The sequence below is a fragment of the Etheostoma spectabile genome, chromosome 4 (genome assembly GCF_008692095.1).
Source record: "Etheostoma spectabile isolate EspeVRDwgs_2016 chromosome 4, UIUC_Espe_1.0, whole genome shotgun sequence".
In the NCBI taxonomy this organism is placed as follows: domain Eukaryota; kingdom Metazoa; phylum Chordata; class Actinopteri; order Perciformes; family Percidae; genus Etheostoma; species Etheostoma spectabile.
In genome coordinates, this window is record NC_045736.1 from 17,848,114 (window position 1) to 18,402,223 (window position 554,110).

Below are 554,110 nucleotides of genomic sequence, written 5' to 3' on the forward strand. Positions count from 1 at the left end.
ATTATTATTATACTAGTCATTTTTTGAGGTGTTTTCTAAATTCTATTTTTACTTTTGAAGTTGTGTACATTGTACTTTCTTTTTTTTGCCTCTAATGAAATGTTGAGTTCATAAGAAATAAAACGCACCCATACTCATTTCAGTACACTCAGTTTTTACTGCTACAGTCTTACTTACACCTGCAGCCACAGTTAGCAAAAGTTACATAAAGTCACCAGACCTATGTACTGAACTGAACCATGGTGTGTTAAATTGCTTTTTAAATATAGGTTTTTATTATCAATACATAAAAAAATGTTATTTTGTTTTTAAAATGTTACCCACAGTAGTTTGCTTAAAATCAACTATAATGTAACTTTTGCTGTTGGCCTGGTACTGTGATAATAGAAAAATGCTAGTGTAACAGTAGCACATGTGTAGAAGAGGCCTTAATGTCAGTAAAGTGACTCAGTAATGTCAGTTACACAACAAGATATATCTTAAGTTTGCTAGCATTAGCCACCATATGCTACTCATCCAAGATCAAGTGAGGCTGTAGCACAAACCTCTAACTGTACTGAACTGCTAGCTTCCCCCCCATGTTTCCGGTCTTTATGCTAAGCTAAGCTAACTGGCTGCTGGCTGTAGCTTCATTTTTATTGTACAAAAATGAAAGTAGTATCAATCTTCTCATCTAACTCACGGCAAGAGAGTGAATAAAAGTAGTATCCAAAAACAAACAAAATTTGATGTTTGCACATTTAGTAATGAATATTTAAATTTGAGATTTGAAACCAAGTTTTCATCAGCTGCAGTAGACTGTTGGTGCAGTTACCTGGCATGCAGATGAGTAGGAAGACTCTCATGGTCACTCTGGGAGGTAGACTATCTTTAACACTGGATAGGGAGATGAGGAGAATATTTATAATCAAAACAGAGACAAGAGAGGAATGAAATGCTTAGTGCTATATATTCCTTTGGTCTCCTGAACACTCCTCTCTTTCCCCATGCCCTCCAACATCCTCTCTCCTGCCCTCCTCCCACTGTTCTCCCTCTCTCCTGCCCTTCTTTAAAAACCCCTGGCCCCAAACAGCAAAGGCAAGAAAAAGAGGGGGAAGAAAACTCTGACAGCAAGAATGTGGCACGTCTGTCTTCCTAGGAACAATCTCTCTGTTTTCCTACTTTTCCTCGCTGCACCAGAGTCTCGGGGCTGCATTCCAGGAAAAAAAAAAGAGGACCCTTCAAACCCACCCCTCTCCCTAAATGTTCTTCATCCCTCCCTCCCTCTCTCTGTCTGTCTTCTCCACATCCTTCATTTCCCTTCTGTCGCCTTCACTGGTCATTTTCTTGAACCCCACTCCCCACACTCCTCTTTTCCCCCTTTTCTTTCTTCTTCACTCCACCAAGTAAGAGCCTCTCAAGTTGAGTGTAATCTACATGTGGACAAAAAGACATGAACACTGACAGCATCAATACATCACTGACTATTACTATTGTGTAAAGTTGTCAATGAAATTTTCGTCACACTGATTATTGCATACAGTAAAATCCATTACCTTAGCTCCCTGTAACACTCACTGAACTACTTTTCCACTTTGTGGAAAGTATGAATGCTCCTCCTCTACTGCAGTACTGTAGACTGTTTCATACATACAACATGAAGCAGTTAATTGGTGTGTTTTTTACATCCTACACTGTAGACTTTTCTCTACTGGAATTTTTGAGGCCATACTAAACACAAAATGTGATTGAAACATGGTTTGCACAAGTTTTGCATGTGTAGCATTACATCTGTGAAGTGAAGTTTGTGTACCAGCATTACACACACACACAGACACACACACAGACACACAGACACACAGACACACACTCACTCACTCACACACACACACACACACACACACACACACACACATTCTTCTGTGCATCACAGTGGCTTTCGGAAACCATATGTTTGCATAGCACACATCTGGGAGCGATTAACCCCACCTCTCCCATTGAGTCCTTCCCTTCTAGAGACCCCCCCCCCCCCACACACACACACACACACACACACGTAAGAATTTCTGAGGACAGCAACAGCACTGCTGCATCTATTTTACACTTTTTGTTTTTATGCAACTATGGCAGATAAATAAATAGAAAATGCAATACAATTCATCTTCCCATGTGCCCTCATCGATCCCCAGCCTCATGAAGCAATTGTGCTTTTTTTCTCCCTCTCTCCATTGTAGTGCCATCGCTGCAGGCTGAGCTGTGAAGTCCCTCCTCTTTCTTCTCGCCAGTGAAAACACAGGACCACATGTCAGCTCTCAACAACCATTAGCATGCACGCAAATTCTCCCACTAATATTCGGTCTTCATTACGCAAACTGATCAACGCTTTGGATACTTTGATGTCTTTGAAACATAGACTGGGCTGCATGCAATCTGTGCACAATCAGCTCACATCTCCTGTTCTTTCCCCTCTATACATCTCAGCATAAACGCAACTGAAGTTAATACTATTGAACTATCTGTGAGTGTCAGTGAGACCACGCATGCATAAAATAAAAACAAAAGAGTAGGTCCAACTAAACTGAAAATGCAAAGACTTTTTTCTTACCCAACTTTGCTTCAGTTTGCTCCGGCTTTCCTCGGCTCTCATGCGTCCACTGAGTGCAGGACGACCTCGCAGCGCCACATTGTACCACCCCGCATCTGTAGTCTCCTCCCCGTCCAGTCCCAGCCTCCATCCCCCGGTCCCAACACCGACCCGCAACGACATCATGGTCATCCTGAGACTGGCTACCCGTAAGGTCCTTCCACGCTAGGACCAGAAGCAGGATATCGATGAACTGACCATTAGTAGCTAGTTGCTGCTGGTGGCCGAATCACTATTACCGTTGCTAGGTGACCGGGTGACCTATGTGAATACCAACATTTCAGCAGGAGCTGGCAGCAAATCACGTAGTCTATGTAATATAATGTTACCCACAGTGTCTTGTTTATTAGATTGTCATGTTATTCTCCATTCCATCGTCGTTATTTTTGTCTTCATTGATTAAATGTAGGAGCCTAATTATTTCTATAAATCAATGTTAAGTCACTATCTGAAGGAGGTAACACAATAATGATTGAGCCTATGGTCCACTTACATATTTGCAATATTACGAACGGTGTCTGGCGTGTGTATATTTTCCAGAAAAAAAAAGTTTTTCCATTGTATACACACACAACAAATGGAACTATGCACACAATAAAACTTAGAGCGTATGCATCAACAAGACTCCAGACCTTAGAATTAAAATGAGATTTATTCTATATTTCTATGCTAAACTAAAATCTCCTCTTCCACATAGGCTTTGAATGTTTGTTTCGGGTCTAAGCAGATGTGTCACCAGTGAGACACCAACATCTAAATTAAAACACTTTAAAAGAATGCAAACAACTTGAACTAAAAACGACTTAAAAAAAAGAAGAAAAAAGCATACTAAAACGTGCCTTTGTGAGGCTTCAACTAAACTTTGGAGTACTGCAGGGGCTACGTGAAATTTTTGTAATAATAAATGGATTAAGTGATTTGAAATGTAGCATTTAAAATGTTTTTGTTATGTCATTCTATCTCTGCCAGAGCTGTATTATACCGCTTTACATAGACTTTTTTTCTACCAAAAATGTTTTGCGCTGGTAAAACTTTAAAAAATAAAATTAAAATAAAAAAAAAAGCTATTCAAAGGGGGTACAATATTGAAAAAAGTTTGAGAAATACTGATATAGAGGACACCAACTGCTACCCATCGTGGAACTGTGTAGCAACACTAGTGACTTTAAATAATAACCACTGAAAACAGCTGGAGGCATTTCAACTATTTATTTCCAATCAAAAGAAAGACTGCTGCTGGTATGTTGGATGATCTGAGGGAACGTATACACTGTATGTCTTTAAATGAAGCAACCGCTGAAAGGCAGCAAGTTAAAAAAAAAAAAATGTTTACACACAAGGAAAACTTCTTTTTACTATAATATGCAGCAACATGTCACCCAATTGCACAACCATACACATAGTTGCATTAAAGATAAATACCTGTTATGGTACATGTAAGACACACACAAACACACAGACTCATGTGCATTCATCCTGTACATGTGTTTATTTAAGTCCTCCAACCACACACACATTTCCATTACAGTTGACTGCAGTCTGTAGTGTGGTGGTGGTGAAGCTGACTGCTGTACAGGCCATTCAGACCTCAAAAAGCATCAATATACTAATATAATAACATTTCTTTTATCAATATTTAATTTTATCATGGAGGGAAAAGTTGTAGAAGAGGACAACTGTGGTTTCAGACAGAAGCCACCTTCTTCTCTTTGTATGTGGCCATCATTTTCTTGATCTCAGCTATTGCTTTTCCTGGGTTCAGGCCCTAAAATGAAGACCAGAGAGATGAGGAAAGAGCCGTCAGAAACTGCACAAACGGGACGTCTGTATTTCAAAGTCACAAGACATACATAAGCTGTGGTGTGCAAGTGGCTGCAACTGTTTGCCGACAGGTTACCTTGGGGCAGGTCTTGGTGCAGTTCATGATAGTGTGGCAGCGATATAGGGAGAAAGGATCCTGCAGCTTGGACAGACGCTCCTCTGTGAACTCGTCTCGCGAGTCAATCATCCAACGATACGCCTGAGACAACAGGATGAGACCCATAAACTCGTCATCTGTCTGGTTATTTTTCATACCGATTAAGATTTCAATCAAGTGAGTCCTATATTTATGTGCTCAGACACACACCTGCATCAGCACAGCCGGCCCAAGGTATTTGTCTCCATTCCACCAGTAGCTGGGGCAGCTTGTACTGCAGCAGGCGCACAGGATACATTCATACAGCCCGTCCTACACAGGACAAAAAGCTTTTTATTTTATGATGCATTTCAATGTTTGATTTAAAAAAACAACAACAACTGGTGTACCAGTTTCTGTCTGTCCTCCACAGACTGCAGGTACTGCTTTTTCCCTTCCATTGACTCATCCTTCTTCTTCAGGTAGGGTTCAATAGACTTGTATTGGGCGTAGAAGTTACTCATGTCCTGCAAACCAATAGCATATTCAAGAATTTAGTCGGCATACAAATTTCAGAATAAAACCTCTCTTAAATGCATCTGAAAATACATACATTTTTCCTTTATGGAACTGGATGCATAAAATGTATTTATCCACTCTAGCTCTGTGAAACGGGTGTCTCACAAAGACCCTGCCATTTGTTTTTGTTTTTACACTTGACGTCAAAAGCATTTCTTGTTGAGTTTAGTGAAGGGTGATCTGCATAGACAGCCGTTTAAAACACAAATACCCCGCTGTATACGTGTTTCTAACCTAACCTTATCTACTTATAATGATAAAGGCTCCCAGTCTCTCTGTTTTACTACAGGCAGATTCCCCTCACTCGCTATGGTGGGTGGCGAAATAAGATCAAAGAATCAACCGATAAACACTGTCGATTTCTTACCATGAGCTCGACAAAAACTATTTTTGTTCAGTAATTTTCTGCGGTCTGTCAGCTGGTGAAGGCAGCGGCTGTTATGTAGCCACATTGTTGACTGTATTAATAGGTAACATCTTATGATTTTGTTTTATTATGATTTACTGTGTTTTTTATGATTATCAATTTGTTTTAATTTATGTATTTGTTTGGCCTGTGAAGCACTTTGTGACTTTGTCTGTTATAAGCGCTATACAAGTAAACTTGACTTAGTGTCCACTCACGAAAGGCCAGGAATATATCAACCAAGAAGAAGTGGAACAACCTGATATCACTGTAATATTCAGTTTTATTACACGGCTAGTTTGAATACTCAATTCTGATTCCTGGAAGCAACAATAACATTTTATTTGTTTGTTGAATTTACACCAAAATTTCCATTTGCATATTTTCCATGAAAATACAGAGGCGACTAATGATTAAATTAAAAGGAGTCAAAAACATTTTCACATAAATAGAAATTGATGGATATTTACTCACAGGTACCAGGTCCTTGACCACATACATATGTGGTAGAGGGTAAATCTTTGTTGGCTTGCTAACGTTGGTGTCAATCTTGTTAAGACAGGCAAGTGTGTTTCCTCCATTAATGTTCATTGCACAGGATCCACAAATACCTTAATTTAAAACAAAATAATAATAATAATAAGTTTATAGAATTTCTAAGACAGGATAATGTGAAGACAAAAACAATTTCCTATCACAATACTGGACATGAGTATTTTGTTATTCTAGCGTAATAACATGTTTTATAGGTAAAAGAAGAGTAATGTAGACTCTAAAAAGAGTCAAACAATGGAGAGAGTGCAGCACTATCTTTTATGGTTGAAGGACCTGTAGTTGGCATGAACTTTAAAATGGGTGGGTTCTAATGTATTAATTGACTACTAAATTAACAATAATAACAACAACAACAACAACTACAACAACTACTACTAATACTATTTACTATTTGTTTATTCTGGCCTCCATGTTACTGACCTTCTCTGCAGGAGCGGCGGAAGGTCAGAGTGGAGTCCATCTCATTTTTGATCTTGATCAGGGCATCAAGAACCATTGGGCCACAACTACATGGAGAAGAACAAAACAAGTCTGTGAGGACAGAATGTCAAGACATGAAAGTATCTGATGTGTTTGACTTGTCCAACAAGAACATCCTGACAGATGTTATGGCCTAAGAGCATTTTTGAGTATTGGACTCTTTTGGCTGGAGTGAGTGGAGTGTTTCTCCGAGCTGATTAGAGAACAGATGAAGGAAGAGGACTGGAAATATGCCAGGTTGTCAGAGCCACTTGAGTTAAATCTACATGAAGGCTGTTCACAGTTCATTAATAATGCTCTCGGTTTCCATGTGCTTGAGTACTGCTTTGAACTTCACTAAAAGATAAGCCTCCACTAGTGCAAATGATTAGCTAATAGTAGTGCTATTAAAAATAGCCGCGCGCTCGCTCGCTCGCACACTCGCGCGCACACGCGCGCGCGCGCACACACACACACACACACACACACACACACACACACACACACACACACACACAAAGTATCAATTTTAAACTCAATTTCCCTGTTTTCGTTTTTTCAACAAGTGGCAATGGAATAAATTCAATAATACACTTGAAGTGTCTTGGTAAAAAAATGGATTTAGTTTAAACTCATGTATGGATCTCAGAACATCGTGTTGCGTATATACGTAGCAAATCATTATAAATTACATTATAAATATAATTGATTGTGTTTTTGCCTGCCTCTTGGCCAGGACTCCCTTGAAAAAGAGGTTTTTAACCTCAACGGGACTTTCCTGGTTAAATAAAATAAAAAAATAAATCAACAATAACACAGAAGGATGCACTGCTGCCCATGCAGCACTGGGCTTCCTCATGGCAGCACCTACGTGTTGAGGTCGATGTCGTAGGTCTGCATGCGTGGTTTGTCTCCTGGAGTGTCTGGGTCCCATCTGTACACCTGGAACTTCTTTATTCTGGGTTGAGCTGCTGGGACCGCTGCTGTTTGGGCGTACCGCACCGCCTGACAGCAACGACAAGGGGAGAGAATACATTTCGTATACATCGTTCATTTTGGCACGCTACTGTCACTCTACATGGCTTAACACTAACCCTAAACCACTGCAACATCAGTGATCAAAAAGCTTCTCTTTTACCCGTTAAAGCACAAACAATTCAAAAATCACCAAAACATATCATGGCTTATGTATCGTTCATCATCACTCCTGGTGTTATGAAACATTGCAGTGACGTGATTGCTAAACGTGGCTATATTATAAAACGGCATTATACATTTTCTTTCGTCTGGTTGATTATTGTGACTGAATTCTGTACATAGTGTGTCACTCTGTTATTTTATAAGAACACACATTAGGTAGCGTTAATGTTAACGTTACTATAAGACGAACAATGTTTACACCTTATTTAACTCGTTTCCTGCCATATCGGGTGTTTACATGGATTTGAATTGTCTACAGGTTAAGCTAAACACACAACAGTCAGTAAAAAAAAAATAAACACGTTTAAAACGCTATTGTTGTGTCAATACAATTACAATTAACATTAAGGGCTAGCTAGCTAGCTTAGTAGCTAACTGAAGTTCAGAGCATAGACGGAGCCCTCTGCGACGTTGTCACGTTACTCTGAGAAAAGCGATGACTGAAACTGACAATATCAGCTGATTTAAACGGTTTAATAATACTAAAGACTTTTCAACATACCACCAGTCCTGCGGGGGAGCGGAACGCCAAAACACCACAGCGGCTCAAGGACGTGAGACCAGCAACCGACATTTTGGAGTTCCTCTGACCTCCAGCGCCTGTTATCCAAGCATACAACACCGGGGCTGCGTCACTGCTCTGGTGGGAGCGCGTGTTTTGTTGACTAGCGTCAACAAATGAGGCGTGGAATATTTGTGGTTAATTTGAATTTTTTGAGTTTTATTTCATAGTTCTTTTACCCCATGGACTGTAAAAAAAGGAAAAAAGGTTTAGCTATCATGATATATTTCTTGGCTTTTTATGTCAGCAAAACCCGGGCGGAATAGAAGTCACAAGATGTCCGGGCTTATAAATCAAGCGAACCCGGTACTCCTCCGCTCTTCTCTGCCAGTTGTACTCATAGCACGGCGTGTGTGGAATTGAGCTCACATAACAAAGTCTCTTTACTGGTGGAGCTGGTCTAAGGTCATTTAAATAGTATTTATATCCTGTTTGGAGATTGTGGTGAAGTCGTTCACTAGAAGAACAGACATGGTATTTCTGACGTTGTCTTGTTTGATCAGAAGTCGTGGACCTGACAGATACTGGAAAGTTCAAGAAGTTCTCAAAAATGCACGGGTAAGGCCACGACTATTTACTGGAATGAAGAGGCTGAGCTGTTCCATACTGTCAAAATGTTGTGATTGACATCTGTCTGGTAGTTATATCTAAAGCAAAGCAGTGAGTCATTTGCTATATTGTTCTGCTGTGTAGAGTTGGTCCATGTTGTTGGATTATTTTAGAAAGATGCCTCATCATTTCACTCTAATATTAATAACATAATGACACAACGAAAATCACTTTGTGTCAGTCATCCTCCCTCTCGGTTCTTCCAACAGCACTTCAGAGGCAGAAAGAACCGCTGCTACAGTCTGGCTGTGAAGGCGGTCAGGAGAGCTTTTGTCTATGCCACTTCAGCTCGGAGGCTCAAGAAACGTTACATGAGAACCGTAAGACACGTCCTCCATAACAACAAGTCCATGCCTGGCATACAGGCTGCAGTCTCTCAATGAGATTTCATTTGTAATATCCTAAAAAGAGCTTCTAGCTACTATGTAACCCATGCTACCGGTATCAGTATAGTAACCAGTATGCCTCACCTGTAGGGAGTCTTTGGGAAATGATGGAGGCATTGTATTTGACCAAACCACAACATGAATTGTGGATTTAATTGAGCAAGGTACACAATATAACTTTATTGTATTTGTTCTGCTTTTATTTCTTCAGCTCTGGATCACACGCATTGCAGCAGCATCACGAGAGCACGGCATGAAGTATCCCGCTCTTATGCACAACCTCACCAAGGTTCGTTGTGTTGAATGTTGCAGGATTAGCACCAGTCCTCTCTACATTCTTTATGTTTGTTCACTTTATCTGTATGTGACACATTTCTTCTCTTCTCCCATACAGACCAGCGTTCAGCTTAACCGACGTGTGATCAGCGATCTGGCGATCACTGAACCTCGGACATTCCTCTCACTCACAAAGCTGGCACGTGCTCGGCAACAGGAAGGCTTTCGTGCAGCATTGGGTGACGGCAAGGAGCCTTCTGGTGTCTTCTCCCGCATTCCTTCGCTACAGTGAAGGACTTTCTGCAGTAACAGATTTCCAGTTCTGTGGTTTTGGATTGTGGAGCTGTCCATGAGTCATTCAGGCGACACTCCTTGCTTTACAGTTGTCACTTCATCTTAGTATCTGTCACATAATATAAGGTTAATTTAGTTAAATTATTTCATTTATTTTTCATGATACTTTATTGCTCACAATACCAGGGCTGCTCCACGACCCACATAAATGACCTTTCTTGACACCAGAGTCTAATGACCATATGTGGCTGAAAAAGTGTTGACTGATTGCTGATTGGAGAGACCGTGGCATGATGCACAGCGAGACCTGTGTCTTTTTGCCTGCACCATGTATAAACAAGTCGACATGGAGGCTCACGTGGGTTAGCCCCACACTGATTTTAAACAGAGTTACCAGCAGCGCAATGTCACTGAAGTAGAAAGGGATGCAATATCTTGCTCAAGGACACTCCAGCAGGATGGATGATTATTGTTGCAGTTCCTTGATCCCTGACCTTGATGACCTTGTAGGAAGGTTTCTCCACTCACTATGTTACCCTGCACCCATGCTGCGATTGTGTTGTCCAAAGCACTGGATCCACAAAAACAAATTTGACAAGTTTGGGCAACCCCTAAATCCAGTTGTAAATTATTTTTTAGTGAACTATTTCAAGTCAAGTTTATAGTGGATTAAAGAATTATTATTTTTTGGAAGTGTTGCACTCTTATGTCAAGGATACAATCAAAATCCAAGATGGCAGCTGAGGTTAAACATAGTGGCAAGGGTTTGTCCACAGACAGCCCTGCTTCTGCTCTGTCACTGATTTCAATCCAACACCTCTATCATGTGTGCCAGACCTTTCCGTACAAAAGACTTCGCTAGAGTCAGACTTATCAGTTTTGAGATAGAAGATGTGACTTATCAATTTCCACAAGCTTCCCTGTGTTTGCATATGCAACCTTTTGTTAACTTATGATTTGATGCTGATTGTGAGTTTTTTTGGAGGGGGAGAAGAAGAGTGACCTCAAGTTTTCATCTTTGTGTAAATATATATTTTACCATTTCTTGTGGCAAGGTTGTTCTTTTAAAATATTCATTAAACATTTTTGGTATTTCATTTGTCCTCCTTTCTTGTTTCTATTTAAACATGTTAAGGTCCAGGATGTGATTTTGAGAAATATTTTATTCTAGACATGTTGCTATCAAACATGGCTGCTATCAAACAAATACACAAATGTTCTTATGGCCATGAGCCACTATGCACAGTCTCACAATCTTAGAGAACAAAAGGACAAAATGATCAGCCAGCAGGGATGTTTAAGAAGAACGAACATCCAGGTTTCAAGTCTAAACATTCCTCCAGTCAACATTTATTCTTGATAGATGCTCATTGCTAGACACTGAGATACAAAGCGCACACCGCACTAACAACCTGATGTAACCAAACGAAAACTAGTCCTGTGAATTGCATCTCTTTTGACCCTCTGCGGCTACCATACAACTTTGGGTGGGACCTACGGGAATGACCTCTGCTGAAGACGGTCGTTGGAACAGCCAATGAGAAGAAGAAGTACTCGTTACCAGCCAATCGTCGTTGCAGTTATTCAAACAAACCTGTAAAATCTGCTGCGCCTGCGCAGAAGATTGCGGCATGACACGCGTGTAAGGGAAGTACAGTGACAGGTCTGGAGCAGAAGCTGCCTCTCCACATAGAACCGGCGTAACTGTGCTTCACTTATTGTCCTTAAAATGTCGTGGCTGTTCGGTTTGAACAAGGGGCAGCCCGAAGTGCCTGCTGGTCTCCCGGTTCAGCCCCCACCACCGCCGCCGCCGCCGGCCGGAGGCTCCAGCGGCGGAGGAGATAAAGCCAAGGACAAATGGAGCAACTTTGATCCCACCGGGCTGGAGCGAGCTGCTCAGGCGGCCAAGGAGCTCGACAAGTCCCGTAAGTTTGTTGTGCACGGCCTGTTAGCTCAGCAGAGGAATCACCTGATTATAACAACATTACTACACACACTAAGTCTCGACTCTCCAGCATCCACCTCCTCTCTGGTTCATGGTGGTGGTCGCTTCAGTGATGCTACAGCTTAGGTAATGAGGCCCACACTCCCTGGCCAACACACCGGTACACATACCGGTACATTTAATTTACTCTTTCTGAAATTGTTTGCTTATGCGAACAACGTTGTTTCAATCACCTTTATTCAATCTACTAGACTGTGTTCAAAGGTTCATCACCTTGCAATCAGGCTCCCAAATTCTACTTGTTCCACATACATGCTCACAGAATGTATCTTGTTATGAATCTTATGATTTAAGCATTTCCCATTACCGTTTTAGCGAAATGATGTAGAAAGAGGGACTAGTGACACATCTGTTAGGATTCACCGATAGACAAATAGAAAATCTCCATGTTTAAAGCCCTCACATCTTTTCACTGCCTCTCTCCTCCCACCCCCCTCCAGGACATGCCAAAGAAGCTCTGGATTTGGCTAGAATGCAGGAGCAGACAACTCAGATGGAACATCAGAGCAAAATGAAGGTACAGCTAACACACACATACTAAACGACTGCTTCTCTCTTCATCTGCTGCCGGACAACAGTGCTTTTTCAGAGAATTAAGTTCATTTTGACAGTGCTACATCAACCAAAGAATATGTTACTAATCAAGTCCTGTTACTGGATGGATAATGGTGCTGAGAGATGCAGTAGAGTTGCATTAAGCATCCGTCGCAATGGATTAAAATGTTCAGCAGTGTGTTAATTGGGTTTAATAGATTTTGTCATCCTTTTGCGCGCCTCTGTAACAGGAGTATGAAGCAGCAGTTGAGCAGCTCAAAGGCGACCAGATACGAATCCAGGGAGAGGAGAGGAGGAAAACTGTTAATGAGGAGACCAAGCAGCATCAGGCGGTAAGAACAGAAATACTTTTCCTTTTCTTTTAGTATATTAAAAACAATTGGAAGTATGCTGCTGCGATTTGAGTTGAATAGTGACAATTGGTTGTTTTCTGCTACAGAGAGCTCAGTATCAAGATAAACTGGCCAGACAGCGATATGAGGACCAACTAAGACAACAGGTGAAGTTATCTCCTACATACAGTATTTTAAAATAAAGTGTTTTAAAATGAGACCCGGCGGGGCACCCTGGTAGCTCAATTGGTTGAGCGTGTGCCCCATGTACCAAGGCTCAATCCTTACTGAAGTGCCCCCTCCCTTCCTGTCTACAGCTATCCACAGTCATATCAATTAAAGGCAATAAAAGCCCAAAACATAATCTTTAAAATGAGACACAGCATCATAATGTTTTTTTCTCCAACAGCAAGCCCTGAACGAGGAGAACCTTCGCAAACAGGAGGAGTCTGTACAGAAACAGGAGGCCATGAGGAAAGGTACAGCACTATATAATGCTAATGACAGGCTCTTTTGGAAGATGTTGAGCGGTGATTAATGTACTTGTGCGTGTCATGGTTTTAATAGCGACGATAGAGCACGAGATGGAGCTGAGGCACAAGAACGAGCTCCTGCGGATAGAGGCCGAGTCTAAAGCACGGGGCCGTGTGGAGCGAGAGAACGCCGATATAATCCGCGAGCAAATCCGTCTAAAGGCTGCAGAACACAGACAGACTGTTCTGGAGTCCATAAAGTAAGTCACACTGACTCAATAAGATTTCACACTGTAGTATGTATAATGTTGAGGATTATATAAAGTGTACTGATATGTCTTGGTGTCCTGAATCATGCAACCAGTCGAAACTGGAATAAATACCAGTAAATATCAGCAGTTCCCCCTCAGGATAAATAAAGTTCTATCCATAGTCTGTCTTATCGTAGATGTTTTCAGTTTTGTATGTTAAGTAACAGTTGAATCTTATAAAGGCATGCTGACAATTGATGTGTATTTACTTTTAAGGACTGCAGGTGCTGTGTTTGGAGAAGGATTTAGAACCTTTGTTTCAGACTGGGACAAAGTCACAGCCACGGTGAGATTTCTGTTTCAGTTTACTGAATGATTTTACTTTATTATGAGATCATAATAAGAGCTGAATTTGCCACTGATGGAAGGACAGACGTTAGACAATTAGTTTTAAGATATACAGATACCTCTAGTTCACTCCGCCATAAGCTTGTTTATAAAGATCTGGGTCTAGTCTCTAAGACTGGTACCGTTTGTCTATTTAGGTAAACACATTACACATCTTTGAGTGCCCACAAATTCAGTCCATTTTTGCTTTAACCAAATAATGGTTAAAGCAAGTCACACTGCGGCTAAATACAAGTACCAACATTACAATCCTTTATCACACATATTTGCATTTGCTAGTATTATAGAGTAACCATATGTTTACATGTAAATGGTTTGGGATGATTTTAGGTGACGTTACTTCTTGTTGACGTTCGAAGTATTTTCGAACAAAACTTTTAATCTTCTTATAATATTGTGTTACTGTTCATCCCATCACCAGGTGGCAGGACTGACCCTTTTGGCTGTGGGAGTTTATTCTGCCCGAAATGCAACAGCGGTGGCGGGACGTTACATCGAGGCCAGGCTCGGGAAGCCGATCCCTGGTGCGGGAAACATCCCGATTCACTGTGGCAGAGGCAATCAAGCATCCAGTCAAGGTAGCCAATTAGAAATTAATCCTTTGCTTATTTTGTTCCCTGCAGATTTTGAATGTGCTAATCATACTTTTTCCTCTCCCGCCTTCTGAACTATTTAGATGGCGAAACGGCTGAAGAGCAAACCTCAGGATGCCCTCGAGGGAGTTGTGCTCAGTGTAAGTAGACTACAAAATCCTTTACAATGCATGTAACCAGCATGCATTTTAAAGTTGCATTCTTCTATCTCTTAGCCTACCCTGGAAGAGCGTGTACGTGACATCGCCATAGCAACAAGAAACACAAGGCAGAACAATGGCCTGTACAGGAATATCCTCATGTACGGCCCTCCAGGCACAGGCAAAACTCTCTTTGCTAAGGTATACCCAAGGACTGAACAATGACTGATGCAAACATTCACATACAGTATATGGAAAAAGATGCTTTGTCTAACTGTAAGGCATTTCTTTTTCATTCGAGTAGAAGCTGGCAGTGCATTCTGGGATGGACTACGCAATCATGACTGGTGGTGATGTGGCACCCATGGGCCGTGATGGTGTGACAGCCATGCACAAAGTGTTTGACTGGGCTGGCACAAGTCGACGCGGGTAGGCTACTTGATATTATATCAGATGGACAAATCTACAAACAACAATACTGTCTACTCCAGATATAATATAAACAGATAAAAGGCTTCATGAATTTTTATCCTGTTACAGACTTCTGCTTTTTGTTGATGAAGCTGATGCATTCCTTCGCAAGCGATCCACTGTAAGTCTACCTTTACTCAATTTCCCAGAAACCGTGGATAATTTTGTTTCAAAACATATTTCCCTACCCTTTATTTCTCCTTGACTTATTTTTAACTACGTAATGTGCAATCTGTACTTTGTTTTTTTGTAGGAGAAGATCAGTGAAGACCTCAGAGCCACGTTAAATGCATTCTTGTATCGCACCGGAGAGCAGAGCAGCAAGTAAAAATGATTTACATTCTGTATAAATAAAATGTACAATGATCTTCACTTTATTTTTACCTTGCCTATACAACCTTGGCTACTGCGCACCTTTAAGCTGCTTGATTTCTTTGTTTTTCCTGCAGGTTTATGCTGGTGTTGGCCAGTAACCAACCAGAGCAGTTTGACTGGGCAATAAACGACCGTATAGATGAAATAGTGAATTTTGCACTGCCAGGTCCCGACGAGAGAGAGAGGCTGGTGCGGTTGTACTTTGACAGATATGTGCTGGAGCCCGCCACAGGAGGGAGGCAGTGAGTACAACCTCCACACAGCAGCACAGCAGTTAAAACCGGGCACCAAGCCACTGCACACTATGGATGCATACTAAAACCAGTAATTGGGCTCAGTCCGCCATGTCTTACACTCACATGTAAACGTATTCATTCTTAGAGATTTTGATAGAGTGAGGGCTGAGTCATGGCTGTGACAGGATGAGTATTAGATTCAGACTCTTTTGAGATGTAGGCCATTAAACATCCTGCTGGGCATCTGGAGCCTTTATCGTCTCTTATGTGAGAAATTTGTTTTTGGACAGTTGAGGACAAAAAATGGCAACGCATTGCACATAAACGGTAACTTACCTTTGTCCCCATCGTGTGTGTGTGCAGGAGAATGAAGCTTGCACAGTTTGACTATGGTCAAAAGTGCTCTGAAATAGCAAAATGGACAGAGGGCATGTCAGGAAGAGAGATCTCTAAGCTGGGTGTGGCTTGGCAGGTATGTTTCCTGTAGTCATTTTGAATAAAAAAAACTGTATTTCACAATCCTTTTACTTTAAGAAAATGCTACAAGATTTAGGTTTTTGGTAGGTAAATTATTTTATCTAACACTTGTTGATGACTCATTTTCTCTTGTAGGCGGCAGCATATTCCTCTGAAGATGGTGTCCTGACAGAGGCTATGATTGATGCTCGAGTAAAGGACGCTGTCAAGCAACACCTTCAGAAGATGGACTGGCTGCATGGAGAGGACGAGGCAAAGGCCAAGAGCCTTACACCTCCCACAGCTGGAGGGAAAGGCAGCGGGGGGAAAATGGGCTTTACTTTGCCCCTCAGTGAGGCACCTGAGGCTCAGGAGGTAATCGCTCCAGTTCTTAAGATAAATTTGGAGCAAGCAGGTGAAAATATAACGCCTCCTTCAGACAACGACCAATCAGCAGAAGGTAAAAGTGCCACCCCAACTGGACAGGACTGTAGAGATGCTGCAAAAGAGGCAGAGAGTTTAGCCCAGCCTGCTGCCACCATTGACAGTGAGAGCAAGAAAGAAAATGAAGACAAAACTGGATCTTCTCCTCCAAAGGACGGAACTCCAGTTTGAGTCATAGATTTGCTCAGTGGGGCAGTGTTCTGTCCTGCCTCTGAAACTAGTCTGTCAGATTATGTCTAAAAGTCTGTTGACTATCTGTGACAGAAGATGAGTTCAGCAGGTAATCAATTAACTATACAAAACACAAAAGACTCTTTGATTCTAATATATAATGTATACATTGTAAGTGTACTTTCATGGAAACCAGACTGTGTGTCTGTAAGTATGTAAGTGTGAAATGTCACAGTGGAAATCATTAAATGGATTTGTGTTTTGTACAGTAGAAGTTCTGATGTTTTTGGGGCAAAATGTTGTATAACCCTACAAAACCTTTTTATAACATTGTTTTATATACACTTATATATTTTTTCTTTTAATAAGAGACAGGGTATAGCAACAATATACAAAGTGGCAGAGGTGTACGCAGAGATGAGGTGGTGATCCCGTCCTATAGAGATCCACATGGGATGGCAATAATTCACAGTAATGGCCAAGGGCTTTAGGAAGCTTCTTCTACAAAGCAAAGTCAAGGGCATGAAGCTGTCCTTGGTATAGAATAGGCCCCATGATAAACCTCCCTGTCACACATTATAGGATGCATTCATGTCCTATGATGTATGGCTTCACATTTAAAAAAAAAGCAATGTGGTAATTCCATTTCTGCTTGATTTGTAAAACATCAAACAGCTGTATTGAAAAGCTATTAACTGCAAGAAATACTCCTTTAATGAAAACCTGAAGGTGGTATGCACTGGAGGTCCCCAGGCAAACCTTTTAAATTTTTTATTTCCGATGATGCAACAAGGGTTTACTGGTTAAAGGGGAACTCCACCGATGTTAAACATCATATTCTGGTGTCAGGTCTTGGGTAGTACGGCTGCCTTTGTGAAAAATGTTGTATAAAGACCTTTGTGTCTCCAAAGGGAGCTGCTCAAAATCTGATGCGTTGCTTCAAGTGATGACACTTGAGTCAGTGTTGGTTGGGACTGAAGACTACAAGATTGGAAAGAAAGCACACAGAAACTACTGAATTTAATCCACATTTTTATCTTGATGGTCATTAATGTCAGGGTGCACATCTTGTATTAGATGCAACTTGTTTCCTGTGGAGTCCTCTGTGGGTTGTGGATGAAACTGCCTGAACAACGACCTGAATGACCACAAATCCACATCTGGAAAGAGAAACAAGGAAAGTGGGCTGGTGAAAAACTCTTAAATTTGTGTGTGAGTGGAAGGGGGAGGATAAATTACATGGATAGTAAGGAGAGGGGGGGGGGGGGACATCTAATTTTGATTGCATTAGAAAGAAATATATGGATGTAGTTAGGCTTCACATGTAAAGCCTGGTCATGTGTGTATGTAACAGTGTGTTCCATTTGTACTCAGAAGTCAGATTTTTCAAGGCCAAAGTTGGAAAAGCCCCCTGAACTCGGATAGCCAACATGGCCAACATGGATGTGCCGTGCATCAACAGTAGTGAAAGCCGTAGTAAGATAGAGTTCATTAAAGCTTCTGTCTTATTTGTGTCTCACTAAATCAGTTGTACACACGGTCCTGTCCAACTTCTATAAAAAAAAATAAATAAAAAACAGCGTAATCAATTGTTATTAACTTCTATTGCTAACAATGGCCAACCTGGCTAGAGCTTGCCCCACAGTGAAAATCGGACTTATTAAATGGATCGCAACCAACTCAACGTCATTCCCAGCTCTGGCTTCCGAGTTCCGAGGTAAACGGAATGCACTATAACGCCCTTGTGTGTCATGTAGAAGATAAGTCCGTTTGGTTAGTTTCTTTATTGCTTAGTTGACTTCCCTTCTGTGTGGGCCTAACTTCTCTCGCCATTTTCTCTAGCTTTTTATGTTGTATTAAGATTTTTTCGTTTATGTCATTTGTTACCAAAATGTGGAACTTTGTTAAAGAAATGTTTGTCCTTTGCTACTATGTTCTTGCTTTGTTCCTGACAGTTACTCAGAGCTATTATCACAGGAAGAGTGAGAATAAGTTAGGAGGTGGAGGAGGGTGCGTAAAAAAAGTTAGGGGTAAGGTTTTTGTGTGCTCTTTTCTACACATCAAAGACCAGAAACGCAACCGTTTTTGTCCAGCAAAGAATGAGTTGGCTGTGACATCAGGCTGGAAACGTTCACTTAAAAGAATGCTGTAGCTTAAATATACAGTGTAAATGTGTCATATACTGTATAATCACTGCAATATGCCTTTCTATAGGAGCCCATACACTTTCCCACGTGCAAGTTCAGTTTCAGTAGACTTCTTTCTCACCATTTACTTGGTTTGAAATCCTGTATTTAAGCCATGAGTGGGAAACTCCGTGCAGCCACTGCATCAACGACCTGATGCAGAGGCCCAAGAGCAGTCCGAGTATCACATTCATCTCCTGCCGGGCCATGACGTCACTTACAACGTAGTTTTCTCTGGAATCCATCATGGACTCGGCCCCATTATATGAAACAACATGATAGACTTGATGCCTGCAACACACAAAGCAGAAGCTAGTGGTGTTAAATTTGCACACAGAAAACAAAAGACAAAAAAAATTAACCCATAATTCTGAAAGTTTCCCACCCCTGTTGTACAATACCAGTATAGGAATATGCATTTGAAATATTATGTATGAAATCTTTCATCTGAACTAGGGTGTCCCACAGGAAATTGATTAGCAGAGGTGTTAGACCAGCCTGATCCGGACACATCTTGTCTTGTAATCAAATAAATTTGTTAATGACAGCCTAAACAAAAGCCACAATAATTGAAAATACATATATATTTGCCTTTCCCGTTATTTATGTTTTCTGACCAACCTCTGCTAGAAAGCACTGATGAAAACAATGTTACCTGAAAATGCAAACAATCATCAAACTTTCAAAATACTTTGTTAACACACTTTTAATGCTGATGATAATTTAATTTAACAGTTAATAATTTTGGAATTCTTATTACCCGACTATACAAAATTAGACAAAAGCTTCTACGCTAGATGCCTATCTGACAGTGCTATTGCTAAATTTAAGTAAGATATTCCAACAGCATTTAACTCAATGTCATGCTTTAATATAACAGAGGACCTTTATGTTAACTTTAGTCCCTCCCAAATTGATAATTTTATGCTATGGGTCAAATTCCCAAACTCCCAAACTCGCAAAATAAAACAAATCTCGCAAAACTTGAAAGTAAATGGTGTTCCACCAAACTGGAAGAATCTCGTTTAGATTGGCAAGACAGTCTGAAAATCTATAGGAAGGCCCTCAGAAATGCCAGATCAGACTATTACTCATCACTGATAGAAGACAATGAGAACAACCCAACCCAAGGTTTCTTTACAGCACTGTAGCCAGGCTGACAGAGAGTCAGAAAGAACAACAAGACCTGACATATACTTAGACTGCTTCTATCCTACAGACCTTCAATAATTAATGTTAAAGGTCTCTTCAGCTAAGCCATCTACCTGTCTCTTAGACCCCATCCCAACGAGGCTACTTAAAGAAGCGTTACTCATGGTTAACACTCCATTACTATATGATCAATGTGTCTCTATTAACAGGTTATGTACCGCAGTCATTTAAAGTAGCTGTGATAAAACCTCTCCTGAAAAAAAACACCCTCAATCCTGAGTTCTTAGCCAACAATAAACCATATCTAACCTTCCCTTTCTCTCCAAGATCCTGAAGAAGGTAGTTGCTATGTTCGTCTACATAGCAATAGTTTATTTGAGGACTTTCAGTCAGGATTTAGAATACATCATAGCATAGAGACGGCACTGGTGAAAATTACTAATGACTTTCTAACTGCTGCAGACAAAGGACTTGTGTCCGTACTTGTCTTATTAGATGTAAGTGCTGGATTCGACACCATTGACCATACCATCCTGTTACAGAGATTGGAACATTTTGTTGGCATTAAAGGAATCGCACTAAGCTGGTTTAAGTCCTATTTATCTGATTGGTCTATATTTGGTATTGTTAATGAGAAATCCTTGAGAGAAATCCTTGAGGTACGCTAAAGTTAGCCATGGCGTTCCATTTTTCATCATGCCAAAATTAGGTACACACTGTCTCAAAACGATGATAAAAACTAGTCCACGCATTAGTTACTTCCAGTCTGGACTACTGTAATTCCTCATAATCAGGTTGCCCAAATAAGTCCCTTAAGACTCTCCAGCTGATCCAGAAAGCTGGCGCGTGTGTTTTGACAAGGACTAAGAAAAAGAGATCATATTTCTCTGTATGTTTGCATTGGTTCCTGTAAAATCCAGGGGTTGAATTTAAAAACTTTCCGACCACAAAGCTCAATGGTCAAAACCTAATTGAAGCTTTAAAACCCGGGCATAAACACGGTCCCAGAACAGAGTTACTTGTGGTTTTCCCAGGTCCTAAAAATAGAATGATAGATAGATGACAGATAAAGATAGAAGATAGTAGAAGATAGTAGATAGATAGATAGATAGATAGAATATTGTTTATGATCCAAAAAAAAGGGAAATTTCAGTTACAGCAGCACAAAATAACATAAATACAATAAAAAAGAAAAAAAATAATAATAAAAAAAAAAAAAATAAAGAATAAGAATAAGAATATAAGAACAATTATTTAAATATATACAAGATGGGAAAAAAAAAAAAGTGCAAGGGAGCCAGAGCCCTTTAGTACAGGATCCTTCCTGGGAACAGCTCCCCCTTGGGTTGGGGGGGCAGACCCCAGTCACCACATTTTACAGTAAAACTTAAAAATTTCCTTTGAGGGAAAACTTAATTTAGGAAATGAGGGAGCGCAGCCCTTCAGCCAGACTGGCGGGGTCCGCTCCCCGCCCCGCTAGGCCCTGTTTAAAAAACCCGTTTCGCTCGGGGTGTCCCGCGTTCCCGGGTACGCCTTGGGTATGCCTGCTGTGGGCCCGCTACGTTTCCCCCCGGGGAAATGCCCCCAGGGCCCGGGTATGTCCCCGGAAAGCCCCGCAGTGCCCTGCATGTCCGGAAAAACACCAAAGGGGCCGCTATGTCCTGTAACCCCCCAGTGCCCTCTTTTCCTGTAACCACCCCCCAGTGCCCGCTATGTCCGGGAACCCCCACAGTGCCCCTTTTCTTAAAAAGCCTGAAAACCCCCCCACAGTGGCCCTGCTATGCCTGGGGGACTTACAAAAAAACTGTTTTTGGGCATGTTCCTTTCTTTATTGGAATATATTTCATTGTTCCCTTTACCCCCCCAAACCGGCACCCCCTCAGACACCGCCTGCCAAGAGCCCGGGTCTGCCCCGGGGTTTCTCCCAAAAGGGAAATTTTTTCATCAGCAAAAAAATTTTCCCAAAAGGGGGGTTTTTTTTTTACACTTCACACTAAATGCTTGCTCTTGGGGGAATTACTGGAATTGTTGGGCCTTGTAAATTATACAATGTGGTCTAGGCCTACTCTATCTGTAAAATATCCTGAAATAACTATGTTATGATTTGATACTATAAATAAAATTGAATTGGACTTCATTACATTGTCTATAACAGCTGGACAAAGACGTCATCAACAGCTGGCCTGTATGACCCCTGAGGTTTGACAGGTCATGGGTTAAACACAACCACACCACGTCACAGAAACCAGAGGGAACAGGTGTGGGTGTTCTCCATCCCTCTGCATCAGCAGCACACAGTCTGAACATCTCCCACCAACACAGAGAGTGAGTAACTCACTCACATATTCTGAGCTGAAAGCCATGAGATAAAAAAAATCAGGCTTCATGGTGAGAAGTCATAATAAACTCTAAATGTGACATAAGGCTTCTTGAATTGCAGTAGCCTGTTTGAGTTCACTGTCCATTTAGCTTAACAGCAATTTACAGCAGCCATTAAAGCAAGTTTAGGAATATAAGCGGAGAGTGTGTGTCACTAACCACAATATAAGGACTCATTCAGTAACGTTACAGCTGGATTGTATCTTAGTACTCACACAGGTGCATGCGCAGAGACCGTCAGCCCCTCGCACTAACGGGAGGATGAAGTTGTGAAAGTGGCCAAAAAGCGCGTTCATTTCGGTCAGAAAAGTCAGTCTGGAACAAAACAATAACAAAAGTAATCTGAGACATCGCTACACCACAACACTGCATCCAATATTCCCAAAAACACAAGGGAAAATACACGTTAAACTGCTGATTAACTAGCTTAATTGCTATCGATTTTAACTGTCGACGGAAAGCGTTAAAACCATAGCATAATATCAGGAAAATTAGCAACATTGTGGTGCCTTCATGACCATACTGTCGTTGGCGTTACTAAATAGTGTTACCGTTAGTGCTCATCCAAGATAAGAAAAGGGGGCTCCCCGAGACTGCTGCGTTCTCTGTCCGACGTGCTCATGCTATCCAACACCACTGGGGAAAAGTCGCTGATGGATTTTCCCAGTCACAAGTATTAACAAATCATTGTTGTTTTGATTATAATGAACAAAGTTACCATGGTTACTATCAGCTACCGCAACGCGTTAGCAGAACAGCACAACTATTTCAATTAAAAATATAACGTTAGTCTTCTTTTTTTAAACTGACGGTTGCTTGGGTAACGTTAACGTTAATCAATTTGTTCAGAATAATTTGTTGAGGTAAGAAAGCCTACAAATCTTACTTCATAGTTGCTATAGCTCATTATTTAATTACTGTTAATGTATGCAGATTAAAGCTGAGGTCACTGTGTACCGACAGTCACCTAACATTGATGTATTATTTTAAAGCCTAGCAACCATGGAAGAGAACGCAACGGAGGGTACATCCGGGCAGCAAATGAGCGTTTCCTAGGATGGCGAAGTTATGGCTCCCTGCCTCTGATTAGAACTCGTTGCCGTCAATCAGAGTCAGAATAGGGCGGGCCATGCCTTCGCCGTCCTAGGAAAGGCTATAAGGAAAAGAAATATCGCAAGCCTAGGTAATTTTTTTTGTATATAATAATTACAACGATCCTTGTGCAGAACTACATATTACTTATTTTACTTTATTTTACTGAACCTTTGTTGCCGGCTGTAGATGTTTGTTTGCTGAAGTTTTTTTTTCTGTACAATAACAAAAGATATTTAGACAAACATTTACTGTTGACTTTTTTGCGTTTTCATTCAGTGAACTAGCTACAAGTTGGTAAACATGGACAAGTAATGACAACTTCGATTACCGTATTTAAAAAAATAGTTTAGGTTCTATTTCAACAGGCAAAACATTTAAACCAAGTCCTCATGTTTGGCTTTGGAGACCTTATTGTAAAATAGTTTTTAAAGAATCTTAGTTGCCCCTGCTTGTCCACAAATACGTCTATAACACTAAATCAGACGTGAAAATAACATGACAGCTTTATCAGCTAACGTGAAAAGGGTTAGCTTGATAGTCAGTCAATTTTTCTATGTACCAATTAAGGTTAGATGGGACCAAATGAACCGCTGCGGCGACCACTAACAGGAGCCGCCGAAAGAAGAAGTTCTAAGTTAATAGTGGTTAATTGATGTATCATAATGCTAATTAACAATACCCATTTGCATTTAACCATCATGAACTAAATATGACAAAGCAAATAAAGAAACATTACATGTCTTTTTAGAGAGGTTTCTTTCTTTAGAGGATTCATATGTACATACAGAAAAATCAGGCACTCTGAGCTGCGCTCGCAGTTTGCAAATAATTACAATGCTTCAATTCTTTAACATTTACAAAAGAAAAAAAATACTACGCCCTGAAAAATGGCATATCCAAGTTTAAATATGAATCAACACATTATATTGGAAATACAGTGGAGGAGAGCCTTAGAGAGGTCTAGGTTTGGTTATTCATTATTAGCCCATTCACTTAAACTTAATCCAAACCAATCTACAACACATGGTCACCCATACACATGCATTCAGTTCAATTCATTGTCCCATTCCTGTCTGACCCCAAAATACACATTTACACTGTCCCAGGTCAGGAATAAAAATCTGAATTAAATATATAATTTGCCAAAAGCAAAAGACAGCATTAATATGCTGTACTGAACAAAATCCTGGTAAAAAGGAACTGGTAAGGGAGTTGTTGAACCAGGGGTGGGGGTGTTAATGGCTCTCCCTGAGGAGACATGGTCGAGCTATTTCACTGGACTTGGACTGAGGGAGGACCTCCTTGGCCTGACCTTAATCCGGAGAAATAAAGGCAGAGCGAGAGCAGCAAGTCCATCCTCTGCATAGAGGAAAGACCCATTATCACCAGCAGCCATTTTTTAGGTCCTGACCCAAAAGTGTGTGTGTGTGTGTGTGTGTGGTGTGGTACATACAAATGTATTGTGTTGTGGCATAGACTGTGTATAAAGAGTGTTGTAGATGACTGAGTAGTAAGTGTTTGTGTGTCCATATTGTTTGATTGCTTGTGATCCGGGTCTGTGTTTATTGCAAATTTCTATTGTGTATCAGTAGAAACAGACAGTGTGAAGAAAAGGCCTGTTGCTCTTCTCCTCAAACTCTTGTATGAGCTCATCCATTTCATCCTCCATGTCCTCAGTGTGCTGGATCTGCGGGGCGAAGGAGGAGGAAGCAAATTAAACAGCCTGAATCCACATCACACCTATTTAACACCGGCAGCATTTTCATTAGGTGACTGTCATTTTGGAAATATACTGTATGGAAGATTAGGTCCACTTAAGAACACTATTTGTATTACTGAAGTAGATAGCTATACTGAATGCTTTTTTATTATTAAACCATAATGTCATAAATAACTAATTTTTGTTGTAAAATGCCCTCAGTGTGCATGTACAACAGCATTTAAGAATCTCAGTAGGAGACACTCACACATTGACACAGCTCACAGATGAGGAAGGCGCCCAGCGTGGCTTCCTCGTGGTTATCCTGAATGTCTACATTGATAACATGCACAGGCTGCAGAGTCTCCTGTTCTCTTGAATTCAGATCTGGGGAGCAACAACAGATGAAAGAGAAAGAGTGAGGTAAAAAGTAAAAATTTGGGTCTGCATACAAACCATTGTGGGGCATAAATGTAATTATAAAGTGTTCTTGCAAAGGTCTCAGAATTACCAACTATATCCCTTCAATGATTATACATTCATTATGAGAAGCCTTACCCTCTAGTACTTGGTCATAGACTCTCTCTTCACATGTGATGACCAGGTCAAACTTCTCCTTGCAGCTTTGAAAGCGCTCTGGCTTTGATTTGATGCGCTTGTTGCGGTCCAGCATGTGCAGGATGCCATTCTGTGTGTATCTAAAGAGTTGGGAAGTCAAGGAGCACAGCAACAGCGAGAGACACACACTTCAAGGTAATACCCATCACACTATTAGAGACAGGATTGCAATGTCTCCCAAGACTATGATATGGTAAGATATCCATTTGTCTGAATTAGACTGCATATTTTGTTTGCATTGTGGGTCCACCCTTGATGGGTATCAAGTGTTTGTATAACAAGCTACAGCACCCTCTAGTGGTGTCTGAAAAAACTACCACCCAGATGGTCTGGTGAAACAGAAAAAAATAGAAGAATGTAATTTCAGTTAACAGTAAATGTGAAACGTATGTTATTATCAACAAGCAATTCTGATACAAATACTCCATGTTTCTAAAATGTAACCAAAGTAGTCCATCTTGCTGCCACTACATGGCCACCCTAAAAGAGATTGCCAAATATAGGCTATAAATAAAAAAGACCAACCACCATGGTGTATTGTCGATAATAGTGGACTATATTTTTAAGAAATCCATGCAAAGTTGCAAGAATACAACAAATATTTTTGTAAAAGGCAGTATGTACATATTCCATTTACAATACATTGGGATTTACAGGGCAGCTAGTTTACAGTTTGTATCAGCACCTTTGACATGCAGGAATACAGACAACCTACCGTGGGGTGGCAAAGGTTACACCTGCAATACAGTATTACCATCAGCAGGTAAAAAATTGGTGAAGCACACGTATACTACTTTTAAGCCTAGATGTTCAAATAAGGCCTTTTTAAAGAGAATAACTCAAGATGCCCTTGACATGATTAACTTCTAAAAATATGCCTATATTTAGCCTAGTCTTTAATTAATCAAAGTAATTAGCTGAAGAAAAATTGGAGATATTCCAGGAATAAATTAAGCCTTAAAATATACCAACCAAGGGGGCAGGTTTACCTTTAATCTGCTAACTGACATTGGCAACATGGATCCCTAGAAGTTTATCAATGAAGACCAAAAAATACTCGGTACTTAAATAAAGGAACAATAAAAAACAAAAGTTTGACCGTTTTCAAATGTGTAAAGAAAATGCAATGGAAGCTATTACAGGTTTCAAGGCTCCAGCTCCAAGACATTACAGGCTTTTTGTATCGGGGTCCAAGGATTTCTGAGTATACGGTTTGGCAGCATGTGTATTTATAGTCTCACTAATGAGGACCCACACAAGTAATTAATCTTCATTTGTTGAACTTACTTTATTAAAACTTTGGAGTACTATAGTCAATATCTTACTCAAAATTTAAGATGCAATACCGAAAGCCAGTTCTTTGAACAGGGAAACAGCAGAGATGAACTTTTGTTATATGCTCCACTGGGTTTGTTCAGTCAGTGTCAACTTTTCTCCACTGTTTTACTTTGCTAATGGGAGCTCACCAGTGGTTTAATACTTCGCCTTTTAGTTTTAGTATTGAGTTACAGCAATTTACCAGGTCAGAAAAAGATAATATTTTTGTCTAAAGTGCTAGTGTTACTCAAACTGCAAAAATATCAAATTGAAAAAAATGAAGAACATTCATTTGTTAAAAACATAGGGAAACTGCACTAGCGCGGAACAGTGGTAACATAACCTTTGCAAATACTCAATATAAGCTAGGATTTTAGAGTTGAATATAGAGTAAAATCTGATGGTCTCAGCAAAAACTTATGATCTTCACCAAATTACACTTACTGTTGTATTGCAAATGTTTTTTCCACCCATTGTATATTACAGGTTTAACAACAAAATATATCTAACACAATCCCTGCATGTGATTTACCCATCGGTGCAGTCCCATCTGCTGTGCCGTTCAAAACGTATTCACACTTGGATAAAGTCCCCTAAATGGATAGTCAAACAAGATACATGTACATACGTCATGTCTACTTATCTGTTTCCCAGTATACAGTATAAACGTGTGTGAGTGTGTTTGGAAAAGTGAGTGAGAAGGGGATACAGTTCCTTGTCCTTGCGGACCAAGTCGTTGTACATCTGTACATATGTCGTTTTGAAGTCATACACATTTGGCTTATCCGGGGCAGGACCGGGTAGCTTCACATGAGACCCTGTCCCAAATGAACGCACATCAAATCCACGTTTGCTGCAAAAACGAAAAAGGACAAGACAGTAAATTACATAACATTTCGAACATCACCACTAGACAAGAAAACATTACACAAGAGCCAAATGCAGTACCAGCGTCTTTCCACGATTAAGTAAAAGGTATCCAATGAAGTCAGCTATTGAAATTGCCTTCTCACATAAGTTTTACGTGTAATGTAGAACATGGTCCTGTTTTATGTCACAGGCTGAATTAGGACACCACTGGACACTAAAGTGCATAGGCCCATTCCACCTTGTCCCCCGTTACATAAGAGATTACCTTTTAATATTGAAACATTTAGAGATTTTTTTTTATTTTTTTATTTCAGCTAACCACAAGGCTATTTTGGCTTGTAAATAATGTACAAGACAGAAGTTAACTGCTTCCCACTGACAAAAGAACAGCCATTAGGGAATGAGATCAAGTGTGACATATTTGACAGTCTCAGTCCAGCACACATATTTGGTTTAAAATTAATCCATAAAGACAACCATTGTAAATGGTGTGTGGGAAAAGGGGACTTGTCAAAGCGGCTAAACCACCCGATGTTGCAGAGGCTGCAGTTGCTCCCTTCCGGAATATTCCCTCCAGGGGGGCGCTCTAGTCAGCATGTGGGGAGAATTAAAAAAAAAAAACCCCATTTGAGTCGGTATATTGAAACCCCTGAATCTGTTTAAAAACAAAATCTGTGTGGATATTTACTTTAGGCAAACGCAAACCTGAAACCTAGCTAGCTAGTCTAGTCAGTAGGCGTTGAAAGTACGCCCTAGCCCGTGTGACACTCGAAAGGAGCGAGTCCATTGTTAACTGCGTTGAGGCCTGACGGACTGTCTGCCACCGTGTCGGCTTGACTCGTGACCGGCTCAGGAAACGGCTCGATAACGCGCAGATTTGGTTCACTTCATTGTTGTTTTCCTTTTGTTCTCCTCCCGGCGGTTCATCTTTACCTGAGGATACTGTGCGCTTCCATACTGCGGTTCTGGTTGCTCGAGCACACAACCGCTACTCGCAGCGGGTGGCTCGGCATTGCGTCTCTCCGGCTGAAACTAACCGACACAAGCTGTCAGAAACTATACAGAGGTAGTTCGTTTGCTCCCTGAAAAAAAACAAAAACAAGACAGACCCCTTTTGTTACGCTAACTAAGAAAACGTTTCGATTACAAATGCTGTGCGACTGGCTCGCTTTCTTATGATGCAGGAAGTTAAAATGGCGGCGCCCCGTTAGCGACTACGGCTTTATGAGTGATGTCATTTGAGGGCGGGGTTTCCTACTAGTCACGCTGCAAAATGTGGCAACGTAGACGTGACGTTAATAAACAGAAATGTGACTTTCCTTGAAAGACACTTTACTATTTACTACATTAAAATTGGCCATGAGGGCACCCGGGGCATTTTCCAAAAATAGGTACACACTTTGTGATACAAATGAGTAAGTAAATAGGCTTATGCTGCTGCGGAAACAAACCATTGTGAAAAACGCAAAATACAAAAATACCCTCGATATAGGCCCAGGCTACAAGTTGACAACGAGTTTGTGTTAGCACTGCAGACACAGTGCGTAGACGTATCTTGATAATATAGTTTCTTGTTTATATCCATAAATCAGTTCTGAACAGACAACTGCATATTTTTACTCTTCCTATAGGCTACACAACAATCTACCTCTATGATTTTGATAAGGTTCCCCACCATTCATATGTTACTGCATCTGTACAGTGTATAAAACAGCAGCAAAATTGTATTGTTTTACTATATCATATTGTATTTTGCTGTGTACATTCTTCCAACTGGACTTTTTTGTTTCATCTGATCAAGATGATGTTGTATACCCTGAGATATCATTTTCAAATAAAAACAAAAAAGCTTAATAATGGGATCAAGCCCCAGTGATTCAGACACCTAGTGTCTGTTTATAACAATATCTTTTTAATTTTTGTCTTTTCTTTATTCCTGTAAATTGTCCAGGGATGTGAGGACAAACACATGCAAACACTTTATCACACACAAGGAGAAAAAACAGGACAGCTGTAAAGTATTAAAAATGACCTGTTGATACTTTATTCACTGACAGCAGGACTTTATGGCGTTCTAACTAAAAATGTTTGGCACAGTATTTGGAGATTGTACACCAGATTGTATTACCTTTCACAAAATGGTATAAATACTGTATGCAGAAACAAAAGCAAAACTAGACAGTTTAATGGTTTAGTCAAGTGGAAAAATTGAATACAGTAAAGTTTTATTTTCCAATGTTGCAGCAAACAAGAAGACAGAACAAGTCTGGACACTTTCACAGGCTGCATATTTAGCAAAAACTGTTGTTTCTGATGCGCTCAAGCCATGTCATTAATTGTATAGCTGTATAAGCTGCCAGCATACAGACTGACATACTCAATCACAGACAACCTTAAACAAACAACACAGTAAACTACTGTATGATAGTAAATGTAGATTATCAGTACTTTTGGTTCAGTGCATCCTCGCAGAGGTTGAGAAAGGCATGTTATTTGCTGACCCACAGTAGTTTGTGCTTCAATTCAGTTGTAACAGGGTGTTTATATCATTATGTGGATGACTGAAAAGTAAGTTGGCTATTATTGACAGTGAGTGGCTATGATTGTGAGATTAGATATGGTCATTATTTAAGTTGAATGTAAGCCATTTTATTTATTAACAGTGCATCTTGGATTCAGTGTCACATCAGTGATGTGAGTGAGTGCGGTAGGAGTATGTGTGCTGTGTTGTGGGGCTCATGATATTTTCAGTGATGTATGCCACCAGCAAGCAGATGATGACTAGCATCACGCAAATAGCTCCACCAACCGTTGTCATGGCGATCACAATGTCCTGCATCCCAGATGGTGGCAAGGTAAACTCTACACAGTCCCGCTGGTCTGCTTTCTGAGCTGGATCGAAGTGGGCCAGGGAGCGCAGGCAGATGCGGTAGGGGATGTTCTCATGCAGCTCAATCAGGAGAAAGTCCCTGCAGCCAGATCCAAGATGGACACCAGCACACTCAAATTGAGTATAGCTTCCATTCCACCAGCAGCTTAACTCGTAGCCTGCACGCTTGTGTCGTCGGGCAACGAAAGCAGTGTGTGATCTTTCCTCTCTTGTTAAATTTGTCCCTGGATCCCCATCGCCCTTCTGACCAGCTACAGTCTCTTTTGTCTTTACGTCTCGGCCAGTTATTGTGGATTCTCCCTCATGGGTCCACTGTAACAGTACACTGCCATTGATTAGAATATTTGCCACCAGATTCCTGAAAGACACCACTGTCCTGCAGTCTCCCTTGTGACACTTGTACCCAAACAGTGTGTGTCGAAAACATAGCTGGCCCCCAATACCTCCCTCAATCACTTGGTAGGCACACAGTGGTGACACCCCTGCCTCCAGGCTCCAGTTTGGTGCCCTGCCAGACCTTTCAGTTATCACAGTAGTCATATTGCCTCTGCTGGTGTTGAAAGAGGAGCTATTCACTCGGCCAGTTGCCTCTTTTAACTTACTTGGCCTACTTTCGTGGCTGTGACTGCCATTAGAACTGATGTTTGTCGTTTTTAGCCAGTTTTGGGTCCCCAAATGATTCCTGCCTCTAGCCTCTGATGAGGATGTTGTTGTTGATGATGCTGTGCTGCTGCGATGAGATCTGCTGGACCCTGCTGTCTGGTGTAATGTGCAAAGCAGGAGTGCCGATAAGGCGAGCAGTGGTGGTCGTTTTTGGCTTTTCATCTCACGTCCTCGCGTCGAATTATTTTCTCTCACAGTGGATCAGATGGGCGATGGTAGGCTACAAGGCGGGCTGATGTCTGCCATAAGATCAGCTCTGCCTCAGTGCACACGACGAAATCCGTGTGAACAGGGAAAGCTCGTCCATGGGCGAGAGGAGCGGTTATGCATCTGCGAGAGAAAGACATAAAGAACATTTAGGTCTACCGACATTTAGTCATGCGGCTCCATGCCAGTAAAATATTCGAGTGCGAACTAGCAGCTTGCAGGATAAAGTTATTAAAGCCTAAACGATAATAAATGCCACCCCGTGCAGTTTTCCACTCACAGACATAAACAAAAAAAAAAAAAAAAAAAAAACTCACTTACTTGTTTCGGTTGGACGAGTGGACCCGGCTATCGTGCCACCAGATTCGCTTTCGCCTTCCTGTCTGGCTTGACGTAAAGGGTTTGATTCCTGCTGTGCGAGCGTGCACGTGGAGGAGCGCGCTTCGCGATGTGCTTGGGAGCGTGGGTGCGTGCACAGAATAGATATTTGTAGTCATCAACAGTCGGTTTGTGAGTCATCATCCCACACAGTGCAGGTCTCTGTCAATAACGGAGAAAACAACCAGGGTGCTGACAGCGCTGACGGATGGAGGGCTTTAACCAAAACTTGCATCCTACATGCTGCTTAGCTGCAGGTCGAGGAAGAGTAGGCCTGGCAGATCAGAGCTACAGAGCTGTACAAAAAGACTCCCACAGACAAACTACAAGTGTCACGTTGATCCTAATCTTGTCTTAGTTTAACTTTTAGTGTCCCAGAGAGACAAATGTTTTAGAAAAAATGTCGCTTAGAGAAAGGGCATCATTTAGCTTTAACCAATTTAAAGCAATATTACATTTCTAGGCTATAGCCTAATCATCATTTATACTCATTATTTTGCTAATATGATAAAATGAACAGAATCAGTCTTTATTCAGATTAAAACTGACTCAAAATTTCCTTTTAATATAGAAGCACAGTCAACATTTTCTGATTGGATTTTTTAAATACACTTAAATGTTTAATCTTAGTGCCATGTCCATCTTTTTCTGACCTCAGATTTAGTTATGCTCGCGGTTAACTACAGTTGCCGTGGTGCTTTTAAATACAGTTTAAATTCCAAATACACAATTCATACTCATGTTTTCACTGCAAGTGCAAGAACCAACGAGTTTTCATAGTTGCATCTAATGCCCCCCTACTCTCACTTTTGGTTACATGGCATTTATTAATGACAATTTGTATGTACAAATTGTCAGAGTTTACACATCAAATAAATGAACAATATGCTATGTTTTTTGGTGCAAATGGTAGAAATGGACAAGTCAAAGAAATTCACTTTATTTTTTTATTTTCACAATAGGGGCATTAAGTTCAATTCAATCAGGAGAGACATGTTTGCAGATATGTAAACAAGATTTATTGTACAGCTCAAATAAAATGTACAAAGTGGCGAGGAAAAGAGGCAATTAGACTCATCACTATACAAATCTTTTGTATATCTAGGGGTAGAGAACCATCAGACTTTAGGTTTAGCAGGAAGGTGAACGCCTCCAACAGCTGATTTGAGTTAGGTAGAGCATTGATTAAGAGTGAGGTCTTCCTGAAAGAATTTACGCTCAGAAACATTTCACTCAGGAGAGACTTGTAGCAGATATGCGACAGTTATACACAGCATTATGAAAAATACATTTATTTGGATAACAGCTAAATTGATTTAGAAGTGCATCAATTAATAGTTAGGTCATCCTAAAAGAATTTACGCTGAGCTTCATTTGTGAGACAGAAGGATGTTGCTGCTGGTTTTTCCTGGGTTCAACTTATTTTAGTAACTGTGTTGTATATATAGAAAGGGCTGAGGATAGTAGCTTGTGTTTTTGTTTTAATTTTATTTTTTTAATTTCTGCTGTTTATTGATCCCCAGTGGGGAAATTACAATTTGTTGTATGGAATTGTAACGGGAGATCATCAGGTCATTTTATTCGGCCCTCTGATAGTGATGACTTAAACTCTACAGCCTCAAAAGTTAAATTATACTGGACCTCTCTGGGCACAACTGTAATTTCTGTTGAATGAGGTTATAGCCATATGTTCTCTATATAAAATCATCATGAACAAAGAACATCTATAATGATTATTAAAAACAAGTTTAATCTCAGTCACAATGGACAACATGTATGAGCAATAATTGCCTTGTTCCAAGACAGAAACTTGGCAACTCAGTAAACAATTAGTACCAAGGGAGAGAATGAACAGCTGACTAGCAGGAGAAACATATGCTGCTTCACAGGGACTGACTAAGCTCCGTTGGGCCCTTAAAGGTTGAACAGGGTAATTAGTCAAACCCGTTGCGTAAATCTGCAGTTTATATTATATATGATGGTACGAAAGCTATATTTTCATTTAGCTAAACTATTAACACAATTAAAACTATTAACATTAGAATTACTGAACAAAATAGAGCAGATTGCTGGTCTTTCATAACATGCATTTCCATATAGTTAAGTGACGATTTAGAATTAATATTTTAATAGGATCAGGCTGTTATAAACACAACAAATAACAGCAACCCACACCTGTTGATGTGATTTTTCAGTTCAAGGGACAGCGTTGCATTTGCAGTTGGTTAGTGATGTGGAAAGAAAACAAGAAAATGCTTGCCTCCACATGTGCACTCAATGCGTCAACATATTAGATTAAATTGACCTTGAGCCTGGTCAGCAAAGATGAAACCTTCTATGTGACAAATTGACAATTTGTTTGTCTTTGTACATATATAAAATGCCATGACGAGCATCAACAGTGTTAGAGGGGCTCATGAAGCCCTGATGTTCACTCACATGCTTGTCAACAAGAAAAAGCTAACCATGTCGCCGTGCCAAGGATGATGCCATGTCAGAGGTCCTCACTTTAGATGCTATTTTGTTTGGGTTCTTGGTCTTTTCAGGCATCCTTGGAAACATCCTGGTCATCCATGTGGTGAGTTAAAATGGAGAATAGTAATTGTTGATTGAGCTGAATGTTCAGGGTAGGATTATTCTCAGTCTGTCTTGCTTATACTCTCAGGTGTTTCAGTCAGCGGTTGAGACTCCGTCTCGGAGACTCCCTCCCTCTGACACAATTTTGGTGCACCTGTCACTGGCCAACCTGCTGACCTCTCTTTTCCGCACAGTACCTATCTTTGTGTCAGACCTGGGCTTGGATGTGTCTCTGTCTCCAGGCTGGTGCCGAATCTTCATGCTTCTGTGGGTGTGGTGGCGAGCTGTGGGTTGTTGGGTGACTCTAGCACTCAGCGCCTTCCACTACACCACCCTGAGGCGACACCACGCGGCCTTTGGACCTCTCACACAGCAGAGGGACAGGCGGCGGGTTTGGATCATTCTGGGGCTTGTGTGGGGGGCAAACCTGGCCTTCTCAATTCCAGCTCTGGTATATAGCACTCATGTTCATGGCAACAGTACTGTGGAGCTAATGGTGATCAGCTGCACCACCAGGCCTCTCCTGGGCTGCGTCTGGGAGTTCCCCTCCAACCAACAGGGTGCAGCCTTCGCCTCTTCTTCGCTTGCAATTAATGAGGTATTGCCACTGGTGCTGATGGTTTGCACCAGTTCAGCCACACTTCATGCTCTGGCAAAACACATTCGAGCTGTTGCCTCAGTGGCAGAGTCAGGAGGAATCCATGGGCATCCGGACAAACACGTGTCCACTGAACGCAAAGCAGCTCATGTAATCATGTTGCTGGTGTTGCTCTTCGTGGTCTGTTGGGCGTTGCAGGTTGCTGCAGTGACATACTACAACTATGATAGGGGACAACACGCTCAAGGGTTACTGACTGTGGCTCAATTCTCTGCTTCGCTGTTTGTAGGATTCAGTCCCGTAGTGGTGGCCCTGGGACATGGCAAGCTAAGGAGGAGAATCATGAGTATGGTCCTGATGCGGTTTAAAGTTCTTAGATGTCACAAGGAAGACACTGAAGAAGTGGGTAAATCCCCAAAGACTAAAAGAAAGAAAGGGAAACTAACTGTTTTTATTATTCAAAAGGAGAGGAAGGTCATAAAAGTGAAGGACAAAGTTAAAGCAAACAAATGATGGAAAGTGTGACTACACTGATACTAAAGTACTGTTTATTTATGCTTATTTTGAGATATGTCAAGCCTTTTAATGCAAGTCAAACTGAAACACAAGATGTCATAATTCTGAAGTCATTACAGTGCAATCAAGCAGGGGATTTCTTTTAGTTTTATTGTTGAAACAATTTCATCCAATCCAATGTATCATTGATTCTTTGTTATTTCTTTTGAGCTAAGAAGATCCTACTCTAATCCTTTGAGTTTAAGCCAGTATCACATCCAATGTATCAATAGGCTTTACAAGCCAACAATAAAAACTTTCCAAGTGAACGCTTTCAAATAAAATGAAGTGCTTTTTTATTTATTTTATTTTGACCATTTGTTTAGACTGTTAAATAAAGCCATCACATTATCTGTCAGCCCTGTCTACATATTTAATAAATGGGGCAATGTTGCACAAAGTCTTGTAACCTTAATTACTTTTTAGCACTTTGCCTCTCTATTGAGTCCATCAGTCCAACTCCAGTCACACAAATGCACATGTGGAGGTTTTGAAACATCACATGTTGATACCTTTAACCATGAACCTCCACAAGTTTTTTTAGGGAAGTTGAGACAAGTAGCAGTTTATAATTAGCCGTATTGTGGAGCTGCCCAGGGCTTTTGTCAGTGAGAGAGAAAAGAATGAATGAAAGCACGCATACGCCGGTGGCTAAATGCCAGAATAACAGGTGACATGGCGATGAAGGCAATGTGTGAAAAGCGAGAAATGACCAGAAGAAACTCCACAGATGATCCACGGTTGTAGTTGAAATAGTTGACTGAAATAACGCTGGTTCCCCAGGATGCAATGAAGAGCAATATGAGAGCGAGAATCACCTGGAGAAACACACACAAAGAATTTAGTTGATTTCAACCTTGAAGATAGTGTGAGTACATTATCTTTAAATAAGCCAAACTACAAAGAGCCATGTAAAAGTTCAATTTTCGAAAAAATAATTTACCTATCCACAGCTCATCTACATCATAAACATGGCTTCAGCTAGCTCTTCACAACCACAACTACAAAGCCTCCACCTTCCACCCTCCTCTTCCTCACCTTGGCTGCTCGTCTCTCAGCAGGAACACGTTTTATTAAAGGTGCATCCTTTCCCAAACTCTGAGTCCTGCCATAGGTGTAGAGTGTGTAAAAGGAGCCCAGGCTGGTAAAGACCATAAGCATTATGGGAAGTACTTCATTAACGACAATAGATGCAGTGGCATAGGCCAGGCCATGGAATCTGGAGGGAAATTTCCACACACAACCCAGCAGGGGGCGAGTTGTGCTGCTCACCAGCATCAGGGTCTGAGAGAGGAAGAAAGATGAGTGGGACTGGAGGAAAGAGGGTGAATCATACATTTAGCTATTAAGGGAGAGGAATTCTATCCAAAGGAAACGATTTCTGATCGGTTTGAAGTCAAGCATAAATGCAGACCTCTTACTTCAGATGAATACACTGTGGTATTGCAATTCTGCCGATTTCAGTACTTTCTGTACCACCTAGAAATTCTTTGGTACCACTTATAGGGAAGAGATTGCTGCAGCTTAAATTCTGTTGGAATGATTAATAAACTAAAATAAACTATCCACAAATTAAACTTTTTTTAAGTGTAACCCCATTTAATCTACATCAAATTTTTGTTGTTCAACCCTCCTGTTGTCCTCGGGTCAAATTTAACCCCTTTAGAAAATGTCTATATCTGAAATATCGTTTTTTTTTTAATCAAATTAAAAATGGTTAAAAATGGTTTGGATACCTTACAACACTCTTAGTAAATACAATTGATCACTTTCATTCCTGACTAAACTCATCTGAATACGTTCCTCTGATTTTAACTATCAGTCAAAATAATTCAGAATTTCTGCTTTTTTAACTCAAATATTAGGTATAATTCTATGTAAATGAGGGTTATTGACCATGAATTCCAAAAAGTAGTATAAAACTAGTGATAGCAAGGTGGTGTTAGTGAAAACTTCTGAAAAAAGTCTGAAAAAGGGATGAAAACGTCAAATTTTTCGGGAGGACAACCAAGCAATTTTACTTTGCTTACTATAGTATTTTCCTCATCACAAAACATTTCTAAACTTTTAAGGAAAATTCCAATGTTTCAACACCAAACTCCTTTACAATGTTACATTTTTATGCATGCTATACAGACATGTAGATATAATAGTTGTCTAATTTAACATCAAGTCTGCACTATTTTTTGTCAATGTTACTGTTGTGTGGTAATGCAGCCTACATTACCTTTCTAAGGTAAGGTCATGATAATGTAACTAAATTGTAACAAAAATAAATGCAAAGTTGTGAATAACTGGGATGGATCACACAATGAAAGAGAAGGATATTTCCATCCCGTACAGAAGTTAACGGAACCAGCCTCGAACATGCACATTCCTTAGCATGGTGTGCAAAATGAGCTGTGATGTAAAGTGTAGGCTACATGAATTGTAGGAAATATGCTGAAACATTAAAAACCAAAGGTGTGGTCCTTTAACTTAAAATAATGTAGCCCCCTGTTGAAGCAAACTCTTACCTCTGTGCTGTTAATGTCCCCATTAGTGGAAAATATATAAGCAGGAATGGAGTAAATAAGATTGAGAAACCAGATGAGCACCAGACTCAGCAGTAGTGTCCTAGGAATTCCCCGGCATGCGACAGTAGGAACCACACGCCTCAGTGTCCGGAAGTGGAACGCACTGAGAAAGAGCGTTGACCAAACATTGACCGATCGCAGCCACACCCAGACAACCATGAGGTACCGACACCACCCTTTGGATGAGTACATCTGTAAAAGAAAAGAAAGATGCATGTTCACAAATTTTGAACTTTTCCAGACTAATATCTTGTAGCCTGCTCACACTTATCTCCTGCACGCACAAAGAGGTGTTTTTCACCAACTTTACTGATATGTAACTCACCTTGTGTCTACTACAGTTTTCAGCTATGGTTTATTGTGGCAAACACAAACTTCAAATTCAAAGCAATAAATTCACTGACAGAGCGGAGGGACATGACGTGACCTTTGGAATGTTTAGGATGCAGATCATTGATGTTAGGTCTTAGGACAATACAAGTAGTTTAATGCTGCTAAACCTAGTCCACACATTTGAAGTGAAATTATATTAGTGGGATGTCTATGTTTGAATCTGATCCAAATCTTACCCTTTCATTATCAGAGTCATTATTTTGTAAATAAACCTTGTAACCCCCCTAAAATAGAAAAGAAAAATAAGAACGATGAGCCGGAAAGGAACTGAACTCCCTTCAATGGGCCGTAATTCTCATCATTAGTGCAAAAGAAGTCAAACAAACAACATACCCTTTGAAACAACTAAATTGCGACTCACTGTCAATCTTTTTTTGTGATCAAATTATTTTAGTTTTCATGTTCAACTCATTGTCAATCTTAAAGACTATTCGTCTTAAAGACCACATACCTTGACTCCCATGTCTGATATGACAATCAGCAAGTTCCTCATCAGAGACACAAGCAGGTTAGACAGTACCATGTTCATGATTATGATGTCCGAGGTACGTCCCCCAACACGGTCCATTATCACACTCTTACCAACCACCACAAAAACAGTGGTATTACCCAGGATGCCCAGTATTACCAGGATTGTATAAAAGGTAATTTGCACAGTGGACGCAGAGACAAGAAGTCCCATCCCCATAAGCTTGGTGTCTCCATCCGTCTTTATAGAGTTGTTCTTTGAAGCCATTATCACAACAACCTTGTCTATGACGTTTTAACAGCTGGAGTAAAGTCTTAAAGCTTGTTCCATCTTCATTTTAATGTATGTCAGATGAATATATATCAGCCTTCTTCACCTTGCATGTTGCCAACATATAATGCACCTCACCCCATTGGCAGCTTCTGGATCTTCGCAGGTACAGTCACTTACCTATGACACTACCTCATGGGGCTAATGAAAGAAGATTATCCTACTGTGTGGGTCTGCACAACAAAAAACTGACAGCACAGGGGTCTTTGTGCTCCAATCTGATGAGACAATCTCTGTTAGGCCATCAGAAAACCAAGAAGCAACACAATGTATTATGCCTTGGGGAGCTTGAGGTGCATGATAATGAAACACAGGAGATTAATCAGCTTCCCTGAATGAAATGTGCTGTCTTTGTGACTTGATTCGCTTCGCCATCACCCTCTGGGAAGTGGAAGCGTTTTTTGTTTATGTGCATGTACGATCTTGCTTGTAGGTGGGTTATCAGCAATCAAATTTGGCCTAATTTCCACTAAGGCTAGATATGCCCCTATCAAAAATGAGTAAAGGCAAAAGTCAAAAATAAGATTTGCGCATAGGGTGCGAGAGGTTCTGTGTTCATATCCCATAAGCCCCCATTCGTCACTGGTTCAGGAATTGTGACAGGGAGGTTACTTTGCACAAGAGATATTTTAACAACCATAAAGTAAGATTATTTAAAATAAGCTAAACAATTGGGTGTGGAGATCAGCAGATATTAAAGCAATGCCTGGATGTGTGGAGTATGAAGATGTTGCAAGGTGCAAAAGGAAAAACAATGCAGTTAAATATACAATATGTCTAACAAGTAATATTTAAATCTTACAGTTACCAATTTAGGTCTGCAAGAAATACATATACATACCTTAAACAGCAGCTGTGGTACATTTTTCCTGATATTCCTATAGGTATGATTCAATTAAACATATAATATATATATATATATATATATATATATATATATATATATATATATACCTATAGAACAAATAAAATCAGTGGGTGCATTATTGTAATTGTAAGATGTTTTTCAGTCCTATCCATTTCATTCTATATGTGCAATTTAAGTTTTAGTAACGGATTTGTGTGTAGTGTTTGTAATGTGAAGTCATAATCTATAATGAAATAACCTCTAATCATGATAAAACCAAGATCACCATTTACTCTGTTGGCAGTTTTTGCATGCAGCCAACAGCCACAAGGTGGTCCCACAAACAATAAAATTCCACAGAAGACTAATGCTTTCAAGCAGAATTCCCCGCACCCTCAACACACTCTTCCAATTAAAATTCAATGGACATTGTGCAAATATCTTTAATAGAATCGTTGTTCTCTTTTACCAAAGAAACATTTTACCAGATACTGTATACATGGCCCCAAATTCAGTAGCATATCTATACATTTCAATACAATACAAATAATTAAAAATGTCTTCACAGTACATTTTCCCTATGAGCGCTTCCAGTGTGACACATGATGTAATGGCTAAATGTCCATCACTAAGTGCAACCAAGAGAAAAATGGATGTACATAGCTTTGCACTGATGAGTTAAATTTTTGTGTTATTATACCGCTGTGTGTAACACAACCTTTTTTATGGTAATACATTTGCATTGTTTTCACAAGAGAACACTGCTTTTATAAACGCTGCAAGTTTAAGCAAAACATTAACAGACAAGGCTGTAATCCTCTAACTTGGCATTTAACGCTTCTTCAGCTTCAGGCTGTTATTAGTTTATTCAACGTTTATGTGAAAACTAGTTGAAGAAAAATAAGTACATTTGTTGGAGGGTCAACATGACCTGTTTGGTTCCAGACCTCTGAATTGATGGTCACATAACATCATCTTCTTTTCTCCAATTTAAAATGAACAATGAAGTGGAAAAGAAATGCTTTTCTGCCTGATTATCAGGCTTCTGATTCAGCTTCTGAGCTTATCAAGACACTTGTATTTTTAATTACATAGCTATAGCTCCACACAGTGTTTTGTGGTTTAATGTGCCTCAATTCATTTTCTCATGCTTAGCTTATATCAGGCGTTGCAACCAAAACTTTACATTTACCACATTATAAGAACTTTGAATACTTGCACAGAGATGAGAACTTTTTACATATAATTTCAGATGTGTTGGAACAAATTTCTGATACTGTGGTGGAAAACCTTCCCGCTAAGTTGGTAATAAAAGTGAATGCTCAATTTTGCTTAGCCATTGTGAGGACAGAGGGCTGGGGTCATGTGATAAAGCCTTTTCTGTCACTTAAATTCATTTTAAGATGAACATTTTAACTTGATTATATTATTATTTATAATCTAGTCCTGCTCAAGATATGCATCCAGCTCTTAAAATGCTCAATTTCACAAACTGTTTTGCTCCAGCAGCCTGATTGCTGCAGACTCTGATTGTTGAACCCACTGACTGGATTCTATTTATAAGAGAAAGACAAATGAGAAATTACAGTTCCCTTTAATGAACCAAACCTGTGATGTATGAGCATAATTGCAGGACTTAAGGAAAAAAAACAGTTAATAATGTTCAGCTCAGCCAACGTGTGTGCCTCTCTGCAGTGCAGCATAACCCGTCTCCTCGGCCCCAGTCATAGACCGGGGACACACACACTCGACTGCTCGGTGCGAGGCGCGTGAGACGCGTTGAACGAGAAGTAGGAGGCAGGTACATGGAGGCAATGAAGAGCTTTGAGAAGGAGTTGTGGGATAATTCTCTTTCCCAGCTCAGCCAGTAGCCTTTCAAACCTTCATGATGGGCCTTCCATGTTACCTGCACCTCCTGACGCTCCAGGGTGGTTAACTGAAGGTCGGCCAGAGCTGGCAGAGCTGCTGTAGGATAAAAAAAAAATAGAGGAAAGAAAGGTCAAGTAAAGCTAATGCAGCCTTCAAAAGCAGGAATGATTCACAAATTAACTCTAAAGGTCAACATTAAATAAAGAGATATAAACAAAAACTAGCTTTTAACCAAAGACAACCAAATTCAGTAAAAGGAACAACATCTGTAAGACACAAACAGACATAAAAACATAGTATACAAACCTCACAATGAATACGTACCCTCTTGAGTGCATGCCCTTACAGACATGGCTCTTTCTTTTCCATTCACATGCAGAGCACCAACTGTGACCAGGTACGGAGTGCCCGGCTCCAGGCCGCTCAGCAACGTAGAGTTCTGCTGGTTTGGTAATGTAACGGTGTGGACGTGTCCGCTTGGAATAGCTCCATACTCAACAGTATATTTCTGGACTCGAGCCGGCTGCAGGGGACCCCAGCTCACACGGATCTGACGAGGCCCAGAGTCTGACACAGAGACAACTGTTGGGCTTAAAACATCTGAGGGAAGAGGAGGCAGAGGGGTGACACATACACAGGGTAGACGATGACTAGCTGCAACAAATTCAATAGTAATACATTTATACAAACTTTAACAGAAAGAAATGAGGTGAGTTGCTCTCTCGTGGCATGAATATCGGTTGTCTATAAACAAACCATCATTCTTTGACACAAACTCAGCCTGTTGAATGACTGGGTCTACAGTTTTGTGTTATTTTTTTATAAAAGAAAAAGGATCTGCAATATGCAAAATTAACAATAACAGCAAGTGTATTTTTTCTCCTCCTTTTCTTCTGTCGTGAATCCAGTGTTTCCATGATTAAATCCATGTTTTTTAAGCACATTACAGGATAATAAAACCTTTTAAATACTCTCACCAGGAAGTGTAGTGAAGTCAACAGAGAGTGTGTCAAACAGACTCTGGTTGGACTCTGGGCGGAGGGCAGCTGTGTAGGTGGTTTCAGGCTGCAGTTTGGTCAGCTCTGCCCAGCTGGAGTCGCCTGGGAGAAAGCGTCTAGTTTCAGTGTCCGTTTTCCACCTAGATTTGTACGAGAGCTCATAGTAACCGTTGTTAGGGCTCAGAACAGGACGCCACTGCAGCACAGCACTGTGGGAAGTCAAGTGAACCACGCGCAGCCGTTCTGCACGAATAATTTCTTTAGATAACAAAAGATGAAAAGAAAGAGCGAGAGGGGAGGGTGAGAAAAAAATGTAAAAAAACACTTTTTCTGTCTAAAAATAACTGACTGAAATCTGACATGGAACTATTGCTCTCTTCTGTGCTAAACCTCATATTTCAGCCAATCACACACACGGACACGCACACACAGACACATAGACACACACACACCACACACACACACACAAACACAACACACACAAACCACACACACACACACACACACACACACACACACACACACACACACACACACACACACACACACACACACACACACACACATACTGATAATGGCCTCCCTCAGTTCTTCTGTGATGATGCGATGTTATCTATGTCCACAGAGTAAAGGTGAGACTCCAGTGGAGGTGTTACTGCACGTCGTAACACCTGGTAGTTGCCATGTACTGTAGACACAACTAGAACAGAAACTCCCTTCTCCTTCAGCTCCGACATTGGTTCGTCCACGTCTCCAGGCTGCACACCATCCGTCAGCCACAGCAGAATCTTTGGCACTCTCTCATCTGTCTCTGTCAGAAGCTGCTGGGCCACCCTGAGCGCTGCCTCGGTGTTGGTGTCTCCCTGCAGCTGGCTGACACTCCGCAGAGCTTTCTGCAGACCTTCCTGATTGTTGTGGACGTCCAGGCCGAACTCCAGGTTGGGGTTTGTGCCCACTTGCAGCAGCCCGACTCTTACGTGCCCACGGCCCAATGAGAAGGGGTGAAGCAGCGTGGTTATGAAGTGCAACAGGCGAGAGAACTCGTAGTTTGCTATACTTCCTGAAGAGTCCAGCAGAATGAGAATATGCCCTTCACAGCAGTTTAACACTGTGCACAACAGAAGGAAAAAAGAAAGGTAATTCCAATATATGTTGTTGCAATATTCTTGGCCACTTGGGGGCAGCAGAACAAAGCTATCAACACCAAATTAACATATTATCACCTTTATGTTGATATCGTGTACTTGTTGGTTACACATTATTTACCTATCTAGTAACATTAGGATTCATTTGGATTCATCTTGTTTTTGTTTCTGTTTCTGTAACTAATGACATCAAGCTGTTTTTAAGCATCTTTTCAACATCGCCCCACATCCTAGTTTGCTTTTACTTTGCTAAATCAAGATTTTGGCACGGCTACTCACCAGTGTCGACTTAAAATGAGATTAGATTCAGGCAGATAAGTTGTTCTCTATTGGTTAAGAAAATCATATTCCCCTCCCCCTACAGAAATTGGTTAAAGTGGACACAATTTCAGACTGAAGATTGAAACAGAGTATAACGAGTTCAGGATTCTGTCTAATATCAGACAATAAAATAACAGGCCAAAAAACCAAAACAATGAGCTCAAAAATGCTAAAACTACAGTCAGGTGATAATTCTGTTTTTGCATACACTTTTGTGTATGTGAAAAATGTATTTGATCCATTACTATACTGGTAATTGCAGCTTTAAAGTAGAGTTTCAATTCCCCCCTTTTAAGACATTGGATCAAGGCACAGACAAGTTTTTAATTAATGGATAACATGGAATTTTCATAAAATGTGGTGACTTATTAGGGGCCTTCGCTTAACTAGAAACAATTTCCACTGATGAATTAACCCATCATGACTATATTAATACCTCAGTGATATGACAAAAGGGACAATGATTTATGGTATCTTAGGCAAGACTCATCTTATTGTCACATATGCTATTGCTTTCCAAGGAGTAAGAATGAAGAGCAATAAAAGATATAGGAGCTGTCTTGTTTCATGCATAACGCTGAAATCCTGAGAACAATCTGCTCAAACATTTTCAAAACATGTCAGAAAAATATTGCCTTTAGAAATGCTTTAAATGGCGCTACAGCAGAGGATTTATGATAACTAGGAATAAAGAGAATTGGATCACCAAAGTCGATTTATCATACGAAACCAGAGATTTACATTGTGGATAAATCAGTGACAAAAAACAGCAGTGCAGAGAGAAGAAGAGAAAGCACATCCCACATATTGGGATATCTCCACTTGAATGAACACATACTGGTTACCCCATCTTAAACTTCCATTTCTCAGAAGCCATTATACTCAATTTTTTCATCAAAAAGTCCCCTTCACGGATTCCTTTTCAATGACAAGAATCATCTCTGCCACAGCACCATCCTGCACACACATACCTGGAGACCACTAAGTGTTTCCTAATAATCCTGCTCTCTGCACTTGACTTTTGGTACATTTGGTGCCTGTCGTTCTTGAAATATTGGTCTTATATTACTGTAAGGCAGTAATATACGGTATATAACTACACTACAATTGAATATGATTCTTGACTAAGGATAGGATTGAACATGTGTGCTATATGAGAATAAATTCAACACAAATAGAGTCCTTAATTGTCCCCTACGCCTACAAAATATACACATCTGCTTTATTGCTTCACTTCTTCCATATCCGTCACACTCCATTTGCAGCTCCTCCACAGAAGACACATATTATTTTATTGCAGCAGTGGTCCATAATCATTAAACTTTTATAGGGAAGAAGAAAATAAAGCTACAGAAAAACAAACAAGCAATGAGGAAATGAGGGAAAACAGCAAAATCAGACAAAGAGGTGTCAGCCAATGTCTTAATAATACTTAGATAACAGAAATAAGAACAAGAGACGATGTGCTGGGGAAACAGGGAATATATGGTAATAGTACATGGTGACAAAGGGGAGAAGCTGAAAGGGGAAAATGAGACAGACAAAACAAAAATGAGACAGAAAGATGAGGGGAGATGGTTAGATTAGAGTTGTTGATGGAGATGTAGAGGAACCACTCCATCTTTGCATTCCGCAGAAGAAGAATACATGTGAAGATGTATTTGTGTGTCTGTGTGTGTGTGTGTTCGTGAGAGAGAGAGAGAGAGAAAGCAAGAGAGAGGGAGCGAGATTTGAGCATGTCATCTGTCATTTAATTGGTTTTAAGCTGTGCCAAGGCCATACACCACACTGTAGAGCTGCACAGATGAACGAAAATATGTTAATGATTTCTGTGAAGTTTACTGAGTGCAATATTAACATGTGCCGACATCAAACGGACAGATGGTAGACTACCCAGCCTGTGTTGGATCAAAATCAATGCAGGCTTCTGCTAAACTCTTGCTGATCTAAAACATTTTACACATAAACTGCATGGTGCTCTGCTGCCTTTTAAACCTTTTACAGATTTCCCTGCAGAAAAGGGAAACTGCTAATTAATTAAAAGGTTTAAATGGGGGGTGCCTAACTTAGCTTATAAGTAAAATATTTACTTTTAATTAGCTGTGGCCACCTGAAGTATCTCGACCTTCTCTATGTCAAAGTCAACATCAAGGACAAAGCTCCTATTGTCCTTAAAGATACAGTAATGGACTCTGGAAAATAATAAAACATAAATAATAAACCTTGCTTAAATTACTGAGATAATGCAATTTAACTTTAGTTCAACACTGCACAGATTGGCAACAGTTTTTTATCTAACCTCTTCAGCTCCTATTCTACCAAGCTAAGCATTGATTCTACCTTCAGACCTCTTACATCTGATGATAATTATTTGCTTTCTTGCTGAGAGTTAGATGAGAAGATTGATATCACTCTCATGTTTGAACGCTAAATATAGAACTTGGGACAGCAGCCGGTTAGATTAGCTCAAAGACTGGAAACAGGGGGGAAACAGCTATCCTGGCTCTGTCCAGTGGTAACAAAACCCACCTCTTAAACTCACTGATTAATACATTATATTTTGTTTGTCTAAACCCAACTAACTGTTATGTGTTTAATGGGGCACTACATGTTTGTAAAACCAGTCTTCAGTGGCTCTGCAGGAGCTTAGTCACTCTGAGAAAATAACCCTGATGGCATCACTGTGACATCATCAGGGTTATCTCGTCTTAGACTTTCATAATTATAACAGAAACCCTGTGTTACCAGGCAGGGAGGGTCTAACAAAAAGAGGCTGTTGTAGTGTGATCATACATTATGGGAAATGTATGATTTAGGGGTTTGGAGCTTAACCAATTCTAGGAACTAAATGTAAGGATATCCTAACCTCCACAACAATTTGAGTTTAAAAAAAAAGAAAATCTGTTGTGAGTCCCTCAGCTTATAAAAGTGCAATATTACTTTGCTAGTGTACCCCTGATTCACTCAGGCAGTCACACACAGCTGAAAATGATTTAGGGCTGACTAGTGCTGGTGGACGCACTGTTTACTTGCATATGTTTCTATACACTGGTTGAGGTCCAATTTGGCTGTAATATCTCCAGTGGTGTCATAATTTGGACGAGATGACATATTCCGTAGCTTGTTTCAGTTAATACACCCTGATCATTTATTCCATAGTAAGTCATAAAAACAACTTCAGCTTTTTTCTTTTTTTTTTAAATAGACCATTTAAGTAAAGGTCCAGCGTTTAAAATGGTAAATAGGCACATAGCAGCACAGATATAGCACAGAACTATTAACAGCAGGAACATGCCCCCTGGATTGTTATACAATATAATATATATTATTGAATTATTGTTACTGCTGCATTAATGTGTTAGCTAGTTGAAGCAAGATTTAATTAGGCGACTTTATGTACTGTTAGGTAGTTACATCTATAACTGCATTGAAAAAACGGTTGCACAATGGCATAATAGTCTTTTTCCCAGCATCATATTTTACAGGCCTACAGTGATTATGTGTTTTGTATGTAAAATCATAATGTAACTAGTAAATGCAGCTGTCAGATAAATGTAGTTGAGTAACACAGGCATAAGTAGCTACACAATAAGTAGCCTACAACAAGCATAAAGTAGCATTATTTATACTCAAGTAGCCTACTCAAAAAAAAACTACTGCAGTGCAGTAGCTATAAATATGTGATCCAATAAAGAGAAAAAAACATGTGTTTATTGTGACTTTTTATATTGTAGCCTATAATGGTGATTGCACTCACTATGATTATTATTACAGATCATTATATTCATTAGATCATAAACTGTGGCCATATAGAAAGACACAGGCCTAATGAAACACTGTTTTGCAATGCACCACCACACAATAGCTCTCCGTGTCAACACTGTCCATGTGTCAACGTGTTTAAACCGGCAATGAGTCTGGCCTGTTGCCAAATTCCACTGATCGTTATCACCAACTTTTCTTCATCCTTTATCAAACATTTATTAACATCAATTTCTAAATATTTTACAAAACGTGTACGTTTTAGAGTGTATTTGCATAAATTGTGACTTTTACCATTAAGGGGAAAACACTATATTTCTGAAGGTTTAATTTTCAGACCAGACTCCATTTACAAAACATCAATTTGGACTAACATAACCCTGAAGAAGCAAGAGATCGCAACCTGTCTATTTATCAGGTCTGTTTTTTTGTTCATGATTTATTCGGCCAGGTACCAGCTCTATTTCATGCTTGTTCTGTAGCTTATGTTATCCACTCACCTGTGGCAGGTACAGCAATTTGCATGTTGCTCCGCTGCAACATCGCGCAGAGAAGAAGCACAGCGAAGTCAAATACATTCATCCTTTCTAAACAGCATTGGTAGAATATGAATTTGATCAGAAACAGCGCAGGCAGGTGAAATAACCAACACCGATTCTCCCTTTACCACTTTCTATCGCACAGATCCCAATCACAGATGGTCCAGTCTGTGTTATTTTGCACCTCTGTCGCCGCTTCCGCAGAGTTTTGTTACTGCACGGATCATCCAAACTTTTCTTCAGAAAAACACCTGCGTCATGCGTAGCCCACTGCGAAGTTTGCGCGGTGCAGTTATTTACTTTAATGTGACATACAGTAGCAAACTTCTTATGGAACATTACCTCTCTCCTAGTCCATTTAACTGTTCCACTTTCTAGTCAAGATCACTCCTCCTCCCCCTGCTTCTGAGCCAGGACATACAATCATTGTCACTTTTTGCTGCAGTGTGGTCTTTGATGTGACCATTAGGACAGATGTTTTCTTGATGATGGCTGTTTTCTCCTGCACTGTAATTTCCTCTGTCCGGGCGTTATCGCACTTATTTATACAAACAGACAGGCACCTGACTGTAGGTCTATGTCCCAGTCAGAGACACCAAGTAAATCTCATCACAAGCGTGCCTGAATTAAGTGTCTGCTGTAAAATGATCTCATCTGTTTTCCCTCTACATGATCTTGTGCTGGAGGAATAACCGTGCAACTGAACCGGTCTTCATTTTCTCTGGGGACACCCTGAAAACATATGGCCTGACCACAAAACTGGAACCCACTTTGGGAAACAGAAACAGGGCACCCAAATAGATGACGGAGTGGCAAAGAACCACATTCAGCCAGTCCATTAGACAGGATTAGAGTCAATACCACAGCTGCCACTTATCAGAAAGGTAACTTGCATCTAGTGCAGGCTTTTGACATGCATTTATTGCAGTCAATGTCTATTGCATGTCAATGAACTTAGATGAGACTGCATTTTTTAGTTGTTCAAATTTGCCAGTGTTTTAGAGAGGGCAGGGTGCAGGATAGAACAGAGGTGAAAGGGTAAGTTGGAGACAGAGAGATAACGTTTTAAAGAAAACAAATTTGAATTCTGCTTCTGATTCAAAACACTTTTGCTTAGGCCGACATACCAGGCTGGCATTTCTGAACAGTGGAAGTTCATCTCCTGCTGGTATAAAATGGTAAAGTGTTTGGATATTTTGTAGGATACAAAATAGTCACTCTAGGCCTCCCCCTCTCACTTGTGCCTGGATAAAGGACTTTCCACCAATCGGCCGCAGACAGTGAGACTGGGCCCCCACTCTCCTCCACTCGTATGTTGAGTACTGGCTCCCCACAGGGCTGCGTGCTGAGCCCCCTCCTGTACTGCCTCTACACCCACGACTGCAGTCCGACCCACAACAACAACCTCATCGTCAAGTTTGCTGACGACACCACAGTGGTCGGACTCATCTCAAAGGGAGACGAGGCAGCCTACAGAGAGGAAGTCCTGAACTTGGCAGCTTGGTGTTCGGAAAACCCAACCTGTCTCTGAACACCAAGAAAAACCAAGGAGATCATCATCAACTTCAGGAAGAAGAGCACTGACTCTACCCCCCCTGTACATCAACGGCGAGTGTGTGGAGAGGGTCCACACCTTCCGGTTTCTTGGTGTCCTCATCTCAGCTGACATCTCCTGGTCAGCCAACATCACAGCGGTCATAAAGAAGGCCCAGCAGCGACTACACTTCCTGAGGGTCCTCAGGAAGCACGACCGGACTCCAACTTGCTGCTGACCTTCTACCGCTCATCCATCGAGAGCCTGCTGACCTACTGCATCACAGTATGGTACGGCAGCTGCACCGTGGCAGACAGGGAGAGGCTGCAGAGGGTTGTAAGGTCAGCACAGAAGATCACCGGCTGCCCTCTCCCTCCCTGACGGACATCTACACCTCCCGCTGCCTCAGCAGAGCAGAGAACATCATAAAGGACAGCTCCCACCCCGGCTCTGATCTGTTTGCTGTTGCCCTCAGGAAGGCGCTACAGGTGCATCAGAGCACGGACCAACAGACTCAAGAACAGTTTCTTCCCGAAGGCCATAACGGGCCCTGAACTCACCCCTGAACTCACATATGCACTGACTCCAATCCACAGCCCCCCCGGCCCCGGACTGTCTTCTTCATTCCGTCCGACTGTGCAATATTATTGTTGTACTGTTACTGTTATATAATACCTCATAGGACACTGGAATCTGTGCAATTTCATTTCATACAGTGCAATATTTAATACAGTAACCTTTCCATTACTGTGCAATATGTATTACTTAATATAGTACTTAATCATTTCATTCCATCACTGTGCAATATTATTTATTGAGGGGTTAACACTTACCTATGCTTATTCAAGCTGATTATAATGTATACTTGACAGTCACTACACTTTATATCTTTGACTTTATATTTTTGATATTTTATACTGTTATATTTATATTTTTTTTGTGTCAAAACTGCAAAGGGATTGCTTTAATCTCGTTGCACAAGTACCGTGTACTTGGTGTATAATGACAATGAAGGCATTCTATTCTATTCTATTCTATCTAAACTCTAAAATGGTGGTGGACAATTAGTTTGTAGTATAGAAAAGCATGTTTTATGGATTTGGGACACAGTTTGGTATTATGAATTTTTCACAATTTTTCCAGCTTTCAGGTATATTAGAAGGTCTATCACTTCAGATGCAGCTGATGTAGCACATTCAAACTGATGTGTGTCCTCTTTTTCCATAGCAGATTGCTATTAGTAACTCTCAATGTCATACATGCATTTTTTTTTACTTTCACTTGAAACTAATTGATTTTGATTTTCATGCTTATGTGTATAATAAGCAAGGCATTAACTCCCACTGTAGCACCCCAGCTTATTACGTGTGTGTGTTCATTTGATCATGCTCTCAACTCAGTTAATGTATAAGAAGACTGCATAATCAGTAATATAATTTCTGCTGGTCATGCAGTATGAAGACGTACAGTACATGAGTAACAAACTAAAAAAAAAGAGTGGTCTGGTTATGTACAGAGAAGGGAGATGTGCTTTTAAAAAGCCATTTTATTAACTCCGTGCTGAAGAGCTCTGCCTCCGCTGAGGAGTCCGGCTGATTAACTTCCAGATTAATGTGTTGTCAGGTCTATGCCTCCGCTGCGCAAATTAACAGGGTTTGTTATCACAACAGTACAGTGAGACAATAATATTGACCACACAGGACAATAATTAGGTAGTAACCTATTTCCCAATGCTTTCATCATTAACATGCTCTTTGAAAAGTGGAGGGAGCACTTTAGCTCAGTTTGCTTAGTTTGAATGTTGGTGGCAGAGAAAGCCCTCAAGGCCGGCTTTGAACCAAAAAGTCTCCTTGTAAAAGCAGGGAAACACAATACACAGAGCACTTACCTGTATTGATTACAGGGATTCACTCAAAGGACAGATTCATGAGGATGGAGCCTTCCTTCCGTCTCCGTACTCATCCGCTGTCTGTGTCTGTGCCTGCGGCATCGCCAGCCATCCTGGTAAGATGAAAAACTGGAATTTCCCAGTAAGAGGAATTTGTCTAGGCAGCTTTCTCTTCATGTTTGTATGGGAAAATATGTATGTGAGCATAACTTGTCTGTGTTTGTGAGTCTGGGCATGTGTGAATGTGTACGGGTGAGTTTGTGTTGTGTGTGTTTTTTAACAAAGAGCCAAATAAAGCAACATATGTGCTATGGTCTGTAAGGCCTTTATTGATTTTCCACAACAAAAACGTTATAGAAACATCCATTTTTCATTACATTGCTACTGATTGTTGGCAAATTTGAAATACACTTTCTATTTGGGAATATAAAACATAGCCTACTTTGGGAAACAGATTAATCTGAAAGCTCAGATATGTTCAATGTGGCATTTACTCATACAGCAGTGCCTGAAAAACAAAAACAAATGTATACGCCTACCAGCAGCTGAGGACTGTTGTTCAATGTAATTACAGAAAACCAAATGTAATCAACATGGTGTTATATTATCAATCCACTGTATTTTAACCCTAATGGGAATCTTTCCTCATCTACTATTCATCCCATATGACGTGGACGTGGCATACAATTCTACATCCATTTTTCTTTTTACTCACCAAAATACATTGTGTGTATCCTTGAGGTCGAGGTCTAGTACAGTAAAACAAAGTATGTTAAATCTAGCATTATTTACATCCATGTTGCAGTCTGGCTCACTGTCTTCTCTCCTCCCTTTGCACGGCATTGCTGCATTTTTTGGCGCAGTACAGCCACCTGTTGATGAGTAGAACAATCTAAAATAATTGGTAGGACTGTTTATCACGTCCACCGTGTGCATGTGCATTTTCATACGTGTCTATGTGTGAGTGCATGGTACAAACAAAGTGGGACTTAGTCATAACAAAACTGCTCAGGCCTGACAGTGGTGGATTGACCAACCGACCAACTGACATCGCCATGCCCCCATAATGGCAAAAACTGTAACAATAAAAGAATCAACCTTGGATGGTGAGGAGCTGAGGTGAAAAAGAAAAAGAGAGAATGTTATTTTATAACTTCAGTTGTGTTTATCAAATTATAATTGATGCATGTAATGATGTTCATAGCACGCTACACAAACAAAACACGATTTAAATGTCCAAAGTGTGAAAGTGTGAAATGACTTGACTCCTCTGTTTGTGTGTGTGTGTGTGTGTGGTGTGTGTGTGTGTGTGTGTGTGTGTGTGTGTGTTTGTGTGTGTGTGTGTGTGTGTACGTGCACGCTTGTGTTTTCTTTTTGTGGGTTAGAAGCTGGCACAGATTAAAATCTAATCACCAGTTTCAGTGCTCTGTTGGGAGATGAATCTGCTGGAATAAATAAAACTCTTCGGTGTCAGCCTAGAGAGCACTAACCTTCAGCTGCCTCGTAAAACACTGCAAAGCACTTCATGCAGTTTTGGCTGCAGAGGAAAGCTGTGGGCATTTTGCCAGTTAGTAACTGGCAGTAGACTCTAGAAACACACTCAAATTTAATGTATCCATTCACATATAGGCTGATTTGTTTGACTGGTGTGAAACAGATTATTAAGGTAAAGGTGCACACATACACATACATGTAGCCAAAGTCATTCTCTGCATTTAACCCATCCCTCAAGGGAGCAGTGGACAGCCATTTACAGCACCCAGGGACCAACTCCAGATCTGAGCCAGTGCCTTGATCAAGGGCAGTGACTGGAGAACCTAATACATGATTATGGCAGGTTTTCCATTTAGCTAATGGAGCAGCTGAAGTTGTGTAATTAACTTTAATGTCTGCCAGTCATATTTCTAATCCAATGAAATTATTACAACGGTCATTCATGAGGAAAGATGCAAGACTTTTGGGAAAAGGTACAGGAAACAGAGAGAGGAAAGCTGTGACTGAGTCAACTTAGAGAGAAAACTGAGAAACGGGTCAAAACTGAAGCTAGGTCAGCATTGTGTAGCTCTCCTCTGGTGCAGGACCTGGAAAATGAGCCTGGAAAAAGCAGCAGAGCAAATGCTGCACAGATAAATGTATCTGAAGACAGTAAAATGTTGTGGGCACCTCGGGGTGCTACACAACCTCTACCAAACCCCAGTGGGATTATGCTGGTGATGCAGTCGTGTTAAATATCATTTACAGATTCACTTATTTTCTGGTTTAGTCTTGAGGCGCGGATGAGGTTTTGAAAACATGTCTAGGGCCACATTACTACAGCTGTGAACATCCTACTTCTACTTACTTGTTTCTACTTTTTGTCACAGTTGTTACTTTTCTGCATTTACAGCTACAAAAACACAAAAAGCTGATGTTTATATTTACTGTAATGGATGAATTTCAGAAAGACATGCATGCTAGGTAACTAGGACTACAGTTGACAATTAGCTGACTGGCTATCACTGGCGCATTTACTGAAATGTTGATTAATAATTGTCCTAATAAATAAATCTAAAAATCTTAGAGTTTTTAAAGTCATTTAAAATGAGTTTGTGACGACATGAATGTAAACTAGTGTCAGCACCGAATGCTTTTGACAGTGATGAGCTGTAAAATTGACTTTTGGGAAACACGAAAAACGCTATTGATCATGTCTTTCAAAAACACATGAACTGGAGACAATAACCCTAACCCTTAAATGTTGCAACATGTTTTCTTCCAGGCATCATAAGGCTTTTAGTCAAAACTCAGAGGCTCCGAACACAAGAGAGATGAATGAGCCCTCCGTTTCACAAAGTGCTCCAAATGATGGACTGACTCTTTGCTGGATTTTAGTCTCAATGCCACTCCATTATAATCTCCAGCAGACTAACCACAGAGGGGAAGGAAATCAACTCCCTGAAGGTGTTAGCAGTACATCACAGGCATTTTGATTGCAGTAAGCTCACATCAAACTGTTTCACTGTAACCATGTTTGTGCTCTCATGCAACAAATTTCCTCATCGATTTTTGGAATCTGCAGAGAATAATTGTGATATGACCATAACTACAGCAATAAGGTCAAATGCATGGTCACACAGCATATTTCACCTTCTGTGCTGAAGCTCCAGGCACACAACTAATTTACTTTTTTGCAGCATTGAGCTGTGTGTGCTGCGACCTGGGATCAATCAATCAATCAATCAATCAATCAATCAATCAATCAATCAATCAATCAATAAGAGTATTTAAGACCAGTAAAAGATCATTCAACCTCAGTGTTTGTTTATTTATTATTTCATGTTTTCTTGTCTGTTATTCGGCAAGATATCTCAAACACCTGTTCACGGACTGCAGCGCCATTTGGTAGAAAGGTAGGTAACTGTCCAAACGCATTTCTTTGTTTTGTGCAAATCCAGGAATACTTTTAAAAGATTTGCATTTTTAGTCATGTAGCAGAATGCTTGAAGGGATGGAAATGTTGGCATGTTGGTCTGTCAGTCCACCACTTTGGTCTTCTTTGAATATTGCATCAATAATTTCAAGGTTCAAGGTTAATTTATTGTCATACAGTTCATGGTTGCAGAACCAAATGCAAGTCCCTTTATGTTAAACAAGCAAAAAAACAGGAAAAAAACACTCTGTAGTCTGGTGGTACAGCAGCGCATGCAGAACTTCTGTATCGCTTGTCAGACGTCTTTTTGTCTTTTAGTATATTTTGGGCTCTGCAGGTACCTCACCTCACTGATATCACTAATGTTTGGTAGATCACCAATGATGTTCTGGGCAGTTTTAATCACCAGAATCAGAACACATCAGAATAATACATTTTTCAACAATACAAAAACAATACTTTTCCAAACAGTTTCCAATGACGGCTTCTGAGATGGTTCTGTGTAACAAACCATCTGGTGCCTCAGGTTAAGGTTACCGATCCCTGTGCTAGTATAAGCTACTCGATTCTGCTGGGCTCCAAGAGTTCACTACTTTACACTAGAGAGGTTTTGGTTTTTGCTTTCCGAGTGAGCAAATGAGCAAATCGCCCATAAGACTGGAGATTCCCCGTTAGCCAGTGTCCGCAGGATTGGCTGTTTGCTTCTTCTTCTCCACTAATCCACATGGCATCATCACCGGTTTCCTTGGAGACTTGCAGGCATCATTTACGCCATGATGTCACAAAAGAGTCACATGTTGTTGACGTCATATATCAAACACGTGAGAGTTCACTTCAGGCACAATAATCAAGGTGTGAATTGGTATTGGACCACCTGGACAGCATTGTTAGGAGCTTGTGTCTCAGCTTTTCTTCCTCTGATTTCTGGTCCAGTTTAACATGGAAGCCTCCCTCACTGCATCAAGCCATCTGTCTTTAGTGAATGAAATGTGAAACTGAGGAACTGCTGAGCATTAAACTGAGAAGATGGTCCTCCAACAATGTTAAAAACAACAGACAAAGCCAGAAATCTGGGTGTAGTCATGGTGCAGACCTGAACTTTAACAGCCACATTAAGACAATTACAAAGTCAGCCTACTATCACCTAAAGAACATATCAAGGGTTAAAGGACTTATGTGTCAACAGGACTTGGAAAAACTGGTCCATGCTTTCATCTTCAGTAGACTTGACTACTGTAACGGGGTCTTTACAGGTCTCCCTAAAAAATCAATCAGACAGCTGCAGCTGATTCAGAACGCTGCTGCTCGAGTCCTCACTAAGACCAAGAGACTGGATCACATCACTCCAGTTCTGAAGTCTTTACACTGGCTTCCTGTGTCTCAAAGAATTGATTTCAAAGTACTCTTGCTAGTTTATAAATCCCTTAACGGTTTAGGTCCAAAATACATTTCTGATCTGCTACTACACTATGACCCCCCCAGACCTCTCAGGTCATCTGGGACAGGTCTACTTTCTGTCCCCAGAGTCAGAACTAAACAGGGTGAAGCAGCTTTCAGTTTCTATGCTCCTCATATCTGGAATAAACTCCCAGAAACCTGTAGATCCGCTGCTACTCTGTTCTTTTAAATCAAGGCTGAAGACCTTTCTTTTTGATGCTGCCTTTCTTTAAATGAATGCTCATTTCTTTCTTATGCTGCACTGTAACTTTTATTCTTGTGTTTTATGTGTCCTAATGTTTCTATTTTGTTTTTAACTGTCTATTCATGTGTCTTATTGATTTTTAATGCTTATGACTTTTAACTGTTTGTACTTGTGTTTTATCTGTTTTAATGATTTTGTGTAAAGCACTTTGAATTGCCCTGTTGCTGAAATGTGCTCTACAAATAAAGCTGCCTTGCCTTGCCTTCTTTGTTGGATCATGTTGGTTACATAATTCGCTTGTGTCTTGTTGGCGGTCTTGTGGGTTTTTATTGTGTTGTAAAGCTGTACATTTATCAGTCAACTAGTTTGTGTCTAGTCTAGTCTGCTTTACAATAAATTAATTGTTTCTGCCCTGAATCAGCCATTGTTTTAATTACATAATCCTCTAAAACATCTAGAATCCCAACCTAATTTAAACATTTTTGTTTTTTTCAAAAAATATCTGCAGTGTATTTCACTGCTTGTTTAAAACTGTGTATTTATGTAATGTAATTTTTTTACATCATCATTTATTGTATTTTGAATCTCCCTATTTAAATTTTCTTGTGTGCGCAGGTGTGTTATACATTTTTAGCTCATCTACTGTCTGTCTCTGTTCTTCAGTGTGACAGCAATCCTCATATGTCTACCGGTCCGGTGTAAACACACACACACACACACACACACACACACACACACACACACACACACACACACACGCACACGCACGCACACGCACGCACACACACACACACACACACACACACACACACACACACACACACACACACACTGCCGACTGAAGCAATAAACAGACAGGTGGAGGGGGAGAAGGGGTCCTCAGCCCCATTTCTGCCTGAGGCAGAAACACAGAGAAGATTGAAGAACTTTACTGTTGATTTAAATGTCAGTTAGAATCTCTGCCTCCAGACCTAAAATCTGTTATCGTAGCTAGTATAGGATGTTAGTATAGGAGTGTATCACTTACAGTTTCACAAATATCCCTTTCATTTTACCTTTCCCTGCTCCCAACTTGATTCCAAATTTCCAGCTTCCCCTCTCTGTCTCTGGCGTCCACCAGCTGCTTCCTCTTCATTAGTATTTGTCTTTCATCCGCCCACTGAGGAGTCTGGCTCTGCTTCAGTGCAGCACATCGAGAGGGAAATGGCAGCAAGGGAGCCGGTTTATTTGTGGAGATTACATATAATACAGGAGATGTCTCTAAGGCCTGTACATATCTGTGTGCGGCAAAGATGGGAGCTATGCTGGAATAAATGTCAAAACACCATTTCTGCTGAGAATGTGCACAGCAGCAGAATCAAGCCTCCACACCTGTGTCAAGTGAAAACGAGGCAAACAAGAATAGACTCGTGTCTATTCTATTTCAGTTTCTCGAGTTGGAAAAAACAGGTTAGAAGTGTTATCCTCAGAAGGGTTGAAAACATCACTGTACTGAATGGAATGGCGATGTTAAACTTGAACAGCTTCAAGCGTTATACTGTGGCCTTATTCATTAGTGAATATCTATGATATCACACGCTGTGTATATTAAGAAATTTAATATTATTCTACTTTTTTAAAAGCTTGTCAGGAACAACAGATTAAAAATAACTACTGCCTAGTTTAACTCAGGCTCAGTTTTAAATTTATCCCAAACTGGGACTGCGAAATCCTGAGAGTCCTAAAAAATTGTTTCTTTTTTTTGGTCTTGCTATGGTTGTCTATAAAATGCATTTCACATTAACAACACGTAAACTGGGGCAGAGACAGGTTGCATTTGAAGCCTGCATGGTTGTATTGTTTGGGGATGGTAACGCTACAGACAAGCTTTTTCTCAAGAATAATTTTTTGTCATGTTCATTGTTATTCTGCTCCACTGTCATTGTGTCCAGAAGGAGTTGACTACAAACAGCCCTCATGATGTTGCAGCTCTCTTCATAGTTAACCCTGGGCATGTTATGTCAGTCCTCTCCCGGACTCTAAGCTGTGATCAGTATCCAGTCAGGACTGATGTTACACCTGAGACACAGATCAGCTGTGATTAACCAGGAACAGACAGTACAACTGAACACATGATGCACCCTTTATAAAGGGTTTTCAAGTAGTAACTTAAACCTTTATGGATTGTATACCCATTCTTGTATATCATTTATAAGCCATTAGTAAGAATAACCTTTGGGTTGCCAGGTTGTGAAAAATCACCTATTTGACACTTTCTTATAAATGTTGAGAAAAGGTATTAGTAAAGTTCACTGAAAATAATCAAAGCATGCAATTGTAACACTGAAAAAGTAATTACTGGATCAATTGTGGTCCAGTTTTTTTCTGCAGCTCTTTACCAGAAGGTGTTGAATGGTCCATTGGAGGGTTGTCCTCAGCCCGATAGTAAGACTTGGAAATTGGAGACGTGGCCGGCAATGCATAAGTCCATGAGCTGCAGGCTAGGGTCCTTCCTGATTAATTCAAGAACTAAAAAGATAAGTGTCATGCTGAAGTTAAAAACCAGCCAAAGGGATCTTTCAGAACCTGGCAACCAAAGTTTTTTCATCAACAATTTATCTATAAGTAAATGGCTTGTTAACAACAGTTATACTTCTTTGAGTCTCAATTTTAGTCAAAGACACAAATTTCTGCACTGAACTCTCTAATTTCTCGTCTTATCTTCTTTTTTTTATCTCCCTCTCACAATGTTTATGCTTGTTTTTACGTTGATTTATGGGTGGCATAAAGGCAATATTTTCCAAGCTCATCCCTCCATGGACATGCCTGCAAGCAAGCACACACACACACACACACACACACACACACACACACACACGATGCGCACACATGCGCAAGCACACACGGCCACACACACACACACACACACACACACACACACACACACACACACACACACACACACACACACACACTAGCCTGCTGACAGAGGCACTGCAGAGGCTGGCAGACTGACGAGGGTGATAAAAGATGTCCAGTCACTAGTCTGGGACATTTGTGAAGACACACAGAGGAGAGTGAAGATGGCTTGTCATGCTATGGTTTAAACAGAGCTGGTTTTGGTGTGCGTGTCTGTGGGAGTTAACATCAGATATGTTTTTGGATCAGGGCAAGTTTCTGCACGTTGATGTGTTTGTGGTTTTTAAATGAATCGTACAGAGTCAGTAACCTGATTACTTGTAGTCAATCATGGACTCCGCCAAAGACATAATTATCCTTGACTTTTAAAAAATCCTACCCCACCCTCCATCCCCACACATACTTTTAGTTTTAAGGTTTCAGGTTTATTTAAATACTTAGCAATACTTAACAGTGCTCTCTTAACATTCAGCTGTCATAATCAAGATAAGAGGGAAATGGTAGTCATCTACGTTGCTAAATAAAGGTCAGAAAATCACAAAAGTCAGTAGGATTCACCCTCTGCAGACCATGAATGGCCGCACCAAATGTCATGCTAATCCATCCAATATTTGTTGAGATATTTGAGTCTGGACCAAAGTTGTGAACGAGCCGACTGACAGACAGACCGACATTACCATCCCCAGAACCACAGTTGGCTAAAAAGTCAACTCAGTAATTAAGGTAAAATTATAATATTTTCCCTATAAGCCACTTTGAACATCAAGTGTATGCACTAATGGAAATTGCTCCTTTTGTGAAATAAGCGAATACAACAATAACCTAAAGTGTTTATCAATGGATTCAAATGGGATTTTAATTAGTGCAGTGTAAGTGCAGTCGTATTTATAGAGCTCTTTTTTGTTGTCATTTGATTTTATTAAGAAAAGCCAGATGACAGTTATGTATTGTTTGCTATAAATGCAAAAGTGAATATTTACACAGCTTCCTTTGGTTTGTTTGCTTGTTTGTTTGTTTTGTGTTTTTTGTAGAAAAAACACTTGACTTCAGTTGTGATTCTGGTGAAGAAGTGGCAGGTATAGTGTAGCTCCTAGCAAATATATTCATATTTTAACAGCCATATCTGGTGACTTCATCATCCTGAGGTAAACACTTATAGATAGATAGATAGATAGATAGATAGATAGATAGATAGATAGATAGATAGATAGATAGACAGACAGATAGATAGATAGATAGATAGATAGATATATAGATAGATAGATAGATAGATAGATAGATAGATAGATAAATAGATAGATAGATAGATGGATACTTTGGGAAAAATTCAAGGGTCCAGTAGCTTCAAGACATCACACACAACATGCACATAGATCATAAACAGGCTGATAGAATAACAAATCCACATGAATAATATGGACAATAAAAGAAACAATACTAAAAAAACAGTGACAGGGTAGGGTCTGACTGTGGAGTGGATGACAGTCATTGTCCAAAATGTTGAGCAGTTTGTTCAGGGTCTTTTTATCTGATATTGAAGTGATGCACTCCAGTTGAGCACCCAGAACAGAGCCAGCTTTCCTTGCCAGCCTGTCCAGTCGCCCAGCATCCCTCTTCTTAGTGCTTCCTCCCCAGCATACCACAGCATAAAAGAGGACACTGGCAACAACAGACGGGTAAATCATCCAGAGGAGCTTGCTGCAGACATTAAAGGACCGCAGCCTCCTCAGGAAGTACAGCCGGCTCTACCCATTCTTGTAGAGTGCCTAATTGTTGGCTGACCAGTCCAGTTTATTGTCCCAAATACTTGTAGGTGTTTACCACACTTTATCCTGACAATGGGTTTGTCCAAGACCTCAGAGAACCGCTGACCACACAGCATCACCAGCCAAACGATGTTTCATTCTTAACAGCAATCTGAAGTTGTTCTTCACTTTAAAAAAGCCTCCCTCTTCCTGGTGGATGAGAGGAATTTACATTGCCCGTCTTTTGTTGTAAGTTAAGTCCAATAAACCACTATTGTAGGATTTGTAAAGTGTGCAAAGTGTATTTTATATGTATATTTATCATACTTGTATTTGTAATAATACAAGTAACAATTAATAACAATTTAAGTGTATTTAACTCCCTTACAATTTAACTCCATGTCATCAAGCAAATTCTTGTTACTGTAATCCTTTGTCCATTATTAGTCTTCCTCTGCAGTGGTTTTAGAGGCTCTGACTAGAATAGAGAGGAAATTGACGAGATCCCACAGGTACCTAATGCCACGGCACTAGCTCTGATCAGTGCAGGAATGTAAGCAGGCATGTCTTGATGTGAAAGTAAACTACACAAAGAAACCAGGGCCTTTGTCTGAGCCTCCAGACTATTATCCGCTCATCAACGATGCCAAATCCTGCAAATCTGAGTGGAAAGCCTTCACTTACCCAACAACTGTAGTTGATATGAAACACTGATGCAGTGGCACCTGGGGTTCTCTCATCTCTGAATAAAAATAAAAAATGATCTGAATTCTTAAGTAAAACATTAATATACACTTCAGTTGTATTACTGAATAACAAAGCTTAATTTATTTTTTACTGATTCATAATTAGACTCCCTCCAATACGCTCAGATTTTAATGCCTACAATGTTATGGATATACAATACTGCACTGCAATAATCTGAAGGTTAGTGTTCATAGTGGTGTTTGAATTTGAACAAAGTTTTTTCCTCCTACCTCTGAATCTAGGGCACTCAACGTTATTGATGAGATCACCAGACAGGGGTCCCAGGCTTCCCATCTCATCACAGACGTTGTACTTAACTACACCTAGGGGGCTCCAGAGGGTTCTTCTTTTTTATTGGGCCAAAATTACAAAGCCGAAATTTGACACAAATGATTTTACAATCTGTATAACTGTATAAACTCAGGAAGAGCAATAGAGGAGTTTTTTAAGACTAATGGACATGCAGCATCATATGAGTTGATTGAGAAACAGAACATCAACAATGTCAAGTAAGTAAAGTGCAGACATAGCCTATATGAATACCTGATAAAGATGTGTAGCAGCCTGCAGGTGTCCCCAAACACTGGTGGGACACGGACCACACATCTCCTCTCTGGAAACTAGAAAGAGGACACAAGGGGCAAAACACAACAACATAATTGATTTAGACTGGTGTCCCATTTAGAAACAATCAAGGTAACGTGTGCACAACAAATAAACATGCTAAAAATTGGCCTGTATTGGTGATTTCGGACACAATGACCAGTGTCTCCTTCAGCTCCTTTATGTCCAATTTTTGAGGCTTAACATTTAATCTTCATTAGATTAAACAATCACTAAATAAACCTTAATCTAACATCTGTGGCAAATTGATATCTTGTACAGTGACAATACAGTGATATTATTATTGTTACGTTAAAATTTTGATTCTGAATTTATGAACATAGAAAAGTTAAGGTGAGAATTAGTTGTTGATAATTTGAAGACTAAAATTCAGAGGCAAAAATTCAGATAAACAATTTCAATGCATGAATATTTAGTTAAAGAATTGTTTTTTAAATTTCAAAATCCAATGAACAGATTTACTTCCACATGGGTCTAACTAGGTCATTTATCCAAAACATCTTTACCTCAAGAGAGGAACAATCCAGAGGATTCTACTGAATGAAAGAATGAATGAATGAACTTTATCCTGAGTAATTAAAATAAACATAGACTATATATATAAAAGAATTTAAAAAAAAACAAGAAAACAAATCAATATAATACTAGATGGAAAACTAGATCCGTTTGAAAAGGGACAGAAGCCTAGGCTTATCAAGTCCTACCGCCAGTCTAACACACACAAAGGACTTGTCAAAGAAAATTGAATTTGTTTCTAAGGCATCTTGCAATGTTCTTGGTGTGTATGCGTATGTTCTGTGTACATCGATCTGTGTATCTCACTGATTGTTAACCATAGTTTGTTTGTACATATCTACGATTACGTGGTGAGTGTGTGTGTGTGTGTGTGTGTATGAAGGCTGTGTGCTGTCTCTTGAATGCCCAAGAAAAAAACTATCCTAGGGGGAACAATAAAGGCTAAGCCTACCTCTAATTAAAGAGATTATTGATGACTAATTGCTAAGAGAAATGAATTAATTATGATTGATAGTTTTACCAGAGAATAAAACAGACAGAGTGCAAATGAGAAGATCATCTACAGTACACTGCTGTCACACCACACCACAAGTCTGTCCATTTTTTACCACACAGGTCATTTTTGTGTCATGGCCTGAGTGACCCCATGAGGCGCAGAGAAATCTCCCCCTGACAGTTGCAGTTCTCCTGCAGAGAATGGGATTAGTGTTCGTGAAAAGCCTGCATTGATTCCTCTTTTCATCCTGTAGCCACAGGAGATGAGAAATAAGATGTAATGAGATGATGGAAAATGGACTTTAATTTTCTGAAAAGAGGAGGAGGATGAGGGAGGACAGTATAGCGCTTAAAGACCTAAAAGTGTAAGCCGTGAACTGAAAGGAGAGTAATGAGAGAGAAGCTTATGGAGAGGGGGAAGATAATGTGTAATAGTGGGAGCGCTTCTTCTCCCAAGTGGTACTGATACATGGAGCGTGGCTGAACGGGGGCAGAGACCATTGTCTCTGGGGAAGGTTGATGAGAAAGAGAAGTACAGTAGCTGCCTGGCAGGCATGGTGGAAAAATGATAAAGCCAGCAAACTAAAAACCTTTAGAGGTATACAAAAGACTTACAGCTGAGGTAGGCAAGTTTTTTCCTTTCTTTTTTTTTACATTGGGCAAAAATTTCATTATAATCTTTTAGCATTATTTAATTTAGTGGCCTGAGAGATAAGTAGACTTCTGCACCTCCTCTCAGTTTTCAGGCTTTTGAAAATCTAGTCCATGACTGGAGAATTTGGACAATTACAAGTCATTTCAGAGAGAGGGTTTTTGCTGTTTTACAAATGCAGATGCACGTGCACAGATGGTGAAAGCCTGATTCGCCGGGAAAAGTTGCCAACTTAAATAAAACACATGATATCAACAGTGTTTCAGAGATTGAGAAAATGTTGCTCATAGTTTAGGCTTCTACTACAAAGGCTCACGGCTGCGGCAAATTCAAGTTCATGTATACGTAACTAACATTTCAAAGGGGTTTACAAGCCCACAAGTTTGCAAAGAAAACAGAACAACAATTCTCATAGAATTGCCGCTATATAATGGCATGGGGATCACAATCACAATTGGGATGATTCAAATGAACATGCTTGAACATATTGAACAGACACAGTAGCCCAACTAACAGCCAAAATTGCCATCAGAACCCACAGATTTGAGGTTAGTGAGGGAAAGAAACAAGTCTGTGCAACAAGAAACAGTCAGAGTGCAAAGACTCTTTAAGGTACAAAGAAAGAAAATGACAGCATGTGAACGAAAGAAAGGTATGGAAAGAGAGATTATAAAAAGCAGATGAGGTGGTAAATACTATGAGAGATGTAATATTCTGTTGCAGAAAATAGAGAGCAAAGAGGCTGAGAGTTTGTGAGAGAGAGATGGGAAAGAGTACAAGAGTGGAAAATGGACTGAGAGAGCTTGATGTAAATGGCTCATAGGATAGGTTCATTTTTAAAAGAGGCCCTCGGAAAGCAGCAGAAAAAGAGACAAAGAGAGAGGGCAGATGAGGCAAGAATTATCATGATGACAGTAAAATTATATTTGTGTTTTTTACTATCTCTGATCTTGTTATCTTTTGATGCTCGGGATTTGAGTTTCTTTCTTTTTAAAAAAACCTGCATGCACACACACACACACACACACACACACACACAACACACACAACACACACACACACACACACACACACACACACCACACACACACACACATACATAAGTAGAGGAGTCATGACATTTCACACATTTAAATTGGAGATTAATTGTGTTTTGTTTATGTAGTGTGCTATGTAGGTCATTACATGCATCAATTTTGATTTGATGAACATGACTGTAGTTTTAAAATTACTGTAACTCTCATTGCATGCCACAGTAGTGTAGTCTGTCACCAAGCAGTATTACACCCACCAACACTGCGTATGCTCTCTCATGATTGTCTGTGATTGGGACACAGAATACACTGATTCTAAGCACATGATTGGCAGTGATTACATTTCTAATCTAAAAATGGATCATACAGCTCTGTCATTACAACCAGCAGGAAGAAAACTGCTTGGATTCTACAAACTCGGTGCTAAAAATCACACAGGCTCAGTTTCAGACAACCAGCCATGAACAGGCATTCTAGAGGTGTCATTGACGTTGACACTGTGCCGTCAGGTGTTAAAATACTGCTGTCCTCTGTAAATAATATAAACCTACCCAACCTATAAAAGAGTTGAACATCCGGAATACAGATCATCTCTGCAAAAGACAATCGACTTCACACCTGGCGAGGGTTTTGCTAAGGACCCAAGAAAGTGTAGTATGGTGTTTTCACACTGTTTCTTTTTGTTTTCTTTAATTATTATTATTCTTTGTGTACCACCTCGAGCATGTCAGAAATTATTCCTATTTGACCTGCTTGAGATGTTGCTTCAGAGCAGACCCTGCACTGTGATGGCAGGTGGCTGGTCAGTTCGGCTTTGATGCTGCCGTTTCAAGCTCTTGACACTCCCTCCTACTTCCCCTCTAAAGTCCAAGAGGATTTCTCTTACATTTCAGCGGCTAATTTGATGAATGTGTATAAATGGAGCCTATATGACAAAAGGTTAATGATGCCAATTAAAAGCCCTTGACCTCTCTACAGCCCAGCCCCGCCCAGGAAGTGTTGTCACCTCTTGACAGCCCACTGTAGGCGCAGCACCTTCCTGTCTGTTGGTAATCATTGCTCTGTTTCCCTGTGCTTTATCACCAGCAGTTGGCCGCCACAGGATGTGGAATGAAAATGAGGAATCTGAATTTGTTTGCTCGTTGTGCCGGCGAACATCTGTGCGCTAACATGGTGGTTATTTGCTTAGCCACTCGTGTCCACAACAGAGGTACACAGTGGGAACAGTTCCAACACACATAATCCTATCATGCTGCCCACACAGTGTAGGCATAAAAACAAACACATAGATCACACTGACACACTCTCAGCACGCAATGAACAAGGACACCATTTATTAACATTAAACACACATACGACAAACACCTGCTGCCATAGAGACAGAATGCAGTGTCCATTCGGCAGCCACTCAGAATATATTTTATCCTTCAGGGGTCCAGAGAAACATCATGTTTTTTTGTTTTTTTTAAAATCCATTTAAATTGAGGCGATGATAGTTTAGTTTGAAGTAGTATTTACTTTCAGTAGATGGAAAGATAATTGAGAGGAAAATTGCAGGACCAGGCGATGCAGAAGGCATAAAACAAGTTCACTACTGAAGCCCGCACAGGCAGTTTACATCATCTTCATCTAACCCTGCTGCATGTTTGAGATAAAACTAAGGTTTAGTCTTTATGCATTAGTTTATGAGACAAGATCAGTATTTTGATTTTATAATCCTGCAGATTCATTTTTGACAGTGTGTAATTGTCAATGTTCCTTTGTTTGCTTTGGATTGAATTCAGAAACCCACTTTTCTCGTTGACATCTTCAGTTATGAAGTAGTTTTGAATGTTCCAAAAGGGTTTTTTATCTGATTACATACATCTATGGAATGATACAAAGAGGACACTTACAGTGCAGTCAGGATGACACAGATGTGTTTGTCATTGTTTTGGTTCCATACTCATCACATTGGAACTAAAATTAAACAATGAGTATGAGGTCATTGCTTAAAAGTAATAGAAAAACATTTTCGTTTATTTACCAATGGTTGGAAGAGAAGATCAATACCACTCTCCACATGTCTGTGCATAAACTATGGAGCTAGAGTGAATTAGCGTAGCTCAACACAAAGACCATAGACATATATATACATATATACAGTATGAAAAAAGCTTTGAATCCCACCCAATATGAATGTTAACAACCTAAAACACCCTAAAAGCTGAGAGTCACTTGTTTCTTTTAAAATCCATTGTGCTTAACACAGAACAAAAAACAATGAAATCCAATGTCTAAATACTTCATGGCCGCACTGTGTGAACAAAACCTGATGAATTCTAACTACAATACTGTTGCCACACAGTGTTCAGTTATTGTTATGTTATGTTTATTTTGGATTCTTTAATTTGTTTTCATAGACTTTTGGCAGACAGGACTGAGGTAAAGTTACACAAAGCTGCTCCTTACTTTTTTTTTTTTTTCATTGTGCAGTTTACAGTGACATATTTATTACTCAAAGGCCTTGGTCCTCTTTGCTCCAGACAGTTGTTTGCATGAATATTTGACAGAACCAGACAGACATACACACATACACACACCACGTGCATGCATGCATGCACGTACACACACACACCACCACACACACACCACACACCACACACACACACACACACACACACAACACACACACAAACACACACACACACACACACACTACCACTTATTAAGTAAATATTAATGCTGGTAGCTTGACAGTTTTTCATTCCCAGAGTTAAATCAGTGCACCCTCTGATAGGATTTGGATGCCATGGAAAATACCTGAAAAAATGCAAGTTGACACAGAGACAAATCAGTAGGGTGAGAGTTGCATGAAAATATAATGTAATAATCATGATGAACAATCCTCCTTCTCTAACCCAAAAAAACTCTTCTCCATCTTCTTCAACCTCCTTGACCCCCCGGTCCCCGTCCTCCTTCCTCCCTTTTATCAAACCACTTTGTCAACTACTTCACAAAAAAGATAGATGACATACGCTCTTCATTCTCCATCTCATTTTCTGAAAATAACTTTCCATCAGACACATCTTCATCCATAACTCTATCCTCTTTCATCCCCCCATCTCCCAATCAAGTTCCTACCTTGATTAACTTCGCCCGTCCAACCACCTGCCCCCTTGACACCATCCCTTCTCACCTTCTCCAGTCTATTCTCCAACCTTCTTCCTTTTCTCACCCATCTTATTAACTCCTCCTTTTTCAACCAGCTGATTTGCTAACTCTCTCAAAGAAAAAAGAGTGACATCTCTCCTCAAAAAACAAATTGTAATTCTGTCTAAAGTAAACACCTACAGACCTGTCTCACTTCTTCCATTCCTCTCCAATTCACTTTAAAACACTCTCTTTTCCTCCGTGGTCATCCTTTTTGGACCATTGCAGTGCTTTTGACACAATGAATCACCAGATCCTTATTTCCACCTTTTAGGACATGGCTGTCTCCGGCTATGCACTCTCTTTGCTAACATCCTACCTCAAAGGCGAGGATCTTTATCAAAACCTTGTCCACTCATAACTGGGGTCCCTCAAGGTCCCGTCCTGGGTCCCCTCCTCATTTCTCTGTACACCAACTCCCTTGGTTCTGTTATTCACTCACATGGCTTTTTCCTAACACAGCTACACAGACGACACCCAATAAATTCTCTCTTTTCCCCAGTCTGAAACACAGGTAGCTGCCCATACTGTATCTCTGCCTGTCTGACTGACATCTCTCATTGGATTCCACACACCACTTGAAACTCAAACTTGACAAGACCAAGCTGCTTTTCCTTTCAGGGAAGAGAACCCCCACCTATGACCATACTATCACCATTGCAAACTCTGGAATTCCTTACCCTGACACCTAGGAACCTGTGTGTGACACTTGACAACAAACTCTCCCACACTGCCAACTTTGCTTCAACCACCCCAATTGTGTAGCTATATGCTGCACAACATCAAAGGAATACATTCCTTTCTAACCCAGAAGGTGGCTCAAGTTCTGTTTCAGGCTATTGTCATCTCACGTCTAGACTACTACAACTCCCTCCAGGCCGGTCTGCCTGTAAGTGCATCCGACCTTTGCAGCTCATCAAGAAGGCAGTAGCTCGACTGGTCTTCAATCTACCCAAGTTCTCTTACGCTACACTGCTCCTCTGCTCCCTTCACTGGTTACCAGTTAGATAGATAGATAGATAGATAGATAGATAGATAGATAGATAGATAGATAGATAGATAGATAGATAGATAGATAGATAGATAGATAGATAGATAGATGTTTATTGATCCCAAGAAAACCGGGAAATTCCTGTGTTACAGCAGCAAAATGAGTCACAAAGCACAAAATATAAATATAAATGAAATACTAGGAAAAATATACATACATACAATGTACATGAAATAATAATACGAATAAAGTAAAAAGAACAAATATTTGAATATGTACAGGATGGGGGAACAAAAATGTGCAACTGCTTAAATAATATGCTAAAATGTGCTAAAATGTAAATGTAAATAAACCAAATGTGCAGGTTGCATTAGTGCAGTAGTGTGGTGTCCAAAAGTCTCATCTAGCACCCAGAGATGACGTGTTAAAAAGTGTTATTGCTTGTGGTATGAATGATTTTCTGTAGCGGTCAGTGCGGCATCGAAGCTGTCGGAGCCTCTTTGAGAAACTGCTCCTCTGTTGGACCAATGGGGGTTGGAGAGGGTGGTCAGGGTTATCCATGATAGATAACAGTTTGTTCAGTGACCTCCTCTCCACCACAGCTTCAAAAGTTTCCTGTTTGCAGCCAATCATGGAGCCAGCCTTCCTGATCAGTTTGTTCAGTCTGTTTTTATCGCTGGCTCCGATGCTGCTGCCCCAGCAGATGGCGGAGGAGAACAGGGCGCTGGCCACAACAGACTGGTAGAAGATCTCCAACATCCTGCTGCACACGTTGAAGGATCTCAGCTTCCTCAGGAAATAGAGTCTGCTCATCCCATTCTTGTAAACAGCAGTGCTGTTGATCCTCCAGTTCAGCCTGCTGTCGATGTTGACACCTAGGTATCTGTAATCCTCCACCATGTCCACGTCACTTCCCAGGATGCAAAGGGGCTGCGGAGCCGTTCCCTTCCTCCTGAAGTCGATCACCATCTCTCTGGTCTTATCTACGTTCAGCAGCAGGCAGTTCTTACCAGACCAATCCACAAAGTCACCCACCAGTGCCCTGTACTCTCCCTCCTGTCCATCCCTTGTACACCCAACAACTGCAGAGTCATCAGAAAACTTCTGTAGGTCACATGACTCTGAGTTGTACTGGAAGTCTTTGGTGTATAAGGTGAACAGGAAAGGAGACAGCACAGTCCCCTGCGGGGCCCCCGTACCACTCACCACCACATCGACAGAACACTGTCCAGGCGGACAAACTGTGGTCTATCTGTCAGGTAGTCAGTGATCCAGGAGACTATGGACGCACCGGCACCCATCACCCGCAGCAAGTTGCTGCCTGCACCCGCTTCAAGAAACTTGTACTTTTGCATTGTGCTGCGAACGAATCAGATCCAGCTCACATCCAAGACATGTTAAACCTTGGACCTTAGCCCGTCCACTCCGCTCTGCATCGGCCAATCTGCTTGCTGCTCCCTCATTGCGAGGGACACCAACAAAATCTAGACTGTTTGCTGTCCTGGCTCCTAAATATTAGAACAAGCTCCCCATTGACATCAGGACAGCTGAAAATCTACATCTTCTGACACAGGCTAAAAACACATCTCCTCCAACTGCACCTTGGGTAAAAAGATGATGGTTATAAAAAATAAATGCACTTACATGTTGCAATTACAAGTGGCTTACAGTATAGTAGTACAGTACAATATTGTACAGTGTAGTAGAGATCATTATCGAACAGCACCTGGCCTAAAAACTGTAAACCTTTTTTACACTGTGCTTTATGGGAATGATGTTTTTTAGTGACTGAAACCTTAGAGCTAAGTGTTCCACTTATAGTACTTTATATGCCTTTTCCTCATTGTTACATCTATTTTGAAATACAGTCTGATAGACTCTCTTTTTAAAAATGGCACTTAGGCAGACAGAAGCATCCATTAAGAGTCCACTTTGAAACCAAACAGTGAATATCCACATTTGAGCGTGAAGGTCCTTTACACTAATGGATTAAGTTTAAAGAGTCAGTGAGGAAGTAGAATACCTTGCTATTTGGGATTGGACTAAGTCATGCATTTGTCTCTTAATCAACTTTTTTGTCACAAAAAGGTATCACCACTTTAACTTCACTACAATAGGGATGTTAGTTTTTTTAGCCATGCTGGCGGGAAATTGTTGTGTCTTTGTAAATTATAGTGTGGTCTAGACATACTCTATCTGTAATGTGTCTTGAGATAACCCCTGTTGCGATTTGACACTATAAATAAATTTGAATTCAATTGAAATAGTGGCTTGATGACAGTGTTGATCAGTCAACCGATCACTTTGGTCCAGACGGAAAAACAAGTGGGTGAATTGCAGTAAAACATGGTGCAGCTACGCGAGGTCCCAAGAAGATTAATTCTATTGACATTGGTGAACGCCATCATGAAGTTTGTATTTGTGGTTTTAGATTTTAAATAAAAACAACTGTTGGGTAGATTACCATGAAATGTGATACACATTCATGTTCACCTAGGTATGAATTATAATAACTTCACTCTTCATCTTGCACTATCAGGTCAAAATTCTTATCAGTCTAATGCAGGGGTCTTCAACGTTTTCCAGGCCAAGGACCCCCAAACTGATGGCGAGATGGAGCGGGGACCCCCTAATTATATATATTGTATAAAATTGTGTTATATCAAACTGGTCCTATAGTGCCATGTGTGCATTGATGACTGAAAGACATCTTCTGCCTCCATTTATCTGTTTACTACAGTGTGTTGAATTCATGTTAATGTGTATTTAAAGACATTTCAATTAGTGGAAAAAATTGCAGGGGGGGGGATATAAAAAAAGGTCTAATCAACCAAAACTTTCGCGACCCCCATGCAGTACCTCCGCGGACCCCCTAGGGGTCGCGGACCCCCTGTTGAAGACCCCTGGTCTAATGCTTTGGTTTGTGACCAAATACCAAGCAAAACTAACAAAATTCCCATCAGCCCCAGCTGTACTTTCTTAGCATGCTAAACTAAGATGGTTGTGGTTAAGTTTTACCATATTTATCACAGTACAGTGGCGGACCCCAATGCACGACTCAGACAATTGATATAAAGTAAGTACTTTTATTGTCCAAAGAACAATGCAGGCGACAATACAGCAGGAGCAGGCAGTAATCGTTGTCAAAAGGCAGGCAGAAGTGAAGTGGGAATGGTGAGTATTTGAGAGATGGGATGAAGGGACGCTGAAAGCAAACAGGTAAATCAAATTAGGAGCAGAGACAATAATCATACGGGCATAATCTTACAAATATGTGACCAAACAGTGGATATCAAAACAAAACAGGAAGTAGATAAACAAACAGAAAATATGAAACACACTACAACAGAAACTTGACAAAACCATGACAATGTTATCATTGTCAATATGAGCATGTTACAGTATCATACCAACATAAGCATCTAGCTCCAAGCATCGGTGTGCATATGTACAGCCTCATAAGGCTGCCAGCATGGCTGTAGACCATTTACTCTGCGATCATCTCCAATTTAACAGTTCATTTAGTGTTACTACCAGTTCTGAAACTGCTATTTTTACAAATAACAAATGTACCAACGGGTTGACTTAATGTCACATGTTTCAGTAGAATTTAACATGTTTTATGAATTTTATAGAATCTGGTATTGTTTTTTGGTTTTTGTTTTCATTGAGTATTGCCATAGGTGTTATACAAATAATTACAAAACCCTGCAAATCTTACCTAACCCAAATGAGTGTAAGAGACATGTAACATACAGTCTACAAAGACTGTATGACATACATAAACAGAGCTTGTGAACGCAACAAACATAAAATAGTGGAGTTTTTTTCTTTTGTTTCTGTTGTTACACTCACACAAAGGGAACAAGTGGAAATAGTCCAAGGTACAAATGCTGAATTTTAGACTACAGTAAATGAGTCTGTGTGATGGGAACTAATGAATAATGATGAACTGTCATCGTTAATGAAAATTAAATTTGAAACATTTTCAAGGGATTTTAAAACCTGCAATTATAGTTTAAAGTGGCATTATAATGCAGTTTTAAAGGTCATCAATGCCAGCAACCCTGCGCTCATTCTGACACTTGGTGACATTTTTGGCTCATTTTGTGGTTCATCCTGCTGCAATGTCCTCCCCCATACTGCATGTATCTATTTTAAAGAAGAGAGCAGTGCTACAAATGATTGACCCGCATAATAAGAAAATGTTCCTTTTTAACTAAAGACAATCGAGTTTGATTCTACTCTTTCTCTGCCTAAGGGGAGCACACTAAATGGATTTTCACCAGGCAGTGACAGTTAGTGATACTCTGTGCTACGAACACATTTTTTTCTGTACTAAAAAGATTTGAGGTTTGACCTTTTGTGTATTTGTCATGCAGACATTGTAGAGAGCTTACACAAATTGCTATGTAAACACTATCAACCTACTGTGGGCTGGTACGGAGAGCAGTGAGTGACGTGTAAACACTGCATGCTCTCTGAACAAGAGAAGGGTGATGTATCAATATGGGGGTTTAATGGAGTGCATACAACATACATACATCACGACAGACTGGACAAACACATCATCATTTAATTAGATTAGTTACTCACTCGTGGGGCACAAATGTGACCAGTGCAACCAAAGGTAAACGGAGGGTGAAAAAATGCCCGATTTTTATTGTTGAACATAACAATGAGTTGCTGTTTGGTTGGTAACACTGAAATGAAAAGCTAAACCATAAATAAATGCTGTAATCTTTCAAAAACTTTTAATAATAGGCTTCCATACTACTAGAACTGACATGATCAATTCCTGACACAAACATGCAAATAACTATGTTTAAATAGAAAATAAATACATTTCAGTATGACAATGCTGGTACAGTACAATAAATGAAGAGGCAGCAGAATGAGCTCCTGGTCTGGGGATTTATATCCCATTTCAACTTCACCACTTCACCTGGCTTCTGAACAGCAATTACTTTATCAGACTGCCAACTTACTACTTCTACTTTTTTATAATAAAGTGTGTGTTTTATTATGGCACAATATGATCTAAAAGTTCCACTTAGATAAAATATGCGCCATATATAAGACCAAAACGTGACTGCTAATGATGCTACATCAGTTAAACATTTAGTTCACCTCACAGACGATTTTAAAGTTATTGTATGCTGATTTTTAATCGTAAATGTTACATTATTGACCCTGTTTTACCCCTTTCTTTATGAAGCCCAACATACTGGACCGAGTTGAACTCAAAACAATGAATCTAATGTTCTGACTTTTCGCTAGACTTCTAATGTACAACCACAAATGTCTTCATAGCAATATATTTCTGAAAAAGTCCCACATGTCACCATGTCAACATAGTTAGCAAACAGGCAATGCACAATGACAAAAATATTAGTTATATACACAAATTCTAATTTAATACTGCCATGATAAACCAGCTTGTGATATGTTACTCTCTTGAAACTGCTACTGAGTCAAAAGAAAACAATTCCTTTGAGTATTGCTTGTATTAAAGCCATTGTAATATTGCAATATGAAACTTCAACAATTATCCTTTATTTTACAAACCACGATTTGAGAATTTGTTTTTCTGAACTGTGCCAAGATGCATTGCCTTCCTTCCATTGTGGATCAAATGAGTGCAGAGTATGTTTTGTGATCTCTGTGTGTGAGGTTAGAGTCCAAAGACATTACGCCACGAATTATTGAAAAGTATTCAGTTTCTAAAACAAAGATAAAAAAGACAGAGGTGGAAATTGCTTCAATGAACTTAAGCCCAATCATATTTTCTTGTTCTCAACAAGTCACAAAATCACTGTAAATGTAGAAGGGGTAGACAAAATAATGGAGACACCTAGACATTTTAGAAAATACACTCATTTGCTTTCTTTCTGAGAGTTTGAGGGCTGGGTGCGATAGTGTACTATACTTTCTACCCCCCTGTTGGCGCCCTTGTTTGGACCACACCTATCTTTGAACTCAGCCTTCATTTTGATCTCAACTACGCAAAGTTTCGAGACTGCATCTTACATGGTTGTGACGCCATTAAAGTGACAAAGTGACATGGCAAAGTACTCAAATCCGTCGTATTTCTTGCTATGGTAGGTGTCTCAAGGACCATATTTTGCCAATTTCACCCCCAGTTCGGTAGACTCTGTGCAATTTGGGGCTGAGGTTGCAACATTGTTGCATTTTTCATTTGGTTGGGTTTGTCACTGCCCAATGTGAGTTGAGTGCAAATGCGTCACTTTGCAACAAGTAGCACACAAGATGCTAACAAGAGATTTCTGTAATGTCAATACAGTTAAAATGGACCTACAGTACTTAACCGAGTTCTTTTACTGGTGGCTATAAGTTAGCAATTAAACACAACAAAGGCTGTCACTTGAATGGCATTTGGAGCTAACGTTAGCAATCTTATATAAGTCTGTAAATTGTGAGCAAAGTTGAAGTTTCTACCAGTAAATGCTGTTTTTGGTTCACTTCCTGTATTGTTCTCATCTAGAGTGAACCGATCTCTAGAGCACTTGGAAGCGAACCGAGACCCTCGTTTCCAGAGTTCAGTTGTTTGGTCCGCTGCTAAGTTCGAATGAGCTTTCACACCACACCAAACAAACCAAACCAGTTCAGTTAAAACGGGACAAGGTGCTCACATATGAAAGCAACCTTACCTACAGCGCTGCCACTTAGCCTTGCAACCGTTTTGTCCTGGTGGTCAATTATTGGTAGTGCAACTAAGAAATCTCCTGCTGACCAAAAGCCTTTTTTCCAAATACCACCAATTTAAAAGAGATCTGACTAACTGTTATTGTTATTTTGTCTAACCCCTTTATCTCTCTGATTGATTTTACACTAATTAACTTTCTGATCCCCCTGACTGTTATAGAGAGTATATCTGACCATCAGCGCCTCCTGCTTCATCTCAATCAGACCCAGTTGTGTACACTGCCCACCCAGTCCAACAGCCGCCCTCGGTACCAGGCACGTGTGATTGGCTGAATTAGAAGCAGGAGTCGAAACCGTCGGAGCAGCCCGCAGAAGACGGCGGCTGCCACTACCACGAGCGGTGACATCATCACGAAACCCAGGATGATAAGGGCGGAGCAGCTGTTGTCGTCAAGGTATCGGCAGATGGCAGAGGGGGCATCGATGACCTACGAGGACAAACACAGAGGGGTGCTCATGAAAGTAGATAGGAGCGCTAGGAGACTATGGTGAACATTCTGGCATCAGCAGGAGCTGCTTCTCTTCCGTCACAAAGCAAATAGGTGGGATTTGTTAGTCCTGTGTGTGCATGTGTGTTTGCATATGTTCAGGGTGCAGAAGTGAGATGGTGTGGGTAGTGGGCTGTGACAGAATTTCTCCCAGGCTCCCTCTACAGTACGATAAGAAGTGGTTCAGTAGCTGTCAGTAACCCTCCGAGCTGTCAATCACTTGTGAGGGCGAGCGAGAGAGAGGAGGTGGGCCAGAAAGAAAGAGATGTTAAACAGCCAGCTGCAGAAGTACACACTGACATCCTTACAAAAACATACACCAGAGTTATGACACACAAACACACACACGCACGCACGCACGTACACACACACACACACACACACACACACACACACACACACACACACACACACACAACCACACACACACACACACACACGATGTTGTTACGTCCAACACCCTTTTCTAAACAATCTCCTATTGTACGTTTTTTCAAAAGGAGCTTTGCCTCCAACAAATAGCAGCAGCAGTGTTCAGCACACTCATGAACACATGCACACACAAAACACACAAAGCCACAGAAACACACCTATGTCAAGTGAACACTGTGATTTCACTGAGTATATTTTCCTCCTGTGCCCAGTTTCTCTCTTTGCATTTTAATTTGTCTGCCCCCTCCTACGGCTGTGTCTTCAGAAACCAAATCAGTCAACACAGACAACCGGGCAAAAAGACCAACCATACCAAAGTTGGGATGTGATGCTACGGCCTGTTTGGTGAGCCAGGGCAGCTGTAGACCTTCACAGCTTGATTGGGAATGATGCCAAGACTCGCCATATTTTACAGAGGATCTGTCTGCTGCTGTTTGTGGAGATGGTGTCAGGTATAGAAGTACAACGTATGCTGCTAAAAAAGGCTGTTTTTACGATGACCATGCGTCACGCGTGGGTCAACAAGAATAGTATTTCAGCGTCTTTATCTTCAATCAGAAACAGTCTTTCTCTTCCAACTACTTCCTAAAAGACCTATCCAATTATCGTAACACTATGATGTCTTTTTCCCTTTAAAATGTGGGTCAAGTAAATAAAAAAATGTGGTGGCTATTAACAATAGCTTGGCTTTTTAAAAACGGCGTGTTTGACAATTCCCTCTGACCATTAAGTGGTCTGCAGTGTTTTAACTCCACCTTTTAGCATCGTCTCAGCTTGCTTGGAACCTCAACTAAGGTAGTATAACTAAAGTATGTCTTAGTCTAAATCTAAGTCATCAAAGAAGTTACCAGGTACCAGATACTATCCACAACGTGCTTGTGGAAAACCAAAAAAAGTGAGTTGAGTGGAGTTGAATTAAGCCGTACCATGCAGTGGAAAAGCGGCATTACTTTCATTTGATGCTAGTTACACAGTTATTTTCCCCAGTAAAAACAGCTGCTTGTTGTGGCTGGAAACACTAAAATGATGACAATTATCTCTAGGTTTTTACTATGAGCAACATTTTTGCATTACATAGTGATCAAATCCATTAGTATTAAAGAAATATTGACTATAGCAGCTATAATGATCTTCAACTGGTGCACAATGGTTCCCACTTTTCAAGAACTGTGAAGGAATTATGTCCATGAGGAAAACCTATAGTCAACCATCATCAATTAAAGTATGTTGACAGTAGAGAGTGACAGGAAACATGGGGATAAAGGTTTCCTCCAGGACTCTCAGAAACTGAGGCGCAATCAACTTCAAGATATGAACTTAACAACTTATCACCTGGATGCCCCAATTACAAGGTTGTTTTTTTATAATTCTTTTTTTTGCATTTTTTTCCGATATGTTAATGGGTGAAAGTTGAGATTGAAAGGAAACACATGACAAGAATGAGGAAAGGGGTAAAATGCAACAGAGGTCACAACCTGAAATCATCAAACCAGGGACTTTGTAGTTAAATGGTATATGTTTTAGACCAATACCTTGACAAATATAAGGGTTTTAAGGACAAAGTGTTAACATTTTTAAAAATAATTTGCATAAATGCATTAAAAAACTTCCAAAAAACTGTTGTCATTCACACACTATTCTGTTAGCACTATACAAAATGTATAGTGGTTTTAAACTGCATGATGATGACTTAGTCTACTTGACAATCACATTTGCTGAAAATGGAGTGGAAACTATCTTATTATAAAATGACAGAAAAAATGACTGATCTTTGGGAACATAATTCCTGCCAAAAAGAATATTGCAAAATATAACATTGCACACATAAATATCCCAAACCTTCATTGTAAAATACTGAACTCTAGGCACAACAGGGATTCTTGCCAGTGAAAAGAATCCTGGGTCTCGTATTATAGTCTGGACCTTGTGCCAATGAATGAGTGTCCACCTCAGCACAGTATCCTTTGACTAGTCATCCAGAAGCAGAATTTTGGATTTTGAATAACACTAGTGGATCAGCGGTCCACTAGAATAGCAGTAAACTTTTACTCTCAGCTTGTACTTGCTACAAATAGAATAAACAGAGTAATTTCTCACCCTGGAGTGGCAGAGAAAACCGACGTACAGCAGTAGCATTGCAGGGAGCAGCACCACAGAGAAGACCAGAGCCAGGAGCAGGGCGCTGGCTAGAATAACACACAGGTCCCAGAGGATGAGAGCTGCCCCGCAGGCCACACAGCCACATCTGCCCCTGCGGCTGCCCCATGCACTGCCTCCGCTGTGGGCCACGGGAGGGGGCAGCATCTTCACCCCTTCCCCGATCCAGAACTCCTCCTCTTTCTCCTCCTGGCCTGAACCGCCTTCGTCCAAGTCCACGTCCATACCACACATCCTGAGGCAGAGAAAGAGACAGACAAAGATAGCGGACTCTGTTTAAAGCAGACTACAGGTGAATTGTTGTGATTCAGACTGAAAAATGGTTACAGGCAATTCCCTTAAGACATTATTTTGTGCCAATGTGAATGGTATATATTATGAAAATCTGTATCAAATTAATGGAAAATATAGTTATATTGTAGCCTATGTAAAATCAGTCCAGTTCTTTGCTTGACATCACTTTTATGTAGAATCACACACAGAAAACACCTTTATGTGTATATAATTTTTGAATGCATGCTGAATTTTAAAACCTTAAATAAGAACAGACTGAGGCTACATCTATACTACAAGGCAACAAATTTAATTTTTCAGCCCTGTCCCCTCACTGCCCTCTTCGTTTTTTTTCCATCCAGACAGCCGATAACTCATTACAGACTATTTAAATGACACACACCACACACACACACGCAGGCACACACACACTTTATCAGTCGATCTCATCGATCAGGGCGTCACTTGAAGCACGACTGTCAGTAGCCTGCCCTATACGATCCATTTAAAACCGAATCAGTTCGAAACCTTTTAACCCTGAACGACCTGCTGCTGAGATGCAGACAAAACAAGAGCGTCACACTGGACGGGACACATGTTGTGCTCCTCTCCGAGTATTAACATACTTTTATCACATATTTCGCTTTGCTTTTTGCTGTTTCTTTGCCTTAATGGATGGAATAACGTAGACTGTAGCCTACTTTCTGAGTAGGTTATGGTTTAGACTTGCTCTGCGTTTTCTGTCTGGAAACGGTTCCCTGGTGTCACAAGCGTGCATGTGATAAAGTAGCCCTATGTATCCTCTACTAAACACACGTTGTGAATGAGAAGTGTTGCCTACCTCGCTCCAAGTAGACTACAAATCCCGTTAATCCCACCGGTGTGTTTGAATTCTTTTCCCGGTGATCCACTTGGAGCTCTTGATTTTACTCCAAAAAAACCCAAATACTTCTGTTTTTTAAACAACAGCGGAGTGGAGAACCTGTGAGTTGAACCCTGTGCTGCTGTAGTGATGCTGTGTGAGGAGCCGCTGTGCGTCGGTCGGAGTTTGCGATGATGGGCCGCGCGCAATATCATTCAGGCGCGCCCACGCGGTCTCACAACAATAAAGCTATATTTCCAACCTAAAAAAACGAAAACTGTTTCATTTGGAATGGCAACATTTTTGTTTTAAATATTTTAACAGACGTGCTCCACAGCTGCTCCCTACACTAACATAGGAACCAACATGAAACTAAATGTAGGGGTGGGCTGGATATCACGTTTACGTCATTGCTGTATATTTTCTGGCAACACATATAACAGGTTTATACGTGTCAGCCAATTCCTTCATTTACTTATTGTTTATACATCAATATAGACACTAACAAGAAAAACTGCTTTGCATTTTATGCAAACTTGATGACTTATTAAAAAAATAGGAAATGTGTGGGCTAATTATTAATGGATTAATTAAGAAAGTGATTTTTTTAACAAGCAACCAAAACAAATCACTTATTAATGTATTATAAGTGATGTATAAAAGCCATTAGTTACAACTTACATACTCTTTATAAAGTATGCATTGTCATAAAATGGCACTGCTATTTCTTCATGCTTCATTTGATAAGTTCTTCAAAATACACTAAATGATTGTACAGTTTCCTATAAGACTGATTTGGAAAGCTTGTTAGTGCTTACTAAAGTGATGTAGTCCAGGGTGTGGTCACTACACCATGACATCGCAATATCACAATTAACAATTAGCTAATTCTATAAAGCCAATGTTGGTGTGGTTTGTTTGACTGTTTAAATAATAACTAAAATTGGCCACACTAAATTATAAAGCTGATCATAGCCTAGACCTGTTTGTTTTCCAGTCCTGGAAGCTTTGCTTTACATAAGTAAAGTCTATTTGTAAAGTGTGCTCATGCACATATAAAAATTATAAGGACAGAAAAAATACAATTAAACAAATAAAATCCCAACCAAACTTGTATATCATAAAAAAATGAATAAGAATTTTTGAGTTTTGTAACAGGTGAAAGATGATAAGGTCAAGGCCTGCATGCATGAGAACTGAACACAGTACATTTTTTAAAAGGGGAGAAAAGTAAACCAATGCTTGATAAACAAGGTAATATAATTATGAAAAAAAACATGTGTGATATATTCAGAAACATCTCCCCCTGCAGTCTGCCTTTCACCAGTCTCAGAGCATCATCGGCTGTGTGGCTGGAGATAAGCAGATGATCAATTTGTTTTGCAGCACATAGACAGTCAACCTCTCACTATTCAAATTTCATTACACAGAACACAGGAGAAAAGATGACAGGATATGGGATAGAGCTGACAAGAAATGGAAGACGAGATACTGTCGGTGCCCAGATAGCTCCGTTGGTAGAGTGGGCGTCCAGATATAGACGTTTACTCCTCATCGCCAACCTGCAGCCCTTGGCTGCATGTCATTCCCCCTCTCTCTCTCCCCTTTCATGTCTTCAGTTGTCCTGTCAAAAATAAAGGCCAAAAATGCCCCCCCAAAAAATCTTTAAAAAAAAAAAAGATACTGTCTGGACATAGAGATAGAGATGAGGGTATGATTGATGAAAGAGAGGAAAGACGCTGTAGAGCGTCTGGTTACTTTATGTGATTTTGTCTGGTTCTGGGGAGCTGAAAATGACTGGCATTTACTGGACCCTCTGTGAACTTTTTCAACGTAGCACACATTTATTTTTTGGCAGCTACTTCAAACAATGTACCTCAGTAATGTTCTCCAGCCTTTCTTTATTGACTGGACTGGAGTTCAGTTTACTTAACCCAGCAGACCATGAACTGAACATCCTCTATTTGTTTCCTCTAAGACCAATGAGCTATGTGTGGTTCTGTCGGCCTCGAGCCATGCACAAGGTCACTATCCATTTACAGACCAGCATCCTGCAGGTTGCCATGGTTTTTCGTGGCAAGTTCAGCTGACCTTCTGTTCACTGATGAAGACTCTAGGTTACAGTATATTCCTGATTGAACAGAAATTAACTACACGTTCGACAAAGGGTATCAGTTGAACGCTGTCTCTGTTGTCCTTTGTACCAAATTACATACATCTTTCCAAAATACTTAATGAAAGTTTTTAGGAGGACTAAATTACAAATTACAGAGCTGTAAAGAGTGTTACCAAGATACTTGTTTCATTGTGGATGTTATGAATCTGTAGTGCACCAAAATTGGCAACTAGCAGATGTATTAGAATGGCTAGTGTACTTATTTTTCATACTCAGTAAGCCTGTAACTGGCAGTGGCTGACAGCTACGATGTTTCCCTCTCCTTACTGACAAGTCTGCCCTGCACTGGAGGTGCACAGATATCTCCTCATGTGGGAGAGAAATGTGAAAACACCTCCACAGGGATAAACAAACATACAAGTCAGTCTCGTCCAGGAGAGACATTTTAGGGGACATAAACATAAGAAAAACATATTTTTGAGTGGAGGGATCTTTAAAGTCTGCATTATTCTTTAGGTACACAAATCTTGAATAACATGAATAATCAATCACATCACATTCAAGCCATCATGTGCCGTGGCCCACACTTACAGCAGCCACGTGATGAATAAGTAAAATAACTTCCTTTTTAGAAACAGTAAAAAGGAAGCTGTCGGTCTTTCTTCAGTTCAAAACAAAACTACTTTCTCCAACTCCATTTCTTGTGATGCTCACTGTGACAGAAAAGGAGAGTTCTAACGGGCACAAATAAAACAATAGACAAAATAGCAGTTATCACAACAACAGAATTTATTGCATTAAAGCAGATAAAAAACAATGAGACTACAGCCTAATAACAGACTATAGTCATGTCTGGATGCACACATATGAACGTTTAATCAGCAAACAAAAAGAGTGCAAAGGCTGGTGTGTTTGTACGAGTTTATATACAATAGAGTTTAATCTGATAGCATGACTTTGAGAGTGTGTAAGTGTGTGAGTGTGTGTGTGTGTGTGTGTGTGTGTGTGTGTGTGTGTGTGTGTGTGTGTATCTTTAGAGAAACGTTTCAACACAAAGTTAAGCCATATTTTCAAAGTGCCTTTACAATACTACAGATTGTTACAAAGGATGTGGTGTGGAAGAGAGAGGGCAGGAGAGCTGCAAAGTGACAAAAAGAGTTGTACCTACCCTCCATCTGATGTATGTGGTAGTGTGTGATGGTCAGTGTGTGGGTGAGCATGCTTATTAGAGTGTGTGTCAGAAGGTGGCAGAGGGTGAGACTGAGCACCGCTGAGGGTGTCAGATAAAGATGGAGCGTCCAGGACTTTGTCTGCTGGATACAACTGCATCACCGCCCCCTCCTGGCCACCCTCCTTACTGCAGGACTGGCAGCTACAGTGGAAGATCCTCTCCACCAGCTTGTCCACACGAGGAGAGTCTTCACTGCCAGGGCACTCGAGGGTCACCTGTTCTCACACACACACACACACAGCACACAGCACACTTAACGACATATGTACCGTACACATACACGTTTTTGACATTTTTGCTTGCATTCATTTAGACTTTTTTTCTACCTTTCCTTCTAAGGAAATTTGATTTTTTTTAAATTATGTACATACTGCTATATGTACAAATAGCAGTTCTTACTCTTACTTACTTGAGTGTTAAGAAAATAATTGCGCCCTGATTGTATTGTCAATGGAATAACTGTAAAATAAACACAAAATATACCATCCCCCTGTAAACCTCAGTGTGCACAAACTCTTCTAGCACTCCAGACCTCACACAACTTCTCCTCACTGTTTCCATTATCAGCATTCAGCACTTTTATCAAGATCTACCACCAAGTGCCAAACCAGCATTAACCAGTATCCTCTTTCATGGGAGCTGACTTTGTTTTGTTTCAAACTAAATTTTGGTTTAAAGTCTTGTAACAACAATCATAACCACAGACATAAACATTTATTCCTCGATAATCAGAAGTAAGGTGAGACTGTAGATGCACTTTCTCTGGCCTTTCTCAAGCAACAAAAACAGTACGGAAATTAATTAATCTATCAGGTAACAGCAGTGGAATCCAAGAGGTACAATATTTTCCACTGAAACATGAGGCGACCTCACCTGTGGTCCCACCCGCCTAGCCTATCTGGCAGCATGCCAAACTACATACACCTCACTACAAAGCCTTTGTTGTCGAAAGTCTGGATTCCTTCTGGCAAACAGGGACAATGAACTTTAGAGGAATATAAAATACAGGATTAAAGTTCATAAGGAATGCGGGAAATTGTGACAAAAATCTATTAAAAATCCACCATTTCTGTTTTGTTTTTTTTCCTTCTGCTTTGTGTCTGCCAGTGAACAGTTATTCTTTCATGTTGGAAACCTGTGGTTTTTGTGTGTGAGCACATGAGCAAATGTGCAATAAATCTTACCACTTCCCACTGTGTCTGGGCAGGCATGCAGGAGTCACAGTGCACCAGGGACTCAGTTGACTGTGGGAATGTGTTGGGGACGCTGTAACTGAAACACTGGCCCAGACAAGCTCTGCAAGGAGGACAGAGTGCATTATTGCATGATTCGACTGCACAACCAGAGCTGTGGATGTCTGGTAGCTTCAGGCCAGACACAAAATCACAAAATGGAGTATTCATATCATAAATGTTAGGTGAATCACAATGATTATAAAGGAAAATGAATAACACAAACCATTGTGTAAATCATAGGAAGTAGTGTGCAAAATGTGTACATGTGTCACTGTGGGGACTGCATCTTTGAGAAGAATATCAATATTTTCAAAGTGAGCGTTACTAGAATAATGAACTGTTAAATTATAAGTGGGGTGCTATTCTATTTTTTTTGTTGCCAAAGCTTGAAATAGCTTATTGCTCCATTGTTGTCCAAAAACTATTAAAAACATTACTGAACCTCATTGTTGCAGCGGATGTTTTGTCATTTGAGCAACAAAACAGTCGCCAATAAATGCACTTACTTACTCCTGTTTGAGTATTGTTGTGTTACTTTTGTTTTTATTTAATCTTTTTTTAAAATTAACATTTACATTCATGACCCATATCGAAGGATGTATGTCTTTAGAAGGAACCTATGGGCTTTTGTCTGAATACCACAGACAGGTTAGGAAAGTCAGAGAGTATTGCGACATTGCTGATTTTACTCTTTTCGTGGGATTTATGGACAATAAGAAGCATATTAATATTGCCAGTGTCACCCTTTAATATTAATGCCTGCAATGTTATTTAGAATCTTTGATTTTGAAATGCAGTTTTCCACAATGCAGGCAGCCACTGATTTATATTAATTTCAAGTATGCATTTCAAGTATGCAGTGCTGAAACTTACTAGGCGTAATGAAGTGTAAGTAAGTTGTTATTCCTTCACACTTCAAGTGTAATGAACGGATTAGCTATCTCACACAAACATAATGATCATAACTCTGAGGATGCAACTTCTTGACATTTCTGCATTATTCCTTTTTTCAGCTGCAGAGAGATTGACAGACAGAGAAAAAGAGAGACAGAGAGGGCCTTCATCCTGACCTGTTTTGAATAGAGCGAGGCTGACATCCCGTGTGCCCGACTATCTGTGTGATGTTCTTGGCTTCGCACCAGGCGCTCTTGTCAGGGAACAGCGCCAGGCGGTTGATGTGTGCAGGCGGTGCAGCTGAATACAGTGCAAACAGTGCCCAACAAATCTGAATCCTCTGCCACATGACTGCACCTAAAGGGGCAGAAAACCACAGCATGTTCCCGCTCTGTTAGCCTTGTTCTATACAAAAACGCACGCTTAAAAGAGTAGCCATACAATCTTTTGATGTTCACTGATGTCTACTGGTCAGATGTTGCCTGGCTTTACAGTTAATGCAAAATGTGGACGTAGCATGTCCCTGCAGATGTGGATTGGCGATTATGCTTGAAACCCTGGGGTTCCTGTGTTTCAAATTGTCTCCAGTTATGTTGCTGTAGCTCATTTCAATGATTAAAAGCGACAACTTCTTGATTATCTGAATCAACAGCTGCAGAAAGAACAACATTATACTGGGTTCATATTGTCCAGAAAGAGACAATTGGGGAAGGAGGCAAATGTCTGCTGCACACCACCTGACTCTAAGACCAAGTCAGTCCAGTACTCTGTTTCGCTCTCTTCTTTAAAAATGCCTCAACCAGTCACGTCATTACCAGCCTATCGTTTTCTCCTGCTGCTTATTAAAAAAGTGTCTAGTGGTCACCCACGTCGACTTCTTTACACATGTTCAGCCCTTCCATATGTCTCTGACACAGAAACCTTGTCTACAGGAATCAATCGAGCTCTCCTTATCTATGGATAAATATAAAAGGGGCGTCTGAGGTGTGCTGTGATGAAGGGGGCGGATTTTGTTTATTAAGTATAGGCTATATGTTTTTTTTTACAGGCTTCAAGAGTTCAGGCTACCTAAAACGCAGCACTCTAGAGACTGAGCACCTTATGTTGGCGTTAAAGTGGTAACGCGTTACATTAACGAGTAACTATGCCCACTGTTTGAAATACAGTAGTGGCGAATGTTACGACTAAAAGTCGTTATTTTCCTGGACATATTATATAGTCAACCGGTCGTTCAATCCTAATTTGTATAGCAAGTTAGTGTGTTACCCACAAGGGATCAGTTAACTTGTCAGTAACGTAACGTAACGTTCGTTAACATCAGACTCTCTTTTACCTATCATTTAAATCTAGCTAACGTTATAGATTAGGCAAAAGTAGAGTCCTAGATTTTTCACCGGCAAGATGACGAGGTTTTCTTCGCGTAACGTTACTTCGGAAGGTGGAGAAGTTGCAACCGTCATTTTAATTAAGTGTCGCAGCTAACGTAAACTAACTGATGAAAAGTACCATAACGTTCTTGATAGCAGCTCTCGGAGGGTGAGTATAACTAACGTTGCAGTAACACGTGTAATAATAACTGTACTTTTTTAACTAGCTAGCTAGTTATGAGTAACAACGTACGTTCTGAGTAACGATCCCCGACAGTGGTCGTAGTTGAGACACTTAACTTACCGCTCCTCGACCCCGGGGAACAGCCAGTTGAGCACCTCGCAACGTCCTGCTGAGCTGAGCCCGCTCACCGAAACCTGGCTCCTAAAACCAGAGGATGCGGGTTGCCGTCGGATATCACCGTGCGCTAATAATTAGAGGAAAATGTGAGCACTTCGTCAGCGGCGAGGATTCATCCGAGCCCAGTCTGTCATAAAACTGTTACATCATCCGGAAAGGAAAAAGAACCGTCGGTCCGACAGCGAAGGATGAGGAGATGGGGTTAGTTATGAGCACTATCTCATCCCCGAGTCCATCAACTCAGACCGTCCCTCCCCTTTGTTCTCTCCCCGTCCAGTGTTAAATTCCCCCGTAACTTCACTAAAACACTTTCCAAGTTGTTGTCTTTTGTTGTAAAACTCTGTAGCAGGGGTTTGGCGCGGTTGAGCCCCAAGACAGGGGTCCTGCTGTGCAGTTTCTGGACGAAGGAAAACGGGGGGGGGGGGGGGGTCAAATGTTTCCCAAAGTAGGAGCGAGGCGAGACCGCAGTTAAGATTTACAGGATCAAAATTCAAATAGAAAACGATTACACACATAGGGCATATTTACAGTCATGCGTTAACTTTGCAGATACATTTTGAATTGTTTTGTTATCCTAGATGTTAGGAATCAATCAATGATCTGATCCATTTTTCTGAAACCTTTAGGAAGTTGAAATTATTTCAACATCATGTCATTTAACCATAAGCTCATGACAACTTGATCTAATTAATGCCCCCTCAATATTTCGAATGTTTCGAGTGAAATCACTGACAGACTCATGAGCACATGACTTGCTGAAAGGCAGTATGTTCCTTGGTTTTGCTGACCTGTGAGTAGACTCCTTTAAATCCTAAAAGGGAATATGGGGCCTAACATTTAAGCTTTGGAATATGATGCCCAAGTCAGCCACTGGTAAATGTCAGTGTTTTCTGGCTCAAAACTCCTGACAGTGCATGCAGTGGAGAAAAAAAGGATTCACATTCTCAAGGAAAAATAGCCAATACACACACCACAACGTTGAATTATATTCCCTTATAAGTTCTGTAAAAGGGCATTTGAAGTGTGCAAAAGTATTTCAAGTTACAGTAAGCATAATACAGAATTGTGTTCTTTTACTCAAATAGCCATGTTTATACTTCTACCACCACTACATTTCAGAGAGAAGTATTCTAATTTTTACTCTAATATTTGACAGTTATAGTAACTTCCCAAAAAACATTAAACATAAAGAAATCATATGATCAGATTGTAAAATGCATTGTTATACATTAAACTATCTAACAGTTTATAAAGTAGTAAAGTCAGCTCCACCAACATGGACTGGCCCCTCATGTATTGAGCCAGTAAACACTGTACCAATTACTTACAGAGCTACAAGGAGTGCAGCAAGAGGTGACTGCATTGTCCCGTTGAAGAAAACTGCATTCAGCTTTTACAGTCAGGGCTACTCGTGAATGGAACCTCATTCCAATTCACATTAGGAATTTAAAAACGTACGCTTTAAACCTCCTATCTTGTCTTTCCTGCCCTTCTTGTTTGTGCCACTTGTGCTATGCCTATGTGGTCGCCAGGTTTATTATTTGTTTAGAAAGGTTGAACTTGTTGTTTGTTATTGTCCTAGATATGTGGTATTTCTTTCTTTTTTTCTTTTTTACATTTATAGGCAATATTAATTGTGTTGGGTTAAACCGATATGTAGCCTACTATTATAATTTGTTTTATCTTTTTAGGTGTAACATTGTTTTTTGGCTAATTCTGGCACATCTTACATTTTATATGTATTATTAGTGTGCATTGTCCCTGTTAAATAACCCTAAAATGAATAATACAACAGTTAGTCTACTTCCACATGAATACATCAGTAAGAATGATGTCATTTAATATATCACAAAATTACAGTGGACATTTTCTTGCAACGCATACTTTAACTTTTGATACCCATAAGTGTTTTTAGCTAATAATACTTTTAAATAACGTTTTTGCTGCTAGACTTTACCTTGTAATTGAGTATTTTTAATGTGTGGTATTGCTGCTTTTACACTAAAAGTAAAAGACTTAAATACAGCAGTTTCAAGCTGGACTCATGCAGCTGCACACATAACATGTCTGGTTTTTTATTTCTCTAACACTCACCAACAATTCACCAACTGAACAGTTTTGACCCATTAGATGAACAAATGTGATCAGGTAGTATTATTAGACTGGTAATTCTGATTCATCATGGAGAATTTTTTAGACAGGCACAGACAGGCATCGCCTATGGGCTTTTGGCTGCCTTGTTATCTCAGCTGCAACACTGGTCCCTTTAACCCACCCACACACACACACTTCTTCCTACCTGCTTACAGGTGTTCAGCCTGGCTTGTGTCCATAAGCACCCCTATCTGTCTCATGCTTCACTTGCAAACAAATATTTAAATGGACAGGGGATGAGTGACATGGCTTCATTTCTGACATTGCTTATTATGTGCTTACATTGCTGAGAAAACGGTTACTGTGATAGAGAAGGAAAATGTGAGTGTGTGTATTACAGAAAGCGTGCAAGCGTCAGTGTATTCTTTGATGTGAAAGTGTAAACCATGTGTTGTTCAGAGTGCAAAGTGCAGAACTCACCTGTTAGTAATAAGACCGAGCTCCAGTCCAGAAACGGCATTCCACGGATTCTGCTTCACCAGGGGGCTGGATAACTGCACACGCTCACACAAATAATCTTTCTTCTCTCCTAGCAGGCCCATGCAACCACACATGATTGATCAATCACACTCAAAACAATCTCAGCAAACAGACTCATGGCCAATGAATACACAAGACGTATGAGATTCTTTCCGATATAGAGATGTGTGCTTTTTCAACTCCCTGTGAAAAAAACAGTCACAGCAAACACACAAGTTAAAACAGGACTACAAATAATGGCATTCTGTGCAAATGCTTGATCTAGTATGAGTGAAGAGCATACTGGGTTACTTCCCTGTCTTCAGAAAAGAATCTACCCATTATGGAATTAAAAGAAGCCTACATCTATAAATAAGAAAACTATATGACAAACTTCACGTCACGTATGCAAACATAACTTCCTCGTTTAGAGTCTCTTTAAACACTAGCATTAGTCTTCCATCATTCTGTGCAACTTTTCATCCTCCCACTCTCTTACATGGCAGCAGATGCTGAACCTGGCCCTCATTCCGAAACAGCAGGAGTTCGAGTCTCCCAGCTCATTAACACAAAATTACCTCCCACCCCCAAACCACATTTCATTCTTCGCAAACATACACACAGAAAAACAGAGCGAAGCAGAAAGTTTTCCAAAATTGCTTTATTAAATATACAGTAACTGCCATTTGATAAACACAATGTGGGAATCATTGGACGTTAGTGTCAGGACAGAAATGAGGAACAAAACAACAACACGAAAATGGATGAGCAACTTCAGGGCAAATCCTGCTCATCTTAACTACTGGTCCTGTAAATGAGAACATAAAAAAATCATGAAGCATAATGTATTTGTGTGTCACAAACCTCTAACAAAATACATTTTAACCTCTGTGCTCACCTTAACCATTCTTCCATGAACCAGGTATGGTGACCTAAAGTCATGCTGGCAGTTGGCGTATCCCATGCCCAGTCCCAAACCAGAACCAAGTGAGACAGGCCACGTGCGACCTGGGAGAGAAATACATTCAGCCATGAATGATTTTTTAAAGTAGTGCTTAACATTTTTTTTTTTTTTTTAAACCTGAATTTACCAGTCTACCTTAAGAAAGAGCACTTACGTTTAAAGAGAAGGACGGAGAACACAACGCCCACGGCAAGGCCAGTTACTGCAAAACAGGAAGAAAAAAAAGAAAGAAGTGTAACTACACTTTCAAAAAATATTTGACTTTAGTACTTAAGTAATGTGACCATGTCAATCCAGTATAAAAACTGCCTGGCATAGTTGTAAATCTTTAGTAATGAGGTCAGCGGGGTGCTGCTATTATGTTTGATGCAAGAGTTGGTAAATAGCACAAGTTAGCAAGACATTGCTCATTAGGAAATGAGAGGAAGAGAAAAAGCAGCAAGAGAAAAAAAGAAAGAAAACCGTAAAGGGGGTGTAAGAGAGGTTGAAATGAGTCCAAGCGGCACAGGGCAGAAGAGGTAATAGGTCAAAGAGTGCACCCATGTGCAGGTAAGCAATGTCATGACCCAATATGGTCAAGCAGAAGGTTAGTCAGTGGCAAAGAAGTTGGCTGAGTTGTTTGAAGTGCTCAGACCAGAGCAGGATCTTGAAGAGGAATTTGTTTGTGTGCTCAACTTCACCTCGCAGCAGGCCACACCACACCCAACAGCAGGCCAGCCAGCACAGAAAACACATAAAAACAGAATGCCATTTGGGCCTTTCCGACTCTTAATTGGATTCAGGGAGCTATGCAGCATGACCGATTTGCCTGAACCAGAACCTTCAGACTATCTTTTACACAACTTACACATCAAACAACAACAACACAAAAAAAACCTGCACACCCTCACTGTCAGTGAGGATCAACAATAAATCATTGACCTCTGCGTCCATTTCAAGCAAAGAGGTTAACCGGCTGTTGCAGCCTCAGTCTTTCTTTGGTCTTCGGCCAGAACAGTTTTGAAGCCACTGATTTTCCACCAACAGTAAAAGCATTGGCAAAATATGAGAGGTGATCAACATCTCATTTTGGCATCCTTTCTGTTTGTCTGGAAATCTCAAAGGGGGGCTGATTATTACAAAAACCATTTGTGCTTCAGTACAATGAACTGTATAACCCACAGGCCAATAATCAGGTTTTCCCAGAAAATAAAGTCCAGAGCTGGTTAAAAGGTACTGTTCTTCATTATTTCAAGTATTTTTCTGGAAATCACTAAAGACATTTGTTTCAATCATACTGATTCTGTGAATTTATCTTAGAAAAAATTATTGTTTACTAGTTCCTCAAATGAAATACAATGTTTCCAAAGACCCAGTTGTTTCCTGTTATAAAGAGGATGTTTCTGCTTGTCTACTATAGATTATCTACTGCAGGTAGCGATTTGTTTCTACTTTCCAGTTGGTGCCTGAACTGCTGGTGCATCAGTTGCAAAGACTTATGGTTAGAACTAAAAAGGCTCAAAAATCATAACGTCTTCTAACTATAAATCGAGCCACCTCTGTGTGTATGTTTATGAGTATGTGTGTCTTTCAAACGATCCCGCAGGCGCAATTGCGCATAAGACCTCACATTATGCGCAGCATGCTGTAAAGGAAAAAACACCTGTGTGCATCTGCAGGGGCGGGGTTTCACAGCTCTCAGTCACGCATGTCTTTGCAGTGGGCTACCGGTGTCAAGCCAAAAAGTGATTATCTGGCAAAAATCGGATTGCTGTCTACCCAATAGGGTTGAAAAATTAATTGCATTTGTAATAATATCGTGATATGTTGAAACATGATTTCCTAAATCACAAAGGCTGCGATTTGGTCAAGTGACTCGCAAGAACATATCAGTCTGCACTCCACAGAGAAAGCATCAACTTGGCACGCTAATGCTACGCCGTACCCTGAGCAGAGTACTGTCATTCAAACAACTCTGAGTTGTAGTTTAAAAGGTCCCATGACATGGTGTTCTTTGGATGCTTTTATACAGACCTTAGTGGTCCCCTAATACCATATCTGAAGTCTCTTTCCCAAAATTCAGCCATGGAATCACAGCCACTAGAGCCAGTCCCACAATGAGCTTTCCTTAGTATGTGCCATTTCTGTGTCTATTGAGGAGGAGAGACGGAGGAGAGATGGGAGGGGGGGGGGGGGTTCTTAATCAACTGCCACTTTGCCCGTTTGAAAGCCATGATGTCTCTCTCTCATGGGCAGGCCAAATTCTCTGGGTGGGCAAAGCCGAGAAAGGGGAGGTAACCTTTAAGATTCCAGATCAGCCCATCTGAGTTTTCATTTTCTCAGAGGCAGAGCAGGATTACCAGGGCCCGGCTTACACCTATCACCATTTCTAGCGACTGGGGGACCATAGGCAGGCGGGGGGAACTCATATTAATGTTTAAAAAACTCAAAGTGAAGTTTTCTGTGGATTTTATTCGGGCTTGAGTCCATACATGCAGTTAATAGATACAGACATGGAGAACTGAAGGCTCCGTTAGCAACAATTAGCATTGATTAGCGGTTAGTTCCGTTTAGCTAGCTAGCGCCGTTATAAAGATATGGAGCGGAGGAGACTGCCGCGGAGAGGGGTAACAACCAGACTCTGATAAATGACTATGATCAGGTAGGGCTGGGCAAAATAGAGAAAATAAAATATCACAATATTCTTGACCAAATACCCTGATGTCGATATTGCAACAATATTGTATGGTTGACTATTGGTGCTTTAACAAAATGTTATTTACACAATGAGATTTTTGATAGATATTGTCCAGAAATGATTTATTGACTTAGTGGGGAAAGGTAAATAACAGAACAGCTAGAACAGTCTGGTAAGAAATCTGGTAAAATTAAATTACTTTACTGTAATGCAGCCTGTAAAACCAGGTAAAGACACCACTTACCATATTACAATATATCCAAAATCTAAGACGATATCTAGTCTCATATTGCAATATTGATACAACACTGATATATTGCCCGGCCCTACGTTCAGGGAACTTTCCCAGCAGCGTGGCCGCGTTGTTTCAACAGTTACCACTAAGTGTAAAGCCACATATTTGTTTTTATATTTCTGCAATCTGAACTTTAGTTTGTGTGATTTGTTTCTGACTTTCATATGAATATTTGTTTACACCAAAAATTCCTATGAAAGTCAGAAAGTCAGACCTTGGTCAGTGTTCAATATACTACAGTGATTGAAGCAGTTAAATAAAAGATGCCATTCATATAAATGAATGCATTACCTAATTTCATCATCACTGCAGGCCTTGCCTTGTTTAATCTATCTAATCTTGTGTTGTTCATACTATACAATAATTTATTGCTTGTCTTTTGTTGAATAACACAGACATGACTTTTAGATGAAAGAATTTGCGCACCTCTGCACTAGGAGGATCTCGGCCCTACTGGCTCTCTCCACAGTGGATCCATCTGAAAGACTGGCTTTGCATTTTAGTATCAACAGGGAAAAACTTAAAAAAATAGGCCTGCACGATTAATCGTTAAAAAAAATCGTGATCTTGATTCACCCTGTTCACCATTTAATTTTAAATAACTTCGATTTTTTTTTTGTTATGACTTTGATGCTCATTGAATTTTACAAGCCGACTGCATCACAATCATCATCCCTTCTGTGAGTTTTAAACATAGACCCCCTTCTCTTCATTGAAGCCTCTACGTTTACAGGCTTATGGTGATGCGCAATGTGCTATAGGTGTTTGGTACTGCCAATTTGTTTTATTTTGTCATGGTTCATGTGTGCAATAAACATTACACTTTGTGAGAAAAGAAAAATCGTGGCAGAGAATCATGATATCAATTCTAAGCTAAAACTAAAATCGTGATATCATATTTTTCCCCCGAATAGTGCAGGCCTAGAAAACAATAATATAAGCCCTTCCAGACGGGCCTGGAGGCTGTGTGGCAGTAAAGTTATGAAGACAACTATCACACAGCACGCTAAGTCGAACCACTCAAATCGCCATTTTTGTCATTCTGTCTGACAATAGCTAGAACAATATCTAAATGAGAACAACTAGTTTGTGACTTCAGCTGTGTAGTATTCATTAAAAACACTATACAGAGACTAGGAGTGGACAGAAAAGTGGTTCACCTGAGCAGAGTAATCACACAGCCCTTCCCACTCATAGATTTAGCAGTTTTCCAATAGTTTAGGCATTTTCGTGTGGACAGATTTATTTTTAATCTATTCATCAGAAAACGCAATATAGCCTACATCCATGGTTTAACGTTACAGATGACCTCAGTGGACAGTCAGATGTCCCGTAGAAAAGAACCTCGACTAACCTGTACCACAGCTTATTTACCAAGGGTAATATGCTGCAGAATGCCAAACGAGAGCGTTAAACAATCATATTACATGTATGAAAAGACATATTAACCTGTTTTCACGGCTGTATCAGCAAGACAGCGGTCCCATTTTCGCCCGTGATCGTCTGCCATGTTTTCAGCTGTCAGGAAGCTCTGCAAAATATCGCGAGGGAAATCGAGATTCACATGAATTTACCCCGCCACCACTACGCTCTTCTTCATACAGCATTTCTTTAACTGTCTATGGATTCCGAGCAGTGTGGTGTGTAGACCACGGACTGTAGGGTGTAGACGCTGCTAGGCGACCACTATTCTTTATTAAAGATTACATTTATGCTATGCTCCTACGATTATTTATGCATTATATACATAGACTGTATATATGTTCATGGTTATTCATCTATTTTTGCCCTTCAGTTTCTTTTTTGTTTTCATTTAGCTCTTAAAACAATATATTATTTTGAGTGAAATTTTTTTGATCTTTGATTTAATCAGTCAACAGGGTATGTGAGTTGAGGGCACTGATCTAAACTTCCCTGCTAGAAAGGTGCACAGCATACACACTTTATATAAATTATATCTAATGGCCCCCTCATGTTACTTTGCTTTATTTCTGACTGTGAAATAATTTTAAAGTGTTAATCCTTTAGATAAATAGTTTTCCCTGCTAGTGGAAGTGTGACACATGCCGCCCATATGCACAGGAAGTGATGCATACATACACAAAGTGTTGCACAAGACAATCTACATGTGGCATAATTTGAGAAAGAACTTGAGCCACACCATCTTCTAATCAAAAAGTTTTTCAAAAACACTTGGTTTTCTTGATAGTAATACTAAACATTGTTTGAGATTGTAGCTGCGTGGATGCTCCTCCTCTTATGAAATTCCAGCAGACTCAATGGTAGAAGTCAAAGTGCGGTTTTTCACTGAGTCACTAATCCTACAGATGTTGGAGGGGTTTACAGGCAGGTTTCCTATTCACAAACAATTAGGGATGCACATTAGCATTAGCATGAATTAATTAAGCATATTTTTACAATGTCATGATAGCTTTGAAATGGATATTTTCAGAAATAAACAAGAAATAGGCTATGTATAACAGAGAGTACACTTGCATGGGTCACTTGGTCATGTTTTTTATGACACCTCACAATAGTTAACTAATGAGAAATGGTAGCTAGAGTCACAGTAAAAACACAAATCCAGAAAACTGGAAGTGTGGAGAAATTACCTTACCTTTATGATCAAGTGTAGTTTTTTTCACTCATGTGTGATGTATAACTACAACTGTTGGACATTAAAAATCTTACTTCTGGTAGTCATTTTGTTAACTGAGAAATCATAAAAGTCGTGTATTTTAACATCCAAAGTCAGTTTTAATATCAAAATTAGCATTAACGAACCACCAGCCACCACAGGTGTCACCAAATCCTCCATAAATCGATAAATGATCAACAACACATTATGTATTGTATATACAATCATTATACCTGCTTGTACACTTGCATCATTCATGCACATTGTAAATAAGGAAACATTGGAATCAATTCAACTGGAGAAACATAAGATATCATTTAATATAAAAACATTATTTTGATTTGATTTGCATAATTTCAGGCATTTGAACATTTTTTTAATGAAGAGAACAGAAGAGACTCTGTACACATTACATTTATAGCAGTTGCAGTCACCATTTTCAAAGGAAGTATTTTTTATTTTTTTTATTTAAACTGTGTATTTGTCTATCTACCGGCCTCTCTGGGTGCATATTTACTGCGTCTGCACCACTCCTCTCTTTCCATACTTGGCAATGCCTTTCTTGCTCCTTCGCTATTGGCTGCTGCAGAGAAAAGCCCCGTGTGACCCGGACATGCAACCGGGGACTGTTTTCTGACTGCAGCAGCCTCTTTCCTGTAGCCCGGTTGAGGAAGTGAATATCGCTGACAGGGCTGGGTTCAGTGAGGGAGAGGCGAACAAAACATCTTCCGCGGGGGACTAAAAAACAACAAAATAACAAGAGACGAGCGGAGCGATTTGTTAAACCATAGTAAAGCTAAGTTGTGCTGGTGAAATCGTGCTCCCCTGCCCCGCTGAGGCCGCCGCAGACATGGTAAGGGCCGCGGTAGTGCTTGGAGAGATAGGGACGGGGTGAGAGGGTTTTGGTGGGGCAGCTGGCTACTGCTAAGCAAGCGCTAACGGCTAGGGGGGCTAAGCTAGGCTAAAGCTGGCTGTATGTGCAGGGTGGTAACCTGAGAGCGTCAGCAGCAGTAAGAGGAGGAGGGGATTCTAGTTTATAAATCACCGATGCATATCTAACTTGCACTGTTTGGAAAACGTATGCCTACCGGATACGAAAAAATGACTTGCATCTGTTTCTTCCAGCTTGTTAGCTAGCTAGCTAGTAGCTAGCTGCTAGCCAACCTAGATGTCGGAATGCATAAAGTTAGTACAGGATGTTTTGGGTTTGACAGAAGTTCGTAAATAGTATGAGTGAGGAGTCCTAATATAACGTACACACGCACGCACACACGCACACACAGGCTAATATAGTCAAGCGCCGGGTTGCCTGTAGCTAAAATAAGACTGCTTGCTCCTCCTATTCCTAACCATGACAAGCTGTCCACCACCTCTGTTAAGTTTTCCCTGCCTTGCAAGTCTTGATTTTGCCAATATTTAATCTGGGAACTTTTAATGCCTGACAACCCCTACGAATCATACATGCAGTTATTGTTCCTTTATTGGTTATTTTTGAAAAAAAAAAATTCATCTCTTTAACTTATATCGCAGTAACACCACTGTCATGTAATGATACTTGTCCAAAACTAATATATTTAAAGGACAACTATTGTATAGCATTTTCAGCATACTTGTATTTTGTGTTTGTACTAGAACATGTTTACATACTTTTAAGTAAAGTTTTCTTATACTGCCCAGGGCTGCTGCAGCTGTATTCACCCTCTGTAGGAGATGCTCTGTAGGAGCGCCTGTCTTAATGCCCCCTACTGAAAAAGCCCAGTCTTCTTTGATTGGCCAGCGTGTTTCCTGCAATCTTCGCTCCGCTGCAGCCTCCTCTGTTGTTTCACTAGTTAACTATGGAGCTACTGCAACATAGTATAAAGCAGCACTTTCTACACAGATAAAGGCTTTTAAATTAAATACTACATAACCGGTAATGTGACCCGGAATTGGGGAGACTGTGGCAGCCAAGATTACATATTGTACTACTGTTAGCATGTAGCTACCTACCTGGAGCAGCTGACCAATCATAGAAGGTTGGCGTAGAGTTGCGTAGCGTTTTCGCTCAAAGGTATTTCTCTAAAATATGTTTACCTCATTATGTTGGCCACATTTACCATGAAAATCCGACCTAACATTGTAAATAAGACAGAAAATACGGAAAAGCACAATATGTCCACTTTAAACTATTGTAGCATAATAGAGCACCATTTTGTGCTTCCATACTGTTGTTGTATTAATTCCACATGACCAAACTCGTCTTATGCCTGAGTTGGGAAGAGCAGCTGGTGTTTCTCCGTAGTCGCCCACTCTCCTCAGCTTCACCTCATCCATCCTGCTGGCTGAGCCTCAACACTCTCCCCTAACCCCGGGGGTTGTTGGTCTGAGCTAGTGTTTACATGGAGATAGGAGCACTGGTAAACATAGTGTCAAGGAGTACAGGTGTCTGATGGTGCACACTGATTCATCAGCTGAGAAAGATTATAAGAAGCAACTCTGAGAGGAAAAGGCACGGGAGACACTGCCTAGAAACTTCTGTTATGTTCAAGGTCACCCTTAATGAAAAAATGTTTATAGAAAGAGGGTTCTCTACTTTATAACATGTCATTGTCCTTTGACCAGCTAGCAACTGTATGAGTATAGCCTTTTAGGTTTATGCACTTAAGAAGAGTACCTTCATATTTAAGCTAATGCGAAGGGTTTTGTTGACATCTACAAGGGAAGTGAATGAAATAGATATTACAAACACATGAAAAACCATTTGCCATTGTGCTGTTTGGGATTTTAATTGGCACATTGTTTGTCCTATTTCTTGATTCTTCATAGCGCATTTTTGTTGTTTGTTATGGACATTAGTGCACTTATCATGTTATGATTTATCTCTGGGCTTTTATACTAATAGTAACATAATATGTTGAAAGTATCACTCAGAATTTTGTTTGTCTAGGTTGGTAAAATCAGTTTTACAACACTGATATTAACTTAAATTCAGGTACCATATAAGTGACTTTAATGGCATTATTTGCTCATATGAAAAGGATTGTGGTATAGCCAGTTGCCTGCTTACCCTTGTGGCATAGCCAGTTACCAGCGTACCCTTCACGACAGCTGGATTCTCAAAGGATTACGCGGAAATTCATCTTGTCAAGCTTCAAGTAATGCATTGGCACATTTAGGATTTGTGTCTGAGGCTCAGACCGATCAACGTGCAGTTAGGAACTGTTGGCATATACGGGCATGGTTTAGGTGTGTGTGAGACCTAATTCTACAGTACAGTGGAAAAATGCTCTGGCTTGTTTGCTTTGCTTTAAACCAATCACAACTTCCCTGGGTGGTGCTAAGCCCCGGATGCAGCAAAGGTGCCCTCGCAAAATAGATGGCGTAGATAGTGGAAAAGGAGAGATATTAGGTGCCGGATGTCAGGCTTTCCCAGCAATGTACATCCTTTGAGCCAGATTAAGATATGTGTGACAAGCACAACTCTTTGTTCAAAACAACAATGGTGGCATGATAGACAGAGGGTTCTTAGTGCATAACCAGACAAGCCTCTGTAAACAACTCAAACATCTAACCAAAAATTAAATCGGTTACAGACAGTCTCCGGCTGTATTGAAGACTCAAATTTATGTGGGGGTCATTGGTTTTGTAGTCTGGGATGATAGTGCGCTTTTAAATGTTTGTTTGTTTGTTAGTTACACTAAAGACACACTTTACAGTATTTCCGACTGTTCTACAAAACCTAACTTTAGTTCTATGAACATGTGCTATGAATCATATTTTTTTTAAATCTTTTTTTGTTTTTTGCAATTCAAACACAAGTGACCACTGGGTGGGAAGTCGGTGAGGGATCTTGTCAGTGCGATACTGACCAGTGTTGGGCAAGTTACTTTTAAAAAGTAATTAGTTACAGTTAGGGCTGGGCACCAAATGTCAATACTTTTATGGCACCGAACAAAATACTCCGATCATATGAGTATTGAAAAAAATTGTTGGTACCTCAGAGCGCGTAATTGCTAGCTTATCTGTCCTCTCTGCCCTCTCTCTGCATATTAATAAAGAACAGAGCTCCGACCCACGCACACACGCGGTGGTGCGGAAGTAGTAAACTTGAACAAAGTATGCCGGCTCTGCAGTTTTGTTGAAGTCACGGCAATGCGCTAGGGATATTCAAAACTTCACGCAGACCGTGATATGATATAAATAGTGAGGCGAAAGCGATCACGACGCTGTTGATGTTACACTTCCTTTGAGACAAGCAGGCCACAGTGGTTTCTATGCCCTGATGATTGACTGACAGGCTGAGGTTGTTAGGCAAGGCAACTTGCAAGGCAAGGTCATTTCCACAGCACCTTTCTGCAACAAGGAAATTAAATTACATTCATTTGCACTTAAGTTAGTTCTCCATTACGGTAGTTAAATGTTGAAAACAGGGCAGTCACCAAGTTTATTGTTAAAGGTTTGTGTCATTATGCAGTTTGCACTAAAAATGTCTTTGTTGTTTACATTTCTTTGCATTTTAGTTGTGTTGATGTTGAAATGTTTTTTTTAAAACATATGATACCAAAAAAAATATCGTTAAGGAACCGGCATCGAAACTGAGGTATCGAAATTGGCACTGGATTGAAAGATTTTGAACATTGCCCAGCTCTAGTTAGTTACTAGTTACTTCTTCCAAAAAGTAACTCAGTTACAAATTATAAAAGTAACTTTTTTACTTCAGAAAGTAACTATTGCGTTGTATATGCTCAAATGTGACCCCACCTCCACCCCTCTTTAATGGAACTTAAAATACATGTGCATGTTCAATTATTAATGATAAATCTGAATAGTCAAATGAAATGGGAACTTAATAGAATACATTATTAACAGAAACAATGTACACCAATCTAAACTGTTTTAATGCTGCTGTGGGACAAAGTGAGACTAGCCTCCAATCAAGTGGCATGTAGATATTATGTGTAGCATACCCTCCGAAAGATGGTCTGACACTTGAACTGATGATTTTAGATTTACTGGAAATCCCAAAACCAAACTATCATGATAAATACTAACCTTGTGCCTCTTCAAAGGGGTGCTAAAACGTTATATTTTTCACTGTGTGCAAGTTACTGTTTCTCTTTTTCCCGTCACATGCAACAGAAAAACTAGTTAAGGGGCCAGCGGGTGACTTTCAAAATAAAAGCCCCTCCATTAAGAACAGGAAGTAAGATACTTACAACCAGGCTATTTTTTCTGTAGAGCTAAGCATATACTGGGTTATTTATACATTATGTTTATATAATGGATCGATACAAATAACACAAAGATGTTTGGAACTTTTGATATTTATTGTCCCTCATTTGGGCTCGCCATACCTGTCTCTCGTTGACTGACTGACTTCACTTGTGTTTTGTGTTCGACTGCATGCTTTCGAACACCCGCCCAACTCTGTCTCTGATTGATTGACTTACCATGAAATTTTATTCAACCAATCGTCAGCATTTATGTGCTGGTCTCGTGCACGGCCCACTAACCAAGGAAAAACAGTAAAACAGGCTTTGCCTCTCGGCTCAGAGATCTAGTTGGTCTGATGAAAAAAACAGCTTATAGTATATAGATAGTAACACGCCCCATTTTTTGGCGGTAACGCTGTTATTTATAACACCATTATTTATTCCCATTTCTGATACTGACACCTTCTGGTTAAAAAAAAAAACGCCACTTGTTCCAAGAGCATGATCAAGTGTCTTGTAAACATATTTTCCTTATCACCTTGTAATTGCTGATTCCAAATGAAAAAGTTACTTCACTGTCTGTACTGCCAACACAGTAGTTGATAGTTGTGTTGCAACTGACATTTACCTGTTTGTAGTTCACCTCAGTGAAAATGCTTCTCTGCCACACGACCTGCTGCTGTTTGACGATAAGCTAATAGCAATTCCACGTCATATTTGCTGCCTAATGTGCCCCATGACACAAGTCTCACAGCCAAATGAAGCACATCCTTTGACAGCTGATGGACAATGGCAATTATGAATTAATGTTTTGCTCTGCAAATTCTCACATGACAAATTATGAGTGCTGTCCGTAGTCTCACAGTGCAAGCAGAGTTTGCTTTTGGAGGTGAGAATATTTTCTGCACAGCAACTCCTTTTTATAGCCTCACACAGAATGTAGCAGGCCTTTATCAGTGTGAAGGAGCTTTGAGAAGTCATTTTTTATATAGAGAACATATCAATAATGAGTACTAATCCAATACTTGCGTATATTTACCTACATAAATTAACCGCAAAGTGTGCACTAAAAGAGCCTGCTTTAAATCCAGTGAGTTTTGAAAGTTATGTTTTTTACATAACCACTTTATTAGCATAGCAGGGCTTTTCTTTAAAGATAGGTTCACAAATTTTCAAGATAATGATCAGGCACCCATATAAACATTGAAGCAGCTTTTTCTTTCTATAATCATTCCTCCTGTTTATACTGGCCATTAAGAGATCCCATCTTGATGCGCTTTCAAAGTAAGTGATGGGATGCAAAATCCACAGTCCTCATTCTGGGTAAAAATATATTTCAAAGTTTTTATGCAAAGATATTGTGAAGTTTCAACAGTCTGAGTTAGTCAAAGTTTTACTATGTTGAATACAAAAGTTTGTTTTCCTAGACTGTGTCGATACTTGTTGCGCTAAAATGCTAGTGCCACTGCATTTCAATGCTTGCAACACAGTATCAAGCACCAGTGTTCAATGGAGTCCATAGACATTTTTGACAGCGCACTGTTTAAGTAGTTTTGGTACTGAACAAGACTAGGTGCTTCAGAATGTAAACACCCGTTTACAGATGTTTTCAGGCTATTAGATTCCACTTCAGTATTAATCCAATTTGTAATTAGGATGAAAAGGTTATTATTGTTGTCTTACTTAATTACAGCTGTTGGCGTTCTACTTCAGCTGTAGTGAGAAACATCACAAATTAAGTGTTACTATAACTTTGCTTTCAGTTAGGGTATTTTTGGGCCAGTACATAAAGTATTATCAAATATACCTCAGCTGGTATGACATGCACGTTTTTACACTACAGAAAGTTTTATGAGTCTGACTCTGTATACTTCAGTCAAAATCGGATTATTAGAACTCCCTGGGCGCCCAGATAGCTCAGTTGGCAGAGCAGGCGTCCATATATAGAGGTTTACTCCAACGCAACGGGCCGTGTTCGACTCCGACTTGCAGCCCTTCGCTGCATTTAATTCCCCCTCTCGCACCCTTTTCATGTCTTAATTTGTCCTGCCAAAAATGCCCAAAAAATAATCTTTAAAAAAGTTAAATTCAATTTAAAAAAATAACATCCCCTGTACACATCTGCATTTAGAGATAACCAGTTTCTCTTTTGTTTTCAGAATGACCAGCAGCTGGACTGTGCCCTGGACCTGATGAGGCGTCTGCCTCCTCAGCAGATCGAGAAGAACCTCAGTGACCTCATTGACCTGGTGAGTTACTGTCTTTGCTTTATCCTGTCAGATTTCTTTACAGGTAAAAACATAACACAGGGTGTAGGCTGTGTCCCCTCCAGACATGCTTTGAGAAATTTAAAAAGATTCTGTTTTGAATAATAGTTGGTGTCTGACATGGTTTTTCCACAAAAATCTTCAGTTACCTTAATAACGTAAAAAAAGCGTTTTTGAAAAATCCAGAATGAATATGCAATGTTCAAATCAAAGGATTAACTGGTGGAGACAAGTACTCCTTTTTCCTTGTGGTAGTAAATTTGGACAGCTCTAAAGCCTTCAGGACGCATTGAGATCTCATCACTGAAACACAATTCAGAGGTGGTCTAGGCCACAGCAGTGAGAACGGGAATGTGTCCTGGGCCACATTTAGGACCACCTACTCATTTATGAGCTGAACTACATACTTGGTCAAAGTATCTTTCATGTCACAGAAACCACTGGGAGTGAATTGTGTTTTTGATGTGATTATTATTATTAGTGTTGGTGATGTGTCGCTGTTTTTGTTTGTGTGCTGCCTGCTCTTATATCTCTGGCTGTTAGGGGCTCTCTGCTGCGCTGTTGATTGGAAATTAACAAATTAACAATTACGTTATTTTAGGTTCATAAAACATCCCTGAATCCACCAATATGTAGGATTACTACAGACATTCCTTCTCTAAAGTCTTCTCCATTTGTTATTTATAAGTCTTGCATTGCCAGACCATCTATAGCGCTGTATTCGCTCCGGAGAAAGTCTGAGCTAAGCAAAAGCAGCAACTATGAAATGTTTCATTTTCTATAAATTCTTCACAATAAAAGTCCCGTTATTTTGTTGTTTAAATGCTTTTATTAGGAAGCGGAAAAATCAGGAAATGTTGGGGCTTTATCAGCAGTAACACGACTATAAGCGAACATAAAAGTAAAATAAAGCAGATATAATATAGAAACTAAATTTGGAAACCACAGAGATTCAGTTAGAAGCTACAAACATGCTAAGAGCTGAACACAGACTTTTAAAAACATCTTTCTCTCCTGCACAGGCCCTGCCACCCGTTATCCTTATATCGGCACACAGACAGGCTGTAGGCAGCGTTTTTACAAGTAATCACATGTTCCTAATGTATGATTTATGTGAAAGTAACAACTGACATTTATAAACACACACAGTCACACACAACCAGCCTGTATGCAAATGTAAATTATGTAGTGTTTAGTTTTTTTAGTTTAGTGTTTATCAGGACGCATTTGGAGACGCATTTGAGACACATTCTACCGCCGGGGGGAATACACGTACCTATAGCTGTCCACTTGGGATCCGATCCCTCAGATCCGATTAAAAACCAGGTCGGATAAGGGGCAAGATGTCTCCTTCTTTACTGAAAAGTTCAACCACTGTGCACTGGAGGTTTTAGGTTTCCACATCCTACTTGTGTAGGTTGGATATTGGACCACAACTGGATTCCAAGGTATTTGTGATATCACAAAATCTTGCTCGTACATACGATTTATTTTGTCATACAAAGTGCTCATTGGTTTACAAGACAGGAAAATTTCTTTTGCAGTGTTCATTACAGTCACTTCATTTCAAGATTATAGGTTATTTTACAGCTCGGTCTTAAACAAAGTATTCAGTTTTTTCTCCCAAAGTCTGTTATACTGAGCTCAGGGAAATCCCGATTTTCATGCAGTGTAAGCAAACTAAAGTGTGATACACTGTTTAAAACGGATAGCACCTATGGAATCAGTAACACAATTTTGAATGGAGGAGGACTTTATACGCAATTTGAATATAATTCTGTTTAGTTTATTCCAAAATTGATTTTCAGTCTCTTTGTCATACAGTCTTATAGATAACTCAGCAGTCTAGAAACAATCATTTGAGAGACAACTCAGAGGGTTGTTTCATGCCACGCAATTACGACAGTTGCAGCAGTTGACGATGTGTCATCTGGATAACTGGGCAACATTTGGATAACTTTACCTTTCTGCCTGTAAATTATTAATTTGTTTCCTTCCTACAGTTTTCTGTTTAAAAAGGAGCCGTCTTATTTTGACCTGTACTGTGGATCGTAACATAGCAGTGCCAGCTGATTCCAACAAACTAAGCTAAATTGGACACAAATCAAATCACACTTTTACCAGTGTTTGCATGGCACCTTGTTTTGTGGGCATTTGCATTCCTTTCCACCCAGACCCCCACCTGCTCACCTTCCTCTTGCCTCACCTTTAACCTCCCTCCCTCTGGGCATCGACACTCCTCACCCATTTCACTGTGTCCGGTTGTTAGCGATTATTATTGCAGCTGTCAATCACCTTCACTGCCAGGCACCTTTTGGCTTCACCATCTCTGCTCAAACTCTTCCTGGTGACTCGGAATCACCTGCAATCTCCTCTTTCTTTCCTGTTTCCAACATTTCTTTTGTCTCTATGTTCTCCATTTTCTACTCTACCACACTCTTCCCACTGGGGGGGGGGGGTTTAGGGAAACAGGGCCTCCTTTGTGTCTTTACTATGATGTAGGAGGACATAAAGAGGGAAGACCATGTCAGTCTGTGAGAAGTAATTTGTACAACCTTATCCTCTAGATATTATGTTTCCCATTGATATTTTATTACAGTTCCGATCAGTAACCTCTGAAGTGAAGCTGGAATGTGACAAGAACATTCAGTTCATTTTTGACCAAAATGAGAGTCAACTACAAGGCTACTCCGGTTTTTGCTGTCTAGTCTGTTTCGCCAGTCTTTTTATAAGTTGGCATCTCTTACAGGAAGTGTGAATAGACAACAATAGCTTGTTTTTAAATCTCCTGCTTACACAGACAAACAGAACACTTTTAATAAGATGAGGGGTTGAGATTTTTTACTAAATTTTGCACAACTTTCCCCAGCTGAGCACATCGAGTATCTGTGCTGAAGAAAACATTGTGTTAATGTTTTGAGCTCTGTGTTTGCATTCAGGTGCCTAGTCTGTGTGAGGACCTCCTCTCCTCTGTGGACCAACCCCTGAAGATTGCCCGGGACAAGGTGGTGGGGAAAGACTATCTGCTCTGTGATTACAACCGAGACGGCGACTCCTACAGGTTGAGTTTAAAACTGCACTTCAGTCATGGACAATTACAATTATGATTAGTTTTCTGTCATTGAAAACGAGACCAAAGACAGTGGCTGAAACTAATGTTGTAACTGGCTTTTTATGTTTTTTTAATGTCCTTTTTAATACATCAGATCCCCGTGGAGTAATAAGTATGAACCTCCCATTGAAGATGGTGCAATGCCTTCAGCTCGCCTGAGGAAACTTGAGGTTGAAGCCAATAACGCCTTTGACCAGTACAGAGACCTGTGAGTACCAGTGAAGTAATCTCAAGGGGTTTTTAATAAAACGGTCAGCGTTGCCCTCTTGTGACCTCTCATATCTGTGTTTTTCAGGTACTTTGAGGGTGGCGTGTCCTCTGTGTACCTCTGGGACTTGGATCATGGCTTCGCTGGAGTTATTCTCATCAAGAAGGCCGGGGATGGGTCCAAGAAAATCAAAGGGTGCTGGGACTCCATCCATGTGGTGGAGGTGCAGGTGAGAATCAGCTCATATGAAATAGGTTGACATTTGCTTCTGCCCAGTCCGTTGTTTTCTTAGAGTAAGTCAGGACAGGTAAAGACAAAAACCTGTGCATGAAGTCTGCAGGTGGTTTGTTAACATCAGTGACATGCAGGAGAGGCACCATCATAACACTTTAGACAGAGATGCAGTGTAAATCTTCCCAAGTTTAGTCTGCAGTATTGTCATTGCTTGTTGCGTCTGTTGTGCGAGCAGGAGAAGTCCAGCGGTCGTACTGCTCACTACAAACTCACCTCCACCGTCATGCTGTGGCTCCAGACAACCAAGACCGGCTCCGGCACCATGAACCTGGGCGGCAGCCTTACAAGACAGGTATGGTATTGAGCTAAATGGAAAAAAACTGCTGACACATCCAGCTTTTCTCTAGTCATTCATGAACTTGAATTGTTTTCTCTTTTCATAGATGGAAAAAGATGAGACAGTTGGAGAGTCCTCACCCCACATCGCCAACATCGGCCGCCTTGTCGAAGTCAGTTTTACGGCTCATATCCTGCTTGTTTAACTCTTTTCATTGCCTACCTAAAATTCATTTGCTTCAGTCACATAGCCTAGCCAGTGTTACGGAGCATTATGTTCAGCACACTTAGCCCCTACACATCTAGTCAATAGAGTTATTGTCTAAAAATGGTGTTGTTGATAACCGGAAAAAAGGGGCTGACTAAAAGTTAAGAATGTCTTGATTTTGTTCCAGGATATGGAGAACAAGATTCGCTCCACGCTGAATGAAATCTACTTTGGGAAGACCAAGGACATCGTCAACGGCCTAAGGTAATGCTACCTGAGTTGTTTGGATGACTTGAATCACCCTCTCTACTTTACAGCACTTCCAGTCAGCAGGGTCTGTTTTCAAGTATACCAGTCTTACGGAGAGCCGAGTTGGTTTATTTCTGTGTTGAACTGTTTGATAGATATTTTCAAGACAATTAAATCTTTTGACAATTTCCGTCATTTCCTATCCAAAACTGTATTAAAAGCTACCTTTGCTGACATCATTTGTGTATTCTTATCACCCCCTGCTTTTCCTATCCCTCTCATATGATATTTTTTGTTTATTGCCTTTCGTCCTACATTTCTGCTGCCATTCTTTTCACTCTTTCTTTATTCTGTCACCTCTCCTCTGTGCTCCAGATCTATTGAGTCTTTGCCTGATAACCAAAAATACCGACAGCTCCAAAAGGAGCTGTCGCAGGTTCTCACCCAGCGTCAGATCTTCATTGACTAGGGTCAGAGGTACAACCTGGCATGAAGAAGTGCATTTGTGTTTGCGTGTGTGTATATTAGTGCATATTGGTGAGTAGAAAAATGTAAAGGTAAATATTGCTCCCTGCTCTGTCCAGGGTGCTCCTTTCTGGAGCTCCCTCTCAGATGTCTCATGGTACTTTAAAGGAAGGAAGTTAGCAAGGTTCAAATAAGAAATTACTCCAGACATATATTTGATATTGTAAGAGGAAACCATTTTAACCTGCGGATTTGTGGTGAGAATTTGTAATTTCCCCTTTCTTTTTCGGAAATCAATAACTAGCTCCTTGGTCTCACTAATATTAAGATTCAGGAAATTAATGTCACACCAGCTATCTCCATCGGATGATGTTTATATAGTTAAGAAATGGCCAATCTTCAAACTTAAGCAAGTATTTATTTAAGTTATAAAAAATCTGATTATGTATTCATCCCTCTCGGTTTAACTGTAATATATTCAGTAACTCAAATATATTAAAACAAGTAGTGACGAATTTCATTTCACATAATTATGCATCCTAAAAAACGTCATACTTCAATAAAGTGCAAAATGTAAAGGACGGTGAATCCTGCTACAATACACTGCAGGCAGGTAAAGTGAATAATTTATCAGCATGGCAACAAAAAACTAACTGTTGGTTTTTATTTGCCTGAAATTAATGGGTGCAGTGTGTGTATATATGTATAGTGTGTGATAATACATAGTTTTGACCATCTTCTTTAATCAGAGAAGGAGTTGGAATGTGATGTCTGTCTAACAAATAGATTCATTTCCTCAGCTTTTCTCTTGAACTTATACCGTTTCTGGCATGTTTGAGAAACTTTTCCAGTCTCTCTTTCACGGTTTGCTCACACTAATTGTCTCATTTTTTTTGTGTCCCCCCACCAACACAGGAGTGTTCAGACTCTGGCTGACAAGTCAAAGCAGGAGGCTCTGAAGGTCGACCTGATGGAGGCACTCAAACGCAAACAAAACAGCTAGAGTTGTTACTGTTTTTTTCTTTTCTGTCTCTCACTCTTTCCGCCTCATCTCCTCCATCTTTTCTCTGTTTCTTTATGTTTCTCCCTCTACACCCGTTTCAGTGCTGCACTCTTGTTTATTTGTGGAATAACAAAAAAGGAGAAAATGCTTAGCTTTTAATTTTTTTTTCTTTTTCTGTCTATCTTTTTTCATGCACCTCATTTGCCATGAAGCCATTCACTCACGCCCCCTATGTCTCACTTCTCCCCTATCTTCTCTCCAATGTAATTAATATAATGATAGTATTACCACGGTTAATGATAATCTTACAGTGTGTGGGTCATCGTAGTAATAATCCCTGATGTTCTCACAGCTGATGTGTCTTCGGACAGTTGAAAACAAGCGATTTTGGCCCAGCGTTATTGCTCGGTGTGGAGGAAACGGGCACAGACTGTGCTCTAGGTGATGTAGGCTTGATGGGGCTGTCATTATTGTGTTCATCAAATTTATTTCAATCACCTACTTTTGTCTATGACACCACTCCCCCACCCCCGATATATTTGTATAAAATTATTACTGTTGGTATATAACTGTCATTCTTCTGGGTAAATGGTGTGAACAGCAGGGTGGCCTTCGGTTTGTGTTAGGTTTTACACTTTATTCCACTCTGTCCTCATGCATGTAAGCCTGTGTGGGGCTGAGTGGAATGTAGACTTATCAAACACATGGGGATGGACTGTTATAATAATCACCGGGTGATTACACCCATGTAGTCAAACCCCACCCACCCATCCCCCACGCACACACATACACACATACACACAGACACACACTGTATAACATGACAGTTTGCCTCCCCTCTGTTCAGCTTATTAAACTTGTCTCTCTCCTCACCTACTATGTCTTTGTTGGGGGTCACAGTTTGTCTTTGTGTCTCAGTGGGAACCTTTGACTGTTTCCATTTTGGAGGGGAATCTTTTGGTTGTATTTTTGTTTTATTTTGTAAAGCTTATGATTCATATTGTATTAGAGCCTCCAGCAACAATAAAAACAGTAAAAAGCTGCTCTTATTGTATTCTTCATTTCTTATTGAGGTGAGGCACTGTGCAAGGATAGTTGACAAAATAACGAACTACATTACCATTGCAAACACTGATATTCAGGGGGGTGATACTTTACTGAGAGTCCCCTTATTAACCATTTTCAAGCAGAATATAATCATTTAATATATTGCTTATAACACACTGTAATGTAGCAAAAGGGCACTCGGACCGCCAAGACATGCCCTATCTGACAATGTTAATGAAGGGAATTTTCCCAGTCGAGACCTCCTTTTTCAAGTTATTCTGACACCACATGAATGCCGCACAAATTCCCTATCTCGCAATGTTAATATCACTACACATGTGCATAGTAGACTATGTGCTAACGTTAGCACCATCAAGCCGCGAATGAATGCAAAATGCCGAATCTGTCGAGTCGTCTTAGTGGTACGTCAAGTGCAATGTACAGTAGGCCTATCATCCCATCCAATTAGATTAAATATGGTATTGACGACACGAACAATAATAACGGTAACTCCTGTTAAATTATTAGAAACTGGACTGAATTTAAAGCTGCTTCTGGTTTCCAACTTTGCCCCAGGTGTGTCTGTTAACACACGGACGGAGACAACGAATTCTCTTTTGATGCAACGTGCAACCTGGCTAACAGGTGAAGAACACAAACATCTAAATCGCTAGCTAACTTCCTTTAAATGTGCCAGAACTATAGACCAATACAACAGGCTTAAATTAACTGACAATATAAATTCTGCAATTTACAGTTCTCAAAGATGCACACACAATCTCAACTGATTATCCTCCGGATAGCTTGTCTCTTTTTCTCTTTCTCACTTTCTTCTCCGTGTGGCGCTCCGACATGGACAAAACTAAAGTAACCTTTTTAAATGTAAGGAGTAGAAAGTACCGATAATCGTGTTAAAGCGTAAGGAGTCAAATTAAAAAGTCGCCACAAAAAATGGTAAAGTAAAATAAAAATATCCGAAAAATCTACTTAATTACAGTAACGAAGTATTTGTAGGTTAGGCCTACTTCGTAACTTCCCATCTCTGACAACGACAATGCTAACTATGTTCAGCAGGTAATAAACAGTAGGCTCATGAGATATAATCCAAATTTTCCTCACCTTTACCAGCTGCAAAGTTAAAGTACTCACTTATGCATTAATATTCATAATAATATAGGAAACTACTAGAACTGTCCTTGTAAATTTTGGAGTGTGGTCTAGACATACTCTATCTGTAAAGTGTCTTGAGATAACTCTTGTTATGAAATTGATACTATAAATAAAATTGAATTGAATTGAATTAATATTATAATCCAATAATGTACATTCATTTGAAATGGACTATTCTGCAAGGTAGTCTACTTATAATGATATCGTGATAGGCTACCTTTGTACTTTTACTTTGTGTGGAGGACTGAGCTGGACTGTATCTGGGCATATGTTCTACCAAGTGAAATGTATTATTATTTAATATATATTTCATTATTAACAATTATATAACTATATATATATATATATATATATATTATATATATATATATATATACAGTATATCTAGCTATCTATACATACGTGTGTATTTATACATATCAATTCAGTCAGTTCAGTTAATCCAAGATGACCATGAAGTCCTTAAAGTGGTCATAAAATGAAAAACGTTGCCACCATTAAATCCCCTTATTTATTTTGTTTTGTTGGTTCTGTTTGTGTGTTACCGGTTTTGTCTTCATATAAAGTGTCCTTGGGTCCCTTGAAAGGCACCATAGAAATCCAAGCTATTATTCTAGTTATTATTAGGCAAAATCCATCTGCTAATGAATATTGTCTGACAGCCCCCAGAACAGTTACTAATATGACTTTGTGTTTAAATAGTTTTGTCAGTTTGTTTCATAATAAAAACCAGTAGTGTGAAAGGACCCTCTAATATAGTCAGGATTTATTTTTAATATAGTTGAAAAAGAGCCTCTTTCATTCATGTACGGAAGAGGATTAGGGCCACTGGTGAAAAACGTATGTGAGCTCTGACTTTATTCTCAGTAATCCTCTTTCGTATTCATGCAACACAACACGCATTTGCATTTCTTTAAACGCAAATCGTCATGGAAATATTGTAGTGAGGCAATAAGCAGTATTAATTAACCTTAGAAACCTTCTTCTCAGACTGTGCTACTGCAGTTGTCCACTAGGTGTCAGTGACGTAATTTGATTTTTGTGAAGTGATTTCACTGGTCTGTCCTCAGTCCAAATGCAGTTATACTTTCTTATTCCATGTATATAGCCAAATAATGGTAATTTGTTACTTTCTTATAAATGAAGAGATCCTGAGAGAGATGAGAGAGAGTATACCACCAGTGTAGGCTACATTTCTATTTAGATTATAGGCTACTTTTATTTTTACTATCCATTTTTGAATCAGGATCTGGATGAAATGGACAAAGCCAAGAATAAGGAAAACCAAACACATCAACAACAAATTAATCTGATTCATGATTGAATGATTGGTTTGATTTTAGCCTTAATTTGAATTATCCTTTTTGATGGATCGCTGATCAATGGGCCTCCAGTGAGAGAACAACTTCTAACAACACCTGACATTTGAGGAATGTCTGCCAGTTAATAAGTAGCCTAAACCTATGGTAGTGATTGGTGGATGAAGTTGAACATGTAGCCTGTATGTTTTTCACTAATAAAATAATAGTGGTTTGGGGTGGTTATGTGCCACAAGAACTCCATATGAAGTGAGGTAGGCCTACTCTTAGACTATCAAAACGTAAATAAAAACCAAACTAATGCAAATATAACACTGCCTGTAAACTGAAGCATTCAAACATGCAAGAAACAATCCCTAATATAGTTAGATACAACTATAGGTTTTTTAGTGGAAGTCTTTTCTGTTAATGAATTAATCTTTTAGGAAGTTATTTATCTCCTGTGGAAGTTTTTTTTTTCAAGTCCTTAGACCCCTAACAGAGCTATTTCTCTCTCTCTCTCTCTCTCTCTCTCTCTCTCTCTCTCTCTCTCTCACACACACACACACACACACACACACACGTTTATGATAATGAGGAGCCTCGAGGCGCAAGGGAAGCTGGAGCCATTTTCACCATTCAAGCAGAGTTGCGCGGACGGAGCGACGGTTCTGCTGCTGTTATCGGAGAGTGTGAGTGAGTCGCCCCGGCCAAGGTTACTGCAGGTTTACCTCTTAAAATCAGTCTGAGTGACCGAAGAGAAGTGCGCCCGATAAGAGCATGGCTCTTCTGCAACAAAGGGAAACTCACAGGCGGAAAGTTTAAAGGAATAAGGAGTTACAGATATTCCCACTCGGAGCCCCGGCTGAACACAAACTAAGGAGCGATGCACTTCGTTAAATGGGATTTGTTGTTGATTTTCTGGTGGTGTAAACTGGTTTCGGTGGTGCATTGTTACACCGTTCACATCAGTGAGGATGCGGGGCCAAGGACGGTGGTGGCCGGCGTGGAGCGGGGCGCACGGTGTACTTTGGATGAGGTACTCGCTCCCAAATTCACAGAGCGGTTTCTGGAGACTGACGCGGCGGCTGGCATTGTGTTTGTTTCGGACTCGATAAAGTGCCCCCTGCTGCGCTCCAATCCCTTCACCGTGTTCACTGTGGCTGACTGTACGGACTCCGTCTACAACCACCTCCTCACCAGCCAGTATGACGTGCATGTTCACGGTAGGAACTGTTCAAACAAGCGTATAAGAAAACCTCAGTGGGACGTGGAGATCCTCAGTTTGTTTAGTACACACAGCCACCACCGCTCAGAGTGCCACCAAGCAGGCTCGGCTTTATTTGCAGTGGGGGGGTTGCTACCTGGAACCCCGATCCGCTGCAAAGTCACCAACAGTCGGCACTTTTACTTCTCTGAGGGGGACTTGTTTGTGTCTGAGACGCTGTGCTGGAGGAAGGACACACTCCTGGAGCTAGATATGCTATGTGATGTACTCACAGGAAATAGACTGAATGCTGAAGTCCACCCTATCTCCATCCACTGGCGTGTGGGGCAGGGCCCCTTTAGGCAGGGCCACTTAGGGAAGCTGTTAGAAAAGGCAGCTCAGTCTGATTCAGGGATTGTGAGCAGAAGGAGGAGAAGCATCAACAGCAGTCCCCAGTTTCAACCTCCAATGTACCAAGTGGCTGTGGCAGAGAATAAGCCAGCTGGGACGTCTGTTGTTGTTTTGAAAGCAGTGGATGTGGATGAGGGGGAGGCAGGCAGGCTGGAGTATTTTATAGAAGCTCTTTTTGACAGCCGCTCCAACAATCTCTTTGCTGTGGATCCGGCTAACGGTGCCGTGTCCACAGTAGAGGTGCTGGACCGGGAGACAAAAGACACCCATGTGTTCCGTGTGACCGCAGTCGACCATGGCACGCCCCGACGTACAGCCATGGCCACCCTCACCATCACAGTCAGTGACAGCAATGATCATGACCCTGTGTTTGAGCAGCAGGACTATAAGGAAAGCATCAGGGAGAATCTAGAAATAGGCTATGAGGTGTTAACTGTAAGGGCCACAGATGGTGACGCACCTGTAAATGGTAACATCCTGTACCGCATCATCAACAGTAATGGGTCCAACGATGTGTTTGAGATTGATTCGAGATCTGGTGTAATCCGCACCAAAGGTCTGGTAGACAGAGAGCAGGTGGAAGCCTATATGCTGTTAGTCGTGGCAAATGACCAAGGTCGGGACCCCGGGCCCCGCAGCGCTACAGCTACTGTTCACATTGTGGTTGAGGATGACAATGATAATGCTCCCCAGTTCAGTGAGAAACGCTATGTGGTCCAGGTGCCAGAGGACATGGCCCCTAACAAAGAGATCCTGCAGGTCACCGCCACAGATCAGGACAGAGGGAGCAACGCTGTCGTTCACTTCAGCATTATGAGTGGGAACACCAGGGGACAGTTTTATATTGATGCTCAGACAGGTAAAATGGACCTGGTGAGCCACCTGGATTACGAGGCCAACAAAGAGTACACTATAAGAATCAGAGCACAGGATGGAGGACGCCCTCCGCTCTCCAACATCAGTGGCCTGGTTACGGTGCAGGTGCTGGATGTTAACGACAACGCTCCCATTTTTGTCAGCACCCCATTCCAGGCCACCGTGCTGGAGAACGTGCCGTTGGGCTACTCCATCATTCACATCCAAGCCGTGGACGCAGACTCTGGTGACAACTCCAGGCTGGAGTATCTCCTCACTGAAACCACGCCAAACTTCCCCTTCAGCATCAACAACAGCACGGGATGGATTGTAGTGGCGGCCGAGCTGGACAGGGAAAGTGTTGATTTTTACAACTTTGGAGTGGAGGCTAGAGATCACGGCTACCCTGTCATGTCCTCCTCAGCTAGCATCAGCATGACAATTCTAGATGTCAACGACAACAACCCAGAGTTTACTCAGAAGGCGTATTACATGCGACTGAATGAGGATGCAGCCGTGGGGACCAGCGTTGTGACAGTGTCAGCTGTGGACCAGGACATCAACAGTGTGGTGACCTATCAGATATCCAGCGGAAACACCCGTAACAGATTCTCCATCACGAGTCAGAGCGGAGGGGGGCTCATTACTCTGGCGCTGCCTTTAGACTACAAACTTGAACGCCAGTACGCCCTCACAGTCACTGCAAGTGATGGTACACGCCTTGACACCGCTAAAGTGTTTGTTAACGTCACTGACGCCAACACACACCGGCCTGTGTTTCAGAGCTCACATTACACCGTCAACATCAACGAGGACAGGCCTGTCAGCACCACTGTTGTGGTAATAAGTGCCACAGACGAAGATACAGGTGAAAATGCACGTATCACCTACTTTATGGACGACAGCGTCCCTCAGTTTGACATCGACCCTGACACAGGAGCTGTCACCACTCAGATGGAGCTGGACTATGAAGACCAGGTTTCCTATACACTAGCCATCACTGCTCGGGATAACGGCATCCCACAGAAGTCTGATACCACATACCTGGAGATACTGGTGAATGACGTCAACGACAACTCCCCCCGCTTCCTCAGAGACCACTATGTTGGCTCGGTCATGGAGGATGTGCCGGTGTTCACCAGCGTGGTCCAGGTTTCTGCCACTGATAGAGACTCTGGACTAAACGGCCGCGTCTTCTACACCTTCCAGGGCGGGGAGGACGGCGATGGAGATTTCATAATTGAATCCACCTCTGGCATTGTTCGCACACTCCGCAGATTAGACAGAGAAAATGTTCCCGTTTACAGCCTGCAGGCTTTTGCTGTGGATAAAGGTGTTCCTGCTCTGAAAACACCAGTAAACATCCAAGTAACGATCCTAGATGTTAATGACAACCCCCCTGTGTTCGAGAAAGATGAGTTTGACATCATGGTGGAGGAGAACAGCCCCATAGGCCTTGTGGTTGCACACATATTAGCCACAGATCCAGATGAAGGCAGTAATGCACAGATTATGTACCAGATAGTGGAGGGAAACATCCCAGAGGTGTTCCAGCTAGACATCTTCTCTGGAGAACTGACTGCATTAATAGACCTGGACTACGAGACAAGATCTGAGTATGTTATTGTGGTCCAGGCCACCTCCGCCCCTCTGGTCAGCCGCGCCACAATCCACATCAAACTTGTTGACAAGAACGACAATGTGCCTATGCTCAAAAACTTCCAGATCATCTTCAACAACTATGTGACGGACAAATCAAGCAGCTTCCCCACTGGAGTGATCGGACGCATCCCTGCACACGACCCCGACATCTCGGATCAGCTCCACTACAGCTTCGAGGTGGGAAATGAGCTGAACTTAGTTCTCCTGAACCAAAGCACAGGAGAGATCCAGCTGAGCCAGGCCCTGGATAACAACCGGCCCCTGGAGGCCTCCATGAGGATCTCAGTGTCAGGTGAGACGGTTAGATACCTCTTTGTAATTGCAGACCTCACCCGGTAAGTGACACATTTCCATTAACATTTCCTGTCTTTTCATTCATATTTTCGCTTCACTTCACCAGATAATGGAAGTGATGATGACTTTAAGTTTGTCTTTCTTGGCTTCAGTTTTCCCAAGTGATTTTTCTATAAAATATAAATATTCATAAAGGAGGATTGATATTCACTGCAGGATATTTGTAAGCCATTCCACTTCTTCCCCCTCCGACAAAAATCACTTTTAGTGCCAAGTCACTAAGATTATTTAAGCATTTAAAGTATGTGAGTTAAATTGCTTCCTTTGGTTAATGTGGGAGCTTCAGCCATTTTTTGGACACCTCATTGTGGAGCTTTCTCGTTTACACAAGCCTGATTTAGCTCCGTCTATTGTGGAGATTTAAATAGCTGTTTGTCTGAGCACATCTGTAGGATCCACACTCTAGACTGATCCTGCCCCAGAATTGCCCATCATCCCCATCCTCTCACGTACAACAAAATACCATAATTTAATTATGGTCTATTTCTATAGCTTGTTTGAAGTCTGAGTTAAGATGTGATGTTCTTCTAAGTGTCATATTGTTTTTTTCCTTTTAAACTGACAAAAAGACAGTCAGCATTACCATCATAAGAGTGTTTAAAGCTGAGGATGCTGGTTTGATTTTGTATTTAAAGACATCAAGAGTTGGTTGAGATGCAAATCACCATTTAGTCGGCTTTTTTGGACTATTTTTACTGATATTGCGATTCCGATGTGATTCACGATATTGGTGGGCATAATCATTTTTGTATCATTATTCTCATTTTCATTGACAAATGAAAAAATTTATTGTAGGGAGATTTTTGGCAAAGGATCTGTACCAAACAAAGATGTTTTCTGTAGTCTGTAGAATACTATTTGTAGGCTGGGACATCTCTGCAGCACTACAATACTTTATTTTAGAGGTATTTTATGGTTTGACACATATTTTTCCCTTAACAAATATTGCGCCCCCCTGCGATTTGGATGGTTCATATTTGAATTTGGATAAAATTGCGATCAATTGTGCTGTTGAAGCTCAACCCTCTGTTGAGGCATATTTGACGCAGTGTGATCAGCTGTAATTCTGCCTTCTCTTTGACCTTGGTACAACCTGAGAGAGAGGGAAACAGAACCAGGGAACATTATTAAGAGACTGGTTTAAGAGGAAATCAGATACTTAACAAGAACAGTGAGGATTAATGGTGGAAGGAAGCTTGGGATTTCTTTAATTTGACTGAATTAGACAGTGGAAGTGATTTTGAATTTGTTGATGAGTTGAATGGCACATACTGTATGGTTTGAGTGGGTTGTGGTTACAATGGATTGGAGTTGAGCTTTTCCTCTCTGGAGAACAATAGTGAGCTGTCGATTCAGGGGAAGGCGCTACAGCTCATACCAAGCCGTGGTTGGGGGCAACAGCTGTGACTCCACCAAGGACCAATTAGAGGCTGGGTCTCCCCAGCTCACCCTGCACCTGCTGGGGTTTATGTGTCAGCACCCCTGCAGGAGACAGAGGGCGATGGAGGGAGGCAGGAGGACAGAGGGGGAAGGGGTGGAGGGTTAAGTTGCAGTTGTGTAAACTGGGAACATGTTGGAAAGTACAGTTTTACTGTACGAGAGCAGGAAAGCAGGCTGTTGGAGGAGGAGATGGGGTAGGCAGATGAGCTCATCCAATAGATGCAGCTGACCCCAATTTTCAAAGCCTTCTCCCTCCAGGGACCTCCCAAGTCTTCCCATTATCTTTCTCTTTATGCTGCTGTTTAAGAGGCCCCTTATGATGGACGATTTTTGATGGGCTCTTTTGTATGTTGTTGGACTTTGATTAACATTGTTCTGAGCACTGCTTTTTAAACTGAAATGGATTAAACGATTCCAATGTAGCACCACTTTGCTTCAAGTTTAAAGTGTGACCTATGCAGTAGTTTTGGGAAGGTAACCTTTAAATGATCCACAGATTATGAATTTAAAGTTGAATTCAGGAATATAGGCTAATCCACTAATCCACTGTTTTGCCCCTTGTAATTACTGTACTGCTTGACATACAGCAATTACTTTTCGGATACAATTGGACCTCACTTTGGTTTTAGTATGATGTACAGTTATTCACTTTCAATAAAATTATGATTATCATCCCAAAATCCCACAAGTAACTATATTTAAAAATATTTTAATGACAAATGTTTTTACTTTGCATCAATAAAAGTATGTAATCTGTTAACTCCTAATACTAATTGAAATAGCATAGCAACATCTTCGACGTGTAACTGATACTGTTATTGCAGCGACCCACACACATTTCAATCTGACAATCACATAACCTGGAGATCCTGCTGTTTTATTGTGTATTGGCTGTGGGCACTGGCATAATTAAGTGATAATAACCATTTAATTATGTCAAATATGTAATTAAGTCAGATTTGGTGTGCGGGCGTTAGCCTGCCTCTGTACTCAATGCGAGGAAGGAGAATGATAAAATCAAATGAGGGCGGTGTGTTCATTCATTTGGGTTGCACTGAAACCAGTTACAGATTTTAGGGATCTGTTGAATTCTAGCTTGCATTTCTAACATGTTGAGAACAAAACAAACATATGTGATGATAATATTCGTTGTGTGTCACTTCTGTGTTATGAAGAGAATTGTGGTCACACTGCAGAATTGAGAGGCTGGATGTCGTCTGAGGGATTAGATTGGCTGCATCTGTATCCTGGGATCTGCAGTGTTGACATATTCAGGGGCTGATCTACTGTTCCCAGGCAAGCGTGAGCCTGCATAAATAGGTGTTTGCATTTGATGGCAAATATTTTTTTCCCTGCTTTTCTTTCATCCTCAAAACCCTGTTAACTTCAGTATAGAAACTATAGCTAATCCTTCATTATCTCTTATTTTGTAACACGGTATTATGCTTTTTAGTTTGAACATGATGCAGATTTGTTGTGTCTTTTGTAGTTTTGTCACCATTAATGTGTCAATTCCTGTACATTTCAGGAGTTACACATTTAAATTTGAACCTCCTGTGTGGCAAATATTCAATAAATACATTATAACAGCTGTGCCATGAGGACACTTTGTCCTTGTTTTAATCATATTCTGAGTCCAAGCCAATACCATACCCTGCATACTTACTTTGCAAATGCCAATGTAGAGCTTTAACAGACAAACACGCCTCCGCAACTAATGATGGCAGTTTGATTCAGCTCACATCACACTGCAGGTTGTTTGAGACGCTCAAATTACATGGTGGACAGGCAGATATTTTCTGGCTCTGGTCACTGTGGGGAGGATAGAGAGAGACACTTTCAAGTTTCAAGTCTGGGTCTGAAGTGTCTGGATGCTCCAGGGTTAAACTACTTCGCTGTCAAACTTGTCTGAGCCAAACATGTTGGCATTCAGCATAACTAACAATTAATACATTTATATGTATATCGCGTTTTTGGTTTCTTAAAGTTTATTTGGTGCTTCGATATCTTGTTTTGTTTTTTTAATCGGATACAGTATAGATGCTGTGTACTTGGTAGTTGAATGTGTTTTTTTACATTGTCTTAGACCCCCTTTGCCCCCTGCCCTTTGCCATCCTTGCATAAGATTATGCTACAAGACTGGAATTTTAATGGAGCCTTTCTGTTCCGTCACATATCGAATGAGTAAGAGCCAAGACATTTGCAGCCAGCGTAATTTAATTATAATCTATTAAGGCTTTAAACTGTCTGTGGAGGGACTTTCTCAGGGGTTTGTCTGCTGTAACACTAGCCCATCAAGCTGCACAAATCGTGTGTGTGTGTGTGTGTGTGTGTGGTGTGGGCTCCAACAGCTGGACCACTTTGATTGCTTTTCTGCTCTGCATCATATAATTATTTCACTCAAGCGGAGCGCACCTTGGATTTCTGTATTTTTAATGGTTGATGAATTTCTGTTTGCCTTATGGATGATTAATAGGATTCACAGTCACAGCTTGCCCATGTTTAGTGTGACTGGAGTCATCTGAAATTCGCTCCTTTCATTCTTTGTGCCTCCCTGGATGCCGTTAGTCACACTTGCAGGCTTGCTTGGAATGTTTGTAGCACTGTTTCTCTACACTTTAACATCACCTACCACCTTGATCCTGTTTCTCTTTCCCTCTTTTTGTTTGCTTGTCATCATTCCCCATTTTCCTCCTATCTACCCAGGTCTATAGCTCTCACCCCTGCAACCTCCACTGTTCCCTCCCATCATTTCAAGCTCCCCCCCACTCCCACCCCCCACCCGTCTCTGTCTCTCACTCCTTTGACTGTTGTCCCCCCCTCTCTGCCCTGTGAAAGGAAGAATGCCTAAGAGAAATGCTTTGTTAAGCACCCAGTTGTCATGGTGAACCTAGCAATGCCTGAGAAATTCCTTGTGGGTGGGGACGAGGGGTAAGGTCTCTTTTGTGGAGTGAAGATGGGGGGGGAGGGGAGGCACATAAAGTTCTAAAGAGGAACTGTCCCCCTCTCCGTCTTTCCTGTGAAGCATGTAAAGATTTCTTTGGTCCTGTAATGCTCCGGGACACACTGACCTGTCCTGCCCGCTGCTTTCACTTTCCAAGCATTTTTACAGGACATGCAGCAAGTCAGCCGACACCTGACTGCAGATAGAAACTTTCCATATGAAGGATATAGTCTATTCTTGCATGTGACAGATGTCAGAGGCCCTCTGGTTTGAAGGTGCCCGAGAGTTAAAGCTCATGGTGATATGGTGGTGTCGTCTTTAAGCTCTTTGATTTGTGACAGATGCGCTCAGAGAGGGTATCCCATTTCTATCTACCGCCCTGTTTCTCATAAGCAGAACTTCCTCCTGCGGGCCTCGCTCCTCTACGCTTGGTTGCATTGAAGTTCCGGAGGAGCTGAGTTGGATTGAGGGTGCGGGTGAGGAGGGGAGAATGACATCATCTATGGGTAAGGAGGGGAAATCGTGTCTGGGATTAGGGCTGGTGCATTGCTGGGGTGAGGTCTTGTGGTGCTTGCATATATCTCAGCGTTGTCCTGCATTGTCCTCGCCATCCCAGCAGACAATGGGACTGGGCTCCGTCTGGAGCTACCGCCCCTCTTTGTGTCCACTTGTTTTCCCTGGTGCTGCCGTGTTCACGACAGTTTGACCAAGCTTGCTATTCTTCTGTGAATTATCCTATTTACTGTACAGTCTGATGCAGACCCTTTTCCAACACATATGATGAAGCTCAACCAGGGGTACGTAGACCTCAACCAGGGGTACGTAGACCTCAGGGGGCACTTGCAGTTTTACTTGCAGGTACTGCAGTTGCAAGAATCACACATTGAATCAGCTCTAACTGCTAAAAGACTTTCTATTGAGAGTGTGAAGAGAAAACTAAGGCTAAAGCAAAATGTCTAAATGGTGACAATAAATAAATAAATACTGGACAAATGTAAAAAGAATTACAAAATAGTGATATGGTTGAAGCATCCATCTTGGTCCCACCAAATGCAGTTCGATGTACAAATGCAAAGTTGAACAAACAAACCTAAACATTGACAGTTGAGTTGGATGAAAAAACACTTTTCAACAATATCAACTTTAATATACTTAATCGTGTTAAATGACATCCTGCTTTAAATCTGTTGAGTTAAACACGTTTGAAACATGACATCCGGTGTTGATTAGGGATACTAGAGTTCATCACAGGGCTGTGGGGGGTATATTTGATAACCACTGGTCTGGTAGTAAAAGTAATTAGTACAGAATGTGACAACAAGTACATATTTCTCATTGAAGGGGACAGATTATGTGTCTTTAACAGCCTGTTATCTTTATGCTACATTGCGCTTTTTTAGTATCAAAGCATCCAAGATTTCACAAGGATGTGTGGTCATATGCTTTAACTCTGCTGTGCAAGCTGTCAGAACCATAACGTGCAGTAGTTTGATAGGTCCATATTGAGAGGTATATTAGGCTAATACTGACAGGAATGTGTGAGGCTAACGAAACAGATGGTTTCCTCATGAGCTGCTACAGTGTCAGTTTGGTGGCAGTCAAATGTGAGTGACTATACTATTCACTTAAATGCAGGTGGATCCTTTTAGTTGTTTTTTTCACTTTCAACACAGTTGTTAATCTGTACCTGATTGTCTTTCCAAAAATAATTTGCTTGTGACAGGGTACAAACATTCAACTGTCAGGATAAGTCAATATAATAGCCCTTATGTTTTTTTTTTTTCTCAGTAGAGGTATCAAACCTAGACTATGACTGGAGTTGTTGCCTGCTCTGTTTTAAAGCTTGTTAATAAATGAGAAAGTCAGTATTGTGCTGCTGGATGCTAGGTATCCAATAACTTTTGAATGACTATTGGTGTGTTTGAATAACAGCCCTGTGCTTGGTCACATCTCTGCATGCTAATGTCTCTTTACTATAGCGTTGACAGCAGTTTTCCTTTGATATGCAAATGTTCTGATCGGAGGAGTTCAGGTCCTTAAAGCTGCTTCACTATAGAGGAAGAATCTGAGGAATGTCCTCTTCTTGTGGTTTTCACATTCAGCAGAAAAGTGTCATCAGGGGATGTTGTGGCAGGGTCCGCAAATGAGTATGAATGGCCTCTCTCCAACGTAGTCAGTTTTTGTCCTGAATGGAGGAATCAGGAGAGGGATTGTGGTCTTGCTCTGACTCCTCTGGACTGAAATCCTTGAGGTGACATTGAGCTACAGCAGCAGTTTTCCTTATTGACTTCACAGGCACTGTAAGAAATTAGATGTTGTGTTGTGGATATCATTACAGCTGATCTTTGTTCTCACTACGTCATTGCTTTGCAGAAGTAGATTAAACAACCAGTTATAGCAATGTTACATTTTTTTATTATTATTTCAAAAACAAGGTCAGAGACACATTTTTATTTATTGTATTTCTCTGTTCTGAAAACAAATGAACACACACAAATTTGCACATTGTGGAATTGCAATGGCCTTAACAGTGCTCAATAACACCAAATCTGCTGCGTAGGAGTTTGAGCATGCTGTCCATTCCCTCCTTTTGAGAGTAAGACTTGCAAGTAGGTTTTCTGTTGCACACAAGCTGTTGGCTTACAGATGTGTTTGATTCTGTTACCACTTTTCCCTCAACAATTAACCCAATGGCTTTTATCCCAAATCAACCTCAAATCCTCTTCAGTCTACTGTCATTGTGCTCTGAGATGTTCCCCAAGCGGAGGTTGTTGAAGAATGTTTTTGGTGATTAGAGAAGCTTTAACGTTTTCTCAGCCCTCATGACATGTTTTACCCTCCAGGCTACTAATTACTGCTGATTGCTTCTAAAGCTACGTAATATAGTTTTTGAATTAGACTGGATAATAGTAGTGGCAAAATTTTCAAGTTTAAATCATGTTAATTGTTTTTAAATGCTAGTTAATGTCCAGAAAGTCAATTTTTAAACAAAAACCCTGCTCTTTCCTCCTTTTTAAAAATTACAATATTTCTGATGACTTGTTTTAAACTAAACCTATCCAATCTAATGTAATGACTAGTTAGGCCTGTCCATCATATACAACTGACCATTAACTTAGAACGATTGTTAGTCAAAACTGTTTAAAGTGGCTAGGTCTTTGCTTGGAGAATTGGACGCGTCAGCTCAGTAAAGGCATATTGTGGTGATTGAGCCCTGGTCTTGATTTCTGATGTGTGCAGCTGTAGGTGGAGGAGGCCTGCTGGGAGAGCGTTTTATGCAGAGTGCAGTGGTGGTGGGGTGTCAGCTTTGGCCATTGCTTGTCTAGTGGGGGGTCACGGAGAGGGGTGGGGGTATAGGGGTAGTGAGATGAAAAACCTGTCCCTCCCTTTGCAGTGCATTGCCTCCACCCCCACACCAGTCATAAGTCTCCATTCAGGAAGCAGTTGAGCGTGTTTCACCTTTCAGTCCTGGTTAATTCAAGCAGGCCAGCCACATATTACTGCTTCCCTTTTGATCACCAGGACTTGAGATTCCAGCTTTTAAATTAAACCAAACAGAATGCACTTGGCTTTAATGAAAAAGGAATCTGATGAGCTTGATCTAACAGATAAGAGACTATTTTAAACACTGTCCAAGTGCTGAGCCACAGAGCCCCAACATCATGATAAATGTCTGCTCTCTCAGTCTTTAACCCACATCAGCCCTCATTAGCGTCTTGATTTTTCTTTTCTTTCTTCTTTACTGGAGTGTTAATTGAACCTCAGCTGGGTAACTGGTATGAGGGTGAGGATTAAGCCTGTTGTCCTGCTGGGTGCTTTCTGTTTCTGTATGTCCACAATCAGGTGGAACAAAATCATGAAGTCCATTCACATGAAACCTCAAAGATCCAAAAGCAGCAGAGAAAATACTCAATAAAATGACTTTGGTTGTATAAGTCAGTATGCAATCGGATTTTGGGCATTTTCCTCAATGACCCTCCATGGAAAGTCTGTATTTCACAAACATTACACCAGTGCAATACCATATTTTCTTATAAGTTACAGTGTGTTTGAACAGTTGCGGCTCTGGTTGTCTTCTGGGGGTTTTTGGCCTTGTCTGATTTCACTCTAGATCATATTTACAGTTCAGTGGGCCCCATGTTGATGGGTCCCAGCAACTGTGTCTCAAACTGGCTGTAAACATGTCAAGGTGACGGCACAGCTGAGTTTCAGAAGTTCAGAAAGAGGTAACATGTAATACATTAGTCAGGGTCTCACACATATACACACATACAGCAGTAGAGTAATTAATGTGTGTGATTCTCAGGCTGTTCCAAGGGCAGAGTATTTAATATTAATTAAACTGTTGTTTGCCCCAGAGGGACTGTACTCTTAGGTCACAGCTCTGTGTTTTGTTTGGTTGGTGTGTAACGTGGATGTGTTGTCTCTCAGTGACCTTCTGTAGACTCAGTGGTGTAGTGTTTGTCAGCAATATGCAAACGTGACACTGTTGTCAGAAGATTTGCACTGTAGTAGCTTGTTAACAGTGTTGTCTATTGTTAATATCTACTGCAGGGGCCTGGCATAGACAGCTGTTCTTCCTGTTTAAAAGTGTACTGTATACTGTTTTTCAGAATAAAGAAGTTTTAGCTAACTATCGGAATTTGATTTTAACATTTAATAGGACGTTTGCATTCTTCCGATGTGCTAACAACAGTAATAAAGCTGCATTTTATTTGCATTCATGATCTGCACCCCCCTACAACACTCACAGTATCTCCTTCTGTATTACATTATTATTATTAATTTCACATGTTTCACAATTTTACTTCTATTGAAGGTGAATGATTATGCAAAAGGGAAATTAACGAAAACAAAATTGCATTGGAAAATTGCAAGGATTAAAAAAAAAAAAAGGTACTTCATGGCAGATGTAGGGTAAACGGTCTGATTGGCTCTGGGCATTCATGTGACTACTCCAGAGTTTCCTTTTGAAAGTTACTAGTACACTTTTCTGTTGCTGTAAGTAGGAGTCTTATTCTTCATGCGCTTTAGAGCTTTTTAAGTCTAATTCTTAGCAGTTTAATAAATATGAGCCCAGTTATACCGATCTGTCCCAAAACAACCAACCAAATAGAAAGTACCACTTGCATGCTCAATTCCGAGTCACGAGCTCATTAAAAGCTTGTAAGTTTAGAGCGGCTGCAATCTCATCTGCAGGCCTTTTCCCTCCAAAGAGATTTTTAATTTATGATCTCCCTATTGATCTTGGAAATGGGACCCTGGCTTTGCGCTCTTTGATGTAGTGAGTACTCTGTGCGTGCTGCACATACTGTAGTGTACTGATGGTGAACAACTAAGACAGGCTCTGCTCAACCTCATTACCTTCTTACCCGGAGGTTCCCCCTTGTCATGACACACTTCTGCAGAGAAGCTGCCTCTGAGGGAGTATCGGCCACTCCGGATCACAGAATTAACACAGTGGTTTTGTTTGATTGTGGCATTCTTTAAGTGGAACCGTTAGACGTGTGATAAATGGATGCTTGAAAGAACTGCTTGAGTGCGATTATTTATCTTCTCTCCAGTGTCATGATGATAAATTATCTTTTTATAGTGTCTGTAATGTGTTTCCCCTCCCCACACTAACTAGAAGGTGTTTTCATTGGCTCAGTGTTTAACCTGCTCATTAGAGGCGGAGCAGCCAGCTTTAGCTCTGAGGAAGACACACGCTGTGATAGAGAATTGTAAGTCATATGACTGTAGATTCATCATAAGCCTGGTGCATTGTTTGTTTACGTCAAAACTCGTAAACTGGATGTCACAGTTTTCTAACTATTTCACTTTCTAGCTGTTTTCCAACCACTTTTAGTCATTTGAATGTAGCTTTCTAGTTTTAGTTGATGAAGACCTATAATGCTCCGTTAGTTTTCTGTGATGCTGGCAGCACTGAGCCGTAGTGGATCCTCTGCAGACTTATCAGTAGAGGAGGTGCAGGTTCAGCCCAATGACCTTCAGTCCTCTGAAGGTTACACCTTCATTCGCTGTGTCCTTTGGTTACTTTCTCCTGGATTGGAGCACAGCTTGTGTTTACACACTCATGGCTTTTAGCTCAGGCTTATAACATGTGTAGCTTCTTCCCTCTGTCTTTAATTTTCTCCTCTGTACACAGACAAAAAGGGCAAAAATATCCCAATATAATCTTAAAACAGAGTGAAGAGCATAAACTGTTACAGGCAAAGCTCTGAGAGAGAGGATCAGGGTTTCTGCCATGCTGTTGTGGGTGATGTCTCTGTCTTCAGTAATTTGGTCACACAGTCCTTCTGATCTTTATCCACCATGACTTTGTTGACATTTTCTGGGAATTCAACTGGGAGATTTGATGGCAACTTTGTGCTCTAATTAGGCCAGTCTCCCCGATTTGTTCTCTCAGTCTCTCTGTCTCTCTCAGCAGTTTATTATCCCGGCCACTAAGATCCCTAGTAGGCTTTAAACAAAAATACCTATATCCTAGTTTGACAATATGTGTATTTATAGCAAGCACTCCTAAATGCTCTCTGTTGTCATATACCATTGTGTCAGTGGAGTATTTGTCGTTCATAATTTTCTTGAAGGTTTAAATTATTATTCATTAACATTTCAGAAATAAAAAAGCTGGACACCTCCTCTCCCCAACCTCCTCGCTGATAATTTATGTTCTCTGTGTCGAGGCCTCAACCTACAGTCAAACATGGCCTCTGTGCGTCTCTGAGAGACTGTAAATCATAACGACTCCGCTGGTGTACATGCCTGTTAGTTGTCGGAGATGTCTTGTAGGATATCGTGGCTCTGCATCTGTCTGATTTAATATTAGACTAAAGAGCTTCAGAGTATTTTGTTTATATGCTGGAAGATGTGGGCTTAAAAGGGGAAAACGGTCAACCTACAGAAAAAAATGTTTTTTGGTGTATTTATTATTTGTTGCATTTTTGATAAAGTTTAAAGCTATAGGCCGGTCCGGCTGCACATGCATGTTAGTGCCTTGTGCACCAGTATCTGACGCTGAGGGCCGATGACAAGGCATTGGTATTTGACGAGTTGGGGAACGGTCTGTGAGAGCTGCGCGGAGGCAATCCCACACCACTTTTAACATTACAACCCCTTTTAATACAGACTTAGCTTTTTAAATGTAATGAAGCCTGTTTTTATCATCTTCAGTGCTTCAATGTACAATGATGTATAAATCACCACACACACACACACCACACACACACACACACACACACACACACACACACACACCACACACACACACACACACACACACACACATACCTACAATTCTGTACACAGTCTTGGCAGTCCTACAGTGTGTGGTTAATCTTTTCCCTGGCGCCACTTCCTAGCTGAGAGCGTTCCTGGCACCTAGAGGCCCAGAGGGGCTCGGGCTCTGGGCTGAGAGTAGTGTCACACTTCAGAGTTGGCACCTTGTCCCATCACCAACTAAGCATCCCCCTCTTCCTTCTTTTTGGCCCAAACCGCTCCGCTTACCCTCGGTTCCTGAGCGGAGGATCCTTCCATGGAGAATGACCTCTTTGAAGGATGGTCTGGTTCCTTTCAGAGGAGATTCTCCTCGCGCTCAGTTTCCCAGCGCTGCGTCTACGTCTGGATCTCTGCCCGAGCTCCCGACCAAGAATGCGAATTGGCAGAGGACATAATTAAGGCGATGTCTGTCCTTATACATGGCCTAACCTTTAAGAGCCTCTGTTCACTGAGAACTGTGTGTTTTATGGCTACTGTTGCTGCAGAGTGTCAGTTAAGAATATCAGCTAAATGGATGAAGAGAAAAATGGCAGCAGGAAAGATTAGATTGTTGTTGGTTTAGAAAGGATTTTAGTGTCTACAGTCAGTAAAATGTTGTGAAAGTGTAATAACACCACTTGCTACAGCAGTCAGTATTATTAGTATTAGTATTTGTTTCCCATGAGGTTTGGCAGGTTAAACACTGGCCAACACATAACACTCTTCTCTCTTAAACCTGGAAACATAATATATAAAACTGATATATTGTAACTGCATGTCGAACTCACCTTGATTTCAATGAGCCTGTGTGTGTGGTGTGTGTGTGTGTGTGTGTGTGTGTGTGTGTGTGTGTGTGTGAGTACATTTTCTAATAAAATGAGACTCAAAGCAATTAGTCAATGGACAGAAGATGTTCAGTTGGATGAAACTAGCAATTTAAATATGTCAACTTGGGCACTGGGGAATTGAAATGGGCATTTTTCCTGAAAAAAAGAAAAAAAATTAAGCAGATTTATGAAATTGTTTGTTGTTTGCTTCCATAAATGCAATTAAACAAAAATATATACATATATAAAAAAAGTAAAGGTGCAGTATGTAATACTGACAGCTAGTGTTTAAAATAGTTTCTGCAGTACAAATTCAAAATACTGGAGAAAGTCGTCTCCCTCGCCCCTTCTTCCCCAGACTCAAAGTTCACGTTGGTTGCCAGGCTGAGACCACAGCATTTACAACAATGTTGCTAGACACTTGTCTCACATAGCCAGACATTACTCCACAGCACAGCGGAGTTGCTAACATCCTAAAAGCCCGTGCTCACGCAGAGCTATGTTCCTACTAACAGACACACATTTTTGGCTTAGAATTACAGTAAGAACCGCTAAAAGTTCCACAACCTCGCCGTCCTTTTCCACCTGACTGAAATACACACTTTATTGGCTTAGAATTACGGCAACAATCGCTAAACACTCGCTTTTTCCAATTTTCAGCCCCCTTTCTTGGCTTAAATAACTCGCCGCTGTCGGCTACGGACCGCTGAACACGTTGCATGTTGTTTTTTTAGGTCGGATAGAATCTATCTCCGTGGATCCCAGTTATTTGTTTGCTGCTTTCATGGCTGTACTAACGATACAGCTGTAGCGTGCTGGGTTTACGTTTTTACAAGTATATATCTGGCAACCCGGCCTGGCTTTCAAACTGGGTAGTTGATAACAACACACAGGGCAGAACAGAATTTTCATCACGGAACAGAAATTACAAAAGGAGAAAATACTGGCAAAGATAGTATTTTAGCTTTGCATGTTTCCTTAATATCTGATGTAATATCTGAATATCTGATATTATTGGGGTAATTTTTGGATTTATTACAGTAAATACATTAGATATTGTACCTTTTAAGTAATGTATAGAAAGTAGAGTTGTAAGTAGTGCTTAGATAATTAGTCAAGGAATCAGTTAGTCAATAAACAGTCATTTTGTTACTTGATACATCTTTTTTTATGGAAAACACTAAACATGTATTGCTTTCAATTGTTATTTAAAAAGATGAATATGTTTGGAGTTTTAGACAAGCTATATGAAGACATCACCTCATGCTTTGGGAAATTGTGATGGGCTAAAACCGTTTTAGGCCGGAACAGGTTAAACAATCCAACATGAAATTAATAAAACCAAAGAATATGTTTGCTTATCCTGTTAAGCACCCCGGGATCCTTAGGATCCCTTGGTTTGGAACCACTGGTTATAAGGATTAATTAAAAGATCATAAGAATAATCAGCAGATACGCAGATAATGAATACAATCAACATCAGTTGCATCTGAAGTTGTAAATTTCTCCTCTATTTGAAATAGAGACCTAACTATGAACTGCTCTGCCTTTGTCATGGCTTCCTGTTATGTTCTCCCCTCTTATATGCAAATGTTTCTTGTGTGCACAGGTGTGTGTGGTGTGTGTGTGTGTGTGTGTGTGGTGTGTGTGTGTGTGTGTGTGTGTGTGTGTGTGTGTGTGTGTGTGTGTGTGTGTGTGTGTGTGTGTGTGTGTGTGTGTTTACAGTAAAGTGTAAATAAAAGGGGCAACCCTGCTCGTCTCTGTACTTTGATTTTCCCCCACTTCCTCTGCTAAGGCCCTGTATTATTACTTTGCTGGAAGCGCTTGACTGAAAGCACAAGGATTAAAGCCGTGTCAAACATGCTTCTGTCTCTTTTCCTTCATGACCCCCTCTCTTCCTCTTCCTCCCCCCTCCCTTGGCACTCTGTGTTTAAACTCGCCCAGTGCCAAAACAGAGATCTGGTAACTTTGGGCAGTGCTGTTTGTTTGTGTGAGTCCTGCTCGCAGGTTCTGCTCTCTGGCCGGCGTCCAGAAGCTCCAAACAAAGTTTCCCATTGATTATTTTGGAGGGAGGCTTGTTTTCATGACACTTTTTGATTTGATTAAGTCCATTTTGTGTTTGCTCTTGAGGCTACAGCAAACTGCAGGCCAGCAGTGAGATAGACAAAATGATTGAGGTCCCTCTATGACCTTGAAGTAGACTATAAAACTTTTGAGAGACTAAATGACATAATCCTCCAATTACAAATGAAAAGTTAAATTCACAAGCAATCAAACTCCCCATTTAACAGTTAATTATACTCAGGGGTTTTACTACTACAGCCTTATTGTATGGTATGACCAGTGGCCTATTGAAGCTAATGTTAGTAAACTTTACCTAGATATTTGTGTGTAACTGATAATACTGAGTCATAAACGATAAGGTGTTAATGGCACTTTTCTCCCCAGATATTAAGCTAGACAGACGCAATGCAAACGGTTAGTCATGCCACTACGGGACGACTGTGACTTCTTGTCACCGGGCAGAGAGCTGAATGATCCAGCTTTAGTTGTGCATTTATTGCACACTTTTTAGATTTAGAGCATCCTCAAAGCTTTAACGGATTAAGATCCGTAGGTTTTATGCTTGTTAGGAACATACTGAACTTCCCTTAGTGTTCATAGTGGTTGGATGATTTAGGATCAAGCCTGTTTTCATTATAATTTTACTCCTCAGTGAGCAGGGCTGCTCCTGTCAGTAACTTTCAGCTGATAAGTAGTTTTTTTTATTTTTATTGTAAATGTAGTTACAGTAGTAGAAAACAAGCAAGAAATAAGCTTAACAAAGTCATTGGAAATGGGGTACATAGGCTTAAGTAGGTTTACCTTGCAACAACAGCAACATCTACGTTTTTAGGTCTGACTTGGCTGATAAAGGCCTAACATGGCAATTAATGTATTGTACAGGCAATAGCTACTGTATAATAGCAGACAAACACTACATGTCTTCAGTCATAGCCAAAGGATTTAATGTATAGAAGATTGTTAAAACATTAACAGGATGAAAACAACAAGATAAAAGACGATATTTGCTGAGCTGAGAAATGCTGTAACCGTTAAATCTAAGAGTATGAAGCATGTATAATTAAGCAGCCTCTCTGCTTCCGGACAAAGCAAAGAAGCAGGGAGTTGTGAATACAGGCGTGAAATTGCTGATTAGAAACTTGGACTGTATCAAAAGAAAACATACACTTAGTCTTGGCATACGTTATCTGTTTTGGCACATGAGCAAAAAAACCAAACAAAAAACACATCTGAGGCAAGAATATGAGTAAATAAAAGGGTTGATATTCATTATTGTGTCAATTTGTGTACACTTTATGGCATTTTTGCTGTTAAGTCCTTCATTATCAACACCAAGAATGTATTGAACCCATTAAGTATTGTCTGTGCATCCAAAGCTTGATGTATCTTATTTCTCTGTGCCATAGAGCTCAGTTGTTTACAACATAACATTAATGAGCCACATCCTTATACTGGATGACATATTCATGAACATGGGCACTGTAGTTTGTTTTGAGTCAATCCTACATACACCGTCCTGCTCCTGTCACTACAGCACCAGATCCGTATTAATCCGCTTCTGAAAATAGTCCCCGACAAATACAGTATTTACTCCCGTCTCAGTAATGTTTGCTAAAAGCTACTGTGCCCAGCTGTTTTTAAGAAATTATTTTGCACTTAAAAAAAAAATCAAAGTATATGTTGTCATGTTGACCATTATTTTAAAGATTTAGGTTAGAAAGTGTTTAGAGTCACACTAACATGTTGTTTAAATCTAATCAATGGATTTGTTTTATAGATATAGAATATCACCATCCTTTAATGTTAACAATCTCAGCTCACAATCCAGAGTTTAATTTTTTTAAGTGCTGTGGATGAAAATATGACTTCTACTAAGCTCTGATGTTAACAGTCTCATATTACAAAAACATAATAAAATACATAAAGCATATGATTAAAATGTAAAACAAATGCAAGGTCACAAAACATGTACATCAAGTGATAATGTACATCCGGCCATCTTCATCCAACTTCATCAATGGTTCACCATTGTCCTTACTACCTTTATACAAAAGAGACTTATGTTGGGCAATTAGTTAAGAACACCTCCAAAACACAAAGTAAAGTTTCCCTTATTCTGACGTTAATCACTCTTTCTCTGTGGTCTTTTTCAGATGGTGTCCACTCAGTGTCAGCTCAGTGTCTTCTCCAAGTCACTATCATCACCGATGAAATGCTGTCCAACAGCATCACGTTGAGACTGGCCAACACCTCCCAGGAGCACTTTCTCTCCCTGCTGCTCGCCCAGTTCCTGGACGGTGTGGCCCGCGTCCTTTCCGCCGCCCCTGAAGACGTCGTCATCTTTAATATCCAAGATGACACAGACGTCAGCGCTCGCATCCTCAACGTCAGCCTGTCTGTGGCTGTGCCTGTGTTGGGTGAGGGACTCCAGCGGCCTGGAGGGCTCGGCCAAGGGGGGGACAGGACTGGGAGAGGGGTTGAAAGTGGAGGTGGAGGAGAGTTTTTTGGCTCAGAGGAACTCCAGGAGAGGTTGTACTTGAACCGCAGCCTCCTCGCTAAGATCTCTTCGCAGGAAGTTCTTCCCTTTGACGACAACATCTGCCTTCGGGAGCCGTGTGAGAACTACATGAAGTGTGTGTCTGTGCTCAAATTCGACAGCTTGGCGCCGTTTGTAGCATCAGACACCATCCTGTTCAGGCCCATCCACCCCATCGCCGGGCTGCGCTGCCGCTGTCCCACTGGCTTCACAGGAGACTACTGCGAGACAGAGATTGACCTTTGTTACTCGAAACCATGTGGAGCTCACGGTGTGTGTCGCAGCCGAGAGGGAGGTTACACCTGCGAGTGCTTTGAGGAATACACAGGTGAGAGCCCTCACTTAACATTAATTAATTTCTGATGAAGAAGTGTTGTTTATTTTGTCAGTCAGGTAGTCTTCTCTGTTGGCTTCATTAACCACTTGACCTTCCTTAGTTACTTTTGTTACGCCTCTCAAGTTTTTCATTCTCACATGGCACATAAAGTTGTTTACAATAATAATAGTGGTAGTTTTACCACTCCAAATTCTTTGAAAAGATTGACAGACACAAAAGCAGGCTACTCATTTCTAGAGGGAATATGTTGAATTTGCTTGCTGAAATGAAAACTGTAATTAGCAGATGTTACCAGCTGACACTTGCTCGCTACTTAACGCTGACATGAGTCGGCTGAAACGTTTGTCTCCAGCTGACTTGTTTTAAAACAAGAAACAAGTAAACAGGTCTTAAATATGCACAACAATCACAGGAGCAGTCACTGGCAATGGAAGTCTTGTTGTCAAGCTCCCTCCAACAATGCTACAACGAAATGTGTAACGGGAAAAACATGCAGTAAAAAGAGCAATCCAAGACATAAAACACAAACTAGTGCAGACGTTAAAATAGGAATAAAGAATAACATATAAAAGTAGAATAAAAGAAATATATTATAAAATCTAATGCTGTGGTAGATGAAAAATATAAATGTAAACTGCCTTGTGTTCAGGTTAAACAGGTAGTTTGAAAGAAAAGTGTGCAGTGTGATGTGAGTGAAATGTCACAGTGGTGAGCTATAAAGAGGTCAGCTAAGGCCTGCGGGATGAAGTTATCCCTTCGCCTGGGGTTGCTTGACCGCATGCTTTGGTACCTCAACAGTTTGAGGCTGGGGTGATTGGGGTCTCTAAAAATCCTGTTGGCTTTCTTCCTGCACTGCTGGGTGTAGCAGTCCTCCATGGACAGCAGCTGTGTCCTGGTGATGCGCTGAGCAGTTTTCACCACCGTCTGTAAAACCTTATGGTTGAGGGTGGTGATGCAGCTGGTTAGGATATTCTACACTGACACTGCCCTGTGGAGAGGTCTTGCAATGCAAGAATACTGCCTTGCTGTCCTAGTGATGGTGTTTGTTTGGAGTCCAGATCAGATCCTCGCTGATGTGAACCCTTTAGGAAGCTAAAGCTGCTGACTCTCTCCACCTTAGTCAAGTATGAAAAGGAAAAATGTAAGATCAGACTGTAGCTTACTATAGAGAAACATACTTGGACAAGTAAACAAGGTTAGATTCATACTTTATTGTTCATATTTTTACTTATACAAGAGAAAAGGCTTTTAGAATGAGGGCATACCAATTATTTTGACAAATGTTACCGTTCATCCAAACTCTTTATACACATGTATCACCTTTACTACAGCGCACTATTTTGGTATGTGGAGAAATCCTGAGCCTGCCGTACTTGGTTAGCCTACGGTTTCTAAGATATGAATTGACAATCACTGTTTAAGGCATGGGGATTATCTATCTGTCCCATGTGAATTCCCACTGAATAATTCTCCTGTCTTCAAACGTAGTGGCACTAAAAGGTGAAAGGGCACAATATCTGCCAAGCTGTGTCCACATGTAGCCTTCAAAATGTTAATTTCTTCTCCTTCACCAAGATCCCATGGGAGCTGTAATGTCCACATCTGTACCATTCACTCCCCTCTTCGGCTCTTTATTGAACCTGGCCCTTTATATAACCCAGACTGTCCTGTATACTGAAGGCTGAGTTGATGAGTTATTGATCTGATTATCCTTATTGCAGTCAGCCACAGCAGAAGTAAACAGTTGCAGTTGTATTCTTTTCTGTACATTTTAGAAGTAGATTGTCATAACTGTGGGTGAATGCCAAGTCAGATTAGTCTGTTTGTTTGTTCTTTATCTGGTTTATTTACCAGATCAAGTGACCATGTTTGTACGCTTAATTTTTTGCATTTGTGGTCAAAATCCACATCTATTTAAATACTGCCCTTGTTACTGTATACCTACGATTTATCTACATCTAAACTCACAACTTCACCCTGAGCTGTAGAAGTAGACTGTTTCAGCAAACAGGAAGACTGATGATATAACATCCTCATTGATACAACCTGTTTCCTCTCTGATGTCTGTTTGGAGGCTGGGGACTTTAAAGAAATCTTTACTTTGTGAAGAAAACAACAACGTTTCTATGTCCAAAGGAGTATCACTGAGAGGAATAATAGAAGGGAATTATTAATTATAGATGGCTACAGATGGAGAGTGTCCCCTGGCTGTAAAATGGCCCATTGTAAAAATACCTGAGATGAAAAAATACATCACAAAGAACACAGTATGTTGAAACGGAGAGCACAGAAGCTTCCTTATGCAGTGATAATGAAGAATTAATGTATTACTGTTGGCAGCAGAATTGCCAACTGGTTGCAGGACTTGTTATTCAATCTCTGCTCCAGAAATTATTCACATCCTCAAAGGGTTAAAGTCTGTCTGCTCATACGTTTTATGGTTAAGGGGAAAAGGGAGGAGTTGAAAAAGAGTTTAAAGAGGAAGCTAATTAAAATATGCTAATTTATACAGTTTGAATATTTGGGTAGTTGCCCCACCTTTTTTTGAGAGGTTAAATGGGTCAACCCTGACTTCTAAGTGTGATTTAGAGTTTCATCTTGTCTTTGAAGCTCTATGCTAGTTGGTTTATTAAATACAGTGATGTAACGTAACATAACGTGAAGTACATTTACTCAAGCAATTTTGAAGAACTTTATTATTACTCCACTACATTTCGTTGACAGTTTTAGTCACTGTTATATAAATACTATTATGCTATACCAACCAATTATTAATACAAGATAGAATCAACAAATAGAGTCTGGTGTGTTATTATAGTTAAGGCTACCCAGCAGTATAAAATAGTTAAAAGTAAGGGATTTTAATCCAATTCTAGGGGATTATAATTGGGTACTTTACTTCCACCACAGTTTTATCAAAATTAAAATTAAATGATACAAATTAGGGTTTATTTGTGTACATTACATGTTAATTCCCTAATTATAGTTGTTTGAGATGATAATTTAGTCTTTTTTTTATTTAGAATTGTTAAATTTATGTGCAGGTGTTCACCAGCTGTGACTGATCTTGTCTAATTGCAGAAGTCGGAGCTGGTCTTTTTGTAAAAACTTGTGGTAAATTCAAAAATTCAAAATTTAAATCACTTTAACTAGTGTCTCCTGTTATAATAAATATCTAAACTGGAAAGCAAAAAGCAGTTGTCTTTGTGCTCTCTGTAATGCCATTGCTTTCCATTATTCCTCGTCAAACATTAAAAGGCTTTTTCACCTATTTATGTCGCTGTTTATGAATCCTGAAATATTGTTGGCCATTCAAATGTGTGGGCTCAGTCACTCAAAGTCCAGGTTGAGTGGCACTTACATATTCTTTTGCACAGCTGTGGGTGTTGGAGCTGAACTGTAGGTGCTTTTAACGTGAATGGGCAAAGACGGAGAGTGAATGTGTGAGTGGGTGAAGTGGGCGTATTTTCATACTGTAGCAGGGACCACAATCCATTGCATTAATCTCTGTCAGTAGGGATTTTAGACCCTGGTGCTATTAGATCCAGGATGCAGGACAACTCAAGTTATGTGCAAGTGAATGTGGTTTAGTAGGTGGTGTTTTAAGATGTTTAAATCACGCTATCAGACTGTCTTATCAAACAAGGTCATTCAGACTTCATGTTTTTTCCTCTGTGATCTGACCCCACTGTTCTGCTTCAGTAAACCTTGATTTGACCAGTCTCTAGTCTGTAGTTAAGGGGGAGGAGGATTGTCACACAGAATTGTCTGTGTGTGTGCTAAATGGCTCATCCTGTGTGATTCGGGTGGGAAGCTAAGTTCTGAAAAGCTGTGATTTTCTGTGTAAGAAAGTTGGATGGACAATCTGTGGAATGTATATGTGTTAATGGTGTGTGTGTGTGTGTGTGTGGGGGGGGGGGGGGGGGATGGACCGTAGGCGTTGCCAGATGGTAGCAAGAGAAAAAATGAAAAAAATATACCATCGTCTTTGCTGTTGGCTCGGCTGAGTCATTCCGTGGATACAGAACAACCTGTTTTTCTCCTTTTACTTTTCATGTTTATCTTAAAACACAATGTGAGCAATTCCCTTTTTTCATCTGTATGAAAATGTGTGTTTGTGATGAGCATTCACCAGCTAACTGCTGACCTGTGATGAGAAAGTCTATTTTTTCTCCATTTGTGATGTTTTAATACACAGACATGCTTTTAGAGCAAACACGGGTGGATGGTCACATTTCACATCAGTGTTTGAAATTAACACATGCCAAACACTGAAAGACACTATAATTTGCCTCTGAGAGATGGTGTGAATAAAAGAACGTTGCCAGACACATATTGTATCCGCCAGCACAGTTTCCTGAACCACACCACTGCTCTTTTTTTCCTCATATTAAAAATCAAGAATCATAAAAAGAATTACAAAAAATACAATAAAAAATATGTAAATGTGTTGAGTTTTTTAGTGCAGCGGAATTATTCTGGGTCTTTGTTGATGTCTCTCTGTGTGAGAAGTGGTTGGGTCGTCACGCTCTAGACCACCTAGAAGTGACGAGAAGATTTGATCACAGATATAGCTTGAGGTCATATATCTATTCTGTTATAGATGTCTTCATGTCTTCATTCACCTTAAGTGTTCCTGAGTGGTTGCTCTCTGAATTTGGACAGTCTGAGTCTTCTGCAGTGAAAGTGGCTCCTGCTCTCTTCCCTGAGCTTGTTGTCTTTGGTGTGTCTGGAGGGATAAACCCACTCGAAGATGTTCCCTGTTACCTAGCAGCCGCTCAGACACACCTGTTCTGGTTCAAGATCTCTGGGGAAACACAGTTTGCACACAGGGGTGGTGCACAGTAACACTACATCTTTAGATTAGGCTCTAGTTGGGTTTAATAATTTAAACAACTTAACACTACTTTTGATTGTTTAGTGGTCTTAGATAAATAAGAGCTGGTGTGGATTTAGTGTGAATATCTACAGCAAAAGTTTGAATTTCAGGAAGTTGTTCAGGCTTGTTTGTGTGATGATGTCCATTTCATTTATCCTCTCTCTCTCTCTCTCTCTCTCTCTCTCTCTCTCTCTCTCTCTCTCTCCTCTCTCTCTCTGGGATCAATTTATGATGTACTGGAGGAGCAAAAGAAATGCTACAAACACATTTTAGCAGATAAATTGTCACCTGCTTTTTTCATTTAATCAACAATAATATTGTTAATGTATAGGCAGAGGTGTTAATACAAAGTGTTGAAAAGTCTCCTCCTGTCTAAATAAAAAACGGATCTCTATGTGATTTCCTGCCTTAATGATTTATGCTGGTAGCAAACACAGAGTGTGGGCACTGGGATGGACTTATAGAGGGATTTAAATAGAGCACAGGAGACGTGTTTGAATTATTGATCAGGATATAGAATTGTGACTGTGAGCGCATCCCTGCCCACTGTGCTGCTCACCTGGCAACGTAAAAGCTGTTTGGGTGGAGACGTCCCACAGGGATGAACAGTGAAGAGCATTTTGTCAAGTATCAGTGAAGCAGATCTGTATACATTTGTACCAAAAAGTATTGTTAAGTTTGTGTTTTTCTCAGTTAAGCACAACTCAGTGTTGCTGAGCAGCTCTGTTTAATACAGCTCTGTTTGCTGATGCAAACTTTGACCACTGGGACTGCTTAAAGAAATACAAGTTGTTTATTGCCTACAGCAAGTTGCTGAATTAATAACGAGGCAGACAGCACTGTAACTGAAAGGCTTTGTTTTCCAGCCGACTGGCCAGCAGCAGCAGTTTGTCATCAGGGAAAACCGGACAGGAAATTGTCCTAAGCTCACAGCGTAGAGCGGCTACTGCGCTCCATTTAGTTGCTTCTTGAAGAGAGTGGCACCAAGACCCTGACATGTTTTCATACCACTTTAGAGTGGGGCATACTTATAAAGTTGTCAATGACAGCTTCAAGTTAAAAGACAGTTTATTGATGTCTTACAGATTAGTAATCATAATAAAGCATGAATAGAAAGACCTTTTGGGATGTGAGGTAGTAAAGATACAAGTCAAAGAAACCCTTCCCATTAACAAAACCTTCATCATCAACCACCATTTCTTATTTCTAAACATTAACGGATGATTTAAAATCCTTTTATAACTTGTTATCTTGTTGTAAACAGCAGCTTAAAGTTTAATCGCTGTCTTCTGAATTAACTTTTCATTTGTCTCGATGTTCAGTGTCATTTTCACCAACTCTAACGTCTCATCTCTTGACTTCATTTGACTGACTAGATTCACCCCAGCGATAGTCACAGTGACAAGACAAAGAAACTTAATTCCAGCGGACTGTGAATAGAGTGATTAATAGTCAAAGAGTAAATAAAAGGCCTGTGTATCAGTTGTGTTGGACGGAGGTGTTGTGTGTGTGTGTGTGTGTGTGTGTGTGTGTGTGTGTGTGTACATGCACGCCAGTGTGACAGTGGTGCTGTAGTAGCCTACACAGCGGAAATCTTCCACACTGCTGACTGAGTGGCTCGACACAAATTCCAGCTCACGGATGGGAGCGTGCGGTCTCGCCTGAGCAACTGCTGCAGGCTCCCAATCCATAGGTTCCGGACAAACGGCACATGTGAGCCGGGCTGAGGAAGGCAAAGGCCTGGGACACAGTCTCTTTGTCTTTGGATGTCTGGCTGCTGTACTGATTTTCCCCTTCAGATTAATAACTGGTTGCTTTGTTGGCTTGGTGTCACTGTCTCCTTCTGTAGTTTAGCACAATGTTAGGAGTGCAACAGATGATGTTTTTTTTATCATTGATTAATCTTTTAAAAACATTTTTGGTTAGTCAATCAATTGATTGATTTGTCTATAAAGTGTCGAAAGATGGTCTTAATTTGTTTTTTACCGACCAACAGTCTAAAACCCAAATATATACCAAATTATCATAGAAGATAGAAAACACCTCTCTACCGTGGATCAACGCAATATAAATAAAGGTGCTGACACGCTAGGCAGGCAGCAAGGAAGTCTGTGGCGTCTACTCACGTGGATTGTGTCTTGGCCAAAAAGTTCTCTTGATGTACTTGAGAATGTACGTCCTGTGTCTGCGTGGCGCCGGGAGAGCTAGCAAGCCTGTCCATCTCACAGGTTGTCAACAGTCTGCAATTATTTTGATAATCAATTAATTTTCTAAGTCATTTTTCAAGCAGTAGTTCTGCTGATCTCTTTCAGATTCTCAATTGTGCATTTGTTTGTCTTATGTGATAGTTAACTGAATATTGTTGGGTTTTGGTCACTGTTTTTTTGTCATTTTTTTAGGGAGGCAAAAATAGGCAAGAAAATAATTTTCAGAATTGTGTAAATATTCGTTAGTTGCAGCCCTATTTTACTTACCTGACTGGTATTTAAGAACGGTTTGATAAGTGTTTATCATGAAAAGCATCAACATAGATTCACTTTGGAAGAGGCCTTCTGAGTATGGAAAATCAGTGTCTGATAGGAAGGACACAACTATTTATTTCTGCTTGTCATCTGAAAATGAACTCATCAAATGTCTGTGAAGTGTGAAATAGCTTAAAGTAATCACCATGAGCCACCACAGTCTGCAGAAACTGCAGTCATTGCTTTTGACGGCTTCAGAGTCTAAATGCATACACACTTCCAACTCACTGCTTTGAGACATCAAGTTGTCTCCCTGAATATGAATGCAGCACAAAATGCAACTATATTCCCAGAGGGAGGAGGGGGAGTCATGCTGGGTGTGACACAGAGGAGAGAGAAGCACTGAAACTGCAGAAACACTCAAAGAGAACACTCTTATAACGCTGAGTCAGCTTTCCTATAATACACTTAGTTAACAATGTAATCATTTATTTTTCATTGACTGTATGTTTGAAACAGTAGAGCTGTTTATTTCAGGCGGATAATGTAAGACCTCTATAGCAGCACATATGGGACAGCTGCAGTGACAGACAGGAAGCATATAGCAGTGTGAAGTCCCTGAGGTGGAAGCCACAGGGATGACTGAGGTGATGCTGCTTGTTACAAACAATATTAATCCTCATTTCTCTCCATCTTTCTCCTTCTCCATCCATCTCTCTGTGTCCAGGAGAGCGCTGTGAGCTGTCATCCCGCTCGGGCCGCTGTGCTCCGGGAGTCTGCAAGAATGGGGGCTCTTGTGTCAACCTGCTGGTCGGTGGGTTTAAATGCGATTGTCCGCCGGGCGGCTACGAGAAGCCCTACTGTGAGATGACCACACGCAACTTCCCCCCGCACTCCTTCCTTACCTTCAAGGGCCTCCGCCAGCGCTTTCACTTCACCCTTTCTCTCACGTAAGCACCTCCGCCTCCCTGCAACAAGCTGTAGCTCACCTGGATCACCTGCACTGCTAATCTGGGACTCACTCTTTATCCACCCTCACATCCTACTTCTGCATACTCTCCAGCTCTCCTTTTCACTAAAGTGTGCTCCCTCCACCTCACATTTATGTAACCATAATGGTGTTTGATAACAATGATGGGCTCACTGAACAACGGCCATCTCCTGTAGTGCCACTTTGGTATTAGATTATTGTTCCTGTGTTTTAAATACAAAACTACCGCATAGACATACTGCACATTAGAGGTGTGCATACTGTACTGTGAAGTAAAAGCTGGACAGTAGCTGAGCTGAAGGAGCTGTGTTTTTGGAGAGGAGACTTGCATAACGTAAGGATGTTAATGCCACAGCCAAGAGTGAGTCTGATCTTATCTCACTCAGTGTCACTTTGAGCTGTGAGCTGTGAGTCAGCAGCAGGCCTACTTTCAGTCTCCCTCAGCAAGGTGAAGCCCGGTATTTTTTAGGTACAATCTTATTTGCAATTTTATTAAACAGCCCAAAAATCACAAATTAGTCTCAGAGACCTTTCCAAGTTATACAACAACACACCTCACTTTCTATCCTTGATTCGTATATGGGAAACCCCCACTTACAACTAAATCAAGCAGTGCATTTTGCATTAATACATTTTTATGAATGATTAAACGAGATGTAAAATGTTAATTTGTGAACTTTGCTGATACTGGTAGGTGAATGTTGTTGCCTTTAGATAAAGTTGGGCTAGTTGTTTTGCTCTTTTTGCAGTTTTTATGCTAAACTAAACCAACCAGCGGCTGAGTCTAGCTTCATATTTAGCATACAGACTGTATATTCACAGAATTATATACATACATTCTCAGATAACTTTGGCAGGAAAGTGATTAAACTTATTTCCCAAAATATCAAATTATTCCTTAAACTACCATACTGGGAGGCTACATAGGGGCCACTTAATTTTATATTACACATATTTAAAAGAAAAGACTAGCAGACTAAAAAGAAATTCCAGTTCAGACTATTTATCACTTGAGATGTGCAAACAGCGATGTCATTGCTAACGCTGGCACTTTCTCTGATAGCTGGAGGCTCTATCTCATTCCACAATTAGCATTTGGTAAAATAGCAAAGATTTGAGCCCAAGGTTCCTTCTTTTTCCAACACTGCACAAAAAGAAAACACCTCATGTAAATTTTATTACTTTTATTAATTTTGAAATTAGACAGTTTACATGCAAGGTCTCATTTCTGCTTATTGCAGTGCATAATCATAGACAACATTGTAAAGATACTTTCTCATAGAATAGTATTTTTCTTCAACCATCCAAGGTGTGTCAGAATCAGTTATTGTGATGCAAGTGAAGCATGTTGGGAAACTGAAGCCAAAGCTTTTAGTCTGTGTTGTTGATTATTTGAGGGTGGTTGGTGGAGAGGGAGGTGCTTTGGAAATGAGCAGATGAGCGATGAACACTGAACACATGCAAAGGCAGCAGGATCTCCAATCTGCATGAAATCTCCATGCAATGAAATGTAATAAACGATAGAAGCCGTCCGTTCTGTTTGATATATGTCACAACAAGTGACAACAAGTATCGTCTCTCGGATTGTATCACAGGGAATGTGTCCTGCCATTTTGTCATAGTCATTGTGATAGTTGTCACCTTAGACGTGCTTGGCAGGGGTTGACACAATGGCTACTGGTGGAAATAATATCTCCCTAGTGAGACTTATGGACTCGGCCCTCCTTTAATCGAGGTTCACATAACATTCTTTTTTGATGGCAAACTGCTCAAACAAGTTTTGAAAGTGGTCTAGATTTCACTGGCAGGTCACATAAGTGAAGTAGCTGCTGAACTAGCTGCTGTGTAAAAGGTGGCAATAATGAGAGCCTGAGGAAGAAGAGGTCAACAACTAGCTCTGATACCTGACCCTGCACTGATCAGGTTCTCCGAGAAAGAGCTTCTGTTATGAGGAACGACTCTGGATGTGGATCTGGTTCACTCACAGTGACGGCTAAGTTTAGGTCTCGTGCTATCACAGCTCTGTGCTGTTGAGCTCCACAATTAAGGCTGAGATTTCTGTGTGTTTTGGGATCAGTATAAACAAGATGAAAAAAAAATCTCATTGTGATATCACCAATATTCTCTGTGACTGAACTGATGTTTAGGTCAGCAAAACTTAGTCTGCAGTCATTTTTATGCTCAAATTGAAAATGTACAGGAACCACACTTATTGTGGCGCAAGAGGAAAAGTCAGAGGATCAGTAGAAGTGATCCTCCAGGGAACATCAGTGTCTGTTTAAACATTCATCTGAATCCATTGAATAGTTGTAAAGATTTTTCACCAGTTTTTGGACCAGTAAAAAAAAGTAGTTAAATAAGAATGCTTCTTCATTCCAGCGGTTCATATAAATCTTATTATCTAACACAGATTTTGTATCTGTATTTCACACTTCTATGTAGTAAGCCTTTTTTTCTTCCTCCCCACTGCACACGTCTTGTGTATTGCAGCATGTTAGCATAGCGTGACACGGTTCCCTACATAAGGGCAGACTGGTTGTTATTTTTACTGATGGGTGCCTAATGTGACATGCAGTGATGCAAGTTGAGTCAGTTTTTAGCTCCGGCTGATTACTCTCATAGTTCAGAAGGCTCTTGGGGGCAATCTGGAAAAGCCTTTTAAATCGATCCGTCAAAGACTGAAAGCCTAGTGAAGAGTAATAGACTCTCTAGATCATAATTCTAGTAGGCATTCGGTATTCTTTGCTGAATATATAGACGATATCTGACTAATCTGTCTCTGCTGTTATTATCAGCTGAAGCATGAGCATCCTCTTTCCTTTGAGGTCGTGATTATTGCTTTTCTCAGTAAGCAGGTCAGCGGTGCTGGGCCCCCTGGCTCTTCTCCAGTTAAAGAATACTGCACAAACAGCATCATGTACAGTATGCCCTCAAACCCTGAAGTCTGAAAGAGGGTGGTGGGCGGCTGTTCATGTTGTCGAAAGAGCATGTATAGATATTTGGATGTGTAAATGACATACTTAAAAGGCACATGACATGCTCAGGCAGAGACTGCAGGTCCCTTTGGGTTCAGAAAAAGAAAAAAAATCACACCAGCATTGTGGTTTTCAGTGTTCCATAGCCAGTCTGTGATTGATCTTTTTTAAATAAGTCATTAGTCTTTTTAAAGAAAAGAAAGCTGCATGTTAATGGAGTAAATGACCAGACAACCAGACACTAGTAAGCCTCTCCGTTGGCAGATGTGCACAGGAGACTCTTTGTTGGGTCCCCTGTGGGATGGAGAATGAATACATCTGCTAGTTAGTTCTGTTTTTTTTCTGTAATAACATACTTTCACACATCCCAGTAACCCATTTTCACAGGATAAGATTTACGGCCGCGAACCACATCTGACAGGTAAAGCGTGATCTTTTGAAACCATGTGCTCTACCACATACTTAGATCCCAGATCGAGAGTGAGGCGCAGATATAGGCGCAGATATATTGAAATGTGCATTAATATGCAAGGATCATACAACATGGCGGCCCCGGGCAATCTAGTTTCATCAAGATGCAAAGAGAAATCTGAAACTGAGGCTGTGGTTACAGCACTGGCAGCTGTCTGTGTTCTCCTCCGTGAGAAAATATATTTTGAAATTGTCGCTGCTGTCTTCTTGTGTGCTTCTTCTTTACTTGCTGTAATGTGTTCCCCAGCCATTCTGCTTTGACATTGCCCTAGTTTTCTGTTTCTTTGCTGTAGTGTATCATGTAATGTGGCTCTGTGATATCTATTCATGGCACGCAGATTCTGCATTCCATCCCTGTGTCTGTGCTGCAAATATGACTGTTTGTTTGTTCCTCTGACTCGGCCTTGTGTTCATGATTAACCTCATTATATGTGCATTGATAACTGTTTAGCTCGTGTTCGTGATAGGAAGGTATACGTCACACTGTATTACTGAAGCAATCCAGCGTGAATGGAAAGTAAGGTGGATATTTATAAATGGGCCAAAAGGAGACCCCTGCCCTTTTTCTTTTCTCTCAGTTGTATGTTAATATGGAGTACAGGCATAGCTGACAGCAAATAATTTCTTATAGAACACACCAGTACTTATTTACGTCAGTAATAAGACATACTTATTAACTGACGTCATTTGGTACGTTATGTTTAAAGGCTGGTGTGAAAGGACATTTTTCTTAATTTTAATAAATCTCATGAAAAGACCAAAACCAACAATGTGTTCCTCCTCTCAATTCTTCTTGACCATGTTTTTGGCACTCAGCCCTAATCCCATTCATTCCTATTTAAGATGCCATTTTTTAAAAACAGGTGTTTTCTTTTTTCAAAGGCTCAGTAATTTCCTTACATTGCTGGGCAATGTCATTTTTTAGTAAATGTCACTTAAACAGGATTATTTTCACATTTATATTACACATTTGGTACTCTGTATTTACAGTAGCAGTGCACATGGGACTGAGTTAAAATAAAGTACGGTGGTTCATCGGAATGAATGAATGTGCAAAGGTGTGGCTTACTTGTGTGTTTTTTTTATAGTTTTTGGACAATAATTGAGGTCCAAGGCACAGAGGAATATGATATGCCAGTTTGTAACTACATTGACTATCCTTATGATTATGGTTATGATTAATTTATTGCTGGATTTGTTTTTTTTATGGAATTTGTGGGCAAAAAAAAGAAGCACAATATCACCGCCTTGAATTTTTAATTAATAGAGTAAATATAAATAAAAAAAAAATTAAACATGAACAAACAGCAATGAGATTGAGTAGTGACAAATATAATTTAAATGTTTTTTTCAGATTTGCTACCAAAGAGTGCAACGGTTTGTTACTCTATAACGGGCGCTTCAATGAAAAACATGACTTCATTGCCATGGAAATCATCAATGAGCAGATACAGCTCACCTTCTCTGCAGGTAGAACAGCTTTGGTTTATTTCTCTTTTGGCATTATGATTGACTGCAATTTTTTCCCTTCATTTTAATGCCATTTTTGTCAGTCATTCACTTCTTTCATTGTTTCTCAGGCGAGACCAAGACTACAGTTTCACCGTACATCCTCGGAGGAGTCAGCGACGGCCAGTGGCACGTGGTGGAGGTCCACTACTACAACAAGGTAATTAACAGGAACTACTCCTCAAACACCATGTACTAGGTTTATGGAAACCACTCTCAAAGCTGCAGAATTTTATAAAAAAAAAGAAAACTTTTAAGTTCCCAATATGTCAAAGTATTAATTTAAACAAAGGTGAGCTTGGTAAAACGTCACTATATTCCAATTGTGTTTTTCATTTCCTTCTTTTTATCATTACACAAAAGCTGCTGTAACTTGGTGGTTAAATCTGTCTGCTGCTGTGCCCCGCATCAGGTGTAGACTTAGAATACCAGACATAGTTACCGAAAATATTAAAATGAAATCAGGTTGCAGGTTCGATCCGCTACAGACGACAGACAGTTTAGTTTTATTGTGTTAAAGGCTGCAGTGATAACTGACATGCTTTCTCAATAAAAGGCTTCGTCTTTAGGACATCATAGAGGATAAACGGTACTGGGTGCAAGTTAGTTGTCTAAGTTTGTTGTACAGCCTTTTTTAGTGCTGCTGCTGTTTCAGACTAAAGAATCACTGACAGGCTGATGATCTGGAAACCAGCCAACATGCCAACTAGACACTGATGGAAGGAGAGACAAGGGGGGGGGGGGGGCTTTCATCCATTCATGAATGAAAGCCAGAGTGGGAAGGCAATGCTTTTCCAGACATGCTCAGATTGGATCTAATATGTTTCGACTAATACATTTCTCTGTAAGAACATCACAACAACTTAATCTGTGGAGGAATGTATGGAGCTGTTGTCTCTGCTGTCTCAGTACTTTCCCACCCAGGACCAACACACAGGATGTCACATTTTAGTCTATTGAGGAAGTCACTTTGCATCATAAAGATGTTGCCAGGCAACACCCCCGCTGCTCACATTTTCTATTCAGTGTCTATGATAACAGGGCCGTGTCAGATTTTAGCCAGAAGAAGTGATGAAGGGGGAAAATCTTGTCAACTTTTGTATGAAAACTAGTTGTTTCTCTGCCAAGAAGATATTAAAGACTCATTAATCACTTTGGTACAAAACCCTCAAATCAAATAAATCTCTGATTCTTTTGTTTTATATATATATATATATATATAATATATATATATATATATATATATTATATATATATATAATATATTGATGTTTAATTTAATGCATAATTCATGATTTAATGCAGGATATTTCAAGAATTCCTGTTGCATTTGTGTTAAAAGTGGATCATCAATTATTGAAAGTTAACTTCCTACAGTTTATATGCCACAAAATCAGATGGACAGTTACATGAAAAAGAGTGTTTCAGACTCATACATCTGATCAGCCTCAGAGCAAAACCAGAACCTCTTCTAATGTAAATATGAAGCTGTTTTTTATCATATATATTATATATATATATATATATATATATATATATATAGTATATATGTGTGTGTATATGTATAATTAGATCATGTACATTTGCACCAATATCATAAAGTGTAACCACTGTACTCATTACATATGTATTAATTACATGTATATTGAATATATATATATATAATATAATATATATCCCAGAAGTGTTCTGGGGGGGGGGGGGTGTCCGGCCCCCAGCTCTGGCTGAACTAATTCTCCCGGTCCGCCTCTCATGTTCCACATCCTGTGAGTTGCTGAGGTAGAAACATGGCTCCTCCCACTGAAGGTAACACATAGTGGCCCACTCTGACCCGTCCCTGTCTGCAGGGGGTGGGGCAGGGTGAGGCTGTGAGGGGGCATTTTAGATTGAAATGTGGCTTTCAGGATGAGGGAAGACTGTGGAGAATGGCAATGACCGCTGTCTTTGTGTTGGGCTCTGCTTCCTTTGGGACCACGGGCAGTGAATGATGTGGCCCCGGGGAAGGTGCCCCTCTCACTCTGTTCTCCAGTGAGGACAGAAAAGCCGAGCAGGAGAGAAGCAAAAGGAGGGTAAAGAAAAGCCGAGAGAAGTATTGACTTGGGCTTTGAACAGGGACGCTGCGCTTCAGGGCCGACCCCTCTTGTTGCTATGGTTTTTCTAGTCAATCTTAGATCCTATATTTGTGTTGCTTGCTGCCATGCTCCTCCAGCGCAACCCCTGTCACGCTCTTTGACAGGGAACTCATATTCCCATAATCCCCTGTAGTGGCGAATGAGACCAGTGTTTAATGTGGTCTTGAGCAAATATGTGCGCTTCAATCAGCGCTGACAGGATGGGGTTTTGTGCTGCAGAAAGACGTCCTGACAGACAGTCATTATTAGAGAGTCAACAGCCGTGACTGATGACAGCAGAGGTCAGGGAAAGGAGCGTCCAATCTGGAGCGCTGCCTGTTTCAGAGCTTTCACAGTGAAGGGAAACCGTGGAAAAAGCATGTCGGATGATTTCACCTTTGGCAATTCACACCGTATGCTTGCTTTTTTCATCATCAACAAACTTGTAACAAATTGGCCTCAATGAGCATCAACTGAAAAGTAAAAAGCCACCATCAGTGTCTGTTCCCGTCTACTTAACATTTCAGTGTTGAACAGTGAGTTTCACAGTCAAGAAAATAATTGTTGGGACATCCTGTGGGAACGTTGCTTTGACAACAGGGTATGTTGTACTGAAAGTACTAATCTTCTTAAGTTACTCAGCAGCTTGTTAGTTGGTCAATCTTAAAAAGAGTTTACAAAACTTTGATTTAGTGTTTTAATACTTGACTTCATGGTTAAGTTACCTGAACTGCAGACTGAGGAGTGAGGTGGCAAGCACAATTTCCATGGCCACCAAAATATTCACAGTACGTCAGGCTAAAGGACATCATGTCTGACACTGTGGTCAGCAGCACTGGAGCCCCCCAGGGCACAGTGCTGGCCCCTCTTCTCTTCACCCTGTACACCTCGGATTTCTGCTACACTCGGAGCTGTGTCACATACAGAAGTACGCAGATGACACAGCCATCGTTGGGGGTATCAGCGGTGACAGGGAAGAGGAGTAAACGGAGTCTGGTGGGGGACTTTGCTCTCTGGTGTCGCACTAACTGCCTACAGCTCAACACCTCTAAGACGAAGGACTGGTCATTGACTTTGGGAGGTCCAGACCAAGACCACGACCGGTCCTGCTAGAGGAGTTGAGGTGGGGGCAGTTTCAGTCGTACAAATACCTCGGGCTGTGGTGGACAGCAAACTGGACTGGACAACACACAGCAGCCACCTGTACAGGAAGACACAGAGCCGGCTGTACTTCCTGAGGAGGCTGCGCTCCTTTACCATCTGCAGCAAACTGCTGTGGAGTTCTACCAGTCTGTGGTCACCATGTCCTCTTCTACACTGTGGGTGCTGGGGGGCCAGCATATCAAAGAAGACACCCACAGGCTGGATAACTGATCAGGCGGCCGGCTCTGTGGTCGGCATGAAGCTAGACTCACTGGTGACGGTGGCAGAGAGGAGGACATTGGACAACTGCTGGACATACTGAAAATGCCGCCCCCCCTGAAGTAACCGGCCCAAGGAGCCGGTTCATGGGGTGAGGCTGTCCTTTTTAAGTGCCGGATAAAGATTTCAAGGATACCCTTTGTCCTCTTCGCCACCGGATATCAACTCCCCTTCACTGTTGGAGAGAAAAGCCGAAGAGGAGAAAGCAAATAAAAAAAGACATAAATATACTCTAACACCATCTACCATCTCTTTTTTACAATCTTAGACCATACTTCTACATCTCCTCCCCTTCATCTACAAACCAATCCCATAATCACCATAAGCCCATTTTACATTTCTACAAATATCCTTCAATAGCCCAATTTTCTCAAAACTCTACAACAACATTATTAAATCAACATACTGTCCACAACCAAAACTCAATTACCTCCAACCTCACATTGAAAAACCGGAAAATTCAACACCTGGTCACTTTCTTCTTTTTTACATACAAACTGAAAACTTTAATAATAAATGGTCTTTCTGTTTGTTGACAAATTTCTTTAAGTTTTAATAATTTTTTGGAATTATGTTTGGGTTGTTTTGTTTCTTTAATTTACTGGCTTTTTATCTTTTTTATTTTTTGTTTTTAAAAAACTGCTCTGGTTTAATTTCGCTGCGGGAGTATCAAGGACAATTCAGGACAATTTAGTTCTAGTAATAAAACCAAAAACCTCTTGACAGTTTCCATCCTGTGTTTTTTTTTCTCAGTCTGAACTCTAGGAGGTGTTGTGAGATGCCTTCTGTTGCAAGTGCAATTTGCATTTTTGCAAATTATGGCCCACTGTATTTGTTTTAATTGTTTAAATATGTAAGTGTTTTATTTGTAAATTTTGACGAGTTGCTATAACATTTTGTCCAGACATTCGTGGTCCCCAGAGGATGAATCCTGCTGACTTTGATAATCCCTTCACCTTTTATCTCTCCTCATCAGCAGGTCAAAGTCTTCACTCATCCTGTGAAATATCTCAATATCTATTTGATATATTGGCATAGACATGGATGATTCTTAAGTGTTGAATCCTTCTGAATTTGCGAATCTCTGATTTTATTTTAGCGATCCCATAAGGTCTTAATTTTGTATAAATGTCTCAACAACTCCCCCCAGGACAAATTGACATAACTTTATTTATCCTCTTAAGTTTCCTGCTGTGGTTTATGAGGCAAAACTAATTACAGCTGCACTTTGTGTTTAGTGATAATTGTCAAATGTTAGCATGAAAACCCACTAAACTAAGTTAGTGATCATGGTAAACATACCCGCTGAACATCAGCACAAAGCACCGCTGCGCCTACATACATCCTCAGAGCCTCTAGCATGGCTGTAGACTCTTATTTACTATTATGCACATATAGTATATTATATAGTATACACAGCCCAATAACCTGACATTTCTGTTTCACCGAGGATGATAAAGTGAGTCCGGTGAGATGTCATGATACAGCCAGATGGTTTAGGGTTATTATTGGTCTCATCTCGTTCACATCCCTAACACTTGTTACACTGTGAACACAAGACACAAAGTGAGTGCAGGAGCCTCTTAGTCATAATATAAGAGGCTCACAGATATTTCATCTATTATATTCAGTGAGAAAATGATGTGAGACAAATTTAATTGCAGAAGCGCCTCAGGCTTAAATTATATTTGTCATTTCTGGATTGCTTGATATGTTTTGTCTCAGTAAATCTCCTGTTATGGAGCCGCTAAAGATGTGGTTGCACCAGCCAATGACAGTTACAGTATATCTCAGTACAGTATATGAGCTTTTAAATCAAGGGATCAGACAACAAAGACGAGCTATCAGGGAAATCATAATTGTTTAGGCTCCTGCAGACAGTGGTGTCTATTTCTATTTTAGTTTAACTTCATGTAGAACTAAAACAGCCAGACAATAACATGTGTTTTCAGGCTGTCAGCAATGAGCCAACTATTCATATCATCTCTACATATGAGATGAGCTAATTCTGCTCATGACCGCTCAGCGGCCCGTCCCCGCCTGCAGGGGAGCAGTCACTGCTCAGCTCTCAGCTCGCAACACCAGCTTGAACCTACACTTATGGTTTAGATGAGCTTTACGTGACCTCAGAGAAGCCGGTCGTTTTGAGAGGAGGTTGTGACCTTTTATTGACAGGATCATCATTCTCTCCCTCGCAGACCCCTCCTCCTTTTGTTGCTCCCCCCCATTGATTTCTCAGACAATGAAGGAGATCCTTTGTCAAGCGGGATGATGTCCTGCAGAGAACAAGCTCATCTCCCGTGTGTGCGTGTGTGTGTGTGGTGCTTGCTTGCTTTTAGCTCTAGCTGTTGTATTATTAAATACTCAACAACAGCAAGCTAAAGCTAAACAGGGATTGAACCAAGTGTGATGCAAAAAGACCATTTATTGGATTGTTGTTTCTCAGTTTTAAAGCTCCAGTTTTTAATCTGGCTCATAAAGCTATGTACAGTTTAGCACTGGCTGATATTCCCTAGAAGTTTCTGCACTGCTTTATGGATTATTCCTGTATTACAGTAAATAAAACAGAATAATGAGAGATTTTATTAACAACCTACTTCTTGGTCCTAAATGCTGGGTAACAAAAAATACTTAGTAGCAAAGCAATTTTTCTTTTATTAGTGTTTCAGGAACTTTAAGCTGACAAACGTATGAATTCTCTAATAAACATGATACTATAGGTAATAACTTCTGTCCATAAATCAAATCATATTAAGAGCTTCTGCTGTGCATACTGATGAGCACTAAAATAAACCTTTGATAGTATTCTGAGTTGAATTCTCTTTAAAACCTAGTTTTCTTAGTTAGTTAGTTGAACAAAAAACAACAATGACCAACATTAGAAAGTTCTCCAGATCCTCAAGTGTACACCAAGACTTCAGTGTGCACAGCAAAGGCAAGGCAACAAGGCGTTCGTAATCCTCACTGTTTTGACCAAAGGCTCTACACAGACATTAGGCAGGCACCTTATCTTGATATTCATGAGTTTGTCTCTCGCTCCACAGCCGATACTAAACCAGGCCGGCCTCCCACAGGGACCCTCGGACCAGAAGGTTGTCGTAGTGACCGTGGACAACTGTGACGCCTCTGTGGCCCTCCGGTTCGGTCACATGGTCAAAAACTACACTTGCTCTGCTCAGGGCAGCCAATCAGGATCCAAAAAGTGAGTCCACAGGAATTACATCAGTAGAATTATTAGTTAGGAGATAAGTCTAATTTTTGCAACAGGAATTTCAATAATAACCTTTTGCTCTTTGCCTCACATCTTCCCTTATTTACCTCCGTATTGACTTCACCATTTTACGTGATTACTTTCTTTGCAGTCAGTTCATTAAGAGAGAGTAAAGTTGTTTTGAAATTAAGTTCCACATCTCCAAGGTGTTAGCTAAGCATTTTCTTTTTTCTGTCATCTTTTTCATCTCTAGGGGGAAAATAACTGCAAAACCATCTCTGTGATGAATTTTTCATATGTTCCCCCCCAATTAGTGTTGATGATGTAAAGGCAGAGCAAAACACTCTGGGTGCATAAATGTTCACGGTTCTATGTTTTCAGATCATTGGACCTGACCGGCCCGCTGCTCCTCGGAGGAGTCCCGAAACTCCCAGAAGACTTTCCTGTTCGCAACCGGCAGTTCTCAGGCTGCATGAAGAACTTGCGTATTGACAACCAGCACATAGACATGGCCAGCTTCATCGCTAACAACGGCACTCTGCCAGGTACGTGCTGTTTGACCTGCTGTTTGGCATCCAGAGATTTTCCTTTACTTCATCTCTAAAACCTAAAAGGTTTTATTGTTGGACCAGCCAAGTGAGGGAGAAGTGGAAAGAAAATAGCAATGACTAATGAGCACAGCGGGAAAGCAGAGTCAGTGGGAATTGATCATTGTACCTGCTATGAATAGTTTATTTCCGTCTGACTCTTTGCTACGTTGATGAAATAATGATGTGGGACGGATCAAAAGGGACAGATCAAACGGGTAAATCAACCTCTTATTTTTTTGCCCTCCTAGGATGCTCCGCCAAAAGACATTTCTGCAACAACACCCCGTGTCTGAACGGAGGAACCTGTGTGAACCTGTGGGGCTCCTTCAGTTGTGAATGCCCGCTTGGATTTGGAGGACAAAACTGCGAAAGAGGTGAGTCAAGTTGAGAAAGCCATGAGACTTGACACATGTTTGTTTGCCGTTTTGACCCAAGACTGTCCACTGTCTCTGTGACCCGACACCCAACTTGTCATTGAGTATGAAGTGGCCATCCATCAGGTCGGACAAAAAGTAACAGACTCAGTTATACAGAAAAGGCTGCGTTAGTTTTTTTAAATAACAGGTACAACTGTGTACAGTGCATTGGTGTTTGTCAAATCAGTAATCACAGCTTTTGGGAATCACCTGATGTGATACAGATATGCACAGTCATAAAAAGCCTGTTGATTACACTACGGTAGTTTTAATGTCTGATTTATGACAGAATCAGTATCAGTTGTGAGAATGAAGCTGCTTCAAGCTGAATTTTATTCTGGTTTACATGATCTTGAACCGTGTAGGACTAATTGCTTTTTTTTTGGCTTCTAAAGACATACAGTATGTTGCTTATGTTACTGTCCCAGTGTTCTCCAGTGTCTGTTTTTGTTCCACCTGATTCACTGCAGCTGTTATCTGTGCTGATTCATGGTTTACAGCAATTTGAGAAGAGACAGAGGATAAGGAATGAGCCCTGTAAACGTCAAAACACACACTTCTTGTTTTTAGCTTAACGTAGAATGCAAAAAGAGAGATTTATTTCAGTGAGCAGTTTTTTGTATGTAGAATAGATGTAAAAGCAGAGCTGGATATTCAAGAAAATGGCAAATGTGTTGCATAGAGTGCATAAGTTATAGAAAAGGTGAGGATGGATATGTAAAAGTGGGACATAAAGAAGTGTGATCACATGTTAATGATCTTGGATGGCGATTTAATGAGCTTTGATAACTTTTAATATCATGATCAACAAAACAACAATAGCATCATTAGAAGTGACTTTTTTTAAATGCAGTTTTTTATGTATGTACTGCGTGGGAATGGGGCAGAGCATGTAGATTGATGGATGAACAGAAAATTAACTACAAACTATTTTAATAATCAAAAGCGGAAATGCCAAAAAATCAGTGGATCCAGTTTCTCAAATGTGAAGATTTTCTGTTTTTCTTTTGTCTTACTTGAAACTCAATATCTTGGGGCTTTCAACCATTAGATAACAAGCTATTTGAATCTGTCACTTTCAGCTTTGGGAAATTGTGATTGGAATTTTTCATTATTTTCTGAAAAAATCAGAAATGAACACAATCGTTAGTTGCAGCCCAAACATAGATCTATTGGCATCGTCTGGCCACGCGTATACCGGAGTTAACTAGGTGTGGTTAAACTCCAGCATTAACTCACACAGTGCGATTATTAAGACAGGTTTAATGTATTCATTTTCAACTTGTTGTTTTTATTTTTTTGTGTAAATGTGAAACCTTTTGATTGAAATCGCATTGCAATTTCTGTCGTTGCATCTCAGTCATCTCACCAGCCAACAATGACTGCCACAGGTCATCAGGTTTATTTGCCAACACTAATCGATTGTTTTGATCAGGTGCTTTTCTTCCCTTTGTACAGAGACAGCATAATCGGAGGGTAACCGTTTCACATCAGACAGAGTGTCCTTTCCTGTCACTTTGTTTTTTACGTGTGAAAGAGCCAAAAAGCTTCTCACAGTCAATGCATGCGTGCACAAACACCATAACTTCCTTCTGATTCATGAACTACACAAATAAAACTGCATATGAAATGATTTTAAATTAAAATTTCACTGATACACTAAAAGATTTAGTGTAGTCATTGGGGTTATTAAAGATCCCCTCCAGACACATTTTTAGACTCACACAAATACTCTGCTTTGATAAATAATTTATGTCTGATGTGTTTTTGCCACAAAAAAGTCCCCTCTTATGAAGTCTTAAAATATCCTGTACTCCTTCTGCCTCATTGAAAATCAAGAAACTATGAAAGCATAAATAGTTGTAAATGTTTCTCTGCTGTAAGTTCATTCTCAGTGTATGTGTGTATGAAAACATTCTTCTAGTATCAAAATCTGCTCGTACAGTACATCAATCTGGACAGTGAAGCTGAAACATCACATTCAACAAACGAGAAAAACACATTTATGACTAGAGGGGGACTTTAATCATTTGTTACATTTCATTTTATTACTGAAAAATTGGTACAGGTGTTGACTTGTAAAGCCAATGATAGAGCTTTCTGGGAACAACTGATTTGATTTTAGACAGCCACAAAAAGCTGGCAGATTGATGCAAAATCTCTTTATGTCTGATAAGCTGAGTTTTTTTTAGCTCGGATAACATGGATGTGATCAAAGAGCATGGTGGACTTGCTGGTTGACACTAGTGACTCACTGTCTCATGTCACGTACTGTACAACTCTCTCTCCTCTTTTCTCTTTTACATCATCTTTTTGCTGTAGTTATGACCAGCCCACAGCGTTTCCTGGGTAACAGTCTGTTGCAATGGAACAACATGGCGGCGATGGCGGCCTCCGTCCCATGGCATGTAGAGCTCATGTTCCGCACACGTCAGGCCAGCGCAACACTGCTGCACATCACCTCCGGTCAGCAGCACAACCTCACACTGCAGGTGAGAGCAACATGTGTATGTTACACCTTTTCTCGCTGAACGTGGATACATAAGAAACGCACACTCCTTGCTACATTCTGGTCTCCTTTAAATTATTTCTCTCCACAGACAGTTTTATAGACGTGGCAATGCACAGCAATGTAGGTTTATCCTCAAAGAGAAACTTTAATTAGAAGAAAAGTAACGATTTCTAGGTTATTTCTTTTTATGGTTACTTAAAGTGAGATCCCAACCACAGTGAGAGCATGACAGCAGTTTCAAAAAGATAAAACATTCTGGGATCGAGGCTCCACCTGTTGGCCATCCAAGTCGCAGCACGTCACTGAATATAGCATCTGTGTTCGGCTACGTTTTTACTTCAATGTTACATAACTGTCCCATAATCTATTTCCAGCCCTGCACACCTGTGATGTGCAGCAATTCAAGGTTTGAACTTTGACTGCAGTGTGTAAAAAAAAATGTAAACAAAAATATAACATTTTCAGAGCTCTCTGTTTCTCTTGTGATGCAGTGCTGATACTTGGAGGTCTTATTTTCTCCTTTGTTATGGAACATCGGTTTAATTTCCCTCCTGCTGTATCCTCCCTTTTCTCCCTGCCTTTGTAGCTGCGCGGGGGCAGTGTGTTGATGGGGCTTCACAGAGGGGAAGACTCAACTCTCTCCCGCGTGGAAGAGGTACTGGTGAACGATGGAGACTGGCATCATTTGCAGCTGGATATTAGCAGTTTGGGGGGAGCAGCAAGCCACCGCAAAGCAGTGTTGTCTTTAGATCAGGGACTCTACCAGGTGAGTTGTTGCATAATTGTTGCTGTAAATCACTATGAAATCAATTATTGTAGTTTTGCAGCAATAAAGTCTGTGTCATGTACCTTTTCAGGCCAGTATGGAGGTGGACGGAAAGCTGCAAGACTCTAAGCTGAAGACTCTGAGCGTTGGTGGTTTGGCAAGGCCTGATGGGAAAATTCTGCATGGCTTCCGGGGCTGTATACAGGTCAGGCTCTTGTGTAGGCCCCATTCTAGAAGCATTTGTGATCACGTCTAAAAGCACACCATATGTTAGTAAGCCACTCATCTAGAAATCATTGTTTTCATGTTTAGCAGATCAAAAGGCATCTAGATTTGTTTAAAGGGAGTTGTTTTAATCATGTTGTGGAAGTTTCTTGAACAGCGAGGGAGGAATTTGGTTTGAAGTGAGACTCTGTTGAAACAGAACACAGACAGGCTGCAAACTGAATCAAAGTTTAGTCTCCGGTGAAAGTTTAGTTGTTTTCTGCAGAGAACATTCAAAAATGACAAGAACAGCTCTCACAATGCACAAAGTTACAGAGTGACAACAGTTCTGTGTCAATGCAATCAATAATACACTTCCTTATATCCCGTGCCCCCAGAGGAAAACCAACCCTTGTTTGGAAACCTGTTTAATCTCAAACATAACAATTAGTGGACCTCAGGCAGACAGTTGGAGCTCTTATGTATTTCTGAATCTGCCCTCCTTGTGTCAAGTTTCTTGACCGGTCATTCTATCTTAGTTGAAAAAGGACATCTTGTCTCTTGGATAGGCTATGGTCTCGACCTGGGACCTGCTATGATAAACACCGTTTTACGCAACTGTTTCTGTCGGGCTCCACATCATCTATTCTTCAAGGAAATGGTGTGGAGTCACAACAAATCCAGTTGTCTCCCATCAAGGAGAAACACACAGATGACAGATACAGAAGTCATATACTCTGAGAGGCATTAGAGATCTTATTATGAATAATTCATATGAAAATCATTGGTTAAATGTAATTTTCCCATTACAATCACTATATTTCAAGGTAAAGTAATCGTCATGTTAAATATGGCCACTGATATGAAACCACTTATTTAAATCATTTTTAAACCAGATCTGAGCTACTTTTAACCCTTTTATTACTTGCCCTTTGAAACGTAAGCCATGCTCACTTAGCAGTGGTTTAAAACAAGTTTTAACTTCTTGAGCTAATGATGGAGGGCAGTTAAACATCTGCTTGTACTTTAGCACCTTGACACACCCAAACCAGCAACCTTTGTGTTTCTAGCACATTCCAGGGGTCTGTTTCACCAAATAGCAATTTGCAATATGAGATAATTTCCCCTTTCACTTCTTTTAAAACATGTATTGCACGCATAACCAGGTTGTGTTGCCATGGATTTGTAAATGTGTTTGTTTGTTTGTTTGCCTGCAGGGTCTGCGTGTGGGCGGGGCTCTGAGTCTGTCTCAGGCAAGGAAGGTGAACGTGGAGCCGGGCTGCAACGTGCCCGACCCCTGCAGCTCCAGCCCCTGTCCTGTCAGCAGCTACTGCAGCGATGACTGGGACAGCTACTCCTGCACCTGCCTCGCTGGTCAGTCTGCTCACAAGTTTAGAAACCCAAAACCTTGATCATAACGTTTTAGAGGGCTGGAAGGTTACTTAAAATTATCAAAAATTTTAAAACATCTTCATGTTAATATTGATGCCTCTAATACTTCTTTTACACCACCTACCAGGGTTGGGCTAGGGTTGTCTGATCAACCCTTCTTTTGGAAATTCCAACCAAGCCCGTCAACAAGAGTACATCCCTGGTTATGACAATTCCAATGCATAAAAATTACCTTAAGTGCTAGAAATGGTGGGGGGGGGGGGGGGGGGAGTTTTCATGTCATATTCAGTGAACAGCCATCATTACTTACTCCAGTCCATCTGTATAGCGGCAGAACTAGTGTTACTCCAGTATTGATTTTTGACCATTTTAAGAAGAGAAGAGAACATTTCTCTCTGTTTGATTTCATTAAAAGTAAAGTTGGGCTTAACTGTTTGCTGTGCATTTTAATAAAAGACTCCACAGCAGCCAACCCAGGTCATGCGCAATTCACATTGAAATCGACCCTAGTCTGTCCTGATCAAACACATCTGGTGACCTGGGTCGCAAAGCCGAGTAGATCAAGGAGGGTTACCCCATTCAAACACACAGTCGACCTGGGTATAACTCTAATTCAGCCATCGGTGTGAAGGAGGTGTAATTGCTCAGTTAAAATTATTAGTATTCCATTAAACATGTGATAAGGCAACACTAACATAAGTTAGTCCTTTTTTATACATAATCATTTCTTCTTATCTGTGCTTACCACAGTTGGGAGAGCACAGCAACTTATTTTCCTTTGTTTTGTTTTACAGGTTTCTACGGCACCAACTGCACCGATGTATGCTCATTAAACCCCTGTGAGCACGAGTCAACGTGCACCAGGAAGCCAAGCTCCTCTCGTGGTTACACCTGTGACTGTCCCAGCCACTACTTTGGCCATTACTGCGAGAAAAAGTACAGTTTTCCATATTTGTGTGTGTGTGGGTATGTGTATGTGTATGTGTATGTGTATGTGTATGTGTATGTGTGTGTTAATCGTGGTTCCTGTTGTGTTGCATGTTTTATTACTCTGCAGGTAAATTGATCATGTGTTCTGGTGTTCTGTCTACAGGACGGACTTGCCGTGTCCCAGAGGCTGGTGGGGTCACAAGACCTGTGGGCCCTGTAACTGTCAGACAGACAAAGGCTTCGACTCTGAATGCAACAAGACGAGCGGAGAGTGTCGGTGCAAGGTGAGTGTGTGCCCACTTGCAACTTTGATCCATCACTCTGTCAGACGCTAAAGCTGTGTCCCAATGTGTTTGTTGTATACACAAAATCAATACTTGAATTTTAAAAAGAGCTCAAGGATAAAATGTAAATCATCAATTATCCTGGGTTTCCAAGTTATAAGTGAATGCATTATGTAAAGATTGTGCATCACGTCAATCCTTTCTTTAGCCTTTTCTGTCTTTTTTATTATTATTCAGAGTTTTTTTTAGTTCCATTTAAACAAAGTTATCCCACCGATATAAGATAAAAACTTTGGTATCACAACAGACTTAGCTAGGAAAGTGTCTTTAAGGGCCATTAACATAACTAAGCCAATCTGTAAGCGATGGCACATACACTGACATCAGCTGTTGTACATGCAATCTTTCCTATCACAATGGTCGTATGAAGTCTTTTATAGAGCATTGTAGGATATAAATATACTTTAAAAAGGAATACAAACTTTTTAGAGTAAACTTGTTGTTGTCACTATACACTACACCTGTTCAGAGTCTGTATGTAGTTTGACATTGGGAGTCAGCTCAAGTCTGAAACGTAGGTGGATGACATAAATATAAAAAAACTCAGGTGGGAATTTGGGGATGTATGAAAAGAGGCTGCGGTTGAATTATTGATTCAAAAAGAAAATTGCTAATCAGCAACTTCCTCGGTCCAATCCCGTTTCTAGGACAACCACTACCGTCCTGAAGGCAGTGACACCTGCCTGCTGTGTGACTGCTACCCAGTCGGCTCTTTCTCCAGAGCGTGTGACCGAGAGAGCGGCCAGTGTCAGTGTAAACCCGGCGTCATCGGACGCCAGTGTGACCGCTGTGACAACCCCTTTGCCGAGGTTTCTCCTAACGGCTGTGAAGGTCAGAATGCAGCAGATCAAAATGCTGTTATGCTTTATTTATAATCCCGGCTTCATTATAGCTACAAATATATTAAATCATTTTCCATTTTTACCCTCATCATTTCTCTCCTCTCGTTCCTGCTCCATCTCTCTCAGTAATCTATGACAGCTGCCCTCAGGCCATCGAGGCTGGGATCTGGTGGCCCAGGACTAAGTTTGGTCTCCCTGCAGCCGTTCACTGTCCCAAAGGAACGCTCGGTATGATAGTTTTATAAGCAGCTCGTCAAATTACCATATAATAATGGCATTGTATGAAACTTGCCTCAAGCCCTCTCTGAGCAGCAGCCTATTCCCCACTTCTCATGTGATAACTCTCTCTCTTTCTCTCCTCCTTCTCAGGCACAGCAATCCGCCACTGTGATGAGCACAAGGGCTGGCTGCTTCCCAATCTCTTCAACTGCACCTCTGTTACCTTCAACAAGCTGAAAGCTCTGGTACGTAACTTCTCTCTCTGGCAGTTTTAAAATTAACCCTGCAATTCCCACGATAACATCCTCATTCGTGAGGGTGCAGAGGCAGACGAGGATTTAAGCAAGACTAAGGCCTCAATCACACAGCCTGCGTCGGCCGTCAGACGGTCCGGCAAATCATGCAGGTCTTTCCATTCATTTTGAATGGGGGTAGTGCGTTTATGCTGCGGTGGGGTTTGCTGCACGAGAACACTCAAAAAGATGCAGCGGGCCTGGGGCGAAAAGATGAGACTAACTCAACTTTTGGAGAAAAATGCAACCCCACGTCATGTTGTGGTGACCAATCATGTATCCAGCGATCAGTTTTGTCAGTGTGTTTTAAGCTGTAGTGGAGGTGGTGTGAGAATCCCATACAGTAAACGAGAAACATCACTAATCTATGGCTGCCATGAGAAGGTTGTAAAACGAAACACAAGCACTGAACTACATGGGAGTTTGTGTAACAGCTGAATGTTTCCTGCAACAACAAAGCACTCTCTATGTCTCACTTGTCTCTTTTCTTTCTCTCTCTCCTGTTAAATAAAGCTGCTTTCAAGTGCAGTCAGAAACATCGAGATCTATAAACAATCTGATGGAAAACAGTAATTGTGAAATATAAACAAGATGTCACACACATGGACTCAGTGACACCCCCACCGTCGCACAACCCTGTGGAAAATTGCTTTTTTTGGTCTGAGCATAGCTTAAGGGCTCTAACATTTATGTTTAAGATCCAGTTGTTTATGGGATTGTTGTGGAGGTATTTCAGTCTGGTTAAAATATGTTTTACTAATGAAGCATTAATAAGATACTAAATGGTTGTGTTTTCCTTCCCTTCCCCCCAGGCCGAAAAGTTCTCCCGTAACGCATCATTCCTGGACTCTGGACGTGTTCAGCAGACTGCAGCCATGTTGGCCAATGCCACCATGCACACAGAGAAGTACTATGGCAGCGATGTGAAAGTAGCTTATCGTCTCACACAGAGTCTGCTGCAGCACGAGAGCAACCAGCAGGGCTTCAACCTCACAGCTACACAGGACGTCCACTTCACTGAGGTGAACAACAACATGCTGTACATCTCTCCTGGGAACGTTGCAACACAGCATGAAACTTAATAAAAACAATAGATTGTTGCATTTTCTGCAGTAAATAAATTGGTGAATAAACAGGAAGCCAGACTTCACAGCCGTTCATGCTGTATCTGCAGGGAATACATCACACTTCATTTCACTCTCTGCTGTGGCATCCTGTCACACTGAACTCTCGCTGTTTTCTGACAGAATCTGGTCCGTGTGGGCAGCGCCATCCTGTCTCCTGACACACGGACACACTGGGAGCTGATCCAGCACTCGGAGGGCGGCACGGCGGTACTGCTGCGCCACTACGAGGAATACGCAAACACACTGGCACAGAACATGAGGAAGACCTACCTCAGCCCCTTCACCATCGTCACACCACACATAGGTGAGCGTTTTACCAGTGAGCTGTGACATGCTGACAACCACTACAACTATGGAGCTTCTTTACTGGGAATCCATATCTCACAACAGTATTACAGTGCAGTTTGAGATTTATAGTTCATTATGGGAATATGCTGTTTTGTAATTTTGTAAAATGATTTTTATTTTATTTTTCTGGGCTCATAAGACAAATAAACAAACAAATTAAAGTACAAATCCAATCCAATATGAATACAATATAAATAGGGCAGCACATTATTACAGTAAAAATAGTATGAATATTAATATCCTATAATAATATTGTTTCTTTTTTTACATAAATTAAAAAAATAGATCAAACTTAGAAGATAGAAATCCTCTTGATAATTATTAGTCAAAGGAAATGTCTGTTATTAAATCTAACCATTCAGCAACAGCGGGAAGCAATCCTTAAAGTTATTTACAGTGAAACATAGTGTTCAGAGCTTAAACAAATGATTATTTTCACTATTTATGAGTCTGATGATTATTTTCAATTAATCGATTAAACATGTCTTGTTTTGTGTGACCCACGGTCCAAAACCCAAAGATATTCCGTTTATTGTCACAAAAGACAAAGACAAGCCATAAATCTTTACATGTGAGAAGCACGAATTCCGGACTGTTTGACACTTTTACTTGTAAAATGCCTTAAATGATTAATAATATCCTCTGCCCATTGACTAATCGATTGACTAATCGTTTTGGCTCTAATAGTGTTAATCAAGAAAAAGTAATACCTTCCCTCCTATCAGTACTGTAATGACGTGGTCATTTTTATGGTTCAATCTGATATTTTTTTGGACTTAATATATACAGTTTTAGGGCTCCGATTCTCTGACAAAAGGAGACATGCTTTTTCATCAGCAGAGCTCTGTGCCTGTTTTTCTCTGCAGTCATCTCTGTGGATCGTCTGAAAAAGATGAATTTTGCCGGAGCCAAACTCCCGCGCTATCAGTCCCTGAGGGGCCCTCGTCCTGTGGACCTGGAGACGGCTGTCACGCTGCCCGACTCAGTTTTCCAACCACCTGTGGACACTAAGGGCCACAGACACTTGGATGTCTTCCCAGAAGCCTCACTGAGAAACCGATCAGCCAATAGGAAGAGACGGCACCCTGAGGACAGCCAGCAGGACGCCATCGCCAGTGTGATTATCTTCCACAGCCTGGCCTCGCTGTTACCAGAGAGCTATGATCCTGACAAGAGAAGTCTGCGGTAAGAGCAATTAATAAAGCTATAACAGGAAGCACTGTGACTGGAAATAACGTTTTTTACATTATGATCAGGATTTCCCTTAGAATCATCCACAAGGTCCAAATGAAGAGCTTTGTTAAAAAAAATAGTGTACTTTGATTACGTTGAATCAAAAATATTTAGCCAACTGGTTTGACTTGTTGAATTGTTTTTTAACTAGTATCTTAGATTGAAAGGGAAACCTTTATCTAAAATTAACAAGTATTGTTTGTGTATGAAGAAAATGTTACAGGTGATTCCTTTATGCCATAGACTTCTATTGTCATCCAAAAAATTAAAAACCCATCAGTGAGCCACACTGTTACCACAGTAGGTCACATGTTCCTTTGTTAATATGAACATGGGCACTGTAGTTAATTTTCAGTCCCACATGCATCATCTTGTTGCTGTAAATACTCACTAGATCACTAAATATGTATTTATCTACTGCTGAAAATTGTCCCCAACACTATTCACTGTTGTTTGAGTAAAACTCACTTAAATGACAGTACCTAGGCGGCTAAAAAGGAAACTTCACAGGTATGTTTTGTGACTGTTTTTTGAAGATTCAAATCTTCTGTAGGAACCAATTTATGTCTTTAATTGTGCAATTTTTTTTCATTTTTACTAGGGTGCCAAAACGTCCGGTCATCAACACACCGGTGGTCAGTATCACTGTACATGACAACGACGAGCTGCTGCAGCACACGCTGGACAAACCCATCACTGTGCAGTTCCGCCTGGTTACCACTGAGGAGCGCTCCAAACCTATCTGTGTCTTCTGGAACCACACCATACTGTGAGTTTAACAACACACAGTAGTGTTGATGATCAAACTGAAAACTGTATGAAGTTGTGTTATTCCCACATCGTCCTCTGCTCTTTGTGTTTTATGTCAGTGCCGGGAGCGGCGGCTGGTCGGCGAAGGGCTGCGAGGTGGTTTTCAGAAACAGCACCCACATCAGCTGTCAGTGTTATCACATGACCAGCTTTGCTGTGCTCATGGACATCTCCAGGAGAGAGGTGAGTGACATGAAACCTTTTTACTTCAATAAAACCACAGATATCATCACTCTGTTCTCTAACTCAAACTTTCCTCTTCCAATTGTGGTGTTTGCGTCAGAACGGAGAGATTCTGCCAATCAAAATCCTGACGTGGAGTACAGTGGGAGTCACGTTGGGCTTTCTCTTCCTCACCACGATTTTCCTCCTCTGTCTGAGAGCCATGCAGTGCAACAAGACGAGTATTATCAACAATGGAGGCGTAGCTCTCTTCCTCTCCGAGCTCATCTTCATCCTGGGCATCAACCAGGCAGACAACCCGGTAATCCATTGTGTTTTTTTTTTTATTGATTTCATTAATTCATTAATACGATTTTCACCTCAGCTCTTCATGTTTTAGTCACCTCTCTCTGTTTCTCCTTCTTCATCTCTCTGCAGTTTGTGTGCACAGTCATCGCCATCCTGCTGCACTTCTTCTACCTCTGCACTTTCTCCTGGCTCTTCCTGGAGGGGCTGCACGTCTACCGCATGATAAGCGAAGTGCGAGACATTAACTATGGACCCATGAGATTCTACTACCTGATTGGCTGGGGAGTGCCGGCCTTCATCACAGGTCCGTACCTTCATAATATCACAAAAAATGTACCTGCTGTACAGAGGAGAATCCCGATGAGTTTCTTGATCCAATTTATATTTTGTAGTATCTTTAAGCAGCATTCCAGGCCACAACTTGATTCTTAGCACTATTGTGCCAGTTATAAAACTCTATTTGAAAACTTAAAAAGCTATGGAAATATAGATGAAAATGGTTCATCTTTTTTCCCACAATTGTTTTATTCATTTTATTTACTCAAAGCAGTGTGCGAAACTTAATTTTACAAATGAAGTTTCAGAAAATAGACAGTAAACAAACAATAAACAGTTCTCACCGGTTGTCTGTCCTATATGTATGGTGGCACTCAGTTTCCCTCCCGGGTGATTTATAAAGTATTTTGTATTGTATCGTAGAAGAAAAAAAGAGAGAAAAATTATTAAAAAAACAATAAATGGTGATTAAATAATAAGAATACATGGTTTCATACTTATGAAGTTGCATTATGACACATTACTTCCCTGTTTGATTTTGTTCATGATATTAATACATTTCTAATGAGTTGGTGCTAATTGTAAGTAATATCTATATTCACACAGTACTTTTTTTGATGTCTACGTGTGCATATGGTTTTTCTTGTGGGCTTAATTTTCTGACCACATAGTTTGTTAATGTTTTTTTTATCAGCGAGCTGACTTCACTGGTTGCATCTTGGATGTACTGATCAATTGTTATCAAACATGCTCGCAGTCTTATAGAGCAATATACGTGATCATGGCAAGATGAAAATTACAGTTAAAATGTGAGACGTCTTCCAGTGAAATGTTATCTATCTCCTAACTGTAGTGAAAAATGCCAAATTGGGGCTCAGTGTTATTTTATTTTGAAAATTGCTGCTTTAATCATCCGACCACTTCAGCTGAACCATCTCCTCCTGACAGAAAAAGGCTTTCTTGGTTTGTGTGCAGGTCTGGCAGTAGGACTGGACCCTGAAGGCTACGGTAACCCCGACTTCTGTTGGCTGTCTATGTACGACACTCTCATCTGGAGCTTTGCTGGACCCATCGCCATGGTGGTGTCGGTGAGTCCCTGCAGAAGCCTGCCACTGAAACAGTTTTATCATTTATTAATGCACGTGACAACAGCAGTGTGCATCTGTGTTGTTTGGCAGTTAAATTCATATTGGCTGACAGGTACTAATACAATACAAAACAAGATGGAAACAAAAACATTGATTTAACCTTTAAATGCAGAAAAGGAAGCAATAGAAGTGTGTTGATTGGCACTACAGATGTTGTTTTAGTGAACACACCTGTCACTGTTCAGTTGAGTGTGTAAAGAAAATATAGAAAATATTCTGACAGAAAGATTACGTTGATGTTTGCTCTCACACACTCCTGCTATGTTTGATATTGTGTCCACAGATGAACGTCTTCCTATACATCCTGTCGTCAAGAGCCTCCTGCTCACTCAGACACCACAGCAGTGAGAAGAAAGAGTCTCGTGTGTGAGTGTCCCAACGTTTTAATCAAATATAAACACTGTTTACATGCTCAAAAGTTATTCTGCTTAAATATTTGTATTTAGGCACTAGTGGAAGGAAATTCCCAGCCTGAAATTGGCAACTTTCAAATCAAACTAGTAATACTCGCCTAACTCTTCAATTTCTGGATGTCAGTGAATGTCAATGAATTTCTATCAGCATTTAAAACTGATGATCTGATCAAACCTTTCCTTCGATCCGCTCTAAAAGTAGCTCAATAATCTGTCCCTGTTGGACTGACTGGAAGACATTACAGAGAAGCTAACATTAAGAAGGAGTAAATTAATCAAAAGTCAGTTGACTAAAAAATAATTAGCAGCTAGTTTTGATAATCCTAAAATGGTCTGTTATTTTTCAAGCAAAAATAAGGACTAAATGCTGCACATTCTCAAGTTCTAGCTTCTAAAGGCAGGATAGCTGCTTCTCTATGTCACATATGATAGTAAACTGAATACAATGCAAGACGTCCCTTTGGCCTATTCAAGGTATTTTTTTTATTTTCATTTGACATTTCATAAATTAAACAATCAATCAATTATGAGAATAATCGTTCCACAAAAGAGCACAACAGGCTGTTCAGTTACACAGTCACACAGTGTGGCCTGTCTTATGCTTTTACATTTTAAAGGGTCATGTATAGGCTGCGTTCACATACACTCAGTCACCAGGCGGTCATACTTGACCTACGGTGTTCATACTTGACCTTGGTCTACTTTGAGGTGGTGTGAGAGTCCTCTACACTACAGTAAATGGTAAACATCCTTTTGACATCAGGTTTATGTCATATCTCCCGAGTGATAAAAACAAGTATATTATTTAACACGCGCAGATATTAGTCTTCGTTACCAAATCAACAACCCAGAGATGGTAGCTGCAAGTGTAAAAAAAAACTATTCAGCAAGCGCACAAAGCAGCCACCACATGCAAGAGATTGTCTGCTGTGCGAGCGTTGGAGGGAAATACACGCTCTACAGGTCACTCTGCCCTCGAAGTGGATTTCTGCTTGCGTGTGAAACTGACTTTTGACACTTTGGTGAGCAGAAACCAAGGAGGCACTGGCCATATATTGGTTAAATGTGATCTCACCCACTGACGCCCCTACCGTGATTGACAGCTATCGTTACAGGAAGCATGGAGGTGTAACGGGCAAAGAAGCGTTTGTCTTTATTATTATCTATTTTTTGTTTTGTTGACTAATCCATAACAGAAATTTAAATTAAATTATTTAGTTCATGGTCTTGTAGTTGCACATTTGAGGACAGTAATCCTTCCTCTGTTATCAGATTTGAATTTGAATACTGTCAGGATTTATTTGTTTAGTAGCCTTTACTTTCTCATTTAAGATGCTACTCTGGTTTCTAAACTCTCTTTTTCTAAATAATTGTCTGTTTGGGCTGAACATATTGTTTATGGATGACAAAATAATAATAAAAATCTAATTCAATCATTTAGTAACCTGCTTCTGTAGATTCACGTCAATAATGGAATTTACAGTTAAACTATAGGCTAGTAGGTGTAATCAATACATAGGCCTTACATTGTTCAGACTATTGGAAGATAGATCATAGTGAGAAAATATCCCGACGTCTATGCAAATCATATCTATGCGAGTAGTAAACTGCTTTGGCCACGATAAAACAGTATCAACCGGTTACTTATTCAAAGTATTTATGGTGAATAATACATAATATGCCATTCATATGCACAGTATGCCTGGTTAATGTTATAGACATGGAGTATGATGTAATGTGTGATTGTGTTCTACAAATAAGTTAAACATGCCAAATATAATAAAACATTTAGTTGGCTCAAAATTTCTGTTATGGATTAGTCAGACTGAATGGCTAGGCTAACCATATGCAAAGTAAGCTAAGGCTAGCTCTAATGTTATATGTAATGATATGGGTAGATACCATAGACTATATAAAACAGGTACATACTAAATGGCATTTTGGAAGTTTACTTTGTTGCTCAAAGTTCATGTTTCTGATCACAGCTCTTCACAACACAATGTGCTGCTCTGTCTCATTTTACTGCACTCCCAATGTTGGCTTCTGGTCGCTTATCATCACGCTCTATCTTCAGATCATTGAATTCGTAGAAATGTTTCAGTCACCTGATCACTGATTTCTCATGTGACTCTCCAGCTCAGGCCTGAAGACTGCAGGTGGTGTTCTCCTCCTGGTTTCAGTCACTTGCTTTCTGGCGCTCCTCTCAGTCAACAGCGACATGATCATCTTCCACTACCTGTTCGCTGGCTTCAATTGTGTGCAGGTGAGCCCTCTATTTCCTTCTGAAACTATTTGAATGGTTGATTTGTCTTTTTTCCTGACCTTCCTTCTTCTGTCATCCAACCACAGGGTCCATTTGTTTTCTTCTTCCGCATTGTCTTCAATAAGGAAGCAAGGAATGCCATGAAATACTGCTGCAGCCGCAAGCGTCCGGATCATATGATCAAATCCAAATCCTCTGTGAGTCCATTGCGCAGACTTTGAGAAAACACTCCATTCAGTCAGATACTCTCTGGGAATTCAAAACTCAGCTCAGTTACATGTTGGGAGCTTTCCTACAAACACAAAAATGGTTACATCGGTCAGTTAAGATTACAGATATTATTGATACGGCAGCTGTCATAAATTAAGGTGAAACGACCGAGTGTCAAGTGTAAATAAATGTGTCAAGATATCATTTCCACCTTAAAGTATAACGCTGCCAATATTCTCCTTGCAGTTGTTAAATCCCAAGACCAACAGCAACAATGAACAGGTCCCACTAACAAGTTCTGCCTATGTAGCCAAAGGCTGAAATATCGTATTCCTCTGTACCACAGAGCTTCATTGTTGTCTCTGTCACTATAGGGACAGTCGTAAATACTCACTAGTGCATTAATCTGCAGCTTTTTTAAAAATTAAAGCATATTTTATTGACCGGTTTTAAAATTTCAAATTGTTTGTTTAAAACATTTCAAGTTATTATGACCTTTTTTTGATTCCATATGCTGAGATACACAGACATGCTTGAGAAGTCAGTTTTTGAGAGGGGTTTATAAACTTTGTTGGATTTAGTGTTTTCATGGGAGTTGTTGACAAAAAGAAAAATACAGAATAAAAACAATCCTCTTCTTTTGAGCAATCCTTAGTGTTTTTATCAGCAGCTCAACCGCACAAGATCACAGGAAAAAAAACATACTGCCTTTAATTCTTTTTATTCTTAAAACGCTGATCTTTCCTTTCATCTCTGTATCTTCAGGGCTACAAATGCAACACAAACTACATGGACGGCAGGTTGTACCACCTTCCCTTCGGAGACTCCAGCGTGTCTCTAAATGGCACCATGCAGAGCGGCAAGAGCCAGCAGAGCTACGTGCCGTTTGTCCTCAGGTTCAAAAACAACATTTTAAAATAAAGATTAATATGCTGCATTACACGAGTGCCAGGAGCAGCTGTACACTGACTTCTTCTGTCTTTTCAGGGACGATGGGTTGAGTAACAGCCAGGCGCACATCGCTCTGAACGACCATGCGTCGCTCTTGCATGAAACTAAAGAGCACCTGGAAGGTATAACTATCATTAAGTGAGTCTTATTTATCTCAACTGCAATGCAAAGTATGACTACATCAACCTCTCCTCTCCGTCTGTGTGCAGATCGTGACAGCGACTCAGACAGCGACTTGTCTCTAGAGGACGACCAGAGCGGATCCTACGCCTCCACACACTCCTCTGACAGCGAGGACGAGGAGGGTCCACTCCCACCAGAGGAATGCTGGGAAAACCTGGCATCTAATGTTGCCAAGAGACCACAACCACATGGTACAGAAGTTCATCTGAACCCAGCCCCACTTTGTTCCTCTCATAGATTATCAACACTTTCTGCAAATCCTCAAAGACTCTTCAAATCATTTGGATTCATTCATTCATTCACATTCCGAAACAATGATACATTTTATTGACACATATGTTCATTGACACACAAGTGGAGAGTTAACCCATGTCAACCACATCTTTAGGTTAATCCCATATAAAACTATAAGGATTTAGTACATAACGGTGACTGAGTTACATGTATTTTTCTTACATTTAATTTATTCTTTGTTTCTGTTTTTCAGACAACAGTTTGAGTAAAATGTACTGGCATGGGGATTACACAGGAGTAGTGAGTGACGGCGAGCTCGCAGGTACAGACAGACTGAAGCCGGACACTCTGGCCAATCCGGAGCTAAGTCTCGGCTGCGGCACCCGCACGTTATCGGACGACCGGACGCAGCAGGACGCCATGACGGTGCTGCTGCCCAGTCTGCCAAACATCTACACCCACCCTCACAAAGGTAAAGTCCAGCCTGATGCAAACACCTGAAGGAGATTATGTACAAGTTATTGTTAAACATATTGTTGAGATTGTAATTCAATTTTTGATAAATTTACATAAATCAAGTCTCTTTGTAATTTTTCAAGACGACACAAGTGAAACAGCGGGGGGGGGGTGATTATACTATTTTATTTTATTTTAAAACAAATGTTCTAAGAGTGAATATGAACGAATCACTGTTTTTCCCCACACGTCTATCGCTGAGTCATCACATCTTGTGTTTCCTCTGCAGGGATCCTAAAGAAGAAGCAGCTTTCTCCAATTGTAGAGAGAAATGGTCTCAATCGCATCCATAATGAACTTTGTGAAAATGCCCCTAGCACGGCGTCTCCGCAGGGATCATTTTCTAGTGAAGGTCGAGCCGGACTGGCTAAAACCAGCCTGCCAGAGCAGCTGAACGGCGTCGCCATGAGCATTAAGGCAGGGACAGTGGATGGTGACTCGTCAGGATCAGAGTGAGTATTAAGACAAGCTAAGACCTATAAAGTCAGAGAAAGATATTAGTAGTAAGAATGAGAAACAAGTGTCTTCTACGTGTTATTGTGTCCAGTGTAGTGTCACCCAAGTCATGCAGTGTTTTGTTCAACTGTCTACGTCAAACTAAGATTTGTGTTGTTGTCCTCAGTGATTGTTGTTTTCATTTCCACCTAATAATGTTAAATATTAAGCCAAATGAAGACAGCGCCCATCCTGCCATTACTCCTTAGTGTGAATGTCAGTGTGGACGGACCCTAACAGTTTTAATGACGCTATTATTTAACTGGACAAAACAGTGAATCTAAGTGTTGTTCTGAGTGATAACGCAACATGAATGGCTATTTTAAGAACAAAGTGCGTAGGGTTGACTACTACAACAGCTGGTACGTCCATCCATCTGAATTTGATCTATTTTAAACTCACTGCTCATTTAGCACATACACGTTTAATCCTTTGCTTCGTCGTGGCCATGCAGCTCTAGTTTTTCATTTTTGTTTCACAGCTGATGAATGCTTGGCACAACTCTAATGTCCTTGTTCAGAGTAAAATAAAGGAGGAGGATGGTGGAGTTTACCCCACTTTAAGCTGCAGATGCTTGTCCAATATGAAGAAAATGATGGCTCACAATGAAATTAAAGCTTAGCTGCTGTATGACCTACTGCAAATGAGTGGTAGTATAAAGTATAGCGAGAGACTTTCTGAAGACACAGTCATAGAGGCCCACGTCAGGTTAGGACAAGAAAATGCATATTTTTACATTAATGCTAAATTATTTTAAGACTTGAGTATTAACGTGTGTGTGTATGTATGTATGTATGTATATATATATATATATATATATATATATATATACACACACACACATACATATTCACACATATATATATACACATACACACACAGCAGGACTTATTTACAAATACAATTTACTAATCCACCTTCTTTGCCCCTTCTCTTTCCAAAAATCATAGATTTTTATTCTTTAATTTTATCCCATGAAGCTCTGATCCTCATTCAAAACAATCAGGATCACTGTCTTCAGATTGGTGCATCCTTTTAGCATCTGTCACCCCTCACTCTGTCTGTCTGTCTGTCTCTTTTTTTTTTACTTTTCTTTTGATTCTTGCTTGTGTTGTGCTGCATTTGTGTCACATTCCTCTTCATCCATGCTGAATCCACCCACCCACCTCCTCCTCCTCCTCCATGCTCCACCCTGTTTTCCCAGCAGCAACTGCAACACTTCCATGTGACCACGCTGATGGAGGGGTGTGTCTTTGCAGGTCATAGAGCCTCCTTCTTCAACACTGACTGCAAACAGGAAGCACCGGACCTCTCCTTAAAAAAACAAATGTGGAAAAAGAAGGAATTCCCCCTCGTCATCATGATCCTCTGAAGGTGTGTGTGTGTGTGTGTGTGTGTGGTGTGTGTGTGTGTGTGTGTGTGTGTGTGTGTGTGTTGTGTGTGTGTGTGTTGTGTGTGTGTGTGTGTGTGTGTGTGTGTGTGTGTGTGGTGTGCGTGCGTGCGTGCGTGCGTGGGGTGCTGCGTGCGTGCGTGCGTGCGGCGTGCGTGCGTGCGTGTGCGTGCGTCGTCGTGCGTGCGTGCGTGCGTGCGTGCGTGCGTGTCGTGCGTGCGTGCGTGCGTGGTGCGTGCGTGCGTGTGCGTGCCGTGCGTGTGTTCTACATGTGTGCCAAACCTCAGAGTCACTGCACTGGCCCAGGCTCACGCACACGACAGATCGAGTCTCACTCTCCTTTAAAGAAATCATTTGTTTACATACTTGAAACAATGCACTTTTTTAATTTACTGCCCAGATTTGTTGGCGGTTGATTCTTTTATTGTTTTGTTCCAGGATATATATATATTTTGTTTTGAAGACTGTGGAACAATAAAGAGGTCATGTTTTTTTTTGGGTGGGTCATTTAGTCGTAGACTTGCAAACATTCAGGGAAATTGCTTTTTAATGCATTAACTACTTTGTGATGACTTCCTGGTTTGCCTACTTATGTTACTGAAGTTTGAGCCTGTCTGAGCCTTCATGGATTTCTAAACTTGAAAACGAGGAAAGATTCGCTGCCTGTTAATGGATGCTCCGTATAGGCTATTTCTCATTAACGTAAGATGTTTTCCAGAGGCAACAGACTGAAGACTTTCTCAGCCTCCGAGGGGGCATACCTGCATGTGCTGACCCAAAAAAGGACTCAAATGGACTTTTGATAAATTTTTTTTTGTAAATCACAGAGCACATTTTGTATGGACATTAAAAGCGCTCTCGGGTTTTGTTTGTTTTTTATCTGGAGGGATGAACGCATTCATTTGAGTTCTTAACAGCTGTATTTTATAGATTAACTTCAGAGATTTTGTCATTTGTAAAATAATGCGAAATTGTGCTGTAATACTTTTTGAGGTGTAATCCGTTTTTACTGTACAGAGGGGCCTGTAAATGAATCTAGGACATATCTTTAAATGTAATTAAATATGTAAAACTTCTTTCAAACACACTCAGAACCTGTTTAAAGGAATTGCTCTTGATCTTCAGAGAGAAATATCTTACTTACTACTTTTAGTCAAATTAATGTGATATTTGTGGATGCCATTTTACAAACCATATGAATTTAATGTATAGTATTCCATGCCATGACAAACAACACTACCAGGTCAATCATATCAACTCTGGTATCCCATCAGAGAATTTTCTCGTTGACTCTGCCGCTTCCTGTTTTTACTGATTAAACTGTTTTCTACCATTTCCATCTTACCTCAAATTTGTATCAGTGCCAAGTCAAATAACTGGATCTCTCCTTGTGTTATGTATTTTACATTACAGCTATTTTCTGATATTAAGGTACATCCTACTGTACAAGTGGAATAATCTGATATTACAATGGGTGGCCTTTTTATGTCCACTTGAAATAACTTCACCTTGTTGTTTTGCAGCCAATGGTAATTTAAAGCAACAGTTTTACATTTTTGGAAATACACTTAATCGCTTTCTGGCGGAAAGTTACATGAGAAGATTAATACCACTCGCATCTCTTATTGTAACCCTAAATATGAAGCCAGCTGTCGGTCTGCCTAGCTTAGCATGAAGACTGGAAATGGGTTGATCATTATCCTGGGTCTGTCTAAAGATAACACATTACCCCTAAGCTTGTCTTTATGCTTCAAGATCTCATCAGTTTACCTGGAACCAAGGACCGAAGACTTGGCACTGAGAAATCTGAGTCCCAACTCAGAGGCTTTAGTCAAAGCAAATAAAAAGCAACTACAGCAAGCCGAGACATGCAACATGAAGAGTCATTAAGTCAATTTCTAAACTGCATACCAGCAACATGACGCTTTGATACGAGCAGAATGGACTATCCTCACATATTCTGCATGAGTACACATCCTGTTGATATCTGAGACTTTACAGTGTAAGTATTCATCTTTGAGTGACACAGATCAAATTTTTTAATCATAAATTTGTCATAAGAAACTGATTTGTTACTACTTGTATCCTAACAACAATCTGCTCACATTTCTTCAAGACATTTAGAACCAAGGAGAGAAACGAGGGGTTATTACAGAACCCATGCAAAGTCTAGGCAAAACTTGCCCTTCAGTAGCATATCTGATGCTACTATTGGCCATGCTTACACTAGGTACCCTAACCCAATTTGTTCAGGTCCTATCCCCTGACCAATCTGCTATTCTAACCTTAACTACTCGAGGTCAATGCCTAAACCCAACCAATCAGCCTGCTTTGTAGGACGGGACTTGGCTAGAAGTTACGTGGGATCCATAACACAGAGATGGGGCATAAAACACTCAGTAGGTGGCGCTAAAGCTGCTCACCTGGGTTCCTTTTTCATGCTGAGGAGCCTTTTCACAAGCAGTCATTTCTCCTGAGCTCCAGCTGGTTCTGAAATGGAAATGGTTAACTGTTAAGTTATATTGAAGTTGATAAATAATAAACCATTAAGAATGAATATTTAATTAATTGTTAGATTACAACACTGAATGTTACAGTAGAAAAGCTGTACTTACATTGTAGAAGAAGATTCAAATTTTCCAGCTTTGAGATACACCACTGTACATATGCTCATGTTTTGTTATACAAAGTACACAGTATTTCTTTCAAAACAAATCTACTTGTGTTACTACTAAAAATAACTACCTAAAATGTGACATTTCCAGAACTGTATAATTTAGAGCAATGACTTGGACACATGCAACCAGTGGAGATGTATTGCAAGTAGACAGTTCATAGTTTTGAGGAGTCACAAGCCAAAAAGAATTAAAAAAATAAAAATGAAACAGCTTATGACACAAATCATGTTTTAACAGCTCATTTTTATTAAAAAAAAGATGTATTTGTATAGATGCAGACATGTTCACTTTAAATACAATCTAAAATTAGTCTTTTATATATTTATATTTTTCATAATACTGAGAATGAACAACTTCTAAAACAATTTGCATCTAGTAACAACTCAATGACAAAGTAATAATTAGCACGGCAGCTACGACAAAAGCATGTATACAAATGCACACGAACAAACAATAAAACACACATATTTGCAAACTTCTGGTCTGTATCAACTCCTCATAAATAATGTAAATCCAACAAAGGAGGACAGCTCGAATATTATCCATTGGTCTACTGTTTATCTCTGTTATTCATAAATACAAAAAAAATACTTTCCTGATCAAAATCCCTGTCACACATTTGTTAGTTTGTCTGGAGTGTTTTCAATTTGAGTCCTCGAGGCTACTGCTTTTCTGTTCCGAGCCACAGTTGCAGAGCCGGACCATGATGCTTTGCAGGCTGGGCTCCACGATACCAAGCAAGGGCCTCTGGGAAGGGTCTCCATTCCAGCAGGCCTCCATCAGCTGCCAGCATTCCTCATCAAAAGTGGGCAACCGCTCAGGTCTGGCTCCTGGAGACGACATGGGCGTAAGTCAGCCAAAACATATAGACATATAGATAGATAGATAGATAGATAGACATATAGATAGATAGACAGATAGATAGATAGATAGATAGACATATAGATAGATAGATAGAGATAGACAGATAGATAGATAGACATATAGATAGATAGATAGAGAGATAGACAGATAGATAGATAGACAGATAGATAAATAGAGAGAGACCGATTGATCGACCGCAGCACGCACGCATGCTTGCGTCTCAACTAATGCTCATAATAATAACACCTGAGGATTTAAATAAACGCATTAGAAGCGTCGCCAAAATATTTTTTCCCAGCATGGATCCATATAGTGCTGACAGAAGACATCCCCAAAACTGTCCAATCAATGAGTTCCTGTCAGTTAACAAATGCCGTCATGTTAACTGTTCTTGGTTTGTTTGTAAAAAGTCAGTGTGAACACAAACAGGACTATAACTAAAAGGCAACTAAATATTTATTATGATGTCATTGATCCAGACAAACTGCAGGTGTGAAAGCAGTGTTTACCTTTTTTTACATTATTCCAGAGCTGGTCCTTACTGGAGCATTTCTCAAAGGCTTCTGGAAGTTTTACTGAACCAGTGCAGAGGTACCAGAAGAGGATACCGAAGGCGTAAACATCCACAGAGTTATCATACTTTCCTGTTAGGAGAAGAGAAAACCTTATAAAAGACTGATATTTATGTAACATTCCTGCACAATTCTAAGTTTTGACATAAGATGAAATGACAAATTCATGTTTGGATTACATTGTTATGTAATAGTTATCCTCTCAAGTTTAAAAAAAAGAAAAACAAACAAGTAACTTTTGTGAGCCACTAGTAGCTGCGTGTTCAGACAGTTCTGACCTATCAAACTGTAACCAGGAAGTTACTTCAAGATGAAATTCATCAACGATGTGACAGTTGAGTTATGGTACCTGTAAACAGCTCTGGTGCCATGTGGATGGGGGTTCCAACGATGCTGCCAGACATCATGGCCTCTGGTTTACAGAAGCCTAGGTCGGTAATTTTTGCACGATTTTGCTTGTCCAACTGGAAAAGGATTGAAAACAAATAAAATCTTGTTAGGTCAAATTAGGTTGTGGGTTGTATCTCAATTGGACCGGCTTCTGTGTTGAAGTGATTTATGGCGGTGGGTTTTCAGACTAAGATTTTGCAGTGAAAATAGACTTTTCTAATGTCAGATTACTTTGTTAACGATATACTTCCATTAAGTGTCCCAGTACGCCATGCCAGTGAGTCATCATGCACAATACCAGGACCCCGAAACTAGCTCACCTAGATGGAACGATGGCAAATAATGACTATTGCCAACTTACATCTCATTATTTTACTTCTGAATAAAATGCCAAAACTGGTTTAAAAAAAAGTAAAAGTAGTGTTGGCCCAATAACAATGTAATGCATGCTAATGTGTCAGTAAATAGTATATAGTGTATCCCTGAAGTGCTGCGATACAGCTACTACTGACACAGAAAACCCCTCAGAAGTCACAGACTCTATATGTTTGCTGAACTATTATTTTTCTTTTTAACTTACCAGAACGTTCTTTAGCTTTATGTCTCTGTGCAGGAGGCCCTGACCGTGCAAGAAGCGTATCCCCTCCACCACATCCAGAGCGATCTGAAGTCTCTCCCTCAGTGATAAACCACCCTGGTAGAGATGGAGAGAGAAAGGAAAAGTAGACTTAACTGGAAGTAGTGAGCAAGATTTTACCTATGAAACAATACCATGTCTCTTTTTCTAATCTCCCCATTATCAAGTCACCTTTAAGCCTGTATAGAGGTCTCTGTGCAGCCGCTCCATGATGAGCAGCACAGCGATGCTGGAGCCGCCTCCGTAAGTGTGATCGATCACAGAGCCGTGCAGGTCGACGAGCCGCTCATGCTTGGGCAGAGACCTTAAGCAAAGGAGAAAAGAGGAAGAAAAAAATGTTTCGTACAATCACAAAATAATCACTTTTTGTTATCTTGAAGTCAGAGTTTATGTAAGTATTGTTTGTCTACATTAAGGCAGTTTCACAACATCCCCAACATTCCTCAGGTTCATAGCAGTTGGAGCAGACAAGCATTAATTAGACACATTCATACTGACAATTGCACAGAATAGCCTCAAGGCTTCAACAGTCAAAACCATTTTTTTTCATGTACTGGGTAGAGTTTGGCCTGTCCAATGATAATCGCAGGTAATTCAGAAACTGCTTAAGGCCATTTGAAATTTCCCATGCACACGTCTTGAGTTTCTGTAAAATGTGCTGCAAGCTGTGACAAGTATTGGCTTTGGTACCTGCGGCGGTTTGGTGTTTATAATTCAAATAAGCAAAGTTTTTGTTTTGCACTAACTCTCACTAACTCACCTTGTGTAGTGAAACTCCAAAGCCAGATCGTTCCAGTGTTTATCATCAGGCGGTACCACAGACTTTAAGGCACATGGGTAGTGTCCGCCCCAACTGTCACACAAGTAAACAACCCCGTACTGACCCCGACCCAACTCTTTCCCAAGCTTAGGCTTGCCTGTCAAAAAAAACATTTTTTTTTTTTTTAAATTGTATTTATTACATGTCAGGTGGAGATGGTCACAAATGGCCATGTGTGCAAAAGATACTAATTCACAGAATTTAAAAAGAGTATTTGGTGGTGACTCACCATGCAGCAGCACGTCTCTGAGGGAGCGGCTTTCCAGAGACAGCCGGGCCAGCCGAGGGGCGTGATCCTTCCTCACACGCAGCCACAGGTCCTCAGTGCGCTCCAGACGCCCCGTATGCCCTTCCTCCAGCTACAGCAACACATGACATAACATCTCATGTTTAGCATTAAGAACTGCTGCTCTGGTTTCATTTAACAAACTTATTAAACAAACTATTAAAGCAACCTCTAATATGTCTAACTACCTTTAAAAGCTGAGTTTGTATTGAATCTTTTTGGTCCATCGTGACATCTAAATTTGTCCTTTTCTTTTTAACCACATCATTAGAACGTCAGAAAGGGACATCACCATGGAAACTGTTGCTAAGATCTACCGCCCTGCAGGTTCTCAGTGACTACAGGCCAGTGGCCTTGACCTCTGTGACAGTGTAGTCATTTGTCGGACTGGTTAATGCAGAGGTCCTGGCCAGCAGTTACTCAATTATGTATTTCATATGTATTTTTAACCAGAGGGTGACAGTACCGGGTTGAGTTCTCATTACTGCTGTTTAAATTGTGCTCAGCTGTCCCACACTGGCTGTCATGTGATCATTTCATCAGAGCAATATGACTGGAATTGATTTGTCAGGGACTTCGTGGACAGATTTTTGCATGGAGGTGCATAAAAGGAAAAGTAGTTCTAGTGAAGAGGAATACATGGCTGAACCATGATCTTATAGCCTGAGAGCCAAAAGCTGTCTATAGAGATGTAAACTGTCATGGAGCGGTTACCGTCATAGTGCTGGGTGGTATTGGGGCTGGGAGATATGGACCAAAAAGCATAGCTAGGTAAGTAAATAGCCTGTTTTAAATAAAAATAGGCCCATCTCTGAGAGGGCTCTCTTAGTTGTTTTCAATATCAATAAACGGACAAATTGTATAAATATTAATAATATACAATTAAAGGTTTTCCTCTCCTGCTTAACAATGAAACCTACACTGCACAATTACTACCACCAACTTTACTGGTAGTAGCACCTCTGCTTTGATCAACAGCTGTCTGCTCTAAGAGCATCCACCGGCTACACTGTAGCCTTGTGTGTGTTGTTTTAGGATTGAGCGCCATTTCATCTGTGACATGAACCAGCCTTTCTGTCTGTGTGCAGACGCAAGTCTTGGAAAATAGAGCAAATAAAGTAACGTTGCTCGCTCACTTTTTTGAGCACTAGCCTGTTTGGGCAACTGGCTTATTGCATTTACTGGCCCAATGTAACATTTTACTAGCTCCAGGGCATCGGGCCCTCCTCATTGGTAGACCCTGCTGTGAGCGAGGGGGCCAGGCAGACACGGAGGGAGAGTGGGCCGGGGTTGCGGGAGTGTGAAAGACCGGAGAGTAGATTTGCAAAGATTGGCATGGCTTTACAGAAGAAACAGGTTATGGAACAATGAGAAATCACGTTTTAACATATCGCGATATTATTGCAAATGCAGTTAATTGTTAAGCCCTACTTAGCGCCTGCACTAAGCCATTTGTTTGATGGGGCTAAATTGACCAATGTTAGACCAAGGGAGAAAAACTTCTGGGGGTTGTTTGGCTGCAGGTGATGATGCAAAGGACCCTAGGGTGAAATTACTCCAAACCACCACTTTAAGTCAAAGAAAGAGAGAGATGAGACATTAAAGAAAAAGGCAGAGAAAGACAAAGTTCACCTGACGCAGAGATGCTGCGAAGGCCTCATGGGAGCTGTTGAGGCGGGTTCTGAACTGGGAGCAGATGCTTCTTGCCAGTTTGGCGGCACTCAGACTTTCTATGGCGTCCTGGGCCACTTTCCGCTTCCACTCTGGAGTGATGGCAGGTGGGTTCACAAACGTTATCCTGTGGATTATCTAGGAGCAAGCCACAGATTAAGAACACTTCTTCAGAAGTCCTTATTTATCATGTGGTGAGAAACTCTTCTTACTGAATTCAGTAGAAAATCACCTGTTTAATTTGCTCCCAGAAGAGTCTTGTGACAGAGGATCCTGAATGAAAGGTGACTTCCACATGATAGGCAGCATTTAATAACTGTGACAGATGAGAAGAGGATGTAAATATAAAATGTCCCTTGTCTTTGTTGGAAAACCACATTTTATTTCTCTTTATGTATCTGATCCCGTTGATCTTTTGTTTTGATTGGCTTTTTTTTTTAACCACTTCTCTGTTCACACTTAGGCTTAAATGGTTAAATGAACAGTAGAAAGAGAAAAGGGCAGGTGATTTGTCTGACATGTTCAACAATTTCATCTATTTCTGAACCATATACTAGCCCTCAAATTGTCTCTCCATTTAAACATTTGGAATTGGATTGCTAAAACTGGTCTTACTGTGGCATTAGTCAAGTCTCCAGCTTTCTTTATCTTGGACTTCAATTTTAATAAATAACTTTTCTTGACAAAGTTACAGTTTATTATCATAATATCTTCAGAGAGAGAGAGAGAGAGAGAGAGAGAGAGAGAGAAAGAGAAGAGGAGAGAGAGAGAGAGGAGAGAGAGAGAGAGAGAGAGAGAGAAAGCTGAATAAATACGATCATACTGCTCACATTTAAGTATCTTCACACTTAGCTTTCTGGACAAGCATATATAAGGTTCCTGTCTTTTACAAACTACTGCCCACCTGCTTGAGGTGATTGGAAGTGATATTGTGGACAGAAGACTCCATGTGTGACTTCTCCAGACTGCTGAGACATCGCTCCAGAGTTCCCACAAAGCTCTCCCTCAGATAGTCCACAGAGCTGATGAGCTTATTTGCCACAGCCTGATTCAAACGAACCACTATCAGTTCCTGGATCTGGTGGATGCAAGATTTTATCTCCTTTGATGTAACAGGATCTCCATTATTTGTTACAATAATGTCTGCAGTTGAAAGAAAATATTTAGCAAGTTAATATGTAGACATGGTGTGTATTTCCAACAAGAACGGAGAAATCTGGATATATTAATTACAACCCTCTCCATACACAGTGCATTCTCCCATCACATGTGCAGCCCACACTGCTGCAATGTCAAAGGACTACATGCTTTCATGTAAGTTTTGATTATATTACTGGATTGAATATATTTTATATTTAAAGCCTATTATAAAGTACACAGTATTTTTTATTTGGTAAGTTAATGGATACTGTCTGCTTATGATATGGTAAAAGATCTGTTTCTATTTGCAGATGACATGGTAAACACAACCTAAGCAAATAACCCCTATATTTTCCATTTTATTCCCGTTATTTCCCATTCCCAATTTTCTACCCTGAATATTACCGTAATTTTCTCTCTGGTCATGCTTGTATAATGAAACACAAAAAGATCGATTCAAATAATTTAATGTTAAAGAGATTTATCAAATATTTGTCCAAGAGCAAAACATTACGTGTTCTTGCGGACGCAAGGGTCTCTGGAGGGTTGTGGTAGATTCGGTGTACTTGATTATCCCAGTTGGCTACTTATAGCACTGGGTGGTTTTGCATTTTACAAAGAGGTGTTTCTGATATTTAGCCAACTCTCATTTGTACAAAAGGAGTGGACAAAAACCTCTTTGTATAACATAATATAGTTCAGCAGCACCACACACTACAGACTCCAAACTGACCACAGTTGAATCCATACCTCTCAAAATTGAACATTATAACCATCTTGAAGAAATGAAAAAAACATAGTAACGTTCCCGCAGCATTTTGTTTTGTTGCTAAATTGTATGTAAAACAATCGGTGACATTAAATCACCTGTTTTAGTTAACAGTATCCTAAAATTGTGTCTAAGTGCTGGATATTTCCTTAAATCGGCAGTGGTTAGCTAGCAAATAAGCCCACTGACGGCAACGGTATTGTTCATATTTTGGCACAATGTTTAGTAATGACAAAGTAAAGGTCTTAGTGAGTGAAAACGTGATCTGAGATGCACATTGCAAAATGTTTCTGTAATTGTTCATAAGCTATGTGTGATCTCTGTAAAGTGGAACGGACTCAAAGTAGTACAACAGATTTCATTCTAATCTAAAGACTTTATGTTCGAGAAATATATGGTATGTAATTGTAAGACATATGATGCATTTGAGAAACGATTGCAAGTAAAGCAAATTCTACACGCTGTTTTCACTATACAGCGTAAAGAGGCTACAGAGGTGAGTGTCACAGGATAGTCATTCAGGCAGGCTGGTCTTGTTTTCTTAGGCACAGGAATAATGGTGGACTTCTTGAAGTACGTGGGTATGACATACTGAGCCAGTGAGAGGTTGAATATCATTGTGAACATTGGCGCAAGTTGGTAAGCACACAGTTTGAGGACCTGCCCACTGATACCGCCAAGTCTTGCTGCTTTCTCGGTGTTAACATGCTCACAAGCCCTCCTGATGTTAGGCTCAGAAAAGGAAGATGGTTGTGAGAGGTGCGCATCCATTAACCTCTGCTTCAGCTGTTTTTGCTTGTTGGCAACCTCAAAGCGAGCATAACATGCATTAGGCTCACTGCTATAGACGTGTCACCACTTGACAAGGAGGAGGGCTTATCTGTAGGGCTGCACGATTATGGCCAAATTGATTATCACGATGATTTTGTATATCACAGCTGCAACACATGTAAATGAAAATAAATAGACTACAATGTATTTTAAAATCTCCTTAATTTCTTTTCAACAATAACTGATTAAAAGAGCTAAGGAGACAGAGGGAGTGCGATGGACATATATGCTACTCGTTCAACGGCTGACTCATTAATGGGTCCACCACGGGTCGAATGGCGGGTCAGCGGAGTTACACACGTCGTGTGTATGAAATGTCTGCATTGTCACTGCGCTGCATTTTTATGAAATATGATATTCTGGCCACGGGTCACATCTCTTGCAGGTTCAGCAGGCTCCATCTCACACGGTATTATTCTACGAATAGTTGCATTCAATAATTTCTTCTGTGTTTTTTGTCGTGGCGGCCGCGATAGCAGAGTTACCAGCAGAAACACTGGTACAAATACAGGTTTGCCTCTCATGCTTAACAATATACAGCTGTGTTAATAACAATTCAAACTGTGGACAAATGTCAGAAGTGTGGACTGGCGGCCGCTGTGTCTCTCCATGTCGCCGGGGCGTTGTGTGTGTGAGTTAATGGGGGCGGGGTTGCGCGGAGTGTAAGAGGAGAGATACAAACACAGGCACGGCTTTACAGAAGAAATGGGTCATGTAACGCTAAATGAAACCATACCGATATAAACAACATTGCTTTGTTTGTGGAGAGGCAGCGAATGCAAGGACATTAGCACCGGTGCAACCTAGAGGAAAAATGTTAGTCACACACTGGAGCCTTGTGAGCTAGCAGACACTAACTAGCACTGGTCACTGCTGTTGTTTGAAAAACAACACAGACGGGACAAAATGTTGCATTTACTAGTAAACTAGTAAACCTTGTGACCGACATATAACCGACTGCTATCTGTTGTGGAATTTTCCTCACGTTACTCTGTCCGCTTTGACTGTCTACATCTAGAAACTAAGCTGCGTGATGCAAGGAACAACTCTGACTGGCTCATGATAAGACAGTGGTTTACGGAGCAGTAGATTGGCTTTGCAAAAAAACACGGAGTGTTCTATGAAATGACGAATTTAAAATATCGCTCGATCACGCAAATTTGATTGTGGGAAGCCAAAATCGTGATCGTGATTAAAATTCAATTAATTGTGCAGCCCTACTTATCTCTCATAGTTTTTAGGCCTTGCCACATGCTTTTGGGGTTGCTCTCCTGCAATGATCGTTTCACTTTCTTTTCTTTCTCGTTTCACAAGTGGTAGGTGGCAGTGTGTGTGTACAGGTGCCTCATATCTATCTAGACTAGAATCCCTATTTTGATATAAAAAAGCTAGATAAGATTTTAACCAAAGTGTTCACTCACTAACCTGTAAACTCCAGGTTGGCAGCATCCTCCAGCAGCTGCTCTTTCATGCTGCCAAGTGTTTCCACAATCATCTCCTTCATTTCTTCCTGTTTGCGATTAGCGATGGCCATTAGGGAGGTAAAGAGTTCACCCTCTTTTTCACGGGTGTACTCCAGCCTGCGTGGTGTTATCTGCAGGTCCCTCTGCATGTCAAAGGCCTGCAGGGATGGTAAGCAGAAAGGTTAAAGGCCTGATGATGATTTTTTATTGGGCATACTGGATCAATGCGGACTGAGATCAAGCTGTAATGCAAAGGTAGTAACAACTGTCATGAGTAGGAAACAGCACAACAATCACGGAAATATAAATTAACTGTGTCATCATCCTCTGACCTGGTTGATGAAAAGATCTAGACAGCGACAGTGAACCCCATTAAGCAGGTTGGCAGCTTCCACCTGCTGGTTTTGAAGCACTTGGCGAGCGAAAGGCACCAGCAACCGGTGCAGCCTTTCGAAAGCCTCACACAGCACACTCTGGGGTTTGGCACCTGGGGCGGGTATCTGTGTAGGGGCGCCACAGGAACAGTTTCCTATCAGGCTACTGAGAAGGCCGAGGGAAAGCAGCTGCTTATGGAGTGCACTCTTCTCCTTCTCCTTTTCCTTCTCCATACGGCGGCCAGGTTCTGGGGAGGCTGCTGACATGGTGTCAGGGATACGAATAAAACAGATGGGAAAGGAGAGCATTTCTTTGACTTTCCAGAGCTCAGCCACCTGATCTGTGCTTAGGGAGTCTTGGTTGATGGCATAGAGTATGATAGGGATCATGCTGCGAGTGCAGTCTTCCAGGGCCTCTTCAATGGGCTGGCACACTTTGACAAGGCACCACCATGACCTTTGCTTCCTGATGCCAAACCACAAAAAGAAAAAAGGAAAAACACAAAAATGTGACTTTCATATCAAGCAAAATGGTGTATATACATAGCCTGGTCCAACCAGACTCTCGTACATTTCATTTGAACAGAGAGTCTAGCCACTCTCCATTGACAAGCGTCAACTTTCTTGAAGTCTGATCAAGTTTAAAATTATTGGATCTGCCCAGAGCCACTGGATCTGCCATAACCAATCGCTAACGTTTGGTCGTGACGTCAGCTTAGCATTGCTCTTTGTTGTGTTTGATTGCTAGCTTGTAGCCAGCAGTGAACTTCGTTAAGTAGGTCCATTTTTACTGTATTGATATCACAGAAGTCTCTCGCACTTGTTGCAAAGTGATGCAGAGTGACAGGCAGTACCAAACATAGAGCACACTGCTCATCACCACAAGCCTGTAAACATAGTGGCTTCCATGAAGAGAAGGGAGAGCATTGCAGCACCTAGGAGTACTTTAAAAACTATTTTATACAGTCTTTGTTTAAAACTCACTGAAAATAGTAGTAGCGTTTTTAAACAAGAATCAAAGTCATTTAAAAAAATGTTTTTTAAAAATTGAAGACATTTAAAAATGTAATCGTGAACACTGTGAATCAAGATCGCGATTTTATTTTACAACAATTAATCGTGCAGGCCTAGTACTGAAGGAAAATGAAAATTTGAGCAGAAGTATGTAGGAGGGCGGAGCCAGGCTAGTATATACAGGAAATTATTATGAAATCTGGTTCTGTGAAAAAGGCAAGTTCTCCCAAATAAACAAATACATATTTTTCACATTTACTCTAAGTGAAATCCAGCCATGGAGACACCACTAGAAGGATACCACTCATTTAGTTGCCAGCTTTTTTGCTGCAATATCTACGACGGAACCAAAAATGTAAATATGTGACTCCATGCTAACTAGGTGATAATATGTCTGTGGTGTGTTAAAATCTTATTTCTGTTGTCTTCAAATCTTAGTGTTCCAACCGTTTTTAAAAACTCAAGAACAACATGTTCAGGTCAGAAAAATTGAATAATCCATAGACCTCTTAATGGACCAACATTTGAAAACATAAATTAAGTTTTTTTTATATGCCTAACATGTTTTATGTTGATGAACTGACCTTTTTTTGACACAAAATGCAGAAAAATGTCTTAACAAAACTGTAACCTGTTATATAAAGTGTTCAAGGAAATTAGAGCACTTTTCAAACCAATTAAAGCCAGAAGTTGTTTAAACCACTTCAACTGCAAAAAGAAAAAAAGAATCTTTCACAGACATCACATGCTCGTTCTATTTCTGTACACCTAATGGCACATAAATATTTGTGGTGGTCTTGGAAATGTCTGTGACAGGGCAGGAAAATGACACAAGTAAATAGGTTTTTCTTAACCCTTGATAAATAACAACTACTTGTAGAGAGCTTGAGAGGGAGACTATGGCGGAGGGAAAGAGCCAGAGAAAAGAGGCAAAAATAACCAACAGCTACACAAAGGAGACTGTCAGTCCTGTCTCCAAGAAACAAGCGCAGAGCCCTTCTGAGCAGTTTTTTTGGAACAAAGATAGCCTGCAAACATTTGCTCACAACTAATCAAAATCAATACAATGTTTGAATTCATTTAATGCAGTCAGTTTTCAACAACAAGCCTTGAAGAAAATCTCTGTGGGCTCTTTTGAGGTTACTATTTTGTTTTTATACATGTCTTTAAGAAGGGTCAGTATGAGTTAGCATTAGTGCTTACATCTGAGCCTGTTCTATAAAGCAGCATGGTCAAATAGCCATGTAAGAAATTAGAGTGTTCTTCTTTTAGCATAATTTAAGGGTGACTGGTAATATGCTAATATCCCAGGCCTTTGTTAACAAGCAGACTTGCTTATGTGAATTCATGGAACAATGCACATAAAAGAATTTTAGAAACGTGGCGATAGCATAGCACCCTTTTGTCCTCTGGGTGTTTAAGTTAAGTGGGAAAGCATGGGTTAACTCTGGGATGAAGAGAAGGATAATTAGCAAGTTGGCCTCTAAAGCATGTTGCTGTGATTATGGCAGGAGTGTGTGAATACCACATTGAGCAGAGAGATTCTGTGCCTTCATTTACTCTTAAACACATTAATCTCTTATTTATTCAGCAGAAACCTAAAGAGAGACACATTGCTCACACAACATGTTCACAACTATCAAAATAATATTGCAAATATTAATTTAAATTGATTATTCAATTCAATTTGAGCATGGAAATGCAATTGGTCATTCTGTCTCTCATCTGTGATAAAGTTTGTATTTTTAGCCTCTGAGGGTCCTCTCAAGTGTGACAAACGTTTTGACCCAAGTAAGGGACTGCAGATCCCACGCCTGAGCCTCTCAGTCACATGTGAAAACGGAGGGGGGGGGAATGAATGGTTTTACTTCCAGCACTATTTTATTTCCAGACGTTCTTCCATTACGCTTTTCTGTTTTTAAGATAAGAGTGGTGAAAGGTTTTGAAAGTGTGTGGCCATATTTTACCAACACATTACGTATAAACAGAGTCATGGAAACTCCATGCCATGGATTTTACCAAACAAAACAAAAAACAATCACAAATGCCACACATTCAAATATAACAGTCAAACATGAACTCTAATAAAAGGTTCTCCCAAATTAAGTTATTACACACTCATTTTGTGTACATCAAAATTAGTACAAATTGATTTTAGATCTTAGCAGAAATGTTGGATGTAAATAGATATTTTCTATTAGCACAGCTCAAACAAAACCCTAACTAAAATAATTACTTTCTTTACTAATGAAAACGTTTTTTTTGTAATGACGTTAACAACCAGTCTCCCATAATTCAGTTGTAACCATGGCAACTTCATCACAGCAAAGGTTTTTTTTTTTTTTTTTTTAACATAACCTGGTCATGTGAATTGCACCAGACCAGTGGCATTACGTAAGGGAGTTGGGCGGGTGGGCTGTCCTGAGCCTGAGCTAGGCCTTTTCTGGGGCTGTGTGATGCTCCCTAAGGGGCGTTGGTGTAATGGATTAGAGACCAATTTCCACGTGTCACACATGATAAGGAAACACTTCAATCCTTACACCATGCTAAATCAATTCACAACCTCAAGATATTGTAATTTTCAGGTCACACTGACTGTTCTGATTTGTCCTTTTTCCACGTAACCTGACAGTAATCTGTGAATCTGTTTTTAAGAAGTGCTCAATTCTAGAAAAAGCCTGTCTTTTTGAAAAGTAGCACAAATCAGGTAAAGTAGAATATTTAACAACACAGGAAATGATCCGCTCTGCTTAGTAATATGTGTGAGCCAAACCATGTGTGAATACAAAGGCTAGTAGTTCAAGCCAGAACAAGGATGGAAAAAAAAATCAATCCATCTTTGTTTTTGAAAAAAGGCTACAGGAGGAACTGCCACCATACAAAAACAAAATCGGTTATGACTACTAGGCCAAATATGATTGAAATCAGTGACATAGCTAAAGGACTGTGTTCCATATCAATGTCCACTACACCACAAATTCAAAATCAGATGTTTTTTCCCCCACATAAAAAACTGCAAAGATTACATTAACCTAGCACTGATTTAAAGGCAGTGTAAGTCAAATGGCTTTTCTTTAACTGTTCCAAAACTAATTTTAAAAAGTTGGTGTACAACATTAACCCATCACAATACGAATTTTCTAGAGGAAGACTTAATGTAAATTATTCTGTTCTTGTCTGACCACGAAGAGAGCTTTCTGCCAACAAAAACAACACCACCCATTTTTTATCCCAGCCTACACGTCTGTGACGGTTCTGTCATCCAGGTCATAGTTACACAAGGGCAGTTGGACTTACTGTATGTATCTGGAAGATTGGCGTTAAAGTGTCAGTTAATGAAAAGCAAACTAAATAACGCAAGTAAGAACTACCATGTAAATGGTTTCTTATTGTACTCCTTATTTAGGCTATGAGTGGACACTGTACTGAGAGAATTGATCCAGTAGGTTTCTGTGACTTAAAGCTTACCTGTAGCAGTGGGTGATGCAGAGTAATCTCCAGCTCTGCTAGCCTGTGAGCCGGGTCCTCACATTCCTCATGGATCTCCAAGTCCTCCCGAGGCACTGTGTCCCAGCGGCCACAGTTAGCTGCCAGCTGGTGCACCAGTTCATACTGACCAGGCAGTGCCAAGCTGAGCCGTGTCTGTCTCCCATGGGTGAAACACAACTTCCGCCTCTTGCAGACAGTGCCCTGGACTCCTTCACAAGCCTCTCCTGCCTCAGGGCCCAGTGGCAGCAGCCTTTCCCCCAGAAGGCAGTTGAGTAGCTGGTAGCGGGCAGCACAGTCCTGGCCCAGTACCACAATGTACGGGGAAGCGCCCACAGTGTTGCGCAGAAACTCTTCCTCATGACTGGGGAAAGAGATGCAGCTGAGCTGGGCTGGGGGAACGGACAAAACAAAACGTCAAAGGAGGTATCTGATTTTGAGAAGTGGACCATATTAGTAATAACCTAAAGCAACCCTGTTGACTCCTGGAATTAGTGAGCTTGTTAGGAACTCTTGTTCAATATTGTAAGCAGAGATATAGTACTCAATGACACATTCTCTATTGTATGAGATTGTTATTTCAAGAAAATACAAAAGATCCCTGTCCAATGATAGAGATTTAAAATCTTTTAAAGCTGATACTGTTCCTTAGGCTACTATGTCTTGATTCAGCCCTAAGATGTAGAGCACACACAGAAGAACCAATTCAGGGGGTTGAGGGTATCAGACATAATCCTTAGCAATGCTGAGTCACAGTCTAAAACAGTTATATAACAAAGAGAGGATAGAGCAGCAATGGCCTACTTTATATTCATATACAAGTGCATTCTTGAATTTAACCTCTGAGGATCAATAAAGCATTATCTTATATCTTACTTTCTGAAATATACATGTAGTTTTACTGTAACTGTTACTCTAATCTAGCCTTCCCCTTCTAATATTCATTCCTTGCCCTAACATGATGCATTAAAACCTGTTGTTTCAGAAAGACCTGTGCTGAGCACTTGACCGCATGACCCCTGCAGTGGAAAGACTAAACAGGCATTCAGTGCAGACCTACGCTTAACCTCCACCAAAATATCAGATCAAGGACTATGGACTGATCCTTCTGCATCACGTAAAGCACTTTTTTGATCAGATGAATGAGTGTAACCAAGACATTTTCAAGATGAATCTAGTTTAGCAAGTGAAGACATGTGTTTAGCTATGCCCATGAAAGGCAGCATTATGGTCCCATTTTTTTCTGTTGATTATGACTAATCTTCAGCTTAACAATCATTCAACATTGAGGACAATTATTACAGTGTAAAGGACACCAGCTATGATCGAGAAAGCTACTCCTGCAGATGTGGCACATTACATTTGGTATATGATCATTTTTTTATGTTACGCACGCGCGCGCGCACACACACACACACACACACTTATTCTATTCATGCTTTTCAGAGGGGGCTTAATCTTTTTAGTTTTCCCTAACACCTAATTATGCATTTCAGTCTACTTTTTGGTGGAGAAATGAATTGGCAGCAGAAACTCGTTAGTTCTTTCCTTGTGGTACAGGATACAGAAGGATAACATGGGAGGCTTTAAACATGGTTAAATACTGCGACATGTGGGTGCACCGCTGGGATGTTCAGACGGTGTTCTGCATGTGTTCCAACCTACCTGCCTCAAAAGAAGCTGATTCCGAGCTCATGGTCGATGCACAAGCATTGCTGTATTTTTGCCTAATTTCACGGAAGAACGCATTAGTCTCTTTCAGGTTCTTCTTCAGTTGTATGGTGTGTTTGTTGTAGCTGTTAAATGTCCTTGTCAGTTCCCGAGCTAAAGGAGTTGTTTTCTGTTGCTGCTGTTGTTGTTGTTGTGTATTTCCCTCCATGGTCAACACTTTGAGGGACCGTCTTCTCCGTGTTGTGATTTACAAAGTTAAGCAGGTGTCAAACCCACTAATTGAACGTGTTCAAACGTCAATCAGTCCTGTTATCAAACCTTTGTCTTTACGTGCTAGTTAGTTAGTTGTCATGTTTGTCCACCCACTTGCTATGCTTTGTTAAATGACGTTAATGGCTGCACTTGTAGTCCATTTTAACATATCAATAACATTAGTGTATTAGTGCTGGACAGACAACAGTCCCTGCAGTGTTTTGTGTCAGTGAATAAAGACTAGGCATTTGGATTTTTTTGTTGTGATGTTCAAGATGACTAAACACTGCTAGCTAGCTTAACGTTGTGCCTCGCGTACAAGACAACTTTAAGGTTATTGATTCGAGAACTGATTCTAACGGTTAGCTAACGTTAACCAAGTAACCGCTATTTCGGCATCTTTCTAATGAACACCGACTGTCTGACTGACTGTAGACTAAGGAGCGTCTTAAAAACAAAGGATACCAACACGACAATAATGTCTTGTCGACTAATGTGTTAGCTAGCTATATAATGCGCGTTTTGCGACCTAGCTGCGGTCCAGATAACGTTAGCAATGCTAGCCAGAAGGCATCTCATGCCCGTCCTCGTCTTGGCCTGGCACAACAGACATAGCCTTTAACTCCACGTAAGTAGTCCAGGGCACAGTTTCACAGTCATACCGATCCGTGTTAAAAAGAAGGGGCCCAACTTTTGGAGTTGCCTCTTTATGACAACCTATGCACGGCAAAACGTTGGCGTTTTCCTGATGAGGCTCCGTGGGAAAAGATCTTCCTAAACTGGCTCTGGACAGGAGAAGCCAGCGGACATCTTTCACCCTGTAGAGCGACGGCGACACAACCAAATTAACTGTTTTCTCTTTCGATGATGATGAAGATGAAAAGAAGAGTCAGTGGTGGTGCAGGGTAAGGTGTGTCACCGTCCGAAACAACTCGCATAGCTGAGCCCAAGCAGTCAAATCAATGCAAAACAGAAAGTCGACACAACCAAAGTTTGGGAGAGGAAAGGGCGGGGTTCGGGATGACGCACTGCAGTCTGGGAAATGTAGGAATATTGGTTTTGGTATTGATACATCTTCATCTGTCTAGTTGAGAACTATATCTGCATATAGTTTAGAATGGATAACTTTGTAGTTAATGCTGTGTATGTGTTTTAAGAGCAATGCCACTGGTTGAAATCAGGAAAGTATTGCAATGTCAAAATAAATACCCAGACTATACAAGGAGCCAATATGCATGTCACTCCCATAGACTGTTAATATTCATAATTAATACAGTCTATGGTCACTGCCCGATGTAAGTGCAGATGAGTCGTGCATGCTAAGATTTAAATGGTTTACGACATAATGTGTAAAACTAACATTTGTGAAATCCAATAAACTTTCATCATAACACACAATAACCGAAGATTGGAATCATTTCAAAAACGTTTAAGCTATCTATGATTGTTTGCTAACGTTAGCTCAAAACGCCATTCAACCATAGACTGTAAATTATCGACGGTCTATGCATTCAACTGACAACCTTTGTTGTGTTTGATTGCTAGCTTGTAGCTAAGCTAGCAGTGATTTCAAAAACGATTTAGCTATATATGGTTGTTTGATTGCTAACGTAGCTCAAAACGCCATTCAACTGGCAACCTTTGTTGTGTTTGATTACTAACTTGTAGCCAGCAGTGAACAAACTTTGTCAAGTAGGTCCATTTTTATTCTGTACTAATTTTACAGAAGTCTTTCGTTAGCATCTTGTAGGCTACTTGTCGCAGAGTGACGCATGCGCGACTCAAATCTGCACTCGTCTTACATTGGGGAGTGACACAGATTAGCGCCGCCAGCTGTTATGAAGATGTATCATGTCTCATCACTTCGGTATGCTCAGAGGCACTTTTTGGACCAATTCGGGGAGACTGATCAGTCCAACTGCCTTTTCTGCCGAGGGTCGACCGTCTGGTTGGTGTGTCAGGGGCTTTATTAGGCTTAAACCAACTGGTTCAAACCAGTCTACCTGCATTATTATAACTGGTGACTGCATGCTGATCTCTAGTGGTCAACATCTGTAATGACCCTACTAATTCAACCTCTTACTCTTTTCTCTCAGTTCACTACAGACTGCCTATTTAGGTCAAGTTCACCAAATGGTTGAATAACCAAACACATTTTCTTCCTCCAGGAAGTCAGCTAGGATTTGAAATGCATTTTCTCTGCAACTATTATGTAATAATTATTTTTGTATTAGAAAACATGTGGATATTGTTCTGTTTATTAACAGGGTGTTAGTCCTCTATGTAAACTACATATCACAATTAGGCTATATAATTTCACATAATGATAACAATGATCTCTTTGAAGGACTGGGAGAGTCATTGCATGCAACTGTAAGTGCTCTTAATCATCTACAAGTAGATATTTAAGTTGGAAAAGGAAGCACTGGCTCATTAATTAGTATTTGTTGGATAAAAAGTCAATAATTCAGGAAAAAAGCCCACAGTTATTGCACATGAATAAAGTGTTTCAAACATTCAATTACAAAGTAATAAATTTCAATCGGAATAAAATGAATTCCAAAGTGATGAACATTTTTGATTGCTTAAGCACTATTTTGAAAGCAGGGACTGGTTTTTCAAAACACTTACTATTAACACAAGCACACATCCAATCAGCAGAACACCTCAGACTAATGAAACTCTCTTGCAAAAACTATAAACTAATTTATATAAAAATATATACATATTATTTTTGGGGGGTTTTCTGCCTTTAATGGACAGGACAGTTAGGTGAGAAGACATGCAGGAAATCGTCACAGGTCAGACTTGAATCCTGGACCTCTGCGTCGAGGCATAAACCTCTCAGTGCATGTGCGCCTGCTCTACCACTGAGCACACCTAGCCACAGCCTAATACACTTTTGGCAATTTTACTTCTCAGTGATTAGAGTACGCTAATGAAGTAAACAGAGAAAGTGCAACACTACACAAAACCAATGCTGCAGACCGAGGGAAATATCATTTATTTCTCTCCATATACCCAAATCAGTCAACATGGAAAATAAAGAAATGTCCAAAAATGTCCCAGTTTTCATACAGCTACTACAGTAGTGTGCATATAACTGTTACCTCAGCAAACAACAGACAAACATAAAATACTGTGTCCAGTACAGGTTAAAAATATAGAAAAAAGATCTGAAAAAGTACAGAAAATACTAGACATTATCTCTTCGCCTAGCTGGATCTGGCCAGAGAATTTCATCAACATCTCAGGCGATATCCTGATTGGCAAGACAACGTGAGGAGAACCGTCTTGAATGTGCATTCTTGCACAGCTGCAAGTCAACCATTTCACAGGCGTCCTCCATGGCCTGACCTCTTCCTCTACCTCCTTCTACTCAGTGGAATCCCCCTTTCACCCTCCCTCTTCATCTGACTCCTTTCATTTTGGTTGAAGGCAGGTGAATGTACCTGCTGCATTTTTATAGTGCTTAAACCTGAATGGTGTGTCTACAATTAGATTTTTCCAGTTGCTAACACACTAAAATGTCATGCATAGCAAAATTATTTAAACTCCAAAAGTCTAAACCCATTTTCCGCTTAACACCTTTTGCAATTTAAAATGACACTTTTTAAATGCACTGAACACGGTTCTCTGCATAAGACACAATAATCTGACATGAATTCACATGTTTGCCATTTTAAATCACTGCCTTTCAAAAGGACACTACATGAGCTAATTGGCCTGCACGGCCAAACACCACAATGGTTAATTGTTACCACTTAAATCAAGAACTAAGCACTATGAAAACCACAGGTGATCACCTTTTTTTTTTTACAACAATGGAAGATGCTGCTTAATTACTTTTCTTGCCTCTTTTTTCTATATATTTTTTTTCTGCAATTTCTTTTTCGGTTTACTCTTTTTTTGTGAGTATAATTTAGTTAAGTCCATTGTAAATATATATGCTGTGCATATGTTGCACTAACTTGGTGGTAAAAAATAGAATAGATTTTTCAACAACATGTGTGTGTATCTGCAAATATTTCTGTGCATGTGAACAATGGGAAGAATTGTCTACAATTTGAACTATTTTAGTATTATGGCCAAGCATACTAAAGATGAGAGTGCTTTTCATTATGCCCAACAGTGTGCAGCTGGTTAGACAACAATCTGGTAATATGGATGAAGTGTGTGCCATTTGGTGCAAAAGTTTGATTTTGACAATGTAGTTTTGGTTGCAGTGCTTAATTTTATAGTTTGAGTGGTTGGTTTTGTGAATTGTGTTAAGTAGTCTGATAAAACCAGCCTAGTTTGCAAAATTGTGTTTTAGCAATTGGAAAAAACTGTTAGCAACCATAGGTTTGAGCGCCTGATGGCTGTGTTCCACAGATTGGCTCAAAGTTAATTTGACAGTCAGTGCTTTGGAATTGCAAGGAAGTGACATCACGATACACTTCTTTATTCTAATGAATACAAGTGTGTTTAGTCTTTTTCAAATCACTACGTGTAATATTTATGTGTAAGTGTGAAGCTGTCTTTGTGCTTATAGTGGTGCACATCTGGCCCAATGTTTTGCTCCTTGAGTATAAGGTTTTTGATAATAATACTTTTGATTTCCGTGTGTAAGCAATCGGCAAAAACTGTAAAATAATGGATCGCAACAGTATAGTTGTCTTCAAGTAAAAGTCCTGCATCGAAAATGTAATTTAAGTAAAAGTACCTAAGCAAAATGTACTTAAAGTTAAAAAACAAAAGTAGACCTAGGCCTACTCAAATGCAAATTAATTTCCTCTGTGGGTGTTATACTTTACCTGCAGGTATAGCAGCCGTACTAAAGCTGTTAAATTAAGGTAGTGGATCAAAAAATACAATATCTCCTTCTGAATCGTTGTGGAGTACTAGAAGTAGAAAGTTTAAAGAAATAGAAGTAGGCCTACTGGTACCTCAAATCTCGATCTAAAAATCACAGTAATCACAGTAATCACAGTAATATATATATATATATATATTATATATATATATATATATATATATATATATTGTGCGTATAGGCTATATATGTAAATATCCACACACGCACACACACTGCAAGGCTGTATTAAATATTTTGATTTTATTCTTACAGGTGTAACACCAAATTCTGTGACCACCGTATCTTGTGACTGTAGGGGGCGCTGTTGCCACTGTGCAGGTTGATCTTACTCAACAGACGACTTCGTCACGGCTCTGTTACGCTATCAGCGTAAACTGCAGGCTGTTTTTAATGAAGGTTCAGCGCCGAGAGTTTAGAAATGTTGTTGTATATACATACTTGAGATATAGGCTGTATTTGAGTGAATAGGTCTAATTGTAAATCTAATAAAGAAACTAAGATATATGTTTCTGTGTGTGTGCGTGTTATTCTGTTGGCCCCAAATAAACACCACAGAGCAGACTTAATCAGAGGATGCGGGTGGTATAAATAAAAATAAAACTACGTCGGCAGCATGAGGCTGTTGACTAATCTACAAGAGCTGTGGGAGAAATTATCAATAACCAAGTAATAATTTGATTGTGAATCATTGTGAATTTTCCCTACATAAAACTCATATATATTTGAACATTCAAAATTACCTGTCACAACAACCAAACCATTTCAGGTGGCTTGTCTTATTTCATATGTATAGACAAGAAACAATAATCACTCTGGTCAGCATCTGGTTTTGGGCCCAGGGGTCACATATTTGACAGCTGTTATCAGAATATGTGACCCTACTGTAACCTGTCAGAAATCAGGTATCAGAATCAGGTATCAAAATATGTGACCCTTGGGCCCAAAACCAGATGCTGACCAGAGGATTATTGTTCTTGTCTATACATATGAAGATAAGACAAGTCACCTAGAATGGTGGCTGTAGTTACAGGTGATTTCTGGACAGGTTACAGTAGGGTCAAAATTTGATAACAGCTGTCAAAATATGTGACCCTTGGGCCCAAAACCAGATGCTGACAGAGTGATTATGTTTCTTGTCTATACATATGAAGTAAGACAAGCCACCTGAAATGGTTTGGATGTTGTGACAGGTTAATTTGAAATGTTCAATATATATGAGTTTATGTATGGGGAAAATTCACAATGAGTTCACAATCAAATTATTACTTGGTTATTTATAATTTCTCCCACAGCTCTTTTAGATAACAGCCAGGCGAAATGTTTTATTTTTTATACACCCGATTATGATAAGCTCTTGTGGTTTATTTTGGGGCCAAAAGAATAAAAAGCACACCACGAAACATTACTTAGTTTCTTTTGATTTCATTTGACACATCATCAAAACAGCATATCTCCCAAAGTATAAAAAAACATTTTTTAAAATTTGGCGCAACCTTCTTTTAAAACAGCGGGTTTTCGCTGATAGGAACAGACCCCTGACGAAGTGTCGTTTTAGTAAAATAAAATGAAGTGGGAAGCGCCCCCTACAGCAAAGTGGGGCAAGAATTTTGGGGTTTAAACCGGCACCGCCGGGTGACCCAAACAAACGCTCCCCGGCACCTGAACGCCCCTAGAATTTGCGGTTTGTTTCGGCGGAGTGCTCGTGTTCAGCGCCGCTGTTTTTGTAAGTCCGCGCTACAGGGACCAGACACTTTTGGGTCTGAAAATTTATGTAGTAATTGGTCACGTCGGGGGGGGAAGTCTTACATTTTAAAGTTAGTACCGGGGTCTTGGGAGCAATATTTCTCCAACGAAAAAGTCCGACAGAGGAATGCAAGTTAACAACGATAACTTACCTGCGTCCGAAAATACGCCGAGCGTTGTGTCAGGATGGAGGGCTTACATTTTGCCTGTCTTTCGTCAAACCGTAGGCCATTTGTGGGGTCATTTTCACCCGGTGAAAATGCTCCTGTTGGTAAAGCTCTGTCCCAGGTGACCGTGAAAAGACAAGCCGTGAAGAGACACCACCACAAACACAACCTGAAGCACAGGTACGAGTTTCTGGAAACCCTCGGGAAAGGAACCTATGGCAAAGTCAAGAAAGCCAAGGAAAGATCCGGTAGACTGGTAAGGACTGATATTTTTATATTCCCATCGGCCACATTTAGAAGACGTAACTTTACTCTCTGCACACAGGTAGACAACATGGATTTTGTTTACCTGTGCTACATTTACTATTCAACATTGGCTTCAAGTTTCTCCCTGTAAAGAGCCCGCATTGTAAACTATTAAATGTGTTATTGTGTCTGCTGCTGGTCTTTGGTAGTTGACAAACCAGCTTATATTTGCCTAAGGCTTCATTGTGTTTGTTTTAGGGGGGTTGCTCTTAGTTTTCTGAACACTGCATCCTGTCTCTGCATTTAAAGATCTCAGCATAAGCTGTTTTAATGTATTGTGAATTGCAACCATAGCCTACAATCTAAGCATTTTATGCGGGCACTCTGTTTGCTTACAGGGTTGGAAAGTACAGTGTTTTAGTTCTCTGTGTGAACAAAATTAAAAGGATATGGTATTCTATAATTATTAGTATTTTCACATCATGATACCAGTTACCACGTAGCTGTGTCTCATATCTTAGGCCTAAGTTATTTGTGGTGTATTAAAGTAGTTCATTTAACAACAAAAGCAGTAATTCTGTTTGAGTCATCCAACAAAGACAAAAGACAAAATTGATTCCTGTAAATCCGTCACAACACATAAGATATTTCACACAGTTGCTTCCTAATGGCATTGAGAGAACAAAGGAAAGGCATTTCATTGGAAAGACTGAGTGACTTTTTCTGCAGGGAATTTCAAACAGGAAAGTTAGGTAACTTTCTTTCTGTGATAAAGAAACCACCTACAACTATCCTTCTAGGTGGATTCCAGTTCCCTGTGACCTAATTTCCTAAGGGGAAATAGGAGGTATTTACAACAGACTGGACCGAGATAAACCTTTTAAAGAGACATAGAGTAGACAAATGTCCTTTTGTTATTATTTCTCTATTGTGTATCCCAATAATAAATGTTATTAGTCTTTAACGTATTTTATTAAATGTCCACAAATAGATGATTATATGTCCCTGAATGATGGTAGACTTGCCTTTGCTATGACACATCGGTATAAAGCAATACAATTTAACTGCACCAAAAACACTACAGCCCATAAAATGGCCATAAAGTTGAATCAACACCTTTCTAAAGTAATTTAAACTAAACAAAACCATGTAACCTTGATGGAGGTTTACTGCATGGCTCTTGTCTTAGACTGCATTCGGTCTAACTAGGTGTACCTAATAAACTGGCAACTGAGTGTATGTTTGTGTTCATTTTTACAAGCTGCCATACACTTTTTATAATTTGCATTCTGCTAGATCATTGAAGTTTTGTTGCCATAACCTAATGTACACATCCATAATCCATCCATCCATCCATCCATCCATCTTCATCCGCTTATCCGGTATCGGGTCGCGGGGGCAGCAGCTCCAGCAGGGAACCCCAAACTTCTCTTTCCCGAGCCACATCAACCAGCCCCGCCGGAGTGTCCCGAGGCGTTCCCAGGCCAGGTTGGAGCTAAAATCTCTCCACCTAGTCCTGGATCTTCCCCGAGGCCTCCTCCCAGCTGGACGTGCTTGAAACACCTCCCCAGGGAGGAGCCCAGCCCACCTCAACTGGCTCCTTTCGATGCGAAGGAGCAGCGGCTCTACTCCGAGCTTCTCTCGGATGACTGAACTTCTCACCCTTTCTCTAAGGGAGACGCCAGCCACCTTCCTGAGGAAACCCATTTTGGCCGCTTGTACCCGGAATCTCGTTCTTTCGGTCATGACCCAGCCTTCATGACCATAGGTGAGGGTAGGAACGAACACTGACCGGTAGATTGAGAGCTTTGCCTTCTGGCTCAGCTCTCTTTTTGTCTTGATTCTCCGACCAATCTCACGCTCCATGGTCCCCTCACTCGCAAAAAAGACCCCAAGGTACTTAAACTCCTTCACTTGGGGTAAGGACTCATTCCCTACCTGAGAGAAGGCACTCCATTGGTTACCTGCGGAGAACCATGGCCTCAGATTCAGAGGTTTTCCAGAAGCACCTTGGTGCAGACCAAAAATCCTTCTCCATGTCTACTCCGAACTTCTTCCACACCTGATGCTTTGCCTCTTTCACGGCAGTGACTGCAGCCCTTCGGGCCCGTCGGTACCTTGCACCTGCCTACAAAATCCTAGGGGATAACATATCCCGGAAAGACTCCTGCTTCAGTTGGATAGCTTCCCTGACCACCGGTGTCCACCAGGGTGTTTGTGGGTTACCGCCCCTTGAGGCACCTAAGAACCTAAGACCACAGCTTCAGCAGTGGAAACTTTGAACATTGTCCCCTCAGGTTCAATGCCCCCAGCCTCCACAGGGAAGCACGAAAAGCTCCGCCGGAGGTATGAGTTGAAAGTCCGTCGGACAGGGGCCTCCTCCAGACGTTCCCAATTTACCCAAACTACCCGTTTGAGCTTACCCGGTCTGTCCAGAGTCCTCCCCACATTACACATTAAATTAGGCAATGCAAATTATAAGCACATTATCAAAAACAAAAAGCACACCTAGAATGCAAATGCATTTGTTTTGCAGGCTGATACCTCCAGATATAGTGACACATAAACAAAAAAAAACAGAAAAACAGATACCTGACCTAGAAATGAACTTGCTTTTGCCAGTAAGTCTGACTCAGCTGCCAGGTCATGGTAGTCAGAAATATTCTTTGTTGAAAGGTCATAGTTGTTATTACTGAAAGCATTTTGAAGTCACGGAAGTAAGAGTCAGGAATCCCCCTTCTGTACCTGCACTAAACAAGTAGTGATACAAGTCCAGCCTTGTCATTACACACCCATCTCTGCTCTTACACTGTCTGACATGACTTGCTGCTGCTGCTGCACTTTGTTTTATAGGATATGAGTTGGTGTCAAAAACTTCTCCCTACAGGCAGCTTCTTGGTCATCATGCATCAAACCCATGCTTAAATGTCAAAATACTGATAAGCCCAAATGGCTGTCTGTGAATTCAGCAGTTAGCATATAATGGAAACAGGAGAAACATTATTTTTGCTTTGTTGTCTACCTTAGTATTGACAACACAATGCACAAAGATATGTAATTTGACACGGGGCGTGACACAACACAAAGCATGGCTTCATCTTGCGTGTGATGTGGCACAACAGCTGTTCCCATTATCTTCCTGCATATGTTTGATTACATAACCCAATTAGGTGGGTGGTTTCAGCACACATTGATTGTAGGGTTGACCTCCTACTTGGTGCATCAGATGTATGCTTTATGTATCCTCAATTAAACACCTTGATTGGGTTGGACCAGCTATTCAGAAATCCATTATTACGAAGTTTGTGGGGAAAGTCCTTAAGTTCTTAGTGGCTAGTCTTAAACCTGTGATTTTCTAAATCGGGTTGCACTATTAAAAGGCATGTCTCAGCTAGGTGTTGGTTGCTAGGAAACATTGGTAGTTGCAACCAACAGTTATCTTAATTATGGAATGTTTTGGTCTTTTAAAACAAAAAAACACAACTTCAAAGTTGAAAGATAATAAATTATTATAAGCTAACGTTAGGTTCGTCAGTTGGATCAGTTAGCTACGCAACAGTTACACCTGAAACTGTTTTTAAAGTGCAAAAGCATGGTTTTGTTAACGTCGGTGTAAAATATCAAATATTTTAACCTCTGGGACTATTGCGTTGAACAAACTGACAGTAACAAAAACCACACACACAGATAACCACACAGGGGTGTAAACTCATCATGGGTGCGTGTTCAGCCCGTCTGAAAGCTATGCAAACAAATGCTTGAAACCACAGTTTCCCAGAATCAAGAAAAGGGTCTTTGTGGCGTGAATGGAGTGCTGACCCAGAGGAGCAGCAAGGCCAGACAGTGACTCATGATGGGAGACCGGTGTTTTGAAAGATATGACAAGTCGTGTTTTACTCACTTCCCATCTGTCTGTAACCTTGATGGTTAGAAAGGAGAGGAAACAAGGACACCCCACCACCAGTGCCCCTCTGGTGCTTCATGACACCCTTCAACATTGGGGTAGACTGATGACGCACTCAGTGCACAGAGGAATCTCAGGCATCTGAGTTTCAAATAGACAAACTTTTCTAAAGCTTGCGTGTGATATGTCCCCAACAGATCCTATTCAGATTTAAATTTCCTTATTCTTTGAGTCTCACAGACAATAGATTTCTGTCTTGTTAGAAACAACATACTGTAGCAGAGTTTTTGGTTCACTGCCCATTGTTCCTCTCAGAAAAGGACAAGCTTCAGATGGAAGGCAAAATAACTTATTTGTTAAGGTTAGTTTTTTGATTTATTTATTTATTTTTAATGCTAAATAGATGGGCCTAATCTATTGCATTATGTTACTGACCTGCAGTGCATCTGCTGACCATTAGTTGTTCTTTGAGCAAGATTTATGTAACTCCTTGAAGCAATAAAATACATCTTCTTCTTAAATAATTAAAAGTTGGATTAATTAGCAATAACACTTTTTTGTACATTCCAATACCTTTTTTTTAAGGGGTTTGCTGCTGCAGCCTCACTTGGTCTGGTATGATTAGTAGCCTATGTTGGCTAATGTGGTCCTTTTACACGGTTTTAACATTAACCATTAACCGCAGTCTGCTGTTCATTAAACGTTATACTACTGCTTTAAAGTAACTTTGACTCTCCTAACAACTGTAAAACTGTTTCATTGATTAGTCTCTGGGATCAATCTCACTTGGATCTTACTTCTCCAATGATTATGCAAAGTAAAATTTCTTAAAGTCATATTATTTTTCTTTTTTAAGGTTGCCATAAAGTCGATCAGAAAGGAAAAGATCAAGGATGAGCAAGACCTGGTTCATATTCGCAGGGAAATTGAGATCATGTCCTCACTCTGCCAACCGCACATCATCACCATATATGAAGGTACAGTATAAATGTTTTTTTTTTTGCGTGTTTGGGTTTAGTTTCATCGTTCACCTTTCAGAGGTGACTAAAATCTCCCACATGCAGCGTGAAACATGATACCTGGAAAAAGATATCCCTCAATCAGTCTCTAATTGAGATTTAGAATTTGGTCACGCACGTCTTTTGTGCAGAAGGCCGATGCTATGTTACATAATCGCTGATAACCCGTCGCAATCTGTCAGCGCTGCAGCATCATGTGCACAGCCCTGTGACTTCCAGTGCCCCTCACGCCTGATGAGATGGCCATCATTCAGTGTTTGTCCACCACAGTGCATGTTTGTTTGCAATAAAGTCATCATGGGGCACCGGTTTTTCCTAATCAATAAACAAGGGGTTGTACGTGAAGATCTGTAATCTGTTTTATTTGCAGACACGTCCTTATTTAAAACATGTGTTTGTACTGTAAAAGGCTTGGCACAGTCCTTATAATCTAATTTCAGTTCCATTTGGGTGATGAGTTGGATATGAAACCTTTTAAAAAGGCTAAAAGGAGTTCTTATAATTTCTTTTTTAATCTTTCAGTATTTGAGAACAAAGACAAAATTGTGATTGTGATGGAGTATGCCAGCCAAGGAGACCTGTACGACTACATCTGTGACAAGAGGAAAATCTCTGAACAGGAAGCCAGGCACTTCTTCAGACAAATTGTATCAGCTGTGCACTACTGCCATCAGGTAAGCCAGTCTGTCTCAATCCAATGTTTTCGTACAGAACGTGTAAAGTTGTTTATAAACTTTTATATATCACTTTTTTTATAATCATGGGAAGCTTATCAATATGTGTGCATTCATAAGTCTAGAAGAATAACTAAAGCTGTAGCTATGGTAGAGTATTGCAGCCCTCATCGAGAATGGCCTTATATGGCAGAGCTCCAATCAGACTAGCTGCTCCGCTTGTTATTCTTTTCCAGGGCACCGGCACCCCCAAAGTTACATAATGGGCAGTACTTACTGTGAGCCTGCTGATCTGAACAGGGAGGCTGTGAGAACGATGTAGGGGGAAACGAACAGTTGGTCTGTAGAAAGCTAGCATCAGGGCTAAAGGCCAGCCGTCCCAACACAGACACACGCGCACCCACAAGCTTGGCCTCATACTGGTAATGAGGGTGTGATGGTGAAACTGAAGTGCTACACACACACACACACACCACACACACAACACACACACACACACACACACACACACACACACACACACACACACACACACAACATGTTGTTGCTGTGTAATCACAAACATTTACAGCACACTATATTTTAGTCTAGCTGTTCAGCACTTTGCAGAGCTTTTATACATGTTTGCTGGGCAGTATTTATAGAGTGAATGTCATTATGTGTTAACAATGTGTCTTAATTTCACTTTTATTGAGTGCTGCTGTCTGGTTAAATATTTAATTTTCCACGTTGGAGGCAGTCAGGCAAAGGCTATCTAAACACTTTTTTTTTTTTAATTTTTATTTAATCAGTTATGTAAAGTACAGTGATGAATTCCAAAGTACTGCACGCAATAGTTTCTTCATGACTGCATCTTAACAATAACTGATTGCTACATAACACAACCTACAAACAATGCATCCATTGCTACAAGCAGTGTCCATACGTAAGAAGTAGTTGACCTGCATGTTTGAAAGCAAAACGCATTCGAAATGTGCTCGCCCCAAAGGCATGCCCCCCTACAGAGTGTAGGACAATGAGGCATAGCTGACGTACCAGAAAAAAATCTTCACTCTGAAAAGAATGTGTTCTGACCCAGTAAGGACTTTTTATATAATGGAGACAACCTCCATTGACATGCCCGGGTGGAGATATATCATTCTAAAAAATAAGGTTATGCAGAAAAAACTGATTCTATTTTTTTCTCTCTCCTAGAATGGAATAGTACACCGGGACCTGAAACTGGAGAATATTTTACTAGATGGCAACGGCAATGTTAAGGTATGCATATGGGACATGTTCCAACACATTCACACACAGGGCTCACAGGCTTAAAAGTCTACCGGTTTAGGGTATTTGATTTTTGTAAAGTTTTGGATTATAAATGACAGCATATGGTGGTAATATGAAAACATTGTCCTTACTTCTTGCACAAGTTCTTGTGAAGGAAGAGATTCACTATGCAATCTTTAAAATCGGGTTTATGTGTGAATAATCAATGACTTATAGTGATGAATGGAAGAGGTTAATTCTTTACAATAATCTCGATGATGATATAACGGATATGAGTGTTGCTCAGCTTTATGGTTACTACTTGTTCTTGCAGATCGCAGACTTTGGGCTGTCAAACCTCTACCATGGTGATGAGTATCTTCAAACCTTTTGCGGCAGCCCTCTGTATGCTTCCCCTGAGATTGTCAATGGACGACCATACCGTGGGCCAGAGGTTGACACTTGGTCTCTTGGTGTGCTGTTGTACATTATGGTTCATGGCACCATGCCTTTTGATGGGAACAACCACAAGGCATTGGTCCAACAGATAAGCACCGGAAACTATTGTAAACCCAAAAATCCCTCTGGTGAGACTTTTAGCTTAACTTTTTGTTGAAACATTACTTTGGCGTGTATATATGTTTTTCACTTTAGTTGATAACGTCATGGATTTTTGTAGTTTGACACAAAAATAAACTTTCTCTCTATTTCTTACTCTCAGATGCATGTGGGCTTATCCGTTGGATGCTGATGGTAAATCCTGAGCGCAGAGCCACAATAGAGGAGATTGCAGGACATTGGTGGCTCAACTGGGGCTACCAGCAGCCATTACTGGCTGAAACAAAGAGCAGTCCAGGAGAGCAGACCACTTCACCAGTCTCTCCATCAACATCACACCCTGCTGGGCTGGCTAGTGTGGCTAGTTGGCTGCGCCGTACATCCAGACCTTTACTGGAGAACAGCTCCAAGATGCGCTGCCTGCTCCGCTCCCAGGGCGGTGGAGGGGATGTAGTCCGGCAGCGCTCACTGCGAAGATCACGAAAAGAAAACAATGTCTCCCAGACCATTCATGAAGTAAGCACGGACAGTCGGCCCTCTAAGGGTATTTTAAAGAGACGCAACAGTGTGAAACAGAAGGCAATGACAGAAACCCTTGCTGTAGGTTCAGTGGAGCCCCAGAACGTTTTGGGTTTGTCCGCACCAGCTAATGCTCCTTCAGCTGCACTGCTGCCTCGCAAAGGTATCCTAAAAAAGCCCACCGAACAGGAGTCAGGTTACTACTCCTCTCCTGACAACAGTGACTCTGGCTGGGCACCACAAACTAAAGAGTGCCCTTCAGCACCAACCCATCGGAAAGGCATCTTGAAGCGCAATGGAAAGTTCTCCCCCGGGGGTCTGCAGGAGTTTGGCTCTCTGGACCAGCTGACAGTGTCTTTACCCCACGGAGGCGTAAGGTCAAGACCGAATGGGGCCGTCAGCGAGGACAGCATTCTGTCTTCGGAGTCCTTTGACCAGCTGGATCTGCCAGACTGTGTAGGTCCTTCAACACGAATGAGTAAACCAGCCAAAGGTATCATGAGAGGATGTGTGTCTGCTGACAACCTGCTGGACATTCAAGAAGATGGGATCCTTCAGAACGGGTCGTTGAGGCCCTGGAACTGCTACGAGTCTGGAGTGGCTGACAGTGCCTTTTCTATCGCCGACTGTGATAATGTAACTGAGGCTTACAAACAGGCCATGGTTATTCGAGGCTCTGCAGCAAGCTGAAGCTCGGTAATTGGTAAAGGACACTGACTAAAGACTTATTTATCATTTAGAATATTTAACTGACCGCAAACTAATGAAGTATGATAGCCAAAGTGCATGAAATGAAATTACCAGCACACTAGTGATAACCATTTTGGCTAACTTCAGGAATTGCACAGTACCAAAAAGGCAGGAGGCTTCAGATTGTATTTTAGATGGTGATTAGTAAATGTGTTTATGAATAGCTTGTCAATTTGAGTAAAACAGTATTTTACAAATCTTAAGCTGCAGTTAATAGTTAAATGTCATTTCAAAGATCCTCAGCAGCAGAGAGCTGGTGTTGGTCAATAGGAAGCTGTCATTTTCAACATGAGGGCTTACCCCCAAATTCCACAGGATGCAGAACGGCTGCGTATCTACTCCAGAACAGCGTTGGAGTAATTTGGTTTCCATTAAAGTCAATATGTGAACTTCCACATACTGTGCAATAGCTGCGTGCCAGCTCCGGCAATCCGCAGCAGATACACAGAGCTTCTTTTTTCCGGACGCTGGAGAGCTGCGTAGCAATTCAGCACATGGCAGATACAGCAGGACAGGAAGTCAAGCACAAAAACAAATAAAACATCCGGTTAATTTTTTTTAAATAAAGTAGAATGTGCTCAGGGCAAATCATATTTCCTTGCACTACACCTTGAAAACACAGCACAGAGTTGTTTCCTTTCTGTTAATCTGGATGGAAACAAACATTTGTTTTTGTGGTTCTATTCTACGTGAATTTGCGAGATCTCGTGCGTCCTTGTGACTTCAGCTGTCAGTCATGGCCGCAGTCGTTCCGCAACAGATCCGGACCTGGTGGGCGTTGACGGACGGCGGAGCAGACACGCAGCGGAGCCGATCCACAGCCATTCCGCATCCTGTGGAATCCCTGGGTTACTATCAAAGTGTAGGTAATGCAAAACATCATCCTGAAACCAAGACTCGGGTCTTCATGTTTGTGAACATTTTGCTTAGTGATAATAAACTAAGAAACTGACATTTGCAGTCCCAATAGGACTGTTGCTTGATAATTATTCAAGCCCCAAAGTTGGTGTCCTGTTGACAGGACATTTTGAGAAAGTGACTTAACAGCTCTGTTGGATTCTAGCAGTGTGATTTAGATGATCATCTCCCAACATTATGTGTATCTAAGAGAACAGCAATAACACACAGGTTCAATGTTAGTATGGGTAAATATATAAATATACTACTGATTATACAGTGCTTGAGGATGTGGGGGAAATGACATTTCATGGAGACCAAAGACAAAATGTGCTAATGTCATTGGACTTTTTTTGTTTCTTTATGTAAAGCACCAGCAAAATGTGCCAAGAGGATGTCTGTCTGTAACAGGGACTTCAGATCTGAAAGAGCTTTTTTTTTATTGTTGTCTTGCTCTTGAAATGACTCATTCTAATTTTGGATAATGACTTGAAAAATAATCCTAACGCATGACGCACATCATGCATAACCAGTAGAACCTGGTTAGCAGGTGGCCATTCACTGTATGTGAAGTTTGCAGTTTAACAGGAAAGGTGTGGCTCATTCAGTCACATCATTGTTTTCAAGGTCACAAATTTAGGAAAACGGTAACATGTGTTTAAAAGGGAAACCCTAAACCCTAGCTAACTACTATATGCTGTGTAAAATGTGTAACCGTTCAACTGAAGTTTGAAGATCAATCATGGAGCTCAGGTGTACTGAATTTTGCATTTTTATTTAAAATATCTGAACACCTGGGGTGGTACAGTATTTCCATAAAGCTGGATTAGAAGTTAAGCAATTTGACGGTCAAAAAAGTAAGTTTTATCCTCGTGACTCACAGTAAAACTAACTTGAATACCAGGTTTAAAAGTGAAATCATAAATTATGCATGCTGATGTTGATAATTGATTAAGTTTGACAGGATATCTGGTTGCTACTTCTGCTTTATTGAATATCTCCTGGTAATCGGAGGAATGTCCATCTGTATGTTGCGTTTGTTTTTGTATAAAATGTCATGCTGCACACTGGAGTTAATTGGGTTGACCTGCCGGCATTAAATTAGAACATCAAGTCAGTGCCTGGAACGGCACTTTATAACACCATCGCAACCTGATGACCACACAATTTATCAGCTAGTGTTGAACTACTGAGCTCTGGTAATACAAGTTGCACAAGACAGTACCCAAAGGCTGCTAAACCATGCTATTGTCCAGAAACTGGAATTGTGGAAACTGTTTTGTCAGTTATTTATGGTTATTCTTTCTAAACATCATGAGGCTCATATGGAATTTACTAGGTATTAGGCCAAATTTCAACTGGAAGTTCTTGTTATTCATTACTAATCTGTCACAGGCAACTGATCACTTGTGTGGCAGGTAGACGGGCTAAAAATGGCGTTTCATTTTTTGTACATTAAAGTGCATTTCATCACATCATGGTCATGTTTTTCCTCTCCCCCTTGTCCAAGACGTTGCAGGCTCTGCTTATATTTTTTCTTTAACAGCAACAAAAAACATGTTTGCCAAAGTTACTGGGCTAATCATGTATATGATTGTGATCTGCCATGCTGTTATGACTGGGATGAGAAAATAAATTTAAAAAACTGAAGTTCTGCTTAATGTCGTTGGTGGCCTACATACAAATGTTTTGTGTTGTCTTTTATGTCATTACAGTATTGACATACAAAGGAATTCATTACTCTTTTGAAAACATGCAGAAACATCTATTCAAATTTATTGAAACTGCCCTGATAAAAACCTTATATTAAAATATCAATGGATCCAGGCAAGTGCTAATACCGGTATATACAAATACGTATGAAGAGAGGCAGTACTTTTAAAATGTGCAGACCTTGCAATTTGAGTGCAATTCAACTGTCAATATCACAAAAAGGTTAATGAATCCGAAATATTCAATCATTCAAAGCTGCTTTAGCAAATGCAAACTATTTTAAAACGAACAGCAACAGATTGCACAAACATATCAAACAGTGACACTGCTTCACTTCACAGAGGGATCTCCAAAACAATCAACTTGCAAAGAACAATTACAATTTAGAAGAAAAGGCCTTAAGACACATTTTGCCTGGTATTTAGGCTTCTTGTTTTGCTTCATGGCAGTGAATTTACAATTCATTCTAGCCCTTCATGTCAGGGAGGAGTGTTTTAGCTTGATTTCCTGGGGTGATGCCACTGGTGTCAATACAACAGCCTTAAAATCCGCAGGGGCGTAGCTGATCTCTGAGCTGTGAGCTCCTGATCTGCAAACACTAGCCTGGAAACAAGAGGGCAGGCTGAGCTCCAACACACTCCTTAGCTGGTCACAGCAGAGAATGATAGTGCTCTGTTCAGGGTCAGATTAAAAGAAAAACAACCATAAGTTCATCAGTGGGCCATGGACAGACTTTTTCTATTGGCTCTTGACCAACGCTACATGTGCATGGTTGCTCTTCTCAACATACATCTAACTGTATGTTTTCTCAAGATGGCTTTACTTTTTAAAATGATCACAAACATGCCTGTCAATGTTGACAATAGGGCAAAGTCAAAAGAGAAATTATCTAAAAATGTTAGTTAAACATTACCCTTACCAGATCAATGACCAAGAGGTTGGCCAAAAACATCATCACTGAATCAGAGGAGACAGCAGCGTCCACTAACTTCAGCCTGTGCGTGGCAATGCTCACACAGGCACACGCAACAGTGGAGGGCAAGAACACTGAAAAACTGCAGTCTGACGATAAGAGAGAAAGATTACTTACTCTAAAAAAATCAATTTCCTAATTAAGCTGGATACTTGGAGGAGTAGTTCACTTAAAGTTCTTGTAGACTATTGCAACCGTGAGAGTAAGTAAAGGCTAGATGTAGACAACTAAACAGATGCCACCATTATAGACACACCCTGAAAGACAAAAGCAAGTACTCAAAAGCAGACATTTCCCAAAACCATATCATCTGATACAATATCCTAATTGCTTCAAGCAGGAGAGACAAAATGACAGACATTCAATCCACACTCAGACACCTTTTTTGAATAGTATACAATGTCGGAAGCCAGGAATTGTTTTAATTTTCATGGCCTGTTATGTCATAGTCAACACTAACTGACTATAACCCTATGCCCTTTTTCCTCGGGCGGCACCACAGAGATTCGTGGGAAATCAGCCAGCTGAATAGTCTGACGCAGGTCTTTCACAGCAGACAATACAGGATTACACAAACTCAGCTCTCTGTCTCCCAAATGAACTGCTGACACATCGTAATCAAAGTTATGGCTGCTTTGTGTCCATTGTTTACCACGTTACACTGTTACATTTACCACAGATGAAATCACAAGGGATATAAAGCAGATGCTTTTAATTGCACTGGAGTGATACAATTGCTTTACAATTGAGCACAGAAAAGATTTAACACAAGAACAAAACAGGGAAAACATGTCTTTTTACAAAATGTTTATCAACTGCTGATGCATATTTTTTGCGGTATTTCTTTTTGGGGGGGGGGGGGATTCAGTTGTGTAACTTACCAGTGGCTGCCACAGCAATGTAAGAGTGAACGTGCCTGCGCATGTAAGGAAGGTGGTGGGGGCGAACAAAGGGGAGTGCATGAAGAACTGGCTCCAGGAAGTCAGAGGGTACCACAGACGCCAGACACCAGTCTAACCTGGACACCACTGCCACCTCCCACTGCTGCAAAACACACCACACACACACACACACAACACACACACACACACACACACACACACACACACACACACACACACACACACATCCCTCTAACCAATGCACCATCAACATGCCACTGGATGAAAACTTTTAATTATGAACTCTTAAAATAAAGCTATGTCTACCATCAGAGGGAACTCTCCAGTGAAATTAATTGTACATTTCTGTATGGGATGTTTTGGGATACCAGGTGACTGGTAGGTCTGAACATTTATTAAGGCCCCATATTATTGCTCAATGGTGGTTAAATTAGTTGTGACTGTTACTACATTGTAACAGTCACAACTGAAGATGTACAGCAGTAGAACAAGTGCACGTTGCTATTAGACCATTCTATACAGAAAGTATTCAAACTCCACTTCCTCCAATATTGGCACTTCTTATAATCCCAAATGCATTGTGTAGTTTCTATAAATAAATAAAAAAGTTACCAGAATGTCTGAGACTGAAATAGAGTTGTCTGTGTAGATACAAAGCTTGCTGGCAGTCAGATGGACAGTCTCTCTCATTTTGGAGGCCAGGAACATGCAAACACATCCTAAAAGCTGCAGGTTGAACTTTTCAATGGCGAAATGGCTTAGGTAGCAGTCCAGGTAATGCACTGCCAGTGGAAACACCTCCTCTTCACATTTCTGCTCCTCACACACCTGCAAAAGAGTCATTTGTTATATTTTAAGTCAGCTAACGATATTTATATACGTTTGACTGATAAGAATACCTGAAACATCCATACTGCCAGTATCCTCCGCATGTGTGGCTGGATGTCTGTCTGGACTCCTCCGAAGTAAGGAGACACCCGGCAAGTCTTCTCCAGAGCCGTCAGGTTGTGCAGTGTTCTGAGGTCGCCGGTCACGGGATGGTCGCTTCCCGCCCGGAGAACCACACAATGCCCTGTTTCACCGGCATTTATATCTCCGGATGCATTAAAGCCGTCCATCCTCACAGAGATCCATTCGAGAAAGTTCTAGAGAGTAGCATTCAGTATGGCTTTGACTAGCTAATCATTAAGATATAAATATACCGTATGCATAACGTAATGCCGTTAAGCTAGCTAGCTGTTAATCGTGATTCTAGTTAGCTAATGTTGGCTAGCTATGCTAGCTACCTCTCCCGTAACATTACAAACCGCCACCTTGTTTTAAGGCGTCCTTATTAACAGCTCAACTGGGCGTCAGATTCGCCTTTTACAGCAATTCTTTATCAATCCCATCCTGGTCTATAATAAAAATCTCAAATTTGTCAAAACCGTGAACCTAATGGTGTAGGATTAGCGGCCATGTGGCCTCAGGTCATTGCAGCCCGAATCGATAAATGTAGCTAACGTTAGCCTAAAAATGTATTTTCTGATTTCCAGCTAACTTGGATGATGAAAATAACTATTCTCTTGCAATTTTGGGAAACTTAGCTATATTTAAACAGTGATTTATTGGCTTTTATTAATATATTTCTTTTGAAAATATGTTTTTTGAAGATTAACATTGAGTACAATAACTTGTTATGGGTACATTTCACATTAAACTTTACAATTATGTAACTTTTTTTTTTTGGGAATTGACTATTTGCTAAATATTTTTGCCATTATTGTTTAATAGTTAAAAAAGGTTTGTGTGTTCATTGGCTTAATCAACTCAACATTCAACAACAAATTGACAGGTCAGAGACCACTAAATATGTTACATAAAATATTTAGACAGCTAAATATGTCCAAACAGTATCAAACTTTATTTCTTGTTTGAAGATACTAAGGCAGGTAAGGTAAGGTGAAGTAACAACACTCTACATCACTAGTAATGTGCATTTTTAAATGTGCAAACTTATCCAAGCAGGGAACAGAATTGTGGCTCCTAAGACACTGTAATGAGAGACAGACATTTTTTAATCAGTCCTTAATGAAGTTAGATTTGACAAAATTGTCTTCATGCTGAAGAAACCATAAATCATTTGGATCCGAGGACAAAGCGCCAGACCAGACTGAGTCCTCAGTCCATTTCAACTGTAACAGGGAGCCCAATTTCAAGATCCCTAGACTCTGAGTTTTGCAGTTCTCTGCGAATCTCTGCAGAGATCTGAGGGTGTGTTTGTATCTTGAGCAGCTCCAGCAGTGCTGTCTTCTGTTCGGAGGCCAGGTCAGCCTTGTAGCGCTGAGCCATGGTGAGTAAACTCTGATGCCACAGCACAGGAAGCACACGTTTTTCATTGCGGAAGGACAGGAAGTGGGCCACTAAGGCATCTAGGACACGGAAAGGCAGGGCGTATTTCTTGTCAAGCAAGAGGCGCAGAAAAATGCTGTTGGCGCCGTTGTACTCCATCTCTGCCAACTTCAGCATTGCAGCGCTGAAAGACAAGAACGATTTTGAATGTTTTACATCCTTCCATGTTATGTAACCATAACCTCACTTGTCTTGCCAACGTCACACAATTAAAAAGTATTCAAGGACACCTTGCTGAAACATTACCTAGAATGGAGCACAGGGATTGAGCACTTTGTGAGTATGCTTCCGATGATGATGGCTTCCCTCAGAGTACATGTACCAGATTCACACAGAGGAATCAGTATACCTGTGTGACAAAAGAGGCACAAAATATAGAAAGATTACTAGGGTGGGGGACCTGCAAGAAACCGATGAAGACGAGGCCATGATAAACCTGACTTAAAAGCTACAAAAACAATGGATCCCACACTTTTTCAGTTATGCCGTCCTCACATCCCAAATGATGTGAGGACGGCATAACTGAAAAAGATGGAATGATGGAAATGAGTCCCATGTTTACAACTTGGAAACAGTCACGTCATCGAATAACTCAACATATTGTATGATTAACAGAGTTGGCCATGTGAGTTACTAATTTGATTTTTTTAACCCAATTATAAAACGGGTAGCTCAAACCAAGCAATCCGATTGGTTCATAGCTGTGATATAAAAACCATATACAATGGAAATGGCATCTAATTCCTTTGCACAACAAGTATCAGTCAGTGTCTGAGGGAAAAAAAAAATATTAGACTTACAAATTGATAGCTTGGTGCCATGAAGGGTAGCCGTTGAACTGCCATAACAAAGAGCTGGTTAAAAATCGGCAAAAGTATCCCTTCTAGGCATACGCTATATTTAGAATATGTTTAACGCTTTACCTTGCCATCAGCCAGCCCTTTCCAATGGGGAACTAAAGCTGTTATCTATGCTCTCTTTGAAGCCACCAGACTCCTTTGACAAAGACTGTAATTGTCCCTTGCAGAAAACCTCTGTCTCGATCAGTTACTTTACTTGTATTATTGTCTGCCTTTCTTTAGCATTAAACAAAATGAATAGTCTGTGCTAGCTGCCAGTTTAGGCTAACTTTTCCTGTGCTGCGTTCAATAGCAAATGCCTTGGTATGTGCAGGCAGCCAGCAGAGGGCCTATGTTATGTGAACAACGTGTCACTCCAAATGGTTTTATCCATTAGATATGGGTTAAATCACCCTATTGACAGACTTTGACCAATGTGAAGGCATCCATGTTTGTTTCATTTTCAGTAACTTCTGTAATTCTATGCACCAAGTAAGATATATTGCAGCTTTCACAGTTATAATATGACAGACTGCTCTTTTAATGTAAACCTTTACAGGTACTTAAATTCACATAACAGCAGCTGTTTTGGTTACAATAAACTATTCTGATTCAAAAGCACACAGTCAAGACTGTGTCAGTGATGGTCATAAGTTCTCTAATTTACACTATGTGGTATACAGTTTAGTGTATTTGTGAGTAACACTGCCACTTAGTGGTAGAGTCTTATACTGGTGGTTTTGTAAATATGGGTCACATGATGTTTAAGGGTAAATATTCGCATTAAACTGGGACAGTTTGTGAACACACAGGACCAACAGAATTAAAGAAAACAAAAAAAAAATTAACAATCTTTGACCAAACTAATTCTAGACATATGTTGGATGGTTTGACCCAATTCATATTTGAATGTGTTAATTACTAAGCTTCCAGAACCAATGGTGTTATTTACCCTGTGGACACCAACTAATCCTCCAACAGTTTCCTCAGAATAAAATTTCTAAATTTAGTGCTGAAATTAGAAACGGGACATGTACCAGAAAGCTTTTCTTCTTTGCAACAAGCTGTCAAATCCTCTCTTTCACTCACTTTACCCTCTTTTTATTTTCAAGGGTCACACGTGACCAGAGCTTAGTGCAGCATTCACTGGGCGTTTCATGAAACAGTAACTAGTAATGATGGCTACGCTTTACACAAAAGACATCAGGAACTATTTTACTGTAACACTATTTTGATTTTACTCTCAGCTTGTCCACTACTACATCATAAATGTATTTAACATCCACATTTAGACTTTAGTTAAAAGATAGAAGGGTGGCACTAATGAATTCAGTCCTTAACAATTTAATACAAATGTTTAACGGGGTAAATTGTGAATTTTCAACACACTTTGTAGCTTTAAGGCACCTTCACATCGCAGTTGATCAAAGCATATATATCTGGTAATAATCAAAACGTTGTACCCCGCCTGGGAGATGCTAAAAATAGGTTACATGACAGAGAATCAGGGTCAGAGTAATGCCTTAGCATAACACTAGCATTTCCTGTAAACCTTACTGTAAACTAAGATACTCTTCAGTCAGCAGTGATGTTAAGTGTGGTTAACTTACAGTTTAATGGATGAGAAAATAATCTCAATTGGGGCTGCAACTACAATTGTAATTTCCCCATTGGGGATCGATAAACAGTATAAATTAAATTAAATTAAACTAACGATTTTATTCACTATCAATTAATGTGCTGATTATTTTCTTGATTCATTGATTTATCGTTTGGTCTATAAAACATCAAGAAACTGAAAAATGTCCATTACAATATCTTAGAGCCCATGGCAGTCGTCAAGTGTTACCCAGTTCAAAACCTAAAGATATTCAGTTTATCATTGTAGGCCAATTAAAAAATAAATGATCACGTTTAAGAAGCTGGAGCCAAAACATTTGGGGCTTGACAAATAGAAATAGTTGAAAAATAATGTTGCCATTTCTGCATTATTTTTTTTAATGGGAGAGAAAGCCAGGGGATGACAGGCAGGGTAGAAAGAGGGATGACGTGCAGCAAAGGGCCCCGCGCCGGACTCAAACCCAGGCCGCTGCAGTAAGGTAATAAATTAATGGTACGTGCTTTACCTGGTGAGCTACCAGGGTACCCCTTGTCTTCTCACTCTTGAAAAAGAAATATCCATAAAATTGTCTCACCTTTAAACCATGCTCCTGGTTTGAACAAAGCTTTCTTCAGAGCACTGTAAAGATGAAAGTTAAGTCGCTTGTACTCTGCGATATCATCCCGTACTCGGGGCAGCAGCACCAAGTTGTAAAACCTCTGGGCCATTCGCTCTTTCAGATTGGACGAGAAGATTCTAGAACAAAAGCATGAAGAAAAAAAAATCATTGTATCACGTTAAAACATCTGCGACACATACAGTACATAACTCTGGGGACTCACCTTGTTGCTTGGTACATGGCAGCTGCTGTCCAGGTCTCAGGCTCAGTCAAATAAAGAATCTGCTCCCAGTTTGAAAGTGCTGGGACTATTTTAAAAGCCTTTGGCAATTTACCGCTGCGGTATTTTGACAGAACCTGAAGCAAAAGAACACAAATTACATTATATAATTTAACTGCTTACCAGGAGATCTTCACATTTAAAATCAGGACACTTGCCTCACTTTAATACAACTGACGTAACTCACCTTATTGACACCTTTGTACACTTCTGTTACCCTCGGGTCAAGTTGGGGCATTGGGCGCCCTGACACCTCTGACATCACTGTCCCTACCTCAGTCTGCTTCTCTGTAATCTTCTCCATGATAATATCAGCTAAGGTCCGTCTACAAAGAACACAAAGAGAAAACACAGCTGAGCATTTAAAGAAGAAACGTAGCTCATGGTGTGTGCCATATAAATTGCATCTCTACAGCTTGTTCCAAGATAAAGCCAGCATTATGTTGCATCTTGCCTCATCGGAGGGTTTTTATTCATGAACATTTCCATGGCCTTCTCGTCGTCCGGGTCCACAACAACTTCGGTGTCACACACAACATCGCCATCATCAGCACCTGCTTGTCCCAGCGCTGGCCACTCCTCATCGGAGTCTGCATCCTGATTGTCAGGACCTAAGATGTGATTACAAATAGACAAATATGGTTAATAAGCTCTCCTATACTGTACTGTTTGGGATGTGCATTTCATATTTAAGTGATGTTCCTTGATTTAGTTAATCATCTGAAGGAGCTTTATGTTGATTTGTGTGATGTGTCAAGGTTTTTCCTTTGATCACATATTACGGATTTATATGTTTTTCCTTCACATAGTATTTTTTTAGTATGCAACGTTAAAATATAATTACTGCTGAACATTTAAACGACATATAACTCACAATAGTGTGAACTTTACCGTTAACTAAATCCTCAATAAGTGGGCCAATGGACACTTACAGTATACTAGTCTAGTCCTATACACTTTTTTTCCTTTTTCTTTTTTCCCCAGCATGTTCCCTTGGATCAGAGAGGCTCCAAAATCAGGGTAGCAACTGTCGCCAAGGTCCCGCTACACGTTCTGTGATGCCATGTTCAACTGCTACACTGCAGTGTCCTGCTACCGTCTTGCTACGTCCTGCTGTGCCCACAGTGCCCTGCTATGCCATGAACTACTACAAAGAACTGCTACAAACTACTAATTTTTTTCTATTTTTGTTATTGCCACTCTTATTCTAACCCCAACCGGCCCGTCAGACACCGCCTACCAAGAGCCTGGGTCTGACCGAGGTTTCTGCCTAAAAGGAAGTTTTTCCTCGCCACTGTCGCACTGTTGCTGCTCTGGAGGAAACTACTAGAACTGTTGGGTCCTTGTAAATTCTGGAGTGTGGTCTATCTGTATAGTGTCTTGAGATAACTCTTGTTATGAATTGATACTATGAATAAAATTGAGGAAAAAAAATTGAAATTGAAATAGTCGGCTCACACCAGACTCCATTCAAATACCCCTCGATTGAATGCACTTCATGTAAAACATTAAGAGATTTTCAACAATGCGGATGGACTACATATTGTGGAGGACAGAGCTCCAACATTACCGAGAACAGTGACTGGTGTTTTCTTCTTTTGTGGTGCCACTCCATATTCAGTCTGAAGCTCTTCTTGCTGAATTCGTGCCTGTTGTAAGATCTTCCGCGACAGACGTTCGTCGACGTACTTGTCTTCGTTTTCTGCCCGGCTGTCCCTGCTCTTCATCCGGCCTCGGGCTCGCACCGTGTCCGCCTGCATGATCTGGTCAGCCAGCGCCACCGCTCCTCCACTCGTCTCTCCTCCTCCGCCTTTGGATCGCTTCACTTTCGGCATCGCTGTAGTTTGACGGAAGATGCAACAATATTGGCGTTTTTTTGTTGTTGGTGTGTGCTACCTAAAGTCTAGAATTAACAAGTACTGTAAACAGTCACTTGTTTAACACGTGCGGATGTCCATTACACGGTGGAAGTGACGTAATTTACGTCACGTAACGTCGAAATGTCTTTAACCTAGCAAGAATGCAGTCATCTTAGCTGTTTTTGTTGGCGCTGTTTATTGTCGACGTTATATGAATATCCAGCATAATGAATTGCTAGGAATATTTCTTGGTTGTTCAAATCTTTAATACTCTTATTTAACTTTACCGGATGCATAACATTCACCCGGAAGTATTCAAGCCAAAACCGACCGAATTCTTTAACTGTCTATGCCGAAAGACGAGAAAAAAATTCGAGGAAAAACATCAATGGGGGTCACATGGTGAGAGGATTACTTTATGGTATTTAGCTACATGGAAATTTAACAATGTTTGAAATAGTATGTCCTTAATTCATATATATATTGCAACTTCAGCTTTTCGCTTCAACTATAGCACACACCTTTTGTCACTTTCACTCGCACCGATCTGTAAAACAGGGAGCAGTTCTTGTTTAGTTCTTACATGAACATAACTAAAAAAGCAGGTGTTACTTGACTACTCAGGCCTTCCTTAGATGTCACCCTTGTGTTTTATAACATGATGCGATGCTTCTTTTTCCCTGCAGTGTGTGCCAGGTGCCTGTGGCAGAGGGGAAGAGTGTGCAGCAGACAGTGGATACCGTGCACAAGAAACTGGAGCAGCTGGGTGCTGTGAAGCAGGGCAGCTTCTGGGTCGACTGTGAGACATACCATGCCACAGGAAACGTCAGCGGTAATATTTAATTCAATTTCTTTGAGTAGCAGATTTAACCTAATTGCCCTGCTAGATTGTCTAAGAACTTTAGAAAACAGTAAATCTTGGTATGACTAGCATTATTCTCACCTTCATTGTACTTGCTAATTATTAGGTACTTGATTGGGGATATTCCTGTGATTTAGTATTGCACTTCTGTGAAGTCCAAGCAGCTGAAGCCAAGAGATCCTGACTTTTAGTCCACAATATTGCTAAAAAGAACACCGGCACAATGCCACTCAACAGCAACACTCTTTTGACCCTCCCTGCCTGATAAAGTCTCACATATTTCAAACTCCTCTCTTCAATGCAATCAATTTATAATGCAGGGTTTCCGTTACAAAAATGTACATCTCAAGCCCAAGGTGGGTTGATTATTTTCTCTTTAGAAAGCCCCCTTCATACCAGAGGATGTTATACAGATCCCATACACAGACCCCCGCATTCAAGAATATCATTTACAGCATATATGTGTAAAAAATAGTGAAAGAATTTCTTTCTTATAGTACTAGTATGTAGTATTATTGTAACTATAATTGTAATTATAAGTTTTTTGAAACTCAACAGACTGTTTTAAACTGTAACAATTAATCATATATAATAGTTTGTTGTATTTTTGCATGGAAAGCCTTATGATGTAAGTAACTGCTCTAAGGTAATCAGATAAATGTAACGGCATAGAAATAACAAATTACAACATGTACAAGTTGCATTGTTATAAAGTAAAGGTATCTCACAAAGTGAAAATATTTAGCGTAGTGCCAATACGTTTGATACTACTACAAACTGAATAAACTTCTTTGCTCGACACTTCTGACAGCCAGTCTCCTCCGTCTGTTACAGGTCAGCCCTCCAAGCTCTTATACGTGATGCACAATTCTGAAACTCCCCTGAGCTGCATTGCTCTGTTTGAAGGCGGGCCGTGCCTGATAGCTGACACAAACTTTGACGTTCTCATGGTGAAGCTAAAAAGTCACTTCCAAAATGCCAAGGCGCACAAGGTGGAGTGTCGTGGTTCTAGATACCGCTACTGTGACTTCTTAATAAAAGTTGGTACTGTGACAATGAGCTCCAGTGCCAGAGGGATATCAGTAGAGGTATGTAGTTAAATAAATTTAAACATGACATTTTCCCCACTGTGACTGCATTAACTCTTTGTGCGTTTCTTCAGGTGGAGTACTGCCCTTGTGTGATTCCAGGGGACTGCTGGAATCTCACAAAGGAATTCATGCAGTCCTTTCTTGGCCCCAGCGTCCCCGAACTGCCGTCTGTCTTTGCTGCCAAGCCTGAAGGACTCTTCGCACCATCGGACTGCGTTGACACGATGACTCAATACTTGGAGTTGTTCAACAAACTTCGTAAAATGCAAATACAAGGAAGTAACGTGCGTTGAGTTGTCAGCGGCAATGGAGAGACATTTTCTTTGATTTTATTGATGTTGCTTTAATTCTGGTCCAATGGATCAGCATGTTATCCAGGCATTTGTCAGAGCCTGGGGTTTTATATTTCCATTTCTGAAGCCTCAACATTGCATTACCCCTTTTTGATAAAGCATATTGTATTAAAGATACTTAATGAAAGGCTAAGTGTAAGCCTTGTCAGATAGTACTCAAGTCTATGCTGGGTTGTAACATTCTGACTAGCTTATTATTTGCTGATAATGCCATAAGTTGTTTTCTAATTGGTTTATCTTTTAGATTGATTGCAGGTGATGTAAATGGCTTAGTTAATAAGTTATACATTTTAACAGGAAACTTATTGAAGTATACAGGACTTCTGATTGTTCCAGGAACTGCACTTCAGTTCAAATGGTTAATTCGTATCCCTTGTTTGTGTAGGGATTTTGACTGGTGTTAAATTACAGGTAACACAATTATCCCTATTCGTTAATGCTTAGTAATGATACTAGGCTATTAGTAGCACATATGTGAAAAATGAATCTGAGGTCGATCATGTCAAGTCTGTGCAATCCATATCCTGAGAATTTGTTAGTTAGGCAATTAAAAGCACCTGTGGTGGATGATTCCTGGTATTCCAGTTCTTTAAATGCTGCTTTGGTTTAAATACTATAATAGATAACTTTTAATATAAGGTATTGTACAATGTCGTGCACTCAACCCGTTGTCACACTTGTCATGTTTCACAATCATTGCAGGTATAGTCTAAATTTTATAATAGGTCCCTCCTAATGACAGCCTCAACACCAGATTCATGTATACATGTAAGCTACACATCTTCCAATGCATTTTTATCAGATTAGCACAAACTAGCTGATACATGACAAACACGGGGCTTTCATGTATGATGGTCTCAGTGGCAGTGGTCCGCTTTGCCTGGTGTGCGGTCCAGAGCTATAGTGTCTTTCTCTATGGCTCTGATGCGGTCTAGCCTCGGTTATTGTTCCATGTGGCCTCGGTGGGTGGACGGACGGACGGACGGTCCATCCTGCTGCCTGTTGTTCAGCCATTCCGCCAATGAGAGCCCGGCTGCCGTTCAGTCCCAGTCCAATGAGAGCAGCAGAGTCTGGGATCAGATCGAGAGTTGGGTTGTTCAATCTGTGAGGAGCAGGACAACAACCACCTCTGAGTGTACCGGATGGATGGATGTTGGCGATGGTAATGTTACCCAGCTTTTCCGTTATCAGATGTAAAATGTAGTAACGAACACAGATGAGGCCCAGTGCTAATGTGCCCTCCATTAACCGGCTTTCTGTGATAAAAGTCACCGGGGAGTTCTTTAACGGTTAACGGCGCAGTTCGTTAGCGAGCTAAGCCGCACAGTGTTAATACTTAGTCAACGTTAGCGACCAACAACAACCGTGAGGTTAACTTCGATTGTCCTCAGCAAACGCGGTAGCCGTTCAGCTAACGGTAGCTACTATGGCAAGCTAATTACATAAATGTTAGCTACTCGGTGCCAAGCGAATCATCTTTTTTAACAAAGTACATAATTAGATACCTAGATAGCAAAAGGCTAGACAACGCTAACCCTGTGCAGAGCTGCAGTAGCTAGCGGTTAGCCGTGGTGCTAACTTATGGCTTGCTGAGCTGCCTCAGACCACAAAGTTGTTGGATGTTCCTGGAGAGTGGCTCTCTCACTGCTCTTTGTTCTGGTTGAACATGGTGATTGTGGGGTAGCTTAGCATGGCGTTAACAGCCAGCCAGGCTCACCCAGACGTTAGACTTTAATACTTCAACGTTATAGTTAGGGGCATTGTAACATTTGTGAATATCAACGTCCCATGCGTTAACAAGGCACTTCCAATAGCACAGCACAACCTAGCACGATTTGGGTGGTCAACCAACTAGAAACCAGTTGCACCGGCCTGTAAGTAAATCGTGTCTTTTGGTTAAAGTTGTAGCTATAAAAGTAAGGGAATGATTTACACAAAATGAGAAGCAAGAATAATGGTGTAGCACACCGCTGGTACCGTTGAGGTGACGTGACAGAAATACATGAATTAACACAATTTAAATGGACAGCCAGCCATTCTTTCAGGTCAGTATTTCTGCCTGTAAATTTGGCCATTTAGGAGCTTTAAATATTGTGTCTATGTAAACATATATTGTGTTTCAATGAGATGGGCATATTTTCAACAAACTTCAGACGTATATTTTTACCGGCACTGGTAGGCTACAACAGATAACAACACACATACTGTATTTTCATCAAAACAACTACACTATTTTTTTTTTTTATTTCAACTCCAAAGGTTTCCAATGATCCGAGTAATAACCCTATGTCAGGTCAAGTTTATTTGTATAGCTCAATATTACATATCAATTCTCAATGGGCATTACAGGCCCACAATATTAGAGGTGTACCTCAGCACCAGATCTCTGTGAAGTCAAGGAAAAAAACTTAAGCACGTAAGAGAAGAAAGGTATATAAAAACTGTCTGTTCCAAGTCCAGCATTCACTAAGTGGTTTTTATCCTATTTGCATGTCACTGCACAATCGCTTTTGTGTAGGAATTTTGCAGTAATATTCTGTTCTCAGTATCTAGTACCATTTTTATTAAATTGTTTAGATTGATAAATGTTTTAAATAGTTTTTCAAAACATGTTGGAGAAGATACTATTTAAAAACCACATTTTAATAGCTGTTGTAAACTTAAACTATTCTATATGCACACTACTGAAAATTATCTGATATTATCCCACACTAGTGGATGCCTTTTAAGTGTGTGTGCTTTTGAATACATCTTAAATGCTGGGTATCCTTGAAATGGAAAGAGGATGTTTAGTGGTGACCAGTCCTCTCAGGAAATGCCCTGTTTGTATTTTGTGTAAATTGTTATTTTGTAGTTATTGATGTTCTTAGTTTTGGCGTGTCTTCTCATTATTTAATTTAAAATTTGTTAATAAAAGAGACTTTGGTCATTTGGTGTAATCGTTAGTAATCACTAATTTGATTTCATCCCGGTGTCTCAGAATGCTCCTTTTGGTGACGATGGGCATGGGTGATTAAGCTGCTGTTGAGTTCTCTGCCCATGTTGTGATGTATTGTCCCAAACCTGATCAAGCAAACTACTTTTACAGTAAGTACACATTTTAATTTTCTCATGAATGTGAATGATTCAGACTGGATATGTCCTTTTACTGGATTGCATGGTCAGATGACCTTCATTTATTTTTTCTTCTTACCTCAGAATGAGGTGCTGCTTGGTTACAGGACGTGTGTCCTATCACTGAGGCCACATGTGCATCGTGAGAGATGGATCGTTGTAAACACGTGGGACGCCTGCGTCTGGGCCACGACCATTCCATCCTCAATCCTCAAAAATGGCACTGCGTGGACTGCAGCACCACCGATTCAGTGTGGGCCTGCCTCAAGTGCTCCCACGTGGCCTGTGGACGTTTCATAGAGGAGCACTCACTCAAACACTTTCAGGAGTCACACCACCCACTGGCTATGGAGGTGCGTGAGCTCGATGTGTTTTGTTTTGCCTGTGGAGACTATGTACTCAATGATAATGCAGAAGGAGACCTCAAACTCCTCAGAGGGGCACTCTCCACTGTTCGCAGTCCAGGCAGACGCTCACTACGCTCCTCGACTGGGGGAGAGTGCACCCCCTGGGTTGGGGACTGTGGGCCACAGCCCCCCATGCAGCTGGCCTCGCGTCACAGGAGGAAAACACTTCTAGGGAAGATGCTTCGAATGTGGATTTGTAAACATCAAGAGCTTCAGAATCAGCGGGAAGAGAAACTTGAGGAAGCCAGAAGACAAAAACAAGAGGTAAAAAGGAGACTCATGGAAGAGCTTGGCAATGTCCCTCCCAGAAAGAGTGCTAGGCTTCTTACTCAGGCGCCACGTTCGACCATCACACTCATTCCTCGCAAATTTCGCGACCCTCCAGAACGCCTACCTCCTCCTCCCAAGAAGCCTTCCCTTCTCACCCTGACCCGTAAGGCTCCTCAGAATGGCAGACCTGCTAAACTGAGGAGGTACTACTCCACACACACGGTAACCCGCCAGAGACTTGCTCCAGGTGTCACTGGTCTGCGCAATTTGGGGAACACATGTTACATGAACTCAATATTGCAAGTGCTAAGCCACCTGCAGAAATTCAGGGAGTGTTTTCTCACTTTGGACCTTTGTGAGACTGAGGAGCTGCTGGCCAAGACCAATCACTCCCAGGGGATCAAGGGTGTGACAGGAAGTGTAGTCAGCAGTAGTAACACAGCACTGTCAGGAGGCCCTCTTGAAAACATAGGCAAGGCAGGCAGTTGGAATTTGCCCATGGGCAAAAAAGAAAGTGCCCCATCTTCCCCACAGGCTTCGGAGTTGGTCCAGCCCAAGGAGTCTCGCTGCTCCACCCGCCAGCAGATGTCTCTGTGCCATGAGTTGCATACACTTTTCAGGGTCATGTGGTCAGGCCGGTGGTCTTTAGTGTCTCCATTCGCCATGCTGCACTCTGTGTGGAACCTCATCCCAGCTTTCCGTGGGTACGACCAGCAGGACGCCCAGGAGTTCTTGTGTGAGCTGCTGGACAAGGTGCAGCAGGAGCTGGACACAGAGGGGTCCAAACGCAGGATAGTTATCCCCATCACAAAGAGGAAACTATCCAAGCAAGTGCTAAAGGTTCTCAACACCATCTTTCATGGGCAGCTACTCAGCCAGGTGAGACATCAGATGTGTGCCCACTTTACTGTGTGATCACCTTGTCCCGAACCTGCCTTCAAACTCACGACGCTGTAAGAGTGAGGCCAAGTCATTTGAAAAGGATAAACGACAACTCATCCTTATAAATTAGACGTGATTGTTAAAAACAAGTCAGTTGTTTTTTTCCATTTTAAATATCTTTCGAAGACTTTCAGGGTCCTTGATATAAAACTATGGCAGTTTGAATACCAAACATTGTGTTCAACTGACATATATTGGCTAATAACATTGGTACACTTTTCTCTCCCTACATAAACTGATTCATAAGACATTCTTAGATTCTAATATTTTGTGATGCTTTTTAAAAACTCATTGTTTTTTTTAAGAGAGCCACTTAATTTCTAAAATTAAAACTTAATTACAACTACTCACCACAATAGTCTTCACCTGTTTTTGTTCTTTTCTTGTGTGTTTTTCAGGTGACGTGTCTGTCCTGTAAGCACAAGTCTAACACAGTTGAGCCATTCTGGGATTTGTCTTTGGAGTTTCCAGAGCGATACCACAGCATAGACAAAGGCTCAGGCTCTACAGCTTACCAGCGCAGCTGCACCCTCACTGAGATGCTGTCAAAGTTTACGGAAATGGAGGCTCTTGAAGGCAACATCTATGCCTGCAACCACTGCAACAGTTAGTACAACGCAAAGTTTTGAAAACTTCTTCAAAGCAATTTTTTATTTCTTATCTTCCAGGAGGTGCCTAGAGTTATAAAAATATTGCGTGAAAATAAGTAGTGGTGACCAAATTCGATCAATGGAGCCTGATTCAATTCATCGCAGTGTGGTCTAGTTGACTCTGCCTTTGTGGAGAAACAGCTGTTTGCTGCGCATTGTGTTTTTTCTGTCCTTCAATACAGAGGGATGACTTGAAAATATTTTAATGTAACAAAAAAAAAATTGCTAAAAGTTTGGGAATCACTGATCTTAACTTAAAACCTGATTAATTAAAAAATGGCTAACAAATAGCTTTGTTAATGCTGTGTTCCACATACTTGTACAAATAACATTGCATTACAAAAGAAAATTGGACTTTGAATGCAGAGGACATTAATACCCAGAGAAATGTAGTTTTAATGACATGAGTTACAATTTTAACTGACTTGAAAAAATAAATGTACGAAGTAGTTTTTGAGTCAGAGTTAAAAATAATTCAGTTTTGAATGAGATGCAGCGCCTCCAGCAGTGGGCCAGCACTCTCTCTGAGTGACCGAGCAGAGAGCGAGGACACTGACTTGTTGGAGGAGTGAGGAGTGTTAGCTCACTGTTGACAGCCTTGGAGGAGGCTGTGACTTGAAAACAGGCAGCCTTTAGGAAAGCTACACAAATGTTTATCTGTTCGCAAAGCCTGATACATTGCAAGGAAGTGTGTCACCTCTGCACTAAAATAAAGCTGCATATCAATGATATGCATGTTGAATTGATTTGCAGAGTAACTTACCATCTCATTGTTTTAATGGTATGTCAGAAAGAAGACGGAAATCCTCCCACAAACCCTTAGTTCTGTCAGAGGCACGTAAGCAGCTTCTGATCTACCGTTTACCTCAGGTTCTACGGCTGCACCTCAAACGCTTCAGGTAAGTTTCTCTACAGTCTTTTTCATATGTTTACTGTTAACTCACTTTAAAACTGTTTGAGAAAGCCAATTTTGTTCTATTGTTTGTTTTTTTTGTAGCTAAAATGAAAGCGCATAAGTACGGGAGCATGAATGTTTATCACGGTGCTTGTGAGTCCCTGTGAGCTAACTGGTCCCTGTTGTATGGCAGATGGTCAGGGCGGAACCATAGGGAGAAAATCGGCGTCCATGTGGCCTTTGACCAGGTTCTGAACATCAAACCATACTGCTGCACAGGCTCAGGTCACTCTGTCCACAGAGGAGGCTACACCTACGATCTGTCTGCTGTTGTTATGCATCATGGTAAAGGCTTTGGCTCAGGGCACTACACCGCATACTGCTACAATACAGAAGGAGGTGAGGAAGACACTGGACTTGATTCAGATCAAACTATGAAGTCCCTTTGGTCTGCTGTTAACCTGTTTTGTCTTTGTATCTTCAGGTTTCTGGGTCCACTGTAATGACTCTGAGATGAAGGTTTGCAGTGTGGAGGAAGTGTGCAACACTCAGGCCTATATTCTCTTCTATACCCAGAGGTCTGCCTAGGTACCTCTCGCTGTGATGTCCATCTGTACGTGGCAACTAAAGGCTGCATTTATGAAAACGTTCTGATATATTTCCCAGATGTCATTAAACAATCATTTTGAAATGATTTACCAAAAAAAAGATAGCAAGGGGGGCAGTAGGACAGCCACAATCATAAGTGAAAACTTTAGGAGCAAAATCCCAATGAGAAAGATTTTGATAATTGTACATGCTCTACTTTCGGTAAGGTAAATTGAAGAAAAATAATTGGAATTTAAATATTCTAATAGGTTGCTTTAGATTGTGTTGGAAAAAAAACCCCGAAAGAAATCAAAAACCTTTTCATAAATTGTTCTCAGCCGATGGGACCAGCATACCGGTTAATGGGCCGAAGACTGTGGGAACAGGTCCAACTCTGTCCTACTGAACACTGAAGTTGTGTGTCCGTGTGTGTTTTTTGTTGTTGTTTTTTTTTTTAAACAATTAGGCTCATGTCTGTTGAGTCTGGAACCAACCAGGTGCTCTCCTGTAACATTTCACATTCAAAGGCAACATGGATTCTGGATTTTAAAGCATTTTAATCACAATATTGTTAATGTGCCTTTTATATATAACCGTACATTTAATAGCCAATGCACTAAATGTTATAAGAGGTACTACTTTCAACATTATTGTGTCGTTCCACTTGAATTAAATGAATCTGGTGAATAAATCCAGAGTCTGTGTCGCCGTCTGTTCAGCTTTTTTAATTATCGTGAAATGTCTGTCAGTTATGAAAACTTTTAATACTCATCCTTGTGTCGTTTGTACTTCATCATGTCCTCTCCTCAATTGTACTGTTGTGGCTGGCTACTGTGTTTCAGGCTTGAGGCCTTTAGCCATTGCTCTCAATGAACAGGAATAGTTTATGTTTTAGTTTATTTTGTAGTCATTCTATGTTTCACTTTCATAAAAAGAAGCAAAAAGTTTGAGTTCTCTTGAGTGATGGAAAGCTGCACTTTTGAGGAGGGGCTAATATTGTTGGTCCTATCTTTGTGATTGTTCATCTTTTTCCTCCTGTATCTTAAATGGCAGCTCCCCCTGTTGCGTAACAGTTAGATTAGTCTGAGCCTGGGGGCAGGAGATGAAAAAAAAAATCGAGTTAAAGGGCAGACTGCGATACAGAAGAATGTGTTGGGGTAACCATTGAGTTGAGCACCTGAAAGCAATATATTGTACATCTTGCATCTTGACAGAAAATTAAGATAAAATCAGGAATTCCTCTGCTTGTTATACAATGTTTTTTTTTTCTACTCTGCTGTTTCTATCAAGGTCTTTAGAGTTTGCTAGGTAATCAAGAAAAAAACGTGTTTGATACGAGTCAAACGCAAAATACATTTGTGAACTCCATGTAAAAGTTGGAACAATCTGATGACAATGAATGTCTTACTTTTTAGTGGTCAGGTGTGGCCATGCCACTGGCTCTGATCCCCTTGAGTTCTGTCTTGTACTGTAAGAATACCTGTCATAAATGTAATGGTCACATGGGTTTTGCCTGATGGTAATTATTAAAAGACAAAACAAATGTGAAATTTTTCTCGGGTCATCATAGTGCCTGCAACATCTACAGGATGTTAACAGCATTATATGAGGGTACTTAACAAAGCAATACAGTAAAGTAGAACTGAAAATGTCCACAGAAGGATCTGATACACATCAGATCTGAAATATCCTAAACATTCTGTTTTGCTAACGCTTTCTTAGAGTTTTAAAACCTAGAATAAATGTAATCGTGGCCAGACAAAAATGCATCAGATGAACAGGCTCTGTGGCTCAGTGGTAGAGCGGTTGCCTGCCAATCGGGAGGTTGGTGGTTCGATCCCCACCCCTGCAGTCATTGTCGAAGTGTCCTTGGGCAAGACACTGAACCCTGAGTTGCCCCCGGTGCTGCGCATCGGTGTGTGACTGTGTGTGAATGTTTATCTGATGAGCAAATGGCACCTTGCCCGGCCACAGTGTATGAATGTGAGTGAATGTGTCCTGTTGATGTAAAAGCGCTTTGAGCAGTTAAGACTGGAAAAGTGCTATATAAATACAGCACGTTTATATTACATTTATAGGTCCCCTATCCTATTTATTTCATTAAGTTTCTCTTTTTATCCATCAAATACATTTTAGTTTTTCATTTACAAAAATGTAACATAAAACACAGTGTTCTGTTGGTGAACTATGAGATTGCTTTGGTCTTTAAAGCTGGACTAACACTTTGTTCTTACAAATAAACACTGCCTTCATTAGCTGTAATATGCACCCTTGCTGCTAACAGCCTCCCTCGGTCTGGTATGAGCAGCAGGGCATGGTGGCTAATGTTAGATCATTTTAGCAAAGGTAAATATCCTAAGACTCTACTGACTTATGACTTCTAATGACTTCTCTGCTACTGTTTCAATAGCTAAGCATTTTAGCTAAATGCTAATCAGAAGTTTAACATGTAGCGTACCTACATCAATAATTACTTGTTTCTATTTCAAAGAGCACTTCTTGAACTGCTGATCACACAAGTCAGCCGTCTTTTACAATTTAATGTTGATGTACTTACAGTGGTGCTCAAAAGTTTACATACACATGCTTAAGTTGACTAAAAAGAGGAATAAAAAAATCATGTTTTGGGAAATTTATTTTAATACCTAAATTAAAAATGAGGTAAAATCCAACCTTTAAGGACACCAATTTTCTTTGTGAATGAATAACGTTTGTAAATAAATAAATGTTCTTATTTAAAATACAGGGTCATAAGTATACATACCCCTATGTTAAATTCCCATAGAGGCAGGCAGATTTTTATTATTAAAGGCAAGTTATTTCCTGGATTCAGGATATTATGCATCCTGATAAAGTTCCCTTGGCCTTTAGAATTAAAATAGCCCCACATCCTCACATACTCTTCACCATGCTTAGAGATAGGCATGGTTTTATTTCAGTTAGACTAATACCTGGTTGATTTGCATTGAGAGATGATTTTATAGAAAGTATCCCATGCCTATCTCTAAGCATGGTGAAGAGTATGTGAGGATGTGGGGCTATTTTAATTCTAAAGGCCAAGGGAACTTTATCAGGATGCATAATATCCTGAATCCAGGAAATAACTGGCCTTTAATAATAAAATCTGCCTGCCTCTATGGAATTTAACATAGGGTATGTATACTTATGACCCTGTATTTTAAATAAACATTTATTTATTTACAATACGTTATTCATTCACAAAGAAATTGGTGTCCTTAAGGTTGGATTTTACCTCTTATTTTAATTTAGGTATTAAAATAAATTTCCAAAACATGATTTTTATTCCTCTTTTTAGTCAACTTAAGCATGTGTATGTAACTTTGAGCACCACTGTACATACATTGATGTAACATAGCAGTAGTAGAATAGTTATTAATTTTAAACTAATATTTCAGTCTAATAATAGATCCTTTATTAGGGGTTAATAAATTGAGAAAAAAACATTTTGGGTTGCCATGTTGTGAAAAATCCCTTTGGCTGGTGTTATCCTTTCTCTTAGGTAGTCATACAGTCATAGATGTTGCTAATCCTTTAATAAATGCTAAATAAGTTTACAAAATGTTTTTTGGTCATCCCTTTTTCATATTTTATCAACATTTAATAGAAACCTGAGTTACAAAATATGCCTAATTAGAAGGTGGTACCATTATATCTAAATTTATATCTTAAGGGATGGAAGATTTCCAAATACATTTCAGTCAAAAAGTTCTGTCTCAGCAGACGGATGATAAGGATATACGGTAGTCAAGGTCAGCCTAATATATGAAATAATTTATTTCTTACATTGTTTATTAAAACAGCAATAATTATTTTTTGCAAACTGGATATAAACTTTAATACAATTTGACATGCCAGTTAATTTGACATTGTGGATTAGTAGCAGTCCTATAATAGTGGTCATGAAATAGCATTTAAGAACAGAACAGATTGTACATAGTTTAAATATTAAGGTGAATTTGTTGCAGATATCAGCGTTAAAAAAAAAACTTGTTCAACTTCAAGAAAAAGACAAAAAGAGAGAATTGTGTCTAAAAGCCCCACCAGAACAGGATGTGAAACAAACCAGGAGTGACACTGAGTTGAGATATAACACGTCTACAATGTATTTCTGACAACAAAACGGCAGTTACAGAAGATTCATTTGGTCATTAATGAAATGTTAACTCATGCCAGCTAGATGCATCTTAGTGCACATATGGATACATGCATGAGCACATAACATTCATGAAAAAAAACCTTTATCCTCTCAAATATACTAAAGCTTCAACATGAAGGTTACGGCGAACATGATCAGCATTTTAGTCATTATTAAGTTTCTCTAGTCTTTGTAATTCATGTATAATGAATCATTAGAAAAAGATGATCCAAAGATTTCTTGGAAGAAACTCAGTTTTTGGTGACAGCAATGCAATCGGTGATTGGTCATCAACACCAACAGATTTGATGAGATGATGTCTTTTCTCGCTTGGCAGGCGGAGACTTTCTGTTCTTTTTCACTGTAAACACCCCCCAACACTCTCTGCAGGCCAGTTCTGGTCACACGCCTCGTCCAAAAGTGCCATGTTTTGTCCTCGGATGCTCAACCTTCACACTCAAAGTGGCCCTCATTTTATTTCAACCTCTGAATCCTTCAGTGGTGGTGACTGAGTTTGACTCTCTGCTCTGGCCCCCACTGGAGTCTCTCTCTCAGGGAGCTCAGCTGGGCAACAGCCACAGCTCCACAAAGTCCCACTGCTTCCACAGGACGAACAGCAGCAAGGTCAGCAGGACGGTGGCGGCCACCCGGGCTCGGGTCTTCATCAGCGGGGTGATGAAGTTGGCCATGGTGGACACAAAGACCAGCAGCACGGCCATGAGCGCCAGGATGATGTTGATGAGTTTGCCCAGCAGAGCTCGTGCATTGGCGTTCTCCACTCCCTCCAACTGGACCACCTGCTGCTGTTGCTGCTGCAGCTCCAGCTTGGTGATGCGGGTCAGGCACGACTCCACTGCCTCCTGTATGTACACACAGAGTAACCAGTGGGGTTTTTTTGTATGAAAGGCCCTGACAACTTATTTCTCAATCAGCTTTTTACTATGAGTGATGAGGTCTTACATCAAATACACACTGTACATAAGAGTTCTTTATTTGTGCTCTTGGTGGCTCAGTTAAAACAGTGTCATGTACAGTAACATTGCACAAATTGGGATTTAGCGAAATTTGAATCCAAATCTAGTGACAGTTGGTGGATTTTTTTGGTCACTGAGCTTTTCAGTGTTTTACTCTTAATTAAGAACAACTGAGAATATTTTATATGACAGAAAAAAAAACTTAAGATTTGAAGCCAAGTTTCAAGAGGTGAAGACCTGAATGTCTCGTGCTCGCTCGTAGGACTGGTAGGCGACTTTTTCCTCCATGCTGGCGAGCTCCTGTTTAAGGTTAGTCATCTCATTCTGGTGCAGCTCTGTTAAGTCATTCAGCTGTTCTTCAAGTCGCTCATACCTGAATGTACAGTACAAAACACACACGAGAATCTTCAAAATAATGCAAAAGATTGCGAAAAATGAAAACCTTCACATAGTCTTATATAGTTTCAAAGCTCAAATATTGTCTCTGTATCCAACGCCTGATATAGCTTATTCCTCTGTGTCACTGAGATCATTGTTGTCCAAAAAAGTTATAACAGACACTGTAGTTTATTTAAGTGGATTTGACATGTGTTCTGCTTTATTAAATACCAGCTAGTGCATCAAACATGTATTAATCCCCAAATGAAAATAGTCCCCGACAAATACACTATTTACTCCTGTTTGAGTAACGTTTGCTAAAAAGGACTGTCCAGATGTGACAGGAAATTTCTTTTTTTTGTCTTTTTTTTTTTTAAATGAAATAATATATTTGTGACTCTTTTTGAAAATGTATATCTTTAGTAGAAAAAAATTTGCTTAGACAGGGTATAGAAGTACTAAGAGACGTGCTGTTGGTATTGGTCTTTTCATGGGACTTGTTTACAATAACAACAATACAGAATATTGCCAGCCTTATCCTTCCAGTGAACAACATTGTAAAGATTGTAGTGACCAAACACCAGAGTTCATTAGTGTGACTGTTTTTTGTGTGACTTGTACCTGTATCTTTCTTCTTGCAGGCACTGAGTCATGTAGGAGTAGTCACTCTGCAGCTGGCCCTTCATGTCCTCAATGGCATCCTCCATGTGCGCCTGGCTGGCTTTGATCTCCTGTAGGCCCTCAAGTAGAGAGTCCCAAGAGCTGTGCATGTGATGGTGGTGGTGATGGTGCCCGTCCAGTCTGGGGCTCCCCATGGTTGGTCCTAACAGTCCTCCTCCTCCACCCCCTGCCCCACCAGAATTACTGCCCACTCCGGAGCCCGACGTGGCGCTGGAGCACTCGTCGTCGCTGCCGTATTTTGGGCTGGAGACCAGAGTGGCACTTCCACTCAGTGCACGAGGTGTCGGGGTGTCCTCAGAGTGGCCCCCAACTCCGTCCTCAAGTGAGTCCTTTAGGTGAGCAATGTTATCGGCACTGCCAAACTTGTTCCTGATAAGACTGGCAAACTCTCTCGGCTTGGAGACCACAGCTGTGTGAGTGAAGGCAGATACTCCACCTTTGACCCCTTCAACTACTCCACCTCCAAAACCACTTATCCCAGCACGAACATTGGCCCCAACATCCTTTAATCCCTGCTGCATGTCCCGCAGGACATCTTTGGGCTGCCGGGCCGGTCCATTCTGTAGAGAGGGAAGAGAAATGAGGAAGCAGAGAAGTGGAGGATCTCAAAGGTAGGAGAGATTAGGTTAAGGGAGAGAACTGCAGGAAGACAGATGAGGAAAGCAGGCCCTGTAGAGAATTAGGTGAGACACAGGATGATGCATTGGTTTAGGAGATGAGAATCATCCGTCTATATTTGGACACAACTGTCCTCACAAAGATAGTCTAACACTTGTTTGAGTCAGCCATGAGATAATTATACAAAACAGCCACAGTACAAAAACAGCTGCACATAAAGATGTCCCATGTTTATGCACTAACTGCACACACACTTCCTCACCCACCTGTTCTATCTCCTTAAGCTTCTTGTGATAGTGCTCTAGTTTCTTGTGCAAATGTGCAATGGTCTGTGCTGACTTCTGGTTCTTCTTCTCAAACACCTGCTTGATCCTAGATGCCTGCTGTTTGTCTGCGTTGTGGGCCAACTTCAGGTACTCTGCAACATTGTCGTCTCGGGCCTCCTGCTCCACACGGATCTGCTCGGTGACCTTCAGGATCTTCTGCTGCAGATGCTCCAACGCAGCACGTGTCCGCTGTGGCTCTACGACCCCAAAACCCTCTGCACCCCCGCAGGCCATGACCCCCGATGCTGCTGCTGCCGCTCCGTCCGCACTGATGTTACTGTCAGAGCCTCCATGGCTGGTGGTGGAGGGTAGGCCTAGAGTTGTCACTTCGCTCTTGTCCAGCTGAGGGGACGAGAGGGTAGGAGGAGGTAATCAGGGATGGAAAGAGTACTACAACTACTACAGATAAAGTACGATTGACATGACTTCCTCATGTCCAAGGAATATAACGTGTTGAAATCTACTCATGTCAAAGTACAAAGGAAGGTTATATCTATTGTTGCATCTTGATTGTAATTATTTGTTTTTTCTCATTGCAAAAGTTTTAAAATTAAAAATGAAACTTAAATGGAATAGTATCCATCTGATGGTGCCATAACAGACCCACTGTGGGTTCCTTGTTAGGTTTCGGCTTTCCAAAAATAGTCAGACTTTCATTTACAGCTAATCATTTCCTTGAAGTGTCCTTGAATAATCATAATACTGTAGAAAAAGTGTTTGATTGGTACAATTTTAATATTCCAGAATCTTTTAGTCAAGCACAGCAGCTGAACATTTAACTACAGATAAACATACATTTTAACATACATGAGGGTAAAGGTTTCAGTAAATTAACAAATATTCACTTGGGCTCAATAAGAGCCCTTTTTTCTTACAATTAGATGCAATTAGGAAAACTACCAAATGCTTATAAACTCAACTGACAAACTGTCATTTTCTTTCTTTCAGTGAAAAAAGTAAAAAAAATTGAAATATTAATTTTAAGAAAACTGACAAATAAAATTCAGCTAACTTTGTCCCTATTTTCTTTATAATTATCATCACATTACAGAGCTTGTCGGAGGAAACGTCTTGGAAATAATTAGGGAATTAAAGACTCTTAAAATGAATATCTCCTAATCACTTTGGCTTCTGAAATGAGAGTCAGTCAGTTATGCCCATAATTGATCTAGTGTTGGCATCAGGGAGTACACATAAAGGCCATCATGCATTAATTAGATGAAACATAATTAGTCTGTTTCCTGCTCTGCACAGCCTCAGAAGCTCAGCTTCACCACAAACAAGTTACAGTAAAACACCTTTATTTTAAAAATGCATCTGGTCTATGAGGCAATAGGAAGGTAAAAGCATGCTGCATGGTGTATTTCAAATCTTGATGGTGACAGGTAGACACATAAGGATGATGAAATAGACTATGTAGACTCTATATTTAAATGTGCTATAAATCCATATGTATTTAAATCCAAATATGTCCTGAATCATTCTGATTGATCTCAATGATCTAGGAGGGAATGCCCTGTTATAGCCTGTATAGTTGTGCCTGTATCTAGTCTTAGCAGATAGCGGGATAGTCGATGAATCTCTTCCTGACGTCAAAACAGTGTAGCCTGACCCTGCAAACATGAGCTCAGTGGAAACATGTCACATCGCTAAACTAATTTCTCCGGACGGATTTGCATTCTATTTGCGTGACACTGGGATATGAGCACACGCTGCTCGTGCTAAAATACATAAATCGGAGCGAAGCGAGGCAGTTCTTTTTTATTAGATTTTTTTTATATAGACAAAGTAGGTTACAATCACATTGTAGGCTAATGAAGAGGGGAAAAAAAACAGATTACAATCCCTGGTGGTTAATCATTTCCTGATCTTGTCACAGAAAGTGAGATGCTTATGCGGCAACTAAGCAATGGCTCAGATGAGGAGGGGGGTGCAGTGTCCGGCGTCACATATGGGTGAAAACAAGACAAGAAAAAACAACACGGACCCGAGCAGATGCATAAATCTAACGCTGATGAATCCGGTGATGGGTCAAACTGGCTCCTGGTGGGTCGGAAGGGAAGGCTGTGATGAGGATGGAGATGACAGATGTCTATGGCACAATAAAAACAACCAGAGTATGGGGCATGCCCATGCCTACTTCACTCGGCAGGAGGACACACTGTAACATGAGAGACGGCTGATGGATGTCAACGAGCGTGGATGCGGACACATGAGGATGAGACACAAGTAGCACAGCAATAAATTAAATTAGAAACGTTACCATACTGCTTTAATCCAATTTTTGCAGTGCCATTGCAAGTCTGTGTTCGAGGCCCATCCTCCTCCCACCTCCTCCTCCCCCTGTGCTCACCGAGGAGGAGCCCCCCCTCCTCAAATATCTTTACCCCCAGCCGCTGTATGGCTGACTATAACACCTCACTGGATCCTAACGCTCCATTGTTAATGCCATCGATATCTGCAGCCTCCCACTACCTCCCCCCCCTCTCCCTCTAATGCTCTGATCTGGTCTCTCCTCTCTCTCTCTCTCTCTCTCTCTCTCTCCTCTCTCTCTCTCTCTCTCTCTCTCCTCTCTCTCTCTTTTGTGTCATAAGCTCCCTCCGCCTCCCTCTGTCTCCCTCTTACCTCTCGCCGTCTCTCTCTTTTAGTCTAAATGCAAATGCTAGCTGTCCTGCCCTATAATGGATGTTGTAACTAAGGGACATGATGGAGGGAAATGGGCGGGGGGATGGGAGAGCTTAGCGCAGGCGTGCAGGTGCCTCTGAGCCGCTGCGCTGAGGCCAGAGGAGAAAGGCGGGAGTGGAGTGGAAGGGAGGAGGGAGCACAGCAGAGCCTGCTCCGGGCCCTTCATCCCCTAAACCCTTAATACAAACACTTGTGTGCGCTGATGTGGGGCTGCAGTGATGTAGTGCCAAAGTACACATTGTCTGCCTGAGCAGTGACTCACTCCCTTAATTTACCTCCTTCACAAATGAGGAAAAAGTGCGTTACAACAGCAGAAGCCTGTTTGAGCTACTCAAGGCTGCTTCAAGTTCTATTCAGCCAACTTCAAGCCTCACTCTGTGCTCGCCTGTGTGTCTGTGAAGGGATACTAAACAATTAAAGGTAAACAAGATGTTCTGTTTAGAGTATGTAGCTATATAATGTGTGTATATATTAGTGTGTATATTTTTTGTTTTGGTTGTTTTGTTTTGTTTTGTGTGTAAGCACAGTGTGAGCAACAATGCTCCAAAGGAAAATTCCTCGTATGTGTCCTCATACCTGGCGAATAAAACTAATTCTGATTCTGATTGTGATTCACCAGCTTAGAAACAAACCTAAAACAGGCCTACATTTTATAGAGGAAGGTAATAGACAAGGTGTGGCATAAAAACCCAAGTGCAGTGGTTCAGATGTTTTACTTGTGGCAATACCAGTGTAAACATAAACACAAAAGTTGTAAAAGTTCTGCTTTCAAATAAAAGAAAAAGTACACAAGTATATAATCATCAAAATGTAAAGAATCAAAAGTAAAAGTACTTGGGCCTTATTAATACGGATGCATACATGTTGCATTTTCCTGATGTTGCTGATTGAGCTAATTTTGAGTGCATTATGTTTAATCTAATACTGTGTCATATTTTATAAAATGATCATACATGTTGTATCAGCAGAGTAACTTGTACCTGCAGCTGTCAAAGAAATGTAGTGAAGTAAAGCGTGCAACCACTTAAATTAAGTTCAAGTACTTCACACATCGGCCACCCAGACAGGGACTGTGATCACAACAATCATAAACAATATGACATATGAATGTGTTGGATGTGAAATGTACTGTATGTGTGTGTGCATGACGAGGGACATAATACATAAACATAATACATAAAAGCAAAACATTCACAAGATGTTTTATCTTAACATTTTTATTGGAATTCTCATAATTATACAAAACCTAAATCAACACAAGGCATAATAGCTCACAATAAATAAAGATAGATATATTTTCATTTTAACTTTGAACATAAAACAAGATGTAGGACCTGTGCACAAGCATCTACAAACAGAAGTGCATTCACTGTGTGGGGTAATGCTGTTCTTTGCTTAGCTCTGCATTTGCAGCGGCAAGTTGCAGCAAATTTAAGCTGTCAGTGACATGGTGTGACACCCATTCTGATTAACCATAGAAACAAGATTTGCAGGCATACAGAAATGAGTGTCAAACACAAAATAAGTGTCTGTTTTGAGGCAGATAATAACACAGTGTCAGTCAAAATTGCACTATACTTCCAATTTGAAAAGAATTAAGCATGTCAGCTTCTGCTAAGTAAATTAATTTGCTTCTGAGAACACATTCTCCTGAATGTCCTTTATGAAGTTTCAAATGCCAAAACTTGATCCTGGGTGCTTGGACACACCATAATGACTGTGCTACATAACCATGCTGTAATAAACTCTATAGATCAATATCTGATATATATATATAGATATATAGATATATATATCTATATATATACATACATACACACCTTAATATAAGTGTTTTTAAGTGTTCCTACGCCCCTAACCTACAATGTCAGAGTCCAGACAGGGCACTTGTGGAGATCTGCTTTGATAAATCAGTCGACTTCCAGCAGATAGAAAGAATGGAAGAGGACATGATGGCACTTTAAAAATCTAAAGCAAAGCAACTGCATGTGCAGGATATCAAACATCTTTCCAGCGTGTTTTGAGGAGCACATGATGGTAGAAAAAAATGGACTGGAGGGGCGGATATATAAAGAATACCACACAAGAAATCTGCTAGCCCTCATGATTCACTTAAAGAAAAAACTAGAGCCCGACCGATATATCGGCCAGCCGATATTAGGCATTTCCAGAACTATTGATATTGGCATTTTTTTTTAAATTTCTTATTCATCAGAATAATTTATAATAACAAATAAATTATTCTGATAAATTAATGTATATAAATGGACGGTCAACCATGTTATGAGTGTTGGCGTTGCATAGTTTGTCTACCAGAAGGCGCCCTACAACGTCCCTGTTGGCAACTCTGATCATTATTTTTTTTGTTATTGTGTTTTTGTTCAAAGGACTTTAAGGTTCATATCTTACGGTTATATTTTTATACATTTTATTTATCAGAACTTTAATACATTTCGATGTTCCTTTTGTTCTGTTGTGACAATAAAACAAATTATTATCATATTATTTTAGTGAGAACTCATAAATAACTGCAAATAACTAATGTTAGGGAAATCTGTTTATGTTTTGTTAAGCGTTTCTGGATTTATTTTTTTTTTAAATATATTTAGGCCGATATTTCAGAATATCGGCCTTAAAAATCCTTTCTCGGTCGGGTTCTAGAAAAAACATTGTAAAAAAACAAAATTTCAAAAATAAACGATTGGATTTGAACAGAGGAACCAAAGGGTTTAGGATTATTCTGCAATCTGCACAATGATTATAACCAACATGACATCTGTTTCAAGCCTCTACAGTAATGTGTTCATTCTCATATCTCCATACTGCTAAAAGTACAGAGGTAACTGCATTTTCAGACCTGTAGAATGTACAGTAGGAAATGTCACTCAACTCTTCAGCATTCCCATGATCCAAATCAGAATAAATCCACTGATTTGAGAGATTACCGTTAATCTTCTCTGCTCAAATGTCCCCTTCTTACCATTGGGTGTAACACCAACCCCCCTTAGAGTGAATACAGTACCCTAATTAACCTTACAGGAATCTATTATAATGACGTATAGCCGAGGTCTCTTCTGTTGTCAGATAGTTCACTGGGTCCAGTACCTCCTGGTGAGTGACTGTGCTGACTGTAGATTTCCTGAGTGTAGCACTGTTTGTGTGGTTCTCTTGGGATATTGGCAACTTTTGCAGGATACTGCACCGGAAATCACTCGCCGGATTTGAGTGGCATCCACACTACTCTTCTTTTAGCCTGATAAAAATCTGTTGGGATAAAGAACAGGAAATTCAGCTCACGCAAAGCCAACATGAAACCACAACTCTACTCATTAATCATGTAAAATATCTAAATACGTACCTGTGATGTTTGTCTGCTTCCTCTTCAGCCCTGTGTTCTCTCTTCTCTGTGGCGTTCTCTCCTGGTTGAGCGCACATCTCTCTGGCGAACATGGGATGTTCTCCTTGTCGTTCTGTGGTGGCTCCACCCTTCCTTGTCCCTTGGTCTTAACTGGTGCCTCTGCTGCCCTCTGACCTTCTGTACGTGTCGGACCAAAGATACAGGATCTGTAGATCAGCGACACCTTGGTGGCTGGGATGGCATGCCACTGGAAATTGCTGCTCTCCAGAGGCTTGTCTGAGATGAAGTCAAAGCCCCATCGCTGGCAAGCCTCCTCCAGGTCTTTCTGCAGGGCAGCCTGGTACTCCACCCGCAGCTGCTCTCTATCGACTGGGCCAAACAGGTTCCGTTGAGCACGGCCTTTCCCGATCCGATGCCCGATCCGCTTGTGAGTATCCATCGTTCCACACTGCAGGAAACAGAAAATGGACCACTGGTTAGTTGGAATCAATTAATCCATTAATCAGATAATATGCCTAACCAATTTATTGATAAATCAATTCATGGCTGCAGCTCTAATTCTCAGACACTTGATGGTAATGTAAACATTTTCAGAGATAAAAGAAGCATTGGTTTTGCCCAAGTGAATAAAAAGCTTAATTTAGAAAAACAATCTATTTCTAAAATTTGAAGAAAGAAATCACTCCAATCCATGCTACAAATCCACCCTGGGTTAACTGCTTCAATTTAAAAAAACAAAACAAAACAAACCAGTAGAAATCAGGCTTACCATGGCTCTAATCAGTTAAAGTCTCCTCAATGTGAACTACAATGCATCTCAGACTGTTGTGTTACTGGGCTGCTCTTTATAGGAACATGAGCAGCCGGTGACTCAGTGAGCCCTCCTGTGTGAATCACTGGTACATGCCTGGACATAATCTTAGACAGACATGTAAAGGCAAGTCCTCAGCACAGGCTGTGATCACTGCAGGCACACAGAGTCACCACTAGGAGGCAACGTCAGCCCTTCTACAGAGAGTCAGTTCAACAAATTCCAAACCTCAATGAGCAGCTCAACATTGATGAGGATAATAGAAAAAAAGGTTAGATTAAAAAAACGTATTATTAATTCAGTGATTTCCACACCTGTGTATTTACACAACTGCTCTACTAAACTATTCCAGGAATGTGGGTTAAATGGTCACTTTCTTGCAAGAGCCCCAGGAAGGAATCAGATGTGTCTGAGGAGACTAATAAGTCATAATGGTCATCCGGGAAGGGCTGGCCCACCCTAATTACTGGTATCCTGCTAACGATCTTTGGGGATGAGTGGTCATTGTAATTACAATAACATTTATTTGGGAGACACTCCGCCCATTAAATGGATTACATTTTACAGAAACTGCACCGGTTTTATACGGATGATGGGTTGAGATGTAGGCTATGAACCATTGGTATTTTTCCCAGGAAGTTTATTCATGTTCAGCGGATAATGTTTTGGGGGTACATCAACTTACCAGCCCGAACACTTGTTGCACTTGTTTGAAACGTCACGCTAATATAGCAATATGGCTACATAACGTTACTACAGACGTAGTAGGGCTGTATGCTGTAACGTGGACGAGATATGAAGCAACGGATGCTCTGTTCACGAAACTGCAGGCTAACTGGTAGCACGACATAATGATTACATCTCCTTGGTTGTCTAAATACATCCACCGTTTATTTAGATATGAACGAAGCATGAAAGCATGTTAACAACGAAACGCAATGTTTAACTTTAGTCAATATTGTAGACAATGAAACGCTGAGTTCATAAATTCGCCATGCATACCAACGAACTATATTTGTAGGGGACACGAGAGAATGAACGAACATGTTGCTACCATGGAAGTAGCTACCGCCGGTTGCTACAACACAAGCCAACTGTTGCTAGTGCGCATGGCCGTCATGACGTCATGGGCCAGCCAACGCGGGAAGACGCGAGCTTCGTGATTGCTTTATGCACTCTCTTTTTTTCCCCGTCCAGAGCAACGGATCTGTTGGTCCATTTCTTTCACTGTCTATGGCTTTTGTGCAGTCTCATTGGAATGTACTGGGCTTCCCGCCGAACGCTGTATCGAGTTCTCCAATGGGCTTCACCTCGAAGGCTGTATGCTGTGTGTTTGCTCTTGGGGGAATGACTTAGTCTATTACTAGTCTAATAATTAGCCAAACCAAGTAATTAGTCTAATTACTTATAGCTCAATAGATCTGAGATCGAGCTGCAGGACGAAATCAAATCGCCGACAGAGTGGAAGGGGTTTACCCAGTCTAGGAATTACTGGAATTGTGTGTTATCTAATGAGTTATACATTTGCTGTTCAGACACCACATTTGTCGGGTGTTTGTAAATTATAGAGTGTATTTTATCTAGATAGAAGATACTTTATTCATGCCAGCGGGGAAATTCGAGTGTCTATCACACATAAACACACATTCCCATTCACAACACAGTTCCCATAATAAATGAAATGAAATAAATAAATAAATACAATGCAAATATATAATAAATAATAAGTGTCTCGAGATAACTCTTGTTATGAATTGACACTATAAATAAAAATGAATTGTATCCAGTTCTTATCATAGCCTACATCCATGAACTCTATAGGCTCCAAAACAGTAGTCCACATACCAATGGGTGACGTCGCTGCTACGTCCATTATTTTTACAGTCAGACCCAGCCCAGTTACTACACTGCTACACGTGAGGCTGGAACTCGTGTCGACCAGTCAAACTGGGCTGTCACAGCAGCCCAAATCACCAACCGATCTCATATTCAAACAACGCTGACGAGATGCCTACATGAGTTTAGAAGATTGATGGTCACGTTTTTGAGTGACAAACTGACCCCTGACTATTACAAACATATATATTTGTAAGACTGAAAATATGAAAATGGACAACATAAATACTCTAGGCTATGTTATAAAACCAAGACATTTCTAGACTTGCTTGCAAACAAACCAAATACCACCAATGCTAAAAAACAACAAAAAAACATTTAAGTTTACAGTGATTTTACTTACGTTATCAGTCGAAGGCAGTCCACTCCAGCTTAAAAACGTCTTATTCAAACCTGTTGAATGATTCTGGTCTGTGTATTTGTTTTTTTAGGCTACAACAGCAAATGTGGTGTAAAAAAAATGTTCGAGCCTGCTGTTCTCCAACCCACCCTCTGAAATACATACAACTTAAGTCACCAAATAGTTACGTTAGCCTAACGTTACTCCTTGACAATTCCTCCAAGTCTTCTCACAGACGTTGGACCGGGGCTAAACTTTATGAACTCCGGTGGGTGGGGACAGTGGAGCTACTACAGGAGGACTTCCTCTCCCATGCAGGGGCGGGGGCTGCTGGCACACACGTGGAATTTTCCCCGGTGAAACACATGAGCACACGTGAGAATTTGGCTCGCTCCGTAGCAGTAGGCTAATGTATGCTTGCTGTCGGGGGAGGAAATTCCAGCACAGGATGACCCAGCACGGCCCCTTTCTCTGTCCCTCAGTGCACAGATAAGTGATGGAAAAATATAAACCAGGGCAGCAGTGATTGGAGAAGTATTCACATGTTACTTAAGTTAAAGTAGAAATACCACAATGATTAAATACCATAGGCTTGGAGTATTGTCAACGTTACATAAGGACGTGCGGTGATGTCAGTAAGGGTTCGGCACTGAGTTATGAAAGCCAGATTACTTAATTTATTGGTTAGGCTACAACCAGTAAACGTTACGCACAAGCGCGGCACAGACGCACGGTCGATATGCAGAAATTTTCAATCAGGATGTCTCTCTCTCTCTCTCACACACACACGCAAGTTATGCAACCATCTTTATCCTAATTATTACACAGCGGCCAATTATGTTTGTCAGTCACTGTCAGCAACAATGAAAACATAGCCTACACTGCTCAACTGCATATGAAGGCAAATGGATTGCAGCCAGCATTAGTTCAGTCACACTTATAAATTCAATATTAAGCCCTAAATAGTTTCTGACTCACCAATCGGTAGATTATTTGTAAATAGAATCCATCCGACGCTCTCTCCTCGTGAAGACGTCAATCCCAGCGTTGTAAAACACATCTTTACGGGCCTTCAGTTTGCATAGTCTCTGACTCTCATTTGACAGAATGGCGTAGGCTGAAAGACGTTGCCTGGTTCGGTTCCGATTCTAGGTTTTGATCCGTTTCAGGGTGGAAAATGTGTGCTCCACCGAAGCTGTAGGCTAGTTACTGGTATTGTCAGGATCAGTTGCAGCAGCTTTGATTCAGGAAATGTTGCTTCCATGTCATGTTCTTTTAAAAAGTCAAGAAGCTGTGTCAGTGATTTGCCCCTTGAGTTCTTGTGAGCCATAGACCTACTACATCAGAATCAGAACCAGAATCAGAATCAGCTTTATTTGCCAGGTACGAGGACACATAGGAGGATTTTTTATTTGGAGCATCGTTACTCACACTGTGCTTACACAGACAAAACAACCAAAACAAAAATATACACACTAATATATACACAATGTATACATATACTCTAAACAGAAACAATATAGAGCCATGAGTGCTATGAAGAAATTATTATTATAAATTATTTAAATGTGGAGCATAGCATATGGTACTGGGATAAATAGTAGTATGTTATTATATTACAATATGAACAGTATGAACAAACAGTTCTGAAATAGGAAATGAAAATGATGAATAAATAAAAATAATAAGTGAGATGTGAGAATGGGAATGATGAATAATACTAAATAAGTGGAATAATAAGTGGAACCAGTGAACAGGTGCTGTAGAGACAGTGATTACTGGGTTACTGACCAGAATTAAACCTGACACTATCTTGTATGTATACAAGATCACAAAGGCATACTTTGACAGCTTCTCCAGTTTGCTGTCATCAAACTGGCGCAACATCTCTTCAAACCTTTCGCAATCTACCAATCCAATGAAATCGAGATCGGAAAAGTTATCCACAAAACCTGGTCTTCATCTGAACATTGACACTGTCCAGAATGCAGTAGTAGATGTGAGCTTGTTCTGTTTTGTTTGACAGCCCATCATGTGTCTCGCAGTGAACAAGTTCCATCTCATCACATTTTTCCTCACAGTGTGCATGAAAACGGTCAAAATCTTGTCGCTTGCTGTCCAAAACTTTCAGTGTGTCTTTGATTACAGCAGAATCCGATATCCATGGTTTTGGACTGAAGGATGCTAAAGAGAGCATCCGTGTCATTGAAGATCCCTTTAAAAGCCATCAGTAGGAAACAGGTTGACCGTTTTGAAAGCCACAACTCAAACCCAGCAGCCATTGCCAATGTTTTACCGTCCCAGTTGTCGGAATTGTTGCCGATTACTTTAAACATGGCACGTAGACCTGGAAGATGAAATAAAATCATTTGGACCAGCCTTGAATTGGAGATTCACTTGGTTGCTGCTGCTCTGGAGATGCAGCGTTTGGCAGTGTCATCCAGGAGATGGGTGTGTTTGGATGATTTGAAAAAAAAGAAGCAGAAAGCCCCTTAGCTGTCTTGAAAAAGGTTCTGCACTTGGGGATGCATTTTGCGTATTGGGCTAGAACCAGATGTAACTTGTGTGCATAGCAATGCGTTAAAATAGCTTCGAGCACCTTTTCTTTAACCTTTGCCTGCATCCCATTTAGCTCTGAGGCCATGACAGAGGCTCCGTCTTATGTCTGCGCAGCCAGTTCATAGCAGCAGTTGTATTTCTCTAATGTGCTCAGTACATAGCCTACTGCGAAATAGCTGCTGCTCTTCGGTCGTTGCTGACATCAAAGCCAAGAAAGGCCTTTTTCTACTTTACCTCCACATACATAACGTACAATAACAGATATTGGGGCTTTATCAGTCAACTCGTCCACCTCACATCAACAAATGTCACTGTTATGTTATGTCACTTCTAATGTCAGCAAGGAGCACGTCTGCCACTGAGTCAACCAGATCATTTTGTATTCTGTTAGATGTTCCAGAAAATACATTAGATGTACGTAGATGTAAAGCCAACCACTCGTCTTTCTCAGCTAGCACATCCAGCAACTCAATGTAATTGCCCCTGTTGCTAGAGCTAGCGCTTTCATCATTGCCACGAAAAGCAAGCTCTTGCTTTGCAAGGAAGCAGGTCACATTTATCAATCAATACCTCTCGGTTTTCCTTCATCTTTTCATTATGGTAGGTTGTATCAGCCTCCTTTGCTTGTCAAATGCAAGGTCGATCAGTCTGACTCGTTGAAAAAAGCAGGCAAGGATAGCAGTAGGCCTACAGCCGCTGACTGTTAGCAAAGCCACATAGTCAATCTTCTCTTCCAAACCAGTCAGTTTGAAACGGTCGGACAATGTTTTGTCCCTTTTGCTGCAGTTGTCCATCTAAGGCTGCCGTAGACCTCCTTCTTGCTATTAGCTCTTTAAAAAAAATTAAAATCGAGTTTAGAGAAATTCCTCAACACTGTGATATCAGCGGAAATTGCTGCTTTCATTTTCACTTTGAATTTTGAGGGGATTGCGCTTACAAAGTACCTGGTGTAATGTATAGACAGTTAAAGAAGGGTGTAATGACATTAGCTGCGCAAATGTCCAGTAATATTTTGATCGACGGTAAAGAAGGCCTTATAGGTCACAACCATGGCCGGAAAAATGACAGATTGAAGATTTGACGTTGGGTCTGAAAGTCTCCCAGCAGAGACCTCTAACCATAGGCTGAGGAAGCCAATGAACATTTGAATGATGACCGTCAGTGGGACGGGTAGTCTGACGCATAGCTTGCTCACTCCTACTGGGCTGCTCCGAGGACAGGAGCAGTGGCACTTGCGACTGAAAAGATGGAAACAACAGGCCCCGATCTGGCCTAGTTGCTGTGGAATGTTCCGAGGGACCAGGCTCTGTAGCAGTTGATGCAGTGTTAGACACCAATAGCCACAGGTCGCTGTCCGATGACTCGTCAAGTTGAGCCACACCCAATGTCAATGGTGATTCAGTTGGAGGAGAATCAGACTCAACTGGCTGTAACACAGCCTTCAACATGTTGCAATGTACATTCCTTACTTTATGCAGTGCGTTCACCGGTGCCACAGCATAAACTGCTCCTCCCAATAAAGCGCTCACCACTTGATGAACCTCCGAGCTCCATAGGTCTTCACATACACCAATTGCCCCACACTCAGCGATACATCTCGTACCTGTTGGTCATGCCAAACTTATAGAACCACTCAGCCACAAGAACCTGGGCCACAGTAGAGGGCCTCTGATCACGTGTAGGCACAGCTACTGGGAACTTGCTAAACACATCTGTCGTGACCAACAAGAAAACTATGTATTTCTGTTTAAGTATGCTGCAGTTGGGTTGAGAAGATATGATTTAATTCAATGATAGGCTCTATATCTTGCTGTATAATTATCATCTTTATTCTCAGTGAAGAGTAGATCAAGAAGGCCCCATTGTCTCTCACCTTCCCCCTCGGTTCCTCGGACTCTTGGCTCAATTGTTCAGTGTCTTTGGGTTCAAATAACATTATCATGATACCATTGGCCTCCAAAAATTGATAAAGTGACGTTTTTCTTAACTGATTTGGTTGGGTATCACCTGGAACACAGCCAATAATCGAGACACACCCACCAACGTGATAAAACACAACTTAAGCCGTACACGTGCGTGGCCCAGCTCTTTGCCTGAAGGGAGGCTTACAGTGGCAGACTTAAAAAAACACTGCTTGTAATAGTGTTTTGTACATTAGCCCTTAGTATAGACCAAAGTAGGATAAATATTTAAAAACATAACTACATGATCAACAGTTTTTTGTATTTTTAGAATAGGTTTTAATCTGTTATAGTGTGCTTTTTCTATAATAATTTGAATTTATGTAAATTGTCTTTGTACGGTCCGAAAATGAATGGCAACACCTTAAAAAGTCTCAAATCACAGCACTTCCCCCTGGTGGTTGAAACGGGTAACTGAATTGTTTCAAAAATGAGTGGAATAATTACAACTGGCATGACCAGATATTTTAGAAATATTTTAAATAACACAAAACAACTAAATGTTGGTAGGTAGGCCTGTTGCACTAGTCTGGACATCTTGCCGTGCCAACGTTGCAATTAAGGTTTCCTAAATGCCATGTAGGCCTACATACATTTGCTGTCAGCTTAACTGATTGCACGTTTTGTGAATATGGACTTATCTGTTTTATTCCACCTTGTTAAACGGCGAAGTGGAAGTCGAGGCCTCGGTCCCCTGGAGCTGGCTGGTGAATGTGATGGGCGTAGAGATACACCGTGACCCTTTCTGTGGATCTGCTGATCTTATCATGTTGCGTTTGAAAGACATCTCAACAGATTGTAGGTCAAACATTGATTTTCAATGTTACATTTTAGTTGAATTTAAGTGTCGGGGCATTCCGCCACCGTCCGTCTATTGTAAAACGATTGGATTTCGTAAGTGCGAATTGTTACAAAATAATTTAAAATCTGCTTTAAAAATAAACATATATACTTATTTAGCATGTTTGTTTTGTCCATATGTGTTCGTGCTGTGTTTCAGGTCTCAGCTGCTAGAATGAGTTTTTTTTTTTTTTTTTTTTTTTGCCCTCCCTGGTTCGAATGTCAAAATCTGCCTATGTTTTAGAAAACATTATTTTAACGTAGGCTACAAAATAATTTTTATTTATAATATATTATATATTTATATTAAAATCAATCAATATCAATAACTAAGGTCTCTGTTGTATTACTGTGTTGCAAAGTGGCATGTAGCTAATCATGACAAAATGATGTCATGTGGCAGAAAAAAGTTGTATTACGTCTACTGACTATAACTCTGAATCCAAGCCATATTTATAATCATTTGAATACTTAACATCAGTAATTCTGTTGAATTGTCGCAGGTCTGCTCTTCACGTTCAGGGTCACACGGAAGTGGAAAAACTTACACCATGACTGCTCTCCTGACCTGGGTGGAATTGTACCTCAGTCACTACAAATGTTGTATAGGATGCTACCAGGCCCAAAGCATCTACAGCGTCTCCATCTCCTGCGTTGAAATTTACAACAACGACATTTATGACCTCCTGGAGGAAAATCGAAAGGATGCAAAGTGAGTCTGGAAAATTTAAAGTGAAAGGAGCATATATCAGAAATATAAACATGCATATAAAGACTGATGAATCAGCTCAGCATTCTGTTTAGGGACATCAACATTTTATATCATTGTAGTGGTTTGTAGAGGATATTTATTTTGGAAGACATACAATATGTCTTTTCTTTTTATTAGGTGAAATGCTGAAGGCACACCTGTGGGCCAGAACACTGAGTTCACACATTATTGGGTCCTGGTAATACTGTTAGTGAACACTGAGGGGCGCTAGAGTGCATGATGAGGTTATACAGGTGAATGGTATGTGCGTAGAGGAAGAATTGATTTGTGAGAAGAAGAAGAAGAAGAAGATGGGGGGGAGGAGGGGGAAAGTTGGAAGTAGCCTAGTGTTCACACGTTTATACCTAACACATACTGCCTATGTATGCCGTTTGTATGCAGTTCCTGCCTTTCTCTACAGTATGTTGTTCTTTGTTGTCACTGTCAGTCTGTTTCTCTCTGTTGGCACAGTACCTACATATTGTTTGTCTGGTCCCTTATCTTTTCATCTGTTTTAACTCTCTAACTGCCATCTAGATATGTTTTTATGGCTGTCTGTGATTATACTTCAGGGTTTTTCCTTTCTCAGAATTGGCCTTTGGGGGAAACACGTAAAGCATGGGGTTCTGGGGGTCTTCCCTCGCAAAATATTGAGGGTAAAACACTTAAATTCCTGCATTCTTTCTGCAATTGTTGCCTAAAGATGCATCGATTTATGGTAAAAACTTCTATATTTATGATTTAGGAAATCACACAATTTTGGGGTAGGTAACAATTCAAAATATAATGGAATGTTATTATATTCAGTAGTCCAGTAAGGGGGCTTTCACATCTGGGACATGGGCCGTATAAGACAACTCTTGACCCCAAAGTCCAGTTGTTTAATTAGCATAAACAGGGATATGTTAGTTTTTTCCCCAAGGAGCACATTTTGCTCCCAAATTGAAAAATGTAGGATTGATGTATACGTAGGATTGACTTTTTTTGATAAAAGGAGCACGACGGAGGACACAGACAGTGGTCAGCACAACAGGACTGATAGAGGCTGTCGGAACACTGGGAAGGACACAGAGCACAGGACACAGAGCACAGGACACAGAGCACAGGACACAGAGCACAGGACACAGAGCACAGGACACAGAGAACAAGGGCACAATGGGGCGGACAGAACGGAGCAGACAGAGAGACGGACGTCCCCGGTCTGGAGGAGGTCCGAGAATACACAGAGGAAAACGCATTGCTAATAAACAAGCTAGTCAAGAAGAAATGTCCAGTCAGCCACTTGCCAGATGGTGAGACAAGCTGAATGAAGAACAGCAGCAAGGTCTGTTTAATATTTTTCCCCTCACATTCTATAGTGTTACATGTGGAACTAGACTGAACCCAAATGGAGACAACCAGGAGACAGAAATTACAGTTTAACAGCTTTATTCCAATGTCCAAGTGGGGAATGCAACAGGGAAAAGCCGAGTCCAAATCCGATGGGAATCCGGGGTGCAGAGTGTGTGTGGTACCGTTTGAGGTCTGTGTCCAAAAATCCAGAGATCCAGTGTGGAGAGCAGGAGTGGAGGATAGCAGGAGTGAAGTGGCAGCAGGAGTCAGGTTCACGGAACTGTGGCAGACAAAGAATAATCAGGACAAACAAATATCACAAAACTGGTACAAACAGGTAGCGTCAGCAGCAAGACTAACGTGGTCATCTTGACTATGATCTGACAAAGAGTGTCATCATCATTTTGGTATGGCTTACTGTATTCCTGTTTATCTGAGTGAATAGATGAAAATACTGGCATTGTGGTTTTGATTTTTTTTTTCCCAGAATAAAGAAAATATGGTAAAGGACCTCTTATACTATACTGTACCGGTAATACAGTCTTACCACATCCAGCATGACCTTACTTTACAATCTATACGGAAACTAAATGCTTTAGGAAATACCACATCACGCGGTAAAATCAATATCAGTAAAAGTAGGTGCGTGCCTTACGGTAAATCTCAGTATTACTGTGTTCTAAAGGCGTACATTGTTCCATAATGTTCTTAACTTCAATCTCATTAGTCTGATGCGTCTGTTACAAAACCAGTCTCTTACACAAAAACATGATGTCATACAGTAAGCTGTTGTTGCTAAAAAATAAAGAAGACACAAGAAGTTATCTAGTAAGTCATACATCATAAGCGCTCTCTTGATAATGATGTATATTAATGTTGTCAGTCAACATAATTAGTGTCTGTAAACAAATTCATATGTGCAGGGTTTTTGGTTATGTTTCAATCTATTTCTTACACAATGTAAACACGCAAATGTATATCAAACTGTACGTCTGTGGCTATAAAGTGAAGCAAAACAGTTGTGTCATTCAATTTAATTTAATTTATAGTGTCAAAATCATAACACAAGTGATCGCAGGACACTTGACAGATAGAGGTCTAGACCACTATCTATGTAATGCATATGTAATTCTGAAAAGTCCTTTGAGGCTTTCCGGCGAGCAATACTATAGGATGATTAACTGTCCCGGAACACTGGGGAGAAGATTTGTGCCAACAACGAGAGACGTAAACGACACCCCTGTTTAGCAACAGCAGTGGTACGGCCTGCCTTCATCTCAGGGTTTGGACTACCTGGACATTTTTAGAGCGACCTCATTAGGCCGAGGAGAGGGGTGGCATGGGATCAGGGTTAGAGAGAGATTAACCACCGAGGTCTATAAAGCTTTAGTGTAATCCGCACACTGGAGACACATTCAGTGCAACAACTGTCATACAAACAACACATTTTTGCTTGTAACTCGTAGTGTTTTGGACCACATAAACCCCACTAAACGAGAGAAGAAAAACAAGAAAAATATTGTACCTGTGACTTCAGAATAGTCATCCTCATCATCAGCAAATCAAAGGTGAAAAAAGGGAGCAAATCATGAAGAAGGGAAAGGTACGTTTTAACTTTCCTGCCTTACAGTTACACTACAGCTTTGTAATACATTGTATAGTGATTGTATAAAGATCAATGCCATTTTAATGTATTATTTTTGTAATTTGAGCTGCAGTATATACTAATATTCTCCAGAAATGTGGCCAAGAAAAAACTCATTGAGAGGCACAAAGTATAAAGTCATGGCTTTGAGTAAGGGCTGTAGAGACATGGCTCCTCTGTTTATGATATCCATTTGGTTTAATGTCAACCAAAATTCAACCACATAATGTGTGTAAAAGAGCTCATTTAATGAACTTTCTCTGTATTTCAACTATAGTGTTATTTATGCTGGCTACAAAAAGAAGAAGGCCCATCAGAACTATCCTTTCTAATCCTGTGACCTAATCAAACATGGAGGCTGTTATGTTGACAAATCTGTTGTGGAAAACTGTCTGCAGGCAGCTTTAACAGTAACGTTGAATGTGTCATAGGCTTAAACACAGTCAAATAATAGATGAAAGCTAAATTAGGACTGGGCTGGTTTGTGTGTTTGAGAGTATTTTTTACTGCATAGGGAACGTATATGTTATGCTCTTTAGGCATCTGAATGACCCTACAAACGGTGTTTCTATCCCAGCAGGTGGGTGATGACAATGAGCCCCCCAGTTATCAGGAGGTAACTGCAGGTAAAAACTCGTACTTTGTGGGCTAACATATTCCATATTTTACAAATGTTCATACGCTGGCTATTATGTAGACATACAGTGTATAGTTGTTTGATTCAAAGTAGGCATATTTTTCTTAAGATTACATTTTTTATTTCATTACAATTTGTTATCTTGATTATTAATTAAAATTAGAAATTAGTGGCTACATTTGTTTGAATAATACTGCAGTGTCATTTTATGACTACATGTGCGATTGATCCTCAGTTTGTACACAGAGAAATCCTCACACGTCTCCTCTTTCTTCAGGCTATGGGGAGATGGAGGCCCAGTTCGCCTGGGACGACAAGACCATCAGACGGACCTTCATCAGGAAGGTACAAATGCGTTATGTGAAACAAGTGAACCAATATCATAGTTGCTCTTACACTGCTCTGACACTATGCATGTCTTCCTGCAGGTCTACGCCATTCTCATGGTCCAGCTGTTCGTGACAGTGGCAATTGTTGCTCTCTTCTCATTTTGGTAACAACTCTTTTAGTGACTCTAAAGCAGGGGTGTCCACACATTTTTTTTTAAAGAGTGCCAGATTTGATAATGTGAAGATGCCCGGGGGCCAATGGTCCCTTCTGACTTATTTTTAACAATAAAAGTTACATACGAATGCACTGATATATAACAATTTATATTTTCATTGTTACAAACTCAGGCGTAAACAAAACTAAAAACCAAAAAGTCTGCCTTACTTTTACATCTGTAGTCAGATAACCGAACACACTGTATGGAATACCTTAAACTTGAAGTTGATCAAATTCTAAAGCATGTTTTAAACATGACTAATTATGCGTAATGCATGGTTTGTTAACTTTTAAGTTTACAACATATAACTCCTGGTCTTGTCTTTCACAAACCAAGGCTACGGGCCGTATTAAATCTGGCCAGACTTTGGACACGCTTGCTCCAACGTTTTACCACTTTGACTAAAACATGAATTGAATCAATTTAATGTTTGTCTCTACAGCGCACCTGTAAGGTTTTATATCCAGACTCATCCAGGCTTGTACATGACATCTTAGTAAGTGAAAACACACCATAACTCACATTATAGTATTAGTAGTATATAGCATTTATTTACCTAGTTTTGTATCATCATTTTCCCTTCTCTTTTTTGGACAGTCTCATGTTCTTAGCCACCTACATCGCACTGTCCTGCTGTGGAGAGCTGAGGTAGTGTTTATTTGTAAAATAACAACACAAAAATTAAGTGCATATTTAATGCTGAGTAGATATAGTACATTTGTGAATTTATGTTTCTTTCTGATTTAAACAGGAGGCAGTTTCCTTGGAATATCATTTTGTTAGTTCTCTTTGTGAGTATTCCCCAGCATTACAAAAAAATACAAAATGCCCTTTACTCACACACTCAACTTATACTCTAACTGTGGTCATATTTCTTTATTTTTACCCTCAGACTTTGAGCATGGCCTTCATGATGGGATTTGTGTCAAGGTAAATATGTATTGTGATGGAGTTGTGTGTTTATGTGGGTGTCTTATTTCAACTCATCCAAACCTTTCCGGAGTAAAATACTTCTTCTTCTCCTCCAGCTTTTACAACACCAAATCAGTGGTTCTGTGTCTGGGAATCACATCTCTGGTGTGTCTTTCTGTCACCATCTTCAGCTTCCAAAGCAAGGTGAGAAGAAATGGCTAAAACTAATACTCCTGCTTGGAAAGAACCAAACAATATATCATAAACATAAATCCATCATCCCTTTATTGCTCTCACCTGTTGCAGATTGACGTCACATCCTTTCAGGGCGTTCTGTTTTCTATGTGCATGGTCATGCTACTCTGTGCCATCACCTTGTCCATTGTCGTCCCTTTTGGATATGTAAGTCCACGCACAACTTTCTAGAAGAAGTCTAAAATAGCTGTGATTAATGAGCTGTGAGTTAAACACCAGTGAGTTAATGCCGCAGGTGCTGCCGGCTGTATTTGGCTGTGCGTTAACAAGAAAGGATTAGACTCAAAGATAATCTACCAAAGCAGTGCACTGTTTTATTTCTTCTTAAATTAGCATCCTGCTGTCCTTCTTAACAGTATTTTCTAAAGCTTTTTATCTTGCATCACAGGTTCCCTGGTTACATGCCCTTTATGCTGTGGGAGGAGCCATTCTCTTCACTCTGGTGAGAATCAGATCATGAAAAGCTCAATATTGTCCAGCTAAAGTTAGCTTTTTTTTAACTCATTTACTGCCATTTGTTTCTTATCCATCTGTCTCTCTTTCTGCCACAGTTCCTGGCATTTGACACCCAGATGCTATTGGGAAACAAGCGCTACTCCATAAGTCCAGAGGAATATATTTTTGCCACCCTCAGCCTCTACCTGGACATCATCTACTTGTTCAGCTTCCTGTTACAGATCGTGGGAGGAGGCCGCGAGTAAAGCATTTCTCTGATACTGTACATCTGTCTCTCAGCTTAACTCTTAGCAAACTCAACAACCAACTTGGATTTATTACCCTCATGAACAAGATGACATCAGGGCAATACAGTTTTTCATGAATCACTATTTTGAAGGTTTTTACCGCTTGTGTAATCTTGTCCATACAATCCTGCCCTGACATAGCTTACTGTAGTCGTTCACTCCTTCTGGACATCTCAGTGTACTGTATGTGTTTTTGTATCACTTTTGGTTCTGCTGTTACCCCACCATCCAACAGTGTGTGTTAAAACAGTCAATATGCTTCTAAGAGGACAACACACCAAAAACTTAAGTATGATCAGTTTATCCATCATTGAGCCAAAAAGGAAGAAAATCTGCACTTTTAGGTTGAGGTTGCATTAATAAGTGACTGTTTCACAAGCTATGCACAGTAGTTACAGTTTGTTTTATACTTGTTTTTAATCCACATTATCATAAATGGCACGTTTGATGTTTTACTATGTGTATGATATTTTCAGCACAGCTTGAGCGTGGATGTTATTTGGGGAAAATACTGTTTGAGTGAAACCTGAACTTGTGGAATTCAACTAACTTCCAAGTGTTTTAAAACAAAGATGCAACACCAACCACAAAAGGGAAATGTGTTTGTAGCATCATACATATTTTAACAGCATGCTTTAGTGATTAGACATCAGTTGCAATTTCTATTGTAACTTTAATGTGGCCTTTGGGATGCGATAGAAAAATGATTTCATGTAAACAAGTTGATGATCAGAACATCAGCATTAGAAATGTTTATGTTTATGATGGTGATTATTATAATAAAGTAGTAAGGCATTTAATAATTTCTTCCCAGCAGTTACATTCCAATTTGTCCTTACAGGACAACTTTGTGACACAGATAACAATTGGTTAGGTATTTGCGTGGTTACCATTGAGTGTAAACATTAGATACATAAAAACACAGTTCAACCAATCATTGAAACAAGGCTTTTATTAAAAAAGAAAAGAAAAATTGACATAATCAAATTCAAAGAGAAAACCAAGACAGAAGGAAAACCTTATCTCAATCAATAAAAAAACACAAGTTACAGACAATTTAGCAACTCTGGCACAGGAAGACAAAAGTAGCCAAGTGGCTTTGCAAAATAACCAAATATCAAAACCTATTTCCTCTTAACAAAACTGTACAAAATGAGTTCTTGTATAAATAAGAAAACTGTTCACAAGCAGAGAGTGAGATGAGCCCGTCAGATTTTCAAAATGGGATTCACACAAACTTGGTTCATACAGTGTAGAGCAACAAGTTTTAATATTTCATGTTCAAAAATGTCACTCTAAGACAACATTTCTGAGTTTTAATCATGTAAAATATAACTATTTGAACTGCACATTTATAAAACAATAGTAAAAAATAATTATCTGTATATTACTATCGTAAAGTTACTGAAATTGAACAAATGAGGGATACTCTGTATTAACCAAATTAAAAGGGGACATCTTGAAAATCCAGACTGGGCAACATCTAACATCCTGTTTGGAAATCCTGTTTTAGCAGCAAAACATTTTGAAGCTATGAAATAGGCCATCTAATCTACATTAGGATGGACGAAAAGAGCATTTTCAAATTGGTGTGGACTCAAAACAATAAGTGCAAGGAGATTTTTTTTCTTCAAATGTTGTGTAGTGTCTATAGAACACACTGTTGTGCGTATTTCTACAGCTTAAATGTAACTTAGGTTTCTATCCTTTTAATGGTGCACATTCATTTTGGAGCATCATCACTTCCTGTAATATTATCTCTACTGACAAGTTTGTGTAAAAATAAAATAAAAAAATAAACACTGTATTGTAACAAGTGGTTATTTCATAGTTTCAAAATTCCTGTTTTTGTATTAAAAGTGATGGCTAATACATGGAATATCATTTATCTGAACATATAAACAATATCCATGACATTTTCCTTCATGGTGCACTGAATCTGACAAACTTGCTAGTCACTGTGTTATCTGGACAGGTTATAAATCAATTAAAAAAAACAACAACAAAGAAACACACACAAGAAGAAACAAACAAAATGGTGTACAGAGGAAGTGGGAAAAAAGACTATTTACAAAATTAGCTCTTGTGTCGAAAAAAACCTCCCACCATCAGAAAAGCTCTGGATTTCTCCTGGGTTTCTGCTGCGGCCAATAAAGTTCATAATGAGTCTGTTTAAATATGCACCAACACTTCATTACGTACACTGAGGGAAACTCAGCTTAACTAACACACGTCAACAAAACCACATCATTTACATGTAAGTCCTCAAAAAGCCTTAAACTGGGCCTTAAACATAATGTGGAATATTGTGTGCACGTCACCACCCTTATTGCAATCTGCATCTGTCAGAAGCAGAAAAAGGGCCTTTTATCCAGCTACACACGACACATGATCGTCTATGAAGGAGAGCTCTGTCACAGAGAGCTAAAAGATGGGTGGCTGCAACATCTTTGGTTGTGGAAATAAACAACAGAAACACACAGCGAACAAGTGTTCATGTGAAGAAAAAAAGGTAAAGAGTTAGAAACCCAATCATCAAACCTCGAGCCTTGAGAAAGACGTTTTTAGACTGCGTGCATCACTGATCTTAAACATGGATGGTTGAAGAACGGGAAGAAAAGCTCCCCGGAACGCTACAGCTAACTCCACTGATGTTATGACTAACTCGATGGCATTCAAACAAAACCTGTTGCCATTCCGTAGTATATACAACTTAGTGTCAATCCTGCGAGAGATCAGGCAGTTCATTCAGAGAAAAAACATTAAGGCTTAGCTAAAAAGTGTTTTCGCAGAATTTGGTATCACTCCTAAATTCATTCAGACTTGCTGCCTCACTAAAGGCTGTTATAACTATCTTTAATGGCACTTCCACGGTCTAGTGAGCAGTCCTTTGTAAAACCATTATTTATATTATCTACATATCTACAGTTTTTGATGTCTGCATAAATTAAAGTTCAACATATTTGGATGCACTGCACGTGGTGACATGAGCTCCACTCTGAAAAGGGCTTGCGTGCATGAATCCTCTTTGAGCTGCAACACCGATGTAGCATCAGTAAGAATCTTTTGGATCAGCACTAAATGAAGTCTTTGTTTGGTTCAACTCTCCACTCCTAAAGGCTTTCTGCAAACAGGCCCGATGCAATATGAGGACAGACGACACAAGGTTTGGAACAGAAATTTGTGTGAAAACAAAAGCACAAGAAAACAGCATCAATACATACGCAGAGAAAAAACTAACATCTACTAAAAAAAAAAGGTAAAACCTACAGCTAAAATCTACTTCAAAGATAAATTCATCAAAAATAAGGCAAGTTAGCTCAAGAAGGTTTTCAAGTGACAGAATAAAGAAAAACAGAAACATTTAACTTTCTACTAACTAAAATTTACTGACGGAGAATCCAACTCAAGTAACAACAGCAGCATTAAAAAAAAGACTTACAGCTCCCTTTCCTTTCATACTAATTATTCTCAGGGATCGTGTTAGTCCTCTATTTGATTTCCCTCATTGCTTTTGATAAACTATATCTTAATTTAGTAACTGCATTGCTCTTTGTACACATAATCTTTTAGTAAGTAAATTTAACCGCTCAAATCTAAAGCACGTTCACTTCATCCCTTCAACAGAGGATGAATTTAATGATACCTGAAGGTTTGCCACAGCAAAACCGCTTAAAACCACTTCTCATGGACATGGATGTGACATGGAGTTAAAATATAACAAAACAGGGCGACTATTAATATGAACAAGTGCCATTTTTGATGGTGCATACGGGACTTGAACTGAATTGAAAGTCATCCAAGCATCAAAGCTACAAAAGAAGAATTTCCAAAATGTTAGAGCTTATCATTAATGCATCGGCTAAGGTTAGTTTCATCATGTCTTGATAGACTACAGTATTAAATAACTTCTTTTCTATAAATGTATGTTTCAAATCTAAAAAAATAGAACTATAATTCAAATATAAATAGAAATAATTGATTGTCTTTTGTTCACTTATGGAAGAAGGTAAATTAAAAAAAGAAAGACTTAGACTTAACTATAAATAATGTTAATATCATCTGGGCATGAATAGAAATGTCTGCAGCAGTTACAGGAAGAAGTAGCTTTAAACGGTTCGCCTCCTCTCGGTTACAATGACTCGACACATCAGACCAGCAAACGTTTTTAAATCTGTACAAATTGTTGCCCCCGCTGCTGCAAATAGAACGTCAAACAACAAACATCAGGAAATAAAAATAAAAGTTTGCATATTTTACAAAAAATAAAAGACACATTGTGTTTCAATTTTTCCTTGAATCACCCTGAAACGTCCAAAATGCGTTTTTCTTTTAAAAATAAGAATTTTTTTATATTACGTGCACAAAAATAATGCTCTGTGTCTTTTCCTCTTCTCTTAAGTTTGTTTTACTTAGTTTCCTTTTAAACTTCTTGTTATGTTCCTTTTTCAGTTATCAAAATAGATTAAAGCTTCTGTGAAGAAGATTCCCACCTTTGGTTGATCAACTCTTAAAGATGTGAGCAGGAAAAGTCCAATAACGTAATTTTTGTCCTTTTTCTTTAAAAAAACAAATCAGACCCCCCCCCCCACCACACACACACACACACACACACATACACACACGCGAAAACAAACGCACGTTCCTTTTATTATCCGTGTTCAAGTCTGGGTGTTTGGTGATGTATGGAGCACAGTTCTCTTACAGCTGAATCCTGTTTGGTTGGATTCATCTTGTGCCCTCAGCCCCACCCTGCTAGGAGCTGCAAAACACACACACACGCATGCATGCACGCACGCACGCACACACGCACGCACACACAAACCACACACACACACACACACACACACACACACACACACACACACACACACACACACACACACAATAAGCATTTTAACACAACACATCATTCTCTGAAACTGTTCAGTCTTAAAATGGCAAAATAATCTGTGTTTGGGGTTAGGGCTGTGCAAAAAAACACATAAATGCATATTGTCAATATACTGGACTAAGTAGTACTTGTGTGTGTAAATCACTGGCTACTGACTCTCTTACGATACAGCAACTATTGCAGGCTCTTAAAGAAATTGTTTGACATTTTGGGAAATAGGCTTATTCGCTTTCTTGCAGGAAGTAAGATTAGAAGATCCCAACCACTCACTCTCACATCTGTTAGGTAAATATGAAGCTGGAGCAAGCAGCCGGTTAGCTTAGCTTAGCATAAAGACTGGAAACAGGGGAAACAGCTAGCCTGGCTCTGACTAAAGGAAATAAAAACCTCTGCCAGCACCTCTAAATCTCACTAATTAATTGACATGTTATATCTTGTTTACTTAACACAGGAGACTGTCTTCTGGCTCTGCCAGTCTTTGCTGGTTGCCTGGCGACCTTAGTGACGGCAAGACTTCAGGAAGTCACAGCCTTTTCTTATCTAACTCTCGGCAAGAAAATAAATAAGCAGAACCAACATGTCAAACTATTCCTGTAACACTTACAATATGTATTGAAACAACTGTGCCTTCATGTGCTATTGGCCCCACACACACACACACACACCCACACACACCCCACACACACACACACACACACACACACACACACACACACACACACACACACACACACACTCACTATCTTACCTTCATATGACTTGCAGTTTAGATACTTTAAAAACATCAGTCTACAGCCGTGTAATATGCAGGACAGAGCAAAGCGACCTTCACTGTCCTACCTTAGCTTCACTTGGTGTGTTGGTACGAGTAGTTTGTGTGCTCTGCGGGAGACTCCATGGCAACCTGTTGCTGTTGACCACCATTCTCCTAAAAGAAGAGGACAGGATATTCAAACAATTCTCTACTTGATAATTAATTATAATGTGCAAATTAATTAATTAGTTTTTATCAAAGATAGAAAAAAGACAGCCTGTATTTTCCCACTGCCCTCCCCACCGAATCAAAGACATGATAAGTCTTTGAGACTTTATTGTTGAGGATGAACCAAAATACAGAAAACTGAAAACAGAAAACTGAAGGCCACGGTTTATTGCAGGACGTATTTACTAAAATTCATGCTAAACATTCACGATGTGCTATCATTTAAGGACATTTACCCAATGATACTTTAACACCCATCACTCTACTCCACCTTCTCTTCTCCTACCTCCCAATGACCTCATCCCTCCAATCACAGCCTGAGTTTCTGGCTTACTACTGTGCCTCTTCCCATTCATAAACTTGCCCCTTTTTTCTCATTCACTGTCTTGCTCATCCCGCAGGCTCCCACCATTATGACTGAGCTCCACCTTCCAACAAATGACTCAAGACTCTCCACAGGCTCGGCCGCCCTCCTGCAGAGCGCTCAGCCAGGAACCTGCAATAGCACTATGGCACACAGACTGTGTAGTCCTCAAATGTATCCAAGAAATGATTCTGATTCTTATTCATGAGTGACAAAGGCTCTTCTAGTTGAATAATGGTTTAATAAAAAAACTAATATAGACAGATGGTCTTGACAGCACACAGCTATTTCACAAGAAGAAAATGACATGGAGGAAGTAAAATTAATATATATTAATACATTCATTAAGTAATACACAGTTATAAATTTTTCAAAGAAAAAGCGAGGAAGACAGAAATAAAATCTTTGCACAATTTAATTCTGCATATCAGCAGGTGCTAAAATACAAATGTATAAATGTGTAAATTATGAAACTTTCTATAGTACAAATATTTTGGGGAAAGTGTCATTTTCTGAGATCTACACCTTCCATTACAGAAATAAGCAAAAACTCAAAGGTTTTTAAAATGTCATTGTTAAAAATGTAAAGTCTGTTAGAATGCTAACATAGGCCAACTCTACCTACTTGGCCTATCATAAAATAATTGTGCCAGTAAGAATAATTTGATCAACATCAAGAGTTGAATCCAAAGATTGGATGGATGGTGAGTCCAGTTGGTCATCACCTTAACAACAACAACAACAACAACAAACAAGGTAATACATAGACTTTTTCTAAAAAGTCTGTCCTTTAAGTTTCTGCGAGGCAAAACTTAGGAATGACATGACTCATGTTTGTCCTATGTTTCTGTTTCATCTTTCCAAAACATGACATGTTATTTTTGCTCTAATTTTATGTATTTATAGAACCCTACAAGAATCACCAAAGCTACTACGCCAGCTTCTACCTGTCATAATAATAATAATACCACAGACACCTTAAGGGCACATTGTCCAGCTCAGTAAATTTGTCAGTTGGCAGTTTGAATAGTCACCTCTCCTACTTTTGTGCCCTAACTCTGCCACTCCTTAAAACACAGATGAAAAAAAGTTAGTCTGCTAAAAGCAACAGCTTTTTTTGAGCTCACAGATGTGTCAAGTTTTAGTAAATATGTCCCTATAAGAGTTTTAATTACTAGTCATCCCATTCATGGAAATATAAGCAGCTGAGGTTGAGGCTAGCTTCATACCTCTAATGGGACACTGGAGGGAGGCACTGGTGTGTACTGGGGGATGTAGGTCCCCTGCATAGTTGTGTTGGCCGGAATATACTGTAGGGAAGGCAGAGAGGAAAACACAAATTGTGTGTAGTATTTGACATGAATATTTGATCTTGTGAATTTCAGGACAGTACGGGGACAATTTTTTTGCCTTGTCCATAGTGTGTGTGTGTGTGTTTGGTACTGACTGTGCCCGTGCTGCCCAGGGACATGTGGCTTAGCTGCTGGGCGAGAGGTCCCATCATGGACGTGGGCTGGATGGACATGGCATGATCCATTGTTGGGGTAAGAACTGTACCCTGTGGATGCATAGAAACGCACATAAACATACATTTTTGTTAGTCTGAATCCCTATCTCTAATGGAATGCATTTTAGATCCCTTGCAAGTGGCCAAACAGAAATATGCTGAGGAATACAGTTAAGCTCTACATTTGGGTTGAATGCATCTCAGACCACCTCCAAAAATGCAGAATGCTTTTGTGGGGGCTTAGAGTAAATGGGGTATATGAGAGGGGGAGATGGTGGTGATACTCACAGCTGGCTGCATGAGGTATGACTGATGGTGCATCCAGGACGGGTTGTGTACCTATATATCAGGAAACACATCATGAAACTCATTTGTAATGAGTTGCTGTTGCTTGCACAGTCCCCTCAGTGCCTGTATTATGTACGTTTGCAGAGAGAGGTCATAAGAACTTGAACACATATAATCAGTATTGTGGGCTGTGGTCCTCCCTGAGTGTCTGTTAACTTGCATAATGTGGACATAATCAGCCGTTTGGCACAGAAAAGTAAAAGAAAATGAAGTCTTGGCATTAAAGCAGATTTTAAAAAGTCAGTATTTGAATTAGAAACACATATGAAATAGCCCACCTGGTAGGATGAGACAGGAGAATGCATGTAAGGTGAGAGGGAAGTCTGGGCGATCATTCGGTTTGGAGCCAGACTGTAGGGTGAGGAGTAAAAGCTGTCGAACAGACGGAGCAAAGCGAGAAGAAAACATGAAGACGGCCACATCATATCAACAATCTGCAGTATGTCTCCAACTGAGTTAAAAGCATTTCTGTGTTCACGCAATGCCCAGCAGAGGGCAGCGCTTTACTACAGTTTGACTATGTTTGAGTTATTTTCCTGGAGGGTTGAGACTGTTTTCAGTCAGTCCATGAATACCACTCACCCATTTTGTAAGGCTGTGGGGTCATACGCAAGCGTCATTCCTCCCTGGAAAAACAATACACAGGATTTAGAAACAGTGAGGTCACACAAACACTGGTGAAGTCTGTACTAAAAAAGTCATCTAGCACAGAGTGAGAATGATGGTCGTGCTTTCATTTCCAACAGGAAATGTAATGTGAACATAGGAAGTTCCCTTTAAGAATCATGAGTTAAAAGTGGCCATGTTACCGTATCTCCATCTCTACCCCAGGTCCTTCCATTATGGAGGTACTTCCCTTGGCTCTGTCTCTTCTTCTGACCTCCGTCTGCAAACTTACATAATAAGGGCTCTGTGGGCACTGTGAAAGCAACAGATCAAACAAGAGAGGGAATTTAGTGGTCATAGTGGGGATCAAAACACTGAGCTCTGGCACCAACGATATCAGGTTCCTATAATACCCCAAAAAACATTCCACGCACCAGGCACTCCTGGTGGAGTCTTGATGAATTTGCCATTGAAATGTTGAATTATGGCCTCACACTTCTCCGTAGATTCCATTCTGAAATACAGTCAAAAGTTAAATTGAATTATGCTTGTGGATCAAAGTTTATATTAGGATTTTCCTATGTTTTATTTACAGCATAAACTGTACTCAAATTATCCCACACCACCATGGAGTAGTCTATTATGTCTGACCTGGCAAATCCCACACCGCGGCTTGTCCCGTTAGCATCTCGGAGGATGCGTGTGGAAATGACCTGGCCAAATGATTTGAGCATGCTCTCCAGCTCCTGCTCATCCATAGACAGTGGTAGGTTGGAGATGTAGAGGTTGGTGGGGTCCTGCTCTTGTTGCTGTACAGGAAGTAGACATAAAAACCAGTTCACATTCAGATCTGTTTTGGACCTGTGTGAAGAGATGTGATTCGTTTTGTTTCATTGCAATACCAATAGATGTTGGTGTAGAAGTGGCAGACATCTGAAACTATTACTTTATTAATACCTACTTGTTGGGTGTTTTAATGTTACCCGAAGTACTTCAATTAACTTCTTCTTTTTTTTTAAAAGGCGTAGCCTTTATTTTAGCATAACACTTAACGAACATCTTTGCAAATGGAAAATTTCTCACTTACAATATCTTTTTCACACTGCAGAAATTCCTGTGTAGGCAGCAGTGGGACAGCAGTCTTTCCATTAACACCTGCCATCACTCTTGGCACATTAATACTTCATCATATGCATGTACCATGTCAAACATAATTTTGTATTAAGACTTGATGCGGATAAAATGTTTTTAAGCAATAATACCAATAAACTGAAACTCTGAATAATTTATCACCCATGTGTCAATGCCCCAACTAAGGCTGTCTGGTTTTGCTAAATCCACACGCACACATTAATATGCTGACACATGCAAATATGAATCTGTTGGCAAAGATTAAATCACTTATTTAGGATGAATGTTGTCTAATTAAGAGATCTGGATAGCTACAAGTAAAGAGAGATTATTCAGAGACTCATTTTGTGGCACTAGCTTGAAAGTGAAACCTTGTGTGACTGTGCAGAAGCATACAGGAAGCCAGGCATGAAGTTAAGGAGTTCAGAGAGCAACAGGAGCCTGGCAACTGGGAGAAAGAGGCTGAGCCAAAAAGAGGGGAAGGCAAAACAGAGAGAAGGAAGAGGATAGAGCAGAGCGAGAGTGGGAGAAATGAGGAGCTTAAAAGGCTGATATTTTGTACAGGAGGGAACTGACAAGATAGGAAGTAGTGGGAGTCTTGAATAATTTGGGTAATGAAAGAGGAGGATGACAGAAGAGAGCAAGAAAGGAAAAGAGGATAAATGACTGCCTGCTTATTAAGCTTTAAAATATATTTTGAAGCTACCATTTTCCATTTTGACCCTTTTCTAACACTCAGTAGCCTACTATCCAATAGCTCTGCAAACCGGTTTTTTACTTGTACACAAAAGAAACTGTCAGATGTGGGTCTAACAGCTATCTCAAGTGAAGATTTACTGATTAGCCTCTGTTCTCAGCCGTAAACCACCTGGCCAAGAGATTACCTATTTTCTGTGATTTTCGTCATTCTGGGTGTGGCAACACAGCTATTATATAACACAGTGGTACACTGCATTAGACTAATAGATATACTTTATTCATTATAAAGGATAAACTCCCTCCGGGTTTATCCTTTTATTTACCCTTCACCTCAGCTTGTACACACAATATCCAATTTCACATTCAAACAAATAATAATCCTGTTGTAGATATGAAAATGGGATTTGCTGAGGCTTCACAGTGTATTTTGTGTGCCAAGCCCAAAGTGAGCCATGTCTATTGAGGTGTGTCTCTGTGTATTTGCCTGCTTGTGTGTCGAGCAGCGCGGGTGAGCTGACGTCTGAGTTTGAACAGGGAGGTGCTGGGAAGTAAGAAGGGATCTATTTTTAACTCTGCCATGGTTCTCCTGCCCCTTATGCACGCGGCTCCTCTGGGCCCACAGCCTCGGGGCTGGGGTGGCCCGTTCGGGGACTGAGCATACTCTGAGGACGGCGAGTGCAAGGTGTGGCTCATTCTGTTTATGAACAACACTCTGCAGCAGCCATGGTGAAGGTGCAAACAAGTGAAACTACACTTGAGCGTTTGATGTTAAACTGATTTTAGATTCATGCTTGTTTTTTTCTGACCTGAAGTAACCCAGTGATTGAGGCAGCTGTGTATATTTAGGTTTTTATAATGGTTATCAACACCTCTGACTGAACAAATGCTGTCTGGGTGAGTCGTGTCTTAGTGTCGAGTTGCATTTGTCGGGTATTAAGATACACAGGATTGTGTGGCAGTCTTACAGAGGAGGGGCAGAGAACTTAGACTCCGGGTTTAGTTGCACTGGACTGGTCCAGGTCAGCTGCCAGTGTGGATCTGTTACAGTTTTCTGGGGCTGGGCTGAGGGAGACCCTGGTGTTACATTGCAGTGGGTCTGTTTGGGTACAGGACACGGGGAGGGGGGCAGGGACACTGGGGTGGAGTGTATTAAGTGCTGGTGTCAGCCCCAGGTCTGAGCCCAGACGATGGACAATGCCAGCCCATTGTGTCTGTCCCATTGACAGTGGGTGTAGTGGCACCCTCCCCTGGGTTCCCTCAAAGGGGAGCATGAGAGCCAGAGGGATCAGCTTAATGGGCCGACAAGAGTTGCTTTGACTGCAGACACTTGGACAAAGAGCTCAGAACAAGCACTACAACAGGAGCAGGTTAGCAACATACACAAGCACAGAGACAAGGGCACGAGGGGAAAGGAGAGAGAAGGGGGTGAGGAGGGCGGTGAAGGAAGGGGAGACAAAATGAGAATAAAAGGAAATGCAGTAAAGGATTAACAAGTTAAGAGTGGTGAATTAACAAAATCGGATTAAAAAGGGTAGTCATTTTGCTAGTCACAAATCTAGTCTCCATCAAGCCAGACTTTATCCTTTGTACAAATGTTGATTATTGGCACACGTTCACCCAACAAAGTATAACCAACATGTCTCTCTATAAACCAGAGTTTATCTTGAACCCTTGCCAACAGGGCAGTGCATGTAAATTTTGACATGATGAAGTAGGTAGATGCGTGCTTGATGAGGAAGGGACTATGACTCTCGGTGGTCAGAGTTTAGCAAGTGGCTCTTTGGAGATCAATAGATTTTTAGAGAAGACAAGATTGGATCCAAAGATGAACTTGACAAGTTTAGCCTAATGGTGTTTGGTGAATTTGGGGGTAAAAGAAGTAGTGGCTGTGTAACAGAGCGGATCAAGAGCTGGTTAATTCTTACTTTGGCCATCTGAGCCTGGACCCCACTGGACTTCAGAGCTGTAACTGCTTTCTGTGCTGCTACTGGGCTGTCAAAGTCCACAAAGCCATAGCCTGTACAATAGAAAAACACATATTAAAATAAAAATATTGCAAGCGTAGCATAGCTTAGAAGTTGGAAACAGCTACATTTTCCACCTTGATATTATATGTTCATTTAATGGCTTTAAATGTGCTGGTAGATGTTTTTTAACTTTTGACAGAGCTATACAAGCTGTTTTCCCCTATTTGCAGTTTCTACGCAAAGCCCAGCTAACGTTAACTGTCTACTGGTTGCAGCTTCATAAAACAACATGAAATTCCAATTTAATAACAACACAACCAACACCAGTGGTATGAGTAGGCAACAGTAATGAAAAATCATAATGCCAACTCTCAATTTAAAAATCTAAAATGAATTAAAATGACTAACTCACCTTTACATTTGTTGGTGGTTTTATCCAAGATGGCCTTGGTTGAAACAATCTTGCCATACCTGTAGGGACAGACAAGAATTCAGAAAACAGGGTCAATTCTGGTTGGCTGGTCCTCTCTTTGCTTGAGGCGCAGTTACCACTGGAACTTGTTTGTTATTAAAGCTGTTAGTAGTAAACCTTCTCTCTATATCTTCTCTCTATTACATTGGAATCTGGGTTTCTATCAAACCAGATCCAACAATTGTCTCACTCTCAGGGTTCGTTCTGCGCGTTCGGATCTTGAAAAATCAGCCTTTTTCTTCGATGCCCCTAGCACATGGAACGCTCTGCAAAAAACTCTAAGGTTAGAGGTACTTCCATCTGCTACTGTTTTTAAACAATTGGTGTTTTTTTGTATATGTCTCTTCATGTAAACTTGTCATCACTTAAAATGAGGGAAACCTCAATGCCCTTTAAGTATAAATAAAGGTTAAGTAAAAAATGACCGATGAGGTGACTATAAGGCAAAAAAATCTTCTCCTACCTGTGCATACCAATCCTGCCACACTTCCTCAGGTTGCCTGACTACAGCTATAAACATGAACACATACTCCTTTGCGCAATCAATTGTGTCTTTTTAGTGCGATCATGCGTGCCACAGAAAACTTTGTTCGCCTCGGCCCTTCTTTGTATGCTGGTAACTCTGTTCCCTTGTGTTGTTTTTCGACAGACAGGAGACAGTACCCTAGGGCGAAAAACTATTTCTTCCAGACCTGTCTTTACCACACACACTTACACACAAACACACACCTCTCTACTAAATACAGCTCTGCTCTCGGATATTTGTGGCTCAAATAAAGCTTTAAAGTGTTGTCACTAGCAATATTTGGCTTGCAAATAGACATATTGACTTTCAAGGGAACTTACCGTTTGCCTGATCCATTTAAATACTTACAAAATAAATCAAATGGTGTATAAAACATAAGCCGGTGTCCTAACCTTTAATTTCAGTCCACGGTTGTCAATAGAAAAACATTAAAAAGGCCAATCAGAAAAGAAAAGAGTGAATTAGTGCACTGATGCAGTATTATAAAACATTAATGCTATGAAAACCACATTAAAAGCAGTAAATGAGAAGTGTTATGTAAGATGCAGAGACTAATGGAATGCAGTGTTATAAGACGGCACATCAGCACTACTGTATAATAGACCTGCCCTTGTCTGGTGAATTTAGCCAGTGAGTTCCTCTGTTTGGGAGACATGGCATCTGGGCGGAATGTACACTGTAACCTGATGCTTCACCCCTTCAGTTTGCCTTCCTTCCCACCACATCCCTCTCCCTCGCTCTGTTTTTCCACACACACATCGCTGGGTCCTACCCTCCCGCCTAGTTTCAATGGACATTTGCCCAGATGACAAAGATCTGACTAGACGGCCACGGCAGAGACCTGTGTCACGTTTGACACCAGTGTCCAAAGTATTTATGCTAAAATGTTGTGGCCTTATCTCCTCTCTTTCTAAAATGTAAATAAAAAAACAGCCCGTGCATCTTTTTAGAAAACAAAAATAGTAGCAGATTTATATGTGAACAATCTTGATGTCAGCTACTTGATGTCAAAGGCCACAGTCTGATTTGTGCATTCACAGTATTACCTTCGGGATAGACACATTATTAAGGACACTTCCTCACAGAAATTAATAATTCATTATCCACTGCCACATAGCCAGATGACCTTAGAAAAGGCTATGTTTATAGTTTCCTACTACCATCTAACAGCTGCAAAGTGGTCAATGAATGAGCTTGATCTAATTTAACCCATTCAAGCCCAACTAAATTTTCCATTTCTTTTGGTCATATCTCTGAGCCCTCTGGGCACGAAAGTAGAAACATACATTCAAAATGTACTGTTTACCACTGTTTGAAAGATTTTAGTAAAACAAAGTAATATAATATTCACGTGCTGGGCTCAAATGGATGCATATCAAACTAATTATACTAGTAATATATTAGGAATCAATTACATTAGTATTTTACTATTGGGAAAATAGCCGTAACATAAAACTTTGCTGTTTATGCAGTAAAGAGATGCACATGACCAGAGAAAACAGAAAAAAGAGGCTGTGGTATTCCCTTTCGCTCAAAAGGTAACAAATCTACAACTACCAGAATGCACTGCGCCGCACCAGACCAACCAACACTCCTGCTGGTGGGTGATGTAATGCATGCACGTCACAGAACTAATATGGCGGCTGGCTGGTACCAACCAATCTCGTCTTACAGGTGACTAACTGTATGTTTCTGAAAACATTTGAGGCGCGTAGCTGAATCTTGGTTTATTTTTAATCAGCCCTGTCTAGTTTTACAGTTCGGTCTGAGTTTGAGAATTAGAGAGACGGACGTCTCTCTCTCTCTCGATCCGCTTCTATACTCTTTGTGTCTGTATGCAGAAGTACAATCTGTAGTTCCAGCAATGACTTGAGATGGGAGATGAGGACGGAGACTTGAGCGCTGGCAAGCTGGAGGAAAGTTTATCATAGTTCATTTACACGTCTGATTAGTAGAATTTATCTCATTATTACCTTATGTTTTTTTCCTTATTTCTTTAATAGTCCAAAAATCAAAACATCAATACATGGTTTGAAAGAAAATATCTTGTCAAAAAGCCAATATTTTGGAAATGAATGCATATCAAACAAAAGTTTGGCCTGCAATCATAAACAATGACCCAGATTTAACAGAGTTAAAGCTCATACTTTCAGATTGAAAAACACTGTGTCCTAGTGATCCGTTTGAGTTTGCATTAGAGGCATGACAAAGAAAAATAAAAGCTGTGTTTCATGTTTTCCCCACCTGGAGAGTCCAAAGGTCTGAAGGCAGTGACTGTGTGTGACCCTCTGCTTACCTCAGCCCCTCTGCAGCAGAACAGCAGCCCACCCCCCTGTGGAGGCCACAGGGACTTGAAAGACAGCTCTGACCCATATACGACATGTCTGACATTCTTTCCCAGCAGGCCATGCTACACTTTTCCCACTCATTTAAGGTTCCCCTTCAGAGGTAGTTGTCCCACCCACCCCTAAAGCCTCCGTCCTCTCTCAACCGCTCTAACAACACAACAATGTCTCTGTCAGTCCCAAGCTTTTACTCACCCTGTTTCACATACCAACCGCAGATTTCAGATCTTCTTTTATTGTTCTAGCTTTGCCAACATGTGTTTGCACACACTATTAACATTATTATCAGATAAGAGCCGTGCAAATATGTACTGTGAATTTGATATTTCCAGTGCTTGTTCAGGGATGCAAATAACCTGTGAAGATGACGGATGCATGGCTAAGGTTCACATTCTGTGGCATTCTGTGTGGCACAGCCCTGACCTGTAGCAGCCAAAATTAGTTTGGTTGCTTACTGGGATTTATCTCTCTGTGTTACCATTTTTCCATGAAAATTAGTGAGTATATCCAGGTGTTTCAAACAAACGTAAACCTGCTAAAAATAGGCGATAGACTCCTTTCCCATTGCCAGTCTTTTTACTGGTGTGTCACGTTTAGTGTCACAAACGTGCCCGGAAAGTGTTACATTTCCTGCTACAGCTTTCTCCGATACAGTGCACAAAACTGCAACCTCTTCATTATTTGATATCTTTGCTAATAAACTTTAACTCTCTTTTGCTCAGATCATCACTGTCACTCGCACGCGCGCACACACACACACACACACACACACACACACACACACCACACACACACACACACACACACACACACACACACACACACACACACACACACACACACACACACAGCTGACAAAAGCCTGATGTTAGTGGATAAGTGGGATTTTTGGCCAGTGGGAAAGGTGTGCGTGCGTGCGTGTGTGTACGTGATTGTTAAGATTTAATCAAACTGACTTTAGTTGTGGTAATTCAGCATCCCTATTCACAAACTATTTTTCGTCACGATATATCACAGGCACCTGAATTAAATAAAATTAAAATTATATTGTAGCAGACTTTGTTAAATCAGCAAATATAGTATAGTTGTCCAAAGAATCAATAGACTATCGTATTGTGATAAAACTTGTAATATACACCACTAATAAGTTTCCCAAAATGTCACACTATTCCATTATATAAATTAGCCTCATGGTGTGGAATTCTTGAGGCTTAATCCGCATATTAAATCCAATTTTTATATCATCAGTCCATCAAAAACAAAAGTTTGAAAGTCACTTACGGTTGGCAGAGCTTGACCAGGTCTTGGTCTGTGGTTCCCGGATGGAGGCCGCGGATGTACAGATTAGTTTTACTCAGCTGTTCCCCTCCCCCACTGCTGTTGCTGCTACTGTTGGTGTTTGGACTGGGGGGCGCCATTTGGTGGCCGGAGGACACATAGGCCTGCTGCAATATGAAAGAAACAGAATTAACTGACTGTGCATGAGCACAAAAAAAAAAATTGTGAAAATACTCCTTATTTTCAAACACAGGCCAACATTGGACAAGCACAGATATTATTCAACGTGTTGTGTGAAAAAGTCAAAGGAGTATTTAAAGATGTTGAGATAGAAAGTAATCCTGCATGAGACAAATGATTTTGCGAAAAATTATATCTTACATCCCTCATGTCAACACTCACCAATAGTGCTTTCTGAGGGGAATGTGGGGCCTCTTGGCTGCCTACACCATATAGGGAAAAGAGGCCTCTTTCTCCGTGTTGAGTAACTTCTTTTTTACTTTTGGAACAACACAAAAAATCTTGCGGTGCATATGTAAGCTCTAAAGATCTAAAAAAATAACATTTAGTCAATCTGATTGAATAACAGACATCAACTGATTGTGATACACTTACGCTAATTTTACTTATAGCCTACTTATAAAAGCAGGTATTTCTAAAGGAATTGCTGCCATCTGTTCAAGCTTGCATTTCAATTGTCCTAAACTCGCAGAAGCCTTAGATTCATACTGATATTTCCCTCTCAAACAGTTTTTTGGGTTAATAGTTAAGTAGATACTGAGCAAGATGGAATAACTTGGTTAAGTTCCGTCCACATTCCATAAAACGTCCATTGAGCAAAACAAGGAAGAACAAGGATAATTGAAAGAGATGATAAAGAACAACGCATCATAAGTTTGTTATTGACATGCTCTACCTCAACTCTTACTGAACCTCCCTCTCATTTTTAACGTTGGGTTGTTTTGTTATAGCGAGGACATAGTGCCGGTGAATACTAGTTGTAAACTATGGTGGTCAACTAGTAATATGAGTCTGAAAATCTAGTAAATGAGATGACTTACCACTAGGAACATGAAAGTCTGTTGTGCAACAACCACCTCTCACTACGGGACTGTGGCTCCTCTTGGAGCAATTAAATAAAAGATTGTGTAACCATGAAGAGGAATATTTATTTTTATTTGGAATCAATGCGGTTTCAACATTACTTTGAAGAAGAAAAAAAAAGACCTCTCTTTCCAGGAATAGATCTACTGGCTGTTCTCCAAATAAGACTGAGGCAATAAATAGCAGAGTGCAGACCTGGCAAATGTTTTGCCTGTTTACTGTGAGAAAATTACTTTAATCACATTAATCTGACAGCCAAATGTTTTCATTCCGCGTTGCACATGAAGGAAGAAGAGCAATATGCCTTTAGCTCAGCACTGTGAGGGTGGAGCGTATCATTTGAGAGAGCAATTGGACAGAGGCGACAAGCGGACAATGGGTTAACTATCAGGAGAGAGGAGAGGGTCACTGATCAGACTTGTGATGTTTATGAAAAGAAAGCCCAGCAGGAAGTCACGGTCACACCAGGACCACCAGCAACGCCAACCAATCTCGCTAATTAGACGCCATCTGTAAGGCATGGCGCCCCTCTCAGACAGCCCCTCTGACCTCTATTTTGCCAGCAGCACGGCAGCCGCTTCAACAAAACGCTAATTTCTCTAAAGATAATCCTCTCTTCCTCTACTGCTGAATAAACCTGAAAGCATTGAATGTGTTTCTTCATGTTTGATAAGATGGAGACACGACCTGCTCAAAGTAAAACAAAGAACAGAGGCGTGTGCATTTCCTTTCCTCTCTTTAATTCGAGGCATATTTACACATGTCCATCAGTAAAAAAGCACAAATGACAGGATGTACACACATACATACACATTCTCAGGGCCCCTTAACCTGCATACACAGCACAAGCCTGCCTGTAAAGGTCTATCTATCTTTTCAAATTGAAGTTCATGATGAATACATTTTTGGAGGCAGATAATTTGAATGAAAGTGCAAGACAGCGGAGACCTGTAATCTTGTTCACACACTCTTTACCAGAGTGCCAAGTCCCAATCAAGCTCCAAAATGTACAAGGAGCAGTCCATTGCTACAAAACCCACTAAATCAACACACACCCCCACAGACACACACACACACATCTTTGAGAGCTTCATAAAATCTTGAGGAAAAATGTATTATCTATGACCTTTAAACTATACAAAATATATTCAGAAAAGGAACTAATCAAGTTTAAAGTACAAAAGCTTGACACAGTCTTTGCTGCCCTGCTGGTTGGTGATTACATGTCAGACTCTTTCAGCGTCCTTATGCATTTAATTTGCATGTATTGTGTTGAAGACCTACGCTGAAACACCACTTTTGTACCTTTTATTTTGAATAGTTAATAGATCAGTAATAATAGATCAGTGGTGGTGGCGAGAGCAACAAGAGTTTAGGAACAAATAAATCATGTCACCAATCTAGGACTGCAACAAACCAAGTTCCACCTCTGTGAAATTATGACAGGCCAATGTGATGTCTTGAAATTGATTGTTTGGAAACCCCAAAGCTATTCAATTTACAAGAAAAACACAGAGAAGCATCACATTTGGGGAAATGGAATGTAATTTGATTACTAATCATTATAGCACTAATCCAGTCCTTGGCTCCTATTCAACAGATTAGTAGATGATTAATCAAACATTTAGTCCCTTTTAGCCAACTTAAAACTTCATTATACTAAAAGTAAGAACAATGTGATTAGTTCAATTTATTATATATTTTAATGACAGTTAATTAACACTTTCTAACTTTTATAAATATTCCAGACAGGTATTTCTTACTACTGATGTGACTGTAGCACCATCTGAAACACGAACCTCAGGAGACAACATGTGGGTTTTTGATGGCTTTGTATTTCTCTTCCTCTGCTGAACCGCTCCAAATTCATAACAGAAGGCTAAAAAAATATCACTGGATATTTTTAGGACCAAACTTAAGAAAACAAAACACTTCTATAAATAAAACCATTGCCTTACATCAATACTCTGAAGCTGCCAGTGTCTTTCTCAAATATTGCATGCTGTTGGTGCTGGCTTACTTTAATCTTAAAGACATCAAAATTTACATTTAAAAAAAAATTGTGTTGACATCAAAACAAGCTATTAACAGTAATTAATTTATAGAAACACCTTTTTCGATTGCTAAACAACAGTGGGCCCAACTGGAGCTACCTGTGCTAATCTCTAACTACAGTCTGCACTAGGAAACAGTCACCTGAGCTAAACAGTTCCCATTTCCTGCAAAATTCATTCCAAGTAACACAACTCTTCACACGTCTCAAAACAGGCTGAGTGTAGCAAAACACTCTGAACAATCTCATTTAGATAACACACACCATCACGCAGAACACACAGAGTAAAAAATCAGGCATCAAACACCAATACAGAAAATACAAACCTTTCATTTTTACAGTTTGAACAATTTGAGTGACTTCACACTACTCAATAGTTTCTTTAAGGAAAAGCTATAGATTTTATGCAATATATCAATCTTTTCGTAAGGTAAACAAGAGGAACGGAACTCAGCAGTTTGCTTCAATATAGTATTTTGTCTTCATTAATTTATGGAATTACAGTAACAAAGAATAGTGTGACTGATCCTGCCTCTCTCCAGCATCATGCAGCAAGTTTTCTCCATCACATTGGGCGTCTGTATCATCTCTAAATACTAATCAATGTGGTGTTTCCATTGCTCTCACCTCCATTAATTTCTGAAAAACAGTAAGAACGCAGTTTTGCTATAGTAAAAGTAGTGTTTATCACATTTTGTTTTTTATAGCTGTGTATGTAACCTCAGACATCTTATCTGGGCATATTGGTATCTTTGCTCTTTTACATGTTTCTGTCAAGCAGTACAGTGTATAATTGTTTGTAACTCTTATTTTATGTGTGTCTAAAAAAAAAAGCCTAGATGTTCAATAACTCTTCTTAAACAAGGACATTTGATAAGGCTTTCAGGTAAATTGCAATCAACAGTGTTTGATAGACACCATACTGAAATCTATTCTGTTTTGAATGTGTGGTTAACAGTTGTGACAGCAGTGTGTATAGATTTGAAAACTGTGTTCAAGCAAAGTTTGATCCACATGAACTGCTGCAGTGCAGACTGCAGTTAGAGTTTTGCACGTGTAACTTCAGTTGTGCCCATCAAAAAACTTGTAAAACGCTTGCTAATGTATCTCTGCCTAGATCTCCAACCCTCTTCTTAGTCTCACTCCATCTCTGTTTTTATCTCTGTCTCTCCCTGTGGGGGCTTCTCCAGTCGACCCCAGTTTGACCCACAGAATTCCGTGGATTTCCTGGCTGTTGGGGGGGGGGGGGGGTCTGCCGACCTTCCCATGTACTGACTTCATGTCTTACCTCCAACAGGAAAGAGCTGTGGCTGTCTCACCAGCTGACTGACTTACATGCTAATGGACAGATTTATAGCCTGGCTGAATGAGGACACAGCATCCGGCTTGTATAGAGTTACGCCGCTGAGATGACACTTCGCACCAGCTCCACTGTAGCACTGACAAGGAAAATGAGTCATGAGAAAAGGAATTAGATGCCGCTTTTGAAGCCTTAACAAACATTTTGTAAAAGCTATTTGATTCTAATTGTTGTGTTGGTAAAAACGATACAAACAAAAAAACTACTAATTTGTCAGACTAATACGTCTGGGAAAATAGTGTAGTTTACATTAGCTGAAGGTTAGGTAAGGACTGTTTCTGGTAAAGCGGTAAGCGGCAGGCAAGAAATCCTCTGTATCTGCTCCTGATCTTATCATTTGCCATTTGAATTATGAGCTCTGCATTCCAACTAGGTGACAGGGACACCAAACTCACGTCTAGACTCGTTCCTGAGTCCGCCTTCCTGGCTTTTTGTCTCTAACCCTTCTCTTCCGTTTGTCTCTTTTATAGGCACCTATTTATCTTAATGTTGTTGATCACACCTTGATGCACTTGCACAGTAGTTTGGCTATCACCAGACCAAGCTCAATAGATTTGAGATTGAGCATTAATCTGGGGAGTCCGCTCTGTATTTTCTCTGCACAAGAGGCGTGACCAAGGGCATGGTTTAAATGACTCCGTACGCAATTGGAAAGTCCTTCAACCAATCAGACCAAGGAGCCGGGTGACGTAGAAGCGATAGCGGCATCAACCGGTTTGCTACGCTTCGGTGGCGTTCGGTGCCTGCCATGTTGAATGTAAACAACAAGCTGCTTGGTCGCTTTTCTATTGTCATCGTGTTAAACCCACCAATAGCGCGCCAGGGAGATGAGCGAGTTTGTAATTTGTTCCCACAAAATTGTGAACTGAAGCAGAAGAATCAAATGTTCAGGTTTCCAGACCAGGAGGGGTTTACCCAGTCTACTGCAAATGCACATGCATGCATGGCATTTCAAGCCAAGTCAGGTGGCCAAAGCTGGGGAGCTTGGAAACGGATACTGACAAACACTGGCCCTCAGCTCAGCTAGAGAGCTAACAAAATGTGAGGCACACCGAGTGTCTGGCATCACTGCGGCACTTGGCATCGGATTTCTAACAGCTGTGCTTTCTCCAAGGACTCGTTCTCCCTCTCTACCTGTTCACCTTGGCCAGTTCATGTGCTTGGCACTTAAGCTGGGGACCAATCTAAAACATCTGACACCCTTAAACAATGAGATAGATAAACATATAACTGGCAGAGAGCCATAAGGACAAAGGTGACTCTACAACAGAGTTCAGTGAGAACAAAGTCACTGCAGCAGAGCAGCTGGTTTAATACACACACATTAATAAAGTAGCCCTGTAGACAGCAGTTATTTGTGTATGTAATGTATTTCCTGTAGTGGAATTGTTACAAATATGCATTGATGAGCATATATGATGTGTTCAAACACAAAGCCTTTTGTACACAGCATATACACTTTGGCATATAGAAAAAATGTAATTAAAGCAAGATTAATATGTTGTTGTTTCAACCCAACCAATACTGGACTTTTTAAGATGATATTTACTAGTTAATATAATAGATATAGCTTATTAGCTCAAGGAGTTTAAAAATCCGATAATGCTTTATGGGTGCATAGTGTCTTTTATGTTTTAAACAATTTGGTATGGATCCCTTAGAAGGTTTTTTATTGTGAACAATATTCATAGTGAGTGGGACATTACAGTGTAAAAATCATCTTGTCTGTGTCTTCTGATGGATGTAATTGAGACACTCTCCTCCTAACTTAAAGCTGCATTGAATAACTTTTGATCACCAGAGAAAAACAAACTCCACAACAAACTAAGACAAACAAATGACACACAGTCCATTGCATTGCATGTATATGGCCAATGTGTTATCAATTGCCTACTTACACGTCCAAGAGTCATGGAGCAACATGATTATCTCTATTGGAAGCATGTTTCTGGCTTGGTTTCAATAAATATAAATTAATTATTAAAGGGATGTATTGATCCGATATGCAGGATAGGAAGTGACATTGAGTTTCTTTGTCAATAAAATAATATTTGGTGCGTATCAGTTACATTCAATTAGTAGCAACGGGCCGCCAGAACACAATTTTAGGTGCCACAGTATGCCTGTGTTACCAAATGTACATATGATTTTAATCAGTTCTATGCACTTGGATCAGTTCATCCTACCAATAATCACCGCAATCACTCTAGTCAGTATCTGTGTCTTTAACTGTTGTTGTCATGTTTATCAGAGCATGTTTGAAATGCTCTTGCCCCCAGTGTTGAGAGAAGAGTTATTAATCACTGCCTGCTCAAAATGAACCCTGCTGATTGGACAGTTTACATGTGAACTGTACAATTTGATTCACCAAAGCAGGCAAGCCAAACACAAACTGTCAATATTGAATCTGATCGAGTTACTGTAACAGTAACTGTTACTTATTATATGAATCCATTAGTACATGCAACCATGATCTGGGCTAACTAATCACTGTGCCTTTTTTCTCCTGAAATTACTGGTTACTGGTAACTGGTTATTCAATTTCACAGAACCATATATTATAATGTGAAAGTGAAATTATTTAAAGAAGCATGGGAGACTTTACTTCTGCCTGTATTCATGTCTGAATGGTCTTTACATCTGTGTCACAAGTGAATGCTCCACTTAATGTTTTTCTTTAATTTCTTTTCATATCCAGTTGTGTTTTGATCCAATAAAGTGTGTGCTGAAGCAGATCTTTAAATCCCAGCAGTACGTTGACATTGAAAAGGACCCCCGCCAATATGAGAACAAAATCTGATTGACAAGTATAAAAACCAGCCTTTCGATGAGCCCCTGAGCGAGACGCTTGATACCTTAGAAGCGGCAAACCGCCTGTTGTTATTTTTCCAACCAGGAAGCTTTACACAGAAACCTACCAAATTTGATTTGACAACATTAATTCTATTTATTTGAGAGAGGAAATGAGGTGCTGAGTCAGGAGAGGAGCAGCTGGCTTTAAGCACAACAGAAACCAAACACCTCTTAGTTGTCAGGCTGGGTAATCACCTTGCACACACAAGAGCGCTTTTCTAACCTCTCTGCGTGTTTGTTTTGTGATCAGGCTTTTATTTTGTGTACTAGTGCAGCTCAGGTATGGCAGAATGTGAGCAGGAGATAAAGAAGGAGGATGAGGTGGATGTGGGAGGAGGAAATGTAAGGAATCACAACACAGGAACTTGACCTCTCTGTGAACTTTAGCTCCACAAAACAGAGAGGCTTAGTCTTACCAAAACTGGATGTCCTTTTACACTCTATTTAAAACGTTTTTTATTTAAATTTAATTTTTAGCTTTGTTTGTATGTTGTGCACTTTCATAATGTATGTAGCAAGGCCAAGTCAATTCTATGTATATAGACCAAAAGCAGGGCTTTACAGTGTTTACAGCATATGACACCCTCTGGTTTCCGTATACATCATTCTAGTTGCTTTCAGATATTTAGAGTTACTTATCTGTTGTTGTACTGTGACCCTTTACTTTACCTGTGTAGGATCAAAACAGTTTCTTGTACATTTCAGTTCATCATTTATATTTTTAATGAGTCTTTTCAGATGGCATGTTATCACTGGTTCCGGGAAAACTCACCTTTAGCAGTATTTTTGTCAATTTGATTTTAGAAAAGATTTTACGTATTCAGAATGGACAGTAAAATATACCATATTATAGGCAACCTACACAAAAGGCATAAATGTGAGCTTTCCTATGATGTCAGACTGATCCTTTAAATACAAATAACTGCCCTAGTGCTGCATTCATTTCTTTTTCAAGGTAAAATTCAACATTTTGGGGAAAACGCTGGATTTTTACCTTCGACCAAGTTGTTGCTCAATTTAAACGGTATGAATTGTAATCCCTGTTCAAATATTTTACCAAGTTGCTGGTGCACAATTTAGTATTTCAAAAAATTCTGTAAATGTATATCCATGTATTTATTATTTGCAAAAACATGAAAGAATGATCCCAGTCACTTCCACACAGAGAGCCATACAGCTTATTAATTAAACACTGGTATGGATCAGTGCTGTGTCTCGGCCGATAGCAATAGCCCAGGTATCGGTACTGAAAAAGTCAAATTGGTGCATCCCTAGTACTATCATATTTATGACCAGAACAGCAACAAATCATGGACAGCTGGAACCTGCTAGTGTTGCAAAAGGCAGTTTTGTTTGAAAAATAATTGAAACAATGAAGCGATTATCAAAAAGTTGCAGAATTGCTATAATCTACTAATAGCTAATCTTTGAAGCTCTAACGCTTATAGAACTAAGTTGATAGAATAGAATATAATGCCTTTATTGACAATATACACATGTGCAATACCTGTGCAACAAGATTGAAGCAATCCATTTACATTGTCAACAAGAAATATAAAATATAAGTAGTGCAGAAGGGGAAAAAAGGGGGGGACAGGATGCACAGTTCCTGAGACGACTATATACATATATAAATGTTGATATTGGGAGAGTTATTGCTGTTTAAAAAGAGGACAGCTTACAGATACGCAAGACTTAATAACTGTTTAACAGCTTCTTAATTTATGGTACACGATTTATATTATACAATTATACACATTTTAAAGAATGAAACTGCAACTGCGGTGTATTTCCTTTTAAGTGACGTTTAACATTTGTATTGGTCCCTGGTGAGCTACAATGGTTGGCACTGATAGATTAGGTAAGGAATTGTTTGTCAAATAGTCTCCTCATAGCAACAAAATGAGGTCCAACAACCTAGTAACAGCTACGGTAAAGGACTGCACATAAATGTACATACATTAAAACATGAAAAAATAAAAATACATTATCAAATAAATTGCAAATTGTGTGTGTGAGTGTGTGTGTAGAACAAAGAATTAATACACAGTGCTGTTTTCTTTAGACAGGCACTAGTGTAACATCTGGGAGGGATGAGCAGCCAGGCGGTGCCCAATATCACAAAAAGACAATAAGTCAATATACATTTTCCAAATGCCATTTAGATTTCCCATAGCACAGCACACAGCAACACAGTCTGTGAAAAGCAGCCAGAGAAGAAGAACAGGAAGAGCTACTGTGAATTTAGTGGACGTGAAATCACAACGTAATGTTGCCATGTAGGCTATAATGAAATAGCTTTTACCATCACTTCTAAGCCATTATGGTCTATAGAGAGAGAACACACAAACGTGCAACCTACACTATACACAGCTCAGTAAAAGGATTTTAGAAAGCAAAAAAAAATCTATGCCAAAAAATCAGCTCTGCCAGCAGTAGCCAGAAATAAATGCATTTTAACACAAATTTGTAATTAGGTAGGCTGTTTCATTTGTTTTCCTAATCTTGTCCTGCTGTCAAATCATCAAATCTTGTTGCGAGTGTCCTTCCCTCACATATTGGTTACCAAAATGACCATGTCAACATTGAATGTAATGACCAGAGCGCGATTCACAATTCTGGGAATGTAGTCATCCTGGTCTGGTGGGATTTTCAAGGGGTGGGGCATATTCTGCTTTCAGATGAGAAACGAGGGAGAGAAAAAAACTTTGCAAAACTTACGCGGCAGCGGAGACAATGACGACCTGATTTATTAACACTAGATGTGAGTGTCCGGAGTAATTCATTTTGTAACATGTTTCCCTCAGCCTGCCTTGAACCCTACCCCCCACTTCCACAAACACATCCAGGCACAGACGCGCTATCCCAACGCGCTACAGTTCACCCATAAAAGTTGCTTTCCACCATTGACTTTTTTTTCAAATGAGTGAGCAGAGCCGTATCGACATCCTTACTGTAGTACACACAAAGAAATACTATGAAATAAAACACCAGGGGTCCAACATGACAGGACCGAGCGGCAGCTCATTTTCCTACCTACACAAACCACGGAGTACGGCGGCTCTGTACGTCGATTTTCACTCCAATAAGTCTGAAGTTAAATTCGGTGCGTTTGGCTTTTCAAGGACACTGCAGCTCACTGTCACAAGCCCTTTTCTGTCGCAACAAACGCGGGCTTGTTGCCCTGCAGTGCGAACAAGCCTTAAATAAAGGGGAATCCCGAAAGCGTTTACCTTTTTGCTGTTTCTGCTGTTATAGCCGTTGTATGGGTTGATTCCTGCCCTTGGCGGTACGGAGAGCAGCATTTTTCTCGGCGCTATGTCCGGAGCGGCGAGCACAGCCCAGGCTGCCAGCTGACGTCAGCAGCTGGGGAAGTGAGTGCCTGGAGTCCTGCTGCTTGACTGCAAGTGGTGCTGCTGCTGCGGCGGCGGCATGACAGGGGCCCCACTGCTGGCCTCTGGGCTACTTTTGAGGGCCCTTCACACGGATACAGGTGGTCGACTGAGAAAAGCGGATTATCTCGACATCACTCACCTCCCACTGTTATTTCTCTCCCAGGGAAGAATAACTAGAAAAAAGCTCTCAAAACTGTGACTCTTATAACAAAACGCTCGTAAAATCAAGTTTTTGAGGGTCCTTGATTCTCTCCTTGACCTCACGTCACTTCATTAGAGAATCATTCTTTTTTTATTTTTTAGAAATCCTAATTTGTTTTACTTGCATTAAAATAGCATAACAAAAAATTTAAACTAGGCCATTGTCATAGGTGTGATTTAAGGGGGGGGGGGGGGGGTGAAGGAGGGGGATAATCAGAACTGACCAATCAACCCTTTTCCTTACATAAAGACATTACATAAAGACATTTGTACCATAACTTGATGCTGGAAAGGCTCACATTGTTGCAGAAATTTTCCCAGGAATGCAGAAAATGTAATGTTTGATGGGCAAAATTTTAATTTTACTTAAAAGTGGAGATGTTGAACCGATGTACCCAAAGTTATGCCATTGGCTACAGTATATCCAATCTTATGTGATATGATATAACACTGAACTATTTATTTGCAAATTTGACAATATCACTTACGCATATTACAACTCTACTAACTACTATCCAGAAAAACAGTTTTTGTAACTACATTTTTGCAGGCCTATCTATAAAACCAACTTTAAATGAACACAAGAGTTTGGGCTTGACATGGTTTAACAAAACTAAAAAACTGAGCTTCAGGAGATCTTCTAACAAAAAACTTCCCTGCAAAAAAAAGATACAATGGTAAAAATGTTAAGCCCACATATAGCTAAAACTACAAACTTCAAGAGATTAAGGGCATTCATGAAGGATCATGCCAGACAATTTCAGCGTGACATGTTTTTGGAAGTAATATCTCTGCTTCAATAATATTGAATCAGCGCAGGTTTAAAAAAGCTGACGACAACATTCAGACCTCTTATCTGTGATAAGGGCATGCTATAACAACTCCACCACCTTTTAACCCAACCAGAGCGTGTGTACGTGTACCCTTTTTTTGTTTTGCCGCTGTCCTCTTCTTTCTTTGTGTAACCTTCTCCCATGTTTGTTTGTATTGACTGCTATGCACTCTTTAACTCTGTGGTAGAAATTTGCTACACAAACAATGTCATTCACAAAGTTATAACAAGTCAGGAATTCTGGATAATTAAAATTCCCTTTATGAACATGTATGAATGTAAAAGTTCCGACAGTTCATAAAAGAATTCATTGCATTCCTCTAATGCAAAGATGACATATCATATAACAATAACAATTCTCTGCTTCATTTTCAATTACTTAGTAAAAAAACAGTCTCCCACTAAATACCTTAAATTCCCTTTAATTTTAATCAAACTTTGCCAATGAGCTATATCTGATAATTCGGTCAATGCTTATATAACAATCATCTGGGTCATTTGTTTTGTCATTTTTATACACATAATAAAAAAGTAAAAAAAGGCGTGTACTTCTTTTAAGTAGAATAATACTGAAGCTTGGACTTGGTGTCCGACGTTTTCTTTGGGATTTTGCCTTGTCTTACGTGATAATGTACAGGAGCAGCTGATGATCAAAAGTCCCTCATATGGTTTGGTTTGTGCTGCGGCTACTCTACATCTCTTACACTGCGGTGATTCTGCTGCCTTCCTCCCATGCAAACAAAAATTCTTCCATTAACATGTTGTGATCAATTATGCAACAACACACTGATGCAAAGCAGCTTCACACAACACGCATCAGAAAAAGTGAAAACTCTTGAGGGTGTGAGACAGAGGCAGCCAACAGCTAAGCACAGCATTGCAGAGATCATTTCTTGTTAAAGGCCTAAAATAGAAACATCTGCATAGTCCAGTGATGTATGTGGACTGATCAGGTGTAAGGCAGTTGGGCCAGTGTATCTGGTGCCCACACTAACAGTTTCCAGCAGTTTCCTCTGAAGAGCACAGACAAAGGTTGTCAAACAGCACAACACACACACACACACACACACACACACACACAACACACACACACACACACACACACACACACACACACACACACACACACACACACACACACACACACACACACACACACACAGAGGGTGTTAAAACTAAACATTTGCCATTGAAGTGTGAATAAGCGGTGTCCTGAATTTAACTTTCACATTTTATCCATGCCTTCCTCATCAGTGACTCTGGCTTCTTATCTAATTCAGCTATATTTAAATGCCTTTTTACTTTCTCCTGTTGCCAGTGATTGGCTGAGAGATGTTTCCCAACACAGATGGCAGCTGAAACCTGATGCCTAAAATGCAGATACATTTAAATAATCAGTACTGGTAACACTACAAGGCAATGGCTATTACCGTAATTACACTACAACGGATTTCTGCTACTCTTAATATTTCAGGGTAGCCTAAGTTATGCAACTTCCAAGTCATATGCTTTATCAATGCGCCATGGACAGCTCACTATGGATAGCATAACATGTAATTTCATTAAGTATGCAAAAACCCTGCAGGAAAAAGAGTGAATCATATTTTTGGTGGCCAGTTTGACTTCCCCTCAGAATGTAAGTGCCTGCTATTCAAATGAGGGAGCTGAGCGAGACAACATTGCCAAGCCTCAAAACTAAAGTTTGCCTATAGCTCAAAACAGATACAGAAACATGCAGTTTATAATGTGGAAGGTTAATGAATCTTGTAAAAACTTATCAACGGAAAAGTAAATGATATGTCGAAATGTTTTCAAAAACATGCAAACAATAATTAACATTAAAAAGTTGACAATCATTTTCTGCATTGTCCTTAATACATTTATTATATTTCATGTAAGAACTTAACCAGTTGCAGAATTAGTCAAATTTGCATGTCCCTGTCTTGGTGAGCTCTTCTTAACACACAGACTGCCACTTCGTTAGCCATGAGCACTGCATGCCCTGTAATGGACTGTAAAATGACAAATTACAGTATTGTGAACAGCGCTTCCATGAATAAGCACCGTTAGCACTTTGCATTGGTCTCATTCAGTCCAGCAGCCAGTATGTGGGCTGTTCCTCTGTCGATATTTAGGAACACATCAGTGACATTGTTGCACTGAGCAGAACCTTAGTCTGGCACAACTGTCGTCAAAGCCACTTTGACGACATGAACATTGTTTGGACGTCAACAGGCTCGTTGCTAAGTAACCCAGCCCCCTCCATCCCAAGTGATCCGGCCTGTGAATCTATACTTATTACCTCGAGGGAAGCTAAGCAGTGTGTATGTGGGAGTGTGTGTGTATATGGGTGCTTGTGAATGTGTGTGTGTGTGTGTGGCAGTGTGTGTGTGTAAGTTGATGAATTGCCTGATTATCTGTGGGCTATTGAAATTTTCCAGTTTAATATATTACAACCTCGATGTGGGAGTGAACCGTAACATTTGAGTGTTTCTAAACACAGATCAAAGGTCATTCTTTTAGCTTCATCTGATCCAGTTTTGTGTTGAAACGTGCTTCCTCTGTTTGTTGTTATCTAAAATAATATATGCAACTTATTTTAGCTGATATTACAGTAAAGTCTATCTTCATGGGGAACTTTAGCATGCCTTGCTTGGCAGCTGGATTATCACAATATCAAGCAAGAATTGGGCCCACATCACACAAAAATCCATCTTGTGGCTTATTTTTTGACTTATTAATTTATCGACAAATAACATGGTAAATATATAAAACAAACAAAAACAAAACATGCCAGGGGATCAGAACATAGATACACATCATAAAAAAATTCACAAAAGGATGGTTTTATGATTGTCAGGCTACAAGTAATGTGTTTGTGTCTGGACTACCAGTTCACTGACCAATCAGCGTCACTCAGCAAGTGGCAGCAGATCAAGCATCAATCATCACAACCATGCATATACTTAATACTCAACTTAATAGAATATTGGCCGCTGAGCCATTTTTTCAGTGTCTGCCTAAAACCTCCTAAACTTTTGACCGTCTTTAGATTTCCTGGCAACCTGTTCAACAGGCTTGTTGCTACATACAAAAAGGACTCCTTACCTAAATTACTCTTAACTCTAGGAGTTACAAAATCAGTAGTGCTTCCCGTGGTGGAGTGGCTGTGAACATCTCTTTCTGCTAAAACAATCAACAGTTGGGGACAACCCCATACACAGTACCATGATGATGTACCATGCACAGGTGAATCTGAGAGACTCACTCTTCAACTTTTAACCACCCAGTAGTCTCAAAATGAGAAGTGTCAAAATGGGATCTTATGGGGAGGTTAAGAATAAGCCTCAAAACCTTATTGTGAGCAATCTGATGCCCATGTTTCAGGTGCTTAAGACCCCTTTATACATGAGCAGCATGCAAAGTCAAAATAAGGCTGAATTAGAGCACTTGCCAGTGTTAACATTGCTTTCTTGTCCAGAAACCTTGAGATTCTTGCCAAGAAACGTACTCCTTAATTTACCTTGGCAAGTACCTTTTGCGCTTGGCCCACTCCAGTCAAGTGGCAGTTCAGCACACAACCAAGCTAAGTAACTCATTAATGAGATTAATGTAAGTCATTTACATTAATCTCATTATCTCCAACTAAGACCTTAAAATCAGGGGATCTTTTCAGTTTTATCTTTGGGTTGAGACATTGGTTGAAACGTTGTTCCCCCAATATCCACCACCTGCCTCCCATCTTTTAGATAAGACCTCACCCACCTGACTGCTAAGTCATTAAAACCAATGACCTTTTATTTTAACAGTATCAAAGGCCTTCTGTAGGTCTAACATGACCATACCACAAAAAATGACCTTTATCTACCGCCATCCGGATGTATTCGGTTAGATAGAGTAAAAAGGTGTCAGTGGAATGTGATTATATTATATATTTGTCAATCTGTTAAAAAATGATCTTTCAATTATCTTTGACAGACTACACACAACAGAAACAGGTCTGTATTTTCCATGGTCTAATTTACTACGTTTCTTGTAAAGTGGAATCACTATGGCAAGCTTAAAGTCAGTGGGGAAATGTCCTTGCTCTATAGACATGTTTATATGAGTAACACATGGGGTGATGACCTCAGCAGCGTCTCTAAAGAATCCAAATGGAACATTGTCAAAGCCAGTGGCTTTTGAGCTAAGTAGATATCTCAAGCTTGTCAAATACAACTGCCTCTGACACCTTTTCAAAAGAGAAGCCATCTGCTTTAACCTTATGCTGAGAATAAAAGTCAAGGATGTGACTTTCACCGTACCGCCCTGACTGCTCAGGTAGTTTTTTCACCAGTTTACTAGCAACTGATGAGAAGTAGTTGTCAAAACCATCTGCCACTTTCACCTTTTCTGTTGCAACTTTTTGCTGCTTGAGGGAGTTCCATAACTTATGTGAATAATTTCTATTTTCCAATAATTTCTACATTTGAAACAGGCCTTTTTAGCATTAACTAATCTGCTCACTTCAATTCTCACCTTTTCGTACTCTGTCCAATTCGGATCATCCTTGTTTCTCTTGAATGTGGCAACACAGCACACCAGTTTATTACATTCAAACGGTCATCAAGTGCTTCTTTGCTATTCCTTTTCAGCGACCTGATTCTTATAGAGCTGGCAATTGAGCACGGCTTTATTTATCTTTCAAGTACAGAAAACAATAGAATGATCACTCAGTCCATAATTAATTACCCCACTTACTGCTATTCTAGTCTTTTCTTACACTAGAACAAGGTCAATAATAGTTTGAGTGGAAGAATAGACAGGTGTTGGTTCTTTAATCAGCTGATGTAAACTAGATGACCAACAAAAAAATCCTTAATGCCTTATAGCCGGAAAGATCTGTCTTTCAAGTGTCATTATTAAAATCTCCTATCATGATAACTTCTGATTTAACAAAGTGCATAGACTTTGAGCAGACTTCTTCCAGAAGTTCGTAAAACTAAGATAGGCTTGCTCTTTGGCTACAGAATGTTTAACCAGACCGCTTCAATTTAGTCATTATTCAAGTCTGTTCTCTGATTAAAACCAATGTCTGCTCTCACATAAACACACACACCTCCACCTTAACGGTTTCAGTCTCTCCTGATGGTTCTGTGTTACAAACCATCTGGCGCATCAGGATAAACTTTAACATAAAACACAGCAAAACAGCTCAAGGCATTCTCATGAACCGATTTGTATGATACAAAAAACACATGCACAGCAATTTTTTATGATATCCTACAAAATTAGGCGACCGCCCGCTGGACACAACCGTCACAGGACTGATGTTAAGTTTAACAGTCTTTACAAATAAATTTGATTACAGGGCACCGTGAGGCAGTCGTTTCAAAGGCCATTGCAATTGAGTTTAGGCGAGAAAAAGATGACCTTCAAGCAGCGACAACAGTTAAGTTTAGGCACCAAAACGACAATCAGAAAACAAAATCTGGGTTTGGACTTAAACCCCTGTTCCCTTGAGTAGTACTCCTGGGAAACGGCTGGCTGAAAGTCCTGTGATTTTCCTGGGAGACAAACTCCACTCCCTCGTTTGAAAAGCCCTGTTTCATAAGTGCTGTCTTATACAGCAGTGGCCGCGCTGGGGCATTCCGCAATAAACATGTGGAGTACATACAAATTACAGTGCTTTACTTATTCAGAACTATATGAATGGTTCATGAGAACAGCCTGAACTAGCTAACAACAACTGCCACCCATATACAACCTATTAAGGACAGCATCACATGTTGAGGAAATACCGCCCTTCCACCCTTTGCCTGCATTAACAACCAACACAACACACCCACACACAAATACCCACACCCACAACAGCATCAATGCCATGGGGGTGAACCTTTGTCATCAAAGTGGGCTGTTGTTTGGGAGGAAGGGGAGCGGTGTGTGTGTGTGTGGGGGGGGGGGGACTTCATGTGTGAGTGAGAGACTGTCAGTGTGGGGTTCAAGGTTAGAATGGCTAACAGAGGGGGAGAAAGGGAGAAAGAGAAAGATTCAGTTTGAAAAGTTTACATTTGAAAGTTGTGTACACTAGTAAAGGGTGAAAGTAAAAAAGAATACACACTTTTAGTGGACTTCATCAGAAACTGATCTAGAAAGAATCTCTGCGTACAAGTAGCTCAAGTTAAAAAAACTATTACATTTTAATTTATGTTTATCCATGACGGTTATCATTAGACATCTATAATTCTCACGTAATTCATCCAGCAACAATAATTTTGGTTTGCATTCGCTGGACTGGTAAGTGTCAGAAATAATGCTGTGAATTTCAAAATAAACATTTTTTCATGGTAATGAACATACAGAATGCAATAAAACATACAATACCACATATTGAGCTCACAAAAGGTAGCTGAAGATTGACTCTAGTTTACTCTAGTTTTTGATTTAATGAACTACATATGTGCACTTGTAATAATGCTTCTGCTCAACAGGGAAATCAGCAGGATATTTTCACACTATTTAGTTGCAGTAAATGAGAAGTGTGTTATGCAGCACAGACAAACAGATGGATGATTGCTTGCTTCACGTGAGAGAAGTTACTTTACATGTTGTTGAACAGACCACACACACACACACACACACACACACATACACACACCACACACACACACATACACACACACACACACACCACACACACACACACACACACACACACACCACACACACACACCAACACACACACACTCACACACTCAGTCAAGCATTCTCTGTGGCTGGAATGTGTTTTTGAGGGAGAGTGAGAAAGAGGAAGTTTTGGTGAGGAAGGCTCGAGGGGAACAAAAAACAAATGAATATCATATGTGCTCATGAATCCCTCTAGTATTTTCTTGGGTTAATGTAAATATATGTGTGTGTTTAGTGTGTATGTGTAGTGAGATCAATGCCCATCCCATTTCTTTGCCTCCTTTTAATTTAAGCTCCACTACAATTTAAACAAAAAAAAATGTTTGGTAAAGGTTTTGGGGGACAAAGACATGCCTCAGACCCTGTCTGCCCGAACTCTCTTCCTTTTTTAATCCATCCTCAGTATAGGCTACATTTAAACATTTAAATTAGGACTACATTTACAGAGTATTTATTAAGTATCAAAAACAAAGAGTTTTGGAGTATCCGTCTAGTTGGTTTCACTGTTGCTTGATTGGTACAGGTTAGTAACATGTCAAACCTAACCATCCCAGGACATGACTAAGAGGTTGGCACAGAGAAACTGCGTATTTGAAAATAAAAGGCATTACAATTCTGAACATGGTACCATTACCTATCAAGTTCAGCAGAACCTGATGAAAAAAACTCAATTAGTCCTTCTTTGTTTTCTTTTTGTAAATTAGTTTTCAAGACTCTCTTGAGTGGGGTATTTACTCTATGTTCCAGCTGGAAGTAATCTGAGCAACAAATGTAAGTGTAAAGAAGCAGAAACGAGTCTGGTGATGGAGTGGGAGGGAAGGAAAGGGGACGAGGGCAGGGGGAAGGGGAGAGAGAGCCAAACGGATGGGGGGAAGGGCTGTTTGTGCATGCCTCAAATTCCTTAGGTGTTATCAGCATTGCCTGCTCCATAATTGGTTCTTTTGAGGGGGGGGGCAAGATCTTTGAACTTTGATACCGCCTTTTTTGACTTTGCTGTTCAATTGATGATTAAAGTCAAAGAACATATATGTTTTTTCATCACTTAGAACTAAAAATGCATTGTTAAGATTTTAAAGTTTGTGTTGATTCTCGCGGCCATTTAGACAAAAGCGGTAGTGTTTTTACCACACCTGCTGTCGTAAAGGTCTTTTCTACACGGTGCAGTATTACCCACTGTGTTACTAAATTAGCGTTGCCAGGTAGTCATGTAGTCACAATGAATATTTTGCTAAAACAGAACTTTGCATTAGAGAATGTCTTACAGATGCATTGTTGCGTTTCAAATGTTGCACATGATAGTCACTGTGTCACGGGCCAATGCATTAAAAATTTGTTACAGCAACCAATGTAATGGTTTAGATTTATATAGAGCATTTCATGAAACCCTGGGACACTTTATGCAAGTACAGTGGGACATAAAGGAAATAGTAGATCAAAACAAACACAATTAAAAAGAAATAAAAAACGGTGCTAAATGGAAGGGGGCGTAATTTAATGTTGACTACTGACACACAACCACATCTCACATTGTACAGTTACTTTATGAATGAAATAGACATGGTACATACCTGAGGGCCAATTCGGGGAAGTTTTGAATAATTTACAATCCTGTAATTGTCTCCATCTGTTGAAAGCCCGACCAACTCTGGTTTTCCCCTGTCATCTGTCTCTCTCCCTTTAGCTTTTAGTTCTACGTTTATTTCCTTTTTTCTGTGATGGTCCTGCCCAAGCATCCGTCATAACTACAACAGATAACTTTTAAAATCAAATCAAAATACAATTAGGCCTAAATAAAAAAAATCCTGCTACCTTTTACCTGGTTGGTACTTAAATACAGGCTTTTCAGGTGTTACAACGAAATCTGTGACCCTTCAAAATGTGTGCTCTGTAGCGCCGTTTACCTGCCGAAAAATCATTTTGTGACTTTGCGGGAAAAATCGTACCCGGGCAAAGAAATTATAAAAACTAGATAAAACTAGCGCATTTTCTTACTGTTAGTCTTGTTGCAGGTCATTTATGATCATCAGATGAAAAAATTACACAGTTTCAGAAACAAGTTACGTATAGTTACTTTAATCAAATCATGACTCTTTTTAAGAGCTTGTTATGGCTAATTGTAATTTGATGATATAACTGATGTTCTTTTATTAAAAGTCTCTAGTAAAGTAAAAAAACAACAACAATACTTATCCATGTTTCTACTTTTAACTTCTCATAGCTAGACATTGACCCGCACCAACTTATCTAAATCGTTAATCGTTGGAAATGTAGTTATGTTTGTCAATTACTGTCAACTCTTTACTTGAATTATCTTTTTGTCATTTCAGAATGGCTGCATTGAGTATCCCACTGAATGGGGACACTGCATTAGAGGGACACACACACAGGATGGGATTCTGGGAACTTTGATTGATGAGGTAATCCATCTGGCTCTGAAGCAAGCGAGGGGAGGGTGAGAGCCACTGCGAAGGGATGGAGAAAGGGAGTGTAGAAAGATGAGTGACGATGTAAATCCAAATTATGATGCAGTTTGTGTATTTTTCAGGCAGATGTGTGTGTGTGAGTGTGTGAGCGTGTGTGTGTGTGTGTGTGTGTGTGTGTGTGTGGATATGAATGGTGTAGAAGGGTTCAGATATTATAGGTCCCATATATTATAAGTAGATATTGACATTAATTCTTTAAACCGTTCATACTTGGTTGGATTATCCGAAATGTGCGGTATCTTAACAACAGTAATATAGTGTGAGAACCAGCACTGACCTGTCTCTCCTCTTTGGGCTTCAACCTGGCTTCCATCACAGCTGCAGTGAACTGGGCGGAGGTGCATCATGGGCCTTAGCTGTGGATGAAAGAATGACGCATGCAATACTTGCTCCAGTCATGACACAAACCAGATGAATGGTGTTTTCACTTACTCTGGCAATAAATTCGCCCTGGAAAGAAACTCAACAGCAGAAGTGGTCTTTTTTATCTGGACACTAATAACCAGCAGTTCTCTGGTATTTAAGCCTATGATGTGAAATCTCACAAGAAGAGGAATAACTCAGTCAACATCAGTCTATTGAGATAGATTTGAAAAAAAGAAGTGACCAATGCTTTGCTGCTGCATAATATTGGTACTTTTGTTCATTGATATCTTACTTAAATACATCTTGTCTTGCAAGTTATTAGGATACTAACATTTTGCAACTGGTTTTATTTTTAATAGAAATGTTCTTTTTTTCTCCTTTTACATTGTCTCTATGCTATTCAGTTTTTAATTTACTATCATACTACATTTTGAGGGTTGTTAAATATCAAATATCAAAGGCAAGGTAATCAGGCTATCATGACTTGACTGGCAATCGAGACAGTAATCTTGACATAAAGAATGAATTTTGTCCAAAGAAGCGTGGTTAAATCCTTTAAAACTACAGCTTCAAAAATGACCCATTCAGCAGACAGAGTCTGATGTCACAACATGGTGCTGCAGAGACACATATAAATACACCAGAGCTCAGAGATGAAAGAGTTGAAGCATTAATGCTGTGCAAAATTTCAGAATAATGAAAGATGTGTATGCACAGTATTAATGAGTCACTTTCTAAGACTTATTGGTAAAACGTGAGAAGAAAGGATGATGTAAAAAGGATGACTCATGATCCTGGGAGAGTCAACAATCTTTTAACATCCTCAGCTTTCATCGTGAAGAGGCTAGATAGAGGATTATATTGAGAAATTAATAGAAATGTTGTGAGCGATAGAAGACATTAACATTACCTTTTCTCTTTTGTTGCTTTTACAAAGTTATGAAACAAATTGATTTTGTTTTTGGAAAAGTGTAAAACAAAGACGCTAATTTGGTTTACAAATTGTCTTGAATGTGCAGTGATGTTTGCAGGGGGCCTGGCCTGCTCTCCTTGATGTCTGTCATCTGTGTTATGCTTCCATCTGCTGGTAGATAGTGTTGGAGTAAAGTGGAGTAAACATTACTCCACTTAAAATACAATTTTCATGCTCAATATTAATACTGTGAACCCTTAGATTCATCTGACAACCCCTTTGTGGGGCTTGCCGACTACCATGGTCGGGAACCACTAGTTTAAGTAACAAACATTTATGCCAGATTAAGGACAAATCATATTACACACTTACAGTAACATAAACATTGTATGTACGTCTGTCCATCCAGGGAGAGGGATCTCAGTTGCTTTTCCTTAGTGTTTTTCAAATTTGTTATTATATATTATTAAAATGAGAGGGTCCAAGGGTAGCTGGTGTCAGCATGGTGGCCCGATGGTTTTCACTGTGGCCTCGCAGCAGCAAGGTCATGGGTTTAAATCTGGGTTGTTGTGACCCTATCCATGTTTTTGAGGGTCTCCTTTGGGTGCTCTGTTTTCCACCACCACCAAAAAATATGTACCAGGTTTTCCAGTCAGTGCCCTGGATCAAGGCACTGGCTCCGATCTGGAGTTGGGCCCCACTGTAAATGGCTTCCCACTGCTCCATTGAGGGATGGGTTAAATGCTGAGAACACACTTCGCTACATGTATATGTGACAATTTTATTTTTTCTTTACTCACTACCTATTTGCTGTACAGATTGTAAAGCCCCTTGAGGCAAATTTGTGATTTTTAATATTGGGTTATATAAATTGTTTTGACTTGACATTGATAATGGGGCAACTGAAAGACACTTTTTTCAGAATGAAGTACGTACAAACAACAACAAAAAAACACATAGTTGGATTTATTTCATCTTTAATGCATGTGTCTTTCCTCCTCCATTTGACCATTCTACCCAGAGAAAAATGCTCAAAATTGCAAAAAGAAAGTAAGTAGCTGAATTATGCCAAAGTGATGAAAACTGAATACTTAAACACTAATGAAAGTAATAAAGTAAAAATTTGAATGGTGGTGGTGTTCTGAAAACAGAGATTGAGAAGAAAAAAAACAACGTACGCTTTTAGACAAACATTTGTGATGTTACGTAAAAAGTTCAATAGGGAAAACAGCCCCACCTTGAGGCTGACGTAGTACATAAAAATGTGAAATGCCTTTGTGCAAATGTCTGTGCATAACACATATGAATGCCTAGTGTGTGTGGTGTGTGTGTGTGTGTGTGTGTGTGTGTGTGTGTGTGTGTGGTGTGTGTGTGCAATGACGTTTAAAACAACTGTGTTTCTTTTGTGCAGACTGGAACTCAACATTTGAAAGTTTTAGAATTGGTCTTGTGTGACTGTTGCTATGTAGGCCACACTAAAAGCACTAAATTAGGAACTTCCAGGTTTGCCAATCGTCTCAATGCAAATAAAAACATTAAAGGCTGAAGAATGAATTGGGTAAATAACTTACAATCCTGACTGAATTAACACAGAACAAAGCTTGAAACAAAGATTCTTTTAAGCGGCGTCTTGCCTGCAATAGCCTCATTTCATAAAAAAGCACTTTCTCTTTAGACTGGTGAGCCTCTAAAATCAAGAGAGAAGATTGTCGACATTATGCTGACAAGTGGCAATAACATTCTCTTTCATGTCTGTGATCACAACTCATTATGTGCAGACTCATTATATTCTTTTGTACATTATCACTGTGAAAAATATCTCTGAAAGAGACACACAACATACCTAAGACCAAAAGTCACTTCGGTGCTATGTTTAAGGATTTTTTTTCTGGGGATGGTTTCTGACACAAAGAACCTATTGTTCTTTGAAATATACTGGCAGTGTAGACCCGCTAGGTGTCAGTGCTGTGCAGCATTTCTTAGACTGGTCTGGGTGGCTTAGGTGGTCAATCTTAAAGTGCACCACTTGGAATAATCACTCTGAACTGATGTGTATAACACTACAAGTGTATGTCTAATCTGCATGATAAGGATGCTTCTGCCTGTGTATGTGTTCCTCTCTGTGCAGTATTGCCCGGCATTGAATTTCATACTATGTGGTGTGGGATCTGCACTGACGCCCACCGCAAGACCCTGCAGCGCAAACCTGCCTCACCCGCAAAGAAACCAGCATTGTGGGTGACCCCAGCCACCCCTCACACAGCCTCTTCAGCCTCCTGCCATGTGGGAGAAGGTTCCAGAGCCTCCAAGGCTGTTCTGCCAGACTGGCAAACAGCTTCATTAGCCAGGCTGTGTAGAAGCTCAACCCCCTCCACTCTCTCCCTCCCCTCCACTCAGCCACACTTTTTCACTTTATAGTTTTAACTTTCATTCTATATGTTTAATATATATATATATATATATATATATATATATATATATATATGGGTAAGTATAAAATTACATATGTATGTTAAAACTAACTTAAATGATGAGTGTTTCTGATGACAGACATGGACTTGCATATTGAGTCATTTGACTGGGATTCAAGACAAACGCTAATCACAAATTGCAACGCAATTTCGTCCTGTATGCACTCTGTACATATAAAATGACAAATAAAGTTGAAGTTGAAGTTTGAAGTTGAAATTATATGGTTTCAGACCTGACATAAATCAAAATGTCTAAAAAAATAAGGATTTGTTTATTTATTGTAATTATTATTATTATTATTATTATTATTATTATTATTATTAAGTCAGATATGTGTTATGTAATGTATCTCAGCTCACATATTCTAGAGAAATATGATCTCTCTTTTGCCTTATGTTTAAACAAACAATTTATGTGGAAAGACATAGTTTGGTCTCTGCTGCTCTGATCTAGCAATGTTTCACTCTCACATCCACACGTATACTTAGATGGACAAACTATAATCAAAGCATTTTAACATTTCACTTTTATAAAGTTGTATGTTCTACTAAAGATTATGTGATGTCTTTCAAAACCATAATTTTTTTGTCAGAGACACGTAGAAGATCTAGTCTTTGTCTTTGGTAAAATATGTTCCGCTCCCAAGGTTTACTTTTGTGTTACTCACATCATTCAAGAATTTCCTTCTTTTTTCAGAATGGCTTTTAATGCACAGCAGCGCTGTGACATTTTTCTTTGGTCCTTCTGCTTTTATGTAACCTTTTCTGATTTTACTGCATGTTAAGTTTTATCCTTGTTCCTTGATGTAAAGCACTTTGGATACCTGCTGGCTGCCGTAAAAGGCTGTATGAATAAACGTTGATTGATTGATTGATTGACTCAAATCTGTTAACTACCGTGTTCTACTCTTTGCACACCGCAGTATATTGCTTGTCATCGCTTACTGGACTGATATTTCTTCTTTACTTGTAACCTACAGCAACAAGCAGTTTGTACAGGATACAGGTAAAGTGATGGGGAATCTATAATAATATCATTAGGACCCTAAAGTGTCTGCAGACTGCTGTCAGTAATCTTGAGACACACGGTGGTTGTATAGTGTTGAAAAGACAGAGTGGAGAAGCTTCTCTGTTTGTGAAAGCATTGCAGTATTTTGGGAGATTTTTTAATGTGGCTCTTACAGGCTAGTTCCAGGGTTTGTGACAGATTTGGAGAGATGTTCAGAGAAGGGTATAAGGGTTATGGGCCCCCATGTTGGACCAGTAGGTTTTACAAACTAGAGAGTCCCAGTCTTTAACCTGTTCAGTCCGAAGTATCAACTTCATTGTAGTATATTTTAAAAAATTGGGTGTCATCAGCATAGCAGTGCAGATGGAGTCAAGTTTTTTTGTTGCCGGAAACTATTGTGTTGCTGTTAAAGAAGCTGTGGAGAGTGGGATGGTCTTTGATGTCAAATGCAGCACTCAGGCCCAGAAGAACCAGGGATAAGATGGTTTTGTGGTCATGGTATCGTTGACATGATCATAAAGTAAATTCCATAAACAAACACAACCTGTAGTGTTCATGGGTGGGAAGCCAGTGAGGGATCCCAGCTGACGGTTGTTGCTGCTGCATTGGAGACCACTGCATGTTGGTCGTCATGGCACCTGCACTGATGATGGTGGAATCTGGGAAGGACTGCATGAACCTCTTGCTCGTTATGTCTTCCATGAAGCTCTGGTGGGAGAAAATATGCTAGTGACACTATATGTCATGGACGCAGCACATGTCAATCTTCTAACCACAACTACTTACTCACGTCAATGTTGCCTTTATGTTTTATGTTAAGCCCTTTGAATTGATGTAGAAAGGTGCAATACAAAAAGTTGCCTTGCTTTGTTTAATTTAATTTCTTAGAAACCATTTGCATTCTGTACCTTTTGACAACCTGGAAGTTATCAAAGATTTTGATAAATGACTTACAAGTAGGACTGGGGGATATAGACAAAATCAGTATGGAGTTCTCATTTCAACATCCTATCATAATGGGTTCAAAAAGCAATGCAAGGCTCCTCCAAAAAAATGTCACTTAATGAAGCATTATTTTTCAACATTTTAAACATATAGACATACCTAGTTATGGCCATCCCCAAAAATGCTAATTTTAATGCTGGTCATTTGGAGTCTCCTTAGAGGGATGGCAAGATTTTAAATGAATCCAGATTGCTGCTTTGGATTATGGTGTCCTATGAAGAATTCATACGTGTTTTTTATTGATTTATTTATGAGGTTTTCAGGAATTTACAAGTCATTAGGTTTAATGTATCCACCTCTACCTGCAATACTACAATCAAATGAAAACGTAAATGTTCTCCAGCTGGTAGCCCATATGCATTTTGCCTTTCACTCTTCATTTTAAAATGGTGTTGTCAAATTCTTTTAAATACAGGAAATTATTTTGCTATTTTAAGCTTTGTATTCAAATTGATTTTGTAAAATTCTCCCTTGAGGAGCAATAAAGTCTTCTTGATTGATCTTGATTTAAAGATTTCATTGCATCAATTACCAGTCTTTAAAAAATGAATTGTTCTTCATGTTGTTTGTTTTAATTTATTTTGTTATTCATACATCCCATGTTAGATGTAGCCTACATGTAGTTTTAGGAGACTGATTCTAATTAAATACTGATTAGAGTTGCTTAGCTGCTTTATAACCAATAACCAATCAGTTATTATTATTAGCAGCCAACGGTTGTTGTTGTTGCTGTTTCGGTAATAATAATAATAATACTAATAATAAATACTAATAATACTAATAATACTAATAATACTAATACAGATAACCATAATCAACATTTGCACAACTAACAAAGTTGCAAAGTGAATAGGAAAAGTATAAATAAATACATAAATCAATCATTCGCACTAAATAATTATGCCAAGGACTTAGTAAGAATCCAAAAGCATCGTTGCAATAAAATGACAGGAGTGTGTGATGTGATGGAGGTGGATGGTTGAGAAAGAGAGAGAGAGGGGGGAGAGAGAGAGAGAGAGAGGGGGGGGGGGGGGGGGGGGGGAGGAGAGAGAGAGAGGAGAGAGAGAGAGAGAGAGAGAGGAGGGCCAGCCGAGCTCCTGCTGTTGCGACGTCACTCAGCCCGCTGACTGACTGAGTTCCAGGCTTCAGGCTCAATCTGCCGTCAGCAGCAACAGCAGCAGATGTGCTGGGGAGGAGAGCGACATTTGATCCACTACTTTCATTCCCTCCTGTGGCTTCTTTCTTCTTTCACTGGGGCAGGGAGAACAAAAGACGGATGACTGCATGATTAGAGGTGCCAGCTCTTCTTCCTCTCGACTGCAAGCCGGGCTAGCTTGATGCTCAGTTCAGCCTGCTAGCCTTTGTGGCAGGGCTGTCCATGCATCCAAGGAGCCCCTAGGCAACCCCGGGCTGGGACAAGCCTCGGCTCTTTTGCCTTGACAGTCTACAAAAAAATATATTCTCCGAGTGGTCAGACAGCAGCATCCCTGTCAGCTTCGTTGCGCACACAGAAAGCGGATTTCCAGTGAGAGCATCATCGCCTGGGCACGGTTACACGTCGTCGTCTGTCTCCAACCTCCAGCTTGACAGGACCAAAAGGCGATTGATGACTAATATTCTTTCAAGATAGGCTACAATGTTGCGCACCGCAGCCAACATGTTGGCAACAGGATTGCTTTTCCTGGGATTGTTGCACAGTTTGGAAGTATTAGCTCCGACAAGGGCTATTGATGGTAAGCAGAGCTGATTTCAAAAGAACCAGTCTTTAACAATAATAATAATAATAATAATGTTAAGGAAAAAAAACAACTATAAAAGTGTTTGCATGCTGATTATCACAGGATTTATTGGGTTTGGGGTTTCCATGCGAGAGTAGACTGTGCCCTGAAGGAATGACTGCTCGGTTGAGGTAAGCAACGTGGAAGGGATGAAACCGAGGCGAGACAATTAAAGCGGTCTTTTTGTCTCCCAGTGCCTGATGTAAATATTGCAATGTCACAGCAGCGATCGCACATTTCCTCCTCCTGCTCTCCGCTTGATACATACGCTTACACATTTACACTGTCAGTCAGAGATGGAAATTGTAGCATAGGCCCAGTACCTGCTTAAACCACTTGTTTACAATTTTGCACCATTAAAATAAAAAAAACGGAAGCAGCCATCAGATACATCAACTAGCCTACTTGTAATTGATGCAGTGACAGAGGGGCAAACACATGATTGGTGTCATGTCTTTAAAAAATGTCAGCTTTTGGAGCCTTCTGCGGACCTGTGGTGTGTATATAATGTCTGGGCTTCAGTCAGTTCACGTTCAGTCTTACTGAGTGGGGTGCTGATGTGATGACAGCAGTCGAGCTAATCCTCAATCATATAACTCACTAATATTTGTATTACTCCAATGTGTTTGTGGTTTTGATCTCTTGTTAGAAAGTGTTAGTGGCTGAACGATGAACCCTTGTATGAACTGTAATGATCACAGTTAGTTTTCTTCTATAAGCTAGTGCTGCCATCAACAGGCATGTGTAGCACTGCGTCATTGTTGTGTATTACTGTGATTGTTCAGCTTATCACCTGGGCTGCACAGGCTAGGACCCCCTGAATGCCAACAGTCATATTGTGATCTGTTCATAGTGAGCAGCTCAAAACATCTCCCCCCTACGACCCTGTGAGCACACACGTTCACAGACTGAAACAACTTCTGGAAACTATTAAGCCTCACATTCCCACTCACGCGCTCCTCTGTTTGGTAAGAAAGGAAAAGGGCGTTATCAAAGGGGAGTTTGCGCAGACAGATTTGTTAAATTCTTTTCAGGTGAAAATGGAATGTGAGTTTCATTTTTGGAGATATATAAAGTTTCCTATTCATCTTGGGAATGGCTCCAAAAAGAAGCACTAGTTGCAGTACAGGAAACCAGGGTTCTAAATTTGACATTTTATTAAATCCAGTAGGATTTTAACATGCATGACTAATTTAAACAACGAGCTGCATTTTGAGAGATTCATTGTCTTGGAAATCCAGTGTTGTGAGGTACTTAGAGATCAAAATCCACTTAAATTACCACCTTAAAAATAGACCTGGATAGCCTGCAATCACCTGTAGTTTCTCCCTCCTCCTCATTCTACAGTGACAGCTGAGAAATGCTGCCTCTGCCTTGACGCACTGTTATTGTTTTAGTGAAATTGTCCTCCCTCTCAGTCTTAATGCTTTGATTTGATGAGTCAGCCTTGTGCAACATAACAGAGAGGATCGCCAAACCTTAGCTTTACTTGAAAACCCAATGGGATGCAGAAGCTGCTGGGCTTGAAAAACCCCTAAAGGAAACTAATTGAAATTTGTCTTAATCACTTAGACTGAATGTGACATTTACCCAATTGTTGGATTTTTACTGTGTGCCTGAAACCCACATTTTGAAGCCAGCCTCAACAGACCTTAGCTAAAATGTCACTTGTTGTGTAGAAAGCTAGACTGCATGTTACACCCTTTCAAGCAAAGCTAAATTGCTTTTTTAACCTCTTTGATTGTCTCTTTAATTTCTAAGGCCCTTTGAACCACATATGTTACTAGTAAAGTTTTTTTTCAGACTAGCCTGGAACTCATCTTTTTTCCATTTTCTAGACCTCTAAAGATTTTCTCTCACTGTCTCCATACTGTAGCCAGAACAGAGACCCTGGGCCACCAACAAACCCTGAATTTAATTGGGTCTAGGCTGCTCTTTGTTTCCCAGAGGAGACCTCCACGAACAGTCTCAAATTGTTCAGAAGGCGCTGCTAATTGGGGGCCTAGCGGAAAAGGCCTTAATTAAAGAATTTGCATCGTTTCACTCCATGAAAATATTGTAATGACACTGCAAGAAGAGATCACTGGTCCTCTGAAAAGGGGCATTGCTATCCCCCAAGGCTTTAAGTGGCCTTAAGTCACAGAAAATAAAACAGGAGAAATGTGATCGACATGTTGTCACTGACGACAGCTGGAATTCTAACTTGATCCAACTTTTTTCATTCAGACAACGATTTAAATGTTATTTTTGAAGTGAGCCTTCTCCATCTGAAATGCCTTGTTCTTACTTTTATTTTTCTTATTTATCCTCCCTTAAATGTTAAACTTATTGATTTAGTAGCATAGGCTCCTTTCATTTTTGATTAACTCACCATCTAGTGCTTCTCCTGGCACTTTTCCCCTGTGGACTACTCTCTGTTGCAACATTTGGTGGAGGCCTTAGAACTGGCTCAGCATTTGGCGGTTATTGGGGTACTGTTGTCAAAATAACATCCACGTGGCCAAAAGGTTACCACTTTATTGTTTACTGACAAGTGAAGGCAACAAGGAAAACAGAGTGCATTTGTTAGGTCCTTGTCTCTGCTGACCTTATGTCACTCATGCAATGTTTAAAAATGGATGTAGAAAAGCAGTTAATGCAAATAACAGAGGAAGAGTATATTTAACATCTCTTTAAATATGTGACTTGAACCATTCAGCGCCTAACTAAATGAGTTTTGGTTGCTGACTAAATGCCTTATATGACACACTGACAACCAGCCATGGCTGCATAACTAAGCAGATATAATATCCAGTACTTTGGTCAGCAGCTTTTCCAGGGCAAAACCAACTTGGAGGCTAAGTAAAGTTCAGTCACATTATTACACCGATGGTTTATGTTGCTGAATACAAATATTGAAATTCAGTAGCCATAGATTTCCAACTGGCACACAATTGATAATAGAACTGCATCACTCCAGAAGTAAAATCTTAGTGCCCTGAAGGTATTCATTTGTAATTTTGTTCATTCATTTGTAATGTCACAGTAAGTTTCTCCATTTATGAAAATATGCCCAACACTGTTAACTGCTCCCTTTATTTCTTCTTTTTCTTTTTCATTAAAGAAAATACAGTCTTTTGAGTCTTATAAGGAGTAGTTTGACATTTTGCAAACATACGGTGCATTTATTCACTTTCTTGTCGAGAGATAGATGACAGAATCAACACTACTTTGGTGTTTGTCTGTTCAATATGTAACCTACCAGCAGCCAGTTGGCTTATCTTAGCATAAAGACTTAAAACTGCTCCGTGTAGTTATCAAAATCCACCCACCATCACCTCTACGGCAACCAGAGGAGAATCCAGGAAACCTCTGCTCACGGCCAAGAAATAGTTCCGCACATAACTACTGGTAAAATGGTAAATTTTAATTTTTAACACTTTTTGACTAAAAAACTCCTGCAGACAAAAAAGAAATCTTTGTTGGGTAAAGAACCTTGCAGAACCACATATAATAATTTTAATATTTTTTTGTTTTAAGGAAATATTGATACAAAAATAATTGTTTCCTCCAATATACTGAATCCTATCACAACCGCAATATCAGTAAAAAAATAATCGCAATTAAATATTTTTTCCCGTATCGTGCAGCCCTAGTTTCCAGTATTTATGCTAAGCTAAGCTAACTGTCTCCTGGCTCCAGCTTCACACTGAATGGACAGATATGGGTGTGGTGTAGATCTTCTCTTCTGACTTTCAGCAAGAAACCAAATACATGTATTTTAAAAGAAATTTGGACTATTCTATTAACGGGCAGTGGTAAGATTCCTTTTTTTCATTACAAATAAAAAAGGTTCATACAAAAGAGACTTTTCCACAATTGCTTCTGAACTCTGCTGAGGGCTTTCAAAAGCTAACATATCACCAATGTTCTGGGTACATGTGGCCAGCCTTGGCAAAACAGCTCTAAAACCCACTTGAAAGTAGTGACCCACTGATACACTATCTATATGGAGCTATTTAAGGCTAGGAGATAGGACACTGTCTCAGGAGGCCATCATGAAGAGTATGAGCAGAAACTTGCTTGGGATATCATGAACATGCATGTGTATATTCACAATATATTAGACAGCACAGGTTTCAAAACATGAAGGTACGGATAGGAAAAAAAATGACTGGTGAACACAGGCTCAGAAAAAATGCTGAGCCCTACCTGCCAGAAGTCTTTGATTTGTAGCTAAGACCAAATGCTGAGGTGGAGGCTTTATTGCTCAGTGGTTATTATCTCGCTTGGGACAAAATGACAGAAAACCCCTCCTGGATGATGACCAAAGGTTTAACATTTATTTAGTTAACACCAAGGAAGAGATGCCATTTTGCCATTTTCCTATCTGCATTGTGGAGACTAGAAATAACTGCCATGATAATAGAAAAAAAAGAAAGTGAGAATAGAACTGGAGAGTTTGACAATTATCTGCAGTGTTTGCAACTTCCCATCTGATAACACTCACTGTATTTGATTGGGCACATGGCGAAGCTTAGGATTGAACAGTCCCTGTGGTGCCAGGTTCATCCCTGCATCATCAAGTTGCACCCTGTTTTTTAAATGTTAATGTTATTACATCTGTCTTTGTGGTACACTGTGGGGAAACACCATTCATCCATACTCAGATGTCCAAAAATTTGTCTTTATTTACTTTATAAACCTAAGGGAAGGGGTAAGGGGTAGGGGGGTAGGAGATTCAGCCTTAAAGTGCAAATTCTATCTAGCTTTAATAATAAGTAAAACAAATGTATACAGTACATATACCTTATTCAGTTTCATGGAATCTGGTCAGCTGATTTTTATTAACATTTTCAAAATACTTATTGAATACCAACAACCAATTGACACAAAAAATTATGCTAACATACAGAAATGTGCACTTTTAAGCTTTAAACTTGCAGTAACGTATTTGTCTTTGGTCTTTCGGGGGCAGCAGAAACCAGCTGCGTAAAATATACATATATATATATATATTTCCCTCCCAACCTGTAGGGGGTACGAAGACAAAAAGTGCTTTGGTATGATTGTTTTGACCATGGTTAACAACTCTGGACTAGCCCTCAAATTCTTCAAATTTATAGATAGACAACTAATCTAATGGCAATTTAACTAGCTAGCACACCTCTGTCTTCTGCACGGACACATCCATTCCACAGTCAGCCCCCGGCCAGCTAGCAACCATCCCGGTCAGCACTTAAATCCGGTGTTTACTGAACCTTCGGGCAACAGACCCAGACACCCAAGTCAAACAGCGGCCACCCTTAACGTTACACCTCCGTTAGAGTAACCGGTGCCCCCTCTTTTGCTTTTAGCCGTCTGTACGGTTAGCTAACTTTACCAGACAAAACAGGAATAAGGCACCAAAAGGACTACTAGTTAGTTAAAGATGTGGTAGCACTGGATCTGGATGGGAACAATAACTCTGGGAGTTGGAAGGGGTGTGTCGCGATTCTGCCTTCTCCCACCACGACACAGGTTCGTGGAGCTGAGTGTCGCGATTTCGGTTTTATTTTCCATATTGTTACAGCCCTAGTATATAATATACCTGAAGTGGCTATTTAACTAACAGGAACCCATGCCTAACGGTGAGGCCAGGTCAGTCTGTGTCAGTCTGAAAGCACTGTTTGTGTTGTGGAATGCACAATGGAGGCTATATTGCTTATCATTGCTGCATAAGATTGAACCTATCTATTCCAATTATTAATGTACAAGATGAATCCCAAACATCATATTACATGTTGCCTGTCGCAAACATTATTGAGTTTTTATCCCAGACAGAAATTCATTTTTTTTGTTCATAAAATGTTTCCAATCTTGGTTCCTCCACCAGATAAAATACAGTCTATTTCAGCATCAGCTCACACAACAAATACATTCATTCACATCTATTTAAGCCTCTGCTTAAGCTTTTTTTTTTACCCACATCCTTTTTTTCTGGTACAAAGAAAAGTGCGACAGAGCATACTCACACCTATTGTAGATTACTTGTGAATTCATTCCCTGTAGAAAGAAAATTTAACCACACAAACCTTGACCTTGTTTTTCTCCATAGTACGTAAAAGTAAACATTATTTTAACAGACGTTACACATGCAAACAATACATCTTTAACCACACACGCTCATCATCAACGTCACTATTCATGCAACCATGATTTAGATTTATTCCCAAACTTCTAATCCTAAACACAAAGTACCCAACCATAACCTTAACATAAGCCTAATTGTTACCCTAATCCCTCAAACAGGCATTCACCCTTCACTTAGTGGCAGAAATCTCCTCACATGGACCCACATTCATTATTTCTACCTTCTGCCTGAGCAAAAACACGGCATGTTGGGTGAGATATTTTTATTGTCAATACCTGACAAACATTTAAAGGTGATATTACATCCAATAAATCTCTATGAAATTCGGAATAGTGTCCACTAAGTGAAGTTTCCCACACTCAACTACATGTATGTAGGCGGTGTGGCCTCTCTGATGTACTTGTGTGCATCTGGGAAAAGAATGGGCAACTGTTTTCTCTACTGTTATTAGCCTACACACACAATTACCAGATTGAGTATATTTTGCAAATCTCCCTCAACATCACATCATTCTTTATAGTTACAATAATTTGATTTCTAAAGGAATGTTAGATGAGAAGATTGACACCACTCTCATTTCCGTCCGTTAAATGTTAGGCTACAGCTGGCTGCTAGTTAATTCACTTCACAAGCTTAGCATAGAAGGGTTAGCTTAGCTTAGCATAACGACTGTAAACGGTGGGAAACCTTTGGCCTGGCTCTGTCGATTGTAACAAAATCTACCTACCAGTCTACCTTCCTTTATGGAATGTTGTGGGCCAATTTGTTTCTTGGCTGGGAGCAGTAACTTGGATAACATTAAAGAAGTTCATTAAATAGAAAGCATAAAGAATGAGTGGTTTATTATTAAAGTTCTGAATTATTAATCGTATCAATTTCTGTACTTTTAGCTTTTTAATATCTTAAAAGTATCAAACCACCTGTTAAAATGCACCAGAATACAGGAAATGGCATTGACTCTGTTTTCTTGGGGGAGGTCCCAGATCCCCCTTTAAAATTGTCACACCCAAATTTTCAATGCTTCCTATGCCCATGCACACCTCTTATGGAGGGTTAACGTTCCAACTATGTCTTGGCTGGAAGCAGTAACTTTCTTCTTGGTTGCCTGGCAACTGCTCACAGCCAGAGGTGTCAAAAGTATTCACGTAAGAAGTATAGATACTAGGGTTTGAAAAGACTTCTGTAGAAGTTGAAGTATCAACTCAAACTTTTTAACTCAAGTAAAAGTGTAAAAATTCTGGTTTCTAAACTACTAGTAAAAAGGGAAAAGTAATGTAAGGGAAAAAAACAATATCAATATCCTTTTTTCAAATTAGATGGTGAGTTCTGGAAAAAAATAGCTAGTGGTACTTGGGTGCTCAGAGCTTGCAGCACATTAAAAAGTTTTTTTTGCATCCAACCATTTCGAAAAATTCGTCCAGGTACGGCCAGGTATGTTAAAAGGTTGGCTGTTCTTCCTGGCTACCAACTTCCTCGCTGGTGCTTGGTTGAGACATTTCGCTCAAGTTCTCTTGAGTCTCTGCCATGGACATTTTCGTACTAGGCTGCATACGTCTGCTATTTCCTTGCCGGAGAGTTACGTGATTTGTGTCATGCGCAGGTGCGGTGGATCGTAACCAATAGGTTGCTGGAATGGTATATGTTTATAATTCTCATCAAACCAAAATCAAATTCACTCTATCTGGATGGCACAATTTATCTGGATAGGTTTTGTTTGTGTTTTTTTGAGCAATGACAAGCCGGAATGAAAACAAGCCGAACTGAAGTAGGAGTAACAAGGCTATTTTTAAAATGTAACAAATAGAAAGTACAGATACTTGCATGTAAATGTAAGGAGTAAAAGTAAAATGTCTGCTGTAAAATAATTACTACAGTAAATTATACCCAAAATGTCTACTTAAGTAAGGTAACAAAGTATTTGTACTTTGTTATTTGACACCTCTGCTCACAGCCAAGAAAATGTCCAGCACATAACCCATCAGCAAAGGCAAATCATTGTTTTTACACTTTAGTTTCTGCACAGATCAAACAAAGAAAATATAACTTGTTAATTGGTAAGCTTTATAGGTGCTGGTAGACAGATTGTGTTATCTTTGGCCAGAGCCAGGCTAGCTGTTTCCCCTTGCTACCAATCTTTATGCTATGCTAAGCTAATCGACTGCAGATGAGAGCGGTATTGATCTTCTCATCTTACACTCCACCAGGAAGCAAATAGGCAATTTCCCAAAAGGTCAAACTCTTTGACTGAAAGTCCTTTTAACTGTCATTTCAGCTTATTAGAAATGTAGCGGTCCAAAAATGTGTAACGGCAAACTTTAGACTCAAAATGTAAAATCTGTAAAACATTATTCAGATCAGTGATTAGGATTTAATGTGTTACTTGTATCAAATGCCTTGTTTAAGGTTTCCTCATCACAAAATCATGGGGAGAACCCTGTCTCGTTAGCTGTAGGTGTCATTAGCAGCGCTCATTATGCTTTTTGCACATGCATAGTTAATGTGAGAGAACGTTCTAGAGAATCTTGTCACGTTCCAAGTAGCTTATGTGTCACACTGAGACTTGAAACTTTTACTGGTCTTGTGAAAAGGCACTAAAGAATTTTATATAATCTTCTTTAATATGTTTCCCTAGGCTGCATACTCAGTAGGCTTAATTGTCATTTTACTCCCTGTGCAGCTACGTACAGCATGTGCTCCAGCAGTCGTGTGGCAAAGGGATTTGTCTAAACTGACTAACTTTATAATGATGGATCACACCTTGTGGTTTTCTGCTTCGTCCCCAACGCTGCAGCAGAATGCGATTTAATCCTTATGTGGAAGTGAAGGAGATCGTAGCCTCCTCCCTCTGTGCTCCCACACTAACTGCAGTACAAATAGCAGACTTGGTTGATTACCACTCTAGGGTTGAGACATGGTGGAATCTCAGCCAGACATCCAAATAGCTCTTAATTAAGTTCACATTTGATTACTCTGCTTGGCTTAATAGGTTCTGCCTCTCACTACCACAAAGGCTTGTGTAGGTCGACAGGGTTTGTGCTCAGATCTGACCGGTAAAATCCAAACGGTCGCAAGCAGCACTGTGTTGTCCTGCATGGCGGAGCCCCATTTTACTTGGCAACAATCACGAGACATGAGCACATTCCTGATGTTAATTCTTCTCAGCTCTAAGTGCATGCGTAACATAGACTTATATAGACTTGCAAATACACAGATTGTCTAACAACTCATAAAATTATTTTTACACTAAACATTCATCCAGAGGGTGAGCGGTTGAGCGGCTATACATGCAGACAGAAACATCCTCAAACTTTTACTCTTGATGCCATCTTTCACAATATTGATATAATAATGGTGACTGCTGTAAACACATGCTTTGTTGTTCATTCTCTATGGTAATCGTGTCTAAATTCTGTCTAAACGTCTATTCTCTACTGACTAGACTTCTACAGCTCTTCCAAACTCTGGCGGAAAGGTTTATTTAAGAGGCACAGTTGGGGCCTGTTTTTCTCTGTTTTGTAACATGACAAATTGGAAAACTTTTTTTCCTTCCCTCTTCCTTCTTCTCACTCTCTTCCATTGCAAAATACTCAAGTCTTCGTGTCTGAGCTGTGGAGGAGGATGAGGGGGTGGCAGGCCGAAGCCAAATGGGCCAATATAGACACTTTCTTCGTTTTTTGGCTCTTAGCAGATCAGGTCAGCGCAAAGGTCAGCAAAACAGTCCCCTGCCCCTCTCGCTTTTTGCTCTACGTCAGTCTCTTCCTATATGTCTTCCCCTTTGGCTTTGTTGTGGCTGTTAGCTGTCTCATTACCGGCCTAACTTGGTCTTGTGTCGACTCAATCTAAAAAGGCCTGTCGTGCCGCTGAACTACCCTGGAAATTCAGAGTTCTTCCAAGAGCACAATGTGAATTTATTTAGCGAGTTACTCTGGCATCGAGTAATGCTGCTCATTAACCATACCTTTGTAGCCAAGCTGCACCAATCACATCGGTGTCTGATCTAGGGCCATAAGCGAGCTAATCAGATGACGACAATCTACCAGTTAGCCCCGCTGGTAGCTAAGCATATGGGGCTCTGGATACATCACCCTGTGTGTTGTTGTGATTGGTCGTAGTGTTATCCACTTGTGTGCCGTGAGATTTTCAAATGCACGTGTCGCCCCTTGAGATGGCCGAACCTTAATCTTTTGGATTTGGGTCTGGATTTCCAGGCTACCAAAATATTAATATTACTCACAAAATATTAAAAACAATTTTCCCTTAATATTCTTTGTGGATTGGTTCAAATCGGTTGTTATTCAATTTCTGCAGCATTTATGACGTTTTGTTCTTTCAGATTCTCTTAAAATGTTTGAGCCATGTCTCCATGTTAAACTGGCCATGTTGCAGTGTTATTCCAGTCTCTGGCTCTCTGAAAAGAAAAAGTGTGTGTAAAGGGTTGGCCAAGTGGCTGTCATTGTCAAGATTGATTATACACAATTCAAGTTGTTCATCTTGCCCTCATATAAACCTCCATTTTCTAAATATTTAAAAAAGATAACAAAGCTTTATCATGTCCTAACAGTAAGTATTTGGGATAGCAGGACTAGCCTCTCCCCTTGAGAAAGTGCTTTAGTTCGAGTACACGCTATCTACAGTAGACTAAACTTTTTTTCTCAGCAGACATTGCAACTTAACCATGCATGTATGCATGCACAAATTAATATCAATGCCTTCGTTGTACTTCTCTAGCTCTGACCTTCTCAGTCTCTAACAGTCATTTTGACATATACAAGGTGTGCATGTGAGTCACTTATGTTTATAAAAGTACAGGGGAAACCCAAGTCTGTTGCCTCACAGGGCCAGGTAGATTCCCGGGTTATGAAATTATACGTGTGTAACGGATCTAAAAACAAAAGAAAATAATCATCCATGCAGAGTATTCTGCAAAAGAGTATTCATTTAGCGTTTTTTAAGTTGTACCAACAGCATGGTTCTATGGATGGCAATGTCGATCTGTTGGTCAGTCTTGGTTCAGACTGAAACACATTGACAGCTATTTGATGGATTACAATGACATGTTGCACAGAAAATCATGGTCCCCAGAGGTGAAATATTTGGCTTTCCTTGAAAAATATCAGCATTAAGTATTGGGTGGCATTAGGTATGGCTATCTAGGGTCCCCAGAGGATGAATTCTAATGACTGGTAATCCCCTGACAATTACTATAGCGCTACCAGTAGATCAAAGGTTTCACTTATGGCAAAGACCTTGTTTCCAGTGGAGGGATTGTAATAACTGTAATGATTCTATGACTTTTCCTCTATTGCTGCCATGAGGGTGACATTTGTGGCTTGAAATTACATGTCTCTGCAACTATTGAATGGATTGCCATGCCATGCCATGGTTTGTAATAACTTTGGATATCGTCTGACTTTTCAACTTGTACCATCATCAGATAAAAATGTTAGTTTGTCCATTACCTGCAAAACTAATGATATCAGCCTCAGCTGTACTTTGTGTTTAGTCCTAATTAGCAAATGTTAGTATGCTAACACACCAATCCAAGATGGCAAACACAATGTTAGCATTTAGCTCAAAGCACCGTTGTGCCTAAGGTCAGCACCACATAGCTGCTGGCATGGCTGTAGATTCTTGTTATACTGGGGTTATACAGATGGACAATGTTTGCAGGTTTGCAGATACTTATCTTATCCCTGTCATTCTGGTTAACCTCTACTGTGAGGTAAGAGCACTGGAAAAGTCACAGAACAGCAGTTCCGGAGCTGGTGCAAATTGTCACTTGAATTGTGGCTGTCCAGTTTAAGGTGCAATACCTTACGCGGCCTGCTTTGTAGACCGGATTCTATGCTGCTCAAGCTCCCTTTCAACTCTGTTGCTGACAGCACTTTAAGTACGCCGTTGAGTGGTGCGTGATGAGGTGGCAGTCTCAGTGTCTGCTGGAGCTTTATAGTGCCCTGGTTGATCTCAGAGGCCAACCTCCTACTTATTTATAGCGCCAATGTGGGTGTCGGAGGAAATGGGGCTGTGGCTGGGGGCGAGGCTTGTGTTTGCTTTAGAAGAGGACTCTTCCTCCAAACTAGACGGAGCTCATCTTGGAGGACCATCAGACAGCGTCGGGGGCAGAGGGCAGTGGATTTGTAATCTGGCCCAAATGGCGATGGCCCAAAGCATTTTCACTCAGCCACCATTTTGGTAAACACACAGGCAGCTCATTGATAGCATGTGTGACATTCCTCCATCCCATCTCAGTATCCCAGCCCAGCTCAGTCTGTTCTTAGATCTCCAGGCCTGCCCCAAGCTGTGAGAGCCCTGCCCCCCCTTTGACTTGTAGTTTGCTTCCCTGCCTCTCCATTTGCTCTCATAGTTGCAGTTCACCCAGCTTGTTCTCCTATGTCATCATGTTTCATTTCCATCTATTTACAATCTTTTTCTGCTTCATTCATTCACTCGTCCTCCCTTCATCATTTCCTTTTGAAACAAAAGACAAATACATATGACACCTGTTATATTGTGTACTAGTTCACAAAACAGTAAGACTCTCTTTAAACTTAGATATTTTTAACCGATTAAATCCTGATTGTGTCAAATGTGATAAAATTGTTTCCAGAGACGTATTGATTGTGCTTGACATGCAGTAAACTTGTACACTACAGTACATATGCAATATTTCCATACCGCCAACCAAAAGCAATATCATCACGTAAACTTATCTGCTCAAAATGTTTGACCCATAAGCAGTTGTGCTGCTATACAAGGTTATCCTAAGGAGGGAAAAGAATTAAGAAAGTGACAGTTTTTAGTCATACTGTTATGCTATACTGTCCCAATTTTACAATTCTTTTTTTCTGACTGTCTAGTTAAAATTATTGGATGGCTGTTAACTGTAGGTCAGATTAACAAAGAAACCTCAAACAACTTCCATAATTCTTTTTTTTTTCATGATCTGCCATTTCCCCTTTGAACCTGTATCACAGATAATATTAAAGTGAAGGAGGACATGTCATTATTGTTACATATATATTATTGTGACATATATTGTAAACATAAATGGCACATACATTCAGTGTCTGACCAATAAAGTCAACTTGGAAACTGTGGTTGGACTAATCACTATGGAATACTCTAAAGTTTTGTAATGCAGGTGTGGATGTTTGTCAAACTTTTCTTTTTAAAGCTGTGCTGGCAGTAGTAAGTGCGTCACAGTGAGGAATCGTGGATGCAATTAGAGGCAGTAAGATGCACCAATTGGCTGCTCTTTCCACCCTGGCCACCGGTGTGGTTAGTTCTATCTAGATTTTTTTGCATTTGAGTTAGTTTCATTGGGATATTCAGAGAAACTTACACCAGAAAAGTAGTGTGCAGGGAGAAGAAAAATGGCCAAAAAGAGAAATTTCATTGCCTCTGCCTTAATCATATAAAACAATTTTCACAATATTCAACATATATGCATTTATGTTTATAACTACTGTATTTAAAAAAAAATCATGTTGGGATCAAATGACCTGAGGCTGACTGTAATGGCGGCTCTGGACTTTGTCTTCACTCCTTTTGCTTCTCTCTAAACATCACAGCTAGCTGAGATGGTGGTACAGTAACACTTATCGTTGCCTGCCTTCACCCTCACCTAGCTAACCTCCTGGCCTACTTCCTCTGGTCCCTGATATGCCTCTGTCAGCAGCATATTGTGTTTGAGTCGGGTGTGCACTCATCCCCCAGCCATTATTGAAGCCGAGTTACAGCACGTTGAGTTAAAGCATGTCTAACTAAACAATAGACAATAGACAGATGCACCACAACTATCTGCTTACTATGGCTTGTGTTGACACCTCTTAACAAACAAACAAACATACGGAAGAAGAGGGATGAGCGGCAAAAGAGGAAACGCTTTAACACAGGCCTGATTGCATTTCATGAATAATTCAAATTCTTCTGAGTTCTGAGAGAGAATAAGATGCCCTTCCACACACACACACACACACACACACACACACACACACACACACACACACACACACACACCACACACACACCACACACACACACACACAACACACACACCCACTATAGCAGTAGGGAAGTGGGTAAGTGGGGAGTCTGTGAATGTGGGCAACAATATGTCAGGTTGCATAAGGTTGAGCTTCATATCAAGATGTCCTTCACCACTGGAGAAAGCTAGCATTAAATGTAAATACAGTGATCCTTATTACAATTTCGGAGTATGCACAAATTATTATAAAGTGGATAGTCCTTGTGCTAACCTTAGTGAGAAAAGAGTTTGTTAGACATTTTAATAATAAATAACATGGAGGGCATGAAAATAAAAAGCTTGTTTATGAAACCAGGACAATATGAATAGCACAGCCTAAGTAGCCAATCCATTAACTTTTGCTTTTCTTTACTTTTCAATGATAGCTTAATGAAAGACCGCTACAAGGTCAGCTCTTAAATTTTCTAATAAAGTTTTTAAAATCCCAAATACTGTGCACACCTTGCCCTTTTAGTTGCAGCAGACTAGAACTGTGTTCATTCATCCCACTCAGCAGTAAATTGTTGTATGAACCTCAATTCAGAGCTTCCCCTGACTGTCCCTGGGTGACTCAGCTTTGTTTTTGTGAGTGTGTGTGTGTGTGTGTGGGTATCAAAGTGTTTACTTGCTGTTCTGAAAGGACTTGAATTAATGTGGGTTTGATTACGCTCCGCCATTTGGCTGTGGCTGGAGTGGGCAGTTTTCTCTCTCTCTCTCTCTCTCTCTCTCTCTCTCTCTCTCTTTGGAAGGTTGGATTGAAGGAGAAATGGATGATATGGATGCAATCCACAGAAAAACAACGTTCTTTGATATCCTTCAGACAGGCTGCATCACCAATATTGGCATATGAACACTGACCTGGATATTTAGGTGCAGCAAGTTTAAGTAAAGCCTGCATGTGTGTGTGTGTTTGAGTTTTTTTTGTATTCATTCTCTATCTCCTCCATCAAGTTGCAACTTTCCAGGACCTAATTAGGGCCAGTGAGGGCCACTATTGACTCGGACCACAACAGACTCGCTAATGAGACCTCAGCAGTAAAGATCACTGACACAAGAGGAGCTATTTCTTTTTCTTACAGAAATCTTTTAATTAATTCACTTTCTTCTTTGTCTCCTTTCAGCTCCAAAGACCTGCAGCCCAAAGCAGTTTGTATGTAAAGACGGTGTGACGTGCATCTCTAAGGGCTGGCGCTGCGATCGGGAGAAGGACTGCCCAGACGGCTCTGACGAGGAGCCTGATGTTTGTAAGTCTTAAAAAATATAAAATGCTGAGTCCAATATATTGTATCCAAACACTTTCGGCTACCTTCTTGTGTAACCTGATTGTGAAATGAACAAATGAAATCTTAGTCAAACCTTAGATTTTAATTATCTCAAAAATGCAAAATTGTTCATGTAACATCTTCAACCTATCCATGGAGGAGATGCTCTTTTAGCAATGTGCAAATTATGTAGATTGATTTGACTTGAATACTTTTCAACAGGTGGACTCCCCAAGTCTAAAACTGCCTCAGAAAAAGATTGAAAAGCTGCTGTGCAGGTTTTTTTTAAATCTGTATTTTTTTGTAATAGAAAAGGAATGCTAATATGTTTGTGTAGCGTTTAATCCCTCTAAACACATTCTAAAAGCAGACAGCTAACGTTGACTGAGAAGATTTATTTGGCTAACCACAGCCAGGCTGGAGAAAACAGTGGGATGTTTTATCAGAGAGAAAGAAAGAGGTCATTCTGCTTATAAACAGTTCTGTCATGCCTAATCTTTTTTGATATACAGTAGGTGATTTTCTTTTTGCATTGAGACCCACAGAGGATGCAGTCATGAGGAAAACCGAAAGTAGTACTAAAAAAACAGCCGTCATTTGAAAGTCTTCATTAGCGTGGAGATGTTTTGAGGCTGAATCCCTGGGGAAAGGATGAAAGCAGCAGTGTCTTTTTGGTCAGCCTCTCAGACTGAAAAGCCTGTAGTTTTCTATGAGGACAGAGGGCTTTGGGTGGGTAGGGGGGACTGTGTGTGTGTGTGTGTGCGTGTGTGTGTGTACATGCTGCTTTTCTGAGGTGGGGAGTGGCCTGGGAGAGAGTGAGTGAGGCCACGTAGAGTGCTGTTGCTGCAGTCCAGACGCAGAGACTGTATGAGAGTAGGTCTGGAAGTCATTAGAGACTCGCCCAGAGCAATAGAGAAACCTGCTGTTTTTCACAACCTGCTCTTTTCCCCCCTTCTCATCTGTGGGCCAGCCTTCTTCTGTGTCTCTATCTGGGACAGAAACAGAAACAGTGACTCCATCCTCCTCTAGTCTTCTGTTACTCCTTCTATCTTTTGTAGAATTCTTAGTGTTAGGGTGGAAAACTCAAGAAGTGAGTCTGACAAAATAAATGCCAGTTCTTATCTTTGCTTCCTCAGACTTTAGGTGTTTTGTTTTGAGATTGTTATTGAGGAACGTGGCAACTAAAGGTGCATTACAAAAGTTGAAGTAAACACTAGCCTGTCAAGGAACTTTTAATTGGAATTGTGGCTTTCTTTCTGTTTAATTGAAATTAAAGGATACGTCTGGCGATATACTGTAGTTTTTCTTTGTCAACAAGCCTCTTGAAAATACTAAAACCATTAACTAATTGATCCTATTAACAAGTGTTGCCTGAGTAACCAAAGCCTTATATTCATCTGAGCCATAGACCCCCATTGTTGTTTAAAAGCTTTGTACATCAATGAGCCACAAAGTGACACTGGGTGACATATTTCTTCATTACAATGAACATGTCCCACATACACAGTCCTGCTGCTGTAAACCATTGCAAATGCACTATTTACTCTTGTTTGAGTAAAACTTTTAAAGAATTAAAGTATATATTTGTGACCCATTTTAAAAGATTTACTTCAGTGTAATCACAACATCCATTTTTCTGTTCAGATCTGTTTCACACACCCCCCCCCTCTCCCTATGATTCCTGAGGCTCTAGTCTCTACTGTCAAAAAACAAAACATGATGTTTGACGCGGAGAAGATGTCGGGTGTCAAAGCTGTAGCCTACTGAATGAATTTCGGCCCAGTTAAATATGGTTGATTAACAGTATTTGTAGCTCATCAGATGTATACAGCAAAAAGAGTTGCCACCTGGATTGAAAATTAAAACTGACTGAAATGCCATGTTGTCATAAGTTTTATGAGCTTGTATCCCAAACTGTATGTACAGCACCCATACACTGAGAAGTCTTTGCAGTTTTATTGTTGTGATAAATGTGCTCTTTGTGAAGGTGCTTTTGCAGATGCTTCTGGTTGAAAAGATGCATGAGAGAGATTTATTTATTCACTCATGTGGATGGAGCTTCACAGTGGCCTTTGTTAGTGTGTTGGCTATTGCCAGTGAAGTCAGTCACTGTCCAGTGCAGCTGCTTTGCCCTGCTGTGTAACCCCCACAATGCTGTTCTTTGTACCCTGGGGTGCTGGGTCAGACTGGCATAGAGGGATACTGAAAGACTAAAACAAAACCAAAATGGTTGTCTGGGCATATGACCTTTAGAGCATTGATCTGCATTCCTAATCAATGAACAATTGAAAACCATGCAATGGTGATAAAGTTTTGGTTTTGTCTTGATAGCCTTCGGGAAGGGTGGAGGCTCTCATAGAGCTTCCATCTCCTCAGGCTTTAGACTTTATTGGGGTCCTGAAATATTCCCACGTGCAGTGAGTGTGCCCTGGAAACACAGGAAGTGTGTAACGCTGACATGATGTCCTCTGCCCCTGGGCTGTAATAAGGGCAGTTTTACAGACAGTTCCCACCTAGACTGCAATTAGCTCTTTAGGATATAAAGCACTTTTGCAACAGTCACTTCCAGAGGGAAAAACACAATCTTTCATGAGGTAACGCACGTCTCCCTGACTCCTATCAAAATAAATAAAAGGTTGCCTTCAAAAGAAATTAGATCTTTCATCTAGTTACTCAGGTGTAATTGTAATCGGGGAAATTGTTTGGTGTATATTTGATCACTGGTAACATTTTGACCCAAACCCAGTGGTTTTCCTGTTTGGATATGGAATAGGAATTGATCTGTTTGAGCCTGCCACTGTCTTATAAAAGCTGCCACCACCCAGTCCAGATAGCCTACAACATGTCAAGAAAAAAACAACCTTTGCTCTACATGAAAGAGTATATCGCCTTGCAGCGCCTTGTCACTGCAAGAACTGGCTGCAGGTGTGAGAGCATGTCCACACAATCTTCTCTTTTACGCACACTATCATCATCCTAAGAATCCAAAGCACCCCTCAATTTAAACTTGAAAATAAATGTAAGATCTGTATTCTCATATGACTTTATCTCACAAGGATAGGAGTACATAAAAATTAAGTTATCTTTAGCACACATAGCAAATTTTTAGCAGTGCCAAACTAAACGGATGTGAGGACTTGAGGCTAGGGCACTAGAGAGGGCAAAGATGGCCCCTTGAAGCAGGACAAGAGAGTCCGGCCTGTGTTTAGCCAAGAAAAGCGTGTCAGGGGTTTAAATTTTAAAAAGACCATTATGTAATACCAGCAGGGCTCTCCGCAGAAGGGGGTGGTGCCGAACAGAGGCACCCTTACGGGGATGGTGGGGTGGTGGTGGTGGTGGGGGGAGGACTGTGAGTAAGCAGCCTGGGACAATAAGAGAGATAGAGCAGGGTTTATGATGTGGGAGAATGTTGAAGCCCCCCAAACCTGCTTGTTAAAGGTATTAACTACCTTGTGTCTGATTAGTAGCAGTAATAAGTGACTACATCCTGTATGGGAGATTGCATTATTAAATACACAGCTTATCGTCTGCAGTGGCTGTTTGATTTCTGTCTCCTCGGGTTTCTTGGCTCGTACAGTGACGATTACTCTTATCCTCCTTTCCGACTCCCTTGGCTCTTTCCTGTCATTTGCAAAGATTTTTTTTCCATGCAATAATTAGTCGTCTGTCCTTTAAATTAGTTTTCTATTGCCCTAAGTAACAAATAAAAATGACTGGAGAGGGGCTTGGCACTTTTGCGATGATTTAAATGAGTCTGTTTTCTGGGTAAGAACTCTAAGCCAAAACAAACCGAAAGGCCTTTCAGATCTTAAGTCATTCTGGGGCAGCAGCATGGCCCCTTTCTGCTCCTTACAAGACAAACTTGCATAATAAAAATAGTTTTAAGTTAATCCTCGGGTCCACTGTGAGGAAATAAGTGGCGAATGTATCAAATAATAAATCTTTTCAATCTGTGAAACAGAGTTGCTACGTAAGAACCTTATTCAGTGGGAAATAGCTATTTTTCTTCTTTCATCTTTGTCTGTTTATAAGAGAAAAAGGGAGAAAGATATATATAAAAAAAAGGGTCCATGTGTGTTATTTGATTTTTAATTATCTATCTTTTATGCATAAGCTTGTGGAGTGCAGGATGAATGACATAAAAAATAGAGACAGAGATCAATTTGGTTGGGGGTATGTGGTGGTGTTCTTCTGTATGAAAATTGCAATTTACTTTGCTGATAGAACTGTTGGCTTAGTGGTTTTTGTGCCCTGGGGAGCAGTGGTGCTGCTGCTGTGTTTGGAGACGGCTCAGTTTGTTGTGCTTTTGAGAGCTCGATTTAGCCTTCCTGCTTTGCTTGTCGCCCTGCCAGCCACCCCAGAAGCCCCCCCAGGAAGGAATGAAAATGTGGTTTTGATATCTTGGAAGAAAATGGGTAAGGAGAGAGAGAGAGCCAGAGACCAATGATCTAATCATCAGAAAAGGCACACAGTCTGCCACCAAGGTGAAAGCCAGATATGGTTATATTAAACTGCATTAATGCGGTCAATTTATATAAAAACATTGTTAAACCAAGATGTGAAGGAATTCATGTAGCTAAAAATGAACCCACTTCTTCTGGAGGCACCTAAAGATGTGGTTGGAGTGGCAGGTTAATGTGTTGTGTTCCACTTGCAGAATGAAACGTTTACATAGTAACTGTCAGAAATAAACAGTAGTATTGTTAGCATCAGCGCTCTGTGGCTAGCTGTTGCTGCGCCTGCTTTCTGGCTGCCTGGGATCTTTTTTGACAAGACCGTGTTGAGTGGCAACATGAAAATAGCATACTCCAATGTTAGCCACGTTGTCCTCTCTTAACCTATATGAAGCTCTGGTGTTGTCTTGTTGTTATCAGTGCCGTGTCCTAGTTGTTTGGAGTTTTGTTTCTTTGTCAGGGCAGAGGAAGGAGGGAGGTCAATGGGCTCGGGAAATATTGGTCAAGCTTTGGGTGCTCCGTCCAAGAAATCATGTCATGTGGGCCAAGAGCATTACAGGAAGGGCCAGCTGGTTCGTGAGGACAGGACCATCAGTGGTCAGACAAACCCAGTATTAGTACATCATTAAGAGCTGCTGGCAGTAAACTGGTGCAACACTATTTATTCATGAGGTATATTCATGGATCAACACGTTAAATTATTAAGCTATATCTGAATGGCTGATGTCTGTGAAAAGTAGCAGGATTATTTTTAATTATCTTGCTTGTTAGTAAGATATGTATGTGTGTTTCTGCCATTGTTTCATATGCTGAAGCGTCTGTAGTTTTTTAGAAGAAACTCAAGGCAGTGGGTAGCCTCGTTGCTCTCTACAGTTGGCCTCATTCTGGCCACATAAAGTCCCTTTTATGTGTTAGCACTGGCAGCATCTCGTTATTTGTTTGTGTGTTTTTTATCGGTTGAACAAGCATTGTGTTGACTACCATATTGAGGGGAAGCATGAACTAGTGAATGGAAAATCCCCACAGCCTAACAAGCTTTGGGCTTCAGTACAGCCTGATCCAGATCCTGACTCCTTCTCAGTCAACAGGGCCTCTTTTCTGCTACTGGAGAGGAAACACAGATCAAGAAACCGTTTCCAAGATTAGTATATCTGCAAAAAGTTTTACTTGTGAGAGAAAAAAACCCTCAAGAGTCATGAAAGTATGAACTGTCCAAGCAAGGAAAATGTGTCTTTAAATTTTAATCCTAAAACAGCACATACTTAGAAAGTGCCAGCTCCCCTTTCACCACTTTGTCCCCGTGGTCCTCGCCATTTCCCTGGCTCTCCCTCCAGGTGACCGGGACACAGTTCAGATCAGGCCTCACATGTGATGCTGCTTACAACACTGCGGCTCAGCCTGCTTTGTTAGGGCTCACAGCCGATTTGTGTGATTCAAACAATGGCCTTAGTTCTCTAGTTCCACACACACATACACACACCCTGTCCTCCCTCTCTGGTACTGGAAAAGTGCACACTCCCTAGTACTGGAAGAGTGCTCACTCACTAGTACTGGAAGAGTGCTCACTCCCTAGTACTGGAAAAGTGCATGTGATCAACCTCTATGTATAGCGAATAAATGCAAATGCAAGTGCAAAGTGTCTGAAATCCAGCACACAGTAATTGATTTTGATAGAAGAAAGGCTTTGTGTGGCTTTAATAGTGATTTGGTTGCCTGTAGAAAAGTATCCATCAGGTGTAAATATCACTTCTATATTGGTATTGCACGCATTTTTGATGAAGGTTGAAGTTGCTCAGACAAATGTGTTATGTCAGACAGACCCATGGAAGAAGATAATCTCTCCTGGCATCTGATTGCATGTCTATGATGTCTGTAGCAGAGGAGTGAAGCCTTGGAACAATCTCTAGCTCTCCATTGGAAAATAATAATTAAATCTTCAGCCTTGGTTTTCACCCACTGGCTCTGTCACAAGGATAGCCTGTATGAGATGACGTTGGGAACACCAGGATGATTTTCCTTTTCCTTGGTTCCTTTATTGAGCTAAAGAACAGAATAGTTGAAGCTGTACCAGCCAGCCTGTGTAGATCTTTCACTGAACTATTCAATGAGTTGTGTAGAGAAACAGAGCAAATAGAAACTTCTCAAAGAAAAAAAAACGTTTTGGGCCTGCTAACCTGGCTCACTCAGAGGAATGTTAGGATAAAGGACCCTGTTTAATTCAAATTAGCAATGCCTTTTCCATCGCGGCTCCACCGACCCCTGCCAGCTCGCTCAAGAATGAAGCCTTGTGGGGCTCTGTCCATTTCCTGTGTATGAGGTGTTCCACTCGGTCTTCCCTGTCTGCCCTCCCTCTTATACACTTACTGTAAATGGGTCAACACATGTTGGAGGGAAAATGATGGGAGGAGATAAAGGAGAGTGAGTGAGGAGGAGAAGGAGGTAAGGTCAACACTTTGACTTTCCACATGGGCTGAGGATGATGAGCGCTGAGTTGTGGAGGAGTTTCAAAAAAAGTCCATGCATCCAAAAAAAAGGAAGGAAGGAAGATGTGTGTGTATATACATATGTATTTACAGTATATACAGCATATATACATATATATACAGTATATATACATATATAGTTAAATATATATATACATATATACTTAAATATATATATACATACACACACACACACACACACACACACACACCCTTTACCTGCACGGAATTACACTGAAATATGGTTAATACTACTCGGACTACAAATGGAAACCAGAAAACTTCCGATACCAAAATCTTCTCCTGTTGCCTACAGCGTTGGATATAGTCTTCACATTTGATCTGTCCATGTGGGTGTCTTTTTGTGTATGTGTTTCATGTTTTATGTGTCTTCATTTATGTTGTTTGTGCCATGGAACAGGGAAGGAAGATGTGTGGAAAGGATTATCCCTATGGGACAATAAAGCATCTATCTATCTATCTATCTATCTATCTATCTATCTATCTATCTATCTATCTATCTATCTATCTATCTATCTATCTATCTATCTATCTATCTATCTATCTGTCTGTCTGTCTGTCTATATGTCTGTCTGTCTGTCTGTCTGTCTGTCTGTCTGTCAGAGCTGTTACGATATGGAAAATAAAACCGAAATCGCGACACTCAGCTCCACGAACCTGTGTCGCGGTGGGAAAAGGCAGAATTGCGATACACCCCTTCCAACTCCCAGAGTTATCCTTCTCGTCCAGATCCAGTGCTACCACATCTTTAACCTACTAGTAGTCCTTTTGGTGCCTTATTCCTATTTTGTCTGGTAAATATAACTAACTGTACAGACGGCTAAAAGCAAAAGGGGGAGGGGGGCCACCGGTAACTCTAACGGAGGTGTAACGTTACGGGTGGCCGCTGTTTGACTCGGGCGTCTGGGTCTGTTTCCCGACAGTTTGTTAAATTTCCGTTAGCGTCCTTAGCACCGGAGTTAAGTGCTGACCGGGCTGGCTGCTAGCTGGCTGGGGGTTGACTGTGGATGTGTCCCCTGGCCGTGGCTGTAATGATAGTGAATGGCTGCTAGCTGGCTGGGGGTTGACTGTGGATGTGTCCCCTGGCCGTGGCTGTAATGATAGTGAATGGCTGCTAGCTGGCTGGGGTCTGACTGTGGAATGGATGTGTCCGCGGACCGGGCTGTTGTTAGCTCTCATCTGGAGCCTGGAGACTGAGGCAGAAGACAGGGGTGTGCTAGCTAGCTAAATTCCCTTGAAATTAGTCGTCTATCTATACAGTTAACGTTACTGATGAATTTGGGGGTTAGCCCAGAGTTGATAACCATGGTCAAAACAATCATACTTCATACGTGTTGAATGGTGTCGTAATCTACGTTACCCACCAAGAATTACATTAGCATTAGCAAAAAACAAAACAAAAAAACATTAGCATTAGCAGCTTTACAGTCGGAACCAACGCACTTTTCCTCTTTGTTCCCCCTACAGGTTGGGAGGGGAATTGTTACCAACATTCTTATGTCTCATTCCAACGAGTTAATGAACCACTTAAACAATTTTGGAAACATTATTTTAAGGTGCAATAGAATCTTTGTGTTGGATCGATCAACAATGAAATCAATTAATTTCAATAAACAGGGTATCTGTTGTAAAACTGTGTTGCAAACTGGGATGTAATTGACAAAACGATGCCATGTGGCAGAAAAAATGTTGTATTACGACCCCGCCCCTCGCCCCCCCAAAAAAGGAAAAAGAATCAAGGTTTGTATCGAATCGTGGGTCAAAAATCGTGAACCGAATCAAACTAAAGTTTGGTGTATCGTTACAGCCCTACTGTCTATCTATTCTGCATTCATATACAGATGTTTGCTCATAGAGAGATTAGAAGATAGCGGGATTTAGATTAGCAGCATGACTGGAATCACCGCAAAACAACTAACCTGGCTTCTAAAAATATATATCTACTAACACCTCTAAAGTTGACCAGTTGATTTGTTGTATATTGGTTGTTTGATCCATCAGTCGAGTGCAGGGACTTCCTCGAGTCTTGTTCTCACTGGTTGCCAAGAAAGAGTTGGAGCACGTAATTCCCAATGTAATTAGAAATGATTTTTCAGACATGAAATCAACGCACAACTTATAATGTGTTAATTAGTGAGCTTCTAAACTTACCAGCAAGCACATTATTGATCAGGGTAGCTGTATGCTTTTGTTGTAATTATTGTGCCAAAATACAGTCACTGTCTTCGGTGGGTATATAGTTGGTCAGGCATCTTACAGACTCTGACAGTGGTGACAAAATGTTGGACATACAGCACAGAGTTGTTGGCAACACATGCACTGGTTGGATTTAAGGTCAGAAGTTGTGCTGAGTCATTTTTTATGTAGGATGAAAGACTGGTCAGAGTCACAAGGCAGGAAACCTCATCCAAGAAAAATATTTCAGTAATAAGGCCATTAGGTAGAAGAGCAGTGATTTTAGCAATACATTCCCTTCAAACCATTCAGTTTTGGCCAAACTCATATTCACTCAAGATGAAAATGTTTTCTTTCCCATGGATCCCTAATTCATCTTTTAGCACATACTACTATACCAGGCCTGCATGCCACTACACCGGCATGCTTATTGGGGTTTTGCCTATGGGTTGGATATGTGTATGCTGCAGACGTACAGGGTAGGTAGTTATTTGTTCAGTTCCAACTAGGGAAATGGTGTGTTTGTAGTTCTTGCTAGTTTTCTCTTGTTGCCATGTTTTGTAGCCAGAATGGTTCTCTGAATTTCTGACTTGTGGTTCTGTCTGCTAAGTTGGCAAAAGGAAAAGTTGAATGTCAATTCATGATTGATTAGAAGGTCAAGGCTGAACTATTGGGAAATAATGTAAAGGAGAGAACAGCTCACTTTAGGAAACAATGGGAACCGATGCAAACAACATGTCTGCTTCCTTGAACAAATCATTTTAGAATATTTTAGAACTTTGTCTGGTACACAGGGAGGAATTTGCCATTGTGATGTTCTTGCAGACACAGTATATGAAAGCATACAAGTTTCCAAAACATTAATGCGGACGTGGTACAAGAGGAGCTTACACAGTGTATAAGGTTTCCCAACTTGTACAAAGTCATTGAATTCTTTGTGTATTCATAGCCAGATGGTTTGCTTCACACCCAGGTTACTCTTGTCTTGTATCTGGGTGCATTATGGTTTGAGATGAGACCCACCACAGTAGTGGCATCCACAAATATGAAGGAACAGATAGCTGGATGTGCACTTACTGATGATAGAGAAACATTTCTGTTTTGTTTCAGTCTGACAAATACATTGTCAGACACAGTTCAAGTTGACTGTTAGAAAATCTGTCATCCACTGGCAGAATGAAAGGCCAATGTTTTGTAAAGATTGATTTTGTAGCATTTCTGCTTTACTGAACACTTTATAGTCGAGAGAAAATGGATGAAAGAGACAAAGGGAGAAGGCATATGACATGTGAAGATTCCAGGGTAAGATTAATCTTAGGAAACACACGGTGCTGTCCTGTATGTGCTGTCATGGCTATAAACAAACCGGTTTGTAATAGGGTTTGTGGAGTGGCACAGCTGGAGTGTTCACAGGTAAGGCAGTACAGTGCATTTTTAGTAATAGGATGACTGGGATGACATTTTACAAGATGGTTTAGAGTAGCAAAACATTTATTCAGTTATCCACATTTTTTAATCAACCATACTTGTTTTTGTCTTTCAAAGGTCCACACAGTACAATATCACGGTGCCCTCCCAATGAGTACCAGTGTGGAGGAACAGAGCTCTGCATCCACATGAGCAAACTGTGCAACGGGGCTCCAGACTGTACTGACGGCTGGGATGAGGGACCACATTGCAGAGGTATCACTGTCACTTGCTCACATACACTCACAAATGCACGCACGCGCGCATGCACACACACACACACACACACACACACACACACACACACCACACACACACACACACACCACACACACACACACACACACACGCTGTGTATAGAGATTAGAATGACCTCTCATAGATCCAGACCGTAGATATCCAACACCTCCACAGCTTCTATGGGGAAAAGGTCAAGGTATTTTCTCTGAAGATTCAGGATCACTGCCTCAGCATATCTTTAGAGACAGAAAATGTACAGGTCAGATTACGAAACAAAGATTGATAGATATACAGTATATTCTTTTTTTTCTTTTTTTTATATGAATAGCATGTTTGACCTGATTTTTTGTGTGTAAAATCAGTGAATGTTAGAAACCTGAGGACTGGCCTGTCAGTTTGTTTCATGTAATCATCAAGATTTAATTGCTGTAAATGATTTCTGTTTCTGTTTTCATATCCTAGTGTGCAGGTTAAAAATACATTGATAGTGCTTGTGCATCCTGTCTGTGTCTCTGTCTCTGTCTCACCCCCGTAATCTTCACACTAAAGTCACAGTAATTAAGTAATTAATTAAAATCCCAGTTGATTGACCACATCAATGTAAAAATACTGTGTTATTTTTTGGTTGCCACAGTTCTGTATGGAGACACAGCCAACTGCATGTTTGAAATCCCGTGTTTAGGTTTTATTATTTATTATTTATTCCTTTTGACACATTAAATTAGGGAAGTTATCATGTTGAAACCCCAAACTAGGAAGCAATATATGATGAGTCTAAAGAAAATAATATCCTGTACAAGAATTTGCTGGCCAAGTTGACCACATTGGTATGAAAATAGAACTTGATTGTGCAAAAAACTTTACTATCTTTACCGGATAGATGGATAATTACAGGAAAGGGTGAAGGTCTGAAGGGAACTGAGGACTTCCTCTATTTGGGAGTTATGTCTATCAAAATTTTAGCAAGGAAACAGAACTGATGATAGACATATCAAATACTGTCCATCAATATTCTTTGTGTCTAAATCCTAACACAAGTCATATACATGTTTACATAGCCGTAAGGCATCATACTGCTGCATCACTGATACACACCCTACAGTGTACTTTAATGATAGATTTCCATTTTGCTTTATACATGCACAACTGCCTTTCTTATCTCCAAACTGTACAAAATCCAACAACTAAGAATCTAAGAAAATATGAAATCATTATTTCATCCTGAGGCCTTATATAAGAAGTTATGGGTGTTTCGGTCAGGGGCCATTCGATTGGAAATGGTATGCATTCCGAACCAAAACAGAGCAATTTTTTATACTTTTATTTGCTCAAAATAAATATGTTGTGGTATGTGTTGCAGTTGGTTGTTTACATTGTTGCCCATGTTGGTTTTCTAAAAACATCTCGGTTGTTTGGGGCTCAGACTTGTTTTGGAAAATTCCGGGCATGTCTGTAATTTGAACTGTGGTTGTCCCAGCAAGCCTCTGGAGTGGAGTAGGAAGACTTGAGTACTTGTCTATGATATTCAATGCGGATTTAATATGTGGGGATGGGCAGCAGGATGCTGGTTATATGGAGTAACTCGTTTGGTGTTTATTCTCATAGAGAGCAGATACTTAAAAGTCGGGGATAATAGCTAAAAAATGCTTGTTTGCAAAAAGCTAGTTTAATTTTTTTTTCAAATTTAACTCTAAGATTGATTTATTTAGTCCAGAAATACTGTGTATTCAATGTACAGCAGTAGTGGAATGTAACTAAGTATATTTACTCAAGTACTGCACTTATACAATTTCGAGGTACTTTTTACTTTACTTGGGTCATTTCTTTTCATGCCACTTTCTACTTCTACTCCACTACATTTCAGAGAGAAATATTGTACTTTTTGCTTCATTACATTGACCTGACAGCTTTAGTTACTAGTTAGTTACAAATTAAAAATTTTGCACACAAAACTACCCAACAATATAACAGCTGGAAAGTACAGCTGAAATGATTAGCCGACTAAACACAGAACTGCTTAGATTGTTTACAGTTTCTAAATTGTGTGGATTTTTCTGCATTGAGAACTTTTACTTTTAATACTTAAACATTTTCCTGATGATACCTACATGCTTTTACTTAAGTAACATTTTCAATGCAGTACTTTTACTTGTAAGGTAAGGTAAGGTATTTTTACAATGCGGTATTACGGTAGTACTTTTACTTAAGTAAAGGATCTAAATACTTTTACCTCTGCTGAACAGTATTGCACCAAGACTGTGGGCTTTTGTTTCTTTAATCTTGAAATTGTGGTGAGATTCTTGATCCTTCTTCTCTCTCCCCGGAGGTGTTGTGTTAGTGTGAATTGTCTGCCAGTGTTTTCTGGGCAAAGTGAATCACTTGTGACTGATAGATCTCAGCCTGGTTTGACACAACTGTGTCTGTTTGACTATGACTCACTGTGTGTTGGTTTATATCTCACAGGATGTGCAGTGCACAGTTGAAAACTCTGCTGAAATACCATTATGCGTCGGTCAGCTGATTGGAAGGTGTGATTGTAGCGTGTTGTGTTTTTGCCCTTCTATATTTGATGTGTGTGTAGCCTTGGAGATGCTCGGAGTTTAGCGGGAAGGTATTGGTTTTGAGTTCAGGGCAGAAGTATTCATTGATTCGGTTGAGTCTTTCATTTACAGACTTTGTATGTAATATTTGTTTTACTTAAAGGAACAATCCACCTTAACATTCCTTAAAAGGATGTCATATTTTAATGATTAAAAAACATACAAGTAAAAATAACATTTTGATGCGACTAATTCACAATCAAAGATTAAACGCATTTCTTTCTAGACTCATATTTACAATTTGCTGACATTCAGTGATTGTACATGTACTGTACCATTCAGTCACGATGGAAACTACGCAGCCATGCCTATAATTTCTAGTATACATTTTATCAATTCACTTTACTGTGCAAATACAGTACATTCAGTTTCCACGCTATTCCACTCATAATTCTACTACAGAATTCTACAGGACCATGAAGGATCAAAAATGACTATAAGTATGGGTATAAATTAGGGATTTATGGACAGTTATATATATATATATATATATATATATATATATATATATATATATATATATATGTTTCTTCATAAAAAAAGGATGTAAAAATATTTTTGTAAATGTTAAAATAAAAACAATAATAATAACTTTATTCATACAGCACCTTTCAAAACAAAGTTACTAAATGCTTTACAGTTACAACAAAATCCAAAACTCAGGTGTTAAAACAAGATAAAATAATTTTAGCAATTACAACAAATGCCATCAGTTAAAAAAAAGCTAAGAGATAAAAAGTAAGCTTTAAGAAGAGATTTAAAAGAGGTTAGTGAGTTTGATGTGGATCTCAGGTAAGGGGTTCCACATGCTAAGAGGCAGGTCACCTTTACAATCTTGATTTGCCATTCACAAGTGATTAAAAGCTCAAGGCTTATACCTCTGTGTCTGCTGAACTATTCTTCAGTTTACACAGTGTAGTAGTAATGCTTGTACAGTAGCTGCACTGTGTTCTGCATAGAATACCTAGGTTAATTGGCATGATGCATTATTAGCTTGACCTGCTGTAATTGTCCACATTGTTAGCACTTCTTTTTTTTGTTATTCTCTATCTCCGCTGCTTCTGTGCTGAGCTGTTGTTCATATATGATCCAACCAATTGTCAGATGGAATGAGTCTTTTATAGCTGAACTTGTCACAGTCATCGCTGATGCATTGTGGTTCAATAGATGTTTGTTTTTATTTTCCAGGACAGACCTAGGAACTTTATCTGGGAGGCTGTCCGTTTCTGAAATGAGTCACACAACCACACTGTAGATCACATCTCTTAGCCAGTTTTGAAGCTGATGTTGAGTTGACTGATTGGTTACTGATCTGACTCTGAATGTGTTGTATTTATTTTGTATGTGCCTCATTGTTAGGAGGAGGCCACAGAGTATAGTTTAGCAATTTAGCCAGACACATCAAGTATTTGTACTCTTCAGCACCCAGCTGAGCAGGTAATATTCCCCAGAGAGTGTGCGACGACAGCTTCAGTGTGTTGATTTATTAAACACATTAAGCACAAAACCACCTGCTATTAAAATCATTCATGCTGTGTTTTAGCCCAATAACAATGTCAGCAACAAGAAAGAAACAAATAAACACCTTGGGTTGTAGTCATTTCTTTATAGAATCTCTGTCGTCTTCATGTCTTCCTACGCACATTATTTTAAAGACTCACTCCTGTCTTCTGTCTCTCTCCAGAGTTTATGCCCAACTGCTCGCTCGTGGGTTGTCAGGAAAACTGTGCGGTGACTCCAGCAGGGCCTGCTTGTTACTGTAAGAGTGGTTACGCGATCAACCCAGATGGAAAGACATGCAAAGGTGAGTAGCTCTGCAATGGCCGCCCTCTGTGATACCTGTGGTTAAGTGTGTGCCGCAAGTATTTAATCAACAAGTCAGGAAGAAAGTAGATCTTTGTAGTTCATTCCTGCATGAAGAGGCAGACAGCCAGCATGACAGGATGAGTGTTTTGCATTGACAACAGACATAAGCTTACGCGCTTATCTCCTCCGGTAACTCCACATTAGTACAGAAGGTCTTTTAGCATCCAAAGCTGCACCTGTGTTTACTCAGGCGTTTGAAAAAGATTAATCAAGTGCAGAAGACACAGTGGGTAGTTCAGGGTCCCTGACAATCTGCAGCATTTCCCACAAAAGCCTGTTTAGAAACACTCATACGTTAGCAGCCACTGACATTATAGAGGAGTGACAAGCATTGAACCTTACTGTTATAATGGCAAGGCAAGGCAGCTTTATTTGTAGAGCACATTTCAGCAACAGGGCAATTCAAAGTGCTTTACACAAAATCAGTTAAAAAACAGTTAAAAAATAAAAACAGATAAAACACGTGAATTAAAAATAAGAACATTAAGACACACAAACACAAGAATAAAAGTTACAGTGCAGCATAAGAAATTAAACATTAAAGAAATGAACAGTCATTTAAAGAAAGGCAACATCAAAAAGAAAGGTCTTCAGCCTTGATTTAAAAGAACTGAGACTAGCAGCAGATCTGCAGGTTTCTGAGAGTTTATTCCAGATATGAGGAGCATAGAAACTGAATGCTGTTTCACCCTGTTTAGTTCTGACTCTGGGGATAGAAAGTAGACCTGTCCCAGATGACCTGAGAGGTCTGGTGTAGCAGCAGATCAGAAATGTATTTTGGCCCTAAACCATTGAGTGATTCATAAACTAGCAAAAGTACTTTGAAATCAATTCTTTGAGGCACAGGAAGCCAGTGTAAAGACTTCAGAACTGGAGTAATAATGGTTAGTTTTTGCAACACACAGAGGTTTATGAATCATTTATTCTGGCAAAAATTAACTGAACAGGAGACACAGAATTGTTTTTTAAAGTTAAATCATCACTGCTATGTCACATTTGTGGATATGTTCATTTGTACTGCATTTCCTGTTCTATTTCTCAACTAGAATTTGTTGTTTGCTATACCTGAGCAATAAGACCATCTGTGGTTTCTGTGTTTCAGATTTTGACGAGTGCAGTTTGTATGGGACTTGCAGTCAATCCTGTACCAACACTGAAGGCTCCTACACCTGTTCCTGTGTGGAGGGCTACTTGTCCCAACCAGACAACCGCTCATGCAAGGCTAAGAATGGTAAGGACCAGCAGACAGCAGCAGGACTGAATGCAAACCTGTCCTGACTGAGACTGTGTGGATTTTGTATTTACGTTCCTTCTGTCATGTCACGTTCTAGTGCCAGTAGACCGTCTGCCTGTCTTGCTGATCGCCAATGCCCAGAACATCCAAGCTACCTCCCTGAGCGGCACCACGGTCCACAGCCTTCTGTCAACCAGCACCAAGCAAACCACAGCCATGGACTTCCTCTATGCCCAAGAGACTGTCTGCTGGATCCATGTAGGAGAAGCTCCCTCATCCACACACCTCAAATGTGCCAAGATCCCCAATCTGAAGAGCTTCACAGAGGAGAGAGTCATCAACATCTCTCTCAGCCTGCACCGTGAGTACACCACAGCAGCATGCAACTTCACTCTGGTGCATTTATAAAGCACAGTATAATCTGCACAGGCACACAGCCCAGTTCTCTACACAAAATACAAAAAAAAATGTCTTATGCTGCAACAAGGTATTGTATGTGTGTGTGTGTGTGTGTGTGTGTGTGTGTGTGTGTGTGGTGTGTCTGTGTCTGTGTCTGTGTCTATGCATTGTAACGTTTCTGGATATTTGATTCCTGGAGGCCACATATAAGGCCAGAGGACAACACTGTGCACCACCTGTGGTATTTCACACAGTGAAAAATGCAGACCTGCTTGACTCTCCAAAAAATGTTCATGTATTATATATCCTATCTCTTTGAGCAAGAATGTATTTATATAGTATTTCACTGAGAAAAGTCCATTCCATGCTCCCATTATTCATGCAAGTCTGGCACAGAACCACAGACTTGATTGCTCAGTAGATGAGTGAAGATGAAAATACAGGAGAAAAAGTGGCACAGCAGAAATCCATTTTGCCTACAGCTCCTTCAGCAGGTGGACCTTGAAACTATTAAATAAGCTAGCTAGAAGTTTGTTTCAACACACTAGTTTGTTAAACACACATCCAAACCGTATTTACTAGAAATAGGCCTTTACATAAGCTGGTAAATACAGTAAAAACACTTTAAACCAGAAGTGTTTAAATGCAGTTGGAATCAGATGTCTATCTGTGTGACATGCATCTAATAAATCAGAATATAAGTCCTTCTGATTTGCCTTTGGCCTTCCACCACCTATCGGTAGCAAAGCCCAGCCTTTGGCTACAGGCCTTGACTAATCCTCACCTTGAATTATCATGTTTGTCAGGTTTGTATTCTTTGCAGATGGCGACTTGGCTGGGCTTGTTAGTCTTAGTGAATTCAAATGTGTTTTACTTTTAAAGTCAAATGTACGGGTGGGGAAAAAATGTCCAGAAATGTAGCCAAAACTGAACTGAGCATCGATACTCATGTGCTTGTGCACAGCCTGTGAGTCAGAGAAATATTGTGGCAGCACATTAAAAGCTGCCGTGTTTTTCCATGTCTTACGTTTTGTTTAAGAAATAGTCTTTTTATCCTGTAAAAATTAAACTAAAAGACAGACCTTAGAGAGCTAAGGAGCGTGATTGGGTGCAGGTGTGTGTACGTGGGTGCTCCTCAATGTGCTCCCACCTAACCATAACAACCTGCGGGTCAAATACCTCCACTCCTGCTTCCCCTCTTTGTCACTTCCTCACTTTAAGTTCCTAGCTGTGTTGCGCCCTGGTTTTTGGGGCAGCTTGTCTTCACTGTGAAAGCGGCCCGAGAAACCACACGTGTATTCGCACAAAGATAGCAGGAATGCGTCATTGTATCTTTTAGAAAGTCTCCACAATCCCTGAACTCCATCTGTACACACTACAATATAATGTGTATGATGCAGACCTTATATAATTGTATGGAATCATATAGCTCAGCTTTATTCATCTCCTTTCTCTCTCTGTTTTATACTTGCATACAAGCATTCTAACCAATCAGATCCATTCAGTATATAGCTGCCCGTCTCCGTTCACATCCCTTTTTCATGTGACTAAAGAATGCATTAACATGATTAAAATGACTCAGCGCAGACCATCAGAGAAAATGAAAGGGCCGAAAGATGACAGTCGGGCAGCTCTGTGTCCCACATGCTCACACAGTGCGGTGTAGCTGTCATTTCAAAATATGTTCATTTCAAACCAGATGATATCAGGCAAGCTCTGAACAATGAAAATTATGCATGAGACATTTTGGTGTCCCTCACAGTAATAAGAGGAAGATCGATCCTGATGCACCTCTTTGTCTCTTTTGAGACTTTCTAAGGCCACATCTGTTATTGGCAGATTATTCAGGACAATCAGGCTCATAGAGGAAAAAATACATCCTCCTCAAAATTATGGAGACAGTGCCACACTGATATGGAGATTTTCTATTAGAAAAACATTTATTTGTGCTTAATAATTACGATCACAAGAACAATGATTATCATTGTTGCTATAACCATGCAGCTTTAAGAAGAAACTCGGCTCACATTGGACGTGATAATTTAAGGACCAGAAGAATTTGCAGGAAATTCCAACAGCTTCAGTTGGGTTCTCCACTGCTGTCTCCCACACACACTGCAATCCTCATGCACACACACTGCAGCACTCATGTGCACAAACACCCGGGCACACACACACACACACACACACACACACACACACACACACACACACACCACACACACACACACACACACACACACACACACACACACACACACACAGACAAAAGGGAGAACTGGCTGCATTGAGGAGCATGGACAGGATGTTTGTGACTGATTAAGAGGATTGAGCGCTGTATTGCTGAAATAAGGAAGCCTGCACTTTCTGTATCCAAGTGACAAATATTACTGTTTTGCTGTCAATATGTGAATGACAAAATGAGAAAAAGAGAGATGCCATTTAAAGGTATTTTGACTGTTAATGAGACACATTGACAGAAAAATAAAGTGCTGGTTGTTTCCTCATGTGACAGTTTTGCAGAATAAACCAAATCTCAGATGTAGACATGTGCTGGATATGACACAAAACATGGAAAAATTCAAACAAATGATGTCAGGAAAATCTAAATTTACATCCTTTGCCCACCCAGAGGACCCCAAATACATAGGGTCAGTGCAAAAAATATTATGGACTAGATTATGGACTAGAACAGAGAATTTTCTCTGTACTAGTCTATAATCTGAAGTGACTGCCAGATAGCAGAGTTTGTCTTTTGACAGGCTGCTGGCGTGTGAGTGTGACAGAATAGGAGGAGCAGGTTTATGCTTACAGTTAACATGGAAGGAGCCAGCAGCAACTAATGGCAGGGGTGAATTTACAGGAAATGATGCGTGTGTGGTTCAAGTGACTCATGACCTCAGTATGCCACATATGAGTTGTCCAGATGTGTCCCCCCTCCTCCCCCGCCCGCTCTTTCAATCTCCCTGTCTCTCACTTTTACTACATTCCCTTTGAAACTGAGATAGATTAACATTCTAAAGTACTATAGAGGCTGATGCTCCATGCAATGCACAGGAGGGCTGATCCCAGAGCTGTCACTAAGCCTTCCTTCCCTGCTTGTACTGTAAAAGCTACAGTACCTGCTCCCCCTGCAAAGTGAGCCACAGCGTGCTGCTTAGCACAGACACTGGCCTAAAATCTCCTTAAGAGGTCATGTGCAGTTAAAAGGCAAGCCGATCAGCACATTTTCAATCTTCTCTCCTTTCAACATTCAACACTTTGTTCAGCTTTAAACTCTCTCTCTCTCTCTCTCTCTCTTCTCTCTCTCTCTCTCTCTCTCACACTTTCTCTCTCTCTCGCTCTCATTTATTTTTTAGTTTACACTTTAGTCCCTCAAATGATCCACTCAGTCTTTCCCCTCCTGCTCTGCATCTTAACAGAACCACTTTTTTTGCCATTCTGCTTGTGTGTTTCTGCTGTGACGCCTTCGCCAGATGCTTGAGGGAGTGTTTTGGAGTGCGGGAGGTTGGCGAGGATAAGTCGGGGGTGGGGGTGTACGAGCAGTTGGTGTTTAAGCTTCAATTACAGTTTAAAAGTGACAGTTTGGAGGTATAACAACCATATCAGCGCCTTTAAAAGTAATGCCACTGACATAACTACACTATTGATCCCCCTGTGTGAGCAGCGTAGTATGAGCAGTGGGTAACTATGAAGACGTATTCCCCTCACTTGCACTCCCACATACAGTTATTGGAGAAAGACTCGGCCTAGCATGGCTCCATTTAGCAATACACTTTAAAAATACACTATCTCGACATCCACTCGGCTGTTGTTTTTCTTAGACCAACAGGGAACAGAGAGATGAACTAGGAAACACGTAGAAAACAAGTTGGTTAGAGAAAGTAGGGAACAGATGAAGCAGGCGTCCGGTCCTGTTTTTTCAATTATGCTGTGTTGTTTTTTATAGCATAGTTTGAGACAGACAGAGCTGCAGTTAATGAATCCAGACTGTTTTCCCACCTCTGGGGAACAGACAAAGGGGAGGGATAGGGGGATGATGCATGGGAGGAGGAGGGGAGAGAATGGGAGGAGATTGAAAAGTCTTTTCGCTGGAGCCATTTCTGTTTCGCAAAGATGGAGGAAAATGGAGAGCCGGGGGTGTCAGAAAGCGGGGGGCTGACATTTTTTCAGTAAACGTTTCAAATATTGCACAATCTCCTGTCTTCTCCCTCTATTGTGTGAATCACAGTGTTGTGGGGCAGCTGGAAGTGTTTAAACAGAGAACTCTGTGTTAAAAATTAAGAGCACCTTTGGGAATACGGCCCCTGATTCTCTTAAACCTCAGAAATGCTGCTGCACAATGGCCAAGTTTCCCTAGTGGAAATCAGATATATCTCTCTCTTTCGTCTCTTCTCTGTCTTCTTTCTTCTCTTCTCCAGCCTTTGACCGCCCAAATTTCTCTTGAAGCTCCCCAAATGATGCAAACATAACCTGAATGTATAAGCTGTACAACTCTGATTCCTTCCATTGATCAAACAATGGATGGAGCCTCCATTGTTGGAGTAAACGACAGATGTGGCAATATCCGCAGTGTAAAAGATAGAGCTCTAAGCTTCAACTGTTTTGCTACTTGGCTCCAGATCTAAATAGTACGATACATAATCTGATTGGGATTAAGACATGATTTTTGGAATGGGAGACATTACGATAGCACCAAGTTTGTTCAGCCAGCCGTTAAGCACTTCCGTCTCATCCAGTAAGTAGGAGACACAGCGAATGTTGGCTGCCCAATAAAAGCGCATGTAATCTGGTAGGGTTAGCAACCCACATGCCCTACACCTGCACAGATGACATCTCCTAACCCTATGGGATTCATAGTTTCAGATAAATTAAATGAGTTGTAGAAACTTGTATACATGTAAGTGTATGTTTGAAAGACCAGTTGACCAGTTGAGGGTGTCAGATCATCGTGTTTATTCTACCTATCAAGGAAATTAAATTTTTTAAATTTTGCCCTAAACTTGATGTATATAGCCCCAAAGTTATCTTTAAATAGGGAGTTGTACTTCTTTGTGATCTCTACCCCAAAATATGTGAATTTTACCAATTTGAATGGAATCTGTTCAAGCAAATGGGGGTGTCTACAACGCACAGGCATCAGTTCACTTTTGCTCCAGTTTATCTCATTTCCTTAACTTAAAGGAGAATTCCGGTCGATTTCAACATGTAGCTCTGTTTTTTTAAATTTGGAGTGCTGTTAATAACAAGACAAATGTGCTGTGTTCACTTAGAAGGAATAACTGCACATGGCTAAGCACTGGTAATGACATTTTGAGCATGTTTTGAGGCTAAAAACAAGTTTAAAACTTGCCCTGTTCAAGCCTGTTAGGTGCTAACTAGCAGGATGATAACTCAGTGAAGACTGCACTGATTGTTTTCATTTGTCTCACTACTGACAGAACTACAATTTAAAAAAAAACAGAGCTGCATGTTGAAATTGACCAGAATTCTCCTTTAGTAGTTCAATTGTATAGAAGTCTGTGGCCTTGTTATGTTAAAAAAAGTGTTCCAGTTCCCTCCTTTTGCAGTCCTGGCTCTTCAGAAAAATGTGTCCGTTTTTCTAAAGACAGAGCTCTGGAATTACAGTCAGATTTATTGGAGCAGAGCTGGTAAGATTCCTATGCGAAAGGAATCTGCTTTGTTGCTTCCCCCCACTCAAGCTTTTGATTCCTTTTTGGAGACATCAACCTTCTGTTCTCCTCTAAATCATCACAGTGACCTGTTCAACCTGGTAAACATACCACCATATTGGACCACCACCCTTAGCACTGAGCACTGCATGACTAAGGACTCCTGCAGCAAGACTTTAGCCCTATATCTGAGTTGTTTGTGTACGTGTGAGTTGGTGTGTGGGGATAGTGGGGATAGTGGAGATTCTGTGGAGAGCAGAGCTTTTGGCAGCTGTGAAAATACATGTCCTGTGGTTTTGAAGCTCCCCTCCCCACTCTTTCTCTCACTCTTTCTCTAGTCATGCATACGTATAGTTTTCATTCCCTATGTTAAGATATTATTAATTAAGTATTATTTATATTTATAGATGTGACAGTCTGCTGCTGGAAGAAATATTCCCATGTTTTGTTAGAAGTAGCACAACCATAATATAGAAATAATAAATTGCAAGTTACAGTTGTCCTGCAACCTTCAAAATGGCACTTAAAGAAGCTATAATCAATATTTTTATACTAGCAATGGATTACATGACTACTGATTATTATCACCGACTGCATTTTTTTCTCAGCTTCTTGGAGCAATTTAGCATCTTTCTGCTAATTGTTTTTTCCAGTCCCAACTTTACTCTTTTGTTTCAACTACACAGTTTGGTTCAAATAATCATGGTATGCATCTTAACCACTACGCTACTTAGCTATTTCTTTTTAGAGGAAAAGCTTTAAAAACCATCTGAACACAACCTACACAGCACTAAAAGACAGACAAAGTTACCGACTTGCTAGCAAGGTGAACATACTGTGTTGCAGCATGTAGCAGCTAAATCTGAATATTGGCCTTTTTTGTAAAAAGATAACATGCTATATTAGACCTGGATTTATCATGAAGAACTATAACACCATGTCAAATGAATGTTAATGTTACACCATAGGGTTAGGGTTAGGGTTAGGGCTATATTTTATATAGCAATGCATGACATTTGGTATGCTACTTTTATATAAAGTATACTGTCTACACTGTATAAAATCTCAGTTTGCAAAGTAACTAGTAACTGAATAAATGCCTTGTAAAAGGCACAACATTAACCTCTGAACATTAACCTCAGAAATGTAGTGGTGTACGTGTAAAGTTCCATAAAATAAAAAAACCTAAATAAAGTACAGTACTTGAGTAAATGTACTTTCCACCACTCACAGTAAACGGATCATTCTGGACCTTTAATATGCTCACATCTCCTTTCCTTTAGCTTTAACAATAGCTTTCTTTCTCTGATCCTTGGCTCAGAGTTAGTGTGGCTGAGCTGGTGTTTGAGGAGAGGAAGGAAGAGGAGGGAACCAGGAGAATATTAGTGTTTCATGTTATTCTTTTTCACAATTTTTCTCCTCTCAATCCCTCCCTATGTGGTCCTTAACCACATTCGGGACACCTTTCCATGGGCAGCCCCCTCCCTCTGACATCTCGCCATTTAGTGCATGTATAGGTACTGAGCATGTGTGTGTAATTCAGCCCTGTGTATAATGTCTGTAATAACAACAGAGTGAAAACATTGTAATTCCACCTTGCGGGATTAATAAAGTATACATTATTATTATTATTATTATTATTATTATTATTATTATTATTGTGTATTATTGTTGTTATTGTTGCTATTATTTTAATAGAGCAGGGGTTCCAGTTTTTTTCCCTGTAAATGTTCCATAAAGTGTATGTGTATGTGTGTGTGTGTGTGTGTGTGTGTGTGTGTGTGTGTGTGTGTGTGTGTGTGTGTGTTTTGCCATGTGTATGTGTCTAGGTGTTTGATTTTCATTGTCGGATGGGGCACTGGCCTTCTCCCTGAGCTGAGCCTCGGGAAAATAATGACTTTGAATGACAGACACATCCACTATCCACTTGCTAACTGCAGTTTGCTGTCCTCTTGTTTGTCAGTCAAGAAAAATGCCCTAAGTCCAAACCTGAAAGTCTGGACTGTGTGTGAATGTGTGTATGAGTGTTGCAGAGAGAGGGAGCGATCTGTTGAAGTAGTTGCTACACAGTATTGCTGACTAATTTCATCACATGATTCAAACCTCTTACCTATCTGCTACAAGTATGTACAATAACAACAACAACACACACTCAAGCTCTATACCAAAATCACATAAAAATTAATCAATTTAAGTACTGAAAACAGTGTTTTTGCCTCCCCCTGCACCTCGTGTGTCCCATCTTAACCCCTCCTTACTCTTCTGCCCCTTTCTCTGTCCAGATGTTGAGCAGATGGCCATCGACTGGCTCACAGGAAACTTCTACTTTGTGGATGACGTGGACGACAGGATCTTTGTCTGTGACAAGGATGGGCAGACATGTGTCACTCTCCTGGACCAGGAGCTGTATAATCCTAAAGGGATTGCCTTGGACCCCACCATGGGGTCAGTTACTTACTTTCTGTTTTATGCGTGTAAACACACACCATGTAAACTCATAATAATCCTATGAGAACAACTGGAGCCTGACTTCTGTCATCTGTTGTTGTTATCCGACTTTAAAACGAGTTGAAATCTTGGGGGGGGGGGGAGCCTAAATGGAAGTTTGGACATTGGAGTAATTGAATGCAGATGTTCTTCTTGCACTGTGGTACGCTGACTGTATATGTTTTGAGTGTAAAATCATGTTTTTTTTCCAGCTCATTTGTTTATGATCAGACTTTCCAATTGAATTCCAGAAAGTGTGTGCATATCTGTGGTGCGTTCTTGTGTGAGTGTCTAAGAGCCTGTGTGTGTTGGAAAAAATTACTAGCACAAATGTGAGAATGCCTGTGTGTATGTGCATTGTTTTCATCCCACGCAATTTCCTTTTTGGTTGGTTAATTGGTTCCTTCAATAACAAGGTCAGGTAGATTCACTGTAGGTGCTTTTGTTTGTTGTTGTGGTCTGTAGTGTTGTTAGAGTGGGAAGAAAAACAAAACTAACAACAATATTACTGCAAAAATCATCCCTTTTTGCTGTTAAATTAGAGACCAAAAGTCTTTCCTAAAATCTCACAACTGTTTACTGTATTCAAAAGTGAAATTCAAAAAAAACAAATTTCTACTTTTTCTTTGTTTTTACTATTACTCCACCATAAAATGATTTTCTGAGGTTTAGGTTCAAAATGGAAATTGCAAGATGTTTGATGAAGGGAAATATGCTAACACATTTACATGAACTGTGGGGATGATTTGTTATTGAAGCTTTAAATAAGTCACTATTTTAGTTTTGGCAGCAGTGAAAGACTGAGCTCTGTTCTGCTCTCATACTGTTTGTGTTTGGGTTCTAAATTGGGATTACAGTACATATGTGTTCCTTCACAATATTGCTAGCCTGTAAAGCTACAAATATTTAGAAAGCAAATAAGCAAATATTTACCATTATTCCTTGAAAAATTACTTAAACAATGAATCTTGCTTTCTGTCTGCCATTTGGAATGTTTCCTACTTTTCTCATTTTACCTTACTGAAGATAAATTACTACTGTCTCCCTGTAATAGAAATAAGGGCAATAAAATTACTTCTAACAAAGTCAGATGACCTGAAAATAAAACTGTTTTCCGATTTAATTGATCTATTCATCCATCTGTCCTCAATCCAGTCTGATCCTTTGTTTCCACAGGAAGGTATTCTTCACAGACTATGGTCAGATTCCAAAGGTGGAGCGCTGCGATATGGATGGCCAGAACCGAACCAAGCTTGTGGACAGTAAGATTGTATTTCCTCACGGCATAACGCTGGATCTGGTTAGCAGGCTGGTGTACTGGGCTGATGCCTACCTCGACTACATTGAGGTGGTGGATTATGAAGGCAAAAACCGGCACACCATCATCCAAGGCCTGCTGGTGAGAACAGCTGCACCACATTCCCATTATCATCTATTAGCAGGAAAATAATCTCTCTTAAATTAGCTGTCCTTAGCTGTATGCTATTCATAATACTCCCTATATATCCGTAACACACCTTATGTTTCTCCTGTGCACTCCTGTAATGTGTTTTTGCCCTGTGAGTTATGAGCAGAGAGCGTCACTGGACGTTTGCCTTTTCATTAAAGCAGCTGATTAATAGTTTCTAATGCTGAGGCTGTTGATGTTGCAGCGCTGATAAAGCACAGTGGCTCTTAAACCCGTTACCATGGCTTTTACTGTGATCTGGAGAAGTGATGACTTTCATTTAACCACAGAGCTTAAGGGCACGTACACACACACACACACACACACACACACACACACACACACACACACACACACACACAACACACACACACACACACACACACACAGACACACAGACACACACACACACAACACACACACACACACACACACACACACACACACACACACACAACAAAAAAAACACCATCTCTTGCTTTGTGTGTGTGCACCTGTGATAGGGCATTAGTGCATGCACATCCGTCAGGTAAAGGTTACAAGGAAGTGTGTTAATGATGTTGTTGAGTTTGGGCTGTTTTATCAAGGCCGGACATGCTCTCTTAAAGCTGCATATTAAACTCTTTTGTGTAAGAATACGTCCTCCCTGACTGTGTCAGATAAAAGCTAGTTTGTTCTTGAGTTCTGTCTATAGTGAGCAACGGATGCTTTTCCAGGCGCTGCTTCTAAACACTTCATCACTTTACAATACCACGGCCATGGAAAATACTGAAGCGATGGCAGCTGGTTGTTAAAAGTGTGTATCAGAATACCTTGAAAAAGAGAGTAGACAGTTTAACCAGCGATCGCTCTACATCATAACACATGGTTCATTAATCTAAAAGTAACCATAGAAACATCACCTCTACTTCCTGCTACATTATACTAAAATTAACCATGGAGAAATAATGACTAAATAAAATCTTTAAAACATAGGGGAAAATTTGAACACAGCATATCTTGTTTTTGTGGTAAGTTGTCATGGTAGCGCAATCCAGATATAGAAAGTAATGAGCACACCGAAGTAAAATGCCACTCCACATTGAATCGTGGTCCATTGTATTCAAATATTTGGACACATTATCATATATTGCTTGCATAAAGACAAGATACTGTATGAAGGTAAAGATGGAGGGGGCATTGCTTGAATTTGAAATTAAAAAAATCAATGACAAACTATTGATTTTGCACCAGACTTTGTTGGTTTACGCTACTACTACTACTACCACTGATGTATTTTGGCTACATCCTTCTTCAGATCATGTAAATTTCTTAGCAAGTACTTATCTGTCTTTTGATCATGAAGAGCAGCAGTGACTTTGTGACTGTCAGTAAAAGTTAATTTATGGAAAATGTAAGTAAATGTAAGTTCTTATCCAGACTATATGTAAAGGTACATAATACGTAAGTTACACTCACAAAATGTGAAACTAGGATTTTGAGTACATTGGAATCATCTCCCTCTCCTTTAGTCTGTCCCTCAACCGTCCCATCATCTCCCCACTTTTTATATTCTTTCTTCAAGATCGAGCACCTGTACGGGCTGACTGTGTTTGAAAACTACTTGTATGCCACCAACTCAGACAACGCTAACATGCAGCCTAAAACCAGTGTGATCAGGGTCAACCGCTTCAACAGCACAGACTACCAAGTAGTAACCAGGGTGGACAAGGGAGGAGCGCTGCACGTCTACCACCAAAGACGCCAGCCTCCAGGTAGAACACACAACACACACACACCACACACACACACACACACACCACACACACACACACACACACGCGCAAGCACACTACGGGTGGGAAAAATATACGATTCTTAGATGCACCGTAATTCTCTCTAGAACAATTCAATGCTTGATGCAGATAAGTTAATAATCGATTCAAAAAAAGTGCTTTTATTTACAAGTTACTGTCTCCAGACATTTACAAATCAGGAAACAAAGTGACTGAAAGAGGATGGGACAACAACTTAGAGTTTAGACAAAAGTACAGAAAACACACACAATAATGGCCAAAAGGAATAATACATATTCTAATAACACATAAAGGCTGTTCATCTACTTTACCACATCTGACCACCTCATGTTTCATGTTGTAAGAAGCCAATTATCCACCTTTAAACATGACTGAGCTCTGACATGGAAGATTACTGTGAGAGAAGGGGACAGTCACAAACATCTTTAAAGCTTAAGCATGAAATGACTACAATGAAACCTCAGTAGACAAAACATTCCGTTAATACTTCACAATGTAATAATGTGACAAATATATGTGTAAAAATCCAAGTTTTGTCTTGCTGCTTTGTCTAGGAAGTGATTAACAAACTGAGCAGCAAACTCAGATTTAAATGTACATCATGTATCATATATGTTTTTAAATCACGCATGGAAGTATACATAAAAAAAATGGATTCATCAAGATCAGTTTAGAATCGAATCGTTGGCCACTGAATCGGAATCGAATCGTGAAAAGAGATTCCCACCACTAACGCACATCAAAATACAGTATTAATGCTTGTGGTTTAGTGACTTTATGTTCCACCTTCTTGGTGTCCAGTACGTAGCCATGCATGTGAGGTGGACCAGTTCGGGAAGGCTGGAGGCTGCTCGGACATCTGTCTGCTGGGAAATGGCCACAAGACCCGGACCTGCCGCTGTCGCTCTGGATTTAGCCTGGGCAGCGATGGCAAGTCCTGCAAAAGTGAGTAGGACTATACATGTAATTAAACAATGATTAAGGTTCAGTTAAGACATCCACTGTACCAGTTTTTCCTGAATAACAGTCTCCTGTACCTCAGGGGGTACGTCTGCAGTTGGCTGAGGGTATGTGGAAAGATTGTTGACTAACTAGCTCAAGTAATTTGAAAAAATAAATAAAAGAGCAATTTGATTTAACTGTAACACAGCTGAAACTATTTAACACTTTTATTTTGGGAAGAAAACATTGGTAAGCAAGCAAAAAGCAAGAAAGCAGAAAGGTGTAAACAGTTAGCTCAGCTAACTTAAAAGTACTAAAAGAAGTAAAAGGTTGAAAGTGACAGCTAACTATGAATAATAAAATATAGTTTAAAGCTAAAAGTAATAGATAAGAACTATTAGTTAATTATTAATATATTTGCTCAAAGTAGCCCAATATAAATAGTTAAATTAGATAGTGGTTATCTAAAAGTAATGGCCGAATGGATAAATATCCAGCTGGTAATACTCCAAGATTAGTACAGTTAAAATGTGATTAAACTGACCTCAACATTGAGAGTTCAGTTGTATGAAAATATTATTGTAACAATATTTTCTTTTTCTATAATTCAAAATATTTAATAACATCCAGTTAAAAATAAATTAAAATGAGCACATTTGGGACAAGGCAGGTGGTGTCAGTGTGGGGCGGGTGACATGAGCCCATTTGAGACAGCTGTGGAGTGGACTTCTGGTTGGGAACCACTGCACTATAGCATACTGCAGATTCAGCACAAATATGTGCATACTCCCAGCAGAACTGTAAGTATTAAACTCAGGAGCCACAGTGATTCAGCTCTGTAGACCTAAAGGCAAAGTCTTGCCAAGGTTGGATCAGGGCGGCAGTTCTCCCCTGGGCTACAGACTGGGAAAGAGCTATGAACAAAGTAGCATAACTAAGTCTGTCTCTCTAGCTCCCTGCTGACCGTGCCATAAAGCTGTCAGCCTGATTCAGCTTGTTCAGAGAAAGCTTTAAATATTCTATCAACCAACAATAACATTATATTGATCTGCCTCCTGAGAATGAGAAGCCCCTGACTGCAGCCCCGCAGACCTCAATGTGGGCGGAGTTAAACGTTTAACCACGCCCCCTCAACGTTTAACCACGTCTCCAAGTCTCCAACTCATTTAATACGGTGTCCGAAGAGGGACAAGAACCTTAATGGATGTGGCAAAATGCAGCGATTAAAACATAATGAACTTAATCTTTGGTTTTACTAATTATGAAATACAATATTGACACATTTCACAAAACATTAATTATCGTAATAATGCATTAAAGTATGAAAAAGTAATATATTTTAATGTGTATTTATCATAATCAAATGTAACCTGATTTTCTAAATGTTATCAAAATTAAAGAATCATGAGACTATAATATATCATATATTTTATATAATATAATGTATATAATATCTGTATATATGCACACTATATATATATATCTATATAGAATAACACCAATAATTCTAAAAATAAGTTTAATAACATATACAACAATAATAACAACAACAATAAGAAGAAATTTGCATACACTGTGGTTTGATTTATAGCGTCAGATCAAACTACATAAGAGGAAAAAGATTTTAACAAAATGCATATAATTTATTTTAATAACCTCAAACGTTTCAAATGTATTGTTGCTCTTGAATAATTATTTTGGCACTTAAAATGTTAACATATACAAGCTCTTTTAAATATTTTGAGTTATTTAACAGCAATAAAAACACATCACATTAAACTGTACAGGATGTAAAGGTTGGATAAAGTAGTACAAATTTGATATGATGAAAAAAACACAAACGTAGCATTAAAGCTCATAGAAACTGTTCAATTTCATATTTTTACATGAACTAAACATTTTACCAACTGCTTAAAACTGAATACATCAAATAAATAGCCCAATAATTTTCCAAAACCAATGAGGCTCTTGCATCACAGCTGGTCTGAAAACTGTCCCAACTACACTGTTATTATGCTTATTTCTAATAAAAGGAAATTGTAGGCTACTATGTGTTGTACCTCAGATAACGTAAACTTTGTAGGGTGTAAGATTTTTTTGGTCAATCTTCATATTAACAATATACCTGAATCTTTAGATCATCCTTAACAAGTACTGCAAGTGAAAAAACACAATTTTGGGATCTGATGCAATACCTTGGATACTGATCAGCAGATTGATTAATACACTGACATGAGTCCAGGTGTTTGGTTTTGAAATGAAGACGCATTCTGTCCCAAAAATTGCTAAAAATCTAGTGAATTTTCAAAATTTTCTTGATAGAATCTCAATTTATATAATGGTCTATGTCATTTAATGTGAGATTAGTTGTCCAATTTTAGATTATTGGGTAGTGCCTGTCAAGAACTGTGATGTAGATAAAAGTCGACGACAAAGGGGCGACAGTGGCCTGTGGAAGATCTGGAAGATCTGGAGGGGCAACAGTGGCTTGTGGAGGATCTGGAGGGGCGGCAGTGGCTTGTGGAGGATCTGGAGGGGCGGCAGTGGCCTGTGGAGGATCTGCAGGGGCGACAGTGGCCTGTGGAGGATCTGCACGGTCCATGGTGGGCTGATTAGGAGCCATTAGACAATCTTGGTCCATTAGGTGCTTCAGAAATTGAGCCCTGTTAATTATTGTCACTTGACAATACAAGCAGTGAAAGTGAGTTGTCTTTTGACAACCCAATCCACATTTGATGATTGTGAACTCTGAAAGAGATAACATTATAATTTAGGGGTAAATGTAAGGGGTAATTAATTAATCACAGTGTATTCAATAACTACATTTCAAAAGTAATACCTTTGTGCCTGACTGAGGCATGACCCTTAATGTGGTAGTCCACTTGGCATTTGGAAGACCCCCTGTACCTGCAGAACGGACATGACAGGTCGCTGCTGGATTTAGGGAGGTCATCCCCACGTATGATTGTAATGTGTCTCTATACATAAAAAACAAAAACATTATTACAAAGTCACAAAATACTGCCTATTCATTAATTGTTTTTGTTGTAATCGGATTAGTTTTATTACAGTGCATATACCACTGAATGCTATCTGATATTAGTACATTAGTTTAAATTTAAGTCCAGTTTCGGATGAGCCAGACCAATTGTGGGTGGGCTTTAATTTAAAAACGTTATGAAGTTAAACCTAATACAAATGACTGACTAATATACTGTTATACTTTCTGTGCTTACATAATAGATATTTTAATAGCTTGATCCTCTTTAAATATGTTTTTGCAATGTTGTTGCATTGTAAACAGTTTCAGTGTAAAGGACGGACCTTAAAAAGGTTGTTGCATTGTAGAAAGTTTTGGTGCAAAGATCGGACCAACGGCGACCGCTCTCCTTGGTTCTGACCAAAGAAGAGCGCTTTGGAATCTCCATTACGCACCATACATGGCTGCACTAGCGCATTTCTCTATAGACCTAAGGCTTAGACTATAACAGTGGTCAGCCATCTTATAATTCCACAAATTATGGTTTAGTTCTGTACATAACACGAGGCAGAATATTTCACAATTCTGTTTAATTGTTTTAAGTTTTCAACCACACTGCCCAATAGTTTGAATCAACACAAAACGTCTGTCATGTAAAAAAAGACTGAAGTTATTTCCTACCGAGGCATGCTGTTACTTTAGTGTAATAATTCATGTTAGATAGACATACATAGACATAACCAGCTTTTTTAATTGTTTTTGAAACTATAAAGTCACACTTACTTCCATTATTTATTATTGAAAAAGGGCTGTCCGAAGGGCTGTCCGATTAATTTTACTCTGATATTGCCGCTAATGTCTGACGGACGTACACAATAAAACTCGTAAAAGCATAATAATAATAATTTCCACACTATCTCCTACACAATAAAAATCTATAAAACTCGCAAAACTAATAATATTTACTTGGAGCTAGCATAGACAGTTAAAGAACGTAGCTAGCCGTCAAATCCGAACCTCAGCCTGCTCAACTTGAGCTGCAGAAACATTAAAATAGACATAACCAGCTTTTTTAATTGTTTTTGAAACTATAAAAGTCACACTTACTTCCATTATTTATTATTGAAAAAGGGCTGTCCGAAGGGCTGTCCGATTACCGCTTAATTCACTCTGATATTGCCGCTCTGATATTACGATGAAATGACAGGGTCAAATGCTGCCGGATTGGGCGTGGTTAAACGTTGAGGGGGCGTGGTTAAACGTTTAACTCCGCCCACATTGAGGTCTGCGGGGCTGCAGTCAGGGGTACATGCTGAGAATAGACTGTCCTTGTAAATGACACCATTAATTTAAGAAAATGCAACCTCCTCCTCTCTCTCTGCCAATTGAAAGTTACTTAATTTTCATTTTTCAAGGCTTTTGCTGATCTTGCATGTTATTGACTTGTTTAATCAATTCACATTATTTGCTGAAAAAAATAATACGAGTCACCATCTAATTATTTGATTATTTGTCAACAGGACTTGGGTGAGAGGGTGAAAGAAGTTTAGTGTCAACTGCCTTTGTTTAGATGTGTACATATAAATTCAAGTCTTAGCTTCAGTCCTTTGTCTTCCTTTTTTTCTACAGAACCTGAGCATGAGCTTTTCCTGGTCTATGGTAAAGGTCGCCCAGGGGTCATCAGGGGCATGGATATGAATGCCAAGGTGCCTGATGAGTACATGATCCCTATAGAGAATCTGATGAACCCCAGAGCTCTGGACTTTCACGCTGAGAGCGAGTTCATTTACTTTGCCGACGCCACCAGCTACATCATCGGGCGACAGAAGATTGATGGAACAGAGAGGGATACCATTGTGAAGGAAGGTAGTGTAATGTAACAGCTCATTTGAGAAAAACCCAAATTATGTGTAGATGAAAGATATAAGAGCTAAGTTTAAACTGCAACTGCAATGGTTTTCAGAAATCTAGTAAACGTGAAAAAAACTCAGCATGAGAAATTAAAGTTTGTGCAGAAAAAAGTTGCATAAACTTCTTTAGATTGTGTGAATTACTTATTATTACCAGGTGACACCAAGGTTACACATGCATACACAAGTTTTAAGTATGAATTCTTGAAAATGGTTTTGGCTGTAAAAGCAGAACCAAAACTGGCCCATAAAAATGACTTTAAAATGATTTTGCAAGCTCAGAAGTATGGTGACACAAACATATTTAATTGATTAACCTCTGTTTGTCCAGATTATCCCATTGAGCATGAACTGCTTTCCACAAATCTAACATTTAAAAGTCTGCATAATAAAAAAAACAGCAGGCAGTAATACTAAAGCTAAAAGTCACACAATTAAAATCTAGATTTACACTTTTTAGTCGGTATCTTCTCACCAACAGTATGTGTTTGTCTCAGGAATCCACACAGTAGAGGGCATTGCTGTGGACTGGATGGCTAACAACTTGTACTGGACAGATGATGGGCCTAAGAAAACCATCAGTGTGGCTCGGCTAGAAAAGGCTTCACAGACACGCAAAACCCTCATTGAGGGAAAAATGACTCACCCTCGTGCCATTGTAGTGGATCCTCTGCACGGGTAAGGAAGAAAAAGAAATGGCGAGAGTGGTGGAGTTGGATGGTTTTGTTCCAGAGAAAATGGATACAAGGTTATGAGTTGCACATGTGTGGCGCAGTTCAGGTACAATAGAGTGTAAGATAGCAGTTACAATTATTCTGACTATAAGGTGACCATTTAATGAAGTACCAACTACAGAAATGTATAATGCATGTCTGTGTGCTTATTTGTAGTCAGGCAACATACCGTGAGAGATGATAGGTGGTCATTTCTTCTGGTCAGCTATCTGATGTCTTAAGTGAAATAATTACAGCTGCTCTGTCACTCACCTCTCAGCAAATCTCTTGCCACTCTCTTTCTGTCTCAGTTTCACTCATCTCTGTGTATGAGCTGTTTCTTCGGTTTTATCACCTACCTCGTTTTTGTCTCTTCACAATTTCAAGCAGAGAGCCTTTTATAATTTTTATCACATCTGTGTTGTTGACCATTACCACCCTGAAATGTAGCGTCCCTTTTGATTTCACTTATCTCACGCTATTTATTAAAACAGATGGAGCATTTTGTGCATTACATGGTGGATTTCCTCCACAAGCGTTTTAACACACACCCATATTTCTCTTGCGCTCCTTCAAATAGCTTTTAATCTTGCCGTGTCTGGATGGGTCTTATTGATATGACCTCCTGGGATCTCTCTTGAGAAGCACACGGTCATAAATATGCACACATTTTATGGATTGGTAGCGACAGAGTGATGTGTGTCTACACACTTCCCAGAGGAACGACACTTGCCTCCACTAATGCCTGTAATCAATCAGGCTCAGAGAGGAGAAGGAGGGATTAACAGAAAGGAAAGCAGAAGAAGGTGGCAGATGGATAAGGAAATATTAAAAAAGCTAATGCTAATGTTAGTCACATTCCAGCCGAGGGGGGGGGGGGGGACAGCCAGTGCTCACAGCCTTGATCTGTGAAGGAAATTGACAGGTGCTAAAGTAACTGGTGACAAACACTTTGTGTTAGTGTTGTGCGCTTTAGGGCATCTATTGCCAAGAGGTCCTTGAAGATGACCCATCAAATATGATGAGCCATATAGCAATGAGAATTACCTTGTTGATTTCTCAGGTGGATGTACTGGACAGACTGGGAGGAGGACCCTAAGGAGAGCAAGCGAGGAAAAATTGAGCGGGCTTGGATGGACGGCTCTAACAGAAACGTGTTCCTGACCAGCAAAACGGTGCTGTGGCCCAACGGTCTGAGCCTGGACATCCCGCAGGGCATCCTTTACTGGGTGGATGCTTACTACGACCGCATTGAGATGGTCCACCTTAATAACAGCTCCGAGCGCAAGGTCAGAAATCACCCGCCATTCTCCGGATTATTTTACTGTGATCTAGAGGTGGAGTCACAGGAATGAAGGCAGGGGATTATTCTGATAGGGTCTGACGAGCTGTGAGTAAGGTAATAAGGAATGAATTTTAAAGCAAAGCAAGAGTGTGGGTGGTCCACCACAATGCAGTTCATAGTCTTTGGGCTTGAGCCCTTTTAATACGGGTCACTCCTTGTGGCTAAATTGATTGTGTGTTGGTTTTATTTCGGTTTTATGGTGTTGTTTTTAGCATTTAAAATGTATAATGTTATGGTTGATTAAAATGAATGACACTTTGACAGTTAGTCATATACTCTAAATACCACTGAAAACTGTATATTAGGGCCACATTGATTAGGGATCTGTTTTTTTGAACCACTATTGCTATTTTATTTGCTCATAAAATAAATATAGTACAAATAGTAACTAGTAGAAAACAAAGAAGGTCCCTCACATCACATTTTACTGCCACCACAAAATAATCCAAACATGTTTTGAACAGAAATTTGGAACACATAGTACTGTGTATATTTTTTTTTTTTTAGCTTACTTGCCATTTTATTGCTTTTCTCACATCCCTAGACGGTGTATGAAGGTCAGGAACTGAGCCACGCCTTTGGTCTGTGCCACTATAAACACTTTTTGTTCTGGAACGAGTATCGTAGTGGCAGCATTTACAAGTTGGACACCAGCACTGGCACCACCACGTTGCTGCGCAATGAGAGACCACCCATCTTTGAAATCCGCATGTACGATGCTCAGCAGCAGCAAGGTACTTGGAAATTTCTATTCATCTATGTTAATCTAGAAATGATGATTGTCCAAAGACAGTACATGAGGCATAATTGGTGCTATTTTGTGTTAACCCTTATCTACACATTTATGTTCATTCATCCACAGGCTCTAATGTGTGTCGTGTGTACAATGGCGGCTGCACCAGTCTGTGTCTGGCCATACCAGGAGGCAGGCAGTGTGCCTGTGCAGAAGACCAAATATTAGACCCAGCTGACAACACCAGCTGCAAAGGTAAATTCAAACATGAATGCTTTGTTTGTGCATGGGAGACCAAAGAGTATTTCTCATGGCACTAATTTAGCTCCATAACACATTTAAGGTTTTATTTCCAGTATGTTGGACATGATGACTCAAGCTATGTGACTCAGACAGTGTGTTTTGTTAGAACTTCTTGACAAAAATACTTGAACAAATGCAGACATACAGGGGGTGGCAACAATATAATGCAGTCCAATATACACTCTGCAATGAATTTTGTCTTTTTAAGCCTAGAACATTGAAGGAGTTCCTAGTATATTCCTTGGTATTTTTAAATCAAATGTAATCATTGCAGCACTGTTAATTGTAAGTGTTGCTGTAACTTTTTCCACCCCATGTATTGGGGACAAATTACATTGAAATATCTAGCCAGCTCACCTTCAGTCTACTATGGGTGCAGTGGATTTTGACTAATGGATTTCTACTTTTCTTTTAATGAAATTTTTCACAAATCCCCTCAGTTTTTTGGTCATTCAAAACTGTGCTTTCATGTCCTCAATGTCCTCATTTTTCACTTTCCTTTTATTCCTCCTTTTCTTCAACTATTCCTTCTTCAGCCAACCCATCTTACGTACCCCCTCCTCAGTGCCAGGCTGGGGAGTTTGCTTGTAAGAACAACCGCTGCATCCAGGAGCGCTGGAAGTGCGATGGAGACAACGACTGCCTGGACAACAGCGACGAGGCTCCTGAGCTGTGCCGTGAGTCTTTGCCGTGCACTCACACACACACACACACACACACACACATACACATACATCTAACATTGTTGTGAAACAATCTACCCCTCCTGTTGGTACTGACTCAGATGACCTCCTGATGTCTGAATTTGACAGTCTGGTGATGCCAGAATGAAATGACTCTGAATCTTGTGATTGTGTGTTTATGTGTGCTAATCTTGTGTATATGGGACTACACTACATATTGTCTCTCCCCACATGGCTTCTCATTTTTCTCTGTTTTTCTCCTTCTTCTTCATCCTTTCTTCTCTCCAGACCAGCACACCTGCCCCACAGACAGATTTAAGTGCAAGAACAACCGCTGCATCCCTTTGCGTTGGCTGTGTGATGGGGACAATGACTGCGGGAATGACGAGGACGAATCCAACACCACCTGCTCAGGTACACAAACAAGCATACTCCATATCGAAATCTGACAGGTCTTTTTTTCGTTTTTTTTAATTGTTCACAAGGAAAATTAACTCCACTGTGTTGTCTGTTAGCTCGTACCTGCCCGCCTAATCAGTACTCGTGTGCCAGTGGGCGCTGTATCCCTATTTCCTGGACATGTGACCTGGACGATGACTGCGGTGATCGGTCAGATGAACCTGCTTCCTGTGGTTGGTCTACTTCAGTGGTTTGGTCTATAGTTGGAGGATGATTTCTAACTGTTTGTAGATGTTGTTTATGTGTATAAACTCTATTTTTGTCCACAGCATACCCCACATGTTTCCCCCTCACCCAGTTTACCTGCAACAACGGACGCTGCATCAACATAAACTGGCGCTGCGATAATGGTTAGTGTCATTTTTTTTTCTCTCTCATCCCCTTCTCTTAGATGTGCCTGTTTACAATGGCAACTCCTTGCTTTCCTTTGTCACAAGTTTGCTGTGCATGTTTTGCCACCACCATCATAATGGCACACACTCTTCTTTTTTTCACCTTGTACGTTTGTGTTTTTACCTTTTCTGTTTCTTCCGTCTTTAGTTGTACTGTGTTGTTGGTTTTGTTGTTCCGTGTTGTGCTGTTTTCCCACTCTGCTGTCTTCCGTTGGTTCTGTCTTTCAGAAAAGGATTGTGGGGACGGCTCTGATGAGTTGAATTGTCCAAACCTGACCGGTTAGTGCATAGATCAACATGCACCACAACAGCCATGATGCTAGCCTACTGTAGTTCTAGGACTGGCCAAGCTGGCTCAGAAACAGTTTGGACTGCTTTTCTACTAATTGAACATGGCCACAAGCTGAGGCCAATACTGCTGCCTTTTATATACTTTAGTCTTCTGCACACAGGTTGGAAGCTAAATTAGATTCAATCTGTTGTCAACGGAATACAATGTAGTTGTTGTTAGCCATTAAATTATTAAAACTCACTTTAATTCAATATATATTTAATAGGTGCCAGTTTGAATGATAAAAAGGTATTTTAAGCACAGAATAGATTACTATGAAATAAACTGCTGTAAAAGGCACTAAAGGTTATAGATTAGGATGGGTATAAAAGTGCTTATGATGCTCTGCTGCCAAGCTCATTGTATCAGCGCTTGGTACATTTCCTCATGGTGCATGGTCTGATCTATGCAGTTTCTGTCATTATTTACTCTCTCATCTATCATGTTCTGTTTCATTTGTAGTCCATTGTTTTCACTGTCAGTGTGTTAATTGTGAAAAAAGAAAAGTGATGACTTTCTGCATAAATTTTTATATATATATATTTATATATTTTTTTATTTTGAGGCAGTGGGCGCCTCATGATGTGAGAGGGTGGGTGTTGTTTGACGGTGTTTGTTTTTCAGATAACGACTGCGGGGACAACAGCGATGAGGCAGGCTGTAGTCACTCCTGCTCCAGCGCTCAGTTCAAGTGTAACAGCGGCCGCTGCATCCCAGATTACTGGACCTGTGATGGAGATAATGACTGCGGGGACTACAGCGACGAGACACACGCAAACTGCACAAATCAGGGTCAGTTTCTTAACTTGCCGATCAGGTGGGACAGTTAGGAAACTCATCACAGCAGCAGATTATTATATTTAGGAAATAGCACAAAAGGATTTATAAGAAATGTGTATAGACCACCATGCTTGCAACTATGCTTTCCAATAGTCAAGCAACTTTTTTTTGGTCTTTTCTTATGTCATTATGTCACGAGACATGTTATCTACAAAAAAAAGCATGTCTTTATACTAATTAGGCTTTGTGCAGTCATGTTTTCAGCCTGCACCTGTTCTCAAAGAGTGTTGGTTTTGTGTTGGTGTTGACTTCCCGTCCTTGTTCATATAGCACACCTGCAGGAGGATGCCATACACTGTAATTAAAGCAACTTACATAACTTAAATGTGTATAAAATCTATGAACAGACCATACCTGGTATGGTTTTATAGTGCATTAAGTCAATTTCTCATCTCAGTTGCCTTTATTTGTGGCAAGATTAGATGATCATAACTATGAGTTGCTGCTGGTGATAAACTGGCAGCTGGTGTGTATGACTAAAAACAGTGACCCTCTGAATGCATACTTGAATCTGTTCAGTATTTCCCATTGCTAAGACTTGTTGCCATCCAGATTTCCAACAGACAGCTCATTAGTTTTTGTTTTCACAGTCTTTTGATGCTGAACATTGTTTCTGCACAAGGCTGTGTCTCATGACGTCTTTTTCTCCACAGCCACTCGTCCCCCTGGAGGTTGTCATGCAGATGAGTTTCAGTGTCGGATGGACAGCCTGTGCATCCCCCTGCGTTGGCGTTGTGACGGAGACACTGACTGCATGGACCTGAGCGACGAGAAGAACTGTGAGGGCGTCACACACATGTGCGATCCAGCTGTCAAGTTTGGCTGCAGGGACTCAGGTGAGGATAGTAAACTTTAAACTAATGGGAAGTACATCAAATCAGATAAAGTCATTTTAAAGTTTTGCCCACTAAACACTTTGCCTACTGTCCATAGCACGCTGTATAAGCAAAGCCTGGGTGTGCGACGGTGACAGCGACTGTGAGGACAACTCCGACGAGGACAACTGTGAGGTGCTGGTGTGTAAGCTCTCTCACCATGTGTGTGCCAATGACTCCACCATCTGCCTGCCTGCTGAGAAACTTTGTGATGGCACTGATGACTGCCCAGATGGCTCTGATGAGAAACTCTGCGGTAAGAGACAACAGTGCTCAGGCTGTGTTTCAGAACAAGGAACGCCATAATAGCGAGTAAAACTACATCATAAATCATGTCTTCAGGGGTTAAGTAACAGTTCTGTGTAGCTATACAGTACCTTATCTGATTTTTCTCTGTTTTACAGACCTGTGTTCACTTGACAATGGCGACTGCAGCCATAACTGCACAGTGGCCCCTGGTGAGGGGGTGATCTGTTCTTGTCCACTGGGCATGGAGTTAGGGCCTAACAACAAGACCTGTCAAATCCAGAGCTTCTGTGCCAAACACCTTAAGTGCAGTCAGCGCTGCGAGCAGGACAAGTTCAGTGTGAAATGTTCTTGTTATGAAGGCTGGGAATTGGAGCCTGACATGGAGAACTGCAAAAGCACAGGTAAGGGTGTAAGACCGTGGAATAAGTATAAGAAGGGGAGATGGTGGAGACATTAGTGAAGAATTTTAATACTTGATTGATGGTAGCCGTACAGTAAGCTAGAGAAGTGACTGAGTTCTGGGCTTTGTCAGAGTTTAAGAAGCGGTGTGGGTTTGGGATCAACCAAAGGAGAGGCCGCTCTGGCAGGAAACTGTGGTTAGAGAAGACGCCGTATGCCAAAATGTGATACTTCTTTGGACAACAGACAAAGCACTGGAGACAGAAAGAAGAAGATCTTAAATGCTGTCCACATGAGTATATAACTGAGAAAACATAAAAAAGATTGGTTGGGCATTTTCTAGCTGTCACTATTATTTTATGAAAAGAAAGACTTTGGAATATTACATAATATAGTGAAGAACAGACTTTGTGTTCAGTCATTAGACGTTAACAAACGGAAACTGCCCAGTCCCAGTAAATCAGCTTTGAATTTTATCATTTCTTGTATTGTAAATGTATTAAAGAATTTAGTCCTCTCTCCCTGCAGCAACTAGCCAATGAGGAAATGTAAATTTATGATTGTGCTCTTCCCTACCGGGTCTTAGAGACTAGCCACCAGCACCGTGTCATTCATCTGGCTGCCTGTTAGGATACAGATAACTCCTGTCTTATTTACACTTCCCAGGATTAGAGCCACTTTCAACACAGCCCCTTTGTCAAGTCACACACCACAGTGGAACATGGCTGTGATGTTTCCCATGCTGTGGAGCAGAGATGCTCTGTAGTATATTGAGTAACAATTAACGGTGACCAAGCAGAGGGTTTTAACCCTTTACCATCTGCTTAGTTGTTTGTTTGTTTGTTTGTTTGTTTGTTTTTTTAAAAAGATGGCCACTGATCTTTTCTGTTCATCTCCCCACAGATCCTTTCAAACCCTTTATCATTTTCTCAAACCGACACGAGATCCGGCGCATTGATCTGAATAAAGGCGAGTTCAGTGTGTTGGTACCAGGCCTGAGGAACACCATTGCCCTGGACTTTCATCTCAGCCAGAGCGCCCTCTATTGGACTGATGTGGTTGAGGACAAGATCTATCGAGGGAAACTGTCAGAGAATGGAGGTGAGCATTTTTAACGCAGTCAGTATCCTTTAAATATTTTTTTGTACCATCTAGGATTAAATATACATTAATTTTTAAGGTCCACCCTCTTCTCCAATTCTCCCAGAGTTTTCAGCCACATCACATGGTCTTCATCACTGGATAGATATTGTATCAGTGCACATCAGGGGATTTTCATTACATTTGATTAAGACAGCACCATTAGATAAAGTGAAGATAAACATTTGTAATATTCAATGTTCTAAGCCAAAGTGTTGAGAGCAAGGTGGATTAGAGAGACTTTTATGAGTCATACAATGTGGTATTGCATACTGGGGACATATAATGTTGTTCTGTTGAGGTAAACCATCTGTATTTATTGGAATTTCAGTTATATCTATTTAGTTGTGACAGTGCCCAGCGGGCAAGAATATTCAGTAAAATAAGTAAGATTTCAGCATGTAAAGCTGCACTGTTAATGGTGTTAATATAGCTTATTGTGAGCAGAAAATCAGATGTGGTTTCACAAAGGCCAGACCAGTCAATCATGATCAGTGTGCATGGCAAAAACGGCCTTCCATCACCGCAGCAGTAATAATGAGCAAGCCATATGTACAAGTAAACATTTAAGTCGTGAGGCATTTATGTACTTGTCTGTGCAAGTGGTTGTTGTGTGCCACGTTTACTTAGCACAACCAATAGGCTACATACAGTAAGTGTGTGTTTTCATTGCTCCAGACAGGATAAGGACTCATCTCAAATAATTAGACATGTCCCTCTGATTAGGCACCCTGTGGAAAATGAAAGGGATAAAAAGAGACTGGAAAATGTCACGTTTTAGCCCTGCAAGGCCCCACATATTTTTTTTTAAGGCCCACTGTGTAATTCTAGTAGCACTCCCCCTGCTGAGCCACTACTGTATTTATTTATGTTTTCATTCATCGTGCTGACGTGTTCTCCCAAACAGCATCTTACCATTTGATTACATGAATACAGTTTGTGATGCAATGCTAGCTTTGAGTCTAAATAGGTTGATTAAATTTACATAATTTGTAAATACTGAAGCAAAGCGTATCAGTGCTTTGGGTTACAGTGCAATCTGAAATGTTGCCAGTGGCAAATCTCAGCCTTCAAAGCCTTTATCCATATTTATTGAAATACTGTGAGAATTCATTAAGAAACTTAAATGCCCCAGAGGAATGTTTATTTTATTGAGTTGTAAGATATAATATAGATTCAGATTTCTCTGGCAGTTTTAAACTTAGATGGGTGATACAAAAACATTTATCCACACGTGCTGCATGTTTTTTCTGTTCCACTATGTTAAAAGTGAGATAGATTTCACACACAATCAAAATTAATGACAATCAGTTTAAATTTTCAAGGATAAAAACACAGTAAAGTTTAAACTGCCATTGTAGTTCTCATTAGAAAAGGGAAAATGTAATCTTTCAGTCAGGTTAGTAAAGACGTTTAGAAAAGACATACAATACAAAAAAACAAAACAAAACGTGTTGACCATTTATCCTTTTTTATCTGTCCTCTTAGCTTTAACCAGCTTCGATGTGGTAATCCAGTATGGGCTTGCTACCCCTGAGGGTTTGGCAGTGGACTGGATAGCAGGAAACATTTACTGGGTGGAAAGCAACCTGGATCAGATAGAGGTGGCCAAGTTGGACGGCACCATGAGGACCACACTGCTGGCTGGGGAGGTGGAGCACCCTCGAGCTATCGCCCTAGATCCCCGGGATGGGTATGCTTACCGTAATATACCTCCTGCTGAGATATACATATATATATATATATATATATTATATATATATATATATATATATATATATATATATACACACACACACATTTAGGTTACACACATTACACTTATAACCATTACTACTAAACAGTAAAATGATACCATCCTGAACCTGTTGCACCTTAATCTTTTATTAACTGCATGTCCATGTTGTGCCATGATGTTGCAGGATCCTCTTCTGGACTGATTGGGATGCCAGCTTGCCCAGGATTGAAGCTGCATCTATGAGTGGAGAAGGCAGGAAGACCATCCACAAGGAAACAGGCAATGGAGGCTGGCCAAATGGACTCACTGTAGATTATCTAGAGCGCCGCATCCTCTGGATCGATGCCAGGTCATAAATTGACACAAACACACAAACAGACATAACACAAACCGCTTTATTTGATGTGCATGCGGTAAATTTCAGTCATACCTGGAAATTAATTGAAAAGTTGTGCTATATGCAGGTCTGATGCCATTTATTCAGCCAAGTATGATGGTTCTGGGCTGATTGAGGTTCTGAGGGGACATGAGTATCTATCGCATCCCTTTGCCGTCACTATGTATGGCGGAGAGGTGTACTGGACGGACTGGAGGACCAACACGCTGGCAAAAGCAAACAAGTGGACAGGAAGCAACGTCACTGTGGTACAGAGAACAAACACGCAACCTTTTGATCTTCAGGTGTACCATCCATCCAGACAGCCACAGGGTGAGAAACACACACATGAGCGTACACATACTGTCGGCCTGCAGATTTAAAATGAATGCTCAGAAACGTTGATACAGCTACAGAAGCAACTAGTTTCTTCCTTTACACCTAGTATATACATTATGTGACTGACAACTCAATATTACACATGCCTATTTATTAGATGTTATTAGATGTTATACTACATACAGTTTTTATTTTTTTTACTCCCTTCTCCCTAGCTCCTAACCCATGTGTGGCTAAAGATGGCAAGGAGCCCTGCTCTCATCTATGTCTCATCAACTACAATCAGACGTTCTCTTGTGCTTGCCCTCACCTCATGAAGCTGGGCCTTGACAAACGCACTTGCTATGGTAAGCGGCAACACACGTACATAAATACAGTTACTGTAGAAAGCATACTCTTTGATTCCTCTTTGAGCTAGCAGACAATTTTCCCCTCTGCTTGTCCTGTCAAGTTGAATGCTATAGTGTAATCCCTATCCCTGCAGAATTGTTCATTCCATCTATGGGAGTGTGTGTGTGTGTGTGTGTGTGTGCGCGCGTACCTACACACTACAAACCTACACACGCTTGCGCGTGCGTGTGTAGGTTTGTTCATGTGTGCCTGTGTGCATGTGTGTGTGAGAGAGAGGAAAGAACAATCAAGACTTTTTTCACTTTGAGGTGCGTGACAGCTTTGGAGCGCATTGAAGTGTCTGTCCGTGAAAAGTGAGAACGAGCCTGTTTATTTAGTGTGTGAGTTTAGTATTCAGGGCAGCACTTTCTATTATCTTCAGGGGTAATGGAATGGAGAGCCCCATTCTGTCGATGCAGGCATCAGCCTCAACCCTCCGCATCCACCTCCTCCGGTAGTCTGGCCGATACAACCTGCCACTGTCATTACTCTCCCCCTCTCTACGTCTCTATCCCTCTCTTCCTGTCCATCATTTAGGTTGCACACAGTTAAGTGATGATAGGACTGTTGAGACCATTGCAATTCTAACTTATCTGCACTGATTGAATTCACTCTCCCTGTCATGGCTGTGCTATTGAGTTAGCCAGCCAGACAGACACAATCATTAGAGTCAAAGATGCAATTGGATTAACTGTTTGTTCAAGTGGCGGGAATAATGCGCAGATGCACCCATCCATGCTTCAACCACCTATCCCCAAAGTTTTAGCATTATGGTGCACTCATGCATTTGACTTTTGACCTGAAGCTGGATTTAACTCCTGATTACCCCTAATTAAATGTTAAAGGTTTTGAGAATTACTGAAGGATGCATGTCAACATGTTTCAAACCCTACAGAGTCTCGTCAGTTCCTGCTGTATGCTCGCCAGATTGAGATCAGAGGAGTGGACATCGACAACCCCTACTACAACTACATCATCTCCTTCACCGTGCCTGACATTGACAATGTGACTGTGGTGGACTATGACGCTCTGGAGCACCGTATCTACTGGTCAGACGTCCGCACCCAGACCATCAAGAGAGCTTTCATTAATGGCACTGGAGTTGAGACTGTGGTCTCTGCTGGTATGAACACAATAGAATACCAGATTTAAAGCTCATTATTGGATTTTTTTGTTTCCTTCCAAGAAGACACTGTTCATTGCAGTAAACAATGCCCTTGTAAGAAGAACGTTAGGAAAAAAACAAAAAGAAATTAAGTTGATTTCAAATTGTTTTCCCTCACAGTTCTGTATTTGTTCTGTATTTATTGTTTCTTCTTTATTGTTTATTGTTCTGTATTTATTCTGCATTTTTAGGTTTTCATTTTCTCATCAGATTTGAGAAAGTTTTGCATTTTATTAAATACTTTAATACATTTTTTTTGAAATTCAAACAAATCCATAAGTTCCAGATTTATTTGGAGGGTAGTGTCTTTTGACTGGACATGTAGTTTTAGTCTCCATCGTTTTTCATGATGTCATCATGCTATGTGCAACCATCAATATGCATATTTAAGACCCTTTTACATGGCTCTCAATTTCAAACGAGACAAAGTTTTCAACCACAGAGTCATCACAGAGTGAGCATTAATTATCTAGCTAGCTACAGCTGATGAAATCTGTTAGTGACAGTAATTATTTCAGCGAACTAAATCAGTGGCTGTAGGTCAGAACAAAGAAGCATGCCTTGACTGAGAAGTTGATTAATAGCTCTGTATGTATGTTGCTTATCTTTTTCCAGATCTGCCCAACGCTCACGGCCTGGCAGTGGACTGGGTGTCCAGGAACCTGTTCTGGACCAGTTATGATGCCAATAAGAAACAGATCAATGTTGCCAGATTGGACGGCTCCTTCAAAAATGCTGTCATCCAGGGCCTGGACAAACCACACTGTCTAGTGCTGCATCCAATACTGGGGTTGGTCTCACACACACACACACACACACACACACACACACACACACACACACACACACCACACACACACACACACCACACACACAACACACATAAGGCTGTCACAGTTAGTCAAAATGAAGCTTTCAGAAATTGTTTTCAGACACCTTCTTGATTTTACCTTTAACCTACAACGCATACACACTAAAGTGTGCAGACTCATGCACACTCAGGCAATGTCTGGCTGTCAGGCTCCCCTCTGTTTGCATTCAGCGATGACAGGCCGAGTCGTTTGCTATAGATGATCGCTGACCTTTTGAATATTTCTTCACTCAGGATGTGGTTGCAATTTTTCTCCCCTCATGTCATCTTTCTCCTCCGTCGCTCTCTTTCCCCATCTCGCTCCATTTCTATTTTTTTAAATATAGCTTATGCACTCAGATAGACTATCTATGAATTATTTACTGCCAGTGCCTCTGTCGCTTTCTGTCGCTATTTTTGTTCCAGTGTTTATCTTAACGTCCTGTCCCGTCCTGCCTTGTGTAACAAATGTCCATTTCCCTCCCATTTTCCCCCTTGAAACCTCATCCCCCTCCAGCTCCCCGAACAGAGCCTGGCCTCGGCTTCTCCTCTTACCAGCAGAGCAGAGACGGTCATCTGTATTTATATAATTAGTCCTGCAGGAATATGTGTGCTATTGAGTATTTGAGGTGGATTAAGAAAGGATATTTTCTTAAGAAATGTCTCTGCTTCTTTGTGTTTTTTGTGTACTCTTCCTCTCTTTCGAAGACTTAGCCTACTTAACCAGGGGAATGTTTCTGATCTGAACATTGTTGGCATGGGGGAAAATGAGAAGCAGATGCTGGATCCATTTAATGGGGCTGTCTCCTCCTTCTGGCACACAAACACACTGCCCAGAATACATCCAGTGGCTGGGGGCAAAGAGAGTCGGAGAGGGACAAACTCAAACTTGCATGTGTGTGTGAGCGGGCAAAAATATGAGAATGGGGGCGTTTAAATACCACAGAAACTTTATTTAAAGATGTGTTGACAAACAAATGAAGGGTGTGGTGGATGTTGTGGGATTTAACAGGAATTGGGGGGTGGCGGAGGATAGGTACACTTTAAACATAGATTACACACAGTCTAAACAGTGACACACAATCACATTGTCCTGTATACACTACGTGCGTGTGTGGGTGTTAGTGAGGACTTTGACCAGTTTGAGGAGCAAGGGTCATTTTTCAGCTGCTGAATTGAATTGAATTTCTACAGCTATATTTCTTCTTCACCCAACCCAACTATGGCCACACATGTAAAAAGAACCAAACGCAGCAACCCAACAATCAAGCAACAAAAGTTATTATAAAAATAGTCATAACAAACATCACATGATAAAGCTTTAAAAGATTTTCAGCTGTTCCAATTTAGTTTCAAATCAATCTGGTCGTAGATGTGAGATGGATTTGCTTTAGTGAGACAGGAAGTTCAGACAGCAAATTGATTGCGTCAAATTACTTGTTAAACCTTTTTGTCAATAAAAAAGCCCCTGCAATTTTGCCATACACTGAGCAATGAGGTGTGTATTGTGAAGCTTGTGAGTGTTATTCTGTGGCCTATTGACTGCGTTTAGCGAACAAGTTAAATTAGGATGTACTGAAAATAAATCAAAGTTCTCTCTCTGCCTGCCTCTTTTAGAAAACTCTACTGGACAGATGGGGACAACATCAGCATAGCCAACACAGACGGCAGCAACCGCAGTGTCCTCTTCACCAGCCAGAAAGGCCCTGTTGGTGAGTGACATGTTCTGTACAGTACCTCTTTGTGTTACTGCATTGAGGTGGCAGTAGTTCAGTCCGTAGGGAGTTGGGTTGGGAACCGAAGGGTCCCAGTACAGACCAAAGTATAGAGTGTGTATTAGAGAGATCTGCTAGGTGCTCTTGAGCAAGGCACCGTACCCCCAACCGCTCAGGGCGCTCGTCCAGAACTGGCAGCCCACTCACTCATGGACCTCAGGACACATACATGCTCACACACATACATGCTCAGGACCTCATCATGCATGCATGATGAGGTCCTGAGCATGTATGTGTGTATTTCAGGCCTGTGTGTAGTGATTTCTAATAAAAAAACAGAGTGTAAATTGTAATTTATTTTATTGGGATCAATAAACAGTGGGATTAATATACAGTATAAAATAAAATAAATGAGAGAGAGCTAGACCTAGTGACAGGGCAGGTCATTACACATCCGCTCTCTCTTTGTTTTCCAGGTCTCTCCATTGACTTTGATACTGAGCAGCTGTACTGGATCAGCTCAGGAAACAGCACCATCAACCGCTGTAATCTGGATGGCTCTGGACTGGAAGTTCTTGAGGGGGTAAAGGGCAAGCTGACCAAGGCCACTGCTCTCGCCATCATGGGTACGTCTTCAGAAAATGCCATGTCCTTTTAGCCATGGTGATGTACAGTAGCTCTGCCCTGACATATGATAACTTGACTGTGTTGCAAGTGTATGTCTGTGCCTTTTGAAATGTTGCTCTGAGGTAGGTTGAGGTAAAGGTTCTTTTGGTGTTAGGTCTGAGAATGTTGAGCCTCCTGTTGTGTGTCCTATCCTTTAGGAAACAAATTGTGGTGGGCCGACCAAGGAACTGACCAGATTGGAACCTGTGACAAGAAGGACGGTGGCAATTGGAAAGTCCTGAGGAACAGCACTTCCCCCATGATGCATATGAAAATCTACAATGAAACTGTGCAGAAAGGTGAATGGCTAGCAGCCATACGGCAACTTTTATGACCTTGTCTTATTGAAGGTCTGTTTTGCTTGTTGCATGTAGCCTGTTTATCTATGCCAAAGCACATCTATTTATGTCTCTGTAACCCCTCTTTGATTTTGTGTATTTGTTTTGTGTTCCCAGGCACCAATCTCTGCAGCAATAAAAATGGAGACTGTTCCCAGCTGTGTCTCCCCACCTCCCCGACCACCAGAGCCTGCATGTGCACTGCAGGATATAGCCTGCGCACCGGGCAACAGTCTTGTGAAGGTATGGCATAATCACACACATAACTTTTTCTGGATTTGCAAATTTGGGGTTCAAGAATTTATGAAAATGATAAATGTGTGCTGAAACACAAACTTTTCAAAGGCTCATAATATCTTTTTGCTGTAGGTGTTGGCTCTTTCCTGCTGTACTCTGTGCATGAAGGCATACGTGGTATTCCTTTGGACCCATCAGACAAGTCTGATGCCTTGGTACCAGTGTCAGGCACATCCCTGGCTGTGGGCATAGATTTCCATGCCGGTAAGACTTTAGAACACACAAATTTTTTCCCTGAAGTGCTAGATAAGTATTTTGTTTCTTATTGTTACTGTATACGGGTATAGAGGGGTAAATATTCAGTCCCTCTCTAACATGTTTCACTTGTTTTCACAGACAATGACACTATCTACTGGGTGGACATGGGCCTGAGCACCATTAGTAGAGCCAAGAGAGACCAGACCTGGAGAGAGGACGTGGTCACTAACGGCATTGGCAGGGTGGAGGGCATCGCTGTGGACTGGATAGCAGGTGAGAGACTCCTCATGTAAAATAACATAAACTGCGGAATTCAAGCAGCATCTATCATACATACTGTACTGATAAACTGTTTCACTTTTGCTGTGAGTGTATCTATTGTCCTTGCACAAACTGTCTGTTACCAAGAAGTAGGAAGGGAGATTCATTTAAAACAAGGGGGAGAACCCATTGTACTGACTGAAAAAAAAACAAGAAAGAGATACGCTAAGAACAGACAGAGAAAAAAATAACAAGGAGATACAGCTTTATTATTTCTTAGGTCATGGAAAGTCACTCTAAGTGTCAAAAAGGAGGTCAAACACAGCCGGAGCATCATTGTTTATCCTCAAACTCCTACAGGAAACATCTACTGGACGGACCAAGGCTTTGATGTGATCGAGGTGGCCAGACTGAACGGCTCTTTCCGCTATGTGGTGATCTCCCAAGGCCTGGACAAGCCTCGTGCCATCACTGTCCACCCTGCAAAAGGGTGAGAGGAAACAACACTTCAGTTATTAGTATAGCTGTCTGTAGCTTCTGCTTCTGTCACCTTTCTCATTACTGATTACTGAGGAAGTTGTCTCTGTGCTTTGCTGTGCTTTGCTGTGTTTGCGCGTGTGTGTGTGTGTGTGTGTGTGTAGGTACCTGTTCTGGACAGAATGGGGCCAGTACCCCCGTATTGAACGTTCTCGTCTGGATGGCTCTCAGAGGGCTGTCCTGGTCAATAACAGCATCAGCTGGCCCAACGGTATCTCCATTGACTATGAGGTGAAGTATAACAGACTATTCTTGCATTCATATCACTACATTAAAGTGCAGACAGACAGTAGACGCTGCATGACAACATTATCTTAACCATTTCTGTGTGTTGCATGTAGGAAAGTCTGCTGTACTGGTGTGATGCAAGGACAGACAAGATTGAGCGCATCAACCTAGAGACTGGAGAGAACAGGGAAGTGGTGCTGGCCAATAACAACATGGACATGTTCTCTGTGTCTGTGTTTGAGAGCTACATCTACTGGAGTGACAGGTCAGATACACCCCCCCCACACCCCCACACCATTTATCACTTACTTATGAGTGATATGCAGTCTTAATATTTTACTCATCTACAAGCTTCATTTTTGTTTAATTTCTATTTGATTTTCTAACCAGGACACATGCTAATGGCTCCATAAAGAGAGGAAGCAAGGACAACGCCACAGACTCTGTGTCTCTGAGGACTGGTATTGGAGTGCAACTCAAAGACATTAAGGTTTTCAATAGGGCCAGGCAGCAAGGTAAGCACTGGTTTATTTTACTATTGTAAAATACTGTATTGTTCAAGGTTTTTTATTTCAAACCAATCATATATTTACTACTTCATGAATGTTACAAATCATTTTTTGTGCAATTTCATGTTTAAATTTGACAAATTATTCCAAATAATGTCACGTCTGTGTACAGGAACAAATGTGTGCAAAGACAAAAATGGCGGTTGCCAGCAGCTTTGTCTTTTCCGTGGCAACGGACAGCGGACATGTGCCTGTGCCCATGGCATGCTGGCTGAAGACGGCTGCACTTGCCGTGACTATGATGGCTACCTGCTTTACTCAGAGCGCACCATACTAAAGAGTGTCCACCTTTCAGATGAAAACAACCTGAATGCACCCATTAAGCCATTTGAGGACCCTGAGCACATGAAAAATGTCATTGCTCTCACTTTTGACTACAGAGGAGGTGGAGGAAAAGGAGCTAACCGTATCTTCTTCAGCGACATCCACTTTGGCAACATCCAGCAGATCAGTGATGACGGATCTGACCGCAAGACTGTGGTAGAGAGTGAGTATTCCCACATCTTGTTTGTGTTAACCTTTTTTTTTTTTTTAAACAGCCTTTTGTCTTTTAACAATCAACCTCCACCCAGCTTATGTCTCTGTTTATCTACAGTGTATTTCCCCTCCAAAAGTTGATGTTGGGCCTTTCATGCCCCAGTGAGAAATCATCTGGCAATAAATAAAAACACTCCCAATGATCTAAACACAACAAGGAAGCTATTTTGAAGTTGCAGCCAAACTAGAAACAAAAGGAAAGCTTTGAGAACAAAGTACAAGTATTCACCTTATCTCAGCACAACAAAACACAGGTGCACGTTAATGTTTTACCAAAGTGCCTTTACTGTAAACTGTACAAGAAATGCATGATTCAGGATTGTTCTGTCCCTGTCAAGCAGCACCTCCCAGCACTACCGGTTTGATCTTCTTGTACAATATCCAGGCTACCAGTTAGTGTTGTTAAGAGGCACAAGTGCAGGTTGCCTGCTCTTTTGAGGGCTGCCTTGTTAAGTACACTTTTTCTTGTGAGGGTAATGACTATGTTGCTTTTTTCAAGTCTTTCAGCAAAGCAACTCAGCTTAGTGATAATAGTTTTATTGTAGCTCCCAGTAGTCAGGATTTGCCCAGTGTTTGTGTATCAGGTGTTACGTTACAGTATACTGTTTCAAACTAGTTGTTGATACTGTCAGGCAGCAGCCATAGCCACACCATCACTTGCTCTTTGCCCTCTCCTCTTGAACAGCCTCAGTAGGTCTTGTCTGAACTTTTGGGACATTAGTACGTAGAGTATGGGGTTCATCACCGTCGAAGATGTCGCCATGACACGTGCAAATACGCCAAAGGGGCCGTAACGAGGTGAGGCGCCAGTAGCCCCTGTGATGTTATCGGCCAACAAGGCGAGTGTCAGGCCGTAGGATGGCAGCCAGCACAAGGTAAAAGCCAGCACCAGCATGGCCGACGTCTGGGTTACTCTGCTCTGGTAGCGCTCTACTTGGGGGGCCCTACCAGCATGCTGCCTCCCCCACAGGAACATGTAGATGCTGCCATATGCCACCGCAATGGTGACAAGTGGAAGCAAGAACGCCACGAGGAAGTGAAACAATCCGTAGATGAGCTGGTCTCGGTGGGACAGGAAAGCAAAGCAGGCAAGGCCATCAGGGGCTCGCTGTGGGGTTCCCACAAAGCGAAATACCAGCTGCGGGGTAGCCAGGCAGCAGGCCGGGACCCAGAGGAGCGCAGCAGCTAAAGACACCCGGCGAGGGGAGAGGAGAATATAGGCTCTGGCAGGCTTCACCACAGTCAGATAGCGAGACACAGCCAGTGTGGCCAGTGTGAAGGCACTGGCTGAGGACCAGGCTGATCCCACGAAGCTCAACAGACGACACATGACGTCTCCAAACGGCCATCGCTGCATGACTATGGCAATAGTGTGGAAGGGAAGCATGGAGAGCAAAAGCAGGTCTGCAACGCTCAGAGCCAGCAGGAGGACATCTGTTCCGGTGCCGGTCATGGAGCTTTGAGGGGAATGTCCAATGCGTCCCACCCCACTTCTCCGCCTCCCACAGAGGATCACCATCACCATGGTGTGCCCGCTAACTCCCAGCACCAGAATCAGTACATCCAATATCGGGACCAGGACCTGCTCCATATTGCGCAGCTCAGTGTCACTGCCATTCCCCAGTGCACCCTCTGAACCTGTAGAGTTTGGCAGCGGCATTCTGTCTTCAGTTACGGAGATGTTGCACTGCCACTGTTGGCTTTTGGTTGGGTCAGTTATTCCAAGCTGGTCATAAAACTACTGATAATAAATGTAGGAATGATTACTCATGCTCTCTACTGATTTCCAATAACGTCCCTAAAGGTTGATACCTGGATATGGATGTTTAATAGATGAATAATTACACACACACATATAACATCCATGTCCCATCTAACATTGTGAATATATGAATCAAGCCAGTCTAGACCTCGCAATCAACTCCACCTCTAATTGGCTTGGGGCAGTAAATTGCATGAAATAACCTCTGACTTCTCCATTGAAGTCAAGACACTCCTGATTTCTTAGCCGCTGGGGTTTCCGTCCGTATCTTGTTAGAGCGTTCAAGTGTTGCAAATGCCATAGATTGTGTTACCTCCTGTCACCTCAGAGCAGGCGGCTATTCCACATGACATCTCAATCACGCCCGTACTAAGCAGTCCACAATCAGCCTCACTCTTACCTCTATCGAACTGATCTCCTGAGAAATACAATTCTAGCAGAGGAGGAAACGAGAGGTGAATAGCTCAACAGTAAAAGAGGATGAAGCAGAGTAAACGGCAGGTGAACTCTGGACTGATTGTCATAGAGCAGGCGAGAGCTGGGCTGGCCTCCTCTCTGTGGGAGGGCCTAATGAGGCCAAACACAGTTTTTCCCAGGGTCCATTGTTTCTGTTGATTTTCTGAAAGGATTTTTATCTTTGCTGTTGTGCCTGCACACCCTTGTATAAAATATGGTACATACAGAGACAGAGTGAAATAGTGTTTTCCTTCAGAAATCAGGGTAATTATTGACTGTCACTCTGATAGCAAACATGAACTGCAATCACATTTACTGCAGATAACTGCAATAAAGAACTATTAGGGTCAGTATAAATACCTGAGCTCAATTCAGCTCATCTGTAGTATTGTAATCAAGTGTAAATGTACAGGTTCCCAGATAGGCTTGGGCCATCAATTGGAAGAAAAACAGAACTGAAAAGCAAGAATTTGAGTAGAGAGTGCTGTAGGCTGCAGATTTACAATTCATTAACAGCACTAAGGAAAGAGGAAATAGGGGTGAATGGATTTCATGTTGCTCCTCATCGATTTTTGGGGCATTGATTTATGAGCATGAGAAGCAGAGAGGAGTTGTTTTTGCATTGCATGCCTTCGCTCTCCAGTTGCTTTGCTTCATTCACAGTCTCCTCACATGAGGCAGACACATTTTGATTCGTCTGCTGATTTGCACTGGAGATGTTGAGGTGTAGTGTTAAGTGTCCCACCTGGTGGTGAACCTTACTGATGCCCTGGCTCGAGCTGATAGAGTGAGATCATACCCAGTCCTGGAAAAGGCAGCTGTAATCATTAGACCCTCACTGTTCCATTTCAGTATCATTAACAAGAAGGTGACCATTACCAATTATTTGGCATTGGAGGGATCTGATGTGTGGGTGTTTTCAAATTTACTCTTGCTGAAGATAGGGTTGTGTGTGTGTGTGTGTGTGTGTGTGTCTGCGCAAATGTATTGTTTCTCACCAGCAGAGCAGCTGTTCTCTATCTGCCGCTGCAGAACTTTGTGTTCCTCCATCTTGGCTGACTCTTGCCTGTCCTCTGGCCTCTGTGTCGGCGAGGAGCTCATAACCGCTTACTCATTTCAAGGCTGTGGAGCAGAAAAAATGACTTTTTACATCTCATTGTTGATGAGGTAGTGCGTTGGAAAGTAACAAGCTAGGCGGGACCTGTTATTGTGACCTTTTTAGTGAGCTATTTGTTGGATAAAATCCCCAAATCACACTGTGTTCTTGGTCATTATTACCAAGCTGTCATGTCCATAGCCCTGACTCTGTGCTACCCTGCAGCAGTCTGCCAGCACTGAGCTGCTGCCAGACAGTCCACATTAGCCCTTTTAACACAGAACTGGGATTGACGTGCTTCTTTTCCTTACCCACTTTTCTCTTCTGTTGTCTCCCTTCTATGTGGTATGCTTTCTTTTCCCCTTCCCACTGTTCTCTGTGTTTATCTCCCTCTCTCCTCTCTATTCCTTTATTCTGATTTAGATGTTGGCTCAGTGGAGGGCTTGGCATACCATAGGGGCTGGGATATGCTGTACTGGACCAGCTACACTACTTCCACCATCACCCGCCACACCGTGGATCAGAGCCGCTGGGGTGCCGTTGACAGGCACACTGTGGTCAGCATGTCGGGAGATGACCACCCCAGAGCCTTTGTTCTTGATGAGTGTCAGAGGTTAGAACTAATACATTCATTCACGTCACACCTTTTTGAATTCAAAACTTATTCTCAATTAGGTAAGAAACATTCACATGCCCATTACAGATTTTCATTCTCTCCTGCAGCCTCATGTTTTGGACCAACTGGAATGAGCAGTCTCCCAGTATCATGCGTGCCACACTGGCTGGTTCCAATGTTCTTGTGATCATTGGCAATGACATCCGAACCCCTAACGGCCTGGCCATAGACCACCGCGCTGAAAAACTTTATTTCTCTGATGCCACACTGGACAAGATAGAGCGCTGCGAGTATGACGGCACTCGCCGCTACGTAAGTGACATAAACACTCACATGCAGACACAGGGGGTGCACATTATGCTGCAGAATGACACCATTTGTACAACAGTATGATTGTATTATGGGGTTGCCTAGTAACAATTTGTTTATCCTTTCAAGTTTGTTGCAAGGCTGGAATTTCCTGAATGTATGAAGTCATGACTGTGGTTGTGCTTCCCCCTGCAGGTGGTGTTGAAGAATGAGCCGGTCCATCCGTTTGGCCTGGCTGTGTACGGTGACTACATCTTCTGGACTGACTGGGTGAGGAGGGCTGTGCTCCGGGCTGACAAATACACAGGAGGAGACATGAAGGTGCTGCGTGCAGACATACCTCAGCAGCCAATGGGTATTGTTGCTGTGGCCAACGACACGAATAGCTGTGAGTTGTTACACAGTGAGGGATCCAGCTGTTTGTGTAAGTGTGTGTGTGTATGTGTGTGTGTGTGTGTGTGTGGGGTGTGTGTGTGTGTGTGTGTTTTATTACTGCATTATTGCATCTGAACTGTACTGTGACAGTGCATGTGAAATACATTATTTGTAGGACTGGGTCATAAGGATAAAATCCTTTATCACAGTGCAATTGTTTGCAGACAAGAAAGCCTATTTTGATCAATCAGTATCAAGATAATTAAATACCAAAGTCAAGGTACTTCATCACATTGGTGAAAGAATAAAAGTCCATCATAAAAGTAATGCCATTATCAATAATGTAAAAGATTTGAAATTTATAGCAACATCTTTGGCTGTGACAAATGTATGTCATGTAGTAGCAGCATATTGCACTAAAATGCATCTAAACAATACATACAGCACATAGCTTTGACTAGTAAAATGTATCAACACCCCTTTTAAATCATTGCAACCCTGCGTTTTGTTTCTATACCGTATCGTCAGTCATCTTCTCCCTCAAGTTGCCTCATTCAGTAAACTCTGAATGTGGCAACTGAGCCTGTGGTAATAGCTGCAAATCTCATTTAGATTGAGTCGCATTGAATTATGCATTCAGAGAAGGCAGAGGCATTGCTACATTCACACAGGCGTATCTGTCTGCTCATGTGGATGCACACAGGGTGGTGGGGTTTGCTTGTCTGTCGGGAGGGTGAATGTGGAAACTCTTAGCCATCTCATCTGTGTGTATGTATAAATACTTGCATGTTTGTGCTAACCTTCTCTAACTTTCCTTATCTCTAAATAGGTGAGTTCTCTCTGTGCCGTGTTAACAACGGAGGATGTCAAGACCTTTGTTTGCTGACCTCTGAGGGAAGGGTCAACTGCAGTTGCCGTGGCGACAGGAAGCTTTTGGAAGACAACACCTGCATAGGTAATACAAGACTCATAAAAAAGGAATGAATCATAAAAAACTTGCAAGAGAGGTGACACCTTATGCAGATTTGTTTAATATAATCTTTTGTACACCACGTTAGTAAAATATTTTAATGAAGTGTGTTTTTATCCAAAGACTGAGATCAGGCAATGAACACTGAAGATTTTTCATGCTGCATGCCTTGGGGGTAGGCAACTCTTCCTAAGTACATTTTTCTGTCTTTGCCTCACAGCCCTCAACACTACATGTAACAACATTGATGAGTTTGAGTGTGGAAACGGAGATTGTGTTAACTACACCTTGACTTGTGATGGCATGGCCCACTGCAAGGACAAGTCTGATGAGAAACAGTCCTACTGTGGTTAGTGGAATCTTTCTCTCAGTCAACACTGTTTTAACCATCTTCTCATTGTTGACATTTGTAAGCTGAGTCTGTATCATTTCCTGTCTGGTTCTCAGCCAACCGTGTGTGCAAGAAGGGTTACAGGCGGTGTGTGAATGGCCGCTGTGTGGGGCATAGCTCCTGGTGCAACGGGCAGGACGACTGTGGAGACAATTCTGATGAAGTCTTCTGTAACGGTGAGTCAAGTCTTCTGATTAAACAAGGTATTCCCATCTGCAGTTATAGGACATTTTCACATTATATTCTATGCACGTTGTGTCTTGTTTTTGTGTTTGCCAGCCACATTGTGCACAGCCGAGCAGTTCCAGTGCAGAGACGGAGGCTGCATTTCCAACTCCAGCAAGTGTAACCAGAAAGTGGACTGCGAAGATGCCAGTGATGAGATGAACTGCAGTAAGTTCAAAGGATCCGATTCATTCAAATGAACTAGTCAACACTTTCTTCCAGTCTACGTTATAAAGTGGGGCTGCTCTATTTTTTTAAGCCGCCACGGACTGCTCCAGTTACTTCCATCTGGGAGTGAAAGGAGTGGCATTTCAGAAGTGTGAGTTCACCACGTTCTGCTACGCCCCTTCATGGCTATGTGACGGAGCTAATGACTGTGGAGACTTCTCAGATGAAAGAAATTGCCCAGGTATTTTCTACACATATTTTCTCACAGCTAAATGTAGCCTACATGTTGCATTTAAGGAAAAAGTAATATTATTTTTCCACAGATGGAAGAGAGCAAGAAGTCCAATTTAGATTATTCCAAATGGAACAAAAACAATGAATATTTTCATCCATTAAATTGTGGTTTGGGTGAAAATTGTCCTAGAAAAAAACATTGCTGTGTAAATTAAATTTTGTATTTCTTTCTTCATGCTGGCTTAACTGTTTCATGTTTTCTTTTTTGACTTGCCACTTTTCTGTCACTCTGCCAGGGAGCGGGAAAACAAAGTGCCCAACGCCTTTCTTTGCCTGTCCAAGTGGACGCTGTATCCCAATGAGCTGGACTTGTGATAAGGAGAATGACTGTGAGAATGGAGCCGACGAGGCTCACTGTGGTAAGCCCTAACAAGCTGAAGTGCAACAGACCGTTACTTTGTTTTGGTACTTGTATTTTTGCACTTCTTTAAACATTCTTTCTGGACTTCTAGATAAATTCTGCTTAGCCTCTCAGTTTGAGTGTGGGAACCACCGCTGCATTCCCAAACGCTGGGTGTGCGACGGAGCCGACGACTGTGGTGACAGCAGTGATGAGGACAGCAAGTGCAGTGAGTATTGGGAACAAAACTTGAGTGAATACAAATACAAGAAACATTAGCGATAACATATATATCACCAAAGATATTTTTGACAGCAGTAGATTCTGTGGAAAAAAAAGGAACATGCAGTACATTCTCAAACTTTGAGCAATCCTCTCATTTGTGGATGTAACAATACACTTTTAAGTAGAGCTGTAATTCAGCTGGTGCAATATGGACAAAAACATTGTCATGTATGCAAAGAATTTAGTTTTTGTTGTAGCTTTAAACAATCATTTGTATGTTATTATTAAAAATAGCTTTACAGTTCCTATTCTGCCTCTGAAACATTCAAAAAAATGGAATTAGCTGATTATTGCAGTAAATTCACAAATACTTAGGGCAAAGAAAGGCATCAAAATCATCTTCAATGATCTCTTTCCATCACAGAGACCAAGACCTGCAGTCCCGAGGCGTTCCAGTGTCCTGGATCACATATGTGTATCCCTCAGCGTTGGAAGTGTGATGGAGACAAAGACTGTCCTGACGGGGCTGATGAGAACGTCAAAGCTGGCTGTGGTGAGTGCAGACTGGGGTTGGATTTAATCAAAATAAGAAAATTTTAATAAACCAGTGAGACAAAGAAAGACATACATCTGTACTGTATTTATTACCTCATTTACTCACCAAATATTTTTATGTCTCAGTTTTCAACAACACGTGCAGCAGCAATGAGTTCATGTGCCAGAACCGACAGTGTATTCCCAAGCACTTTGTGTGTGACCATGACAACGATTGCAGTGATGGCTCAGATGAGTCCCAGGAGTGTGGTGAGTGAAATCATGCCCTATTATTCCTGATGGGCGATGTAAAAAGCTCTCTTCTTCCCAAATTCTAAATCCTTCACCCTTGTGGCGTTTCTCACTGCAGAATATCCAACATGTGGACCCAACGAGTTCCGCTGTGCCAATGGACGCTGCCTCATCCAGAATTCATGGGAGTGTGATGGAGACTTTGATTGCCATGACCAGTCAGACGAAGCCCCCAAGAACCCACACTGCAGTGGCCCAGGTTCGATCCACACAGCAACTCCAAAAGCACTTAACTATCTTCTTTTTTTTCTTTTTTTTAATCTGGATGAATCAGTGCATTAATTGACATCAGTTTGATCTAAATGTGGACAAACCACAGTATAGCACATACAGCAGATCAACAGTTTAGAAAGCTAACATGGAGAAGGCACATCCAGTATAATGTTAATGTACGGAAAAATCAGTGTGTCACAAATAATTGTTATTCTTTGGCAACTGGAAAGCACTGTCAACAGCTCTGACTGATTTTGATTCCCGAGCCTCTGAAATAATGTCAGTCACATTTGTGGACATTTTCTCTTCATTTGTTTCTCATTCCATTGCTTTCTTCCCTTCCACAGAGAAGAAATGCAACAACACTGCATACGCCTGCAATAATGGAAACTGTGTCAATGAGACATTGCTCTGTGACCATAAGGACGACTGTGGCGACGGCTCCGATGAGCTGAACTGTTTCATTAACGAGTGCCTGAATAGCAAATTGAGCGGCTGCGCCCAACTCTGTGAAGACCTTAAAATAGGCTTCAAGGTAAATGAACACCACAAAATGTTGACTTTGGCACTCCAGTAATAGCATGCCCTTTTTCTTTACCGGCTCTGTACTTTGCCCCACTCACAGTGCCGATGCCACCCTGGCTTCCGTCTGAAAGATGATGGGAAGACGTGTGTCGACATAGATGAGTGCACAACCACCTATCCCTGCACACAGCGTTGCATCAACACACACGGCAGCTTCCACTGTCTGTGTGTGGAGGGTTTCCAGCTTAGCCCTGAAAACCCCACCATATGCAAATCTACCTCCGGTAAGAAATATAACAAATTTAATAACAAATATGAACTGTTTAAGGTAAATCCGCTCACGTATTGTCTTTCTCTCTCCCTGCAGATGAAGAACCCTTCCTGATCTTTGCCAACCGCTACTATCTGAGGAAGCTTAATTTAGATGGCTCCAACTACACGCTGCTTAAACAGGTGAGACTTGCAGATACTATATATCCTTTTGAAGGGCTTAGAAATCTTGCAAACACGGGATAATTGCTGGCCCAGGCTGATGCAGCTCCTGTGCTTTGACAGGGCTTGAACAATGCTGTAGCTCTGGATTTTGACTATCGCCAGCAGATGATTTATTGGACAGATGTGACCACCCAGGGCAGCATGATCCGACGCATGCACATCAATGGCAGCGATGTTCAAGTAAGTGTGGATTGCGGACAGTGAAATGTGCTGATAATGTCTTTTTGGTCTTAACATAAAACCTGCATTTAAAATGATTGATTCATCCTCATTTGTATGCATGTATGTGTAGTGGAAACCAAGGAAAGAAGAATGGTAATACTTTACAAAAGGTACACAAAAAAGGGTAGTTACTGTTTTTAAACAGGGTAACTACCCTTTTGAAAAAAGGTAACTAATCATTTGTTACCCTTCTGAAAAAGGGCAACTACCCTTCTGAAAAAGGGTATCTACCCTTCTGAAAAAGGGTAACTAATCATTTGTTGCTCTTTCAAAAACAAAAACAGCCTACCCTTTGTTGTGTACCTTATTGTAAAGTGTTACCAAAACAATTAAATTCCTCATTGTGAGGCAGATTATATATGCACTAAAAAGTATATACTGTTTGCTCATTTGTTAGGTCCTTCATCGCACATCACTTAGCAACCCAGATGGTCTGGCAGTCGACTGGGTGGGAGGAAACCTGTACTGGTGTGATAAAGGACGGGACACTATTGAGGTGTCGAAGCTGAACGGAGCGTACCGGACAGTTCTGGTCAACAGTGGCCTGAGGGAGCCACGTGCTGTGGCTGTGGATGTGCGCTATGGGTAAGAGTGATCTGGGTTAAAAAAAAGTGTAGCAAAGATTTTAGTGAGCATGCAAAGATTGTTTCAGTCTGTCAGAATGCCAGATGGGTGCATTTACCAAAACCATCAATTCATGTACTGCTGAGTTAAACTGCCAACTTGTTGTCTGTTACATACAATAAATGTATATTAGACTGATTTTTAATTACTTCACTTCTCGTGATTTTGCAAAGTCATTGTTAACAATCAACACAATCTGGAACCCAGTGGATGTTAAATTATGACTTGTTATGAGCAATTAACCAAACTAATAAAGCACATCCCTGACAGGTACTTATACTGGTCAGACTGGGGTGACACCCCCCACATTGGAAGGATCGGGATGGATGGCACCAACAGGAGTGCCATTGTGGAGGATAAGATCACCTGGCCAAATGGCCTCACACTAGACTTCATCAATGACCGCATCTACTGGGCCGATGCACGAGAGGACTACATTGCATTTGCCAGCCTGGATGGAACCAACAGACACACAGGTTACACACACACACACACTCTCTCTCACAAACACACACACACACACACATACATGTGTACTCACTTGGAGTGTCCATGTGTACTTTTTCCACTTGTTGTTGCTAACTTACTTGTCTTTGTGTTTGTGTCCCCCATAGTTCTTGTTCAGGATATCCCCCACATCTTTGCTATGACTCTGTTTGAGGAGTACATCTACTGGACAGACTGGGAGACAAAGTCCATCAACAGAGCTCATAAAACACTGGGAGTCAACAAGACCGTACTTATCAGCACCTTACACAGGCCGATGGACGTCCACATTTACCACCCGTACCGCCAGCCTGATGGTAAAACCAAGTCACTTGTCATTCACAACCACATATAAATCTTCATCTATGTCCTGGACCCTGTCTGACAATTCTACATTTCCCTGTACTGTAGTGGCTGACCACCCATGCCAAATCAACAATGGAGGCTGCAGTAATTTGTGTCTGCTCTCACCTGGAGGGCGGGGCTACAAATGCGCCTGCCCCAATAACTTTTACCTAGCAGCTGATGGCAAACAGTGCTTGTCCAACTGCACTGCAAGTCAGGTAAGCTATCATGCGGCTATTGTTTTAGCCTATATTAAGACATTATTAATTACAAAAAAAAAAACTTTTCTCTTCTGTCCCTTCAGTTTGTTTGCAAAAACGACAAGTGCATTCCATTTTGGTGGAAGTGTGACACTGAGGATGACTGCGGGGACCGCTCAGATGAACCTGCAGACTGCCGTAAATGATGATTGTAGCCTGACTTCAATAATCATTAATATATAAATGTTGCAGTGTGTTGTTTTGTTTGTTCTGGTTAATGATGGATTGTGCTTTGTCACCGTAGCTGAGTTTAAGTGCAGACCAGGCCAGTTCCAGTGTGGTACAGGCATCTGCACCAACCCAGCCTACATCTGTGATGGGGACAATGACTGTCAAGACAACTCTGATGAGGCCAATTGCGGTACATGCACCTTCTCATACTTACAGAATTACATTTTTTTCTTAGGTGTACCTTTAATAACCCATATCCTCCTTCGTTTGCTGTCTTTCTGTTCCCAGACATCCACGTGTGCCTTCCAAGTCAGTTTAAGTGTACCCACCCCAGTCGCTGCATCCCTGGAATCTTCCGATGCAATGGACAGGACAACTGTGGAGAGGGAGAGGATGAGAAAGACTGTCGTGAGTCCCTTCTAGTTTTCATTAAGGAGTTTCCTGTTATTTTTCAGTATTGCTCAGCAAGTGGCAGTGCCTCGGGATGGTGATCTTGGTACAGTATGTCAGTTTGTCTATTGTTGGTCCAGAGCAAGATATCTCTACAACATTAAGTGCGACTAAATTTTGTCCCCACCAAATGAAACCAACTGTTTAGAGTGAACCTTTTGGCCTTTCCCCCATCTCCCCATAAGCCACAATTTCCTCGTATACATACTGTACTCAAAAACTAATGAGAAAATAGGAAATTGTTCATCATTGTTAAGCCCCCCCCTCCAAGATGATCTCTGTCCATTTTGACCTTTCCTTTAGCAATACCCTTAGGCCATTTGATGTTTCATAATTAAATTCCATGACATTTATGGAGCGCGTTTATCCTCCACAGAGGGAGAGCACATAAACTGTTCTGCTGTGCAAATCTTGTGGTCAAAATTTACATTTTAGCACCTTTAACTGCAAGACTGCAAGAAGAATAGCAAACTCACCATTTTATTACTTAATGCATAGTGCACTCTCTATGGGCCACTAGCAGGACTTTAGCATTTTAATCATTTTAATTTGTGAAATTTTTGATGAGGTAACAGTTCTGTCTGTCTCTTGTTCAGCGGAAGTGACATGTGCCCCCAACCAGTTCCAGTGTGCCATCACCAAGCGCTGTATCCCACGGGTGTGGGTGTGTGACAGGGACAATGACTGTGTAGATGGATCTGATGAGCCTGCCAACTGCAGTAAGATACAGCTTATTATAACTGCACAAAACAACACCTCTGCTTAATAAATAAGTGTCCTCGACAGTATTGATTAATTGATCGATCCTTTATTTAAACAGGGAAGGGCATTAGAGACCCTGATTAAAGTACATATAAAGACATAAAAGCATACAAAAATAATGAACATTGTTCTCTAAAAGGGCCTGACTAATTATATTGGTTAGAGGCTCTGGATGTCAGTGATAGATACAAAATAAATAGAGGAAATATTGCACTGGTTTTTGGAGTGGAAAGGAAACTTAAAATTATACAGCTACAACAGATTATTCAGCTGTTGATTATTTTAAAGCGTAATAATAATTGTATCTATTTGTCATCTGCTAGTTCTGGCAATGAGCTTGTATTCCCATGTCTGGTGTCAGTGTGCCTAATCCATTAAATCCTTTCTATTGCAGCTCAGATGACATGTGGTGTTGATGAGTTCCGCTGTAAGGACTCGGGGCGCTGCATTCCGGCACGCTGGAAGTGTGACGGAGAGGATGACTGTGGTGATGCTTCAGATGAACCCAAGGAAGAGTGCGGTAAGGACTGAGAGGTAGATGAAGAAAAAAAAGAAAAGGAAGTCGGTAATGGGGCCACGCTTGTAATTATTGTGTCTGTTTGGTGTTTAAGATGAGCGGACATGTGAGCCGTACCAGTTCCGCTGTAAGAACAACCGCTGTGTGCCTGGCCGCTGGCAATGTGACTACGACAATGACTGTGGGGACAACTCTGATGAAGACAAGTGTGGTAGGTTCCCCTCTGTTACTCTTACTTTGCTGCTTGCTCACACAGCCACAACCACATCTCATTGTCTGTATGAAAGCAATCATTTATAATATCATATGAGTTCTACTGTAAGCAAAACTTTTCAGATGCAGCGGGTTACATGGGTAAGCAATGTATCACCTTTCACTGTGTTTGTCTGTTATATTTACTCATATTTGTGTTAAATAGTTCTGTGGCCATTTGCACATCTCACATCATTTCATGTCTATTTTGCATTTCACACTGGCCTGTTGATGTGAGACAGAGGTAGGTGTTTGCACAGTTTCAACTCAACCATCCACAACCTCAGCTACCCACTCCTTTGTGTGCCCCTCAGCTTCTCTTTTTTCTGTGAGCCTTTTCCTTCCTTTTCAGTCCCACTAGTTCCTCTAGCTCCTCTATTTCGTACAATACAGAATGTTGCACCATCCCCACCTATGTGCCCCATGAGTTAATCCTGTAATATGAATCATCAGCCTTATTTAATTCATGAACGTGTTGCTCTCAACAGAGCACCTCTTTTTGCAGTCCGTTCTATTCCCACCATCCTCTTCTCTTTCCCCTTCTCTTGTGCCTCTCCTCTACTCCTGCTCAATCATCCTCTCTCACCCTTCTAAGCTGTCTTCTCTCTGTCCTCAGTGCCTCGCCAGTGTTCAGAGAGTGAGTTTTCCTGCACAAATGGCCGCTGCATTGCGGGGCGCTGGAAGTGCGATGGAGACCACGATTGTGCCGATGGTTCAGATGAGGTATTGTTCAATCCCCATCTGCTTCCTGATTGACATTCTGCTCCCGAATTTGAGACACTAGAGGCACTAATGAAAATGACTTTTTGTTTTGTTCCAGAATGGTTGTGATGTGAAGTGTGACAGTGATCAGTTCCAGTGCAAAAACGGCCATTGCATCGCCATCCGCTGGCGCTGCGATGCTGATGTTGATTGTTTGGATGGCAGTGATGAGGAGAAATGTGACAGTGGTGGTAAGGAACACACTCTTATTTTATCCCGGATACTTGTATATCAGCAGTGGGTGTTATGCATCATTCACTCCTCTTCTCTCGCCGCCGTGTTTCAGTGGGTAGACATTGCCCCCTGGATGAGTTCCAGTGCAACAACACTCTTTGTAAACCTCTGGGCTGGAAGTGTGATGGCGAGGACGACTGTGGAGACAACTCAGATGAGAATCCAGAAGAGTGTGGTAAGAGTCACTGTATTTCGACAGCATTCCCAACCATTTGACACCTTGCTTAAATACAGTCTTCTCTCTTTCTTAACGTTTCTCTCCTTCTGTCCCTAGTTAAATTCCAGTGCCCGCCCACAAGGCAGTTTCGCTGTCATAATGATCGTGTATGTCTGCCTTTATCAAAACGCTGTGATACTGTCAACAACTGTGGGGACAACAGCGATGAAGTCAACTGCCGTGAGTTTGTTAACTCTTGTTTGTTAATCTATTCAATCATTTCATACTAGCTCACTCTACAAGTTACATTCACAATTCGAGAGCACATTTTGTTTAGGACTTTAAATGGTGGATTAGGATGACCTCTCTGTGAACCCTCTACTCCTCCAGAATTGCCACTTCCCACACCAGTATGTCAAAAAGATGAGTTCCAGTGCTCTAATGGCCGCTGCATCAGCTCTGTCCTGCGCTGCAACTACTTCAATGACTGTGAGGACTATGGTTCTGATGAAATCAACTGCAATAAGAAAGGTGTGTTGTGTTGCAGTATAGACGTCTTAGTGGCGGTGTAAGTTCTGTTTGGTTTTTAGTGTAAATAAATGCGACCTGTTCCTGTGCTTTCAGACACGGTGCTGAATGATTGCCGCAGTAACAGGACAGTGTGTGGGGACGGAGATGAAGCTCATTGTGTGGTGAATGGCACCGACTCTTTCTGCTCCTGCAAACCCGGCTTCCAGTACAATGGACGTAACAGATGTGAAGGTACATTCATTTTCTCTGCCTCGCTCCATTTCATCTGCTCTTGAAGACTTAAAGCTATGTGTAATGTGTATCATGTGGCCTCACAGATAAGAACGAGTGCAAGCAGTTTGGTGTGTGTTCCCACATCTGCAACAACACCAAGGGTTCCCACAAGTGCAGCTGCCACAAGTACTTTACCAGAATCAATGATACCTGCAAAGCTGATGGTGAGTACTTCCATGCTTATGCAAGCCTATGTTTCTCTATGTGTGTACTCTGTGTAATCTGTATTTTGATTACCTGCCTTCCATTTTCTCACATCTCTCCTCTACTATAATGATCTGTTTGTTCATTTCCTTGCCTGACATGAATCCCCAGCTCCGCGACAAGTGCTCTACATCGCTGACGACAGTGAGATCCGCAGCCTGGACCCTTCCATGCCAAACTGGCGCTATGAGCAGGTTTTCCAGGGCGATGCCAACGTGCGCATTGATGCCATGGACCTGCATGTCAAGGCAAACCGCATTTACTGGACAAACTGGCACACAGGGCGGATTTCTTCCTATGATTTGCCTTCTTCCTCCTCCTCCCCAAATAGCAACCGCAACCGACGCCAAAGTGAGTCGAGGGTCACTAACGTGGAGGTAAGTGTGTATATACTGTATGTGCTTGTACTTATGCATGCATATGATGTAAACACAAACAAGACAGGTGTGTGTCCATTTTTGAAGGGGTCTAAATGCTTTTTCTAAATGCTTTGTTTAGATCCCTGATCTGAAGATGCCCCGTGGGATTGCTGTGGACTGGGTGGCAGGGAACTTGTACTGGACTGACTCTGGTAGAGACGTCATCGAGGTGGCCCAGATAAGTGGAGGACGCCACCGCAAAACCCTCATCTCCGGCATGATCGATGAGCCTTATGCCATTGTAGTTGACCCCCAGAGAGGGTGAGCAGGTCTTAAGAAACCGGGGGAAAAGTAGCTATTTGTAGAAAAAAAAACAAGAATGCAAATGGTAAATTGATTTTGATAAATGGAGCTTTTACATTTTTCTTCATTAGGAAAATGTACTGGGCAGACTGGGGGAACCATCCCAAGATAGAAACAGCTGCTATGGATGGAACCATGAGAGAGACCCTGGTGGAGGAAAACATTCAGTGGCCAACTGGTAAAATGTGCACACACATACAGTACTTAAGTACTTCTCCCTACAGGGTTACAACACAGTTACACAATTAAATGTTATTTGTAGAACCTTAGTGCTAGAAACACAAAAGCCATATATACAAATATTGTATCTTTAGTAAAAGAAATAAAATAAACAATGTATACAGTTACTTGTATACAAATCTTTATATACATATATACCTAGAGAGACTTTGGTTTATGGTAGGAATGAGGTTAGTGGGGAAGTGTGGGGGATGAGGATGAATCATCTGTTTTATACTAAATGCAAAGTGTAAGTCTTTCCTCTTTCTACCTTTTCTAACTCTGTTCTCTCTCCATATAGGTTTAGCAGTGGACTACTTCAACGAGCGTCTGTTCTGGGCCGATGCTAAACTCTCTGTGATCTGCAGTGTGATGCTGAATGGTAGTGATGTGGTTGTGGCTGTAAACAGCATTAAGAACAGTTGAGTGGCACACACTGTCATCCATACATGTTGTTATCCATACTAATGATCAGTCTCTTTATTAGTCAGGCAATTTTCAAGTGGGTGGACAAGACAAAAATGTGTCTTTTTAGCCTGTACTGTATACTGTGGAGCCTCCTTAACATGTCTCCTCTGTTTCTACACAGAGCTCCATCACCCCTTCGGCATCGATGTCTTTGAGGACTACATCTATGGCGTCACCTACATGAACAACTACGTCTTCCGAGTGAATAAGTTTGGCAAAGGCATCATTGAGAACCTTACAACTGGAATGAACCACGCCACAGATATAGCATTGTATCACCGCTACAAGCAACCTGAGAGTGAGTAGAAAACAGACACATCTCTCAACAGCTGAAACAAAGCCAGTGAAGAAGAGAGGACTAAAGCAGGTATTTGCTTTCCTATTTTTCAATACTGGTTTTCTCTCTGTCTTTGTCAGTGACTAATCCCTGCGACAGGAAGAAATGTGAATGGCTATGTTTGCTGAGCCCCAGTGGACCAGTCTGCATCTGTCCCAATGGACGCACGCTGGACAATGGCACATGCGTGGAGCTGCCCACTCCCACACTGTCTCCTATCTGTGAGTAAACATACACTTCCATATACAGAACACACACATGCAAAGGCAGAACTCATTCTGAATGACAGAAAAACGTTTTCATCTGCAGCTCCTCCCAGTGGTCCCTGCTTGGTCCAGTGTATGAACGGTGGCAGCTGTTTCCTAAATGCCCACAAGCAGCCCAAGTGTCGCTGCCAGCCTAATTATGGAGGGGATCGATGTGAGATTGACCAGTGCAGGGACTACTGCAAGAATGGAGGCACATGCACACCTTCCCCTACAGGTAAGATATGGACATTGCAAGCTGATGTTTGGCATGTGTTATTTTTTTGTTTATACATTATAAGTTAATATACGTGCAATGTTTAAATAACACTATACAGGCTAAAATCTTGCTCAGCAGAAAACATTTATGTTTCTGTTGGCCCAGTAATATGATACGTTCTTTCTGTCTCATCATCCCTGTTAAGCCTTCTGACTATTTATCCCATCATGTCTTTTGTTCCACAGGTTCTCCTACTTGTCGATGCCTGACAGGCTTTACAGGGCCAAACTGTAATCTGCACACCTGTAAAAATTACTGCAAAAATGGAGGCAACTGTACCGTTAGCACTGGAAATCAGCCCACCTGCGGCTGCCCTCCTGACTTCCTGGGCGACCAGTGCCAGTACAGTAAGTGTTGTTCCCACTATCTAGCTGGCATGCAAGTTTAAGAATGCTCAAACACTTTTGTTGCAGGTGTAGAGTATCTTCAACACATTATTATGTGGTTGGTAAGCAGTGCACTTGTGTGTGTGTGTGTGTGTGTGTGTGTGTGTGTGTGTGTGGTGTGTGTGTGTGTGTGTGTGTGTGTGTGTGTGTGTGTGTGTGTGTGCAGGAAGCTGTGAAGGCCACTGCCTGAACAAAGGTACATGTCTACAGAGTGAAAATGGCTCCAAGCTGTGCCGCTGTCTGCCTCAGTACAGTGGCAACACATGTGAGATTGATAGGTGTCACTATTGTCGCGACGGCGAGTGTATCCCCAACGATGGTTTCACGTCTACAGGGGACTTCACCTGCCGGTAAGACTCAGAATTTACTCAACACACACAAACACACTTACAGTACACATACAAAGTTGTCTAGTCTTTGTCATTGCTACTCACATATTTTTCTGTCTTCTACAGCTGCACAAATGGAAGAGTCCAGCCCAGCTGTTACACATGTGATACAAATGAGTACTGTGCAAATGGCCAGTGCTCTATAAACTCCATCAGCCACCTTCCAGAGTGCAGGTGAAGAGCAGTGTTTCCATCTTTAATTGTTACCATTTGATAATGAATGCATCCACACTTATCTCTATTTCCTCTCTTTGTGTGTCTGTGTGTGTTCGTGTGTGTTTGTTTGTGTGCAGATGTTCACCTGGTTGGGCGGGACATCGCTGCGAGTCTGTAGCCAAGAGTGACAATGCTTCAGGTTCAGGCGGACGTAAGTCAACACCTCTACCATGACATTAATAATATATACGTTTGTTGAATTAATACCTTTTTCAATGCCCCATACTTATGTTTACACGTGTTTGTGTACGTAGGCACAGCCTCCATAGTGATCCCTGTGCTGCTGCTGTTGCTGCTGGTTCTGCTGGCTGCAGGAGCGTTGTTCTGGTATAGAAGAAGGATGAGAGGGTGAGTAACACTTTATAAAGCACACACTTTAAACAAGAGTTAGTTGAGACCTCTTTTTGCCAGCGTATTCCCTCTTTTTTCCTCTTTCTCTTCCTTCTTTCCTTTCTTCCGTCTGCCCTTTTTCTCTCCTCTCTGTAATGGCATCTCTTTTGCTCCTCAGGTCTAGCCGGCCCAGCAAAACCGGCTCCAGACGCTTGCGGTAACGGTTGCCAGGGTTACATTTTCCTTCCATACCCTCATTTAATTCTGTATCCCGATGCTCTCTCTTTCTTGGTCACTCCTTTATTCATTAGTCTTGGATGCTGTGCAGTGTTTGGTCCTGTGGTGAATGTCGCGCCATCCTTAGACGTTCATGAGAGCTGTAGCTCATCCTGTTCCTACAGGATATTTCCTGTGTATATGCCGTCTTAGAGCAGCTTCAGATCTATTGAAAAGATGGATTGAATAGATCTGTTGGTGCTGTAGATCCGTCATACTGCTATCCATCATATTGTGCCATATTGTACTTACTGTAGTGTGCTGTGGTTTGTGTTGTCGTAGTGTCTCTCATAGTGAGGGATGGACAGTGACAGCATTCTTCCAAGTTCAGATTGGAAAATGCAATGTGAGAAATCCAGCAGTTACTTAACAGGTAATGCAGACATTCATAGCATATTTTGGATTTATTGTGGTCTTAAAAGATAGTATGTGGGGTGCCCTAGTAGCTCACGGAGTCGAGTGCATAGTAGAGTACTTACCGCAGCGGCTCGGGTTCGAGTCCGGCCCACGGCCCTGTGCTGCAGGTCTTCCCTTCTCTCTCTCCCCTCTTCTTTTAGTCACTATCTACATAAAAAATAAATTTAAAAAAAGACGTAGGTCTGTAGGTCCTCTGTGTCTGGATCTGTCATAGGCTACATGAATGCTGGGTTTGTGGTGGTGCCTGTGGTGTGGCTTAGTTCTCTCAACCTGGATTGGGGTGAGAGACATGTAATGCCTCTTCCCTTCATAATGTGGCTGTGTCTCCCGCTTTCACTGTTAAGGATCTTATAACTATAATAAGACACACAAAGATATGACGGTGCCCTTTAATTTTTGTGTAGGGCCAAGGGCTTCCAGCACCAAAGGATGACCAACGGGGCCATGAATGTTGAGATTGGAAACCCTGCCTACAAGATCTACGAGGGCGAGCCGGATGACGACGCTGGGGAGCTGCTAGACGCAGACTTCACGCTGGACCCAGACAAGGTAGAGACAAATATACATACACAGATGTTGTAGCCGCTGCACATATAAATGATATCTAATGGATAATTTTGGCCCTTTCCAGCCCACCAACTTCACAAACCCAGTATATGCCACTCTTTACATGGGAGCACACAACAGTCGCAACTCTCTGGCCAGCACAGATGAGAAGAAGGAGTTGCTGTCACGTGGAGACGAGGAGCCCCTTGTGGACCCCCTGACATAAAATGTCCATTGGCCTGGATCACGCTATTCCAAACACCCCCTCTTCTTGCCTTTTAAAGAAAAACGAAACAAAAAAAAATTGATAAAAAGTGTGAGAGAAAATTGATAAAAAAGTGTGAACACTGTATAAAATGTACAAAAATGAAGGACTACTTTTGTATGTGATTGCAGTATTATATTTTGTTCTTTTGAGATTCCTCTGGTCAAAAATGAATAACATTTTCTATGAGAGATTTTTAATTTACACTTTGTCCCTTACCCTTTACCTAAATAGCCACTACCTCTGTGCAAAATGAAATGGAAACAAGAAAATCAGAAGAAAAGATGCTATCATTGGAGCAATTTTAATTTTTTATTTTTGTATGAATTGTATAGAAAAGAAAAACAGTGTTCCATTTCACCAGTGCCAACTGTATGTTGTTTGTGTTGACTTTGAGTGGGAAAGGCAAAACTCAAAGTTTTCTAAATCGGTACATATGTTGTCTTGCTGGAGTTTCTAAGCAAGATTTTGTGAGACAGATTTGTGATCGCACCGTTTGTGTATAGCACATGTAAAATGTCAATACCAGATGGCAACTACAGTATTTCCACATAATTTCTTCTCAGAGAGCAATGTTCATGAAATGATTGTGTTGTCTTCCTTGCACAGAATTCATATTTTACGGTATAGTGTATATTGTAGGCTTTCTAACGTATGATGTAAAACAGGTATGTTTGTTTATCACATTGTGTGACAGTTGAAGCTCATGATTTGCTGAAGTGAGAGGATGAGAGGCGTTTTTTTTAGTGTGTGATTAAGAAGTCGGGAAAGTGAGGAAGTTGGTCATGGGTGAAACATTCCAGGCAGAGTGGTGGGTGGAGATTACAGATGTAAAGATGGGAAGGGTAAAGGCCCTCATGGGTGGCCAGTTGGTTGGGTGAACATGGCCAGGCCACAGCTGATTAATAACGGGAGGGCCATATAGCAAATATATAAGACTTTGATGGATAGTGTCATGCCTACACCATTTAATTGTCTGGCACAAGGGTCTTGATCCAGAAGGAAAGGGAGGGTGCAATTATGGTAAAACCTAAGAAGAAGAAAAAAAGAGTGAGATGGGTCTTTGTTTGTCTTTTATTTCTCCAGTCCATTTTGTAAAAGACCAGATAACATACATCTGGCTTTAAGTAGATTTTTCTTTCTACCTTTAGAGGATCAAAGTCTGTACGTTCACAGTTTTGTAATGACTCAGTCTTAAGTGCATTATGTTCATTTGGTCTTTAGCATTTCTCTGCTCTAATCTCTCACTTTCCTCTGTGCCATGCTGCTGCTAATGCTACCATTCTGGTCGCTCTGACACGTCTTACGCTCAGCCTCTTTCCCAAAATGCTGCTTTCTGTCAGAAATGTGTCAGCCATATCTTAATGCATGTGAAAAGTAACACCAATCTTTAATGTAACTACAATAATAAGTTTTTTTTTTGTTGCTTACCTGTCAGCAAGTGTTATTTTATGCTGTTGTATATGTTTTGTCTTTAATTGAGAGAGAAGTACAATCATTTGACCTAAAGAACATTTTTGCTAAATCATACATGCATTTTCAGAATTGCTTTTTGATTAGTCCTTTTTTATGAAAAATGACACATAGCTTTTATAGTACACAATGCATGGAGGCACAGACTTTCTTCTGGAAAGAGAATAATGTTTAATTTTGCTGGAGTACTTTACAAACTAAATAACAGATATTGTTATAAATAAAAAATTAAAAACAATTGTACAGAAAACAAGCCACTGTCTTTTGTGTTTGTTTCCCCTCAATATACGCTGATAAAGTGAAGAATACTGTGAGGAGTCAGTGTGGGTTGGTTCAACCATTTATTAGGCAAACAGTAAATCTGATTACATTTTAAATTGATAAAACTACCAATTAAAATAATTGAGGAAATCCTTAAATTATCCTTAATAGTTGAAGCGAATACATGTTGCTAAACCATCAACTCAAAGTAACCCTGACTAATACCATAAAAAAATACAAGAAACAAGACGATATATAATACAGAAGTATGTGCATTCCAGTAATTGCTTGTTTTACATAATCGTTTAAAAAAAGATTGTGATAAAACAACTCTCCTACACACACACACACACACACACATATGATACAAATCAACATATTATATATATATATATATATATATATATATATATATATATATATATAAAGAGATTTGGCTACTGTACCTCTCTTTAGTATGCACCATTGGTTAGAGGTGGACACATTTTGTCAATTAGTACTTAAATTAACAAATAACTGTTTTAACAGTCCTATTCCTATTGGAGACACGTCACAGATCTTCTGTGTAGCGTTTATTTATTTTTCCGCATTACTCACAAAGCTCAAGAACGCACCAAACTCGGAGTAACGACTTCTCAACTTGGCAAAGTGGATTATCTGAGGAGCATTTGAATGCAGCACAGCCCACTTCTTTCATACTGTTGCATTCTATGGACTAAAGTTACTCGCTACTTCCACGGCTCTTCTTTGTCCTCGACACTGCCTGGCGTTTTGATAATCTTTACTATTAAATACAGTGCATACAACATTAATTAGCACAAAGTGTTTGCAATTGATCGAGTTTACAACTTCAAAAAAAGAACAGAATTCTTTATCTGACATTTGACTGCGCACATTCATTATGTTAAATGTAGGCCTGCTGTTTAAAAAAAAAATCCTATTTCTGGATTATCTGTATCCTACAGAACTATTTGATTTGTCCTCGTTTCCTTTAATGAACAACTACACATAGGCCTCCAGTAGCTTTTATCGTTCATAGTAATGCATAAAGGCTCAGACTTTCTTCTGGGAAGAGAATAATGTTTAATTTCTGGGAGTAATTTACAAACTAAATAACAGATATTGTTATAAATAAAATGTTAAAATTTAAATTTAACATACTGTATATATAAAATTATACAGAAAACAAGCCAATAGGTTTTAGTGATTTTTTTCTTATGTCATAGGTACACGTGAGCAGTTGGTGGAGAATCTTAGCACAGTAAGTGTACTGTAGACGTAAAGTTCTATTTACGTATGTTCACAAATGTGACTCTTATATTATATTTTTGAGAAACATTATCAATCAACAAACAAATTAAGGAAATCCTTCAAAGTTCTGCTTAATAGGTAAATATAATACACATTGCTAAACCATACATTTTTAAGCTATAAATGCTGATTACTCCACCTCAACGTAACCCTTACTGATGAGAGACAATTAAGCAGTATGTACAATCCAGTAATTGCTTGTTTTACATAATCATTTAATTCTTTTGTGATAAAACAACTCTCCTCAGCCACTTTGTATCGAAGTCTTCACTCGATGCCTTTAGCCTTCAGCTCCTCCTTGACTCTGCTCAGGTAGCTAGGATCAGGATACCCAAAACTTTGGAAACAGTACAAGAGTATGTACACGTGTTAATATATGGCATTTCAGTAGACTCGACATTATACAGTATATACACATTATAATACATATGTGTATAAATAAAAGAGATTTGGCTACTGTACCACTCTGGTCCTCCTGTAGTGTTGGTCTTGTGGTGAATGTCGTTCCAGGTCACCTGGTTGTCCATCCCAGACGTTCTGGACGTTCCAACAGTGAAAATGAGCTTCTGGTCAAACGCTTTCTTCAACAGGCGCAGCACTTCGTTTCCCTCTGCATTGTCTGGCAGATATGCTGTTCTTCTTATACCAGTATAATGCTCTCCAGGATTTGGATGCTTTAGCTGCAAAAGATTGTAAAACATATATTAGAACTGAAAGTCATGTCAGAAATTAAAGTTCTACAAATGACACATCTGAAAATATTTAACTCAAGGCATTTACCGTCTGTTTTCCACTGAACATCTCATAGTGAATGGTTATAGTGCCGCAGCCTGAGAATCCAGGAAGGGATAAGGGACAAAACAGCCATTTCATGTGTCCATCTGGCTGGTCTCCCTTCATCATACCAAAGACATCTCTGCATACAGGACAGATGGGTCCCATGGCTTTCTCTGACTTGGCCAGGCATTCCTCACAAAACTCATGTTTACACTTGAGCTGTTTCTTTTCGGTAAATTTCTCCATGCATATAGGACATTTTTCATCTTTGTCATTTTCTGCTGTTGCTCCCTCCCCTGTTGTTGTGTCAGTGCTGTCTCCTGATTTTCCATTCAACGCATGTCCACCAGAGGCGCCTTCTGACATTGAGCCAGTGAACCCAGTGGCGCCCTGGTGTTGGGTACAGCTCATGGGTGTTGTGACACTCTTCTGATACAGATGAAGCAGAGCTCTGACAGCATGGCTCTCCATTGAGATGTTTCCTCCAGGTTTGTTGTAGCAAGCTATGACTTTGACTTTGCCTGGACTGATCTCTGATTCTTTAAAGTTTACACCAAACTTAGATTCGATCTTAGTCACTTGCTCATTGAAGGAAGTAGTCAACAGCTTCCAGGAGCTCTCCTCCATGGTTAGTCCAGCATTGACGAGAGGGTCTTTGATGCTCAAGCCAACGTTCAGTGGTGCGTCTAGAAACTCCCACGTAGACTCTCCACCAGACGGGCTGGTATTTGTTGATGGAGTCAAGGACTTTCTGATGGCTTCTTGAATTGGTGTTGGTCCCCATGCGGTCATATTTCCAGAGGACACAGTAAGCAAAAGCTTGTTTTCTTTTGTCTGGGCGATTTTCAGCACGTTTTTCAACTCCTCTTCATATGCATTTTTGAGAGAAATAGGTGGGCCATTTAATTCAATTAAGCACTTCTGGACGAGGCTTGTGAACTCAGAGAGAGCTTTTTGTGAGTTTCCATCTTCCTGGTCTACTTGAAATGTCACATTTACTTCTGCTGTGATTTTAACTCTATTTTCTTTCTCTATACGTTTAATTTCTTCCTTGTAGATGTTGTTCACGTACCAGAAATGGTCCACTGGGACAGGACAAGTGCATGTCTCCTCTCCTGCTGTAGAAACTGCCCTAGTCAGCTTTGCCAGGTGCTCTTGCTCCTGAATAAAATACAATGTATTCATTTAGTAAAAAGCATTCATTTTCAATATAATTCATATCTACTGATTCACAACACAGTACATACATGTTGTGCCTCTGACATGAATGAAGGAGTGAAGTTCAGTGAAGCGTCCTCTGACATTCGTGTCTTCTGCTCTGGTGGTGTCAACGCAACAGACTGTATTGTGACTGTGTGGTTCTTGCATTTGCTGGTTAGTGTTTGTCCACTCAGTTTCTGAAACTCATCCACAGCTAAAAAAGAAGACAAACACAAAATAAACATGTTTCCAAAAAATCTATTGGTAATAGATGTGCCATTTGATTATTTAAAAATAAAATTAAAAAATATCATACTATACCTGAAGCAGGTGAAAGATTTATCACAGCCTTAGTCCCATTATCGGTGACACTTAAAACAGAGATGTCTCTTTTAAAGTTGCTTTTGATGTTCACCCAACTCTGAAGAAGTTTCTGCAGTTCTCTTACACATTTTTGCGGTTGAACCTCCTCTAACCCCTTCATTAAGAGACTGACTTGAACTTCATCTTTATTCTGTAATAAAGTCATCAAAAAACGTGTTACAGTTGTTGTTACTGTATTTCTAAGCAATATAGCAAAAAAACATGCCATTCAGCTACTAGGGCCCAGCTTAAATTACATTAGAGTTCTAAATATAGTGTTGATAACGTATCAGTCTAGGTTATCAACATTATATAGAAGACTAGAATAAAGTAAACAGCCTCAATACAGCAGAGAGCAACAGTCTGTGATTATTTAGGACCAGTTTAGCTTTCCTGGGAACTTGTGCCTACATTAATACTTTCACTTTCACATACAGAAAAACACACAGGCCTGCTGGAACTTGACCTAGATTTTCTATGCCTCGGTTTTTAGTTTTTAAAAGCTGCTCATGTCTTGGAAATGGGGTGAGAGATGTATATAATTGAACACAGCTTTATTGCACACACACGCTCAAATACCCACCTTAGCAGACTTATCGTGAGGGGTTAGAGGCTGCGGGTTGTCAACCTTAAGATAAAAAAAGACAATTGGAGCAATTAAGACTCAATTTATCTGACGACAGTCAAATACGCTCATATCAAGTGAATACCACAGCTCCCTTAGTTTTTTTTTAAATAACGTTTTGTTGTTCAAAACTAATTTGCAGACTATCTAGCTAATCTAATCTGTTATACTCACCTCCATGGGCGTCTCGTTGTCCGACATTTTGACAGTCCTCTTCTTCCTTTAACACAGATGACAGCAAGGCTTGTAACGTTATATTTGTTGTATTTACATAAAATTGTAAAAATGTTGACACTATGCTTTCGCTCGACGCTACTTTCGGTTACGTTAAGCTAATGCTAACCTTAACGGGCTATATTTGCTTCCCAGTTTTCTTATTTCCTAAATTTGTAACACAACTAACGTTAATGTTGTGTAACGAACTTTAAGTCTACTTTTTGAACATACATACAACCCGTAAAAAATGAATTTATGACGCATACGGATCGACGACTTACCTTCACCTGGCTCAACACTTTTAAACGCTGCTTCTTCCTGATAGATGAAAGTGAAAGTGTTACAGCTCCACGAGACGAGTGACGTCACAATGAGGGCGCCACCCTGTACATTTTAAATTAACTATTCATGTTGAGTAAATCGTTTGCATATTTTGTATATTTGATAATGTTTTTCAATACATATTGAATAGAAAGTCAGCTGTGGACCTATTACTAATGATAAGTGCAGTCATCAGTATATTAATTTAGCAATAAGCTTTGAAACTTGAAAGATTGTTTTACTTACAATATTAATCAAACATTAATTAACTTTTCATTTCAAGGGAAATTAACATGTTTGCTCCACTGCTAATACTTATGTAAGGACTTTTACCAGAGTTTTTTTGTGTCAGAAGGCTACTTTTACCAAAAGTATTATTTTTCAGCCACTGCTGACAATTTTTATTTTTCATTTTTCCTTGTTTGTTTTTTGAAAAAAAAAAACATATCTACGATTTGTCATGGGCATGTTTTCTTAATGCCTATCTCCTACATTTTACGTTTCTCCGTATCATTTGGAATTTAAATTAATTTTATAATCAGTTATAAGTAGCATGGTCTTTTCTTTTACATTGGACACACTATATGATATTTAGATATTAAAGTCATCCACTGTATGTTGCAGCAGAATAATAGGCTCCATTAAATAATTAAAGAAAGAAGTGATAAAAGTATACACAACTGGTAATATGTTTTTAAGAAGATCGTCAATAAAACAGTTTAAGTCGAAACCCTTAAAAAACTGTTCCACAAAAACAAAAAGTATTTTTAAAGTTTATTTTTGTTACACCATCTTTCATTGGATCTCAGTCATAACATTGCAAATATACACAAAATCAAACAAGAATCTAATAGTGACGTAGGTTTAACAAATACATGTCTTGTAGAAAGATCTTATAAAATGATTTTGAAAAGGAATTTTAAACAAACATGACAATGTGCTGTGAAATATAAAATAACTTCAATGAAAGCCTGTCATAAAACAGATTCAAAATACTGAAAGGGCATTAGCATTCATAAACGAACTTTAGTCCAAAAACAACACTGCCAACAATATGAAAATATGACTTCCTTCCTTCTAGACCTGTTCATCTTTTACTTGCTCCACTCCATCTTAAAACCTTTATTTCTATGAATGTACCTTAGTCAATAGAACATCTTATTGCATCACATGCCTTTATTTGGCAAGTATGATGTGACATTACCTGCGTTCAATTAACTGGTAATCACACTGGTGGATCCGTACTTCACGGTGGTACTGTTGCGGGTGCAGAGGCATTATGTGGTGCAGCATGCACAGTGCCAGTTGAGATGACATCATCATATATGTGACATAAGCACAGAGAGCTGTCAGTTCGTTCAGGGTAAGCCTGATATAGTGGACTGTATGAATGCAAACAGGAATTCATGTATGCAGCATCATTCATTACAATGCCATTAAGGTCCCATGACATGGGCTCTTGGTGTTTATAATAAGCTAGGCACTTAATACCATATCTGTATCGTCTTTTATATAGACCTAGGCCTAATACATATGTGGTCTTAATGACTATGCCCCTAATCCAATTGTAGTCTCTTTATTAGATAGTGGTCCCATAATCCATACATGTGTCTGCTTTTATATAGACCTTAGTGGTCCCTAATACCATATCTGTAGTCTCTTTTATATAGACCTTAGTGGTCCCCTAATACCATATCTGTAGTCTCTTTTCTCAGAGAAATTTTCTCAGAGAAAGGGGAGGTAACCTTGCCCCTTATGACCTCATAAGGAGAAAGATTCCAGATCGGCCCATCTGAGTTTTCATTTTCTCAAAGACAGAGCAGGATAACCAGGGCTCAGTTTACACCTATCAACACTTCTAGCCACTGGGGAACCAAAGGCAGGAACTCATATTAATGTTAAAAAACCTCATAAAGTGAAACCTTCATGCCCTGGGACCTGTGAACAATGTAAATGAAGAAAACAGCTGCAGAGTTAGGTGATGCTCCACACAAAACAATCTGACTACTGCAGAATACGCTCCCTGCTGTCCTTACGTACTGTATGCTCAATGTCTTACAAATAGTCACAGTTTCTTCTTTCTATGTATGGTTTAATGTTTTTTTAATCTATCATGAAAATGTTATTAATCCAAGCTGACCACAGCCTCTGTTCTCTGGCAGAGAGGAAATTATGAACTTTTTGCTGCCGTTTTTTAATCTGAGTATCACTTTAAAAAACTTCTGCTCACCATTCTGTGACACCAGAAACCAGGTCAACTTGGGACAATTCGATCTGCACCTAAAAAACAGGAATGATATGTTAACATCTGTATAAGTTGTACATCTGTACACCTTGTTAATAAGCAGTATTTCTGCATGTACTGTATATTCAGGGAAAGCTAGGAACACAACAGTTACCAGGCAGGCTTTACGCTATGGCTACACTGCAAATGCAACATATGCAGACCTTTTTCCGATTAGATGTGTCGTAGAATATATCTTATATAATCTAGTATAACTGGCTACACCAGTAGCGCACACATACTGCAAGCTTTTGCTTTGGGAGTTTTGTTGTTTCTTCAGTTTTTGGAACTTACCAGGCAGGCTTTACAGCGCTGTGAAATTAGGACGCAGCTGAGGGAAAGAAATAAAAACAGAAACTCTCTGCAAACTGCAAATACGCTCATTGGCAGTTATTGAGTCTTATCCTGTATATTGGCAATTTAATTTAAAACTAAAAGATAGACACATCTGTATGTTTATGTATGTGTGTCCGTGTTTGAGGGAAGGTAACCTGCACGTCACACACCACATGCTGAGCCGTTTCTTTTTCTATAGTTGCATTTTAAGTGGTTTGGGGTCCTTCTGTAGGTAATTTTGGGGTGTAATTATTACAATTACAAGCATCAATACCACAGGCCAAGTAATCGGCCGTTCTAAACAGGCACATTTTCAACCGGCACTGTTTTGCTCACCACATACCTGCTGCTCTCATGCCCAGTGAAGCCAGTTTCCTTGATTATAGTAAAAGGTGTAGTGTTGGGGCAACCACTTACGTTATGCTACGCATGCAATGTAGCCGGCCCGTTACTGCAGAGCTTGGCCACATCTGTACAAGTGTGGATTTACCTAAATTTGGTGTGATGTGAAGTAGTCACATGTGACATTCTTTGGATAGCCTGATCTAGAAATCAATTACCCGTTAGCTTTTGGCTGCTGTATGTGTGTGATGCATTACATTACAGCGTCTGCAATACATTTTAAGCAATATCAAAGTTGCAGGTTGAGATCTCAGACTGACCTGTCCAATGACGTCGCGGCTCCTGAACGAGGCTGCGTTATTCTTCACTGATACAACAAGGCGTTTGAATCTCATCTCATCCACAGACAGATTGTACTCGAACCTCATAGAATTGACAAAGATGATTAGATGTAAACACTTACAAAGTTCCTGAGAGATAAACATTTAAAAAAAAAAAACCTGCTCAGGAATAAGAAGACAATTAGTTAATTACCTCTCATTGTATTCTGGGTTGAGGTCTTTTTTCTTCACTGATGTCTTCTTCTTGGTGGCTTTGCTTTTGTCTGGCAGCAGCATGACAGAGACGTAGCTGTCTACACCATCCTTACTTTGAGACAACAGACCTCTGTACAAAAAACATAATAATTGTGAAACATGTTAAAGTGTAGGAATATTAAATTATTCTTATTAAGTCCCAGTATTTTAGAGCAGAATAATGCCTCTATGTAAATTAGAGCTCCTCCCTTCGTTAAATTGTAGATTTTTTATTAAAGGGTGGGTTCATTGTTACTATAAACAAAGTGAAGAGTCAGAAACTGGGATTAATGTCAGATTATAGTGACTTTATTTGAGGAAGCTCACCTGCAGGCATGGACAATGACGATGAGCAGTCTCTCCTGCGAGGAATATGAAACAGACAACTTCACCTGCCCGTTTCCAGATCCACAGCCAGAGGCAGCACACGGCAGAGTCCCTGCACTGATCATATCCACCATTTTGGAATCTAGAATCTATTGAAAACAAATTCAGAACAGGCCAAGTCAATATTGATTTGTTATTTAATTCTATGCAAGATGTGTACGAGCTGATGTGTTTCGTCACTTTGAGTTCAGCCCTCAGCAGCATCTGACTCTCAGGTGCGGCTCCGTCCAGATGGAACCACTGGTCCAGGACCAGCTGTGGCACCGCAAGCAGCTCCTTCACCGGCACCACCAGAGATCCCATTGGCTGTTCCCAACCACTGGACAGCTGCAATGCAAGGGAGAGAGAGAGACACAATGGAAAATTCACTCAAACATTGCTTCTGTTAAGCGTGAAATGTCAAATTAATGTAATAAAAAATCTTGCCTTTACTACAAGCATCTGATGTTTAGGGTCATGGACCAGGAAGTAGAAAGACTCATTCCACTGAGGACTGGTACTGCGGTCACACAGCTTAAGGGAAGATGAACATACATGAGTGAGCTATTACAATAATAATTCATCTACTAGACTAACAACAGACCATCATGCATCGAGAGTCTCACTTTGGTTTTGTAAGTTGTTTCACCCAGAAGAAGCTCTGCCCCTGCTTTGGGCTCCTTTCCACTCTTCTTCAACTATCAAGGTAGAAAGAGGCACTTAAGTTTTTATTACATGAGAAATCATTTTTACACTGCACATTATGTAAATAAACTGCAGGTGACTTACAGGCAATGCATGTGCTCTCTCAATGTGGACAAAGAGCAGAGCAGCGGCGGGAACAGCCTTGTTCTGATAAGACTGGAGAGATTGAAGCTGCAGCACCTGTGACATGGAGAACAGCCAAGTTAGGCCGGAACATTATTTTGCAATTTAGATCATGTGCCCTGTTTGTTGGAATGTGACTGGATAGCAATATGTAGGTGGCTGCTATCTTATTGACTCGTCAATAGTGCATGTTTAAAGAGTGTTTGGATAAACAAAGGGTGATAGAGCTGTCAACATAAGTTAAGGACAGACCTGGTCAAGTCTGACTGGTTGTGACACTGTAGGAACCCATTCCAATATCAAGTGGACCCGCCCTGACTTCACGTCATTCAGAGTGTACCACTGCAACAGAGACACAGCCGGTTAAAAAAGCAGGGCAACACACCTTTATATGAAAGAAATTATACAAAGCAGAGTTCAGAAATCACATGACACGACTTTAGATCATTAATTATTGACAAACCTGATCTGTGTACTGGGATCTGATGACCTCATTTAGCTTGATACTAAATCTGTATAGATGAAAACCAGAAACAGTCCAGAAACAAAGATTTCCCGTGTTGACATTATGGAGTATATTAATGCTAAACTGCAGGAAAGCAATGAACCCCCTAGATTAAAACAAATAATTTCCATACTCCTTGTGTAAATATTTCATTAACCCAACCCACTTTAAATATTCAGTTTATGTTGATGCAGGACAGTGCTGTAAATGGTGATCCATTTCAGTGCAAAATTATGTGATTACCGGTGTATCTGTGATGGAATTCTTACCATGCAGACCAGTGTTCTTAGGACTCCACATCTTTTATCTTGAGCATTAGTATAAGTGTGTAGTTTATTTGTAATTTATAATTCATAATTAACCAGCATTAAGACACATACCTGCCAAGAAAGTCATCAGAGTCTAAATCCTTATCAAATGCTTCCAACTTGATCCACTGGACACTGTGTCCACTCAAAACCAGCTGTTAAAAACAAAAACACAATTTGTACAAAATCTTAACATGCAGTGAAATCCAGACAATATAGACTGCTTAAACCAAGAATACTTCATACCTCATACATTTCCTTCCATGTTGGGTTCAGATTCTCCTTGATAACATGACTCTTGAATGTAACGTCCCCTATGTTGATCTTGACATAGGGGTCACTCTTGCCCTTCACCATGCCCCCCATCAGGTTATCTTTGGCAACCAGATTCTGGGCCTCCAGCAGGTGAATCCTCAGCAGCCCCTACAGGATGAAGACTATAAATGTTATATCACATACAGCGGGTCACTGTGCACACAACATATGTAGCTTGTCAATGTCAAGCTACTCTATATATTTCAGACCCACCCAGATCCTCAAACTTGTGTGCATTCCACACAGTAGCTAGAAGTATAACGTCTTTCTTATGTCCTGAATTCAGAATAATTACTCTAAAAAGCAGACCCATATAAGGACTACTAATTGACACTTTAATAGCTCAAATTTACCTTTTATAAGAGAGACAGTGGTTCTCAAGCTGGGGGTTTCTGGGGGTTGCCAGATAGTTGGGGTAAAAAAAAGAAATATCCTATACTAGACCGGGGAATGTTTTTTACATTACTGTGTGTGTTTGGGGCCTGGAACACAGAGAAGGGTCTGAGGGTGGGTTGGTGAGAGAGAAGTCACAAACACATCAAAAATGTACCGAGCCCGGAGGAAATTGGACAAGGCTAGGTTCTAGCTGCTTAAACTAAAACTAGTAAAGCATTAATTGTTTAGATGTATAAATCACAGCATTTACAAAAAAATCTGCAAGGGGAGGCGTGTTTAGAAACAGCTGTTTACACTGGTTTGCAGCTCTCTCTCGTTGTTGAGGGGGGTGGGTGTTGTGAGGTTTTGTTTTTAAACAATTTAAAACAGTTTTTCTTGATTTATGAAAACCATAATGTCATATGACTGTTTACTTTGGAAGAGGGGTGGAGGGTCGTGCCTTGCTGTACACATCTAAAGAAGGTGTTTTCTAATTGTTTAAATAAAGCAAATACTGTAATAAAGGGGGGGGGGGGGGGCAGTGACAAAGAACAAATACCAGTGTAGAGTTGGTGGAAGCTTATCATCCAACTTACATCCACTCTGCTAATCAGGCATAAACTAAACCCACCTCTTTACCAAAGTGCTGGCTGGGTGTGGTTTTTGCTGGAAGATCTACCCCAGCTTTGGGGATTTCTGTGGTTTTTGGTGGCCCCAGTGTGTCAGCGGGAAGACCAGTCACTGTGGCTTGAGCAAGGTTGCCTAAACCAGTACTACACACACGCACACACACGCACACACACGCACACACACGCACACACACGCACACACACCACACACACACCACACACACACACACACACACACACACACACACACACACACACACACACACCACACAAAATTAAAAGACGATATATTCTTTATAGGTATCGTTCTATTCATTCAATTTATGGATTTGTGAGGTATTAATGAAGGGGAAATAATATGGTTTTATTTGCTGTGAAGCGGAGCTCACCCTGTTTGGTTTTGCTGCGGTTCAAAGTCTTCTTTAAATGCTGTGTCTGACTGTGTGGGATGTATTTCTGGAGCTCTTGGTTCATCTACCAGCTAAGCAAAATTTCATTAAGGTTATAAATGTGAAAATAGACAGGTGATAACAATATGACAGCAACCAACTATAATGTGCTATGACTCACTGCAGCAGCAGGTAATGTATCAAGTGCAGTGTGAATGGCAGCTGGTTCAGCTGGACCAGCGTCTGCAACTCCAGAGTGTTTAACCTGGCTCGTTACTGCAACCGGTCTATAAAAAAATAAAAATTAAAAAATAAAAACACACTGCTGGTACAAAACACTACAGCCAGACTACTGACTGAAATTAACAACGAAGAATTGTTTTTATAATAATGTTTTAGCTTCTTGGCTACAAATATACTTTCAAATCATGTTTTATAAGAGCATCTTTGCTTGCATATCCCCCTGACAGGAACATTTACTACCCTTTATACATTTATGTGTGTAGGTTTAAGTTTCAAATGGGTACCTACTGCTTGCTTTTCTTTATATTTAAATGGTACTAAGTGATATTGTTTTGGTGTTTTTTATTTTTATTTTTTAAAATAAGGCCCCATTATTTTTATGTGTCTATTATGAAATTAGGCAAAAACACTCACTTGTCTTTTGGCAGCTCTGAACTTTTTTTGTCCTCACTGGCTGCTTTGAATGCCTGTTTAGTAGAAATGACGATCTCTTCTTTCTTTGTATCAGCCACAGAAGGCTGCGGAGCTTCAGTCATCCTTGAGCTCAAGACCTGTCAACAATACATACTATGTTTATATGCACATAATATTCTGAGTATTGCCCTTATTCGGAAAAAGACGATATTCTGACTAAGCTGTTTACAAGGCTAATAAAAATGAAAATGTAACTAATATTCCTGTTTACATGTAACTGTGCACTTTTCAAGTTTACCAGCGGCAGACTTAATGGACCGTGCAAACACAGCGTCCTTCTTTCAACAGGCATAATGCCAAAATATGTAACTTGACTTGTCTGATTATTGAGATCACTGTAAGATGGTTTCTGTGCTAAGCCAAAGGTTTGTTTATTAAAGAAAGAAGAACAGGATTCAGGATCAAAAGATGATTACAGATCTGATACTTTGTGATTTAGTTATTTATAAATCTAGTTCCTTGCAAATGTTTAATGCTAAATGGACTCAATGGGAGATCTGAAAATATTTGGACTTACTAAGCTGATTCAATACTTGATTCAGATTTGATGAAATGCTATCAAACCCCAACACTGTTCCATAGTGAGTGCAGGTCTCACTGTTTCCACAAAACCTTCAACTCAGTCTGGATTATATTACTCATCAAACTGAGCTTGTTGTTTTTACTGTAAAGTGTCATGCATCACAGCGCAAGACGCTTGGTGTATGTTTGACTGATTGAGGGCTTCTGTAAAGTCTTAAAGGGTTTTGCATTGAAATTCTTGGGAGGTCTTGTGTTTTTGTTATGTATTAGGCATAAACTAGGGTGAAAAATCAGATTGAGACGCATATTCCGAATGTGCTGTCCAATGTACAAAGAATGCCTCTAAAACCCAAATAATACCGGAATATTTCCCGTCTTAATCGGAAATTCTATATAATAATAGTAGAATATTGATGGGCATGTAAGCGTACTTATTGACAACAGTATAATAATCCCCTTTGTGTGTATTATGTTACCTTGAGTTCAGCCCTCAACAGGATCTCACTTTCAGGTAAAGCTCCATCCAGAGGCATCCACTGGTCCAGGACCAGCTGTGATTCAGAGAGCAGCTCTCTCAAAGGGACTACAAGAGATCCCAGTGGCTGGTCCCATTCGCTAGACAACTACCGCAATAAGGACACATTTATAATCCCAGTCAGACGTGAAGATGTTCTTGACAAGGGTAGTAGTATTTAGATACTGCAATACAGTACACTCACCCTTATTATGAGCATCTCCTCTCTGGGGTCGCGAACCAAGAAGTAGAACGCCTCATCCCACTGAGGTGATCTAGAGCGATCGCAAACCTTTAAAAAGACAAAAAGGAGAGGTAAGTTGGAAAAGGGGGGGTTTCTGAAACAGGGCATGGAATAACAAGATATATATGGTCATTGTACTTTGATAAAGTTCTCTTCTCTTTCCACTGGCATTTATAAACAGCCTAATGAAGGTAATGGCATGAATTACTGTCACAGCTTGTATCCATTTTAATACCACCAGTAGGAGGCGCCACCGTTTACGTTTTCAAATTCTAAACATTATTCCATAAAATGTTGAGTGTGAAGTGTTTAATGTCTCTATCCTCAGTTTCATACCTTGGTTTTGTGGGTTCTGTTACCAAACACAAGCTCAGCCCCGGCCTTGGGATCCTTTCCACTTTTCTTAAACTGAACACAGAACGACACATAACACATACGATTATGCAAATACTTTGTATTCACTCTGTGATTAAGGCAACAGCGGTTCGAGATTCAACTTCTTTCTTTAAAAAAATAAACAATCCTTAATCATTGCATCATAAAGTCCAACAACAGTGATTGTAGCTCAGCAAGCAGCAACTATTTCTCAAAGTCCTCATTTATTTTAATCTAGTGATTACTTACAGTATATATTAAAACATCTTAAAGAGCAGTTTTCCACTTTATGCCAATGGAAGATGTGTTTATCAACATGTGCTTTTCAAACTATTGTCAATTTAGTCCTCAGAGGCAGCACACTTATTAAAGTGTTTGATATGGACCAAATTCCAAGGGACTCACAGGCAATGAGTGTGCTCTGTCCACATAAACAAAGAGCAGGGCTGCAGAGGGAACGGCCTTGTTCTTGTAAGACTGGAGAGACTGCACCTGCATCACCTGCAGCAGAGAATCAAATGATAAATACATAACAATGACTCATCACTGATTTGCGTGGTGAACTGAGCCGGGTATCATATTTGACATGGTACAGATTTGGGAGGAATAGGCAACACAGTTGATGAAGATTATATACAGTACACACACACACACACATATATATATATTCACAGTACATACATATAAATACATACATATTTGTGCATGAACAAGTGAGGAACAATTGTGGCCGGGTTGAATCAGTGGGTGGAGCAGGCGCACATACACTTCAAGGTTTATGCCTCGATGCAGAGGTCTAAGGTTCGGGTCCAACCTGTGACAATTTCCTGCATGTCTTCCCCTTCTCTCTCCCCTTTCTCACCTAGCTGTCCTATCAAATAAAGGCAGAATAGCCCAAAAAACAATCTTTGAAATAAATTAAAAATTTAACTGACCTGGTCCAAGGTGTTATTATGGGACACTGCTGGTACCCACTCCAGTATCAGGCGAACACGTCCAGACTTCACATCATCTAGAGTGTACCACTGAAACAGAGATGTACACTTACTGAATTAAAGCCAATATTGACAGCGCAGCAACTACGTACAGTATAGCATGCAATACTGACCTGGTCTGTGTACTGGGAACGGATGATGTCTGCCACACTGATTTTGCATCTGCTCACAATAAAAACATTTTTGCATATTTTACACAAAGACAAGGTCTATTAAAATGAAGCCAAGCCATTAAAATGCCCTGAAACATTAAAACTTAATTATTTATATTTTCTAATTTGGTTTCTATAAGTGATTTTAGTAAACCTTCACGGTCAAATAACTAAAGTTTGGGCCTGTAAATGTTGTTGTTAACCCCACTGAGGTAATAAGACTCTAGAAACCTCCACATTAGCCCTTACCTGCCCAGGAAGTCATCTTTGTCCATGTCTTTGTCATACAGCTCTACCTGCACTTCCTGTCCTGTCTGAGGCCTCAGCACAACCTGAGAGAAAATTGAACAGGTTAACAGTTAAATTAATAAAAATGAGGTGGTTGCAAGTATTATCATCATAAATGAAATTGAACAGTCCTTCATACACACCTCATACATCTCATTCCAGACTGGGTTGAGATTCTCCTTGATCACATTACTCTTAAAGGCAACCCCTCCAACATTGATCTTGGCATAGGGGTCACTCTTGCCCTTCACCATACCGCCCATCATGTTATCTTTGGCAACCAAACTCTGGGCCTCCAGCAAGATGATTCTCAGCAGCCCCTAAAGGAAGGGATCATTTAACTTTACATTGTTTTTTTAAACCAAATATGATTGTGATATGAACACATTATTGCATGTATCTACTACTGTAGATCACTATTTTGTGATGTTACCTCACTGGCAAAGCTGAGGTCTGGGGAAGTATGAGGAGGTTGTGGTATAGCAGGGCTTGGTGATTCTTCCACCTTCTCTTCAGTCACATGAGCTGGCATTTCCTTTACGTCCACATCTTCATGTAAGGTCACTGAAGAGGCAATAGTCTCCACAGGAACGTCCACTGAACTTGACCTAAAAACACAAAGAGTAGCAATAAAAAATAAGTGACAAATGGAAAGTAAAGACAGACCTTTTGAATTAGCTATCTCACCTCAGCACCATAAAGACATGCGTGCTAGGTAAACTAGGACTACAGCTGAAATATGCCGTCTGGCTAACACTGGCGCATTTACAGAAATGTTGATTAATGTGTGTTGTCCTAATCAAATAAATAAATCTTACCTCTGCACTGTGTCTATCTCCTGTTTTTTCTGAGCAGGGGAAGGATCTGACGCTGAAGTGACTTTAGCCTCATCAGTTGCACCCAGACATTTGCTAGGGATCAGCAGCTGTAGTTGAGTTGATATAATTATCATTTTACTTAGTTTACCAGTTTTTTTAATAGTCTTGATTGTATATATACTACCAGTCACACGTTTGGGGTAACTTACAAATTTCCATACCACTCCATTACAGGCAGGATACCAGCTGATCTTAATGGGTGGCTGATCTTTATTGCAATATCTACATTATGCCCATTATCAGCACCCATTGTTCCAAAGACAGGTTCTGTTTACTAATCTGATATAATAAAAAAAAAAAAAAAAACTAACTAGAAAAACATTGGAGAACTCTTGCAATTATTTATACACATGATCTGAAAACTGCTGCCCTGGCTAAAAACACAATGCAACTGATCTCAGCTGGTATTCTGTCTACAATGGAGTGCAATGAAAATTTCTAAGTGACCCCAAACCTTTGACCAGTTGTGTATCAATATCAGTAGAACAAGTACAAAAATAGAACTGTCTAAAAAAAAAACTCATGACAATGAAATAAAAAATACAGACTGAGACATACAGATACAAAGAAACAGAAAGAGATATTCCGCATAGTTACAGCGAGTAAAAGAAATATAGATACCGACAAAGTTAAAGACTCAAATAGATATAACAGACACAGAGAGTAAGATATATAGACAGATAAGACACAATACAGAAATATTAGAGGCACCGAAAGGAAGGGAAAGTGCTAGTGAGAAAATGAAACTTAAAGGACATACACTAAATATTTTGAAGACAATAAAGAACAACAGACAGAGAGTTCTCCCACCTTCAGTTCAGCCCTCATAAGAACCTGACTCTCAGGTGAGGCTCCATCCAGATGGAACCACTGGTCCAGGACCAGCTCTGGTTCGGAGAGCAGCTCTCTGATAGGAACCACCAGGGAACCAATGGGCAAGGTCCAGCTGTGGGAGAGCTGGGGAAACACAATGCAGGATCTTAGCATAGGCCGTATTTATAGACCAGAGATGACACTGTTTGCATCTGTATGACTTTCTTGTTCCACTTCCAATTTGATGATTAACGGAAGCCAGTATACCTTAGCAACAAGAATTTCCTCTCTGGGGTCTCGAACCCGGAAGCAGAAGGCCTCATTCCACTGAGGAGATGTGGTACGATCACACACCTTCGGAGATGCCAGAGCCAGTTAATATTACTAACAGATATTGTGTCACTATGACAATATTAAAATCAGTGTTTTAGTAGCTTAAAGCAACACTAGGGAATTTTTCCCGCTTCTGTCCCCCTACAGGTTGGAAGTGGAATGGTCCCATTATGTCTCACTGGAACTACATATCCGCTACCAATCTGGCAAACTCGCATAGTACGGTCATAGCCGGTAGAGAGCGGCAAAGCAAATGCAGAAGTGCTTTTCACCTTTTTACTAGGTGATGAACCACTGAAACGGACTGATGAAACGATTTTGGAAACATTACTTTACGGTGCAAAAAGTTCTCTAGTGTTGCTTCAAAACATAGTACCATCAATTATAAACTTCTTACTGTAGTTTTGTGGGACATTTTTCCAAGAGAAATATGTGCTCCCACTTTTGGCTCCTTGCCACTCTTCTTAACCTATAAAGAGACAAACAGGCAATAACAGTAAAAGCAAACTATAAACACTAACTGCATTTCCTGACATCATCCTTAACATCAGTAGAAGAACACTCACTGGTAAGCCATCTGCTTGCTCCATAAAGACAAACAGTAGGCCTGCTGAGGGAACCGCCTTGTTTTGGTAGGACTGCCTGGAATGGAACTGAAGAACCTGAAGACACAAGAACAAACCAGCGATCAAGCAGATCAAGCCCATCAGCAACGGCCCATTATTCTAGGATTTCTACGGGAATACCGACCTGGTCCAATCTGTCTGACTCCGAGGATGTCGGAACCCATTCCACTATCAGGTGAATGCGACCAGACTTCACATCACTGAGTGTGTACCACTGAGAGAGGAATTGGAATTATTTAAACACAGGAAATGTGCTATGTGTTAAGGATGTACATAAGAACGGGTCCAGTATCTAATCAAAGGGAGTTGCACCCACATGAGTTAGACCTATGACATGTTAACTTATTCTGACCACACTCTTTTAAGCTAAACATGCAGCACATGTGTTTGGCGGGGGAGATCTCACCTGATCAGTGTATTGAGAATCAATGATGTCCTTCAGACTGACCTTCAGCCTGTATGTCGGGATATGTGAAATTAGAATGTATCTTTAAATCCACACATTTAATTTTTTTGATAGTTGAATATTAATAGCTATTATTGTACCTGCCCATGAAATCATCCTTCACATCCATGTCTTTATCAAACACCTCCACATGCAGGTCCTGGCCAGGCAACTGAGTAAGAATCACCTGAAGGGTGAAAAAAAAAAAAAAATTGCACACTTCAAAGGACTCTCTCAAACCAATTATACTACAGACATTTATAAACACATGCAAACTTTAGTCACTGCTATTCATTTCACAACAAAATGGTGTAGTTTCAATACATAATCTTGTGTTATTTACCTCATACATCTCATTCCATGTGGGGTTAAGATTACTCTTTATAACCTGACTTGTGAATGTTTCACCCCCAATGTTGATCTTGACATATGGGTCACTCTTGCCTTTTACCATGCCCCCCATCAGGTTATCTTTTGGAACAAGGTTCTGCCCTGCCAATAGGTGAATTCTAAGCAGTCCCTGAAAAAAAATTACATAATCATTAGTAAAAGAATGTGCAATTTAAGAAAACACAATCCTAAATCAAAACCAGAGTTCCAATGTCCTCCATTACCTCTGTGGCAAAGCTAGGATGAGGGGAGGTCTGCTGGGGCAGCTGCTTGGACATTCCAGCCTCCAGATTAGAGGACACATCAGATGGAATATGCTCCTCATCTAACCACAGAACCTATTTTACAATAGAAAAGAAGAGAGAACCCCCAGATACTGGTCTCATTTAATCTCAGTTGAGACACCAGTATACATATGAAAAAGTTTGATCAAAATCACATTTTTTTGGTTTGTATAATTAATAACTTCCTACATTGTGTTTGTTTTCCCTTAGTGTATTTATTATTCATTAATTGGTCTAATGCAGTGCAGGTTCAGTGAATGGGTTGCCATTTACCCTGAGAACTGTGTTGATATAGATGCGACTGGCAGATCCAGAGTTGTTCAGCTGAAACCACTGGTCCAGAGAAAGATTGGAATTGGACAACAGACGGGACAAAGGGATGGTCAGACTGCCCAATGTCTGCACACGGTCAGCGTCCTTCACCTGGTTGATTTTACATGAAGGAAAGCCAAAATAAGACTACAACATCTTTGGCTATCAGATTACCAAACACAAATGTTAGTGCATAGAAGCTGATCTTATGAGCTGTTACCTGAATGTCTATGTCCTGCTTGCGAGGATCCTGGATGAAGAATGTAAAAGCTTCCTCCCACTTGGGATCAATGGTTGTGTAACAAGTCTAAATCCAAGAATAAGTAGTTTGCATATAAGATCAAAGTAAAAAAGTACGGAATTATAATGTATACAATGTATGTATATATGTATACTAATATACTTTCCCAGTAGATTTACCTTGCTCTCTCTAGTGATGTCCTGCACGGACAACTGCACCATGGGATTGGGCTCCTTATTTCCCTTCTTCATCTAAAAGATACAGAAAAATATGAATACACAGTAAGGCATGTGAACAATGGCATTCTGTAACCAAGAGCAAAGTGATAAATAGACTTAATCTACCACCCTGACAGCCTGTGGTTGATGTGAATAATAAGGCTACCATAGCAACAGCACAAATACCGCAACTAAAAGGAGGCACCACACCGCATGGTATAATCAGGAAGGATACGTTTGCATCGAAAGAAACCACAAAGACTGAGTTTCATTTCAAAGATTGTGCCATTGCTGTTCCCTTTTGTGTATGATATGACAGCGGAAACTGGCAAAGAAGGGAAATGTGTGTTTAACAGCCTTGGATAACGTTTGCCACACTCGTCCACACTGCAATGGAGGTCACAAGGTTTGAGGCCAAGGCAACAACTTTGTGGAATGTCAAGACAGGTGGCAGTTACAGCTCTGCCCCAGTTTAAACACACAGGAAGCAGCTCTGAGTGGAGCATGAACATGGGCAGAGAGGGTAGAGATATATGACTCACAGGAAGTGCCTCAGCCTTGTCCAGATATACAACTAAAATGGCGGAAGAAGGTGGATCAGCAGTCTTACTGGTGACACTTTCATTCCTCTTCAGGATCTGGGGTAGAAATGCAAACAGAAAAAAAAAATCTATTATACTCTAATTTAATAAAAGAGTAATGCATCAGTGGAAATAAGTGACTCAAACCTGCTCAAGTTGATCAGTGGTAGGCAGCAAGGCCAACCACTCTAGTCTAAAATGAACCCGTCCTGACGGAGTTTCTTTCAAAGTGAACCACTGGGAAGACAACCACAGGTGTACATTTACAATCCAAAGAGTAACAAAACTGCTTGTACAAATGGCGACTGAGACAATAACAGTGTTACACTTACATTATCGACAACTATGGATTTCTTCACAATGCCCAAATCCACTTTGGTCCTATATGGAGGAGGCGTGTGAGACAGAATTCAATATAAAGATGAAAATGTATTGCTGAATATAAAAAATATCATATCAGAGAAAGCAGAAGTTGTAACTTCGAAGTACAAATACATGCTATATAAAAAGGTAGTGTACATTTTCAACTGGCCAGGAAAGGTGACAGATGAAAGGTGACAATGCGAGATTTAACCTAGACCCACAAGAGACATGAATATGCATATGTACCTGCCCAGGAAATCATCCTGGTCTGTGTCTTTGTCATATACCTCCACCTCCAACTCTTGACCAGGCACCTCATGGACTATAACCTGATGTACCAGACACACACAAGGAAATGAAGACTGACAGAGGGATTTGTATAGAAGCTGGTTGCAGCCTCATGCGACCATGAATGAAAATGAAAATTTCTAGTGCTGTAACAGTCTAATCCCTCCAACACAAAACAAAACGAAATGATATATGATTGAGTCTTCCAATACCTGTGCAATGACGACACAAATGTTAAACTTTTCAAAAAACGTTCCATTTGTCTTACCTCATACATCTCTTTCCACTCTGGAGAGTCTGTGTTGTCAATATGTTTGGAGGTGAAGGTCTGAGGGCCAACCCTCAATATGGCATAGGGGTCCGACAAGCCAGCCATAACCCCCTTCACGTAGTTGTCCTTTGCTGCTAGATTCTGTGCCTCCAGTAGGTGGATGCGTACCACACCCTAAGAAGGAAAAATAGGGACCAAGATGTAATATGCTGATGTTGACTAAGATGTGAAATTATACGATAGTCTCCCTCTATCTGTATTCAGGCTTTACCCTGGGCAAAGGAGAGCGTAGATGGGCCACATGCAGGTCTGGAACCAGAGGGACAACCAGGCGGTTGGGCAGCACCAAGAAGGAGGCAATGGCATCCATAATCATGCTGTCAGACATGATACTGAGACAAAGAACATTTCAATTGAAATGTACTGCTGTATTGTCTATTTCATTGTTATTCACCGTATGATAAAACCCACACATTAATAAAATATTGTGAGGTTATGTTTATTATAAGGTTGTGGCTGTTACTAATGTGTAAACCAATGAAAGGTTATTCCAGTATGACTCACTTCAGTCCAGGGATGTCCAACAAATTAGTCAGTCCTGTCCAATTGATGTCTAGTTTCTAGGAACAGATAAGGCAGAGGAATGTGCTGCAAATCAATCAGGATTGATGCAAAATCAATAGTATGAAAAGCATACAAGTCTACTGAGATACATGATGGTTACAGGAATGGGCGTTGAGGGGCAACAAGAAAAGGGCTAATTAGAGAGGACTGTAGATGGACGTACAGGCCGCTGGATGAAAAACATGGTGACCGCACCCACTATGGGCACATCTCCAATCAGAGGCTCCAGAATCACCCGCATCATCCCATGTAGCTAAGGACAGAAAAGCAGAAAGGATGCTCATGAAAACCATGACTAAATGCTTAAAGAATTGAAGACTGTCTGTATATTTCAGTTATCCCTTCGGACAGGTAACCTCTTTATATTAATAACATGTTACTCTGTAATTCAGTCAAATAATACTTTTAAGCGTGATAAGAAGACAGACCTGTATTCCCTTGACTCCAGCTTTGCAGAAGTATCTCTTCACCTCAACATTGATCTCTACATTGCCAACGTAGCTGAGGATACAAGGACAAAATTATCATCCACAATAATGTCTTTTAAAAGCTGTAATATATAGGTGACGGTGACTCACAATAAACATTTACCTAATATACAGATCTAGCAGGACTTGTCCTTTGTCATTCTCGGTGTGTGCCTTGATCCCTACAACCTTCATAGCCTGGAGGAAACAGAAAGCACATTTACAGCACAATATAAACAACATGCATCACTTGTGTAAATATTTACAGCAGTGGCATATCATAGTTGAGCTACCCATGGCATTACCTTGTCTCCCATATCCACTTTTGTGAAGTTGAGGGTTTGGAGGTGGGTGCTTGAGGCTCGGATAGATGGAGCAATGGTTTCCACCAGCAGCTTCTCAAGGTATTGGCCGACAAATGGCCACACCTGCTGCAGCACCTAGGCAGCCCAACAACAACATGGTTGTAAGCTCCTTTTATTAGTAAGACACATACCATAATATTCAATGTACATTCCTTCCAACTGGAGACTACTTCTGTATGAAAACTTTGTCATTTTGGTCACATGGTAACAAAATGATCAGTCAAATGCCTTGGCATCCATAAGCAAAAGTGAGTCTCCTCAGCTGTTAGTCCACAGTGAATCCTATGCTCGACATGTCTTCACTTTTTACATAATGTTAATGTTGCTACATGAACATGTTAGGTTTGTATTCGTTTAGGGAAAGACCCAAAAGCAGAGGCACTGCTTGTCTGTATGCTTGTGTGACTGTGGAAATAACCAGAGTTGGTCTCAGTCTGGCATAAGTGGAAAATGAGTCATCAGCTGCTTGTTCCCGGGAGGGATGCAGTCAGAGCAGCAAGGGAATCTGCTGACCTCCCCTCCAGTAAACAGTCTCAAATCTCTGCTTTGTCTGGCTCTCTGATGCTTAGATCTCGTGGTCCTGTTAGCATGAATACTTGTATTACTGTATGTCTGCATTAGTTCCCTTTGTTTCTAAGGGCTAGAAAAAGCAGGGGGTGAGGGGACAATGGCTGCAGTTTTATTTCATTTGGAAGAGCTGGGCAGCTCCTCCCCCTTCCTGTAAGCATGCCTGTAATAAAATGGAAATGTTGAGAGGGTTGCCTGGCACTGGGCCCGCTCTCTGCAGCACAGACTTTACAGTAGCATAGAAGGGGCTTCACTAATAGGGGTGTGGCCTTTTCAGCTAGCACCTAGCATACTTAAAGTGTCAATCAACACAACAGCTGAACAGAAGAAGTGTTTACGGTGGGCTTAAATAAAGGAGGGACCACTAGTGTCTTTGTGTAAACAGTGAGATTAAGTGAACCCCTTGATATTTTTACCTTATTCAGCCACTCAACCTTCTCAACATCTGGAAAGTTGACCTGATGGAAAGAAAAACAATGAGCGCACACATACATTAATTATGCATAGCGCATGCCTGATAAACACACAACAGGATGGGGAAATGATTCAGCCATAGCTAATGCAGGTCTGGAAAGGTCATTAAAATCACTGTTGATATCTCAGTGCTTTTTGCACCATGTTTTAGACTTAGCAAATATTTCCATAGAAAAAGACAGCTGGCTATTGAGTGTATTATCTTTCATGTGTGACAATTACTTTTGTAGTATGTGAGATGTCATCCATTTATCATGTTATTAACTCTTAAAGAAAACCCTACCACATGTCATTTGTTTTGCAAACTAGAGAGAGAGAGAGAGAGAGAGAGAGAGAGAGAGAGAGAGAGAGAGAGAGAGAGAGAGATAGAGAGAGAGCACTATGTAGATGCCCCATGAGGAGTATGCATGCTGTCTGGTTAGGCAAGCAATCGCTGAAATCACTCAACGAAACAAGTATCCGCAGGAACCTTATTTGGGTGTGGCTAGATGTTCTGAGTCAAAACAGGCCCATGTGGGTTTCAGCATTTCCATTTTGGGCACATACTCTCAGGATGTATAACTTGCAAAATGAGACTATTGTACTTCATGCACATTTTCCAGCCACCTTCAGTTAAAATTGCACCAGGATTAGTGGGTTTAAGTTTTGTTGTAGTTGTTGCAATGCACTCAGAATTGCACCATTATGCTTTCAAACAAGTTTGGTCAAGAAAACACACACAGCATGAATGTTTTAATTAGGACTTATTCTTGAGCTGCAACTTTTGGAAAAGCACTGCCTGTAGGCTTGATGGGAATTGATTTATGGGAAACATTCTTATAAAGCCTTAATACAATTGTAAGTTACCAGGATAGCCAAAAGAAAAAATAGTGAGTGACGCCATAAAAGCTAAAAATGGTGTACGGCTATGATTAGGGTGCTTTACTGGAAACACCAATATGTAGTGATGATTGTAGGGTCCACTGCTACGTTTTACCTTGCTATGCGTAACGTGGTGTTATTCTAGGTCAACATCGGGTTCAGAGAGCAAAGTTGAGAGCTGTTATGAGGATTTTTGATGATAGAAGACACATGCTGACAGTTGTAGGGTCATTTCTTACCCACGCAGGGAGGTCTCGCTTGAATTTGGACACTTTCATGGATGTGTACTCCTCGTTGGTGAGCAGCTGTATGGCTGACTTCAGGCGTGCCTCCTTGGCTTCTCGGGCATGTTTCCATCCCGTGTAGACCATCATACCGAACACCAACAGGCTGGTGCTGACCCGGTAGTAACCGGCCAGGTAGACGGGCAGCAAGGCACCCAGACATTTCCCAAACGTCCAGAGCACCGCGACTGCACTTATGCCTTTGGGTTTGGGACCTTCTGTCTCCACGGTACTCAGTGCCTTCTTCTCGGTGTCGCTTGTGCTCACACACTCGGCTTCACTCGGCTCCGATTTGTCGCTTTGCATAATGATATCCTTTGGAAACAACCGCTACAATGTTAAGGTTGGATACAAAATAATCACTTTAAAAGTGTTCCTAAGACTTCTAGCTAACGGTTCAATTACTCTATCGTGCCATTTTCTATCGTCAGCTAGCAAACGTTACCGTTTAAACCGCTGTTTATTGCTTCTACCCTCGCTAGTTCACCGTTCGTCCGTGTCGCATCTTTAATGATATTACAATGTATTTGTTATCGTTGATTTGAAGCAATTACTAAGCACGGGCCTCGATAAGAAGTGGCTAACAAGTTCTGCCCCTCAACCAGTCCCGCTATGATATGTGGAGGAAAACACGCCCACTGAAGTAAAAACGCATCTATGACTCTTTCGCTGCTGCGGCAAGACAGTCATGTAATTTATAGTAATTATAACGTAAACTTATCGTATTACTGCAGTATTACGTTATCGAAAAGTGAAATTTTACAAGGAGCTATCTGAATGTGACTGTCACGGTCTATTCAAAAGTAGAATATGTTCACAACACGGTCACTGCTCAAATCGTTTACCCGCAGCACCGTTGGTCAATTCTTTCTGCTGCTCCAGTTTATTTTAAAACAGCAGACTAGACATTCTCCTCAATCCCCTAGATCCGTTGTGACCACCAAGCCAGGCCCATGATTCCCAAGATACAATGCAATCCCAACTTGGTTGGCTGTGTTTGAGTCAGATGTATGCATCTACCGTGAACCAAATTAACCATTAAAAACATGAAGTTGAGTACTGTTTTCCGAGCTCACTCACTTTACGCTTGTATACGACGCAGTTTGCATGCACCAGGAGGAGAGATGCTGTCTCGACGGTGCTTTAAAAAACGGGTGGATGTCCATTCTTTAAATACTTAGCTTAGGCCTCCACTACATTCCTGATACCAAGGTACACGACCTACACAGATCTGTGGCTGTTAAAGAAGCAGAGGGTATTATATTCAACTTGTCACAATGTGACTCCACCAAACAACTCTAGCTATATGTAAACATGAGCATTTGTCACAAGAAACTGTCTCTCTCTGCATGACTTATTTACCTTACCTGTGTGAACTAAGTATAAAAAAAGAATTGTGCACTGGAGTAACAAAGTAACAGACAACATAATAGTCATTGTTGAGTGGCTGTTATTATTTCTTTTTCTTGTCAATGTGCAAAGTACCAAAGTTAATTTACACCAGAGCAATCCACAACAATATAAACAACCAGCTTCCAAAGTCTTCAAGGTCGACACAAGAGTGTTGTGGATATGGTACATATTTTCAGTTTGTTGCCATTTTGTTGCCTGTGTTTGAAAAGATCTCTTTGGTACACAAACTGATCACAGGTCAGACAGTCTGTATGAAAAATGTCTTTGTAATGTTGCCACAGAACACAGCGTGAGGGTCTTTATCCTGCCCTCTGGTGGAGAAGTACAAGTGTCTTTACTTCACTGTTCCATCATCAGTTGAATCTAGATTTTCTATGTTACAAAAACACAGTTAATGATGCTATAGTCTGACATGTGGGTACTACAATCCATCAGTCAATTAGTTAGTGAGGTAGAGTGGTAATCCTCATGCTTTGACTCGCAATAGGGTACGACACCATTGGGGTAGTGGCGTGACTCATGGTGATGCCAGGCAGAGGCTGCGTCATGGACACTGCCACTGGTGCCACAGATACAGCCACAGGTGCCATAGAAACAGAAGGAGCCATCCCTTGGGCAATGGTCTGTGCAAGGGCAGCTGAGAGGGGGGTGATCTCAGGGTTTAGGTGAGGCGGAGGGGCTGAAGGTGGTGCACTATTACTCTGTGGTGCCGAAGGGGCACCGGTAGAAGCCACCAGGTCTTGCTGGGTGACAGGCCGAGGCTGCAGTCCAGCGCTGCTCAGGGTGGTGTGAGTCTGGGCGATGCTATGATTGTAGGAACTTATTGCACCCACAGGGGGCACCAGACTCTGCTCAGTGGGTGCAGGAGTGGAAGACAGCGTCATTACCTTGGCCTGGCTACGGAACTGGGCGTTCTGCTCCAGAAGAACCTCATTTGTGGCTATGAGATTTGAAACCTGAGAAACACATGAGACATGGGTTAAAAAAGGACTGGGCTACATAAAAGTCCATTGTAAAAACTTCATTTCATTTCTTGTAAAAATTATATTTACTCTTCACAAAGTGTGCCTGTGTCTTATGATGCAGAATGTCTTTTCTTTTTTAAATGTAACCAAAATATATTCATTAGGGTTTTAGTCATATGACTGTAATGAAAAAAACACTTTCAAGGCAGCTGCTCCTTGGATTTAAAACAGCTCTGACATATCTGTGCTTGTTTAGGGTCCTTAGTGCATTCATTACAGCATTTAATCTATCATACTGCCAACTCTTATGATTACTTTCAAACTGCTAATTTACTTTGATTTATCTGTGATACCAACTTACCTCCAGTCCAAAAAAAAAAAAAAAAAAAACTTAGTCCATACATATATATATATATATATACACACACATATACCTTCCAAGCACAGTCTGTAAACCAAATGTCAACAAAAAAAAAGTAGTTCCGCCACCCAAATACAAGTTTAGAAGCTGCTGTAATAATGAAAAAAGAAAATTTCCCAAACCCAAGGTCATGTCTGCACATAGCTTATTTTGGCCTATCTACAGTCCAAAAGCCAAAGCTATTTAGTTAACTATCATATAAGACAAAGAAAGCAGAAAAAAACTCAAATTTGAGTGTCTGGAACCATATTTTTTACTTGGAAAAATGAATTAATGATAATCGTTTAGCAAAATAGTTTCTGTTCAATCAATTGACTAATTGTTTCAGAAATACTTCAAACATCCAGCCCTAAAAGCAAGATGTAGTTCAGTTGGCTTTTCCATTTCATCCATGCAAGATGTTGATATGCTGGTCTTCAGATGCTCTGGTAACTTTAGATGAGAAGTCTTGTGTTGGATGACAATGATTTGCTTTGTTAAAATCTCCACTGTACAGCCCTCAAGGAATATTCAATTGCCTGTTATCCGGCAGTCAAATATAAAACAACTTAACTGAAGTCTGTGTGACTAAAGTTGAATTTGACTTTTACAAGACACTATCATGTGAAAGGACCATATTAATTAATTTAGTTCAGGAAGCATACAAACTATGTTACATTTGACAATATAATGCAATCTGATACAACAACATACAACAGATTCTATCTTGAGCTTATAAAATTTAATTATTTGTTTAAAGCAATAGTGCGTAGCTTCTGCTACCCCCCATTCAGAATTCTAAGTAATGACAACAAAACTCGTGGTGGTCCACGTGAAACAAGCCTTCTGTGACTGTGCTCAGTGCTTTAAGCCCTAAAGCTTTAAGACTTTAACACATTGTATTTTACTGCATTATAATGTCAAAAGGTGGCTGTCATTTTGCACGCCATTATACCTGTTATTAGTTTGGTTTTTTTAAACAATATTGCATGATAAATACAAAAATGTTTAAATTTAACTGATACAACTCCTATTCATGTGGGAAACAACCTAACAGTTCTAAAAAAAAAGAAAGATGTTTAGGTCTAAACATTTTGATTTAAGTTTCAAATAGTTTTTTTTTTTTTTTAACAAATCGCTCATTCTAACCTGCTTCTTCAACTCTTCTACTCTCCTCCTCAGCAGGGAGTTCTCTTCCTCCAGGAACCTGTACTCCAGAGGACGGGGTGGCAAGGACGCTTGTAATCCCAACTCATAGTGCGCACCCCCACTGACATCTGCCAGGCGCAGCCCCTCTAACCGCCGTCTCTTCAACTGTAGAGCAGTGTGGTCCATAGAGGCCTCCAGGGAGCTCGCATCATACAGCCCACTTTCAAGCAGAGGGTCATATACTGAGCATGAGCTCCTGTCATAACGCCGTTGCCCTGTAGAACTTACGGACAGACAAGTGCTCATCCCACCTCCACCTACCCCCCCAACTCCTGTGATACCTGGATCTCTGCAACCACCCAGGCTGGGGCAACCCATCCCCATCCCCATCATAATACTTCCACCTCCACCTCCGACAAGTCCTTGCATTCCTCCACAGGCACTTCCTCCTCCAACACCTATCCCTCCCCCAGCATTCACCATTCCACTGGCACCTGGCCCTATAACACCACCCACTCCAACCCTGGATGGCTCATATTCAAAGTCTTTTTTCACATGGCGAAATTTACACTTATTGCCCCTCTGACACTCTCCCTTCAGGAAGTCTCTGCAGATAGGGACTTCACCGCGGCTATGTGGGAGATCCATGGGGGACAGACCCAGTCGTGCTGCCACTTTCCCTCTTAGTCTGAGGGGTAGCTCTCCTGTTTTCTTGTAATAATCCTCATCTTCTTTAGATCCATGGACAAAGCGGCAGTTGGAGCGACTACACTCCTTGTTCTGGTGGTCATGGCAGAAAATGAATTCATTCTTTTGCACTCCCAAATCTGGCACCTCATTGAAGTCTGGGTGTCTAAAGCGGCAGCGCTTTCCTCTCTTGCAGACATTGCGAATGAAATCCCTGCAGACACCGCCCAACTCCAGTCCTACACCTTGCCCCCCACCTCCACCGTTCCCACAACTGTTTCCATTTCCGAGCGCCCCTCCTCCCCCCATGCTCCCAGAGCCGTTGCCTCCAAGACTTCCTCCTGACCCCCCTCTGCCCTCCGCAGAGCTTCCTGCCAAACCAGACCCAGGTCCTCCTTCTTCACCCAGACTACCACCACTTCCACCGCCACCTGACAGGTAGGAGCTATCCCGGTCAGGCATGGCGCTTGGCCCAGCTCGAGGAGAAAACAGCACTCATGTGTATGAGGGGGGCGGACGTGACCTGCCAAACATTCACATATACAGGTAATGAAGTCATGAATAGCTTTTTCCTTGGTGTACTGCAATTGTCTATACAAAGATCTGCAAGACAAAAACATAAACCCAAGTTAAGCTTTAGAAGTACAAGAGAATATGGATATGAAAGATCCTGGAAGGGAATGTTACTGTTATGGTCAAACGTGATATGGCTAGGGAGGAAATGACAAAACCTGGTAAACGTAGCACTGCTGTTGTTGTTGTTATTGTCGTCACTGGAGAATGACCAGCAGCCAGCGAGACTAGCTAGTGCTTTGGTAAAATAACGAAATGTTACATGATGTGAAGCTAAATTGAAGGGTAGCTGTCGGCAAATAAAGCACACTCTGTTGCATCATGTACCTGAATAAGTAGCGTTAAACCTACCCATGTTAGGCTATATCAGCTAGCAAACGTTATCTAGCTAATTGGCTAAATGCTAATGTGGTCTTACCAAATAGAAACCCAGAAGAAGCAGGATCCAGATTGTTCCCGAGGGATTCCCACGCTTGAAAGCCCTGGTCTGATTCAGTGAAATGTATACATCTATTTCTACTTAAAACAGCAACCAGGCATGTGTTACTTTTGACAATTCCTCGAGGCCCCAGGTCTGTTGTTTACCACATTTCGTGATGCATACTTCCCTACCAACGATGAAGACAATCCTCTTCTTCTGTAAGGTTTAGCGGCAGTTGGTATCCACACAGTTGCATTACTGCCTCCTACAGGCTCTCCCTCAGCTGTCTTTCTAGTCCAGTCACTCTTAAAAACAATTTGTAACACTTTCATTTCTTGGCCACTATCTCCACTGTCTCCACACTCTTAATATACTTATATGTAATCTCCTGTAGCCTAATTGGTTCACCATTTTTTCCTTTCCTGTGTAAATGTTCTGCATTCACAACAATGCTGTTTCAGCCTTCTGGCACAAATCACAAAGTCACGTTGTTTTTTTATCCTATAATGAAAAGTGTACTGTTGTTGCCAATTCTCAGCCTGCGTTTACTATTCCCATTTTAGATTCAGGTTCTTCTTCTCCTGTGTTTTGTGCTTTTCTGTCCTCTAGTGGCAATAATGTTAAATTGCAATGTACATTTTTTTTTAACCAGGAATTTATTAATACGCGGTTTAAAAGTGTAACAGAATACAGTATGGAGGCAATCCAATCGCTAAACGACGGTGAGCTAATTTAGAAATAACAGATGTGGCAGAGGTTACATTTCATTTGATACACTTTTACCACCGCGTTGTGTCTCTCGGCTCAATGGGCGTTAAAAGTCTCGAAACTGTCAGTTGAGTCAAAGTAAACTATTCTGTTCCTCGGGTTGAACAGAGTAGCATACCTACAGGCCTGCTGAGTGCTGACGTGTAGACTACATGTGATCCATGAGCTGTCAAACCGCAAGCTTTATTTCCAGATAACTTCTCTGTGTAATAGTTGTCTAAGTTCCTCATCTGCGCTCAGAGACGCCAGCATGGCAGTGCAAAGTGTTTTCCACTGCATGCATGCCTGCGTGGTCCTACTGCTCTGCTTATCTACAGCCCTGCCTGCTGCCTCAGAGTCGATCAGAAATTACTATGATACTCTCAATGTTGAGCCAGCAGCAACGGACAGCCAGGTAAAGAAGGCTTTCCGCAAACTGGCCGTAAAATACCACCCAGATAAGAACAAAAGCGCCGATGCAGAGAAGACTTTCAGAGAAATAGCAGAAGGTAAATCATGCGAGCAACACACTTAACCTTTTTATATAGCCTACATTGTATGTAGTTTACACAAGCTAAATTAACCTATCACTTTCAAAAGATTAGTTATTTAGTTATTTATTCTTTTAATAGGCTTCATAAATACAGCCAGTTTGCTTTTTAAAGCAGACACAGCTGGTTGGCTACTGATGCAGTTTATATTAACAGCCCTTCAATAAATCCAACTTTCATGAAGGATATACAATTTTTGTTGTTGTTTTGGAGGCAGTAGTTTATAGTGCTGTTGATCTGTAAAGTGCATTATACAGAGAGTGTTTCTAATATTGTGTCTACCCTTGTTAACATAATTGGGGTGGAAATATGAATGACACTGTATCCAGTAAATGCAATAGTTTTTTTTTAGATAATGACAGTAGATAGACAGGAAAGGTTGGAGAGAGATGGAGAGGACACGCAGCAAAGGGCTGCAGGTCAGACTCGAACCCAGGACGCTGCAAAAAATTCAGCCTACATAGGGCGCACGCTCTTACAGGGTGAGCTAGAAGTCACCACAGGCTACAGCCTCTGAAAATAACTGTAAAGTTGAATAAACATCTCTCTAAAGGTTTCAAGAAAAACTGAAAAGTATACTTTCATGAAGTTATTGCAGGACTGTCTTACCTAGCTAGGTTTACCTAATGAACTTGTACATAAGTGTTTATTGCTCTAGCTCAACCAAAAGTAAAATTAATATTAGTATAATATATTAATAGTTTGCTCCTCCCCTAGCCTACATGGTGCTCTCCAACAAGGAGAAAAGGAAGTTATATGACAGTGTGGGCCATGATGCTTTCCTAAAAAACAAGGCGTCTGCAGATGAACATGCTGAGACAAGCTCCCACTTCGGTTTTGAAGACTTCTTCCATGTCTTCGATGATAGTCCCTTTGTGGAGGAGTCATACTTCCACTGGAGCTTTCATCAGGATGGGGAGGATGAGAATGGTCCATATGAACATTACTCTTTTGAAGGACCTGGTTTCAGCTTTTATTTTGACAAAGACGATGAAAATGAAGAAAACTACTACTAGCTACTAGATATCCAGTATATTTGTCCTGTATGACTGCTTTAATTTTCTGTCTTTTATTGATAATAAAGTCTCCATATTGAATTGTTATGTCAGTGTCAGTGTATGTATTCAGTGTGTAGAACTTCCGCTAGCTGTGTGTGTTCTGCCTCTTTTATGGGATAGCTTGTAAGTTCAATGGTTGTTTACAGATTTGTGAGGTTGTAAGGTTGACAGCTGGGGAAACTGATTGGACCGTTATGCCACTTTTTCTGTGTGGGTGTGTCGAAAGGTCCTGCGTTACTGACTAACACACCATTTAGTCTTTTTTTCCCTTGAGCCAGCACTTTAGATCTGGCATTGTTTTACTCCATTTCTTACAGGATCAGTGTGCACTTTGACCTAAAAGGATATCCTGTGCCTTCTCAGCAGTTGATCGCTTTAAAGCCAACACAAAAAGATCTCTACAGCTTTATACACTTTTATCGAGATAAACAGAGATTTACAGAAGCATTACAAAGCTGATAAAAGACGGACTGGAATCATCAACTTACAAACTTGACAATGATGGTAAGTATGCCTGAAAAGGATCTTTATGACAACCTCTGAGTGTCATGTGATTTTTACTCCATGGAGACATCCACATATACAGTCTGGGCTAAATTGAGTTTTAAACAACAACCTTTAAATTTAGCGTGCATACTAATGTTGAATTGCTTTTTTTAATCTATGCTCCAAACTTATGGAATACCCTACCAAGAGCTATAAGAGATGCAGGTTCTGTGAACATTTTAAACTGACAGCTGAATACCTATTTATTTAAATTGGCTTTTAATTAATGTCACTTATTTTTCTTTTTTTAACCAATCATTATAATGTTTTTATTATTGTTAATGGTCTCTTTTTTTCTTACCTTCACATATAATTTTTATCATCTGTCTTTCATTGTCTAATTGTATTGTCTATTGCGTTGTAATCTGTTGCATTTTTATCTATTTTTTATCAGGAAGAAATTTGGAGCCACATACTCTCTATTTTTATTTTTAATAATTTTGGAATTAATTTGGGTTTTGTATTGAAAAAATTGCTAGAAAAATGTTTAAATAAGGAAGAAAAAACAAAGGGAAACACTATTTGGAGGAAGTTTGGGTCAAAAACCAAGGGCACAGAGGCGTTGAAAGGGGGCCCTTAACTTCCCTTTCCTTTGTTCCCAAAGGTGAGAAAAAAAATTCTTTTTACTTTTTATTTATGGAAGTAACGTTACATCAAAGATGCAAAAAACCCAGTTGTTTTTTTTAAAAATATGGAAATTGAAAAACAGTCTGCTCGAAACCCTGTTGTCCCCCTTTCGTCTGTACCACTGTCTGGGACGGGGGGAGTCCCATGTGGGGGGGCCCCTATGTAAATTTTGAATGGTGAGCAGAAAACCTTTTTTCCTCAGGGGGGATGGCCCGGGATACAGGGATAAAGGGGCGTACTTTATTTCATCTGCGACAATCCCTTATTTTGTTGAAAACCCTTATGCAAATTTTTTCGAAAAGCCCAAGATTATTTTCTGGAATATCATATGCTCAGCCGAAAGACCCAAACCCAAAAGTGGATTCTGGGGAGCTGTTAAAAAACTTTTTTTTGTGTGCATGCTCCCTCTATTTTACTTTTTTTTTTTTTTAACGCCTTTTGAGCTTCCCCTTTTGTGAATCTGTGTGCTCTGAACTGGAAAAAACCGCGATTGTAGTTAAAATGAAGGGGTTTAAACAGGGTTTGTATGTTTTCCTGTAAACAAGTGTTTTTGAAAACTGAGAAGATCAAACCCAAAATGTTTATTTTTTCAAGCTAAACCACTGGGCCCCTTTGTTTTTTTTAAAATTTATTCCCCCCTTTCATTTTTTAAATTTCCCCCTTTTCTTTGTAGTCGGAAAACGGATTTTAGTGCTCCCCGGTCCAGTGCGGGTGAAAATGAAGTAGTAGTTTGGGGGTCTGTTTGGCTTTTTTTTTTTTTTTCAAGACAATTCCTCCCAAAGTTATTTTTGGGTTGTTTTATAGGGCTTTTTCTCCCAGAAATTTTTGTGTGGGGCTGAGGTTGTTTGTTCAGGTATTCCCAACCACATGTGTTTCTATGTGACCCCGGGCAATTTGGGTGCATATTGAAAACCCCAAGCCCCGGTGCTTTTAAAAAAAAAAAATTAAACCTTATTGTGTTCCTCCCCCCAAGAAAAGGGGCTATATATTTAAAATTAAAATTTTTGGGGGAAACACAATTGTACTTTTTTTGGCTTCAATTTTTCCTCCTCTTCCGAAAAGGCTCGGGTGAATGCACCCCAATTTATGAAACAGCTTGGTGATACATCTGAACCACCTCCTTTAAAAAAAATAAACTAGATTTAAAGTAAATTACCAACATTTCCCCATTCGTATTGTCTTTTTTCCCCTTGTGAGGTCAGGTGTGAGATGATAAAAATTTTGGGGTTTTCCTGCAGTTTCCTTGGGTTTAGGGGGGCAGCCTATGTAAAGCTGGAAACCCTTTCCCTCCGGAGATTGCTGCAACCGCTCTCAGCAGAAAAAAAGCTGTAGGATTTTCTGACTAGCTCAGGGGGAAGGGACACAAAAAAACCCCCTTTTTTAAACCCCTCTTTTTAACGGGGCATTAACGTCGCAAAAGGGAGCAATGGGATACTTTTTTATGAGAGAGGCGGATAATAAAAGGTTCAACTTTCACTGAAATGGTTTCAGAAGAGGAAATGGAGCAAATCACATGACAAATTATACCCTCCAAATACATGGAGGACTTGAAGGCGAGGTTCTACCTCTAGCCTCAAACTAATGGTTCATTCAGATGGATCTTGTCAACTTATGGTATGAAGCTGTGAGTTTCATACCAGGAAGTTGCCCTGTGAATATCCAACATACTGGTCAACAGTGGTAACAATAAACAGTTGATCGCTAAAATTATAATTTCTTGTGTGTAAATAATTATAAATATTCCTCTTGTCAGAGTGTACAAGGGAGTATTGCTGCATGTAGCATATGCACAGTTTTGATGAGAAACTGTATTAAGAGTAAATCACACACACACACTCACACACACATATACACTCACACTGAGTAAAGCTGCCTGAGTTCTGTCAGTGTTGGACGTGTCTCCGATCCTGCTGATAATACAGTAAGTTCTTTTCTGTCTGACTGAGTTTCATCAAGTCTGGAATGCTATGTATTGAGCATAAGCAGCTTTTATTGTGGATCTGGGTTTTTTTTTCCACTCATGTTGGGAAGATGTATATTCTATGCTTGAACAGTATTAACTTTGAAAAATGTCCATGCTTAGTTGTGTCCTTGTGTCTAGCCTCCAGGCAGACAGAGAGTTAGGAAAAACATTTTCAACCGGCTAAGTCAAGCAGTAGAAGAGAAGAGGAAAGAAGGCCATAAGGTACACAACTAGGACTCATACAAACACTACTTACAGCCTCTAGACCAGTATGTCCGGTTTTATACCATAATGTCTGTGTCTGCAGGATGTGGATGAGTTCTTCCAAACTGAACGTGATCATAACCTTGTTCTTACCAGCTGTGCCAAGACTGCAGCTGAGGTGAGCCAATCACCTGTGTGTTTGTCCTCTTCCCTTTCTTCTTCTCTCACACAACCAGACACACTTTCCAGTGTGATTTTTGAACTTTTTTTTTTCCTTGCAGAGATTCCTGGATGTGGTGCAAACTGAGCAAAGTAAGCCACCTTTATCTCAAGTTTGATAGGAAAGACACAATGTGCTCATCAGTTGGTGTTATTTAGGATTTGTTTGTGTACAGATTCAACAGTCGGAATCCATAGGAGGATATTTAATGTATTAGTGTTTATCCACATTACTGTGCAAATTCTATCTGCCCCAAGTCTGATGTCAGTGTGTGTTCCATGTTGAATTTGTTTACAGAAATAGCAGTGGCCTGTGGCCACTTCTCAGCTGCTCTTCACCTCTGTGTGGAATCAGGGGAAGACTCTGACAAACAGGCTTTCTCTATGTGAGACAATAATAGCATCGGTCCCAGGCCAATGCCTCTAAACATTGCATACCATTTACGATAAATCAGCTTGATAAACAAAAAGTAGACAAGTTGACATCACTTTTTTTCTTGCAGGGCTTGTGTGAAATTATCAGAAGTCTTTGATTCTATGAAGGTTAGTTGTTGAACATATATAAACATAGCAATGCATCATTGCTTTGCCGAATACAATGCACATAATGCGCTTTTGTGTGGGCAGAAAAATATGACAAGTGTTGCTGAGAACAACGTGAGCACTCTTGGGCTAGGCCTGGACCTGGAGTCACGCTACCAGGAGGCAGAAAAGGTGTGTCTTCTAGTTCTAAAGTCCTTTTACATTCATCATATTGTCTCTCCATCTTCCTTGAATCCTGGCCTTCTATTGAAATATGACATGTCACAACCTCTGACTAACACTCCTGTGTGTAACACGATTATTATATCCATTGCAGGAGATGCTCTTTAGGAGAACCTGTAAACTAGTGGAGTTGGAGTCTGCCAGAAGGAATGCAGAGAAGGCCAAGCCTGTAAAGAAGGCTGCTGTGAGTGCCTGTACACATGTATCACAAGGACACACTGTTCAGGTCAGATGTGCATGCTTTCGTGTGACCAGCAGATGTCATTAACGTTCTGCTGACGTGATTCAGCAGTAGAGCATGGACCAGGAAAGCTGATGAGAGGATGTTAGATGCAAATATAATCTTCATTAAGAATATTATTATGATGACATGCTCCTCCTATTCATCAGATGGAGGAAGTGAAGAAAGCGGTGGAGACGGAGTTTGATCACCTTTCTGGAGTAGCTAAACAGGAGTAAAACATCAAATTTAAAACTGGATTCTCAGTTTCCACACAACTCACCCATCTACAGTATGTCATGTAACATCCTGTTGACATTCATGTATGTATTAACATGCATGTGATGTGTCTCTCCCAGATTGCATGGTTCCGGGGTGCGCGTGTGGAAGTGTTGCAGCAGGCTCTTGTTCAGTGGTGTGAAAAGCAGCTGCTTACAGCCAAAGAAAGTGCTGAGCAGTTCAACCAGCACCTGCAAGACTTAAGAGGGATGGCCTAGTGACCCATCTCTTAATCCTCAGTATATCTAAACATATCATGGGATAACCCAAACGTGTCCTTCACCCTGTTGTGCTGTATTCTGATGCTAGTGGATTCAATTAATATCAATAATATGTAATAATTTGTACACACATTTACTTTGCCTCATTCTTTCCCCTATCACACTCATACCAATAAAGCCCTTATAGAAACGATAGTTTTGATTTGTCAGCAATGGACTTGTCGTCTGGTGAGGCCATTGTGTGTGTGTGTTTTTTCTATACTACACTTATTGTGTAGAGAGTGTATTGTGCTGCTCTCTAGCCACCACATCAGCCAGGGTCACACAAAATAAAGTGTGATGAATTGATTCCCAAAGCACCTGCTTTGTGGGTGTGTGTGTGTGTGTGTGTGTGTGTGTGTGTGTGTGTGTGTGTGTGTGTGTGGTGTGGTGTGAGAGTGTGTGTGTGTGAGAGAGAACTCCTGGATCATTAATCAGTGGGTTTGACGGCCCTTGCAAGGACGTGGCAGCAAGGACACTGTGCTGGCTTTTTGTTTGGCTTTTGAAACTATTCTGGCTTTGTGAGTATCTGTTACAACCATTCTGTTATCCATGATTGTGTGAAACCTGTAGTGAGGTCTGGCACAAAACGACACACTTAACTCATTTCTGGATGACATAAGCATGTCATCCTCCTCTTCTCTGCCTGCTGCTGCAGGTCCATATCTCAGCACTGCTGCGCGCTTCATCTCATCTGTTCCAGCCTGTAAGCTCTCCGTTGGGTGAATGAGGAGGAGTGGTTCCCATTTGAGGGAATGAGTTAGAGAGAGATAGATGGCTGGTCTCATAAGTAAAGAGGTTGGAGAAGAGGTTTGGCTCATTTGACAATGAAGGAGTAGATGAAGGGCAATCATGCCATGGAGTGCCCACCCAAACAACAAATTAATGAATGGAATCTTTTATTATAGTCTTAGTTGAAATGAAAGGCTGCCTACTCTGGGCATTGGATGACACATTTTATCCTTGCCTCAGAACATTATGGAATATTTTATATCTGTATTCTCTACTTCATAACTACAGTCTTCCTCAGCCTCAGATCCCACAATGCTCACAAACCACAACAAAAAATATTTTATTTTTCACTGTATTTTACCCATTTAATTGGGGAAGGGACTATCTTGTCTACTTGATTTTGGTCTTAAAACAATGCACATGTATAGATTTTATACAGCCACACATGTTTATAAAGGCACTGCTAACATGCTGTTTACCATGTTGACCATCTTCATCAAATTTGAATGTAAAGTCATAAATTGAAATTTGAAAGTTTGACCTGCTGGTGGTGCTAAAGGAAAAGTCAGAGGATCATAGTCATAAAGGATTTATGGTCTGGGCACCATGAATGCATATACTGTATCTCATGGCAATGCATCAATCAGTTGTCATGATATTTTAGTCTGGACCAAAGTTGTGGACAGAGAGACTAATACATGCTAATACTATATTAGGCTTGACCTGTTTAAAAACTGCTTAAAATAACGATGACAGCTGCCTGAGCTTTTCACACTACAATTACATCCTATGCATACCTCCTAATTTTTTTGGAAAAGTTAATTTTATATTTGTATTAGATAACCTTCTATTCACTAAAACTGCAGTCTAGCTTTTTATACCGCAGTTTATGTTGTAGAGGTAGTAACAAAAAGACATTCATTCTCCTTATAGTGCCCACAGTTATTGATAATTAATCTAGCAATTTCACCATTTAGGTTTTGCACTTCATTTTTGGGGGGTTATTGGTTTTAATGAGCCACAGTAAAAGTTAAATGTAAGAAGTTTATGGACCCTTTTAATGATTCTGTGGTTTTACTTCTTTGTGTGAAGGCTTCTGTCTACCTGAGAAAAAGCTCTTTAGATACAAGCCTGTGAGGTGAGTGGGAAGATGAACTAAATGCATTATGCTGTACTTACAGGATAAGAAAAACAAATGGGAAACTCTAAATTCTATATACTGCAACATTTTCTCTCTGTTATTATCTGAAGCTGTGATTGTCCCATCCCTGCTGCTTCTAGCGGCATTATACCAGATGAATTTCACAACAGGGGAGCTACATGTCTGGTGCTTTAATTTTGGGGCAGCAGCAGCTAACTAGCACATGTGGTGAATACACACACACACCACACACACACACACACACACACACACACACACACACACACACACACACACACACACACCACACACACACACACACACACACACACTAATGAGAGCACTTCTGAACTGCTGAGAGCATAACCTAGATCAAGGACGGAGAGATCATGGCAATGCTCTGTGAGTGTGTGTGAGTGAGTGTGCATCCCATTGAAAACATGCACTTAGAAATGATTTGCTAAATTAGCTCATTATTGGTGGAAAGGCAGCAATCAGTACACTGCCCTATGGCCTGACAGAAACCGGCTTCTTGAGTGTGAAGTGAAGCCAGAAGCTTATTTGAATACACAGTGTGACAGAGGCCTTAGCCCAACGAAGACACACCACACCAGTTTGATGAGTACGACAGTACGTTAGATGAGTCAGGCCAAAGTGGACTTTAAAAAAAAATAATATCTGGTGTCCTTAGTCGTAAATCTGCACTGGTTGATTTGTACAGATGTCACACAAATTAAAGTGGGCATGTTTATCTTTACAAAAACAAATCAAGAATCAAGTAAGAAATTGTTGGAGAAAATAATGTATTGTGCATGCTCCTATGTCTTCATACTGTACTTTCATACTTATTCATTTACATAAACTGCAACATCTGTCCACAAAACGCTCAGTTGATTGCTGATAAATTTAAAGCAACTAATGATTCAAAAAGAAATTCAATATAGATTGGATATTGATGACAAATTAGTTCATTTTTAATAATTATAACTGTATGTGATGGTGGTAAAAGATCAGACATTCTGTCTTTTCTTTGTTGGGCTGCTTCACCCTTCAAATGTCCACATTGCTCTTCTACATCTTCACAGCCATCTTTGATATCTTTGAGAATCTCAGACTCCTGGGAAGCTGCAAGAACTACATTTGACTACAGAACGCTGAAATGAAAGTTTCTCCTTCCTTCCTTCCAATCAAGACTTGACATCCCCGCCAATTACTCGGGTCTTGAAATAAAAACTTAAAACTTTGAGTGCCTTAATCCTGTATTTGCTTGTTGCTTCTAAGGTCTGAGGCTCGACTTTGCTCTATTCCAAATTAGCGAGTGTGTTGGTGTTGAGTTGAGTCAACCCAAGGTTGCTGGCACCTCATTAAATCTAATTACTACCATACACAGATTGTGACTCATTAAAAGTGTGTTGGATGGAATGAGACAGGAGGAGAGGGAGAGAAAGAGACAAATGCCATAATGCAGATGCCATAACCATCTGTAGTTTATACAGCTTTATAAGTCACAGCACATTCTGCACACAGCACAAGGTGGATGCATAAAAGGTGAATGCTACAAAATAAAGCCTTTCAGCCCTCTAATCAGCCCTAATGGCAGCACTCCACCGATGATTTGGATAGTGGATATTGTATCAATTTTCTCCCCTTGCAGTGGATTTCAGCATTGCAAAGCATTAGACTTGCTAATTTACTCCATTTCTCTCTTCACTACTGAATGGAGCCATACATATTAATATTTTCACACTGGCTGCTGTCAAGGGATTGTGGTTGATGGCATGATAATGGTAATTAGGTTTGCAGAACTAATATCAGCAGCAAACCTCTGGACAGGGTGACATGCTGAGGTGATGACTTTCCTGCTATTCTTAATACAGAACAGTGTTCTATGAATGTAACACGGAAAACACTAACCGGGGACATGCGGCAGGGAGGAAAAACTCACAAAAATCAACTGATTTCAAGACATAATTATTTGTTGTTTTCACAATTAAATCCTCCAATTAAATTTTAAGGAAGACAACACATTATTTAATAAATATAAATAGTGGTCATGTTATGTCATGCAAAGGCACAGTACAGTGAATAACAACAAGTGCACAATTCAGAGTGCACACTCGCCCACACAGATACAAATGCACCCATTAGAGTAAAATCAATTGTTCATCAATCTTTCCACCACAGTTTTAACCAGAGTACCAGGAAGGGCGCATACAACCAGGATCTCCACTCCAGAGGTCATTCTGTCACATGTCTTAAACATGTGGCCCTTTTCATTCTCATCTCCAACAGCATAACTAGCACACTGTGTGCTGGATGGGATGACATGTGGTTACTACAAAATACTTTTGTTGTACCAACAGTTGTTCTTCATGACCACGGCAAAATGGCAAGGGTGAAAGATGTTGGCACATGGTACATTTTATGTTTCTCACAACTACAATGAAAGTTCTGTGTTTGGGAAAATCAGTGAGATATAAATAAAGCTCTGACCATATACAGAAGGTCAATCCCAGACGCAGCGGCCACGGGTTCAATTCCGACCTGTGACCCTTTGCAACATGTCATTCCCCCTTTCATGTCTCTGCTCTCATATACAAATAAAGGCCAAAAAATAATCTAAGAAAAAAAGTTTTCTGTTATTTTACTTGAACTGAAAATATGTGTTCAGTGATGGTCTTTGGTACTCTGCAGAATAAAAGGACACTTTTTTTGCGTAATTTGTTGTTTCTTTGATGACAACGTTTTCACCAGAGAAAGTCTTTTTTTAGTTTTTTTTACCCGACAGCTACTGTACTTTACTGAGCCCCTGGAGCTGCACAGGATTCACAGTTTTGTTCAAGGGCACCTCAGCGGGGTGATGCATGCTGCCAAAGGGGCTCAAACCAAGGCTTTCCACAGTAGTTGAAGGACAGACTTTCTGCTCACTATGCCACCTTGATATTCCAAACAACATACAACAAGGGCAAAGCAACCAGATGGAAAGTCGTCCCAGGCCGTGCAGCAACCAGAGGTTCAGCATCTGTTGCAGGGATGTATCCAAGCCCACTCCGGAGCTTAAGACAAGTCTCTCCTCACCTTTTCTGCTGCTGTTTCCTCTGACTCAATCTTGGCAAAGAGATACAGATGAGATCACGAATGCCCCCTGGACACTGCTATTAAATTTCACTTTGAGATAATGCATGCTACAGTCTCATTAAATGCCAGTCTGAGATAATACATGGTAAACTCCCATTATGGTTTGATTAGAAAACACGTGGCCTGCCGTCGTGCTGATTGTGTTTTTAATCAGATCCTTCCTGCTGCTGAGCAAACAAGAGCTAAGAGGAGAAAAAAAGACAAGCAAAACAAGCTGAGCAAGCAGAAACAATCTCTTCTCCCTCTAAGGACAATAGTGTAATTGTTGTGTATTGTTTTTGGCATAATGAAAGTATACAAGAGTGGATTTTAAAATGGAATTGTTTTTCAGATATTATTACTGTGTGACTGCAGAAATTAACACAAACCAATGTACAAACAGAAAGAAAGTTTCTCTTTTAAAAACATAAGCAAATCAAATATTTGTATCCTTTACACTCTTACAAGAGGCACGGTTTTAGTTCTCAGGTGCATTCTCCATTAGCGACATCACATTGATCATTTTACCGGTAAAGACATTGTTTTATATTCATCAATGGCTCATTTTGTACAATAGACACAGTAGTCTGTTGTTCCATGTAATATGACACAATACAAAACACTGTAATGTTATACAGATTATGGGAATGTTCTTTAAAACCATTTTCCAGGTTAGTGGGAGTGCATACCGCTCTAAACCATTATGAAAAACATAGCTAGTAATGTTAACTCACTCGTCATGTTAACTCACCGTTTTATTTTGTTGTTAAACTGTGTGTAAAATGACGGGTGACGTTAAATCACCGGTTTCAGCTAACCTCCCTACGGTACCGCCTATTTGCTGGATGGTTTCAAGGTAACAGTCAGTGGCTAACATTAGCAGATAAGCCCATTGGCAGCAACGTTATTGTTCATGGTTTGGCACAATGTTTCTGACCGTAGTGGTCATAGTGTCTGAAAGTGTGATGTGAGATGCTAAAAAGAAAAACTACACGCTGTTTTCACGTAGCGTTAATTTTTGATGTTCAAACATACTTAAAAAATTCTCTCAGTAGATCAAGATGCGTCATTTAATAGGGCAACTATTGTAGAGAGCACTAAGCACACGGAGAGAGCGGGAACAAAGTAGCTCAGTTTTAACAAGCGTTACCAGCCACGCTCCTGTTTTCTCGCCACCATTACATGCGTCTGTTGTGTATGTTTGTGACGTGTGTAAAACAGGTAGGACAGAATATGTACAGTACAGGTGGAAGAGGGGAAAGTAGTGGAGAGGTGGTCAGGACAGGCAAAGAGGGGAAAAGGATGAATTATAATTTAAACAGCAAAAGAAAAACACCTTTTCTGAAAGCAGAAAATGAAATGGACCATCTTTAAAGAATCCAGATCTTTCTTTTTAAGTGGCTGCGCTATTAATCAAAGGCAGAAAGCTGAGCGAATTATTCTCGGGGAGTGATAATGAATGATGAGCGAGATTGTGTCGAGTCTTGTCTGAATGGGCTTTCTCTGTGCCGAAAATAACCGTTCCTCCACTCAGAAAAAGCACTGGGGAAAACAAAAACAGTGGTTCTACACAAGCAGATTTGAAGTAGTTTGCCATCATTACTGCATCCGCAAGCAAAAGATGAATGATGAGTGATACTGTCAGTAACTGAGAATTGACATTGTCTTCCCTTTTGTATATTTACAGAAAATAAGGATAGTATCTTAACTTACAGTAAGTATTTAAGGCACGTTAGCTGAGATGGCATCGCTGGTCTGTCCGTTGGTTTACACTCTTGTCCAGACTGAAATATTCAATTCAATTTGATTTTATTTATAATATCAAGTCATTAGAGTTGTCTCAGGACACTTTACAGATAGAGTAGGTCTAGAACACACTCTATAATTTACAAACTCCCAAAAATTCCAGTAATTACCCCAAGAGCAAGCATTTAAATCAACAGTGGCGAGGAAAAATTTCTTTTAGAAACAGGGCATAGCAGGGCGTGGAGCAGGACCATTGGGATAGCTGCAACAATGGTTTAGGTGCCACCGTAATCCAAGGAAACCAAGTAAGTTAGTAACAAGCATTTCTGGGACAAAGATACACACAGATGGAAAGAGAGAGGAGAGAAAGCTCAGTGTGTCAATGGAAATCTCTTGGCACTCTAAAAGTATAACTACGGCATAACTGAGAGAGAAAGGTTAAGGAGAGGAGCCCAGTTGGGCTTGAACCCTCCCCTGCCGGATAGGGCTGCACTGGCCTGCCTAACTCTAGTTTGATGGTATTATTGATTATTTGGTAAATGAATCTGACAACTATGACAAGAAGCAGGTGGAGCAGGTCACTGCCTAACTGCAAGCTTTGATCAAAGAGGAAAGTTTACTCTTAAATGTGGTGACGGTGTCTGCCTCCCAACACAGACCGGAAGCTGGTTCCCCAGTAGAGGAGCCTGAAGGCTCTGGCTCCCATTCTACTTTTAGAGACTTTAAATAAATAACAACTATTGGATGGATCGCCATTACATTTTGTACACACATTTATTGTCCCAAGATCACTTTAGTTCAGTTGTCACCTCCAGCAAAAGTTTCACTTATCTAGTGAATTATCTATACATCTACTGGGTGGAATGGCAAAAAAAAGTTGTAGTGGTTCTTCTCAATGTGTCCTAATGATATGCCCTACTCTAAATCAATTTTCACGTGTGCGCGCACACACACACACGCACACGCACACACACACACACACACACCACACACACACACACACACACACACAAAAAAAGTTGTTGAAAAGTTGTGATCAAAAATAATCAATAGTAGAAATATGGAAAATAGTAAAGACACAAGGGAGTATTTATTTGTTTAAACACATTTGATAAATTAAATATAATCAAATAATGTGAAAATTATACACATGGATGAAGTGTTATGTATGACATGAGAACATAAATTAAAGTGATTAAGAAAAACAAAACAGGAGCAAGTTTAATACAACCTGGAGACAAAAATCCCATCTAAAACTATGATCTGCAGAAATGCACACAAAGCTCCCTAACCTGCTCTGTGTAAAAAGCGATGAATCAGAATCAGATCAGCTTTATTCGCCAGGTATGAAGATACATGCGAGGAATTTGACTTACGTTGGAGCAAGCCTCCGAATAAGGATATATATATATAGATGAAAAGAAATTACAATTTTGATGAAGGCAGTTTCTCCTCCCTCTAACTGATGGTGTAGAGTTACAATTTTTATATCAATCTCTCATACTTGCACATATAACTCATGGTGTGGTACTTTGGGGAAAAACACATAAATCAATCACAAATCCAAATTTCAGAATCACAAATGGGGCAAATCATTGTGAATCAACAAAACATTTATTTCTAAACATACAGGTACTTAAATTTAGTTAACTTGTAGACCTTAAAATAGCATCTCTACTGTACAAAATATATAACTTACAGTATATATGTATCCAGAGGCTGTTTCAAATAAGAGTATGTCAATATGAACTGAGGGGAAGCTGTATATTCATTAAACCAAAGAGCATAACAAATGTAAAACAAAGAAGTGTCATTCTACAGTGAAACTGTAGAATGAATTAGAAATTGACATGATAAAGTGTAACACAATTGACTGATTAAAAAAATTATTTAAACATAAGGTCCAGCCATCCATCTTCATCTGCTTATCCGGTATCGGGTCGAGGGGGCAGCAGCTCCAGCAGGGGACCTCAAACTTCCCTTTCCCGAGCCACATCAACCAGCTCCGACTGGGGGATCCCGAGGTGTTCCCAGGCCAGATTGGAGATATAATCTCTCCACCTAGTCCTGGGTCTTCCCCAAGGCCACCTCCCAGCTGGAGGTGCCTGGAACACTTCCCCAAGGAGGTGCTCAGGAGGCCTCCTTACCAGATGCCCAAACCATTTCAACTGGCTCCTTCCTATATACTGTACAGTATATACATATGAAGCGCTACCATATTAGTGGAACATTTGTGCGTTTAAAAGTTGTTTTAGTATTGCACCAGAAAACTCAGATTGGACAGATAGTCAAGCTAGCTGTCTGGATTCACCTTGCAGAGATCTGAGAAAAGGTTAAACATAGTGCTCATAAATTTAAAATGCCAACACAAAGGAAGGAGAAGGCAACAGATATCTGGCCTAAATGAGTGAAATCAGGCGGATTTTCCGGTGGCAACCTTGTGGCATCGGAGCAATCCCAGAAGTGGAAAGTCAAAGAAATAGAATACAATTTAAGTGACATTAAATGCGGCTAGCAGGAGGAGACAGCAATCAGTGCTGAGGACTTGCAGGTGGTTGATTGAACGGTCAGGTGAATAGAAGCAGATTGGCCACACCCAGCCTCTCTCAGTGGCACAGACAGGGCAGACAAGACACAACAAGATGGACAGGGAAAACAGAGGCAAACAACAGGGCTGCAGATCCTAACATCAAACAGAGGGGGATGTGTGCATTTAAATACATGCTTGATGTAAAAGCAGTAGGATTTTAGCTGTTGGTCAACTGACCTCTGCAGTGTAATAGTCTTAGACATCTCTTTGTAACAATTCACTTTAACCTGCACAGCTCAGTAATTACAGTAAGAAGCCATAGCACTTGTTCGTACATTTGAAGCTGTGGTAAACAAAATGTAATGGATGCATCTACTCCGAAAAACTAATGGCATCATTACAGGATGTTTGTTGGGATGATAAATTACATGTCAAACAACCCCATTCATTTTTTGAATGTTTTTGTTGTCATGAAAATGATTAAATCAACTCCAGAGCTTAATGAGGGAAGCCAGTCAGATGGCAAAGGAATTGATGGAAGTTATAGGATTGACCTACTGATTGAACTAACATAAAGTGCAATTTTAGTGGACAGTGGACATGTGACATTGCTTTGATCTTTTTAGTGTTATGCAGCACTCAGTCCCCTCAGCTTTAACTTTTTTCTGAAATGACTAGCTTCCTACAGGCTGTAGCCTCTCAGTGCTTCATTACAGGGCTAATGCAGCGTCTCCTGTTCCTACAGCTGTGGGATCAATTACTGCCTCTTTACCTTGTGCATTTACCCATTTACTCAGGCCTCCCATTCCCAGTAATGAGTCAAGAGGCACCAATGACTGAGTGGATTACATTGTTAGCCCTCCAGCCGTGGGATATCGACTGGGCAGTCCTTGATCCTTGCAAGAGAGAAGTGAGTCTCAGAGCTGAAATGTCTGGGTGGACACCTACACGTTATTGCTTTACCAAAGAGTCACATTGAGTTCAAGGGCTCTTCGTTAGAGGACTGAGGTACATATTTGCTCCTTGAGGGCGTGAATTTTTACTGATCCAGGAGGATGTACACTAGACAAAAGGAATTATTTACAGCCTTGCAACGCAATTTAGTTACCACTAATTTATAAAGAATTGATTAACCATTAAAGATTAGTTCAATATTGCATATTCATTAAGCAGCACCCTTAAAGCTTACTAACACAATACTAACATGAAAACCAAAGTGTTAAAACAACCATTTGTGTTTTTATAAAGAGGGAGTCACTGCGTTTGGCCAATAGTCTTGAACATGGCCCCCCATTAAAAACACACATTGTTGTACTCAGGTTTGTATGGATTTTCCAAATGAGATACAAGACATTAATTACTGAGTTTAAGAGGTGCTGATTTTGGTACCTTTAGCAGGAGCTGGGCAAGCTGTTTCTCCTTGTTTCCGGTCTTTTTGCTAAGCTAAGCTTCAAATTGAAAAACATACTGTACATGTAAGTGGGCTATCGTTTTTCTCATCTAACTCTCTGCAAGAAAACTACAAGCATATTTCTCTATCCCTTTAATAAAGCTATTTAAACCCTTCCTTGTTAGAAAGTGGTCATGTTTAAGGTAAATGGTTATATGAGCCTTGAATGATTCATGATTTGAAGGATGATGAGAAGGAGAGCTGCTAAATTGTTAGTAATACTGCACTCTAAAATATCTTCTTCTCTACTGTAATAAAATCTCTTACTCTCACTGTCATGCGCTGTGTTCAGGCTATAATGTTGATGTGTGTTACAGCAGCCTGCATGTGCAAGAGAAAAGTACAGTTTATGTGAAGCAGCTTCTGAAAACGCCTGTAGCTAAATGTGAGGTTCACGCATCAGCTCAATAGAAGACATGAAGGAAATGTTTATAAAATCTTGCATAGCTTTTGCATGTGAGGGAAACTGTGTTGTTTTCTTCAATAATAAAGTACAGACGTACAATATGTGTATGATTTTTTCGCTGTGATCAAACATGGACATCTTATGACACAATACCTGCACTGTCACATATACCTACATCACTTTAAAACTTTACATCAAAGTTTCACATCTACCACAAACTTCCCCCACTGTCACTTCCTAGATCCACTGTGACAAGGACTGTATCGACAGTGGCAAGAATCCCCATGGCAAGTGTTATAGTGGCAGTGCAGAAGGGTGTGACAGGCCTAGACAGGACTGTCTACCCTACATCATGAGATAGGATGCCAGCACTGTGTGCTGACATTCCCTTAGGGACACAGTTTGTGTGAAAGAGACACTAAATCACCAATGAACAGACAGAGGCTGCAAATTATGAACGAATAGTTAATTAGATCCCATTGTGCACATCATTTGTGAATAATTCGTGGCCACCCAAATTGAAGTGTTACATGATCATCTCTGGGAGGAACACAATAGGCTTATATGGATGGATCTTTTTGTACAAACCCTTTCTGAAGGCTTTAAGCCTGCAAGAGGTGGCCTTGCTCAGGGGTTGCACATTTGTGTCTCTTTTTTGCTTTACAATACTGACTCAGCAAGCAGCAAAATGGCCACAACGCGCTTGAGCAATAGACATCTTTATCATAGACCTATGAACTTAGCAGCAGGCAGAATGGCCTAAATGAGATCATTGACCAATTTCTTTCTTTTTTTAACTGTTAAATGGGCAATAAATTCAGACTTGAGAGCAAGCTGATAGAGAGAGAAGGATAGATATTTTTAAAGCGAGAAACTGTATTCTCATGCCCTATAAATCAGAGTTTTCCCCTCTGGCTTCATTGTACAGCCAATTAGTCAGATGGATGTGCAGTGTTATCTTTACTCTAGCTCATCTCATCTCCACTACACAAGCACACAGCCCCTCCAAACTACTGCGGCCACACAGGCAGATAAGATCAGTAATAAAGAACCACTAGGCTGATATTTCTGCCATCAGCAGCTAAAAGAGAAAAAGCAGTGGTTACCACCGTGTAGTCTCATACACATAAATGTATATGCTCTCATCTAATCATATCACTTAGTACCATTCATAAGTGGAACGTTATTGAATGGGCAATTAACCACTTCTGTAGCCTATAAACTCTCTTTCACTGTTGTAAAAATGACACCGGCTACCTCGATTAGAGTGATTAGATCATAAAGTATTTCACACATATGTTATCACATTGTTTTTTTCTAATCACATTGACCATTATGAGTCTTAGAAACTATTTTAAAGGAACACTCCAACAATTTAGTATCACAATTTTTGGTTTTGAATTTAAATTTTTTTTAAAGATTTTTGGGGCTTTTCCCTTCATTTGATAGTGACAGTGGATAGACTGTAGGCCTAAAGAAGGACTTGCTATTTCTATTTGGGGTAATGCCAATCAGCGCTTTTGTTTTGGGGTCACAGAGAGGACACCTGTTTTTGCTGAAGATGAGTTAGTAGTAAGAGTGGCCGGGAGAAGCACATTGTAGATGTAGGCTACTGTATATTAAAGTGTATAGTTGTCATCTGTGTGCATGTGTGCGTTCAGAGACATGTGAGTATACTGGTGTAAATATGTATGTTTATTTTGGTGCCTTAGGTTTATATGAATGTTGTCTGTTCTGGGGTACTAAGTTGAAATGTAGTATGTCAGCATACACTTCGCTAGCAGCATGCTAATGCCTAGTATTATTAGTGTTGCACTACTATTGTGCTTTTGTGTGTACTCACATGTTATACATACATATATATATATAATATATATATATATATATATATATATAACCCACCAGACTGCCACTGGGCGTGACATTATTGGAGTGTTTACAATGATTGTGTATGAGAGAACTATGTTTGGTTTGCTGTTACTGAGACCCCAGCAGTAAGAAGGCTGTTTTTAATTCAATAAGGAGTTGATGTGTGTTATCTTGTATATTATTTGATTGTTTGATAAAAGCAGCTATAGTTACTTGAAGTGAAAGACCTACTAATTACCATTTGTCAGCCTTACTAATTGCATCCCGTCAGCACTGTTGTTTTACTTGTATGCTGGTATTCCCTTTTTTATTAGTTTATTGTAGAACCACACACAGACAACACACACACGAAGACACAGAAAATTATCTGCGGGATGCCAAAAAATCTTTGAAGTGCATCAAGCTTTCCCACTGCCATCCCGGGTGTACCACGGGGTGGTAAACCTATTCCCCCTAGTTTCATTACAGCCCCTATTATCAATCTCCATTACGTTGGGGGGCCGGGAAAAAAACCGGGCTGGGTGCACCATGCTTTTGTGCCCCCAACCTTTTGGGGTCGAATTGTTTGTTGTATTTTTTTTTTTATAAGGGTTTTAATGTTGTTTTTAATGGTTTGGCGGGCATGGGTTAAGTGCCCAAGGGAAAAATCCCCCTTTTTTGGGGAAAAAAAATTTTAATTTTTGTTTCTGGTATATGAAAAAAAGACTTGACAAAACTCCTCCTGACCACAGAAAACTAGATCATCAACTTTTTTTCCCCGGCAGGGGCCCTTTTTAATGGGGTGGGGATTTTTTTCATTAGTTTTTCCCAAATTAAAAAAACCGGGAATTTTAAACAAAAAAAAAACTATAAATATACTGTAATTCTATTTAAAACGCCACAATTTTCACTCTCATTTTTTATCTCTTGTGTTTGGGTAAAATTTTTGAGGAAACTACGGGGCTCTAGAACCAAAAAACCGAAAAGGCAATATGGGGAAATTTAATGGTCCCCAACGAGGGGCCCTGCAGTAAACAGACGTAGTCATTAAAACAAACTGGGCCGCCCCTCTCGGTTTAAAACAAAAACCGCTTTAAATTCCTTATACTTTTTTGGGCAACAGCTCAGTCCCCTTCCGGGAAAAGGGCACGTTTTCCCGTTTTTTGGGTTTTTGGCTAAAGGGGATGGTAGGGCTTTCCGAAAGGGGTTTTTTTTTTCTATAATTTTAAAAAATTACGAACTAAAGGGTTAATTGTTTGTTTCAGGAAAATTTTCAATTTTTTTCCCTCATTTTTTCCAACCACCACTTTTTTTGGGAAAAAATTTTTGAATCAAATTTTAAATTTTGGTCCTCTTTAAAATCACAGTTGACATAAAATATGTCAGTTTTGGGTACAAATGTATAGTAAAAAGCAAGAAAATTTTTAGATCTGGGCTTGTTTGGTTTGAAAATATTTTGGGAACGTCAAAAAGGGAAAAACCGCACCCAACAAAAAAAAACCCTTTTCTCCCTTAAAAACCCAAAGCAGCCGGGTTCGTTGTTTGGGGGTTTCGGGATAATCCGTTTTTTCGGGCTTCTCTTGGTGGGTAAACCCAAAACTGAAATAATTTTGGGGTAAAAAAAACAAACCCGGGAGGAAAACAAAATGAAAACCTGAGGGGAAATAGAAAAAAAGCCCCCTGGTCACATCGAGGGGGTTTTCACACCAACCGGTTTTCATAAACATGCGGCCTTTTGATTTACATTTTACGTTGTGTATTTTTATTTTTTTTGGATAAGATCCTAAATTTTTCCCCCAGGGGTTTGGCCATGCTCAGGAAACATCCGCGGGGGGTTTAAGGGTTCACTGTCCCCTCTTAACACGGGGTAAACATGGTTTTACATCTTTAGTTTGATTCCCTTGCTTTGCCAAACCCACCCCTCATTTGGGCCCAAAGGGGTTGGACGGGATGCTCACAAAGGGAGAAAAAAGCCCAGTAGGAGCAGGGGAAGCCCGGGGGACATTTTTGGGGCCAAATTTTGGGGGCTCCTCGGGTTTTTCAACTTTCCCTTTGCCTTTTTTTCATTTTCGCTCACCCATGGGACGGTTGTTGGGGGAGGGGACCCTGGGGGCAATGCTTCTCCTTCGGGGCCCTCTTCCTATCCTAGGGGTTTTCCCTAGAGGGTCCGGTTAGGGGTCAGCCCTTAAAGGTTGGGCGGGGTCAAATTTCATCTCATGAATATGCCCCCCACTGGGCTCAGGGGCCCATCTGCTCGGCTCTATTTGAGCAAAACCCCAAATACCTTTGCTGGGGGGTTGCTGTATTAGGAATTACTTTTGGTTTCCCCGCCTAAAAAACGCCCCATTACTCTCGGGGTCCCCCTTGCCCCCTAAAATCTGCAGGGGGGTTTTAACGAAAACAGAGAAAAAAAATCCTACCAATCGAACGTCTTTTTTTAAAACCTTTCGGGGAAATTCCCGGGCTCGTTTGTTTTTTATTTTAATTATTTGTCCACTTTTTGCTTCCCTTCGGGAAAGAAAAACTACTAGAATTGTTGGGAAAATATTTATTGTGGCCCTTGCCTACCTATCTGAAAGGGGTCTCGGGGAAAAATCTTGTTAAAATTTTGATGCTATAAATAAATTGAATTAAATTTAAATCAATTTTTTAAAAGTTGATTTTGGTTTAAATTGTTGGTTTTTTTTTACATAATTTCTTTGTCGGGTTTTGATTTTTCTGATTTTTTTTTTTTGGGATTTGAAAAATGTCCCTAAAATGCGCACCCCCCGGGCATCCTGGGGGCCCAAAGGGGTTTAAAAGCCCTTGCCATGGGAAAAGGGGCCCCCCCCTTTTTTTGGGTTTTTTGGGTCTCCCATCTTTCCCCCTTTGGGTTTCCCATTACCTCTTTTAAAAGGGCCCTCCCAAGATTCCGGGAACAAAAAAAATATCTAATTTCATCATTTTGACTGATTTGAAATTTTGGATAGCAAAATTGAAAATAATCTTTTTGGAAATCATTATTTTCTTTGTTTTAATATTAAACCCTAAAAAAAAAAAATGTTATAGTGGGTTTTTAGGGGGAGATCTGTACCAAACACATTTTTTCTTAGTCTGTAGGATACTTTTTGTAACGGGGTTTTCTTCGGCACCCACAACACCCTTAAAAAATGGTTTGACACATTTTTTTCCCTTTAACAATAATGAAAACCCCCGGCAGTTTGGATTTTGCCCCCGGGGTTCCATATACCCTTTTCCATAAATTTTGTGTTTAAATTGTGAAACCCTACCTCTATAATTCAGTTTTAAAAAATCCATTTTTTTGTGACAAATTTATAAAACTGAGCATAAATATTAAAAATTCCCAAAAAAAATACAATTTCAATTTGAAATGATGCAGCACTTTCTTTAAAAGAGGCGAAAACACCCTTTTAAAGGCTTTTTTAAAAAGGGACGGGGTTATAGATTATAAATATTTATTTTTAAGTGAATTTTAATGAAACATCATTTGTTATTTAAATTGGCAGTGAACCTTTTTTGGGAAATTTATTTTTAACCCTTTTTTGATGTGGGGGAAAGGACGTTTCTATAGCCTAGGGAAGTGAAAAAAATTTTGAACAAGCTCACTATTACCTTTATAAAAATCTCATCCATTTGTCAGACGGGTGCGTTTTTCAAAAGATTTTCACTTTTTGGGGGAATCAATGGTCGCCCCTATTCTGTCATTCCTCTTCCCCCCTTCCTCTTTCCCCTAATTTACCCCCACAGAGTGAAAAAAAAACACAAAAAAAAAAAAACTTCCTCTTTTTTGTTTTCCTCCTGTAAAAATTTTTGCCCCAAGAGTTTTTTTGATTTTTGAGGCACCATTGAAAATGCCCTTTTCTTTTGTTTTTCCCATTGTTTAAGGGTGACCCTTGAGCCCAAGGGAAAAGCGAACACCAGTCTTTAAATTTAAAAAAGGAATTGAAGTAGACCGTCTCATGTGCCAGCCCCTGCTAAAAGCTTGTTGATCCCAAACAGGTCCCCAGGGGTCAAGGCCCTTTCGCACCAAAGGGTTTGGGATCGGGCTTCATTTTTTTTCTTTGGGTTCTGGAATTGGCTTCCCGGCTTTGACCCTTAATTAAATATCCTCATTGTTTTATTCACTTTTTTAAAGTTTTTTTCCCTTTCCTTCTTTTAAAATTAAAAAAAATTGTATTACATGTAATTTTTTCCGGGACTGCAACAAACCCTTTGGGTTTTCTTTTCAGGGGAAGGGAAAGGGTTTTTTTCCTTGTTTAAATTTAAATTTTAACCCTATTGCTGTCGTTAAACCCTTTTTAAGGGCGAAATGCAAACTATTTTTAAACAGGGGGCTTTTTTTTATCGTGAATTAAAATTCTTTTTGGCCTAGCAAACTTTGAACGTTTTTTTACATGGGGTTGCAAAAACAGAAAGGGCGAAAACCCAACCCACCTGGATCTAACAAAATTGGGGGAAACAAAACCGGCAACAGGCTTCACAAAAACACTTGTAGGGTTTGGGCGACCCGGAAAAAGAGAGTAACATTGCTTTTTTGAGTGGATGACGAGCACGAGACTCTAAAACGAATTCCAAATAAATTTTTAAGGGAAAAGGGTTTTATTTTTTTAAAAGTACCCCCAAATGGTTCGATTGACAAGACCAAATTTTCTGTGTTTTTGGTTTGTCATGAACTAAGCTATCATCACAGCTTTTCCGGGCCCCTAAAAATATCATTTTAAATGCCAAGCCACAGCTGTCAAATTCCCCCTTCCCCTCGTCAAAGTTTTTTTTTCCACGCTTTATTTTTGGACAGTGTTTACATTTTTTTGGGGAGATTATTTTTTCCAAGTGTGAAATGACTGTTTCAATTGAAATGTTTTTTGGTGAAATTGAACCTACAGTGGGCCCTATAGGGGCCCAATGATTTTTCAAAAAAAAAAATTTCCCAAACTTTCAGTTGATTTTAGCTTTAAAAAAATGGGAAAAAAATTTTGGGTAAAAAAAAATAAAAGGCATTTATATAGATATTGTAATTGCAAAAATTTCCCAAGTTCCATGCAATTAATCGGGGATTAAAAAATTTTAATCTTTTGGCATAAAATAACAGAAATAATGATTTTTTAAAGGGGGCCTTACGACAAGGGCGGGGTACGTTTTAACAGTTTTTTTTTCAGTGATTTTTAATTTTTATTTATTTTTTGGAAAACAACACATTGATATTCCCTTTTTTGGGTTTTAAAAATACAAACACTAAAAGGGAAAATCCCCCAAAGACAATTTTTTTTTACTTTATAAAAGGTTTCGTAAAGGGGAAAGAAAAAAAATGTTCGGGAGGGGGTGGGGCCAGATTTTATTTCCGGGCTGAGGGCACAAAACACTAAAAGCTTTAAATAAATCCGGGCTTTTTGGGGACCCTTTAATCCAATGGAACCAGGGCCCCTCCACGGGGGAACTACATGCTTAAACACACAGTTTCTTTTTCCCCATGGTGGAAACGGGTTTGCCACTGGTAAAACTGAGGATTGGGGGAGTTATTCAGCCGCCTAAAAAGAAACTTTTTTCTAACCCCATTCCCTTTGGGTTTTCGGGGTCAAATGAAAAAGTTTCCCCCGGTTTTAATGCGGGCCTATTTTGGTGATAGCACGGGAAATCTAAAAAAACGGAAACCCCTTTGATGAACTCCCCTTTTCTAAATTTTTAAAGGTCCTAAAAAAAAAAAATTCTCAGTAAAATGCTTTCTTTTTTTCTTTAAACCCTTTCCTACGCCCCCAGCACCCCCTCCAGCCTCCGTCCCCAATTGGGTCACGGTTTTTCCGCAAAAAGTCATCAAAAGCTGGAAATAAGGGGCCCCTTTTCTTCATTTAATTTTGCTTTGGCTCAAAAAATTCCCTTAAGGTAAGCCGCTGGAGAACTTTTAAATTTGGGTTTCATTTAAAAACATATAATTTTCTCCCACCTGTTTAAAATTTTGGGGTTCTACCCCCTCTGGGGGAATCAAGATTGTCAAGGCAAACCCTTTTTCCCCCTAAAATGATTTCAGGGCCATTTTATCAAATCACACCACGGGGTGTAAATCTCAAAATAAAGGGGCTGGGGTTTGCATTTAATGTAAAATGTCTTAAACTGAGCTTTTTCGCCCTGCCACCACCCCAAACCCCAAAATTTTTTGGCGACTGTCCCAGATGTATTCTTTCTTGCCGAGGAGCTGGTTAATTTTAAATTTCCCTGTTTTCTAAGGGTAATGAAAAAAAAAATGAAACCCAGCACTGGGGGGGGGGGGAGATGGGAAAGGCTTTTGGGAAGGAAAGGGGGGGAAAAATCGGGAGGCCTTTATTTTTTTTAAACAGGGGACTGTTTTAAATTTTACCTTTTTTCCTTGCTGTTCTAATCAATCCTCCCAAACCTCCCTGTTTCGTGTGAGGCTGAATCATTGGGGGCGGGGGAAAATATTCTGTAAAACCCAGGCCACCCCCGTGAAAGAGGGGAAGGGGAAAACTCATAAACCCCCGAGCCCCCCCTTATCTGTATGTGCTGGAAACTGGAAAGGTGAAGCTGGGGTATATTTCCCAGGGAATTGATAAAAATTTTGGGTGGGAAAAAAGATTGTGAAAAACCCGACTTTTTTCCCAACTATTGCAAAACGAAGTCCGTTTTTACATGGCGGGGCCTGTATTTGTTAACTCAAATGTTTTATTTTTTTCATATTTTACATCATATTTCCCAAATCATTAAAATTAAAAGGGAACAGGAAAAGTTATAAAACAGGCCTCACTGTGTTTTTTTGAAACCATTCAAATTAAATTTTCCCAAAATAAATTTGAAGGTACTGCACTAAATTCCTTTCAGCTGCAATTAGTCCCATTTTTGATGGATTCTGGGGGGTGGGGGCACTTGAAAAGGGGGAACCCTGCAGCTTTTACCCAACACTTGCCTCCCATTTAGGGAAAATCCTAAATTTCCTGTTTTACACTAAAATATGAGGGTTTGCCAAATATTTCATCAAACCAATTCATAAATTGTCATTTTCCCTTTTGCCAGTTTTTCAAAAAACTTTTTCTATGGGGGGAAATTTTGGCATTTTTGGTTTGGATTTAAAATCTCTTTCAAATAAATTCCCTCTGATTTTGCAAACCCTTTGACCCCCCCCCACTCATTCCTCCTATTAGGGGATTTTTTTTTTCAAATTAGCCGCCCCCCCTTTCCCCGCTCTTTCCCCCTCTCCGTTTTGACTTTCAAAAACCCGGGAAAATAGGGGCAATTACCCCTTCACCAGGTGCCCTTTAACAGTCCATAAAATTCCCTCAAAATTTGACTCTTTTTACAACAACGCACTCCCCAAAACTCAACCCAGGGGGGAAAACCCGATTTTATGCACAAAGCTTAAATTTATGCTGCCCTTTCCTAGTTTTTATAGAAACAATACAATCACTTTTTTTGGGGGTAAATAACCCAATACAACCCATGAAAGGCTCCCCCCTCTAAAGATAAAAAGTGAAAAGGCCAGACAAAAAAAGACAAAACTAGGGACAGACACAAAGGAGGCCCACCCACCCCCTCCCCCGGGAATAAAACCCTCAGAGAACAACCGGAAAAACCACTTCATCAGCCCCCGGCACATCAGCCCCTACCAGGGTAGGGGGAAAAAAATTTGGGGGGGGGTAGAATTGGGGGGGAAAATTCCATCACTTACTCATTTTTCCTCCCAATAAAAAGATCTTTTCCCCCTTTTCCTAATCACCCCAAATGTTTCTTTCATTCTTTTGTTTTTTCCCCCCAAGGGGGGAAAACCCCCAGCCTGTCATTTAACTAAACCCTTTGGGGCCATGGGCTTTTTTTTTCTTAAAGCACGGGGGGGGAAGAAAGGGATAAATTTTTTTTGGTATGGTAAAGGAAAAAAAAAAAGGCTTTTGGGGAGTACTGTATCCCCCCAAATCTCTCCCCCCAACGGGAAAAGTGCGTGCTTCTTCTATTTAAACTGAATTTTTTTAAATTTGGAACCCCCAAAGCAGCAGAACAAAAGGGGGATTGTTTAAACAAAAAAAGGTTGGGGGGAAAAAGGGGCCTTTAAAAAAAGGACAGTTGCTTCAGCTCCACACGCCTCTGTCTCTTTTAAAATTTTAAAAAGAAGCTGATGCTCTTACAGAAACCTTTTGGGGGCTTAAGGCCAAACATTTATTTTTCAGGTTTTGAATTTTCCCCCCCCCCCCCCCCCCCCCCAAACCCACACCCACCCCACAAAACCACACAACACCCCAAAAAAAAGCAGCAGTCCCCCCTTATATCGCCAAAAAGCATCAGTCATAAAGGAAATTTTTACCCAAAGCTCAAACGAACATTTTTGGGCTAACAAAGAGCGTTGTCTTTGTTCACGGGCGCGGGTAGAGGGAGGGGTGAAAAAAGAGGGAAAAGATGGAGGTGGGAAAACCTGACTTCCACTTTTCTGTTTTGGGCACAAAAAAAGACCCAACAAGCAAAATTTCCCCCCCAAATCATTAAAAACACAATCCTCCCTTATCAAACTTCCTGACGGGGCCGGGTTCTTAAAAAATACGGGCCCCCTTCCCTCGGGTTGGTTAAAATGACAATGGAAACTTTTATGTTTACATAAAATTTCATAAAAAAGAACCCCTTTAACATAGAAAATCTGCGGGGTGTAACTCGGGCTGTTGAGACTGTTTTTGCTTAAACCCTTTTAACAACTTTTTTTTTGCCACCCGAAAACGGACTCTAAAGCCTGTACTGTGGTGTACTGTACTTACAGCTGTGCTTTGAGCTAAACGCTAATATAAGCATGCTAATAGGCCCACACTTGCAATGCTAACATGCTAATAATAAGCAGGTGTAATGTTTACCATGTTCATCAGCTTAGATTATTGCTAACATGCTAGTATTTGTCAATTAGCAATAGCTCTGAGCACAAAGTACAGCTAAGGCTTAGTGGATGTGCAGGCTGATGAAATCTAGCTGTTGAGCTAATTGTGAGACAGTCAAAGACAATTATTCCTGTTGAATAAAACACAAATAAAGTATTGGACAAATTTTAAAAAGTCTCATTTCATGACAATGTTATCTAATACTTTTCATTAAAAACCACAAATGTTGGAGAATCACCAAATTCATTAGAATACATCCTCTGGGAACCATGGAGGGTATACAATTTTGTGCCAGTCCCTTCAGTAGATTTTAAATTATTATTTTACAGGTTAAAGGAGAATTCCGGTTGATTTCAACACATAGCACTGTTGTTTGTAAATTTGGAGTGCTGTCAGTAGCAAAAAAAACAATCGGTGCGGTCTACACCGTGTTAGCCCCTTGCTAGAGTTAGCACCTAACAGGCTTGAACAGGGCAAGTTTTAAACATGTTTTTAGCCTCTAAACATGTTCAAAATGTCATTACCAGTGCCTAACCATCTGCAGTAATTCCTCCTGAGGGAGCACAGCGAATCTGACTCTGTGATGTGACAGAAAGACATGAAAGTTGTGTTAATCCACACCTCGGTTTATTTCCTGTTTTCCGGTGAAGTCCACACTAGTCGATTGTCGAACTCATACAATCCAACATTCCAAAGTGTGTTTTTTCTGTTTGCCGTTGTTTTGTCTTTAGTTATGACTATGTAGAAACAGGCTGTAACCTGACGCCACAGTGGAGCCAGGAGAGCAAAGTTCAAGAGCTATCACAAATGCAAATTTACAAACAACAGAGCTACGTGTTGAAATTGACCGGAATTCTCCTTTAAGTGAAAACATTGACCTGCTGGTGGCGCAAGAGGAAAAGTCTGATGACCACCAAAGTCATTAGGATTCATCCAATGGGCAATGTGAAGGTCTGTATACATTTTAATGGCAATCCATCCAATAGTTGTTAAATTACGTCAGAATGGACCAAATTGGTAAACCAACTGACTGCCATTGCCATCCCTAGAGCCATGTAGTCAGCAGGGCAAAAATCTGAATGTCTGAATATATCAGAGGTCAATTACATGTGCAGCTTCCCAGCAGGAAGTCCAGAGGCACTATGTTGTTGTGAGCTGTAGAAAACTCAAAAAAGCAAAAGTAAACTTGTTTTATTATTGACTCAGAACCCTTCCCGGCTTCCTCTGGAGACGCAACACACCCATTATGGTTCCATGATCTCAACATACTGTTGATAATTATTTAATGATGTGACACAGATGGTTAAGACATCTTCAACTCGGTGCTGTCTTACTTTGCAATACTTTAACGATATGGTACATTCCTGTCATGTATTCCCAGCTGTGTCTAAAATGTGTAGTTTGAAACCCCCCACAAATCAACTAATCGACTAATCAAAGCAAAGCAGTCCTCTTTTCCTCTTTTGCATAGCATCTGTAAAAGCTGCTGAGTCCACATGTGAATTAAATATTAATGGTCTGTTGTTTGTCATCGGGATTAACTGAAAGAAAAAAGACGTTTCTGGTTGGGGTAGGGTTATTTTACCAGTTTAATTACCATTTTTTTCCTGTAAACAACAAGGAATGAAAATCAGCAGTATTTTGTCTGTAGTAATTCATGGAATTACTGGAAAAAAACTAAAAGTACATGATAGTATCAAAGAATAGTGGGGCTAATCCAACCTCTCTCCAGCATCAGGCAACAAATTTTCATCAACACATTTGATGTCCTCTCTTGCCATGCACCTGCGTCATCTATAAATATAAATGAATGTGGTGTTTCCATTGCTTCCACCTCCAAAGTGCACAGTTTTACTGTAGTAAAGGCAGTGTTATCAGATTTTGTATGTAACCTCAGATATCTTACCAGGACCTGCTGGTATCTTTGCTCTTTTACTAACTGTTCGTTGTTTCTCTCAAACGGAAGAATGTACACTGGACATAATTATAAACACAACACTTTTGTTTTTTCATGAACTCAAAGATCTAGGACTTTTTCCATGTGCACAAAAGGCTTATTTCTCTTAATTATTGTTCACAAATCTGTCTAAATCTGTGTTAGCAAGCATTTCTCCTTTGCTGAGATAATCCATCCACCTCACAGGTGTGGCATATCAAGATGCTAATTAGACAGCGTGATTATTGCACAGCTGTGTCTTAGGCTGGCCCCAATGCATGGAAAATTCCACTAGAATTTGACCCGGGAGGGGTCCGAAAACTAGTATTTCAGCATCAGCCGTATTTATAAAATTCATCAGGCTACAGTCCATTCTGTTCTGAATGTGTGTTTAACAGTTTTGACAGCAGTGTGTTAACATTTTAACAAAATGCTGTGAATCCACAGTGTTGTGCAGGTTGTTGTTAAAACCACAGGATAAGTGTGTAGAGTTTTGGAAACTGCTCAAAACAAATGTGAAAAACAAACTACTGTTTGGTCCACGTGAACTGCTGCTGTGCTGCTGAGTTTTTCACATTTGTCATTTAGCAATCAAAAAAATTGATTGGTTGAGGAGTGGCAGGCTCTAATATGGACACTGATGCAAAGTGACATGTGTGACAGAAGTCACGACCTCATCACCTCTGTTGCTATTAAGACCAATTCAGATGAGACATTTCATACTCATGCTCACCTTAAGCACTTGGCAGTACAACTGGATGTAAACAGTTAATTCCAGTGGAAAGCACTGACCTACATTTCTATAATGAATGATATAGGCCCATAGCTGACACTGTCACTACTGTTTGGGTAAATTTGATTTCACTTTACTTCACCTGAGCGTAAACCTATTCTTCTTCTACAGCTAAATATGTTTGATTAGATTAAGCATGTAAGATACATCTCCAGGACATCTTATTATTTTGACCATGCAGGTAGTCTTATTAAGAAATGTAAGTAAAAAACTTAAACTAATAGTTCAACATTTTAGGAAATACTTGTATTAACTTTCTTCACAGGAGTTAGATGAGAAGATCGACACCAATGTCGTGTTTGTCTGTCTACAGCCAGGAGACAATTAGCCTAGCTTAGCATAATCAAACAGCTAGCCTGTCTCAGTCATAAGGTCAAAAGGCCGAAAGAACCCCCTTGCTTCCTCATTTGAACTGCTGCCTTCAGGATGATGATACTGTACCCCTCTGTTTATAAAACACAGATCCCAGTTCTCTTGTTCCATAGGCCATTACATTTCTTAATGACATTTCTTACTGCAATCAATGACAATGACCGTACGGTTATTTTATTTATTAATTTTCCAGCCGGTCTGGACTCCTCAACGATAAGTTGTAGTTTTGCAGGGGACATGTGCCAGACATAGTTATTTCATATGGAGACCGCTCTGATTACCTGGCAAACAACAACTTGCCTTCAAAAAATCAAATATGTGGTGTTAATTTGTGAGCTGTAGAGGTGCTGGTAGGTAGATTTTAGGCAGATCCGTTGGAAGGAGCTAGGCTAGCTGTTTACCCCTCTTTCCAGTCTTGGTGCTAAGCTAACCGTCTCCTGGCTTTAGCTTCATAGTTAGTGTACACACATGAGAGAGACATCAATACTCTCATCTCTTTGCAAGAAAGCAAATCAGTGTATTTACCAAAATAACAACATTTCCCTTCCTAAGCCAGGTGACAGCAACATGGAAAAACAATACAAATACCACCTGTACACTTTGTTGCAATCCAATATATAGCCAAGCAATAAATTCAACCACAGTGAAGCTCATAATGTTCAATTTGTGTAGAGCCTGGGAGGTGCTGATTCAACTCAGAAGCGATTTTCTGAGGCTGTAGTTTGCTATTGTTGTGTTGGGTTGCATTGTATACTAAAACATTTCTGTTTCTTTGTCTTTCCCTTGTGTTTCACCTATCATCCTGTAGCTGAAGAAAGGAGACAAAGGCAGATTTGGACCATGACAAACATGGTATTAGTCCATGTCCACACGAGCATGCATGTGTGTGTTTCTGTGTGCGTATGTGTGTGCGTGTGTGTGTGTGCATGTGTGTGTGTGAACTAGCATCTGCAGTTTGTCAGCAGTGTTTGCTCTTGCCTGGCAGAAGGCAGCGATGGTACAAGGAATGGTGTGATAGTTGTCACAACAAGGTAGTAAATGCGCTAAATGTTCAGAGGCAGGCATCTGCTCCAGTTACAGCTGTAAACAGCATCAAGCTGTTCATATTAATGGCAATTAAAATCTGATTTAATTTAATCACGGAAATCAAATTTAACATATTCTACTGTGGTTGAACCAAAGATGGAGGAATTACCAGTTCAGTTACAGTAAAGTCATATGTGTCTGTGTGACTTTGCCAACCTATTATTTTCTTCCAACATGTATCTCATCACATCCTCAACCCATCTCATTTAATATTCTACACATCTATTACCAAAAACAAGCGCTAACAAGGAAAACTGACACCTATTCTTCTCCCCAGCAGACAGTAATGCGGCAAAATGATAAGAAGACTTGAGAAAGGTAAAAGGGGGGCATACATTTATGTTTGGCTGGTTTTCCCAGATGGCCATGTGGAGGGAGCTGTGTGATCAGAGATCAAATAAACCAGTGGATATGCTGCATCGTCTTTCCTGCAAGGGAGTTGTTGCCGTAGCAACCACACCACAAGCACTGCAGGTTAATGGTGGGAAATTATGATTGCTGGTTGCAACTAACCCAGAGGGTGACTGCTTGAATCAACTTTGAGCTCCCAGTGGTGGCAGAACGATAAACAGTGCAGTTTTTGGACAACAAAAGGTCTTTGAACAAGTTCCATTAAGCCCTCAGCAAAATTAATTAAAACTCACTAATGCATTTGTATTTAGAACGCTTTTCTCTATATTTGCCACATGCACTCAGTCTGCACTAAATCCTGAACCTTAAAGTAGTAAAACATTATAAAAACGTATTTTTTCAGATTTGGGTCAAACAGCCAAAATAATCTCTAATGGGGATTCTTCTGACAGGTATCTTGTTAGTGGTCTTAAGGATGACTAAAACTTTAAAAACCTACTGCCTACTGTGCTATGAAAAGTACACACAGTGTGCATAAGGTTACAATGACATGTTTTCCATTTCTAGTTTAATACCTTAGCATGAGTCATCAAAGCAGCATGGATGGATTACAGTTGGCCCTACAAGACAAAGGTTGGAGGTCCTGCATTACATGTACATGTAATGCTTTGTTATACATAATCATGAAAGGAATTTGATCCATTACTGTACTATACCCTCCATTACTCAAAGCCAAATCAGGTTACATAAACTGGTTCACATCTACCCAACATAATGTCAGTTTTGCTGAACCTTTTAATGTTTCAACTGTTTGTGTACAGAAGTAAATGCATGCTGTGTATTCTCTTCATGCATTTCATCAATAAGGCAACTGAGTTTAAGCTTCAAACACACTGTTCTGGGTTAATTGTATACCCTGTATACCAAACAAACACAGGAAGACTAATTGTGGAGCATTAGAGTTAGATGAAGCCAAACCTGCTCCAGCTCTCTAAGTAGAACTTATTAAAAGAAAAAAAGAACACTCAAAAGCATTGATTTATAGTCATTATGTAACTTTCTGCTTAATTTCAAACATCCCAAAACAGCCATAACCTGCATGTGACATCTGCCTGGCACACTTTCTTGTCTCAATACAGAGAGGATCACATCTCTTCTCTGTAGTTACAGTATGGATGAAGAAGGTGTCAGGCAGCATCCAAAGCAGCAGCTCAAACTGCAAAGTGATGAAACGTTATCATTTTCACTGCTCCCCTTAGAGAGGAAGGAACGGGTAGGAGGAAGAGGATCAATCCAAACAAGTGACAGGTTTCAGAGAAATCTCTCTTTCAACATAGACTCCTGCATGTGTGCAAGTGTGTTGTGTGTGTGTGTGTGTGTGTGTGTGTGTGTGTGTGTGTGTGTGTGTGTGTGTGTGTGTGTGTGTGTGTGTGTGTGCGTGTGTGAGTTTGAGAGACTCAAAAGATTTACTTTGAAGTCCATTTAATTTCATAATTATTATGAATTATTAATTAGCTAGTCATTACATTTGTCAACTGTGTCCATGTCCTCTCAAACAAGATGCCAAGCCTTTTCCTAACTGATGATGAATGACCAACAGTTATGTTGACCAGAGGAGGGACAGCAGAAACACATTGTAAAGAGGTCAACAGCAGAGTCATTCAAACAAAGAGATTTGTGGAGAGAGATCGGTGAAGTGGGGTGTCACTGGTTCCTCCAGCATTTCCAACACAACATTTTCGCAGCTTGTGGCCGGTAGGGTGGGACTTTTTTGTTCCCATGGTTTGTGATGACAGAACAGATGGTGATGTTGCCTGTTTGGGCACCACTGTGGGTGTCAGTCTCGCTGACCTGCAGGCAGCTGCTCGTCACTGAAAGCTGTGCGCTGCACCGTTTCGCTGGAGATCAGAGCCAACATTAGTGTTTTTCACAGATACGACTTGTTCTCGTCGATAAGACTGATCGTTATTTATTCTAAAACATAATCTGCAACCCCTCGCACATCATCCTGGAGCTGCGGATACTGCATGGGTCAGACACAGTAGCCGGCAGCAGTCTTAAGGAGCCTACCCAGCGCTTCAAAGGTGAGAGAAATGTGTTTATTTTATGCATGTGTTGAAATTGTGATACATAATGTCTACAAAATGCCTCTAATAATTTCCTGCTCGGTAGAAAGGGAGATATCTCAGTCCGATCTAAAGTATTCAACTCGTGAAGATCAAGTCATTATTTTCAATGTTTTAAGAAATGCACTGATCAACAAAGATCAAATGGAACAATAACGCGGAATTCTCTCTCCATTGCGTGGGTCCTCGTGCAGCGCGTGCAACTACCGCAAAGAGGAAAGGCAGTGCTTTATAGCTTCAAACAAAAGACAAAAGATTTAATTTAGACAAAAAACAAATCCTGGAAGTTGTGCATATTCATCGATGTGCACTCAGCATTGACTGCAATGTCTGAGTCGGGTCAGTCTTATCAATAAAATGTAAGCTATTATAGTAATAGATTTGCTAGGATAGTTTACGCGTGAAAGGATTATCATGAACATTTCTCAAGTCTAGACAATTTACAAATAGGAACTGATCAGAAAACACAGGGAAACATGAACCTAACAAATCTGCGCACCGTAAACCTGGGTTGGTTACAATATTTTGTTTTATACATTATACTTTTAGCTAAGCATTAGTGTGGATCGTGAGTCTCTAAAGCGTTCATTATTAAAGCTGCAGTCTTGCAAGCAGCCATGACATTTCACTGCACTGTTACACCTGGTTCAACTAACAGTGGAACATTTACACAAACTGCAGCATCACTCGCCGGTGCAGAGTGCTGCTGAAACAGCTGAGTGCAGCAGCAATGGGCTCATGTGCTCCATCGAACCTATTTGAGTGCTTAAGAGTCAGGGAAGTGGCAGATGTCTGAAATGAAGACACAGAGGAGAAAGAAAGACAACCCAGTCTTTCTACTCAGAAGTTTGAGAAAGCAAGAGGGAGTCTGAATAACCTTAAGGGTATTTTATAAGGGTAACCTTTGTCAAGTGGGTTCTGTTGTTTCAGCTGCTGCATTACAGACACCTGTTACTGAGATCACTGACACCACAAAGAATTCACAAATACAAGTACACTAGGGTAGTTATCACATATGTTTGACAGGACAGGAGGAACATTATGCATTGCATGATTTGCACGCTTGTTTTCTAGCAACCAACCACACAACTTGTGTGTAGTTTACTTTGTCTTGGGAGTAAAAGCAGACTATTGATCAAGATGTTACCCAATGAGCCATTGATATGTGAGTTTAGGAGGCTGTGGCACCTTCCCCCAATCTTTACAATGCACAGTGACGTATCTCCTCAGCTGGTAATGAAGAGTGTGAGAAGCTGCCAAAACAAAGACACGCCTTGGTGGGTATGTGTGTGTTTGGGTAGGAGCCATTGTGAGCCATATAGAGCCTGACTCCGCAGCATGTGTTGGTGCTGAGGTTCTCACAGCAGTGGAGACAAGGGTGCAACAGCTTGACCTTCTCCCTTTGTGAGCATGATCTGAAGGGGAACATGGAAACACGACGGACCATTGTAAGGTTTTGTCAAGATGATGACTGAGTCAACTGTTTTGTCATCCTTTTTTTTATCAGCAATAAACTAAAAAAAAATTAACTTTTATTCTAGATAGACAAGGTGTACAAAGCCCATATCATAATGAAGCCCATTCATAGAGATCAGCTTCAAAAAGCATTATTTATGACACAATCTTTTTTGATTTAGGGGCCAATTGTATCTATGCAAGTTAATCTTCCATGATCTCTGTATTGTTTCAAACAGAGATTCCCTGAGATTAGAGACATTTGCCCTGTCAGCGTGATTGATCGATGCTCCAATGACAACAAATTGGCTTTTTACTGACATTGTAACTGTTGGGATAGATGAAGTGGAGGGGGAGAGGGAGGGCGTAAAGGGGAGAGAAAAAATTGAAAGCCAGAATAGGAACATTTTGTCAAGCTCCATCTTAGTTCCACAGGGAAATAAAGCCATATGGATTTGCAATGAATAGAAATGAAGAGCCAATTTTTCATGATGCAACTTTTAAACCTTTATGCAGTCTGAAGAAACATTTTAAAAGTATGCACCATACTTTCCTTTAATTACATTTGTTGTTGTTTTTTTGAATTTCTCATTGCACCTTCAGCCCTGTAGCGTTTTCAGTTCAGCAGTGTGGCCTTCCAACTAAAGAAATCAAAGCTTTCTTCATCCTCTCCCTCTACTTTCTCTCATCTCTCTGGCTGAAAGGACATGCACCCTACTCCTCCTCGGCTCTACACCTCTGCCATCAGCAGCTGCACCAAAGCCCTGTGTGATGTGAAGTGAGACACTTGCATACTAATGGAGCAGGAACAGGATGTCTCTCAGGCAGGCCAGCGCAGTGAGGACATAGAGAAAACATCAGGCAGCACCACTCAGCTTCCCAGCACCACATGATTGCTCTGGATTGAAACTGATTGTCTCAGAATACTAGCATGTTTAGTGTAGAAAACTAGAAATATATTATTACAATGCGGTGTATGCTGTTATGGGGGAAGCGCCAGACATTTGAGCACATGTGTATGATGTGGTTGTGCTTAATGTTGTTTTATCATATGGTTTTATGCTGCAGTTACCTTCTTGTGCCTTTTTATGCCTTTCATATTTCTTTAGTTGCCTGGTGGTACTTATAGCTGTCTTCTTATGTCTTCTCATTTGGTTCTGAAACAGACACGCTGGTGGCATAGTCGTTGCTATGGTGATGGCATGTCTGTGAGCCTGATGTGTGGCTGCCGATTCAAAAACTGCTTACATTTTGCACCCAGTGAAAAGGGCCTCAGAATCAGACGGGGTAAAGCATAGCCTCCTATGACAAAATGATGCAGCGTTCTATCAAGTGTAGGTTCGTCCTGGCTGCACCAGTGGCACATTGTGAAGCATTGCATCTTAACTCTTAGGTGTGCAATCAAGTCCAATGAAATGTCTCAAACCAATCTAAGATACATGATTTGATTAATAACGTTAAGTCCTTTTTAACTTCTTCCACTGAAAACAGCGTCTGCATCCTGCACAAACAAACACCTACATTTCACAGATCTAAAAAGAAAGGCTCCCCGCAATCTGACTGCAGGTCTGTGTTTCTTTAGTGCTCCTTGATTTGTCCAGAGATCCTGTCTCATAAATGAATTTAGACCTTAGCTTGAAGCAGACAGAGCTTATTATGTCCTGCAATTACATCTCGCTTTGAACCTCAGGGACAGTGATCCTCTGAAGGTTTATTGGAAACCAGTGGAAATATTAGCTACTGTAGGCCTGTGTGTGTGTGTGTGTGTGTGTGTGTGTGTGTGTGTGGGGTGTGTGTGTGGTGTGTGTGTGTGTGTGTGTGTGTGTGTGTGTGTGTGTGTGTGTGTGTTTTAAATGTGTAATGTGTACTTAGATTAAAACCTCATAAGGATTGGGTGAGCAAAGAAAGTAAATCCCTCCTGCTGGAGGCTTCAATTCAGACAGTCAGCTGGATAATGCCAAGCTGTTGAGGGATTTTTCTGCCTCCTTCCAATGGTTTGTGCATGCATGCATGCATGTCACAGAGTGTGAGTCAAAGAGTGAGGAAACAGAATGTGTATTTTGTGGCAGTGTGGAGATGGGCACAGCGTAGATACATGTGCATGCATTTTATATTATGCTCCCTACAGTATCTTTGCTCTCTGCTGCCAAGGGATTAGCAAAAGATTTTTAGGATAGAGGTGTTGGCTCTCAACTGGCCCGGTTCTGCTTTGGCAGTGAGAGAATTAATCTAAGACCTTTCCTCTGTTGCATCCCAGAGAACAAGAGTTCACAAAGGTGTTGTCCCACCAAAGTGCTTTTGTACAGCATGACACTATAACAAACCTCTCTCCTGTGGTATTTCAGTTCTCCTCTGTTGTACTTATTGTCATGTTTTGAGATGTGACTGTAGCCAGGGCTTTGAGTCAAACAAAGTATATCTCCAGAATTCACATTTGTTCTGTCCTATGAAAGAATTATTAAGAATTATCTGTATTCAAGTGGGTGCTTATATAGTGTTCCACTCTTAGCCCTTCATGACAGCCATCTTTTGTTTTATTTGAACAGAGTGGCAGAGCCAACAGGGGGAAGCCAATAAAGGCTCCTGTATTTGGCTAGCGAACCTTAAAAACTAAAAGGTATTCTAATTGCTTTGCGACCAACAATAGGTAGTCCATATGTCCGTACGATGTTCCACTTCCGAGAATGCACTGGTGCCGCCAAAATTTTTGGCCTGATTTCCAATACCTTCTGCTTTCTTTGGGTTGTAATTTTAAACTCCGGTTGATTTATCAGGACTGGGGTTAACTGCTCCTCAGATCTCTGCTGGGTAAATCAAGACAGCTAGCTAGACTATCTGTCCAATCTGAGTTTTCTGTTGCACGACTAAAACAACTTTTGAACATACACGTTCCACCAAAACAAGTTCCTTCCCGAGGCTATTTTGCAACGGCACCGTGGCTCTGCTCAGCGCTTAGCACCGCCCAAGACAATTGTGATTGTGATTGGTTTAAAGAAATGCCAATAAACTAGACCACGTTTTTCTCCCATCCCATATTACTGTTTGGACTAACCAGACCCTCCTCCGCAGCACTGTGGAGGAAGATCTGGCAATGCTAGATTAAACAATAGGTACCTAACTGTGGGTGTACTGGGCAACTCATAAGTATTTTATTTGTGCACTGCAGTGATTAAGAAGAAGGCCATCAGTGAAAAAGAGCATATGTGCTCAGCAGAGCTTCATTAGGTCAATAAGGTCAACACGTACACACAGTGAGAGATGGGTGGGAACGGATGCAGACCCCCATAGTGATGCCAGACTGCCAGAAACCTGGTGCCAGGTGTTTGAGTTTTATGGGCTCAGCATGAAAGCAGCGATTACTCCACCTGTCTCCTCCGATTTAATACCTGAGCAGCGCAACACATGAGAGCGAACACACAATTGTATCACCAAGTTAATCTCATTATTTTAATGCACAGTATATTGACAAGCAAGTAGTGGAATTGATCTATGAATAGAGCCAAGAGGTGCAGGTCCCTGGTGCCACATTTCAGTCACACTAAGGGAATCAGGTAGATCAGCGTGACCGGGTCATTGCAGAGACAAGCCACCTGATACCAGGCACCATATGCTTTCTTACTCAAAGAGAAGGACACGGATGAGATATGTGATGTTTCTACGCTTCAACTTTCTACCGCAGATCCGCTGTATTTGAGAACAGTTGCCTTTAGCGCAGAGTGCCACTCATTTCTGTCATGTTTGAATTTCAAGAAACAATTTCATTGTGTCGTTTTTATGCATAGCAAAGTGTTCCATTTTGTATTTGCTGAGCTGCTTTTATACTACACTACATGCAAACTGGAAGGAAAGGAAAAACTGTGCAGAGGTGTCAACACATCGCAGGGCACGAACAGACAGGGCATGAAAGGAGAGGGAAAACAGTCTGTATCTGTTTTATGTTAATATTGGAGGAACTTGTCAGTTTTGATATAAAACAAAATACACACAATTATCTCTCTCTGTCACACACTAACGCACGCACGCACGTACACACACGCACGCACACACTGGATGTTCAACCTCAGTTTACTTATGAGGACAAATGTGAATTTCTATGAGTGTGAGTCAGGCTAGAAGCTGACACTGTGGTATTTAGTGAGCGAGAGGAAGCCAAGAGTCTTTATTTCCTTCTCTCTTGCTAATGTAAACTATCGTAGTGGCTGATTATTTCTTTTGGTTGTTTATTATAATAATTGCCACTTTTGACCGCTCACACACCAGCAATCACTCACACACAAACACTATGCCTGCATGCAGAGGAATCTTTTTATGCAATCCTACAAGAGTTTTATATACATGGATACATTTTATGATTTGTTCAAAGAAACTAATGACCCATTGCTCACAATCATATCATATCAGAAAACTGAGTCTGTACCTGTCATCCCTACAGACGTTTCAGGAAGTTGGTGTCATGAAATTGACAAATGAAAGTGAAAACATGAAATATTACAATTTCTTTGGGGGATCAGCCTGTCAGTCCCCTTCCAATCTCTTTCACTCTTTCCAAATCTGGATGAGTATGACATAAACACAGAATCAGCTGCAGCTCTGGCTCTTAAAATGTTTTTTTACTAAATTAATTTCACATGTGTATGACTGCTTCCCATGAGCCAGTATCATAAGTAGAGAGTGATTAACAGTGAAGAGCACACACTCCCTGATTATTAAGACTGTTGTGTAATGGGCTCACAGCCAGAGCTGCCGGCTGTGCCCACCCCACACACTCGTTCAGGAGGATCACTGATACCAAGCTGGTATACAGATAATCTACCCAGCAAAGAGAGCAGAACATGTTGGTATTCTCTGAGGAGACAGATATGCAACACATCAGGAAAGCAAAGCTAATATCAACCAGATCATCTTAAATTCTGATAAATACACATAATGGTTAAGTAGTTTCTTGGCATACATGGCCTCACTTAATTTTATGTCAAAATCCAGAAGTAGCTCCTTGTCAAATTTATTCTTAAATTCAAACTGTGTCTGGCTGCGTAGGAGCTCGTTAAAATGTACGGAATGAATGTCTACACAAACAAGGCAAATTTGTCGAATTCATTCTGCCCTGTTAGACACGTCAACTTAGTCCCCTAAATATCCATGGGGTAGCACTGGGGGAAACTGCCACATGCCTAATTTCTTACCTTGTACAAAGAAACCAAATGTGTGTCTCTCACTTTCTGAATTCAGCTGTTTTTCAGTTTATCTAATTTATCATCTTTTTGCTAACAGAAGATCTAAAATGTATACTGGTATGTATGTTGCTGGCTTTAACATTTTTCTTGCTTTCTGTCTTTTTTTTTTAGGCTCAAACCTCAAGGTAAGGAAGTGAGAACAATCAGCAGAGGTCAAGTTTGGACTAGATGATCCTTTGCCCTGACTACTACAAATAACTTTCTCCTGGATTAGAAATCACCACTCTGGAAAGTGCCTACAGCATCCAGCTAGCAGTAAAGAAGACTAATGCTCATGAACCTTCCCTCCAAGCCTTTCTCCAGAGCACTGCTTCTCATCTAAGCTTTGCGTGAGCTGAGAGAGCAGGCAACATGGCGCTTATCTCGCAGCCGTGGCCTCCTCTGCTTTGGCTGTGCATGGAATTGCTTCTTTCCTTTCTTTCACCCATACATGGCAAAGAATGTCCACATTTGTGTGTGTGCGAGATCCGACCTTGGTTCACGCCCCAGTCGACCTACAAGGAGGCTGCCACGGTGGACTGCAATGACTTGAGGCTCACACGCATTCCTACCAACCTGTCTGCAAATACTCAAGTGTTATTGCTCCAAAGTAACGCCATCTCTCACACCAGTGGAGAGCTGGAGGCGCTGTTCAACTTGACAGAGTTGGACCTGTCCCAGAACAACTTTAGCACTGTGGAAGCTGTGGGCCTCACAAGCATGATCCACCTGACCACCCTGCATCTAGAGGAGAACCACATAAGCCAGCTACCAGACCACTGCCTGGGAAACCTCTCCAATCTCCAGGAGCTCTACATCAACCACAATCAGATAAGCTCCATCTCCCCCCAGGCATTTGCAGGCCTGCACAGTCTGCTGCGCCTTCATCTTAACTCCAACAGACTCCATGTCATAGACAGCCGCTGGTTTGAAGAAACACCTAACCTTGAGATCCTTATGATTGGGGAGAACCCAGTTATTGGCCTCCTAGACATGAACTTTAAGCCTCTAGGAAGCTTGAGGAGTCTGGTCCTGGCTGGCATGGATCTCACTGATGTACCAGCAAATGCTTTTGTAGGTTTGGACAACCTTGAAAGCATTTCTTTCTATGACAACAAACTGGTCAGAATCCCTCAACTGGCCCTTCAAAAAGTGCCCAATCTGAAATTCTTGGATTTAAACAAAAATCCAGTTCACAAAATCCATGGAAGGAGATTTCAGGAACATGTTACATCTGAAGGAGCTGGGCATCAACAATATGATGGAGTTAGTGTCAGTTGACCGCTATGCTCTGGACAACCTGCCAGAGCTGACAAAGCTGGAGGCCACTAACAACCCTAAGTTGTCCTATGTGCATAGGTTAGCCTTTAGGGACATGCCCTTCTTGGAGAGCCTGATGCTCAACAATAATGCTCTCACTGCCCTTTACCAGCATACTGTGGAGGCGTTGCCTAATCTGCGTGAGATAAGTCTGCATAGCAACCCATTGCGTTGTGACTGTGTCATTCAGTGGATGAGCTCCAACAGGACCACCGTGCGCTTCATGGAGCCCCTGGCCATGCTCTGCACCTCCCCACCAGAACTCAGAGGCCAGCGGGTTCGAGAGCTTAGGCTGCTGGAGTCCCCAGAGCAATGCCTGCCCCTCATATCCCACAACACATTTCCCAGCTACTTGAACCTTGAGTTGGGCATGAGTGTCAGTCTTGACTGCAGGGCCATGGCAGAGCCAGAGCCTGAGATCTACTGGGTGACTCCTCTTGGGACCAAAATCACAATAGACACTGTGTCAGAGCACTACCACTTGAACAATGAGGGGACGTTGCGGCTGTCTCATGTTCAGGTGGAGGATTCTGGTCGTTACACCTGTGTGGCCCAGAACACAGAAGGAGCTGACACACGGGTCGCCACCATCCGTGTAAATGGCACCTTACTTGACAGCGCCCAGGTCATGAAAATCTACGTCAAGCAGAGCGAGTCACATTCGATCCTGGTCTCCTGGAAAATAAATTCTAATGTTATGTCCTCAAACCTGAAGTGGGCCTCAGCCACCATGAAGATTGACAACCCACACATCACCTACACTGCACGTGTCCCTGTAGACGTTCATGAGTACAACCTCACACACCTTCAACCTGGCACTGAGTATGAGGTATGCCTCACAGTCTCCAACGTCCACCTGCAGACACACAAGTCCTGTGTTAATGTGACAACACGTAGTGCTACCTTCGCCCTGGACCTGTCAGACCAGCACCCGAGTGCGGCTGTGCTGGCTGTAATGGCAACCATGCTGGCCTTTCTCAGTCTTGCCACTGTAGGCATCTGCATTGCACGCAGATGGAAGAGAAAAAATTACCACCACTCTCTGAAGAAATACATGATGAAGACTTCCTCCATCCCCCTGAATGAGCTTTACCCTCCGCTCATCAACCTGTGGGAGGCGGATGGTGAGAAGGACAAAGATGGTAGCGCAGAGGGAAAACCCTCTCCTGTTGACACCACACGTAGTTACTACATGTGGTGAGGATTCAGTAAGGAGGCCCAGCTGCCTCTCCAGGAGCACAAAAAGACACACTTTTGCCATTTTGGTGCAAAAGTCTGATAAAGTTGCAAATGTTTTTTTTGTATACTCAGCTTTGCTATTAAGAGGCAGAGTGATGAAAGACAGGATTTTTTATTAGTATAGCGTATCGCCTTTGTTTAATTATTTCTATCTCTTAATTGTTTTGGACTCTTTCAAGACGACAGTTGTATTTAGCCTCCAGGTTGTCTTAGTTGCTATGCTCTTGTTTCTGTGGTGCGTTTTTGACTCACTTTCTTTTGGGTTAATAATACAGCAGCAGGGGCCAGTGGTCTTCTTGCAGCATTTGTAGAAATCAGTGTTTCTTTCTCCGTTTTGTAAAACAGGTAATCTGTTGTGCACTGATGGATAATGGAGTTTGTATAAACTTCAGCTAAAAGCTGACAGTGGGCTTTAGACTTGTTAACTGTCTACTGAATGTTAGCAATTGTGCAGTAATGTTGTATCAACTATTCCTTCAAACTTTTTGATTTAAACTGCAAGAAAATAGGATTTTTAGTTTGCTGATAAATGTGATGTTAATGCTAGAAATACAACCTTTTTACTAAGGTACACTAGAAACTTGTTGACCCTTTCCCAGTTTACTCATTTATTTTGCTAGACTTTCTTGCTAATTGCTTAGTTTATTATTTTCACATGCAATCTGTATGCTGAAGAAGTTATAATAAATACTTTTTGGTTCTTTTGCAGACATTTGGTCTTTTTTCAATTCCTGTTATCCTCTCATTCCGTGGTGATACAAGCTGTTGGTTTCATGTGAAGTCTTAATTGCATTTCTTAGAAGAACTTAAACCCATCTCAGTCCAAAACTGTCTAAATCAGCTTTACATCATCACAGCACTAACTGCCCTGAACCATCCATTCCTTACAGACACAGCTTATACTGTGTCAGCTTAACTTCTAGATATGGGTATGAAAGAAACATACTGTACATACACTTGAGACAGATTTCAGCATGTGCTGCCCTCTGGTGGATGCTACATTACAATTACATAATAAACCGGATTTGTATGGTTGTCATAGAGGTCAATAATGATAAAACAGAGTATTAGCAAAGTAGCACCTTGAGGTTTAGAACTAATAACTTAGTCTTGCATAGCCAGCTAATTTATATGTACTGTGTCAGCTAAACCTAAATTTTCATGTACAAATTCAAAGTAAAACTTTGAGTCACATTAAAACCAAACAACTTTTTTTGTTATGGCTAATTCCGAAATTGAGTCATTTTCAGACTACGGACATTCTATGAAACAATTCTTAAAATAAATAAGTAAATAAACTTAAGAAATCACTAACTTCTAATTAGAACATACAAATACACACACAAAGAGAAAGACAAATGGGATTCTTTAGGATATCCTTCGTCCAAGATTTATCAGTGATTGCAAAAATCATATTACAATACTTGACAATAATCTTGCAGCAATATCACAGTGTCATTTTACATTGGATGTATAGTTTACATGGACTTTTAGTCTGTATTTCAACCAGCTCGTTGGCTGATAATGACAACCTATTCAATTGCTTTATGACTTTTTTGACATTTAGAAGACCACTCTGATCCTTGCCACTGAAACGTTCTTTGACCAAAGCAGAAACGACTTGAGTTATCAAGTGCTCTCTCCACCTGTGCTCAGCGCCTAAAGAGAACAGAGACGTAGAAACAACTGCCTTTTCTATTCATTTCTTTAAAAAAATATAAACTAACATTTCTTAGAATACCTGCTGGAATGGAAGACATTCTCAATGTAATGGCACATAAGAAAGCCTCTATGAAACCCCTTTCTAAGGTTTACTTTATAACCAGCACTTGATTCAGAGAGCAGCTGGAATGAAGGACTCTGTGTTTAAGACAAGCAGGTCAGGTCGGGTCAGCGGTGCCCTTGAGAGACACAGCGGAAACCAAGATTAGAGGCTGCGCTGTCCGGAGTGTTCTGGCTACGAGCTGCACATCGGTATCTGTAACAGTAAGACTGGAGGAGGGGGAAAGAAGAGAGGGAAATGTATTACAATACAATAAATTAATTTTCTGTTGACTGCTGTCCTCTCCACCCTCACATGGTTTAATCATATTTAACAAACCAGATCAGCTTAGGACTTATTTTTGCATGCAATTAGTCACATTCCCCATGGCAACCAATTCTGGTGGTAAGGAAGCTGGATTGGTCACCAGTAGGCGGCTCAGATGGTGTTGCAGATAAAGTAAATATACTATATGCGTTGGTATGAGACGTTTTGTACTCTCCATTTCACACTTTAAATTTTTTAAATCCAGTGAGTAGATCCACTGAGCAAGTGGCCAGGTGACTGTGTATGCACAGAAACTACTTTAGCCTCACAAACCAGGAATAAAAGTTTTAAAAAAATAGGAGAGAGGCTGCATTTTTCCTTTCCTTCTTTACCTTGTGGCACATGTATGACCCTCCCTTCTTCACCTTGTCTGTGCCTGACGGAGGACCAGTCTGAAAGAATTAGAAGTGATTAGATATCAGAGCAAAACCTGGAAGACTGGAAAGCTTAGAGGTAATGTGTTCTTACTGGGTTGTGTTGCTGGTCTGCGGTGTGATGCACAGTCCACCAGTCTGAGGTCCATTCCCATGCATTCCCCACCATGTCATACAGACCAAAACCATTGGGAGGGAAGGACATCACCTGCAGGGTACGGGGAGAATAATGTCACATTAACCCAATGTCTGATCAAGAATCTTATTAGAAACACTTGTTTCTTCTGAAAAGATGGAAGATATGTAAGCTGCATGTACTGCTCTATGTGCGTATTTGTATATTTGACAGAATGAGCATGCAACTCTGAGGGAACTTTCCAAGGGCTGTCAAATACCGATTATTAGGTGTTCAATCTAGATTTAAAGGTAGTTTTATGTGTTTTTCTCGATTGTTTTTTTCTTTTACCCAACCTGCCAAGCTGCTTAAATGAGACAATAATAATTAAAAAAAAATGCAGGTTACATTTGTGTAATTAGAACCAGTGAAGCATAAAAACTCCTTCAGCAGCTCACATCCTTTGAGAATTTGAGAGCATACATGCATGACTGACACCTCTCGGGCTTTAAAGTCCCCTCTGTGGAGTAAGAGATCAGATTAATATTATCTAATGGTTATCCCTTTGATCTCTAGAAGCTGTGAGCTGCTGTTGTGACTTTATCAACTTATGAAATGAGCTCTTATCTCTAGCACCTTTCATTTCCTGTAGATTATATAGGCAGTGGCTCAATTAAAAATATGTTTCCACTTATGTGACAATAAGTCATGAGCACAATCACTCACATCATATCTAACCTGAAATATGATGCGCTTTAACATATGACATCTATGACATCTTACCGGTGAAGTTTTGATGTATCCATCTTCTGCAGAGTTATGGTTGGGAAAATCCCCCTGCCAGAGGTTGGCATAGTGTTGTCCTTTTGGGTTCAACTTGTTTCCCCAGGGGTAAAGTCTAAAAGCAGGGGAAGTGCATCAGGAAACTGACGTGTTACATTAACATATTTTACATTCCCATAATGAGTAACTATCATACCTGTCTTCAAGGCCGCCCCTGCAGGCATACTCCCATTCCGCCTCTGTAGGAAGCCTCTTGTTAGCCCAGGTGCAGTAGGTGACTGCATCCGCCCAGGACACATGTAGAACAGGATGGTCCAGCCTACAAAAAACAGGAGGGGTGTACAATTCAGAAAATGTCATGATTTGATATCAACTTTTAGGCTCAAGATTTGATTCACAAACAATTCACAGTATGTAAATGTAGTTACTTTTCCCATGTAATGTACACACGGCATTACAAAACAAAAATAATTAAATGAAATTTTTTGAATTCTTTGAATTGATTTTGAATCTGTAGAGCTTCAATCGTGATACGAATGTGAATTGATTTTTTAGCACACCCCTAAAAAAAGGGTTTCAAGTTAATTACTGAGCTTGTATTTGGTTTATCAGTTTTCTTTTGCCAAAAGAAAGAACCGTCATAATGAAATAAAAGAAGTGGCAGGTGTGAAATTGCTTTTGAGTCAATATTTAAAAGTTAACGTTTTTGATTTATAAAAAAGTATATGTTAAATATTATGTTGATAGCCAGTAAGAAAATTTACTGATTTTAAGAGGGTTATACATGCTTTTATTACAACTCGCCTGGATTACTGTAATGCTTTGTATGTACGGTAGGTATTAACCAGGCCTCCCTCTCCAGATTACAATTAGTTCAAAATGCTACCGACACCTGTTCTTGCCTCCTTTCATTGGTTATCAGTTTGCTTTAGAATACATTTCAAGATTCTGTTGTTTGTTTTTAAAGCTCTTTATGCTCAACCCCCACCTAATATCGCTGGATTACTGAAGCCGCACACTCCTCTGAGGTCCTTAAGGTCTGCTGACCAGCTACTCCTTGTTGTCCCTAAACCGTGGCTCAAAAAATAGGGGAGATCAAGCGTTCCCAGTCGTGGCCCCAAGGCTTTGGAATGAATTGCCTCTGGATGTCAGATTGGCCCCCAGCCTTTACATTTTTAAATCACAACTTAAAACTCACTTTTATTCATTGGCCTTTAAACCTGCTTGAGAGTTGTATTCTGCATTCTATTTTTCTAGTATTGTTTTAAATGTTTGTTTTGTTATTGGCGTGTTTAAAATCATGTCAACGTCCAGCACTCCGGTCAACCTGGTTGTTTTAAATGTGCTTTACAAAAAAGTTGGATTGGATTGAATAAGAAAGCCCTTACAAGGAAGTGGTTGAACAGTAACAGATGTACCCATGGTTTAAGATTATCCACGACATTTATGTGATGGAGAATCTCATTTTTTCTGTAAGACTTGAACAAGATAAATTTAAAAACTCTTGGGTATACTGGGCTGAATTGATATCCTCGCTTGGATCAGATTATTATTTTTCCACTATTTTAATGATTGTGTCCACTTGTATAAGCAAGTTCTTTTTTTTGTTTTTCTTAGAATTTTCCTTTTACCTTTCACTCATTTATTTTCTCTGGATTTTCAATTATGTTTAAGCATGTCATTCGATTTTTTTCTATGTATATATCATTTTTGTCATTTTTTCTTTAAATAAGAAAAAGATGCATATTTGTTGTGCTGTTTTATGTACACCAATGTGTTCCTAAAAAAGATTTGAATTAAAAAAAAGTTCACGTTTTCAAGTCTGTTTTAAAACAATGTTTCTAAGCCCAGACGTACATTGATATGGCTTTTGGTTCTTTTAATTGTTCCTACTCTCCATGTGTCTCTAGTGTAAGTGATGGGAAACAAAACCACAGTCCTTGTTCTGTGTTAAAATGCATTTTGAAGTTCCAGTGAAGCCAACATGAGGTGCCAACAGTCTGAGTTACACTAATCAAGTCGTTCATACGTACTGTCTTTTCAGTGCTAAATTCCAGCGTTTCACAGACAACTGACAACTGACAACTTTACTTGAAGAGTTGCAGTGTGTGTGTGTGTGTGTGTGTGTTTGTGTGACGGGGGGGGAAAGCAGAGGGTTTGCACGAAAAAAGACCAGAACTTTAGAAAAACCACCTTGATTCATAACACTTAGACTGATAAAGCCTTATACTTGCTTCAGCTGAATTTTAAAGCAAGGACTGTAGATCTGGTCCCCCATACCTTACGCTGGAATCACGTCCAGTATGGACAATCTCAGCGACTAAAAACATATGGACATGCATACATTTTAAATTCATTTAGCCTTCCATTTCATTTTAAAACACTGGTAAAAATGAGTATTTAATGTTTCTAGTAAATGTGGAGGGTCCTTCTACCTATCTGTGATGTTAGAGTCTGGACCATCAGGGTGTCTCCAGTTGGCCCCTTTGACTGGAAGCCACCAGGGGGCAGCAGCCACCTAATAACAACAACGTTGTGGTGTTAACAATGGTTACCGTCTAATATTATGCTTCTTTCATTTCATTCCTTTTTCTCACACACACACACACACCCACACACACACACACACACACACACACACACACACACACACACCACACACACACACACACACACACACACACACACACACACACACACTTCAGAACTGCAATGGTACCAATGGTTTCCAGTATTGCCCCACTGCAGATGGCAACTGAGATGAAGCAGCAAACTCCCTGCTTTGCTCAGGCCTCTTACAACCAATCAGTGAATATTCTCAAACCTCTTAAATAACAGTAGTACATGTCTCTATGTCTATGCAAAGCTGAAAATATGAGCAGTCCTAGGCTGGCAGGTTTACAAGATTAAGCTTAGTGTACATATACGTATATTTAACTCAGAAGATGTTCAAATACATCATAGTAGGAGGGAAACAAAACTGTTAACTTAGGAATGTTTATTGTATTAGATATTGTATTAGATACGTTATTATAACAAAGCAACACTCTCTATTACTCTTCCTGCTTTATTAAAACAGTAAAATGCAGTCTTTTATGTTTTTCTTTTGTGCTTGTTGTGTGTGAGACTGGAATGGAGAGATATTTCCTTCTTTATAGAGCTGTGTAGATTGAACTATTACTTTATGTTATCACTATTATTATTACTTCAACTTCCTCATGAAGAACAACCATCATGGTGTACACGCATGTCTGGAGTATTTCTTCAGGGCACCAAAAGGATGATGCCAAAAAGCATGGCACTAACAATGCATATAAAGCACTGTGTAGCAAAAGAAAATGTGATTTGTACAGCTATGCCGATAGATACACTTACTGCTTGGGTGATTTGGTTTTTCACACTCTCGCTCAAAATCCCCTCGAATACAAATGAATCTCCAAATTTCTCTGCCTAAAAACATAGGGATAAAACACAATGAGCAGAGGTGATGTCTATTAACATCATAACATTGAAATTGAAATGACCAAAGATTGGCTTTCATAACAATTGGTTTGATTTATTGATTCAATTCATTTCTAATGTATTTAAAGATACAGCTTGTGTTTTATTCTTTAGATACACACCTCGCTAATGTATCCTGTGGCATTGACAAAGCTCTGGAACTGTTGGTTGGTGACTTCCTGGATGTCCATATAGAAGGAGTCCACATGCACCAGCCTCTGAGGGCCCTCGCCATCTGCAGGAATGCCTGGGTTGTCCGTTCCCATCAGGAACTCTCCTCCAGAAATCAGCACCATCTGTATGCAGGAAATAAACTTTTTTCACACGCAGCCAAGCCCTCCAATGAATCTCGGAAATTTGTAGAATGTTGCATAATTAAAAGGATTAAGAGTCTTAATATAGGTTTGGGAGTAATCAGAGAATCAAGATTTCAACATTTCAGAAAAATGCATGTTTAGTTTGTCTAATGTGGGTGTCATTCTCGACCTCTGTGCCTTATCTTTTAGTTTAGGTTCAAAATATTTTTGAATAACATTTCAGGATTCCCTGGTGGCTCACTGAGCAATGTCTCAGTAGGGACCTTTGTTTCATGGCTTGTCTACTGTGAACTGGACATGTCCAACAACATTTAAAAAAAAAAAAAAAGATAGCACAGATGCATTACCTGACTTTGTATTATCTTCTCATCTCCCTGAGCCCCAGGCGGCCTCTCATTGGCGACTCTTGAGTACTTGTCAGCTGGGTCTGCAGCAGCTGTGCTGTCCTCCACGGGCTCCACAGCAGCGGCTCTCTTCAGGTTCTCACAGCCGCAGCCGGCTGCTCCCTGCGGGGCGGCGGGCTCTGGCTGAGCCCCGCATGAACCCTGAATACACAACACTTCGTTCACACAACCAACGATGAAAAACAAGGCTAAACAGCGCACCATTCTTGCAGCACGCTTCAAGATCTGCTCATGTTGTTGATCCTCTCACTTCCGCAAAGTCACGTGGTGCGTCAGCTGACTGCGACGTAAGAAAATGTAACCCTTTCCTGCCCAAAGTGAATGTATATTATGTTTATTTCTGTTTAAAAATATGATTGCATTGTAAATGATGAGTGGCTCTTGTAAATATAGCGGATTTCAGCTGTTTCAACGTAAATAAAATCACTTCCTTGTAAACAAGCCTACCATTCAAGTAGGCCTAGGCAATTGTTCAAACATAACCAAAAGTGTGGTGCAGTTTGACAGTTTCAGATGGAGACTTTTCTTTTCTGTACTATAAAAATAAATGGCTCTTCGCTGGGAGTGATTATACATCCTGAATTCCCCTGGTGGTGGGATGGGACCACATGGACATCATTTCCCAGCTATCAACACTACGGCGGCTTGAGAAGAAGAAGTGGCAGCGAGCCAGGCAGCTGAGCCGAGCCAGTGTGCTGCCTGCCTCAGTGAGCACAGCCCCGGAGCACCGACAGCGCGGAAAGGAGATCGAGCTGTCAAACAAACTGGATTACAGTCGCTGACGGCTGGATGTCCCCCTCGGCCCGGTGGTGAAGAGGAGAGCCACAGTCATGTTGTCCTAGTCCGGTCCAGAGAAAGCTGAACACTCTAGCGTTTACCGCGACCGAGGTAAAGTTGAGCGCACAACTTGTGGGCTACAGTTTACCATCCTCTCTTCCTTTCTCTCTATATTCTCCCAGCGGAGGAAAAAAAAAAAAAGAGATTTAGTTTACTCTCCTTAAATGGTTAACAAAATGCTCACAGCTCATGACCAGCGCTTGATGTCCTCGTTCACACAGTAGTGACCAAAAACAACCAAGGAAACGAGTTCGATGATAATTTCGGATAGGATGCCGAATCAAATAACAGTCTTCTATTGGAGGCGTTTACTCAATTTTCATGTGTTGGACAATCAGGCCTGTAAGGAGGACGCGCACTTCTGTTGTGTAATTGATCATTTCGGGATTTATGTCATTCTTTAGGCTTGATTTAACGGCTGAGGTTAAATCCACCGCGCTAGTTCATTTTCGTTTGATTGATCGACCTTGGTGAGAAACAGTGCTTCAGAAAGAGGCAGATAACCTGAGTGAAGGACCCTGCACTAAGCGGCGATGACCTGTTGCAGGTGCATAGCATAAACCTTCCTGGGAACTGCAGCTCCTAATCATTAACTGTCCACTGAGCCACAACACAAGCAACAGTAACATCAGATCATTTCCCTGCAGCTTCTATATGCAAATCCCTGTTGCCAGAGTTGTGTTAGTGTAGTCTATCGGCTGTCAGGTATCACTCTCTTTTAAAATTTGCACTGCCACCTAACTGGGAACTCTGTTGCTTCGTTGATTTGTGTATGGGTATTGAGTAAGTGTATTAGCATGATCATATCGCCAAATTATGCAAACTTAAATTTACAGGTGCATGCACAATAATAATAGGAATCCCTCAATAGTGTGGCATAGCTGAAGCTGAATAAATGTAATTATAGTTCTCGTTATCACAAAGATTAAAGATATTATCATGACAGAATTCAAAATAAAGACACTTCTGCTGATTTTTTTGACGTTTGTGATAATATCATCTGATATTGGCAATATGTTACTCATGTTTACTTTTTCCTCTGATTTAGGTGTTCCTTGTGTGTGTGTGTGTGTGTGTGTGTGTGTGTGTGTGTCAAACATGTCTGATAAGATGTCCAGCTTCCTACACATCGGGGATATCTGCTCCCTGTATGCAGAGGGATCCACCAATGGTTTCATCAGCACCCTGGGGTATGTCCATCTCATTATGTGTGGGGGCAGGCCGCTTCACACCTTTCTATCTTCTACTGCAAGCTGAGCATTTTTTAGAAAGTTTTATTTAGTGAGAGCCACATTCTGGTGCCATTGGAAAATGCATTTCCTCTGGTTTGTGTGTGCCTGATGGAATGTTGGTTCCCACTGTTTTAAGTAGTTAGAAAAGGAGAAATAAATGGATGTAAATGTTCAGTTTAACCAACAGAAGAAATCTGTGTGGGAGGTCTTTGAAGTGGTGCTTTTGCCATGGCTGACCCTGCCACAGTGCAAAGAGAAAAGGAAATATAGGGGCGGCAAATGCACAGTTAATGATAAAGTGTGTGTTTTTGTAAGAGTGTAAACCTCTGTTTACAAGCCAATCATTCACCCACAGTGTTGCTGCAATGTTGTTGTTTTTGTGCATTAGTTCTACCTCATGTTTGGAACACAAAGATGCAAATTGATCATGTGCTATAGGGGTTGCACAATGATCCAGAGCAGGGGTCCTAAACGTTTTTTAAACCAAGGACCCCTTAATTGAAAGAGAGGAGCAGGGAGTCTCTACTTCATACATTGTATAAAGGAAGTTGCATATTAAATTTGACCTGCAATTAAGTGTAGGGCAGCCTAAAGCCTTTATACATACATTTTTAGTGCATAGAATCCTAAACTATTAAAATAGTATTTGTTGGCATGATTTTATAAAACATCTGTTAATAATAAACATTCACATGGCACAGTAAATCTTTAGGATTAACTGTATCTGTGGATGGCTACCCAAGTTAGATTCATCATGTTAAGACATTTTAATTTCTGACAAAACTTTCAAAAATTAACAACAATTTGGTGACTCCCCTCCTGCAGTGACTCTGAGGACCTCTTCTTGATGGTCCAGAGCATGGATATAGAGAACTCATTCATTTGTTTGTAGAAAACACATTTATATGAAGGGATGTGCCATATGTTGTGTCCAGCATCTGTAAGGCAATCAGCTCAGTGTCCAGGACCCCCCCCCCACCGCTCGTGAAAAATGTAATGACCTATAGCAAAGACTGTGTCACCATTGAGACACTGCGCCCTTTCTCGAGTTCCAGCGCTTCCCACATACACACCACACACACACACACACACATACACGCACACATACACGCACACATACAAGTGCACATATTTACAAAAGTGTCATGACAGATTTGGCCAGGAGCCATCTTCTCCACGCACAACCACCAACTCAGCAGCATTCTCCAGATCATCTCATATTGAGAAGAGAGAAAGCTTTTTGAGCATTACAGCTTCTCCAGCTGAGAAGCATTCCCAGCTCCGATTTGGTACCTGGAGATAGTTTTTTTTTTTTTTTAAAGGTTAAAAACCTGTCCTATTTGTTTTAAACTGGTGTTTATTCCTAACTGGTAATTTAATGTACATGGTCCACACATGCAGATGACCACCACACACACACACACACACACACACACACACACACACACACAATGTTATTTTCTCACTTTTTATCGAAGTCTGCAGCTTGTCCCTTGAGATGTACAGACTGGAGCAGTAGACAGGTCTGTTTGGACAACTGTAGACATTCCCCGGGGAAAGGTCTGAAATGGATGTAGGATTTGGCCCGTGTCCAGACAAATTGTATTTTAAGCAAGTAAAACTTAAATTTGTCTCCAAAAATTCCAGCCTCAGGTCATCTACTCCAGAATGATTTCCTTATTGTGTGGAGTCAGAGCATTTACATATTAAAGCTTTTGTTGTTGTTTTTGTTTTGGCCACTACATTGTAACACACGCCCAAATCAATCTACACATAAACTCACTGGCAATCTCAATGCATCTCCATAACATTTTGGCCGATTGATTGATCGATTGATTAATTTAACTGTCAAAGTATTTATCGACTCCATGTTTTTTGATCAATTGTTTATTTAGATAATGCAAACCTAGATTGTACATCACCAAGAACATAGGAACTCCACTGAGAGGACAGAAGTTAGAACAGCATCTGTCAGTGTAAAAATAAACAAAGCAACCATCTAGAGATATTCAGTTTACAATCATAGATAACTAAAGAAACCCCCACATAGTCAAATTTGAGAAGCTGGAACTACTTAATGCTGCATTTTTACTTTACATTTGTTGGACTCGTTCTGTGGATTGATTTTATGACTAATTGTTTAAGCTCAAGACTAAAAAGCAAAAACATAACTTGCAACCCTGTTTTATTATGAATACCTGGCAACTACATTATATTATATAGTGTAATGTAAAAATATTTACAATACGCTAAACAAAATACACACTTTTGGTGTGTTGTGTGGTGTGTGTGTTGTGTGTGTGTGTGTTGTGTGTGTGTGGTGTGTGTGTGTGTGTGTGTGTGTGTGTGTGTGTGTGTGTGTGTGTGTGTGTGTGTGTGTGTGTGTGTGTGTGTGTGTGTGTGTGTGTGTGTGTGTGTGTGTGTGCTGTACCTGCGTGCATGTGATTAACGTTATTATGTGTCTACATACATAGGTTGGTGGACGACCGCTGTGTCGTCCAGCCTGACGCGGGGGACCTCAACAACCCTCCAAAGAAGTTCCGAGGTAAGAGACACAGATAGTCGTCCTCCTGAGGCCTGAAATCATCAGACTACTGTAACTGCTCTCTGTTTATACAGTGTGCTCTGTGAGAGAGACACTGCTGAATGTGTTATGCTGTGTTTCTTTGGTGACAACCACAATATCTCTGTCCACTGGACTTCAAACGAGGCTGTTAATGGTTGTGCACATGCGCGTGCATGCTTATGTGTGTTGCTTGCTCGCAAACCTCGCCTGTGGAGGAAGAGGCAGATGGAGAGTTGATTTGTTGGAAAAGCTGCTTTTTAAACAAAAGCCTTGAGATGCCTCTTTGGGTGAACCCTCTATTATTAGCTCCCAAACAGGAAGTGTTTGGTTCTCAGACTTGAGGTTTATATCTCTTGGGAGAGGTTGGGCCCGACATTGTACGGAGAATATATGAGTGTTCTGAAGGCATGTGTAGTATACAGGTTCTCGTACAAATATCAACATACATTTTTCTTGGTCCCTGCTGAATTAATATTCTATTTAAAAAGCAGCGTTTTTGGACTGTTGGTGTGTAAATTGTGTCTGATAGATTGAGAAAGTATGTATGACCAAATTTATGTTCAATCAACTTGACATGAGCATTCCACACACACATGCTCACACTTTGCATTTAGGAAGCTATCTGCTGTCTCCAGAGTATGAAGAAGATTGCCCCACATTTAGAAAGTAGAAAACTTTTGATCTGAGCGGTGCTCAGCTCTTCAGTGGGTCTCTGGTGTCCATGGACGGGTTATCACCCCCTAGAGACAATTGCTGTCACCACGATAAACACAGGCTGCAGACTGATAACTCCACCTTCTGCACAACATGAAGGACAATCTATCACTCTCTCTTTGTTGCTGTGTGTTGCAACCATAGGCAACCAATTTATGGGGGGGGTTACAACCCCCCCAATAATATAATCTGGCCAGTGCAACCCCCCCCCCCCCCAAATTTCCTTCATATAATTAAAGATATTTACATCATAAATTGTAGCAAAAAAATTAGATTTTTCTGAAAAGTGGAGCTCTCAACCCAAACTCTTAAATTGTGCTTGGACAACTGATGATCATAAACATCCACAGTTTGTGGTTTTGTTCATTGTGCAGCCATTGTATTTGTCTGTCTCTGCTGTAAACCGCCTTTACAACACTAAGATGTAGATTAACTTGGATAGTAATTTAGCTGGACTTGGACAGCATGTGTGTATTTACTGTACGGGACCAGAAAGAGTTTAAATTATGCACTATTCAAAATGTTTGTAGAGTCAATTCTTAATCTTTTATATGTCTACATGTATTTTCGGTGGCAAACGTGAATGTAGCGAGGGTGCTGCCTTTTGGCTCACGTGTACAGGAAGGCTTTCACATATCACTTTGCCTTCTTTAATCTCCCATCCTCCCACACTCACTTTTCTCTCCACTCACTTATAAACTCATCTCAAGGTACAGTGCGCTCAAAGAGAAGGTCCTGTTCTAAATCTGACCCACTGCAGTGGTAGTACAAGTTTTGACCTGCCTTTTTCAGCTGGTCATGACTAGAAGAGGCCTTCTTCATGTCACTGTAAGAGGCCTCTGGGTGTCTACCAGCATACAGATATATGTAAAGATGGGTACAATAGTATCAAATGGAAAATGCCAACTAGAAGAGTTTACAGATAGTGCCGTGAAATCAAGATTTTTCAAAGATTATTTTTAGGGCTTCTTTTATACAGCAGCTGGAGAATGACAGCAAAGTGGGAAAGATCGAGAGGAGATGACGGAGAACAAAGAGCCGCGGGTCAGAGTCTAATTGCTGCCAAGGACTCAGCCAACAAGGAGTACATGCTCTACTGGGGGAGCTAGAGGGCACACCAGAGATTGACATTTTTGAGGGACAGTAACCAAATGTGTTTCCCCATTCCATAATTCCATACTAATTGTTACAGATGGTGAATAATAAATCTCAATGCCTACTAATATTTCATACTAACAAGAAATCCCACAATAGGCCTTTTTCACAGAGGATATTTGACATGACACATTAGTAACAAAGTCTTCCAAAATGTATTTTAGCTGATACAGATCAGCGTCCTTGTATTGTTCAAACTGACTCACTCTCACACTGTTGTGGCTTAATTACTGAGACACTTGAGTAGAAGGTGATTTATTATTGTCAATGGTAACCTGTGTTTATACTACTGTGACAAAAACATCTGCTGTGAAAACAGCCTCTATGTTCACTATTGACATTAACTAAACTGTGGCTTACAAATAAACTCTACAAAGAAAGTGAAATAGATAGATAGATAGATAGATAGATAGATAGATAGATAGATAGAGTATGGTCTAGACCTGCTCTTTTATGAAAAGCGCAATGAGATAACTAGTGTTGTGATTTAATGCTAATAAAATTGAATTGAATAAAGATACTTTATCTCAAAGGAAATTAAGTTGTCCAAAGGCCTATACACAACACACATACATATAGTCACACAGACATATGACATCCATGCGCACATACTACAAAAATACAAAGAAAGATATCAATAGTGTATCCTTAAAGTAAAGTTTAATTCTAGCACGTTTAAATGAGCGGTGTGGAAAAAAATGCAGAGGGGTTTAATGGTATTATAATGCAAGAGACTGTCATTGCAAATTCTATATCTACTCTATATGTCTTCTTTAGTATGCATGCATACTGGATTTTTTAAAAACACTTAACATTGTCACGCATACAGTACTAAAAACCAAAGAATCAAGATGTAGGATAAAACACAATACATAAAATCCTATTGTTGATGCCTTCCTCTGGTATAGAGCCAAACTTACCAGACCTATGATTTGTCAGTTAGTCTTCACAAACATCACACATGATAATAACTAATTAAAAGTATGAATCAGTACAATGTTTGAATATCGAATACTGCTAAACTGATACTGATTTAAATAGTTAAAGAATTCTTTTTTTCAGATGTTTACACTATATCTTATAATATACTAGATGCATTGAGGACTTGCAATACACAGCAGCAAAGGCAATTCAGGGCTGCGGGGAGGTCATTTGAGGGAATTTACTTTTGAAGTCTGTGGATATTACATCTTCGCAGTTTTTCATGGTTGTAATTCTGTAGAACAACCTCGCAAGTGGTTTATAAATAGAATAGTGTGCTTTGAGAACCTCATTTATGTGACTAAAATATTTGCTTTATGGACTTGAACTTGCCATAGATAACCCTTGAGAACTGTGAAACATTACTAAAACCAAACAAGAAACCGTTTTTTCTATGTTTAAACATCCACAAACACAGTCTGGCTAAGTGTGCTTTCATATCTGTATTTTCTTCTCTCCAAACTTCTTTGGGATCTTCTAATTAGAGTTCTCCAGGTGTCCTCTGGCAGAGCAAACACTCTTCTGTTCCTCCTTGTCTGGGACACCCCTCAGCTGTTTGAAAAGGACATAGTTGTGCAGAGATAATCCTCCTTAGTGGATGCTATAAGGGCACAAGGCCAGACTAGCCATGTCCACATGCAAGCCCTTATACTGTCATTGCTGAGGAATGCGTAACATTTCCTCCTAATGTAAACACAAGGACCCTCTACACAACCACACTCTCACTCATGTAGTCTGTATGCATACGCTGAGGCATTGGGAGCCTTGCTTTGCATTTCACCCAGGCAGTATTTGAAATGCCATTACACACACACATACTTACACTCAATAGTGCACCGACTGTAGAGTTCAACAGAGTACACATAGCAGCAGTTAGCACATCTAAGGCAAAGAAAGCACTTTGTATTATTTATTTAAAATAATCCTCTTTTGGATTATTTGGGATGTATATGTCGACACTTAGTTGTTGAATGTTGCACCATTTGAAGTTGCTATGTTGGCAGCTCATTCTGTTTTGTGTTGAAGTAGCAGTGTAAATTAAATGCTGCATTGTGCGAATGTCATCTGCTTTCAAATTTCCTTTTTACTGAATCATCAATCACCATCCCCTTCTGTTCGTGGGCAGCAGGCTGTTCACATATTGATTAAAAGACTGTCTGAGTGGTTTATTGTTGCAACATGTTTATAGGTTGATACTAGAATTAATGGTCTGGAGAGACAAGCAAAGGCATGACTACCTTGCCTCTGATTGGCTTAGGGCACCAACGCACATGCTCAAAATTAACATTGGCAATTATCCGCCTCCCGTTCACTTCCATTCTATGCGAGTGAAGGGGCAAATAAAACATTTGCTTCACTTGGCAATGCGAACTGGCAAAGTTGGAGCCTCAACCAATGGCAAAGCCGTGTGTGTTGTTGACCTCGCTTGACTGTCATTGGCTGTAGTTTTCAGAGTAAACAAGATGATCGTTGCTGGGTCTAACCAGCCGGTATTGCCTCAGCATGCGATGGTCACTCACACTCATGTGCCATTACCCTGAGATTCTCACCCCTAACCTTAACCAATTTCACATTGAGGCTTTATAATGCATATACAAAATCATGGAGGAGAAAGGGCAAGGGAAGAAAGGTTTATAACGGGTCAGAAAACTAAAACAAAACACAAAGGATAGGGCATCAAAGCATCCCCTGCTTGCACAGAAAGATGGCGGAACAAGAAGAGCTGATTTTTCTATATGTTATTATCATGATATTTTCATCGCTAAACCAGTAGCATGTCCCAACAATTCTAGTGGATAGCATTACCTTTGTCCTGGCTTTACTTTTCTACTCTTGGGTTGGTTTGGTACTTCTTTGTCATTTCATATCTTTCATATCTGCTGCCCTAATTTCCTCAAATGTCTTTTGCACGTACACAGAAACTGTGAAAGCTCATTAATAACCCAACCAAACTGTTGAGCATTACCTCCTTGCCACCACTTATTTATTGTCAGTCCAAAGCGCTGTTACTGTCAGAGACACACTGCAGACTAGTTGGGTGGGTGATGCGAGATAAACACCAGGTACAGTTCTGTCTTTAGTCCCTTCCCTTCTTCATCTGATTAACACATATATTGCTTTCTTGTCTATTTAGAGAGAGAATAAGTCTTGCAACAAAACAGGGAAGCTGTTGTCTGTTTATCTATTTGTCGTAGATGAATTACAAGTGATTAGTTGCTTCCTCTACAGTATCTCCAACAGGATAAGGACCTTGTAGCAAACAGCAGTTTATACAGCCAGATCATTGAGGATATTGTTGATTTAACATTACTTGTATTGCTACAAGCAGGCCTTCCTGCTTGTGCTTAAACACTGATGATTTCTTTGTAATGTGGATATGTCAGGATTTTTTTCTCACATGATGTGCTTTATTTGCTTTTATGACAGGGCAGCAGACAATGGGTGTTCTTCACTAGACTTGCACATTTCTGTTGACCTAACAGCCTCACAGTAGTTGTTATGGTTGCCACGGCTACAAGCAACTTCTTCTTGATCCTCTTAAATTTAGTTAAGTTTGTTAGTGACTGCAGTTTTTTTATTAGCTTTTTATTCAACTGTGCATGTTTAACAGCTAATGTTAGTTTTCTCTCTGGCAAGACGACTCAAAGAAGTATTGCCTGAAACCATTGCTACACCAAGACACATCATTAGACAAAGTCTAAAAACAAATGCAAAGCTCCGTCCAGACATGTTTAAAAATCCTGAATCTATGACCATGCATAACTTGTTCATTTCAAAGGTTTAACTACTGGACATGGCTTTCACCTGCTGTACTTTACTGAGAAGGGAAGCAGCTTCAGGTTTCCACACAGTCCCACATTGGACCATGATTGGCTTCTAAGCTAGTTATGACGTCACAAATAATGCTCATACTGTGTGTACACATCTTAAACTCAGATTTAAGGTGAGCACAGGGAAATGTTCCTCCTCCTGCAGATGAAGAACCGTTTAGTATCAAACTCTGCACATACAGTACATCACAATGCACAGTGAAGGTAACTAATGATTACCTTTTAGTTGCAATGTAATAAATGCCAGATATAATACAATTTTTCTTTATTGCCTAATCTTTCACACATTATGATGACATTTAGGACAGTTGACAAATCAGTTGTTACATCCTTCCAGACCAGTTTGTCATATTAAAAGGTGGATAGTCATAGAAAAAGGAAACTGTTATTATGTTGTGTTGCTCACCAAGATGTTCACACGTGCCATGCATGAAATCAACACTATGCCTGTTTTCTGTCAATGCTTAAAGGGAATGCCAGAATCTAATACCATCTTCCACAGTTCAGAGTATGCTATTCTGCACAAAAGAGTGTGTGTGAGAGAGGGAGCAGTGTTGTTTTAGAAGGGTAGTTATTGTTAAGGCATGACATCTTTTTAACAAATGTCATCATGCTACATTATACATTATATACATTAGTACTCTTTTGACGTAACTCTGCATTCATACACAGTACTGACCATCTATGGATGGAAGTCCTGCCTAGTCATGCATTACTTAGCACAGGGTCCTATAGATAGCAATATTTGTACCTGTAGTTGGAGACTTGAGACTTCGATTCAAGTCAGACTTAAGCGCAACTCTTGCCAAAATGCACCCTAAGGTTTTTTGTGAATGTACTCCAGTCAAACTTTTGTTTTAAGCATAATTAGGACTTAAGCGCCACTTTCAAGATTCCAACTTGAACGACTCACTTTAGCTGTTGGTGTTTCCGGTCGCTGACATCTCGCCAGTCAAAAAGAGTCGATCTGTGAATGCATTGTAACTGGGGAGAGTAAAGATGGAAAGCCCCTAAATCATAGTTCCAGATAAATGCACGGATAATTCGTTGTTGTTAATGAAAAACAATATTGACCTTGTAGTTGAAAAAGAAGCCTCATATAAGAATGACATTGCCTCCTATTCATTCGCATTGGGAGATCAAGATTTTTGACTGACAAAATTGCGCCGACCGGAAAAACTCCTAAGTGAATTGTTCAAAAACCTTTCTTTTTAATATACTCTGTGTACACAAACAATGTTCTCAGTGCTCAAGTTCACGTGTAGAGCCCCCGTTGATACTTCGAGCAAAGTTTCATGTTGTGTCGAGCCTTATTTGTGTTTTTAAAATAGTGATGCTATCATAGAAGTGCCTCTAACACTCCCTTTAAAAGTGGCTTAATAAAAGTTATGCTTTTAAATGAAAGTTTGACTTGTGTACGTTCACAATCAGACCCTAGGTGGCATTTTGGCGAGAGTTACGCTTAAAGTAAAAAAAAGAAGAAAAAGAAAAAAGAAAAAGAGGGGTCTTGACTTCTACTTGACTGCCTACTATCCGAAAGCTGTCCTGACTTGAGACTTGAAAGTCCAAAGTTTAACAACAAAACGACAAGAAAAAATAAAAGGGCCCTCCATAGCCACAAGGTGACTGAATGTTCCACCTCTAGAGCCAACAAATTTTAGCACATGCCTGTAAACCGGTTGTCATATTTAGACTTGGGTTTTTGTATGCATTAAAGAAATGTGCAATAACCTGTTTATTAGAGTGCTTTACCAGTGCTGGTAGGTGGACTTACCTTTTTATGTTCCTCATTTTCCAGTTTTTGTGCTAAGCTAAGATAACTGGCTACTTGCTGTAGCTCCATTTTACAGATAAACACGAGAGTGAGAGTACCTTTGCCTAAAGTGTTTGTGACTTGCCCTCAAGGACTTGTGCCTTGATTTGGCTTTTGCCCCCAAAACAGACTAACAGCACTGGTAGTATTTATAGTTTTCCCACAGAGGGAAGCTACTATCTAAGAAAGCTTTGTGAAATCAATTAGATGTTTGTGGGTGTTCTGGTAGTAAAATATCATTTTTAAGTTGGAGGAATCTTCATGAATTATTTGAATCGTATGCCCTCTGGACTAGTCCCACCACTTCTCCTGCCCAGTGACCCCAGAAGGAATTCTCAACCCAGATTTCAGTTTTACTGAACTGACATATTTTCTCTCCCTGCTGACTGTGATTTAAAGGCAAACCTTCAGTGCGAGCTGATTATCTGTCACACACTGCACTCATATTGCAGCTGTGATTGTGTGTTTAGATTATGATAAAACAGTGAAATTATAGCAACACTTACGCTACAGACAAGAGCTTCCAGTGTATGTGTTTTGTGTAAATTTTCATTTGGTATTTCCATTTGCTAGTTTGATCCCGTTCTGGTATGTAGGAGGCAAATGAACACCAATGTATTCAGCAAATGGGTCCACATCTTCTCGTCCTTCCACCCTCTTTATGCATTCTCTGTTTCACATTCTGTGACTCTCTTCCTGTCTTCCCCATTTCTCTTTCACTTCCTTTCCCTTGCTGTTCTTACCAACTTTTAGGTCAAACTATAGTAAACCATATATGATGAGAGGGCTGAAGGGGGATGAAAGGAAGATTTGCAAGATAGATACCATTAACTGGGAGGAAGAGAGTGGCGTGTGTGAAATGGAATTCAGAAAAGAAGAAGGAGGGATGATAGAATATTGAGGGGGGAAGATAGGGAGTCCCCACCCTCTTCTCTCTCCCTCTGTCATATCCCACTCCCCTTCTCTTGGCTGGCCTTATTTGGTCATGTTACTGCGGCTATAGCAGAAGAAGCGAGAAGGAGAGAGAATGGGGGAAGGATGGACAGATTGTTCTTTTTTCTCCTCTTTTCATCCTCTTGGAATAGAGAGCTTTAGTTTGGTAAGCGGTGAAGTCAGAGGAAAGCCAGGACAAAGAGGGAGGAGTCGCTGATGGGCTGAAGTTTTCCAAAAATTGTCATTGTAGTTACTGTAATGCGCTCCTGTTAACTCAAAGGTTAACTATAAACTTGGAAGTGTAAAAGTCTGTGTGCTTCAGTTGCAGTCGTTTGCAGCTTGATACAGAACAGGAACTCGTCACAGACAAAAGAGGAACTCTGTTATACTAAAACTGTTGCATGCAAATCAAGGGGCAGATTTCCTAGCTGGCTAGTTTCTATGGTATCTATGAAAATTAGCAACACAATCAGAGTCTTGCTGACGACAGCATCATCTCATGGTTGCTGTGGTTACGAACTTTGACTGACCACAACTCACTGCTGTCACATTGTAACACACACACACAGAGGTTATTGTGCACCATCACTTACCCTAGTCTAACCACAGGATGTAACCACATTTTGCTTTACTTGTATATCATTCACACACACACACACACACACACACACACACGTTTTTCTGTTTTCTGTCCCTCATTACTCCTCCCTGAAGCAGACAAAGCCCTTTGATCTCCCTTCAGGAGAAGAGCAAACATGTGTTTAAAGCACACACACACACAACACACACACACACACACACACACACACACACACACACATACACAACATGACGTGTTCAGAGAGAGGAGTGTGAGAATAGTGTGTGTTTATATATTTTGGTTATATCTGAATAAATTTAAAAGTCAGAGTCATTTATTAAGTTAAGCCCGCGCCTTTTTTGTGTAGATTCTGTGTTGCTGAACATCTTGTATCATCTTACATCTTATTTTAGTAACTAAGCTCTAGCTGTGACCCGTCTCCCACACAATGTAGCACTGACATATACAGTACAGGCTTAATTCTCAGTGCATCAGCATACTTTTTTTTTTCTCTTCTTTTGATTTAAACCAAACAGCATTTTAAGCTGTCAACATTGTGGTTAGCCTCCAATTTCACCCCATTGATGATCAACGTTCCTCTATCTCTTTCTTCTTCTCACACTGTGCTTATCTCTGTCTCTATCTCTATGCATCTTTGTCCCCGTATTTATTTCTGTCTCTCCGTCCAGACTGTCTGTTCAGACTGTGTCCCATGAATCGCTACTCAGCCCAGAAGCAGTTCTGGAAAGCGGCGAAGCCTGGAGGGAACACCGACACGGTGCTCCTCAACAAGCTCCATGTAAGTAAAGTGACAACATGTTCACCTGCCTACGGTCACTACAGAATAGTACACTATACACAGACCTGTCCTCACAGGGGCTCACATGGACAGAGTTGCAGAACACAAGTTTTCACTCTGCACTGCATTTAAAAATTCTACCTCAGCAAATATACTTAATAACATTAAAACCTGCTCTTAAAGTCCTTTCATAGACATTCCCGAAGCTTTTCACTACCTTCCCACCTTTCTGCCCTTGACACTCTCCTTTTTCTCTGTCTGCTGCGATATAATACCATTTAAAGCAATCTGTTATCTGTCCACACAGTAAAATGGAAGATTGCAATCTCTTTTTTAGCTAAGAAGTTTATTACTATTATGCTTTGTTTACCTGCTAAACCATCGGATTACATCTTAATACATTAACGTGTACAACTGGTTGCAGTTAGCTGGTGTGAGTTTGATGGGATGCTCCTCTTTTTATCTCAATCTTGCCTTCCAGCATGCAGCTGACTTGGAGAAAAAGCAAAATGACTCTGAAAACAGAAAGCTGCTGGGAACAGTCATTCAGTACGGGAATGTCATTCAGGTGTGTGTCTCTGAAATTGTCATCTTATTCTTGGTATTTAGTCAGATAAACTTTTGTTTAGACTTCCAAAACGTTTTTGATTAAACTGAGATGGCTCTGACATGCCATCATTGGGGGGGATATAATCTCTCCTCTTATCTTAACTTTTAAATATTCCTCAGTTTAAATGCATATTGAGCATTCTCCCCAAAATTAACCCTTAAATTAATAAACCATGAATTGCATCTTCTAGTATTACAGTGTTTTGAATTTTGGCATAGTCCCAATGAAAAGGAAGGAGGCTGAAACTTCCTGCAGTCAGTCAAACCACAAGTTAATGAAATACTTTACAAATATACCGCAATGCATCCTAAACAGAGAATACTGGAAAAAGGCTCATTAATAAATTGAACATACATACACAAAATATCAAGATGGATTCCAGTGTAGTTCTGCATGAAATCAGTGTAGATTTAGATTTAAATATAGTATTATTCATATATATCATTCATTCAGGGAGGAGTTTCACTGAGAACAATGCACTACAGTACCTAGAAGTTGTCCAGTACAACCACGGTGGTCTGGGTTTGGTCACAAGCTCGCTTCGCTAACCTTTAGGCGGCCACTGCCATTTCGTACCTGTTGGACAATAGTTTATAAATAAATAAAATAAATTTATTTTAAGTTAATTTTTAGGAGTGCCTCAAATGCAAGCTGCTTTCTTTTAGACAGGACACAATTAAAAGCGTTTTATTCTTACCTCAGATTTCAGCATGTCTTTGCATTTTTTTTAAACAGTTTCTTGCTTTTTCCGCTCAGCTCCTCCACCTGAAGAGCAACAAATACCTGACAGTGAACAAGCGTCTGCCTGCGCTGTTAGAGAAGAACGCCATGAGGGTGATGTTGGACACCGCTGGAAATGAGGGCTCCTGGTTCTACATCCAGCCATTTTACAAATTACGCTCCATTGGGGACAGTGTGAGTCATCACATATACCCATCTGTGGGAGTTTTGCATTGTGGAAAATGCCATGCTGTATGTCAAGCAACATGAGGCAAAGGATTGAATCATGTCTGTCATGTCTTATTATTATTATTATTATTATTATTATTATTATTATTTTATTATTATTAGATTTTAAATTATGTGTACTTCTTTACATACAATAGCAGTTTGCCACTTACTTTGCACGCTTGTTTGTATACACAGCAGTAAATCAGTATTATTAGGTTATACAAGTCTTCTTTACCTAAGCCTGTGAGGCATCTCCATAATCCCATCCATCCCTGGATGAACCTGTGCCAGTGCCCAATTGGTGTTTACCTGATCACAAAGCTCTTGTTGGCACCAGATTGTCTTCCCTGCAACAGGAAGTAGTGGGTTGGTGCCCACTGCACAAGGACTAAATGAACCACTGCAGAGATGGGGCTTCTCTGCTAAGCTCCTTAAAATTAGGTATAGCACAAGGCCGAAGCAGCAGGCCTTGGACAGAGACCAAAAACTGGCGTCACTCCATGGCTGCTGAGAATAGAGAGAAGACAGTTTACAGATGCTCTCTGGCTCGTAAGAGATTCAATGTTCAGTAAACACTGCAACTGAGTTGCACTGTACTCAGGGTAGATGTTTACATTGTGCACTTATAGAGCATACATTGCTAAATACAGTAAATTGTTTTATTTTTTAGTTTATTTAATAGTATAGGTAAAACTCAATAAAATAAATACATTAATACCGTGCAAGTCCTTGTTCTTTTCGGAGCCCAGACCCAGTGAGTTCAGGATGTACATTGTGGTGCCTGATTGCTTTCCATTTTCTCTTAAAGTGTTCATATTATGCTTTTTGGCTTTTTCCCCATTCCATAATTGTGTTACATATCTCTTGTGCACGTTATAGGTTTTTAAAGTGAAAAAGCCCAGAGTCCACCCCAAAGGGACTTACCATTTCCAACAGAAAACTGTTCACAAACTGCTCCAAACTGTTCTATTGTAGTCCTGCCTTTACTTCCGTGATGAATGTACGTCACTTTGTAACACACATTACAATGCTCACCTAGCTGCTAGCATGACACACCCTCCTAATCTGCTTCTGACTGTGTAGTAGTCCTTAACTAGGTACTGCGCATGTGTGACTCCCAACAAAGATGGAATTGAAGTGTGATGTCTCACTCTGTAGCTAAATCATTCTGAGAGCTCAACACACAGGGTGAAAAGAGGAGCTGCAGCAATTTGCAGTACAACAAAAATATGGTGTTTTTTGAAAATTAAACCATGTAAACCTATTCTGATACAACCTGAAATATGTTTGGTCCATATGTGTTTGTGTTATGTCGTGAATTTGAAAATCAACTGCTACCTTCTCTATCAGCTCTAGCCACTGAAAAGAAATAAGAAGAGAAATCAGGCCGATAATAAAAGCTAGTCAGTCTGATGTCATGTTGCCTGAGCTCATTACTATTCATGAGCTCGCCCAATTATACTGGGTAAAGGATACTGATAGCCAGGCTCTCATTAGCTAGCTGTTAGCCAATCAAAGTCAATCAGCTTAGCTCGTTGAATTTGAATGAGAACTGGCACAAATCGAGCTGAGTCTTCCTGTAGACTTTCTATACCACGCTAGAATGACTTGAACAAGGTAACCAAGTTATTTTTCCCACAAAAAATGTTAGTCCATGGTTGAACTTCCGACATTACCACAAAGTAATGAAATACGTGTGGCATGGCACCTTTAAATCACTCAAATCTAACTGCTTGCGCAGGATTACATTGCATAACCTTTTTTCCTCTATCTTTTACATTTTGTATTTTATTGTTTCTGCTTTGCGTGTGATTGCAGGTGGTAATCGGGGACAAAGTGGTCCTGAACCCAGTGAATGCTGGTCAGCCGCTCCATGCCAGCACACACCAGCTCGTGGATAATCCAGGATGCAATGAGGTTTGGCTGAGTTGCTGCAAATTATCTTCACCGCTTAGATGTTTCTGTGGCTAAATCTAATTATAGCTCATAACTGCTGCTTGGTTTTTAGCTGCCTGATGTGAAACACTACATCATTGTTTTCAAGTCCTTTACATTTAGCACAGTTAAGGACTGGGCTACAGCTGACACTGCATTTGGAAGGTCATCCTATTTCTCTCATAATACGAGACTGCTCTGACCTATTTAAAAACATTTTTATCAAAGTGAGACACTGTGGTGTCTTTTATTCCTTATTTATGCCTCTGCAAGCAGTTTAAAGATATGTGAAATAGTAAGAATGTAAGCACAAACCATTGATGTTTATGTCAGGAAGTGGCAACTCTTAAAGCAAGAAAATTGCACATTCTTCAATGTTGAATTACGGCTTTGTCTCTACAAGTACATGCAATAGACAAACATTTTATTTATTAAACTACTGTTTTTGCTACCTTGGCTGTGGCACGTGTAAACAGGAAGTTGACTTAATGTTTTATATAATAAAATTATTGTTTATTTAGACAAAATATTGATCTTTAGACACATTTTAAGGTGTTATTCCTCCCTTAAAAAATGCATCCATGAATTTTGCCTAACTAAACTATCCCTTTAACATTTGTAGTGTTGTTGCAGTTCTCCAACTGTGCAGGAGATTATACCTACAGTTGCGTCAAACTCTTGATTGTTTGTTTTCCAGGTGAACTCGGTCAACTGTAACACCAGCTGGAAGATCGTCTTGTTTATGAAATGGGGCGACAATCAGGAGATCATCTTAAAAGGGGTTTGTCTCACAGTAGCTACCAGGGAAAAATTTAAAAATGTATTTCTTAGTTATTTTTGTACAAAACACATTTATATCTAGTACAAAACATGGATATATAAACACACATACAATACATGAACAGTCAAGTCAGACAGTAGGGATACGTCTGCAAGTTTCTTTCAAAATGTATAAAACTCGCTTACATTTTTCTCAAGAAGGGTTGTATCATGTTGCTCATCAGAGCTGAGTGGGCTGCTGGTTTGTTTTTAGTTCAGTATTATCAGTGTACAGCATGTGCTTACAGATGAGATTTTGTTTCATTGGTTATTTAACAGCTCTACATTAGGGGCTTTAACAGGAAACAATAGCCAGGACTATAGTAGGTCTAGCTAAATGGCTTCTTTAAAATATTTGTCTAATGTGTTAATGTATTAAATTAATCTTGGGGCACTTCTGGAACATATAGAGGAGTGAAACTGTCCACATCGACTGTAAGCAAGGTCTACAGAGATCTTACATAGTTGTTTTTTCAAATAATCAGAATAGTTTCAGGTTTATTACAAGGAATGCATCTTGTGGAATTTGAAACAAATTTTGCTACGGGCACACAAGATTATATATTTCATTTGAGTAATTAGGGTCTCCCTCTTTCCAGGGCGACGTGGTACGGTTATTTCATGCCGAGCAGGAGAAATTCCTCACCTGTGATGATCACAGAAAAAAACAATATGTTTTTCTCCGCACTACTGGGCGACAGTCAGCTACCTCGGCAACCAGCAGCAAAGCTCTATGGGAGATAGAGGTGAGGAAGAATATTTTTAGAGTTTGGTTTTGCTGATTTTGGTATGTAGCATACTGTATAGTGTTAAGGTAAAGTTGTTGTTCTGTATGACGGCAGTAAACCTAAATATTTTAATCAGTCTTCTGCGGTTTTGGAGGGAAACCATAAATATGTTTACTTTACAGCATACCGGGTAATTCAGTCAACTGCATTGGTTAACTAAATTGTATGGATTGATGTAAGATTTAACTGCTGTGTGCTCTGGTATCAGGTTGTGCAGCATGATCCATGTCGAGGGGGGGCAGGCTACTGGAACAGCCTGTTCAGGTTCAAACACCTGGCCACTGGACACTACCTGGCTGCAGAGGTCAGTGCAGCACAGACACTGTGTAACTGTGATTAGAACAAGGCAAAATTGATAAAATCAAATACTGTTGATATATGTTCTATTGTGTTTTTGCAGATGAATCCAGAGTATGAAGAGGACTGCCTGGAGTCCTCAGTAAGTGAGCCACGCTGAAAGACTATATGTGTTTATAGTGGATAGCGTTTAGAGCATATTTCAACAACCACTAATACATTTTCATTGTTTGAAATGTGTCCATTATTGTCTAATCTTTACCCGACCTAACTTGTTGATATAATACTATGAAACAAGGAAATACGTGTTTCTTATTGGCTGGCAGGGACAACATTGTACATCAGGATACCTTAAGCCCAGTTCCACACAATGTTTATCAGCCGTTGAACAGCCAAGGTGTCAGTGAACTGCAAGTAACCATAGTAACTACATGTATTCTTTACACTATGTTACCAATTTACTCATTGGTGAAACTCACCTGACTTAAACTGCCTACAAACAAACTTAGGGAAACAAAACGTTTATTTGTTAGGGAAACAAACTTTTTTGCCAGGTTGTAAGGGTTGTGTAGCTGAGGAGGGTAGATGTCCCTTGAAATATGAAGGCTGTACAACTACTGTAGCAATTACTTTTTGCAGCAGTAGATGGCTAAATTATTTGCAGTGGGAGGTGGTATTTCATCTCAGTCACCAGCAGATGGCACCATTATACTGTGAATGCATTTTTCTTAAAAACTATACCCAAAGGAGCTGAAGAATGGCCAAGGTCACAGGCAAAAGATATAGCCCCTAATTTGTTCTGATGACTATTTTCATCATAGTTGAGCCTTAAAAAAAAAGACAGAAAACAGGACTCAACTAAGTAAACCAAGATATTTACAAATTGTGCCTGGTCTGGAAATTAATTTAAAGTGCCCGTTTTATTAAAATAAATCTTCCAGGAATTTGGGGTGTTATTTTGTGTCTCTGGTGCTTCCACACACATACAAACTTAGAAAAAAAACTATCCATGCTGTTTTGAGTAAGATACGGGTTTCTGAATGTCCTCTGCCTTCAGTCTCCGGGTGAGCTGCTCAAAATCTGCACGGCTTTCTACGTCACTAGCCGAGACAAAGTGGCTAACCGTAGCACATGCTAGCGCTAGCATGCTAGCTCGGTCTCAATGGCAAAACACTGCTACAACACACACTAGTTCACCAAAATCTACAAAAGAACTGCGTCCATGTCCCTGTTCTGCAGGAATTCTACAAGTGTGCCCTCGTTTTGAAGAAGTCTCCCAGCTAATCCTGCCTTGTACTGACCAAAGTCTAGCTGATGTTATCTTACCTAGCTACTGCACATGTGTGACTCCTAACAAAGATAGTATAGAAGGGAGATGTCTCACTCTGTAGCTTAAACAAGTGAGTTGTCTCACTCTGTAGCTAAAACAGAGACCCAAACACATAGGGTGAAAACAGGATCTGCAGCAATGTGCAGTATAACAAAAATATGGTGTTTTTTGAAAATGAAACCATGGAAACCTATTCTGGTACAACCTCAAAATACAATTATGAACCTGAAAATGAGCATAATATGGGCGCTTTAAAACTCGGACTGATTTTTTTTTTTTTTTTAATCCATTCTTAACGATCTTGAGACAGATGTGGCAGATCATCTCAGTTGCTGAAAAGAGAAATCTTTGTGTTTGGTGATGCTGACTCTTTCTATTCGTACTTGTTTTGACTTTTCCCTCCAGCTGGACTTGGAGCAAGAAGCCCTACGGGCCCGTTTGAGAAATGTCCAGGACAAAGTCATGTACACCCTTGTGTCTGTACCTGATGGAAATGACATCTCTTCCATATTTGAGCTGGACCCTACCACATTAAGAGGGGGAGACTCACTGGTACCCAGGTAGGTAGGCCGTAAGATTAAAGTGTTAAAGAGTTTTCAACCTGCCTAGACCGGTGTTACAGAGAACAGCATGGTCCTTTCCCTGGTGTGTCACTCTTTCCACTGAAACCCAAACAGGCACATTACAAGCCGGGGACTTCCACTGTATATTAAGTTGTCTTAATGTGTTTGCAGAACAATAAACCATGGAAAGAGGGTTACACACGTTTGTGAATGTGTTAATTTTAGAGTGTGTGTGACTTGCTGTGAATTGCTCACAATAAACAGTAAAGGTAGAGTTCTTCTTCATAGTGGTTACACATATAAGGATATCCACACTAACACACTTTTCTACCATGATCCTTGTTTTCTTGTGAACAGATCTGTTTGTGCTTGTTTTTGGGGAAGATGTATTTCTTTGGAGGTGATGCAGCAAGGTGTTTGTTTAACTTACATTATTTTACTGGAATTATTGTGAATTTCACTAGAATAGTTGAAGGAAGCTGTTGTTTGCAAACAGGTGTGATGTGTTCATGTGAACACAAAAATTCTATTTCATCTTTGACACAGTTACTTTTTAAGTGGATCAAATCACAAATCAAATAAAGACTTACATTTAAGCTTATAGAGATTATCTTCTAAAGTTCAAACATGACCTAGTGCAAAAATACAAGTATATCTAGCTTGTATTCTATATACATTGCTCATGTATATATACACTCACTGATGGACTGATCTGTTAATCTAGTTCAGGTTGACAGAGTTAGTTAGTTAGTTAGTAAGTTAGTTAGGGCACACAGTAGGGGCTCAGTGGTAGAGCGGTTGCCTGCCAATCGAGATGTTGGTGATCCCTGGCCCTGCAGTCCCATGTCAACATGGCAGCCACGGCCACAGTGTGTGAATGTGTGTGAATGGTGAATACTTCCTGTACTATATAAAAGCACTTAGAGTAGTCATTGAAACTAGAAAAGCACCATATAAGAACAGTCTGTTTACATTTACACATTTCAGGGATACCTAAACTGCTCATTGTTTGCTGTGTGTAATTTCATACATTACCTTTTCAAGTATCAGTATTTACCATCTAGCTTTTGTGCTCCAACAATAATGCAATCATCAATTAAAAATAGTAAAATGTGTTTTCAGAAACTCCTATGTGCGCCTCAGGCACCTGTGCACAAACACATGGGTTCACAGCACCAACCAACCAATTGACAAGGAGGAGGAAAAGCCTGTCATGCTGCGTGTGAGTGACAGTATATTTGCACTAATACTGGCACAACTGACTCTGTACATGATGCTAAATTTAAATTCTGTAAGGGTTTACGAGATTTTAGAAATAAAAATCTAAACTTTTCAGCTGCAATACCTTCTTTGCAACCCACTCCTCTCCTGCTTTAAAGTTATGCAAGTGTTTCGGAATTGAATTAAGTGCTGGACATGTTTGTTTCATAATGAATGTACAATTGTAGCTTTCATTATGGGTTTCTACTAAGGTATTTGGAAAAAGAATCGAACTTGGCCCAGAGACTAATTTAAAGTACTCAAAAATATCTCCTATTGCTCTTATTGATGAAAGATATGTACAATTGTTTTCTCATTCAAGATCGGCACCTCGTCCCTGAAAGAGGACAAAGAGGCTTTTGCAATTGTGCCTGTCTCCCCGGCTGAAGTGAGAGACCTTGACTTTGCCAACGATGCCAGTAAAGTGCTGGCCTCTATTGCTGGAAAGTTGGAAAAAGGAACCATCACACAGAATGAGAGGAGGTATAAAAGTCATAGCGATTCCAGATTGTGAATTTCTAACAGTAAACAAGGTAGTCGAGTGTTATTGCTTTGTTTCTCTCTTTTCTATGTACAATCAGAGCAGTAACCAAGCTTTTGGAGGATCTGGTGTTCTTTGTGGTGGATATTCCCAATAACGGACAGGATGTTCTTGAGATTATGGTCAACAAACCCAACAGGGAACGACAGAAACTCATGAGAGAACAGAATATTCTCAAACAGGTATTGCCTTACAGTTAAATGTAACATTATGAACACATTCTTTAGATTACATTTGCCATTGAACCCATAACCTCAAATCTTTCATAACTCAAAGTGGCACAGTTCTCAGGCCTGTTGTCTGTATCAGCTTGTTCTTTTGGCTTTAACGTCATTACGGTTACACTTTTCACAATCTTATCCCTGTATTCAGATCTTCAAGCTGCTGCAGGCTCCATTCACAGACAGTGGGGACGGTCCCATGCTGCGACTAGAGGAGCTGGCAGACCAGCGGCATGCCCCCTTTCGGCACATCTGCCGCCTATGTTACCGGGTTTTGCGTCACTCCCAGCAGGACTACCGCAAGAACCAGGTACAGTTTGTTAGACCTAGCCTGCTTTATTCGCAACGGCACTGTATAACATAGGTCTATGTGCTGCTGTAAAGGTGCATTCCAAATTCCCTTTATTACGTCTAATGGCAAGTGAAAGAGGCCTTTGCTCTGATATGATGATTTGTAACTGAATACCCTGTGCATTTTGCAAGTTCACCCGTCGTGCCCCTTTAGCAAATTGTCTGTTAATACAAATACAAAGAGCCACACAGTGATACGAGCTCAAATAACAAATGCTTGATAGTGAGGAATACAACATTCCTATTTCCCAAGAATAATCCATTTCTCTTAAACATATTTCAGTGTAATTGTTAGAGGGGTCATTTAATTAGGTTGTATAAGGAGGCAGTCTGGATCTTGTGAACGTACTTTGTTTTCCTGCACACAGATAAGGTAATGGATATAGACATAACAAGGTTATGCCTTATATTCCCTCTACAGAATGTAAAGAGATAAAGATGAAGGGGCTAGGTTTGTCACCGTGAGTGTATGTCGTCTTGTTTTGGTTTGTGTACGCTCAGACTACTGTCTCTGTCCCGCAGGAGTATATCGCTAAACAGTTTCGCTTCATGCAGAAACAGATTGGCTATGATGTTCTAGCTGAGGACACAATCACAGCTCTGCTCCATAACAACCGCAAGCTACTGGAAAAACACATTACTGCTGCAGAGATTGACACGTTTGTTAGCCTGGTCCGCAAGAACCGTGAGCCCAGGTTTGTGTATATGTCTGTCTGTATAGTATGCACACCACATCACTCAGTGATTTGTGTAGAAAGGCAGAATCAGAGATAAAATAATATGAAAGATAATGTGTTAATAAGCCTATTTTTTTATCCTGATTATAATCTGCATTTTCCGATCATACTGTATCCTCTATAAGTGTATGCACCCAATGAGTTCACCTAAACCCCACACGCAGAGTGTTCATACAACAGTGTAAACTCAAACAGCCAGCAGCTGACATAGTAAGTAAGGACATTGGACTTTTTTTTAACATACAACTTTTTAATGTATTGTAATGTCCCTTTACTGTTACAATACATGAGAACAGTGTACCTAAAGTAATGAAATTAAAGTGTGCTGGAACGTGTGGTCAGTGTACATTGGTACAATGGTTTTCTACAAGGATGTTATGCTTTTACATCCCTAGTGCATGAGTTGATTTTGTGTGTGTGTGTGTGTGTGTGTGTGTGTGTGGTGTGTGTGTGTGTGTGTGTGTGTGTGTGTGTGTGTGTGTGTGTGTGTGTGTGTGTGTGTGTGTGTGTGTGTGTGTGTGTGTGTGTGTGGTGTGTGTGTGTGGTGTGTGTGTGTGTGTGTGTGTGTGTGTGTGTGTGTGTGTGTGGTGTGTGTGTGTGTGTGTGTGTGTGTGTGTGTGTGTGTCCAGGTTCCTGGACTACCTATCAGACTTGTGTGTGTCAATGAATAAGTCCATCCCTGTGACACAGGAGCTCATCTGTAATGCAGTGCTGGATCCAGCTAATGCAGACATCCTCATAGAAACTAAGTGAGTACTCCCCCTTCTGCTTTTACCTTTTTGTCTTATGCTCCTCATGACAATGTGCACTAATTTGAAGTCATCACTTTGTACTCTAGAAAATAAATAAAAAATTGTTAATGAGAGCCCTAGTTGGACATATTATTAACTGATCCAATCTTAATGGCAGTACTATAGACTGTATAAAATTAGGGCAGTACAGATGTGTTTACTAGGTTTGTCCCATCCATTATATATTTTATTTATTTATTTTCTGAGGGTAACAGTAATGCCATTGGCAGTCATTGTATTCTAATCCTAAAATTTTTGTTGTAATCAAAATTTGTAATGGTTCAATCTTCCTGCAGACTTGTGCTGTCGAGGTTTGAGATTGAGGGAGTGTCGCTCGGTGAAAACTCTGTGGAGTCAGAGGAGGATGAGGAGGAGGTGTGGTTGTTCTGGAAAGACAGCAATAAAGAGATCCGCAGTAAAAGCATCAGGGAGCTTGCCCAAGATGCCAAGGAGGCCCAGAAGGAGGACCAGGAGGTGATCAGTTATTACAGGTATTTTCTTTATTTTCCATGTGGTTGTCTGGAAGAAAGGAGACATTGCTTGTACCCTATCAGACTTAAAAGCCGGGGCAGCAATATGGTAAAATAAACAACACAAAAAAGTATTTTGCTGTTTCAAATGTGAGTCTTACTGTGTCTATTTACTGATACAGATACCAGCTGAACCTGTTTGCCAGGATGTGTTTGGACCGCCAGTATCTGGCAATCAATAAGATCTCTGGCCAGCTGGATGTGGACCTGATTTTGCGATGCATGTCAGATGAAGACCTGCCCTATGATCTGCGGGCCTCCTTCTGCCGCATGATGCTGCACATGCATGTGGATCGTGATCCTCAGGAGCAGGTAACACCTGTGAAATACGCTCGACTGTGGTCCGAGATCCCCTCTGAGATTGCAATTGACGAGTGAGTACATGGACAAATGTAATGAAATGTTCATTGTAGAAAATGTTATGGGTTGTAGATTAATTTGTGTGATTTTTTTTTTGGGTTGTCTTGTAGTTATGACAATGATGGAACATCGAAAGATGAAATTAAGGAGCGATTCTGTCAGACTATGGAGTTTGTTGAGAACTACCTGAGAGACGTGGTGTGTCAGAGCTTCCCTTTTGCAGATAAAGAGAAGAACAAGCTCACCTTTGAGGTCAGTCTGGCACATTTTTTATATCTAACCAGACTCAAGTCATAGTAGTCACGTTTTGATGGCAAACCTCGCAAATTAATGTACTGTGTCTTCCATGTTTAGGTGGTGAATCTGGCCAGGAACTTGATATATTTTGGCTTCTACAACTTCAGTGACCTGCTGAGACTAACCAAGATCCTGCTGGCTATTTTAGACTGTGTCCATGTGAACACAGTTTTTCCTTTCAACAAGCTGGACAAAGAAGATGAGAGTAAAGGTGTGAACACCATGGTTGGTCAGTGGAGGACCAATTATTTAATGGACGTAAAGTTGATGTCTGTATGTGTGCATGTATGTGTGCTTGTTTCCAGGAAGTAATGTGATGAGGTCCATTCATGGCGTAGGAGAGCTGATGTCTCAAGTGGTCCTGAGAGGAGGGGGCTTCCTCCCCACGGCTTCAAACACCACCTCCAATGGAGACAAAGTCAAGACCCAGACTGAACCTGAGAAACAGGACATACTGGTCATGGACACCAAACTCAAGATCATTGAGATTCTGCAGGTGAAGGACCTGCAATAACCCATGCACACAGTACAGTAGATACCGTACACATACAGTCCCGCAATCCTCATTATTATAAGTATTCACATGAAAGCTTCATATAAAACTGATTGTCTTGCCCTTTAGTTCATCTTGAATGTCCGCCTGGACTACAGGATCTCCTGTCTGCTGTCTATCTTTAAGAGGGAGTTTGATGAGAGTAACTCCCAGAGTGAATTATCTGTAACTGGAGCAGTGGAGGCACCCAATAACATGCCAGGTCAGGGTAACATTCATTGCTACATTTTACAAAAAAAGTGGGGCCAATGAAATAGACTTTATTGGTTGCAAATATATTTCTTTGTTGCAGGGGCTTTGGACTTTGAGCACATAGAAGAGCAGGCAGAGGGGATATTTGGTGGAAGGTAATCCCAATTTAAATCAAATCAAATTCACACAATATATGAAAGAGGGTTTGTTTATATATTTGGGTGTGTGTTCTGTTTGTGTCTAGTGAAGAGAACACCCCATTGGACCTGGATGATCATGGTGGCCGTACCTTCCTGAGGGTCCTTCTCCACTTAACAATGCATGAATATCCTCCTCTGGTGTCCAGAGCCCTCCACTTGCTCTTTAGGCACTTCAGCCAAAGGCAGGAAGTCTTGCAGGCTTTTAAGCAGGTACTGTATACAGCTTACAGCCACAGCTAACAACAGAAGCAATGGAAGTCATACAACTGTAGCTAAAGTTTGTTGTGCAATTGATTCTTTTTTCTATTTTGACACATGCAAGCACACAAACACAAATGCATTTACAGTAACATGTGAATGTTGGATCAGCGTCATCTTTCCATTCTTCGGCTCTGTACTGTATATTGGGACAGGTCCAGCTGCTGGTCACCAGCCAAGATGTGGAAAATTATAAGCAAATAAAGTCAGACCTGGACCAGCTGCGCTCTATCGTAGAGAAGTCTGAGCTCTGGGTGTACAAGAGGCAAGGGCCAGACGAGGGCATGGATGCAGGAGAGGGGCTCTCCACTGAGCCAGAACATAAAAAGGTGCATTATATTGTACATCAAAATAACCACAAAGAAACAGTGAAAAGCCAGTTGCTATTAAGTGTCTGTACTAGAGTAATTCTCTAATGCATTTGGTCTCTGGTGTACTTTGTAGGGTGATTCAGGGGGTGCAGACAAACCAAAGAAAGCTGAAAGCACCAGCAGTTACAACTACAGGGTGGTAAAGGAGGTAACTCTCTCACTTCTAAGTTAACAAGCTCTTATCTGCTTATGTTGCAAATGGCAAAGCCCCAGACACCTTTTTTCACATACTTCACCCGCTCACATTTTCTTTCCTTCTTTATCAGATCCTGCTACGGCTCAGCAGGCTGTGTGTCCAAGAAGGTCTGTCAGGTAGGAAGAGCAAGAAACAGCAACAGAGACTGCTGAGGAACATGGGGGCTCATGCTGTCGTCCTTGAGCTCCTCCAGATCCCTTACGAGAAGGTATCAATAAATCAATCAATCACTTTTAGTGAAATGTTCAATGGCATGCTTTTTGTGCATGTGTAAAAAGTGGACAAAATTGGCCATTTTCCCCTCCAGGGAGAGGATTTGCGAATGCAGGATATCATGAAGCTAGCCCACCAGTTTCTACAGAATTTCTGCGCAGGAAACCAGCAGAACCAAGCCCTGCTGCACAAGCACATCAATCTTTTCCTCAACCCAGGGGTAAGCAGTCCTGCCAGATGACGCACTAAAAGATACCCACAGTGTTCCTATGCAAACAACCTAATTTTGTTCTGGTACTCTTTTTTTTTTTTTCTTCTTTTGTTCAGATTTTAGAAGCTATTACCATGCAGCATATCTTCATGAACAACTTCCAGCTTTGCAGTGAGATCAATGAGCGTGTTGTTCAGCACTTTGTCCACTGCATCGAAACACACGGCCGCAACGTCCAGTACCTCAAGTTCCTTCAGACTATCGTCAAAGCAGAGAATAAATTCATCAAAAAGTGTCAGGACATTGTCATGGCAGAGGTCATGCCTTGTTTTCACCTTTTATAATGTTTGAATTATGCTATACTATCTTGTGTTTGTCCTGATGTGTGTATTTGTTTCTTCCTACAGTTGGTAAATGCTGGCGAAGATGTTCTGGTCTTCTATAATGACCGGGCCTCCTTCCAGACACTGGTCCAGATGATGCGATCAGAGCGAGACCGCATGGATGAGAACAGTCCTCTGATGTACCACATACACTTGGTGGAGCTCTTGGCTGTCTGCACTGAGGGCAAAAACGTCTACACAGAAATAAAGTGTAACTCCTTGTTACCACTGGATGACATAGTGCGGGTGGTGATCCATGAGGACTGCATCCCTGAGGTGAGATACGCCTCAGACTGTGCCATGCTGTGGATTATATAGCAACTGTACGTGTAAAAAATAAGCCAGTTGAAGCAGACTCAAACAGCACTCTGTAAATACTAGTCTCGCTTTCCCAGACCCTCCTCCAAAGCGCTGCAGAGAAGGGTCTGGCTAGTCCTCACAACTTTCCAGGATGGGGAAAAAAAAGCATGCTGTGGTTTATTTCTTTTATACCAATTACAATCGTCATGGGCAGCGCTAAGCATCACATAGAGCCAAGATGAGGCTGCAAAATAGCCTCGGGAAGGAACTTGTTTTGGTGGAATATGTGTACTTTAAAAAAGTTGTTTTTAGTCGTGCAGCAGAAAACTCAGATTGGAAAGATAGTCTAGCTAGCTGTTGCAATTTACCCTGCAGAGATCTGAGGAGCAGTTAACCATAGTCCTCATAAATCCACAGAGTTTAAAATTCCGACACAATGAAGGCGGAAGGTAACAGACTTCCCGTAGGCAACAAAACAACCCCGGGAAGTGTAACGTCAGGGATATAGACTATGTAAATACAGGCAAAGGCTTACAGAACAATTCTCCTTGCATCTAAATCCTATGCTTTTTAATTATTCTGTGACCAGTGTTTAAAGTGTTGTGCATCAATGTTAAATAGTGTGATGATTTCTCCACTGGTATTATTTTGTTGTTTGCTGGTCAACCATCCTTGACTGGCACCACAAGTTTACATTAACCTTAATCATGATCATAATCTTTCAGGTGAAGATCGCCTATATCAACTTCCTAAACCATTGCTATGTGGACACTGAGGTGGAAATGAAGGAGATCTACACTTCTAACCACATGTGGAAACTCTTTGAGAACTTTCTGGTTGACATTTGTAGAGTAAGAAACACTGAAAGGCTCTATGGCAATTTTGTCAATTCCCTTAGAAAATGAGGATTGTTAAAATACAAGCAATTTTGTTGATGATTTGTTTCTTACAGGTGTGCAACAATACAAGTGACCGCAAGCACGCAGACGTCATTCTAGAGCGTTATGTGACGGAGACGGTCATGAGTATCGTAACAACTTTCTTCAGCTCGCCTTTCTCTGACCAGACCACCAGCCTGCAGGTATGTACTGTCTAAAGAGTTAGGAAACACTATCCCAAAAAAAGTAGCTTTAAAGTGCAGAGTGAATGTGACAACCAATCAAATATCAATCCAAAAGAAAAGATTTTTAAATGAGACAAGGATAATAAGTTTTTTTTAAATTTTTTGTTATTTGATTAAAGCAGGTTTATCAACAGCCACTGTGGGAACGTCAATCACATATGCAGAGTTACACATGTATATTGACAAAGACTGGTGTAATGTAAACCTGTTGCTATGGACTTTCCTTCACTCATACAGTATGTCTGAAATGTCCAGTGCACTCTCTTGTTAAAAGGTTATCTTTCTGGACCATACCCCTACCAATAAACTGTTGAGCTCATCTGAGACCCATTATGCAAGAGCTGGACCTTAAGATTACAACCCAACCAGCCACTGCAGTGGCCCTTAATTGGTCACATCAGTGTTTCCGTGGAGTTTCTCAGAATTTCTTTCTTCTGATTAACATTGCAAGTGGTGAAAGAGAATGAATGTTCCCCTTCTCATCCCATTCATTTGTGTTAATCAGAGTAATGTTAGTCATGGTCCTTCAGAGCTAATCAGACATAACAAAGTTAAGACCAGTCGGGATTGTGATTGCTGGCATCCTGTTGTGCTGATATATACAGAATTCCCCTTTTTACCAGCAAACTGGTGTAATTTCATAGAAATGGTCTTTTATTCACAAAATATATATTTTAAGTGTTCCTATTAATAACTTTGTGACCAGTCAAATAATAATACTTGTTGTCAACTCTGATGCAATCACAAAAGAAACATTTTGGGACTATCATCTCACACTGTGTACAAACAAGGTCACATGTACAAATTTAAGCTTTGCATTTTAGAGCACTTACCATGTCCCCAAGAATGACCGCTGAATGTATGTATTTGGAAGCCTGTCTGTGATGCAGCCGCGCTGTGTCATGTCTCCACTGATTGTATCCTCTGCTGCAGGCCTCTCTGTTGGGGAGAATATTGAAGGTATTTGTTCAATTCAGTGGGGAAAACACAGAGTTGGGTGTTTAAGATAGAAAGAGGAAAGTCTCCACCTTATTATTTATATATGTGTGAGTATTCAGAGAGGGAACTGATTTTGACGTGTGTGTGTGTGTGTGCGTGTGCGTGTGCGTGTGCGTGCGCGTGCGCGTGCGTGATTAAAAGGCAAATGGTCCAGCTATGGTCCAGCTTGTTGATGCTGTACTGTAGATTACAGATGGATAATTTAAATGTTGTTGAGGGACTTCTTTCTTTCTTTAAAGACTAGAGCAGTTAGTTCAGTCACAGTTAGATAAATATAATGATCTAAAGCCTTTTTTTCCATCATCTTCTTCTCAGACCAGGCAGCCAGTCTTTGTGCAGCTGTTGCAGGCAGTGTTCAGGGTCTACCATTGTAACTGGTTGGTCCCAGTCCAGAAGGGTTGCGTTGAGAACTGTATCAAGGTGCTTTCTGACGTTGGTAAGAACAAGATCCTCACATCAACGCCTGTCTCACAAAACCTTACTTTTAAAGTCTAAATCAGTCCATCATGAACAGTACTAGAGCTGATTTATCTTCACACGCTGCTTGTGTGCGTCTCTGTGTGTACCCACCAGCCAAAGGCAGAGCAATAGCCATTCCTGTGGACCTGGACAACCAGGTGAACAACCTGTTTGTGAAATCCAACAACATTGTCCAGAAGACAGCCATGAGCTGGAGACTTTCTGCTCGCAACGCTGCACGCAGAGACTCTGTGGTGTCCGCTTCACGGGACTACAGGAACATCATCGAAAGGCTGCAGGTACATTATTTGTGAGCATTCTTCCGCTTACTTATGGGTGTGGAATCGTTTAGTAAGTAAGGATGTTTCTTTGTCTGGACTGTAGGACATTGTGTCAGCTCTTGAAGACCGTCTGCGCCCGTTGGTCCAGGCTGAGTTGTCAGTTCTGGTAGACGTCCTGCATCGGCCCGAGCTGCTCTTCCCCGAAAACACAGACTCACGCAAGAAGTGTGAGAGCGGAGGTTTTATATGCAAGTAAGAACTGAAAATATCTTCTTTAGCTAAATATATTAATTTGGCGTAAGAGCATGTGCATTTATTATAAATGAGAATTACGAACTAATGTATTGTACATGTGCAGGCTGATCAAACACACCAAGCAGCTGCTAGAGGAAAATGAGGAAAGACTATGCATCAAAGTTCTTCAAACTCTGCGGGAGATGATGACAAAAGACCGTGGTTATGGAGAGAAGGTAGGAGAAGCTACAAGTCACAGATATGATGGGGTAATGTACCTTATGAGTATGGTATGGTTGTGCATACACTGTTTATTGTACTGTATATAATGCATAAATACAGTTGCAAAAAAAACTATTGAAATTTTGTCACTTTGATTTTCTTTTTCCAAATGTATTTTGATGCTGGTGCATACATATGTAGTATTTCTATTCAGAGACAGATATTAACTTTGCAGGAACTATTGAAAGAACAAGAGTGAGTGAAATGGAGTGAGAATTGAGTCTGCACACAGAAACAACAATATGACGTGCAACATGGTATTTCATTTGATTATTATGTACCCATGTAGGTGTAGTTGTATATAATTTTACAGCATCACTGCATCACACACTTTTGACACACTAACTGCCAAGAGTACCCTTATTTTGAAAGGAATTGGCTTGTACCTCCTGTCACATTTACCTTTGCAGTCAGTAAGGCAGGACTGGTCACCTACTTAGACATGCTTTTAGCAACACTTGCCACTGTATGAAACTCCACTGTATGACACTGCACTAATTCTGCTCACTGTGGCTTATACCCTTTCATAAATACAATTTCTTCAGTGTGGCTGAAGATGATAAGTATCTCCATAGTCTTAATTCACGTAACTTACATGTCATGCTGTATCATTGACCTCTGCTTTAGCTTCCTCCTCCCTGCATTGTTATCTAACCCCTTGAACCCTCTGTTCTCTTTCAGCTGAGGGCCTTTGATGATGAGATGGATATGCCTAAGGTTGTTTTACTTTTTCTTCTACTCATTCCCTTGTTTCCCTGAGCTGCTGTCTGTTATGTCTGTGTAACACTAGTAGTTGTCCTGTTACTGACCTGTAGCAGCTGCTGTGGCTGTGTGTTGTAGGCAGCGGAGGCTTTAGCCACAGCTGGTAACACCCAATGGTAGGGTGATTCCTGCCATACCCCAGTGTGTAGATGAGAGAGAGAGACAGAGACAGAGACAGAGACAGAGACAGAGAGAGAGAGAGAGAGAGAGAGAGAGAGAGAGAGAGAATTCCAATTTTCACTTATATGCTTCTTCCTCCCAATGTAAGGACCGTATCAAGTAAGTCCTTTTGGGACATACTTACTGTATATTTTAACATCAATTCCAATAAATGCGGGGTTGGTAACTATTTTCAATATACACTTTTTATATATTGTTTGAATTGGTCTTTACTCCCCGCCAGCAATAAATAACTTTTGCGCTCTGAAAAAAGGACCGAAAAGGTCTGTCAACTCTGCTGTGATCCTGTAAAAATGTGTTTAGCTTGGGATGAACCAATAAATATGCCTCCTTGCCCCGCTGTGCGTACTTTACCCCTCCCATGTACGAGCCTGAGCTCAATGCGCATCGCCGTCACATTGACAACAGTGGTCATGTTTGTTTTAAGCATTCAGTATGATACTAGGTGTTTGCTTAACTGTGAATGAGACATGAAGTAAAATTGTGCGCTCTTTTCTCCACTCTGCTCTGAAGCAGCAACCCAGCGGTGCCCGTGCACATCTGGGGGTCGGAACCCCAAGGGCATGGGGAGGGGTGATACGGAGCCCAAAGGAGATGCTACTTTCAAATCTTGCTAGCTTTAAAACATTACAAACCCAGCCTTTAAATACTGATGTCACGTTTTATTTTGCATTTTGCATGTAAACAGATAAAAATAAAGACACAAATAACTAAAACACTATAATGATAGCAGGCGTGCCATACGTGTTTCCAAGGTTTCAGGGAAGACTGGCCATGTCTGGTTTTACGAAAAGGAAGTTGAAGATAGTAAATCTATAAAAGCCCCATCACCTTCCCTCTCGTTTTCTTTTCATCAAGGCGTTTATGGTCTGTCAATGTTTATCTTTTTGAAGGGTGTTTCCCCTGGATCTCCTTTTGGCGCCAATAGGGGGCACTGTGATTGTGTGGGTGTCATGTATGTGTGTGATGAATATGAGGGGCTGTGGCAGTCATTGAGGCTGTGTCCTAGTTTTCCTCGTCTGAGAGCTGCACGATTCCTGGGCCCCTGCCAACTCTGGGCTGAGGTTACATAACAACCAGGCTTTTTTTCTTCCTGGAACTCAGCCCCTCCGCTGATGTGACCTTCAGCAGTAATTGCCAATGAAAGTGTGGAGGAGCTGTTTCCCCACACTTTAATTGTTGTAACAATTAGCTCCCGGGTGTGTGTGTGTGTGTGTGTGTGTGTGTGGTGTGTGTGTGTGTGTGTGTGTTGTTGTAGTTGTAGTGTGTGTGTGTATGTGTTGTGTATGTTGTGTGTGTGTGTGTGTGTGTGTGGTGTGTTGTTGTTGTGGGTGGAATTGGGGGGAATGGGGGGGGTGGCTTGTGAAGAGAGAGAGATGATCCCTACTCACACCTGTTAAATGTATCTCCATCTGTCTAAACATAAAAGCAGCTCTGTCATGTGCCAATTTTCTCCACATATTCCCCTCTTGGCCCTGTTAAATCATTGTGACACAATTCCACAACTACTCCAAATACTACCCGTTTCCACTCACAGACTTTCTCAAATGGATGCAAACCCCTGCTGTGTAAACTTAATAAAGTTGGCTGTAAGTGGTAGGGGTAATATAAAAGTGCATAGTTGGCTCTTGTCTCCTCTTTTTCAGTTTTGAATAAAGCAGGATAGCATAGTAATGATTAAAGTGGAACAGGGTGAATGTGTGAACTTGTTTAACAATAAACATGTCTTAAATTGGTCACATGAAGGAGGTTTATGCAGTAGTATCCTGCATCAGAAGTTAGTTTCAAGGCACTTTAAAAAAAATAAAAAAATAGATGTATTTTTGGCCTCCCAATGTAACTGTCAGGAGGATAATTATCAGCTAAATGTGTTGCTCTTTGCCTGTTAGGGTTTATTTTAAAGGAGAGGAGTTTGTGTTGGGCTTTTATTTTACTCTTAACTTTTAGATTTCTAAACGGCATCTGGCTCGCTTTTTTTCATACACTCAACACATTTTCTCCCACACATAGATGTAGGTCAGCTGCAATGAAAATGAAAGAGCACAGACTAAATTAATTTACTCTGCTTTTCTGTCTTCACAACAAGCAGCTGAGTGGTAAATTCAAGCTTTTGTCATTCACCACTAGTTTAAACATGACTCGGTCTCAAACTGCAAAGACGCAAACACATGTTTATTTACACACTTTCAGAAAAAAACAACTAAACATAATGTAGAGTTCACTCTTTTTGCGTGTGTGCGCACATATTGTTTAAGTGAGAAGTGTGAGACTGATTAGGGATTGCCCCGGGGAGTTTCCAGTTTGGTGGAATGCACTGTAGTCTGGGCGGATGTGGCAGCTGTGAGGGGTTGCCCTGTGGTGTCTATGGTCAGACCGGGGAAGATTGGCTAAACATATTTACTCTGATCAGCATATTGCTTTGTGGTTTGATGTGGTGACAGTGAGGCCATGTCCACAGACAGAAGATGCTGCTCCTCCAGTGTGTTGCTGACCTGCCGCTGAACTCTGCTCCACTAAGTTGTCTTTAGGCGGGATCAGACCAGTTGTGCTTGTTTACAGTGATGTGAAGTCTTGACACTAAAAAAACCAAGTCATGCCTGTAGTCAAGACTTCAAGACGAGTGCAAAGCCAAGTACATGTCATACACTTTCATTTTTGCTTGACAACAAAAGTACTGGAAATATTAGTAAATTGAGTAAAAGTAATAAACATGGAAAAAAAATCCATGGTCATCTTAATGGTGTAGCTTCTAAATAATATGTGATGAATGTCATAATTTGTGTTTTGTGTATTACAAAACATTTAAGGAGAGTATATTCTGTGTTTTCCCTTTCCCTTTCTATGTCTGTCACTTTCACATTCGCTCTCTGGGCCCTATTTTAATGATCTAAGCACACGGCGGGAAGCGCCTGACGCAGGTGTGTTTAGGGCATGTCCAAATCCACTTTTGTGCATGGTTCAAAAGGGTTGTACTTAGTGTCTTCTTTAATTCATAGGTGTGTTTTGGGCGTAACATGCAATAAACCAATCAGAGTTTCATCTCCCATTCCCTTCAAAAGCCAGGCACATTGCTATTTTGATGGTGGATTTGCACCATATTGTTTTGCATGGGTTCTTCCTTGGCCTGTACCACACTCATCAACCAAGTTTCATAAAAACTAGGCCAGTAGTTTTTTCAGTAATCCTGCTGACAGACAAACAAACCAATAATGGACAAACTAAACAATACCAACTTGGCTGGGGTAAAAATGTATTGTCACATAGCTGGAAATGGTCTAGTTTTGATTAACTCTTGAAAGGTTGACACATGGTTTTCAAAGGACAGTGACCTTTTGAGTTTGGGGACCATTTCATTTGTGGGGTTATGATGTTCTGTGTCGGGCTGGGGCCTGTGGAAGCCATGACTTTTGAGCAGGGGATTCTGCGGATGTGTCTTTTTTTCAGAGCAGCTATACAGTTTAATAATGGATCCAGAGTGTATTGCAGCTTGTACTATACTCTTTAAGGAACCTGTATGTGGCATTTTTTGTCTTGTTTAGACACTTTAAGTTTTTTTTTTTTTTCGCATTAGTAGTTCACAAAGTAATTATGGCGTGTGGCTTCCAATATACAGCATGTTGTATTTTAATGGCACCATATTCCTTGTTTTCCTTATTGATACCCAGCTAAATATCTTATTTCTCACAAGCATGATTGTCAGTTGTTCAAGTGAGGGGCATTTTTAGACCCCAATCTGCTTCCTTTCTGTGAACAGGGAAGTTGAAATGTCAGGTAAAGTGAAAAGGCTAAATTCCAAGGGAATTTTTATAAAAATAATGAAAAAGACATCAGATATATATCTGATGTCTTTTTCATTATTTTTATAAATACTTGACTTGAGTCTGACTGACGTGGCTCAAGTTCAAACCTCCAAAAGGTACACACCAAAGTCATGATATTACTGTATATAGATAAACACTTTTTTGTTTTGTTTTTTTAATCTGCTCACGGTCTGCTAGCTGTCTGTTCTTTGTTTGTGCTATTTGTGCACAGCCCTGGCTCTGTAAATGGGGAAACAAACGAAGTGACTTTGACCAAGCCACACAACACTTTTCTAAGGTGCTCATGCACAGGACAGGGGAAAGGCCATGGATGTGCAAAGACAAAGGCTGTGGGAGCAAGAGGGACAGTAAATCTGGCATATGCTATATGTTCTGAAGGAGCACTGACAGGAGCAGTGTATGTTTGGGTGTTAAGTTCAAATATCAACAATGTTTCTACAGAATTGCAGACTTCGCCTTTAATCCTTGAGTGTTTGTTATTCTCTCCCTCACCCTCTGTCTTTCACTGGCTCTGCCTCATGACCTCTATATTTTTGGTGACAGATGGCCACTGTAAACAGCACTGTGTCAGTGGTTTAGTGGCCTGGTTCATTTTGGAGGACTCTAACCACCTTGCCTGCCTCCTTCGTGTCCTTTTACATATAACAAATTATGTGGAACATCTCTTAGTGACTGCTACTGCTGTAGCTCCAGCTTCATATTTACCATATGGACATGAAAGTGGTATTGATCTTCCCACCTAACTCTCAGCAAGAAAGCAAATAGGTATATTTTGGTATGGATCCCAAAACGCCTAACTTACCTAAGCAACTTGAAAATTTTAATTCTTGAAATTTGAGAAAAAAGCAAATATCGGCGCCCGGATAGCTCAGTTGGTAGAGCGGGTGCCCATATATAGAGGTTTACTCCTTAATTCAGCTGGCCTCGAATTTGCCGCATGTCGTTTCCCCTCTCTCTCCCCTTTCACTTCTTCAGCTGTCCTTTCATTAAAGGCATGAAATGCCTTAAAATCAATCTAAAAATAAATAAATAAGCAAAGGTCATAACATAAGAAACATAATTTACAATGATGTTATGGGAATTTGGAAAATAAAAAAAAAGCTTAAATCACACTGGACATGTCTTTTAACATTTGATAAACAGTATTAATAGTCAACACTGTATACATGTCCTGTCTCGGCTCTCTAAATCCTCCACAACCATAATGCTTCTCTGGTTTCTAACAAAGCAGTACATTTATGGCAATTCACACTGAGCAAACCTTTGCATGGCCGCTTAAACCACTTGAACTAGTGCACAATGTGGCTATTAACTTAACAATTGCCTGCATGAATACTAACCCTGTGTTTGTATCTGTTGAACCACTCTGCTCATACTCCTCAATGCACCCAGCAGCTGGATCAGAACCAGCCTGAGAAGCTGTTGGAGGACCAGAAGAGGGTAGGTACTTTAAACAGCAGGGCAGCTAAACTCAAAACGTCAATACTTCAGAGATTCAGAGTGAGATATCAAGTTTTAGACATACAACAGTTGTGCATCTTGAATGAAAAATTACCTTTTTGTGACTTTTTCCCAGCTGTTTGTGTTTCTGCTCACTTCCCTTCACTGCTTTAAACATAACTTAACCACCCAGTCACTGCTAAGTAAACTAACCTTTAACTGAGGGGGAAAAAGAAAACAATTGTAATAACTTTTACACCATATTTCCCTCTGCCTCTTTTCTCTAATGGTCTTTATGAAAATTCAGGGACTTTACAGAGCCCCAGGTATTTCCATTAAACAGTCAAGCTCTAATACTGATATTCCAGAATAACAATATTGATTGTTGAACTTTCAATTCATCTACATAGAATTACATTATTATGTATGTACATTATTTAGCAAGCAGGTATGTTCCCTAAAACCAGTCCTCATCATATTGTCCACAACCCTGCCCCTTTTTCTGGAGGGTTGTAATTTGACCATATCTTAAATGTATTCTATATTACTCTCCAACTTTTTCAACATGTTTACAAAGACAACATAATTCAAGATATATTTGCTGGTTTAGTAGTTTCAGTATTCTCCAATAAGACCATAGAATCATGTTCCGACTGCAACAGATCACACCGTGCTGGTACACACAATACATACAGTTGACTAACCTCCTGCCAATAAAAGATGAGAATAGTGTTCTTCACACCTCATACGTAAATTAATCTTGACCGCTGTCTATCATGGACCACCCCCAGTTGACAACAATTTGCACATAATCATGCACAAACACAAAAATCTTTTCATTCTCTTCACTTTATCCCATGGGAGGTTTGTCAGGTAGCTATGGGCTGTGGTCGCCATAACAACAAAAATCTTTAGCTGCTGACTGCTCAACATTGGATGAGTCACAGTGTGGGAGGGCTGGCCCCAGGTCTGTCTAATTGAGCCCTGGGACCTCACATTATCACTACACAGGGTCACTACTGCTGCTGATAAACCTAACAGTGCTGGTTGTGTTAGTGGTGAGTGAAATAAACTTTAGGCTAATGTATGTCTGCAAGTTTTTCTTGCATAGGAATTTAGGAACTTTTTAAATTCAATTCAGTGTTTAAAATGAAAAGTTGACATGGAGTTTCTCCATAACCAATTACAGAGCATGGACATAATTATTTTCTGAGGTCATCGGGTGTGCTCTGGTGTCTTAATGTGTATCTAAAATGCACAAAATGTAATTGGTGATGCATGCTGTCCCTGTTATACAACACCTCCTCACTCCCTGTTGCTGTCATGACATCATTACATCCTTCCCTTTCTTTCCCTCTCATAGGGCGAGGCACTGAGACAGATTCTGGTGAACCGTTACTATGGCAACTTCCATCGAAGTGGTGGGCGGAGGGACAGCCTGACATCATTTACCAATGGCCCCCTCAGTCCGGTAGGACCCAGCAAAAACCAATCAGGTGGGACAGATGTTGCTCGTTTTCGACACCAAACACAGAGGATTGTTGTTAAATCTTTACAGCAGGAAGTCATGAGTGTAGTTTAGTTGGCGCACACAAGGCCACAAAAACACTGATTTCAACATCTCTAATTGATTTGTTTCTGTGAAGCATTAACCAAAAGCCTCTGCTAAAGAGAAGCATGACTTTCCAGCCAGTAATGACTACAACTACCATCAGGGGTCAAAGTCTAGATAAACCTTTCCCTTTTGGTTAGCCAAAATGTATTTTGCCCTCAAAGTCATAGTAAAGCCTGTCTTTTTTTTCTTTCTTTTCAATAATGTTATATAAGGATGGGACTCTATCAGTCTGACCCTGAGCCGGTTATCAGCTCCAGAGGTTTGCTGTGAGCTGCCCTTTGAGCACGCAGAGCACAACACTCTTATCACTACTTGATAGTGCAGTCATTGTGTTAGTATCTGCAGTCAAAATACAGAGTACTAAATCTCTGTGCAGTGGTTCTCCAACACTTTTTTGATATGTAACATGTATGATATAACATTGTATCTGCACATAGATTTCAGAGGACACATTTGTGTCAATGACATAAGATGAGTGTTTATTTTTTTCACATTTATTATGAATTTTTCATTAGTAAATATCTTTGTGAAATCACCAATTGTTAACCCTACAATTCTGAACACGGTTTGAACCTTTTTAATTGCTGTCCATACACCATCCATCTTAAAGTTAAAATAAATGACGTCCAATGACGTTCATGATGTCCAATGTTCAGGGGTTGTTTAGGATTTTAGCGTGCCCGGTACACAACACGTGGGCCAGCACCTCTTTCTTTGTTGGAATCCACCGGCTCGTTTTCTTTATTAGCAAGTCCTCCAGCTGTTTTATATTTGTCCTTGGTTACTTTTCCCCCACATAATCATCTGTACCACAATTATTGCTTCAAGTTGTGTTGCTTTTACTCTAATTGGGATTATTTAAGTAGTATTTATTTTAGAATTAGCAACAGAGCATGAGGAGCCATGTCTGCTCACCAAGCCAACATAACCGGAAGTTGCTGTGAGTCTTCTTTTTATATAAATTCAGTGCTGCCAAATTGTACTAGTAACCAAAATGGCGTGTTGTCTTCTGTGACATGAAAGGTAGTATTTTCACATTCAGTGTAACAGGGGTGTGCCGCCATAAAGTATTTTCTAATGAAAGAGCCAAATGTTGATATTGTATTTTTAACTGAACTCAAAGTCAGAATTACACATCTACAGTTACACTGGTTATTACAGGATTAGCCTTGCAGTAGTTAAAAATCTTAGTATTTGCCTGCTTAAGTCAATCATTTTGAAGTTTGCATGTGCCAAATAATCTGTTCTGGATCAAAAAATGTCTTGCCCTGTATGATTTAAAGGACTCATATATTTTTCCTACTTTTAAATTAAGGTTTCTTTGTGTATTGTAATATTGTGTCTAATCTCGATATCAAGTTTTGTAGTTTATTCTGTCAAATGTAAAAAAAAAAAAATGAAATTAAACTAAAATATAATATCCAGCAATTTCTGCCTACAGAATTTTATAGTTATTTTAGTTATTCAGAAAAATGAAAAAAAAAAGCCATAAGTTCAAGGGCCAGGCCAAAATGTGAACAATTATAAAATATGTAGATGAATACAAAATGTATCAGGCTTCTGCATTTGCAGATATTGTAATACTGTATTACTAAAATAAGACTGAAACATTTTATTTTTCCGTCAATGTACAAATTTGTTAGTGTAGTCTGCATGGACCTCGGAAGGTATTAACCTCATCAGATACATCTGATTGTGATCTGACCTGTCATGCTGTCTCTGTCTTGCAGCATTAGGGGGTCCAGGGGGCCTGAGTCGTGGAGAAATGAGCCTGTCAGAGGTACAGTGTCACCTGGACAAAGAGGGAGCCTCCGACCTGGTCATTGACCTCATCATGAACACCACTAGTGACCGTGTCTTTCAAGAAAGCATCCTGCTGGCTATTGCTTTGCTGGAAGGTGGAAACACTACCATCCAGGTCAGTTAACCTGCAAATCTGTTGTCATACAATGAGGGAAAGTGGGAAAACTGAAGGAACATTCTTGTGTCCACTGTCTACTTTAGTAGATTTGCTATAACATGTCTAAATCTATATTATTGTAAAATAATACAAATGACACACTTACCTATTTCACTTAGTGTAACTGATCTGCAGTGTTTTAAGTTCATGGGCTGTTATCTATGTAAAGGCTCAGCTTATCCCACCGTGCATCTGTAGATAATCTTCTACAATTCGGTCAGTGACAAGAACACAATGTGCCTTGGATGGTTTTCATTACAAGACAATCTACAGTATGTGGGTCAATGGGCCACTATAGCTGCACATACAGTATACATGACCATGGCAATGGCTCTTCAACCTTTTATATCTAGCACACATCACTTGGCTAAAAGGCCAGACCAGCTACTAATCATATCAGTAGTTTGTAGATTAGTATATTAAAAAATATTCTGGATTTTCTTTGGGCTGATATGTACATTAGGTGATCAACAATCAATGTTCTTTACCGGTTTGCTTTTAACCTAAGCCACTCTAAGCCATCTATCTCTATTTTGCTCTATTTTTCATGTCTCTGTCTGTTGCTGTTGTTTATCTCCAACATCAATGTATCTGTCTGTGTGTTGTTGTTGTTGTTGTGTAAGCATGGTGCTTGCATAATCAGTTCAGAGCGAGGAAGCCACTGTGGTGGAGATAGTGCTTTGGCTTCCCACGACTGCTGCAGAGCTACATCACGTGATTGTCTGCGTTACATAAGGCCTGTGTGAATGAACAATGAGGAATGTCTCAGCCCTCAAAACATTCCAGCCTTTCTCCTGCTCCCTCACACTCTCTTGCCGGCTCAAACTGGGTCATACTCGGCCTCCGGAACTGGGGCAGTGGGGAGAGAAGGCGGAGGGACGGGGGAACACAGAGGGGATTGAAGAGAAACTGACGCTCCTCTACCCCTTGCATTCTTAAGTTTTTTTCTGAAAAGGAAGGTTTCTTTTTTGGGGGGGGGGGGGGGGGGGATACTCTGTATGTGTTTGCCACATAGTACAAATATTTGTGTTCTTTGAGTTACTGGATAATTACCTAAAACAGTTTTTGTAAAAAAAGAAAAAAAAGAAAAACAGAGGTGTGACTGAGAGCTTGAAGCTCAAATTCATAAATTAGACATACCTTTTCCACAAGCTGCTTTTCCACCCAAAGTTCTTTGGACTGTTAGTTCCTGGAACAACTTTTTAAGGAAGTAAAAGGTTTCTCCAGTTAATTGTTATCTGGGTTTCCACCACGGTCTAAAGATCTGTGAAAATTGACAAATGAGTCCTCTATTGTACATAAAAGCAACATGACAGAACGCCTGTTTCATCTAAAAAAAACAACTAAAAAAAACAAAAACAAAACCATTATTATTTGTGCTTAAAAAGTAACCGCTGTGAAAAAAAATATATCTCATTCACAGCATTCTCTTGCTCTCTTTTTCTCTGTCTCTTTTTAAAATGAGTTGGTAAGCCGACAGCAAAGCCTAACTTTACTTTAAATGTTATAAAACAAAGAAAAATATACTGTGTACTTTTTTTTTTTTTTAATGAAGTGGTAGGCGAATGGAAGCAGCAGCACTGTGTGTGCTTGACCAATCAGTGACGGTCATCTTTGCAATTTCCACACCAAAGGTTTCTGTACTTTCAGAAAGTACTACCCCCGAGCAGCTACTTTTGGGGGGTAAAATGGCCCCAGAACGTAATTTAAACCCTTGTCCCTGCGGTTGCAATGACTTCCTCAAAAGGTTCCTAGTCCCTGGGGAAAGTTCCTGCGGTCAAAAAGGGGCCTTACACCGTGAGAGAAAACCTTTGCTCTCTTCAAGAAAGCACTCCAAGGATAGGGGTTGGTAATTTGTCAGTGTATTCATCTGGCATGCTGAGCCGAGCACCTGTTGGGTCTTGGATATCCCGTTAACTATTTACTCATGACCTACATAGCATACAGAAATAAACCACAAAGAATAACTCACGATTGCATGCACAGTCACTCATTTACACACCCTCTTGTTCTGCTGTCGCATAAAGCTATTGCATAGATGTCCTTGGAAGTCATGGATATTTTCCAGTCAGTGAATTTAGTGCTTTCTAGACTTGTTGGCTCCTCACTGCTCATCTTAATGTCTGTCACCAATGCATTGCAGCGCTTCTGTGACATCTATGAGAGAGCTCAAACCTGTAAATTGAGTGTTGTGGGATGGCGACTCGTCAGCCATCTGCCGTCTAACCACATGGCTTGCTATTCTGTTTCCCTCCAAAATTATTTAACCAATATTGCAAAAACAAAACGATGCATTAGACAAACACTCTTTCAGGGTGAAAAATGTACTGCAAATTATTTGGTTCTTACAAGATTAAAAAAAAACTTAGATTTAGAAGTGTTAGATAATTTATCTTGTTTTAAGAGTGAATTTCTTAGTTTAAGTGTTCAACTTTACATTATAATGTTAAATCAAGCAAGCTTGTCAAGTGAAATCTTGCTGCATGGAAAGATAATTTTGCTTGTTTTGAGTACCTCTTCCCTCAGATTTAGTGTTTTTGTCTTGTATTTGGACACCCCTCTTTGCAGTGTAATGAGAGAGGTGACTGGTTTGAGGAAAGTAGGAATAGGCAAAGAAAGGGAAAAAAAAGGACATGGAGGAGAGCAGAGCTGCATTTGGTCTGCATGTGCTGCTGCCTGACATGAGAGGGAGGGTGAGAGGGAAAGGGAGCGCGGGTATAAATAGCTGTTACATAACATCCTTTTGTTGATGCCAAGTTGCAGAACGGAAGGAGAGAAGGGAAAGCGCTATGACCTTGTTTTTCAGTGTTGTCCGCCCCCACCTCTCCCCACTCCTCTCCGTCTCATTCCACTCAGGATTTGTCTCTATGGATACAGACAGGCACTGTGTTTACCCAACATTGCAGGGGGCCCCTGAGATCTGAGTCTCTCTCCTTCAATCTCCTCTGTTACTACCACTTTATTCTCTCCCTGACCACCATGTGTTACTTCATCCATAAAGTCATCTCTCCATCACGCCACTCTTGTCCTTGCCTTTAAAGTGATATCAAAACACAGATGGTGTCTTGATTTTGTCACCGGGTTTGTAAGGACCAGCATCGCAACATTACAGAGGCAGCAATGTGGTTAGACATGAAAGGTTAGGTTTTTCTTTTCTGATTCATTCTGAAACACAATCTCCCGTAGAATTCTAAAGAAACCAAAAAACAAAAGTTTGCTGTGGTGTTTTTCTTCACTGTGGTGTTCCAGCTTTATGTACAAGGCTTCGTCTTTGTTTCAGTGACTCACTCGATCCACTAAACTCAGCTCAGTTCTTATAAACAGGCTGTTTAAAAAATGAATCTTTAATTCTGCTGCTGCAGGTGAAGACTTTTTACTGCTGAACTCAAATAACTAATAACTCTTACGTGACCAATACATTCACCTCCCATTCACCATCAATCAAACAAACTCACCTCTACTGCAGTGAAACATAATATCTCAGCTAACCCTGATCCATAAGATGACTTAGCCCAGCTGCCAGTGCTAGTCCCACCAACTCTGCACTGTGAGTCCGACTGAATGCAGTGTCTCTACCCTGGGAAATGGCAGAGATGTGTCTGTGACATTAATAAAATGATAGGCAATGGAAAATAAATGTGATTACATAAGAATGAAGTTTGCAGTCGCAGAGTTTTAAGGAGAATACTGTAGTATTATGCATGTGTGATATGTGGGCGTGTCCTCTCAAAATTGGCATGTGTCTATGCCGCAGACAGCTGACCTTATTTTGTGAGTGTAAAAGCCAGTGGGCGTATTAGCGTATGCGCTCTCCAGCTTGCGTGTGCTGGTACAGTACAAGTGTATGTGTCTGTGATATAATGGTAGATGGGAAGGGGTGGGGGAATCGGAATGTGTTAACCTGCGCTTTATGCATCCCCTTTCACACCACCCCCCCCCCCCCCCCCCCCGCAGGCCCCACGCTTTAGCTGCCTTTTGGAGGACACTGTCATGTGAGGCAGGAATGACCATCAGTCCCCTATCCTCCCCCCCTCCCCCGGTCCACACCTCCGTCCTTAGGCATGTTGTGAGTTGTTAGCTTCTCTGTGCTCTCAACTCTGAGAAGAAGTGTCATGAAAAGCTGTTATCTTCTTGTCCCTGAGTGTTGGAAGAGCGTGTACCTGCAGGAGGGCTGCTGCTCAGTGGTGGAGGGCCGGGGTGGGGCCCAATAAGGCTCTGGAATCTACTTTAACCTGCAGGAGCTTTTTGATCAGGAAACAATCAGGAAGACTAAGACCATTCTATCTGATAACTCTCATGTGTTGTTTTGTAAGTTTAAGATATTGAACTCAGGAAAGAGGTACAGGGGTCCTCTGTGCAAATATAACAGATATACACACTCATTTGTTCCTCTCTCAGTCAAGCTCATCAATGAGCAGTGATGAACGTATGACTATGAATTCATTATGTATATCTGTGACTGAATGTATGTATGGATATAAATGGAGAAATTAATGCACATTTATAACTGAATGGATTGATATTTATAAATGAAGAAATTATTGTTTATTTATGACTGAATGCATGGATGCTTATGGAAGTAGGAACAAGTGTTTGGAAGGAGTGTATGGGAGAACAGAAGAATGTAGGAAGGATGGCTTTTTTATAGAAAATGGCAATTTGCAGTTTGCATAGCTCTTTAAGTAGCCAAAATGTTCACTGTACATTTGTCTTTTAAATGTTTTAATCCTGTGCTTGTTGGGTGTCTCTGTTGTAACTGTTGTGTCTCAATTTCTCTGAGTGTCCAAAACAAATTTCTCCTTGGTAAGACTAATAAAGATGCTTTGACTTTAGGGCACAAGCACTTGGTTATGTTATTGTTTCTTTGGAATAAATTTGGCTACAAAACTGTTAACTCTGCTCTGTGTTCTGTTAACAAGCTTCATACATTCTCTTGTTTGGCTACCTAATTGGTTGTCCACTAATTTTGAATCAAAACATTTGGTAATGTGTTTAATAATAAATTCCAATGCATATAAACCTTCTAGTACAAACCCCTTCACAGTTTCAGTGTTAGAAGAAACAAGGCTTGTTTTCTTTTTCTGTTTTGCTTACCGTTTTCCTTGTGACTATCATCTATTTGTTTCCTCCAGTAGCCCAGTTTTCCATCTAACCTGGAAAGACAGATGGTTATGTAACAACTTTAAAAACTGGCCTAGATACTGTTTGATTATATTCCCTCCATATCTCTTTCTCTCGTTGCGCCTCGCTCAATCATCTCATTTTTCCTCCCTTATTCTCTCTTTGGTGTCCGTCTTTCGCCTCTAGCTCTCTTTGTTCCCGCTCCCTACTATCTCGGTTTCTCTATCTGTGTACAGTAAGTAGGCCAGGCTTCTCTCTCTTGTGTCATTTTTCACCCTGGTAGAGTGGTGTGGTTGCTTCTGCCGCTCAAAGCCTTTCTATAGGCTGCAAAACAACAGCCCTGTGGGTTGGGAAACGGTGTATGCATTGAGCTTGCAGGCTTTTGCATGACCCCATTCCAGAGCAAAATTGACAGCGTTTACACTCTCCCATCGCAGTTAAGCCGTACTTGCTTTACTATAGCTACATGTTGTTTTGTGAAAGCCTTCTCAAGACTGTTTTCCTTATATTAGGTGAGGACTTAATATAAAATTGTGATAGAAATGTGTGCAAAGACGAACAAAGAATTTTAAACAAAACCAGATCTTAAAGTCTATATTCACTGTTGCAACATCACATTCACCGGGTTTGACCTTAGTTCACTGCACTTTAAATAATGTATCAGTTGCATAATACAAACTTGAAGGGGAAAATCAAGAATTGACTATGTAATGCATGTAATATTTTATACTTATATCTATTAAATATCAGAAAACAGTGAAAATGTTTATTGTAATTTCCCAGAAATTACGTTCATGAACGATTGACATGATTAATAGATCAAAATTGCATTTAGCAGACATTGAGATCCGTAATCCATTTTTTTCTGTTCTCCTTTGTATCCAGCGATCTTTTTTTTGCCGTCTGACAGAAGACAAGAAATACGAAAAGTTCTTCCGGGTCTTCTATGACCGCATGAAGCTGGCCCAGCTGGAAATCAAAGCCACGGTGACAGTTAATACCAGTGACCTGGGAAACAGAAAGAGAGATGATGACAGCCAGGACAAAGACGTCCCTGTTCGCAAAAAAGGTCAGAGGTCACACACTATGATCTGAAGTATGAATTAATACCAGGTTATGTTGCTATGTAAACAAAATATGCTAAGACAAGCAACAATTTATATAACAAATTTATTTGCAAAGCCATACTACTAAGAGGATTTATGTGGGTTGCCTGTTCCTGTTTAGCCAGAGACTCAGCTGTGGTCATGACAGAGGATGTGAAAGAGCAGCTATTAGAGGCCTCGTCTGCCACTAAGAAGGCTTTTAACTCCTACCGGCGTGAAGCAGACCCTGAGGACCACTGCAACTCAGCCGACGGCCAGCCCATCACTGGGGACAAGAACCAGGATGAGGGAGAAATGAGTTTTGTAATTGTCATCATGCAGCCCATCCTTCGCTTCCTCCAGCTGCTTTGTGAGAATCACAACCGTGACCTACAGGTGGGAGAGACTGATCTTTAGACTCCTCATTCACAGATATCTGTTAGAATGGCTCACACTTGGCTACAGTACCTTCCTTATTCCAAACTGTGGTTGTGCCGTCTTATCCATGCATGCTGTTTCTTCTTTGCTCCAGACAGAGGGGTGAATGGTTTAAATAGCAATGCTAAATCCATTGTCATTTGTAGGAGAGGTCAGGCCTGACCTCTTCAGGCTTTGGAGGTGGCTTCTCTAGCAAATCTTTATCCATAGACGTATGAAAGGAAACCGCCCTACTTCATTTTTAGTTTGTGTGTTCAATGAGCCTCCTCCTTTTTATGTGCCTCTTTCTTTCACTGAGCCCGGAAATGGTGGCTTTTAGCTACGTCTTAGTCTTACTGTCAATTCCAGAAAGAAGGCAGCTGGAGAACTTCATGAGCTTTAGAGCATTATGCAAGTCTAAGAGTGATGCCTGCAGATTTCTAACTTGATAATTAAAGTAATTGTGCAATTTGTGTCTTACAATGTCTTATAATAATATTTCCTCTTTTATCATTCAGTATGTACCGCCTCAGCTCGGTGCTCTCTTGGCAAAGCTAATTTAATGGCAGTAAATGTTGTGTATGTAATGTTGTAATGTAATAGCATTCCTCATTTACTTTCATTCAGAATTAGCTTTGTCTGAAAGAAGTACTTAACGCAAACAATTTTATAAAGAGAGCAGATTGATTTTGCAGAAAATGTTGCACTGTGGGTCTCGTTATATCTGACTTTTTTAGCACCATGGCTTTGTTCAGAATGTAATAAGTGTAGTTTGTCAGTGCACAAACCTTACTGGTAAAATTTACAGCACACCAGCCTGCAAAGGATACGTTGTGTGGGCGTGACTGCTGACACAGTGGCAAGCTTCTGATGGGACAGTCGAGCTCAGCAGTACAGACAAGGGCTGAAACAGAAATATGGGTGCAAGCTCCCTCCGTCTTTGGTCTTCTTAAAACATCCACTGAGCTCTGACTTACAGAGGACTGTTTTCAACAGCAGGATTTTAATTATTAGTTAAACCTTTTTATTGTTTTGTTTTTCCAGTCTGTTTTTGACGTTTTTTGATTAGTTTGTATCCAGTTCGGTCCATTAGATCCGTCCCAGTCACACAAACCCAACCACTTTTATCTCCCCAGAACTTCCTTCGCTGTCAAAACAATAAGAACAACTACAACCTTGTGTGTGAGACTCTTCAGTTCTTGGACTGCATCTGCGGAAGCACCACAGGGGGTCTCGGTTTACTGGGACTGTACATCAATGAGAAAAACGTTGCCCTCATCAACCAAACTCTGGAGAGTCTCACAGAGTACTGCCAAGGCCCCTGTCATGAAAACCAGGTACATAAAGAGACTACGACTACGTCTGATCTGAGGTCTGGGGCGGTCCAAGGGGTACAATCAGTCATTTTCATGAATGTTTTTTGAATTTCCTCCAGAATTGCATTGCCACACACGAGTCCAATGGAATTGATATCATAATTGCACTGATCCTTAATGACATCAACCCACTTGGGAAAAAGCGGATGGACCTGGTGTTGGAGCTCAAGGTGAGTTGGCAGGGTTGGAGTTTGTGAAGTGGAGGAAGAATCTACACCTTTGTTTAAAAAGGGGGGGAAGGAGGTTCGTTTGGGTCTTGGGACAAAAATGAGGGTGGAGAACTGTCCAGAAGTTTCCTTTCAAAGCAGGATGGAACAGGCTTCTAGTATAAGAGCTGGGCATTCATTTGTCTGAGCTAAACTAGCTTTTTTGCTTGCCTGCCAAGACAAATAGCTGCAGAATGCATTTTCCTAGAGCACCAAGGTTTCGGTCTGTTTTCCTTGGATGTAGAATCTGACAGAGCTTAAGTTCCTATCTTGGAGCTCTCCTGCCTATAAACCAACCTTTTTTTACTATCAGAACAATGCATCTAAGCTGCTGCTCGCCATCATGGAAAGCCGCCATGACAGTGAGAATGCAGAGAGGATCCTGTACAATATGAGGCCCAAAGAGCTGGTGAGGCAATGATTTTGTGCATCACAGGTGCTTTTTACATCTCAAATACAATAGCTGCTGTTGGCTGTTCAGTATCACAGAGCACAGAGTTGTGAATGTGTGTGTGCAGGTGGAGGTGATAAAGAAGGCCTACCTGCAGGGAGAGGTAGAGTTTGAGGACACGAGGGGGGAGGAGGAGGATAACGGGGAAGAGGAGGAACACGATGCAGCTTCCCCGCGAAATGTTGGACACAATATCTACATTTTAGCTCACCAGGTCTGCACATCTCACATCTCTGCAACATGTCTTTTAGAATCCCATGTTTTAAGGCATAGTACGATGCACAATATTTTACAATTATTAAAAAGGAAAGAATGAATCTCTCCATTCATGCAGGAATGTGATGAGATACACACGTTATTCATGTGTCTGTTTTTTTTTTGTGACAAGCTCACTTTTTGGCTGTGTCCTCTGTACAGTTGGCACGTCATAATAAGGAGCTGTCCATGATGTTAAAGCCAGGAGGGGCCAATGGAGAGGGAGATGAGGCCTTGGAGTTCTACGCCAAACACACTGCTCAGATAGAGGTAGAGGTCATAACTCGTAAATCTTGTCACAAGTTGAAGCCCTCTGTAGTAGAAATTCACACAAAAATTATCTACATATACAATATACATCTAAAACTAAATGTATATTTTGTGACGGTTTCTCTGCAAATATACAGTAACATGGACCTACAGAGGCCAAGGTGACTGTGTGTCTCTCTGTTCAGATTGTGCGCCAGGACCGCACCATGGAGGAGATAGTGTTCCCCGTGCCGAATATCTGTGAGTTCCTGACCTCTGAGTCAAAACTGCGAGTCTACTACACCACAGAGAGAGACGAGCAGGGCAGCAAGATCAACGACTTCTTCCTGCGAGCAGAGGACCTCTTCAATGAGATGAACTGGCAGAAGAAACTCAGAGGTGGGAGTCAAGATGTAGCATGTGTGGTGTGTGTAGTGCTCAGTTATGTCAGATGATACAGTTTTGAAAAAAAAAAGATTATTCACTTGAGTTTCATCATTCACTTGAATTTGGCTGAATAAACTCTTCTTCTGTAAGTGCTCTGCCATTGACTGAAGCACAGGATCCAGTGAGAATGGCAATAAGGCTCCAATGCTCCCCGCTGACATATGGGATACACATGATTAAATTAACTATGTTCGTTATGTTGCCTGCCAATCAGAAAGTGGGTGGTTTGATCCCTGGCCCTGCAGTTCCATGTCAAAGTGTCCTTGGGCAAGACACTGAGCCCGAGTTGGAGTGTAAATGTGTGTGAGTGTGTATCTGATGAGCAGGTGACACCTTGTACGGCAGCCTTGGCCATAGTGTATGAATGTGTTTGAATGGTAAATGGTTGTAAATGTAAAAAAATGGTATGTAAAAGCGTCGTTAAAGCTTGAAAAGCACTAGATAAGAAGAGTCCATTTACATTATTAATTAGTGTTAATAACAGATTAATCGTTCCGTAATCAGAAAATAGGGATAGGATACCCATCAAAAAACTCAACCCAGTGTGACGTCTTTAGATAGCTTGTTTAGTTTGACCAACTAAAACGTTTAAAATTCTCATGGTGGAGGCAAATACTTTCTGTAATAATTTCTGCTTGATAAGTTGTTGAAACTGTTGCTGATTAATTGTCTGTTAATCAACTCATGGATCAATTGTTTGATTATTTAAACACTGCAAATAATGCTTCAGACAAGAGATGTCATTTACAAGTATCTTAATAGGAGATGACAGGGTTATGGGAGAAGTCTGTGCAGTGCACACAGCTGGTGCAGCAGCAAGTAGCAACGTCGCTATAATTCAGTGAGCTTGTTGGTTTATCATGACTGCTTAATTGTCTTCATAAATGTGACTGTTTATTCTAAGAGTTGTCTGATGCTAATCAGATGAGTGTGCACAACTTTCCTGACTTTTTCCCCCAGAAATTAACTTGAAGCTTTATTCATGTGATGAATATTTCCAACTTTGTAGAGGAATGGTGGCTTAATGATTTATCAGCCAGCCGGGCCTTTCTGTGTGGCGTTTGCATGTTCTGCCTGTGTACCTGTTTCCTTCCATATCCATCCAATACTTTATTGCCATACTACTTACATTTGTAGTTGTTAGGAAATTGCCTTAGTGTGCTCATTACAGAACAACAGACAATTTCATCATGACAGTCGAAACAAAGTGAAAAATTTTGTCCAGCTGCTTCCTCTTTCTAGCTGTGGACTTTCCATACCACACATATAAGAAAGGTGAGAACACTTTCTATCACAGATCTGTACAACTGCAGCATCCCCTCAACACAGCCCAAACCTTTTAAGCTGATGCGTAAAAGATCATCTTTGATGGGCTTTTTTAATGGTGCCAATCAAGTTGTCATCCCATTTCAGAGAGGAGGGGATTGTTGTTCTGAGAAACTTAAGAAAATGCTCCAAGAAATGCAGTTTAGGTGAATCAGAAACTCAGAATGTGGTTGTGTGACTACGTGTCCCAGTGACAGCCTGGGGACATGTCCGGGGTGTAGCCCGCCAGTTGCCCAATGTATGCTAGGATAGACCTCAATCCCTGTGAGCCTGAACAGGACAAGTGGGTATGGAAAATGGATGGATGGACGGATGGATGGACGGATGGATGCGTATCCTCAACTCGACAGCAGGGCTAACAATGTCATCTTGTATGTATGTGTGTGTGTGTGTGTGTGTGTGTGTGTGTGTGGTGTGTGTTTGTGTTATGTGTATGCATGTTTCCTTTCTCTAAAAGCAGACCGGGGCTTTCCACATTCTTTAAGCCCTGAAACATTTGTACAGTAACCTTATGAATCACAACTGAGAGTGTGCTTGCTCATGCTCATAAACATACACACACAACAGACCCGCACCCACACTCTAATCCACGTACGAGACAACATACCCACACAAAGCCATATTACATATCTCACTCAGAAAAGGGGATAGACAGAGAAAAGTCCCTGCATCTGTTTCTCTTTTCCACACAGCACAACATAATCTATTAAAAGTCAGATTGTGTCAAAGGTGGCATGTTTTATTTTTCTTCAACTTGACTTTTCGAAACTTTATTTTCAGTGTCAACATTTATAATGTATTCTTTTCTTTGATTATCTGTAATTTTTGTTATTTGCTTCATAGCAAGGGAGAATTAAGCCAGTGTTGCTCAAATTCACCCTACAGCTTGTTCACATGTTGGTTTTACATGATAATCAATTTAGTGCTGAAACAATTAGTTGATTAAACAGTAATTCAACAAAAATGTAGTTGAACATTTTCTGATCACAGGTTCATGGCTTTATTACTTTTTCATCATTAGCTATCAAATATTGGTCTTAGCTTCTTAAATGTGAGGATTTGCTGCTTCTCTATATCTATATATTATTATGAAGGACAATATCATCATCACAGTATGATTTGAATAGAACATCTTTAACTTTGGGACTGATGGTCAGACAAAAAAAGCAGTCTGAAGGGCTTGCGACCTTTTAATTTACAAACAATTTTTAAAATGTTTCTTAATTTTATAGACACAATCTACCAAAATCATATTGTGTGTGATCACATTTGAAAAATATGTCTAATGTGTCACTGTGTCTCCTCTTCAGCCCAACCAGTGCTGTACTGGTGCTCCAGAAACATGTCCGTGTGGAGTAACGTTTCCTTCAACCTGGCTGTGCTCATGAACCTACTGGTCTGCTTCTTTTACCCCCTGGAGGGGGTACATGCAGGTTAGTTGCATATGAGTGTGAGAACAAGCTTTTCAAAAGTCAACCCTTATCCTGCATTCATCCTGTTACTGATATTACTGTATGAGCTCACTTACGTTTGGATAATTTGTAATTAATAATTATAAGTACACTTTTTACTGTGAAGTAGACATCTGCGAAGTCCTGGTCTACTTTCATGCACCTGAAACATTTACCCTTTCTGCAGTAACTTCTTTCATGCATGTTACTGTTGTATTGATGCAGCATTCAAGAGGCTTATTTGTATGTGTTGCACTGTATTTGCATTCAGACTATTTTTGAAACCAGGGTCAAACAAAGGTTATGCACTCGTCAATTCAAAACAGGAAGGACAGGGGCTTGCTGACAAGTTTTGGTGCTACACACAGCCTATTACATTTTAATGTTGCGTTTATTACTTATGAACAAGATAAGAAAAGAATAGATAAAGGGGATCTCCTATACATTTATGGGCTAAATTGAATTTGTAGCACTCATTTCTACAGCCAGCAATAAAGCCTCACTATACAAGCAGAGACTAGAGACTTATTGCCATGTTGTGCAACCAATTATAGCTTGTACCATAGACTGGCTTGTACCCAATTGTAGATTTGGGAGTTTTAATGTTTTCTTTTACATTTACATCACACTGATGTAATAGTAATAATAATACAAATGCATCAATCCTCTATTTTAGATAGAAATTTGTAAACTGAATGATATGTTTTTTCTTTGGTGGCATTTTTTCCCTTAATTGACCAGATTGACAGAAATAGTAACAACATACAGGAAATAATGAGGGAGGGTGAGATAAGAATGACGTGCAACAAAGGTCAAACCGGAGATTTTGTGGTTATATGATATATGTGTCTTAACCCCCAGGCTTCCAGCACCCAACTACTGACATTAGTGTTAAAAGCATTATTTCACTAGGCCCATAGCAAATTGTTAAACTGGCTCAATGGACAAAAACACATGACAAACTACAATAAAAAACAAGAGCACCCTGTGTCATAAACAAAGCTTAGGACAAAGTCATACACAAACGTATCAGGTAATCAAAAAAGTAAAAAATAAAATAAAAAAGAAAAGAAATTATGTTTTTTAATCATGTTTTGTACTTCAAACATCCAAATCCTCCTGTGTAATATTTGTCTATTCTGTCAGTGGGTTCAGTTTTCCATCTTAATCTCTTCCATACTAACTGGGTTCATAGGAATGTTGTGTTTTTTTTAACAAAAAGCTTGCAAATGTTAATTACCTATTGTATTAACTGATATTCAGAGATTGACAAAGAATAAGAATGGAAATAAATTATCAAATAATAAATCCTTTCGACATCCAATATCTTCGTACATTTAATATGAGTTCTTTTACACCCAAAATAATAATCAAGATTTCAAAATAAACTCATGAAAAACCTTGCATAATTTAAACTGTTTATTGATCCCCAGTGGGTAAATTACAAATATCACTCTGTTTTGTTAGTCATCACTACACACACGCTCAGGACCTATTCATGCAGAAATGGAGAGATGTCAGAGTAGGTGGGCTGTCAGCTGGACCAGCACCCTGAGCGTTTGGGGGGGTACGGTGCCCTGCTCAAGGGCATCTGGCAGTGCAGTGGCACTCTCCAGCTACTGATCCACACGCCGTACGGGGACTTGAACCGACGACCCTGAGGTTCCCAACCCAACTCCCTACGGACTGAGCTACTGCCACAGCTGTTTTACAATTTGCCAAATTATCTGGAGGAATTGTGAATTGTGCTAGGTTAAAAAAAAATGCTGTCTTTTATTAATTTTGTAGTGAATTACAACAAATGCGCAAACAGAGCAGAACAATTAATTCCAAAAACAACAGCGCAATAAGTCATGCAATTGTAGTTTTAACTCTGTGACAGAACTAAAATGCCATGTGTTCTGTAGTTATTGTAAAACAAATCAAGCCTGACTGTATTTCTCCTCTGCACTGTTAGTCTTTCTGTGTGCAGAACATCATCACGTGAGACTCCAGCATACCTTTGGCCTGCTCTAACAGGCTCTTTTACAGCTTTGGGTCTCTCTCTCTCTCTCTCTCTCTCTCTCTCTCTCTCTCTCTCTCTCTCTCTCTCTCTTCTCTTCTCTCCCTCTCCTCACCCACACACACACACACACACACACACACACACACACACACACACACACACACACACACACACACACACTGTGCTTGCTCTCCCATTCTACTCTCTTTTGCTTGGGGCTTTAGAAGGAGGTTTATAAGAGCAGGGGATCTAGGTCAGTGGTATCTGCCTGCATGCATGACTGGTGCTTTTTAACAAATAACTTTTGTTAGCACCACAAACTCAACTCAACACATGTGCATACACAGACAGTGCATGCTTGCAGCCTTCTTAACTGTTGATTTTACAGATGTTTGCGCACAATCATCCGCCTGCACATTAACCCCAAGTGCAAGGTAGCTACAGAGTTTGTGAGGGCATGAAGCGCCCTGACGTTTCAGTCTGCCACATCACCAGAGCTGTGTGCTGCTCCCTGCTCGTTCCTTATGAATGTTTCAGCTGAGATATTTTTAGAAATGGCTGTTATGTAAGTGGCACCTGTCATGTGATCTCCACAGGGATTGGGAGGGAGAGGAAGAGAAGGAGGGAGAGATACAGTAGGCAAGTTGGGAGAAAAGGAAAGGAGGGCTCCCTTACCCGCAGTACTCCCCTTCTGCTTTCTCATTCAATACAACTAACTCTTGTTAACTCTCTCTCTCTCTCTCTCTGTTTTTTTAAGACTTGCTGTTTTGCCCCATTTTTCTTTCTCTTTTCCCTTGATCTTTTTCTACCTTTATAACATCAACACATTAATCTTTTCCTTTTCCATGTTCTGTGAGGTTGATAGGGGACCAGTGCTCCTAGAGCGCTAACAAACATACACACTTGTACACATGTTAGCTCTGTGTTCCAAGTAAAGGGGATCCCTAACAGAAACAGCAGGTTGGGTGTGGCCTTGTTTGCAGGATGATCAAACCTGGTGCAAGGTTTAGCCTGACTGATACATTGCCACATTAAACCCCTGACTAGGACACTAATCCTGGATTTACCCTGGGATCAAGTGTAGCATCGGGTAGGCTCTTACCTAAGCGTAATGCACACATACACAAAAAGTATGTAAGTATTATGCAACTGGCTCCCTTTGAGTTCAAAGTTTCATTTATGAAGGTCTGTAGCAGAACTTAGTAGAAACCAGTTAAAGATCTGTTGATCCAGACAAGGCCTCGTTTAAGCTACACAATTCCACACATGGCAAATTCACTATATAAAAGGGTTTTCAAATACAGCATTTTTAGCAGGTATCTTTTATAGTTTGAACGTGCATTATTATGTACATTTATGGTTTGCAGGTATGCTGGATCCCCATCTGTCTGCGCTGCTGTGGATGGGAGTCTTGGCAACACTGGTCATTGTAATTATCATGCCCCAACCGCTGGGCATACGTGCCCTCGTCATTATATCCATCCTCCGTCTCATCTTCTCTGTTGGCCTGGAGCCCACCCTCTTCCTTCTGGGTGCCTTCAATGTGAGTAGTCTGCCTTAAAGGGTCAGTTCACTCAAATTACCAGTGGTAGTATCCAGTCATGCAGTTACTTTTACCCCAATACAGGGGAAGGAAATGGAGTTTTGCAAGATGAAACAATTAGTTTACTAATCAATCGATAATAACTATTTTTATAATCAGTTGATTGTTTCAGTCATTTTTCATGCACAAATGACAATCATTAGCTATTTTCAGCTTCTGACATGAGGATTTGGTGCTTTTTTATTGTTAATATCACTATCAACTAAATATTTTGTGGCTTGCTGGTGCAAGCAACTTGCAGATGTCACCTTGGGCTCTGAGAAACTGTGATTAGCCTGTTCTTACTATTTTTTTTTTATGTAATAGACATTGGCAATGATAAGAAATGCATTTACAAAATGTCTTTGGATACGACAAAGACTTAGTTATGGACAGTCTTTATTGGAGGTATTACTACAGAGGAGCTAGTCTCTATAAAAACTGAGGTAGAAATCTCAAAATATCTCAAAACCTAGACAAAGTATATGGATATTTCACCGTTGGAAAGATTAATATATTTTTAAGTTGGGTCATTTATGTAGTGGAAATGAAAATAGCCAGAAAATGTGTTTTTGGATCATGTGGATGAAAGACTCCAAGTCCCAGAATGCACTTGCTTTGCTGCTCAGAGTCCACTCCCAAGCCGCTCCTACCGTTTACATACATAGACAGACCGTGAGGCATTCAACTCAAGTGTGTTTTATTGTCATTTCAACCATTAACACAAAACAACGTTTCACCCTGGCTCAAGTTAAAATATATAAAAACGGCATTACATAAAAACGACATACGAAACTGGTTACATTTAGTGGACACACATCATAGGGTTTGTAAAGTTCAGCTAACGTAATGGTAGCATTAGCGCTTGGTGTAAACACCGACTACACAGCCGTGAATTTGTATGGAATGTAAAATGGTCGGCATTTAACAGTCACAAACTCCACCAGCGGTTTTCAGTAGTTACACAAGCACCCCATTTCTGCACGAGACCGTGTTAACACAGCCCACCGCGTCGAGCAGCATCTGCTAGCAAAGTCCGGTACACGGTTGTTCAGCCATGATTTCACAAAAACACAGCCACAGACAGTCTTCTTGTCTCTTCTGTGTTTGAAAGTGTGTATTTGTGTGGTTTGTTGTGTTCTTAGAAACTCTTAAAGAGAAATGCTAAAAACATACCATTCGTATTTTCCAATTCACATGCACTACCAAATGTACTTTCACATACTGAGGAACCTATACCACACTAGTTCCAGTTCTTCTTTTAACTCTCACTGAAACTCATGCCCACTTGGCAGGTTGGTGCCCTGTCTGCCTGTGGTGTCGCCCCCTGGCCCTACAGTTCTCCTTGGCAACGCCTGGCTGTGCTATGGGGTGTGAAGTGCGTCACTGGATCAGCCCGTAGGGAATCTCTAGATGTGTTCTTGAACACAAACACGCGCACACACACTAAATAAAGTCTTGCACACACCTATACCATCTATCCCTTCAATCGCGTTTACATGTACACAAGAAACAGGGTTATCAATAATCAAAAAAAGTGTTGGTTTCATTCTTAGTCAGACATACAGTAGATTGCATTATTAAAAGAATGCACTGATGACGACGGCTTTCCTTTCACACCCACCATGTTGCACTGCTTGCACATACAATTTGGCGTCACAACCGGTGGGATCCCTTCGCAAGATGGTCTCTAGTTCAATATTAAAACGATTATTGATTAATCATCCTTCCTTTTGAATTATTAAAGAGAGGTTGACTTTATCTTTCAGGTGTGCAATAAAATCATCTTCCTGATAAGTTTTGTGGGAAACCGAGGAACTTTCACGCGAGGCTACAAAGCCATGGTGTTGGATTTTGAGTTCCTCTACCACCTCCTCTACCTCATCATTTGCTCCTTGGGGGTGTTTGTCCATGTCTTTTTCTACAGTCTGCTGGTGAGAGAAACACACACACCCTGTGAATACACAAATACTATGAATTTAACACCTTTACAAACACACATACACAGACCCAATAAGAGGTAGGTGAAGAGCAGCAGATTTTGAGTATAACCCTGTGCAAAATATGATTTCTTTCACTGAATGTAGCCTTAGCTTTCTATCACGGTGCATTCAAGGATATATCCTACTTGCAAGCCAGAAGTTTCCTTATTTGGTCCTGTAATTGCGTTTCTGTTGTTGTTGTGGTGTTAAGTGCTGTATTCCTGGGCCTCAGGTCTGCTTAATAGCATGTCAGATAAGTATACCAGTATTTCAAGATGTTTTCCATTCACATAGAACCAAGCAGCTCCTCTGCAGATGCAGCACAACATATTTCTTGAAAAACAAGATGCTGAAAACCAATGTCCTTCATGTCAGACAGAGAAAATTGATGGTTCAGCACTAGAGAAAAATGTATAAAAGCCACATGATGAAAATCTAATCGGACACACTTGTTTAGTGCCACTTGGGCATTCTTGTGTAACCTCATGTTAACCTTGCAACAAATGCTGGTCATTCATACTGGTAATTTCAGATTTTGCCTTCTGAGAAACGTTAAGATACTTTACAATGAATCTATTGCCGCATATTTAGCCTTTTGTAATGTGGGCTTTGCCTCTAGCTTTTTGACCTGGTATACAGAGAAGAGACCTTGCTGAATGTAATCAAGAGTGTGACTCGTAATGGACGCTCCATCGTGCTCACGGCTGTCCTGGCTCTCATCTTGGTCTACCTGTTCTCCATTGTTGGCTATATTTTCTTCAAAGACGACTTCATCCTGGAGGTGGATCGTATCCCCAACACGACTCTAAGTGAGGACAGATTCTTGCCATTTTATAATTTTTACAAAAAGCCTGGTGTTCATTTTAAAAGACCAGAAAAGTTATGCAAGTTATCCCTTCTGACTTTCTAGAAAATGGAGCCAGTCTGGCCAGTGAGTTTCTGTCAACAGGAATGTGTCAGGGAGGGATTGATGAGAACTGCACCACAGAAGCGCGGCCGGAAGGTAATGTACACTGCAATACTGGGTTTTACATGGGTTTGGCTTGAGAAATGTGTCTTTAGCTAAATATTTAATTTATTAAAACAATCTGTCGATAAATAAAAATATTTGAATGTTCTGTTTTCTTGTGTGGATTTCACGTCATAAATTAAACTTAACAAAACATAGTTACAATAAGCTCAGTTTAAAATGTGGTTAAATTTGGTTGCAAGGTTGAAAAAAGTCTGGGGTCAAAATATACTGGCCAACATATTTTTGGAAATTGGGAGACAAAGTCGAAGACAAAAAAGACAAGTGGAAAACTGGCAATCATCTATTAAAGGGCCTACTTAAAATACCTTTTAAGTTAAGTTTAAAAACTGCAATGTTTTGTTGCATTCCGCAGCTTCACACTTATTCACACTTCATCCATTCATGTGATTTTGTCAACTGTCACATAACTGCCATTTGAAATGTGGCTGAGGACGTAGAGCAGGTCAGCCTTTAATCACAAGGTTGGCAGTTCGATCGTCGGTCCGCATGTCAAGTATCATTTGCGTTTGATGTCACCGGCCATCATGTAGAATGAACATGTCAATTGTACCCCCTCAGCCTAGGCATAAAAACTATCAAATTATTTGGCCAATAATAAACAGTTGGCAGGGGGATCATAATATGTTCTATCCTGTCCATCATTTAACTGGGTCAGAGGGCACAATGCATGTAACCAAAACATGTAAACAACACTTCAACAGATATCACGTTCTGCAACTCACTACAAGGCTATCAAATCCTACTGTAACACAGATTAACAATAGTTATTTATAATCAGAGAAAACATTTTAAAACAAACACGCTAATACTCTCTTGGATTCTTTATCAGTCAATTGAGTAAATACTGTGTATTAATATTATAAGCACAATATAATCACATCAAATACCATAATACACTCAATACAAGATGAGTATGGCTTGAGATTCTTGTTATATTTTCATAGAATGTAAATAGTAGTGTGTTGTACTGTCTCATATGCAGTTATCATTATATCTGAGTAAAACGACACTACTGTGACACTCACCCTACCTCCATCTTTTTCCTATTGCATATGATAATGATGACAATACAGAACAATTATTCTTCAACTTATTGTGTAAATAAATGTAATACATTGCAGTGAATTGTATCATAACTCCCTCTTGATTTAACGTTTTCTAAATTTAACTTTTAATTTAACTTTTTGTATTAATTTTACCTGTAAATGGCCCTGATCAAACTCTTTGGGTCACATGAGTAAGTTTAATACTTATTATGAGCCACAGCTTGATGCTTTTGATCTTACATAAACTAAAAAGTATAGGTCCTAGTGGTCCTGATTTCTCGGTTATACTAGTTTACAAAGCGCTAAATGATGTTCTCTGGTGCTGTGTAGTTTTTTGAAGGTCTGTAAACAAATCACACCTACTAAAGATGTATAAATTGTACTTTTAACAGCCTCATAAATGATTATAATAAAGATTTTCCTTCTGCTTCCTCAGATTTTGGGAATGACAGTGAGGAGGACAGCGACATGGAGCGGACGTGCGACTCTCTACTTATGTGTATCGTCACCGTGCTGAGTCATGGCTTGAGGAGTGGAGGGGGTGTCGGGGATGTTCTCCGCAAGCCTTCCAAAGAGGTACACTAACACAGTAATTCTGATTAGGCCCCTGCGCTGACAATACTGTGTATGCGTGCGTTCGTACGTGCACACATCCGGTCTGAGAGGGTGTAGCAGCTGCAGCATGGGTCATGCGAGTTGGCTACAAGCCAACTGTGCGCTGTACTTGAGGTTTCACAATTGTTCCTCACAGCTGGGTTAGGGTAACCCTAAGGCCTCCGCCTTGTCTGAGAATTGAACTTCAAAAATAGATTTCCAACGAATTCCGACTCAACCACTAATGATGTCAAAAGAGGATGTGTAAATCTTCCTCATGCATTCACAACACACTGCAACTCGGGTTGTTCACTACATTGTTGCTTCAGAACACGCTTGTACTGAATATGTGTGATTGTGTTACCGCTTTAGGCTGGTGACCTTTACTTTAAAGAGGATGAACTAAAAATGGAAAATGACTGACAATTGTATTTACAGAGCAGTATGTAGGCATTGAAGTCCATTATAGCTCGATTGGCTGAATGATGTCAAATATACTTTTTTTTTTTTACTAGGACCTTTTTAAACTGTGTCCTACATAGACAGCAACAGGCTGCATCAGGTTGCTCGGCTTTCTGCTCTTTGTTACTAAACTGTAGCATCTGGCAGTTTGCACTTGTGGTCTTGTGTTTCCATTAACATCCATGATGATGAAGGTTAACCTCGTTTTAAACTAATAACATCATCCCCAACATCGGTTAATGTGAGGACCTGCCCTTTCTCTCCTAATTGAACTCTGTTGTCAAAATAAAGTTAATAATGACTATGATCTGTTATTTTCTACCTCGGAACACTTCCCATACAGAAGTTACAGTTGTGTGCCTTTAGATTTAACTCTATTTCCTGTTCCTATCTACAGGAGCCACTGTTTGCAGCCAGAGTGATATATGACCTGCTGTTCTTCTTTATGGTCATCATCATTGTCCTCAACCTCATCTTTGGTGTTATCATTGACACCTTTGCTGACCTGAGGAGTGAAAAACAAAAGAAAGAAGAAGTCCTGAAGACTACCTGCTTTATCTGCGGTGAGACTGTTCATCTGATCTGTTGATAAGTCGTAGGCTAATGTCTTTGTTTGTTGCAAAACATTAATGTTTTATATTATTTATTATATTGACAAAATAAGCAATTCTAAGACAATACTTTGGACTTTGGAAACTAGCACTACATAAATGTCTTTATTTCCTGACACTAGACAGTATAGGTTAATCTTAAGTTAATTGAAAAATATTTTGAATAAATTGACAAATGGAAATAAATGTTTGCATCTCTAAAGTTGGCAACATTGCTCATTAACTCAGACATACGTATTTTACTAGTTATGTGTCACTTCAAGCTTTTATCTTATGTAGAATGGCTCTCTCTGCAAAGCTTTAGGCAGTCTTTGCTGAAATATTTTCCTAACAATATTATAATGGGAATCAAACCAATAACTTCTCAGTGTCACAATCACAATCCAGCTCATGTCACTTGTTAAATTCCCTAAATCCCCTCTTTGAACGTTTGATTTCTTGGTGTGTTTTGTGGTTTCTGGTATGTCTGTTAAGGTGCTTGTTGTTTGTTGCAGTCCCCCATCCTCTCTTCCTCCCCCTTTTTACTTAGCTGTCGTTCCAAAGAAGGCTGAGTCATGAGTGCTTCCTGCTATTGCACTGCTCGCCTCCATAATTCATGTCTGTCTCACACGTACAGACTTCTCCTACTCACTCACACACACTAATTTTCACACCATATGTTTTGTGCAACTTCACTGATTACCCATACTCTGACCCTCTGTGTTGCGGCATGTGCATTTCCTTATATGTATATTATATTTGTGAGTGTCTAAAAAAAAAAAAAAGCACATGCTGCCGAATGTGTGTGGGACCATTCAGCACATGTGTGTGAGCCCAGCAGTACATGGACATGAGTATGTATGTGCGTATGTATGTTGGGTCAGGCAGTCAGGACAAGTGGTAAGCATATGGAACAAGAACAGTATCATGTCACCCAGCCAGCCATCAGCTCTGACTCACTCATGTTAAGAAGGCCAGGCCACAGGGGGAGCTGCCGTCTCTATGGTTTCCAGATGAACCACAAGGGAACAGGAGATGCAGAGATTAGGAGCCGACCTACGCAGGCTTAAGTGGCTCTCCAGCTTGGTTTTATAAGCCATTGATCTTTTTCTCAATCTTGTATTCGTTTTTATTCCTTTGGGTCTGTATCCAATGACTGGTTTATGTCATGGACTTCTTGTGCAGGTTTGAGTTTCTTATCTTTAATAATTTCTGTGTAAGGAATCAGGCTCAACATCACTGTCCCTCTTGTTTAAAAAATGGGAAAGAGGAACTGGTTGACTGTAACAACTAACTAAACATCTCTCTCAAGTCCTTGGTTTCCCATGTTCGGGAAAAAAAAACACTCAGCAAAAGTGTTCTCTTGGATGCCCCTACGCTAGATAAAATATGACGTGCCCTCTAGAGTGGCCTTAAGAAAACACAATACAGTGGCCTACATGCTAGAGCCGTTTTCACGCGCTGGTGCCCACTTTTTTTCTTTTTTTTTTCTCCCCTGCCCCTCAGACAGCCTGAGTCCGCCACTGTTCTATAACATGGGTCTAAATATGAGCTCAATCTAGAGATGGCCCCTGCATGTTTAAATCTAGACCCCCAAGGTTTTTTCTCTTTCTGTTAACATTCGTTTACACCAGTATCATTACTGCACAGCTGGAAGCTCTCTTTACCATTTATATACAATCAAAATATATGTATTTTAAGAACTTTTAGGGACAAAAACAACCAGTGAGCTGTTTGTTGTTGTTCCTAACGATTCAGTATTTTGGATGTTATGCACATCTTATGTTTTATGTCTAATGTGTTGTTGAGCGTGAGAAAGTCATTTTTCGTATTGGTTAAATTATGTTATTTGTTCTCTGACCTTTACACTAATAAGAATTTCTGACTGCATATGTTTACCTAACTTACTATTTTCTCGTCACTTTCCAGGCCTGGAGCGGGACAAGTTTGACAACAAGACCGTGACTTTTGAAGGGCACATCAAAGAGGAGCACAACATGTGGCACTACCTATTCTTTATTGTGCTGGTAAAAGTTAAAGACTCCACCGAATACACAGGCCCTGAGAGCTACGTGGCTGAGATGATCAAGGTACAAAGCACAGACACCCTAAAATACACATCCACCATCTCAGTGAAAGCCTTCTTTTTTTGTAAATATGTTACTTTTTTTTAAAAGTATTAGATCATGCTGTCTTGGAGTAGATTAAAGTCTGGTGCAGCAAACCTGAATGAAAGGGTAGTAAGATGGACGTTTACCTTTGTGTCATATTTTTTGTGCAGTAACTGATTAGCAGATTGAGTAGACTTCATGTTATTGAGTCAGACATGTAAACTTGTACAGGCCCATCTCCCACACCTTAGTAGAGTAATGTGTTCCTCTTTTTTAATCTCAACTGACATTAATGACAGACTGTGCAGACAAACAGGAAGTCAACAAGATGGTACATGAGTTGCGGTCTAACCATAAAACTGATCAAATCATGATAAGGAATTGTTGAAACAGAGCTTAGACTAGTGTCATCTGGAGTTCAAATGTGTACACTTGATTGCTAAACACTAGCACCTTCCTGTTAAAATGATCAATACTTTATGTGACATAACTTAGCTTTATTAAAGGAGAATTCCAGTTGTTTTCAACACGTAGCTCTGTTGTTTGGAAATGTGGAGTGATGTTAATAGCAAGAAAAATGAAAACAATCAGTGCTGCCTACACCTTGTTATCCCCCTGCTAGAGTTAGCACCGAACAGGCCTAAACAGGGCAAGTTTTTAAACATATTTTTAGCCTGTAAACATGTTCAAAATGTACAGTACAAGCACCTACCTACTATTCCAAAATGTTATATATATATATATATTTTTTTTTTTTTTTTTTTTTTTTTACAAAAAACGATTTGCAGTTGTTATGTCCTTAGTAATGACTATGTAGAAACCTGCAACCTGACACCACAGGGGAGCCAGGAGAGCAGAGTTCCAGAGCTATTGTACATGCTCATAGGTAACTAAGCAACAGTGGGCTCTTGAACTTTGACCTGCTGCAGCCGGCGCTCTGCTAACTCTAGCAGGGGGATAACACGGTGTAGGCACCAATTGTTTTTGTTTTTCTTGCTACTGACAGTACTCAAAATTTCCAAACAGAGCTACATTTTTTAAATCAACCGGAATTTTCCTTTAACTTTAGTAAACGTACACAACAGTGTGGCTGATATGCTTGCTCTACCACAGGAGCACAACCTGGACTGGTTCCCACGGATGCGCGCCATGTCACTGGTCAGCAGCGATGCAGAGGGGGAGCAGAATGAAATCAGGAACCTGCAGGAGAAGCTGGAGTCAACCATGAGGCTGGTGGTCAACCTGTCTGGACAGCTGACTGAGCTCAAGGAGCAGGTGACAGTAAATCATGCCCTACCTCCTTTTCAAGTATAACAAAATAATTTAACAAAATTAAAAATATAATTTCATTGTTAAGGCACACACATTTTGCCTCTGAGTCTTAAAAGACTAAGTTTGACACTTTGAGAAATACGCTTTAATACAGTGTGATGAGCGATACCACTCTTGTGTCTGCACAGTAAATTGGAAGCTACTGATAGCAACCAGTTAGTTAAGCTTAGCATAAAGACTGGAAACCCAGGGAAACATTTAGCCTTGCTCTGTCCCAAGGTAAACAAAAACACACCTACCAGCAACCCTAAAGCTCACTAATTAACTCCCGTAAAACCACAATTTGTCATTTTTACTCTTCAGTTTTTGTGCATCTTTTAATCCTCCATTGTTTTCATCCATGTTTGCTAGCTTGCCACTTTCATTAAACTACTGCTTTTGTTTCCCTGTGAAGATGACAGAGCAGAGGAAGCAGAAGCAACGAATTGGTCTTCTTGGTCACCCCCCTCACATGAACATTAATCCCCAGCAGCCTGCTTGAGGGCCCGTGGGGCCAGTTTCACCAGTGCCTAAGCACTCCTGTCAGTGCACCACGTTAGACAGGAGAATGCCAAATCATGTCCGTCTCCAGTATGTATTTAAGTTGATGTCTGACTGTATACTTCACCAGAAACACCTACAACATGTGTGCTTCTGAGTGTCTGTTTGAAATGAAAGTTATCTGAGTATGTTACTTAGATAACTTCTGTAGGGTGGATGTGTTTGTGTGGGTGGAGTGTGCACCAAGTGCCTCAATCCTGTCCTGTGGGTTTAGGAGATGAAAACACTGACTTCAGCTTTACTGCCCCAAGTGCCTTCTGCATTTTACCCCATTGACAACATGCCAAAGTTCAGCCATTGTTCATGAGGGGGTATTCCTGTCAAGTGGCCTTTTATCGAGGTTTTAATCCTCAGTGTTGCATCAGCAAACTCAGGTCATGTGGATTCATTTTGCTTTTGTCTGACAGCAATAGGAATGCTTAATTATATAGTATATAATGTCTGAAAAAGACTTAACTTTTTGGGAACTGGTATTTGATTTTATATTTAAAATATGGAGACAAACTACTCCGGTAAGCAACCCTGAAGAGGTCACCATACTTTTACAAAGTTTCTTAATGCTGTTATAAAACCTATACAGTATTCTGTTTTTCATTCATTATCACTTTCACATTTTTTTGCAATCTCAAATGAAGGTTCTACTCGTTCCAGGTCACTTTAGATTAAAAAGGCTTTTGAGGGGACGTTACTGATAAAGAAAAAATAATACTGACCTGTTCGTACCTTCTCTATAACTATTATTTTGAATAACAAACCACATAGACTTACGATGGAGAAGGAGCGAACCACTTCACTGCTTTGCTCTGAAGCTGGTTCCATGTTGTGATAAATAATATGATACAGTGTGTAGTCACATTGGAAGCACACTATAAAACTACACTTATAGGATTTGGGGAGAAATGTTAGAATATTAGTTAAATTAGATGTATTCTTCTCTGCACTAAATTATGTAATCATCCTTTCATTCATTTAATCCTTAAGCACGGATATTTTCTGTAGCACACAAATGAATGTTACGTCACTTTGTAAAAGACCCACTAGATAATGACTGTTTGAGGGTATGTGAGGGTAAGACTAATAATAAATATCATTTGGAGTGCTGCTTGACCACACTAGACTTTTATATTAATATATGGTTTGTGACTGAATTGTACATTCCATTCTTGGAGTCTATTTAAATAAATAAGTGTGTAAAATAATCTGTGGGTGAAATAAACAATGGCTGAGTGTTAAATGTTATCCGCATTAGTGTGGAAGGCAAGACATGACCAGAGGTGCGAGACTGAAGTTAATGAAGGTGTTGGCATTTTATTATCTGTCTAACTTATTATTGGTTGACAACTTGAGTGGTATAATTTAAAAAAAGGGCTGCAGTCAGATGAACAAAGAGCCTCGCGGAAATAAATTTGGGAATTGCCGGCAGATGAACTCTGAAATCTTCTGTCTGGTCCTCTACAAATAAGGAAGTGCACTTATCTTATTATGAAGAAATATTTTAGCATGTTGAGTAAAACTTGCACATTTTGACTTTTAATTTGACCTTTTGGGATTTTATCACATCCCAGATGGACCATATATAATTTTTTTTAAATTGTACAACTGCCTTTTTTTCTGAAGACTGACACTACATTGTAAATATAGTTTTTATGAAGAAAATACTATGCACCGGAAGAGAATTTTACTTAAAATGTTTGTTTTTTTAAATACCCTATTGTAACACTTTTGACAACATTGCTTACAAACATCTTGCAAAAATATAATATTTTTTGCAGCTTGTGTCCATTTAAACATTTTATCAACCTACACCTCAACTTTATGAAAAACGTTTTGTCAAACCGAATAAATACTTTTTTGGCTTCATGATGAAAACAATTAAGGGCAAAAGGTGTTTTCCACAATATTCTCCAAGAATGTTACAAGATACAAGTGAACTGAAACAAAGGTGCCATTATCGGGAATTTTATTTTAATCAAATTCAGTCTTAAATTGTGTTACATTTGCCCAGACTGTCTTCAAGGGGCTTTCCAACATTGTTATTTAATTACAGCTGCATCACTGTGATGTGTGTTATGGTAATTTTGTAATTACTGAGTCCTGTAGCTCACCCCATTTTTATTTAATTCCCTACTCTCAAGGAATTTTCTAACAGACTCTGCTTGAACCAGTTGAATGAAGACCCTCACTTGATACTGGGAAATAAGCTACTTTTCTTAAACTATTCGTTGAAACAGTGTACGTTCCAAGACGTACATTGTTTGGCATAAATTCAAAACACAACATTTAAAAGCACAACAAAACCATACTCCAAACACTAAATATAACATCGGACATTCCAAAAAGTGGATGCAATGCAAACAATTTAATTGCTCCTGTTTACAATCAACCCAGTACACTGAGGCCTATTTAGAACCCGAACTTTGATTTAGTAGTTTGAAAGACTGAGGAACAAAAGAATTCCTTAACTATTAATACATTTGAATCAGCAAGAAACAATATTCTTTTAGTCTATGCAGTTTGAAAACTTGTCTCAAGCATTTGAACCACAATCTTCGAGCGGATCATAGCGGCCTGGCTGAACTGAGAGACAACTGTACCATGCACCGATTCCATTCTGCATTACACTTAGGTATGATAGATTGGAAAAATAATTATAGGATCTGATTATTTGCTCCTCAGTCTCCTAAGATGTTATATCATGAAAGCCAAAGTTTGGAGGCTGATGGATCTGATGGTTGTGAAAACAACTGTGACAGGATCTAAATGGAACAGTATGCCAAATGTATTTGAGATTTACATGCAATAACCCCTACCGGTTGTTTCTTAAAAATAAATATAGGTTGCCACGCTGTCCTGTGTTTGTATAGCTTGAGAGACTGGATTTTGTGCTCTATCTTGAAAAACAACCAATTGTCCTGAAAAGACCATAAGCAAGAGTTCATAGGATTCAGTTACTGCAGGGATTTAGCTTAATGTGATTTCCAGGCAAAAGTCCTGAGGGACATGTGGCCACATGGAAGAAAACAAAACTTGAGGGAGTAGAAAATGTTGCAGCCTTTCTCCAATCACATCATAATTCCTATGATAGATATTTGTTTACAGCTTCACAAAACATTCATCATTCTAGCTTCAATAGGAGGACATTAATCAACATTGATTTTCACTAGCAGAAGAACAAATAATGGATTTTAATGGGATTATTAAAAAGAAAAAAAGTGCTGCTCGGGCTTGGCTGAGGTGCTGGAACTAAAGACAATACAACTACTGGGGAAAAACATCTGCACTGTCAAATTTGCCACAGACTTAAGTGTGTGGATGCTTTTACCCATTAGTTTTCATTTTAATGTGACTGAGAACAGGAATTTCTTAACCTTTATTATTGTGACCCAAAGGTAAAGCCACACTCCCTGTTCCCATGTGACATCAACAAAGGATCATATCAAGGATAATAAATAAATAACATATTTATTATCCTTGATTATAAGTTTATTTACATTTGTTAGGACATAATCAAACCCTGTTGTATTCTTACATCAATATATCCTATTCTTATGATAGAGCAAAATTATGTCAATGTATATGTGGTACTCAGTGGCGAGTTTAAAGGCTGTTAAGTTCTTATTTCAGCTTAAACATTACTTTGGGGTTAATAGACATATTTTCTCGTAAAGGGAAATTGAGGAATCATGACCATGTGTCAACTGTCAACAACCCGGTCTGTATACGCCATTCATTTGCAAGACAAAATTACTTCTTGAAAGTCAGCATTTTAAAAATGGTGTAAACAAGAGGGATCTGTGCTTACAGCCTACAGCAGACAGGTGCAGCTGGATGTGGCCTGCATGCGCGCGCTCAGCAGGCTCCCTGGGCCATGAGGAGATCAACGTGACAGCCGACACTGCCTCATGACAACAAACACTCAAACACTCCACACACTCGTCCACGCACTGGTGCACGTGTAGCTGCTATTGTTCCTACATAATTAATGAAATGGTGAGTATAAAACTATACACATGAATGTGTATATAT

General features: G+C 40.4%; 35 protein-coding genes and 3 long non-coding RNA genes across 69 annotated transcripts in view; 15 read left to right on the forward strand and 23 right to left on the reverse strand.

Annotated features, from left to right (window-relative positions):
* Positions 1–2,862, reverse strand: part of mfap2 (microfibril associated protein 2) — a 5,486-nt gene extending 2,624 nt beyond the window's left edge. Inside the window, exons 1-2 of the mRNA XM_032513283.1 lie at positions 2,585–2,862; positions 815–876 (exon numbers count right to left, since the gene is read on the reverse strand). Of these exons, the coding sequence (XP_032369174.1) occupies positions 815–845 (31 nt within the window). The 5' untranslated portion in view covers positions 846–876; positions 2,585–2,862. The remainder of the gene's footprint in view (positions 1–814; positions 877–2,584) is intronic.
* Positions 2,863–3,816: 954 nt separating this feature from the next.
* Positions 3,817–8,377, reverse strand: sdhb (succinate dehydrogenase complex, subunit B, iron sulfur (Ip)). Its single transcript, XM_032513260.1, has 8 exons — positions 8,222–8,377; positions 7,391–7,524; positions 6,481–6,566; positions 5,980–6,116; positions 4,931–5,047; positions 4,752–4,853; positions 4,521–4,643; positions 3,817–4,388 (listed from the first exon to the last, which is right to left on the reverse strand). Exons 1-8 carry the CDS (start codon positions 8,291–8,293, stop codon positions 4,308–4,310), a joined length of 852 nt encoding a protein of 283 aa, XP_032369151.1. The 5' UTR covers positions 8,294–8,377; the 3' UTR covers positions 3,817–4,307.
* Positions 8,378–8,588: 211 nt separating this feature from the next.
* On the forward strand, positions 8,589–10,943 carry mrpl20 (mitochondrial ribosomal protein L20). Its single transcript, XM_032513286.1, has 4 exons — positions 8,589–8,839; positions 9,100–9,210; positions 9,488–9,565; positions 9,671–10,943. The coding sequence occupies exons 1-4, from the start codon at positions 8,753–8,755 to the stop codon at positions 9,842–9,844; spliced, it is 450 nt and encodes a 149-aa protein (XP_032369177.1). The 5' UTR covers positions 8,589–8,752; the 3' UTR covers positions 9,845–10,943.
* A 487-nt stretch (positions 10,944–11,430) lies between these two features.
* On the forward strand, positions 11,431–17,034 carry atad3 (ATPase family AAA domain containing 3). The gene is given in 17 exon segments (XM_032513228.1): positions 11,431–11,771; positions 12,292–12,368; positions 12,637–12,738; positions 12,846–12,905; positions 13,148–13,217; positions 13,306–13,471; positions 13,739–13,808; positions 14,292–14,387; positions 14,389–14,448; positions 14,547–14,603; positions 14,679–14,804; positions 14,908–15,032; positions 15,144–15,195; positions 15,328–15,398; positions 15,524–15,691; positions 16,049–16,157; positions 16,298–17,034. Coding segments are annotated over 17 exon segments (2,064 nt in total). The 5' UTR covers positions 11,431–11,575; the 3' UTR covers positions 16,757–17,034.
* A 734-nt stretch (positions 17,035–17,768) lies between these two features.
* Positions 17,769–23,404, reverse strand: LOC116687709 (transmembrane protein 240-like). The gene is made up of 5 exons (XM_032513285.1): positions 23,016–23,404; positions 22,689–22,788; positions 20,404–20,408; positions 19,025–19,233; positions 17,769–17,916 (listed from the first exon to the last, which is right to left on the reverse strand). Exons 2-5 carry the CDS (start codon positions 22,767–22,769, stop codon positions 17,777–17,779), a joined length of 435 nt encoding a protein of 144 aa, XP_032369176.1. The 5' UTR covers positions 22,770–22,788; positions 23,016–23,404; the 3' UTR covers positions 17,769–17,776.
* A 905-nt stretch (positions 23,405–24,309) lies between these two features.
* Positions 24,310–29,290, reverse strand: ssu72 (SSU72 homolog, RNA polymerase II CTD phosphatase). Of its 3 annotated transcripts, none has more exons than XR_004331609.1 (6): positions 29,006–29,290; positions 27,912–28,055; positions 25,826–25,965; positions 25,536–25,654; positions 25,088–25,255; positions 24,310–25,008 (listed from the first exon to the last, which is right to left on the reverse strand). XR_004331609.1 is itself a non-coding variant. In XM_032513274.1 (5 exons), exons 1-5 carry the CDS (start codon positions 29,083–29,085, stop codon positions 25,154–25,156), a joined length of 585 nt encoding a protein of 194 aa, XP_032369165.1. In that variant the 5' UTR covers positions 29,086–29,290; the 3' UTR covers positions 24,310–25,153. The 3 variants fall into 3 exon arrangements, 1 of the variants encoding a protein (XP_032369165.1); XR_004331610.1 differs by having other exon boundaries at positions 25,084–25,255; XM_032513274.1 differs by having other exon boundaries at positions 24,310–25,255.
* Positions 29,291–30,086: 796 nt separating this feature from the next.
* Positions 30,087–32,443, reverse strand: fndc10 (fibronectin type III domain containing 10). Its single transcript, XM_032513255.1, has 2 exons — positions 32,154–32,443; positions 30,087–31,955 (listed from the first exon to the last, which is right to left on the reverse strand). The coding sequence occupies exon 2, from the start codon at positions 31,785–31,787 to the stop codon at positions 30,759–30,761; it is 1,029 nt and encodes a 342-aa protein (XP_032369146.1). The 5' UTR covers positions 31,788–31,955; positions 32,154–32,443; the 3' UTR covers positions 30,087–30,758.
* A 2,201-nt stretch (positions 32,444–34,644) lies between these two features.
* On the forward strand, positions 34,645–35,898 carry ora4 (olfactory receptor class A related 4). Its single transcript, XM_032513252.1, has 2 exons — positions 34,645–34,788; positions 34,876–35,898. The coding sequence occupies exons 1-2, from the start codon at positions 34,702–34,704 to the stop codon at positions 35,896–35,898; spliced, it is 1,110 nt and encodes a 369-aa protein (XP_032369143.1). The 5' UTR covers positions 34,645–34,701.
* Positions 35,899–36,243: 345 nt separating this feature from the next.
* ora3.1 (olfactory receptor class A related 3, tandem duplicate 1) lies at positions 36,244–39,591 on the reverse strand. Its single transcript, XM_032513259.1, has 4 exons — positions 39,361–39,591; positions 38,457–38,708; positions 36,979–37,224; positions 36,244–36,758 (listed from the first exon to the last, which is right to left on the reverse strand). Exons 1-4 carry the CDS (start codon positions 39,589–39,591, stop codon positions 36,546–36,548), a joined length of 942 nt encoding a protein of 313 aa, XP_032369150.1. The 3' UTR covers positions 36,244–36,545.
* A 2,055-nt stretch (positions 39,592–41,646) lies between these two features.
* LOC116687679 (von Willebrand factor A domain-containing protein 1) lies at positions 41,647–49,550 on the reverse strand. Its single transcript, XM_032513236.1, is given in 6 exon segments — positions 41,647–42,520; positions 42,749–43,024; positions 43,402–43,680; positions 43,992–44,027; positions 44,030–44,530; positions 49,151–49,550. Coding segments are annotated over 6 exon segments (1,476 nt in total). The 5' UTR covers positions 49,233–49,550; the 3' UTR covers positions 41,647–42,218.
* Positions 49,551–75,187: 25,637 nt separating this feature from the next.
* On the reverse strand, positions 75,188–81,859 carry tmem88bl (transmembrane protein 88b-like). Its single transcript, XM_032513268.1, has 3 exons — positions 81,474–81,859; positions 80,300–80,594; positions 75,188–77,710 (listed from the first exon to the last, which is right to left on the reverse strand). Exons 1-3 carry the CDS (start codon positions 81,707–81,709, stop codon positions 77,483–77,485), a joined length of 759 nt encoding a protein of 252 aa, XP_032369159.1. The 5' UTR covers positions 81,710–81,859; the 3' UTR covers positions 75,188–77,482.
* A 2,766-nt stretch (positions 81,860–84,625) lies between these two features.
* Positions 84,626–91,469, reverse strand: nbl1 (NBL1, DAN family BMP antagonist). 2 transcript variants are annotated; one of them, XM_032513272.1, is made up of 4 exons: positions 91,273–91,469; positions 87,147–87,327; positions 86,026–86,137; positions 84,626–85,056 (listed from the first exon to the last, which is right to left on the reverse strand). In XM_032513272.1, the coding sequence occupies exons 1-4, from the start codon at positions 91,310–91,312 to the stop codon at positions 84,775–84,777; spliced, it is 615 nt and encodes a 204-aa protein (XP_032369163.1). In that variant the 5' UTR covers positions 91,313–91,469; the 3' UTR covers positions 84,626–84,774. The 2 variants fall into 2 exon arrangements, with proteins under 2 accessions (XP_032369163.1, XP_032369164.1); XM_032513273.1 differs by lacking the exon at positions 91,273–91,469 and adding an exon at positions 88,642–89,108.
* A 486-nt stretch (positions 91,470–91,955) lies between these two features.
* LOC116687711 (MICOS complex subunit Mic10-like) lies at positions 91,956–96,839 on the reverse strand. Its single transcript, XM_032513287.1, has 4 exons — positions 96,697–96,839; positions 92,430–92,477; positions 92,210–92,319; positions 91,956–92,119 (listed from the first exon to the last, which is right to left on the reverse strand). Exons 1-4 carry the CDS (start codon positions 96,755–96,757, stop codon positions 92,111–92,113), a joined length of 228 nt encoding a protein of 75 aa, XP_032369178.1. The 5' UTR covers positions 96,758–96,839; the 3' UTR covers positions 91,956–92,110.
* LOC116687713 (uncharacterized) lies at positions 94,826–96,684 on the reverse strand. Its single transcript, XR_004331613.1, has 3 exons — positions 96,178–96,684; positions 95,283–95,766; positions 94,826–94,906 (listed from the first exon to the last, which is right to left on the reverse strand). It is a non-coding gene; the product is annotated as an uncharacterized LOC116687713 (long non-coding RNA).
* A 1,629-nt stretch (positions 96,840–98,468) lies between the features above and the next one.
* Positions 98,469–112,202, forward strand: capzb (capping actin protein of muscle Z-line subunit beta). 2 transcript variants are annotated; one of them, XM_032513262.1, is made up of 10 exons: positions 98,469–98,738; positions 105,237–105,326; positions 108,284–108,405; positions 108,551–108,664; positions 108,752–108,893; positions 109,134–109,250; positions 109,342–109,407; positions 109,630–109,706; positions 110,067–110,168; positions 111,072–112,202. In XM_032513262.1, exons 1-9 carry the CDS (start codon positions 98,736–98,738, stop codon positions 110,158–110,160), a joined length of 825 nt encoding a protein of 274 aa, XP_032369153.1. In that variant the 5' UTR covers positions 98,469–98,735; the 3' UTR covers positions 110,161–110,168; positions 111,072–112,202. The 2 variants fall into 2 exon arrangements, with proteins under 2 accessions (XP_032369153.1, XP_032369154.1); XM_032513263.1 differs by lacking the exon at positions 110,067–110,168.
* A 3,132-nt stretch (positions 112,203–115,334) lies between these two features.
* On the forward strand, positions 115,335–178,514 carry celsr2 (cadherin, EGF LAG seven-pass G-type receptor 2). 4 transcript variants are annotated; one of them, XM_032513216.1, is made up of 34 exons: positions 115,335–119,101; positions 135,849–136,559; positions 144,637–144,859; positions 149,701–149,816; positions 149,927–150,015; positions 156,433–156,590; positions 156,981–157,144; positions 157,438–157,563; positions 159,928–160,097; positions 160,704–160,883; positions 160,975–161,088; positions 162,305–162,461; positions 163,274–163,415; positions 163,573–163,693; positions 164,401–164,584; positions 164,722–164,823; positions 164,965–165,059; positions 165,920–166,129; positions 166,355–166,538; positions 167,449–167,767; positions 168,417–168,584; positions 168,685–168,808; positions 168,909–169,109; positions 169,226–169,400; positions 170,348–170,460; positions 170,804–170,886; positions 173,070–173,196; positions 173,283–173,393; positions 174,172–174,302; positions 174,394–174,479; positions 174,567–174,731; positions 175,028–175,246; positions 175,520–175,742; positions 176,736–178,514. In XM_032513216.1, exons 1-34 carry the CDS (start codon positions 115,561–115,563, stop codon positions 176,761–176,763), a joined length of 9,060 nt encoding a protein of 3,019 aa, XP_032369107.1. In that variant the 5' UTR covers positions 115,335–115,560; the 3' UTR covers positions 176,764–178,514. The 4 variants fall into 4 exon arrangements, with proteins under 4 accessions (XP_032369107.1, XP_032369108.1, XP_032369110.1 ...); XM_032513217.1 differs by having other exon boundaries at positions 176,990–178,514; XM_032513219.1 differs by having other exon boundaries at positions 176,993–178,514.
* A 1,604-nt stretch (positions 178,515–180,118) lies between these two features.
* dstyk (dual serine/threonine and tyrosine protein kinase) lies at positions 180,119–197,125 on the reverse strand. Its single transcript, XM_032513221.1, is given in 15 exon segments — positions 180,119–180,683; positions 181,227–181,361; positions 181,639–181,753; positions 182,260–182,373; positions 182,488–182,620; positions 183,077–183,233; positions 183,366–183,495; positions 185,055–185,231; positions 185,326–185,409; positions 185,998–186,236; positions 189,259–189,454; positions 189,629–190,099; positions 190,101–190,136; positions 194,153–194,562; positions 195,836–197,125. Coding segments are annotated over 15 exon segments (2,799 nt in total). The 5' UTR covers positions 196,050–197,125; the 3' UTR covers positions 180,119–180,495.
* A 5,540-nt stretch (positions 197,126–202,665) lies between these two features.
* Positions 202,666–212,334, forward strand: nuak2 (NUAK family, SNF1-like kinase, 2). Its single transcript, XM_032513234.1, has 6 exons — positions 202,666–203,117; positions 207,868–207,988; positions 208,553–208,704; positions 209,899–209,964; positions 210,290–210,542; positions 210,677–212,334. Exons 1-6 carry the CDS (start codon positions 202,881–202,883, stop codon positions 211,720–211,722), a joined length of 1,875 nt encoding a protein of 624 aa, XP_032369125.1. The 5' UTR covers positions 202,666–202,880; the 3' UTR covers positions 211,723–212,334.
* A 1,871-nt stretch (positions 212,335–214,205) lies between these two features.
* Positions 214,206–217,775, reverse strand: ccnd3 (cyclin D3). The gene is made up of 5 exons (XM_032513258.1): positions 217,167–217,775; positions 216,880–217,095; positions 216,247–216,409; positions 215,312–215,454; positions 214,206–215,064 (listed from the first exon to the last, which is right to left on the reverse strand). The coding sequence occupies exons 1-5, from the start codon at positions 217,383–217,385 to the stop codon at positions 214,867–214,869; spliced, it is 939 nt and encodes a 312-aa protein (XP_032369149.1). The 5' UTR covers positions 217,386–217,775; the 3' UTR covers positions 214,206–214,866.
* Positions 217,776–218,147: 372 nt separating this feature from the next.
* bysl (bystin-like) lies at positions 218,148–223,966 on the reverse strand. Of its 2 annotated transcripts, XM_032513244.1 has the most exons (8): positions 223,567–223,966; positions 222,451–222,607; positions 222,184–222,322; positions 221,940–222,073; positions 221,693–221,853; positions 218,905–219,007; positions 218,425–218,782; positions 218,148–218,378 (listed from the first exon to the last, which is right to left on the reverse strand). In XM_032513244.1, exons 1-7 carry the CDS (start codon positions 223,829–223,831, stop codon positions 218,428–218,430), a joined length of 1,314 nt encoding a protein of 437 aa, XP_032369135.1. In that variant the 5' UTR covers positions 223,832–223,966; the 3' UTR covers positions 218,148–218,378; positions 218,425–218,427. The 2 variants fall into 2 exon arrangements, with proteins under 2 accessions (XP_032369135.1, XP_032369134.1); XM_032513243.1 differs by having other exon boundaries at positions 218,148–218,782.
* A 61-nt stretch (positions 223,967–224,027) lies between these two features.
* med20 (mediator complex subunit 20) lies at positions 224,028–226,294 on the forward strand. The gene is made up of 5 exons (XM_032513271.1): positions 224,028–224,174; positions 224,208–224,257; positions 224,542–224,687; positions 225,552–225,805; positions 225,880–226,294. The coding sequence occupies exons 2-5, from the start codon at positions 224,244–224,246 to the stop codon at positions 226,099–226,101; spliced, it is 636 nt and encodes a 211-aa protein (XP_032369162.1). The 5' UTR covers positions 224,028–224,174; positions 224,208–224,243; the 3' UTR covers positions 226,102–226,294.
* Positions 226,295–227,075: 781 nt separating this feature from the next.
* usp49 (ubiquitin specific peptidase 49) lies at positions 227,076–234,570 on the forward strand. Its single transcript, XM_032513229.1, has 7 exons — positions 227,076–227,323; positions 229,142–229,248; positions 229,360–230,831; positions 231,293–231,500; positions 232,335–232,443; positions 232,633–232,838; positions 232,924–234,570. Exons 3-7 carry the CDS (start codon positions 229,425–229,427, stop codon positions 233,025–233,027), a joined length of 2,034 nt encoding a protein of 677 aa, XP_032369120.1. The 5' UTR covers positions 227,076–227,323; positions 229,142–229,248; positions 229,360–229,424; the 3' UTR covers positions 233,028–234,570.
* Positions 234,571–235,743: 1,173 nt separating this feature from the next.
* Positions 235,744–253,791, reverse strand: LOC116687715 (uncharacterized). Its single transcript, XR_004331614.1, has 3 exons — positions 253,705–253,791; positions 253,520–253,521; positions 235,744–235,757 (listed from the first exon to the last, which is right to left on the reverse strand). It is a non-coding gene; the product is annotated as an uncharacterized LOC116687715 (long non-coding RNA).
* tmcc2 (transmembrane and coiled-coil domain family 2) lies at positions 237,128–242,722 on the reverse strand. Of its 4 annotated transcripts, none has more exons than XM_032513238.1 (5): positions 242,148–242,722; positions 240,101–240,502; positions 239,157–239,776; positions 238,395–238,530; positions 237,128–238,043 (listed from the first exon to the last, which is right to left on the reverse strand). In XM_032513238.1, the coding sequence occupies exons 2-5, from the start codon at positions 240,392–240,394 to the stop codon at positions 237,744–237,746; spliced, it is 1,350 nt and encodes a 449-aa protein (XP_032369129.1). In that variant the 5' UTR covers positions 240,395–240,502; positions 242,148–242,722; the 3' UTR covers positions 237,128–237,743. The 4 variants fall into 4 exon arrangements, with proteins under 4 accessions (XP_032369129.1, XP_032369130.1, XP_032369128.1 ...); XM_032513239.1 differs by having other exon boundaries at positions 242,429–242,721; XM_032513237.1 differs by having other exon boundaries at positions 242,424–242,720.
* On the reverse strand, positions 245,390–249,529 carry cdkn1a (cyclin dependent kinase inhibitor 1A). 3 transcript variants are annotated; one of them, XM_032513280.1, is made up of 3 exons: positions 249,254–249,529; positions 246,204–246,651; positions 245,391–246,109 (listed from the first exon to the last, which is right to left on the reverse strand). In XM_032513280.1, exons 2-3 carry the CDS (start codon positions 246,640–246,642, stop codon positions 246,054–246,056), a joined length of 495 nt encoding a protein of 164 aa, XP_032369171.1. In that variant the 5' UTR covers positions 246,643–246,651; positions 249,254–249,529; the 3' UTR covers positions 245,391–246,053. The 3 variants fall into 3 exon arrangements, with proteins under 3 accessions (XP_032369172.1, XP_032369171.1, XP_032369170.1); XM_032513279.1 differs by lacking the exon at positions 249,254–249,529 and adding an exon at positions 246,973–247,119; XM_032513281.1 differs by lacking the exon at positions 249,254–249,529 and having other exon boundaries at positions 245,390–246,109.
* Positions 253,792–258,042: 4,251 nt separating the features above from the next.
* Positions 258,043–262,749, forward strand: faim2b (Fas apoptotic inhibitory molecule 2b). Of its 2 annotated transcripts, none has more exons than XM_032513402.1 (12): positions 258,043–258,296; positions 258,916–258,964; positions 259,253–259,320; positions 259,404–259,468; positions 259,965–260,018; positions 260,120–260,170; positions 260,274–260,313; positions 260,415–260,452; positions 260,551–260,638; positions 260,741–260,836; positions 261,078–261,131; positions 261,241–262,749. In XM_032513402.1, the coding sequence occupies exons 1-12, from the start codon at positions 258,282–258,284 to the stop codon at positions 261,388–261,390; spliced, it is 768 nt and encodes a 255-aa protein (XP_032369293.1). In that variant the 5' UTR covers positions 258,043–258,281; the 3' UTR covers positions 261,391–262,749. The 2 variants fall into 2 exon arrangements, with proteins under 2 accessions (XP_032369293.1, XP_032369295.1); XM_032513404.1 differs by having other exon boundaries at positions 258,094–258,296; positions 258,919–258,964.
* A 1,196-nt stretch (positions 262,750–263,945) lies between these two features.
* Positions 263,946–289,414, reverse strand: LOC116687791 (RNA-binding motif, single-stranded-interacting protein 2). 4 transcript variants are annotated; one of them, XM_032513398.1, is made up of 14 exons: positions 289,155–289,414; positions 278,555–278,718; positions 274,343–274,401; positions 273,889–273,980; positions 270,785–270,942; positions 270,568–270,647; positions 270,337–270,446; positions 270,110–270,153; positions 269,806–269,899; positions 269,468–269,518; positions 269,120–269,230; positions 268,902–268,982; positions 267,167–267,254; positions 263,946–266,194 (listed from the first exon to the last, which is right to left on the reverse strand). In XM_032513398.1, the coding sequence occupies exons 1-13, from the start codon at positions 289,224–289,226 to the stop codon at positions 267,174–267,176; spliced, it is 1,197 nt and encodes a 398-aa protein (XP_032369289.1). In that variant the 5' UTR covers positions 289,227–289,414; the 3' UTR covers positions 263,946–266,194; positions 267,167–267,173. The 4 variants fall into 4 exon arrangements, with proteins under 4 accessions (XP_032369289.1, XP_032369290.1, XP_032369292.1 ...); XM_032513399.1 differs by having other exon boundaries at positions 278,555–278,715; positions 289,155–289,322; XM_032513401.1 differs by lacking the exon at positions 289,155–289,414 and adding an exon at positions 278,954–279,051.
* Positions 283,371–293,528, forward strand: LOC116687793 (uncharacterized). The gene is made up of 3 exons (XR_004331634.1): positions 283,371–283,382; positions 292,383–292,386; positions 293,335–293,528. It is a non-coding gene; the product is annotated as an uncharacterized LOC116687793 (long non-coding RNA).
* Positions 293,529–306,403: 12,875 nt separating this feature from the next.
* LOC116688457 (low-density lipoprotein receptor-related protein 1) lies at positions 306,404–397,654 on the forward strand. 7 transcript variants are annotated; one of them, XM_032514508.1, is made up of 91 exons: positions 306,404–306,995; positions 322,300–322,422; positions 333,119–333,256; positions 337,565–337,684; positions 338,849–338,977; positions 339,078–339,341; positions 347,334–347,496; positions 348,715–348,937; positions 350,550–350,739; positions 351,583–351,726; positions 356,333–356,569; positions 357,111–357,291; positions 358,390–358,615; positions 359,216–359,405; positions 359,534–359,659; positions 360,244–360,384; positions 360,679–360,804; positions 360,906–361,022; positions 361,119–361,199; positions 361,470–361,520; positions 362,197–362,364; positions 363,066–363,248; positions 363,346–363,543; positions 363,692–363,937; positions 364,839–365,036; positions 366,564–366,768; positions 366,998–367,162; positions 367,278–367,522; positions 367,744–367,875; positions 368,814–369,041; positions 369,699–369,873; positions 371,551–371,645; positions 372,125–372,274; positions 372,473–372,613; positions 372,770–372,895; positions 373,022–373,153; positions 373,286–373,420; positions 373,769–373,898; positions 374,050–374,176; positions 374,287–374,438; positions 374,564–374,688; positions 374,855–375,229; positions 379,017–379,206; positions 379,317–379,521; positions 379,714–379,942; positions 380,723–380,848; positions 381,084–381,212; positions 381,311–381,430; positions 381,534–381,647; positions 381,739–381,888; positions 382,178–382,300; positions 382,394–382,510; positions 382,931–383,059; positions 383,188–383,310; positions 383,411–383,551; positions 383,913–384,100; positions 384,191–384,374; positions 384,458–384,543; positions 384,646–384,765; positions 385,205–385,392; positions 385,702–385,907; positions 386,046–386,234; positions 386,329–386,480; positions 386,567–386,660; positions 386,767–386,883; positions 386,982–387,101; positions 387,740–387,862; positions 388,300–388,425; positions 388,517–388,633; positions 389,291–389,397; positions 389,495–389,627; positions 389,723–389,845; positions 389,945–390,067; positions 390,218–390,358; positions 390,452–390,589; positions 390,676–390,795; positions 390,947–391,212; positions 391,334–391,515; positions 391,629–391,735; positions 392,078–392,197; positions 392,366–392,542; positions 392,662–392,802; positions 392,891–393,064; positions 393,292–393,453; positions 393,659–393,842; positions 393,948–394,055; positions 394,175–394,248; positions 394,352–394,445; positions 394,606–394,644; positions 395,525–395,669; positions 395,752–397,654. In XM_032514508.1, exons 1-91 carry the CDS (start codon positions 306,899–306,901, stop codon positions 395,890–395,892), a joined length of 13,803 nt encoding a protein of 4,600 aa, XP_032370399.1. In that variant the 5' UTR covers positions 306,404–306,898; the 3' UTR covers positions 395,893–397,654. The 7 variants fall into 7 exon arrangements, with proteins under 7 accessions (XP_032370399.1, XP_032370400.1, XP_032370401.1 ...); XM_032514509.1 differs by having other exon boundaries at positions 379,714–379,906; XM_032514510.1 differs by lacking the exon at positions 394,606–394,644.
* LOC116688462 (delta-type opioid receptor-like) lies at positions 375,408–377,049 on the reverse strand. The gene has a single exon (XM_032514518.1). It carries the CDS (start codon positions 376,937–376,939, stop codon positions 375,908–375,910), a length of 1,032 nt encoding a protein of 343 aa, XP_032370409.1. The 5' UTR covers positions 376,940–377,049; the 3' UTR covers positions 375,408–375,907.
* Positions 397,655–399,195: 1,541 nt separating the features above from the next.
* On the reverse strand, positions 399,196–402,502 carry LOC116688460 (uncharacterized). Its single transcript, XM_032514516.1, has 8 exons — positions 402,439–402,502; positions 402,116–402,161; positions 401,900–401,944; positions 401,275–401,467; positions 401,001–401,167; positions 399,757–400,914; positions 399,439–399,656; positions 399,196–399,313 (listed from the first exon to the last, which is right to left on the reverse strand). The coding sequence occupies exons 2-8, from the start codon at positions 402,140–402,142 to the stop codon at positions 399,244–399,246; spliced, it is 1,878 nt and encodes a 625-aa protein (XP_032370407.1). The 5' UTR covers positions 402,143–402,161; positions 402,439–402,502; the 3' UTR covers positions 399,196–399,243.
* A 2,202-nt stretch (positions 402,503–404,704) lies between these two features.
* Positions 404,705–423,833, reverse strand: esyt1b (extended synaptotagmin-like protein 1b). Its single transcript, XM_032514515.1, has 51 exons — positions 423,178–423,833; positions 422,020–422,061; positions 420,977–421,111; positions 420,796–420,869; positions 420,633–420,705; positions 420,368–420,457; positions 420,145–420,200; positions 419,852–419,972; positions 419,578–419,754; positions 419,268–419,350; positions 418,991–419,039; positions 418,806–418,895; positions 418,620–418,715; positions 418,039–418,110; positions 417,839–417,925; positions 417,580–417,729; positions 417,247–417,360; positions 416,976–417,152; positions 416,734–416,819; positions 416,594–416,642; positions 416,312–416,401; positions 416,128–416,223; positions 415,959–416,030; positions 415,496–415,582; positions 415,226–415,372; positions 414,356–414,462; positions 413,971–414,145; positions 413,681–413,857; positions 413,499–413,581; positions 413,211–413,259; positions 413,038–413,127; positions 412,508–412,603; positions 412,064–412,135; positions 411,689–411,775; positions 411,446–411,592; positions 410,388–410,524; positions 409,912–410,017; positions 409,731–409,822; positions 409,344–409,485; positions 408,269–408,445; positions 408,095–408,177; positions 407,673–407,721; positions 407,462–407,551; positions 407,171–407,266; positions 407,008–407,079; positions 406,829–406,915; positions 406,583–406,729; positions 406,343–406,491; positions 405,975–406,106; positions 405,761–405,863; positions 404,705–404,758 (listed from the first exon to the last, which is right to left on the reverse strand). Exons 1-51 carry the CDS (start codon positions 423,526–423,528, stop codon positions 404,705–404,707), a joined length of 5,463 nt encoding a protein of 1,820 aa, XP_032370406.1. The 5' UTR covers positions 423,529–423,833.
* Positions 423,834–424,655: 822 nt separating this feature from the next.
* On the reverse strand, positions 424,656–429,097 carry zc3h10 (zinc finger CCCH-type containing 10). 3 transcript variants are annotated; one of them, XM_032514000.1, is made up of 3 exons: positions 428,828–429,097; positions 427,150–428,359; positions 424,656–425,591 (listed from the first exon to the last, which is right to left on the reverse strand). In XM_032514000.1, exons 2-3 carry the CDS (start codon positions 428,296–428,298, stop codon positions 425,079–425,081), a joined length of 1,662 nt encoding a protein of 553 aa, XP_032369891.1. In that variant the 5' UTR covers positions 428,299–428,359; positions 428,828–429,097; the 3' UTR covers positions 424,656–425,078. The 3 variants fall into 3 exon arrangements, with proteins under 3 accessions (XP_032369891.1, XP_032369893.1, XP_032369894.1); XM_032514002.1 differs by having other exon boundaries at positions 427,150–428,439; positions 428,828–429,054; XM_032514003.1 differs by having other exon boundaries at positions 428,934–429,035.
* A 381-nt stretch (positions 429,098–429,478) lies between these two features.
* On the forward strand, positions 429,479–431,197 carry LOC116688167 (dnaJ homolog subfamily B member 9). The gene is made up of 3 exons (XM_032514004.1): positions 429,479–429,552; positions 429,812–430,086; positions 430,846–431,197. Exons 2-3 carry the CDS (start codon positions 429,849–429,851, stop codon positions 431,142–431,144), a joined length of 537 nt encoding a protein of 178 aa, XP_032369895.1. The 5' UTR covers positions 429,479–429,552; positions 429,812–429,848; the 3' UTR covers positions 431,145–431,197.
* Positions 431,198–431,684: 487 nt separating this feature from the next.
* Positions 431,685–436,420, forward strand: si:dkey-28n18.9 (sorting nexin-6). Its single transcript, XM_032513040.1, has 10 exons — positions 431,685–431,690; positions 434,461–434,544; positions 434,630–434,704; positions 434,808–434,838; positions 435,044–435,131; positions 435,249–435,288; positions 435,373–435,459; positions 435,605–435,694; positions 435,901–435,966; positions 436,090–436,420. Exons 1-10 carry the CDS (start codon positions 431,685–431,687, stop codon positions 436,225–436,227), a joined length of 705 nt encoding a protein of 234 aa, XP_032368931.1. The 3' UTR covers positions 436,228–436,420.
* Positions 436,421–464,367: 27,947 nt separating this feature from the next.
* On the forward strand, positions 464,368–474,697 carry LOC116688039 (leucine-rich repeat neuronal protein 1-like). Its single transcript, XM_032513810.1, is given in 3 exon segments — positions 464,368–464,716; positions 471,559–472,629; positions 472,631–474,697. Coding segments are annotated over 2 exon segments (2,148 nt in total). The 5' UTR covers positions 464,368–464,716; positions 471,559–471,798; the 3' UTR covers positions 473,948–474,697.
* Positions 474,698–475,344: 647 nt separating this feature from the next.
* sumf1 (sulfatase modifying factor 1) lies at positions 475,345–481,838 on the reverse strand. Its single transcript, XM_032513811.1, has 9 exons — positions 481,512–481,838; positions 480,970–481,143; positions 480,722–480,796; positions 479,782–479,864; positions 477,543–477,665; positions 477,347–477,461; positions 476,543–476,656; positions 476,407–476,466; positions 475,345–475,977 (listed from the first exon to the last, which is right to left on the reverse strand). The coding sequence occupies exons 1-9, from the start codon at positions 481,770–481,772 to the stop codon at positions 475,876–475,878; spliced, it is 1,107 nt and encodes a 368-aa protein (XP_032369702.1). The 5' UTR covers positions 481,773–481,838; the 3' UTR covers positions 475,345–475,875.
* A 258-nt stretch (positions 481,839–482,096) lies between these two features.
* On the forward strand, positions 482,097–551,283 carry LOC116687772 (inositol 1,4,5-trisphosphate receptor type 1). 7 transcript variants are annotated; one of them, XM_032513374.1, is made up of 61 exons: positions 482,097–482,456; positions 483,454–483,595; positions 486,112–486,182; positions 495,900–496,009; positions 496,491–496,577; positions 497,376–497,534; positions 499,389–499,487; positions 500,203–500,286; positions 500,924–501,070; positions 501,321–501,416; positions 501,513–501,551; positions 503,145–503,299; positions 504,425–504,524; positions 504,885–505,045; positions 505,144–505,285; positions 505,476–505,634; positions 506,198–506,370; positions 507,042–507,161; positions 507,500–507,694; positions 507,856–508,107; positions 508,204–508,345; positions 508,448–508,601; positions 508,696–508,886; positions 509,013–509,145; positions 509,236–509,290; positions 509,380–509,545; positions 509,749–509,922; positions 510,038–510,112; positions 510,231–510,368; positions 510,468–510,593; positions 510,701–510,901; positions 510,992–511,243; positions 511,993–512,118; positions 512,220–512,348; positions 513,324–513,350; positions 513,705–513,825; positions 513,963–514,147; positions 514,233–514,381; positions 514,488–514,599; positions 515,327–515,362; positions 520,801–520,848; positions 522,212–522,344; positions 524,194–524,381; positions 530,430–530,613; positions 530,772–531,025; positions 532,183–532,383; positions 532,482–532,592; positions 532,942–533,037; positions 533,147–533,293; positions 533,497–533,604; positions 533,790–533,982; positions 536,667–536,789; positions 540,180–540,355; positions 542,164–542,328; positions 542,996–543,185; positions 543,287–543,379; positions 544,892–545,031; positions 545,909–546,074; positions 548,031–548,191; positions 549,326–549,487; positions 549,939–550,189. In XM_032513374.1, exons 2-61 carry the CDS (start codon positions 483,504–483,506, stop codon positions 550,023–550,025), a joined length of 8,259 nt encoding a protein of 2,752 aa, XP_032369265.1. In that variant the 5' UTR covers positions 482,097–482,456; positions 483,454–483,503; the 3' UTR covers positions 550,026–550,189. The 7 variants fall into 7 exon arrangements, with proteins under 7 accessions (XP_032369265.1, XP_032369267.1, XP_032369269.1 ...); XM_032513376.1 differs by having other exon boundaries at positions 520,804–520,848; XM_032513378.1 differs by lacking the exon at positions 520,801–520,848.
* The last annotated feature ends 2,827 nt before the right edge of the window (positions 551,284–554,110 follow it).

What these genes read in the sequence shown, in the direction of transcription:
- sdhb (XM_032513260.1), bottom strand. Translation starts at nt 8,293, where the DNA reads ATGTCGGTTGCTGGTCTCACGTCCTTGAGCCGCTGTGGTGTTTTGGCG. An exon ending in GCTCCCCCGCAGGACTGGTG is followed by an intron (nt 7,525 to 8,221) that starts GTATGTTGAAAA and finishes CGTTGCTGTCAG; the next exon opens with GCGGTGCGGTACGCCCAAAC. An exon ending in TGGTCAAGGACCTGGTACCT is followed by an intron (nt 5,048 to 5,979) that starts GTGAGTAAATAT and finishes ATTGGTTTGCAG; the next exon opens with GACATGAGTAACTTCTACGC.
- mrpl20 (XM_032513286.1), top strand. Translation starts at nt 8,753, where the DNA reads ATGGTATTTCTGACGTTGTCTTGTTTGATCAGAAGTCGTGGACCTGAC. An exon ending in AAGTTCTCAAAAATGCACGG is followed by an intron (nt 8,840 to 9,099) that starts GTAAGGCCACGA and finishes TTCTTCCAACAG; the next exon opens with CACTTCAGAGGCAGAAAGAA. An exon ending in TTATGCACAACCTCACCAAG is followed by an intron (nt 9,566 to 9,670) that starts GTTCGTTGTGTT and finishes TCTCCCATACAG; the next exon opens with ACCAGCGTTCAGCTTAACCG.
- LOC116687709 (XM_032513285.1), bottom strand. Translation starts at nt 22,769, where the DNA reads ATGAACGCGCTTTTTGGCCACTTTCACAACTTCATCCTCCCGTTAGTG. An exon ending in GATTTCAAACCAAGTAAATG is followed by an intron (nt 17,917 to 19,024) that starts GTGAGAAAGAAG and finishes TTCTCTTTCCAG; the next exon opens with ATGTGGATTTGTGGTCATTC.
- ssu72 (XM_032513274.1), bottom strand. Translation starts at nt 29,085, where the DNA reads ATGCCGAGCCACCCGCTGCGAGTAGCGGTTGTGTGCTCGAGCAACCAG. An exon ending in GAAGCGCACAGTATCCTCAG is followed by an intron (nt 28,056 to 29,005) that starts GTAAAGATGAAC and finishes TCGTTTTTGCAG; the next exon opens with CAAACGTGGATTTGATGTGC. An exon ending in GTCCGCAAGGACAAGGAACT is followed by an intron (nt 25,966 to 27,911) that starts GTATCCCCTTCT and finishes CCAACTCTTTAG; the next exon opens with ATACACACAGAATGGCATCC.
- fndc10 (XM_032513255.1), bottom strand. Translation starts at nt 31,787, where the DNA reads ATGAAAAGCCAAAAACGACCACCACTGCTCGCCTTATCGGCACTCCTG.
- ora4 (XM_032513252.1), top strand. Translation starts at nt 34,702, where the DNA reads ATGTCAGAGGTCCTCACTTTAGATGCTATTTTGTTTGGGTTCTTGGTC. An exon ending in ACATCCTGGTCATCCATGTG is followed by an intron (nt 34,789 to 34,875) that starts GTGAGTTAAAAT and finishes TTATACTCTCAG; the next exon opens with GTGTTTCAGTCAGCGGTTGA.
- ora3.1 (XM_032513259.1), bottom strand. Translation starts at nt 39,591, where the DNA reads ATGGGACTTCTTGTCTCTGCGTCCACTGTGCAAATTACCTTTTATACA. An exon ending in TATCAGACATGGGAGTCAAG is followed by an intron (nt 38,709 to 39,360) that starts GTATGTGGTCTT and finishes TTTCTTTTACAG; the next exon opens with ATGTACTCATCCAAAGGGTG. An exon ending in GGGACATTAACAGCACAGAG is followed by an intron (nt 37,225 to 38,456) that starts GTAAGAGTTTGC and finishes TTCCTCTCTCAG; the next exon opens with ACCCTGATGCTGGTGAGCAG.
- tmem88bl (XM_032513268.1), bottom strand. Translation starts at nt 81,709, where the DNA reads ATGATATTGCGCGCGGCCCATCATCGCAAACTCCGACCGACGCACAGC. An exon ending in TGTAGTCTACTTGGAGCGAG is followed by an intron (nt 80,595 to 81,473) that starts GTAGGCAACACT and finishes TCTCTGCCTCAG; the next exon opens with GATGTGTGGTATGGACGTGG. An exon ending in GTTTTCTCTGCCACTCCAGG is followed by an intron (nt 77,711 to 80,299) that starts GTGAGAAATTAC and finishes TTGTCCTCGTAG; the next exon opens with GTCATCGATGCCCCCTCTGC.
- nbl1 (XM_032513272.1), bottom strand. Translation starts at nt 91,312, where the DNA reads ATGCCGTTTCTGGACTGGAGCTCGGTCTTATTACTAACAG. An exon ending in CTCGGTCTTATTACTAACAG is followed by an intron (nt 87,328 to 91,272) that starts GTGAGTTCTGCA and finishes CTGCCCCTTTAG; the next exon opens with GTGCAGTCATGTGGCAGAGG. An exon ending in CCTCGCTCTATTCAAAACAG is followed by an intron (nt 86,138 to 87,146) that starts GTCAGGATGAAG and finishes TCCTCCTTGCAG; the next exon opens with AGCTTGTCTGGGCCAGTGTT.
- LOC116687711 (XM_032513287.1), bottom strand. Translation starts at nt 96,757, where the DNA reads ATGGCAGACGATCACGGGCGAAAATGGGACCGCTGTCTTGCTGATACA. An exon ending in TGATACAGCCGTGAAAACAG is followed by an intron (nt 92,478 to 96,696) that starts GTTAATATGTCT and finishes CCTGTTTTGCAG; the next exon opens with TAACTGGCCTTGCCGTGGGC. An exon ending in CTCCGTCCTTCTCTTTAAAC is followed by an intron (nt 92,320 to 92,429) that starts GTAAGTGCTCTT and finishes TTTCTCTCCCAG; the next exon opens with GTCGCACGTGGCCTGTCTCA.
- capzb (XM_032513262.1), top strand. An exon ending in TCAGTGACCTCATTGACCTG is followed by an intron (nt 105,327 to 108,283) that starts GTGAGTTACTGT and finishes GTTTGCATTCAG; the next exon opens with GTGCCTAGTCTGTGTGAGGA. An exon ending in TCCATGTGGTGGAGGTGCAG is followed by an intron (nt 108,894 to 109,133) that starts GTGAGAATCAGC and finishes TTGTGCGAGCAG; the next exon opens with GAGAAGTCCAGCGGTCGTAC.
- celsr2 (XM_032513216.1), top strand. Translation starts at nt 115,561, where the DNA reads ATGCACTTCGTTAAATGGGATTTGTTGTTGATTTTCTGGTGGTGTAAA. An exon ending in TTCTGGAACCACACCATACT is followed by an intron (nt 168,585 to 168,684) that starts GTGAGTTTAACA and finishes GTTTTATGTCAG; the next exon opens with TGCCGGGAGCGGCGGCTGGT. An exon ending in AACTAAAGAGCACCTGGAAG is followed by an intron (nt 174,480 to 174,566) that starts GTATAACTATCA and finishes GTCTGTGTGCAG; the next exon opens with ATCGTGACAGCGACTCAGAC.
- nuak2 (XM_032513234.1), top strand. Translation starts at nt 202,881, where the DNA reads ATGGAGGGCTTACATTTTGCCTGTCTTTCGTCAAACCGTAGGCCATTT. An exon ending in CATCATCACCATATATGAAG is followed by an intron (nt 207,989 to 208,552) that starts GTACAGTATAAA and finishes TTAATCTTTCAG; the next exon opens with TATTTGAGAACAAAGACAAA. An exon ending in CTGTGCACTACTGCCATCAG is followed by an intron (nt 208,705 to 209,898) that starts GTAAGCCAGTCT and finishes TCTCTCTCCTAG; the next exon opens with AATGGAATAGTACACCGGGA.
- ccnd3 (XM_032513258.1), bottom strand. Translation starts at nt 217,385, where the DNA reads ATGGACGGCTTTAATGCATCCGGAGATATAAATGCCGGTGAAACAGGG. An exon ending in CATTGCTGTGGCAGCCACTG is followed by an intron (nt 215,455 to 216,246) that starts GTAAGTTACACA and finishes TCTTATCGTCAG; the next exon opens with ACTGCAGTTTTTCAGTGTTC. An exon ending in ACCTCTTGGTCATTGATCTG is followed by an intron (nt 215,065 to 215,311) that starts GTAAGGGTAATG and finishes GACCCTGAACAG; the next exon opens with AGCACTATCATTCTCTGCTG.
- bysl (XM_032513244.1), bottom strand. Translation starts at nt 223,831, where the DNA reads ATGCCGAAAGTGAAGCGATCCAAAGGCGGAGGAGGAGAGACGAGTGGA. An exon ending in TGTACAAAGGTGTCAATAAG is followed by an intron (nt 222,074 to 222,183) that starts GTGAGTTACGTC and finishes CTTTTGCTTCAG; the next exon opens with GTTCTGTCAAAATACCGCAG. An exon ending in ATCCCTGTGCTCCATTCTAG is followed by an intron (nt 218,783 to 218,904) that starts GTAATGTTTCAG and finishes CTTGTCTTTCAG; the next exon opens with CGCTGCAATGCTGAAGTTGG.
- med20 (XM_032513271.1), top strand. An exon ending in TGCCACAGGAAACGTCAGCG is followed by an intron (nt 224,688 to 225,551) that starts GTAATATTTAAT and finishes CGTCTGTTACAG; the next exon opens with GTCAGCCCTCCAAGCTCTTA. An exon ending in CCAGAGGGATATCAGTAGAG is followed by an intron (nt 225,806 to 225,879) that starts GTATGTAGTTAA and finishes GCGTTTCTTCAG; the next exon opens with GTGGAGTACTGCCCTTGTGT.
- usp49 (XM_032513229.1), top strand. Translation starts at nt 229,425, where the DNA reads ATGGATCGTTGTAAACACGTGGGACGCCTGCGTCTGGGCCACGACCAT. An exon ending in ATGGGCAGCTACTCAGCCAG is followed by an intron (nt 230,832 to 231,292) that starts GTGAGACATCAG and finishes TGTGTTTTTCAG; the next exon opens with GTGACGTGTCTGTCCTGTAA. An exon ending in CTGCACCTCAAACGCTTCAG is followed by an intron (nt 232,444 to 232,632) that starts GTAAGTTTCTCT and finishes GTTGTATGGCAG; the next exon opens with ATGGTCAGGGCGGAACCATA.
- tmcc2 (XM_032513237.1), bottom strand. An exon ending in AGCTTAAGGAGATAGAACAG is followed by an intron (nt 239,777 to 240,100) that starts GTGGGTGAGGAA and finishes CCCTCTCTACAG; the next exon opens with AATGGACCGGCCCGGCAGCC. An exon ending in AGCGAGCACGAGACATTCAG is followed by an intron (nt 238,044 to 238,394) that starts GTCTTCACCTCT and finishes GTGTACATACAG; the next exon opens with GAGGCAGTGGAGTCGTGCCT.
- cdkn1a (XM_032513279.1), bottom strand. An exon ending in GAAGCAGACAAACATCACAG is followed by an intron (nt 246,110 to 246,203) that starts GTACGTATTTAG and finishes TTATCCCAACAG; the next exon opens with ATTTTTATCAGGCTAAAAGA.
- faim2b (XM_032513402.1), top strand. An exon ending in TTATCAGGAGGTAACTGCAG is followed by an intron (nt 258,965 to 259,252) that starts GTAAAAACTCGT and finishes CTCTTTCTTCAG; the next exon opens with GCTATGGGGAGATGGAGGCC. An exon ending in TTGTCGTCCCTTTTGGATAT is followed by an intron (nt 260,837 to 261,077) that starts GTAAGTCCACGC and finishes CTTGCATCACAG; the next exon opens with GTTCCCTGGTTACATGCCCT.
- LOC116687791 (XM_032513398.1), bottom strand. Translation starts at nt 289,226, where the DNA reads ATGCTGCTCTCCGTACCGCCAAGGGCAGGAATCAACCCATACAACGGC. An exon ending in CGCGGTGTGGGATTTGCCAG is followed by an intron (nt 270,648 to 270,784) that starts GTCAGACATAAT and finishes ACTGTATTTCAG; the next exon opens with AATGGAATCTACGGAGAAGT. An exon ending in CATACCTCATGCAGCCAGCT is followed by an intron (nt 269,231 to 269,467) that starts GTGAGTATCACC and finishes ATGCATCCACAG; the next exon opens with GGTACAGTTCTTACCCCAAC.
- LOC116688457 (XM_032514508.1), top strand. Translation starts at nt 306,899, where the DNA reads ATGTTGCGCACCGCAGCCAACATGTTGGCAACAGGATTGCTTTTCCTG. An exon ending in TGACGAGGAGCCTGATGTTT is followed by an intron (nt 322,423 to 333,118) that starts GTAAGTCTTAAA and finishes TGTCTTTCAAAG; the next exon opens with GTCCACACAGTACAATATCA. An exon ending in CATCTCTCTCAGCCTGCACC is followed by an intron (nt 339,342 to 347,333) that starts GTGAGTACACCA and finishes TTCTCTGTCCAG; the next exon opens with ATGTTGAGCAGATGGCCATC.
- LOC116688462 (XM_032514518.1), bottom strand. Translation starts at nt 376,939, where the DNA reads ATGCCGCTGCCAAACTCTACAGGTTCAGAGGGTGCACTGGGGAATGGC.
- LOC116688460 (XM_032514516.1), bottom strand. Translation starts at nt 402,142, where the DNA reads ATGTCGGACAACGAGACGCCCATGGAG. An exon ending in ACAACGAGACGCCCATGGAG is followed by an intron (nt 401,945 to 402,115) that starts GTGAGTATAACA and finishes TTTTATCTTAAG; the next exon opens with GTTGACAACCCGCAGCCTCT. An exon ending in TGTTCAGTGGAAAACAGACG is followed by an intron (nt 399,657 to 399,756) that starts GTAAATGCCTTG and finishes AATCTTTTGCAG; the next exon opens with CTAAAGCATCCAAATCCTGG.
- esyt1b (XM_032514515.1), bottom strand. Translation starts at nt 423,528, where the DNA reads ATGCAAAGCGACAAATCGGAGCCGAGTGAAGCCGAGTGTGTGAGCACA. An exon ending in CAGGATGATTTCCTGGGCAG is followed by an intron (nt 419,040 to 419,267) that starts GTACATATGCAT and finishes TCCTCCATATAG; the next exon opens with GACCAAAGTGGATTTGGGCA. An exon ending in TTATGAGGGCTGAACTGAAG is followed by an intron (nt 414,463 to 415,225) that starts GTGGGAGAACTC and finishes ACTCAACTACAG; the next exon opens with CTGCTGATCCCTAGCAAATG.
- zc3h10 (XM_032514000.1), bottom strand. Translation starts at nt 428,298, where the DNA reads ATGCCTGACCGGGATAGCTCCTACCTGTCAGGTGGCGGTGGAAGTGGT. An exon ending in TAGAAGAGTTGAAGAAGCAG is followed by an intron (nt 425,592 to 427,149) that starts GTTAGAATGAGC and finishes TGTGTTTCTCAG; the next exon opens with GTTTCAAATCTCATAGCCAC.
- LOC116688167 (XM_032514004.1), top strand. Translation starts at nt 429,849, where the DNA reads ATGGCAGTGCAAAGTGTTTTCCACTGCATGCATGCCTGCGTGGTCCTA. An exon ending in TTTCAGAGAAATAGCAGAAG is followed by an intron (nt 430,087 to 430,845) that starts GTAAATCATGCG and finishes CTCCTCCCCTAG; the next exon opens with CCTACATGGTGCTCTCCAAC.
- si:dkey-28n18.9 (XM_032513040.1), top strand. An exon ending in GCTACCAGGAGGCAGAAAAG is followed by an intron (nt 435,460 to 435,604) that starts GTGTGTCTTCTA and finishes TATCCATTGCAG; the next exon opens with GAGATGCTCTTTAGGAGAAC. An exon ending in AGCCTGTAAAGAAGGCTGCT is followed by an intron (nt 435,695 to 435,900) that starts GTGAGTGCCTGT and finishes CCTATTCATCAG; the next exon opens with ATGGAGGAAGTGAAGAAAGC.
- sumf1 (XM_032513811.1), bottom strand. Translation starts at nt 481,772, where the DNA reads ATGGTGCGCTGTTTAGCCTTGTTTTTCATCGTTGGTTGTGTGAACGAA. An exon ending in AAAACCAAATCACCCAAGCA is followed by an intron (nt 479,865 to 480,721) that starts GTAAGTGTATCT and finishes TGTTGTTATTAG; the next exon opens with GTGGCTGCTGCCCCCTGGTG. An exon ending in GGTCATACATGTGCCACAAG is followed by an intron (nt 475,978 to 476,406) that starts GTAAAGAAGGAA and finishes CCCCTCCTCCAG; the next exon opens with TCTTACTGTTACAGATACCG.
- LOC116687772 (XM_032513374.1), top strand. Translation starts at nt 483,504, where the DNA reads ATGTCTGATAAGATGTCCAGCTTCCTACACATCGGGGATATCTGCTCC. An exon ending in AACAGAATATTCTCAAACAG is followed by an intron (nt 505,286 to 505,475) that starts GTATTGCCTTAC and finishes CCCTGTATTCAG; the next exon opens with ATCTTCAAGCTGCTGCAGGC. An exon ending in GCCCCTGTCATGAAAACCAG is followed by an intron (nt 532,384 to 532,481) that starts GTACATAAAGAG and finishes AATTTCCTCCAG; the next exon opens with AATTGCATTGCCACACACGA.